Source organism: Paroedura picta, chromosome 1 (genome assembly GCF_049243985.1).
Source record: "Paroedura picta isolate Pp20150507F chromosome 1, Ppicta_v3.0, whole genome shotgun sequence".
In the NCBI taxonomy this organism is placed as follows: Eukaryota; Metazoa; Chordata; class Lepidosauria; order Squamata; family Gekkonidae; genus Paroedura; species Paroedura picta.
In genome coordinates, this window is record NC_135369.1 from 79,515,219 (window position 1) to 80,091,934 (window position 576,716).

A 576,716-nucleotide genomic window follows, 5' to 3' on the forward strand; every position below is an offset into this window, starting at 1 on the left:
CAAGGCCTTTTTGGTCCTGGCCCCAACCTGGTGGAATGAGCTCCCGGAAGAGCTGAGGGCCCTGCCAGAGTTGTCAGCTTTCTGCAGGGCCTGCAAGATGGAGTTCTTCAGCCAGGCGTATGGTAGAAGCTTGGGCAGAGTCTTGGTGTTACCATTGGAGGATCCCTCCAGTGTACGATTACATCTAGTCCCTCACTCCTAGTGGAAGAGAACTTGACCCATGGGCTGAATGGGACGTGGGGAGAGTGGGAGATTAGAAGTCTTTATAGCAGTGGTCCCCAACTGGTCTGCGGACTGGTATTGGTCCATGGATCAGTCGGTACTGGGCCACAGCTCCTCCTCCTTGTTCTCCCTGGCTACTGCCTCGGGGGCTGCCCTGCCACTCTGCCACCGGCTCACCTTTGGTGCTCTCCAGCGGCCGCCATGCTGCTGCTGGCAGTGCCCCCCAGTGGGCGGCGGGAATTCAGGAGTGCTGGCGGGAAAGCAAGTGGAGCAGGGGTTGAGGCAGCAATGTCCCTTGGCAAAAGACTACCCCTCCCCCAGGTCTCAGTAAAATTGTCAAGCATTGACCGGTTCCCGGTGATAAAAAGGTTGGGGACCACTGCTTTATAGGAACTAGATCGCCATCTGATTAAACTATAATGTAAGTGGTATTTTAGGGGGTTTTATGGTATTTTATTGTATTGTATCATTCCTGTGAACTGCTGTGAGGCTTTTTGGAGAGGGGTTGTATAAAAATAAAAAAAGTAAAATAAATATATGATATAATGGCAAAAAAGGGGGAAAAGGGAGATAGGGAAGGAAATAGCCCAGGAAAACCCTGTTCTCACGTATATTGGTAGCCTTCCTCCAGTTTTCTTTAATGGGGAGACCACTGATGTTTTCTCTTTATAATTTTAAGAAGGGTTTAGTCAGAATGATTTTTATGTAACATCATCCACAGCATTGATTAATAAAAATGCCTTTCTGCTGTGTGTATACACCCATATTTTCAAGTATATTTTTATTCTTTACTAGCAAGAAAGCCCATTGCAAGCAGGAATGAACTGGGCGCTAGGACCCAGGGGACATTGGGAGGTGCAGATCTCTCTCTCTCTCTGTGTCTCTCTCTCCCACTGCGTTCTCGGGGTGCCTTGCAGCAGGAGGCAGAGCAGGTAATTAGGGCTCGTTCTTAGGAGGGAAATAGGGTTGGTGTGCAGTTTGCTCTCTGTCTCTCCCTCAGTCGCAGCAGGGGCGGCTCTCTCTGTGTCACTGTCAGCAGCTTGGGGCAGCTCTCTCTGTGTCTCTCTGCCTCCCTTGCAGGAGGAGTGATAGGAGGGAATGAGGACTCGTGCTCGATCTCGCAGGGCTCTGTGTCTTTCTCTGTCTCTGGTGCATCTGAGAGGAATGTGGCTAGAGTCCAGGGAGGGAGGGCAGGTGCTGTAGGGGCAGGGCCAATCAGGGTGCAGTCAGCGTTGCTGGCTGCACCCTGATTGGCCCTATTCCATCTTGGACACCCGGACACGTTCCACCCCCCAGGCTGTTTCACAAATATATAGAGGAACCATGGATGGATGGATAAAGATGTGGAGAAATATCCTCCCTAGAATCCATCTCAGCATTCTCATTTCTGCATTCTACATATGCTTCAGAAGCTTTAATGCTGATCAAAGACACAGGGAAAACTATGCATTGCTATGAGTTGCATTGCTCCCAAATCCAGAGTACACCCGAGCTTGCTTATTTATTTATTTGGCTTCTGTACTGCTCCTCACTTGATGTTTTGGGGCAGTGTACATAGAACATAGCAGTTGGAAAATACATTATAACATTTGTAACCATTTGAAACAAGGAAAATTTAATTAATATATAATATAACAGATCACAAACAGTGGTCTAACAGATGAGGGGGAGATTTGGGCATCCGTGTTGCAGTTTCCTGCTGGTTGGGTTGAATTTGAGGTCACTGGTCTTATCCAGAAGCCTGGCACAAGAGCTTCATTTTTCAGGCTCTATGGCAGTGGTCTGCAACCTTTTTTAGGCTGCGGACTGGGGGGGGGGGAGTGTGATCCGGCGGCCGTGCATGTGCAAACGCGCATGTGTGACATGCACGGCCACATGCACGCATGCACAGCAATTTTGCGCGTGCACAACAGGTCCTCGCATGTGCATTTGCGTCATGCATGGCCACGCTTCCCTCTCCCCCCCCCCTCCCACAAAAAGAAGCTTGCCGGGCCGCAAGCTAATGGGCCGCTTTGACAACCGATTTGCTTGCGGCCTGGGAAGTTTCTCACTGTGGGGGGGGGGCGGGGAGAGGGAGCCACGGCCCGGTGCCGGGGTCTTCACGGCCTGGCACCGGGCCGCAGCCCGGTGGTTGGGGACCACTGCTCTACGGAACTGTTTGAATTCTGATAGGGCCTCATTGGGAATTGAGAATCACTGGTATAGAGTGAGTTGCTCTTCGGGGACTATAGACTAAGATATGGTCCTTGAGGTATGCAGGACTCTGACCACATGTGGTCTTGAAACCTGATCCAGTATTGAGTTGGTAACCAGTACAGCTGCTGAGGTATTGGGGTAATATGGTGTTCTCTTTGGTGTTTGGGAGAGAACTCGGGTTGCTGCAGTTTGAACCGACTGTAGTTTCCAGAGCAGGGATAAGGGAAGGTATGTGTGGAGTGAGTTGCAGTAATCCAGTCCAGAGGTGACCATTGCATGGATTGATGTGGCAAGATGTTCTGGGGTCAGATAGGGCACTAATAGTTTCGCTTGGCAGAGTTGGAAGAATCACAGTCCCATGCAAGAAATTGACGGTTCATTAGGAGAAATGGAAGAATGGCAGCTGTGCTACTCTTGTGTGTGTGTGCGTGCGTGTGCGCCCCAACTGGAGTAACCCTTCCGGAGCTCTGGAATAATTGGACTAAATGCTTATGGACTCATAAACTGCTGATCAGGTATATGTGGCATCAGATATTAAGAAATTACTCATGAACAAGGAGAAAACTGCTTGTAATCAGATTATATGCAGTCTTTTCTCATAATAAGAGTTTCTGCATGAATGGATATTTGCTAGAGAATATTACTTTATCACATAACCTATGATTGCTTTTTTTGGGGGGTAGTGATCCCTTTGAGATTAACTGATCCCCTGGCCCAATTAGTCTATTTATTAAGAAAGCCCATGTAATAATGCTATTGTTCTTTAAATTCTTGTGTTGTCTTCCCAATGATTGCTTTTAAGAGAACCAAGAATCTAAGGAAACATCTAAGCCTGTAGTAATACATATAAATGTGAGAAAATAAAAAGGAAAATGTTAATGTTAGTTATTTAAAAATTGATTTACATAATGGCAGTTGTTTTGTCTGAAATTAGTTGATTTAAATTTGGACTTGTTTGATGTATACTGTATAAAGTTTATTAACTGTCAATCATGCTTTTAATGAAATTGTTCTTTGGGTCAGTTTTTAGATATCAAAATGTATTTAATTTTACAATAGTAAAAAAATTACAGAAGGAACCTAACAGTCCTTTAACTACATATCCGTAGTCCTCTCTGGAGGTGCATGCTGGAATATTTTAAAACCATCTCATGTTTCTTCTAAGCTGCTTTTTCTTCTACGAGAGTACGATGGAGGCTCTGAAACATGTCCTGTTTCCTCCCTTTCCTAATGTTTCCAGTTTCTGGAGCTTGGCCCGCATCAGAGTAGATAAGAACTGGATGCCTCAGGATCATTCTTTTGGGATAGCCTGAATTAATTATCTGAATATATTCTTCATGGGTAATAAGTACTAATTGTCTTCAGAAAGAAAGGAAGAAAACCACTCAAACAATCACCCAAGAATGCTCTGGAAGGAATCTGGTTATACAGATGGACATACCAAGTCTACCTGATCTGATTCTACTTTTGAAAATGTCACCATACCCATGTTTTGACATGCTTCAGGGTAGAATACAGCACTATAATTGAGTGCTGCATTCAGTTGTTTAAGAATTCTGAGTACTGATTATTAACACTGGAAGATTGTGTGCTTTCTTTTATCTTAGATGCAATGCAGAATCTATACATGTGAACGCTAAATTCTAAAACAACAGTAAAGAGTATTTCATTTATATTTTATTTGTTAACATGCTGACAGCAAATAATCTAGATTTAATAATGCAGCCAATTGAAGTTTCTTTGAAAGTTACAGTAAAACACATAGTTTCTGAAATACTGAACATCCAAGAATTTTTAATGTTGGCATTTAATATATGAAATAAATAATAAATGTTGTCAGTTTAAGTTACATAACTTAATAGATTTGACAGAAAAATCTGAAAGGAAATATTAAAAATTGAGACTTCTGCATGCTATAAAGATGTATACACAGCAAATATATCCCTCAATCATATGCAGAGATAGAGTTGAGTATGCCTAACTTTGCTTTGGATTTGGCTCCTTAAGTCCTTCTCCTTGTAGTACTGCAGTATTGTATCAGTACCTCTAATTGCCCCAAAGCAGTGGAATCTCACACTTACAGAACTCTTACACAGGCATTGGTGGCAGGACAAAGCAGAGCTAGTAGGAAATTTCTACTAAATTTGCACAACATTTAGCTTAAGATATATAATACCAGTAAGAGGGAACTCAGGGCTAATTGTGCAAACTGTCTTAAAAACAGATTATGAATTTCTTGTGGAAAAGGTAAACAGTTCTTTGAATTACTTATATTTTAATATTAAAGTTTCTTGAAAATAACATTATTGTACAGTTTATTTACAACAGAGAAGTTATTCTTCTTTCTTAAGTTCATCGGCTGAACTTGTTGAACTAAGACGTGAATGAAGGGGCAGCCTACGATAATCAGAACTGTGTGTCCGAAATATTGTAACATATCTGAAGTAGCTGAAGACAAGGACTCCCAAAAACAGCATTATTATCATGGCAGAGAATACAGCAATCTTAATGCTACTTAGGCTGGAAGAGAAAAAAAACATAATATACTTTTTATACTTTTTAAATATTTTGTAACAGGTTCATATTATAGCCTTGAGTGTACCCATTTCAAATACTAATTACAATAGAAAATTAGTACCCAAAAGTCCTGCAAAGCAATCCTATATTTGTTTACTGAGACATACTCTGGGAGATCTGTGAGTAGGATCTCAGATAGCTTTTTTTTTGGGGGGGGGGGAAATTAGCAGTGTCACATGCTGCTTTGAACATTTGGAAGGGGTGACTGTGTGAATAACTTTTTCCTCTCATACTTTTTGTGGAAAGTTGCTTTGGGTAGGCTTTAATTTGAATAATTAGCACAAATTCAAAAGACAGGGAGCTAGGACAAGGCAGGCTGTAAGTAAACTCAATGAGAAGCCTCCTTCCAAAAACAAACCTCTTGAAAAACTGGGGGTGCAGGTGTAACCCTGAGTTCACTAGAGAGAATTAAAGAGTTGGAGTATTCCTTATAAGGAAAAAAGGCACAATTTCCCAAGAGTGATTGGAGGGCCTGTAGCTGCAGTGAGAAGTACTCTCCTCTCAGAAGCATTCCTTTGTATGAAAACGATATATATTAACATTTTAGGTGAAGAATTGTATTGTTATCTGCGTCCTGATGCCTTTCATCTTAACATGCAAAGATACAAGCGACTTCTGTGAAGAACAGAAGACCTCCCAACACAGCAAAGCTGCAAGTTGGTGCATCTTCAAAGAACTGCTTAGACAGAAGCCAGAAGGACTGTGTCCCTGGTCTTCCCAAATACAACAGGCCTGAATTATTATTTCTTGGTTGTTGTTGTATATTTATTCATTTAGATTTTTATACTGCCCTTCCATACAGCTCTGGGCGGTTTACATAAAACATTTTAGAATGTTTACATGGAACAATATAAATATCAGTATAACATTAACAATAACATAGCAACTAGAATAACTAGAACAACATTTCAACAACAATAACTGACACTCCCTTGGTAGGTTTGACCTCTTCGTTTGGTTTAATTAATAATTAATTTAAATTATTAATATTTAAATAATTAAATATGTTTAATTATTGTTCCAAATATGATATCTTCTGAAGTATGGTTCTTTTCATATATCCAGGTGTCACAGGGTGGGGTAATAGACATGAACTCTGTTCTTCAATTTAAAATGTTTATTTGATATTGCCGCTTAAACTGAATAGGTTGTATAGGGAAATCAGTCATCTTGGATCCCCCCTCCCAGTTTTTCTCATTGAATAATTAGGAGATTTTGAGAAAATATCGGATAGGCTATGGAGAGAGTGGAGAACCTCTAGCAGAGCAATGCTAAGATCCCACAGGTGAAAGTTTAATTTTAAAAATAGAATAATAAATTTATTTTTGTGACAAGGAGTTAAAATATTGACCTGGCTGTACTTTGTTCCTTCTAAAGGCTTTCTAGTCATGTATTATAATCCAGAGGGGGGATCCACTCCAAAGTTTTTATTGCTGTTTTCTGTTCCCTGTAACTGCTTTCTTTCTCCTCAATCCTGTCATCCCTATGTCAGAATCACATGATTGCTGCCATGGTGTTCATGAACCTAAATGTAAACATTTTGGATTTCTGTATAACTAGCTTGTCTGCTTTGGCTCTGTATAACTGTATTTCTGAACTGCTTGATTCTTCTTTGCAACATTACCAGACAGTCTTATCTTTGTCAGTGGCTGTAGCTACTGGAACCAAGGTCAAGGAGGTTTGGGCTATCGCCTTGGCTGCTGTCCTGGATGGCACCTGGACTTGGTAGGGGGAACCTTCTTTGGGAATGAGAACTTCTTTGGGTGGGAAACTTTGGAGTAAATGTACTGTATTTTGAAAGTGCAGGCCAGTTTCGGCTTTGAACGTCTAAGGTATTGATCTGCTTGGAAAATAAACGTTTTCTCTTAAAGAAGTAGTTATTTCCAGTCTGTCAACCTGACACCCTGCTGTTTTTCTCCTCTAATCCTCCTGTGTCCATTTTTCTCCCCCATTGTGGTTGTATTTTTAAATTTCTCCATATTCTACATCATATGAAAGAAACTTGTCAATGTTTGGAAAAATATTTACTATATCACAGAGTAACTAAATACACAAGAGATGCCATTGTTCTAATCCATGCAAATAATCAGTTTTCTGAATATGGAAATCCAGGGGTCTATGAGAATGAATATGAAATTTCAGAAGTGGAAGTGATTACATTTTTGATGTAGAACACATCTATTGCCACACTCCCAAAAATGGAAATGATTATGGATGTGACATCTGTTGTCCCGCCTTAGGGAGTGTGGCAGTAGATATCTGCAGTGGCAGCAGAGCTGTGTGGCTCAGTGCTGGCCCTTGGAGCTCTGCCAGGGTGCCAACCATCTTCCTAGGCCCGTTCTGCCCTTAGGGGAGATGTTGGAACAGCAGAGATGCAGCCTGCAAGGTAAGGAGGGGAAAGAGAAGGAGAGTCTGTGTGTGTGTGTGAGAGAGTAAGAGGAAGGGAGGGACCAGGAAGAAGAGGCAAGGTAAGGAGGGGAAAGAGAAGGAGAGTCTGTGTGTGTGAGAGAGAGAGAAAGGAAGGGAGGGACCAGGAAGAAGAGGCAAGGGGGGAGTGGGGGGAGGAATTTGTGTCTGCATGTGTATCTATAAAGGAGAGTAAGGGGGAGATGCAAGGGGGGCAGGAATTTGTGACTCCTCTCCCTTATGTGGATGTATTCCACATAAGGGGCAAAAATCCTTGTCAGTAGACCCCCCCCCCCCCGAAACTGATTCTGATAAGTGGAGGATAAACTTCATTGCGGTATTTCCTAGCATGAATAATCACAGGCCTCAATGCCATGATCTGAAATTTCCTGCCCTGTGCTATCTTTTTTGTCAGTTTCAACATCCAACCTACTTAAGCATTCTGGAGAATTTTACCATCATGTCAATGTTTTCTTTTATTTTTAAATTTTTCTTATTTTTTTGACTTATGCAGACTGTTTACAGCTTGTTGTTCTGTCCTGAATCTGAGTACATATGTAAACTAAAAATTACATAAAACTATACTAAAATGTAAATAATACTTTTAAAATTTCATAAATACACCAAACAGCAAAATCTTGCATTAAATACATAAGCTATTTTATGTTGGTAATATAATGTAATACATTGTAGGTTTGATAAGATAATAAACTTTACATACTTCCCTTGTGACCTAGAGTGACACTTAAAGATCGTTAATACATTGTTACATCCACTCATATTAAGCAAGATAACTGATGAGGTAGAACTATTTGTTGTTTGTGCTTTCCGAAATATTTTAATTTTCCCAGTGCTATTTAGGTAGTTAATATTTAGCTTGTCAGTTTTTAATTACCTTTCAGTGATGCCATATGTACGAACAGCAAATAATGCAGACAAGTCACAAAAACTGTAACAAATCCAGAGAAGAGACTGTATTACTTTTGTATTTCAATTACATGTATGTCAGAATATCAAAACATAATGAAAATATCCAAAGAAACTGCATCATGATCATTGCAATGCATCACAACAGATTTGTTTGAATTTAGACCAGCTCACAGCACGGTTCTTGGGCTAAAGAATAAGTCTGTGTATTTTGGTTTAACTATGGTGCACAGATTTTTCTCTTGTGCCTCTTGTGGCGCAGAGTGGTAAGGCAGCCGTCTGAAAGCTTTGCCCATGAGGCTGGGAGTTCAATCCCAGCAGCCGGCTCAAGGTTGACTCAGCCTTCCATCCTTCCGAGGTCGGTAAAATGAGTACCCAGCTTGCTGGGGGGTAAACGGTAATGACTGGGGAAGGCACTGGCAAACCACCCCGTATTGAGTCTGCCATGAAAACGCTGGAGGGCGTCACCCCAAGGGTCAGACATGACTCGGTGCTTGCACAGGGGATACCTTTACCTTTACAGATTTTTCTTGGGAATTATATACTCTGTATGTATTATAGTGGCTGCTGGCTTTCAGATAAATCCTGGCTGAGGTTGAGGCTACCATATCTTCTATATTTTGAGGCATTAGATGTGGGTGACTTTTCTCCTAGTCTAGCGCAAAAAAGTTCTTGCTCATCTTTCTCTCATCTTTCTCATTTACTCTTCTTGCTTCTACTGGATCAATGTTATTTGTTGTTTTTTTCAAAAACAGCATCCAAAATAATCCCTTTTTTGTATTTTTAAAGATGTTCTTATACCCATACATGGGAATCAGTGAACTAAAATGGACAGGAATGGGTGAATTTAATTCAGATTACTATCAGGTATACTACTGTGGGCAAGAATCTCTCAGAAGAAATGGAATAGCCTTCATAATCAGTAAGAGAGTAGGAAAAGCAGTCTTGGGATACAATCCCCAAAATGACAGAATGATTTCAGTTCAAATCCATTGCAAACCATTCAACATCACAGTAAATCCCTCCTTTACTTTATGTTTGCTCCTCACATAACTGAAAAATCTTTTCTTGTTACAATGGGCTTCCCTGGCCAATCTTAGCTCACTCTCAGCTTTGGCCTTTCTTATGATTGATCTACAGTGCCTAGTAACCTGTAGGTACTCTTCTTTAGAGCTCTGTCCTTCCCTCCATTTCCTGAACATTTTCCTTTTCTTTCTTAGTTCCTCTTGAAGTTCTCTGTTCATCCAAATAGGCTTCTTAGAGCTCCTGCAGTGTTTTCGTCTTTCTGGGATAGTCATGGATTGAGCATGCAATAGCTCTTTTTGAGTAGTGCCCACCCTTCACATGCTCCCTTCCCTTCCAGCATTCTCGTCCATGGTGTGACACTCATCATGTCTCTGAGTTTATTAAAGTTTGCCCTACGAAAATCCAACATCCGCGTCTGGCTACAAGCTTCCTTGGCTCCCCATCTCAAAAGGAATTCTATGAGGACATGGTCACTTCCCCCTAGGGTCCCCACCTCCTTCACCTCATCCACCAACTTTTGCCTGTTGGTCAGTATTAAGTCCAGTATGGCTGAACCTCTTGTGGGTTCATCTACCATTTGATAAATGAAATTGTCAGCCAGGCAGGTCAGAAACTTGCATGACTGAGGACGCTTCACAGAGTTTGTTTCCCAGCACACATCTGGGAAATTGAAGTCACCCATGATGACAAAGACCTGCCGCTTGGATATTTTCTCAAGCTGCTCACAAAGTGCAGCATCCACATCCTCTCGTTGGTCAGGCGGTCGGTAGCAGACACCAACCACCACAATGTTTGTTTTCCCCTCGCTTATTTTCACCCAGATGCTTTCCACTGTAGATATGCTCTCCTTCACTAGAATTTCCTGACAGGTAAGCCCTTTCCTCACATACAGTGCCACTCCTCCACCTCTTCGATCTATTCTGTTTTTTCTGAACAGTTCATATCCATCCACCATTACATTCCAGTCATGAGAATCATTCCACCAAGTTTCTGTGATGCTTACTAGATCATACCTTTCCATCAGCATGAGAAGTTCCAGCTCTTCCTTTTTATTGCCCATGCTTCGGGCGTTAGTATAAAGACATCTGAATCCTTTTACTTTTGGTTCCTTATGAGCTGGCCTTGCCGGTTGTACTGCCTCCAATCGTTTTCCTTCCATACACTCCCTATGTTGATCGTCTCCTTCCCCTAGTGGCTTTAGTTTAAAGCTCTCCTGATGAATCTCCCCAGGTTCCTGCCAAACACATTCTTCCCCAGTTTCAATAAGTGCAGTCCATCAGGTGCTAGTAGGCCTTCCTCAAGAAAGCCTATCTCATGGTCCCAGAAACCAAATCTCTCCTGCCGGCACCAACTACGCAGCCAGTGATTCACCTCCATTATCTTCCTCTCCCGATGCATTCCTCTTCCCTTGACAGGCAAGATTGAAGAGAATACCACTTGTGCCCCCATTTGCTTGAGCTTCCTCCCCAGATCTTGATAGTCTTTTTTAATAGGAGCGATGGTATTCAGGGACATGTCATTCGTTCCCACATGGACCATCACAAATGGGTAGCGATCCGTAGATTTGAGGAATTTGGGCAGCCGTTCTGAAACATCTTTAATTTTCGCCCCTGGCAAGCAACACACCTCTCGGGTTAGGGGGTCGGGCCCAGCCACATCGCGATCCATTCCTCTTAGCAGGGAGTCTCCAATTACCAGTACTCTCCTTTTTTTTTTCTTCTCAACTCCATTTCCTTCTGTCCCCGTGGTCTCTTCTCTTTGTCTTGGACTTTGTTTTGGGACCTCTTCCCTTGTTGACCCTTGCACCTCCTCTGCAAAGGCCTGAAATCTATTCTGGAGCTCCAAAGGCCCCGAGAATTGTCTCGCTCTTCGCCGTTGAGTCTTTTTCCGAACTGTCTGCAGAGGCTCCCTATTGTGGTCAATCTCCTTATCCTCTTCAGGACTAGTTGTATTGTCTTTATTCCGAGTTGCAGGGCTCTGGTCTATGAACTCCTCCCCTTTCTTACTTTGGGTCAGAGTAATAATTCTGTTTTCTAATCTCCTAATCTTTTCCTCCAAAAGTCTTACCAGCTTACACTTGGGGCAGCTGTAGTCCATCTTGTCTTCTGGGAGGAAGGCAATCATGTCACATTCACTGCAGATGATGGGATGAGTGTCTTGGAGGTCCATTGTAATGTCTAGGCAGTGCAAGCACTAGGGAAATATAATCTACTAATATAATCTACTGATTCTAATTGCTCGGCCAAGAACCCCAGGCTAAGAGCCATAGGCCAAGAGCCCTTTGTCACCTCACCCAGGCAGTACAATAGCCTCACCTGGTCAGCAGCAACTCTCCCCAGTAGCTCTCTCCACGTGCTCTCAGTTGTCTGAGCTCTGCCTCTGGCGAGGAGCAGCCCTTTTTAATCCTCCCAACAATTACCCAGCAATCACCTCACCCAGGCAGCACAATAGCCTCACCTGGTCCGCAGCAACTCTCCCCAGTAGCTCTCTCCACGTGCTCTCAGTTGTCTGAGCTCTGCCTCTGGCGAGGAGCAGCCCTTTTTAATCCTCCCAACAATTACCCAGCAATCACCTCACCCAGGCAGTACAATAGCCTCACCTGGTCAGCAGCAACTCTCCCCAGTAGCTCTCTCCACGTGCTCTCAGTTGTCTGAGCTCTGCCTCTGGCGAGGAGCAGCCCTTTTTAATCCTCCCAACAATTACCCAGCAATCACCTCACCCAGGCAGCACAATAGCCTCACCTGGTCAGCAGCAACTCTCCCCAGTAGCTCTCTCCACGTGCTCTCAGTTGTCTGAGCTCTGCCTCTGGCGAGGAGCAGCCCTTTTTAATCCTCCCAACAATTACCCAGCAATCACCTCACCCAGGCAGTACAATAGCCTCACCTGGTCAGCAGCAACTCTCCCCAGTAGCTCTCTCCACGTGCTCTCAGTTGTCTGAGCTCTGCCTCTGGCGAGGAGCAGCCCTTTTTAATCCTCCCAACAATTACCCAGCAATCACCTCACCCAGGCAGCACAATAGCCTCACCTGGTCAGCAGCAACTCTCCCCAGTAGCTCTCTCCACGTGCTCTCAGTTGTCTGAGCTCTACCTCTGGCGAGGAGCAGCCCTTTTTAATCCTCCCAACAATTACCCAGCAATCACCTCACCCAGGCAGCACAATAGCCTCACCTGGTCCACAGCAACTCTTCCCAGTAGCTCTCTCCACGTCCTCTCAGTTGTCTGAGCTCAGCATGCAGCTGCAGCATGTTTGCCTGAGTTGATACCTTGTTTAGAAGTTTTGATCGCCTCGGCTTGGATCATGCGGGCAAGGCTTCGTTGCTCTTCGGAAATCAGCTCGATATACTTCGAGAAACTCTGCCACAAACAAAGTTGATAGGCGCCTATGATGGCCTGGTAATTGGCTATACGGAAACTGAGCGCCATGGAGGAGTAGACCCTCCGTCCCAATGTATCCAAGTGCCTGCTCTCCCTGTCCACCGGGGAAGAATGCTGGCCAGGTTTGCGTTTCAACTGCATATAGTCTATGATGGACGAGGTGGCAGAGGGATGGATGGAAAGGTACTCCGAAGAGTAAGGCTTCGCCCTGTACAGGGATTCAATTTTCTTCGGTGCCGGTTGCACCGATGCAGGTTTGTCCCAGATAGGGACCGTCAGATCTTCAAAACCCTGGATAATAGGCAGGGCAATATTCGACGGGGTATTAGAATAGAGTCTGCTCAGGGATCTTGTCCTTGGGCCTTGCATCCGACGTTGAAACGTCCAGGTCAAGAGCCTTCGCCATGCGTAGGAGCTGCTCTCCATACATTCTGTAGTCCTCAGTAGGCGAAGCTGAGGTAGGATCTGCCAAGGCTTCATCGGGGGACGGATCCGATGCGGACTCTGGGCTGGTGGGAATTGGAACGGACTGGGGCTCAAATGAACCCGACGGAACAGCCGACATCATAGCCGAAGCGCTGTCAGGGAAGTCCAAGACAGGATCTTCCTCCTCGGCCATAGGCCGGTCCCATTGGCTGACATATACTGGTGAATGCCCCACAGGGATCTTGGTCAACGGTCTCCACTGTGTCGGGGGAGCAGAAACGGATCGAGGCAATGCCACCGAGGATCCATCGTCCTGCACATCCAAGGAATAGGATTGCGTTAAAAGCTCTCGCAATGGAGGCGTGGAGGACCGACGAACGGAACCCATGGATCCGTGTTTCGGAACCGAAGGTTTGTCCTTGTGCTTGGACTTTTTCGCCTTTTTAACGGGAGGATCGCCCAAAGCGCCCCGTTCCGAAGGCAGTAAAACCGGTGCCGAAGCAACGTTAGGAACCTCAGACGCCACTGGGTGTCTCTTAGGAGGTTTCGGAGAGCCTCTTGACGGCTCCATGGCAGAACGGACGGAGGAAGGTCTGGATCCAAGAACGGATGGGGCCTTTGATGGTGCCCAAGATGGAGTCGGCTCAGACTGGGGACGTGGAGATTCTGCCGAAAGGGCCTTCTCCCAAAGTGCCGCCTTGAGCCTCGCGGCTCTATCAGAGCGGGCCTTTGGCGTAAACTTCTGGCAGATTAAACACGAAGGTACGGAGTGGCCCTCACCCAGACAAATAAGGCAACGGTCGTGCTCGTCCGTCACCGGCATCTTCACAGCACACTGGCTACACTTCTTAAAAATAGCTTTGGAAGCCATCCTGAAGAAAAATATTGAAAAATATTGAAAAATATCTCTGACGCAGTAAGGAAAGATGAGGAGACTTGCAAAGGACGTCCACTAATCGCGGCGGCGAAAAGAGAACTGAGGAGGGTGGGCGCTCCGCCCTGAGTCCTCGTGATCGGTGCGCGGAAAAACCCGGCGCATGCGTGGTAGCGGTGCAGAGCGCCATCTTTGGAGACTTTTAGCTAGGGAAGGTTCCGAGTGGCAGGCCTGCGCATGCGCAGTCCCAATGTGGGACTGCACTACAAGACGGAAAATGAACCAACTCTTCTTGTCAGGGTGCACGGTCACAGTTTTATAGGTTATGATAGTACATATTGTAATTATAAGCCTATTGGGAGAAAGATGTAATATAAATACAACCTGTTTCTCTCAGGTAGTAGATTATTATAGTCTGCAGCAGCATACGCTTCTGAACAATATGTGCATCCAGCCTCACCTAAAATGCATTTCATTAGCTCATCTTGAGACCCCAAAGCCATGAATAATGATAACTAAGACCAGATATGAAATGTTAATCTTACCTAAAGTTTGGGTCCAGGATCCTCAACCTGAACAAATAAATGCCAATATAGTACTGAGGCCAAATGATAGAATTGATGCCAGAGTGGTTCAAAATCTCATATGGGTCATGCATGTTTATGAAACGTCCACCTTCAAATCTGAAACAACTGTAGTAATTCTAGAAACAAATGCATAATCGTTATCTTTCTGGAAACTCCCATACATTCCTGTTTTTTTTTTTAATGCAGATTCAAAGAAATAGTTTGTAAGACTTAATGTTATGAAAAAGAACAAACCTTAACTACAAAAGCATGAATTCAGAAGGGAATTTCTGCCTAGTTCTAATGCTAAGTAAATAGTATATGAGTATACGAAATAATAATTAGTGATGTTTAGAAAGGGCTCTAAAGCCTTTCAGTAAATAGTGCACATGTAGGTTAGGGGGTCCTCACTGTCATTGTATGAGGTTGCCTAACAAACCCAAAATCATTATCAAGCACTTACAACATTGTCTTGTGAAATATCTGAAGTCAATTTGAGGTGTTGAGAAAACTGCAAATATCAATTGAGAAACTGGCCTTCGTTTGAGGATTATGAGAGAACTCAATACAACATCACTGAGGCATCCATACCTTGACTAGAGTCATGAGACTAGCAAGGAGAACCAAGAATTTGAAACAAGGGAAACAGCAGACAGAGCCAGACAGGAGGCAAGTAGAGTAGCAGGAGCAAGAGGCCAGCAGTTCTCCCCTCAGTTAATCTTCACAGGTCCATCTTAAGCTATAGTTTAAGCACAATGGGGCTCGTATACATGCACATGAAAGCTCATACCTTAAATAAAACTTTGTTGGTCTTAAAGGTGCTATGGGACTCAAAATTTGTTCTGGGGCCCACATGAGACAGGGATCCAAACAATCGGGGGATATGGCAGATATAGTGGTGGGAGGAGGCTGGACAAAAGAAGGGATGTAAGATATTTTTTTGCCAAAAGGTGTGCACCTTTGGAGACTTCAAGGATGTGCACAGTATGGGCATGCTAGCACAATATGGGTATCCCTTCTAACCACTGACTGATCCCTAGGAATGCAGGGATGGAGGCTAGGGTTGTTGACTGATGTTGTGCAATGCCAGATGTATTAACAACAAAGCCTCTACTCTGCAAGTGTATTTTGCAGAGCATAAGGTAGACCTGGTGTGCATGACCAAACTCTGGGTGAGGGAGGGTGAAGCTATCACCTTGAAAAAGCCTGCCTTTCCTGGGTTTTTGGTTCTCCATCAGTCACAGACCTCAGGTTGGGGTGGTGGTGCCAATACTGGTCTAGAAGGCTTATTCCTTCATCATTGATCCCAGGTCTTGTGTTGGCCTCAGATGGGACTTTGCTGTCTAGTTGGTGTAAAGGTAAAGGTCTAGAGAGTGTGACTGGCCAAAGGCTATCCAGAAGTTTCTATGACAGGAATGGGGATTCAAACCTAGATCTCTCCAATACTACTACTCCACCACACTGGCTCTCACATGCCAGGTGTTAGCTGCAGCATACAAGAAAATGAACCATTTAAGTGTATCATTCTTATCAAATCAAAACAGCATAGTAATAAAAGAGACATTATAATGTTGCTGTCATTACAAACAAAAAATGTACAAATGGTAACAAAATTACTGGAAAATGGAAGTCTGTACTACAGCATTCCCCATCGCCAGAGTTTTGAGATTAAATTTTCCTCCACATAAACATATTTCTGTTCACAGCTGTGCAAAAACAACTAGCCATAAGAAAGACAATGTTAAAACAACTCATGTCCCTAGACTCAATGTTTATCTTCCTTCAAAACAGTGATGAGGAGTTTTATCACTGTAATTGTGTTGTTAAAATGCAAGATAATGATGCAGCCTTAAGTCTAAGGAGATAAGGTAAAGGTAAAGGTATCCCCTGTGCAAGCACCGAGTCATGTCTGACCCTTGGGGTGACGCCCTCTAACGTTTTCTTGGCAGACTCAATATGGGGTGGTTTGCCAGTGCCTTCCCCAGTCATTACCGTTTACCCCCCAGCAAGCTGGGTACTCATTTTACCGACCTTGGAAGGATGGAAGGCTGAGTCGACCTTGAGCCGGCTGCTGGGATCGAACTCCCAGCCTCATGGGCAGAGCTTTCAGACTGCATGTCTACTGCCTTACCACTCTGCGCCACAAGAGGCTAGTTGGTGTACCAGCTGCCAGATGCCTGCTTGGCTCTGCTAGAGGCAGTGGTTGCCTGGACGTTACAGTACCCTAGACCCATCCTCTGGTAATGTATCCATGAAGCAGAAAGACCCATCAACTGGCAAGATTAAAGAATAGAAAACACAAGTTGATGGGGCAAAAAAGTCAAAACTCAAAAACTCTTCTTTATTCCAAGTTCAACTGACAAAATGCCAAAATGAGCCCTGGAATACAATAGTTGTTGCAAGGAAATCAGTTACCTTCAGGTAGTTTTAAATGTGGAACATGTTTGGCTTGCAATTACATGATGGAAACTAAAGAATTTCAACATTCTACCTGGACTAGGGAACACATTGTTAGATCATTTATTAACTGTAATTCAGTCAACATTGTTTATTGCATGTAGTCCCTGTGTAAGTTGTGGTATATTGGTATCTCAACCCACCTTTTGAAGGTGATTTAAAGCCATAATTTATGGAAAGAATCCAAGAACTAGAAGTAACAGATCTTCAGCCTTCAACAAACAAGAATGACCTGTGATAAAATACTGAATCGATAGTCAATGAGATGCAACCAAGCATCCCTGCTGATCCCTAGCTTGGACCCCACCAGACTTGTTTCAAGCACCTCCCCTCCTCTGTTGAGAGGGGTAGTATTGTTTGCACCCCAGGTAATAAGCTTGGAATCTCTGTTCCTGATATCTATAAAGACACGAGCCTAGTATCTAAAGGACCCCCTTTGAGAATCTTTGGTATGATGACCAAAATAGGGACCAAGACCCGGAACCGTTGGATAACGCCGGGGACTCTCCGCATTGACTTTTTGATACCAGGCACCAGATTTAACAACGTCATCATCACAGTCACCTGATGCCAAGTGTGCAACTGGGCCTGGCTCTGCTGGCATGTTATAGCTTGGCCAGCATTTCTCAGGGAAAGGCTGCAAGGGCAGAGGGTGGAGGAAAGGTTGAAAGCAGGTGCAAATGAAGGTCGGTTGCCTGGTATGTGGAAAGCAGAGAAGGATCTAGGAGAAGCTTTGGGGGCTTTCAGGAAAGTGAAAGAGGCAATAGCAGGGGAGAGGAGAATAAAATGACCCCCACAAGTCCTCATGGCTCCCTTCCCCATGGCAGGATTGCCATTTGAATGCTTCATCTCCCTTGTTCTTTTTAACAATAACTTAACAGTAGCATAAAAAGCAGGTTCATAGTTCATTGGTTTTACTAATGATACCATATAATACAGTTTTCCTTACATGTGGTCCCCAAATTTCATCTATTTCTTCAAATGTTAAGTCTTGGTCTTGGTCTTTATAAATCATATTATTCCAGCTCTGGGCATAACGTAAACACTTTGCCTGTTAAAAGAAGAACATTTTTAAAAACCTTCCCATTATGAATGCTTTGAAGATTATATAATACTTCAGTATATAATACTTCATGCTAAAGTGTTATTATAGTTCACCAGACTCTTAATGATAAAATACTTTACATTTTAAAGACATATTTTATGGTATCATATCATTGTCAAATTAGCCCTTATGAATTTTTTAAAAATTTACACTTCAGTCTAATTAACTAGTAGCTGCAGCAGCAACATAAGCAATGGGTTCCACTTGCCTGGCAAATCACACACGGACATTCCACTACTCTTAGCTGGAACAGGATTGCATACTGGGAACATGACATACTGGGAACAGCATTTTCTTTAGTACTATCCCTGATTTACATATTGTGACCTAATAGTCTCTGAGATAACAAAAGGTATTTGAAGGATCCATAGACTATTATATAGAAGCTTTTGTTTCATGGTTTAAATCAGTGCATATAGAGTTTTGCACATGCTTTCTTCCCAGACTTTCTGGCACTTTCCTGTTAGGAAGCTGGAACAGAAAGGTACCTTTTGTTGGAAAAGGCAATGTCTGGCATATGAAGAAGAAGACCCTGCAGGGGGCAGCAAGAAGACAATTTAATAGGATATTTCCTTAAATATCATTCCTTATCTGTCCCCAGATTGCTCTTATCAGGCAATTTCTACCTTCTTCTGGGAACAGCCACACTTAATCTTACGTAGTTAGGAACTGTGTCTCCTTTCTCCCATCAAATATATTCAGTCTTAAATAAACCTTTATCTACGCTCAGGTTGTGCATCATTGCTGTGTTAATTACTCTGCCGACATGTGTCTCTGGTAATGTGCCACCACCTCTGGTTTTGTTAACGTCCACTGAGTGCTCACCCAGAAAGGTCCTTCTCCTCTGAGATTGAGGGCATCTTAGTCAGTGCTTTCCATAACATAGTCAGGGAGACAGGAACAAAACTTCTTCCACTTCCTTTATCCTGTGGTAGATGTCATTCATCTCTCAGTCTTGGTACTCCTAGAGCTAAAACTTTGCTAAACTATGAAAATTGTCATTGTGATGTATGTTTCTTTAAGTAAAATTGTTCTATCAAACCTGGACTGCATTTAATTAATCTTCCTTTTTATCGTTTATCATTCCTTGTCTTTGCTTCCTATGCACTGCTACTGCTTTCTTTTATTCAGCTTGCTAATAAACTTACTTGTCTTGGAAGACAATCTGGACATTGCTCCTTGGGTCATCAGAGACATTACATGGTGCCAGAGGGATGGAATTTTTTTGGCCTCCATGTCCACTTGTGCTTTAAGGCAATTTGGCTGAGAACTGGAAACATTGGGCGCAAGCCTTTCAACTATATTTGATTGCAGCTAGAATTGATAATGTTTTGAACAAGCAGGAAATGGCTATCTTGTTCAACTGTGTGGAAGAGGAAGCTTTATTAATTTACACCACTTTTTTTCCTGGTGGAGAGCCAGATGATGTAGAAGTTGAACAGTTTAAGATATACTGTATTCCTTGAAAGAACCTAACCTCATTCTTGAGAAAGCAAACTGCAAACTGCACATATTGGGTAGTGACATCTGTTAGACATAGTTGCCAGCATAATAGATGCAAGTTGAAATATCAATTCCTCATGGCTGAGGGCATGAAAGGTCCAGCCAGGCATGCTTTGCCATACCCTCCCTGCACTCTCCAGCCTCCTGGCTTCTGGGAGAGCTTAGGTGGCCATCTGGCTGAACTCACTGTCCCATCCAGCCAGCAAGCGCAGCCACTATGCTCTGCAAGGATCCTCCCATTTGTCTGCCCTGCTCTGAAGGGACTCTCCTGTCCTTTGGCTGCCATCCCTTCTGTGCACACATATACATGAAATGAACATAAAAATGACACCAGAGATGAAGATGATGATAACACAAGATGTCTTCCTTTTCATCAGAGGAGAAAGACCCTTCTCAGTGAGTTCCCAATGTTGTTCTTCCTCTGAGCCAGAGGACATCTTGGTAGGATATGAAAGAGCAGTCCGTCAAACACTGGGTAGGTTACCATCTCTAATCATCACATGCTGCAGAACTCACCTGCTGTAGGCAGCATCTGCTGAACTGTAAATATTAATTTTGTAGTGCCTAATGAATGTAGAAATGGAGGACCAGTTCGCAGGTTTGCAAACCTCCTCAACAGGAACTTAGGAGGCAAATGCTGCATTGTCTTTGTGAAAAACACATAAATTTGACTTTACTGATAGTGTCCATATCTCTGATACTCTGTGAGCTGAAGTAATTGCCAGGAGAAACAGTTTTTTAGTGAGAAATCTCAACGAAATGTCTTTAATCGGTTTAAATGAATGTCTTGTTAACACTACCAGCATGGTATTTAGTTTCCAGGTGAGAAACCTATGAACCTGAGGACAGTCCCTAGATGCAACCCCTTAAAAAAAACCTCACTACTTGCTGATGTCTGTAAAGTAGTGTGCCTTTGATGTTAAAGACCACTGTAGTGATGGCTACTACCCTTAAGCTTCTGGACACCCCTTCCTGTAAAAATTCTAAGACCCAACCTATCCCTGGAGACATACAGTCTATTTTCTTGCACTTGCACCATCCTACATATGCCTTTCAAGTATAATTATACATTCTCATAGTGGATTCTTGATCCCAGAATTGTATTAATGACTTCCAAACTGTATCCTGCCTTCCTTAACGCCAGCCTCTCAATTTCCATATGGGATGCCATATTGTCCCCTGCTAAAGAAGGTATGGAGATATTGGAATCTTTAGTGGCTCCACTACTGACATCTGAATTATTGTGGAAAACTATGGCTACTGTGGCCAGTGATGCAACTAATAGAACCTTCTTCTTGTCTTCTTCTTGTTGTTTGATCTTGAGAAGGAGTTTAGGAATGAGTAGAAATGGTGGGAAGGCATACAATAGACCTTCTGGCCACCCTTCAGGGCATCTGTCATCACAGATTTTTTGTGGAAGAATTGTGAACAAAACCTGGTCACTTGTCTATTGGAGTGTGTGGCAAAAAGATCCAGTACTGGAGGATCAAAGTGCTTCTTGATGGAACTGAAAACCTCCAGATTCAGGGTTCACACCCCTTCTTGAATCATTTGTTGGCTTGAACAGTTATCATCCCCTGGTTCATTATGCTCTTAATGATAGCAAATGTTCTTCTGCCCAGGAGATTTTGTGCTTCTTTGTGTAGTTTTGATTATTCTGATGATTTACAGACACCTTTGCTGTTATGTGGTCTGTGTGATAATGACTGATGTGGGCTAGAAAGATTGCTCTGAGCTGTAGCAGGTTTATTTGTAGTGAGCTCTTCTGCTTTGAAGATACACCTTGACTAGGACTGATGTTCAGAATTGCTCCCCAGTCCTTTAGACTTTGAAAATGACCATTGATTACTTATCACAAAGGGTCCTTCTCTTCTGAGGTATGGAGAACATCTTGGATGGATTTTAACACTGTTTACTCGGGGAGGCAGGAACAAAGCTTCTACAAATTCCTGTGTCCTTGTGAGGGACAACTCCCAAGCCAGTTCAGAACTTCAAGAGTTACAAGTAATCTCACAGCACTGAAGAGCAAATAACTATAAGACAACGTGTTCTAAGAAGAGGAGTTGAAAACAGGAAGAAACAATGAGAAGACAAAAGTATGACCTCTACTAAGAAACCAGACTATATACACTCTGACCTATTAGCTATATATTAGCATAAATGTATAAATATGTGAGGTAACAGCACATTTTGTGAAGAAACAATGACAACCACTGGGAGGGACAAGATGTCCTCTGTTCCTCCAAAGAGAAGGACCCTTTTTGGTAAGTAACCAGTGGTTATTCTCCTTCTGAGGTGGAGGACATCTTGTCTCTCTACACAGGCATGCTGACTGACGAGGAACACAAGTCCAAATTTAGGAGTTCTGACAATCTGTCTTCAGTTGCCCAGAAAATACAGTCTTTGACTTGGTGCAAAAGATATGTTTATTCTAAAGCAAGCAAGTTAACAGCAAAACAGATATAGCATATAACCACCTCACTCACACCCCCTCCCGTAAGAACCCAAGAAACGTGGGAAATCTTCAAAGGGACTAGTTGATGTAGATAGTGAGGCACCCAAGGGCGCAATGCTGCGTAGAGGAAGGAGAGGAAACAAGGCACAATATATTTTCTAAATCCACACAACAAACAGAATCACAACTCATAGCAGAAGAATAGCATTCTGACATCCCCCCTTGATTATTTAGGTACGCTCAAGCTGCAATGTTGATGGTTCTGACTAGGAGAGTGGACTGAAAGACTGTGCTCTTGAGTTGAAGAACCACCAGGTATATGGCCTGGAGCTCCAGGATATATATGGGCAAGGATTTCTCCCTCTCAGACCAGGTTCCCTGGAGGCCTTCTGATCTAACATGGCCCCCGAGATGGAACCATGTGATAGGTTCTTGGGCTTTGTCTACCATACTAGGCTCTGCTTTACCCAAAGGGGAAGCTGAATGGTCTTGCTGACTTGATTGAATATATTGTTCTGGTATGGTCTTAGCAGGAGTTGTAATGGATGAATGCACAGTCTGCCCTACTAGAGGGCTTGGGTATAAGTGACCATGATCCCTAGAAAGCTGGTTAGAATGTCCAGGGAAGAATACCTGCATATGATTAGGCCCTTAGGTTTTGGTTATCTTTGACTGGGGCAGAAAGAATTCATTTTCGGTGGTGTGGATGATTACCCCTAGATGCTCCAGCCTCTGTGAGAGGCACAGGGAGTTCTTCTGGAGATTAATCAGGAATCCAAGGAATTGAACACACTCAGTGGTTTGCTGCGTGTCCTCGATGGACTATTCCTTGGATTGTGATCTGATTAACAGGTTGTCTAATAGGGATAGACATGGATACCCTCCTGGCACAGGACTACCACTGGGAGGCTTAGAAAGAATTTTGGAGGAAGAAATCCAAACTCTGGTGACTAGTGGGAAAGAGTCTTCTGGGGAAAGAAGCCTTCCCAGCCCAGGCTCTAAAAGAGCTGAGTGGCTGAATTCAGGAGACCTCTGAAAGGGAGTGTGGTACTTGAGGAACTGAAGAAATTTGAGCTAAGAAACAGGTCTGTCAGTTGGTTCAGCTTTTCTATTATAAAGGACTAGGGTGGAACAATTTGAGAACTAGTTAAATATAACATGCTACCAGGCTGACCAGCAAGAACAAGAGAAAGAAGATTAGGGAACTTCCATATTGTTCCTTGCTACCTTAGTTTATACCTAGGTCCAAAATAGGACATAATCTCATGGAGAAAAACCTGAATGCACACATTTCTGCATTGGGCAGCCTCGAATTAGACTCTGCCTTGACTGATGAAATCACTGTAACCAGGAATTCACAAAATGCACAGTAAGTCAGACAGTAATTTGGGACTGCACCCGGAAAGGTGAATTTTAATGCAAAAAGAGATGGAAAAGCCGGCCCTTTAAAATGCAAATCCAAATGATATTCTGAATATGGAAACAGTCAGAGAGAACATAATATATTTATTCACTATGTTGTCACAGTGTCATCAACAGCATTACGCAGGTAACTGGGGTTTGCAATTGAGCTGCCTAGTTCTGTGAAAGGAAACTGATTACAAATCTGCCTTCAGAAAATATAAAAAATGTACACAAATTCCAATTCATGTTATGTCTAGTACACAAATATCATATACCTCAATCATGGTTGCGTTGTAAAAGAAATCTGTCCTGCCATTCATTTCCCATAATACATATTCTGATTCAACAATTTCAATAAACATATCACCTTCATATCTGAAAACATAAACAAAAAAGTATATCTAAACTAATATAATAAAAAGACAGGTACTAAGAATTCAATTCTATTTGTCTCTTGGAAATCAAATAACTGCTTTGAGGATGTGTATTTCCACTAAGGGCTGTCCCTTAGTGGTATTAAACATTTGGTCATATGGGAGGGTAGAGATGGATTATCTAGTTGTAGACTATTTATTTTTAGACTATTTATCCTTAAATATCTCATTTTATTCAAATTCCTATGGGCAACTAACAACCATTTGCAGTTTATTGCAGTGGTTTCCAACCTTTTTGGTATGGGTACCCACAAGTCCCAATTTACTTCACTGAGTAACCCATCCAGAGTTTTTATGGTATCCTAGAAAAATTATACCCTTGGCTCTCAGCTGTTCCAACATTCCACTTCCCACAGTGCCCAACCAGATATTTTTGAGAAACTAGCTATCACACAGAAGGTGCAGGTACCCTCACTACAGCAAGCAAGTGGGTACATCTCCTCCTCCTCCTCTGCCCCCTGGGCCAGAGCTGAAATTTCAAGAGGTACGCTCAGGGTGGTGGTTGTGCTAGGTTGAGAAAATAACATGAAGATGGCATATGGTAGTGAAGAAGTTGATGACAAAGGGCTCAACAGAAGAAGAACTGTTTTTTTTTAAATGCCACTTTTCATTACCTGATGGAGTTATGAAGAGGCTTACAAACAGCTTTGCCTTCCTCTCTGTTTTGTATACAGTCCCGGCAAGGACTGAGCTGTGAAGTCCTGGTACTATTTGTATCATGTGTCTTCACCAATAAAGCACTGCAATGATTCCAGTGTCTCTGTTCCTGGACCCACAGATTTTACACTCTCCCCACCACAGACACCCTGTGGAGCCAAGAGAACTCTAACAGAATTGCTCTATGAGAACAGCCCTAAGAGAACTATGATTGTCCCAGGGTCACCCAGCTGGCTGCCTGTAGAGGAGTGGGGAATCAAATCCAATTCTCCAGATTAGAGTCTGCTGCTCTTAACCAGTACACCATGCCAACTCCTTGAAGCACCTGGTTATGGTATCTTTTTCACAGCAGGAGACAGCAGTAAGGCAATACAGGGAGCTTGGAAAGAGGTGGCCTGCTGAAGCAGGTGCACTGAGGCAGAGACCATGCACAAATGCACCTCTTTCTATCATCCTCTGGCTTTTCCTATGAGATCTTAAACATCTCTCATCTGCTCTCCAACATCCCCTGTGAAGTTACTAGTTGCCAGACAACTCCCTCTACCCATTATTGTTGCAAAGAAGTAGAGGGAGATGAGGATGTGAGAAATAGATAAAATAAGGTGACCAGATTTTAACATTGGTAAAGTGGGACACCATTGACTGGGGAGGGGGGGTTCTTGATTAAAATTTTGGTCTACATGGAGCAACAAAAAGTTGCATAGAATGCATAGAATGCAAAAATAGTATTGTAACATATATTTTTTAATTTCAGCATAAGTACAATTTGCCAGGTACCCCCAGATGTCCCTCCAAAAGTGGGACAATCTGGTCACCTTAAGATAAAGAGGAAAGATAAGGTTGCAAAAGGCAGGAGCAACCATTAAGGAGGGATGTACTGTAAGCCACTTTCAGAGACCTTGCTACTTACTTCTGGGTCTTAACCTACAAGTTGGAAAACACTGGTTTTTTACAATCAAACAACATTTATAAGTCTTAACAAACCCAACACTTCTCCTTTTCTCTTTTCCTTGCCATATTTTCCCTGCTTCCTTTCCTATTCACCATCAATAATACCTTCTCATGTCCTCCATGTGTAAGTTAAATTCAGCCTCTTATCCTATCATACAACAGTAAAAACAGAGTCATTTGATGAGGAACTGGAGGAAGAGCCCATGCCTAATGCCTTGCTGATGTATTTCCTCTGTGAGATTTTATAATATTTCAATGGTACTTACAGCATAACTAAAGGACGAAATGGATCTCCATAATGGACATCTATTGGGCAACCAAATGTTGTCTGATCATACTGTATACTCTAGGGGAACAAGGTAATTTAGTATAGATGTTACATTTTCATTTATTTGTATCAACAGCTGACAGGAATAAAATACTTAATGCTTACCAAGTCTTTACTTGTCTTAAACCACGTATGTTTCCTAATGTAAGAAAAATAAGTTATTTCACTCTGAAGTTCTTCAACACTACTTATCCGTAATCACAAAAAAGAATGAGACTGTACAACTTCTGGGAAGTGTTCCAGAGCAACATGCTCATCTGCTCTATCAACGAGTCCTGGCTGTTCAATATTCTCTAGTACTAAGCACTGAATAGAACTGATAATTCTGCTTCATATGAAGTTGCTTTAGATGGAATGGTAGCAGTGAAAATCACATAAAGCTATTCCTTTTCTCAACCTTTTTACCATTGAGAACCCCCTGAAACAGCCTTCAGGCTTTGAGAAAATGGATGGGGATTACTTCAAAAATGGATTTCCTTGTTAGACAAAGCCAGTTGCTTCAGAAGTGTAATGGGCTCTTTGGGGAGGCCAGTAACATTTGATAAGGGAGGGCTCTTTCATTAATATAACTTTAGACTACTCTGTTTGTTTTATGTGCTTTTATGCACTCGCATACTTTTATTGGTTGTTGTGTTTTTTTACTGGGTCATATTTCTTGTATTGGATTGTTTTTTTATTTGCTGTTATTATTAATTTGATCTTGTTTGCTTGGCTTTGTTTTATTGTTACAATTGTAAACTGCTTCAAGGAAGTCTGTGGAGACAGCCCACAAAACCAAGCAAACAATCAATAGCCAGGAGGCTGGATTGGGAAGGGCAGCAGCAAAATCACTCCTGCCTTTTTCTTCTGCCTGTGGAGCATGAGATCCTATTCATTGACTTGGAGCCTAGAAGTTTCACTTATAAAATTGAAAGATGTCCTTTCCTCCCCCTGCCCCAGATGCTAGGTCCCATCTACATTAGATCACTGTAGTGAGTGTTATATAGGGCTGCAGAAGGTTATAGGGAAGAAGAAGAAGAGTTGGTTCTTATATGCCGCTTTTCCCTACCCGAAGGAGGCTCAAAGCAGCTTAAGTTGCCTTCCCATTCCTCTCCCCACAACAGACACCCTGTGGGGTGGGTGAGGCTGAGAGAGCCCTGATATCACTGCCCGGTCAGAACAGTTTTATCAGCGCCGTGGCAAGCCCAAGGTCACCCAGCTGGTTGCATGTGGGGGAGCGCAGAATCGAACCTGGCATGCCAGTCTACAAGTCCGCACTCCTAACCACTACACCAAACTGGCTCTCTGGATCATATCACTCCAGTCTTAGCCTACTAATACCAGTTCAAAGTGATGGTCTTATTTATTTCAGTTCAAGGTCATGGTCAGTTCAAGGTGATTGTCTTGTTTATTATTTATTTACTTTTTTTTTAACCTGCCATTCTACACAGTTGCTCATGGTGGGTAACAGCATATAGTTCCCACAACAAAACCCATCCTTAACATGCCCGCGGCGCCACGGGCGCCGCGGACTAAATAATTTGTTAAGGGCTTGGTGGGAGGGCTTTGTCCATGATGAGGAAGGGGCCTGATTGGCCCCTTCCTCCGGACAGACCATCGGCCAGGCCAATCGGCAGGTGCAAAGCGCCTGCCGATTGGCCCGGCCGATTCCCGCCCTGCTGACAAGGAAGCAACGTGCGGCTCGCAGTTGCTCCCTTGATGGCGGCCTGATGCGTCGGGGGGCGCGAAGCGCCTCCGACGCGTCAGGCCGCCAGCAAGGGAGCCCCCGGCAGCCGCGCTGTGCGCGACTGCCAGGGGCTCCCTGGTCTAACGCCCGCTGTTTTTAGATTACAGCGGGCTTGATTACTAGTTTAAATTATAAAGTCAATTAAAACCCACCTAATAGGGAAACAAATAACCCACCCACTGCTCCACAGGCTTTGATCCAGTGCCTCAGGGGACACTCCCATGGTTGGCCAATGACCTGGCTGCTTCAGGGAGGGGCCCAGATCTTATTGCCTTCGCCTCAACCAAAAACCTGGTGAAAAAGCTCCATTTTACAAGCCCTGTGGAACTGTGAATGTTCCATCAGGGCCCTCAGTTCTCTGGGGAGCTCATTCTACCAGGTTAGGACCAGGACCGAAAAGGCCCTGGCCCTGGTCAAGGTCAGGCAAGCTTCCCTTATACCTGGGATCTCCAACAGTTCTGTACCTGCATAGCAAAGTGCACTGTGGGGGGGCATAAGGAGATAGACGATCCTGCAGTTATGTGGGGCCCAGACTGCAGATAGCCTTAAAGGTTAACACCAGAACCTTGAACCTGATCTGGGCTGCAACTGGAAGCCAATGCAGCTGCCTCAGCAGCAGCTGGATATGGATCCTCCAAGATGTTCCTGTGAGGACCCTAGCAGCGACATTCTGCACTGGCTGCAATTTTTGGGTCAGAGACAAGGGTAGGCCCATGTACAGCGAGTTGCAAAAGTCCAGTCTGGAGGTGACCATTGCATGGATCATTGTGGCCAAACAATCCAAGGACAGATAGGGTGCTAGTAGCCTCGCCTGGGAAAGATGGAAAAATGCCAAAAGACTCCAGTGACCTAGCCTCCATTAGAATCATAGAATAATAAAGTTGGAAGGGACCTCATGGGTCATCTAGTCCAATTCCCTGCACTATGTAGGACACTCACATCCGTATCGCTCATCTACTGTAACCTGCCACCCATTTGTGTCCTCACAGAGGGACTCAGGACAGATCCTTGGGATACATTGACAAGGAAGTATCCAGAGTCACTTCCAAATTCCTGGCTGAGGGTGAGCTGTTAAGCTATACCCCAACCAGTGTGCATAGGCACACTTCCACATCAGTTGTCTTCCTGTCCAGCCACAGTGCTCCCATCTTGGATGGGTTGAGTTTGAGGCAACTCTGCTGTAACCACCCAGGTACAGATTCCAAACAACTGGCAAATGTATTTGGGGGGACATTCGGGCAGCCGTCCATCAGGAGACAGAGCTGGGTGTCATCCGCATACTGGTGACAAAACAGCCCATAACTCCAGACTAGCTGTGCCAGAGGGCACATAAAGATGTTAAACAATGTGGGAGAGACGACTGCCCCCATTGCTACCCTCTGTGTCTGGTTCCAGAGAAAGGTGCATAGCCACTGAATGGCTGTCTTCCGAATTCTGGCCCCGGCGAGATGGTGGGCTAACAACTCATGGTTGACCACATCAAACACAGCCAACAGATCAAGCAACACAAGGATAGCCGAAGCCCCAATCCAGCTGGCACCAGAGATCATCCGTCGCGACCAGCACAGTCTCTACTAGGGTTGTGTGCGGCAGCATCCGAATCAGGCGTTCCAGGCTGATGCAACCAGTGCCATGCTGTGGGGGGGAAGGGGAGGTGTGGGCGCCGGTGCGTAACTCAGCACACACACACAGATCAACATATCTGAAAGACCACCTAATTCCTTATGAACCTGCTCAACTATTATGGACAATCTAAGTGGAGGTTCTGGTTCAGCTGTCCCCATCTTCCTAGAGTAGGTGGATGGCAACCCAGTGATGTCATAGAATCATAGAGTTGGAAGGGGCCATACAGGCCATCTAGTCCAACTCCCTGCTCAACGCAGGATCAGTCCTAAGCATCCTAAAACATCCAAGAAAAGTGTGTATCCAACCTTTGCTTGAAGACTGCTGCCAGTGAAAGTATCACCTCTGAAAGTATCTGTTACCTAAGTCTGTGTCTATCTGAATACAGTCCCTAAACATGTATATGTGCACAAGCGGCTGATCTGCTCTCTGAAAACTGATCTCTCTTTCCTAGAGTGATGTTGAAGATTCTAGGTATACAACAGTCTGAATGCAGCCTATTGCTTGCTAGAAGAATACTAGAAACATATTTCCAACTGTCTATACTTTATATAAATTTCTTACCGAGGTACAATGAATGTGAAGTTCTGATCTTCACAAATTAGAGGTCTGTGGATGCAAAACAGAGAAACAGAATTACAGAAATCAAATAGAATTCTTTGCAAGTATGACAACTTAAAATAAGTTGGGAGAACTAGCTTAGTTAAGTGTGTAGTCTTGTATAAAATATATACCATGGTACACTTCTGACGCATGAGTCAGGTGAGAATGAAGCTGCCCTAGTTCTGGAAATTGAAGGCTTGCACAACTGTGGAGTCAATATTTTGCAGAGTTTGTACCCCCTATCTGAAGCAATACATCATGTACTCCTACCTGTTTAAATTTAAATAATGCTGCCAATAGTTGGGCTTGCACATGCCCTGAATAGTTCAGTATGTGAATAAACTAAGGATACTCTTACATACTTAAAAATATCAACATAGGAATTTGTTATAGTATTTGAGTTTTTGGAAAGGTATGATCTAGTACGCATCACAGAAACTTAGTGGAATGATTCTCATGAATGGAATGTAATGGTGGATGGATATGAACTGTTCAGAAAAAACAGAATAGATCGAAGAGGTGGAGGAGTGGCACTGTATGTGAGGAAAGGGCTTACCTGTCAGGAAATTCTAGTGAAGGAGAGCATATCTACAGTGGAAAGCATCTGAGTGAAAATAAGCGAGGGGAAAACAAACATTGTGGTGGTTGGTGTCTGCTACCGACCGCCTGACCAACGAGAGGATGTGGATGCTGCACTTTGTGAGCAGCTTGAGAAAATATCCAAGCGGCAGGACCTTGTCATCATGGGTGACTTCAATTTCCCAGATGTGTGCTGGGAAACAAACTCTGCGAAGCGTCCTCAGTCATGCAAGTTTCTGACCTGCCTGGCTGACAATTTCATTTATCAAATGGTAGATGAACCCACAAGAGATGCAGCCATACTGGACTTAATACTGACCAACAGGCAAGAGTTGGTGGATGAGGTGAAGGAGGTGGGGACCCTAGGGGGAAGTGACCATGTCCTCATAGAATTTCTTTTGAGATGGGGAGCCAAGGAAGCTTGTAGCCACATGCGGATGTTGGATTTTCGTAGGGCAAACTTTAATAAACTCAGAGACATGATGAGTGTCATACCATGGACGAGAATGCTGGAAGGGAAGGGAGCATGTGAAGGGTGGGCGCTACTCAAAGAGGAGCTATTGCATGCTCAATCAATGACTATCCCAGAAAGACGAAAACACTGCAGGAGCTCTAAGAAGCCTATTTGGATGAACAGAGAACTTCAAGAGGAACTAAGAAAGAAAAAGAAAATGTTCAGGAAATGGAGGGAAGGACAGAGCTCTAAAGAAGAGTACTTACAGGTTACTAGGCACTGTAGATCAATCATCAGAAAGGCCAAAGCTGAGAGTGAGCTAAGATTGGCCAGGGAAGCCCATTGTAACAAGAAAAGATTTTCAGTTATGTGAGGAGCAAACGTAAAGTAAAGGAGGCAATAGGCCCTCTGTTGGGTGCGGATGGACAAACTCTAACGAAAGATGCAGAGAAAGCAGAAAGGCATAGTGCCTATTTTACATCTGTTTTTTCCAACATGTCAAAGTGTTTAGGCACATCTAGAGATGGCCATAGCCAAAGGACAGTGTCTGGGTGGCAGGTTAACATGGATAGAGAGGTTGTCGAGAGGCATTTAGCTGCACTGGATGAGTTCAAATCCCCTGGTCCGGATGAAATGCACCCGAGAGTACTCAAAGAACTTTCCAGAGAACTTGCACAGCCCTTGTCCATCATCTTTGGGACCTCTTTAAGGACTGGAGATGTCCCGGAGGACTGGAATAGAGCAAATGTTATACCGATCTTCAAAAAAGTGAGGAAGGATGACCCGGGAAACTACAGACCAGTGAGTCTGACCTCTGTTGTGGGGAAGATAATGGAGCAGATATTAAAGGGAGCGATCTGCAAACATCTGGAGGACAATTTGGTGATCCAAGGAAATCAGCATGGATTTGTCTCCAACAGGTCTTGCCAGACCAACCTGGTTTCCTTTTTTGACCAAGTAACAGGTTTGCTGGATCGGGGAATTCGGTTGATGTCATTTACTTGGATTTTAGTAAAGCTTTTAACAAGGTCCCCCATGATGTTCTGATGGATGAATTGAAGGACTGCAATCTGGATTTTCAGATAGTCAGGTGGATAGGGAATTGGTTAGAGAACCGCACTCAAAGACTTGTTGTCAATGGTGTTTCATCAGGCTGGAGAGAGGTGAGTAGCAGGGTACCTCAGGGCTCGGTGCTTGGCCCGGTACTTTTTAACATATTTATTAATGATCTAGATGAGGGGGTGGAGGGACTACTCATCAAGTTTGCAGATGACACCAAATTGGGACGACTGGCAAATACTCCGGAAGATAGAGACAGAGTTCAACGAGATCTGAACACAATGGTAAAATGGGCAAATGAGAACAAGATGCAATTTAATAAAGATAAGTGTAAAGTTCCGCATCTGGGTCAGAAAAATGAAAAGCATGCCTACTGGATGGAGGATACGCTTCTAGGTAACACTGTGTGTGAACGAGACCTTGCGGTACTTGTGGATTGTAAACTAAACATGAGCAGGCAGCGTGATGCAGCGGTAAAAAAGGCAAATGCCATTTTGGGCTGTATCAACAGAGGCATCACATCAAAATCACAAGATGTCATAGTCCCATTGTATACGGCACTGGTCAGACCACACTTGGAGTACTGTGTGCAGTTCTGGAGGCCTCACTTCAAGAAGGACGTAGATCAAATTGAAAGGGTACAGAGGAGAGCGACGAGGATGATCTGGGGCCAAGGGACCAAGCCCTATGAAGATAGGTTGAGGGACTTGGGAATGTTCAGCCTGGAGAAAAGGAGGTTGAGAGGCCTCTTTAAGTATTTGAAAGGTTGTCACTTGGAGGAGGACAGGATGCTGTTTCTGTTGGCTGCAGAGGAGAGGACATGCAGGGCCATTTCGCACAGAGCTCAAAGTTGCCATTTGGTTGCTGTTAGCGAAATCGCTACTTCAACTAGCGAAATGTAACTAGCTGTGCCCGTAACGCACAGCTGCGGTTTTTGCGGAATTTAGCACTTTCACTTCTCGTCACTTTCGTAACCCACAGGCTTCCGGTTCTCCGTCTTTTCGCTACAAAGGAGGTCCCTTTTTAGCGCTTCTGGCCTCCCGTGCCCGTCAATCAAACTGCGGGCACACCTTTGACCTCGACCCTAAAGCCGGACTAGTCGGGGTCCCCTTTTTTTTTAAAAAACCTTGGGAAACCCGTAGCAACGCGTTATCGTCAAATCATTGGCGCCCTTGGAACGTGTTTTCTATTGTTTTCTATGAACCAGAGGTTGATGCATAGATATGTTTGAAAGGTTAATCCCCGCCCACAGTACACGCCCACAGCTTACCTGCTTATATGCACCTGGGCAGACACGCGGTCGGCCTCTCTTTGTTTGCGTAGCCTACTGCCCGCAGCACAGGTTAACGTTGAAATGGAGAGGATTATTGTTCAATTGTTGGCTCGGATGATTGCGTTGGTCCAGCGTATCCGCACCACTGTGCAGCATAGGAGGGCTGCTTCAGAGGAATACCGAGAACGTATTGCCAGAGCGATGACCAGCAGCACAAGATGTTCTCAACGGGCAACCATGGCGGCAAAGAGGCACTGGCAAGCTCTGGCAGAGGTCCGGTTCCCCCCCCGGTTCTGGGCGGACGAAAGATCCTCTGACTGGTGGGAAAATTTTGTGTGGGCTCGCTGGGATGATGACCACTGGATTGCCAACTTTAGAATGTCTAGGGGGACATTTTTTGAACTCGTGGAGGCTCTACGTGGACGCATGGAGAGGCAAGTCACTGGCATGCGGCGACCCGTGCCAGTGGAAAAAAGGGTAGCGGTCGCATTGTGGTACTTGGCAACCCCTCAGTACTTCCGGACAGTAGCCCAGCAATTCGGACTCGGAGTCACTACGGTTGGCGATATCCTTAAGGAGTTCTGCCTCGCCATGGAGGCGGAATTGTTCAGCAAAGTCGTGTGCCTCGGAGACCGGCTTGGAGCGGTGAGTGTCATTCGATCCCCTATGCCCTTTAAAATTTTTTTCTTGTTTGACAGACGCGATACACCCCACGCTGACTTGCCATGGCTTATATTCTTTTCTTTCCCTTATTCCAGAGTATGGACGGGTTTGCCAGGCTTGGATTCCCGCATTGTTTTGCGGCCGTCGATGGAAGCCACATCCCTATCCGTGCCCCCGGGGGAAGCATAAAGGAGTACGGTAACAGGAAGGACTTTTGTTCTGTTCTCCTGCAAGGAACTGTGGACTTCTCCGGACGGTTTATCGATGCCGAGGTGGGGTGGAGTGGCAGGAGGCATGATGCCCTTGTTTTCAGGGAATCCAACCTCAGGAAAGCCATGGACGAAGGGGTCTTTGTTCCAGGAAACCCCACCGCCACCATTGAGGGCGTGCGTGTGCCGGCGTTGGTGCTCGGTGACGGAGCCTACCCATTACGACGCTGGCTCATGACTCCCTACAAGCGGCCAAGGACAGACGTGCAGAGCCACTACAACCTCAGTCACTCCCGGGCAAGGAATGTAGTGGAGCGTGCCTTTGGACGTCTGAAGTCCCGGTTCCGTTGCCTGATGTCCCGACTCCATGTGCATATAGACAATGTGACTCCGCTGATCATCGCGTGTGTCATTTTGCACAACATATGCGAGGACAAGGGACATAACATCCCCTTCCCTGTGGATGAACCTGATCCTGTGGTCCTTGAGGACACTCAAGACATCCCTGAAGCAAGGAGAAAAAGGATCTATGCTGAGGGGTGCAAGGTTCGGGACGCCATAGCCACCCACATCTACAGAAACAGGAGGCGTGTTTAATTGTTTTTCCCACTCTGTTGTTGAATAAAGTTTGGTGTTCTTTGCTTAACCTTGTCTTGTGCGGTTTGTGTACTTTGCATGCAAAAAAACGGGGATTCTCTGGTAGAAAAGCACTTTGACAGCCCTAAATGCTAACTCCCCACTGAAATTGACACACACAATACGGAAGCGCTGAACGGGGAAAGTTCGGGGAGGCGGGTAGCCAGGAAGTATTGGCGACCCCTGTCAAACCGGAGGATCAATCCACTTATGTTCCAAGGAATAATTTTATTGGTGGGCAGCTTTGATACATTTAAAATAGGGGTGGTCGATCGGAGCAACGCACGTTCGTTCCCTAACCGTCATTCCGAAGATGCCGAAGCCACGGAAGGGCTCCTTCTGGCAGCGCGCCGAGGCTGAGGCACTTCTGGAGCTAGTGCTCCAATCTAAAAGTGTTGGCCGCCTTATGGCCAGCACCCACTGCCACACCAAGGGTGCTTACCTGGTGTTGGCATCGAAGCTGAGGGAGAGGGGCTATGTCCGGACCTGGGAGCAGGTCCGGACAAAATTTAAGCGAGTGAAGCTGGACTTCCTCAACAGTCTGGAGCAGTGGGGGGGGGTCCCGCAGCCAAGCGGCAGGACGGTCTTCCATGACCAGATGGTGAAAATATGGGAGAAGGCTGGGAAGCCCCCCCTGGAAATGAGGAGGCATATGGGTAAGTGCTGCCCTCGTTGTGTTTTGCCCTTAAACATGCATGGCATGACTAGCTGCCTCTTTCCCCTACTGTCCCCAATGCAATTCGAGAAAGTACTTAGATGCTGTCAACCCCCTCTGACTTAGCCCGCCAGTACTGTGTAGAACCACTTTGGTTATGCGCTTTGACTCTAACTGTGGTGTGTCTACCAGCTGTGTTTCATCTCTGGTTTGTGTGCTTTTAATTATGATTTCTCTTTTTCTTTGCCCAGCCACACAATCACCATCCAAGATGGCAAAAGCACCTGAGCTTGAGGAGGGGGAGGAAGAGGGACCTTCCACCTCGGGACAGGCTGCAGGTGAGAGTTTTATGTCTGTGCGGGAGACCCATGTGTGTGTTCCCCCATGGAGCAATATGGGAGCCTGCTGTGATGCCTCCATTTTAAGTGCTATTAAATTCTTTGTTTGATTTCTATAGCAGAAACTATGGAGGCAAGGCTGCGTGCAATGGAGGCCAGGGTGGCTGCCTTAGAGGCTGAAGTGGCAGACCTCAAAGGGGAGTTACAGCAGCAAAGGCAGCAGAGGGAGGCGGAAGAACGTAGGTTATGTTCCCCACTGCCCAACTCTTCTCACACTGTGGCTACGGCCACCAAAAAGTGTATGCATGTAAACTAAAAAAATTGGAAAATATGTCTGGCACTAATGTGTACTTTTTCTCCCTCCCCACACAGTTAAGAAGAAGGAGGACGAAGACCTCTTCCGCCGCAAAGTGCGGGGGACCATGGGACGGTTGTGCAGGAGAGTGAGGGAGCTGGAAGGGGCTGGGGAGGGGAGCGGTGGGACCTAAGTTTTGTTTACTTTTTGTGTTTTGGGGTGGGGGGTGTTGGGGGGGTTCCCAGTTACTTTGCCCATTTTTCTATCCCTGTTAAATATTTGAATTTGTTAAAAAAAAGTTGGCTTTCTTGGAGGGTGGGGGTGGTGGTGGGGGGGTCCAAGTTACATTCCCTTGTTTTTTTCCCCTGTTAAACTGTTTCTGAAAATAAAATGTTGTTGTAAATTTCCTGAAAAAGACTCCAGTGTGACTCCTTACCCTCGCACACCTTTCACCCCAAACTCCTAAGACACCTTTAACCTTTAAAACACCCTCCAACCTCCAACCCACACAACGGTGCCAGAATTGGCACAATCACTAGAGAGGGTACACAGAGACAGAGTCAAAAACATAAACTTTATTGAACAGAAAACAGCAAACACAGATAAACAGACAAAATGGCCCAAACTAGGAGGGGGAGAACTTGTCCGCGGGTTTCACGACTCTCTTCCCGAGAACAGTCCTCCTTCTCGTTTGGGTCGCGGCATTCTGAGAGGGGGTGGGTGGGGTGGGTGCTGGAGGTGGTGGGGGGGTGGGGTGGGTGCTGGAGGTAGTGGGGGGGGTGTGGGTTGGGGGGGGACGTTCACTGTAATCTGAGGAGGGGGGGCCGCCTCCATAACCGCGACCGCCCTCTCCATCAGCCTCCTTATCATTCGAACTTCCTCCACGCTTTCGCGTAGTGAGTTGTTCGAATCTCTAAGGATGGCACGGAATTTTTTGCCCTCCTGGGCCACGAGGGAGAGCATCGCCTGGTCTGCAGCAGCTGCACGCCTGGACTCCTCCTGGCAGTGCTCCAGGATCCTTTCTCCCACACTAGTGAGGACGGAGACGCGCCGCAGCCTGCCGCGTTCCCTGGCCAGCCTCTCCTCAGCCGGGAGAGCGCCCCTGGGTGGTGAGCCAGCTGGCTCGTCGTCTTCAGAAAGGACCTCTGTTGGCAAAAAAAGAGAAAAAGAACTGTTAGTAACAACGAGACAGTCAAAACCCACCCTGGTGCACATGGTGGCCTTTCTTGGTCACATAGTGTTAAACCAAGACTCAGAACAATGCCAGGGGAGCACACGGTTATTGTTTGTTTGCCCATGGTGGCCTGTCTTGGTTACATGTTAAACCAAGACTCAGAACAATGCCAGGGGAGCACAAAAATGAAAAGGAAGCACACAGTTATTGCACACAGACATTGTCCTGCAGCCATGGCTCGAAAGGAACAGTTCATGCACGCTCACCATCTTGTATGTGTATCCGCCTGCGCAGGGCAGGAGGTCCAGCCACCCCACGCTCCTCCGCCTCCTGTGTCCCGGGTATGAAATCTGAAAAAAGGGAACAAAGAACATGATTAAGGACCAAAGTGTGGCAAAGCAAGCTTCAAACCCTAAAGCAGCAACGTTGAGGGACTATCTTCTGTCTCTTGGCAGTGCTGCTGCCCTGCACAAACAGAAAAGCACAAAGCAGTTAAACCCCCCCCCCTTATTGCAACTGATACTTACCAACATTTGTGGACGCCCCAGAATCACTGTCCTCTGCTACTGCTGCAGGGGACTCTAGGACCACCGTCCCAGGCATCTGTGTCTCTGTGGACAAGAGCAGAAAATAGTGAAAAAGGAGCAAGCATACAACCTGAACCACACAGCAAGCTCCCAAAGAAGTGGCTAGAGCACTGCAGAAGGCCTATGGCTGAGGCATGCAACAAAACTGTTTGGGTAGTTGTTTAAACACAACCGTTTTAAAAAGCCACCCAAAGCAATCCACAAACATCCAAGCATAGCATGCGTTGCAACGAACACAAGGCATACAATGGTGAAAAAGGAGCAAGCATACAACCTGAACCACACAGCAAGCTCCCAAAGTAGTGGCTAGAGCGCTGCAGAAGGCCTATGGCTGAGGCATGCTGCAAAACTGTTTGGGTAGTTGTTTAAACACAACCGTTTTAAAAAGCCACCCAAAGCAATCCACAAACATCCTATCATATTATGCGTAGCAACGAACACACGAGAAAACGATCCCCAAACGTCAGAACACACATTTGCTCAATATAAAAACAATAAAATATAAAATAAAAAGAAAATTACTTACCGGAGGCAAGGGGCGTTTGCTCAGGAACCTCCTCCGGCTCCCCAGGAGCGATGGCCATCAGGTCCACCGTGACCAATTCCGCTGGTCGTTGCTGGACGGGGGGTGGAGGCCGAAAGCTGGACGAGGTGCCCTCGCCGGGATCCTCCTCAGCGGGTGGTTCCTCGACCGGGGCAGCCGGCTTCCGAACCACCTTAAGGCTCCTCCCGACGCGCTTCGGCCTGCCGGCTCCTTCCCCGTCTCCGTACAGCTGGCGCTGCTCCTCGAAGTAGGGGCAGGTAACCTTTTCGTTGCCGGAACCCTTATTATGGTTCACGGCACGCATGTACTCTGCCCTCATTGTTTTGGTCTTCGACCGGCATTCAAGGCCGGTCCTGTTGTGGCCCAGGGCACGCATCTTAATGGCCACTTGTTCGAAGACCTCCCTATTTCTGTGAGAGGACTGGAACGCGTCCTGGATTTTCTCCTCCGAGAAAATCGCGATCAGGTCCCTGATCTCCGCGTCCCTCCAAGTTGGGCCACGGCCGGTTGCAGGGACGGACGAGGCTTGAGAAGAGGATTCCATGTTGCTTTCGCTAGTAGCTGAGCAAAATGGTGGTGCGAGGTGCAGGGTGCAACGGATCATATACCTTCCCGCACACAAAGACAAGGGGACTAGCCGGCTCCTGATTGGTAGAGGGCAGTAGGGGACACGCGCATTGGCCACATTAGGTCACATGTCACGTTCAAAACTCCTCGCGCGGGAACAGGATCTGCTCCTAATGGCCAGATTAGCGCCTTTTGTTTGACTTCTCGCATGCGCTGATTCGTCCACACGCGGGAAGAGCAGTTTGAACATGCAGCGGGAGCCATTTTAGTGAGATGTCCGCCATTACAAAAACGCATGCCGGTGTAAAACCGAGAGCAATTGCAGTGGTACGCGACAGTTCCCCAATAATATTCACCAACCAAAGCATAAATCAATGACATGTAACTGGCGAACGTTCGTTGGCACGCTCAGCGGACAGTTTTTTAAAATGAACGGCGGACGGCGACTCCGCTTGCCGGAGGTCTAGCCGCCGATGGAAGGGGTTGTCCGCACCCAAGCACAACCACGCACCCGGAACCACACAAAGACCCACTACACATAAACCGCCCCTCATGCTAGAATCATTTCTATTGAACCCCAGTAAGCTAAACTGGAGACTGCGAGCGGTGAACGTTCGTTGGCACGCTCAGCTGAAAGTTTTTTTTAAATGAACGGCGGACGGCGACTCCGCTTGCCGGAGGTCTAGCCGCCGATGGAAGGGGTTGTCCGCACCCAAGCACAACCACGCACCCGGAACCACACAAAGACCCACTACACATAAACCGCCCCTCTTGAAATCACCTCGAATCATATCTATTGAACCCCAGTAATCTAAACAGGAGCCTGCGAGCGGCGAACGTTCGTTGGCACGCTCAGAGGAAAGTTTTTAAAAATGATCCCCGTACGTTGACTCCGCTAGTACTGGCCTACGGTAGACGGGGTTTTAAGCTATGGGCAAATGTTTGGAACGTGACGGTGTGTGCCACTGTGCTTTTGGAAAACTATTGTGGTGTCCGGGCAGAATTTCAGAAAGTGATCTTGCTTGAAAGCCAGTCGCTGTCTCGTTGCCTCGTAGATCCCCGCTCGCTCGGAGAAAAAAAATGGCGGACAGTTCGCCGGAAGTTAGGAGGAAAGGCTCGGGAGGAGGGACTTTGAAGAAACCGCAACAATGGTAACGCACAAGTCTGTGGCGCTACTGTTGCAGATTGGTTGCAGGAGTGTATCGCTATCCGGAGGGTGAATCCAGTTTTCTGGATTCCCCTAGAAGCGCTACAACGAAGCGCTTTTTGCAGGTCGGTTGCAGGACTGTTGCAGATTGTGTACGACGTCGTGGGTTATGGCAAATTTGTAGCGTTTCCAATTGGCAACCATCCTGCTACTTTGAAGCCGTGCGAAATGGCCCGCAGTAATGGGTTTAAACTTCAAGTACAACGATATAGGCTAGATATCAGGAAAAAATTTTTCACAGTCAGAGTAGTTCAGCAGTGGAATAGGCTGCCTACGGAGGTGGTGAGCTCCCCCTCACTGGCAGTCTTCAAGCAAAGGTTGGATACACACTTTTCTTGGATGCTTTAGGATGCTTAGGGCTAATCCTGCGTTGAGCAGGGGGTTGGACTAGATGGCCTGTATGGCCCCTTTCAACTCTATGATTCTATGATTCTATGATTTGTTACTAAATAAATAACCAAGAGTAGGGAACTGAAATTTTAACTTGCCTTTTAACCCTCAGGTGTCGAGAATGAGGGCAGCCAATATTTATGTGAAAGAGCTAGGGGGGGGGGAAATTTTCAAATTAATATTACATACATTTAAAAACAGTTTCCATATTTTATTTAACAATATAAATACTAAAAAGCAAAGAAACCTATAACTATGTAAATGTATGTTCCCCTTGCCCCAACTCCTTTTGTTGCTTGTTCATATCAATAGTAAACAAACCAAAATACTATAATATCTTGTCTAGTTTTTCCCAGTTCAGAGGTTTTTCTTCCAAAACAGCAATTATAGGCTACCACCCCTCCATAACACAATACTCTTTTAATACTAAGTAGACAATAAGTTTTAGAATTGTAATAATACACATCAAAAATTTTGCCAGCTACAGATATCAAGCTGACAGGTCCAGATAACTATCAACCCGTTTTAAAGCAGTATAAAGATGTCATTTCTATACATCCACACACCACTTCCCCACAATTATGATTCTTTTGTATGGAATGAAGCAAAGTTGTGGGAATTAAACCTGAGAGTGATGATGCAATGCAGTGACTGAAGGATCAAATCTTGCTTTGACCATGACTGATTCTGCAGTTATGATTTGCCGGCATGTTCTCACCACATTGGATTCAAATGTAGACTCTGAATTTGTGCCTGGCAGTCTGCATCTGTGGTTTTCTCCAGTCACTGGTCAGGACTCCAATCACAGCATGTGTTTTTCATTTTCTCTGGAGAATGGGCAGTCACACCTTCCATCATGCCTTCCCACTTTTTGGGAGGCCTAAACACGCACTATAGCGCACCCGCAACATAACATAATTAGAATTAAAGAAAAATTTTTAAATTGTTCACAGTTGATACATCATTACTTGAAATGGAAATAGAGGAGGAAGCAGACTCAAATTCCAAGCTTTCTCATTGAATAACCATGAATTTTCTCCCATAGGAGAGGGAGAAATTGCATTTTTTGAGGATTATCAAACCGTGCAGCAAACAAGGAGTGTATTTGGATCAGTATCTGAAAGCATGATTTTTGTGTGAAAGGCTTGTTATTCTGCAGAACCCTAGGGAAGCCATTGCAGCATTTCGTGGTAGCGGAAGCAGTCTATGACATCATTACGCCTCCCCTACATCGAGGCAGAGATACTATTTGGTGAAACCATGTATTTCCTGGCCTATATGCTAGTTTTCCCAGAAGTCACAATCTCAACAGTGGTACACTGTGAGAATACAAAAAACAAAATATAAAATCCACATGTATGCAAGGCCAATAAAATACTAATAAATGCTGGCAGTATCAACACAAATTTATATATCAAAAATTCATCCATTCATATTTAACTTACAAATTCAATACAGTGAATAAAGTGATAGGTTCTCCAAGTATCTGCAAGTTTAAGAATATTATTTTTGTAAGTTTATTATGCAACAATTTTGATATATAAATTTGAATTGATACTATCAGCATTCATGGGTATTTTATTGGCCTTGCATACATACTGAATTTTTGTTTTTAGTTTTCTCAGAAGGCCTAAGTACATACTTTTGGAACAGTTTCAGGCTGGGAAAATGGTGCAGGAAAGAAGCCTGAAACACGTTCTCCTCTTGTACCACAGTCCTCATCCTAATCAGACGCCGCACTTGCAGAAATTGAGGAGGAGCTACAACTCACGTTACATTTATGACACATGGTAAGAACCCAGATCCAAGCACTATAATTCATATGTGAAGAAACACTTAGGTTTTGACCCTGAAATTTATTTATTTGAAAGATACTCTACCTTTGATTTCTTATGTTAATAACAGCAAGATTAGTTTTTTGCTAAAGCAGTTTTAAGTAAAATAAAAAGGTAACATGAGAATTATAGGAGGAAGAGACACCCTGTGAGGTGGGTGAGGCTGAGAGAGCCTTGATATCACTGCTCGGTCAGAACAGTTTTATCAGTTCTGTGGCGAGCCCAAAGTCACCCAGCTGGCTGCATGTGGGGGAGTGCAGAATCAGCAGGAGGAAATCTGTTTTCTGCAGTTTCCATGAGGAAATTGCTAATTTTAAATCTAGTAGAAGACTCTTGCGAGTCCCTTGGACTGCAAGGCGAACAAACCGGTCAGTCCTAGAAGAGATCAGCTCTGACTGCTCTTTAGAAGGCCAGATCCTGAAAATGAAACTCTTAATAATTTGGCCATCTCATGAGAAGGAAGGACTCCCTGGAGAAGAGCCTAAAGCTGGGAACAATTGAGGGCAAAAGAAGAAGGGGACGACAGAGAATGAGGTGGCTGGATGGAGTCACTGAAGCAGTCCGTGTGCACTTAAATGGACTCTGGGGAATGGTAGAGGACAGGAAGGCCTGGAGGATCATTGTCCATGGGGTCGCGATGGGTCAGACACGGCTTCACACCTAACAACATCAAGGAGCTTTCCTTTACTAACCTGCAAGAGGTGTGTGTGGTTTGACATCTGCTTGTGCTGAGAGTGGATAAAACAGTTGCAAGTAATGTTTTTGTAGCCTAGTGTTGCAATTGGCCAATGGCAAGGGAGTAAGTAACACAGTGAGAATTTGCCACAATCTGGGCACTGGAAAGCAGGCTGGGATAACTGGAAAGCAGGCTGGGACCAGGAGGCAGGGGAACAAACATGGCACTTGAAAATGCAAATGGTGGGGGAAACAGATTTCAACTATTTTTTTTTTTGTACTGATTCCTGATTTCACAAACTAAACACAGTATGTGTATGCAAAAAGTACAGGAAATTGTTTATTGCAATGGATTTCCCTTTTTGCAATTACAACCTTTTCTTGTCATATCACCTGGTGTTCAGAGATACCTCTGACCTGTAATAACTTTCTAGGAGGCAAAACGGTGGGAATTCTGTTGGCTTTGCCATTATTATATTCCAACCTATATTCCAACTGCCAAGTTGTGCTGCTTATTGTATATTTCCTATTCTATTGAAATTATGAAGATTTTTGGAGTAACACCTTCAAAATAGATTGCAGGTAGGAATTCTTTCTCATTTAAACATGGAGAGAATGGATGGAATATGTAAGTAGCTCTTATATAGCAAGTCTTAATTTAAAATACCAAAAGTGCCAGTGCCTTAATATTCTAATTAAGATTTTCATTCTGTTCTTACCACATTATTTGATCCACATGTTTTTCCAAGTGAAGAAGGTTTCATCTCAATTGTCATAACACCTGTTGATTTAGAGCTAGATGGAAATCCCCCCAGAAAAACAGATGTTAAAAATCACATGTGCTTTAAAAGAGATTGTTTTCATTATAAATTTATCTAATTTTTTCAATTTTCATATTACCAATGTGCACTAGTTTGTCTGGTCTCTCAGTATGCAGAGAACATTGTGTGAAAAGTACTTACTGTTGTCTATACAACACTGAGATATACCACCATGTGCTTATTGATGCATAGCATTTTAAAAATAAATTTATCTCAAATATACTTGAAATTACTTACCTGTAACTAGAATTCTTTCTTAAAATGTGTTCACACATATGAATACTATATGTATAATTGGAGCTGTAGAAACTTTGAGGATAATGCTTAATGAAGACAGACTAGATTCAAAGTTGCCTTCTACCTGTAGACAGGTACTTTCATAAATACGGGAAATGATTTTCAATCATTTTATCTTTCCACTGTAGACTCCATGTCACATCTTAACACAGCCCGCGGCGGCGCGGGCACTACGGGCTAAATAAAGCCGTAAGGGCTTTGTGGGAGGAGTTAGGGTGGGCTCTGTCCGGGATGAGGAAGGGTGCCGATTGGCCCCTTCCTCCGGACAGACCATCGGCCCGGTCGATTTCCGCCCTGCCGACAAGGGAGCAACTGCGAGCCTCTCTTGCTGGCTGCCTGACACGTCAGGAGGCGCGAAGCACCTCTCGCCATGTCAGGCCGCCTCCCAAGGGAGCCCGCGCCAGCCGCGCTCCGCACGGCTGCTGGGGGCTCCCTGCGGGGAAAGGCTAGTGCCCATTGTATTTAGACATACAATGGGCTTTGCCTCTAGTTGCATCATAATTCTGAACATCCTTTGACCTTCAGGAGCAGCATTGTTGTGAACACAATGAGCTACAGTGGAAGAGGGAAGCAGGAAAGATCCATTCCGCAAGTGGAGCTATATACAATCCTTTGGATCCAGCTCACTTATTTTCTAAACATTGATATTTTAAAAATATTATCTTGATTATAAATCCGCATAATAATTCTAAGTTTGTTCTGATTGTGACATAATTTGTGACAAAGAGTCCTCAGTCATGCAAATTTCTGACCTGCCTGGCTGACAATTTCATTTATCAAATGGTAGATGAACCCACAAGAGGTTCAGCCATACTGGACTTAATACTGACCAACAGGCAAAAGTTGGTGGATGAGCTGAAGGAGGTGGGGACCCTAGGGGGAAGTGACCATATCCTCATAGGATTCCTTTTGAGATGGGGGGGGGCAAGGAAACTTGTAGCCAGACGCAGATGTTGGATTATTGTAGGGCAAACTTTAATAAACTCAGAGACATGATGAGTGTCATACCATGGACGAGAATGCTGGAAGGGAAGGGAGCATGTGAAGGGTGGGCACTACTCAAACAAGAGCTATTGCATGCTCAATCCATGACTATCCCAGAAAGACAAAAACACTGTAGTAGCTCTAAGAAGCCTATTTGGATGAACAGAGAACTTCAAGAGGAACTAAGAAAGAAAAGGAAAATGTTCAGGAAATGGAGGGAAGGACAGAGATCTAAAGAAGAGTACCTACATGTTACTAGGCACTGTAGATCAATCATCAGAAAGGCCAAAGATGAGAGTGAGCTAAGATTGGCCAGGGAAGCCCACTGTAACAAGAAAAGATTTTTCAGTTATGTGAGGAGCAAACGTAAAGTAACGGAGGCAATAGGCCCACTGTTGGGTGCAGATGGACAAACTCTAACGGAGGATACAGAGAAAGCAGAAAGGCTCAGCGCATATTTTACATCTGTTTTTTCCTGCAGGTCAAAGGGTTTAGGCACATCTAGAGTTGTCAGTAGCCAACGGATAGTGTCTGGGTGGCAGGTTGACATGGAAAGAGAGGTTGTTCAGAGGCATTTAGATGCAATGGATGAGTTCAAATCCCCTGGGCCGGATGAAATGCATCTGAGAGTGCTCAAAGAATTTTCCAGAGAATTTGCACAACCCTTGTCCATCATCTTCGGGACCTGTTTAAGGACGGGAGATGTCCCGGAGGACTGGAAGAGAGCAAACATTATTCCAATCTTCAAAAAAGGGAGGAAGGATGACCCGGGAAACCACAGAACAGTGAGTCTGACCTCTGTTGTGGGGAAGATAATGGAGCATAGAATCATAGAATCATAGAATCATAGAGTTGGAAGGGGCCATACAGGCCATCTAGTCCAACCCCCTGCTCAACGCAGGATCAGCCCTAAGCATCCTAAAGCATCCAAGAAAAGTGTGTATCCAACCTTTGCTTGAAGACTGCCAGTGAGGGGGAGCTCACCACCTCCGTAGGCAGCCTATTCCACTGCTGAACTACTCTGACTGTGAAAATTTCCCCCCTGATATCTAGCCTATATCGTTGTATTTGAAGTTTAAACCCATTACTGTGTGTCCTCTCCTCTGCAGCCAACAGAAACAGCATCCTGCCCTCCTCCAAGTGACAACCTTTCAAATACTTAAAGAGGGCTATCATGTCCCCTCTCAACCTCCTTTTCTCCAGGCTGAACATTCCCAAGTCCCTCAACCTATCTTCATAGGGCTTGGTCCCTTGGCCCCAGATCATCTTCGTCACTCTCCTCTGTACCCTTTCAATTTGATCTACGTCCTTCTTGAAGTGAGGCCTCCAGAACTGCACACAGTACTCCAAGTGTGGTCTGACCAGTGCCGTATACAATGGGACTATGACATCTTGTGATTTTGATGTGATGCCTCTGTTGATACAGCCCAAAATGGCATTTGCCTTTTTTACCGCGGCATCACACTGCCTGCTCATGTTTAGTTCACAATCCACAAGTACCTCAAGGTCTCGTTCACACACAGTGTTACCTAGATGCATATCCCCCATCCAGTAGGCATGCTTTTCATTTTTCTGATGCAGATGCAGAACTTTACACTTATCTTTATTAAATTGCATCTTGTTCTCATTTGCCCATTTTTCCATTGTGTTCAGATCTCGTTGAACTCTGTCTCTATCTTCCGGAGTATTTGCCAGTCGTCCCAAGTTGGTGTCATCTGCAAACTTGATGAGTAGTCCCTCCACCCCCTCATCTAGATCATTAATAAATATGTTAAAAAGTACCAGGCCAAGCACCGAGTCCTTAGGTACCCCGCTACTCACCTCTCTCCAGTCTGATGAAACACCATTGACAACAACTCTTTGAGTGCGGTTCTCTAACCAATTCCCTATCCACCTGACTATCTGAAAATCCAAATTGCAGTCCTTCAATTTATCCATCAGAACATCATGGGGAACCTTGTCAAAAGCTTTACTAAAATCCAAGTAAATGACATCAACCGAATTTCCCCGATCCAGCAAACCTGTTACTTGGTCAAAAAAGGAAACCAGGTTGGTCTGGCAGGACCTGTTGGAGACAAATCCATGCTGACTTCCTTGGATCACCAAATTGTCCTCCAGATGTTTGCAGATCGCTCCCTTTAATATCTGCTTGGTTCTCTAACCAATTCCCTATCCACTTAACTATCTGAAAATCCACAACACAGGTCAGACTCACTGGTCTGTAGTTTCCCAGGTCATCCTTCCTCCCTTTTTTGAAGATCGGAATAACGTTTGCTCTCTTCCAGTCCTCTGGGACATCTCAGTCCTTAAAGAGGTCCCGAAGATGATGGACAAGGGCTGTGCAAGTTCTCTGGAAAGTTCTTTGAGTGCTCTCGGGTGCATTTCATCCGGACCAGGGGATTTGAACTCATCCAGTGCAGCTAAATGCCTCTCGACAACCTCTCTATCCATGTTAACCCGCCACCCAGACACTATCCTTTGGCTACTGCCATCTCTAGATGTGCCTAAACCCTTTGACCTGTGGGAAAAACAGATGTAAAATAGGCACTAAGCCTTTCTTCTTTCTCTGCATCCTCCGTTAGAGTTTGTCCATCTGCACCCAACAGTGGGCCTATTGCCTCCTTTACTTTACATTTGCTCCTCACATAACTGAAAATCTTTTCTTGTTACAATGGGCTTCCCTGGCCAATCTTAGCTCACTCTCAGCTTTGGCCTTTCTGATGATTGATCTACAGTGCATAGTAACCTGTAGGTACTCTTCATTAGAGCTCTGTCCTTCCCTCCATTTCCTGAACATTTTCCTTTTCTTTCTTAGTTCCTCTTGAAGTTCTCAAGATATTAAAGGGAGTAAAGATAGTTCTCAAGATAGTAAAGTTCTACATCAGGGTCAGAAAAATGAAAAGCATGCCTACTGGATGGAAGATACACTTCTAGGTAACACTGTGTGTGAACGAGACCTTCCATCGTCAAAAAAGGAACTTGAGGCACGGGTCCACTCTGCTGTGAGGTCAGGTGATACCATCAGTGAGAAAGTCTGTGCATGTACAGTTGCCTAACAGAGCTTTTAGCTAGAAAATCTCAGCAGGCAGGGGCAGTCCCAATGTGGGGCTGCACATCGAGAAATGATGAAAACTGGGTTGCACTGCTGCTCATCAAGTGGTCTTCTGTGCAGTCACATATGGGGATCTGAATCTTTGCAGGCCTGCCTTGGAGAATAGCTAACAGCTTATAACAAACTTCTAGAACAGTGGTTCTCAGCCCGGAGGTTGCAACCCCTCATGGGGTCGTTCAGCCTTTCCCGGGGGGTTGCAGTGGCAACAGCATGGTGCTGGCCTCCTCCATGCTGTCTTGGAGTTCACTGAGGTGGCACAAGGGAGGCCAGTACCATGCTGCTGCCACCACTCCTGCCACCGCTGCTGCCACTCATGCTGGCCTCCACTGCACCACCTCAGTAAGCTCCGAGGTGGCACGGAGGAGACCAGCGCTATGCTGCTTCTGCTCTGGATGCCGCCGTCCTGCAACCTGTATAGCAGGAGCAATGGTGGCGTGTACACATGTGCGCTACTGCCTGTGTGCACATGCCACCACTGCTGTTCCTGCTGTAAAAGCAACAGCAGTTGAGAACCGCTGTTCTAGAAGCTCCCAACAGTGCTCACCCTCTCCTCATGGAGGGTGATTTTCCCAATCAAAGTCATATGATGTGGGAGGGGTTAGAACTCTCCCCGCACTTCTCCTTCATCTCTAGAAAGGTAAGTAAAGTCAATCTTCAGCGGCCCACAGAGGAGAAGGAGGGAGGGTGTGTGACTGCACAGAAGACCACTCAATGAACAGCAATTACAGGTAAGTGCAACCCTGTTTTGATCTTCTGTGCTGTCCCACATGGAAGAATAGCAAGATCGCTCGCCACGGAGGAGGTTAGAAGTTCTAAATTACAGGTTAGAGATTTCAATGTTATCATAAATACGTTCATAAATTGCAACACATCTGAAGTAATTTATTTAATTAGGTTCACTTGCCCGAAGATTTACATTGGAATGTCTACACCTGCTCTCAAGACACGTATATTAGAACACGTGTCCAGATTAAAGCATGGTGTCATTGAGGCCCCCCTCACCCAACGTTTTCTGGATAACAATCACTCTCGGGACCAGTTGAAATTTACAGGCATAGAACAAATATAACAATATGGTTTGGGAAAAGCAAACATTCAAAAATGATTACTACAAAGGGAGACTGAATGGATTTTTAAGTTAAAAACCTTACAACCTCATGGATTAAATAACATAATGGATTTAACATGTTTCCTGAAAAAGAATAGGCTTCCTATCCATCTGTTGCCCGAGTTGGGGCAGGGATCCAGGTGGTAGATGGTCACCCTCACTGACCCCAGAAATGTGTCCATTTCAGTTAAAGAGAGCCATCTGAAGCCTTCAAATATAACCCCCACCCCATGATGGCCAAAGGGCATTGGATCCCGCAGAGCGTTCAGGAATCCCTCAGATTCCATAAGCTGTTAGCTGCCCCAAGTTCCACTCAGGGAGAAGGAGCAGGATACAAATTTGACAAACAAACTAACTAACTAACTAACTAACTAACTAACTAACTAACTAACTAACTAACTAACTAACTAACTAACTTCCACAAAGAAAACTCAAAGCGAGCATGTGCTATTTGTTTCTCTGTATTGCTGCTATTATTGTGTATCAAGTCTCGTTAAATCGCTTTCAACTTATGGTGACCCTATGAATCACCTAGTACCTATACCAGGCTTTCTCAACCATGGTTTCATGAATTTCTGGGGTTTCTTGATGGCCCTGGAAGGGTTTTGCGAATGGATGGAAGTTAATTAATTTAAATATATTTGTAATATTTTTTAAAACTTGTTAAACATTTATCAGATGATATGCTCGTATATAGTCATGTTGATCTGCCCTCCCTCCCAAAATGGCCACTGATGGGCCTGGAGGGGGCAGGAAGGGAAGGGCCCCAGGTGGGTGTGTAAACAGCTATGCTTTTCAACCATCATGCTACTTCTGGGGTTTCTCACAGCCTTGAAAATGTTTCAAGAGTTTTTAAAAAAATTGAGGAAGGCTGACCTATACATTAGCAGAAACTGGCAATTTAGCAATCATTGTACTTACATGGCACTATAATATTTAAGTGGATCTGAGTAATCTGCGTAATTTTCATTATGATAAAATGTTGTAGTCTGTAAGGGATAACAAATAATGACAATCAGCATAATTTTGATGAAAAACTGGATACATAAAATAGTTTTAAAAGGAAATTCTCACCTGGTTATTTTCTGTTTTTTAATGGATACAATGTCATTCCTTTTCTTTTCCTTTATAATGCTTTTTGGCTTTAAGCCTTAAGCCATTATGGATGTCATTTTACACAAAGTTCAGTCTTACTTCTTTGATTCAGAAAGCAGAGTAAAAGAATTTGTATAGGAAGTGAGATACTTCCTCTAGTGTCCAGATGTTGTAAATGCTACAGAAAGTATATATAAAATCCTTTTTGCTGCTAGTAACACCATTGCTAAGGGGTCAGTTAGACTCACATGTTTGTCTGAGGAATGTTTATGAAGAAGAAGAAGAAGAAGAAGCAGCTTTAGGATGCTTAGGGCTGATCCTGCGTTGAGCGGGGCATTGGACTAGATGGCCTATATTGCCCCTTCCAACTCTATGATTCTAAGAAGAAGAAGAAGATGATGATGATGATGATGATTTGGTTCTTATGTCGCATTTCTCTACCCGAAGGAGGCTCAGAGCAGCTTACAGTTACCTTCTCTTTCCTCTCCCCACAACAGACACCCTGTGAGGTAGGTGAGGCTGAGAGAGCCCTGATATCACTGCTCAATCAGAACAGTTTTATCAGTGCTGTGGTGAGCCCAAGTTCACCCAGCTGGCTGCATGTGGGGGAGTGCAGAATCGAACCCGGCATGTCAGATTAGAAGTCTGCATTCCTAACCACTACACCAAGCTGGCTCTATTTATCTTTATTTATTTTTAGATTTCTATACTGCCATTCTCCAACAGTTTCGCAGTGGTTTCCAACTTCATTAAATACAATAAAACCCATAAAACATCCCATAAAAAACAATTACAAATTATCATTATTAGACAGATGGCGAATCAATCCTATAGGCGCCCTAACGCTCACTCCCCCCCATTCAGCCCAAGGGTCAGTTCTCTTATAGTAGGCCAGATCTAATCAACATGGAGGGGGAATCCTCCGATGAAAACACCTGGGTACCGCCCTGGCCTCAACCATAAGCCTGACAGAAGAGCTCTGTCTTGGAGACCCTGCGGAAAGCTGGCAACTCTGGCAGGGCCCTCGGCTCTTCCAGGAGCTCATTCCACTAGGCTGGAGCCAGGACTGAAAAGTCCCTGGCCCTGGTTGAGGCCAGACGAACATTCCCGGGGCCAGGGACAACCAGCAAATTAGTACCCATAGAGCGAAGAGCCCTGCAGGGGGCATAAGCAACTAAGAAGTTTCAGACTGCGTAAAGCCTTAAAGGTTAGTACCAATACCTTGAACTTGACTCGGAAACAGACTGGTAACCAGTGCAGATGTCGAAGCAGCGGCTGAATATGGGCCCTTCATGGTGGGCCACCTGCAATTTCTGGGTCAGAGCCAGGGGTAGGCCCTCATAGAGCGAATTACAGAAGTCTAATCTGGAAGTGATCATTGCATGGATCAGTGTAGCCAAGTGGTCAGAGGACAGGTAGGGCACTAGTAGCAGTGCTTGGTGCAGGTGGAAAAACGCTGTCCAGGCTACTTTCATGACCTGAGCCTTCATAGACAAGGAGGCATCAAAGGTCACCTCCAAATTTCTGGCAAATGGTGCAGGTGTTAATTGCACTCCATCCAGGCATGGGGGATGTGTTTCCTGATCATGCCCTCTTCTATCCAGCCACAGGATCTCTGTCTTGGAGGGGTTGAGTTTCAGACGACTCTGCCTGAGCCATCCAGTGACTACTTCCAAACATCTGGCAAATGTTATTTGGGGGAGGAGTCTGCCCAGCCATTCATTAGGAGATAGAGCTGGGTGTCATTTGCTTATTAATGACAGCCCAGCCCATATTCCCGGACCTGCAGAGCTAGAGGGCGCATATAGATGTTGAAGAGTGTGGGGAGAGTATTGCTCTCTGTGGGACCCCGCAAGGGAGCCTACAGGGTCCAACAGCTCATCCCCCACAGCTGCCTAATTTGTGGGTGTTGTCATGTTGATATGTCTCTTCCCCCCCCACCACACAGAATGCTTAATGTACCTGAAAATCGACTTAACAACACTTGACATGATGGGATTACATAAATTAAGCCAAAATTAAGCTTCCTTTGACTAGAACAGTATAACTTCAGAATTATACTGGATTACTTATTTATGCAGCAATTACTTATATATATAATAATTATTATATATAATTGCTTATACCAAAATTAATCTTCCATTGATTAGAACAGAATAAATCTGGTTCTTTAACCTGAATCATTGTTATTTTCCTTCTTTATGGATAAGGTAAGAATGAAATAGATGTGATATTGAGGAAGCTCTCAGGTTGTTGGGAAAAGATTTTGGAAATCAGAAAGCTTGATTTAAACAGTTGCTTGATAATATGGTAAAAGCAGATAACCACCAAGAGGAGATTTAACTTGTAGATAGACTTAAAGAGAAGAACAAAATTAAAGAAATTCTTTGAAGATTTTTTTTACAGGTTGTATGGGATAAGACTATATGGAACTTCCAAAAATAGACATTGCATTTAGAGTTAATAGTAAAGTTGCACATAAGAAAAATCTTCTTAGAGAAATCTTACTTTGATTTAATCAAATTCATATGATATAATTATGGATGTATTTGGAAAGAATCCCATCCTGAAAACGGATGGAGCAAACAGAGATCTTTCTGAATATCTCACTAGTAATGACAAAAAAATCTGCAATTTTTGACTATAATGAATTCCCTATAAATGTGGCTTTCCATTCTGTTTACCTATACAATTTAGAGGGAAGGTGTTTAGAACAAACAAAGGATTTCTTGACAACATTAGAAGATGAACAATACAGAGGGACCGTCTTTCACTCTATGTCCCTTGCAGGGCTTTGAGTTCAGCAGGCACCAACTTATTGGTTGTTCCCCAGGGATGTTTGCCTAGCCTTGACCTGGTCTTTTCTGTCCTGGCCCCTATATGGTGGAATTAGCTCCTGGAGGTGCTGCGAGCCCTCAGAGAGGTTTTTGCTTTACACAGGCGTTTAAAATGGAGCTCTTCCGCCAGGTTTATGGTTGGGGCCAGTGCTAGAGCAGATGGTATGGATCCCCCTTGTACTCTGGTGCCTGGACACCACTGCACAGTTTGGTTTCCCCCCATGTCGCCCTCATATGGGCATTCCTGTTTAAGGAGGGTTATGTTTTTGCCATCTGTTGGGTTTGCTGTAATTGTAGTTAATTGGGGTTTTATTGGGTTTTATCATTTGGATTGTTTTTGTGTGCCCGTCTCCAAGAGCAGTGGGTTTTAAATCCAATAAATAACTTGAAGTCACAGTTTTAAATGAAAAATAAAAAGATCTAGTCCCTCAATGCCTTATTGTAAACAGTGAACCCTCAGACAGAAGATAATTTTTGACTGAACTATATGCTGCTAGATTCTCAGCTTAGACTAGAACAACTTTTATTTTGGGGGGGTCTGGTTTAATTAAAATACAATTGAATAAAGATATACAACATAAGGTTGCTATCAGTCAATGTGACTGGTCTCAGTAACATGCTTAAATGAAAAAGGCTTTTCAAAATCCTCTAGAAAGAGAGCCTGGACATTGTTCACCTTTAAGAATCTCTTATATAAGAGGGTTGTGAGAATTTGCTGAAGGAGATAAAGAAGTTGAAGAGTGAATTGAAGGGGATCTAATATTGGTTGGGACCTTATATGCAGTATTAGACCTAGAACTGGATATCTCCAATAGTAATTCTCCCCATAAAGCTGTACCTTTGATCTTTGAAAATTGGCTCCAATATAATAATATTGGATGCGCTCAGATTTCTGTCTCCTATGAAAAGAGATTATTCTTTTTATTCATATAGACACTCAATACACTCAAGGATAGATAGTGTTTTTGCACCAGCTCATTTCTTATCAAGAGAAAAGCAAATATATCATTGGTAGCAATGATCTATGCAAATCATATTCCAATCAAATTTGATTTTTACACCAGTTATCCTTAGAAAAGGAGAACTTGGCAATTAAAACTTATTTACAGAAGGACAAGAACTATTAAAACAAATTAAGGAGAAAATATTCTTTAAAAGACTCACAGGAAATATGTTTCCAGGTACTATGGGACTCCTTCAAAGCTTATCTCAGGGGTTCTTATTTCACCACAAAGCAACATTAATATACAAAAAAGGAAAGTTTGATATGACAGATTAATGAAGGAACTGTTTTTTAAAAAGGAAAGTATACTTAAGTTTTTCAGCCCTCTGAAAGAAATAAAAGCAGAGTGCACTAGCACCTTTAAGACTAACAAATATTTATTCAGGGCGTGAGCTTTCAAGTGCAAGCACTCTTCCTGCTTTGGACACGGTCAGGGAGAAGTTAGAGTTATTAGATGCCCATCAGGCAGCAAAGTCTCTATTATTTGGTAAACATAATATTTTCAAATATGCTAATAAACCAGGAAGAAGACTGTCTTTAAGCTATTAGGTAATAAAATAGGCACTAGCAATATCACAGCTGTTGTCTAAAACAGGAGGAAAGATTTATTACTCGGTTCATCTGGTATAAGAATTCAGGGCTATCTTAAAGCATTAGATTCCAATGAAGAACTTTTAAATTCTGAATGGGAAGAATTTCTGAAGGGATAATGATTCTGAAGATAATCAGGTAGCATAAAATCTCATTAGATAAACCAGATAACACTGGATGAAATTTAAGAGATTGTTAGCAATTTAAAAACCAACAAAGCACCATGTCCCAATAGTCTTGCAAATGAATTCTTATTAAATGAACAGTTGGCCTCACATCTTAAGAAGTTATTTGAGGGGTGTGGCTAAAGATGTCCTGAGGGGATTACAGTGCAATCACTGGAGCCTGACAGGGGTCAATTGTGGAAGCAATTGGCAGAAAAGAGGAGGGGTACGCAAACCCCATCTAATTTTTTCTACCCAGGAAGTCCTAGTGAACTCTTGGGGCTGTCTCCAATCCTTTAGGGAGTTTATCTCCCCGGATTACAGGCTGTCAGCATTTCAGGACAAGAGGACAACCGCCATATTCTTTCTTGGACTATTTTTCTTTCTTTCTCTCTTGGAGAAAAGCCTGGAGAAAAGGAGGTTGAGAGGGGATAGCCCTCTTTAAGTATTTGAAAGGTTGTCATTTGGAGGAGGGCAGGATGCTGTTCCCATTGGCTGCAGAGGAAAGGACACGCAGTAATGGGTTTAAACTACAAGTACAACGATATAGGCTAGATATCAGGAAAAAAAATTTAACAGTCAGAGTAGTTCAGCAGTGGAATAGGCTGCCTAAGGAGGTGGTGAACTCCCCCTCACTGGCAGTCAAGCAAAGGTTGGATACACACTTTTCTTGGATGCTTTAGGATGCTTAGGGCTGGTCCTGTGTTGAGCAGGGGGGTTGAACTAGATGGCCTGTATGGCCCCTTCCAACTCTATGATTCTATGATTCTAAAAGAAACTGTTTTAACCCGCTTCTACGATTTATTTACTGCAAGTGAATGCGGTGGACTGGGTGGAGGACAGCATCTGGTAGCCTCAACGAAAGCCATTAATCAACGCTTCTATAAACAACAGCAAGTAATAAATCTGGTTTTGCACCGGACTGCTTTTCGCCTCTCTCTTTCCCTCCCCCTCTTTCTGCCTGAGTAGCCACCTCGATTTGGGGCAGGCTAATTTTCTTAAGTAGAAGAAGAGAACTTAGATTAACAAGCAATAGCAGTTGTTTTGGTTTCCGGAGATAAGAGCTGTGATTGGGAAGATATTGTGAGAACTCTGCTCTAGGACGAGACTATTGGCTTCACTGACTTCAAAACGTCATTTACTAGTGCCAGGAAATTCTGATATGCGACCAGCTCTTAAAGGACACCTTTTTTGGCTATACTAAATTGCTGAAAGTGCTTTAGTTCTGAACTGCCCTGTTTTTAATCTCTGTGCTGTTTTTTGGTCTTCTGTTTGTTTGTTTTTTTCATTCTACAATGAAGAACGTCGGAGGACTAAACAGACTTTCGCTTTTGCCTAGGACTGTATAGCAGTGGTCCCCAACCTTTCTGAGGCTGGGGACCGGCAGGGCATCGGGCCGCGCCCGTGGGCCGCACCCGCACGACCGTGCGGACCGGCCCTGATTCCCTCTCCCCGCCCTCCCGCAGTAAGAAGCTTTACGGGCCGCAAGCTTGCGGCCTGGGAAGTTTTTTACTGCGGGGGGGGGCGGGGAGAGGGATCCGTGGCCCGGCACCAGGCCGCGGCCCGCAGGTTGGGGACCACTGCTGTATAGGACCTCTCCTGGCTATTTGCAATATTGTCTGAGCTTGGCTGTTGACTTATAAGCCTAAAACATGTCTATGTTAAAAAGAATGGCCCATCTAATAGAGAAACAAACCCAAGATTTAGATCTAATAGAGAAACAAACCCAAAATTTTAAAGAACTATTAAAACAAATTAAGGACAAAATATTCTTTAAATATATTTCCAGGTACTATGGGACTCTTTCAAAGCTTATCTCAGGGGTTCTTATTTCACCACAAAGCATCATTAATAAACAAAAAAGGAAAGTTTGATATGACAGATTAATGAAGGAACTGTTAAAAAAAGAAAAATATACTTAAGTCTTTCAGCCCATTGGATGAAATAAAAGCAGAGTGCAGTAGCACCTTTAAGACTAACAAAGATTTAAGACTACAAAGCAAAACAGAAGGTTTGCGTAAGAATATTTTCAAGGAGATCCAAGACAGCAAGGAAGAAGTTTTTAACAGGATTGATGGACCGATAACTGTGGTTGATGACAGAACTAAACAAGGTTGGAAATCATCAGCAGAAGAGAAATCTGAAATTTTGGAGATGGAAAAGGGGGCGTTGAAGCCTCGCAGAAAACATGACTTCCCAGATAAGGACACCCCTTTTAAAAAGGCATACAGCTATTTCAAAGCAACAGTACACAAGAATCAACCAAAAGATAAATGGATCTGTTTTGAAAGTAATCAATTTAAAGGAAAAAATTGTACTGATACATTTTGGTTCGGAGTCCAGGAGGTGCAACTGCCTCAAGATTCATTGGTGAATATTCTGCGGGAACAACTTTCTACGCCAAAGCCTAACTGGACAGAATATAAGTCTACGGGAACAACAAGGTGCAGTAAGCCTCGATATGAGACCCCCTTAAGAAGATTAGGAAAGGAAAAGGAGAAGCAAAGGGAAGGGGAACAAGATGTTTGAAATTTTTTCTTTATTCTTCTTCTGTACACTTTTAAGGCAATATAATTGTAAGTGCTGGAAATATGATAAAGGGAGGGTTTTTTCCCTTTCTTTTTTCTTTATTGGTGTATTGTTATAGGGCCATAGTTCATACTGTTCTACAAGAAATGTTCAATGTTAAGTATTTAATTCAAACCTGAAAATATGGTGTTGAATATCTGTCAGGAAGGCTCTTTGACTGTGTTAAGTATAAAATGTTTTATAGGTGGTATGTAACACCAAAAGTGATTGCCACCTACTATTAATGTTTTTTAAAACTTTATTGTGATATTTGCTGCTTCAGAACCTATTGTTTGTCTTGTTTGTCTATTCCTTTGTACGCTGCCTTTCTCCCCAATGGGAGCCTGGCTTAAGCTGTTTGCTTGTCTGCTGCTACTCTGTTGTTTTTCAATTGAATCCCTTTGCTTGCAACAGCTATCCCTCAGTCATTTTCTGCCTGTGGGGTTCTGATAAGAAATTCTGAGAGGGAAGAAATGGGAGGAGCCAATGGAGGGAGTGCATCAGATTCACGCCACCGCAGACCTGACAGATCGACAGAAAGCTACTCTGTCCTGACTCCTCCCCAAGTTAGTAATTATATACTCCACACACACTGGAGTAACCCCTCTAAGGCTCTGGAATAACCCTGGGGATACTAGTTATTAAGTCATAACACTTGTAACGTTGGTTGAAATGACTGCCCTAAGAAAAGCCAGTGAAGGTGGGTCGAACGTTGAGATGAGACTGGAAAAATAACAGATATTCAAGCAAAGAATTGTGTTGTTCCCTCCCACACTCCCACACTGAGCCTTCGGGGAGGGCGGTATATAAATATAAATAAATAAATAAATAAATAAATAAATAAATAAATAAATAAATAAATAAATAAATATGGATTCCACTACAAAGGCAGGTATGCATAACGACAAATTCCACTATTTAAAATGGCGTTTTTTCGTTCCGCAACCAATTTGCAACATAGATCCTGGTGCGGAATGGCCCTTGGAATTCACTGTTGGAAGTTGAACTACCTTCCAAATGCAGATCTTCCCAGGGATCTGATTTAGAGTAGTGGCTCTATGCCTTGCAAAATGACCCAAATCTTCCATGCTCTCTCCTCCAAAATGGCCCATGTCATATGAACCACTTGTTGGCTAGAGAAGTGGGAAGGATGTACTCACTGAGTAATTACAAGGGACACATAAATGTAAGAAGTAGGAGGCTCCAGGGCACACAATTTCTTTGCTTCTTTTAAGCAGTTTTTTTTGTTTACTCAAGATCAAGGTTGTTGATTTAACCTGCTGTTTTTCACTACAGAATTGAATGCTTGTAAGAATGAAAATATCTCAAATAATAAAGGCACCACTAGGAATTATTTGGATATTCTGGGTTGCATTTTCAGACATATTAACACCATTTTTGACATGGCATGACAGCATCCGCTGTTTCATTTTTAAAAATTATTTGGCATCTATTACATTTCTGCTCATCAGATAATGACAGCGCAAGTCCGCGCAAGATTATTTGCCTCTGCTCTAGAATTTGGCCATTTACTATAAAATTAGCATAAGGTCAGGATTGCAGTAAGTGTTTCCATACTGAAAGAGTATCTGGTTTAGATTTTTTTGGAAGATTAAGGATTCACTTGGTATCAGCACATTAGAAGTCCTACCAAATCCACTCATATATGAAAAATAAATCAGAGTAGGAAATAATGGTATTAGAGGCAGAAATTGTTTACCTGGTTCTTAGTACAGATTCCTCGAGCTATTTCATAGTGAAGGCCTGTTTCTTGCTTTAGCAAATTTGACCTGTAGACTACTATCTCTGTAGATAAACCCAGATTTTCTAGAAAGACAATTTGGGTCCAGAATGTCACATTTTGTTGTTTGTCTATATAATAAACATTGGATTCTACGCTGTGTAGAAATGATATGTATGGACAAACACCATGTGATGTAAACACAGCACTGATTACTTCTGTTTTCAATGGATAAGTCTCTCGATTTATAGTATGACCATCAAGAGTCAAAAAATATATGGTACCAGCTATAATCCAATAAAATGCAAAGCTTTTAACTTCCTTTTCCCAAGCGGCAAGCTTGATAGTATTAGTCATTCCAAGTTTTAAGTAAAACAAGATATTATTTTTCAGCTTTATTATGCAGTTCCCATAATAGTCTGCAGAAAGAAAAAAACAAGAATGAATGAATCAAAGGTAATTTTTATAATTTACATTTCTATCTGTCTGTCTGTCTGTCTGTCTAAATTTAAAATCTTAATTTTGTTCTTAACTGAAGCATAAAGATTTGTTCTTACCATAATTCTTACTAAATTAATACATGGGCCTTTATTTTTTTATATTTAATCATGTATTTTCTGCATGTGCATTAAGTGATGAATCTCTTGTCATTAAAATATTCTTGATGGTATATGGGATAAACTTTGATCTAGTACCTACAGTAATTTTCTTTGGCCACTGGAAACCCTACCAAATTATAATAGAGGTGGGAAAAAAATCTTGCTCACAAAATTAAAATTATTTTTATAGATTCACAAGAGGTATATTCCACACTTCATAATTTGCATCTTTATGTTTTATATAAGATCCTCTGGCTGAATGCACCTACATGACCGAGAAGAAGCCTTTACTGGATGTTTTTTTCTGTCTTTTATTATATGACATGATGGTATATTATTGAATACATATGAATCACTTTGAACATGAAAGCATTATATAAATGTTTAGTATCTTAATGAAGGCCAAGAAACAGGCTAACTTGAGATTTCAAGGTTGCAAGGTTCATGTCACGTTTCCAGTTCCCACTGCAGCTCCGAGTAACAGCAGAACATTTTTTCTGGTGGTCATTGGGCAGACAGCGTGATATCACTTCTGGGGAAATCCCAAAAGTGACTCCAGTTCTCTCTAGGAATAGATTCTGGCAATTTCTAGAGAGGCATGTCATCACACAGTTGCTGATGTCTCCAAAGCCCTCTATTTTCCTGCTGGTTGCCAGGCTTTATTCTTCTGTCCTTCTTATAGTCCCAGCTCTTTCTCTTCCAACTTTCTTGTCTCTCTCTGCTCTGCTTTCTTTTTCACTATAGAGAGGCCTAGTCTTCCCAGGCACAGACTACAGTCTTCCCAATGTGGCACACTCCCAAACATCACAATGAAGTAACTTGCACAACAGCTATTAAAACACAACAAAATGTTAACACATATCTCTCAATACGCTGTTTAGTGTTTCCCCTTCTTTAAACTACTTTGCCTCTAGATTTTTCAGAGACAAGGTAAATTAAGGAAGCCATCTTCTGGTATCTCTTCTAATTGACCATTCCATTTCGCAAAGCCCTACCTTGCTCCTTTTGCTTCCTTACTAGTAAAATCAATCTCTCTCCAGTGACTGTGGACATTTCATTCAATAAATAATACTGGAATATAAAGAGGATCTCACAATTCAAAATTTCCCACAGAAGATGGAGCTTTCATACAACTTCAGCTTAGTCAGCTCAGAAGCTTCAGTATCAGTCCCTTGAACATCACACTACATTATCATGTAAGATTTCTTACTTATAAAAATCAGCATCAAAAAACAAGGGATAATCATACAAATGGGTTCCATGCTGGCACAAAGTCTTGACTCAGAACTTTTTAGAGCTAGGCTTTAGGCATGAATTCCCCCTCTTTATTGAACTGGTTTGCCTCTAGGGAGGAGTTTCAGCTTTCCATTCAAAGAAATCAGTTACAGGTAAACAACCTGTTTTTCTTCTTTGTAATTTTTGTACATTAATGAGAAACTATTAGAAAGCTGGCCTACCTAGTGGTGGGCCCAGGAACAGTGTTACAAAGAGAACATTTAGCATGGTTCTACCAAAAGAAGGTATGTTTCTGCACTTTGACATCCAAGGAACAATGTCTTTTGAAGGTGAAATATTGATTCCAGTTGGTTTCTCTACAGATTTAGCAATTGCTCTGATGGAATGTTCTCTGTGGTCCTGGGAGTGACTTATGGAATAACTCAAAGGAGAGTTTAATAATGATTAACACACAGTAGCTAGAGCACTGTGAATAGATAATTGGTCTGTTTTGGGGACAAAGACAGCAGAGGAAAGGCAGAGTGTTTTCTGAAAGAAACTGTGTTCTCCAGTGGTGTATACATGGCTATAACCAGTGAATTTTAAAAAGCCAAATACACATTAAAGAATCTCTTAGCAAAACCAGCTATCCTCACCCTGAATTAATCTGGGTTTTATTCATGATATATTGGGATAGCAGCAGGTAAATAGTTTTAGGCTTGTTGCCACCTCCTGTGAAGGTTTCCCAGGCAATAGGAGGGATGAGGGAACAGGCATTTGTCACAGACTTTGTTGAATTGCTATTGATTCTTCTGTGTTTGCAAAAGTGCCTTCTCCTTGAGATTGTTCTGCTGGGGTTATGTCAATTGCCACTAGATGTGTAGCACTTGTAAAAGTGCCCCCTTGTCTATCTTTGTTCTGCTGGGCTTCTCTGGGTTGAAATTGGTAATGCTGGGCTTCTACAAGAGGCTTTCTTTGCTTAACATTGCTTTGCTGGGCCTCTGTGGGTTGCAATTGCTTTTGTGGCACTTGCCAAATTGCCTGACCTAACAATGTTCTGCTGGGCATGCAAAAGTGACTCCAGTTGTTTAGGATTATTCTGATGGGCTTCTGTTGATTGCCCTTGGTGTTGGGGGGGGAATCTACTGGGATTAGCTGGTTTGACATTAGTTTCTTGGGGATTGCACTGCCATGTTGGCCCCGGCTTCTGTTGGGCTTCTATGGATTGCAGTGGTTCTGTTGGACTTGAACAAATGCCAACCTCATTTGATTTAGTTCCTCTGGGATTCTGTGGTTTAACATTAGTTCTGTGAGGCTTTTCACATTGGCTTTTGGTTGTGGTGGGATTCCTTAGTTAGAATCATAGAATTGGAAGGTGCCATATAAGCCATCTAGTCCAACCTCCTGCATAATTTTATTTTATTTATTTTATTATTATATTTACATACCGCCCTCCCTGAAGGCTCAGGGCATAAAGCATCCAAAATAACTATCTGTCCGGCCGCTGCTTGAAGACTACTAGTGAGAGAGAGCTCACCACTAGGGATGTGCAATTCAGGTTCGGAAATGTCCGAATTGCCCAAATCGGGCCCGATTCGGACGTTTCCTAATCAGAAACAGTCCAAATCGAGCCTCCAGCTCCCCCTGGTGGTCCGAATGGCCTAGATTTGGCAATTCGGACGGCCAAATTGATTAGGATCTGAATCGATTTGGCCGAGTCGGAGGCCAGGCAACCTTTGCCTGAAGCCTCTGGCTGTCCTTTTCCCCCCTGCCGAAAATGGCAGCGGGGGGGGGGAAGGGGGGAGTGAGTGGCCAACCAGAATGCCTGTAGCTTTTCAGCTCAGGCATTCTGGCCACTCACAGAAGACTTTTTATTTTTTAAATCCCCCTGCATTGTAGCCTGCCCAGGAAGAGGCTACTTAAAGTAAGGGGCTGCTTGCTGGAGCTCACTTGAGCTCTCTGGCTGGCTGGCTGTGCTGCTCCTAAGCTCCCTGCCTGGTAGAGCGGCCTGCCTGCCTGCCTCCTGGACACCTGGACCAGGCCTATGGACAACTGGACATCGCTGGAGAAGACATCCAATAGTTTGTTTTAGGGTTTTTTCCTCTGTTCTTACCTATTTTTCTCTTTTTTCCCTCCCTCTTCTCCCTCTCTCTCCCTCCTCTTTTCCAAAGTTTTTTGCCTTTGGGTTTCTGTAGGTGGGGGCCTGGGGGGGGGGGGTTGGGGAATTGTGTTTGCTGATTTATTAAACTTGTGTTGTTTGCTGTTTCTCTTTAAAAGTATTTTGGTGGTGAGTGGTTGGGGCTTGTATTAAATTGTACTGTTGTTACTGGTTGTTTTTTTGGGGGGTTGTTTGATTGTTTTGTTTTTGTAACCCCAGGTTTACTCAGTTGCCACCTTTGGGCTTCGTGCCATGGTTGGCTGCTGGTTGTTTACTAGTTGTAGGTGTTTTTTGGTGGGGGGCTAGTTTCAGCTTGGGGGGGGGGGTTGTGTTTGTTCTTAGGTTGGTTTAGCTGTTAGGGCCTTGCAAGGCCAGTTTTTCTGGATTGCCAGCCACCTTTGGGGGAGTGCCCTGGGTGACTGCTGGTAAGGTTGTTTGTTTGTTGAAGCTGTTTCTTTGGTTAGCCTAGGTAGAGTTAGCTTGTTTGGTTAGCTGTTAGGGCCTTGCAGGGCAGGTTTTTCTTGGTAGCCACCTTTGGGGGAGTGCCCTGGGTGGCTGCTGGTTGTTTGTTTGTTTAACATGTTTCTTTGGTTGGCCTAGGTAGAGTTGGCTTGTTTGGTTTGGCAGTTTGGGCCTTGCTGGGCCACCTTTTCTCGGTTGCCACCTGGGTGGCTGGCAGCTGGTTGGTGATTTAGAGATTGTTTCCTGGGGGGAATTGCTGTGTTCTTCTTGGGGTGCCCAATTAGTGACCCTTTAAATAGGCAGTAAAATCCATATTTTCAGGAAAATTTTTAAAGTGCTACTAATTTTTTAGAATACATAGTTTCTTTCCTAAGTAGCTAGATAGGATTGCATTTTTATAAGATAAAAGTGATTTTGGATCTAGGTTAAAAAGAACTTTCTTAGTAGTTTAAAAAACTTTAAACCAGCAGGGGCTGTGCCTTATTGAAGGCCAGCTTTCCTGGTAGAGACAGGAATTGATTTAGAGGCCAACAGGTTTAGGGGTTCTTCTTAGCAGATCAGGTGGGGGCTTGGTGCACAAATCTGATCCAGCCTTCCTTCTAGCTAGTAACACTCAGGGAGCTAAAAACACTTTAAATGTGTAAAAGGGGGTTTTCTAATTTTTCCCTACTGTAGGTTAGGTAGGGCCAGTTAAACTTAGCTAGGCCCAGACAGTTTCCTTAAGTTAAAAAAAAAATCCAAGAGAGAGAAGGACAGGAAAACTCCATAGAAGTTATGTCAGCTTAGGGTCTATCTAAAAAAACGAAACAGGTAGCTGGTGGGAGGTTTTATAAGTTGCAAGGTTTCCTTAGAAACAGGTGTTAGGGCAGTTAGTGGTAGGGCCTCAAATTTCCCTGTGTCTTAGATTAGAACTAGAAACAGTTTTTCCAAGGGAACATGAGTGGCAAGAAGGAAGGTCAGGCTAGGGGCCCTGGGGGAAAGGCTCTACAGAAAACTAGAGGGGTGGAGGGGAGTGAGAGGGGGGAGGAAGCGTCCTTTCCCCACCTGAGAAGAGGCCTGTCTTGGATCGACCTTCCACCACTCCGACCTCTGGCCGGAGTGGTGCAATAAAGAGTGTCCGCAAGGCTCTCTTTATTGAGGCGGCTGTCGGGGCACCCCCTTCTAAGGTGCGTCAGGCAGGGGTCTTTGCTGGCACTTCTGCGGGGCCTACTGATCAGGCAGCCCCTCGTGTCGCTCCTTTTGCTAGGGAGGCATGGGGGCATCAGGAGGAGTTGCCTGATCTCCCCCTTGGGGTGAGCCTTGAGGACATGAGTGGCTTGTCCTTCATGTCCCCAGGCATCACCTCGGTGGTGCAGAGAGCCCTGGAGGAGATGGGTGGGGGACTAGCCCGCCAGTCTACTCCCCTTTCTCCTCCAGGATCCAGCAGGCTTCATTTGGGGGGGGGGGAACAGGAGCAGATGGTAGAGGTGATGCAAGAGAAAGAGATGGAGGTGGCACCCCTTCCCCCTCTCTCACCTCCTTCTGTCCCCACCTCAGGACACGGTGTGTCCGGCCCGAGCTCCTCACAGGAGGCAGCTCAGGGGACTTCGCAGGCTGCAAGCCAGCCTGCGTTGTCCATAGGCTCCAAAGTCTGGAATTCCTTCCAGACAGTGGAGGGAGCCCACCTAGCAGAGTGCCAGCTCTGTAGGCAGAGGGTTAGTCGTGGAAGACAAGAGCGTCACTACACAACTAGTGGCCTCATGAACCACCTGAAGAGGCACCACCAGGCTGTCCTGCTTCAGGGGGAGAGACAGGCTGGCAGTGGGGTGCCTGCGCAGGCACAACCTACCAGCATGGGGCTGAAGAGTCTACCCGGGACCTCCACCTCCAGAGCTCTCCCTAAGAGTTCTGCTCAGGGGGTGGGTGGAGTTAGAGGGAGGCAAGCGACCATGGTGGAAATGCTTGCCCGGGCTGGCAGTGGCATGCCAAAAAGGGGGTTTGAGGCAGGGTGTAGGGCCGTGAACCATGACCTAGCTGCGCTCATGGCCGTGGGTGGGTACCCTGTTTCGTCTGGCCGACGACGTGTACTTCCACCGACTATGCCATCACATATCCACCTGGTAACCGCCTCCTAGTCGTATCACGATTAGCAGGTCAGTGTTGCCCTCTCTTTATAGGGCAGCCAGGTGCCCCATGGAGGGAGAGATGTCCCGAGGTTCAGGGACCGTACACTTCATGTCGGACATATGGACGTCATGTCATGCACAGGATGCGTACATATCGCTGACTGTGCATTGGTGGGATGTATGGGAGGTGCTGGGTGGGGTTGAGCCTGTTAGGCAGGGTGAGGGCTGCCCAGCAGGCTATCGCCATGCCTTGCTGCACATCGAGCCCTTCCTTGTGTGGCACATGGCAGACAACATCGAGGGCACCATTCGTAGAATGGTAGATGGGTGGGTAGGTAGTGGGACGGGTGTCACCAAGCTGTTTCTTTGGTTGACCTAGGTAGAGTTGGCTTGCTTTGTTTGGCAGTTTGGGCCTTGCAGGGCTACTTTCCCTCGGTTGCCACCTTTGGGGAGTGCCCTGGGTGGCTGGCAGCTGGTTGGTGTTTTAGAGATTGTTTCCTGGGGGGAATTGCTGCATTCTTCTTGCGGCACACAGCAGACAACATCGAGGGCACCATTCGTAGAATGGTAGATGGGTGGGTAGGTAGTGAGATGCTTCTTGGTGACAGATGGTGTCCTCAACATCATCAAGGTGGTTAAGGGCATGAGCCTGAAGCACATCTCCTGTGCGGCCCACGTTCTCCACCTTTTGGTAAAGGATCCCCTTGGGATCGGCTCCAAGGGAACCAGTTCATCCGCCAAAGCGACTGACCTCTGGCATCTCATAGAGAAGTGCCGGAAGATTGTGGCGCATTACACTCATAACTCGTATGACGTCTCGAGGCTGGAGAGAAATCAGGTCCTGATGGGCATGCCGCAGCACTGCCTTATCAGAGACGTCAGCATGCGCTGGAACTTGAGCGCTTGGTGGAGCAGAGGAGAGCCTTAGACGCCATTGTCCAGGAGACAAGGATGTTTATGCCTGGGGAGCGGCTCACCCACCAAGAGTGGGAGATCATTTCTCAGACCATGGAAGTTCTTGGGCCCTTCAAGACTTTAACGGAGATGCTCTTGTCTGACACGGCAAGTTTGGGTCTGGTCGTGCCCATGGTCCACAAGGCCCATGTGGTGCTGGCCCCCTTCCTGGTCCCGGCTCGAGGACCTGCAAACACTGTTCCAGCCGTGCGTGCGCTTGCGAGGAGGCTTCTGGGAGGGCTTGAGAGCTGCTTTGAGCCCCTCTGCAAGTCAGTGACATACAGGCTCGCTGCCATGAGTGATCCGCGCATCAAGGGCACCTTAGCAGAGAGGGAGTGGAGCCTTCCTGAATGGCGCGAGCTGATCATTCAGAGGCTTGTCTGGTGGAAGTCCAAGGAGGCTGATGTGGCAGGCCAGGCAGAGGAGGAAGGAGCCAGCACATCCGCTGCTTTCCCCCCCCCCAGCCTCTGGTGGCACATCAGCCACTGCGGGCCACCCCAGCAAGAAGGCTGAGGGGTTCCTCCAGCCCATTCCTTCTCTTGAGGGCAGCGGGTGCCCGAGGGAGGACAGTGCGTCTGGGATGGTGAGGGCTTACCTCGGTGAGCCCCAGGAGTCCGAGAACGCCTGTCTTATGAGATACTGGGCCAGGATGGAGGCGGTCTGGCCGGCTCTCTCCCGCCTGGTCCGTGTCTACCTTTCGTGCCCGCCAATGAGCATCCAGAGCGAGCGAGTATTTTCTCATGTGAGCAGCACTGTATGCAATTATCGTTCCCGCCTGGTGCCCGAAACAGTCCAGCAACTGGTCTTCCTCAAGGTCAACTTGCCGGCTCTTGGCCATCCAGAACTATTTTTGGAGGAAGACTGAGGTGAGCACAGAATTGCTATGACTGCATCTCCTCTGAGTCTGTTCTGGGTGGCGGGAATGAAAAACGCTCGCCCAAGGTAAAAATTCAGACAGGAACAGTGCCCTGGCCAATCTAAATTGCCCCCCCCCAACCTCACACACAGAAATTCTGCAATCACCAGAGATTAAATCTGGGTCCCTCAGTCATGCCACCCATTTGGAAAACTTTTCCCAGTCCCAAAGTGAGCCTTAGAGCTCATGTTAAACCCAAAAAGTAACTGAGCATTTCTCAGAGGGTTCCCAGGAGGAGTTTGTTGTTGTGTGTGCGCCAATTTGTCTTTTAGCTGCTGCCAGGGCTGTTCTCCCAGAACAGCTCTGTCAGGGCTGTCTCAGGATGTGGCCTGAGTAGAGCGGTTGGATTAGAGGTGGTTTGAGGCGGTGGCCTGCTGCTGTTAGGTTGTTGGATTCCCCACCAGTGTTCACTGCGCCGTGTGTTGACATCTGGGGGGGGGGATGTGTCTTTCTGCTGCTGCCAGGGCTGTTCTCCCAGAACAACTCTGTCAGGGCTCTCTCAGGATGTGGCCTGAGTAGAGCGGTTGGATTTGTGGCGTTTGAGGGCGGTGGCCCAAGTGTAGGAAGGGAAAGGTGACTGGAAGCTGCTTTGATAAACCTTTCGGTTGTGAAAAGCAAGTCTTCCTCTTGCTCTGTATTTGTTAGAGGGGGGGAGGCTGGATGGGAGAGCCAGTGATGAGTCCACAGCATGGATGGAGCACCCAGATTCTCCTCTGAGCTCCTCCATTTGCTTTCTGAGGCTCTCCTGGGTTAGTGCGTAGGTGCCGTGAAGCTTTACAGCTTCACTGGGAATTTTTGGGGGGATCTCCAGGTCTTCCCTGGAGGTTGACATCCCTGAGCCACTAGTGTTCCTAGTGGTGCAGGGATATCCCCCGCACAGGCCAGTGCAGCGCCCCCTCTTCTCTGCAGGGGAATCCAGGTGAGAACTCAGTGGACCTTATTGGTTCTGCAGTTCTCACCTTGAGGCTGCTTAGGCTGCCAGCCACAGGTTCCCCTGCACCTGGGAGAGAGAGTCCCTTCCTGGCCTGCTCTGTTTGGAGCCAATGCAAGTCAATGGCTCCATTGACTTGCATTGGAAATCCTCCCCCTGCATTTCCCGGGAGCTGGGGTGGAGGGAGTGTAAGTTGCACCCCTGAAACTTCTTGGGGAGCTTAGGGAGGGTCGTCCCTGAGCCTCCTGAAAGTTTCAAGATGATTGGACCAAGGGGTCCAATCCTAGGGGCTCCCAAAGAGGGTGCCTCTATCGGCTCCATTGGTTACAAGGGAGTGTCAGATTCTTTAGTCTGAACATGTTTCCCCATAGACTTCTATGGGGAATGTTCCTTGGGAGCCTCCAGGATGGGACCCCCTGGTGCAATCTTCCTAAAACTTGCAGGGGACTCAGGGAAGAACCCCCCCCCCTGAGCTCCCCTGCAAGTTTAAAGAAGATTGGACCAACGGGTCCCATCCTAGGGGCTCCCAAATGCGTGGGGAAAATATGATTTCAGAACAAGGTAATTGCCAATTTACCTACTGAAATCATTTTTTTAATGGTTTGTTGAATGGTTTGCCTTGGATTCAAACTGAGATCATTCTGTCATTTTGTGGATTGTATCCCAAGACTGCTTTTCCTACTCTCTTATTGATTATGAAGGCTACTCCATTTCTTCTGCGAGATTCTTGTCCACAGTAGTATACCTGATGGTCATCTGAATTAAATTCACCCATTCCTGTCCATTTTAGTTCACTGATTCCTAAAATGTCGATGTTCAGTCTTGTCATCTCTTGTTTAACCACATCCAACTTGCCTTGATTCATGTATCTGACATTCCAGGTTCCTATGGATTAAAAATCTTTACAGCATCGGACTGTCTTTTCGCCACCAGTTACTTTCACAACTGAGCGTCCTTTCGGCTTTGGCCCAGTTGCTTCATTCATTCTGGTGCTACTCGTACTAGCCGTCCCCAGTAGCATATTGGACACCTTCTGACCTGAAGGGCTTCTCTTCTGGTGTCATATCGTTTTGCCTTTTGAACTTGTCCATTGGGTTCTCATGGCAAAGATACTGGAGTGGTTTGCCATTTCCTTCTCCAGTGAATCACCTTTTGTCAGAGCTCTCTATGATCTGTCCATCTTGGGTGGCCCTGCACGGCATAGGTCATAGCTTCACTGAGCTACGCAAGCCCCCTTGCCATGGCAAGGCAGCAACCCCATTAGTCTCTGCTTAAAAAAATGAAAACCAATATTTTGGGGATTCATTTTCTGCAGGAAAAGGAGTGGGCAATTTGGGTCTGTGCCCAAAGACCTGACTTTCAGTGCAGAAATGGACAAAAAACTTGACCCTTTAAAAATGTAAATCTAAACAATATCCCTAGTATGGAAACAAGTCTCAAAGAGAAAAACTCAAAAGAAATGTTTGCAGTCAGTGCTACTGTTTTGGCTGCTGAGAGAGAAGCCACAACGCTTCCCTTCTGGGCTTGGACATTCATGATTTTTCATGGCCTTGAAAATAAATGCGAATTTTGATTTAAGGTGCTGCACAGACATAGAACCCATTTGTGTGATGCTCAAAGACCATGAAGAAGAACTCATAATTACTATGATAATCTAAAATTAATATGAATTTATCTAGTTATCTAAAATTTATTTTAAAATCTGATATACTTAACCAATAACAACTTGATGAATAGTGGATCCTTCTGATGCTGCTGAAAATATGTTATCTGTACCAGACACTTTAAGATATCCATTGATATTATATTCTTCATAAGTATAATAGATTTTGTCTTGATCCCAGAGAATCATGGATGATGATGCTGAATATAAGGCTTCCATGCTCATATCCCCATGCCCAGAAGCAGGTAGGGAAAAGTCTCGCAATACCCATTTATCTGTCTGTTCATTAACTGCCGCCAAGAATAGTGATCTGGTAGAGATACATCCATTGCATTCTATAAGTAATGCAATTTCATTAGGAAGTGAGTCAAAGCAAGCTTTGAGTATTGATATATCAGCAGTAGGTTGAAATTTCAGAGCTTCCTTTAATATGGGCACATTAGTTAACAAGATATACCAGCGACTTCTTGACTGTAAATAAACTGTATTGCTCGTCCATATAATCATGTCACTTAAATCATTCTGAAAGAAAACAAAATTATATAAATGCACTGAAAAAATATGCACGCATCTTGAGTTTAACATGAATGACAACATATTCAATTTTTAAAAGAGCATTCTGAAAAATGGCTCAGCTGGTAGCTATGAGGACGCCAAGAACTGGGTATCATAAGTGAAACCACATCAGAGTCACATGGGGCGAATGAAAATAGGACCCCTCCCCCCAGCACAGAACATAGTTTCATTTTTTAAAATTTGTTATCCGTAATCTGTCTTTTACACTGAGAGTCAGTACAAAATAAGTTGTTCTTAAAGATCCCCCTGACCCTTGGGATTTGCTTTTCAGGTGGTAGTGAGGCATTTACTTGAAAGGGGGAGGAAAGAAGAATTTGTTCTAAGAGTAGAGAGTGCTTTAGAGACAGCTCTGTGAAATGTGCTTACTTCTTTGCAAAGTGTTTATCTTAGGGAATCAGATTATAAAAACGCTTGCAATAAAATATGAAACTCACAATTCCTGGGTATTCAGGAAGACACCATGCTCTTGACCGTATTCCAATTATTCCTGATTCTGGAAGACCCATCTCTTTTCCAAGTCTGGAAATCTTATGCTTCTCTACTTTATAAATTACATCCCCTATTAAAATCATAAAGTGGTCCAAAAATACAGCCACTTCTTTTACACTGTGAATAAAAGCTGAATCTATTATATTGGGTGGAAATTTTATTTCTGTTGATGTTCTGAATCCATCCTTTGTAAAGAAAGTACCAAAATCAGTCACTAAAACTGCTGATGTTGGAAAACATTCAGACCATGATACCATTATATTACTGCCAGCAGGCAAAGAGACAGACAGACTGTAATTATGTTTTAAATAAACATGGGAAGGAATAATGACAAGGGGAGTGTCAACAACAAAACAATCCTGAAAAGTAATTGTTCTTCCAGTGACATGTGCTATTATGTCTTCTATTGTAGCTGGCACTTCGATTTTCCAGATTCTAAAAACAGAAGACAAAGTTACATATCTATATTTCATATTTTGTATAAAATTATTTAAAGTGTTTTTGTGATTACTGTTTCAAAATAATTTTACTTCATAGCTTTTTAAAATTATATCTGTGAGTTAGATTCATAAGTCCATCAGCAGAAAGCCCTGCTGAACTTCACATAAATGAGGCTAGCATGTAAATCTGTAACCATGAGGGTCTAAATAAAAGAGGTAAGGGGTCCTTGGGAGGAGTTCGTGTTAAGGGTTATGGGTCAATCTGGTCCATTATTGCAGCTTGCATGCCTCTGATTGGCCGTCCAGCCACTGGCTGCCCAATCAGATTATAACCATCTTCCTACCATTTTGCTGCTTCTTTGCAGTCTCTGGTCCCTCAGACATGTCCTGAGGTGAGTGAACTGCTAGGGGTCCTTGGGGGCTCTTTGGCTTCTCCCCTGAGGTCTAACAAAAGGACTGTCTCTAGAACACTTCCTGAAAATACTGTGCCATTGGTCAATCACAGTACTATAATAACAGAGTTTCAAAAGCTACAGGAAAAGTCTTAGTTGTATTGTTGTGTTCGAACTTTGTTTAAAAAATGAATCTGACATAAAATTAGAGCTGCAGAAGAAGCAAGATTAGTAATTATTCTGCTTTGATGTACTTAATATAGAACTCAGGGTAAGAGTTGGTGGATGAGGTGAAGGAGGTGGGGACCCTACGGGGAAGTGAACATGTCCTCATAGAATTCTTTTTGAGATGGGGAGCCAAGGAAGCTTGTAGCAAGACACGGATGTTGGATTTTCATAGGGCAAACTTTAATAAACTCAGAGACATGATGAGTGTCATACCATGGACAAGAATGCTGGAAGGGAAGGGAGCATGTGAAGGGTGGGCGCTACTCAATTAAGGGCTATTACATGCTCAATCAATAACTATCCCAGAAAGATGAAAAAACTGCAGGAACTCTAAGAAGCCTATTTGGATGAACAGAGAACTTCAAGAGGAACTAAGAAAGAAAAGGAAAATGTTCAGGAAATGGAGGGAAGGACAGAGCTCCAAAGAAGAGTACCTACAGTTTACTAGGCACTGTAGATCAATCATCAGAAAGGCCAAAGCTGAGAGTGAGCTAAGATTGGCCAGGGAAGCCCATTGTAACAAGAAAAGATTTTTCAGTTATGTGAGGAGCAAACGTAAAGTAAAGGAGGCAATAGGACCACTGTTGGGTGCGGATCGACAAACTCTAACGGAAGATGCAGAGACAGCAGAAAGGCTTAGTGCCTATTTTACATCTGTTTTTCCCCACAGGTCAAAGGGTTTAGGCACATCTAGAGATGGCAGTAGCCAAAGGATAGTGTCTGGGTGGCAGGTTAACATGGATAAAGAGGCTGTCGAGAGGCATTTAGCTGCACTGGATGAGTTCAAATCCCCTGGTCCGGATGAAATGCACCTGAGAGTGCTCAAAGAACTTTCCAGAGAACTTGCACAGCCCTTGTCCATCATCTTCGGGACCTTTTTAAGGATTGGAGATGTCCCGGAGGACTGGAAGAGAGCAAACGTTATTCCGATCTTCAAAAAAGGGAGGGAGGATGACCCGGGAAACTACAGACCAGTGAGTCTGACCTCTGTTGTGGGGAAGATAATGGAGCAGATATTAAAGGGAGCGATCTGCAAACATCTGGAGGACAATTTGGTGATCCAAGGAAATCAGCATGGATTTGTCTCCAACAGGTCTTGCCAGACCAACCTGGTTTCCTTTTTTAACCAAGTAACAGGTTTGCTGGATAGTGGAAATTCGGTTGATGTCATTTACTTGGATTTTAGTAAAGCTTTTGACAAGGTTCCCCATGATGTTCTGATGGATAAGTTGAAGGACTGCAATCTGGATTTTCAGATAGTCAGGTGGATAGGGCATTGGTTAGAGAACCACACTCAAAGAGTTGTTGTCAATGGTGTTTCATCAGACTGGAGAGGGGTGAGTAGCGGGGTACCTCGGGGCTCGGGGCTCAGCCCGGTACTTTTTAACGTATTTATTAATGATCTAGATGAGGGGGTGGAGGGACTACTCATCAAGTTTGCAGATGGCACCAAATTGGGAGGACTGGCAATTACTCCAGAAGATAGAGACAGAGTTCAACAAGATCTGAACACAATGGAAAAATGGGCAAATGAGAACAAGATGTAATTTAATAAAGGTAAAGTTCTGCATTTGTGTCAGGAAAATGAAAAGCATGCCTACTGGATGGGGGACATGCTTCTAGGTAACACTGTGTATGAACAAGACCTTGGGGTATTTGTGGATTGTAAACTAAACATGAGCAGGCAGTGTGATGCAGCGGTAAAAAAACCCAAATGCCATTTTAGGCTGTATCAACAGGGGCATCACATCAAAATCACAAGATGTCATAGTCCCATTGTATACGGCACTGGTCAGACCACACCTGGAGTACTGTGTGCAGTTCTGGAGGCCTCACTTCAAGAAGTACGTAGATACAATTGAAAGGGTACAGAGGAGAGTGACGAAGATGATCTGGGGCCAAGGGACCAAGTCCTATGAAGATAGGTTGAGGGACTTGGGAATGTTCAGCCTGGAGAAAAGGAGGTTGAGAGGGGACATGATAGCCCTCTTTAAGTATTTGAAAGGTTGTCACTTGGAGGAGGGCAGGATGCTGTTTCTGTTGGCTGCAGAGGAGAGGACACGCAGTAATGGGTTTAAACTTTCTTCGGACGGGAGGCAAGCCAGCTAAATACACTCGTTAAAACAAACAAAAGAAAGAGCTTAAGAATTTGTTAAGGAGACCTCAGCGGGAGATGTTGACAAAATATGGAGATTGACTAACTGATAATTCCTGATCGCCCGAACTCTCGCAAGACGCCCTGTCTGTGATCTGTGACTGTTTACAGCAATGGAAAACCTAACTAATGCACAGATGTTTCGTTTGTTATGCAAAGGCAACTCAGAGATACTGAAAGTAGTCAAAAAGGTTGAAAAGGAAATTCAAGATACCAAGTAAGAGCTCTCAGACAGAATCGACTGTTTGAAAAAAATAGCTGATGAAAGCACAACTCAGCTGGCAATACACCAAACGAGAATTCAATGTCTGGAAGTTAATCAACAGGAGCGGGAGAGAGTGGCAGAAGATAAACCCGAAGCCCTGGACGTAGAATCTAAGGCTAGGAACGTAAAAATCAAAGGCGTCTCGGAAGAATTTGGGAAAACAAACCTAAGGAAGGAAATCACCGAAATTCTGGAAGACTACTTAGAGGAGGAAGAGATTCGGATTGACAAAGTATACAGAGTCTATTCAAAGGCGACCGCACGCAAGAAGCAACCAAGAGACATCTTTGTGGGCTCTGACAGTAAGGCTGCAAGAAATACTCTACTCAAAAAGCATCAGGCGACACCGCTGAGTTTGGTGGATCAAGAAGCACAAATATTTCAAGACCTGCCAGCAGATACATCATGGAAAAGAGCACAATTCCATCTTTTGTGACCACCTGAAGAATGTGACGAACAGTGGAGCAATTACCTGGTCTCTCTCAGGAAAGACAGCAGCAACTTTTAGGTTAGGGCCAACATGCGATGGGAACTGACTATATATTACTTAAGATAATAACAGATTATATTCCCATATGTATCAACAATTACTTTGCTAAGAAAGACAGCAGTAACTTTTAGGTTAGGACTAATATGCGATGGGAACTGAATATGTACTTTTAAAGATAATAACAGACTATACTCTCACATGTATCAACAATTATTTTGCTAGCTGATTGTTTCTTTTTCCTTTCATCTTTCTGTAAGCTCTTCATATACAATAAAAATAAATAATTTTCTTTTTTTAAGTGGCAAAAATCCAGGATTGAAAAGAAAAGAAGTGAAAACTAAAGGCAGAAAAATACAGGTGAAAATCAGGAAATAAACTAAATCAGTATGGGTCCAGAGCCAATTAAAGAAACTGATGTGGAAAAGGCTTGCAGAAGGAAAAATCCAGATATACAAAGTCAGATTAGTTGCTAAAGGATCCTATAGAAATATAGAAAAGACTACAGGGAAATCGGTTTCAAGATTCATGGAGGATAGATCTATCATTGGCTACTAGCCATGATGATTAAAGGGAATTTCCATATTCAGAGACAGCAAACCTCTGGATTCCAGTGCTAAGGACATTATTAGGGGAAGGCCTTGGCCTCTTTCAAGAAAGAAGCCATCTTAATGGCATTTCCCAGCTTGTTCCAGGCAAGTTGTTCAGTTTTCTGCAGGTGTCAGCTATCCCCACCCCTAATGATGGCAGTTACTTGTCAAGATCATATACTCAGGTCTCTTAATTAACTCACACAGTTTGGATGTGAATCTGGTTAGGGAGGGGGAAGTCATTGTCACCTTAGAGCAGGGGTAGTCAAACTGCGGCCCTCCAGATGTCCATGGACTACCCATCAACCCCTGCGAGCATTTGCTGGAGGGCCACAGTTTGACTACCCCTGCCTAAGAGAGTTCCATGGATACTATCCAGTGATTGGTAGAGAAGATCAAGTGATTATAGCTGGGATTTTCCCTTCCCACCCCTTCTTGCTGCCAAGAAGATATTTGGTTCTTTGAGCATGGAGTACCATGCTCAAAGAACCAAATATGCTATTACAGTGCCTAAATAAGTAAAACAGGTTAAACAGCTTTACTGTTTTGTGCATTTATACTGCTAATGAAGTTTATGCCTTGCTTTAATTCCTTTTCCTGAATTTCTTCAATAAAACATTCTCTTGCTTTATAGGATGCACTATACTATGATTTACTAAGCCCCCTTCAAGGATCACTGCCTTGTTGTGGCAAGGGGGCTTGCGTAGCTCAGTGAAGCTATGAGCTATGTTATGCAGGGCCACCCAAGATGGACAGATCATAGCAGAGAGCTCTGACAAAAGGTGATCCACTGGAAAAGGAAATGGCAAACCACTCCAGTATCTTTGCCATGAAAACTCTATGGACAGTTCCAAAAAGGCAAAACGATATGACGCTGGAAGACGAGCCCCTCAGGTCGGAAAGGATGAGCAGACAGCTAGTAAGAGTAGCTCCAGAATGAATGAAGCAACTGGGCCAAAACAGAAAGGACGTTCAGTTGTGAAAGTAACTGGACGTGAAAAGAGAGTCCGGTGCTGTAAAAAGAAGAAGAAGAAGAAGAAGAGTTGGTTCTTATATGCTGATTTTCCCTACCCGAAGGAGGCTCAAAGCGGCTTATAGTCACCTTCCCATTCCTCTCCCCACAACAGACACCCTGTGGGGTGGGTGAGGCTGAGAGAGCGCTGATATCACTGCCCGATCAGAACAGTTTTATCAGTGCCATGGCAAGCCCAAGATCACCCAGCTGGTTGCATGTGGGGGAGCGCAGAATCAAACCTGGCATGCCAGATTAGAAGTCCGCACTCCTAACCACTATACCAAACTGGCTCACAGTTTTTTATTCCATAAAATCAAAGATTTTTATTTTATAGGAACCTGGAACGTCAGATCCATGAATCAAGGCAAGCTGGATGTGGTTAAACAAGAGATGAGCAACTAAAACTATCCCAAAGAAAAAGAAATGCAAGAAATCAAAATGGCTGTTTGAGGAAGCTATACAAATAGCTAAGGAGGGAAGGGAAGTGAAAGGCAAGGGAGAAAGAGAAAGATACAGCCAATTGAATGCAGAATTCCAGAGAAAAGCTGGAAGAGATAAGAATGCTTTCTTAAATGAACGGTGCAAACAAATAGAAAGAAAAGGAAAAAAGAAAAGGGAAATGTTCGGAAAATGGAGGGAAGGACAGAGCTCTAAAGAAGATTACCTACAGGTTACTAGGCACTGTAGATCAATCATCAGAAAGGCCAAAGATGAGAGTGAGCTAAGATTGGCCAGGGAAGCCCACTGTAACAAGAAAAGATTTTTCAGTTATGTGAGGAGCAAACGTAAAGTTAAGGAGGCAATAGGCCCACTGTTGGGTGCAGATGGACAAACTCTAATGGAGGATGCAGAGAAAGCAGAAAGGCTCAGCGCCTATTTTATATCTGTTTTTTCCCCACAGGTCAAAGGGTTTAGGCACATCTAGAGATGGCAATAGCCAAGAGATAGTGTCTGGGTGGCAAGTTGACATGGACAGAGAGGTTATTGAGAGGCATTTAGCTGCACTGGATGAGTTCAAATCCCCTGGGACAGATGAAATGCACCCAAGAGTGCTCAAAGAACTTTCCAGAGAACTTGCCTATCCCTTGTCTATCATCTTTGGGACCTCTTTAAGGACTGAGATGTCCCGGAGGACTGGAAGAGAGCAAACCTTATTCCGATCTTCAAAAAAGGGAGGAAGGATGACCCGGGAAACTACAGACCTGTGAGTCTGACCTCTGTTGTGGGGGAAGACAATGGAGCAGATATTAAAGGGAGCAATCTGCAAACATCTGGAGGACAATTTGGTGATCCAAGGAAGCCAGCATGGATTTGCCTCCAACAGGTCCTGTCAGACCAACCTGGTTTCCTTTTTTGACCAAGTAACAGGTTTGCTGGATCGTGAAAATTCGGTTGATGTCATTTACTTGGATTTTATTAAAGCTTTTGATAAGGTTCCCCATGATGTTCTGATGGATAAATTGAAGGACTGCAATCTGGATTTTCAGATAGGTGGATAGGGAATTGGTTAGAGAACAGAACTCAGAGTTGTTGTCGATGGTGTTTCATCAGACTGCAGGGAGGTGAGTAGTGGGGTACCTCAGGGCTCGGTGCTTGGTCCGGTACTTTTTAACATATTTATTAATGATCTAGATGAAGGGGTGGAGGGACTACTCATCAAGTTTGCAGATGACACCAAATTGGGAGGACTGGGAAATACTTCAGAAGATAGAGACAGAGTTCAATGAGATCAGAACACAATGGAAAAATGGGCAAATGAGAACAAGATGCAATTTAATAAACATAAGTGTAAAGTTCTGCATCTGGGTCAGAAAAATGAAAAGCATGCCTACTGGATGGGGGATATGCTTCTAGGTAACACTGTTTGTGAACGAGACCTGGGGTATACAAGAGAGAGCTTAACATCCCTAATAACCACAATGGGGTAGTTACTGACCTGGAGCCAGACATCCTGGAATGTGAAGTCAAATGGGCCTTAAGAAGTCTGAGCAACAATAAAGCTAGTGGTGGTGACAGCATTCCAACTGAACTATTCAAAATCTTAAAAGACGATGCAGTAAAAGTGCTGCGCTCAATATGCCAGCAAATTTGGAAAACTCAACAATGGCCACAGGATTCGAAAAGGTCAGTTTACATTCCAATCCCAAAGAAGGGCAATGCCAAAGAATGCTCAAACTACCGCACCATTGCCCTCATTTCTCATGCTAGCAAAGTTATGCTCAAAGTTTACAAGCTAGGCTCCAGCAATATGTGGACCGAGAACTTCCAGAAGTACAGGCAGGATTTCGAAGAGCCAGAGGAACTAGAGATCAAATTGCCAACATACGCTGGATCATGGAGAAAGCTAGGGAGTTCCAGAAAAACCTCTACCTCTGCTTCATTGACTATGCAAAAGCCTTTGATTGTTTGGAGCACAACAAATTGTGGCAAGTTCTTAAAGAGATGGGAATACCAGAGCATCTTATCTGTCTCTTGAGAAACCTATATGCAGGTCAAGAAGCAACAGTGAGAACCGAGCATGGAATCACGGATTGGTTCAAAATTGAGAAAGGAATTCGGCAAGGCTCTATACGGGGTTAGATGAGTCACAAATTAGGATCAAGATTGCAGGGAGAAATATCAACAACCTCAGATATGCAGATGATACCACTCTAATGGCAGAAAGCGAAGAGGAATTAAAGAGCCTGTTGATGCAGGTGAAGGAGGAGAGTGCAAAAGTTGGCTTGAAACTCAACATCAAGAAAACGAAGATCATGGCATCCGGCCCTCTCAATTCCTGGCAAATAGATGGGGAAGAAATGGAGATAGTGACAGATTTTATTTTCCTGGGCTCCAAGATCACTGCAGATAGGGACTGCAGAAATTAAAAGACACTTGCTCCTGGAGAGGAAAGCTATGGCAAATTTAGACAGCATCCTAAAAAGCAGAGACATCACCCTGCCAAGAAAAGTGCATCTAGTCAAGGCTATGGTATTCCCAGTTGCAATGTATGGCTGTGAAAGTTTGACCATAAGGAAGGCCGAGCGTCAAAGAATTGAGGCTTTTGAACTCCGGTGCTGGAGAAGACTCTTGCGGGTCCCTTGGAGTGCAAGGCAAACAAACTGGTGAGTCCTAGAGGAGATCAGCCCTGACTGCTCGTTAGAAGGCCAAATCCTGAAGATGAAACTCAGATACTTTGGCCACCTCATGAGAAGGAAGGACTCCCTTTAGAAGAGCCTAATGCTGGGAGTGATTGAGGGCAAAAGAAGAAGTGGACGACAGAGAATGAGGTGGCTGGATGGAGTCACTGAAGCAGTAGGTGCAAATTTAAATGGACTCTGGGGACTGGTAGACGACAGGAAGTCCTGGAGGATCATTGTTCATGGGGTCGCGATGGGTCGGACACAACTTCGCACCTAACAACATCAACAATGGGTTAATAAGATGAGACCCAGATAAAACCTGGTTATATTATTGCAGCAAGGCAGCATCAGCCTTGAAAGGCTCTATGTCCTGTTTGTTGGCCCTCCAGAATGGTTCTGGCATGGTTCTGCAGATATTCTTACATCATCAAGGTCACCTAGCTGGCTGCATGTGGAGGAGCAGGAAATCAAACCCAGCTCGGCAATTAGAAGTCGGTGTTCCTAATCACTATACCAGCCAGTACACCTGAGCTGGGTTGGGTATAATCAAAACATTGGCCTATAAACCATTGCTAAGATATGTTGTATTAAAGGAACTACCGTATTTGCCGGCGTATAAGATGACTGGCCGTATAAGACGACCCCCCAACATTTCCACTCAAAATATAGAGTTTGTTACATTACATTACAGTACTATGGGCCACTATGGGCAGCTATGTCTATCCCAACTGAAGTGCACCCAGCGTATAGGACGACCCCCCCACTTGGAGGCATGTTTTTCAGGGGCAAAAAGTAGTCTTATACGCCAGCAAATACTGTACATGCTCTGTTAGGAGGAATCAGAAATTCCTAAAAGCTGAAACAGGTTTTTAACAAATCAATATCCATCAGTGAAAGAAATCTTTAGTAACTAAAAGTTAAAATGTTGATGTTACAAGCACATATAAATATGCACAATTCAATTAAATAATCAGCTCCTAGTATGTTCACAACCTATTAGAAAACAAATTTAATAAATAAATGAAATTTAAAATGTAAATGAACCATACCCCTGTTCTGGAAAAGCAGTTGATATAAAACGGATCCTTTGGAAAAATGTCCTTACATATGGTCTCTGTCCCAAATTCCAAAACTGCTTGCTAAGTACCTGAGAATACTGTTTATATAGAACAAAGATAATTAGTTGTATACGATCTTTACAAAACAGTGTGTGACTTCCTAAAACTTGTTTTTACATGAAATATTTTAATAGTTTTAAAGTTTTTAGCCTCCCCCCACATTATTATTAGGGATAAAGATAGCAATAACTCTGTTCACAGGATTCAGTGCTCTATTATCATTTTGATAATAATACATGCTTTATTTAGAAATCAGAATTCATCATCATATATTTGCTAAATATAGTGGCTGGAACTATAAAACCCATGCACATGTATATTTAACATTAATGTAGTGTACTGGAGAAATGTACATGATACAAGATTAGTACCTAAGTTGTATAGTTCTAAAATATTCTTACCACAGGTAAGAATTCTTACTGGCCCTCATCTGCGGTCTGTAGCAGTTAAGGAAAAAGGGATGGTTATCACTTACATAGCTAACACTCTTTAGAACTCTGAGGCAACACAAATGAGAATGAGAATGTCTATCTCCCTCATTCCCCACATGTAGAATAATGCACTTCAATGTGCTTTTGCAACTGGATTTTCCTGGACAGGAAGATCTTCTTCTAAGGAGCAATGAAAATGCATTAACCATTGTTTGTGGAACATTCATCTGATTTAGTGAACATACAAGTATGAACAGCTTGCACTGCCCACACAAGTGGTCTGTTTGAATGAATAATGCAACGTCATATTTCAATTCTGTTTCTCAGATTTAACAAGATCAAAATCATGGATCATTATCCTGGGTGGGATCTCCACATGGATGGTTTCATGCTGGGCTGTAGGCTGGAGTTTGAACCAGGGCAGGTTGTCCTGCCTCTTCCTGCTCCCACATGGGGTAACATTTGGCCTGGCGCACCTCGTCCAACCCAGATTTATGCCCTTGCACGGGACCCAGAGCAGCAAACTTCCTAGTGTGGAAAAGGTAGAGTTGCAAGCCTCCACAAGGGGGCCAGTTCCTCTGGAGAAAATGGAAAATTTAGAAAGTAGACTCTGTGGCATTATATCCCTGCTGAGCTCCATCTGCAAGCAAATCTCCAGGATTTTCCCCACCTTCAGATGGCAACCCTAGCTGCACTTCAAGGGCTCCTGATGCGAATGGAAGATATTTTCACTAACAGTTAAGCTTCCTTTTCTTGGTGGTTTTGGGAAGTCTGTACTCTTGGGTGAAGCTCCTTCTCTCACAGGCAGGGTCACCATTGTTTGAAATTCCTGTAGGGGGAGGTGCTTACCTTTCAATTCCCAGTTCATTCCCAGGAAAGTGCCATCGAGAGAAAAAATTTCCTCACCCCTTAAAAAACACTTAAAATAATTTTAAACTTTGAGCTTACATAGCCCTTCCAACAAAAACTCAGGAAAAGGAACTAACCAAACTGCAGAGCAAACTACTTGTATAATTCTATTCTATACAAATTGCTCAGACAAAAAACTAGCCCCTACTAGGAGGCAACATTGGACCTAAGAACCAGAGTACAACCCTCATGTGGGAAATAAATAGACTGCCTTAGCCCTAGATCACTGGGAAAGGAAGCTTCATGTTAAGTGAAAATATCTTCCATTCTCCTGTGGCCTGGTCTGGGGCAGTCTGCACTGTTGGGATTTACCACAGAAGTACATCTTGGGAGGGAAATTTCTCTGGCTCCTAGACCAAGATGACCTGCTGGAGTACCCATCTGACAAAGGTGGCCTCTACCAAGGCCAGCCTGTCAATCCTACAGTGTTTGGTGAAAGAGTGCACTGACCTCCAGGTGGCTGCCCTATAAATCACATCCAGTGATGGGTATGACCTGAAGGCAGCTACAGTGGTTGCTCTTCAGATACCTTATGACCTGCGGATCTGTATGCTAAGACAATGTAACCCCTTATCCATCAACTGATCATAGAAGTATAATTCCTGTTGCCAAGACTTGCTTTCCTAAAAGAAACAAACAAGGAATCTGATTTACCAAAGTCTTTGTTTTGATCCAAATAAAAGCTAAGAACTCTCCTAATGTTTAGACCCTTTCCTGTGAATGCTTAGGGTAAGGGCAAAAAGACAGAAGGATTATTTCCTCCCCTCTGAATTCACCTTTGGCACAAAGGCAGGATCTGGCCTTAAGACTTTTCTATCCTGGTGAAAAACTCAAGTGCTCTCATCTCTGAGACTCTTCTGGCAGAAGTAATCCCTACCAGAAAAATGGTCTTAGTCAATTATTTAAGTGGGCAAGTAGCCATAGGCTCAAAGGGAGATCTAGTTATGGCTCTAAGAATCACATTCAGACTCCATGATGGAAACCTGTGAATCTCTAGTGGATTGATCAACGAAGTTCCTTTAAGGAATCTTTTAATGTGGGGGTGCAGAGCCAGAGATTTACCTTTTTTGTGCCCCTCACAGCCAAGATTGCCACCACTTGTCTACAGAGAGTACTGGTACTAAGACTTTCCCCTATCCATTCCTGTAAAAATGCAACACTTCCCATACATGTGCCTAAATAAAATGTAAGTCTCTGTGAGAATACCAAATGTGGAACACTTGCCAAGCCCTACCATAAATCCCATTTGTGGAACCCGTCCTCCAAGCACTTCAGGGGTAGTCAAACTGCGGCCCTCCAGATGTCCATGGACTACAACTCCCATGAGCCCCTGCCAGCATTTGCATTTGCTGGCAGGGGCTCCTGGGAATTGTAGTCCATGGACATCTGGAGGGCCGCAGTTTGACTACCCCTGACTTAGGGTGTTAATGAACTTCTCCTGGTATCCTAACTCTCAATGCTCAATTGTGACCTCTCAACCGCCAAACTGTGAGTTGAAGCTGTTCTGCCTGAGGGTGGACTAAGGGCCTTGTTGGAGCAGATACTGTTTGATGGGAATTCTGGATGTATAGCCTCAACAGATCTGAAAACCAAGGTCTCTTTTTTTTTACCACCTAGCTAAACCTCCTCGTAAGAACTAGCAGCCATCTTGCTGCCCTCTCCCCCCCCCCCCTGCCTCAGATGGGCTCCCTGGTATACCCTGGAGCTCTGGGAGAGGAAGAAAGAAGTGAGATGGCTAGAGCAGGCATGGAGGAAGATTTGCAACGAGGTGGCAAGGACATCTCATGCTTATGAATTCGTATGAGTATGTGGTGAAAGCGGTGAGATGTGACTTCTATGCTGCTGAAATTGCATCTGCAGGCTCTCGTCCAGCACAATTGTTTAGAGTGATTAGGTCTCTTAGCACCCTCGAGGAAGGGTATCAAAATTTTAGACAACTGTAATTGAGCTGTGAGGTTTTTGCAAGCCATTTTGGTGGACAAAGTTCTGTTGCTCCGCCATGACCTACCTACCACGATTGATACAGTTTGCGAACTGGAAGCTCCGTGGTCGTCGTGGGGGATAGTGTTTGATGGCTTCAGTGGACAAATTGCTGGGGTCAGTGAGGGTGACCATTTGTCCCTTAGATCCCTGTACATCCTGGTTGCTCAAATTGGGAGACAGGCGGGTAAGGATTGTAAACTTCTCCCTTATGACAGGGAAGTTCTGAAAAGGGCTTAGGGAGGCTGTGGTTTACCCTCTACTGAAAAAAAAAACATTGCTGGACTTGCAGGGCCCTGCCAAATACTGCCCAGTTTCACATCTTGTGTTCCTGGGAAAGGTAGTGGAGTGGGCTGCAGTGGACAAGCTCCTGGACTTTGGGGAGGAAACTTCGGCCCTGGATCCATACCAGTCTGGCTTCTGTCCTGGCCAAAGGGTGGAGACCATGCTGGTCATGCCAGCAGATGATATCCGGTGCCAGCTGGATAGAGGCAATTCAGCCATACTCGTTCTTTTAGACCTGTCAGCCACATTTGATGTGGTTGATCATGAGTTGCTGGTACACTACCTTGCTGAGACTCAAGTGAGGGGTACTGCATTGGAATGGTTAGGCAATCAGTCAGTAACCTTTTATTGGCATAAAACAAGTATAAAACATATAGAAATAAGGCTTAAAAATTCAACGAGATAATAAAATAGGCCATGGGGTTACATAATCAAACAGATCTTAAAATGATAAAATGAGCTATAAAATATAGACTGCATAATAGGCAGCATATTATAAAAGCATCTTAGTTAGGACTCTGGCAACTATAAAGGTTACCTCTGAATCTCTGTCAGAGATCAGGAATTGCAAAGTCATAGACTTACAACAGGGCAACAAAACTGTCATCCCGACATCGCTCATATAAAGGGCAGTTTAGCAAAATGTGTGAGATGGAATCAGGGCAGCCAGAACTGCACGTACGGAGTCTCGCCAGGTACGGGATACGGTTAAACCTTCCCTCTAAAAAATTTGAGGGGAAAGCATTCATTTGAGCAAGGAGAAAAGCTCTTCTCAGGGGTAGAGCATCGAGAAGATGTAGATATATAGTCATAAGATTTCTCTGCATAGCGATGCCAAAGAATGCTGGGGAGCAAACTCGAAGCTGGGTTGGCATGAGTTCCTGATACTCATGGTCCAATAATCTCTGTTTAATGATCTGGAAGATACATGTATCTTCCAAAGGTAGTTGGGAGTTCAAATCGATGGCAATGGAGGCTAATTTTTGTTCAATAGCCCGGAACCATCAAAATTTAAAAGGATTGCTTTTTAGACAAGTTAAAAGACTGCCAGTTTATACTCTAAAATAGAGTCTGGCCAAAAATTTAAAAGTAGCTATCCAGGCCCTTGTCTCTAACTTAATTTGGCCAAATTCTGCACAAAAGGCATGATAGGAGACACAGTTGGGAACCCCTGCAATTTGCCTATAAAAAGCAGATTGAACACCCTCAACAGATTTATTAAAAACAGGAACCCATTCTTGTTGTTGTTAGCTGAGAAGTCGTGTTCAACCCATCGCGACCCCATGGATAATGATCCTCCAGGTCTTCCTGTCCTCTACCATCCCCTGGAGTCCATTAAAGAAACCCTGCCTGTACTTCTGGAAGTTCTCGGTCCACATATTGCTGGAGCCTACCTTGTAGGATTTTGAGCATAATTTTGCTAGCATGAGAAATTAGTGCAATGGTGTGGTAGTTTGAACATTCTTTGGCATTGCCCTTCTTTGGGATTGGAATGTAAACTGACCTTTTCCAATCCTGTGGCCACTGTTGAGTTTTCCAAATTTGCTGGCATATTGAGTGTAGCACTTTTACTGCATCGTCTTTTAAGATTTTGAATAGTTCAACTGGAATGCTGTCACCTTCGCTAGTTTTATTGTTGCTCAGACTTCCTAAGGCCCATTTGATTTCACATTCCAGGATGTCTGGCTCCAGATCAGTGACTACCCCATCGTAGCTATCAGGGATGTTAAGCTCATTCCTGTATAGTTCTTATGTCTACATTTTTAAAAAATCTCTTCTGCTTCTCTTAGGTCCCTAACATTTCGGTCCTTTATCATACCCATCTTTGCATGAAATGTTCTCTTCATATCTCCAATTTTCTTGAAGTAATCTCTGGTTCTCCCTATTCTATTATTTTCTTCTATTTGTTTGCACTGTTCATCTCAGAAGGCATTCTTATCTCTTCTAGCTATTCTCTGGAATTCTGCATTCAATTGGGTGTATCTTTCTCCCTTGCCTTTCACTTCCCTTCTCTCCTCGGCTATTTGTAAAGCTTCCTCAGACAGCCATTTTGATTTCTTGCATGTCTTTTTCTTTGGGATGGTTTTAGTTGTTACCTCTTGTACAGTGTTGCGAACCTCCGTCCATAGTTCTTCAGGCACTCTGTCTATCAGATCTAATTCCTTAAATCTATTTGTAACCTCTACTGTATGTTCATCAGGGATATTATTTAGTTAATACCTGAGTGGCCTAGTGCTTTTCCCTACTTCTTCAATTTAAGCCTAAATTTTGCAACAAGAAGCTGATGATCTGAACCACAATCAGCTCCTGATACGGGGGACAGCCCTAAAATGGCTGATCTCCTTCCTCCAGGGTCGCGGACAGAGGGTAGCAATAGGAGAGAGAGTTTCTAGCCGTCACCAGCTCACATGTGGAGTCCCACAAGGAGCAGTGCTCTCTCCTATCCTATTTAATATCTTCATGCGCCCTCTTGCTCAGCTGGCGCGGAGGTTTGGGCTGGGTTGCCACCAATACGCAGATGACACCCAGCTCTTCCTCCTGATGGATGACTGCCCTAACTCCCCCCCAGAATCTTTAGCCAGATGCCTGGAAGCAGTGACAAAATGGATCAAGCAGAGTCGTCTGAAGCTCAACCCTGCAAAGACGGAGGTCCTGTGTTTGGGTAGGAAGGGACCATGGGAGGAAGCGCGCCTGCCCATCCTGGATGGTGTGCAGCTCCTAGCGACTCACTCCGCCAGGAACCTGGGCGTGATCCTGGATGCTTCCCTTACAATGGAAGCCCAGGTCACGAAGGTAGCACGGCTGGCATTCTACCACCTCTGCCAAGCCAAGCTACTAGCGCCCTACCTGGAACCAGAGCACCTAGCCACAGTGATCCATGCGATGGTCACCTCCAGACTGGACTTCTGCAACTCGCTCTATGCAGGCCTACCCTTATCCTTGATCCGGAAACTACAACTGGTGCAGAATGCCGCGGCCAGGATTCTCACTAAGACATCATGGAGATCAAATATCCGGCCGGTACTTCAAGAACTTGATTGGCTCCCAGTTGAATTCCGGATTAAGCTTAAGGTTTTGGTAATCACCTTTAAGGCCATACGCGGTCTGGGCCCAGTGTATCTGAGAGACCGCCTCCCTGCTTATACCCCCAGAAGAGCTCTACGCTCCGCCACCTCCAACTGGCTACGGATCCCTGGCCCTAAAGAGGCACGTCTGGCCTCAACAAGGGCCAGAGCCTTCTCGGTCCTGGCCCCCACCTGGTGGAATGAGCTCCCCGAAGAGATCAGGGCCCTGCCGGAACTTCCACAATTCCGCAGGGCCTGCAAAAAGGAGCTCTTCCACCAGGCATTTGGTGGGGCCGACTGAGCCACAACACCTACAGGTGCCCCCCAGACTGAGGGACCGAACCTACTGAGGGATTGTTAAGTTATTGTTGAAGTGCCGTTCTAATTGTTTCAGTTTATATGTTGTTGTTATTGTTATATTGTTATATTGTTATATTGATTTTGATATTGATTTTGATAGTGTTCTATGTGAATGTTGAAAAATGTTTTATGTAAACCGCCCAGAGCCGTAGGGAAGGGCGGTATAAAAATATAAATATAAATAAATAAAAATAAAAGGCTACTCCACTTCTTCTGCGAGATTCTTGTCCACAGTAGTATACCTGATGGTCATCTGAATTAAATTCACCCATTCCTGTCCATTTGAGTTCACTAATCCCTAAAATGTTGATGCTCAGTCTTGTCATCTCTTGTTTGACCACATCCAGCTTGCCTTGATTCATGGATCTGACGTTTCAGGTTCCTATGGAATGAAAGTCTTTACAGTATCGGACTGCCTTTTCACCTCCAGTTCCATCCATAACTGAGCGTCCTTTCGGCTTTGGCCCAGTTGCTTCATTCATTCTGGTGCTACACTTAATAGCTGTCTGCTCATCCACAGTAACGTATTGGACACCTTCCGATCTGAGGGGCTCATCTTCCAGCATCATACCATTTTGCCTTTTGGTACTGTCCATAAAGTTTTCATGGCAAAGATGGCTTGCCATTTCCTTCTCCAGTGGATCACCTTTTGTCAGAGCTATCCGCTATGACCTGTCCATCTTGGGTGGCCCTGCATGGTATAGCTCATAGGTTCACTGAGCTACGCAAGCCCCTTCGCCATGACAAGGCAGTGCTCCTTGAAGGGGAATATCAACAGTAGCAGCCACAAAGGGGAATATCAACAATAGCAGCAACAATATCAACAATAGCGGCTACAAATATATTTCCTTAGCCAGCCTTAGGGATTTCTACCAGTATTCTCTGGAGGACTCTCAGAGCTGGATTGGCCAAATGCTAGAAGGATCCAAGTTTACTTTCCACATTTGGGGGTGGTTTAGTCCAAAATTCTAACTCATAGCTTCACTGAACTACGCAAGCCCCTTCGCCACAACAAGGCAGCGATCCTTGAAGGGGCAGGAACCCATAGGGGGCATCCAAATAGGAGCTGGGACATCACTTTGGCATTAAAAATTTTTAATTGCTGCAGGAATAAATTGGTTACCTTTCTCAGAGAAAAATAACTGTTTTATCAGGGAAGATGAGGATTTGGCTAGATTGACAGCGGGAATGCCAGTTCTGGTCATATTGGACAGTAACACCTAGATACTTAAATGTTTTGACTTGTTCTACTGAAGTGCCTCGAATAGACCAAGTCACCGGGTGCCAGCTCTTAGAGAAAACTAAAACTTTTGTTTTACCATAGTTAATTACTAACTTATTATCGTGACAATATTGGAAAAAGGTGGATAAGTAGCATTGTAGGCTAACCCTGGTATATGAGAGTTTTGTAACACCTGCACTTTCAGCCACAAATTGGGGGGTGATCTTTGATGCCTCCTATACATCTGCCCTTAAAGCAGAGCAATCTGATTGGCCCTTAAGCAGAGTAATCCTATTGGCCCTAGTGGAGCAATCCAATTGGCCACTAAGTGGAGCAATCCGATTGGCCCTAAGCAGAGCGATCAGGTTCCTTTGATTGGTTAGTTTCTTGGCTTCCAGAATCCTTCATTTGCATCAGTGTCCAAATGCCACAGACATAACACCCCTCCCCCCTAAGATAGGCACCCACCAAGTTACAAAGTCCCCCAGGTATTTGGGTGCAGTTTGTTGCCTGGTGGAGCGCCTCAATTCAGGAGCATCTCGGGAAGGCATCAGAACTGCCTTTTCTTGTCATGTTGGAGGTGGCATGGCTGGTGTCTCTGGCATCTCCTGGAATGTCTGCACCTCTGGTGCTGGTTCCAGGTTGCTCCCCATGGGGCTGTCATCTAGCTCGCTGTCATCAGGCTCGGTCGGTACGTTGGTGAGTTGAGGTGCGGCTGTGCTGAGGGCAGGAAGGTGGTCCCGCAGCTGGTTGATGTGGCGACGTAGCAGGTTTCTATCGTCGGTCTGTACTTCATATGACACTGGTTTGGTTTTCCGTAGAATCATAGCTGGAATCCTGCAGGGAAACCCCGCATAACTGCGGACATAGACCTCGGCTCTACCTGCGAAGGACCGTGGGGTCTGATGGACCTCTCTATTGGGAGACCGGGTCATTGTGAGGTCTGGGTTCAGATGGTCCAGGATAGAAGTAAGGCGACTTCCCATTAAGAGTTCAGATGGGCTTCAGCCAGTGGCCAATGATGGGGTGCTCTGCTGGTGGAACAACCACTCCACTAGTCTCTGACACCAGCTTCTATGCACTATCCTTTTGATTGCGTCTTTGGTTGATCACACCATCCATTCAGCCTGTTCATGGTGGATGGATGGAACAGGGCGGAAGTAATGTCCTGGATCAGCAGGCTTGTGTTGAAGGCACAGAATTCCTCAGAGACAAACTGAGCCCCGTTTTCCGATACCAGTGTCTCTGGCAGTGTGTGCGTTGCAAAAAGAGACCTCAGGACATTGATGACAGTCTTGGAAGTCATTGAGGACATGGGAGCCACTTCAAGCCACTTTGAATATGAGTCCAAGACTAACAGGAACGTTTGACCCTGGAAAGGGCTGGCAAAATCCAAGTGAACCTATGACCAAGTTGATTCCCACGCCTGTATTGGAGCCTGTGACATCTCTGGGCCGTTTTCGTGGCATTTGCTGCAGCGCTTGACCCAGTTCTCTATGTCCTTGTCAAGGCCCGGCCACTACACATAGCTGCGTTCCAGAGCCTTCATGTGGACAATTCTGGGGTGGCTGACATGCAAAGCTGCCAACACCCAGGAATGCAGCTTAGGGGGCACCACTACGCAATTCCCCCACAGTAAGCAGCTCTTGTGGGCAGACAGTTCATGCTGCCTTGTGGTGAATGGGTCAAAAACAGCCGAAGGCTTGTCCTTCAGCCACCCCCTCCATACCCAGTTCAAGACACAGCTGACAATGTTGTCCTGGACAGATGCGGCAGCAATGTCTGAGACATGAAGGGGCGGATCAGGTAGCTCCTCCAGAAGTAGGATGCAATGCGCAGGTGAGGGGTCAGCGTCAGTCCCCAGGAGTTGCAGGTGACTGAGGGCATCCGCATGGCCCATGGACTTGCCCGGATAGTGCTGCAGCATGACTTGGTATCCATTCAAGAAGATAGACCACCTCAGGATCCTAGGTGACAGGATTTGAGGCATCTGCATGTCCGGGGTGAAGAGCCCTAGTAGCGGTTTATGGTCCGTAAAAACAAGGAATGGCCTGCCAAACAAAAAATCATGGAATTTTTGCACTCCAGCCACGATGACCAGGGTTTCCTTGTCGATCTTTGTGTAGTTGTGCTCAGGAGACAATAAATGTGCGGGAAGAGAAGGCAATGGGTGCTTCCAAGCCATCAGGGTACCTTTGACTCAGAACGGCTCCGATGCCGTACAGTGAGGCATTACATACCAAAGTCAGCAGCAGGGCTTCCGAGTAGTGCACCAAGACACTGTCTGATGATAGCAGGTGTTTGACGGCCTCGAACGCAGCTTGGTGTTGCCTGGTCCAGGACCACGGCTTGCTTTTGTCCAACAGTTCTGCCATGGATGCCTTGTTCAGCAGGAATGCATGATAAAAGTTCAGGAGGCCGAGGAATGCCTGTAGCTCAGTCTGTGAACAAAATGCGGGGGCTTGTGGATTGCCTAGACCTTGGATGTGGGGTGGATACCTGACTGTCCACGAGGAATCCCAGGAATTCACCTGTAGGAACATCCAGTTGACATTTCTACTTCTTGACTCGGAGCCCTGCACCATGGAACTTGGAAAGGATGGACTGGAACCGAAAACCTAGCTCTTCTTCCAATGACCCGTAGATCAACACGTCATCAAAATATGGAACCACCCTGGGCAGCCCTCGCAGGATTTCCTCAATCAAGTTTTGGAAGATGCTGGGGCTGTGCTGTCTCTGAATTATAACTGCTTTACACGGAATGCGCCCCGATGCGTCATGATAGTTTGTGCATCTGAGGCAGTCTTGCTCACTGGAAGCTGTTGCTATGCCTGGGCAAGATCAAGCTTTGCGAAGACCTTGCCTCCTGTGGGCAATGCCAGCAGTTGGCTGACTACAGGGGTTTCCCACTTGGCATGTGGCACTGGTTCAAGGACGCTTTGGTTAATTAGGTGGTCCAACTGCTCATCTGTGTGTGGCTTGAGAGTGAAGCGCACTAGGCGTGCCTTCAGATGAATTGACTTGACTGCTAGGTCAAGATCGAAGGAAATTGGCGGGCCTGAGTAGTAGCCAAGTGTGCTGCCAAATATGGCCCTGAACTCCGCGCAGACAGCCTCAAGTGGTGAGTGCTGTAGGTGATGGATTCCAGAGATGCCGATGCCGAGTGGGGCGAACTACTCAAGACCAAGCAGGCTGGTGCAGCAGCCCTTGATGATGACCAGCCGTAAGGCCTTGGTGATGGACTTACGTTGCACCTGGAAGGTGCCGATGCCAATGACAGAGATGCAGTTCCCTTGGAGGTCAGTCAATTGCAGTCCAAGGAGTCGAAGGCATGGAACTCGCCAGAGATGGAGTATCGAGGGTCTCCTTCGAAATGATGGAGAAGAAAGACCCAGAGTCCAATTCCATACTACAGGGAGCTCCTTCTAATTTGACTGTCACACAGATCTTCCGTTGCATACCGTCAGTTGATTGGATTGTGATGGGTCGCAATTCTTGGTAAATAGCATTCAAATCTGAGTCTGAGACGAGGTGCCAGTCATGGCACTGGAACATGGTGCAGTTAGATTTGTTGTTATTGTTGTTGTTTTGGTGCTTGTCCTTGGCGGCCATGGAACTGGTCATCTCTTGGGTGTTACAAACCCACTGGGTTGAACAGGCAGGCCCTGGTGATGTGGCCACGTTTGCCACAGAACTTGCAATGTACCTCTTGAAAGTGGCACATCTTCCTTGGATGCGGGTCACCACAGTTGGCGCAGGGAGTTAGCTGTTGTTTGCAGTCCCCACGTCTCTCGAATGAGGAGGGTCGAACATCTTCCATTTCCTCTTCGGATGTGCTAGCCTCACTGTTGGCATCGGTGGCATGGACCAGGGCTGTTCTCAGGTGGAGTCTGGAAGATGTGCAAGCCTGGCGAACAGCCATGATGCTGACTGCGGCTGACTCGACAGTGAGTGCCTCATCGAGGGCTTTCTGGAATATGTCAAGTCCTGCTGTGAGAACAGGCTCCTTTGAGTTCACTCATCTCGCAGGCCACACACAAGACGATCTCTCAGCATTTGCTCGACATTCCCAAATGCACAGTACTGTCGCAGTGCTGCCATGAACTTGGTGACCAATTCTGCCTCGAGCTAGCTTCAGTGGTAGAAGGCATCGTGATGGGTGATCTCTGCCAGCTGAGGGTTGAAATTGTCTTGGAGCTTCTTGTATGGGGTGTCTTTGGTTTTGGGGTGTCTCTGGTTTTGACCAGGTCCCAGGTGAAGGCAAACGTTGCCTTTCCAGATATGCTGAGGAGCATGCTGCACTTCTTTGCAGAATTGATGATGTCATTGGCTTCGAAGAAGCACTCTAATCTGTCAACATAGGACTCCCAGTCCTCAGCATCATCCCCTAGGAAGGGCTCGAATTTTGGCGCAGTAGCCATGACGTGCTTGTGGCTGGCTGGCAGTTGGTGCCAATGCCATGACCAGTCAGTGGCCCTTGTGGCTTAAGAGGCCACAGCAAGCACAGAAAATGGCTGGACCCAGTCTCTCTGGGGTGGTGTCCAAACCATGTGATTCAGTGAGCTGAGCTGAATCTCTCTGGGTGGCACTCAGCGGAGTTGCTCCAGCAGTCCTGGCTGAGGCACCACAAGGTTCTGCCTTGTCGAGAGGCTCAGCCAGATAGTCTACTGATTAATCTTTTGAGTGATCCTTACTCTTTTAACTGGTTAGGTAAAATGTCACAGAAACTTCAAATTAAGAGTCTGGACATCTCAACCCTTGCATGTAAGAAGTGGTTATACTAAAATCAACCTCATAGAATCATAGAGGTGGAAGGGGCCATACAGGCCATCTAGTCCAACCCCCTGCTCAATGCAGGATCAGCCCAAAGCATCCAAGAAAAGTGTGTATCCAACCTTTGCTTGAAGACTGCCAGTGAGGGGGGGCTCACCACCTCCGTAGGCAGCCTATTCCACTGCTGAACTACTCTGACTGTGAAATTTTTTTTCCTGATCTCTAGCCTATATCGTTGTACTTGTAGTTTAAACCCATTACTGCGTGTCCTTTCCTCTGCAGCCAATGGGAACAGCATCCTGCCCTCCTCCAAATGACAACCTTTCAAATACTTAAAGAGGGCTATCATGTCCCCTCTCAACCTCCTTTTCTCCAAGCTGAACATTCCCAAGTCCCTCAACCTATCTTCACAGGGCTTGGTCCCTTGGCCCCAGATCATCCTCGTTGCTCTCCTCTGTATCCTTTCAATTTTATCTATGTCCTTCTTGAAGTGAGGCCTCCAGAACTGCACACAATACTCCAGGTGTGGTCTGACCAGTACCGTATACAATGGGACTATGACATCTTGTGATTTTGACGTGATGCCCCTTTTGATACAGCCCAAAATGGCATTTGCCTTTTTTACCGCTGCATCACACTGCCTGCTCATGTTTAGTTTACAATCCACAAGTACCCCAAGGTCTCGTTCACACACAGTGTTACCTAGAAGCATATCCCCCCATCCAGCAGGCATGCTTTTCATTTTTCTGACCCAGATTCAGAACTTTACACTTATCTTTAACTTGTTCTCATTTGCCCATTTTTCCATTGTGTTCAGATCTCATTGAACTCTGTCTCTATCTTCCGGAGTATTTGCCAGTCCTCCCAATTTGGTGTCATCTGCAAACATGATGACTAGCCCTTCCACCCCCTCATCTAGATCATTAATAAATATGTTAAAAAGTACTAGACCGAGCATTGAGCCCTGAGGTACCCCGCTACTCACCTCCTTCCAGTCTGATGAAACACCATTGACCACAACCCTCTGAGTGTGGTTCGCTAACCAATTCCCTATCCACCTAACTATCTGAAAAGCCGGATTGCAGTCCTTCAACTTATCCGTCAGAAGATTAGAAGATCTGGATGCTCGGTTATTAGGTTACTGTACTGTGTATGTTCTGCCAAGAAAGTCCTGCTCCTCCCCCCCACTAAAAAAGGACTTTTGAATTAATTTCAACCCATTAGTTCTAGTCCGACCCTCTGGGGCAACAGAAAACAGCTCTGCTCCATATGACAGAAGATGGAGCAGAGTTGTTTTCTGTTGCCCCAGAGGGTCGGACCAGTACAACAATCATTTTTGTAGTCACTACACCCAAATGGAGCATGATGAGCTGCGTGCTGCAAAGCAGCAGGGCCAAGTGGGAATTTAAGAGGAAGTACCTCCCCCTACAGTAATTGCAAAGAATAGTGACCCTGCCTGTGAGAAGAGGAACTTAACCAGGAGTACAGACTGCCCCCAGGGAGAATGGGGAATCTACCGACATCTGAAGCCTAATCCTGTTGGTACCCCATAAAAAACACTGGGGGTCTCTGTCTACTAGGATTGCCAACATGTAGGTGGCACCTAGTGATCCCCAGGAATCAAACTGATCTCAAGACAAAAGAGCTCAACTCTGATGCAGAAAATTACTACTTTGGAGGGTGGACTCTATGGTCCTTTCTCCTCCCCAGGCTCAACTCCCAAATCTTCAGAAATTTCTTAACCTAGAATTTTCAACCCTATTGTACTTAAAAACACACACACACACACACAAACAGTTGAAATGACACACTCTAGTGTTTCATTACTAAGATTCTTGTGCTCTTTGCAAGCAAACATGTTAAATATTGGGCAGATTTTGAGGCACATATTTTGTATCATGTAATTTAAACTCATTCTATTGGGACTACCATTTGTATTGCATCTTCATGTAATAAAAATCTATTTAAAACTATGTGTATTATATGAAATCAAATCACTTGACTTATTGTGACCCTATTTATTAATGACTTCTAAAATATCCTATCATGAACTGACGGTCATGAGACAACACATATCATTCTGAGTATTTTCCTACTACATTCAATTCTTCCTAGCATTATTGCCTTTTCCAGTGAATCTTCTCATAATGTAACCAAAGCTTGATAACCTCAGTTTAGTCAGTTTAGCTCCTAAGGAGTGTTCAGGTTTGATTTGATCTAAAAGTCTCTTATTTGTCTTTTTAGTGGTTCATGGTATCTGTACAATTTTTCTCCAACGCCACATTTTAAATTAATCCATTTCCTTTGTGTCTTTACATTGATCACTGACCAGATCTAAGATGCCCTGGGTTTTTCTGCCAGATAGTAGTTCAAATGGGGAGAAACCCATGGATGGCTGGGGGGGGGGGGAGAGGGGGTCTCCTAAATGTACTGTGCATAAATGGTCCAGACTTTCTCTTATCACATATCCTGATTCTTCCTGTGCTTGTTACTTTGGTTTGCATAATTTTGCCCATGCTTGTTTAGAACAATGTGTCATTCTTGCTATAGTCAGACTATTCCTTCCATGCAAAAAACTTTTATTGTTGATAATTTTTTTTGATTTGCCAGACTGCATATGCAAATTTTTGATGATGTACTTTTTGCATATGCAGGGGTTTACACAACCCCACTTGTTTTACTGTCTTCCCAACAAATTTCAAGATGTTCTTCCAGTTTTTTTCTATTTTTACATATTCCCAGAATTATTGTCCCTTTAAAAAAATTTGCTCAGGAATCTCAAGCATTACAAAGAAATATGTAAGTAATGAACAACAATACAAGGGCACTGAGTGATAAAGCAGTGGTCCCCAACCTTTTTGAGGCTGGGGACCGGCAGGGCAACTGCCCGCCTGCGCATGCCGTGCATGCCCTGATTCCCTCTCCCCCCCCCCCCGCAGTAAGAAGCTTCCCGGGCCGCAAGCTTGCGGCCTGGGAAGTTTTTTACTGCGGGGGAGGGGGCGGGGAGTGGGAGCCGCGCGGCCCAGCGCCATGGGTCCCGCAGGTTGGGGACCACTGTGATAAAGGGCAAACCAAAATATAAAGAGAAGTAACAAAATAGTCACAACAGAATATCAATCCAGTCAGAGATTTGCCAGCACAATATGAATATTATCTGCAGACCCTGTGGTGTGGAATGGTATAGAAGCTCAACAAACAAACAAACAAACAAAAATATTTTAGGAAAAAGAAAAAAATCACATACTGCTGATGGTGAAGTTGCAGTATAGTTCAATTCAGAACGGTCTGCATTTTCTGGATCAATTATCCATGTAATTATATGCTGATAAATGAAAAGGGTATAATGTTAGAATTTCTAATCAATTGACACGAAACACTGAGTTTTAAAAAATTACACTTTTATTATTGAATACTTACCTAGTGATATGTTACTCAGTTTTCTTTATTCAGCTCCCTGTGATGAGTAGGTGTTTTATCTACAGTTTCCCCTGCATTTCTACCCCATTTATAAATGAAGAACAATATACTTCTCTTCAATGCGCAAATCATTTTTTTTAGTTCCCCCCCCCCAATGTATTTGAGGGTCAATGTTCTCCTGTTATAGACCATGTTGTCACAATCCAGTCATGCAACAGAATAAAAATAAGTGCTCTTTTTCCTTGTATTACCTTTCAGTTTCAGGAATGTTTGCTTATAATGTTTTGTTTCTTTGGTGGTCATATATTCCACTTATTTCAAACCCAGTGCAGAAGCAATCATAGGAAAAAAGGTAAAAAACAAAACAGCAATCCTTGTGTACTAAACTTAATCCCTGCCACTACAAAAAAGAAAACAAGGTTGCAGTTACCTGTGAATGTTGTTAATTGAGTGATCATCTGGAGATACACATGAAGATCGCTATGCTGCCCTAGCTGGCCACACCCAGTTGCAGCTGTTTCGGAGAAGCTTGGGCGGCAAGGCCAGCTGGAGGAGAGTCAGATTTCAGTCCAAATCACTGGGAGTCAAACAAGTACAGTGCAGAGCAAGGCAAAGAATAGTCAAGCAGTCCCAAGGTCAAAGTCCAGAGAATCCGATAGTCAAACAAAGCCAGTTCACTTTACCAATGCCAGAGTCAAGAGCGAAGCTAGGGGTCAGTTGCCAGTGATCAATCAGCCGTTCGCAGGAGCAGAGCTGTTCCGGGGTGGGGGGGGAGTAGTAGCATAGATTGCTTCCACGCCTGAAAAGTCACGTTAGTCTTCCTAAATGCAGCCCAGCTAATTAGCTGCACCTGGAGGATGACTCACCCATCCTCCCTGGAGCTAACCCAGCTGGCCCCTATCTATTCTGGCAGCGTGCCTGCAATCTCTGGCTTCTTCGGCATTCTGCCAACCCCACCCTACGGCTTCATCTGAGTCGCTCGGGCGATCCATCTGAATCTGATTCAGACGCCTGCTGTGGCAGTGTCCACAATCTCTCATATGCCGGGCCTGGCTGACTAGAGCAGCCCTCCCCAGCACTGCTGTCAGAGTCCCCTGATTCTTCAGCCTCTTCAGCCAGAGCTGAATCAGCTGCCGTGTCCAGTTGCTCTGGCAACTCCTGGGAGACGGGAGGTGGTAGCAGGGGCGTGACAATTGCACAGTTGCAGGCCTGTCACAGGAAAGATTTCCAAGATTTCTAATAGGCAAGGAATGCCCCTTCACCTTCTGGTGACCAGGAGGTGGTGGCACTAGTCCCCCAATTTTCTTCATGCTATTGGTGGAGACCTCCAGAAATTAAGGTTTCAGAGAGTTAACAGTGGGGTAGGAGGAAGGGATAAGTGCCTACACAGAACATCACTTGATGAACAACAGTTACAGCTAAGTGCAACCTTGTTTTCACCTTTGCGACTTCTGGGCAGCCCCTCATGGGGAGAGTAGCAAGTTAACTGAGTGAAGGAGGCAGGCCAGGTGTGAATCTCTCAAAGGAAGAGATCTAGAAGAACCACCGCCGAAACAGTTGTTGACCATATTGACCACCCAGAACGGTCTTATAACAGAGCAGTGAGCTCTCTATAAGTGTCTCAATTGAAAATACATGCTGGAACATGACAAAGTAAAAATAGTGCTCTTTCAAAGATACATGAAATGAAAGTGAACAACTCTGCACTCAGAACACAGTATGACAACCTCCAACAGCCCACAAGGTTGAATGCTGTTCATCCAGTGAATGCCATTCCCTGGTCAGACTACTATGTTCTGAAGGCCTGGCTCCTTTTGCTGCCTCTTCACTTTAAAGGCAGAAGTGTATTTTGGCCAATCTGTGGGAACTAATGGATCTGGATAGATTACTGAATGCTCTGCAGGACCCAATGCCTCCCAGCATCCTGTTGGTGGAGTTAGTCGATGGCTGGCAATTCCGGTTGTTGGCCGCCATCGATGAGATAGCTCCCTGATGCCCTCTCTACCCTTACCTCAAACATGCTCATTAGTTTACTACACGTGAAGGAAAGGGAAATGAGATGGCTAGAGCAAGTGTGGAGGAAGACCCACAATGAGGCTTTGAGAACATCCTAGTACCCTCTTATGAGGGCAGATGAGGTAAAGATTGCAAAATGAGAGTTTTATGCAGCTGCCATCATGTCCAGATGTTCATGCCCAGCACAATTATTTAGGGTATTCTGATCTCTTACAGCCCTTGAGGAGGGGCACCAAAATAGCACATTATTGGACATTAGCTGTGAGACATTTGTGAGCCATTTTGCGGATAAAGCCTCGTTGTACTGCTGCAACCTGTCCCTCACTCTTGATACAGTAAGGGAACTGGAGACCCCTTGATGGCTACAGGTGGCTTTTATTAACCAAACCGAACAAGCTGCTAAGTTCAGTAAAGTCAACAACTTATCATCTGGATCCCTGTCATTCTTGGTTGCTCAGATCAGGTGACAAAAGGCTAGGAAGTCTACTGCAGGAGAGAATAAATCTCTCCTTTTCAACAGGTGAGTTCTTGGAGGAGCTAAAAGAGACAGTGGTATGCCTGTCACTGAAAAAACAATTGCTGGATGCATGGGATCTGGCCAATTACCACCCCATTTTCCATCTTTTGTTCCTGAGGAAGGTGACTGAAAGGGCTGCCATAGATCAGCTCATAGCATTTATGGATGAGGGTTTGTGTTATGTCTGTGGGCATTTTGCAGCTGATGCAAATGAGAGCTCCTGCCAGCCAAGGAATTAACCAATCAAAGGAATCTGTTAAGGTCCAAATAGATCGCTCTGCTTAGAGCCAATCAGGGGCAGCAGCGGGCTGCCTGAAAAATATAAAAGTGCATGCGTTCACCTGTTTTTCTCTGTTCAGTATTTGGAGTTTGTTGCTAAATAAAAAGAGCTGTTCTAAAGAATCAGAGTCTGTGTTCATTGAATCCACATACTTAATATTGGCAACAAGGATGGGATCACTGTCGAAGGAAGCCTGCCCTGGGAAGCGATGGTGTTGATTGAGAGAGTCTGCCAACATTGGCATACCTTGATATCAAGGAAATGATTCCTGCTGCATCAAAGAGACAAACCAGGATGATGCCCAACATTTTCTTTCATCTCCTTTACTGGTAGGCTAGGTGCAGCCTTAGACAGGGCAGATTCCTCATCTGGTTACTCACCTCCCTCCAGTCTGATGAAACACCATTGACAACAACTCTTTGAGTGTGGTTCTCTAACCAATTCCCTATCCACGTATATGAAAATCCAAATTGCAGTCCTTCAACTTATCCATCAGAACATCATGGGGAACCTTGTCAAAAGCTTTACTAAAATCCAAGTAAATGACATAAACCGAATTTCCACGATCCAGCAAACCTGTTACTTGGTCAAAAAAGGAAACCAGGTTGGTCTGACAGGACCTGTTAGAGACAAATCCATGCTGACTTCCTTGGATCACCAAATTGTCCTCCAGATGTTTGCAGATCTCTCCCTTTAATATCTGCTCCATTATCTTACCCACAACAGAGGTCAGACTCACTGGTCTGTAGTTTCCCGGGTCATCCTTCCTCCCTTTTTTGAAGATCGGAATAACGTTTGCTCTCTTCCAGTCCTCTGGTACATCTCCAGTCCTTAAAGAGGTCCCGAAGATGATGGACAAGGGTTCTGCAAGTTCTCTGGAAAGTTCTTTGAGCACTCTCAGATGCATTTAATCCGGACCAGGGGATTTGAACTCATCCAGTGCAGCTAAATGCCTCTCGACAACCTCTCTGTCCATGTCAACCTGGTGTCTGCTACCGACCGCCTGACCAATGAGAGGATGTGGATCCTCACTTTGTGAGCAGCTTGAGAAAATATCCAAGTGGCAGGACCTTGTCATCATGGGTGACTTCAAGTTCCCAGATGTGTGCTGGCAAACAAACTCTGCGAAGCGTCCTCAGTCATGCAACTTTCTAACACCAACCACCACACTATTTGTTTTCCCCTCACTTATTTTCACCCAGATGCTTTCCACTGTAGATATACTCTCCTTCACAAGAATTTCCTGACAGGTAAGCCCTTTCCTCACATACAGTGCCACTCCTCCACCTCTTCGATCTATTCTGTGTTTTCTGAACAGTTCATATCCATCCACTATTACATTCTGAACTGTTGTTCAAGTAGGCTTCTGTGCAGCACACATAGGACTGCAGTTAGGCAGGCCTACCACAGAGAGGGCCTAGCGAGCTATAGATCTACAGAAAAAACACTCCCAAGAGTGCGGCCCCTCCCAACCAGGGAGATGAGCATGACTTTCTCACCTAAAGTCAGCTGATCTGGGAGGGGCCAGCACTCCCCCCTCAGTTCTCCTACCTTTCTGCCATATTCACAAGCAGAGGAATGCCCACAGTGGGGTAGGAGGGAGGGATTTGTGCCTGCACAAAAGCCTACTCGATGAACAACAGTTACAGGTAAGTGTAACACTGTTTTCATCTTCATGGCTTCTGTGCAGTCCGACATAGCAGAATAGCAAGAACACTCACCATGGAGGAGGGTGTGGGTAGCCTCAGAGGCAGAGAGAATGTAACACCACTTTTCCCACTGCAGCTTGAGCATGGGAATTGATATCCATTGCATAACGTTTCACAAACGTGGATGGAACCAACCAAGTGGCAGCTCTACAGATATCACCAATTGGAAGACCTGCTGAGAAGGCTGCTGAGGCCGCTTGTGAACGTGTCCAGTGTGCTTTAACAGGAAAAGTACATTGAATGCCAGCTTCACTATAAGTCATCCTAACAGGTGAAACAATCCAGCGAGACAACGTCTAAAATGATAATTCCTACCTTTGTGCCCACAAAGCAAATAAAGAGAGAGTTATCCAATCTAAAACATCTCACCCTATCTAGGTAAAACAATAAGGCCTCTTGTACATCTAAGGAGTGTAGCGTACATTCCCGATCTGAAGATGGATATGGAAAAAACTCTGGAAGTGTTATGGGTTGAACTAGATGAAATTTGGAGACCACTTTAGGGAGAAATGTAGGAATGGGTGATTTGGATTCGGAAACGTCTGAATCGCCCAAATTGGGCCCGATTCGGACGTTTCCGAATCAGAAACGGTCCGAATCGGGCCCCTAGAGGGAAAAAACTGTGCGAATCGCCGTGATTCGGCGATTCGGGCTGCCAAATCGATTCGGGTCCGAATTGATATGGCAGAGTTGGAGGCCAGGCAGCCGTTGCCTGTTGCTGCCCTCCCCCCCTGACTTTTTGCCGCCTAAAATGGCAGCAGGGGGGAGGGGGAAGTGAGCGGCCAACCAGAATGCCTGTAGCTTTTCAGCTCAGGCATTCTGGCCACTCACTGAAGACTTTTGATTTTTAAATCCTTTGCTTTGCTTTGTAGCCTGCCCAGGAGGAGGCTACTTAAAGCAAGGGGCTGCTTGCTGGAGCTCACTTCTGAGCTCTGGCTGGCTGGCTGACTGTGCTGCTCCCAAGCTCCCTGCCTGGTTGAGCAGCCTGCCTGCTGGACCCTCCTGGACATCCTGGACCTGGCCTGGACATCGCTGGAGAAGAGAGCAAACAGTTTGTTTTAGGGTTTTTTTTTTTTTTTTTTCACTCCTGGGTGAGCCCCAGGAGTCCGAGAACGCCTGTCTTATGAGATACTGGGCCAGGATGGAGGCGGTCTGGCCGGCCCTCTCCCGCCTGGCCCGTGTCTACCTTTCGTGCCCGCCAACGAGCGTCTAGACCGAGCAGGCATTTTCTCATGCGAGCAGCACCGTCTGCGAGTATCGCTCCCGCCTGGCGCCCGAAAGAGTCCAGCAATTGGTCTTCCTGAAGGTCAACTTGCCGGCTCTTGGCCATCCAGAACTATGCTTGGAGGAGGACTGAGGTGAGCACAGAATTGCTGTGATTGCATCCCCTCTGAGTCTGTTCTGGGTGGTGAGGATGAAAAATGCTCGCCCAAGGTAAAAATTCAGACAGGAGCAGTGCAATGGCCAATCTAAATTGCCCCCCCACCCCACACACAGAAATTTTGCAATCACCAGAGGGCCAGAGATTAAATCTGGGTCCCTCAGTCATGCCACCCATTTGGAAAACCTTTCTCAGTTCCAAAGTGAGCCTTATAGCAAGGAACAAGGAAATTGCCAATTTACCTGCTGAAATCATTTTTTTTTCTCACGCCTTTGGGAGCCCCTAGGATTGGACCCCTTGGTCCAATCTTCTTGAAACTTTCAGGGGACTCAGGGAAGACCCTCCGTGAGCTCCCAAAACAGTCTCAGGGGTGTAACTTACACCCCTCCCCCCAGCCCCCGGGGAAGGCAGGGGAAGGATTTCCAATCCAAGTCAATGGAGCCATTCACTTGCATTGGCCCCAAATCGTCCAAAACCATTCGGGAGGCTTTCCAATGCAAGTCATTGGCCCCAAATCGATTCAGACAGCTCCAAATCGATTCAGACAGCTCCGAATCGATTCGGGAGGCTTTCCAATGCAAGTCAATGGCCTTCATTGACTTGCATTGGCCCCGAATTGATTCGGACAGGTCCGAATCAGTCCGAAATGGGCCTATTTGGATCCGAAACGGCCCGAATTGGGGCCTCCCTGCACAACCCTAGAGAAATGTCATTGATGGTCTCAGTGTCACCTGATTGGCATGAAACTGGATGAAAGAAGGGTCACAACAAAGTGCTGCCAGTTCTCCCACCCTGCTAGTTCGCATGGAAGAAAAATACACCTGCTTTACAAGAAAGATTATTTGGGGGCACACTCAATGACATATATTCTGGATATAATATGAATTTAGTGCTTAACATTTTTTAATACACCATGTACTTTTATCCCAAATCATTGCATATTTTTAAATTGCCACAACATATGAAAAAAGGAGTCCACTTTATTTTTACATTTCCAACATTTAGTATCATAATTTTTTGAAATATGACCAAATAACTTAGGTGTTACATACCACCTTTAAAACATTTTGAACCAATTCTCTTTCAATTGCTGGCTCTTTGTACATTTTACCATACTTTTCCACATTGATTCCCACTCCTACATTGAAATATTTCAACCCAGATTTTAACCTGTTCAGATTCAGTATCAAATTTCAATAATAATAATTTATATATCTGGCCTTGTATGCAATGCAAATTCTATTGAGTACTGTAATTCCCTTTGGGTTTGTCCAACAAGTAACCAATCATCCAAATATGGATAGACAGTGCATCCATACAGGCGGAGATACTGTACCACTACTGCCATACATTTAGAAAAACCCTGGGGAGCCGATGTGAGGCCAAAAGGTAAGACATTGTACATAAACCCAAGGAATTTCCTACAGGATGGATTAATAGCAATATGGAAATAAGCGTCCTTAAGATCCAAGGACACAATCCACATGTCTTTCGACAAAAAAGGCAGAATTTCATGGATGGAGAGTATCCTAAACCTTTTTACTATAACCGCTCTATTTTGAGCATGCAAATCCAAAATTGGGCGTTTTCCTCCTCATTTTTCTATAGCAAAGAATCTAGAATAAAACCCCCAAGATCTAGGATTAGGTCCCAGAGAGGAAATTGCTCCTTTGTCCAGCAAAGTATCCACTTCACCCGTTAAAAAAAAAGGTATGGTAGTTGGCATCCCTGAGGGTCCATTGTACCATGGAATGTAATGGAACTTGATATAATAATCATCCTTTATTATTCTGAGAACCCAAGAGCTGACGGTAACTAAATGCCAAACATCATTAAAAGTGTGTAAATGATTCAAGAATAAACAGTGTGGCTCCAGTCATTGAGAGAACACATTCCCTTGGGATCCCCTGGATAGGAAGCTCTGACTACGGCCTCTGCCAGTATGTTGACGTCTCCCTCTATTATTAAATGTGGACCTACTATTATTCCCACCAGAAGTAGGAACAAAAGAAGAGGACCGTCCAAAAATCTAAAAGATCGATATCCAAAATACCTGGGCTGTTGTGTATATCTGGGCTTATGTTGTGGGATTCACCCTGAGTTAAACCCTAAAGTCTTGGCCGCTAGTGTATACTTCTGCATGTTCTCCATGATCTCATTGGTCTGAGTGCCAAAAAGCTCCTTCCCTTCAAAGGGCATATCCTCCACTCTCACCCTGGTATCAAATGGCAATGTAGAGGAGCGCAGCCAAGCATGCCTCTGAAATGCACTTGCTGTCACCATTGACATAGCATGGCAATCTGCCTGACGTCTAGTTGCATTTATTTGTTTCGTTAATTTAACCCCCTCTGCAGTCACAACTTTAGCTTGAGGATGATGTGCAAGATCCAGGAAACCAAGCATCGGGGTCAATTTCTCCCATAAAGAAGTCTGATGTCGACCAATAATCGCCTCATAATTAGAGACTCTAATACCCATTGATGAGGAAGAGTAGATCTTCCTAGCCATAACATCAATTTTTCTTCCCTCCCTGTCAAGGGGAGAAGAATGCATATCTGCCCGGCCTCTGGAAGAACAGCTGAAATAACAAAATTAGCTTTGGGATGATGGAATAAGAAAGCATAGTCCTGGTCCTGCACCATATACATAGCTTCAATTTTAGGTGAAGAAGCAGGGATGGTTGCGGGGTTCTCCCACAGTGGTAGAATTACCCGCTGAATCCCTTTAATGAAAGGTAAAGTGACAAGCCTAGAGCCAGGGTTATATAATATGTCCATTATAGGATCATCCAGGTCAGGATCTGTAGTGAGGTAGTCCAACTTCAGAGATTTTGCCATCCGGATCAACTGCTCTGAATACATGTGAAGATCATCCATAGGGGAAATAGATGCTGGCTCCCCCACCATATCATCTGGAGACTCAACATCCACAACATCAGAGTCCTTGTCAGAGTCACCTTCCATGACCCCTTCATGGTCCATTGGCACTGAGAGGCTGTGTTGAGTCAACCTCAAGGTGGGTGAGACGCTTAAATGGAAGGCTGAGATGAAAATCTGTATCTAGCCCTCTCTTGGTGCCTATTCCAACTCTCCCAGTTAGGAGGCAACATCATCGGCACCGAGACCCATGACGGTGAATGATCAACAGATGGTCGATCAGACTCCAGACAAGGTCTCTTAGGAGAAGGATCCACAGACATCAAAAGGACATCGTCCTTGGAATCAAAGCCAACAGTATGTTGTCATGGGGAGGCAACCATTGATGCCGTGTGTGTCCGAGGATGACCTCACTCCCGATGAGGCATCAACGTTGACACTACTGTCAACACCAAAGGTGTTCAAGGTCGAGGAGCTGGAGACGATTGTGGACATCCAGAGACAAGTGACCCCTTCGGGGATTCTACCGGCTGTTTTTGTGCCACTATTTTAGATTTCTTTTTCAGTTTCTTTTTTGGTGGCTCAGAGGAAGTTCTCTTTTCTGGAGCCCCTACATACCCTGGCTGAGACAGAGGAGGAAGAGCAGATGTCGAATGAGGGCAGTCCGAGGAAGGAGTAAGTATATCAGCTCTCCTTGACAGGACATAAAGGGCTACTTTTAAACGTGCAACTCGAACATCTCTGGTTTTAGGAGTAATTTTTCAACATCAGCACATGATCCTGTGACATGCCCCTCTCCTAAACCTAACAGGAAACTCGAATGGCCATCGTTTTGTGCCATCTTAGCTCCACATTCCACACATTTTTAAACAGTACCATTATATTCTTCTTTTTGTTTCTTTTTTTAATTTTTAATTTCCATTTAAAATTTATTAACTATTAAGAATTAACTATTAACTATTAATTAATTAGTTAATTAACTAATTAACTATTAACAAGAAACTTTTCCTGAGCTAAATCTTTATAGCTCGAAATGAGATGTCCTCTCACCAAGGCGGTAAGTAAAGAACTGAGGGGGGAGTGCTGGCCCCTCCCAGATCAGCTCACTTTAGGCGGGAAAGTCACGCTCATCTCCCTGGTTGGGAAGGACCGCACTCTTGGGAGTGTTTTTTCTATATATACACACACACATACACAAACACACAAACATAGAACCAGCAATTAAAACATAGGCAGGAAGGAGAGGTCATTAAGGGAAAAGTATTGGTGGTACTTGGTTAGACATACTGTTCAACATCCCTGTCATTGTTTGCACTGGATTTATATGCAAAATAATTTGTTTAGACTTATTTACTTGTTTTTTATAAGCAGTATGTTACCTGGTTATCAAGGACGCCAAATGGATGAAAGCTATAAAAATAAAATAATATTTACTATTTTAAACATAGTTCAATTTGAATTCAACGGTAAATAATGGCTTTTATATGTGTATTTAATAGTGTTCAGTGTATATGCTGTGAAAACAAAAACACAAAGAATCATTTAGCACTCCTGTCAAACTTTCAAATGCTAAACCCTTTAATAAAGGGTTAAAGACATGTGCATAGGCAATACATACCAAGATAACAAGGATTAATTATTATAGACTATCTACCCAAGCTCACACGCATGGTCAACTTTATTAATAAAATTAATTTTATTAATAAATTTATTAATAATACCAATTAAATAATAGTATTAATAAATTATAATAGTATTTATAATTATAATATATAGAATTAATTAATTATAATAATAATTAATAACATTAATTAATCAACCATTCTATAGTTGCGATCTCACCACTTACAAACATTTCCCATGTTTATGGTTGTATATACAAAATTGGCTTTAATTACAGCTTAGATGGATAAAAATAGTAAAACTGTTACTATGATTACAGAACCAGCGTTAATAAACAATGCATACTAAATAAGGAAGAGGATAAAGATTAACTGTATTTAATAAGAATGATATTAATAGAAATACTTCTTTGCATACAACTGAAAAGGTGCGTTGTTGTTAGGTGCGAAGTCGTGTCCGACCCATCGCGACCCCATGGACAATGATCCTCCAGGCCTTCCTGTCATCTAAATTATATGTATGTGCATGTAAAAGGACTCCAAAGCCTCCATAAGACCAGCTATGAGATGCATGCATCTCATGCATGCATCTTCTTATGCATGCATCTTCTTAAACAGAAGTTGTGAGTTTGATCATCTTAATAATTAAGAATAAGTATATCACTTTTTTTGCCTCAAGGGATTATCTGATGGGGAGTGTACAAATAGAGATTTAATTCTTAAATCCATTTTTAATAAATGGGAATCCATTTCTAGCTTTGGGGAAATCTAATATATGTCAGTGTTTGGAAAGAAAAACACTTCAGCTAGTGATAGACACAAAAATAGTTTGGAGACGATTCTACAATTTGAATAGAGGAGAGATCACTAGGAGGGTTGGAAGATATTATTTGGCTAAAGGTAAAGTACACTGAGAAGCACAATGACTGTCTTTGGAAATCTGATGCACGATGGATGAATTTGCTGCCAGCCAGGACAGTGTCCACTTATTTCCAATATACCTGTTGGGGATGCCAAGGCTCTATCTCAAACCCCTGCCCCCCAGAGTCTGGGAAAGTCTCTTTTCTGGGTTCTTGGGGTTTGAGGTACAGGTATCAAACTTGTAGCGTGGCTGCAGGAGCCTCTTCTCAAAAGAACCCCCAAGTTTTCTCATCATGATAAATATTGGAGATCAGATGGGAGCACCCTCTTTGGGGGCCCCTAGAATTGTATCTTTTTCAACTTGGGGATACTTTTGAGGAGAGGCTCCTGCACTTAAACCACAAGTTTGATGCTCTACCTAAATTCCCCATCCCCCAAGCCCAGAAAAGACAAAAAAGGGAACTTCTCTCTCCCCATTTTTTCCCTTTAAAGTTGAAATGGCCACTTGCTTGAATTGCGCCAAATTGTGATTTGGTGATTTGAGAAAGGTTCATTCAGCCATTTTTTTCAACCAGATGGTCTTTCTTTATGCCAGACTGCCTTCAGCTGGCCTGATACTGTTTGGCCAAATAAGTGTGTTGCTAAAATACATGACCATATACCTCTGTAGCTGGCATGTACCCACAATCAAGCAGCTTACCCACTTGCAGGATTCCTTGTACAAATGCGATAGAATGTGAGTGCAAAACTCCTTCTGGGTCTCTAGCCTTGAAGCTCCTAGCCCCATGATCTCACTTGCACCTAAATATGTACTACTGCCCAGCATAAATATATTTAGGACTGGAGCATTTCTGAAACGATTTATTGTTAAGAAGGCCCACTAATGTCATTGTGACTGCTTTAGAGAAAGCAATACAGAGTTTCAGGACTCCCACCCCCACCTCCTATTCTGTTAGTAGACAGAGGGGAAAAGGAGTATACATTTCAAGAAGCAGGGAGGAAATCATATTACATTTTTACCTGTCTTCTGCGTCCTGGTAAAGATACACATACCACAGGAAACAATCTACATCAGCAATTACAGATAAGTAGCGTTCCATATCTTCAAATGACTAGAATGGGGAATACATAATATACATAATTTTTTTACTTTGATAATATAACTAAAATAAATAAAAATAATAAATGTTAATTTGTTTCTATCATCTATAACCATATATGGTAATTTGTTGTACCACTGTTGTTGATTTACTTTGTAGTCAGTCCAACTGCAGTACAGTTCTTTTGACAAGTTATGGCTAACTCTGCTATTCTCAGAACTCTTAAAATACTCAATTTTAAGACACCATAATTTAATAAGAGACTCCACTCTGCTCAGCTGTGATGAAAGGACAATGTACCCCAGGTAAGCAAGAGAAGGTGGTCAGTTCTGCATTAAATCCATACTTTGTATTTTATCTCTTGCTGCTCTGCCTCAAGTCAAAGCACTTTCAAAAGGTGGTTCTAGACTAGTAGCTTTCCTCTGTAGATGGGACTTAGTGAAATACTGAATTTTTACTAGGTCAGTGCTTTAACCATCTTAGAGGTGACAATGGTGCTACCCCCCTTTTTTACCCTTGCTATAGTAGGATAATGCCATTTAACCCTCTACCCCTCCCCCTCACTGGTGAAAGGGAGGTCTTGAATCTGATGAGATCAGCTGTGTTTGGAATGAAGTGCCAATTCATACATATCTTATACAAAAGCTGAGCTGAGGATCCGTGTTCTGTGTAAAAGTCACACATAAGTTGTGGGTTCTTTCCAGTTTCTGCATGTAAAGTGCGCAATTTGGATTGTGATGGTAGTGTGCATAGAGCACAGGCTTCAGACTCTTCCTGACGTGAAACAGTGTGCTGGAGTACTACTTAGCTCACTGGGGAAACCCACAAGTGTACATATGGTTTCCCCACATGGGACAAATATTGTCCACTGTCCATGAGAAAGCAAGTTCCCTATGCAAGCTAGCTCTGGAGACTGGAATCAAGGAATCTGATAAAAATCATACATCATGCCTCAAGGCTACAGCCATAGCCATGACTTTTGAGCCACAGTGAACAATGTGAAAAGATCCAATAATTTGTTGTTTTGTGAATTTGAGGGCTTTGCCTTGTAAACCACAGTTATCTGGTTCACATTCTTCTCGGATGCATCTCAGTGTTCCCAGAGAAAATGCTGGTATCTGGCCATGCATTTTTAGCCACCTCCAGGAACATGGCAGCTGAGGAATACACTTTCCTGTTCATTCAATCCAGAATCTGCCTTTGTCATTGGAGCAGAATGGGATTTTTGTCATAATTTGCACTATGAAATTTTCACAACAATAGACTCTAGGGAAAAGATGGGGAAAGAGAAAATGACATGCTTCATATTGCAATTTGTAGAAACTTACAAGTACAGAAAATAGGTTGATTTACTTCAATATTCTTTCTCAATGAAGGCTTGGAAGCATTGGTAACATTTGTTGTTGTTAGGTGCAAAGTCGTGTCCGACCCATCGCGACCCCATGGACAATGATCCTCCAGGCCTTCCTGTCCTCTACCATTCCCTGGAGTCCATTTAAGTTTGCACCTACTGCTTCAGTGACTCCATCCAGCCACCTCATTCTCTGTCGTCCCCTTCTTCTTTTGCCCTCAATCGCTCCCCAACACCCGGCCAGGAGACTGGTCCCAGTCCATGAATCAGTCGGTACCGGACCACCGCTCGTCCTCCTCCCAACTGCTGCCTCGGGGGCTGCCCTGCCACTCTGCCGCCGGCTCACCTTTGGTGCTCTCCAGCAGCTGCCATGGCTGGGGCTCTCCCTCGGCATAGCACTGCGCAGCTGCTGCTGGCAGCGGCCTTCAGCGGGTGGCGGGAAGCCAGGGGCACCGGCGGGAAAGCAAGTGGAGCAGGGGCTCAGGCAGCGACGGTGACATCCCTTGACAAAAGACTACTCCCCCCTCCGGGCCTCAGTAAAATTGTCAAGCGTTGACCGGTCCCCAGTGATAAAAAGTTTGGGGACCACTGGTTCCCAGCATTAGGCTCTTCTCCAGGGAGTCCTTCCTTCTCATGAGGTGGCCAAAGTATTTGAGTTTCATCTTCAGGATCTGGCCTTCTAAGGAGCAGTCAGGGCTGATCTCCTCTAGGACTGACCAGTTTGTTCGCCTTGCAGTCCAAGGGACTCGCAAGAGTCTTCTCCAGCACCAGAGTTCAAAAGCCTCAATTCTTTGACGCTCGGCCTTCCTTATGGTCCAACTTTCACAGCCATACATTGCAACCGGGAATACCATAGCCTTGACTAGATGCACTTTTGTTGGCAGGGTGATGTCTCTGCTTTTTAGGATGCTGTCTAGATTTGCCATAGCTTTCCTCCCCAGGAGCAAGCATCTTTTAATTTCTTTGCTGCAGTCCCCATCTGCAGTGATCTTGAAGCCCAGGAAAATAAAATCTGTCACTACCTCCATTTCTTCCCCATCTATTTGCCAGGAATTGAGAGGGCCGGATGCCATGATCTTCGTTTTCTTGTTGTTGAGTTTCAAGCCAACTTTTGCAGTCTCCTCCTTCACCCGCATCAACAGGCTCTTTAGTTCCTCTTCGCTTTCTGCCATTAGAGTGGTATCATCTGCATATCTGAGGTTGTTGATATTTCTCCCTGCAATCTTGATCCCAATTTGTGACTCATCTAACCCCGCCTTTCTCATGATGTGCTCCGCATACAAGTTAAATAGGCAAGGCGACAGTATACAGCAACATTACAGCAACATTAGTAAGATTACAGGTATCTGAAAGGCCACATCCACCAGTCTAAAATTAGGTTTTCTACTTGGTTGAATTGCTGGTTTGGCTGTATGCTTGTGCTGGTTAATATATAGATTATTTGTTTTGAATACAATCTCAAATCTTCAGTGCAAGAGATATTGAGCTTCATTTACTGATGAATTAGAAGTGTCCTTGAGTCATTCCGATATCAGAGGTTGGTAAGCTCTTCTTCTTTTGAGTGAGAGAGTTTACAAAAGGAGTTGGTTGCTTCCCCTCCCCGCAGCTGCACAGCTCAGCCTGCCATCCCTGTGGATATACCAAGTCAGCAAAAGAACCATCCCCCCTGCCCATCCAAGAAGCATTGACCCTGGAGCTCATCCACCGGCCCAGCAGTGAGAAGAAATCTGATAACTGCAAGGGAGGCAGCAAGGAGAGTGACATTCATGAACCTGCCCACCAGAGGAATATCCACCATGTGGCGTGTACCATGGCCCAGCAGTAAGGACTCTGGGGACAGTGAAAAGGGAAGTGGTAAGGGGTGTATGTGGCAAAAACTGGCCTAAGAGGACTGAGAAAACAACTGAGGGAGGCTGAGGGAGTGAGAGGTATAAAATAATGGAAAAGGAATGAGGTGGGGGAGAAGGTAAAAGACAGCTAGAGCTCAAACTTGTAAAGGGGCGGGTCACTGGGAATGAAAGCCAAAAAGTTTGAAAAGATTGGAAAGTGTTAAAGGGGGAGGGGGGATGGACAACAAATAAAAATACTGGAAGGGAAAGAAGGAGATCAAAGAACACCAAGGACCCCATTAGACCAAGCCAGTCCTCTTTGGGCTTATCAAGATTCTAAACACAAAGCCCAACCTAAAGTGGGGGGGGGGGGAATAGCTATGGGTGAAAATTACTTACAAGTCAAAAATTTAACTTACAACTTAGAAATAAGACAGATAGTATAAGTTGTTAATACAAAGAACAATAAAATATAGTTTTCATTTGTTACACTTAAACCCCCTCCATTAAATGTCCCCTTTTTGTTAAGCTTTGAGTTTGGGCTGGGAGGCACTGCGGAGATATACTGCCTCGGATAAATAACTAGCCAGCTTAAAGCTTAAAAGTCTTCCAAGAATTCTAGCCCCTCCCCTCACAGAGTGAGTTTCCCACCCAAAGTTACGTGATGTGGGAGGAGTTAGCACTCTCCCCTCAGTCCTTTCCCTTTGCCACAAGTGGTGTAAGCCATAGTCAGCAGCAAAGCGGGGATGGAGGGAGGGTTGTGTGACTGCACAGAACACCACTGGATGAACAACAGTTACAGGTAAGTGCAACCCTGTTTTCATCTACGTGGGTTCTGTGCATTCCCACATGGAAGATTAGCAAGATCAGTTACTATTTTGGAGCTGTGGTGGGCTATGTGCGGAGTATGGTCTGTAACACCGCTTTTCCCACTGCTGTTTCTTTTGCAGAGTCAACATCCAGCCTGTAGTGGCAGATAAACGTGCTTGGCATGGACCAGGTGGCAGCCCGACAAATATCCTTCATTGGAAGACCTGCTGTGAATGCAGCCAAAGTCGCCTGAGCTCTCGTGGAGTGCGCCTTTACTCCCAAAGGACGGTCCAGGTTTGAAAGAGAGTATGCTCGTGAAATAGCTTGCACTATCCAACGAGAAATGGTCTGAGCTGATGCTGACCTTCCTTTCTTAGCACCCTGAAAACAAATAAAGAGTGTTTTTTCCAATGTGAAATCTTTAGTTCTGTCTAAATAGAACAGCACTGCCCTCCTAACATCTAAAGTGCACATTTGCTTCTCGAAATGTGACGTAGGCTCTGGAAAAAAAGATAGGTAACAACACAGATTCCCCCTTGTGGAATCTGGAAACCATGTTGGGTAAAAATTGTAAGGCGGGCTTTAACAAAACCTTATCTCTAAAGATCTGCAAAAAGGGGGGGATCCGATGACCGAGCATACAGTTCCCCCACTCTGCGTGCTGATGTAATGGCTATTAGGAACGCCACCTTATATGTCAAAAAAGACAAATGCGTGTTTGCCAATTATTCGAATTTTGTGCAGTCGCAAACAGATCCACTTGTGGATATACCCCAAGCCTGAAATATAGAGAGCAGGTAAGTTAACGACAGGGACAACTCCTGCAGCTTGTCTATATCCCTGCTTAGTGCATACGCTAGTGAGTTTTGTTTCCCTGCAATATGTACTGTCGTCAACAAGATGTTGTTTGCAATGGCCCAGGACCAAATCCTGGTGGCCTCTTGACAGAGAGCAGGGGACTTTGTGCCTCCTTGCTTTTGGATATAAAAGACCATAGCTATGTTGTCCGTAGTAAATCTGTAAAGGAAAGGAGAGCGTATTTTACCGCCCGCATCTCCAAGATGTTAATATGCGAAGAAACCTCATAGTCGTTCCCGCAGCCACTGGCCGAATAATGCAAATAATGTGCACCCCAAACATGACGTGAAGCATCTGTATAAAGAATCGCCTCTTCTTTTTGCATCCCAAAAGGGACTCCTTTTGATAAGTTGGCTGTGTTAGACCACCATGATATGGCACATGACACCTTGCGTGGAACAGAGAAGCGTCTCCAGCTACTATGTGAGGTTTACACATAGATAGAAACCACAGTTGCAAGGGTCTCATGTGCAACCTAGCATGAGGGGTGACCGAGTGGATGCCATAAACCCCAACATCTTTTGAATTTGAAGGACTGACTGATGCCAATATACTCTGAATTTATTAGCTAATTAGCTATTTTCAGTGACTTATCGGGGAGCAAAGACGCCATTCCCTGAGCTCCATCTAATATAGTTCCTATGAACTCTAGGGAGCGACATGGTGTCAGTCGAGACTTCTATAAGTTCAACACAAACCCCAAGGATTGTAATAACGACACTGTGGTTGCTATAGAGCAGTGGTCCCCAACCACCGGGCCGCGGCAGGGTGCCGGGCCGCAAACGCCCTGGCACCGGGCCACGGCTCCCTCTCCCTGCCGTGCCATGCATGCGCGTTTGCGCCATGCATGGCTGCAAGCGCGCATGCGCGGCACTCTTGCACATGTGCTGCTGGGTCGCAGATATGAGTTTGCGCCATGTGCGGCTGCAAACGTGCATGTGTGGCACTCCCATTCCCGTGGCATGTGTGGCAAACTCGCATGCACGACCCAGCAGTGCATGCACACCTGCACGTTTGCACCATGAGCATGCGTGTTTGCGGCCGCGCATGGATCACCAAATTGCCCTCCAGATGTTTGCAGATCACTCCCTTTAATATCTGCTCCATTATCTTCCCCACAACAGAGGTCAGACTTACTGGTCTGTAGTTTCCCGGGTCATCCTTCCTCCCGTTTTTGAAGATCAGAATAACGTTTGCTCTCTTCCAGTCCTCCGGGACATCTCCAGTCCTTAAAGATGTCCCGAAGCTGATGGACAAGGGTTCTGCAAGTTCTTTGGATAGTTCTTTGAGCACTCTCGGGTGCATTTCATCCGGCCCAGGGGATTGGAACTCATCCAGTGCACCTAAATGCCTCTCGACAACCTCTCTGTCCATGTCAACCTGCCACCCAGACACTATCCCTTGGCTACTGCCATCTCTAGATGTGCCTAAACCCTTTGACCTGTGGGGAAAAACACATGTAAAATAGGCGCTGAGCCTTTCTGCTTTCTCTGCCTCCTCCGTTAGTTTGTCCATCTGCACCCAACAGTGGGCCAATTGCCTCCTTTACTTTACATTTGCTCCTCACATAACCGAAAAATCTTTTCTTGTTACAATAGGCTTCCCTGGCCAATCTTAGCTCACTCTCAGTTTTGGCCTTTCTGATGATTGATCTACAGTGCCTAGTAACCTGTAGGTACTCTTCTTTAGAGCTCTGTCCTTCCCTCCATTCCCTGAACATTTCCCTTTTCTTTCTTAGTTCCTCTTGAAGTTCTCTGTTCATCCAAAGAGGCTTTTTAGAGCTCCTGCAGTGTTTTTGTCTTTCTGGGATAGTCATGGATTGAACATGCAATAGTTCTTGCTTGAGTAGCGCCCACCCTTCACATGCTCCCTTCCCCTCCAGCATTCTCGTCCATGGTATGACACTCATCATGTCTCTGAGTTTATTAAAGTTTGCCCTACAAAAATCCAACATCCGCATCTGGCTACAAGCTTCCTTGGCTCCCCATCTCAAAAGGAATTCTATGAGGACATGGTCACTTCCCCGTAGGGTCCCCACCTCCTTCACCTCATCCACCAACTCTTGCCTGTTGGTCAGTATTCAGTATGGCTGAACCTTTTGTGGGTTCATCTACCATTTGATAAATGAAATCCTCCTAGCAGAGCAGAGGGCAGGCCCCTGCTTCCTTCCTTCTCAATCACCACAACAATAGTCTCACCTGGTCGGTAGAAGCAGCTCTCTCTATGTGCTCCCAGCTGTCTGAGCTCTGCCTCTGGCGAGGAGCAGCCCTTTTTAATCCTCCCAGCAGAGCAGTGGGCGGGCCCCTGCTTACTTCCTCCTCAATCACTACAACAATAGCCTCACCTGGTCAGCAGCAGCAGCTCTCCCCATGTGTTCCTAGCTGTCTGAGCTCGACAACTGGATGTCAACAACTGGACACTGACTCTGGGGATTCAGAGTACGAACTCAATGAACCGGTGTTACCATCCCCCTCTGAGGCCATAGAGGTATATTCTGGACAGTCATCCACTTATGAGAACAAGCCCTATTGCGAGCAGCTAATAAGGATTGCCAATGCCCTTAATTTAAAGTATAGGGTTGACTTCAAGAAATCTGAGGCCCCATTAATGTAATTCCTCTACTCTCCAGATTTGGGGCCTGTAGCTTTTCCCTTGATTAGGGACATCACGGAAGTCCTAGAGCGTATCTGGCAGACTCTTGCTTCAGGGGCAGCCTCTGCGAGGAAGACAGACCACCTATATAGAGTTCAGGAAGAGGACTGCTCCTTCTTATTCGACCATTCAAAACCTACCTCAATTAGAATCATAGAATCATAGAATCATAGAGTTGGAAGGGGCCATACAGGCCATCTAGTCCAACCCCCTGCTCTACGCAGGATTAGCCCTAAGCATCCTAAAGCATCCAAGAAAAGTGTGTATCCAACCTTTGCTTGAAGACTGCCAGTGAGGGGGAGCTCACTACCTGCTTAGGCAGCCTATTCCACTGCTGAACTACTCTGACTATGAAAATTTTTTTCCTGATATCTAGCCTATATCGTTGTACTTGAAGTTTAAACCCATTACTGCGTGTCCTCTCCTCTGCAGCCAACAGAAACAGCATCCTGCCCTCCTCCAAGTGACAACCTTCCTCGGGGAGGGCGGTATATAAATCTAAATAAATAAATAAAAAATAAAAAACCTTTCAAATACTTAAAGAGGGCTATCATGTCCCCTCTCAACCTCCTTTTCTCCAGGCTGAACATTCCCAAGTCCCTCAACCTATCTTCATAGGGCTTGGTCCCTTGGCCCCAGATCATCCTCGTCGTTCTCCTCTTTTCAGCCATCTTGACTGGTAAAGGGAAAACAGAACAACATTCTGCTCCCCTAGACAAAGATGGATGGAGGGTGTATACTTTGGGGAGGAAATTGTACACATCCTCCGCTATGGGTATTCGGGTGGCTAACCTGCAGACAGTGATGAGCAGGTAACAGGCTACGCTGTGGGAGAAATTGGAACCATTACTGAGTTCCATTCCACAAGAGCAGAGGCCCTTTGTCTAGACCCTAGTGACTGAGAGCAAGGATTTGGCCCAACCCAACAACAAGTAAAATCGGCAATACATAGCATTGATTGCCTAGGGAGGGTAATGGCGATGAGGAGATATTCCTGGTTGAAGTTCTCTAGTCTCCCTGGAGACATTAGATCAGCTGTAGAGAATTTGCCCTTTGAGGGCACAGACCTCTTTAGCTCCAAGACCGATGAGGTGCTGGAGCATATGAGGAAATATCGCCTCCAGGCAAAGTCTCTTGGGATTGCTTGTGCCCAACCTACATAGTCTCACCCTAGACAACGGGGTCAATCCTCGTTCCGTTATCATTCCTCCAGATTAGATCCCAGGAACAGAGATTTCTCCCCTGTCCCAAGGTTCCAGCAGGGACAATCCCGCAAAAGAGGGAGAGGTAGTAGTAGGTAACTTCCGTCTGACAGAGACGCCAGAGGTAGACAAACGCAGTCGCAATGACTGACCGAAATTTCTTGCCCTGTTGGCAGACTGGCACAATGTTATGAGGTTTGGTATTCCATTACCCAGAGTAAATAGGTTTTGTCCATAATAAAATATGGTTATTTTCTGGAATTCTCAACTGTTCCTGGGTATAATTCCCCTCTGTCAGGGGGGAATTCAGGGGATGCTGATATTCTTTCAGAGCTGGATAGTCTCTTGCATAAAGGGGCTATCTGGACCTGACCCACCCTCTCGGGGTTTTTACTCCAGATACTTCCTGATTGATAAGAAGGGTGGTGGTAAAAGACCAATTTTGGATCTGAGGGATTTGAATGAGTGTATCAGTGTCAAGAAATTTAGGATGCTGTCTATGAATGAACTCCTTCCTTTCCTTTCCAAGGATTTGTGGTTTGCAAAGATCGATCTTAAGGATGCGTATTTCCATGTCTCTATTCATCCGGCATGCACGAAATACCTAAGGTTTGGTGCAGCTGGGAGATTCTATGAGTACGTAGTTCTCCCTTTTGGCCTGGCATCTGCACCACAAGTGTTCACAAAGATCACCAATGTGGTGGTTGCACATCTCAGAACCCATGCTGTTCTGGTTTTTCCATATTTGGATGAATGGTTGCTGGTGGGCCATTCTGATATAGAACTGTTGTCCTCTATAGCAGTGGTCTGCAACCTTCTTCAGGCTGCGGTCGAGACTGGCGTCGATTCTCAGCCTAAAGACTGCTTTCTCGACCCCAAGTGCAGCCGCACTGGGGAAGGAGAAGAAGGCCTTCTGGTCTCTCTGGAGGTAGAGTCCAGAGGAGACCTTGACCAATAAGGAGCCACAGCCCTCTTTTCTTCTTCGGGGGCTCTGAAGCAGCTCTATGGGCTTCTAGGTCTTTCCAAGCCTGAAGAGATATTGAAGGCCCTGAGATTCCGGCTGAAGTGATTTCTCCCACAGGGCCACCTTCAGCCTCCTGGACCTCTCATCCCTGGTCTTGGGTGTAAGCTTCTCACAAGCCAGGAAATTAGATGTGCTATGCCCCTCACCCAGACACAGTAAACAGAATGAATGGCCATCTGATTGGGCCATCTTCGTCCCACAGTGGGTACATTTTTTGAAGAGGGCCATCCTCTTCAGAAATCTCTAAAAAAAATCTAGTTTTGATAATAAAAACTCTCACCACACAATCTGAGGTAATTTCCTGTAGCTAGCTGGCTAGCATCCTTTCTCACCGGCAGCAAAAAAAGGACTGAGGGGAGAGTACTAACTCCTCCCATGTTACGTGACTTTGAATGGGAAAGTCACTCTGTCAGGGGAGGGGCTAGCATTCTTGGGAGACTTTTAAGCTTTCAGCTGGCTAGTTTTGTCTCCTAGGCAGGCCTGCGACTTCACAGATGCCATGTGGGACTGCACAGAACCCACATAGACAAAATGCACTAATACCTTCTGTGAACTGTTCTCCTGGTTTGAACTCATTAGAGACCACACTGTTCAGGCTACACCTCCCAAATATCCAGATATTTCTCAACCCAGAGGGTGCAACCCTAAGTATAATCCTATTTTCATTAACTTTTGGGGGGGCAACTTACCGATCTTGTAACTACTGGTTTAATTTTATGAGTTCCAGTCACTGGGCAACGTAGTGTTGTACTTGGTGAGCTACAGCAATGTAAAAAGTCAACATTAACAGCAATAATTATAGATAATTGCACTTCAAATAGATTAATCTTCATCTATATGCCCTCAAAAATTTATTTACATAATTTTAAAGATAATTATTTTCCATCATTTTAATATATTAGTTAATGCTGTTTTAACACTTGTTTAGACACTAGGAGCCACCTTGAGCTATGGAGAAATGTGGGATGTAAATATTAATACATGACTATATGCAAGGTTAAATTAGACAGTGAAGTCAGATGTATAGCCAGGTGGGAATCTGCCAGGTGACTCTGCTAAGCCAGGTGTGCTTGTATTTTATTGACTGTAAACCACCACGAGCTGGCTGTGCTGGGAATGGTGGTATAAAAATGTATTCATAAAATACCATATAGCTCCAGATGCTATATTTTTTTAAAAAACAAAATAACTTGAGTGATATTATTAGGAATTGAGGAAAAGCAGATGTGCCCCAAATTAGAGTCACATCTGTTTCTCCCAACTCCCCTGCAAAGGTGTAGGCTGAGAAGTGAAAGGGTTAGATGAAGGTTTATTGGTCTCAGCCATATCCCCTCTGAACCTTATATTTTTTTCAGTCCCCAGAGATAAAAATCTCAGTATTTACATCAGAGTTCTTTGCTGTTTATAGCAGAGCATGATTTGTTATCACTTGCATTCAAAATATGATAGGAAGAAACTTGGGGGAGGGGAGAATGATTTTGGGTGTGGAAATGATAGATAAAGGACACATGATCATATGAAACTGCTTTAAACTAAATCAGACAATTGGTCCATCAAGGCCAGAGTTGTCCACTCACACTGGCAGCAGCTAGAAGTCTTTCACAATACCTACTGCCTGGTTCTTTTAATTAGAGATGCTGGAGATAAAAGAAGAGCTGATTTTTTGTCCCTCACTTATTCCTACCCAAAAGAGTTTCAAAAAGGCTTACAATCATCTATCCTTCCTCTCCCCACAGCAGACACCCTATGAGGTAGATGAGGCTGTCACAGGAAAATTTGGTTTCCAACCTTTAGGAAACTAATGAAAGCAAGGTATGTGCATTCCTCCCCCCCCCCCAAATCAGGATCTCCTGCACATAGAGGAATTCCTTCACCCCAACCTGGACCATCAACATCTGATGGCCTGGAGGACAGGAGCCTAGTTGTCACAGTTTTCCAAGGGATTTCAGCTTCAAGGAAGCCCTCAACGCTCCAGTTGTATAATTTACAAATGGAAAAGTTTTGTGACTTGGGCAAAGGATTAGCATTTAGACCCACAGTCCTGTCCAGTTTCAGATGTCTTTTGTTAATTGTTATACTTGAAGGACGCCTTAAAAACTCTTCAATTAAAGTTCATTTAGCTACAATTTCTTCTAAACATTTGCCCGTTGTTGGTACTTCTCCTTTTTCCTTGGATGAGGCTAAGCATTTGATGAAGCATCTGATGAATTTGAAAGAGCCTCTTGTGGTGCAGAGTGGTAAGGCAGCAGTCTGAAAGCTCTGCCCATGAGGCTGGGAGTTCGATCCCAGCAGCTGGCTCAAGGCTGACTCAGCCTTCCATCCTTCCGAGGTCGGTAAAATGAGTACCCAGCTTGCTGGGGGGTAAACGGTAATGACTGGGGAAGGCACTGGCAAACCACCCCGTATTGAGTCTGCCATGACAACGCTAGAGGGCGTCACCCCAAGGGTCAGACTTGACCCGGTGCTTGCACAGGGGATACCTTTACCTTTTTACCTGATGAATTTGAACCCTCCGGCACATATGCCTATTAGTCAATAGTGCTTATTTTAGTTTTGTCTTATCTGACTCATAAACCATTTGAACCCATGTCTGAATGTGCCTTGTCTTTTTTATCATCACTTCTGCTTGCAGAGTTGGAGAGCTCTCTGCTCTGATCTGTGACCCTATAGATATACCGATAGGGTAGTTCTAAGGCCTAGCCTAGCTTTCCTACCTAAAGTAGATCAATGGTTCTCAACCTTCACTTCACCGTGACCCCCATTTCGTAGCGGAAGCCCAGCGGGGACCCAGGTGGAGGAGCTGCCAGCTAGCGCTGCGGAGGCACTTCCACTGCCCCCCCTCCGCAGGAGGTGATTGGAGGGGGGTGAGGGCCCTGCCCGGGGGAGGGGGCTGCTGCTGCCACTGCCACCAAATCCATATTGCTCGCTGTCCCGCTCTGGGCCGGACTTGGGTACACATCCTGCTTCCTTGACTCACCACTTCTCTCCCTTTTCTCTTCTTTTAACCACGGGGGGTTCCCCGGTGTCCCTGCAGCACAGCACGCAGGGCTTGCCGGGACGGGGTGATTTTGGACCTGGGGGGAGGGGGTCACTTTCTTGCCAGCTCTTAAAGAGCTGAGCGAAGCGTTTTGGTGCATTCCTCAGCAGGCGCCGGTGCAACCCTCCGGGCAGGCTGGGCAGCTGCAGGAGCCAGTGGGGCACTGGAAATGCTCATGCGCACGCATGTACACAACAATTGAGGCAGTGTGGAGGCAGCCATGGCCCTGGCTCAGCCACCTCCACCGGCCACTGATCAGCGCCGGTTGCCGCCTCTGCCACCACACACCTCCACACGCTGCTGCCTGCCACCATGGTGGTGGGCAACCTAGCGATCCTGGGAAAGTGGCCAGGCGACCCCAAATGGGGTCCTGACCCCAAGGTTGAGAACCACTGGCCTAGGTGTACATAGGGCTTATACTTACTTAAAAAGAGTTTAGGATCGATCATGATCTTTTTATGTGTTTGGAGAGACACAAGAAGGGTATGAAGACTTCCCTCAAACACTTCCACATTGGATAGTTGCTGCTATTAGACATGCATATAAGTTAGCTAAGGTGGACTGCCCAATACAGGTCTCAGCACAACCGATGAAAGCTCAAGCTTCTTCAACTGCTTTCTCTGCTGGCATACCCTTACAAGATATCTGCGCAGCAGCAACATTGTTGATGCCATTCACCTTCATCCACCATTAGTCTATGGATGTTGAGCCCATGAAGGTGGCTTCAGTGGGATCAGTAGTTCTGCAATCAATTCTTCACTAAGTAAGCCCACACCCTCCTTTTTTGTACAGAAGCCACAAAGATGAAAACAGAGTTGCGCTTATCTGTAACCCCTGTTCATCAAGTGGTCTTCTATGCAGACACACATCCTTGCCTCTGTCCACACTGTAGGCTTCCGTTAATTGATTGATTTATATTGTTATTCACATAAATCTGCAGCGGAGAACTGAGGGAAGAGTGGTAGCCCCTCCCACATCATGTGACTCTTGAGCAGGAAAGTCACCTTCTACCTGTGAGGGGAGGGGGTAGCGCTCTTGGGAGTCATTATTTGTTGTAGAATAAAACTTGCTATGGCCTTCTGTAGCTGGCCTTGTGGCTGCGCAGTACCCAGAGAACCAAAAATTGTACCTATCTGAAATGATTATGCTTATGAATTTTATTGAAACAGCTGCATTATTTTACTTCACAAGACAGTATAGCATGTCATCTCCGAACATTACAAAAAGTTGCCTTTGCAGTAGTTACATATAAAGAGTCTTATAAAAGAAACAAACTGTTACATACATGCTTTTACATATTTTGCGATCCTCACCTTTTATTAGCAACAGTGCATAATAAAGGAATATCCCATTCCACAAATAATGTTCCTTCATACTCTAGGTATATCTAGACAAAAAGAAAACTTAGGGCACAAAATACAATACACAACTGATAACTATAACATTTTGAATTATAACTCTGAATCCACATTAGAGCTGTATGCAATTATTGTACGCAATATAATAATAAATTATAAAGTTGTATTATTTTTTTATGCAAGGCAGTACTTTTCAACCTTTTGACCATAGAGGGGCCCCTGAATTATTCTTCAGGCTTTGAGAACCCCAAGAAGTTATATCAGTGGCATGATCCAACATGGCTTTTTATATTCTTACTAGAATTCAAAGCCTGTTCCTAAGAACGGGCTTTGAAGGTCACCCCCCGTGGCCGGTGAGCACATCTGGTGGGCCAGCGAGGTGGCAGGTGTGCTCAGCAGGCCCCAGGGAAGCCATCCCAGGCCCCCTCCCCAGCAGCAAGGCAAGCGGCCGGACTGACGCCAGTCCGTTTGGCTTCTGGCCAGAGCTCTGGCTTGTGCTGGTGAGGGCGCAATTGGAAGGCGCTTTGCACCTTCCGGTTGGCCCCTCATCCAGACCGGCCCTGCCCACTTTCTGGCCACTTACCCCTTAGCCTTTTATGTTTATACAACGAGAGCTGTATAAAGGTGTATAGGGCAATGATGTTCTGTATTCTTGATGCATGGGAGTCCCACTGTGGGAGGGCTTCTGGATTTTTGCTCCCTCTGTGTGACAGTGTTGAAGTGGATGGGACCTGGGGCACTTCGCTCACACCACCCCCACCCATACCACTCTGCCTTCACATTTGCCTGGGGCTTCAGTGGCTATTCTAGATTGGAAGGGCTCTGGTATTCCCTTCCAGGATTTTCTTTTGTGGGGGCTGTTTTAGCAGCATTGACCCTCCTACATTCAAAAATATTTGCCCCTTGAAGAGAAGGCAGCTGGGGATGCACAACTTCTAAACACCTTTCACAATATTATACTGTTAGGAACCCGCACTTTTTTGGGAACAGTTTTACCAAACTGTCCCTGGTACCGTTGAGCCAATGGCCTGTTGTGATTTTTGTGGGTTATTTGGTAGAAATAACAATACACATTGGAAAGCTTTCATAACAATTATCATAGGAGGTAGGTGTACTTGTAACATTTAATTTTGAGTTATGATATTAAGTACTAGAGGTTAAGCCAGTTGTAGGGGATACAACGGGCACTATCATGGGGGGAGCTGGGAAAAATAAGAGAGACTGGTAGAAAGAGATTAACCAAAAAAAGATATACAAAGAGAGAGAGAAAGAAGATAAAGAGTTAGAAAGGAAAAGGAAAAGAGAGCATGAAAAGAGCATGGCAGCAAGAAATATAGACAGAAGTAAACAAGAAAGATTTGGAGAGAAAGGAGAGATGATAGAAAGAGAGTGAGAGGAAGACAGAGAGGAGGAGAGAGAAACAGAGAAGGAAATAGGCAGGAAGAATGAGAGGGAGATAAAGGAAAAAGAAAGGTAAAGCGAGAAACAGAATGATAAAAAGAAGGGAAAGGTTGTAAGAAAGGGAGAAACAGAGAGACAGGGAGAGGAAGAAAGGAAGAGGGAGAAGCCCCCCCCCCCGCCATCTCTGTCACCGACAAGAGTTCTGGGCACCACTGTCAAGAGCTCCTCCGAGACCAGTGTAGGTTGCGTCGGGGCTGGAGGAGGTAGTCGGGGGCGACAGGGAGTCCCCCCCCCCCGGCGACGAAGAGTGCGCAAGCTTCGGGTGACTTCTCCGGCACCAGCATAGGGTACAGATGCAGCAGGAAGGCTGCAGGAGGTGGACAGAGGCAGCAGGGAGATCCCCCCTCCCTCTCCTGGGGTTAAACAGCACCAGAAGCTCCAGATGGCCTCTCCAGACCAAGCGCGCTGATCTTTGTGGGCAGGGGAGGGAGGAGGGATCTCCCCGCTGCCTCAGCCCACCTCCTCCAGCCTTAGTGTGGTCTTGGTGCTCCGCACTGGGGCTGGAGAAGGCTGCTGGAGGTAGCATTGCTCTTTGTTGCCAAGGAAGGGGGGAACTTGCCACTGCCTCCGGCTGCCTCCTCCAGCACCACCTACAGCCCATGTGGGGCTCGGAGGAGCCATGGACAGTGGCAGCCAGGACTGTTGCTGGTAAGAGAAGTGAGGAGTGGTTCTCCCTGTTTCTTTCTCTCTTCCTTTCCCTTGTATATCTTTCTGTGTGTCCCTAAATGACAACGCGTTTCTTCTTCTTATCATTCTGTGTCTGTCTTTACCTCTAGCAGCCAAGATGTCCGCCCGCTGCGTTACATGTGGGAATGGCTGTTTGGGGAGGTGGTGGGGGGAGGCATTAGGTGGGCGGAGCATCATCCATCAGGGGATGGTGGGCTGTTAGCGGGGAAGGCAGAGGGGTAGTATTGGGTCTGGGTGGGAGGCAGGATCCGTGCATGGCGGGGGCAGCGGCCAGGTGGCAAACATCCTGGCAGTCAGTAGTGAGTGGCGAGGTGGGCTGGACGGATGGGTGGGGCAGAGCATAGAGTGATAGCGGCGAGTGGCTAGTCAGGGAGGGTGGGAGCTCTATGGACCGGCCCAATCAGGGCGCTTGGACACCCTGGACAGCTCCATCCACAGGGCCGTTTCACAATTATATAAGGAAACCATGGATAAGGATGTGATATTTGTACTAATTGTACTTTTTGATCTTAGGACACAACCACTGACAAAAAGCAATTGAAAAAGGCATTTATCTAGAAACCGTTATGGTTGGTTCTTTATTTGGAATTAAATACTGAAAAATAGATTGTCAAACTAGAACTTTGTTCAGCAATGGATTTACGAGTTTGAGTTATGGCCCCTCAAAGCAAGTCCTACTGGCTCACAAACTAAAATTCATGATGGCCCTGTGGTGGGCATAGGACAACAGATGGTCACTCAGATATGTGGGTCCCAGATCGCAAAAGCGCCTTAAAGGTCAAAACCAAAACCTAGAATCGGATCCGGGCTGCAACATGCAACCAACGTAGTATACATATACTACATGTAGTATAATGGAATTCAAACCCTATTCATATTATTCCCTATAGTTGGCTAGCTAAAAGGATCCTACTGCCACAGTGTTTTACTCTACTGGGAAGACTACTGTCCTGTGTTTGTGCCTTCTAGGTCATGTGGTCCTGGTGACATTCCAGCAGGGCCATATAAAGGATAACTCCATTCATGTATGTCTGATGGGGCACTGACTGGCATGTGTTTGCTATATTGCCATGGATTTTAGTGGTGCTTATAAGATTTATAATTTAAAGTGAGTTTTTAAGCCTCTGTTTTTGAAGTGCAAAGGAGTAATAATGATGCTATGTCAGTGTTAGTAAACAATTGGTACAATAGCATACAGGATAGTTCTGTTAGTGACTTAGCTACCATCTATTTCTTCTTATCAGCATACTAGCAAGAAAGCCCATTGAAAACAGGAATGCAATGAGCACTGGGACCCAGGGGACACTGGGAGGTGCAGATCTCTCTCTCTCTCTCTCTCTCTCTCTCTCTCTCTCTCTCTCTCTCTGTTTCTCTCTCCCACTCCCTGAGGCAAAGCAGGTAATTAGGGCTTATTCTTAGGAGGGAAGCAGGGCTGATGTGCAGTTTCGGGCAGCTCTCTGCCTCTGTCTCTCCCTCCGTCGCAGCAGGGGCGGCTCTTTCTGTGTCTCTGTCAGCAGCTTGGGGCAGCTCTCTCTGTGTCTCTCTCTGCCTCCCTCGAAGCAGGAGTGATAGGAGGGAATGAGGGTTCATGTTCGGTCTGGCAGGGCTCTGTGTGTCTCTCTCTGTTTCTGTCGTGTCTGAGAGGAACATGGCTAGTGTCCAGGGAGGGAGGGAGGGGGCTGTAGGGACAGGGCCAATCCAATCAAGGTGCAGACAACGTTGCTGGCTGCACCCTGATTGGCCCTATTCCAACTTGGACAGCCGGACACGTTTGACTCCCCAGGCTGTTTCACAAATATATAGAGGAACCATGGATGGATAAGGATAGCTTCATCCTCATTCATTCCTCATCCACTTGACCTCATATTCTAACTACAGACTCAGTCATCAATACACAGCAAAAAGTTACAACTGCTGTATTCACTGCAGTAATTCTACATTAATTTCTGTGGGAAAAGTAGCAAGGCCAATTAAGTTAGACTATTTTAATAATATTTCGACTTTGATCATATCCACTTACAGTAGTTCTTGTGGAAAAGATATAATAGTATCTTGAGCTAGTTTTGTATCTGAAAAAAATAAAGAAAACTTTAGTCTCTTGATTCAATGTGCCTATACTTATAACCAGCATTCTACCCAATAGCAAATCAGTCATGTACATAAAGCAAAATGAACCAAGCTTGAGGCCAGAGGCACCTTGAAAATCAATAAAATTTATTCATTTATTTATTTGTAATATAATTTGATTTTCAATGCCACTGGACTCAAACTTTGTTATATTGCTTAATACCAACCCAGATAACCACCGGAATCTATAAAGCAAAATGTATATCAATACAGTATTTTACATTAGAGACTAAATACCTTGGCTTATTTTTGTTGCTTTCACATATTTCTCAGGATTCTTCTAATAATGATCCAGATATCATGGTGTACACAGGTTGATTCTAGGTTCCGCACTCCACATCAGACACAAGCAGTGGACTCTACTCAATAACTGTATGTGCAGTACCATATTCAGATAAGAACTATGGCATTTGGGAAGAATGAGCTTTACCACTGAGTCATTTTCCCAGCTCCCAACAGTCCGAGAGGCATTATTTGATTTGCTGGGGAAAACCATGCTTATTCCAGGAAACATATGGATGTCCCCAAATAATGCCCTCAAGGACTGTGCAAGGCTAGGGAAATGCTTGAAGTGCACCATTATCCTAACCAAATTGGGCACTGATGTGCAGAAATTGAGAAGCTGAAACTGACATTGGGACCCCATATGAATCCTCTGCATTTTGTAATATGAGAATTGGCCTCTCTGAACATCAGATGGAAATAGAACACCATGACAGAAGATTACTAATAACATGCTTGCTCAGGTTTGCAGGGAGTTTGACCTGACTAACTGGTCGCCCTCAAGAAGCAATATGGCCCTAGCAGACTTTCCTTTATGGCTAAATTACATGTCATAAGTTAGTTGGATGTAGTTTTTCTCTAACATTTTCTTTCATAAAACTCATAAGTACAGACTAGAATCTGCAGTAGAAGACCAGCACAGGGAAGGGTAGCTTTACTGTCCACCCATTTTTCTATTTAAAATCATTTCTGTACCATGGGTGGAAAAATATCCTCCAAGAAGGATACACAGTACTGGTGAGTTCTAGCCAGAGCAGAGTAAAGCAGTACCATGACTTTGTGCAATCAGGACACTATAGTCCAAAATCCCATTTGCCTTTTTAGTTATCGAATCATACTGCTGACTCATGTTCACTGTATGGTCTACTAAGACCCTCAAGTAATTCAGTTGCTTTTAATTACTTCTTTTCAGAACTGGAAAAGTGTCTGCCATGAATCACTAACTTTACATTTTTATTGCCCCAATGTTTTTGTGAATTAAAATTGAACCCAAAGGACTGATTTGCTGTCAAAGAATTATCGTACTGCATATTTGAATTTATGATGCTGTTTACTAATTTGCTACTAATTGACTTTCTCCTTATATCTGTACTCTTATGATCCCTGTTCCATTGTCTGAGGAAGCGTGCATGCACACAAAAGCTCACAACTTGAATAATTTTTTTGTTGGTCCTAAAGGTGCTATTGGATTCAAATTCTGTTGTACCACATTGTTGATTTCACTTGCACACTCACCTCTCTCCCTGTGTATTTTTAAGAATACCCTCCCCCCCTGGCACTTTGGCTTCCTTCTGCAGCAATGTTTAATTTATTTATTGGATTGGATGGATTTGATTTTTATACCACCTGTCTCCCATAATAAGCTCCGGGTGGTGTACAGCATGGTTATGGTTAAAATACATAAAACAGTTAAATTTAAATCAAATTAATATTTAAAAATGTAAACAGTTAACCATAAAACTCACTAATTAACAATTAACTATCCAACTACCCTACCCCCCCAAAAAAAACAGTCATTATTTGTCATATCCTGCCTATTGACTATGTTAGTGACCTCTGTTCAGTTGTGGAGCTGTCCCTTGTGTCTGAGTTTTGAAAGTGTCCACAGGCTGAAAAAGATTGGGGACCCTTGACCCAGGGAGTAGTTAGGTTTACTCTAATCAAATTAGGATTGCAGCCTTTAAGGGGGGGTGTTAATTCTGTTCCTAGGGTGCATGGCAGACGGGTGAAATCCCTCAAAAGTTTTGAGACCCAGAGACTTCCCACGCGCCTCCTCTCTGTCAGGCTGCTCCCCCTGCCGCCCTTTACCTCCACACAGCCTGGCAGCCGCTCAGCCACAGGCAAAGCCATAGGAGCCCAGCGGCCCCAAGCCGGCACGAAAAGCGCGCCATCAGTCTTGCCCAATGAGCACTTCCTAACCGCCTTCGGCAACCGTCGCCGTCTCGCGCTGGGAGACTCGCAGCCATTACCAGCACATAAGATCAAACCTCCGACAAGCCATGATTACTGCTCTTCACTGAATGAACCCTGGCAACCGACAACTCTATCGTCCACGGCTATTTGTATTGGAGGGTTCTGAAACTCGCCGCATGGCACCCCGGGAAATGTAGTCTCCGCAGACGGACGCAAAGACCTTTTTTCGTTACGAGGCGGTCTTTAAACCGAAGAGAAAGAATGATGGACTGTGTGGCCGGTGGTGTCATTTGGCGTTCTCTCTCTCTGACTCCGGAAGAAGTGGGCCGCATTAGCCTTTTGCTGTCTCCCGTGTGCTCTGGGAGCAGTGGAAAATTCGTCACCCTGCGATAACTCCTTTGGCCGCGTCCCCGTGAAGCCCCCTCCCCCCTTCCAGTGTCTTGGAGCTCGCGAGTCTAAGAGCTCAACAGGCGGCGACGGCAAAGGAAAAGGGAGGGGGGTGTCATGTCGATCAAATGGGGTCGTGGGGTCATGTATAGATCAAAGGTACAATCAGTAGCAGGTTTGGAGTTTTCTCCGTGTTGTGGGAATTCATTAAATGACCTTCGTTTGCATCAGTATTACCAATGGCGTTTAGGTGACGGGGCTTAAGCAATTTAGAAAAACCCTTCTCCCAACACCTACTTTCGTATGCTTATCTCTCGGGCGGGGAGTAAACGTCGGGTATACAGGAATCCTCAAGATATCCCCCCCCCCGTCAAATCACAGATCGCAGTATGTTCCGGGGGGGGAGGGGGGGAATCCACCATTCTTTTTGCCTTGTGGTGCAAATTCGTGGATTCAAGTGATGTTTACACTGTTTTCTAATATGCACATTCAAAGCACAAATCATATCCATAAACGTCCATATACAAATCATGGATACATTAGGTTCATGGCATAAAATACATGGGTCCAAATTATGAATCCTAATGATTTGTAAATGGAATAATCTGAAACTCACAATTAAATCATAGACCACATTCATGTGTGTACTGTATCTTAAAAACACTGATAGTGTTTAGTGGTGCTATTGTGTTACAAAAAAATAAATCCTGCACAGGAATCCTCATGGATCCTTGGGACTTTTACTTAGCATTCTACAACATGCACTGTAAAATTACAGATCACACCCATATATCCAGATTCTGCAGTATAAAGGGCATATATCTGGAGCTTCATAGCACTGCCACAGTATTTAAAAAATGTCTCCAAGGCATGAATACTATTGTATTGAATCACAAATCACATCCATAGACAACATTAAAATTCAGAAATTCAGCACATAGAACCATAGAGTTGGAAGGGGCCATCAGGTTATCTAGTTCAACCCCCTGCTGAATGCAGGATAAGTATCTGTCCAGCTGCTGCTTGAAGACTGCCAGTGTGGGAGAGCTCACCACCTCCTTAGGCCGTTGATTCCGCTGCTGAACTGTAAAAATTTTTTCCTGATACCTGGCCTGATACATATAATTTAAACTCATTACTTCTGGTCCTATCCTCTACTGCCAACAGGAACCTATCCTGGCTATAGACATAGCAGTCTCCAGAAAAGAGAGACGTCGCAGATTGCAGAAGCAGTGCATAAAAAGAAGGGGATATTTATTTATTTGTATTTGTACAAATTTATATTTGTATTGATTTGAAAATGTGTCAGATGATGTGCTGGAGGAAGTGCAGAGAACAGAACAAATCCCTGAACAACCCAGATGTTCATCATGCACAAAGAGTACTAGCTCCACAATGTACATGGCAAAATCAGCATTTTTGAAGGAACCAGCAAACTGGAAAGAGATTGAACAAATGCTAGTTGTAGTGGCCTACTAATGGGAAAAGGCAGCACAAGTGAAAATGAGTAATTGCTCAAAAATCAGACTTGGACTTTGTTTAAACTACCACTTACAAGAAAGCAATTGGATGTAAATGGGTATTTAAAGCAAAACCACCTTAAAATTGTCACAAGGTTGTAGGTCCCTGCAGTGTGAACTGTTTGTAGCATGTCCTAATGATGAATAGGCCATTCTTAAGCTCCCATTGCTTTTGGTAGTATTTTTAGGAACTAACCCTTCTATAAAAGCACTTGTTGTGATAATAAGTTATATCCAATGACCTTTTCCACTGGTGAAAATGTAAGAACGGCATCCTATATGTGCACCAAAAGGGTACTTTGGAGAATGAACCCTAAAGCAAGGAGGGGAATTATGTGAAAAAAACTAGGGTTGCGCTTACCTGTGACTGCTGTTCATCAAGTGATCTGTGCAGGTACACATATCCAAAAGTCAGAGTGCATGTCACATTATTATTTCTACTTATAATTGTACACCCAAAAGTAAAAGTGCATGTCGCATGATCATCACTGCTTAACGGTGCCAGATTCATAGTAGGACAGTGAATGGGTTTGAGATCAGGATTTTCTGTATAATAATACAGTGTTTTCCAACATCTCAGTTTTTCTTGGGAAAGTAAAAAAATACCTGTCAAAACAGTATGCTTTTATTTTCAAACATTTAAAAACTCTTATCATTTGTATACATTGTAATACTAAGGGTAGATGAATTACTTGCTTTTCATTGTAATACATAAGGAAGACAAATTATTCTTCTTTCTTCATTTCTTCAGCAGTGTCTGTTGCATTTAAATGTGAATGAAGTGACAGCGGTGGATCAACAGAATTGATTGCTCGAAATATCTTCACATACCTGAAGTAGGTGATAAGGAGAACTCCCAAAAAGAGACATACTACAAAGACAGACCAGCCAGCTATCTTTGCATTATTTGGGCTAAAATGAAAACAAAACAGAACATTAATGTATATCTTTTTATGCAGTCTCACCAAGCTGGTAAATCCTCCTCAAAACTGTGTGCCAACGCAATGGAATTATTGAAATTTGTGTTTCAATAATTATGCTTATGACACTAGTATAGTATTGCAACAGCTACATTTATAACTTTGTGATGGTGCAGCTGTTGATATACAAAACATTTGTGTTGCTCTTTTAGTAATAAAGAGTTATTAATCATGACTCATAGTTAACAAAAAACATAACAAATTATTTCCATGTGATAGTGTAAAAATTAGCATTATCACCTGACTGAACTCTATAGGCTTTTTGAACAACTACATCCAAAGCTTTTCACCCTATGATTATGTAATTTATATCCCAACTTTCTACCAATGTGAGGCCCACAAGAATAAAATTAGTTGTATCACAAACTGTGACGCTGCCAGATCTGGTTAGAGAACACACTGTCTTAGCAAGAAAGATAAAAATACAAATGAAATAAAAACTGAGTAAGTCTGGATCAGGTTGGATCAGTCTTGTGTTCCAAGGTGGAAGAAAGAAATAGTTTAGTGGAATAAGTAAAAATCCTGCTCTTAGAATAGTGAGTACTGGTACCAGTATTAGGCTCAACATTAAGCGTGCTTCAGTTTCCTGATTACAGATCTCAAAGGAGGAAATGTTTTTACCATTAACATTGTTTTTGTGTAGTATTATGATGATTATTATTAGTAGTTGTAGTAGCAGTAGAGAAAATGAATGTTAGTTGTTCAGGAGGATCTCAGGAAACAAAATACATTGAAATTTCAAGGGAATTTTCATCCATCTGTAGTAAGCATTCCCAATCTTATGTGGAATATCTTTCTGGGAAAGTGGTCAGTTTCATTGTGTCTTGCATAGCATTCTATTTGAGAGCCAGTTTGGTGTAGTGGTTAGGAATGTGGACTTCTAATCTGGAATGCCGGGTTCGATTCTGCACTCCCACACATGCAGCCAGCTGGGTGACCTTGGGCTCCCCACGGCACTGATAAAACTGTTCTGACCAAGCAGTGATATCAGGGCTCTCTCAGCCTCACCCACCTCACAAGGTGTCTGTTGTGGGGAGAGGAAAGGGAAGGCGACTGTAAGCCACTTTGAGCCTCCTTTGGATAGAGAAAAGTGGCATATAAGAACCAACTCTTCTTCTTCTTTGAAGTTAAATGTATAATCATTAGCTAATTGCACTATATAAAGCCCCGAGTCACTTCTGTGTATACCAAAAGTCAGCCAGCGTGTGTAGTGGTTCAAAGGAGTGGCTTCTAATCTGGTGAGCCAGATTTGATTCCCAGTTCCTACATGCAGCCAGCTGGGTGACCTTGGGCTCAGCACAGCGCTGATAGTGCTGTTTTTACTAAGCAGTCCTGTCAGAGCTGTCTCAGCTTCACCTACCTCATAGGGTACCTGTTATGGGAAGAGGAAGAGAAGACAACTGTAAGCCTCACTGAGACTCCGTTGGGCAGTGAAAAGTGGGATATAAAAACCAGCTCTTTTTCTTCTTCTAAAAGAATCATTTCAAGGTATCTCCACATCACAATCTCCCCAGACATGGAACCATTACAGAAAACCTTTTAATATGCTGATTTCATAGGAACTTTGATGTGGACATGAGGCTGTCCAGCCCTTCTGTGAAGGTCTGAGCAGATCTGAAAGCTGCTGCTATATCTAGTCAGCTGTCAGGAAGTGTTGTTTAGTATTGTTCAGGGAGCAGATAAATTAAAGTCTGCCTTATAGGTAAAGCATACTGGTAGGTAGGTAGAGCCTCGGCTGCCTGGGAAGGCATTGGGTGGAAGGAGGAAGCATTTCAAGAACTCCCAAACAGTTGATCATTGAAGACCAGTTGTATGACAATTCTTCACCCCACCCTTGCCAGGCAGTGAAGATTGAGCCTCTGCTGCCTGGGAAGGCTCTGGGTGGAAGGTGCAGATGTTTAAAGAGCTCTCAAACAGCTGATTGTCAGAATCAGTTGTTTGGTCACTCTGCCTCCTTTCCCAGGCTGCAGAGAGCTTCCTACAGCCTGGAAAGCCCTGCCTAGGAGGCAATTAAGGGCCCCGCCAAACAGCTGATTGTCAGTTGTTTGCTGAGGTCCTTTTTTATGCCAAATCAGCCAAATTGATTTTGGCACCTGATTTATATGAAATGCTGATTCTGTAACTTAGGAAGATTTTAAGTGGGTGGGCAGAAGGGATTGCGTCTGAGCTTGGCTCTTGTAGCCCTTTGCATGCCCAGGGAAATACTGATCACCACTTTGGGGTCAGAAGGTGAATTTCCTCCAGACCAGACTGGCCAGGGATTTTTTGGGGGAGGGGCATCATCTGGACATGAAATTGGGGTCACTGTGGGTGGGCAGATAGTTGTGAATTTCCTGCATTCAGTAGGGGGTTGGACTAAATGACCCTGGAAGTCCCATCCAACTATGATTCTATGATTTGGCTGATTTAAATCGATGTTATTTTTTTATTCGGCCCGGATATGGCTGAAAATACCCAAATCAGTATTGATTCAAGTACTTTTCAGCTTATCCAAACTGAATCTCTGATTCCTAGCTGGAGTGTATTCAGGTTGGTTTTTAGATCAATGGCATTTTTCAAAGAAAAGGCTCCTGATACTTAACATCATCATAAATGCAATGTCAACTAGAAAGGACTTTCAATAATTACCTTTCAGCGATGCCATATGTACGGATTGCAAAGTATATGGAAAAATCACAAAAACTGGAATAAAAGGAAAAACATTATTTTGCATATTTTTGAAAATTAGTGAAGATTTCCTGGCAGTGAAAATACCATTTTCATGGCAGTATCAGTGGTCCCCAACCTTTTTATCACTGGACTGGTCAAAGCTTGATGATTTTACTGAGGCCCGGGGGGGGGGGTAGTCTACTCCTCTCGACCACTGCCCTAACACTCTCTGTTGCAAAGACACCTGTTTCTTACTCATTTTGTTTGCTTGTGGGTTCAATGTGCCTCACTGTTTCTACAGCTGGGTTGAAGCATGCTTTTTGCCTTTTGCTGAGGGATGTCGCCGCCACCCCCTGAGCCCCTGCTCCGCTTGTTTTCCTGCTGGCGCCCCTCACTTCCCGCTTGGGGGGGGGGTGCTGCCAGCAGCAGCTGCACAGTGCCAGGCCGAGGAGGAGCCTCAGCCATGGCGGCTGCTGGAGAGCACCAAAGGTGAGCCAGCAGCAGAGTGGCAGGGCAGCCCCCGAGGCAGCATCCGGGGAGGAGGATGAGGAGGAGCCGTGGCCCAGTACCGACTGATCCACGAACTGGTCCCGGTCCCCAGCCTGGGGGTTGGGGACCACTGCTCTAGCCACTAGGTTCAAGGTTTACTGGACTCACAGTGCCAGGATCTTATCTTATTTAGACAAAAGATTTGAGGTTTTGAGCAGACAGATGAAACAGCTTTTGGACAGGTTGGCCTACTGAGGCTGGAACAATGAAGATGCAATCTGGGCATTTCCTCACTATTTTCCTGGTTAGGAGAGGAATAGTAAGGCATTGGACTATTCTCGTGACCACAGAAGAAAGACATTACCAAGAGTGATAAGTTTTACCTGTCCTGGGGCAAAAGTTCAGACACTTAGCATTGAATGGAGTAGCAAAGAGGCCAGCTTCCAGTGTGCCCCAGTGATGTAAATGCCAGCCATTCATGGTCTGCCTGAGTATCACTGTCTCTGGATAGTTGAAGCCATCTAACAGAATTATATCATCTGCCATGTGTATGGTAAATAGAGAGATAATGTACTTGATGCATCTCACCCATAGGCAGCAGGTTAGACATTTCAAGTTGATGGATGCGGGGCCACCCTGCTTATTGATATAGCCTTTTCCAAACTGCTATGTCCCTGCACCACCAGTCAATGGATTCTCTTGTACATAGTCTCCTACAGTGTCCGTATATATATCTGCTTAAGCTAAAATGGATTATGCCATGCCGTGATAAATGGACTATGCTTCCTCTAGTGATAGTAGAGCAAAAGGCCGAGTTTGTCTTAGAAGATTCTGATTTCCAGTGTACATATTTTGTTGTCCATAGGAAGGACCTTGGAAACATGTAGACTGTTGTCACATTGGATCCTCCACGTAACATTATAACCTATAGTCATATTGATACAGGAAAGTATCTAAAATTACTGTGAAAAGAATTGTTTGCATGGTGAAAAGCTTACTAAAAATATTTATGAGAAATAAGTTTTGACAGCTATAGAGGAAAGCTGTTGCCTTGAACAATATTATAATCTGGACCTTGTTCTGGCTCTCAACATGGTACAAATTGTTGTTGTACTTGTCAGCCATTCAGTTATGTTGGGGCCATTCTGCACCTGATTAAAAAAGTGAGAGTCTTACCCTTTGCAAATGGCAAATTTCAGGCGTTTTGCACGATGTCGTAAACATCCAGCATTACAGCAGCAAACCGGCAGCTACATGCTCTATTTTAAAACGCTTGCAGAGGAATCCACATAACTGGATTCCTCCAGGCATGTAGCGCTAGCAGGATGAGAGCAGCCAGCAAGACGCTCGCACAAGACATGTGTGTTACCAAAGTGGCTGAAGTAGCGAGATCTCCAGCTCCAGTGCCCGCCCTCGATCCCGCCTCCCTCTCTCTTCACCTGGAACAGGGCTTTCTTAAAAAAAACAAAAAAAACCCTGATTGCCTGGAGCAACTAATAGATGCACAATCGCCCAGGCAGAGCACAAAATATGCTTTCCCCCACCAGTTTGCCCATAAAACATGCTTCTTCCCCACCAAAACAAAAAATAAACAAAAACAAATTGAAGCCTCCATTTTTTTTTAAAGCTTCAAGGCTCCGGAAGGAGCCCTATGCATCTATGAACAAATGCATATGTGTTTAAACAAATAAGTCTCATTAAAAAAAAATTAGCGGTCATCGCAGTCCCTTTAAAAGAGTGAGAAAGGTGATTGGCTGCATATCTTGATTGACAGGCAGAAGAGAGGAGTGTGTCTAGCATGTTACCCTCTTCTGCCATTTCAAGCAGGCATGCAAAATGGCAGGAAGTGTTAGGCGGCAGCAGAGGAGCCAGCAGGTGAGGAATTCCAGGAGGCAAAGGTTTTTTTAGCGTTACACCATTGCACTGGCCTGCTGATATTTTTAATGTGTGGAATGGCCCTTGGTGATCCCATAGCACAGCTGTTGCCATGATCCCTGATCCCTCAGCCATGCAGTGTTCTGGCTGGTGTTCATTTTGATAGTTTCTATCCACTGTGTTCTTTGTCGGCCTGGTCTCTTTCTTCCATTGACTAATTCTAGCATAATTGCTTTCTCCATTGAATTGGATCGCATGATATAGCCAAAGTAAGTGAGCCAGAGTTTTGTGATTTTGCCTAATAAATGATATATTGGATTTGTACTCGCTGAAGTATTTCTTTGTTTGTGACATTTGCCGTCAATGGAACCAGCAGAAGCCTTCTACAACAGAGTTCAAATGAACCCATTCTTCTCTTGTCCGTTTTTTTCATTGTCCAACTTTCACAGCCAAGTGGCTATTGGAAATATGATACATCTAACTAATCTACATCTGGTAATTAGACTTATGTCCCTGTTTTCCATGTTCAGTTCATGTTCATCATTGCTGAGCAATACAGCGCAATTTGATATTTTATTTCCATACTGCGATCACCATTCACATCAATTTGTGATCCAAGAAAAATGAATTCTTGAACACATTTGATCTCTTCACCATCAATTGTTATTGTGACAAGTCTGTTTTTTGCAGTGGTCATTATTTTTTACTTTTTAGTGTTTAAGAAAATGTGAAATTTCTTACTTCTTTATTGACCTTTGTAATCAGCTGTTCTGAGCCTTCCTTAGTTTCTGACAAGAGGGTAGTGCCATCAGCATACCGAAGATTATATTCCTCCCACCAACCTTAATTCCAGTGTTTTGATTCTTTGAATTTCATCTCTCTCATAATGATCCCAGCATACAAGTTAAAAAGTTAGGAGGAAAGAATCCTTCCTTTATTTTGAACCAGTTAGTGTCACCAAATGGTGTACGTACAATGGCTTCTGGGTTTGCATAGAGCAACTGCATCAGCTTGATCGAATGCATCAGCAACCCCAAATTTTGCAGGGCTTCCCACAATTTGTTGTGATCCACAAAATCAAAAGCTTTCTTGTAGTCAATAAAACAATGTCAGATGTCTTATAGTCAATAAAGCATATTCCTGTGACTTTTCCAAAATCCAGCACAGGTTTGTTATGTGTTCACAAGTGCCACACCCCTGTTAAAAGCCATCTTGAACATCTGGTAATTCTCTTTCAATGGTTGTTAGTATGTGTTGTTGTATGATTTTCAGCAGGATCTTTCTAGCATGAAAAATGCAGGCTATTACACAGTAATTAGAACAGGTTTTTGAGTCACTTTTTTGGTAGTGGAATGAACACAGATCGTTTCCACTCCTCTGGCCAATTATTACTTTCCCAGCCTATTGCAGAGGCATGACGTTCTGACTTGATCTCCCCACTTCTACCCTTCCCTAATGTCTCAGATGAATTGCTGCTTACCGATAATTGCTCGGAGACCACTGAACGGGTAGCCAAGTTTTTATCTATAGTAATGTCCCATAGGGCAGTGGTCCCCAACCTTTTTATCACCGGGGACCACTCAATGCCAGGGACCACTCACCGGGGACCACTCAACGCCTTTTACTGAGGCTCGGTGGGTGGGGTAGTTTACTCCTCTACTCTCAACCACTGCCCTAGCGCTCTCAGATCGCTATGGTAATGTTTAAACATTCCTTCAAAATAAGATACAGACACACCACAACAATGAACATAAGGAACATTTTATTTTCATGGAAATTTTAACTCATGACAATGACAAATCAATGGGAACCCTGAGCTTGTTTCTCTGCAACGAGATAGTCCCATCTGGGAGTGATGGGAGACAATGACACCCAAAGTGTGTTGTAAAGGGCCGGGGGGGTGAAGTAAAGGGCTGGGGGGGGGAGGCGTCCTTCGGGGCCCACCTCCAATTAGTCGAAGTCCGCAGCCCACAGGTTGGGGATTGCTATCCTAAAGCATCCAAGAAAAGTGTGTATCCAACCTATGCTTGAAGACTGCCAGTGAGGGGGAGCTCACCACCTCCTTAGGCAGCCTATTCCACTGCTGAACCACTCTAACTGTGAAATTTTTTTTCCTGATATCCAGCCTATATCGTTGTACTTATAGTTTAAACCCATTACTGTGTGTCCTTTCCTCTGCAGCCAATGGGAACAGCATCCTGCCCTCCTCCAAATGACAACCTTTCATATACTTAAAGAGGGCTATCATGTCCCCTCTCAACCTCCTTTTCTCCAGGCTGAACATTCCCAAGTCTCTCAACCTATCTTTATAGGGCTTGGTCCCTTGGCCCCAGATCATCCTCGTCACTCTCCTCTGTACCCTTTCAATTTTATCTATGTCCTTCTTGAAGTGAGGTCTCCAGAACTGCACACAGTACTCCAGGTGTGGTCTGACCAGTGCCGTATACAATGGGACTATGACATCTTGTGATTTTGATCTGATGCCCCTGTTGACACAGCCCAAAATGGCATTTGCCTTTTTTACCACTGCATCACACTGCCTGCTCATGTTTAGTTTAGAATCTACAAGTACCCCAAGATCTTGTTCGCACACAGTGTTACCTAGAAGCGTATCCCCCATCCAGTAGGCATGCTTTTCATTTTTCTGACCCAGATGCAGAACTTTACAGATCTTTATAAAATATACCGATTGTATATGTTTTATATTGTGAATGCCATTAAAGGTTTTGTATTGTATTGCATTGTATTGTATTGTATTGTATTGTATTAGTTTCCCAGATTTTCTGGCACAAAGCTGTAATGGTTTTGATTGGTACAATCTCAGCAGTTCCACAGGTATGATGTCAATGCCTGGGGCCTTATTGTTTGGCAATTGACTCAAGGCTCGTTCAATTTCCTCCTCAAGAATGAAATCATTGAGAGCTGTACCATAGACTCTCTAAATCAATTTTTCTTGCTGCCATGACTGTCTGAGACCAGAACTGTTCAAAGTTGTTCCACAGTTGCTTTGTACTCTCCTTTGCAGAAGGAAGAAAATGTTCTTCTTGATGGAACGGTCGATTACTTTTTTGAAGAGCTTTGTTTTAGGCATCAGTAGCTGTAGAAGTAAGAAGCAAATCTCAGCAAGCTTTGTGCATATCCATCTGCTTTTGTCCCAGGATCCCCTCTCTCCTCAGAAGATACCTTCTCAAAGAACTGAATCAATACCCTATAATTTGAAGCCACTGACTGTAAGGAAGCTGCTCTAACAGTCCACCTAGTAGGGCAAAATTGTCTCAGATTTACAGTCTCTGCCTGTTGGAAGTGCTTAAACAAAGCAAGAGGTTTGGGTTACGTTTTCATAGAGGCAATCATATTAGATAACTCACTCAGAAAATTTCTACACAATAACATTTTCTGACACCTCTTGTACTAAGTTTACAACATGCAATACAATGAATGTATAGTGCCTGAGGTTCCTCAGCCTTTACAAGAGCCTGTACTCCACTAAGACGTCCAGCAACATTTGGTGCTCCATCATAGCATTATTAGTCAGTTTCATAAAATCCAAAAAATAATTCCTCTACAAATATATCTTTTGTAAATATGAAACTGTTCTTAGGTGGCAATATCTGTGGTCTCATCAATAATCACAGGCAGAGATTAAAGAATCAGCTTCTTTAATCTCTGACTTCTATATGTAGAGCATTGTGACACATGATCTCAAGCATATCATTCACAAAGGTATGTGAAATCCATTTGCATTTTGTACTATTCAGTAATGATTTCAGCTGTGGAATAGCTTCAGCATGTAGCAGCAAAAGCTGTTTCAAATTAGACTCTTCCTCAATATGGCTGCACATTGCACTGCCCTGACATGAAAGGTACCTTTACTGATGATAAAATTGTCAGCAGTGCATTTCTAGCATCTTACATTTGCTTCTACTGGCTTCTAAAAACTTGCTGTGTACATTTATCCCTGCTTTAACAGATGCTATAGCTTAGACAACTGTATGGGGCAAATTTGAATTCTGAATTCTGATTACTATTGAATCTCAAGAGTGCCTTCTTCCAGTTTGAGAAGCCATTTTCAATAAAAGCTTCACATGCGTCCTTGTCTCTTGATGTGTTTGGAAGAGGAACCTTCATATCATCTACTGCTAAGGGACAGATATCAAATATGCTTTTTCTGCTGCCACGTCATCTTTTTCAAGTATCTTGGTACTGTTGCCCTGACTTTCACTTCACATTAGGAGCTGTTTTCTCTGAAGCTAAATTTCTTGTCAAGGAAGAGGTAGTGGAAATTCCTCCAGGTCTTTCATGTCTATACTACAGGAGACTGCATTTTGGACCAGATGTAATTTCGGGAGCCAGCCTTTCTCCCTTGCTTCATGCTGGTGGGAAGTTACTTCTCTCTCCATAATCAAACCAGCCAGCTGTGCCACACAGTCCAAAATAGATGTCTTTTCCTGGTTTCCTCTGGTGTGAAGCTATGGCAAACATGGAGGGTTTTATTTCACGCAGGGTGGGAGTTTTGCTGCTTTTGCCTATGGAGAAAGCAGCAGGGAAGGGCAGTTCTGTCCCTCAGCTGCCATTGTGACTGAGTCCCTTGGCACTGGTTGTCCTGGGGGGTGGTTGAGCCCCTCACCTCCCCAAGTTTACATCCCTAGCAAATAGTTTCCTCAGCCTTGTAGTAAACTCTGCAGGAAGGCTGAGTCCAAGAATCACATACCTCTTTTGATGTGCTTTGCCTTCTATGCGCCCCTAGTGTCTGCAGTCAGAACTGTATCAAGATTTTTTTAAAAAACATGTTCATTGCATATAACTTGACATCTACTTCAGGGACCCTCCAGCTGACCCTTTCCCAAATTTTGTCTCCCCAGTCCCCTCCTCTCAGTAGCCAAGTAAGTTTCCCACTGGGCTGGCAACCCTATATGTGAAGGAAAGTAGATATGAAAGCAGACTGGTTTTAGATAACTCCATTTCCTTCTCTTGCAATGCCAGTTGTTTACCACTGATAAGATGAGCCAAGCCTATCTAAAGTATGCAATTTCAGAATGGAAAAGACTATGTCACTGGAACAATTGTTCTGTTCTTGTGATCCAGAGTTATAGCCCCAGCCAAGGAAAGATCTGAGTTACTATGCTTGTGTTTCCCCCCCTATTGATGTACCATTACAGATATATGGTATACATGGGAATAAGTACATTTATAATTATAAGCAGGATCTAACCTCATATGAAAGGTAATTTTAAAGGTCATTAACTCAGAGGGTTGCCATAAGTAGGAAATGGTTTGATGGCACATAACGCAAAATACACATATATAAGTACAGTAAGCTTAATGACATTACAATAATGAATTATATTAAAACCTGAAGTTTGGGTCCAGTATCTTCAGTTTAAACAAGTAAATGCCAGAATGGTCTGTAGGCCAAATGATGGAATTAATGCCGGAATGGTTCATGATCTCATATGTCTGTTTTAAATTTCCTGTCTCACCATGTTCAGATTGAAAACAGGATTGGTAATTCTGGGTGGAGAAGAGAGATTAGAATTACTCTGTCTTCAGAAACATATGCAGATCCATATTTTAGTTTTTTAAGCTGTCAAAAAAGGTAGAAGAATTCAGTACATAGTGTGGTTTCAATCCAAAGAATCATGAATTTAGTACTACCACCCTTTGAACTCTGCACCAGTGCTACAGAAAGACATCAGATTTTGATGGAGAACATACAGAAAAACTGAATATTCATTGGTAATTCGTGTATTTATTGGTTGAAAAGAATGTGTTAACCAGAATTCATTTGTTTTTCTTGAATGTTCTTCTAACAGCTCTTTAATTGTAGTTATCTTTAAACTGCTCCTGCGGAGCGGTGTAAATAAAACAGTAAGGAATAAAGGGGAGAAAAAAGGGGCAGGCTGAGTCCGTGATAAAAACTCGGAGGGGCCAATCAAGAGCTGCTTTGCAGCTCCTGATTGGCCCCTCTGAGTGTCACTCCAGGGCCAAGTGGCCAATGAGGAGCCGTGTGCAGCGCAGCTCCCCATTGGCTACTTGGTCCGTCTTTGGCTGTGCCATCCAGGGAGTCGTTGGGGGAAAGAGCCTTCGCCGCCGGTGAGTCGCCTGGGGGAACACACTTCGCCGGCGGGAAAGGAGCAGGACCACCCTTCTTTGACGTGGCGGCCCTGCTCCTTTCCTGATGGCAAAGCAGTCGCCTTGGCCAGGGAAGGTCCGCGTTGATGCGCCGGCCCTGCTCCTTTCCCACCGGTCGCCAAGCCGCCTGCGACGGGGTGTGTGTGTGGGAACAGAGCATGGACGCCGCATCAAAGACGTGGTGGCCCTGCTCCTTTCCCACCGGCCATCCAGCCGCCTGGGACGGGGTGGGTGGGAAAGGAGCAGGGACGCCACATCGAAGACGCAGAGGCCCTGCTCCTTTCCCACCCCCCCAGGCATGGCCCATGGGCAGGAAGGCCGGGGGCGTGAGGGAACAGGAGCCCTCGGGAATCCTTGGCGGGGCGGGCCCTAGCGCCCATTTTATTTTAAAATAAAATTAGCTTTCGTTCTAGTATAGAAAAAAATGATTCAGAAATTATATTGTGAGAAAAACAGCTCAGGATCTGTAATAAAATACTTTATAAACCAATTTTAAATTAAGTAATCACATGTAGATGTTAAAAAGTGTAGGGGAGAGTATCGCCCCTTGAGGTAGTCCACAAGGGAGCACAAAGGGGTCAGATAACTCCTCCCCCAAAGCAACCAGTTCCAGAAAAAGACCAGTCATTTCAGTGCAGTCCTCCTAATTCCGGTTCCGGCGAGGCAGTGGGCCAACAGTTCCAATGCAGCTGACAGGTCTAAATGTACGAGGATGGCCAAACTGCCCCAATCCAGCTGGCATCGGATATTATCCAAAAGGGCAACCAGCACAATCTCCACCCTGTGGCCAGGACAGAAGCCAGACTGGTATGGAACTAGGGTCAAAGTTACCTCCAAAAATGCTAGGAGCTAATCCGCCAAGGCCTGTTCAACCACATTTCCCAGGAACGCAATATGCAAAACGGGGATCCTGTGGGTCCAGAATCATGGAAGGGGCTATACAGGCCATCTAGTCCAACCCCCTGCTCAATGCAGGATCCACCCTAAGTATCCAACCTTTGCTTGAAGACTTTGCTTGAAAATGCTAGATAAGGGAGCAAAGGAAGAAGTAATTCAAGCAAATGATATTCCTCCTAGAGTGTCAGCTATCTAGCTGCAGAATTTATATTCTCCCTGGGGAGTCTCTATTTTTATTGTCATTGTTATTCCCTTGGATGCAATACGATGGAATAAAGGCTGATCCCAAGTATAGGTATACATTTTTCATGTATGTAATCTTAATAGGATGTGAGATATATTGTCTTGCTCCCTGCATGGGGAAGATTTCCCTGTCACTGGTGATCTTTTGGGGGTGGCTGGACATGTACTTAACATGGATGCATTTGGTTGAGGCCAGGGTCCACCACTGCCATCTAATGAGGCCCCCAGCTGAACCACCATTGTCCTCCATTCTGTGCTTGGCTAGCAACTGTGGACAGTCAATCACCAGGTTTACAGAGGCAGTGGAGATAGATGCATGAATTGGCTTTAATGTATTTTAAACTTTGTATGGATTTTTAATCTTATTGAGGTGAGCCACTCCAATACAATCTGGAGAGGGGAGGCATATAAATCAAAGCATGCATGCATGTATAAACAAACAAACAAGTAAATATTAACATTTTACAAGATACTTTTCTTACATGTGGTCCCCATAGCTGATCTAAAGTTGTGATGTTAAGCTTTTTTCCTTCTTCCTTTTCAGGATACATCACAGACCATGACTGTGCTTCACGTAAACAATGTACCTGTTCAAAGTATATAAATGCAAAAATGTTTTCCTCTGATCAGCACCAAAATATACTCTTCATAAACAGCAAAGCACAACATGGAAGTCTGTGAGTAACCATAGAGGTGGGAGTAATCTGTGTGAGCTTTCGAGTGCATGCACTCCTCCTCAGACTACTTGTTCTACATTTTTGCCAGCTATAGATGTCAAGCTGATGGGTCAGCAGTTACCCAGGTCTATTTCCCATTCTTGAAGATGGGGACAACATTTGCCCACTTCCAATCTTCGGGCACTATACCTGTTCTCTAAGAAGCCCTCCCAGAGTCCTCTGCAGCCAGCTCAAGGGGAAAGAGTGTGTGGGCTGGACTCCTCCATCCTGCACTCAGTCTCCCTCCTGGAGCTGCCTGCAGTCAGCTCAAGGGAAGTGCGGGGTGGAAGAGTCTAGTCCAAACCTGCATGCTCACATTGTGGAGGGAAGGCATGGGGAATTTTGCACCTGCTCTCTCCGATCCTTAAGGAGCCAGCTGCTCGCTGGCATTGGATAAAGGACACATTCTGCTCCCCACCTTCCATGGTAGTGCTTGAGCAGGCAGGGGGAAAGCATTTAAAGGGAGTACCTATCAGCTGATCTGTCATGATTAGCTAATTCGTGGACCCTTTAAATGCCTCCTTCCTTTCTCATGCAGCAGAGACATTCTCCACTGCCTAGAAAGGGAGGGTGACAAGAGAAAAATCCGGACCATTTCAGATTCAGCTGAAATCCCACCCATTGAAGGATCATTTGGACCATTCTGGCCAAATCCAAAATGGTCCAGATATATTTTTCTGTGCACATGCCTAGTCTGTAAATGTTCTTTGTATACAAATTGTAGTATACACGGATGGGCCCATGTGGATTATAAGATCTATAGACAAGTGGGGCCCTGGCACACATTTGGAAGAATGAATCCCATATTTCCCCTCATTGCTGACTTGGCAAGGCTTCAGGTCATAGAATCATAGAATGATAGAATCATAGAGTTGGAAGGGGCCATACAGGCCATCTAGTCCAGCCCCTTGCTCAACGCAGGATCCGCCCTAAGCATCCTAACGCATCCAAGAAAAGTGTGTATCCAACCTTTGCTTGAAGACTGCCAGTGAGGGGGAGCTCACCACCTCCTTAGGCAGCCTATTCCACTGCTGAACTACTGTGAAAATTTTTTTCCTGATATCTAGCCTATATTGTTGTACTTGTAGTTTAAACCCATTACTGCGTGTCCTTTCCTCTGCAGCCAATGGGAACAGCATCCTGCCCTCCTCCAAATGACAACCTTTCAAATACTTAAAGAGGGCTATCATGTCCCCTCTCAACCTCCTATTATGTCCCCTCTCAACCTCCTTTTTTCCAGGCTGAACATTCCCAAGTCCCTCAACCTATCTTCATAGGGCTTGGTCCCTTGGCCCCAGATCATCTTCATCGCTCTCCTCTGTACCCTTTCAATTTTATCTACATCCTTCTTGAAGTGAGGCCTCCAGAACTGCACACAGTACTCCAGGTGCGGTCTGACCAGTGGGACTATGGGACTATACAATGGGACTATGACATCTTGTGATTTTGATGTGATGCCCCTGTTGATACAGCCCAAAATGGCATTTGCCTTTTTTACCGCTGCATCATGGGGAACCTTATCAAAAGCTTTACTAAAATCCAAGTAAACGACATCAACCGAATTTCCACAATCCAGCAAACCTGTCACTTGGTCAAAAAAGGAAACCAGGTTGGTCTGACAGGACCTGTTGGAGACAACAGGTCCTGTCAGACTTTGGATCACTTTCCTTGGATCACCAAATTGTCCTCCAGATGTTTGCAGATCGCTCCCTTTAATATCTGCTCCATTATCTTCCCCACAACAGAGGTCAGACTCACTGGTCTGTAGTTTCCCGGGTCATCCTTCCTCCCTTTTTTGAAGATCGGTATAACATTTGCTCTCTTCCAGACCTCTGGGACATCTCCAGTCCTTAAAGAGGTCCCGAAGATGATGGACAAGGGCTGTGCAAGTTCTCTGGAAAGTTCTTTGAGCACTCTCGGGTGCATTTCATCCAGCCCAGGGGATTTGAACTCATCCAGTGCAGCTAAATGCCTCTTGACAACCTCTCTATCCATGTTAACCTGCCACCCAGACACTATCCTTTGGCTACTGCCATCTTTAGATTGGCCTAAACCCTTTGACCTGTGGGAAAAAACAGATGTAAAATAGGCACTAAGCCTTTCTGCTTTCTCTGCATCTTCCGTTAGAGTTTGTCCATCCGAACCCAACAGTGGCCTTATTGCCTCCTTTACTTTACGTTTGCTCCTCACATAACTGAAAAATCTTTTCTTGTTACAATGGGCTTCCCTGGCCAATCTTAGCTCACTCTCAGCTTTGGCCTTTCTGATGATTGATCTACAGTGCCTAGTAACCTGTAGGCACTATTCTTTAGAGCTCTGTCCTTCCCTCCATTTCCTGAACATTTTCCTTTTCTTTCTTAGTTCCTCTTGAAGTTCTCTGTTCATCCAAATAGGCTTCTTAGAGCTCCTGCAGTGTTTTCGTCTTTCTGGGATAGTCATTGATTGAGCATGCAATAGCTCTTGTTTGAGTAGCGTCCACCCTTCACATGCTCCCTTCCCTTCCGGCATTCTCGTCCATGGTATGACACTCATCATGTCTCTGAGTTTATTAAAGTTTGCCCTACGAAAATCCAACATCCGCGTCTGGCTACAAGCTTCCTTGCCTCCCCATCTCAAAAGGAATTCTATGAGGACAAGGTTACTTCCCCCTAGGGTCCCCACCTCCTTCACCTCATCCACCAACTCTTGCCTGTTGGTTAAGTCCAGTATGGCTGAACCTCTTGGGGGTTCATCTACCATTTGATAAATGAAATTGTCAGCCAGGCAGGTCAGAAAGTTGCATGACTGAGGTCCCACCCTTTAAAACTGAGTTCAGCAACTGGTATCCACCACTGCCCCTGGGCTCACTGCAGCTGCCAGTGGCTGCTACTGCCATGCTCAGTTGAATAGCTGCTGGAGTCCTCAGGGCTTGAGTAACTGCTGGCACATGCTCATATCAGAGACTGATAGCTATTTATTTATTTAGTTACTTTTGGACTTGTATACTGCCACTCCTCGACAGGTCTCACGGCAGTTCACATCATAAAATTCTAAAAGAATAAAATCTCAATTTTCCCAATTTACACAATAAAACAGTATCACAAAGACGGCAGTAATATCCTTATTAATCCTTCCCACCTAGTACTAGTGCTATCTTGTCTCTGCTATACACAATGCCACTTTCAACCCGCAAGAAACAACGAGAATGAACAAAGAACATGGCAACCCAGCTGTTCAAGGAATCATTATGGGCCCAGCAGTGGGTTTCTGACAATAGTTGGGTGTCACTCCTTACTGTTATCTCAGACCAGTGACCCTCAGTTCTGATGCATAAGAGCTTCCCTTTCAGGTTCTTCTTGGACCACCTGCTTTAGCAATTATGAATGTATACAGCTCTTTAAGTACCTATCCTCAGTGCCCACTCACCCTAAACCTCTGTACCTTTCTAAGATGTATAGTCCATCTCCTTTCTTTGGCCTACATTGGACACAGGCAGCTCTGAATTCCTTTAGGAAACCTCCAGTGTTTCTGGCTGGCCCCGGGCACCTTGCTTTTGGCCCTCTTGTTTCCAGTCACTCGACTCTGTCCTTTAGGGGCAGGGCCTGATCTCTGCTCCAGTGGCCCTGCTCTTGTTCATTCCTCCCCTGTGCTGCCATTCTCCCCAGTCCTATGGTTAGCTCTGCCAACACCCATCACCTACCTTGGCCTCCTGCCCTAACTGTTGTCTCGGCTGGACTTCTGGATGGCCCTCCCAGTCCATCTCTCTTCCAGCACCTTACTTGGCCTCTCAGGCTCAGCAGCTCCCTCCTGTGTTTTCAGCCCATCCACTGTCCTTCTGGCTGCCAGCTTTTAAAGCCCTGCTCTCCTGATAGCAGCACATCTCTGCCAGCCAGCCATTTTTAGTTCTGGCTTGGCCTTTGGTGGTGTCCTTGGATTGTTTGGGACCTATGAGGCCATCCTGATGGCTACATCAGGCAACTGCCCCTTTTGCCCACTGAATAAAAAGATTCTGATGGGGGTAAGGTAAAATAATTCATAAATATTAATAATTTCTGCTCAATTTCTTTTGAGAGCCAGTTTGGTGTAGTGGTTAGGAGTACAGACTTCTAATCTGGAATGCCGAGTTCGATTCTGCACTTCCCCACATGCAGCCAGCTGGGTGACCTTGGGCTTGCCACGGCACTGATAAGACTGTTCTGACCGAGCAGTGATATCAGGGCTCTCTCAGCCTCACCTACCCCACAGGGTGTCTGTTGTGGGGAGAGGAAAGGGAAGGCGACTGTAAGCCGCTTTGAGCCTCCTTTGGGTAGAGAAAAGCGGCATATGAGAACTGGAGGACTACAGATAGCATTCTAGAAGCCAAGAGGGCATAGCCTTGATTGTGCTGATGACAAAACTATGATTCTTTCAAGAGCTATATAGAAGGTAATATACTTACTGTTTGTGTGAAAGGCTGATTCACTCTTTAAAGAACTATAAAAGGTAAAGGTATCCCCTGTGCAAGCACTGGGTCATTTCTGCCCCTTGGGGTGATGCCCTCTAGCGTTTTCATGGCAGACTCAATACGGGGTGGTTTGCCAGTGCCTTCCCCAGTCATTACCGTTTACCCCCAGCACCAAGCACTCATTTTACTGACCTCGGAAGGATGGAAGGCTGACTCAACCTTGAGCCGGCTGCTGGGATCGAACTCCCAGCCTCATGGGCAGACAGCTTCAGACAGCATATCACTGCCTTATCACTCTGTGCCACAAGAGGCTCTAAAGAAGTATACAAACTACCAAATCCAAATTTGCTTTTGTGTATAGATAGCCACCTACCTGTGCCATAGTTGCATTGTAGAGAAAATCAGTCCTGCCATTAATCTCCCACAGTACATATTCTGACTCAATGAACTTAACAAATTTCTTGTGTTTATACCTGAAAATAATAAAAATACAGCATAATGACTATGTATAAAATAGCAAAAACATATTTTGATTCAGCCAGCTGCCACAGAGAGTTGGACAGAATTTTTCCCATGAATGTTCATAGCACACACAAGAGATGGTTAATCAAGGGTTTAAGTATACTGAAAATTTTATTCCTGTAAGTCTGATGAGGTCAGGAGAAAAAAAAAATAGGAAAATGGCTTCTATTTCTTTTTTCATACATCTTTTTCATCGAAGTCCACAACATCTGAACACTACTTACAAGGCAACAGTAGGACGAAATGGATCTTCATAAAAGACATCTATTAGGCAACCATATAGTTCCTTATTGTACTTTACTTCCTAGTGGAAAAGATTATTTAGTAGAGGTTTTCTTTCATTGTATTTGAATCAGTCAATCAATCAGTCAATCAATCAGTCAATCAATCAATCAATCATACTTACCAGGTCTTTATCCTTATTATCCAATAGATATTGCCTAAAGTCAGAAAAATGTTATATGATTGTAACTATGTAACATTTCTGGCAAGTTCTTGTCTAGCTTATTTCTACACATTCAGACAAGTTTTCTGGGGCAAGTGTTCATAATGGCTTTAGTGCTCAATACTCTTCAGTCCTCAGAATTAGACCACAGTCGAGCAGAAAAAGCTGCTCAAGACTAAAAAATGAGTGGTTATAAAGCTACTAGGCTATATCTCTAAAGAAGCAGGGTGAATAATATGACCACTTTTTTCTCTATCTATAACCACTCCTGCAGAGCGGTATTAATAAAGCGCTAAGTGAAAGTCGGGAGTAGAAAGGGGCATGCACCGTCCTTGATAAAAACTCGGAGGGGCCAATCAGAAGCCGCGAAGCGGCTCCTGATTCACCCTTCTGAGTGTCACTCGGGGGCCAAGTAGCCAATAGGGAGGTGCGCAAACCATGCCTCCCCATTAGCTGCTTGGCCCGTCCTCGACTCTGCACTCTGCCGAGCCGTCCACCGGCTCCAACAAAGCCTTCGCCACGGAGAAAGGAGCAGGGCCACCGCGTCTTTGATGCAGCGGCCCTGCTACTTTCCTTGCCATAATTGTTTTGAATGATCCAGTTTCTTTTGCTTAAGAAGATTTTTGTATTTACATCTACTTTCCTGTCGGAGAGCCTCCCAACTTGCCCGGGGAATGGGGATGGATTCCCCAGCCTCCCAACAAGCCTTCCCCCTATGACACCAGGATCGGTGGCATGCTGGAGGCAACAGCCCCATCACCCGGGGAGGGGCACCTCGCGCCCCTCCAGAGCCGACTTCCCCGCTGGAACCACCAAGGTAAGCGTCCGCCTGCTGCGAATCCCCCCACCCCCCCACTCCCATCTGCCACACTCTTCCAACCCACCAGACCCCCCCAAAATTCTGCCTCTCCGCCGGTCCTTCCTGCCACCCACCACCCGGCGACGAAGCCTCCCACACAAAGCGCCCTTCTCCAGGCATTCCTGTCCTCTACCATTCCTCGAAGTCCATTTAAGTTTGCACCGACTGCTTCAGTGACTCCATCCAGACACCTCATTCTCTGTCAGCCCCTTCTTCTTTTGCCCTCAATCGCTCCCAGCATTATGCTCTTCTCCAGGGAGTCCTTCCTTCTCATGAGGTGGCCAAAGTATTTGAGTTTCATCTTCAGGATCTGGCCTTCTAAAGAGCAGGCAGGGCTGATCTCCTCTAGGACTGACCAGTTTGTTCATCTTGCGGTCCAAGAGACACGCAAGAGTCTTCTCCAGTACCAGAGCTCAAAAGCCTCAATTCTTTGACGCTTGGCCTTCCTTATGGTCCAACTTCACAGCGATACATTGCAACTGGGAATACCATAGCCTTGACCAGACGCACTTTTGTTGGCAGGGTGATGTCTCTGCTTTTTAGGATGCTGTCTAAATTTGCCATAGCTTTCCTCCCCAGGAGCAAGCGTCTTTTAATTTCTTTGCTGCAGTCCCCATCTGCAGTGATCTTGGAGCCCAGGAAAATAAACTCTGTCACTACCTCAATTTCTTCCCCATCTATTTGCCAGGAATTGATAGGGCTGGATGCCACGATCTTCGTTTTCTTGATGTTGAGTTTCAAGCCAACTTTTGCACTCTCCTCCTTCGCCCACATCAAAAAGCTCTTTAGTTCCTCTTCGCTTTCTGCCATTAGAGTGGTTTCATCTGCATATCTGAGGTTGTTATTTCTCCCTGCAATCTTGATCCCAATTTGTGACTCATCTAACCCCACCTTTCTCATGATGTGCTCTGCATACCAGTTAAATAGGCAAGGCGACAGTATACAGCCTTGCTGAACTCCTTTCTCAATTTTGAACCAATTAGTGATTTCATGCCCGGTTCGCACTGTTGCTTCTTGACTTGCATATAGGTTTCTCAGAAGACAGATAAGATGCTCTGGTATTCCCATCTCCTTAAGAACTTGCCGCAATTTGGTTTTCTCCACACAATCAAAGGCTTTACCATAGTCAGTAAAGCAGAAGTAGATGTTCTTCTGGAACTCCCTAGCTTTCTCCATGATACAGCATATGTTGGCAATTTGATCTCTAGTTCCTCAGCCTCTTCGAAATCCTGCCTGTACTTCTGGAAGTTCTCGGTCCACATATTGCTGGAGCCTGGCTTGTAGGATTTTGAGCATAACTTTGCTAGCATGAGAAATAAGTGCAATGGTGTGGTAGTTTGAACATTCTTTGGCATTGCCCTTCTTTGGGATTGGAATGTAAACTGATCTTTTCCAATCCTATGGACACTGTTGAGTTTTCCAAATTTGCTGGCATATTGAATGTAGCACTTTTACTGTATCGTCTTTTAAGATTTTGAATAGTTCAACTGGAATGCTTTCACCTCCTCTAGCTTCATGTTAAGCTTGCTCTTGTATAGTTCTTCTGTATAATTCTGCCACCTTTTAAAATCTGTTCTGCTTTTGTTAAAGGTAAGGTAAAGGTATCCCCTGTGCAATCACCGGGTCATGTCCGACCCTTGCGGTGATGCCCTCTAATGTTTTCATGGAAGACTCAATATGACCCATTATGCACGGGGGGTTTAGCGCACATTCGGGGTGGAATGGCGGCGACTAAAATCACGGATAACGCACGGAGCCGGCTGCAACCGGCTGCAGCTTCGGTGCATGCCGCCGAAAAAGCCGCGTCAGTGAAACGCGGAAGAAAGCGCAGCTTCCGGGTGAGCGGGGCGCAACCAGAAGCGGCGCCCGGATCGGCGCGTGCATAATCGGTTACTCTGGGTTTTGCCGCTGTCGCGCCCCGCCCCGTGCATAACCGGTATGCGTCGCATCTTCCCCCTCCGCGTTTTCCACATGACCCGAAATCGCCGTTTCGGCGGCCGTGCATAATGGGCCTATGTGATGGTTTGCCAATGCTTGTGCCTTCCCCTGCCAGTTTACTGACCCCGGAAGGATTGAAGGCTGGGTCAACCTTGAGCCAACTGCTGGGATTGAACTCCCAGCCTCATGGGCAGAGCTTCAGACTGCATGTCTGCTGCCTTACCACTCTGTGCCACAAGAGGCTCTTCTGCTTCTGTTAGGTCCTTTATCATACACATCTTTGCATGAAATGTTCTCTTCATATCTCCAATTTTTTGAAGAGATCTGTGGTCCTACCTATTCTATTGTTTTCTTCTATTTGTTTATGTCAAGATCACATGATCACTGCCATGATTTCTGCTTGACCTGAGTGGTACCATCTTGTATCAATGTGTGTCTGTTTCTTTGGCTGTGTAACAATCCTGAACTGTCTGTGTAGTTATTTAGTTTTTTGTAACAATTATGTTAGACTGAGTAATCTCTGGGATGGTTAGCTGTGTAACACCCAAGGCCAAGAAGACCCGGCTATCAATTCTGGATGCAAGGCCAGACTGGCACTGCAGGAGGGGGCTTTTGCTCTCCTGGAAAATTTACAACTTTGGTTGGGAATAGGTTCCAGTAAAAGTTAATGCATTTTCTGTATTGATTAGATTCGACTATGAAAGTCATAATGTACTGAGCTGCTTAGCAATAAAGCTTTCTACTAATCCAGAAGTTTTGTTGCTAGTTTGTCAGACCTGACCATCGAATCCAATCAAAGGCGTGAGCACACTGCTCTATGCAGCCAGGGAGTACCCGGGTTAGGGAGTGCCTAAGGAGTGCCTATGGAGTACTGGGACTTGAAAGAAGTGTTTGGAGAGAAGGAATGTGATCTGCTGCCCCCTCATTGGAAAACTGATCGTGCCATTGAGCTGAAACCCAGGGTGCCATTGCCCAAGGCAAAACTGTATTCCATGAGTCCCAGAGAAATGATGTGACTGCGTGGCTTTCTAGACAAGAATTTAGCTAGGGGTTTCATTCATCCAACAACGTTCCCTATGGCCACACCGGTGCTGTTTGTGAAGAAAAAAGATGGCACACTGCGGTTGTGTACGGATTATAGGGGTCTGAATGCTGTTTCCACTTCAAATGCCTACCCCATTCCTTTGATTAAAGATCTGTTGGGGCATTTGGGTAAAGGGAAGATTTTTACAAAGTTGGATCTGTGTGGGGCATATTACAGAGTGAGAATTATGAAAGGTCATGAATATTTAATATATTTAGTTTATATTTATGAAAGTTTATATTTATGAAAGGTCATGAATATATTTATGAAAGGTCATGAATATTTAACGGCATTTAACACCCCTTTGGGCCAGTTTGGATATGCCGTTCTGCCGTTCTGATTGGCCGGTACGCCCGGTGTGTTCATGAATGTGATAAATGAAGTCATGCATGATTTATTGTATAAAGGAGCCCTTGTTTACCTAGATGATATTTGCTGTATTCAGAAAATGTAAAGGAACATGTGACTTTAGTGAGAAAAGTCTTGCGGCGCCTTAGAAAGAACCAGCTGTATGTCAAGTTATTGAAAAGTGAATTTCACAAGCAGAGTGTTGACTTTTTGGGGTATTGTGTTTCTGCCAAAGACATAAAGATGGATCCTGTTAAAGTTAGAGACTTGTTGGCGTGGGAACCCCCAAAAATGCGCAAACAGTTGCAAAGTTTTCTAGGGTTCGCCAACTTTTACAGAACATTTATCCCTAATTTGGCTAAAGTGGCTCTGCCTTTGACTGATCTGTTAAAGACCAAGGGAGGGGGGCAGAAAGTGTCTAAGCCAAATGCACCATTGTGCTGGTCAGAGGACTGTCAGGCAGCGTTTGAAGTGCTCAAGGCACTGTTTACTACAGAACCAATTTTGGCTCATGCAGACCTCCAGAAAATATTTACTGTGCAAATGGATTCGTCTGATGTGGCCATGGGGGCAGTGATTTTGCAGAAGGGGGTGATGGCTGCCTACACCTGCGCACTTATAGTTCAAAGAAATTTTCAGGTCCTGAGAAAAATTGGGCGATTTGGGAGAAAGAAGTGGCTACAGTAAAGCTTGCCTTAGCCACTTGGCATCATTGGCTGGAGGGCTCTGCCGGTTCCATTCGAAGTCTGGACTGATCATAAAAACTTGCGTTAAAGCAACCCCGCACTATCTCAGCAAAGCAAATGTGTTGGGCTGCGATTTTCTCTCACTTCAACTTCACCCTAAAGCATATTCCAGGCAAAATGAATTTTTTGGCTGATGCACTCTCGTGCCTCCCCCAGTACAAGAAAGAGCCATTGGTGGATAAGGTTTTGAGTCCCTCCCAGTTGGGGCTGGTGGCTGTGACACGCAGCCAAACCAAAGGAGGGGTTTCCGCTCCAGGGGGATGGATCTAGAAAGATGTCACATCAGATCCCGAGTCTGCTCACCTCCATGAGATCTTGCAAAGGGGAGAAATTGTTTGTGCCTGCAGCTGCCAGAAAAGAGGTTTTGAGACTGTGTCATGACTCCAGGTCTGCAGGTCATTTTGGCTTTGTGAAAATCCTGCATCAAGTGCACAGGCATTATTGGTGGCCTTCTCTGTGCTCAGATGTGGAAAAATATGTACAGGGTTGCCCAATTTGCTTGTCATCAAAACTGGCAGGGGGTAAGCAGAAGGGACTGTTGCAGCCATTACCTACTCCTTCGGCACCCTGGAAAGAAATTACCATGGATTTTATAACAGATCTACCCTCATGTCATGGGAAAACTGTCATCTGGGTGGTAGTGGATGCTTCTCTAAGCAGGCACAGTTCATCCCTTGTGCAGGGCTGCCTTCGGCTCCCAACCTAGCCTCCCTGTTTTTGGAACACGTGTACAAACTACATGGTTTACCAGATCGGGTCCTTTCAGACTGGGGTTCTCAATATGTTGCCAGGTTCGGGTGGGAGCTTTTAAAACTGCTTAGGGTAGAGCAAGCCCTGATCTCGGGGTACCATCCTGAGACTAATGGCCAGACTGAACGCGTGAATCAAATTTTGGAACAGTATTTGCGCTGCTTTCTAAATAATCATCAGTCGGACTGGCTAGCTCTGTAGCCACTGGGTGAGTTTGTCTATAACAATGGAGTGCATTCATCTACTGGAGTATCCCCTTTCAAAGTGGTGTATGGCACTGATCTCATCGCAGTACCCACCTGGGTGCCGGCAGAGGAATCTGCAAAAGAAATGGGCAGCAGACATTTCCTCAGCTTGGCCTCTCATTGTTGACAATTTAGAGAAGGCTAAACGGAACTATAAAAAACATTCTGACTAAAAAAGGTGTGCCACTCCTGCCTGGACTGTGGGGGACTTGGTGTCTACAAAAAATCTGCACTGTCAGCAGCTTTCCCACAAGCTGGGGCCCAAATTTGTGGGGCCTTTAAAGATCATTCGTATTATGAATCCCATGAATGTGGAACTTGCTTTGCCTAAGACTTACAGACATGTTCATCCTCTCTTTCATTCTAGCTTGCTGAAAAAAGCCCCACCTCCAGACAATTGGCACCCAGCTGCTGCTGTTCCTTTTCCTGTGTTTGTGGATAAAGACACACATTATGAAGTCTATCAAAACGGACTCTCGGTGGCATAGGGGAAAACTTCAATATTTGGTGGATTGGAAGGAATTTCCCATGGGGGACTGTGAGGGGGTGGAGGCAGGGAATGTGCGGGCCCCTAAGCTGGTAAAGGAATTCCATCATAAATTTCTGTTGTGCCCCAGATCTGCCATAGGAGGTTGAGTGAGGGGAAAAATATGTTTAGAAGGGTGGAATGTCAGGATCATATGATCACTGCCATGATTTATGCTTGACATGAGTGGTGCCATCTTGTATCAATGTGTGTCTGTTTCTTTGGCTGTGTAATAATCCTGAACTATCTGTGTTGTGATTTAGTTTTTTGTGACAATTATGTTAGACTGTGTTATCTCTGGGACGGTTAGCTGTGTAACACCCAAGGCTGAGAAGACCCGGCTATCAATTCTGGATGCAAGGCCCGACTGGCACCTGTGGGAGGGGGCTTTTGCTCTCTGGGAAAATTTACAACATTGGGGGGGGGGAAGTTTCCAGTAAAAGTGAATGCATTTTCTGTATTGATTAGATTCGACTATTAATCCAGAAGTTTCGTTGATAGTCTGTCAGACCTGACAGTTTGCACTGTTCATTTAAGAAGGCATTCTTATCTCTTCTAGCTATTCTCTGGAATTCAGCATTTAGTTGGTTGTATCTTTCTTTTTCTCCCTTGCCTTTCACTTCCCTTCTCTCCTCAGCTATTTGTAAAGCTTCTTCAGACAGCTATTTTGCTTTCTTGCATTTCTTTTTCTTTGGGATGGTTTTAGTTGCTACCTCTTGCACAATGTTGCGAACCTCCGTCCATAGTTCTTCAGTCACTCTGTCTATCAGATCTAATTCCTTAAATCTATTTGTCACCTCTACTGTATATTTGTCAGGGATATGATTTAGTTCATACCTGAGTGGCCTAGTGCTTTTCCCTACTTTCTTCAATTTGAGCCTAAATTTTGCAACAAGAAGCTGATGAACCACAATTGGCTCCTGGTCTTGTTTTTACTGACTGTATAGAACTTCTCCCATCTTTGGCTGCAGAGCACATAGTCAATCTGATTTCTGTGTTGACTGTCTGGTGTTGTCCACGTGTAGAGTCGTCTCTTGAGTTGTTGGAAAAGAGTGTTTGCTATGACCATCGTATTCTCTTGACAAAATTCTACCAGCCTGCACCCTGCTTCATTTTGTACTCCAAGGCCAAACTTGCCTGTTATCCCGGTAATCTTTTGGCTTCCTACTTTAGCATTCTAATCCCCCATGATGATAAGAACATCATTTTTTGGCATTGCTTCTAGAAGGTGTTGTAGGGCTTCATAGAACCGGTCCATCCTCTTTAGCAGCAGTGGTTGGGGCATAGACCTGGATTACTGTGAAGTTGAATGGTTTGCCTTGGATTCGAACTAAGATTATTCTGTCATTTTGGGGATTGTATCCCAATACTGCTTTTCCTACTCTTTTATCGATTATGAAGGCTATTCCATTTCTTTCTAATTGGGACCAAAGCCACAAACTCCATACTGTCAAATGCATTAATGCAAATCTATTTTATTTAGTTATTTATTCATTCATTAATTCATTAATTAATTCATGGACTGCAAAGAACAAGAACAGTACATCAAACTCAGAGTAACAGTTGGATTCAAGAGAAGGAGATTCGAGGGTCCAGTCAATGTAGATTAACTTTGGATGATCGCAACCAAATGCCTGGCGGATGAGCTCCCTTTTGCAGGCTCTGTGGAATTGTTTTATTTCCTTTAGAGTCCCCATCTCCTCTGGGAACTCATTCCACCAGGTGCAGGCCAGGACACAGAAGGCTTTGGCCCTGGTTGAGGTCAAGTGGACTTCCTTGGGGCCAGGAATCACTAGCCAGTTCGAGTTGGCAGGGTACAAAGCTCTTTGAGGGGCACAGGCAGAGAGGTGGTCCCTCAGGTACACTGGGCCCAGACTTTGTATGGCCTTGAAGGTAACCTTATGCCTGATCCAGAATTCAAATGGTAGCCAGTGCAATTGTTGGAGAATTGGCCGGATGTGGGACCTCCATGGTGTTGTTGTGAGGACCCTAGGCACTGCATTCTGGACCAGCTTTAGTTTCCAGATCAAAGTTAAGGGTAGGCCTGCATAGAGCGAGTTGCAGAAGTCTAGTCTAGAGGTCACTGTCATGTGGATCATTGTGGTTATGAAACACATCTTTACCCTAGACTTCCTTTAAGAAGCTCAGGGCATTCATGGTTCATTCCTCTTCCATTTAATGCTCAAAACAACCCTAAATGGTAGGATGAGCTGAGAGACAGAGATTGGTTCAAGGTCATCCAATGAGTTTAATGGCCTAATGAGTATTAAAGTCCAGATGCCATCAGTCCTTCTCTCACTGTAATCATTACACCACACTTGCTTGCTTCAATATATTGCAATTATACAATTTAGAGGAAATTTGTCCAATTTTACAGCTGAGTTACAACAATAACTGATCATTCCAAAATTAACACCAAGCACATAGAATTGATTGTACTCATTGACACTGTCCCTGATATATTCTCACATAGAAGAGCTGCCTCTACCTACCATAACTTGGAAGTTCTGTTGGAGAAAGGAATGATGTATCTGGGTTCACATTATCTGTTCCACTTAATATTTCTGGTAAGGGGTTGGAAGAGAAGCTGGTGTCATGACTTAAGTGCCACTCAGGGCTTAACACCCACTCAGGGTGGCTGTCATGCCCCTGAATGCCTTCTCCACCAACCATCTTGCCTGTCCATGCAGTGCCCAGCCAATCATCTTCTATCCCCCACTCCTGACCACTCCCTCCTCCCTCCACTTCCCTCTGAGGCTCAGAAGCTGAAGATCTCTGTCACAGGAGAGCTGTCCCTGCCGGTGAGTTCAATAACAGCTGCTTGCAGCCTTTCCAGGTCCTGGGGGGAGGGAGAGGCCATCCACAGAGTTCTTCCACCCCAACCCCCCAATCTAGCATCCGTTGTATTCCTGAATGCAATGGGCTTTGCCCGTAGTTAAAATATAACTGACTGCTCTGATAAGCAGTGAAAAATAGAATATAGAAATGTCAACTGTGTACTCCACTTCCTACACTTTTTTTTATTTGAAATATTTTAATGCTGCCTTTCTACCCAAATAAGGTCCCCAATATAATCTGTATATGTATTGAATTTATTGCCTATCTCAGACCTTTTCCACACAAGGAACCTGCTCCACCTAACCACTCATCTAGTTGTGGGGCAAATTCCCAATTCCAGATAACGTCATGGCCAGGCCAAGGCTGTCCCAGGCCTGGGCTGGCTCAGGCCCTCATTTGTCCTGGAGTAAGAGAACACAGATATACCCACATCCCCTTTTTTGCCCCAGATCCTGACAGGGCCTATGTCGGGCCTAGGCCATGGGGAAGGGAAGAGTTGGGCTATCCTGACCCAGCTCCTCCCCACTCATGGCTGCAACTATGGTGTCCCATAAGGGACAAAAAAAATTCCCAAGGTGGATTCACTGTGCTGCGCAGCACGGCAGAGCTGCCTGCCATGCTGCCTGGACCCACGAACACCTGCCCTGGTTGAAACACCTAGCGGCAGCCTGGTGTGGTGCTGCCAGTGCAGAATGGGTCTAAAGCAGTGGTCCCCAACCTTTTTATCACCAGGGACCACTCAACGCCGGGGACCACTCACCGGGGCCACTCAACACCTTTTACTGAGGCCCGTTGGGAGGGTAGTTTACTCCTCTGCTCTCAACCACTGCCCTAACGCTCTCTGATCGCTATGGTAATGTTTAAACATCCCTTCAAAATAAGATACAGACGTACCACAACAATGAACATAAGGAACATTTTATTTTCATGGAAATTTTAACTCATGACAATGACAAATCAATGGGAACCCTGAGCTTGTTTCTCTGCAACGAGATAGTCCCATCTGGGAGTGATGGGAGACAATGACACCCGAAGTGTGTTGTAAAGGTCCGGAGGGGATGAAGTAAAGGGCCGGGGGGGGGGGAGAAGGCGTCTTTCGGGGCCCACCTCCAATTAGTCGAAGGACCACATGTGGTCCGCTGCCCACAGGTTGGGGATCGCTAGTCTAAAGGACACTCAAGACAGATACATATATAGCATATATGGACCAGCATATTATAGAATACCCATGTATGAATATCTACAAAGAATGTATTTCTATTCACACATTCAATAACATTCTTACCCGGGTATGCTGAAAGTAAAATTTTCATCCTTGCAAACTGAAGGTCTATGAATACAAAACAAAAAAGCATTAAAATATAAAGATATGGAAACAACTTTGCCTGCCAGGCATTGATGAATAGATTCATAAAATATGGCACATTGTGTTAATTGATAAGATTGCAGTATATTAGAAGATCTGGGATGGGAAAAGTAATGTGCCAGCTTGGTATAGTCGTTAGGAGTGCAGACTTCTAATCTAGTGAGCCGGTTTAATTCCATGCACCTCCATATGCAGCCAGCTGGGTGACCTTGGGCTCGCCACAACACTGAAAAAGCTGTTCTGACTAAGCAGTAATATCAGGGCTCTCTCAGCCTCACCTACCTCACAGGGTGTCTCTTATGTTGAGAGGAAAGGTAAGGCAAATGTAAGTCACTTTGACACTCCTTCGAGTAGAGAAAAGTGGCATATAAGAACCAACTCTTCTTCTAGAGATGGGATTATGATATTCATTTATTTTGTACTGTAATAGAAACAAACCTAATGAGCCGGTAAAAGAGGACATTTTAAGATAACATCTGTTACAATGTGTGCACAACCCTGAGGTTAATGTTAATGTAACTGGTCTAGTGTTGCCTAGCAGGAGGGCAAAGTATAGGCAGCAAAGAAGGATGCAACACCAATATCTTTTGGAATGGAGAAAAAAGGCCACAGCTTTTATTAATACAACTCCAGCAGGAGTGTTGGCCTGGCATGAACAGGAATCCGTCAAAAAACATGGTCAGCCGACAACAGTTCCAGATGGCGCCCTGGAGTCACTGCCATGGCATCAGCCTAGAGCAAAGGTACCCCTTGCCAACTGGAACCCACCTTGGGAGGATGGTTTTATTGGGGCCCACTGGGCGTACGCCTCTGTCTGAGTCCCCAAATCACCTGGCAATGTTGGCATACCCGGTCACATACGCGCCATCTCTTATGAAGACCCCAATGACAGGAGAGCACTGGTTTGCAGACCTGTCTCCCCAAAGGAATCCTCCCATGCCAACCACTAGCTGTGACATATTAACAATAAACAACCTTCATAACAAAGCTTCAAAACCAGCTTTTAACATAGGGATGGAGAGAGGGAAGCTTCCCGCTGCGCCGTCAGGGAGGAAAGAGGCATCTCTTAAATAGGCATCAGCGACACCTTTTTCATTAAGAGGCTTGCCCCGGCAGCACTCGGGGCAGCGTGTGGAGCGGCACGTGCAACAGCGCGTCTTCCTGCTGCCCCCAGCTCCTCCATGTCGGCAACGTGGAGCTTCGGTGAGTCTCTACTCCGATTTCGTTATACAAGTAGACAAGCTGATGCTGAATGACCTCAATTTATAAGACTTTGACCAATATCTTTCATGCTCCATGTGGGGTTCAAATGATGTATCAAGCTCCCATCAAGGGGGATATTAAAGATGACATTAATTAGCAACTTAAAGGCATGCACGGGGGAATGGACAAGTTTGTTATACTGGAGTTGTGTTCTAACATGATTGGGGTGATTAAAAAAAACAGGGGGGGAGGGAAGTGCTTTTAACATATTCAGAGTAGGCATAGCACATTCTTTCTGGTGATAGTAATTTTTGCTTCCTTTCATCACCGAGCTTATAAAGGGAGGAATGTACATATACAGACTGATAAGGAGACAACTGGGAATAAGACAGCAGGGAACAATGTACAGATTGTGTGTTCAAAATCCTTCTGCTCAATCATAAGAGCTTCCCAAGTTTACCACCTTCAACTTCATCCTTTTGCATAGTGATAGAGGCTGTTTCAGAGAATTCCCTGATCTTCAGGAACAGCTTTTCAATAAACATAGTGGCTATGGGATGCTGAAGTCTGAAAGTTCCATAGAGCATAGGGAATCCTCTGCTTTCTCTTCTTGGGTCCTAAATATATTCTATTAAAAATAAAACTTTGAATAAAAGTGCTACTGAACAAAGGTACTACTGAGCTCAAAATTTGTTCTGCTGCTTCAGACCAACATGGCTACCTGCTTGAATCTGCTTGCACTCGAAAGCTCACGCCTTGAATAAATCTTTGTTGGTCTTAAAGGTGCTACCGGACTCTGGTTTTATTGTGCTTCTTCAGACCAACACGGCTACCCTTTTGAATCAGCTCTTATGTTTGTAGGGATGGAAAAGAACTTGCTATAGCAGCTTAAGAAAAAGAATATATTGCCAGGATCCTGAGGAGAGGCTGATAGATTACTTAGCTATATATGGCAGCCTTTCTATGTCCAAATAATAACAAAACTGAAGAGGAACTCATAAGTCTTTGACTCATGTGGAAGAAGTAACATAGGCATTCACACACACACACAAAATTGTATCATTTCAGATTCAGCCCTGACAATGATTTGGGCTGAATCCAAAACACATGAATACCCTTCAGTCTGCCAAATCAATTTCACCAAATCAGAAAATTTTCAGGCATTTTGCATGCTCCCCCTTCTTTCCCAGGCATCAGAGAGCATCTCCACTGAGAAAGGGGGAAGAGAACACCCACCGAACAGCTGAAATGACAGGTGCTTGGCTTGCTCCCTTTAAATCCCTCCCCCCAATCTTTGTAGACAAAGCTAGGAGAAGCTTTTAAAGAAAGTGGGCATATGCCTAACAGCTGACAATGACAGGTGCACTCCCCCTTTAAATCTCTCCCCAAACTTGGGGAGGGATTTAAAGAGGGCACGCCTATCATTATCAGGTATTTGGTACACTGCTCTCTCCCCCTGCCTTCCCAGCACTGTCTGAGAAAGTGGGGGGTTGCATTTAAATGGGTTGAATCATGGCCAAATCATGATTTGGTCACCTCTGATTCAGATCATTTAACTGCAGGGGGTGGACAGTTAGGCTCAGACATGTAGAAAAGTCCCCACATCAGCACTGATTCAGGTATTTTTTGGCTTATCCAAACCTAATTGTCTATTGCTAGAATATCATGAAGAAATTTTAAATTGTCTGAAACTATACACAGTTTATCACTGCTTTTCACCACAGGTATAATTGTTGGGATTTACTCAGCTGAAAATCTGCATGGTAAATTTTCTGAAATGGCTTTGTAGATATAAAATGCAACATTTTTGTGCCAATTAACTAATCCAGATAGGATGGTTTTGAATAATAAAATTTTGTTCTCAGTCTTCTGGATTAGAAAGAATTAGCTGATCTTAGATAAATGTAAACATATTGCAAACATAATATGCTATATTTGTATGAGGGGATTTTCAAATTTGTCATAAGCAAGGTCAGTTATATATTTATGAAAACCCTGAACAGAAATATCTGATTAATATCTGACTATATTGCTGTGGGTCTAATATCTGATTTTTATTGTAAATGAAATAAAAGGATAAGAAAAAAAAACTGTTACAACTTGCTTTTCAATGGCAACATGTTTTGATGGAGGGCAGCCAACATAAATATAAGATATCTGAAAAGAAACACATGGTAAATTGATCATTTCCCACAAAATATTCTAAATGCACATTTTGTATGCTTTAATAAATATAAACAAATAATGGGGATTTTATTGTGTTTTATGTTGTAAACCGCCCTGAGACCTATTTGGAGAAGGGCGGTCTAAAACTTTAATAACAACAACAACAACAACAAGAACAACAACAATAATAAAATGTTTACTGCTATTCTCCTGAAATTGAATACAACTTTGACAGGATCATGCCCATGTTTTTAGAAACAGGGTTTCATTCATTCATTCATTCATTCATTCATTCATTCATTCATTCATTCATTCATTCATTCATTCATTCATTCATTCATTCAATATCCCGCCCACCCCCCACGGCAAGCCATCGTGTGGTGGGGTTACACAATAAAACCCCCACATTGAGTGGGCTTCTGTGCAAGTACACATGGGACTGCATCTTCACAGGCCAGCCAGAGACAAATTAGCAAGCTTTTATAAACTGTTTTGGCATACAAACTACATGCCACTCCTGTCCTTTCATATCTACAATATCACCAATTTTCAGGTGCTGTAATATGGATTGGCACCAAGAGGGGGTTGATACTGAAGTAATATTATACTGATACTGGCCTGTGGACAACTGAACATCGCTGGAGAAAACATCCAATAGTTTGTTTTAGGGTTTTTTCTCTCTTCTTTCCTATTTTTCTCTATTTTCACTCCCTCTTCTTCCTCTCTCTCCCTCCTCTTTTCCAAAGTTTTTTGCCTTTGGGTTTTTGTGGGTGGAGGCCTGGGGGGGGGGGGTTGGGGAATTGTATTTGCTGTTTTTATTGTGTTTAAAGTGTTTGCTGTTTGGTTTTCTTTAAAAGTATTTTGGGGGTGGGGGTTGGGTCTTGTATTTTGAAGTTGTACTATTTCTGGTTGTTTTTTGGGGGGTTGTTTGATTATTTTGTTTCCCCCCCCCCCAGGTTTTCTCAGTTGCCACCTTTGGGCTTCGTGCCCTGGGTGGTAGCTGGTTGTTTGGTAGTTGTAGGTGTTTTTTGGTGGGGGGCTAGTTTCAATTGGGGGGAGTTGTGTTTGTTCTTAGGTTGGTTTAGCTGTTAGGGCCTTGAAGGGCCAGTTTATCTCGATTGCCAGCTGCCTTTGGGGGAGTGCCCTGCATGGCTGCTGGTAAGGTTGTTTGTTTGTTTGTTGAAGCTGTTTCTTTGGTTGGCCTAGGTAGAGTTAGGTTGTTTGGTTACTTGTTAGGGCCTTGCAGGGCCACTTTTCCTTGGTTGCCACCTTTGGGGGAGTGCCCTGGGTGGCTGGCAGCTGGTTGGTGTTTTAGAGATTGTTTCCTGGGGGGAATTGCTGCGTTCTTCTTGGGGTGCCCAATTAGTGACCCTTTAAATAGGTAGTAAAATCCATAGTTTCAGGAAAAATTTTAAAGGTCTACTATTTTTTTAGAATAGATAGATTATTTCCTAAGTAGCTAGATAGGATTGCATATTTATAAGATAAAAGTGATTTGGCATCTAGGCTAAAAAGAACTTTCTTAGTAGTTTAAAAAACTTTAAACCAGCAGGGTCTGTGCCTTATTGAAGGCCAGCTTTCCTGGTAGAGTCAGGAATTGATTTAGAGGCCAACAGGTTTAGGGGTTCTTCTTAGCAAATCAGGTGGGGGCTTGGTGCACAAATCTGCTCCAGCCTTCCTTCTAGCTAGTAACACTCAGGTAGCTTAAAACACTTTAAAAGTGTTAAAAGGTTTTTTTTCCTAATTTTTCCCTGCTGTAGGTTAGGTAGGGCCAGTTAAACTTAGCTAGGCCCAGACAGGTTCCTTAAGTTTAAAAAAACAAAACAAAACAAGAGAAAGAACAGGAAAACTCCATAGAAGTTAGGTCAGCTTAGGGTCTATCTAAAAAAAAATAACAAACAGGTAGCTGGTGGGAGGTTTAATAAGTTGCAATGTTTCCTTAGAAACAGGTGTTAGGGCAATTAGTGGTAGGGCCTCAAATTTCCCTGTCTCTTAGATTAGAGCTAGAATGAGTTTGTCCAAGGGAACATGGTTGTGAAGAAGGAAGGTTAGGCTAGGGGCCCTGGGGGAAAGGCCCTACAGAAAACTAGAGGGGTGGAGGGGAGTGAGAAGAGGCCTTTCTTGGGTCGACCTTCCAGAACTCCGACCGCTGGCCGGAGTGGTGCAATAAAGAAGGAGAGCATATCTACAGTGAAGGAGAGCATATCTACAGTGGAAAGCATCTGGGTGAAAATAAATGAGGGGAAAACAAACAGTGTGGTGGTTGGTTTCTGCTACCGACCGCCTGACCAACGAGAGGATGTGGATGCTACACTTTGTGAGCAGCTTGAGAAAATATCCAAGCGGCAGGACCTTGTCATCATGGGTGACTTCAATTTCCCAGATGTGTGCTGGGAAACAAACTCTGTGAAGCGTCCTCAGTCATGCAACTTTCTGACCTGCCTGGCTGACAATTTCATTTATCAAATGGTAGATGAACCCACAAGAGGTTCAGCCATACTGGACTTAATACTGACCAACAGGCAAGAGTTGGTGGATGAGGTGAAGGAGGTGGGGACCCTAGGGGGATGTGACCATGTACTCATAGAATTCCTTTTGAGATGGGGAGCCAAGGAAGCTTGTAGCCAGACGTGGATGTTGGATTTTCGTAGGGCAAACTTTAATAAACTCAGAGACATGATGAGTGTCATACCATGGACGAGAATGCTGGAAGGGAAGGGAGCATGTGAAGGGTGGGTGCTACTCAAACAGGAGCTATTGCATGCTCAATCAATGACTATCCCAGAAAGACGAAAACACTGCAGGAGCTCTAAGAAGCCTATTTGAATGAACAGAGAACTTAAAGAGGAACTAAGAAAGAAAAGGAAAATGTTCAGGAAATGGAGGGAAGGACAGAGCTCTAAAGAAGAGTACCTACAGGTTACTAGGCACTGTAGATCAATCATAAGAAAGGCCAAAGCTGAGAGTGAGCTAAGATTGGCCAGGGAAGCCCATTGTAACAAGAAAAGATTTTTGAGTTATGTGAGGAGCAAACGTAAAGTAAAGGAGGCAATAGGGCCACTGTTGGGTGCGGATGGACAAACTCTAACGGAAGATGCAGAGAAAGTAGAAAGGCTCGGTGCCTATTTTACATCTGTTTTTTCCCACAGGTCAAAGGGTTTGGGCACATCTAGAGATGGCCATAGCCAAAGGACAGTGTCTGGGTGGCAAGTTAACATGGATAGAGAGGTTGTCGAGAGGCATTTAGCTGCATTGGATGAGTTCAAATCCCCTGGTCCGGATGAAATGCACCCGAGAATACTCAAAGAACTTTCCAGAGAACTTGCACAGCCCTTGTCCATCATCTTCGGAACCTCTTTAAGGACTGGAGATGTCCTGGAGGACTGGAAGAGAACAAATGTTATTCCGATCTTCAAAAAAGGGAGGAAGGATGACCCGGGAAACTACAGACCAATGAGTCTGACCTCTGTTGTGGGGAAGATAATGGTGCAGATATTAAAGGGAGCGATCTGCAAACATCTGGAGGACAATTTGGTGATCCAAGGAAGTCAGCATGGATTTGTCTCCAACAGGTCCTGCCAGACCAACTTGGTTTCCTTTTTTGACCAAGTAACAGGTTTGCTGGATCGGAGAAATTCGGTTGATGTCATTTACTTGGATTTTAGTAAAGCTTTTGACAAGGTTCCCCATGATGTTCTAATGGATAAATTGAAGGACTGCAATCTGGATTTTCAGATAGTCAGGTGGATAGGGAATTGGTTAGAGAACCGCACTCAAAGAGTTGTTGTCAATGGTGTTTCATCAGACTGGAGATAGGTGAGTAGCGGGGTACCTCAGGGCTCGGTGCTCAGCCCGGTACTTTTTAACATATTTATTAATGATCTAGATGAGGGGGTGGAGGGACTACTCATCAAGTTTGCAGATGACACCAAATTGGGAGGACTGGCAAATACTCCGGAAGATAGAGACAGAGTTCAACGAGATCTGAACACAATGGGAAAATGGGCAAATGAGAACAAGATGCAATTTAATAAAGATAAGTGTAAAGTTCTGCATCTGGGTCAGAAAAATGAAAAGCATGCCTACTGGATGGGGGATACGCTTCTAGGTAACACTGTGTGTGAACGAGACCTTGGGGTACTTGTGGATTGTAAACTAAACATGAGCAGGCAGTGTGATGCAGCGGTAAAAAAGGCAAATGCCATTTTGGGCTGTATCAACAGGGGCATCACATCAAAATCACAAGCTGTCATAGTCCCATTGTATACGGCACTGGTCAGACCACACTTGGAGTACTGTGTGCAGTTCTGGAGGCCTCACTTCAAGAAGGATGTAGATACAATTGAAAGGGTACAGAGGAGAGCGACGAGGATGATCTGGGGCCAAGGGACCAAGCCCTATGAAGATAGGTTGAGGGACTTGGGAATGTTCAGCCTGGAGAAAAGGAGGTTGAGAGGGGACATGATAGCCCTCTTTAAGTATTTGAAAGGTTATCACTTGGAGGAGGGCAGGATGCTGTTTCTGTTGGCTGCAGAGGAGAGGACACGCAGTAATGGGTTTAAACCTCAAGTACAACGATATAGGCTAGATATCAGGAAAAAATTTTTCACAGTCAGAGTAGTTCAGCAGTGGAATAGGCTGCCTAAGGAGGTGGTGAGCTCCCCCTCACTGGCAGTCTTCAAGCAAAGTTTGGATACACACTTTTCTTGGATGCTTTAGGATGCTTAGGGCTAATCCTGCGTTGAGCAGGGGGTTGGGCTAGATGGCCTGTATGGCCCCTTCCAACTCTATGATTCTATGATTCTAAGAGTGTCCGCAAGGGTCTCTTTATTGAGGCGGCTGTCAGGGCGCCCCCTTCTAAGGTGCGTCAGGCAGGGGTCTTTGCTGGCACTTCTGCTGGGCCTACTGATCAGGCAGCCCCTAGTGTCGCTCCTTTTGCTAGTGAGGCATGGGGGCATCAGGAGGAGTTGCCTGATCTCTCCCTTGGGGTGCCCCGCTATCTCGACCCCTTCCCCCTCTCTCACCTCCTTCTGTCCCCACCTCAGGACACGCTGTGTACGGCCCGAGCTCCTCACAGGAGGCAGCTCAGGGTACTTTGCAGGCTGCAAGCCAGCCTACGTTGTCCAAAGGATCCAAAGTCTGGAATTAGTTCCAGACAGTCGAGGGAACCCACCTAGCAGAGTGCCAGCTCTGTAGGCAGAGGGTTAGTCGTGGAAGACAAGAGCGTCACTACACGACTAGCGGCCTCATGAACCACCTGAAGAGGCACTACCAGGCTGTCCTGCTTCAGGGGGAGAGACAGGCTGGCAGTGGCGTGCCTGCGCAGGTACAACCTACCAGCCAGGGGCTGGAGAGTCTCCCCGGGACCTCCACCTCCAGAGCTCTCCCTAAGAGTTCTGCTCAGGGGGCGGGTGGAGTTAGAGGGAAGCAAGTGACCATGGTGGAAATGCTTGCCCGGACTGGCAGCGGCATGCCAAAAGGGAGGTTTGAGGCAGGGTGTAGGGCTGCGAACCATGACCTAGCTGCGCTCATGGCCGTGGGTGGGTACCCCTTTTGTCTGGCTGACAATGTGTACTTCCGCTGACTATGCCGTCGCATATCTACCTGGTACACGCCTCCTAGTCGTACCATGATTAGCAGGTCAGTGTTGCCCTCTCTTTATAGGGCAGCCAGTTGCCATGTAGAGGTAGAGATGTCCCGAGCTTCAGGGACCGTACATTTCATGTCGGACATATGGACGTCATGTCATGCGCAGGATGCGTACATCTCGCTGACTGCGCATTGGTGGGACATACGGGAGGTGCTGGGTGGGGTTGAGCCTGTTAGGCAGGGTGAGGGCTGCCTGGCAGGCTATCACCATGCCTTGCTGCACATCGAGCCCTTCAATGTGCGGCAAACGGCAGACAATATCGAGGGCACCATTCGTAGAATGGTAGATGGGTGGGTAGGTAGTGGGACGGGGGTCACCAAGGGATTCTTGATGACAGATGGTGCCTCAACATAACCAAGGCGGTCAAGAGCATGGGCCTGAAGCACATCTCCTGTGCGGCCCACCTTCTCCACCTCATGGTAAAGGATGCCCTTGGGATAGGCTCCAAGGGAACCGGTTCATCCTTATCAGAGACATCAGCATGCGCTGGAACTCCACCCGCGCCATGCTTGAGCGCTTGGTGAAGTAGAGGACAGCCTTAGATGCCCTTGTCCAGGAGACGAGGATGTTTATGCCTGGGGAGTGGCTCACCCACCAAGAGTGGGAGATCATTTCTCAGACCGTGGAAGTTCTTGGGCCCTTCAAGACTTTCACGGAGATGCTCTCGTCTGACACGGGGAGTTGGGGTCTGGTCATGCCCATGGTCCATAAGGCCCGTGTGGTGCTGGCCCCCTTCATGGACCCGGCTCGACGACGTGCAGACACTGTTCCAGCTGTGCGCACGCTTGGGGGGAGGCTTCTGAGAAGGCTTGAGAGCCGTTTTGAGCCTCTGCAAGTCAGGGATATACAGGCTCACCGCCATGTGTGATCCACGCATCAAGGGCAGCTTAGCACAGAGGGAGAGGAACCTTCCTGAATGGTGCGAGCTGCTCATTCAGAGGCTTGTCTGGTGGAAGTCCAAGGAGGCTGAGGTGGCAGGCCAGGCAGGGGAGGAAGGAGCCAGCACGTCCGCTGCTCCCCCCCTGCCTCTGGTTGGCACATCAGCCACTGAGGGCCACCCCAGCAAGAAGGCTGAGCAGGGGTTCCTCCAGCCCACTCCTTCTCTTGAGGGCAGCGGGTGCCCGAGGGAGGACAGTGCGTCTGGGATGGTGAGGGCTTACATTGGTGAGCCCCAGGAGTCTGAGAACACCTGTCCCTTGAGATACTGGGCCAGGATGGAGGCGGTCTGGCCGGCCCTCTCCCACCTGGCCCATGTCTATCTTTCGTGCCCGCCAACGAGCATCCAGAGCGAGCGGGCATTTTCTCATGCGAGCAGCACTGTCTGCGAGTATCGCTCCCGCCTGCCGCCTGAAAGAGTCCAGCAATTGGTCAACTTGCCGGTTCTTGGCCATCAAGAACTATTCTTGGAGGAGGACTGAGGTGAGCACAGAATTGCTGTGACTGCATCCCCTCTGAGTCTGTTCTGGGTGGCGAGGATGAAAAAACGCTCACCCAAGGTAAAAATTCAGACAGGAGCAGTGCCCTGGCCAATCTAAATTGCCCCCCCACCCCGCACACAGAAATTGTGCAATCACCAGAAGTCCAGAGATTAAATCTGGGTCCCTCAGTCATGCCCCTCTCCGCTCCATTGGTTACAATGGAGTGTCAGATGCTTTAGTCTGAACATGTTTCCCCATAGACTTCTATGGGGAATGTTCTTTGGGAGCCCCCAGGATGGGACCCCCTGGTGCAATCTTCCTGAAACTTGCAGGGGACTCAGGGAAGACACCCCCCGAGCTCCCCTGCAAGTTTAAAGAAGATTGGACCAAGCCCCCATCCTAGGGGCTCCCAGATGTGTGGGAAAAAAATCATTTCAGAACAAGGAAATTGCCAATTTACCTGCTGAAATCATTTTTTTCTCACGCTTTTGGGAGCACATAGGATGGGACCCCATGGTCCAATCTTCTTGAAACTTTCAGGGAAGCTCGGGGGGGGGGTCTTCCCTGAGTCCCCTGAAAGTTTCAGGAAGATTGCACCAGGGGGTCCCATCCTGGGGGCTCCCAAGGAACATTCCCCATAGAAGTCTATGGGGAAACATGTTCAGACTAAAGAATCTGACACTCCATTGTAACCAATGGAGCGGATAGGGGCACCCTCTTTGGGAGCCCCTAGGATTGGACCCCTTGGTCCAATCTCCTTGAAACTTGCAGGGGACTCAGGGAAGAGCCTCCCTGAGCTCCCCAAGAAGATTCAGGGGTGCAACGTACACCCCCTCTCCCTCAGCCCCCGGGGAAGGCAGGGGAAGGATTTCCAATGCAAGTCAATGGAGCCATTGACTTGTATTGGCCCCAAATCGTCCGAAACTATTTGGGAGGCTTTCCAATGCAAGTCAATGGCTTCCATTGACTTGTGTTGGCCCTGAATTGATTCGGACAGCTCCGAATTGGTCCGAATTCGGGCCGATTCGGATCCGAAAGGTCTGAATCGGGGCCTCCCTGCATAACCCTACTCCCTAGCTTTCTCCATTATTGTATGTTGACAATTTGTTATCTAGTTCCTCTGCATCTTTGAAATCCTGCCTGTACTTCTTGGTCCACATATTGCTGGAGCCTAGTTTGTAGGATTTGGAGCAGTTTTGCATGCCTTGTTTATGCCACAATAAACATGTATGCCACAATAAACATGTTAGTCTTAGGTAATTTTGTATTCCATCCCAAAATTATACTAAAACCATCCAGAAATTTACCTTGGAGAAAACAGTACATTGTCGTCCAGTTGAAGAAGGTTGCAGTTCAACTATCATAATGCCCTCTGACTTGTTCCTACATGATTGGATAAACAAATGTCAATGGTAATATGGTCAGCATCCCAGATGTCTCCTTATTTGTGTGGGTCAGACCTTATCATATTGTTCTATACAGCACTTACCTCCTGACTGGACTAGTGCAATTTGCTCTACATAGCGTTCCCCTTGAAAGGAAACTGCAGGTGGTCCAGAATATACCTACTAGGTTGCTAACTAGAACATTATGGGCAGCTAATATTACTCCAATTCTATGGCAGCTGTACTGGCTACCCATTAGTCTCTGGATCCAATTCAAGGTGTTGGTATTAACCTTTAAAGCCCTTTATGGTCTGGGACCATTACACCCCTCTGAGTTCCCTTTGGTCATCATTTGGGGGTCTCTTGCAGGTGCCTAGCCACAGGGTGGCTTGGTTAGCTGTTACAAGATGATGGTCCTTCTCAGCTGTAGAATGCACTCTCAGATGATGATCATGCTCTGGTCAGTTTAGTTTCCACAAAGCATGCAAAGCTGAATCATTTAGGTTGGGCTTTTGAGAATAACCACATGATTGGGAGTTTTAATAGTGGAAGGAAACATATAATAATATACAATACATAATTAAGTTGATACAACTGGTATGCATATCTATTGGGTGATCACCCTAAATCAGGCTTTCTCAACTAAGATTTTATGAAACCCTGGGATTTCTTGACAGCCCTGGAAGGGTTTTCCAAAAGGGTGGGGGTTAATTATTTTTTGATATATTTTAAAAATTTGTTAAACATTTATTGAGTGATATGACCATATATGAGCCTTTTGTGGCGCAGAGTGGTAAGGCAGCAGACATGCAGTCTGAAGCTCTGCCTATGAGGCTGGGAGTTCAGTCCCAGCAGCCGGCTCAAGGTTGACTCAGCCTTCCATCCTTCCAAGGTCGGTAAAATGAGTAACCAGCTTGCTGGGGGGTAAACGGTAATGACTGGGGAAGGCACTGGCAAACCACCCCATATTGAGTCTGCCATGAAAACGCTAGAGGGCATCGCCCCAAGGGTCAGACATGACCCAGTGCTTGCACAGGAGATACCTTTACCTTTTTAATGACCATATATAGTCATGTTGACGTCCACCCCCCTCCCAAAAAAATGGCCAATTATAGGCCTGGAGGGGGTAGGAAGGGGAGGGACCCCAAGTGGGTGTGTACGTACAGTTATGCTTCCCAATCATATTCTGCATGATCACACTACTCCTGGGGTTTCTTGAAGCCTGAAGAATGTTTCAGGAGTTTCTCAATGGCAAAAAGTAGAGAAAGGCTGCCTTCAATCATAAGTGGTGGCTATCTGTTGGCACAACTGAGGCATAGGCCCCCATATCCATGTGCTTGTGGGTGGTTTTAGGTTTGTGGCTAGAGTTAGTTGGCTTCCTCAGCTCATTCAGCCTGGAAACACCCCATGCCAATGGTGGAAAATTACGCCAACAAAAAACATGGCATGGTCCATAGGCACCAATTGAACTGAAATATCAGGTCATCCCCCCACCACTACATCCCCATCAATTAGGCTTGAGGGAACTCAGGATGCTAACTACAGGCTTGGCCAAACCACCCTCCCTGGAAAGCCAAGTCTCCTCCTCAACCCAATCACCCCCCCACCCCTAATCTACAAAAACATCAGACAGGAAATTTTAAAACTCAGCAATTAGGGCATGCAGCATGGGACTACATCTCAGAACTCCCTGCCATTAAGATCTGGAGCACTTAGTACTACAGGATGAGTATTCAGCATTAATGGAGGAGAGCAAAGGCTCTCCTATCAAGGACCCCATGGAAACTGCATATACAACCAGTTCTTCAACAGGTGTGCTGGTTGCCAATTGAGTTCTGGGTCAGGTTTAAGGTGCTGGTTTTAACTTTTAAGGCCCTGCATGGTCTGGGCCCTGCATACTTGAGGGACCAGCTTTCTGAATACACTTCCCAAAGAGATCTCCAATCAACTAATTCCAACTGGGTGGTGATCCCTGGCCCCAAAAAGGTGTACCTGACCTCATCCAGAGCCAGGGTCTTTTTGAACCTGGCTCCAACACTTATACCATGGCCTTGGACCTGAGGCACACTTTCAGCCTAACAAACCACACAAGCTTGTTGTGAGCATAAAATACAGAGGAATGATGTAAGCCACTTGTAGGAGAAAGGTGGGAAATATAGTCAATGAATGGGCTTCATTGTGGGAAGTGGGAGTTTGTCATCTATGGGAAAGACATATGTGAAGGAAACACTGAGGGGGAGCGAGTACCACGGGCAGACTTGGAGTTTTTGGAGGTGGGTGGGTTTGTCTGTGTAGGGGGAATACCCATTGGACATATGGGCAGCTAGGAATGTCTTGCATGGTTTCCATTGCGATACATTAGGACTACATTACTACACATGGAAGTAATGAAGGATGCAGAATGGATTTGGAATGATGGTCTGTGGGTACTGATTTCTCTGAGACTGGAATGACAGAGCCCAGAGTAGAATGATGGTCATTCCAGCCCCAGACCACCCGTGCTCCATTGAGGAAGGAACATGATATTCTTGTTCACAAGTTGATAAAATGCGGTATGGATCCTAATTCTGTCAGGTGGATTAATAACTGGTTGACAAATTGTACCCAGAGGGTACTTGTTAAAGGTTCAGCATCTTCTTGGAAAAGAATGACAAGTGGAGTACCCCAAGGATCTGTCCTGGGGCCTGTGTTGTTCAACATATTTATAAATGATTTGTATGAGGGATTAGAGGAGATACTTATTAAATTTGCAGATGATACTAAACTGGGAGGGGTAGCAAATACAACTGAAGACAGCAACAGAATACAGGACGATCTTGATAGGTTCGAGAAGTGGGCTAAACTGAACTGTGGAACAGGCTTCCTCGGGAGGTGGTGGGTTCTCCATCTTTGGAAATTTTTAAACTGAGGCTAGATAGCCATCTGATGAAGAGGCTGATTCTGTGAAGGCAAGGGGGTGGCAGGTTACAGTAGATGAGCGATTGGGATGTGAGTGTCCTGCAAAGTGCAGGGGGTTGGACTAGACGACCCATGAGGTCCCTTCCAACTCTATTATTCTGTGATTCTATGAACTGGGGGATGCGAAGATGGCGCTTTATGTCCCCATATCTGAGCCCTGACTGGTTCTGGCAGCTCTGTCTATCATAGTGCCACCACCTCCACATAATCATAGAATCATAGAGTTGGAAGGGGCCATACAGGCCATCTAGTCCAACCCCCTGCTCAACGCAGGATCAGCCCAAAGCATCCTAAAGCATCCAAGAAAAGTGTGTATCCAACCTTTGCTTGAAGACTGTAAGTGAGGGGGAGCTCACCACCTCCTTAGGCAGCCTATTCCACTGCTGAACTATTCTGACTATGAATTTGTTTTCCTGATATCTAACCCAGGAGTAGTCAACCTGTGGTCCTTCAGACGTCTATGGACTACAATTCTCATGAGCCCCTGCCAGCGTTTGCTGGCAGGGGCTCATGGGAATTGTAGTCCATGGACATCTGGAGGACCGCAGGTTGACTACCCCTGATCTAGCCTATAGTTTAAACCCATTACTGCACGCCCTTTCCTCTGCAGCCAACGGAAACAGCATCCTGCCCTGCTCCAAGTGACAACCTTTCAGATACTTAAAGGGGGCTATCATGTCCCCTCTCAACCTCCTTTTCTCCAGGCTGAACATTCCCAAGTCCCTGAACCTATCTTCATAGGACTTGGTCCCTTGGCCCCAGATCATCCTCGTCGCTTTCCTCTGTACCCTTTCAATTGTATCTACGTTCTTCTTGAAGTGAGGCCTCCAGATCTGCACACAGTACTCCAGGTGTGGTCTGACCAGTGCCGTATACAATGGGACTATGACATCTTGTGATTTTGATGTGATGCCCCTGTTGATACAGCCCAAAATGGCATTCGCCTTTTTTACCGCTGCATCACACTGCCTGCTCATATTTAGCTTACAATCCACACGTACCCCAAGGTCTCATTCACACACAGTGTTACCTAGAAGCGTATCCCCCATCCAGTTGGCATGCTTTTCATTTTTCTGACCCAGATGCAGAACTTTACACTTATCTTTATTAAATTGCATCTTGTTCTCATTTTCCCATTTTCCCATTGTGTTCAGATCTCGTTGAACTCTGTTTCTATCTTCCGGAGTATTTGCCAGTCCTCCCAATTTGGTGTCATCTGCAAACTTGATGAGTAGTCCTTCCACCCCCTCATCTAGATCATTAATAAATATGTTAAAAAGTACCAGACCGAGCACCGAGCCCTGAGGTAGTCCGGTACTCACCTCCCTCCAGTCTGATGAAACACCATTGACAAAAACTCTTTGAGTGTGGTTCTCTAACCAATTCCCTAAAGCATCTTCCAACTCTATGATTCTGTGATTTGTTTTAAGGGGGATTTTATTGTGCTTTTACTGATTTATGTAAACCGCCATGAGACATTCATGAGTGGCAGTATACAAATATAATTATAAATTAAAAAATACAAGAAGCTGCATGGTAATGGAGGCCTTGGGAGTGTGGTGCTAGTTGCTCTTCTGGATTGCTATTATCTATGTGGGGTATGTAAAACTATAGTACTTACAGTGCCTCTTGATATTGGAATACATGACTATAATCTTGATCATGATAAAATGTTATTGTCTAGAAGAGATAATATGCAATAACAATAATAATGAATAGATAGAACAATATGAATGTACATGGAAAATTTACATATTATATGTTACAGTATGCTATGCTATCTTCTCAAGGGTTCTGGGCAGGTGACTGCATTTGTAAGACCAGATTAATTATAGCATTTATGAAACCAGATTTAAAAAACAGAATTTAAAGATATGAATATGCAACATATTAGCATCCAATAATTAGGCATGTTGGAAAATATGCACTAACAGAACAAGAAAAGGAAGGGATCCTGTAAAAAACCCAGAGATCAAAAAATGGAAATAAAAATTACTCCTGGAAGAACAAAATAATTGCAAAATATATTGTGAAATAATCGTGAACTAAACCATCTGAAAACACATAAGCATTATAAAAGGTCTACTTAATATTTATCCTACAGACAATTTTGGATACGTTCCTGTACTAATAAAGAACTTGTTTGGGAAACCCACATGTAAGAGATCTCTAGAAAGAGCATTAGGCATAATCTCATTATATCTAGTAGTACAGTTTCTTTTAGGCTGGCTACAATACAAACAGCTGTACACATTCAAGGACACAGATAAGGTCAAATTTCTTTCACCAAAATAATAATGTAATGCATCAAGTCAACTAGCGAGAGTGGGAGACTCTTAAAACACACACACACAAATTGGGATGGAGTTACATGCTTCTACCCTCAGGAGTATTGAAAGGTTGAATATGATTTAAGACTATAAAAGAATTATAGAGTTGGAAGGGACCTCATGGGTCATCTAGTCCTGCACTATGCAGGACACTCACATCCCAATCGCTCATCTACTGTAACCTGCCACCCCTTTGCCTTCACAGAATCCCTTTGCCTTCACAGGAAATTCATAACTACCTCCCCATCCACAGTGACCCCAGATGATCCCCCCCCCAAAAAAAAAACAGAATCACTGGCCTTCTCATCCCAAAGTGGCAATTTGAATTTCCCTGGGCATGCAAGAAAGGACCACAAGAACCAACCCATTCTGCCCACCTACTAACAATCTGCCTAAGTTCACAAAATCAGCATTTCTATCAGATTGCTATCTAGTCTTTGTTTAAAAATTTCCAAAGAAGGTCCATCGCCTCCCAAGGAAGCCTGTGCCACTGTGGAAACACTCTATTTGTTAGGAACTTCTTCCAGATGTTTAGCCCAAAATTCTTTTGAATTAATTTCCTCCCATTGGTTCTGGTCCGACCCTCTGGGGTAACAGAAAACAACTCTGTTTCATCCTCTATGTTAGCGATCCCCAACCTGTGGGCCGTGGACCACATGTGGTCCTACGACTAATTGGAGGTGGGTCCCGAAGGATGCCTTCTCCCCCCCTCCCGGCCCTTTACTTCATCCCCCCGAACCCTTTACAACACACTTCATTGTTGTGGCGTGTCTGTATCTTGTTTTGAAGGGATGTTTAAACATTACCATAGCGATCAGAGAGCGCTACAGCAGTGGTTGAGAGTAGAGGAGTAAACTACCCCCCCCCCCGCGGGCCTCAGTGGTCCCCGGCATTGAGTGGTCCCCGGTAATAAAAAGGTTGGGGACCACTGCTCTATGTGACAGCCCTTCAAGTACTTGAATATGCTATCATATAACTTCATAGTCGTCTTATCTCCAGGTTGAGATAAGATGTCTTCTCTGCACCCCTCACCATTTTTGTTACCCTCCTTTAGACATGCTCCAGTTTGTCTACATCCTTCTTCAATTGTGTTGCCCAAAACTGAACTCAGTACTCCAAGTGAGGTCTAGCCAGAGCAGACTAAAGCAGAACCATCACCATACTTGATCTGGACACTATTGTTCTTTTGATACAGCCCAAAATCGAAGTGATGTAAAAGTTACTCTGAGATTATGGTTAGTGATCTTCATTAGATAAGAGGATTTAGCGGTACGCCAAAAAACTAGTGTTTTTGTATTTGTGGTGCACAAGCTCTGGAGGATTTACCCCACTACATCTTTGACTGCTTTCTTTATGCTCAACCCAGAGCCAAATTCCTCAATGAGAGTTTACGGAGTTCTAACCTTCACTCCGCTGCTGAAAAGATAATCTATCTTTTATCTGACCAGGTTGATGATGTAACATATAAAACCGCCCTATTTGCCTTGGCTGCAAAGAAAATAAGGGCCAATGTTACAACCACTAAGGCAGCCTCTTAACCCTCTTGCACTTTGTATGCTGTTTCGATTTTTTTTTTTGGTCCCAAATTTTATATTTTTATACAGTTCCTTTTATTCTATTTTACTGTTTGTAAATTTATATTTTATACTTTGTAAAGGCCTATGGCTATGTACAAATAAATGTATCTACTACTACAGCCCAAAATCCCATTTGCCTTTCTAGCCACTGAGTCATATTGCTGACTCATGTTCAGTGTATGGTCTACTAAGACCCCTGGATCCTTTTTGCGCATACTACTGCCATGACAAGTCTCCCCCATCCTATAATGATACATTCAATTTTTCCTACCTAAAGGCAGAACTTTACATTTATCACTCTTGAAATTCATTTTAGCCCACTTTTCTAGCCTGTCAAGATCATAGAATCATAGAAACATAGAGTTGGAAGGGGCCATACAGGCCATCTAGTCCAACCCCCTGCTCAACGCAGGATCAGCCCAAAGCATCCTAAAGCATCCAAGAAAAGTGTGTATCCAACCTTTGCTTGAAGACTGCCAGCCTTTGCTTGAAGACTGCCAGCTCACCACCTCCTTAGGCAGCCTATTCCACTGCTGAACTACTCTGACTGTGAATTTTCCCCCCTGATATCTAGCCTGTATCGTTGTCCTTTTCTCCAGGCTGAACATTCCCAAGTCCCTCAACCTATCTTCATAGGGCTTGGTCCCTTGGCCCCAGAGCATCCTCGTCGGTCTTCTCTGTGCCCTTTCAATTGTATCTACATTCTTCTTGAAGTGAGGCCTCCAGATCTGCACACAGTACTCCAGGTGTGGTCTGACCAGTGCCGTATACAATGGGACTATGACATCTTGTGATTTTGATGTGATGCCCCTGTTGATACAGTCCAAAATGGCATTCGCCTTTTTTACCGCTGCATCACACTGCCTGCTCATGTTTAGTTTACAATCCACAAGTACCCCAAGGTCTCATTCACGCACAGTGTTACCTAGAAGTGTATCCCCCATCCAGTAGGCATGCTTTTCATTTTTCTGACCCAGATGCAGAACTTTACGCTTATCTTTATTAAATTGCATCTTGTTCTCATTTGCCCATTTTTTCATTGTGTTCAGATCTCGTTGAACTCTGTCTCTATCTTCTGGAGTATTTGCCAGTCCTCCCAATTTGATGTCATCTGCAAACTTGATGAGTAGTCCTTCCACCCCCTCATCTAGATCATTAATAAATATGTTAAAAAGTACCAGGCCGAGCACCGAGCCCTGAGGTAGTCCGGTACTCACCTCCCTCAAGTCTGACGAAACACCATTGACTACAACTCTTTGAGTGCGGTTCTCTAACCAATTCTCGATCCACCTAACTATCTTAATATCTAGATTGAAAAGCATCCTATATCCTAATTCTGTCTTTGGTTGTGTTTGCTACCCCTCCCAGTTTAGTATCATCTGCAAATTTAATAAGCAACTGCTTTATTCATTCATCCAAATAATTTATGAATATGTTGAACAACACAGGGCCCAGGACAGATCCTTGGGGTACTCCACTTTTCACTCTTTTCCAATAAGATGCTGAACCATTAACGAGTACCCTCTGGGTACAATTTGTCAATCTGTTATTGATCCACCTAACAGTGATAGGATCCATATTGCATTCTACAAACTTGTCAACAAGAATATCATGTGGAACCTTATCAAAAGTTCTACTGAAGTTGAGATAAACTATATCCACAGCATTCCCCGATTCAGCAAGATAGTAACTTCCCCCCAAAAGAGGTAAAGTTGATCTGACATGATTTGTTCTTGAGAAAGCCAAACTTAGTAATCACAGCCATCTGCTCTAGCTGCTCATGGACCAAATGTTTGATTATTTGTTCTAAAATTTTGCCAGCTATAGATGTCAAGCTGACAGGTTTGTAGTTACCTGGATCCTCATTTTACCCTTTCTTATATATGGTATAACATTTGCCCACCTCCAGTCTTCTGGCATTTCACCTGTTCTCCAAGAATTGTCAAAAATAATGGACAAAGGTTCAGAAATTACATCTGCAAATTCATTTAGTACCCTTGAATGAGCAGCCTGTAAAAGAGCTCCAGGTTTCTAAACTGTTTCTAAGATGCACTTGTCATCTACCCTAAATTCCCATTGATCTACAAAAAGTTGTAAACAATTTGGTGGTTCTGAGCCCCTGATATAGTCATGCTGAACAGTTCTTTTTTTGGTCCCATTGTGATCTGTCAAATTGTCGTGGAATATGATGCATCGTTGCCTCTTGACTATTTGGGTTTGTAATTTTCCTTTGAATAACCTGTTAGGATGAAATCCCGAGATGTGCTTATCTTCATGAAAGGAAGAAAAAAATGCTTCTTAGTCTTATTTTCTTTTTTTATGTGAAGGCAGAGATTACAGGGATCTGTGTTTTTCAACATATTTATAAATGATTTGGATGAGGAATTGGAGGGTAATAAGTTTGCAGACGATATTAAACTGGGAGGGGTAGTAAACACAACAGAAGACAGAATCATAATACAGGATGATCTTGATAGGCTCAAGAATTGGGACAAATGTAAAGATCTGCATTTAGGTAGGAAAAACCATCTACACCAATATAGGGTGGGGGAGACTTGTCTTGGCACTAGTATGTGCAAAAAGGATCTAGGAGTCTTAGTAGACGACACATTGAACATAAGTCAACAGTGTGACAAACTGGCTAAAAAGGCAAATGGGATTTTGGGCTGTATCAAACAGAGTATCGTGTCCAGATCATGGGAGGAGATGGTACTACTTTACTCTGCTCTGGTTCGGCCTCACTTGGAGTACTTTGTTCAGTTTTGGGCACCACAGTTGAAGAGGGATGTAGACAAAGTGGAGTGTGTCCAGAGGAGGGCAACAAAGATGGTGAGGGGTTTGGAGACCAATGATGTATGAGGAGAGGTTGGGGGAGCTTGGTCTGTTTAGCCTAGAGAGGAGACGACTGAGAGGGGATCTAAAGGCTGCCAGAGGATGAAGCAGTTTTCTCTCTTGCCTCAGAGGGACAGACCAGAACCAATGGAATGAAATTCAAAAGAAATTCTGTCTAAACCTCTAGAATAAGTTCCTGAGCGGTTTCTCAGTGGAACAGGCTTCCTCGAGAGGTGGTGGGTTCTCCATCTTTGGAAATTTTAAAACAGAGGATGGGTAGCCATCTTACGGAGAGGTTGATTCTGTGAAGGTTCAAGGGGGTGGCAGGTTGGTGTGGATGAGCAATAGGGTTGTGAGTGTCCTGCATGGTGCATGTGGTTGGACTGGATGACCCATGAAGTCCCTTCCAATTCTATTATTCTATGATTCTACTTTGTCCTTATCCTCCCCAGATCCTGAAGATATGAGTACCTTTGAATGGGCTGGGCTGTGGGATCTACCTCCTAGCTGTGGAGCCAAGTGTTTCAGCTAGCAGATCCCTAGCAGATAATTGAATCTTGTTCAGTGAAGCATCCACAAAAAAGGCTGCTGCTAATACAATTTTTAAAATTTCACCTTTAAGTTCTTTAGGTGCATTACTAACAGTGGATGACAGGTCTGATGTCCAAGAATATATTGTTCTAGCAAAAAAAGAGCTAGCTGTGGATGCCTCAGAGAGGTTGAGGAAATCTCAAAGGTTTTTCACAATGATTGTTTAGTCTTTCTATCACAGGGATCCCTAACAAAACTTGAGCGCAAACTGGCTACAGTTTAAATTTCTCAGCCACCTCAGGAACCAATGTCTAAAACTTAAGAGATAATTTGACATAGCTGGTGTTTCCCATTTAGACCTGACCACATTATCAAATTTAGCAGTGAATGAGATCTTGTAGAGCCAGCTGCTTTACTTGGATCAGGCATCTCAACCTCTTTGGTACTGAAAGGAACTTCCAAACTATACAACACTTTTGGAAGAATTTTGTAAAACACTTTTTGAGGGATGATGTGGGTCTGCATGGCAGTAATGCTTGACTGTTTCTTATTGGATAATTTACCCTTTTCCTTGGTTGAGGAACAATAAGAGCATTCATATTCCTCATAGCCATATTCTTAGATAGGACTAGAATTCCTGCTACACCTAGTGGTGTGGTTAACCACCTTCTTTTAGATTGGAGGAAGGGGATGAGAGATCCCATCTAGCCCCCTGCTGTGTGATGTGCTTCTGGAAGAGTGGAGCTGAGATCTAATAGCAGACTTAGCCAAGCCTCTTTGACTGGGAATGGCCTGACTAATGGTTTCCCTAATCTCCTTTTGTATTTCTTCTTTTTTCAATTCTAGCAAATTAGCATGAACATTTTTTTCTGATAGGTTTAGGACCAGGGGACCAGCTGAGTCATATTCCTGTTGTGACCCCTGATATAAAGTCTGAACAGGGGAGGATGTTAGGTCAAGGTTTGAGGCCCTGATGTGGAAAGGCTGGCTTATGTTGCCATTCCCTACCTTAAAAAAAGAAAGAAAGAAAAGATTTTTGTATAACCTCTCTAAGATCCATAAGGGACTTCTACTTGGGAGATTAATCATGTTCAATGCAAGCTCCATCCTGGAACCTCTTGCTCAATATGCCATTTAAACAATCTGTATTTTATATCAGAGAGATGCAGTATACTTTATCCAACAGAAAGAATTTGGAAATACTTGGTTTAGTACACTGGATGCAAATTTTTTTTTTGTCAAATTCAGCACTGAGCCATAGAATGTAGATTAGCAGCAAAATGGAACTAGGAATAGGTTGAGGAGATTTCTGTACCAACCTGAAAGATACCCCAAGTTTTTGAAAAAACTGAAGTTTATCCACATGTACACTCATTGAGGAATTATAACTCCTCAAAAACAAAAACAATGGTTGAAATTTTAAGAAAATAATGGCTAATGAACTTCCAGCAGCCATTTGGGAGGCTGTTAGGCAACCACAATATTACTGAGTATTTTAAGCTTGGGTTTCTGTAAATCAAAGCCATTGGAGGAAGGGGTGGACTTCAAAAAAATAACCCTTGCAAAATGACATGCATAAAACATCTCTTCTCTTGTTCTCTGAGGACTTACCAAAGACAGGCTTAGTGGTTACCACTAAAGACCCATAGCATGTGGCCAAGTGGTGGTAATCACCACAGAATTTAGCCAGATGTTTCTTAGGAGGCCCTGCCAGGTAGAGGGAAGGCTGAAAATACAGAAACAGATATAGGTAGGAGAGAAGGAGGCAGGAAAAAGGAGAGAGACTCTGAGAGCTGCCTGGGAAACTGAAAATAGTGGAGGAGGGGATATAGAGGAATGTGAGATGCTCCCTTCATGTCCTTGCAGGTCCCCTGCTTATATATTTATATATATCATAAGGTTAAGCTGATTGTGGAGCACTCCCCCTCTCTGGCAGTCCCCCTCTCTGGCAGTCTTCAAGCAGCAGCTGGCAGATATTTATCCTTGATGTTTTAGGCTGATCCTGCATTGAGCAGGGGTTTGGAATAAATGGCCTGTATGGCCCCTTCCAACTGTATAATTCTGTCATTCTACATCCCTTTAATTACTTCTCGAAACTTCACAGGCAAAGCTGCCTATCATTATGAGCAGTTTGATGCACTGCACCCTTTAAATGGGTCCTCAAGCCTTGCAGGCAGTGGTTGTTTTAGTTACAGATGGGAAAAGTACCTAGGGATCTCTCACTAGAAGAAAATAATCACCTCTTCCTATAAAATAGTCATGCTTTCCAAGGGTCTAGCCTGGGAATGACTCTGAAATTCTTGACAGAAACAAAGAACAGCTTGAAGCAAGAGCAGTGAAGATGAAGTCTTGTCTATGAGGTGGCAAAAAAAAAAGGACAGAGTCACTTCTCTTCTGCATAATGTGACAGTTTTGGGAGGAAACTATGTAGTGGCCAGGTTGGGAACTATGAGTAGTTCCCAAGGACCACAAAGAATACAAAAAATGAAATTTAGGATTTCTTCTAACATGCTGAACCTCAGGATTAGATAATCATTGCTAAATACTTGGGAGTTCTTTGTCATGATATAGCAATATGAAAAAATTGAGTCCTTTTTATACCTATCATTGGAAAAAAAACTAGATTCATTACTATCATTACAGAGGTTTACCAACCAGTGTGAAACCAAATCATCTACTGAACTAGCCAAAAAGCCAATTGCATGCAGAGTGAGAGAGGGAGAGGGAGAGTGGGCCGCGGCCACTGAGGTTGGGCGGGCGATGGGAACAACGATGTGGTGCCAGCAGCCAGCAAGTCTCTGGCCCAGAGGCCGGCCGAGCAAGTAGCTGGCAGGCAGGCTGCTGGTAAGTGGCAGGAGCGCCAGCAGTTGGTCTTAGGCTCACTGGATGCGGCGCCCAGGCTGTCACCCAGCCAATGTGCAGTGGCACCGGCTCCGAGGTGGTGGCGCCCTTCGAGGTGCGCAGTAGCAGCCACCAGCAGCCAGACCGCCCCATGGCGACCAGGCCCAGCATGGCAGAAGGGTGCGAGTCGCAGAAGTGCCCTCCTCACCACCTAGGAACCATCTGGCGGCGAGGCTGGGCGAGTGGTTTGTGCATGCTGAGTAGGGGCGGTCCCTCTTGGCACACTAGAGCAGCTGAAGTCCAGGCCAAACCATGGGTTCCAGTCCCGGACAGCGCCGCCCAGATATCTCTTTCCAAATATTACAGGACCTATGGTAAGAATTTTAAACTAAAATGATATTTATGCCATACAGAAGGTTACAGACTAAATTAACATAGAAAGGAAGAAAATGATGTATATTTGAACAGCAATATAACTTCATATTGGGTTCAATATGGACAGATACTAAAATGTTATTGTATGCAAAAACCACATACCTTGTTCTTAGTACAAATTCCACGGGCTATTTCATAATTGACATATGTTTTTTGTTTCAGCAAATTTGGTTTGTGGATTGTAATCTCTGAAAATAATCCCAGGTTTTCCAGAAAGACTATTTGAGTCCAAAAGGTCACATGCTCTTTCATGTCCACATAATAAACATTTAATTTCATATTGTGTTGAAATGATATATATGGACAGACTTCTTGTGATATTTGTGTAGCGCTAAATACTTCAGTTTTCAGGGGATATACCTGGCGATGTATGTTAGAGCCATTGACAGTCAGCAAATAAAAGCCACCAAGTGGATTCACATAAAAGATACAGTTTTTGTTTTCATTTTCCCAAGTATGGAGCTTTATAACATCCTTCATTTTAAATTTGAAGAAATACATGACATTATTTTTCATTTTTATTATAGTATTTCCACCATGGTCTGTAAAGACAAAAAACAACAACAGCTAAATATAAATGATCTGCTTTTAAGTTTCTAGCAGCCATCATATCCAATTACAAGATATAAAAGTCAAAGCAAAGTATTCCAATAAAAAAACAACACTATACTAACAATAAGAATACTATATTACAATCCTAAAATGGCAACTACCTCAAGTTTCAGGAAACTGGACAAGGCCATTCCCCAGTTAGGCTTGTAGTTGGCAGGTGGTTCCCACTTTAAACTGCTGCTGTTGGGAGGATTGAAGGATGGGTACACCCTGAGCGTCCCTGAGCCGTGGGCCTTGTGCAAGAAAATGGAAAGGAGGTATGGGCAGCAGTCATAGTCTGGCAACCAAATGGGAAATGGGGGAGGCGTGGACTTCTGGTTTTTGGTTGTGGGTACTGGTGTCCCCAGTGAAATGACATAACTTGTAGTGTGACCTGGAAGTGACATCATTTTATCATAGGTGACACACTAGCATGACTTCAGACTTTAATGTCATAATGCAAGTGAAACATTCTATTTTGCCCAGGTATTTTCTCTTCCCCCTCTTGGATGCACAGTTTAATGTGTAAAGGGGTTTGTGTGTGCCAGCAAAGTTTACAACAGTACTGTAAGGCAGTGGTCCCCAACCTTTTTATCACCGGGGACCACTCAACGCTTGACAATTTTACTGAGTCCCGGTGGGGGGGGGGTAGTTTACTCCTCTACTCTCAACCACTGCTCTCTGATCGCTATGGTAATGTTTAAACATCCCGTCAAAATAAGATACAGACATGCCACAACAATGAACATAAAGGAACATTTTATTTTCATGGAAATTTTAACTCATGACAATGACAAATCAATGGGAACCCTGAGCTTGTTTCTCTGCAACGAGATAGTCCCATCTGGGAGTGATGGGAGACAATGACACCTGAAGTGTGTTGTAAAGGGCTGGGGGGGATGAAGTAAAGGGCTGGGGGGGAGAAGGCATCCTTCGTGGCCCACCTCCAATTAGTCGAAGGACCACATGTGGTCCACGGCCCACAGGTTGGGGATCGCTACTGTAAGGAGTTTTGACTCTGCCAAGAAGCTAAACTCCTAGCAGAATTACTCAAGATAGAATGGTCAGAGCTAACACACCAGACTAAGATGCATCTACTCCTCTCATGAATCAATAGCCACATCATCAAACGAGAAAAGATGGTGGCACTTAACTATAACATATGTTTATTGAGTATGTTCTGTGCAGCACCATGTTAGAACTGTGCATGAGCAGGCCTGCCACAGAGCGATCTTCTAGCTTAACAGTCCACGAGGGGGGTGCCTAACTGTCTGTCAGAACTGTGGTAACCATTTCCCGCCAAATGGTCACATGGTCCAATGGACCAATGCCCCTTCCCTCAGTCCCAGTAGAGCTGCCATAAGCTACAGTTGTATGAAAGTATTCTTAAACCTTGCAGCAGGGAAGGTAGGAGGGAATGTGTGTCTGTACAGAAGACAGAAGAGTTTCACTGCCTGAAGGAGTCTCAAAGCGGCTTACAACTGCCTTCCCTTCCACTCCCCATTACAGCCTCAATGTGAGGTAGGGGGGCTGAGATAGCTTCTGACAGGACTGCTTAGTCAAAACAGCATTATTAGAGCTGTGACAAGCCCAAGGTCATCCAGCTGGCTGCATGTGAAGGAGTGGGGAATGCCACATTAGAAGCCACTGCTCATAACTCCTACACCATGTTGACACGATGAATGCCAATTACGGGTAAGTGCAACCTTGTTTTCAATCCTCTGTGCAGTCTCACATTGGAATTCTAGCAAGCTACTCATCAAGCTGGTAGGTAGAGCTTTCAAAATTTCATCATTGGAATATCAACTGAAATACTGTCTTTCCAACTGATGCTTCATAGAATCATAGAATAATAGAGTTGGAAGGGACCTCATGGGTTGTCTAGTCCAACCCCCTGCACTATGCAGTAAACTCACATCCCAATTGCTCATCTACTGTAACCTGCCACCCCTTTACCTTCACAGAATCAGACTCTCCGTCAGATGGCTATGAAGAACCAACCACCTCCCGAGGAAGCCTGTTCCACTGAGAAACCGCTCTAATTGTCAGGAACTTCTTCTGGATGTTTAGATGGAATTTCTTTTGAAATAATTTCATCCCATTCATTCACCATCTTTGTTGCCCTCCTCTGGACACGTTCCAGTTTCTCAACATACATTTTCAATTGGGGTGCCCAAAACTGAACACAGTACTCCAAGTTAGGCCAAACCAGAGCAGAGTAAAGCAGTACCATCACCTCCCGTGATCTGGACACAATACTCCGTTTGATACAGCCCAAAATCCCATTTGCCTTTTTAGCCACTGAGTTTTACTGCTGACTCATGTTCAATGTATGGTCTACTAAGACTCCTAGATCCTTTTCGCACATGCTACTGCCAAGACAAGTCTCCCCGATCTTATATTGGTGTATTTGGTTTTTTCTACCTAAATGCAGAACTTTACATTTGTCCCTATTGAACTTCATTTTATTCAGTTTAGCCAACTTCTTGAGCCTATCAAGATCATCCTGTATTCTGTTGCTGTCTTCAGTTGTGTTTGCTGCCCCTCCCAGTTTAGTATCACCTGCAAATTTAATAAGTATCCCCTCCAAATCATTTATAAATATGTTGAACAACACAGGCCCCAGGACAGATCCTTGGGGTACTCCACTTTTACTCTTTTCCAAGAAGATGCTGAACCATTAACAAGTATCCTCTGGGTACGATTTGTCAACCAGTTATTGATCCACCTGACAGAATTAGGATCCACACTGCATTTTACCAACGTGTGAACAAAAATATCATGTGGAACCTTATCAAAAGCTTTACTTAAATCCAGATAAACTATGTCCACGTCATTTCCCTGATCCAGCAAGGTAATCACTTTCTCAAAAAAAGAGATAAGGTTGGTCTGACATGACTTGTTCTTGCGAAACCCATGCTGAGTCTTAGAAATCACAACTCTCAGTTCCAGCTGCTCAAGGACCGAGTGTTTGATTATTTGTTCCAAAATTTTGCCAGCTACAGATGTCAAGTTGATGGGTCAATAATTACCCAGATCCTCCTTTTTCCCTTTCTTGAAGATGGGGACAACATTTGCCCGCCTCCAATCATCTGGAACCGCACCTGTTCTCCAAGAAGTTTCAAAAACAATGGACAGAGGTTCAGAGATGACATCTGCAAGTTCTTTTATTACCCTTGGATGCAGTTCATCTGGCCCAGAAGACTTTGTTTCATTTAAAGAAACAAAGGTATTTGTGGACTGTTCCAACAGTGATCCTAGGCCAGCATTCCTGTCCCCCATGTTGTGCTACGTTTTTGCCACATTGATCACTATTTCCCTCACAAGAGAAGACCGAGGAGAAATAGGAGTTAAGCAGTTCAGCCCTCTCTTCATCATCTGTTATAATTTCACTTTCTTGTCCTCGCAGTGGTCCTATGGCGTCTCTATTCTTTTTCTTGCTTGAAATATAACTAAAGAAGCCTTTTTTGTTATGTTTAGGAAGGATCACTCTTCAGCCCAATTTATTATTTTAGGAGATTTTAATGCTCGAATTGACATTAATAATAACGATATCTTTGCAAGGTTGGGTTTTTGTGAAGATGATGAGGACTTACTGCCCTCCCTTTGGCCTTTGAGGAATTCAAAGGACAGCATCATTAACGAGGCAGGGATCAAATTAACTGAATTATGTATAGAGTACAATTTTCTGGTATTAAATGGTCAAAACAAGTTAATTGATTTACATGGGATTGTCCCAAGTTCTTGGTTGAATTCAATCATTGTTCCCCTGTTTAAAAATGGTGACCATAATGACCCTAATAATTTTAGACCTATTAGTTTATTATCAATTATAGGTAAGATTTATGCAAAACATATTGAACGGCGCCTAACTGATTGGGCTCACTCTCAAAGAATTATAGGTCCTGAACAGATTGGTTTCTTGCAGGGTAACTCTACTATAGATCATTGTTTAATTCTCTCATGCCTGGCCGAGAAATATACGTCCCAAAATGGTAAGAGGCTATACACAGCTTTTATAGACCTTAAAAGTGCCTTTGATAAGATACATTGGGATATGCTCTGGAATAATGGGTATGGAACCGAGACTTGTGTTTCTCATCCAAAAACGTTATGTGTCCACCTCCTGTCAAGTCCGGTATTCTTCAAAGGGAGACTTAACCTCTAAGATCTCAACGACCATTGGAGTTAAGCAAGGCTGTATTCTGGGTCCCTTGCTGTTTAATTTATTCATTAATGATTTAGTGCAAAAACTGGAACCTATTAATGGTCATCTCCCAAAACTTGGTTCCCAGCATATTCCTTTGTTGTTGTATGCCGACGATACTACAATACTCTCATATACAAGGGTTGGCTTACAATGATACTTATCCACCTTTTAACAATATTGTCAAGATAATAAGTTAGTAATTAACTATGGTAAAACAAAAGTTTTGGTTTTCTCTAAGAACTGGCATGCAATGACTTGGTCTATTGGAGGCACTTCAATAGAACAAGTCAAAACATTTAAGTATCTAGGTGTTACCTTCCAATATAACCAGAACTGGCGCTCCCACTGCCAACGAGCTATCAATCTGGCCAAATCCTCATCTTCCTTGATAAAACAGTTCTTTTTTCTCTGCGAAAGGTAACCAATTTATTCCTGCAGCAATTAAAAATTTTTAATGCCAAAGTGATGTCCCAGCTCCTGTTTGGATGCCCCTTATGAGTTCCTGCTTTTAATAAATCTATTGAGGGTGTTCAATCTGCTTTCTATAGGCAAATTGCAGGGTTTCCCAATTGCATCTCCTATCATGCCATTTGCGCAGAATTTGGCCAAATTAGGGTAGAGACAAGGGCCTGGATAGCTACTTTTAAATTTGGGGTCAGAATATTTTAGAGTAGAAACTGGCAGCCTTTTAACTTGTCTAAAAAGTGACCCTCTTAAATTTCGATGGTTCCAGGCCATTGAACAAAAATTAGTCTCCATTGGCATAGATCTGAACTCCCTACTACCTCTGGAAGAAAAATGTATATTCCGGATTATTAAACGGAGAATACTAGACCATGAGCAGCAGGAACTCATACCTACCCAGCCTCGAGTCTGCTCACCAGCATTCTTTGGCATCACTATGCAGAGAAATATTATGTCTACATATTTGCATCTTCTTGATGTCCCACCCATGAGAAGAGCTTTTCTCCTGGCACGAATGAATGCTTTCCCCTCAAAGGTCTTAGAGAGAAGATTTCACCGTATCCCATACCATGTGAGACTGTCCGTGTGGTTCTGGCTGCCCTGACTCTGTCTCACACATTTTGTTAGACTGCCCCTTATATGAGCAGTGTCGGGACAACAGCTTTGTTGCTTTGCTGGGAAACAAGCCTTCTGTAACTAAATCTATGACCTTGCAATCTCTGCTCTCTGACAAAGACCCAGAGGTAACCATTTTAGTTGCCAGAGTTTTAACTAAGATGCTTTATAATATGCTGCCTACCTTGTATTTTATCTTTTATAGATTATTTAATCATTTTAAGATCTGTTTGGTTATGTAACCCCATGGCCTATTTTATCATTTTGTTGAAATTTTAAACCCTATTTTTATATGTCTTATACATATTTTATGCCAATAAAAGGTTACTGACTGACTGGCATCCCATACTGTAGGTAGTGAAATATCTGAAGAAATATTAATTTGCAGCCGTGCGCGGCTGCCGGGGGCTCCCTTGCCGGTGGCCTGATGCGTTGGAGGCACTTCGCTTCCTTGTCAGCAGGGCAGGAATCAGCCAGGCCAATCGTCTGTCCGGAGGAAGGGGCCAATCAGGCCCCTTATCACGGACAAAGCCCGCCCTAACTCCTCCCACCAAGCTCTTACCAAATTATTTAGTCCGCGGCACCCATGGCGCCGGGGGCATGTTAAGGATGTCAACAGGAAGGTCTTGAAATAGCTGAACTTCTTGACCGTCAAGTTGCAATGGGTCGGAGCGTTTTTTCTCCAGCAGAGCTCTCTTAACAAGTTTACTATCAAAGCTGACTAATATGTCCCTTGGTCGGTTCCTGCGTGGTGCTGCTTTGGAGTAGACTCTATAGGCCTTGCTGAAGCATATATCCTTATCCAGGAGATATTTTTCAAGAGTTTTTGCCACAAATCTTGTTTTCTGTAACTTTCGGGGAGGGGGGCTTTATCCTCACATTCCTGGCCCTAACTTTGGTTTCCAGAGCCTCTAACTTCTCTCCTGTTGTCATTTTTCCAATCCTGCAAATCTAACTCTACTCACTCAATTTTATTTTGTTTACCCAACTGTTTAGTATTGTCCTCAGTCACAGCTTTCAACATGTCAATCCTGTCTGAGAGCTCTTTCTTGCAATGTATGTATGTATGTATGTATGTATGTATGTATGTATGTATGTATGTATGTATGTATACATCTATATCCCGCCTCTCATGACTTTTGTCACCTCTAGGCGACTCACAATTAAAGCCATAAACAGTTCCCCATAAAACCCCCATAAAATCAATAACAATACATATAACAACCCACAAGATGGCGGAAGCAATTATTCCAACTCAATCTACAGAGTCCAGCCAAATGATTCAGTACTAAATGTTATTGTATTACAAGGGATGCTCAGTTAGGGTTGGACCCCAGATCGAACTCCAGTCAACCCCCCCTCCCCCAAGCCTCAACCAAATGCCTGGTGGAAGAGTTCCATCTCAGTCTTTCTTAACGTCCATGTCTGGGAAGCTAAACAACTGCAAATTGATCTTGAGAAAGGTCAACTGCTGCCCATTTTGGGAGCTCAGGTGGGAGCAATGCATGCAGACAATGTCACCCACATGAGAAAATGTCTGTTCACTCGTGGTGTTAGTCAGAGGGCACAAAAGGAAGATCCGGGCCATATAGGAGAGGGTTGGACAGACTGCCTCCTGCCTGGCTCAGTACCTCACAGGTCAGCTGCCCTTTGGCTCCCCAAGATAACCTAGGTGCAGAGCCTTTGCCCTTGTAATGATGACTACTGAGATGATCTCAGAAACTCTACCAGCAACTGCACCAAAGATTCACTCACAGCAGCATGTGATGGCATCTATATAACTTCAGACCTCACATCTGACCTCCTTCCCAATTTGTCATGGGTGCTGGGAATACAGACAAAGCTTAATTCTAGAACTGATGCTTTATGGCATGGATGTGTGTATGCACATTGCCTAACCCCTGAATTTCTCCATGCTTGGCACCAATGCTGGGCAGTGATGGTTACTGGTGACACATGGTGGCAACGCATAATAGCAGCACTTAGGAGTGGTGCTCAGTGGTGGCTGCTTGGTGGCGGACGCTTGGTGTCAGCCCATTGGGAGCAGTGTTGAACAGCACCAACTTGGCATCGGTGCTTGGTATCAGCTGTTCAGCAGCAGCTGCTCAGCAGCAGCAGTGCTTAACGGTGGCAAAGTTCTAAGATGATGCTCCTTTCATCATTTAGCACACTCGGGTTGCTGGTGTTGATTGAGGGAATCTGCTTACATCAGTGCACCTTGACATCATAGAGATGGTGCCTATTCACATAGAGGAGACAAACTGCCTCAGATGACAGCGGCAAACAGGCAACATCCAACTTTTCCTCCATCTCCTTCACTGGTGTGGCCCTAAGGGCAGACTTTTCTTCCAAGTAAGCTCCATTGGGACTGCACTGAGCTCACCAAGCTGACTACTGGCCATATAACAGCCACCTGAGCTATCTCTCTTTATGGATTCAAGGTGCAAAGCCCTTCCCCAGAATTTCCAGATGAGCCACTCTTCCTACATTTGATTTCTGGGATGATTTGGTGGCAAGATTATTATTGAGTTCCTCTGTCAGAACGAGAAGATAAACTCAGTGCTTTCCATCTGAAGCCATTTCCACCCCACATATGTATGTATTTATTTATTTAAGGAAGGTCGTTTTAAAACTTGCTAGCTCTTCACCATGGCAGGCCTGCAGAAACTCAGTCCCATGTGCGACTGCACGGAAGCCATGAAGATACACATAAGAATAGTAACAAAATTTATATGTCATGGATTTATACAAAGTCACTGTAATCATCATAGTCATTGGACTTGATAAGACTATTGGTCTGATCCACAGGGCTCTTCTGCTGTTCTTAATCTCTTAACATTTTCTGTCTTGTGGATTTTTAGCAAGAATTTGGAGGTTGAGAGGGGACATGATAGCCCTAAGTATTTGAAAGGTTGTCACTTGGAGGAGGGCAGGATGCTGTTTCTGTTGGCTGCAGAGGAGAGGACACGCAGTAATGGGTTTAAACTACAAGTACAACGATATAGGCTAGATATCAGGAAAAAATTTTTCACAGTCAGAGTAGTTCAGCAGTGGAATAGGCTGCCTAAGGAGGTGGTGAGCTCCCCCTCACTGGCAGTCTTCAAGCAAAGGTTGGATACACACTTTTCTTGGATGCTTTAGGATGCTTGGGGCTGATCCTGCGTTGAGCAGGGGGCTGAACTAGATGGCCTGTATGGCCCCTTCCAACTCTATGATTCTATGATTCTATGATTCACTCTACAATGGACCATGCTTATCTAAGGGTGCTGAATGTAAGGAAATATAACCTAACAACACTGCCTATTTGTGGCTATGGCTTTAACAGAATTCTCTGAAATACTTAACCAATTTGAACTATTTCCTAAATATCTATTACATTGGTATTCATTTTTAAATGTATATATGTTTATTAAAGTTGTATTAACTTACCAATAATAATCTGTTGAATAGTTGTTCCTTCTGATGCTGCTGATAACAGCCTGTCTGTGCCGAATACTTTAACATACCCATTAACTCGGTTTTCTTTGTAAGTATAATAGATCTTGTTCTTGTCCCACAGTAGCATGTAGGAGACTGCTGAATGTACAACTATAATATCTAGAGTTCTATTTGTAGGTGCAGGTAGGAAAAAATCTTTCAAGAACCACAGACCTTCTTCATCATATTCTGCCAGAAGAAAAATCTCAGAGGAGGTACACCCAGTGCAGGCTATCAAGAAGGAAATTTCAGAAACAATTGAATCATAGCAAGTATTGATGAAAGCGACATCAGCATTCGGTTTTAGTCCTAGAAGGTTCTTTAGGCTTATTCTATCCACTATTTGAAAAAACACGCGGCCATATCTTCCCAGAAAAATGGCATCTTCTGTCCATATGATAAATTCACTTAATATTTCTGAATTCTTTTCCCGTGGGGAGCAGGGAAGAGAAAAATAATACAATTCAACAAAATTGTTCAAAGATCTAACCAAATTTACCATTGTAGCATTAAAACATTCATATAGTTAAGAATAAAAGCAATTTGAAATACAGAATCTAAGGAGTTTATAAAGATCTTGCCAGTGGATAGCATAGAAGGGCAATTGAAACATGGTAATTGGAGGACACATATGGAATCTAATTTTCTCCTCATTTCTTTGACTTCATCTCCAGCTTCTCCCCTGTCTTTTCTGTATTATCTCATGCTCCCCCTATGGCTCCCTCTTCCCACAACTTTGAGGGCCGTTCCGCATTCATCCAAAATAGCACAATGGTTACTAATTGAAATCGCTACAGTTTTGCCGTTATGCACAACGTCGTTGACAATCTGCAACACTCCTGAAACCGATCTGCAAAAAGCGCTTCGTTGTAGCGTTTTCAGGGAAATCCCAAAAAGTGGATTCACCCTCCGGAAAGCGCTACACTCCTGCAACCAATCTGCAACACTAGCGGGAAAGTTCTGTGCGTTACCATTGTTGCGGTTTCTGCAAAGTCCCTCCCCCTGGCTCTCTCCTCTGATCTTCCGGCAAAGCGATCGCCATTTTTTTTTCTCAGAGCGAGCGGAGATCAACGCACCGGCAAGCCTTCGTTTACCCAGCGAGGCTTCCCCGGCTGCAGTCCCTCTGTTTAAAGTCACCAAGCACAAGCATCGCAGAGGCCCGTTTGCTGGTTTATTTTCACTTTATTTTTCACACTGTTTTTGGCCGAAAATCGCACCCATGAGGGGGGGGATTTTTTTTTCAGTCGGGGGGAGCGTGGCAACAATAAAACGATCAAACATCACCTGCTAGCTGGATGGGTCTCTCCGTTGCAATGAATCAACACATATTCGTTGCAACATGTGTGTGTGTGTTTTTTTTTAAAAAAAACCTTCCTTAAAGGGAAAGGGGCTGTTTGGGAGCATGATAACGGCCGCCCGTTGGCTGCTTGACGGCCAGGGGCGGGACACAGCTCAGCAATAGCGCTTCCTTTCTAGCGACTTTTGCCGAGACCGGAACCCTGTGGGAAACGATAGAAACGCAACTGGATTCCACTACAAAGGAAGGTATGCATAACGACGAATTCCATTATTTAAAATGGCGATTTTTCGTTCAGCAAACAATTTGCTACATGGATCCCAGTGCGGAATGGCCCTGATTTTCCACCCCTTCCTTCAGTTTGTGCTCCCTGTGTGTAAGGGTATTATACTCTTATGCCAGTTTCTAGCAGAACACAAGGAAAAGGCCTTAATTTTTACTGTGCACAGATCTTTCTTCATATGTGGGTGCTTTTTCTGTCTATCTTGTTGGGGGGATTTCACCACCAAACCACAGCTGGGAATTCAGAATCAGAAAGTGGTATGGAATTCATATTTTCTTATATGTCTGTCCACTCTGGAGTGGGATGGGTCAGGTCTGTCTGAAACAGAAAATGGGAATGAATGGGTAAGGGATACTAAAGCCACTGTCCCCAATTTACTTCATTTTTGTTCCCTGAGTTTTTTTTCCTCTCAGTTGAACAGATCTTGGAAGTGAACTAAAGCAGAAGTAAAAAGTATTGGACAGCAGAATGCAGTGAGCTATTTATTTATTTGATTTACATGCCACCCTCCCCGGAGGTTCAGAACGGTTTTGGAGAAGTACCCCATTTTCTGTTTAAAATAGACCATCCACATACATGTTACATAGAGCATATGTAAAAATTTACATGAATCTCCTATTGCCTATAGTTTGGTTTTCAATTGCTTGTAACATAGATCAAGCCAAGAAAGAATAAATTGATGTCTGTCTATACTTTCTGAATGCTGCATCCTGTGTTTTCATCTGAGATGTGTGTGGGGGGGTGCCTCAGTATGTGATATGAAGCACTGCTTAGACTTACACAATGCTGTCTTTGTGGAGTGGGAAGTTGGGTAAGGCAAGGGAGGAGGCAGTAGGCAGCTTTATGCCCCCTTTAGGCTCTGGAGGGGTGGGACCGACTGCAGGCAGGGCTGGTTGTAGTGAGGGGCTCAGATGCTATTTAAGCCTTTGCAGCTGGCAAGTCATCCTTATTTTTAATGTTGACTTAAGGGTTGGAGTTTCTAAGAACCTGGAGCTTCTTAGAATTGTGACTGCATGCTCTCTGACAAGATGCTGAATGGGCCACTTCCTTTTTGAAATCACAAGTTGCACATGTCTATTGCTGGTGAAGAGTTAAAGGGTTGCTTTTGTTGGTCAGTGGTGCTTGCAGAATCAGCTGTTTGGTGGCTTGGCTTGCCAGCCAGCCTATAAACAAAAGAGTCTGCAGTTTTTCACCCATGCTTTGTGGTTTACCTGCTAGTGTAGCTTTTCTTGCAATAGTACTGTGGCACCCAGAGTGTCTGCATCAGCAGGACCTGATGGTACTGAAGCACTTGTAGGGGGCACTGGGCTCTTTACTCCCCAGCAGCTGCAGATAGGATAATTAAGATAGGCTGGGTAGCATGGTAACCCCTTCTGTTTGCTTGCTTGGAGCAGGTGTTGAGTCCACTTTGGGCTTCTTGGTTCATCTGCCTTTCATAGTGGACAATAGCAATATGGTTGCTTGGGCAGCCTGCATTCTGTCCTGTTGTCCAAGTCTTTGGTGCCATGAATTGCTATAGGTTAGGCTCTGGCTCACCACGATACGTGGCTGCCAGGATTAAAAGTGCGGCATGCTTTTATAACTCATATTAATTTCAGGAGTTCATTGATCATTTGAGACTTAATTTCATCAGTAATAGTCATTGACTATACGTAAAATAGTAATTAAATATATAACATATTATAGAATTATTTCACATAATAGATACATGTATGTATTTGTTGTGTCTGGTGATTTGTGGTTAATTTCATTACTCAGGGAGTGAACACACATTCCTTCAGAACCACCGGGGCTCCCTCAGTGCTAGGCAGCGTTTAGGCCATGTGTTATCTACGGCCCCCTCTTCCCACTTCCTTTATTAGATGTTTTACTGGGGGGGGATGAGTAATACTGCCATGTTTGTTCAGGGTTTTTTGTTGTTGTATGGTTTCTTATGTCCTTGTATTTTTTTTTAATGTAGTTTCATGGGGTTTTAGCATGGACAACTTGCAGCCCGCCATGAGTCGGTTTGGGGAGTGGCAGGAAATTAATTTAAATAATAATAATATTTGGTCATGTCTTCTAAGAGGGCCTCTGCTACGAAAAGGGTTCAGCCAGATTTCAGTATGGCACAGTTGCAACTGGTATAGCACAAGCTGCTATAATGCCTTCACAAGGCAATGGGCATGTCTCTCGGGGCACCTCTTATAGCACCCGGGGTGTGTTGTGCCAGGCCAGACCCCCAGCAGGGTTAGGCAATGGGCCATCACTAGGACACCCTTGTCAGAATGTTCACCGCCTGCTGCTCCTCTCACTCCTCTACATAACATGGATATTTTGCAGGACATCTTGCAAATGTTAGTGCAGTTGTCAGAATAGATGAATCATCTGGGGACCATGCTTTCTCCCCTGAATTGCCCACTGACCCTGCCTCCAGGGGGAGAACAGAGGAGTCTAGGTCATTCAGTGGAAACGTCAGAGAAGAGTTTTCCCTGTGCCAAGACAAAATGGTCCAAGCCACTTAAGTTTCAATGCTAATGGTCACATGATATATCTAGCAGCAGCACCTCCTCAGATGAATCATCCTCCAATGAGGATTCCACATACATAGGGACACAATTGGAGGGTGGACGTGTTCATTCCCAAGCTTCCAAACTGGATTAACAGGTGCAGGGTGAATGGTGAGCCCAGCTCCAGTATCTGAGCAGCCCCAGGGGATTCTTGCATACACCAGTAGAGATTTTGAGGATCTGCCTAGTATCAATTGGCCATGCAAGTTCCACAAGCATGTCCTTGATGGATACTACATGGTTGTTTTTTAGCTTCCCTAGGCCAGACAGTGAAGCAGGCAAGACTGGCCCCAGACAAGTAAAAAAAGGGGGGGAGGGGATTAATCCAGACAAATAATAAAAGCAACTTTATATTACTTGAGAATGTAAACTGGTTTTAAAGAGATATTATTTATTTTGTGTTTCAGTCCTAAATCTGCATGCCAGATTACAATGTTGTGTTTTATGGAATGTTGGTGTGACACTATTGACAGCATATTTACAATGCTAGGTCATAGAGATCTTTGGCTGTTAGAACTACTGACTAGTATAGCTTAAACAAAAATTAGACCTCAAACACTTTTCTTGGCGTAAGTCCCACTGAATCTACCTGAACAGGATTTTGAGTATATCGTTTTAGAGGGCATTATGATATTTTAAGTACACAAAGAAGAACTTTAAACAACTTACTTTTTTTGGATATTCATAAGCACACCACATTCTTCCCCGTATTCCTTTAATTCCTGTATCTGGAATAGTACTTCCTCCAAGTCTGTAAACATCACTGCTTGTTACATAATAAACACTACCTTGTATTAAAAATAAAATGCTGTCATACCCTAAGGCTACATCTGTGACGCTGGAAGCTAGAGTCCTATCTATCACAGTGGATGGAAATTTTATTTCTTCTGATGTTTTGAATCCGTTAACAGTCAGGAACGTTCCACTTTCTGTCACCAAAACTGCTTTTGTTGGAACACATGAAGACCATGAAAGGATGATATCACTGCCAGGTGGGGATGAGATGCTAACTTCATATGTGCGAAAAAAATTAATTTCTGGATTGGTGAGGGTGAAAGGAGTATCAGCAACAAAACAATCCTGAAAAGTAATTGCTTTCCCCTGGATGTCTGCAGTGATGTCATATGATATGGCAGGTACTTTAACTTTCCAGAATCTAAAAACAGGAAACAATCAGAATTATATTTTAAGACAGAAATCCAAATCATGCTTAGTTTTATTCAATTAATTTTTATGAAAATGAACGTGTTTATGGGACTATCCAATAGTGTTTATAAGATCACAGTTTAAAAGTATACATCTTAATAAGAAAAGCAGATTTTTTCTTATTCTAGATATAAGATGATTTTCAAAGTTGTTTAATCAGGGTGTCATAATGGAGGATGATAGTTTCCACCTTAGTTACTGTGTTCCTTTACTGTGCATTAGGCATGAGCTGTTTGGCTTACATAAGCTGATAAGTACCCAAATCAATGTTGATTTGGGTACTTTTTAGTGAACTGTCCATTCCCTGCATTTGAACAGTCCAAATCAGGGTAGCTGAATTGTAATGAAGCCAAGATTTGTCCCATTTATATGCACTTTATTTATTTATTTGTTTGTTTATTTGTTTGTTTATTTATATTTTTATACCACCCTTCCCTACGGCTCGGGGTGGTTTACATAAAACATTTTTGAACATTCACATAGAACACTATCAAAATCAATATAACAGTATAACAATAACAACAACATATCAACTGGAACAATTAGAACGGCACTTCAACAATAACCTGACAATCCCTCAGTAGGTTTGGTCCCTCAGTCTGGGGGGCACCTGTAGGTGTTATGGCTCAGTCAGCCCCACCAAATGCCTGGTGGAAGAGCTCCTTTTTGCAGGCCCTGTGGAATTGTGAAAGTTCTGGCAGGGCCCTGATCTCTTTGGGGAGCTCACTCCACCAGGTGGGGGCCAGGACCAAGAAGGCTCTGGCCCTTGTTGAGGCCCGATGTGCCTCTTTAGGGCCAGGGATCCGTAGACAGTTGGAGGTGGCGGAGTGTAGAGCTCTTCTGGGGGTTTAGGTGGGGAGGCTGTCTCTCAGATACACTGGGCCCAGACTGCATATGGCCTTAAAGGTGATTACCAAAACCTTAAGTTTAATCCGGAATTCAACTGTGAGCCAACCAAGTTCTTGGAGTACCGGCTGGATATGAGATCTCCATGATATCTTAGTGAGAATCCTGGCTGTGGCATTCTGCACCAGTTGTAGTTTCCAGATCAAGGATAAGGGTAGGCCTGCGTAGAGCGAGTTGCAGAAGTCCAGTCTGGAGGTGACCATCGCATGGATCACTGTGGCTAGGTGCTCTGGTTCCAGGTAGGGCGCTAGTAGTTTGGCTTGGCAGAGGTGGTAAAATGCCAGCCATGCTATCTTCGTGACCTGGGCTTCCATTGTAAGGGAAGCATCCAAGATCATGCCCACGCTAGGAGCTGCACACCGTCCAGGGTGGGCAGTCGCGCTTCCTCCCATGGTCCGTTCCTACGCAAACACAGGACCTGCGTCTTTGCATGATTGAGCTTCAGACGACTCTGTTTGATCCATTTTGTCACCGCTTCCAGGCATCTGGGTAAAGATTCTGGGGGGGAGTCAGGGCAGTCATCCATCAGGAGGAAGAGCTGGGTGTGATCTGCGTATTGGTGGCAATCCAGCCCAAACCTCTGCACCAGCTGAGCCAGAGGGCGCCTGAAGATATTAAATAGGATAGGAGAGAGGACTGCTCCTTGTGGGACTCCACATGTGAGCTGGTGACAGCTAGATACTCTCTCTCCTATTGCTACCCTCTGTCCGCGACCCTGGGGGAAGGAGATCAGCCATTTGAGGGCTGTCCCCCGTATCCCAGCGTCGGCAAGGCGGTGAGCTAGGAGCTCATGATCGACTGTGTCAAATGCTGCCAACAGGTCTAATAGTATCAGCAGCCCTGACCCGCCTCGGTCCAGTTGGAGGCAGAGGTCATCCTTCAGGGCGACTAGGCCAGGCCGGAAGCCCGACTGAAATGGGTCAAGGGCAGAAGTTTCTTCCAGGAATGCTGATATTTGGCCCGCAGCAGCCTTTTCAACCAACTTCCCCAGAAACGCCAGATGCGAGACGGCACAGTAGTTGTCAGGTTCCTGCGGAGCCAAGGATGGTTTTTTGAGCAACGGGTGTACCACTGCCTCTTTTAATCCCTTTGGGAATTCTCCTATTGAAAGGGAGAGGTTGATTATTTCCCGGAGGGGAGCTCCTATTGTTAGGTTTGTTGTTTTTAGGAGCCACAATGGACATGGGTCTAGAGGGCAAGTGGTTGGCCTCATTGTTGCTAGCATCCTGTCCACTTCATCTAATGATAGTCGTCTGAAGTAGCTAATTGTTCTCTCCAAAGACGGCCAAGGAGCCTCCAGTTCACTTTCTGTGTCCAAAGCTGGAGGGAGGTCATGGCGGAGAGTCGAGATTTTGTCTGCAAAGTGACTCGCAAATGCCTCACAGCTAATGTCCAATTGGCTATTGTTTTGGTACCCTTCATCGAGGGCGGTGAGAGATCGGACTACCCTAAATAGTTGTGCTGGGCGTGAGTGCGCAGACGAATAAAAGTTGCGTTTCACTTACTTCACCGCTATCTCATAGGCTCTAACTGCGTTCTATAAGATGCTCTCGATTCTTCGTTGCGAGTCTTTCTCCAAACTCACTCTAGTCGTCTCAGTTCCCGTTTCTTCTCACGGAGCTCCTCAGGGTACCATGGGGCCCGCTTGAGACGGGGACGGAGAGGACATCTGGGAGCTATCTCATCAATGGCGGCCAGCAATCTTTCGTGCCAGTCGCTGTCCAGTCCATCTAGAGAAGTGCTGGCAGGCATTGGGTCCCGCAGAGCATTCAGGAATCCAATCGGATCCATAAGTCTCCGTGGGCGAGCTGAAATTTGCTCGCCGTCCAAGTAAGGGAGAGGTGGCAGCCTAGCTGGGTCTTCAGGGTATAGTGGTCCGACCATGGAACGGCAGTAACTGTAACCTGATACACTCTCGGCCCTGCACCAAAAATCAGATCCAGGGTGTGACCTGCCTGGTGGGTAGGGCCAACAACAAATTGCGAGAGCCCTAGTGTCGCCATGGCCGACACCAGGTCCAGCCCATTGCCAGAGGGTGGCAATACCACATGGACATTAAAGTCCCCCAGGATTAATAGTCTAGGCAGCCGCCACCTCTAGCAGGGCTGGCAGAGCATCTGGAGGTGCGTTGGGCACGCGATACACCAGCCAGATGGCCACGCTCTCGGTTGTACCCCACCCGAGGCCAACACATTCAATTCCTGGAATTTTCGGCGCAGAGAGAGCCCTGAAGGAGATGCTGTCACGGATCAGGATTGCCACACCCCCTCCCCGCCCCACAGTCCGTGACTGATGGTGGACGGAGAACCCAGCCAGGGTTAGCTCTTTAAGGGTGACTGTTTCGCCGTCCCTGGTCCAGGTTTCCGTCAGGCACGCCAGGTCTACCCCCTGCTCTGCGAAATACACTTGGAGAGTGGAAGCTTTGTTGTTGATGGACCTGGCATTGCACAGCATCAGTGTCGGAGGTGGGTTTGTTCACCTTTGCCTCCACCCTCAAACACAAACACGGTGTTTGAAAAGGTGGGGGAGGGGGGAGCATGAGCTGAGTGGGCAAGGTGCTTGTCATTATCAGCTGTTGGATGCACCAGCCGCTCTCTTTAAATGCTCAAAACACCTTTGCAAGCAGTTTTGCCCGTGAAGGTGGGGACCAGCATTTAAAGGGAATGGCCAACCTGGAGAAGAATTTAAGGGAATGGACCATCTGTCATTATCAGCTGTTTGGTAGGCATTCTGTTCCCTCCCTTCTCAGGCAGCATAGATGCTTTCTGCTGCTTGGGAAGCGCCTGCCGATTGGTCCCTCCGATTGTCTGTCCGGAGGAAGGGTCCAATCTGGACCCTTCCTCATCCCGGACACATCCTTCCCCAGAACCCCTTACAGCTTTATTTAGTCCGCAGTGTCCGCAGCGCTGCGGGTGATGTTAAGATAATAATTTACAGGCAGTCACAGACAATAGAACAGTAAGTGCAAGTGCAAAGTGATTTCAGAAAACAGCTATTTAGAGAACTTAAATCTACTTACGTTTACAACAACTATTTAGAGAACTTGAATAAAAACCAACAATGCAATCTACAAGATGACCATCCATTTATTATGGGAATACACTCAGCCAGCAATTCAGATAAAAAATGAAAAATATATGAGTCACAAGAACCTAAATACCTGGTCAAGCCACCAATACTAGCTTGAAGAAATGATAAAATTCCAAATTCAAAACAAATGAATTCAACGCTTCAATTATGCAAACCAAATGTTGAGGTTTCTATTTTTAAAACAAGGGTCCTAAGGAATGACTGATTATCAGAAATGACCTTCTGCTAACCAATATCACCAGCATTATAAATTTTTGGCCATGCGCTTTTAAAACTTGTCTTTTAGACTTTAAAAAAATTACAAGTTCATAATAAATAAACCAAACATCATAAATAAAAACCAAATTCCACCCTAACTAAATTGAAAGTTAAGCTAGGCTTTAATTCTAAACTGTTAAGAGACCATGGAGGACAGCACATATGGATGTGTAGAGATTCGGCCTGAGGGCGTTGGCAAACCACGCTCTCTGAGGCTGCACCTCTGCATCTAACCTAGACCAATCAGGATACTACAGCACAGCAATTACCTCGCAGGATTACTTGAAGCCTATCAGTTTGCTCCACGCTACCTCGCAGGATTACTTGAAGCCTATCAGTTTGCTCCACGCTACCTTGCGGGATTATTTGAAATGATTTACGTGTATGTATAAATAAAGGATTCCCCTCTGTTCGAGAGGTCTTTCGCAGGAAATCCTTCTCCGTGTCATTCTTCCTCATTGCTTCCCGACAAGTGGTGACCCCCGACGTGATTCCAGGCCCTGTGCTCACTGCGACCAGAAAAAGAGTCTTCGTGCACGATCAGCTACGGCTCCCTGGTGAGTATGGGGGAATCATTGTCTAAGGAACAGGTAAAGCATGCTGACAAATTGAAACAGGCAGTGAGACAGTGCACAGGAGAGGCGATTTCGGTGAAGGACCTCCGGGAACTGATACAAGAAGTATCTTGCCAGTGCCCGTGGTACCCTTTAGCGGGGACCAGAAGACTAGGAGACTGGGAAAAAATAGGGAGGGAGTTAAAGGCAGAGCCCCATGCTCCCATGCTGATCTTATTGACATGGCAGAAAGTACACAAAGCGCTGGAAGTCATGAACCCAGAAGCTGGAAATCTGCTATCGAAAGATATTGCACCTTCACACCTTCCCTATCCCACTCTCTTACCAGTGGCCGTTACACCGACCGCTCCCAAACCTGTCGCCTCGCAGCCATTAAGGACTGGGGGCCACTCCCAGATCGTTAACGCGATTCAAGCTGCCCGTCAGGCCGGTCAGCTCGATCTCTCTGAGGACTGGGAGGGAGAAACCCCAGCGTTCTTTCCTTTAACAAGGGGGGAACCACGTGGGGAAGGGGAAAAGAGGCAGATCCCGTTAACGTGGGAAGCCATTCCCTATTCAATTCTGCATGAATTGAACAAGGCTATAAAGGAAAATGGTTTACAATCCTCTTATTTTCAAGGAATGATAGAGGGGATCACTAATGTTAGGCAGAAAGTCTCTGAATTCTTTCTTGATTTCATCAAGCACCTTACAGAGGCACAGATTAATAATCAGGAAGCCCAAGCTGAATTGCTCAAGAAATTAGCTAAAGAAAACTGTATTTCAGAAAATAGATGCATTATTCAGGGTTTGGGCCGTGATCCAGATATTGCAAGCATGATAAAATCTTGCTGGGATTTTGGCATAGGTGACTACCAAGCTTCTTTTGACTCAGGGTAAAGCCCTCGGGAATATTGTTCATTCTCCAGATGCTTGCAACGATCTTTATCAGGGATCACTAATTCTTAGTCACTGACCTTATTAAAATTTCTGTTCTTCTTACAAGGTATGCATTTTCTCTAATTTTTCAGCTTTCTTCTCTTCTACAACGTGCTTTGGAAAGATTTTGTAGAACAGGTTTTTTCCATCTCTCTACAGATTTCTATGGTCTTGCTTTTATAGGCAAGCATTTTCAGAAGCTATATGCATTAAACCACAATCTGCATTAGTATTTTAGGGTACTTGCTCGAGCACCCTCACCTTCTGAGGTTAGATGGGTGGCAGCCTGAGAAAGGATCTTTTCAGTTGTGACACTAAAATGATGGTATTCCATTCACAAAGAGATTTGCTTGTTTCTCTCAATCACTGCACATGCCAGTGGATTAGAACTGAACTGTTGTATTTGGCTTTGCATTAATGACCTCTTTTCTTATTTCTGTGTTTTACTCAGTTGTTTTCAATTGGCTTATATAATGTATCAAATAATGTTTTCATGGGTTTGATGATTAGCCACCTAAAGACATTTTAAAATTTAAAATTTGGCTGTAATTGATAGAGCCTCCAGCTGCAGTAGCAGGAGTGCTGTTTAGCGATTTGGAATCAGGCTCTCTTTTTCCAGTTCCTATGCTAGGAGCTTAGTTAGAAACTTATCTTGCTTTCTTACCTATCACTCACTAATCTACACAACTAAAAGGTTTTCCGTAGCACAGGAATGATCCTTTGTTTACAGGTCAGGAAGAACTTTAGCTTTTGTTTCCTCACCCCCCCCCCCCGCTTCAAGGAAGAATGGGGGGGAGTGGAGTTCTGTCTTAAAAAATTTTTGGTCAGCAGTTAGGAAGTATGCTCACTGAAACGCTGCTATTCCTCAATAGAGCTTTATCAGTCAGAGCTGTCTAGCTGCATAATATTTATAAGTCAGGGAAGTGCCTGGCTACGATGGAGGTAGAAATTTTTATATAAGACAAAATCCTTTTGTCTTTATTTTATGTTTTGCTACCTTTTGGGTACAGACAAGGCACAGAACCTCTTTGGGGAATGTGTCCACAGTTTTTTATTACATCAATTTTTTATGTGTAATTAGCAGTTAGAATATTTTCTTTTGGTCAATTTTTTTTGGGTTGTCTATTTAAAGGAGAACCTGCAATTTTGTTTTTGACTCAGGCTACCTGATTTATATCAGACAGGCCTAATCTTTCACAGGTCAATTGTTTGTTTTGTCACTGGAATGTGTGGAGATTAGCTCTCTCTTGGAGCTCTAGCCATTCCAGCCCTTAACAGATGACTCATGGAGTCCTTTCTGTTCTTTGAATTTGATTGGTCAAATGTTTGAGCGCTTTGAAAGCTCTAAGCCTCCAGGTTTCCTTCCAAATGAGTATTTGCTTTACATTGTTTCTAATGTTTTCAGTTGTCATTTTCTTTGAAAAGGGTTATTACTGATGTCCCAGTAGATGGCCTAACGGTGTTTACCGATGGATCTCCCTCACCAGGAGTCTTAACCTGGCAACAACCAGATGGTATATGGTACAGTAAGTTTACAGGTCCGCAGATAATCAGCCACCGGTTGGAACTGGCAGCAGCAGTGTTGGCCCTGGTCTTTCTGAGTCTCAACTATTTAATTTAATTTAATTTAAATTCTGATAGTTTGTATCTCTGTAATCTTTTATCTGTAATTGAATATTCATATTTGTCTCCAGTATGTGATGAACAACTATTAAGTGTGTTTTTAGCTGTACAAAAATCACTGTAACAGTGAACAGCTCCAATGTATGTAGCTCATGTGAAAAGCCTTTTCCTGGTTTTCTCACTGAAGGAAATGCTTGAGCTGATTCTCTTGTTTCATTTGTTGTTCAGTCTCCAGTTGAGAGCCATGCTTTGCATCAACAGAATGCGAAGGCCTTAGCCAAGGAATTTCACCTTCCCTTGGAAGATGCACAGGCTATTGTAGAGCGTGCCAATGGGACCCTGAAACGCATGCTCGACAAACTAAAACAAAAAGGGGGAATTGGGATTTCCCTTTTAGACAAGGAATCCCTGCTTTCAAGTACTTTGTTTACTCTAAATCATCTTAATCTTATTTCTTTTAATTCTCAATTTTTAGCTAGGACTCAGCATCATTTCCAGACCGACGTCCCTCTTCCTCGGCCCCAGGATCAATACCGTCGTTTACCAGACCCGAGGTGGTACGGGCCAGTCCCATTGATTACCTGGGGCTGGGGCTACGCAGCAGTTGCCCTTCCCACTGGGTGGGTTCCTGCTTGTTGTGTCTGCCCTGCACTTAATGGTTGGCATCAGGGGTTAAGCAACCCAATTCCTCAGTTCAACCTGCAACTGCAGGAGATGGAGCCCGTGGTCAAGAGAAAACGGGGAGGGAAGACATCCAAACCCCCCAGTGACTTGGGGGGCAATAAAGGGCCTGTCTGATCAAGCCGAGCAGCAACTCAAGGACCAAGGACTTCCAGAAACTCTGGAAAACTTTCTTGCTGCTGTTATAACAGCCTTACATTTTAATTCTGTTGTTATTTGGTTATGTTGTATGTGTGGGTTTTTACCAAGTGGGGTTGCCACTCCGCATTATATGTCTGCGCCTAATCACTGGGTCCGCCATGCTGCTTATATGTTTCAATTTCATGGGAAAAATGTGTCTTTAATCTATGAATCCCGTCTGTCGGTAGCTTCTATGTCATTTATCCCCACTCCCTTTAATTCACCTGAGATGGTGCTGGCTGAATTACAAAATGTAGACAAATCAAAGTTATTTGCAGGGAACTTTTCACAAGTTAAGCGCTTTCAACAATTTCGATATCAGCGCACAATGCCAGGTCTCTGTTTTTGTTGTCATGCAAAAAATTCAGCATTTCATAATTGGACACCCAAAAATCACAGTGATAGAATATGGGTAATGTGTTGCCAATCCCATGAAACTTTTCAGCGCCGAAACATGTATCGGGCTTATCATTGCCTTAAAACAAAAAAGGGGGAGATGTAGAGATTCGGCCTGAGGGCGTTGGCAAACCACGCTCTCTGAGGCTGCACCTCTGCATCTAACCTAGACCAATCAGGATACTACAGCACAGCAATTACCTCGCAGGATTACTTGAAGCCTATCAGTTTGCTCCACGCTACCTCGCAGGATTACTTGAAGCCTATCAGTTTGCTCCACGCTACCTTGCGGGATTATTTGAAATGATTTACGTGTATGTATAAATAAAGGATTCCCCTCTGTTCGAGAGGTCTTTCGCAGGAAATCCTTCTCCGTGTCATTCTTCCTCATTGCTTCCCGACATGGATGAGAGAATATAGTGTTCTATTTTAGAAGAGGTAGCAACTAAAACCATTCCAAAGAAAAAGAAAGCAAAATGGCTGTCTGAGGAAGCTTTATAAATAGCTGAGAAGAGAAGGGAAGTGAAAAGCAAGGGAGAAAGAGAAAGATACACCCAACTGAATGCTGAATTCCAGATAATAGCTAAAAGAGATAAGAATGCCTTCTTAAATGAACAGTGCAAACAAATAGAAGAAAACAATAGAATGACCAGAGATCTCTTCAAAAAATTGGAGATATGAAGAGAATGTTTCATGCAAAGATGGGTATGATAAAGGAGTAAAATGGTGGGGACCTAACAGAAGAGATTTTAAAAAGGTGGCAAAATTATACAGAAGAACTATACAAGAGAGAGCTTAACATCCCTGATAACCCTGAGGGGGTAGTCACTGACCTAGAGCCAGATATCCTGGAATGTGAAGTCAAATGGGCCTTAGGAAGTCTAAGCAACAATAAAGCTAGCGGAGGAGACAGCATTCCAGTTGAACTATTCAAAATCTTAAAAGATGATGCAGTAAAAGTGCTACAGTCAATATGCCAGCAAATTTGGAAAACTCAACAGTGGTCACAGGATTGGAAAAGGTCAGTTTACATTCCAATCTCAAAGAAGGCCAATGCCAAAGAATGTTCAAACTACCGCACCATTGCACTCATTTCTCATGCTAGCAAAGTTATGCTCAAAATCCTACAAGCTAGGCTGCAGCAATATGTGGACCGAGAACTTCCAGAAGTTCAGGCAGGATTTCGAAGAGGAAGAGGAACTAGAGATCAAATTGCCAAGATACGCTGGATCATGGAGAAAGCTAGGGAGTTCCAGAAGAACATCTACTTCTGCTTCATTGACTATGCTAAAGCCTTTGATTGTGTGGATTACAACAAATTGTGACAAGTTCTTAAAGAGGTAGAAATACCAGAGCATCTTATCTGTCTCTTGAGAAACCTGTATGCAAGTCAAGAAACAACAGTGAGAACTGGGCATGGAATCATTGATTGGTTCAAAATTGAGAAAGGAGTTCGGCAAGGCTGCATACTGTCGCCTTGCCTATTTAACTTGTATGCAGACCACATCATGAGAAAGGCAGGATTAGATGAGTCACAAATTGGGATCAAGATTTCAGGAAGAAATATCAACAACTTCAGATATGCAGATGATACCACTCTAATGGCAGAAAGCAAAGAACTAAAGAGCCTATTGATGCGGGTGAAGGCGGAGAATGCAAACGTTTGCTTGAAACTCAATATCAAGAAAATGAAGATCATGGCATCCGGCCCACTCAATTCCTGGCAAATAGATGGGGAAGAAATGGAGGTAGTGACAGATTTTATTTTCCTGGGCTCCAAGATCACTGCAGATGGGGACTGCAGCAAAGAAATTAAAGCTCTTGCTCCTGAGGAGTAAAGCTATGGGAAATCTAGACAGCATCCTAAAAAGCAGAGACATCACCCTGCCAACAAAAGTGCGTCTCGTCAAGGCTATGGTGTTCCCAGTTGCAATGTATGGCTGTGAAAGTTGGACCATAAGGAAGGCCGAGCATCAAAGAATTGAGGCTTTTGAACTCTGGTGCTGAAGAATACTCTTGTGAGTCACTTGGACTGCAAGGCGAACAAATCAGTCAGTCCTAGAGGAGATCAGCCCTGACTGCTCCTTAGAAGGCCAGATCCTGAAGATTAAACTGAAATACTTTAGCCACCTCATGAGAAGGTAAGGACTCCCTGGAGAAGAGCCTAATGCTGAGAGTGATTGAGGGCAAAAGAAGGGACGACAGAGAATGAGGTGGCTGGATGGAGTCACTAAAGCAGTTGGTACAAACTTCAATGGACTTCGAGGAATGGTAGAATACAGGAAGGCCTGGAGGATCACTGGTCAAGGGGTCGTGATGGGTCGGACACGACTTCGCACCTAACAACAATTTTAGAATATTTTGACAAGACTTTTACCAAGTGAAACGGAAAAGGACACTTTCCATGAACGCAAGAAACTATACAACAAGTGTCCACAGTGTGGTGCCTGTGAGAGCCATGATGCCCAGCAACATGTTTCTTGGTACCCACCAATGCTTTTAGAAAATGGTTGGGGCTAGGTGGAGTTTTTTCTCAGCAAGACATCTGATTGGCTGTGCAGATTTTTAAAAACATTGCTTTAGATGCAGCTGCCACCACAGCACAAGGATCTTTACTGTCACAGGATTTGGTGGCTGGCTGTACCTCCTGAAGCAGGCATTTTGTGGTTCCCCCACAACCTGTGCCAGAATTCCAAAAGTGCCTATGATAGCCAAGCAGCCCACTCAGGGCTCTTTTGCCCAGGGCAACACTCGCTATTTGATCACTCTGAGAGGAAACCCTTTAAAATATTTATTTACTGCAGCAAAGAAACAGACACGGGGGAGTTCCCAAATCTGCACCGAGAACAATAGCATTACATAATATTAAATACCCTTTCCTTGGAGGCATGTACATTGAAAAAACCAATATCTGCCATGCATAGCCAATTTAAGGCTTCATGGAAAGCTTGCTACATCAATAGCCTGCAGAATCCAAAAGGTTGGGGATTATATACAAGATATATACAAACTATATAAGAGATGGGTCAAGGAAAAAATAATTTGTACAATTTCCAGCCTTAATACAAATATATTTATTAAATTATTGTGTAGAATATTTATATTCTTATTTCTATGAAGAAGAAGAAGAAGAGTTGGTTCTTATATGCTGCTTTTTCCTACCTGAAGGAGGCTCAAAACGGCTTACAGTCGCCTTCCCATTCCTCTCCCCACAACAGACACCCTGTGGGGTAGGTGAGGCTGAGAGAGCCCTGATATCATTGCCCGGTCAGAACAGTTTTATCAGTGCCGTGGTGAGCCCAAGGTCAGCCAGCTGGCTGCATGTGGGAGAGCGCAGAATCGAACCTGGCATGCCAGGTTAGAAATCCGCACTCCTAACCACTACACCAAACTGGCTCTCTCTCTATGGGGAATAGATCTAGTTTAAAAAAAACAACTCATGCTAGATTAATGAGCTGTTTTTGTTTTATTCCAGCATAGTCACATGTAAATTAAAACAAGTTGTTTAATTACCATTACATATTAAGATACCTGCTTGAGCACTGCCAGAAGTAAGTTAAAGATCTTAGTATCATAGAGTTGGAATGGATGACTATGTAACCTCTGCTTAAAAACTTCCAAAGAAGGAGAACCTACCACCTCCGAGGAAGCCTGTTCCACTGAGGAACCGCTCTGTCAAGAATTTCTGGATCTTTAGATGAAAATTCTTTTGAATTAATTTCAACCCATTAGTTCTGGTCCAATCCTCTGGGGCAACAGAAAACAACTATGCTCCATCTTCTCTATGACAGCCCTTCAAGTATTTGAAGATGGTTATCATATCAACTCTTAGTCAACTTCTCCCCAGGCTAAACAGACCAAGCTCCCTCAACCTTTCCTCATACAACTTGGTCTCCAAACCCCTCATCATCACCACTCACCACATCACCCTGGCCTCAAGGAAGCTTCCTTGCTTGAACCTTTCCTGCTCAGCCATTGTGATGTATGTTTCTTTAAGAGGTTCATTCTCTTAGCACACCTGTGATGTATTTAAGCAATCTTGTTTTTCTGGTGTGGCGTTCTCCTTTCGCTATCACCTTTTTGTTGCTGCTCCAGCTTTCTTTTAATCGTTGTGCAAATAAACGTACCTGTGTTCAACAAGACAATCTGGACGTTGGTTCTTGGGCCAGAAGAGACATTACATGGTGTCAGAAGTATGGATTTTTTTCGACCCCCACGTCCGCTTGTTTTGCAAGGTAATTTGGCTGAGAACTGGAAACGCTGGGAGCAAACTTTTCGACTATATTTGACTGCAGCTGGAATTGATAATGTTTCAAACAAGCGGCAAGTGGCTATTTTGTTGAATTGTGTGGGCGATGAAGCTTTGTTAATTTATAATACTTTTGTTTTTTCTGGTGGAGAGCCAGAGGATGTAGAAGAAGTCCTTGAAGAGTTTAAGAAATATTGCACTCCACGAAAGAATGTGATATTTGAACGTTATTCTTTCTGGAATCATTCGTGGAGACAAGGAGAGACTGTGGAGCATTTTGTAACTGAGCTTAGATTAAAAGCTAATAATTGTGAATTTGGGTCTGCTTTTAATGAGATGGTTAGAGATAAAATTGTTTTCAGTGCAACCGAGAGACTGAAAGAGAGGCTGTTAAAGGAACCTAACCTTAACCTTGAGAAAGCAATTGAGATATGCCAGGTGGCTGAAGCAACAGCAAGTCAACTGCAAACTATGGCAAGTGTTTCTAAACAACTGCATGAGGCAACAGTGATAAAGGAGGAACATGATGAGGTTCCAGTACAAACGCTTGGAAATAGAACACCACGTGCTGTTTGGAGACATGACAATGGAAGGGATAAGGAATGTTTCCAGTGTGGGATGGTGCATAAGACTCAAAGGTGTCCAGCATATGGAAAAATTTGTCACAAGTGTGGAAGAAAAAATCATTTTGCAAGACTATGTGCTGTAACATCAATAGGACATGGCAAAGGACAGCAAAAAAAGCATGTTCATAATTTGGATTTACATAGTTTATTTATAGGAGTGTTGTCCCATACTGCTGGTGAACCGGATGCATTTCAAGCCCCTGGATGGTATGCAGATGTAATAATAAGAGGACGTACAGTAAAGTTTAAGTTAGATACTGGGGCTGAAGCAAATGTTCTCCCATTAAAAGTATATAATGACTTGCCAGTTCGGAAAGCATTAACTAAAAGTGATACAACTCTAGTGGCTTATGGTGGAACAAAGATAAAACCTTTGGGCACTATTGTCCTTGCAGTTCATACCATAAAACAGGAAGCTGAATTATTGTTTTACGTAACAGACAAATCAACTCTTCCATTGTTAGGTAGGGTGGCTTGTGAGACTTTGGACTTGGTTCGTCGTATAGATGTTGTAAACCCAATTGAATCATTGTCACGTGAACACTTGTTCACAATGTATTCTGATGTTTTTGAAGGTCTTGGGGAGTTTGAAGGTTCCCATCATATACATGTTGATCCAACAGTTCCACCAATGATTCAAGCATGTAGAAAGATACCTTTTGCAATATTGGACAGACTTAAGGAGACATTAGAACAAATGGAAAGGGTAGGTGTGATATCTAAAGTTGATGGGCCTACAGAGTGGTAAATAGTTTGGTCATCACAGAAAAAAAAAATGGGAATTTGCGTATATGTTTAGATCCCCGTGACCTGAATAAAGCAATTCGTAGGCAGCACTACACCATCCCTACGAAAGATGATGTGCTGAGTCAGTTGGCTGGAATGAAAGTTTTTACAATTGTAGATGAAAAAGATGGTTATTGGCAAGTGAAACTGGATGAATCATCATCACACTTATGTACATTTAATACGCCATGGGGAAGATATTGTTTTAATCGCTTGCCATTTGGGCTCAAATCCTCTAGTGAAGTATTTCAACAGAAAAATCAAGAGGTTTTTGGCCATATAAAAGGAGTATTCATGATAGCTGATGATATGATTATAGCAGCAAAAACTTCTGAAGAGCATGATCAGATTTTGGTTCAAGTAATGGAAACAGCAAGGGCTAAGAACATAAAATTTAATAAGGAAAAGATTCAATTCAAAGTGGATTCTGTTAAGTACATGGGGCATATAGTAACAGCCCAGGGTGTTAAGCCAGATGAAGAGAAAGTAAAGGCCATTAGAGAGATGCCACCTCCACAGGATAGAAAAGGTGTTCTCAGGTTTTTGGGGTCTGTACAATATTTGTCAAAATATATCCCAAAAGAGGCAGAGCTTACTGCCCCTCTAAGAAATCTGTTAAAAAAGGATGTCTTATTCCAGTGGATGCCTGAACATCAAGAGGCTTTTGAAATGGTTAAGCAGCAATTGTGCCAGGCACCTCTGCTTCAATATTTTGATCTAAAAAGACCTGTGGTTGTTCAGGCAGATGCATCAAAAGATGGGTTGGACATCGGCTGAGTTCCAAAACATCATTTACTGCAAGTATCTCTCGTTTTTTTTTCTTCGTCTTTCTTCCTGCATCAAAGCCCTTTGTTTCCCCCCTCCTCTTACTCTGCTCTGCCTGAAGCCACCTCGTTAAGAGGCAGGCTAATTCTCCTAACTAAGCAGAAGAAGGACTCAAATCAACTCGAACTAATTGGCAAAAGCTCTTATTGTAATTGTTTTGGTTTTCGAAGATAAGAAGATAAGAGCTGTGAATGGGAAAATCTCACGAGAACTCTGTGCCAGTACGAGAATCTCTGCCTTAACTGACTTCAATACGCCACATGCCTGTGCCGGAACATTAGAGGATAAAACAGAGGACATCTACTGGCCACTTGTAAAATTGTTTGAGGCCGGGTTTTTTTAAAGTCAAAATCATGTCTATGTTAAAAAGATTGGCTCATCTAATAGAGATACAAACCCAAGATTACAAAGTATTCTTAGATGGATTGATCAAAAATATCTCCAAGGAGATCCAAGATGGCAAGGAAGAAGTCTTCAATAGGAATGATGGATTAATAACAGTGACTGATGACAGCTTTAAACAAGGTGGAAAACCAACAGCAGAAGAGAAATCTGAAATTCATATCTTCAAGGAGATCCAAGAAGCCAAGGAAGACGTCTTTAACAGGAATAATGGATCAATAACAGTGGCTGATGACAGCTCTAAACAAGGTGGAAAACCAACAGTAGAAGAGAAATCTGAAATTCTAGAGACGGAATATGGGATGTCGGAGTTCTGCAGCCCAGATAAGGACACCCTTTTTAAAAAGACATACAGCCATCTCAAAGCAACAGTGTACAAAAATCAATCAAAAGAAATATGGATCTGCAGTGAAAGTAACCGATTTAAAGGATCTCTCTGGGGAAAAAATTGTATTGATACTGGAGTCCAGGAGGTGCAACGGCCTCAAGATTTATCGATGCATACTCTGCGGGAAAGAGTACAACTGCACTTTCTACGCCAAAGGCCAATGGGACAGAATATAATTTTACGGGAACGACAAGATATAGCAAGCCTCGAGATGAGACCCCCTTAAGAAGACCGAAAGCTCATATTGTTTTATGTTTAATGTTATACTGTATTCTATATTTCCATTTTTATGAAAAAGGGGAAGCAGTGTCTCTTTCTCTCTTGTTTTTTTTTGTCTCTTTTCTTTTGTAGGCATATAGGTAATATAATCATTAGTGCTGAAAATGTAAAATGGGGTTCTCCCCCCTTATTTTTTCTTTCTTCTATTAGTGTATTGTCCTAGGACTAAAGCCTACACTGACTTGTAGAAAATGTTTAATGTTAAGCTTTCAACTTCAATCTGAAAATATATCTGTTAGGATGGTTCTTAGAATGGGTCAAGCATAAATTGTTTTGTAGATGTATCAGAACCAAGGATAAGGAGAAGCTATAGAAGACTGAAAGCTTATATTGTTTTATGTTTAATGTTAAGCATTTAATCTAAACCTGAAAATCTTATTATTCTCTGTATTAACAACATATACTGTATTCTACATTGCTATTTTTATGAAAAAGGGGAAGCAGTGCCTTTTTTCTCTCGTTTCTTTTTCTTAGTAGGCATATAGGTAATATAATCGTTAGCGTTGGAAATATAAAATGGGGCTTTCCCCCCTTATTATTTTTTTTTAATTGGTGTATTGTTATAGGGCCAAAGCCCATATTGATCTGTAGAAAATGCAAAGCTCTCAACTTATACCTGTCAGGATGGCTCTTAGAATGGGTCAAGTATAAATGGTTTGTAGATGTATCTGTATTAAGGATAAGGAGAAATTATGAAATCCTTTTGTAATTTTTTTTTCTTTGTACATCTTTAAGGCAAAGCCCTACTTTCCTCTCCCTTCATCAGGGTATTGATACAGGGCCAAAACTCATACTGTGCTATAAGAAATGTTTAATGTTAAGCATCTAACTCAAACCTAGAAATATCTGCTAGGATAGCTCTTAGATTGTATCAAGCAGTTAATGTGAGGTCTACGATCTCTCAAGTAAGTTGACTAATAATAACTTTTCTTTTGTATATCTAAACAGGCCTTTTTTTTATTTTTTATAAATGTAGTGGAAATGTGGACGGCTCTTAGACTCATGGCTCTTAGAGTTTTGGGCAAAAGTTTATATCACTGTGGAGTCAATGTGGGGTCGTATATTCTCAAATGATGATTATATTTCTATCTTTATGAAAATAAAAAAAATCATTATATAAAAAAAAAAAAAGATGGGTTGGGAGCCTGTTTACTTCAAGAGGATAAGCCAGTATCCTATGCATCTAGGGCTCTTACAGCATCAGAACAAAATTATGCTCAAATAGAGAAGGAGTTACTTGCTGTGCTATATGCTATGAGGAAGTTTCATCAATATGTATTTGGTAAGGTTGTTTTGGTCCAGACTGATCATAAGCCATTAGAAGCTATTTTTAAAAAACCAATTGGTAGTGCTCCTGCTTGGTTACAACGTATGCTCTTACAGCTTCAAAGATACCAACTTAATGTGGTGTATACTCCCGGGAAGCAGATGTATCTAGCTGATACCTTATCAAGAGCCACTGTGGGTGCTCCCGTAAGTGATGAGGAGCAGGTAGAAGGCGAAAGAGTGGTACATGAAATAAATAGTTTAGAAATGAGTCCAGAAGGTGTAACAGCTATGCAGGAAGCAACAAATCAAGATGGCCAACTCCAAGCATTAGTGACTGTTATAAAACAGGGATGGCCACAATACCGTAAAAGTGTTCCTCCATATGTGAAACCTTTTTGGCCAGTAAAGGATTCAATCCGTTATGAAGAGGGTATTCTCTATGTGGGTGAAAGGGTGGTCATTCCTGTGTCTCAAAGGCAGAATATACTTTCTCAGCTTCATGAGTCACACCAAGGAATCCAGAGAACCAAAGCTAGAGCAAGAGATTTAGTGTATTGGCCTTGCATGAATGATGACATTGAGGCATTTATTGGAAAGTGTTCGGTATGTGCACAGCTTGCACCAAGGAATCAAAAAGAACCACTTATCCCACATGAGATTCCTAATTTGCCATGGGAGAAAGTAGGAGTAGATATATTCGAATATGACCTCTCTCCATTTCTTCTAGTGATTGACTACTATTCAAAATACCCAGAAGTAGTCTCACTACCAGATAAAACGGCAGGAACGGTGATTGCCAAACTCAAAGCAATATTCGCTCGGCATGGCATCCCCAAAAGAGTTGTAAGTGACAACATGCCATTTGCTAGTCTGGAGTTTCGGCAATTTGCTCGGGAGTGGGGTTTTGAGCAGTGTTTTAGCAGTCTAGGATACCCACAGTCAAATGGGATGGTGGAAAGAGCAATACGTTCCATAAAACAACTCATTACAAAGACAGAAGAGGGGCAAATTGGTGCATATTTGGCATTGCTTGAATATCGAAATACACCTATCACAGGAATGGCATATTCTCCAGCTCAGATGTTGATGGGTAGAATGCTTAGAAGTAATCTGCCAGTAACCACTGAGCTGTTGCGCCCCAAAACACTGAGTGAGGTAAAAGTTGATCTTCAAAGGATACAGGAGAGACAAAAATACTTTTATGATCGAACAGCAAGATCCCTTAAACCATTACAAGAAGGGGATCATGTATGGGTGGAAGCTAAAAAGGGGTGGTTTCCCGCCCTGGTAACAGAAAAATGTAATCAGCCACGCACGTATTGGGTAATGGCCCCTGATGGACGTAAGTACCCGAGAAATAGACGTAAGTTGAGGTATTGTAGTTCCGGAAGTAATGATGTGGAGCAAGAACCGGAAATAGCTATTGAAGGGCAGTCTAACCAGCATTGTAACACGGAGAATGGGAGTATGGAGGAAGTTAAACCGGATGGAAATGATTGTAGTATAATGGGTGAAACACAGAATAGGCGAACTGAAGAAAGATCTCCCAGATATGTAACATCTTATGGTAGACCTGTTTTCATACCAGAAAGATATACACCATGAAAATTGTACAATTTTAAGGAAGGTGTTTTTATAAAAGTGTTTTTGTTGTACAGTTCTATGGAAGCTTTGTTATCTGTGAAGGGAGATGTGATGTATGTTTCTTTAAGAGGTTCATTCTCTTAGCACACCTGTGATGTATTTAAGCAACCTTGTTTTTCTGGTGTGGCGTTCTCCTTTCGCTATCGCCTTTTTGTTGCTGCTCCAGCTTTCTTTTAATCGTTGTGCAAATAAACGTACCTGTGTTCAACAAGACAATCTGGACGTTGGTTCTTGGGCCAGAAGAGACATTACAGCCATAGAACCTCTGTTTTTGAAGAGTTGAGCTTCAGACAACTCTGCTAGAGGCATCCTGTCACTGCTTCCAGACATCTGGCTAAAGATTCTGGGAGTGAATCTGGACAGCCATCCATCAAGAGGAAGAGCTGGGTGTCATCTGCATATTGTTGAATTAACAGTAATGGACTGTTGACCAGTTATGCTGAGTAACTTGGATATCACTTTGTTTTTACAAATCCTGTCCAGGATTGCACCCGTGTCATGAGCCAGCCATTGGCATAAAAGGACTCCTCAAGAGATGAGGAATCTAGCTCGATGCAAACACTTTCAGAACGTAACCTGAAGGAACCTGAATAATAGAATCATAAAGTTGGAAGTTATCTCTTGGGTCATCTAGTCCAACCCCCTGCACTATGCAGTACACTCACATCCCTAACGCTCATCTACTGTAACCTGCCACCCCCTTGAGCCTTCACAGCATCAGCCTCTCCATCAGATGGCTATCTAGTCTCTGTTTAAAAATTTCCAAAAATGGAGAACCCACCACCTCTCGAGGAAGCCTGTTCCACTGAGGAGGAGGAGGAGGAGGAGGAGAAGAGTTGGTTCTTATATGCTGCTTTTCCCTACCCGAAGGAGGCTCAAAGCAGCTTATACGCGCCTTCCCTTTCCTCTCCCCACAACAGACACCCTGTGGGGTGGGTGACGCTGAGAGAGCGCTGATATCACTGCCTGGTCTGAACAGTTTTATCAGTGCCGTGGCGAGCCCAAGGTCACCCAGATGGTTGCATGTGGGGGAGCGCAGAATCGAACCTGGCATGCCAGATTAGAAGTCCGCACTCCTAACCACTACACCAAACTGCTCTAACTGTCAGGAACTTCTTCCTGATGTTTAGGTGGAATTTCTTTTGAATTAATTTCATCCCATAGGTTCTGGTCCATACCTCTGGGGCAAGAGAGAACAACTCTGCTCCATCCTCTATATGGCACCCTTTGAAATACTTGAAGATGGTTATCAGATCCCCTCTCAGGCATCTTCTCAGAAGGCAAAAATTAAGAAATGTTCAGCCTCCTGATGCAAAATCTAATTTTGTTGACCTCAACAGGAAAGCAAATGTTATACAACTACAAAGGTACAGAAATGAAGAAGAGAGTGTTGCTCCCATGAACCTAATTGCATGAGAAATCTAATGAGTCACGGCTTCTGATACATAGATGACATTCTAGAAGCAATGCTGGGCATTGCCGATTCTCAGTAACATCAGACTATGCAAATCCAGACCAGTTAATATAGTGCATGAATTGTTATGCTTCCTTTGGGAGCCAGGTGCTTTAGAATCATAGAGTTGGAAGGGACCTTATGGGTCATCTTGTCCAACCCCCTGTACTATGCAGGACACTCACGACCCTATCGCTCACCCACTGTAACTTGCCACATCCTTGAATCTTCACAGAATCAGCCTCTCCAGCAGATGGCTCTCCAGCCTCTGTTTAAAAATGTTCAAAGATGGAGAACCCATCACCTTCCTGTTCCACTGAGCCTGTTCCACTGAGAAACTGCTCTGACTATCAGGAACTTCTTGCGGATGTAGTCTGTCCCTCCAGGGCAAGAGAGAACAACTCTGCTCCATTCTCTATATGGCAGCCTTTTAAATACTTGAAGATGGCTATCAGATCCCCTCTCAGTTGTCTCCTCTCCAGGCTAAACAGATGAAGCTCCCCCAACCTTTTTTCATATGTCTTGGTCTCCAAAACCCTCACCATCTTTGTTGCCCTCCTCTGGACATGCTCCGGTTTGTCTACATCTCTCTTCAACTGGGGGTGCCCAAAACTGAACACAGTACTCCAAGTGAGGCTGAGCCAGAGCAAAGTAGAGTGGTACTATCACCTCCCATGATCTGGACACGATACTCCGTTTGATACAGCCCCAAATCCGACTGTCAAGGGCAGACAGACTAACAACGATACTTTTGGATTAATAGAAAGCTTTATTGCTAGCAGATCAAAACACCTCAACGTTCAGTTGATTCTGATCAATACATGTAAAGCAAGCACTTTTACTCTTTCTCTTTCTCGCCCAAAGCTGCACATTTTCCCAGGGAGCAGAAGTCCCCCTACCACAGATCCCAGCCTGGGCTCCATTCCAAGCAATAGCCGGGCCACCTTGGCCTTGAGTATTAGACAGTTCCTCTCCTCCAGATAACACAGCCCAAATCTAAATTGCAGCACAAAGCAGACAGCTCAGGGTTATACAGAGGCTCTTAAAACAACACACATTGATTCAAGATGGAGTCACTCAGGTCAAATACAAATCATGGCATTTTCCCCCCTTGCAAAACAGCCCCTCCTTCTCCTGTAACTCAGACTGCAGGCTAACGAACTGTGTCCTTCAAAATGTCTTTCTGAACCCAACCCCCAGGGGAAGGGGCCCCGTCTTTGATTTGACTGCACGTCATCGCTACCAAGCCCAGTTGGGAGGGGCTGAACACTGTATCCACTAATGGCTCTTTTTTGCACTCATACTGGGGGAGGTGCGATAGTGCATCAGCCAAAAAATCCAGTTTGCCTAGAAAATGCTTGAGGGTGAAGTTGAAGCGAGATAAAAACTCAGCCCAACACATTTGCTTTGCAGAAAGTGTCCGGGGCTGTTTCAGGGCTTGCAGATTCTTATGGTCAGTCCACACCTTGAATGGGATTGCTGACCCTTCCAAACAATGCCACCAGGTAGCCAACGCCAATTTCACTGCCGCTGCCTCCTTTTTCCAAATTGCCCAATTTTTCTCTGGCCCCGAGAATTTTTTTCAAATGTAAGCTAGCGGGCGGTGTAATGTAATTTCAAATGTAAGCTAGATATGCAGGCCATGATTTTGTCTGTAAAATCATGGCCTGCATATCTATGTCCGAAGAATCCACTTGCACTATAAATTTATTTTTCGTGTCTACATGAGCCAGAATGGGTTCAGTGGTAAACAAAGCCTTTAGTGCCTCCAATGCCGCTTGACAAGCCTCTATCCACCGCAGTGGAGCGCTCAGCTTGGACGCCTTCTGCCCTCCCCCTTTCATTTTTCACAAGTCAGTGAGGGACAGCGCCACCTTGGTGAAATTAGGGATGAACATTCTGTAAGAATTGGCGAACCCCCCAAACTTTGTAATTGTTTCCGAGTCCTGGGGGGTTCCCAAGCCAACAAGTCCTTCACCTTGCCAGGGTCCATTTTTATGCTCTCTGGCGATACACTGTAGCCCAAGAAATCCACACAGCTTTTGTGGAATTCACATTTGGACAGTTTCACGTACAGTTGGTTTGCTCACAACCGCTGTAAAACCTCCCGCACCAATTCCACATGTTCAGACATGTTTTCAGAATACAACAAATATTATCAAGTTAACAAGGGCCCCTTTATACAATAAATCATGCATGACTTCATTGATCAAATTCATGAACATACCGGGTGGGCCGGATTGAGGCCACTAGTTTATTGAACTCTCGGATGTACTGGGCCACGGCCATCGACCCCTGCTTCAAATTCTGCAGGTTTTCAACAGCATTCTCCGCCTCAAATGGATCCTCGAAACTCTCTCTCATGCAGCGCACAAAACAGTCATAATTCCTCATTTTGGTGTGTGCATACTTGTGGAGACTGATGAACCATTAGCCGCCTCACCGTCCATGCAATCGCCTGCAAAGCACACCCGTTCGGCATCTTCTCGGAAAGTGTGGCTATGCTCCACCATGTAGCCCTGGAGTTGAATCAAGAAACCATGGAACTCCTCTAGATCTGCAGCAAAACGGGTGCAGAAATGTCGATGGCGCTGTCCATCCCCCCCGGGGGGGGGCTCCAGGTGTGGCCGGCGCCACCGGTTCATTGTGCAGCTGCGATTGGTTGGGGGCCGATTGGTCTGCTGGTGGCTGGTTCGGGGCCGGTTGCACTGGGGAGAGAGCAGCTGCCTCTCCCCCAGCTGGCACTGCTGGTCCCACACCACCGTTTGAGTCCGCACCGCGGGCTTCGCCGCCCCTTCGGTAGGCAACTCAGGCTGCCCCATCTCTGCCAGGAAAAACTGGGCACCTCTCTGGATGTCTTCTTCATTCGGATCTTTGGCCACGGTTGACAGCCATTCCCTCATCTACTCCATCTGGTCACAAAACTCCAGATTCTCCAGGAGGACTGCCGTTTCTTGATCCAGAACCCCCCCGGCGCAGCTCCTGGCTCCAGTCAGAGTCCAGCGGGTCATCATACTTGGAGCGTCTCTGACGGTTGGTGACATGCTTCTACAAATAAAAATCCGCTCCTGGGCTATGTAGGGCCCTAGCTACTCCTGACCTGACATTGATCCAAAGGGAAGAACGAGGATGGGTCCCTGAGGGAGTATCCGAGCCAGAACCTCCGCTCGCCGTCGCTCCCATCCCCACTCTGGCCTGGGTCCTGGCTGGCATATCCTTCGGTTGGGAATCAGGTTTGGTATCCCCCTCTTGGTCCGATATCTCAGCACGAGGAGAATGGTTGTGAGAATCGACTAACTGTCAAGGGCAGACAGACTAACAATGATACTTCTGGATTAATAGAAAGCTTTATTGCTAGCAGATCAAGACACTTCAACATTCATAGTCGATTCTGATCAATACATGTAAAGCAAGCACTTTTACTCTTTTTCTTTCACGCCCAAAGCTGCACATTTCCCAGGGAGCAGAAGTCCCCCTCCCACAGGTGCCAGTCTGGGCTAGTTTCCAAGCAATAGATGGGCCGCCTTGGCCTTGGGTGTTAGACAGTTCCTCTCATCCAGATAACACAGCTCAGCAGAAATATTTGCAAAATCTAAATCACAGCACAGACAGCTCAGGCTTATACAGAGGCTCTTAAAACAACACACATTGATTCAAGACGGAGTCACTCAGGTCAAATATAAATCATGGCTGAGATCAGGGCATCTGATCCTGACACCCATTTGCCTTCTTAGCCACCGCATCACACTGCTGACTCATGTTCAATGTATGGTCTACTAAGACTCCCAGATCCTTTTTGCACATGCTACTGCCAGGAATGAGCCTCTTGTGACACAGAGTGGTAAGGCAGCAGACATGCAGTCTGAAGCTCTGCCTATGAGGCTGGGAGTTCAATTCCAGCAGCTGGCTCAAGGTTGACTCAGCCTTCAATCCTTCCGAGGTCGGTAAAATGAGTACCCAGCTTGCTTTACTTTTACCTTTACCTTACTGCCAAGACAAGTCTCCCCCATCTAATATTGGTGTATTTGGTTTTTCCTACCTAAATGCAGAACTTTACATTTGTCCTGATGGAACTTCATTTTATTCAGTTTAGCCCACTTCTCGAGCCTATCAAGATCATCCTGTATTCTGATTATGTCTTTTGTTGTGTTCACTACCCCTCCCAGTTTATTATTGTCTGCAAATTTAATAAGTATCCCCTCTAATCCCTCATCCAAATCTATAAATATGTTGAACAACACAGGCCCCAGAACAGATTCTTGGGGTACTCCACTTTCACTCTTTTCAAAGAAAATGCTGAACCATTAACAAGTACCCACTGGGTACAATTTGTCAACCAGTTATTGATCCACCTGACAAAATCAGGATCCATACCGCTTTTTAGCAACTTGTCAACAAGAATATCATGTGGAACTTTATCAAAAGCTTTACTGAAATCCATATAAACGAACACAGCATTCCCCTGATCCAGCAAGGCAGTCACTTTCTTGAAGAAAGCGATAAGGTTGGTCTGACATGACTAGTTTATGCAAAACCCATGCTGAGTCTTAGAAATCACAGCTCTCAGTTCCAGCTGCTCAAGGACTGAGTGTTTGATTATTTGTTCCAAAATTTTGTTAGCTACAGATGTCAAGCTGACAGGTCGATAGTTACCCGGATCCTCCTTTTTCCGTTTCTTGAAGATGGGGACAACATTTGCCCGCCTCCAATCATCTGGCACCTCACCTGTTGTCCAAGAAGTGTCAAAAATAATGGACAGAGGTTCAGAGATGACATCTGCAAGTTCTTTTATTACCCTTGGATGCAATTCATCTGGACTAGAAGACTTTGTTTCAGTTAAAGAAACTAGGTGTTTGTGGACTGCTCCAACACTATTCCCATCTCCCCTGTTGTGTTGTTCTTTCCACACTGAGCTCTATTTACCTCACAAGAGAAGACTGAGGAGAAAAAGGAGTTAAGCAGTCCAGCCCTCTCTTCATCATCTGTTATAATTTCACTTTCTTGTCCTAGCAGTGGTCCTACGGTGTCCGTGATTTTCTTACTTGAAATATAACTAAAGAACCCTTTTTTATTATGTTTAGCACTTTTCGCTAGCCTAAGCTCATATTGAGATTTAGCTTTTCTAACATTTCCCCTACAATTATTGGCTATTAGTTTATACTCATCCTTGGTAATAAGGCCTTCCTTCCATTTCCTAAATGCCTCTTTTTTTATTCCTCAAATCTTTTGACAACTGCTTATGGAGCCAACTTGGCTTCCTTAGGCTCCTTCCATCTTTTCTTCTCAAGGGAATTGAGAATTCCATTCAGGAAAGTCTTTCAGGGCCTTTACAAAACCCTGGTTGAGAAACCCTGCATTAGAATGAAAAAGCAACAGAGACAAGTGCTTAAAGAGAAAGTGCTTAGTGCTTTTCCGCAGGCATGCTGCGGAGGTTGTAATGAGGGAACTGGAAGAAGGAAGAGCTTCACAGGATGAGGGTTGAATACAGGGACACAAATACTAGAAGTGATTCCAGAATCAAGAATTGGGGATTGCCATGTCCTATATAAGTGTTCACAACAGCAGGTTAGGATGGGCACAGTGTGATTACTGGCTCACCTTTGCACGGGGCCTACCTGGCCTGCTGTGAGACTGCTCTGAGACCTAGACCACTGTCTGCTGGAGTGTTCATAGACCATGCCTTTATCCTCTGCCTGCCTTGACATTTGGCTCAGTTTCCAACTACAGTGCTGACTTCTGTCTGCTCTGATCTTGGACTGTTCTGACTATGCTCCTGACATCTGCCTGCCCTGACTTTGGACTATGTTTCTGACCTTGGACTGGGACTAACTGTTGCTGTGCTGACCCTGCTACTCACACAGTCTGTTTATTTACTGGATAGGGACTTCCCTTCATAGTGGAGGTCTTCAATGTGTGCTTTTGTGTCTGGGGGACAGCTGAATCTCTGGAGTTAAATAGATATCAGCTTCCTGCTTAGCAGGAAGAACTTAGTTACTAATTAATTTGCAAACGGGTGTTGAAATAGGAGCTTTTCATCTTGTTCCCTAAACCTGTAAGGACTGTACATCTTTCTGGTGAATGACTGGGTGGAAGATGGCTTTGCACATTCTGAAGAAGTTATAACTAGGTTCTGTTTTACTATTGGAAATGCATGGGTCCTGAATCAGTTGAATATAATATACTCATAATTGGGTTGACCTTTTTGGTTCTGGAGTATATTTAATATTAAGAGCTCTTAACATATGGATGAATTGCTACAAATATAGCCTATGGTTTTCTATCAGGGACACTGGGCTTGAGTCCCCAACAACCTTATCTGGATATGGAAATGTAGCCTGACCCATTATCTGAGTCCTATGCAGTGTAGGGTGTTGTACATGCTTTGCTCTCAGACTGTCTGCCACTCTTGATTGTGTGGAGGATGGTGAGTGGCTAGGAGGATGGATCTGCCTGGGTCTATTGTGGAGCAAACAACAGTAGACGTAGGCTCCAGTGAGACATGAGGTCCATTGATCAATATGCTGGATACTGGTCTGTCAGCTGGTGCCTTCTGAGCCAAAGGAATCAACCCTACAATATTGCCATCTAAGGACTAATTGTCTCTGGAGACTATTGATGATTATGGGGTGCAAGGCCTGTGGAAATGGTGAGCATTCCCATCAGAAGATTGATGTTGACGTCAAGTAGCTAAACTGTGGCATCAAAGCAAACTAAATCTGTGTCCTGGTGAAGAAGCCAATGGTGAGCATCCACCTATCCCCCCAGGGATTGAGGTTGAGGTATTGAAGGTAACTGATATCAAAGAAAATCCTGACTCTGTTTTGGGGAAACTAACATTGACTTTGCATGGCATCAAGGTGATCCAAAGGCTGATGAAGATTTTTTCAGAGCCGTCTGCGGTCAACTTTGGGTTGGACAATCGTTTTGAAGTCTGGGAAGCTGACCCTTCCCCTCGTCCTGTGCTTAGATTTCTTTTTGGCCTTTTTCACTGGTGGTTCAGGAGCAACTCTTTGTGGCTGACCTGCTGAGGCTAGCAGAACAGACTGCGTGACCGGTCGAGAGACCACAGAGGAAATTCTGGCCTGTTTATGAGGGGCATCCTGTCTTGGAATCCCAAGAGACTACTCCGATAAAGCAGCCTTTAAATGAAGAGCTATTTACTTCTGTGCCTTGGATGTAAACAGGTTGCAGGCCTTACTTTTGGTTGTGTTATGACTTGAGGTTGTAGTTCTATGCCATTTTTCTTCCACAATACATTTCTTAAGTAGAGCCATTCTAGAAATATTCCTGAGGTAAGTATGACTATTAGAAGACCTACAGTTATTCTGAGGTGATTTGTGAGAAACTATAGAGCACCGTTTCTCCATGATGGCAGAAAAAGGATTGAGGGAGGAGTGCTCCTTACTCCTCTTCATCATATGATCATATGGGTGGGAACAAAGCTTGAAGTTTCTATGATGATGGGAGGCGGAGCACTCAGCTTTGCTTTCTAGAAACATGTAGAAAACTTCTCTTTGGCAGGCCCAAGAGGCAGTCCCACATGGGGCTACACAGAAGACACGAAGATGAATAAATAACATATTATTGCAAAAAGAAAGAATGGTGAATGATAGAAAACTAGGATAGTAATATTTTTATATTAACCTACCAAAATCCCTGAGCTTATTAGGTCAACCAATTGTACACAAACCTTGTATCAGAGATGTTTTCATGAAGAATTTTGTTTAAAATCCAAGGAGTTACAGATATAGCTGTATGAATTGTCACTGTGGATTAAGCTACAAATAAATTATACAGTCAATAGAAAAATCAGTCTTTTACAAAATGCAGATTATATGTAATCATACTATTTTTACAAAAAATACTAAAACAAAAAATATTAAAACAAAAATGAACAGTACCCCTCTTCTGGGAATGCAGTTGGGACAAAGGTGATTCTTTTTCTGCGTGTCTTGATATCAGGTGATTGTCCCATATTGCAGAACTGCTTGCTAAGTGATCTTGAATACTAGTCAAAACAATTAGTTGCATATTTTCAAAATACATTTATACACTGTAAAATGTTAAATTATTTTCCATTTCCAAAATGTAGTATTGAATAGTCTTCCCTAACCATCAACACATTATGGAGAAGATAGCCTGGAATGGCTGCAAACCATTTCAGTGCCCCAACTGCCTTCTCTAAAAAGGGGGAGGGAGCAGCATTGGCATGTTGAAATCATTTGCAGCCATTTTAGGCTGACAGCGGAGCACACATCCATCTCCCCCATCAGTCCAAACTGGTTGCAAACCATTTCATAGTACCAGTTGCCTTCCCTCTCTATGGAGGAGAGAAGAGCATTGGCATGCAGAAATCACTTGCAGCTTTTTGGGCTGACAGCTTAAAGGCTTCCAGTTTCTCTAGCTTGCAAATGAGAGGAAGCAAAATCAACTGGTGAAATGGCTGCAGTATGGCATGAACACCTGTCTGTTGTCAGCTTGAAACAGCTCTCAGGCTTGGCAGCCATTTTTGCAGCTAGTTTTGCCCCCCCCCCCTTAGAAAGGGGGGAATGAAATAGGCAGTTTAAATGGTTCAGACATTTAAAACTAACAGCTGACTGGCTACACCTTGCTCAGCTGCTAGGATTAAATGATCTGAACTCCAAACCCCACCCAATGAAAGGTCCAGGCAATGTTTAGGGGATGCCTTCCCCAAACTTGGATTTGGGTGGGGGGGAGGCATGAACCGGCCAAATTCATGATCATTTGATGTTGTATATCCATTTGTGCCCATCCCTAGAGACAAATACTCTGGAAAGTCAAAGCAGAAAGTGCCAAAACAGGATTACAGTTGAACATCAAGAAGACAAAAGGTATACTGTAATACTGAGGTATTATACAACGCTATTGTTGATGATGAAAAAATGGAAATTGTTCGAGATTTTCTATTCCTTGGCTTCATCGTTATCCAAAAGTGAGACTGCAGCCAAAGGCAGCCATAAAAGAGCTAGAAAAAATCCTTATATATAAGGATGTGTCACTGGTGACCAAAATCAAGACAATACATACTGGGGTGTTTTCCGTTAATGTGTATAGGTGTGAAAGTTGGACAATGATGAAATCATGCAGGAATAAAGTTGATTTGTTTGAAATGTGGTGTTTGAGGAGAGTTTTATAGATACCATGGACAGGCAAAAAAGACAAACGCCATATATACTTGAGTATAATTCCGAGTTTTTCAGTTTGGTAGCTGTTGTACTTGTTGTAGTAGGTTGCCAACTTCAGGTACCGTTCTGCTCTGGTTTGCTGGCCTGGGGGGCACTGTTTGGTTCTCCTTCTAGAGCTGTTCTCACAGAACAGTTCTGTCAGAGCTCTCAGTGGTCCCCAACCCCCGGTTCGAAGACCGGTACCAGTCCGTAGATCAGTTGGTACCAGGCCACGGCTCCTCCTTGTCCTCCTCCCCAGCTGCTGCCTCGGGGGCTGCCCTGCCACTCTGCCGCAGGCTCACCTTTGGTGCTCTCCAGTGGCCACCATGGCTGGGGCTCCCCCCCCCCCCAGTGTGGCACTGCACAGCTGCTGCTGGCAATGCCCCTTAGTGGGTGGCGGCAATTCAGGGGTGCTGGCGGGAAAGCAAGTGGAGCAGGGGCTCAGGCGGCGGTAACATCCCTTGGCAAAAGACTACCCCCCTGGGCCTCTGTAAAATTGTCAAGCGTTGACCGGTCCCTGCTGATAAAAAGGTTGGGGACCACTGCTCTAATGGTATCTGGCATGAGGAGGGGGAGGGAAGGCGATTGTAAACTGCTTTGAAACTCCTTTGGTTAGTGAAAAGCGGAGTACAAAAACCAGCAGCTATTCATCCTCTTGACTTTTCTGTATTTGTTGGGGGGAGGCTGGATGAGACAGCTTGTGATGATGGAACATGGATTAAGCACTTAGGTTACCCTGAGCTCCTCCACTGGAGGACAGTAGGGTAGGTTCACGTGATAATCCTTCTGAGGATTATCCTCTTTTGCACTTACAGAGCTAGTTTACTGTTATTCTATGAAATAAATATTCAAAACATTTAACCTACTGATATCTCAATTAATGTAATTTTATTGGTATCTATTTTTATTTTTGAAATGTACTAGTAGCTGCTGCATTTCCCACCCTTGGCTTATACTTGAGTCAATATGTTTCCCCAGTTTTTGTGGTAAAATTAGGTGCCTCAGCTTGTATTCAGGTTGGCTTATACCTTGAGTTTATACGGTAAGTGGATTTTAGACTAAATCAAGCTGAAGTGACCAAACTGAGACTTTGACAGCTTGGCCGGGGGGGGGGGGTGCACCGCCACTGTTGCCACAAGATCGGCATGGTGGGACAAGAGGCAGAACTGAACTGAGAAACCCTGGATAAAAACCCAATTTTTATACAATCATGAACAATGGATATTCACTCCAATGGTCAGTTTCAGTTTAATTTCTGTGAAATAACACTTGCATAAGTCTTCACCTCCTCCAGGGAGAGTAATAAATATAATAAATAATAATAATAACTTAATGATTGGGGGTCACCACAACATGAGGAACTGTATTAAAGGGTCACAACATTAGGAAGGTTGAGAACCACTGCTTTAGAGCAAGCTAAAAGGCAAGAGCAACAGAGCTCTTGGCCATTAGCTGTTAGCCTGGAGCTCATGACCTATGGCCATTATGGCCCATGGTAGTAAGAACACTACCAGTGACAGATGAAATTGAAGTGATATCAGAGTGTCCCAGCTGTCATTCTCTTCCAGGCACTGGATCTGTCTGGCACACACTATGAGCAGCTGAAGCAGTGACCGAGGTCTAAAGGACTAGAAGCAGACCACCAGAGTATCAAGGATGGGATGTTTTCTGGACAGATTATATACACCTATGACCTGCTGGTCAGAGTGGGCTGTTGCTGGTGGGGTTATATCATGTTACATTTCTGGGCGTATGTACTTCCAAGGGGAATGGCTGTGGGGGGGGGGTCAGCTTATATGTTGGGTGGAATGGCAGTTTGGTGAAGGTGAGGCCTAAGGACAATCATAAAGTGGATGATAATTATGTAACTTCTATACCACCCCTTCCCAACTGGTCACCTATGGAGTAATAAGACTATATCACAATAATAGGCTTTGTTGCTGTCTCAGTGAGATGGGGAATGATAGTGAAGGTAGTAATTATGATCAACAATCATTCCAAGGATTCCAGTTCCATGCTAGGTACTGAGTACCTTAATACTAGTCTCCACAGTAGTCTGAGATATAAGTCAAGCATTTGTGAGAATATCCAAGATATCCTGAGTAATAATAAGGAGATTGGCCACACAGGGAGCTGGTCCAAAGGCCATGAAATACAGGGGTGTGGCTGGAGAAATTGAATGGGTGGTGTCCTTGAGCTGGCCCTCTGAGCTGGATTCCAGGAAATGAACATTCAGTGAGCTACTACAGTGTGAAAGCTGTTGGAGAGTCTAGGACCTAGTGAAGCCTCTCTAGAATTGACACTGGTGATATAGTTCTCATTTCTGAGGAAGCTAACAGTGTCAAAGTGAAGACTGAAATGTCTATGGTCCTTGGAGAACTGGTGATGGAGCCTAAGGTGATGATTATTAGAGGGATGCAAGAATAAGATTAAGGAACATGCACACAGGATTGTGCCTCTTTGTTGGTTCTGAAAGGGACTGCTCATGATACATACAGACTTTGGGATGTGGAATCTTGGAGCAAGGTCCAAGATTATGAATTGAAGCCATAGTTTCAAAGGGCTCAGCTGTAAACATCAGCCCTGGTAAGGCTGAGACTGAACATATGTCTTGTTGGTACCAAGGTTGTTGTTATTTGGGCCATCAAATTTAATATAAAAGAGCACACTCTCAAAGTGATTCTACTATACAAGTTAACTTTCTACAGAATTATCCTTCTAATTAATTAAAAAAACACATCAGCTTTGTCTTGACAGGAGTAGTCACATCATATCATTCCCAGTTTTAATATTATAAAATGACATACTAATGGTGGCGTAGTTGCTGTGTGGTTTCGTTCTGAAGATTCAGCATTCTCTGGATCATAAATCCATATAACTATATCCTGCTAAGTAAAAAAGGGAAGGGTTTACAATCTATGATGAACTTAAACATTATTGCTGGGGGTAAAGTGTCCATTTGACTTTTAAAATGCCAGCTTTGGGGTTTACAAATGTTATATATATACAATGGGTCAAGCCCGTTGCATTTAGGAATAAAACAGGTGCTAGATGGGGGGGGGGTTGAAGAACTCTGTGGATAGCCTCTCGCATCCCCCAGGACTGGAAAGGCTGCAGGCCCCCAGGAAGGGAACTCACCGGCAGGGGCAGCTCTCATGCAGCAGGGATATGCAGCCTCTGAGCCTTGGAGGGAAGTGGAAGGAGGAGGGGGTGGTCAGGGTTGGGGATGGAAGGCTACTGGACAGACAGGCAAGCCGGTTGGAGGAGAAGGCACTCAGAGGGATGGGACAGCCGCCCTGAATGGGTGTTAAGTGTTGAGTGGCACTTAAGCCAAGAGACACACTCCTCCTCTAATGCCTTACCAGAAAAATACCTTTTGAACAATTATCAACAATTGAACAATTAACAGCATATAATGACGGCTTTGCAAATATGCCAAATGAAACAAAAAAGTCTTCACCTGCTGACTGAAGACACCAGCAGGGGGAGACAGATGAATCTCCCTGGGGACAACATCATTAATACCTAGCCAGCACACACATATTCAAGGGTGTTATTAATCTAGTCAACAAGCAGTAATATATAGACATGATATCTGAGGGGAAATCCACTGAATAAGTTTGCAATGTCTGCTTCAGAAAACCACTGTAAAAAACCCATGTAGGCAGTAGGAACATAAAATCTTCAAAGCAGATAAATGAACAAAATAGCTTCAACTTCCTCAAAAGAGAAGTCAAAACAGAAGTCAAAGCTAAATGTGCACCAGTTACAGGCTGAGGTTTATGAATCCCTCTTCAGTGACAATTATTAACTACTAGCTTCAAAGCCCGTTCCTAAGAATGGGCCTTGAAAGAGTCCCCTTCCCTGGCCCCTGGCCAGGCAGCTTAAGGTGGCTTTGGGCAGCTCGGACTTCAGAGGAGCTCGCAGCTGAATCAAATAGGGTGGGCGGGGGCTGGCCAGCTTGTTACCAGGCCTGGGACAGAGCTCCTTAGCAGATAGTCAGCAGGCCGGGAGGCCCTCGTTAGCAGACCCAGCCTAGCAAGCCAAGAGGCCCTGCTTAGAAGGCCCTCCACCAAGACCCTTTGCCCAGGCCCCTCTCCCCTTACCTGCTGCTGGCTCCAGGCACTGCAGCGCCTCTGCGAGCAAAGAGGCTAGAGTCCAGAGACGAAGGGCGGGAGCTGCAGGGGCCGGGTCAATCAGGGTGCAGCCAGCTTTGCTGATTAGCCCTATTCCAACTTGGACAGCTGGACACATTTCACCCCCCAGGCTGTTTCACAGATATATAGAGGAACCATGGATAAGGATGATGATAAAACAAAGCCATAATGTCTGCATTTCTAAAGTAATGAAACAGCAATCATATACAAAGAGGTTATAACTCACCGATCAGCTTACAAGAATTCAACAGTCAAAAAATGGTCCCAGTGCTCTGACCCTTTCAGGAATGTAGGCTCAGAATGTTGGGACTGTTGTTTGGCTGTAGAACTCTTGTAAGCCTGATTAGTGAGTTATAACCTCTTTGTATATTGTATATGATTGCTGTTTCATTACTTTGTAAAAAACAGGCATTATGGCTTGTTTACTTTGTTTTATTGTAGTCAATTGGCACTAAGGAAGAATTCATAAAACTTCAGCCTGTAACCACTGCAAATTTGACTTTGACTTCTCTTTTGACTTGTCTTTTTGAGGAAGCTGATGATTAAAGCCATTTTGTTCACTAATCTGCTTTGATTTATGTTCTTACTGCCTACAAAGGTTCCATCTTACTTTTTATTTACTGTGATGTGATTTACTGTGTATTTTCATTTTTGCTTCAGAAAATGACATGGGTCTCTAGTTATTCAAGAAAATAACATCTTGTTGAATGTGGGCAAATATAATTAAATAACATACATGTTTGAATATAAATATAATATAAAATATTGCTAGCAATCTCTCTGAAAATTATAGCTCTGATGTCAAAGATAAAACCAATGCCTCTATATTTAATAGTATGTTCGTTTATTTGATAATACAAAGATCCTAACAAAAAAAGAATATGGGTAAATAACAATGCCTGATACTAAAGGTGGATATATATTTGATATATCTAAAGTCTATCAAAGCAGTGTCATTCAATCTGCCAACAGTATTATCTGTGTATGGCCCATGTGAAGCCAGGGAAAAAAGAGAAATGAAAACAAAAAGTTGAGCTGGAAGTTAAACCTTGATCCTGTTTTCATTGAGAAGCATGCACTTACATAAAAGAAACATCTTAAAACAAAGTAAATACACATTCAGATTATATAGAAAAAATTTACCTGGGTATTTCTGGAAATGCTACAAGGCAAAATTTAAATATTTATTTTAGTTAACAAAAAAAAAGGTAAAATATATTTTATATCAACCCATAAGTGATCAATTTTATTCCAGGGATATTCATAGCATGAGTATTTTAATTGTTTAATAATCTCTTGGGATATTCATTACTGATACACAAATAATCAATACGAGAATTCTCAACATGACCTCTATCCAGCAACAGAATAGGATAGAGACCTACTCGTCTAAAAGGCTGAAGTCCAAAAAAACAAACAAACTTATGTGTATTGTTCTAACAGAATATAATATGAAAGTGAAAATAAAAAATGGGGAAATTTCCAATGTCCCAGGGGAGGAGGAATGGCTGCAACTGGGGACTAGGACAGAAAAACTGTGGGAGATCCTGCTACTTTGAAATCTTTTCAAAAATTTTTTAGAATGGAGCTATCCACTTGGCCTCTGGAAGACTCTGAAAGAATTCTTTGGAGACTTTGGGTTTCCATCTAGGGGTCCCCTGCTCAGAAGACAAGTTCTCTGTAACATCATAGATTTCAAGCATTGCTATTGACTAAGGTCAATAGCAAATTGGGGCACAAGTGGTATTCTCTTCAATCTTGCCTATCAAGGGAAGAGGAATACATCAGGAGAGGAAGATAATGGAGGTGAATTGGTGCCGTAGTTGGTGCCGGCAGGAGAGATTTGGTTTCTGGGACCATGGGCTAGGCTTTCTTCAGGAAGGCCTACTAGCACCTGATGGACTGCACTTATCGAAGATGGGGAAGAATGTGTTTGGCAGGAACCTGGGGAGATTCATCAGGAGAGCTTTAAACTGAAGCCACAAGGGGAAGGAGACGTTCAACATAGGGAGTGTAAGGAAGGAGACCGATCAGGGGCAGCCCAACCAGGAAGGCCAGCTCATAGGGAACCAAAAGTAAAAGGATTCAGATGCCTTTATATAACACCCAAAGCATGGGCAATAAGCAGGAAGAGCTGGAACTTCTTATGCTGATGGAAAGGTATGATCTAGCAGGCATCACAGAAACTTGGTGGAATGATTCTCCTGACTGGAATGTAATAGTGGATGGATATGAACTGTTTAGAAAAAACAGAATAGATCAAAGAGGTGGAGGAGTGGCACTGTATGTGAGGAAAGGGCTTACCTGTCAGGAAATTCTAGTGAAGGAGAGCATATCTACAGTGGAAAGCATCTGGGTGAAAATAAGTGAGGGGAAAACAAACAGTGTGGTGGTTGGTGTCTGCTACCGACCGCCTGACCAACGAGAGGATGTGGATGCTGCTCTTTGTGAGCAGCTTAAGAAAATATCCAAGCATCAGGACCTTGTCATCATGGGTGACTTCAATTTTCCAGATGTGTGCTGGGAAACAAACTCTGCAAAGTGTCCTCAGTCATGCAACTTTCTGACCTGCCTGGCTGACAATTTCATTTATAAAATGGTAGATAAACCTACAAGAGATTCAGCCATACTGGACTTAATACTGACCAACAGGCAAGAGTTGGTGGATGAGGTGAAGGAGGTGGGGACCCTAGGGGGAAGTGACCATGTCCTCATAGAATTCCTTTTGAGATGGGGGGGGGCAAGGAATCTTGTAGCCAGACGCGGATGTTGGATTTTCGTAGGGCAAACTTTAATAAACTCAGAGACATGATGAGTGTCATACCATGGACGAGAATGCTGGAAGGGAAGGGAGCATGTGAAGGGTGGGCGCTACTCAAACAAGAGCTATTGCATGCTCAATCAATGACTATCCCAGAAAGATGAAAACACTGCAGGAGCTCTAAGAAGCCTACTTGGATGAACAGAGAACTTCAAGAGTAACTAAGAAAGAAAAGGGAAATGGAGGGAAGGACAGAGCTCTAAAGAAGAGTACCTACAGGTTACTAGGCACTGTAGATCAATCATCAGAAAGGCCAAAGCTGAGAGTGAGCTAAGATTAGCCAGGGAAGCCCACTGTAACAAGAAAAGATTTTTCAGTTATATGAGGAGCAAACGTAAAGTAAAGGAGGCAATAGGCTCACTGTTGGGTGCGGATGGACAAACTCTAACGGAGGATGCAGAGAAAGCAGAAAGGCTCAGCGCCTATTTTACATCTGTTTTTTCCCACAGGTCAAAGGGTTTAGGCATATATAGAGATGGCAGTAGCCAAGAGATAGCGTCTGGGTGGCAGGTTGACATGGACAGAGAGGTTGTTGAGAGGCATTTAGCTGCACTGGATGAGTTCAAATCCCCTGGGCTGGATGAAATACACCCGAGAGTGCTCAAAGAACTTTCCAGAGAACTTGCACAACCCTTGTCCATCATCATTGGGACCTCTTTAAGGACTGGAGATGTCCCGGAGGACTGGAAGAGAGCAAACATTATTCCAATCTTCAAAAAAGGGAGGAAGGATGACCCAGGAAACTACAGACCAGTGAGTGTGACCTCTGTTGTGGGTAAGACAATGGAGCAGATATTAAAGGGAGCAATCTGCAAACATCTGGAGGACAATTTGGTGATCCAAAGAAGTCATTTACTTGGATTTTAGTAAAGCTTTTGATAAGGTTCCCCATGACGTTCTGATGGATAAATTGAAGGACTGCAATCTGGATTTTCAGATACTTAGGTGGATAGGGAATTGGTTAGAGAACCACACTCAAAGAGTTGTTGTCAATGGTGTTTCATCAGACTGGAGGGAGGTGAGTAGCGGGGTACCTCAGGGCTCGGTGCTCGGTCCGGTACTTTTTAACATATTTATTAATGATCTAGATGAGGGGGTGGAAAGACTACTCATCAAGTTTGCAGATGGCACCAAATTGGGAGGACTGGCAAATACTCCAGAAGATAGAGACAGAGTTCAACAAGATCTGAACACAATGGAAAAATGGGCAAATGAGAACACAATGCAATTTAATAAAGGTAAGTGTAAAGTTCTGCATCTGTGTCAGGAAAATGAAAAACATGCCTCCTGGATAGGGGATACGCTTCTAGGTAATACTGGGTGTGAACGAGACCTTGGGGTACTTGTGGATTGTAAACTAAACATGAGCAGGCAGTGTGATGCAGCGGTAAAAAAGGCAAATGCCATTTTGGGCTGTATCAACAGGGGCATCACATCAAAATCACAAGATGTCATAGTCCCATTGTATACGGCACTGGTCAGACCACACCTGGAATACTGTGTGCAGTTCTGGAGGCCTCACTTCAAGAAGGACGTAGTTAACATTGAAAGGGTACAGAGGAGAGCGACGAGGATGATCTGGGGCCAAGGGACCAAGCCCTATGAAGATAGGTTGAGGGACTTGGGAATGTTCAGCCTGGAGAAAAGGAGTTTGAGAGGGGACATGATAGCCCTCTTTAAGTATTTGAAAGGTTGTCATTTGGAGGAGGGCAGGATGCTGTTCCCGTTGGCTGCAGAGGAAAGGACACGCAGTAATGGGTTTAAACTACAAGTACAATGATATAGGCTAGATATCAGGAAAAAAATTTCACAGTCAGAGTAGTTCAGCAGTGGAATAGGCTGCCTAAGGAGGTGGTGAGCTCCCCCTCACTTGCAGTCTTCAAGCAAAGGTTGGATACATACTTTTCTTGGATGCTTTAGGATGCTTAGGGCTGATCCTGTGTTGAGCAGGGGGGTTGGACTAGATGGCCTGTATGGCCCCTTCTAACTCTATGATTCTATGATTCTATGACCAGATTGTCCCACTTTTGGACGGATATCTGGGGGCACCTGGCAAAATGTACTTATGTTGAAATTAATATATATATATATTACAATACTATTTTTGTGTTCTATGCGTTCTATGAAAATTTTTGTTGCTCCATATAGACCAAATTTTTAATCAACCCCCCCCCCCCCCCGGTCAATGGTGTCCCAATAATTTTCCCAATAGGTCTAGAACTTCACCTAAATTTGGCTCAGTTCTTCAGATTTCTTTCCTGAAAATAGTAGCTATGGAATGGGTACATGTACTCTTTCCACAGTGAACATGGAAGCAAGAATCACTGAGCTTCTCTGCCATTTCCCTATCTTCCTTTAGCAACGTCTTTATTACTATGTCAAGAGATACATATGGCAGCCAATATCTCTGTCATCATTGAGAAACAGTTACTGGCATGGGTAGGCAGGGACATCTGGGGGAGAGTCAGGGTGGTCATCCACCAGGAGGAAGAGCTGGGTGTCACCGCATATTGCTGGCAAACCAGCCCAAACTTCCACATCAGCTGAGCAAGAGGGCACATGAAGATATTAAATAAAATAGGAGAAAGGACTCCACATGTGAGCTGGTAATGGTTGGATACTCTCTCTCCCATTTCTACCCTCTGTCCATGACTCTGGAGGAAGGAGATCAGCCATTTGAGGGCTGTCCCTTGTATCCTGGCATCAGTGAGGCGGTGAGCTAGGAGCTCATGATCGACTATCAAACGCTACTGACAGTTCTAATAGTACAAGCAGCGCTGACCTGCCGTGGTCCAGCTGATGGCGAAGGTCGTCCATCAGGGTGACTAGTGCTGTCTCTACCCCAGGGCCCAGTCGGAAACTGGATTGAAATGGGTCAAAGGTTGACGTTTCCTCAGCCCTTTCAACCAAGTTCCCCAGAAACGCTACGTGCGAGACTGGGTGGTAGTTGTCAAGCTCCTGCAGATACAGAGATCGCTTTTTGAGCAATGAGCGTACCACTGTCTCTTTTAATCCTTCAGGGAATTCTCCTGTTGAGAGGGAGAGGTTGATTATTTCCTGGAGGGGGGGGCTATTCTTATGTCTGTTGTTTTTAGGAGCCACAATGGGCATGGCTCTAGTGGGCAAGTGGTTGGCCTCACTGCTTTTAGCATTCTGCCCACTTCAGGTAGTGAGAGTCATCTGAAGTAACTCAGTGTTCTCTCCAAAGGTGGCCAAGGGGCCTTTAGATTGTTTTCTGTGGCTAAAACTGGAGAAAGGTTGTGGCAGAGAGTCAAGATTTTATTTGCAAAATGGCTCGCAAGTGCCTCACAGTCTAATATCCAATTGGCTGTTGTTTTGGCACCCTTCATCAAGGGTGGTGAGGGTTCAAACTATCCTGAAATTGTATCCTGTTCCCTCAGATCCTGGTTCTGTCTTTAGTTGGGGGGATTGGTTTCTGTTACGTATGGTGAGATTGTGTGTTTTGGGATAGTCCTGATCATTTCATGAGGCACCTCTAGGCTTCCCACTCCAGGACCTGTGGGGAGGAATCTTACTTTCCCCTGCATCCCTCTCCCCATATGATTTCCTGTTTTCCTCCTCCTAATATCCCCCAAATCTCCAACTTTCTCTTTCCTTCTGTTCTTCCCACTCATCAAGCAAATGCCTTTTATTTGTTCCCCCATCTATAGCTATATTCATTATTTATTTACTTCATTTATATACCATTGGATTCCTTGACTGAATGGTGGGAATCACCCATCCTAAAATTTCTATTTTTCTGAGTAGGAACAAAATTACAGTAGTCTAAGTTATTGAAGTTAAAATGCATGCTTTCTGTAGACAGGGGAAAACACACTGTATATGAAACTAAGTAACATCAGCTACACAAAGAATTAAAACAAAACTGGTTACGGTAATTGTATTTTAAGATTAAATCATTATAGCATTATTATTTTTTTGGTATACAGATCTAATTTATAAACATTATACTTATTCACACATTAAATTTAAACTGCATTTAGGAATATAAAATGCTTTACAACTGGAGAATGACCAGTCCAAAATAACTGGATTTAACAGTTTAGTCTCAAATACAAAAAGCAACTGCACATGATTACACATACTTCCCCCACTATATAATATTAAATCTTCATACCTTTGATTAGTTGGCTTGAAAATATACACATACCACAAAAAACAGTTTAACTCAACGTTTACAGTTATGTAGCGCTCCAAATCCTCAAACGTCTAGAAAGGATTTAAAAAAATCTATTTTATTTTGTCAACAGACTACCTGAGACAGAGAACAGACTTCAATTCTACAAATATAACTGATGTTGCACATTTTACTCATATGCTTATATCTGTTGGAATTAGGCAACTAAACAGAAAGAGTTAAGACAAGGAAGGGATACTTGCAATGGCTCTGCCAGCATAGTTTTTGCTTGCCTGCCTGGTCGCTCTATATTTGAATGACTTCCTAAATATGGCCTCCGCATAGCTTTCCTTTCCAACTTTGCCATATCAGAAAATGCAGGAAAAAGCGCAGACTAATTGATTTTGAGGACTATGATGATAGAACAAGGACCAGTGACTCTGCTGGCCATCAAGCTGCACCAAATTTCTCCTCATTTTTAGAAAGTGAGGGAGAACTAAAGATACAGCAATCAGAACTTCCCAGCAGAAAAGGGAGAGAAGATTCTTTTCACAAAAAGCATGAGTTTAACAGCAGAGCAGCATTGACACCCCAATTTCAAACAAAAAGCAGGAGATAATTCCACTAGGAGTCTTGCTGAAGTTCTATGTGGTTCATCATGGTAGTAAATGGTATAACAATATTTTAGCTGCTGTGTTATGCAAATCAGATAAATTTGTGATGAAAAGATCTGCTTATGTTATGGACATCCTCATCTCCTTGGTTCATAATTTGTTAAAATATTTCTATAAGCTGTCGTCCCCTGCCACAGCAATTTTGCAGCCTCGACGGGCCTTTTGGGGGTGGGGGGGGACTGGCTGCCAGTGCCTCCCTCCCACAGGCCTGCCAACGCCTTTCCAGGCCTTGGTTGGCCTGCCTGACCACAGGGGATGGGTGGTTTAGCGTCCATTGTATTCCTGGATACAAGGGGCTTTGCCCCTAGTCCTTAAATAAATATAAGTCTCCTAATCTCCTACTTGAACTGTGACAGACTTCTCAAAGGTTGGCTCTAGGGGAAGATGAAAGTATGCATTAACACTGTGTGGAGGAAAGATAGATAACAGTCCTTTTCTTCGACTCTCTTATTGCACCTGTTTGCCCTGCTGGCTTTGGAAGTAATAGAGTTTAGGATAAACAGCCTTTCCCTCGTCTCTCCTCCTCTTTTCCTCAATTCAGAAACAGGGAATCCATGTCTTCTCAATTACTTGTTCCTGCTTCATTTTAAAGGCAGTGTTTTTGAGAACCCTCTGGGATCCGTAGTGACAACCAGCTGGGTGTCAGACTGGCATTTAAAAGACTAGATCCTTGAGGCTCCCAGTAACTCTGCTACCCATCCGCCACCTATTGGCTGGCCATCAGGTTGGATGTTAAAGGGCCATGATTCCATGGCTCCACCTAACCACTGCTGATCAGTTGGGTACAGGACAGGTGATTAAAAGATCTACCTTTGCAACACTCAGACCCATTCTAAATGGCAGTGGTCGCACTGGGCCGCTGGCAGTTTGGACCTTCCCAGGTCCAGACAGGGGAAGATTTTCTCCTTTGGGCCCAGTCTGCCCTGGATTACTGCCTCCACATGAGGCAGCTGGGGTGGAGAGGTTCTGCTGCACTTTGTAGTGGTGTGTGTGTGGTATTTTCACATAGGTGGGATTGCGTTACAATGTAATCCTACCTTCATGAAAACATGCCTCAGTTGACTCTGCACCACCGTAAAGTGCTGCAGAACCGACTGCGGCAGGTTTTTTTCCTTCAAGGACTCTGTAAGCAGGGAAGGAGCCAGGCCTGGAAAGACCAACTTTTCCCCATCCACATGGACCTGCCTTGGGATAGGCCCCACTGGCCTCCAGGGTGAAAAAGGGAATGCAGAAATATCCATGTTCCCTTACCGTGAGGTAATGGAGGGCCTGATTTGGGCCAGGGCTGGGCTGGTGCCAACATCTTGTGGGGATCAGCCCTGCTGCCAGAGAAGCCCCGGGCCAGCCTTTTTCCGTCAGGCAGAAAAGGTCTCACTGACCCAATGGCAAACTGCCCCTCCCCAATTGAGTGCTGCACAGACTCTTAAAGGACAAGTTGTTCACAGGCATGCTGGTTCAAAAGTAAAAGCCCAAAGGTCAAGAACCGAGTCCATATAATATCTGTAATGATCCCTGGCCTGCAGAAACCTGAATCTTGGCTTGCCAGAAGTTGCATCATATCCTGACATGTGAAGGTCTTAAGATGATGGTGATCTGAAAAATCAGCTTTCTCTCTGTTTTTTACTTTTTAACATGTGTCCTGATTAAGAGTTCTGAGGAACTTGAAAGCTTGCACATAGTTATCTGAGATAGTACATGTCTGCAGTATAAAATAACTGTAATTGCCTAATGCTATAGATATATCTAATTTTCAACATGGCCAAATCTGTGGATATTGGAGACAGAAGCTATGAACAAATAAGATTGCAGAAAAACCTTACATCTTAAAATGCAGCGGAGGGGGGGGGGTATTTCCCTTAATGATAAATGTTTGCAGCTTTAAGAAACAGTTGCCCTCGGTAGCTATTGATAGGCAACTACAACAGTATTGCCAAGTTTCAAGTATTGGTTTCTTTCAGTAAAAGTTGGGGGAAGGGCAAAGCCCTTTCTAGGAGGAGGAATTATTGGGGCTAGAACAGGCAGCAACCATCAGGTGGCTTGATACACATTACTTGTACAACTCACAGCTGTGCGTATACTACTATTCAACAGCAGCGACCCCACTGTTGGTGTAGTTAGAGCTTCAGACTAATATCTGGGAGAACCAGTTTCAAATTGTCATTTTACTGTGGAAACTCAGAAAAACTTCAGCCTAACCCAATTCCCAGGATTTTTATAAGGATAAAATAGAGGAGAGGACAATGATGTAAAGCTGCTTTTGTTCCCCATTGTGGAGAAAGATGGAGGTATATTCAAATAAATAATAAATTCAAATAAATAATATAGATTAGATGGGGGCAGGTAGAAGACAGATTGATGGATCAGTGAGAAGGAGTGAAGGAGACAGGGAAAGGAGAAAGCATATGGGGGTTGCAAGAATAAAAAGAAAAATATACAGGGAAATAAGGCACGCCTTTCAAGCCCTTGTGGGTTCTAAATGGTGCTTGGCAGCTAGCACCATGTAACTGGGCCATGGTTTTGTTGGGTAGAGATTGTAGGGGTAAGGAGGAAATAAAGCTGAAGATGGGGAGGCAGTTTAAGGTAGGGAGGCAGGACATAATGAAGCAGGAAAAGGGAACAGGCTATAGGCACTTTAATAGAAAGATAAGAGGAAATAGTGCGGGAAATGGAAATTAAATGCCTTCGGGTATCTCACTTGTCTTATATCGGTATTAGTTAAAAGATATCATTTTGAGGAAATAATTGGTATGTAAAACAAGCTTAAAACCTTGGCTGGAAAACTATTATGCTCATCATAATATAAGATGAGTCAATGGAACACGTTCTCCTCTTCTGTGAGCAACACAACTATCTCAGAGAACGGTACATATATCCTCTCCTGTGGGCGTGCAAGATTTACGGTCCCTCGACAGCAGTGCATTTTCTTTTACTGGATCACAATCCTCAAGTAACCAAAGGCATCGCAAAATTCCTCCATGAGGTTTTCTCCAAGCGGTCTGGAATCTGAATTACCTGGTATTTTATACAGATGTTTTGCTTTGATTATGCCAATAAAGGTGTTGAATTGAATTGAAATATAAGACAACACCCCCCAAAACACATTTATTTTTCCAAGTTATTATTTTTTTCAATTGTCATACATTCTTGTGAGAAGAATTGGATTTTCCAAAACATTTAGCATTTTCTCCACATTATTCCATCTATGTGACTTTCATTGTGCTAAATGTTAAATTTCATTTTATTCTAATCAGAAGACTATTTTCCAGAACACAGGTAGCAAAGAAAGAAGGAGTGGGGGAGCTTTACCAGCTACACAATCCTGCTGAGGATTTGAGGGTCTTTTTTCCTTCTTGCACAGGTACCCACAACGTTCAGGCATGATCCGGAATACAATACAATACAACAGTGGTCCCCAACCTGTTTATCACCAGGGACCGATCAATGCTTGACAATTTTATTGAGGCCCGGGGGGGGGGTAGTCTTTTGTCGAGGGACATCGCCGCCACCTGAGCCCCTGCTCCACTTGCTTTCCTGCTGATGCCCCTGACTTCCCGCCGCCCGCTGGGGGTGCTGCCAGCAGCAGCTGTGCAGTGCCACGCCGAGGGGGAAACCCAGCCATGGCAGCCGCCGGAGAGCACCAAAGATGAGCCGGTGGCAGAGTGGCAGGGCAGCCTCTGAGGCTGGGGGTTGGGGACCACTGCAATGCAATGCAATACAATACATAATGGAGTTCCAAGACAATTGTATTCCTGAGTATAATATGACATTATAGGAAGCATTTTCTAGTCTTAAAATATCTTTCCCCTACTAATATTTGGTTTGTGTCCTTGACAACAAACAAGCTAAAACTCACCCCCACTGGCCCTCAGTGGGGGATATACCCCCAACAGGCAGAGGGTACTCCCCCGCTGGCCAGTCACACCCTGCAGTGCCATAGAACAGTGCGGGCCCTAACAACCCAGCTTTCCCATCTTGGGCCGTGATTCTCAGTTAGTCCTCCAACCAGCTGAATAGTGGAGAGAAATGAGCTGGCCACCAGCACTCACTCTGGTGGGCCAGCTTCTCTGGCTGAGCAACCTCAGTCTCAGTTAGCCCTCCCACCCCCTGGGGAGCAGGGTGGTGGTGGTGGACTGACCATTTTCCATGACCATTTTCCGGGGAGCAGGGTGGTAGTGGTGGACTGACCATTTATGGCACCATAAATGCAGCACCCTAGTGACATAGCTCACCTAACTTGGCTTCCATAGTCTTGATTATGCCTCCTGCCAGCTGGGGAGTGGGGGGAGGCAGGCGGGCTGGCTGTGCTCTGTTGCACCATGGGTTCAGCACCGGTCCTAGTAGCTTGTATCCCCTGGCTGAGCCGTTGTGGTCTCAATTAGGCTTCTTGTCCACCAAGAAGCAGGCAGGCCACACTCTAAGATAACACGGGTACAGTCCCAGCCCTAGTGGGTCTCTGATGTCCCAATTAGGTCTCCTGCCTACTGGGGGGGGGATGTGGGCTGTCCGTACTCCACAGTGCCTGGCTGGGCACCTGTGGTCTGAATTAGGCTTCCTGCCAACCAGGATGCAGGGAGAGGTCAGCCAGCCATGCTCTGCAGCACTGCAGGTGCAGCACAGTTTCTGGCAGTTCAGATTGCCCGACTGACCTACTTCCCTCCACACACCACCTCCTGCCTGCTGGGGGTGGAGGGCTGGTCCTTCCTCAGTGTAAGAGCTTCTGGTTGGCATGCAGAGGGTCCCAGATTCACTCTTTGGCATATCCAGTTCAAAGGATCAGGTAGTGTGTGTGTGTGTGTGGGGGGGGGGGGTCTGAAAGACTTCTGCTTGACACCCTGGAGGAGAACTGCTGCCAGTTTGAGTAGCCAGTGCTGACTCTGATGGGCCAAGGATCTGCTCCCAGATGCAAGGGACCCAAGAATTCCACTGTGCAGGTGCATATGCTAGTGCCCATTGCCTTTCTGGGTGCAATGGGCTTTGTCTCTAATTATAGAAATGGTTACAAGTAACAGCTCAAGAATTATGCAGAAACTGAACTCAGCCATCAACTTACCTGCCTCTGTACTTCTGGCTTTATCTTATGAATTCCGGCAATGGGACAATTCAGTTTTGTATGAGGCGAACTAAAATAATTAAAAATAAATAACATGTACTTTGAACATTATCTTTTGCACTATATTGTATTTTCAACTTTAATGATAGAAATCTAGAAATATGAGTTGGAACCCTCAATGATTTGTGTTTGGGGAAATCTCATTTTCTTTGCCCGACTATTTCCACTTTCCTTTCTCTGAAAGTCCCTATAGCATCTTTGCTGTGTGAAAAGCAGATTGTTGTATTGGCCATGAATGCCTTGTGTCAGTTGATTCACCAATTCTCACTCTTTTTAGACTCAGCTGCCACAATGATTCATGCTTTTGTAACGTGGTTAGAATACTGTATTGCAGTGGTCCCCAACCCCCGGTCCGGGGACCGGTGCCAGTCCATGGATCAGTCGGTACCGGGCCACGGCTCCTCCTTGTCCTCCCTGGCTGCTGCCTCAGGGGCTGCTCTGCCACTCTGCTGCTGCCTCACCTTTGGTGCTCTCCAGTGGCTGCCATGGCTGGGGCTCCCCCTTGGCTGCAATTATATAATGGCCTGCTAGTGGCAGCAGAGAATAAAACTTATTTTTGAAAGGTAATGAGTAGGGTAAAGAGGGAGAAGTTTCTATAGAAGTTCTGCAATTTAAGACATGATTCGCAATGGGTCGGACACTACTTTGCACCTAACAACAACAACAAAAGGCCCTGAGGGGTTTTTTTGCCACAATGTAGGCTATCTGAAAATACCTACATTGTCTGCCACTTTGTTTCTGAGACCAATTCAAGATCCAGATTAACGTTAAAGATCTTGTTCAGAGCAGAGTTAGCAAATACCATTAGAATAAAGCTTGATGACTTGAGCCTGAAACTCAACCCCTCCAAGATGGAGGTTTTGTGTCTGGGAAGGAAGGGGACAAGCCAGAAAGTGTGTTTTGCCCAATCTGGCAGGAGTGCAACTTCTTCCGGAGCCAGGAACCTGGGTGTAATCGTTGACACCTCACTTTCTATGGAGGTGCAGGTCATGAGTAGCCCATCTGGCAGGAGAGGCTACTAGATCCCTACCTGTCTCTGGAACACCTGGCCACAGTGATCGATGTCACGGTCACCTCTTGGTATACATGGGCCTTTCCTTGTCCTGCCCTGAAAATTGCAGCTGGTGCATGGAACACCTTGGAGGGCCCATATCCAGCTGGTACTGAGGCAGCTGCATTGGTAGCCATTTGTACCCCAGATCAGGTTCAGGCCGCCGGAGGGACCGGCGGCCGTGGCTCCCCCTCCTGGTCCCTCCGGGTCACCAGCAAATCGGCCGCTAAAGCGGCCGATTAGCTTGCAACTCCGCAAGCTTCTCTTCCCTCCCCTCCCGAAACAAGAACCTTGCCGGGCCGCGAGCTAATCAGCCGCTTTGGCGGCCGATTTGCTCGCGGCCTGGCGAGCTTCTTGCTTCGGGGGGGGGAGGGAAGAAGGAGCCGCGGCCCGGCGCCAAGGCCTTCGCGGCCCGGCCCGTGGGTTGGGGACCACTGCCTTAAACCTTACCCAGAATTTAACCGGGAGCCAGTGCAGCTGTTGGAACACTGGAACATTTCTCACAATGGGAGAATTCCCAGAGGGACTAAAAGATGCAGTGTTAGCGCCTGCTACTGAAAAAAAAACATATATAGACTTGCGAGAGCCTAACAACTATGGACCCATCTTGCACTTAGCGTTTCTAAGGAAAATGGTGCAAAGGGCTATTGCAGATCAAATATTCCTGGAATATTCCTGGAAAAAGCTTCAGTCCTGGACCCATCTCAGTCAGGTTTCCGGCCTGGCCATGGGATAGACACACCACTAGTTGCCCTGACGGATGACCTCCATCGCCAGCTGGACCAAGGCAGGTCAGCTTGCTGATATTACTAGATCTCTCAGCAGTGTTCAACACAATCGAACATGAGCTTCTAGCTCACTGCCTCACCAATGCCGGAATGCGGGAAAGACCCCTTCAGTGGCTGATCTCCTTCCTCCAGGGTTGCGGACAAAGGGTAGTAATAGAAGAGACCCATCAACCCACCAACAAGTCACTTGTGGAGTCCCACAAGGAGCGGCCGTTTCTCCAATTTTATTCAACATCTTCTGTCCTTTTCAGTAGTCTTATAACTAGTAGTGGTGGAAAAGTATATAGTATACTTTTGGGCCAAATTGCTGTGTGTGCGCCTACCATTTCTGCTTTGGGATGAAAGACCTTGGGGCAGAACCTTGGGTCTGATAGTTGATGTTGCTGGCAAATAGATCTATCACTGGATATCCAAATTTATTGGTTATTATCAGGAAGGTCTCATTTATTTATTTATTTTAGTATGTATGTATGTATGTACGTACGTACGTATTTATAGATTTGTATACTGCCGACGGTTCACAATAAAACTCACGGCGGTTCACAATAAAACATTAAAATTACAATAAAGCCCCATAATTCCCATTTTACAATGATATAAACAACGATGGCATTCTAAAACTTCTATAGAATCATAGAATCATAGAGTTGGAAGGGGCCATACAGGCCATCTAGTCCAACCCCTTGCTCAACGCAGGATCAGCCCTAAGCATCCTAAAGCATCCAAGAAAAGTGTGCATCCAACCTTTGCTTGAAGACTGCCCCACCTTGTTCAGTCAGAGGTTGTACCGTCAATTCCATGAGAGGGAACTGGACTGATGGATCTTGGGGATCCAAGGATGAAACCTGAGGCTCTACCCTGGCCTCAACCATATGCCTGGTGGAAGAGCTCCATATTGCAGGCCCTGCGGAAAGCTGGTAATTCCGTCAGGTCCCTCAGCTCTTCCGGGATCTCATTCCACCAGGTTGGGGCCAGGACTGAAAAGGTCCTGGCCCAGGTCGAGGCCAGGCAAATATCCCAGTGGCCTGGGACAACCAGTAAATTCATACATGCAGAGCAAAGAGCCCTGCGGGGGGAATAAGCAACCAAGCGGTCCCGCAGGTAGGCAGGACCCATGCTGCGTATGGCCTTAAAGGTTAATAACAATACCTTTAACCTGACCCAGAAACAGACTGGTAGTCAATGCAGATGACCAAGTACTGGCTGAATATAGGCCCTCCAAGATGTCCTAGTGAGGACCCTAGCAGCCGCATTTTGTACCAGTTGTAACTTCCGGATCAAAGTCAAGGGTAGGCCTGCGTAGTAGTCTGGTCTGGAAATGACCATTGCATGGATCACAGTGGCCAGGTGTTCTGAGGACAGGTAGAGCACTAGTAGCCGAGATTGGTGAAGAAGGAAAAAAGCTGTCCGGGCTACTTTTGTGACCTGAGCCTCCATAGAAAGGGAGGCATCGAAGGTCACTCCTAGATTCCTGGCCACTGGTGCAGATATTAATTGTACACCATCCAGGCATGGGAGGAGCGCTTCCTGGTCCTGTCCTCTTCTTCCCAGCCAGAGGACCTCTGTCTTGGAGGGACTGAGTTTCAGACGACTCTGCCTGAGCCATCCAGCCACTGCTTCCAAACAACTGGCGAATGTATCCGGGGGGGGGGGAGTACGGCCGTCCATCCATTAGGAAGTAGAGCTGGGTGTCATCTGCATATTGGTGACATCCTAGCCCATAGCCCCAGACCATCTGGGCTAGAGGGCGCATATAAATGTTGAAAAGCGTGGGGCAGAGTATCACCCCCTGTGGAACTCCACAAGGGAGCTCACAGGGATCTGATAACTCATCCCCCAGTGCAACCCTCTGTGTCCGGTTCCAGAGAAAGGAGACCAGCCATTGCAGCGCAGTCCCCCTGATCCCGGTCCCGGCGAGGTGGTGAACCAATAACTTGTGGTCGACTACATCAAATGCAGCTGTCTTCAATTGCCATTTGGATTCTGCAGTCACCTGCTTGTTTAGGTTGTCTGCCTGAGAATTTTGAGATTCTTTTATGTGCTCTGCCCATATAAGAACTTTGTTGGCTTCCCTCTAGAGTCTGACAGAATGCAACCCATCCTGGTAATTTAGATAGACCTTTGCTGCTATTTTGTCTGTCATTATTACATGCTGACCCTGAACTGTCCTGTGAAACTGTTTGGAGTGCTCTGTGGACCATTTGCCCTCTATGTTGTGATTGTTCAATATTACCCCCCAGCCTTTGAGGCTTGCATTGGTGAAAATTTGCACCTCCTTCTTTGCAAAGAAGGTTTTGCCCTTCTTCATTGGGACAAATTGTTGGGCACTGTCCACTGTAACAGTGACTGTTTGACCTTTGTTGGAACTCTTACTTCCATATCTATTTTTCTTGAAATCCTGAACTGAAAAGGCCTTAGAAGGCCTTCTAATAGCCTGGTGTGCTACCTCCCCAACTGGACTGTATCTATATTGGATATCAGCAAACATATGACATTTGCTACGTGTAATAGATTGCTATGTTTTGCTTTGATGACAGATATTGCCCTCTGTCTGGTTTTTACTGTCTTTGGTGTCATGAACAGCTTTACCTGTTAAGTGTCTATGATGACCCCTAAATGCTCTGATCTCTGACGGGGCTAAGGAGCTCTTGCCAAAGTTGACTAAAAAGCCAGGAATATAGGAATGTGGAGATATGCCTCCACATGACCCCACCTTTGCCAAACTGTCATGACCCATGGAAAACAGCTCTGCTATGGCCCTCAGAACCAACATTGCAGAGTTCAAGGCATGAAGACCATAGCAGGAATCAGTCTTTATTGAAGGCACTACACAGGAGCAAGCATCAACAACAGAAACACACAGAACTGACAAAGATGGGGAACCCAGAAAGGAGTGGGGTTTATATCTACTTGGACCCTGCCCCGAATACAACATGGAAAAATTGGTTCCCACAGTTGGAACTGTTTGATCAACAAAGGTACGAAACTTGGAGACTAGCAGTCTGCTTTGCACTCTTAGATCATCACAGCTGCCTTGATGTTTACCACCCAGAGCAAGGCCATTCAGATAGCATTTACATTTCACAGAGCTTAGCTGAAACAGCATCTCAAAGGGAAACACAAAGGGAATCAGAGGGAAGTGGTGGAGTGCAGGTACCCAGCTCCAGCCCTGAAGAGAACCGGGAAAAATTGGCACGGCACATGACAGTCATGAAGTTACCTGGTTGGAGAGCCTCCACAATTGACTTCAGAATCTCCATTCTGAAATGACGTAAATTTATGAAGTGATTTACAAACTTTAAAACTAAAATGGCCCTCCAGTAAACAAAACTGAGTAAATTCCCTTACCCTGTTCCTGAGAAGGAACCAGTTCTATAACTTGTATTTTTAGCAGATGCTCTATTGCCAATAGTCCCTTTGCCAGTTCTAACCTTGGAAATAGAACAAATTTGTTCAGGGGAATTTTGAAGAACTGTAATTGTAACCAATGGGAACTGTTTATTTTGCTTGTATCTATGTGAAGTAAGGCCCAATTTTTGGAGAAGCTTAGTAGCCTTCTTCCTACTGGTAATGCTTCTAAGATGCCTTCAGTGATTTGGGGCCCCTATCGGACCTGTCAGGTCTGTTTGATGGCTTAGATCAGTGGTCCCCAACCTTTTTATCACCGGGGACCACTCAATGCCGGGGACCACTCACCGGGGACCACTCAACACCTTCTACTGAGGCCCGGTGGGGGGGGGGGTAGTTTACTCCTCTACTCTCAACCACTGCCCTAACGCTCTCTGATCGCTATGGTAATGTTTAAACATCCCTTCAAAATAAGATACAGACATGCCACAACAATGAACATAAGGAACATTTTATTTTCATGGAAATTTTAACTCATGACAATGACAAATCAATGGGAACCCTGAGCTTGTTTCTCTGCAACGGGATAGTCCCATCTGGGAGTGATGGGAGACAATGACGCCCGAAGTGTGTTGTAAAGGGCTGGGGGGGATGAAGTAAAGGGCCAGGGGGGGGGAGAAGGCATCCTTCGTGGCCCACCTCCAATTAGTCGAAGGACTACATGGGTATGGTACGTTGGGATCAAAAGGAAAACTGCTGCTTTCTTACTTGATATAGCATGGCCTCCTTTTATCCCTTGTCTTGACCAATATGCTGTTGAAGCGCTCAACAAAAAATTTCCCTCCATAAAGGGGTAAGATGTTACAATAGTTTTTGATTAGTAACCGCTGGCCAAGCCTTAAGTTGTAACAGCCTTCTGGTCACAGAATTAAAGGCCAGGGCCATAGCTACAAACAGTACTTAATCAAGAGTAGCATCAGCTGAGAATGCAAGAACCTTTAATACTCTAGTTATGCCCATACAACTCTTTTGTCTTTCCAATCTAGGAGCTTTCTGCAACAAGCAATACCAGCCCTATTCATGATAGAAAATGAAGTTGCTTTGATTGCTATGGCTACTGTTTCGTGAGTGCGATGGATGTCCAGCTCTGATTTCTTGTCCATGGCTTCTTGAAGGTAGCTTTCTCCGTCTTCTGATACAAGGCTGCCCAACTACAGAGCTGCTACAGGAGCATCAATCAAAGGGATCTAAAGGAGGGATTCTTCGTATTGAGGTAAAGCATAAAGTCTTTAAATAAATGATGGAACTTGTTTATTTACTAGCGGTCTCTTCCATTCCACCCTTTTCAAAGACTTCAGGCATGGGGGGAAAATCCTGTGCAGGTCCTGTCTTATGAAAGTGCGTTCCCTTTTCTTTAGAGCTATGGTAAATCTTTTTGCCTTCTGGCTGTGAGACTATTCATTTAAATCTAGTGCTCCCATAGCTTTAATCAACATAAAATGGAGGTCTTCACCCTTGAAAAAACAATCAGATTGCTCTAAGATGTGGATGGGTTCAACTTCTCATCTGAGAGGAAGGTTATGTCATCCTTAGATCTCAAAGACTCAAGATATTCCTCATCTGAGGAATTATATTTATTGGGGATAAGTCTAGATCTTTTCCGAGCCATTTTAATGGGCTGGCTGTGGGAACTATCTCCTTGGAAATTAGAGGGACTCCTTCATTCGTTCTCCTTGTTATATTCCTCTATTTTCTCCCTCATAGCAGCCTACAGCATTTTGAAAAAATCTGAGGGGAAACTGGATACTTATAGTGACTCGGACCCACTCTGTTGCCTAGCCTCATTAGTATGATAAGTACTGTAACTTATCTGTGCTGAAGACTGCATCGAGACTCCTCCAAAATGGCCACCACAAAAAGGCCCTAATGCAGGCTTTTCATGAGGCAAACTGGAAGCCAGGCTACTATTGGCAACATATATCAACTAGGAATAAAGCCCATTGTAGCAAAAATACAATGGGCGCTAGCAGCCACTCTGGCTTTCCTGGGGGTGCAGGCAGGAGTCCCTGGAAGTGCCTGTGTTCCCTGCGAGCACTGTGGGGCCAGCGAGTGGGTAGAAAGGGAGAGGGGTGGCAGATGTGGCGCATGGTGGGCAGCACGCAGTATGGCAGGGGTCCCGGGGGCAGCGTGAGGGAAGGAAACTTACCGGTAAGAGCAGCCATTTTCGAGGGCGGGCAGCGGCTCCGCGGTGTCATGTCGGCGGGCAGGGAAAGGAGGTGAGAAGGGAGGCCGTGGCTTCCTGCGGAGGCTCTCTGGCAGCCTCATGATGTGGGCGATGAAGTGGGAGCGCGGCTGGCGGCTCCGTGGCGGTTTTTTTTTTTGTCTGCGGCCATTTTGGAGGGTGGGCGGCTCCTTCCGCGGCTTGGGTGGGTGTTCAGTGGCTGGCGAGGGCAGGAGATTGCAGGGGCGTTGTGCTGCAACGGCGGCAGGCCCGTTGTGTTCGCCGGCGAGGCGGTGAGTGGGAAGCGGGGGGGGGGAAGGTCGCTGGCGGTGGTGAGCTGCGAGGGGCGTTTGCGGGGGGAAGGACGGGGAGTAATGGCGGCTCTTCCGGTGCCCCCAATCACGGCACCGGCGTCGATCTCGTAGCCGCTGTTGGCGGTGACCGCAGCTCAGCTGGATTGGAGGGCGGGCGGCTCCTTCTGCGGCTTGGGTGGGTGTTCAGTGGCTGGCGAGGGCAGGAGTTTGCAGGGGCGTTGTGCTGCAGCGGCGGCAGGCCCGTTGTGTTCGCGGGCATGTTGTGTGGCGCTGAGTGCAGGGTGTTGGCGGCGGAGCGCGTGGGCGATGGCCTGGTTTTTGCTGGGGGCCTCATGGATCGGCGGGCCTTGCCCCAGCAGCGGCAGTGAAACGGAGTGGGACCAGGAGATGCAGGCGGCGGCGATGGGCCGCCGGGGAAAGCAGGCTGGATGCGGCGGTGATGGGGAGCCGGCTGGAGAGGCGGCGAGTGGGAAGCGGGGGGGGGGGGAAGGTCGCTGGCGGTGGTGAGCTGCGAGGGGCGTTTGTGGGGGGGAGGGCGGGGAGTAATGGAGGCTCTTCCAATGCCCCCAATCACGGCACCGGCGTCGATCGCGTCGCCGCTGCTGCCGGCAACCGCAGCTCAGCTGGGTTGGGCGTCGGTGGGCTGCTGTGTTGTGCGACTTGCTGGCGTTATTTTTGTGGCGGCGGCCTGACGCGGCGAGAGGCACTTCGCGTCAGGCCGCCAGGCAGGGAGCCCCCGGCAGCCGCACTCCGTGCGACTGCCGGGGGCTCCCTCGGGCGGCAGCCTGATGCGGCGAGAGGCGCTTTGCGCCTCTCGCTGCATCAGGCCGGGAGCAACTGCGAGCCGCGCTCCGCACAGCTCGCAGTTGCTGGGAATCAGAGGGACCAATCGGCAGGCGCTTTGCGCCTGCCAATTGGTCCCTCCGATTGTCTGTCATGAGGAAGGGTCCAATCCGGACCCTTCCTCATTCCGGACACATCCCGCCCCAGAACGCCTTACTCTTTTATTTAGTCCGTGGCGCCCGTGGCGCCACGGGCGGTGTACAGATGTTCATTGTCATTCATGGGCCCAGCGGCTGCAACAGGCCAAATCGGACTACTATCGGCTGTACCTGCAGCTCCCTTTATCAGCATCAAGGGGGCTGGAGGATCGCCATTGGAGGAAAAGCAGTCTGAGTATTCCTCCTGATGCACCATGAATCCAAATTATGACACCTTTGACGCTGAGGGAAACACTGAATCACGTTGCCTGAAAATGGCAGATGCGAATGAATGTATCCTGAGGGTTCTTGAAAGCCTAATTTTTCCATAACTCCTAGGTGTCTATCCAATTAGATAGTTTTAGAATAGGATAGGATGAAGGTAGATAAGAACATAAGTATTTAAGTAGATAGAATCTAGATCAAGAAAGGCGAGGTACGAGACATTACTGACTTCAATACGTCACTTGGCAGCGTCAACGTCGGAGATTAAAACAGACTGTTGCTTTCGTTAGGACTCTGTAGGACCTCTACTGGATATTTGCAAAATTGCCTAAGACTAACAAAATCCCAAGCCTAAAACATGTCTATGCTAAAAAAAATTGCTCATCTAATAGAGAAACAAACTCAAGATCTGAAAGCATTTACAGATGGCTTGCTTAAAAATATGCTCAAGGAGATCAAAGGTGACAAGGAAGAAGTCTCTAACAGGAATGATGAATCAATAGCAGTGGCTGATGATAGCTCTAAACAAGATGGAAAATTACCAGCAGAAGAGAAATTTGAAACTATGGAGATGGAAAAGGGGATGTTGGAGCTTTGCAGCCTAGATAAGGACACCCTTCCTAAAAAGACATACAGCCACTCCAAAGGAACAGTACACAAGAAGCAATCAAAAGATATATGGATCTGCTGTGAAAGTAATCAATTGAAAGGAGCTTCTTGGAAAAAAAACTGTACTGATATTGGAGTCCAGGAGGTACAACTGCTTCAAGATTCACCGATGTATACTCCGAGGGAAAGACTACAACTGCACTTTCTAAGCCAAAGGCCAACTGGACAGAACATAAGTCAATGGGAACAACAAGATGCAACAAGCCTCGATATGAGACCCCCTTAAGAAGTCTGGGGAACGGATATGAGAAACAGTGGTTGAAATTCTTTTCCTCCTTTTCCTTTTTTCTGTAGCCACATAGGCAATATAATTAGTTAAGAAGTTAATCTGGGGTCTAAGATCTTCTAAGTAAGCTGAATCTGTATTGTTAAATCTAGCTTCGTAGTGTCTCCCAGCCCAAAATTAAAGCTTAATTAAAAGGAGACACCTAATGGAATAGGTTTAAGAATAACAGATGAAGATTATACTTTACTGTTCATTGTAAGTCTATACTACCATGTAAGTGTGGGGCCTTAGATTTCCTATGTTAGCTGAATTTGAATTATTTAACATATCTCTGTAGTGACTCTCAGCTTAAACTTAAAGCATAATTAAAAGGAGGCACCTAATTGAGGAGGTGTAAATGTAACTAACGAAGACTTTATTTTACTATTATTTTACTATTTTTGTATTAACAGCTTATATTTATATAACTTATACTTATTTAACAACTCATATATTTTTCCTCTGTACAACTAAGTAACTAATGAAGACTCTATTTTACTATTTTTTGTATTAATAACTTACACTTATATAACTTAACAACCTTAACAACCTATATATATATATATATTTTCTTTCCGTACAACTAAGTAGGCTTTCTTTTTCTTTTTTTCTTTTCCCTAGTGGAAATGTGGATGGTTCTAAGACTGCGTTAAGTATAAATTGTTTATGACTGCTAAAATTGTTAAAAACTATGTAAACAAATGTTGAAATGATGATAACAAAGTAGGCTTCTCTTTTAAAATGTGGTGAAAACGTGAAAAAGTTTATAAGCTTTGGGTAAAAGTCCATAATATTGTAGCCATGTGGAGTCTTATATTCTTAAATGAAGAGAAGAGGCTTTTCAAGAACAATGGGGCCCTTATCTGATGTACCCAAGAAAATAAGTTAAAAGGGGATTGAAATGGGGTATCAAATATATCAAACGAAGAGCATAATCTTTTTCTTTCTGTATCAATAATGTAGATTACTTGCACTGTAGTATCTTTAATCTTGGAAAATAAAATAAAAAACTTTGAATAAAAAAAAAAAAAGAAAGGCAAGGTAAGTCAGACCCGCTACACCCTGAAGAGGCAGGAGCAGGGTGCCTCCCACCACACAAAAGACAGGAAATCAGATTTTCATCCTGTCTCCCTGATTAAGTGGCAGGCAGCAGCAGCCAAGATGCCCTCCTGACTCACAGGGAGAACCCACAACACTAAAAATCAGTGGGTTCACATTTTAATCTTCCAGGTTATTCCATTGATGAACTAAGAGGGGCAGTACTCAAACAAATGAGTTTCAGAGGGACATTACAATGGTAAGAATGCTGAACTTGAGGTCATTCAGAAGTTTAGAACAATAGACCATCCAAAGCTGAAAAGGGACATAGGATCTTATCTCCCTACAAATACTCCCCTACTGTAATCCATCTGATTACATTTTGCATTGTACCTCTATATCTTAACTTCCTTCTTTGAAACAACCATCCCACCTTCCGTCTGGAATGTAAGGACTTATCTTGATTCCAACTTGTATGTGACAGATGAGCTTTGACTCTTGAAAATCCCTGAAAATCTTGTTGGCATATACGGTGCTACACTGCTGAAACTGTCTAATCGTAGCATTATACTTTATTATTCAGAATACACTGACATTTTCAGTTTCATGAATGCAACGGACTTGGTCCCGAGTATATGTAGAATAATATAATATAATATAATATAATATAATATAATATAATATAATATAATATAATATAATCTTTAAACCGCCCGTGGCGCCACGGGCGTCACAGACTATATAATTCGGTAAGGGGGGTAGAGGTGGGATTAGTCCGTGATGAGGAAGGGTCCGGATTGGACCCTTCCTCACGACAGACAATCGGAGGGACCAATCGGCAGGCGCGAAGCGCCTGCCGATTGGTCCTTCCGATTCCCAGTTCCTCCCGGCCTGACGCGCCGAGAGGCGCGAAGCGCCTCTCACCGCGTCAGGCCGCCGACCCAGGGAGCCCCCGATTCCCAGCTCCAGGAACTGCGAGCCGCGCACAGCGCGGCTCGCAGTTCCTCCCGGCCTGACGCGGCGAGAGGCTGGATCCTCGGGAGCGCTCTGCGACCCAGCTCCCGAACTCCCGAACGGCTCCCGGCTCCCGAACGAAACAAGCTCGCCGCCGCCGGCCAGCCCGCCGCCGACCAGCCCACCGCCGCCGCCGCCCAGCCTAGCGAGCAACAGAATGGCTGCACCCGCGAGCCGCTGGCGTTCAACTATGGCGACGTTTGGTCGGCGTCTGAGCCTCCCCCTCCGCGGTCCATCACATTTCAGCGGTTCCAGTGCCGTGGACCGCAGTCCCCGCCCGCGATCCCTCCCCGAAGCACCGCAATTCGAAAGCTTACGGCTCCACGTTCTGGCCCCGTCCAACGCCGAACGCTCAGGAGCCGGGGAACGTTCTGGGACCGCCCCTGCGAGGCCCGCCCAGCCCTGCCCCACCCCTGACCTTGCCACTCTGTTTACTTGTGTTTGGATGGCAATTCGGCCTTGCAAGGGGCAGCGCTGGGTGTCCCCCCCCCCCGCCCTCACTCCCCCAGCCTCCTGCCATGTTACCTACAGTGACTTTCTCCTTTGAGAAAAGCTAGCCCGTTCATAAGTAAGACCTTCCTCCCGGGACGCTTCTGTCCCCGGAGACACTAGTGGCTGGATCCTCGGGAGCGCTCTGCGACCCGGCTCCCGAACTGGAGTGTGCTCAGAATGGAGTGGGGCCGAAGGCTTCAGGCGGCCTCGGCTTTCTGCCCCATAAACTTTGCGCGTGTTCTTTGAAGCACTTACATTTTCCCCCGTGATGAGAAACAGATCAAGGGAAATTCGATTGCTTACAAGACCTTTTAAGAGTTATCTCTGAAAAGAGAAACAAACCGATTTCTCCCCAGCCTCCACTTCAATCGGATTATCTAATATTCGGCTGCTGCCAGCTTCGGGTAGGCTGCGCCGCCGCCGAGGGGGGGGGGCAGGACAACCCGCCTCCGCCTCACGCGGTGCCCCACAACCCCCCTAGAGTCCACCCCCTCGCCCCGTGCCCTTCGACAGCCGCCCCCTCACCCTCCAAACCCCTTCTAGCACCCGCTGCATTCCAAGAGCAGCGGGCTTATTTACTAGTATAATATAATATAACTAGGGGCAAAGACCGTTGTCTCCAAGAATACAATGGGCGCTAGACCTTGGCAGTGGGAAGAGGAAGGGGAGGAGTTGTCCAGTCTGTAAGGGCATGGGCTTGTCATGTGTGTTGTGTGGGAGGTTGTGGTGGCATGGTGGCAAATGAGGCCATGGGTGTGGAGATATGGGTGTCAAGAATCTGTGGTGTGGAATGTTTGTTGATTGTGGGAGAGGACTGACCTTTGGGAATTGTGGCATAGTGGTTACAGAAGAGCTTTCCAGAGCCATGTCCTCAGATATGTGAAGGGAAAATCAGACTGGAGACTCAGGGGAAGATTACATGGCAACCAATTCCCCCCAGTTCTGCGTCATCTCCCTTCTTGTGTGAATTAGGCCACATTCACCGAAATGCCCCTCTGCCCTAATACACATAGGGTAGTCACAGTACACAGGTGTCCACCCTGTTCCTTCTGTCTCCCATATTTTCACTGTTGGTAAAATGTTATGTGCCCACATGCTTCTTTCATGGTTGCTCCTTAGAAGAACAGATTTTTGTACCCTATTGCTTACTACCCAAAGGTGTCTCAAAGCAGTTTACAAACACCTTTTCCATTTGTCTCTCCACAATAGTCAACCTGTGAGGTATGTAGGGTTGTGAGAGATCTGAGAGAACTGGGAATGGGCCGCAGTGACCCAGCAGGCCTCAGGTGTCTCAAAGCATTTTCCAATCGTCTTCCCCTTCTCTCCCCATAGCAGACTCCCCATGAGGGAGGTGGGGCAGCGAGCCTCACAGGGAAGCTGGCAACCCTAAGAGGAAGACTGTCTGTGCACAGCAGTCTTGACCTTAGTAAGGTTTTTAATACTGTTTTTTTATTTGCCAGGCCAAGGTTATTTGCCAGTTACTATTTCAGTTACGATGTGTCTCCAGACATTTACTTGTTCTCTATTTAGTTTCAGGCTGTAAATATTTATTTAGATCTTCCTGCACTTTCCAGACTCACAGGACCGATGCTGGTCTGCCTGTCTGCTCCCCAGAATACAAACAGTTGCTGATAAGGGCTGGCCATAACCCATAGGCCAGGAGGGACACCCCTGCACCACTCCCTACCAACTGCAGGCAAAAACGGCTCCTTTGAAGGCTGGACTCTGAGGCATTGTACGATTTTGAAGTCCCACCTCCAGACCTCCAGGAATATTTCCAACCCAGGTAGCCAACCTACAGGTGTGGCCTGGAGATCTCCTGGAATTACAGCTCACCTGCAGAGTATAAAGATCAGCTCCCCAGGCAGAAAGGGCTACTTGGACAGAGTTGTGGTAGAGAAGAAACATTTAAGGTTTCCCACATAGGTTGTTGTTGAATTGAAAGACTTGAGGCCTACTGCACAGGGTTGTTGTGCAGATGAAACAGGAGACAAAAGAGCCAGCTTCCTCTGCAGAATAACGCTGTGCAGTGGCCTCAAATCTGCAGAGAGTTGCAAAGAAGTAAGACACATGGCTTGGCTGTGTCTAACCCCCGGCCAGAGCAGTATTTTAAGGGAGAAGGGGCTTTTCTGTGGCCTCCCTGTCAGGCAACTGTTTGGCAGAAGGGGAAAGCCCCCCCCCTCAAAAGGAACGCCCTGAGGCTCCCCTGCGTTGCTCTTGGAAAGGCTTCCTTCCCTCAGTCAGGGACTGTCAGAGGCTCCTTCGCAGCCTCCTGCCAGCTCTGTCAGGGTTCTGAGTCAATTTGCAGTTGGACATGACAGTTAGGCCAGCCTTGGGGCAAAAAGGGCTGGCACAGCCTGTCCAAGCCTCTGTTCTCATCCCCCTTGGCAGCCCTACTGACCTCCTCTCCCTGCGGTGGTCAGGAGCAGACTGGCAGCCAGACTTGGCTGGGTGAATGGAATTTTGGTCTGTCCTGGTGAGGGGCCAATAGGAAGGCACTTTGCGCGCCTCCCCATTGGCTGCTTGGCCCTGGATGGACACTCGGACAGGGCCCGCCCTAACTCCTCCCCAGGTGGCCTTACTCTTTTATTTAATAGGACCCTGTCCTATTTAAATATATAATATAATATAATATAATATAATATAATATAATATAATATAATATAATATAATATAATATAATATAATATAATATAATATAATATAATATAATATAATATAATATAATATAATATAATATAATATAATATAATATAATCTGTACACAGCCCGTGGCGCCACGGGCGCCACGGACTGTATAAAGGAGTAAGGGGTAGTGGGGAGGAGTTAGGGCGGGACCGGTCCGGGATAAAAACTCGGAGGGGCCAATCAGGAGCCGCGAAGCGGCTCCTGATTGGCTCCTCCGAGTGTCCATCCCGCCCGAAGCAGGCAATGGGGAGCCGCGCGAAGCGCGGCTCCCCATTCCCTGCTTCACCCGCACAGCGACAGGTAAGCGCTTCGGGGGCCGTTCGCCGCTGGGGGAGGGTCGGGGTGGTGGGAGCCGGCCTTCTCTCGGCGTCCGGAGCGCCCTCGCGGTAGCGAGGGCGCTCCGGAGGCCGAGAGAACGCCGTTCGCCGCTGGGGGAGGGTCGGGGTGGTGGGAGCCGGCCTTCTCTCGGCGTCCGGAGCGCCCTCGCGGTAGCGAGGGCGCTCCGGAGGCCCAGAGAACGCCGTTCGCCGCTGTGGGAGGGTCGGGGTGGTGGGAGCCGGCCTTCTCTGGGCGTCCGGAGCGCCCTCGCGGTAGCGAGGGCGCTCCGGAGGCCCAGAGAACGCCGTTCGCCGCTGGGGGAGGGTCGGGGTGGTGGGAGCCGGCCTTCTCTGGGCGTCCGGAGCGCCCTCGCGGTAGCGAGGGCGCTCCGGAGGCCCAGAGAACGCCGTTCGCCGCTGGGGGAGGGTCGGGGTGGTGGGAGCCGGCCTTCTGTCGGCCCCGGCTGCGGCCTCGCCCGGCGAGCCCGCTCCCGGGGCCGACAGGACGCCGTGGGAGCCTTTGGGGAGGGTGGGGGGGCGGGAGCCTCCCTTCCCAGCCCCCCTTTTCGCTCCGGCTTCTGCCGGGGCTGAGCTCTCCCTCGCACCCGCGACGGAGATCTCCGCCCCGACAGAAGCCTCCTTTCCCAGCCCCCCTTTTCCCTCCGGCTTCTGCCGGGGCTGAGCTCTCCCTCGCACCCGCGAGGGAGATCTCCGCCCCGACAGAAGCCCCCTTTCCCAGCCCCCCTTTTCCCTCCGGCTTCTGCCGGGGCTGAGCTCTCCCTCGCACCCGCGAGGGAGATCTCCGCCCCGACAGAAGCCCCCTTTCCCAGCCCCCCTTTTCCCTCCGGCTTCTGCCGGGGCTGAGCTCTCCCTCGCACCCGCGAGGGAGATCTCCGCCCCGACAGAAGCCCCCTTTCCCAGCCCCCCTTTTCCCTCCGGCTTCTGCCGGGGCTGAGCTCTCCCTCGCACCCGCGAGGGAGATCTCCGCCCTGACAGAAGCCTCCTTTCCCAGCCCCCCTTTTCCCTCCGGCTTCTGCGGGGGACGGGCTCTCCCCCCCAGCCCATCTAGCGCCCATTTTATTTAAATTTAAAATGGGCTTGAAATCTAGTATAATATAATATAATATAATATATGTATAATATTACACTACCGACAATGTCAGTGTCTTAAAAATTATAAGAAACCCAAGATACCTTTTATAACTGTATATAAGGACTGCAGTCTGGATTTTTAGACAGTTAGGTGGATAGGTAAACAAATCACAGAATCATAGAGTTGGAAGATTCTTTAGGGAATTGGTTAGAGAACCGCACTCAAAGAGTTGTTGTCAATGGTGTTTCATCAGACTGGAGGGAAGTGAGTAGCAGGGTACCTCAGGGCTCGGGGCTCGGCCCGGTACTTTTTAACATATTTATTAATGATCTAGATGAGGGGGTGGAGGGACTACACATCAGGTTTGCAGATGACACCAAATTGGGAGGACTGGCAAATACTTCGGAAGATAGAGACAGAGTTCAACGAGATCTGAACACAATGGTAAAATGGGCAAATGAGAACAAGATGAAATTTAATAAAGGTAAGTGTAAAGTTATGCATCTGGGTCAGAAAAATGAAAAGCATGCCTACTGGATGGGGGATACGCTTCTAGGTAACACTGTGTGTGAACGAGACCTTGGGGTACTTGTGGATTGTAAACTAAACATGAGCAGGCAGTGTGATGCAGCGGTAAAAAAGGCGAATGCTATTTTGGGCTGTATCAACAGGGGCATCACATCAAAATCACAAGATGTCATAGTCCCATTGTATACGGCACTGGTCAGACCACACCTGGAGTAGTGTGTGCAGTTCTGGAGGCCTCACTTCAAGAAGGACGTAGATAAAATTGAAAGGGTACAGAGGAGAGTGATGAAGATGATCTGGGGCCAAGGGACCAAGCCCTATGAAGATAGGCTGAGGGACTTGGGAATGTTCAGCCTGGAGAAAAGGTGGTTGAGAGGGGACATGATAGCCCTCTTTAAGTATTTGAAAGGCTGTCACTTGGAGGAGGGCAGGATGCTGTTTCCGTTGGCTGCAGAGGAGAGGACACACAGTAATGGGTTTAAATTACAAGTACAACGATATAGGCTAGATATCAGGAAAAAGTTTTTCACAGTCAGAGTAGTTCGGCAGTGGAATAGGCTGCCTAAGGAGGTGGTGAGCTCCCCCTCACTGGCATTCAAGCAAAGTTTGGATACGCACTTTTCTTGGATGCTTTAGGATGCTGTGGGCTGATCCTGCGTTGAGCAGGGGGTTGGACTAGATGGCCTGTATGGACCCTTCCATGATTCTATGACATAAAGTATTAATGCAAATGTCTCTTTAATACAAGATACATTCATAACTTTTGTTAATACATTTGTAGTCCCAATTTCATGTATATGCCAAATAGTAAAATTGTATACGCTCATTAAAAATGATGCATTTTTTGTTTTTGCTGGTAGCAGTAAAATAAGTTTCATGTGGATCAGAAAGTCAATACTGAATATATTTCAATTTCCCCAAAAATTTCATTATTTTTTCTAAAAAAAAAAAAGTTGTTTATTCCAACTCCAAATGTTCCCCCCACCCTAAGTTCCAGGAATGTTACCTCAAATAAAATGTCTGGCCCCTCTCAGGCTCCAGCTTGGGGGCCTGACTGGATTCTGACTCACCCTCACCGCTGCCCAGCCACACTACCGTCACATACCTGGCCGGCTGAGCTGCCAAAACACCATGGCTGCGTGTTGGAGACTGCCTACAACTACCATGGCTCAGAGCGGGGTCCAGAGTCCCCCCCCCCGAAAGCCCAGGACCTGCCAGCCCAGACCAGCATCCAACTTACGTACCACCTGGTACGTGTGCTGCACTGCCACCTGCCATCTCCAGCCAGTGGCTGATCACAGCAGTCTCCATGGTGGGGACTCACTGTGTCCCTGCTTTGGCACAATGCTGAAGATCAGTTGGTCAGGCTATATCCCCCTCACTGTGTCTGTGCCATCAAGCAGCTGGGGAGGGTCTGGGAGCGCAGCCAGAGAGGGGTGCGACTGAAACGCACATGCAGGACCCCAAGGAGATGAGTGGGAGCTGATGTAAACTTGGGGCGGGACAATACACAGGAGAGTGATGAGATGCAGGGAGGGATAAAGAAGGATGAGGGAAAACACTAGGGGTTGGAAGAAGAAGGAAGGGGTGGAGAGCTGATGACCTATTGGGGAGAGAGCAGAGGAGTGACAAGAGTGGAGGAAGAACAGAGGGGAGTCTACCCTCACCTGTTGGGGGAGGCACAAGAGGGAGCCCTAGCTACCAGGCATGGGAGGGGCACCCACAAGTATTAGAGAATAATGACTGTGAATACTGTAGCCATATATAACATTCAGTTGCAAGATACATATCCACCTCAAAGAAGGTACTACCATCTTCATAAGAATATTCTTTATCTATGTGAACATACTTTTGCTGTCTTTACCTTTTATCCGCAATGCTACAAAATACAGGAACATTCCATTCCACAAATGCAGTTCCTTCATACTCTAAATATATCTAGGCAAAAAAAAAAATCGTAAATTTATTAATGTGTAGAAGGGCCTAGTAATTATATTTAACATGTAACAAAAATGTTTTGCATTAGGAAAACCACACTGAAAAAATCTCATTGCATTCAAACTAATTTGAAAGCAAAAGCGGGTAGAAGAAGACGAGTTGGTTCTTATATGCCACTGTTCTCTACCCAAAGTTAAGCTGACCATCCATCCCACTTTTGGCGGGGCAGTCCCGCATTTGGGGCATTTGCCCCATGTTCTGCGGTGTTCGCATATTTTTAAAAACATTTTTAAATTTAAAAAAAATTACATTTTTTTTTGCCCCCGCGGTAGGCAGCCCACTAGACAGCCCGGGCTCAGGAGGCCTCCGTGCAGGCACCTGGCCTCAGGAGGCCCCCACGCAGGCCCCCGGGCTCCGGGGCGAGGCTTCCCAGCCAGCTCTGCTGCTGCCTTTTCCTCTGGGCCTCCAGGCCTCCTCCAGAACCAGGCTTTTGAGTCTTCCCTTGACCCGGGCCGCCTCCATCCTAAGGCCAGTCAGGGAGGGAGGGGAGAGGGAGGGAGGAGGGAGGGCCTGCCGCCGCTGCCCTTCAAAGGGTCGGGGGGAGGAAGGGAGGGCCTGCCTGCCACCACCGTGGAGCATCCCGCCTTGCAGGGCCAGATATCTGGTCACCTTACCCAAAGGGGTTTCAAAGTGGCTTACAATCACCTTCCCTTTCCTTTCCCACAACAGACACCTGTGAGGTGGGTGAGGCTGAGAGCTCCCTGATATCACTGCTTGGTCAGATCAGTGCATGGCGAGCCCAAGGTCACCCAGCTGGCTGCATGTGGGGGAGTGCAGAATCAAACCCAGCATGCCAGTTTAGAAGTCCACACTCCTAACCACTACACTAAACTGGTGGCCCTTCCAGTTAGAAAATAAATTGGTCTCAGATAGTCCAGTGACTGGAACACAAAAGTAGGAAACAAAGCAGAATCAAATATTAGGGTAAGATTTGGGCAAGGAACATGAAACAAAGAAAGAGAGGCTGTGTTCATTGTGAACAAATATTTTGGCAGCTAATCAGATGACAGCATACATGGACATGATTGTATCACCAATACTAAAATCAAATAGATTACATAATCTTAAACAGAAAAAGGAGAAGCTATTTCGGCTGAAACAAGATCAAAAGCTGATTGTGGTGTAAATCATGAATTTTTACGACCGAAAATTAGAATATTTATTTGTTTATTTTCCCATTTATATTCTGCCAATCACAACAATGTGGCCCATGGAGGATAACAATAATAAACCCTACATTAGAACCCCCTAAAACAATTATAAAATCCCTCTAAAACCAATCCTCCCCAGCAGTGAAAAACTCTCACCTCCCTCCCAGTAAACAGACCCTATGATAAAAACACAGTGCTATTACAAGAGGTCTCTAAAATCAGAGTCTAGTAGCACCTTTAAGACCAACAAAGATTTATTCAAGGTGTGAGCTTTTGAGTGCAAGCACTGTTCCTCAGACTATGAACTACCATCATGACAGTGGGAATATAAAGCAAAAATTAATTCTGTTAAATTAGTAAGCTGTGTTACACATCCAAATACAGCTAGATTATGATTCTTTGCCAAAACAGCCACTCAGTCCCCTCGAATTCTGTTGTAGTTCACAAAAACATAAGTCTCTGTGTAAGCTTAGATACCTCAAGATAAATACATGTGGCCTCCATACAGAGGTTGTGAGGGTTAATGTGACAGGAAACTTTTTTGAATTATTGCTAGAATCCTGTCCCTTTTGTCTCTAAATCTCTGTGTTATCTACATAAAGAAGAAAATACAGAGACGAACGGGTTTTTATAGATGAAATAATGAGCCAATTAAAGCATATGTTACAACCGGGTGCATCAAGGAGGAAGAGGAAGAAGCAGCAGCCTGCCCACAAGCTGAGTCTTGCACAGAGGGACAGCCAGATATGAGAGACAAGAATGTTTGTCTCTGCTCTCCCTGATGACCTGGCTGGCTATCAAGGAGCTCAGATCTCACCTGCACTGGCCTCAACCAAAGACCTGGCAGAAGACATCGTCTTGTAGGCTCTGTGGAACTGAGAAAGCTCCATCAAGGCCCTCAGCTCTCCTAGGAGCTCATTCTACCAGGTCGAGGCCAGGACCAAAAAGGCCCTCGCCTTGGTTGAGGCCACGAGAACCTCTCTTGGACCAAGGACCTCCAACAAATTCATACCCTCAGAGTGTAGCTCCCTGTGGCAGGCATAAGGAAATAGGCGGTCCCGCAGACAAGAGGTGCCCAAACCACAGATGGCCCTGAAGATCATGGAATATGTCATGTACTGTGGTAAATGACACTAAAATAGGCAAGCTCAGAGTTTGGGCAAAAAAAAAAAACCCTCAGTAGTTTATTTCAGAAGAGAATGAACCCGACTACTGTGATGATGAAGATGAAAAAACAATAGGGATCAAAAAGCAATTATAAAGGCAACCCTTGTTTCAGACTGGATGGTCCTTAGAATTAAAGGATAATACACTTTAAAGCTAGCACCTATATGTGGGAAGAAAATAGCCAAAAATCTGAAGATGTGATATAAGGCCATCTAGCTCAGAGCATGGGAACAAAAAGACATGGGGATGAGACGTGCAATTCTCTACAGGGAGTTCTGGGACTCTGGAAGGGCTGTGGCATACTTGATATTTTGCTCCCCCAGGGCCCCTCTCCTCTTCAAGTTGGGCCAGGACCTGGTATTACCAGGAATATATCTATCTCCTGAATTTATGATGGGGGAATTAGCAATTGAGGGGTGGAAAGGAAAAGAACTTGGCCAATAACAGGAAACAGGGAGGAGGGAAGTAGGCTGGAAAGGAAAGTGAAAAAAGGAAAAATCAATCTTGCACAACAATAAAAGAGAGGAAGGAGGGAGAGGGGGACAAAAAAAAAATCTGCCCAACAACAAAAGGGAGGAGGGGAGGAAAGGAGAGGAAAATACCTCTGCCCAATTACCCACCCAAAATAATCAATTTCCATCAATTGAGCGATCCATCCCAAACCAACCCCAATTAATTTTCTCCAATGAATAGACCCATCCCAAATTCACCCCCCAAACAATTAATTCCTACCAACCAATCGATCCATCCCAATTTACCATCTCTGCGAAGCCAAGCTACTAGAGCCCTACCTGGCCTCAGAATACCTAGCTACAGTGAGCCATGCGACGGTCACCTTTAGACTCACTCTATGCAGGCCTGCCTTTGGCTTTGACCCAAAAACTAGAGTTGGTCCAAAACGCAGTAGCGAGGGTCCTCACAGAAATACCATGGAGTTCCCACATTTGGCCCATTCTCCATCATCTACAGTGGTTGCCAATTGAATTCCGGATCAGACTAAAAGTTCTGGTAATTACCTTTAAGGCCATATGTGGTCAGGGCTCAGTGTACCTGAGGGACTTGGGAATGTTCAGCCTGGAGAAAAGGAGGTTGAGAGGGGACATGATAGCCCTCTTTAAGTATTTGAAAGGTTGTCACTTGGAGGAGGGCAGGATGCTGTTTCTGCTGGCTGCAGAGGAGAGGACACGCAGTAATGGGTTTAAACTTCAAGTACAACGATTTAGGCTAGATATCAGGAAAACGTTTTTCACAGTCAGAGTAGTTCAGCAGTGGAATAGGCTGCCTAAGGAGGTGGTGAGCTCCCCCTCACTGGCAGTCTTCAAGCAAAGGTTGGATACACACTTTTCTTGGATGCTTAGGGCTAATCCTGCGTTGAGCAGGGGGTTGGACTAGATGGCCTGTATGGCCCCTTCCAACTCTAGGATTCTATGATTCTATGACCGCCTCCCTGTCTATGCCCCTCAAAGAGCTCTACGCTGCATCACCACCAACCAGCTAATGATCCCTGGCCCTAAAGAAGTTCACTTGGGGTATTTGTGGAATGTAAGCTAAATATGAGCAGACAGTGTGAAGCATGGTAAAGAAGGCTAATGTAGCCCTGGGATGTATCAACAGAAGTATCACATCAAAATGGTAAGATTTCATAGTTCTATTGTATACCACATTGGTGAGACCGCGCCTGGAGTACTATATGCAGTTCCTGAGGCCTCACTTCAAAAAGGATGTGGACAAAATTGAGAGGGTACAAAGGAGAGAGGTGAGGATTTTCCAGGCCAAGGTACCAAGCCCTATGAGGAAAGGCTGAGAGATTTGAGAATGTTCAGCCTGGCAAAGCAGAGGTTGAGAGGGGATATGATTGCAAAAGGGAGCTCTTCCACCAGGCATTTGGTTGAGGCCAAGCAGAACCAGTCATGCCCATGAGACCACAAAGTTCAGATTGACTAAGGGCTCACCTGGTCAGAGCCAGGTGGGAGAGCCAATTATGCTTTCCCACCCTACAAATGCTTCCTGCAGATCACCCCACCCCTCATGAAGTAGGCTGTGCAGCTCACTTTCTGACAGGTCCCTGCCATTTAGATAGAGCAAGGACACAGGCACCTTGGTGGAAGGCAAAACAGAGGGGCAGAAACCTACCACAAGGAGAGCAAAGGCCACACTTTGTGGCTGACTTCTCCCAGCCTTTTCCCCAAATAGGCAGTTATTTCCTTTCACGGATCTGAAGGGGCAGGTCCAAACTGTAGGTGAAGCGCCCATTTGCAAACTGCCTCCCCCACTTTGATTAACAAGAGTGGCACACAGCCACAGTGTCTCCCACTCCTGGGAGGGGGGGACTGCAGCAGACCCTCAACTATCCATAGTTCCCCATGCACCAAGCAAGTGGGTATTTTTGGACTTGGTGGAAAGAGCTGCTGGGGCAGAAGGCTGAAGGGGATGTACTGGCCTGCCTGCCAGCCTGCCATGCAAGTTGGTAGGGCTCCTATGGCAGTATGGTTCTGAGCAATTATACCTGATGGCTGAACCTTTTCCCTGCAGGAACCAATGGCCTCAATGTAGTTAAAGAAGTTTCCTCACCACTTGCTACCAGAGTGAATATGAAGAACAAAGAAGAGAGAAAGATATGGATGCAACAGGCATAAAAGTTGGCTTGTTTTTAGACTTCACTGTCTGGAACTCAATTATATGGATTTTGGATAATGCTAATTCATAGTTTATCTTTACAACTAACATAGTGCTCACACAATGAGCACTGATGCAATAATTTCTTTGCTTTGTATCTTATGAAGTTGTTCTTGCACAGAGTAGTACAGTGGTGCAGCACGCTGGCAGGTCCATAGCCATGATGATGCACAAAAGGGCAGGGCCCTATGAAATCCATCACAAATCTCCTGCCAATGAGAGGGTGCATTTCTTTCTCTTCTTCTGCCTACTTCCCAGGCTTTGCCAATGTGGGAGCGATTCTCCTTTCCTCCCAGGTTTTGCCACTGAGAGAGTCTCTTTCCCTGTCTTTCCCTTTGCACTTTTCTATCATGAGCCAAGACTACTCTCTTGCAGGAGACAAAGAAATTGAGAAATTCTTCATTAAAGGGAGTTCAGAGTTTATTGTATCCAAGAGGGTACGTCTGGGAGCATTGTGTTAGATAAGTCTATTGCTAAGAATGACTGGTTTGTTCAGTCCCAGGATACATATAGACACTCCCTGCCCCCATCAACATTTCATTTGATGACGACTCCTTACACTTTAGTTTGCCTTCCCCTGTATGCCACGCAGACTATAGCTGCAAAGACAGTTTGGTATAGTGGTTAAGAGCAGTGGCTCCTAATCTGGCATGCCATGTTTGATTTCCCATTATTCTCCATGTGTAGGCAGCTGGATGACCTTGGGCCAGTCAGTCCTCTTAAGAGTTGTTCTGTCAGAGTTCTCTCAGCCATACCTACTGCCTAGGGTGTCTGTTGTGGGGATAGGAAGGGAAGGTGATTGTAAGCCACTTTGAGACTCCTTAGGGTGGTGAAAAACAGAGTATGAAACCTAGCTCTTCTTCTGCTTGAATACATGGCATGTAGTGAGACATTACATTAACTTTGTTTATAAATTAGTTGACTCAGTTGTGCTCTGAAGCAGATGATTCAGTCCTTTTTAACCCTTAGCTTGCTAACTCATGCTAGTGGTGAATTCCTTTGATCTACAACACTATAAAGGTAAAGGTAAAGGTATCCCCTGTGCAAGCACCGAGTCATGTCTGACCCTTGGGGTGACGCCCTCTAGCGTTTTCATGGCAGACTCAATACGGGGTGGTTTGCCAGTGCCTTCCCCAGTCATTACCGTTTACCCCCCAGCAAGCTAGGTACTCATTTTACCGACCTCGGAAGGATGGAAGGCTGAGTCAACCTTGAGCCGGCTGCTGGGATCGAACTCCCAGCCTCATGGGCAAAGCTTTCAGACGGCTGCCTTACCACTCTGCGCCACAAGAGGCTCTACACACAACACTATAGCAGAAGCTTTTTGGGAGCTCTGTTTTAGCTGCAAGTGGGGAGTATTCAAAGGTGCTTGGGCTCAAAGGGGGCAGGTAGTAGCAGCAGCCTCTGTATTCTGCCTTTCGCAAAAGAAATTATGAGCATTTTACACTGGTGCCCATGCAGTTATTTTGGTTGATGAAAACACTTGGGGCGGGGAAAGAGTTCTATATTACAAGACCACAGTGAATTGCGGTATCACAGAATTTTAAAAACACTGTAAAATGGTGATAAAAGAATGGATGCTAGCAATAATTTTGCCTTTTCTTTTAACTAGGCTAAGTGGGGAAGGGGAGTCAATCACTGTATCTGTAAATAGGAGTTCCCCCAACTTCTCTTCCAATCTGCATGAAGCAATAAAGGTGCCCTTCCACTGTATGCCAGGCAGACTGTAGCTGTGAAGGAAAAGTGTGTATACACATATTTGCTAAGGTTGCCAATCCCATGTTGGGAAATTCCTAGAGTTTTGGGGAAGGCCGGGGAGGGACATTAATCACACATAATACCATAGAGTCTATCCTCTGAAATAGTCAGGGCGATTCTGCACCCAAGTAAAAATGTGAAATACTAACCTTATGCAGATAGGTTTTTTTTTTTTTTGACGTTTTCCATGACATCGTATGCATCCAGCAACCCAGCAGCAAACTGGCAGCTAAATCCTCCATTTTAAAACGATAGTTGGGGAAAGTGGATTCTCCCAACCAGCTAGCGCTGGCAGAAGGAGAGCAAGCAGCAAGCCACATGCCAAGGACATGTGAGTAACCAATGTGGGCAAAGTAGCGTGATCTCCATCTCCAGTGCCTGCCCTCAAGTCCACCTCCCTCTCCCTTCTACCTCCCTCTCCCTTTTTTTGAGCAAAGAGCCTGGAGCAACGAATATGAGTTGCTATGGCCAGGCGTAGCCAAGAAATATTTCCACTACCAGTTAATGCACAAAGCATGCCTCTCAGCCCCCATTCCCAAAAAATCATGAAAGAAATTACTGTTCTTGAGCTTCAAGGCTGTGAGGTGACATTAGAATAAGCACTATGCATCTGTGATTAGATGCATAGGTGTTGCAGTGGACAAGTTTCACTTTGCAGCGGTAGCTGTCAGCTCCTCTGGCTTGATCCCCGCTGGGCTTCAGCACTGAAGTTGAGGTCACGGCAAAGAAAAGGTTGAAAACCACTGATTTGATATTTCTTCTCTTTCTTATATCAGTCAATCTGTCTGGCTGGAGTTTTTTGTTTCACTTTTACAAATACTGGTATACTGGGTCATGACATACTGGTGAAATAATTCAATTTGCCACATTCCTTGTAGTATTGGCCTAGAACCAAACATTTCTCCTTTAATTTTTCATGAAGTCTCCCACAATAAATATATCTTACACTGGGTATGCTACACTGACTAGTTGTTTCCTCAACCAGCTATTTCACTGCATGTATTTCAGAATGTGCAGTATTCTCCAGGACCTTCACTCTTTCTCTAGATGTCGGGAACCCGCTTGCTAACTGAAAAAACAGGGTGCCCCTTTGAAGAAAACGTCACGCCAGGCCTGGTGAACGATACAACAGGAACAAGCTTTATTTCAGCAACGTGGAGTCCGCTGGTATGGAGTAAGAGCTTCCACCGAACTCCAGGTGGAAGCTCCCTTTTATACAAAACCCACCTCCTTAGGCTGTATTGCCCCACCCAGTACTTGCGGAGGGAACATGCTGATACAATCATGACTCATGCACATATGCGAGGTTTTCCGGGGTTCCTGATGGCCCATTTTCCTGGAACAAAGGGCCATCTCCGGGCCCTTGTCAAAAGGTGGAGGGGGACATTGAGGTTCTTTAGCGGCCATTGCCACCTCAACGATCGGGTGGGGCGCCCAGCTGCCGGCTTGCCTATGATCACCATGCCCTACCTCCGTGATCGCGGGCGCCTCTGATGGCGGGGTTCGGTCCGGTTCCCAAGCCACCAAGGACCGAACCACGACATTCTGCCCCCCCAAAGGTCCATTCTCCAACCCCCCGGGACGGCCAGGATACCGCTTGTGGAAACGTTCAGTGAGTCGGGGCGCAAGGACGTCCGCTGCCCAGACCCATTCCCGGTCCCCCAAAGCGAAGTCCTTCCATTCCACGAGGTACTGCAACTTCCCCCTGTGGAGTCTAGAGTGCAGGATATCCGCCACCTCGTGGTGCTCCCCCCCCGGCAGGACCTCGGGCGCTGGCGGGGGAAACACGGGGTGCCAAACGTCACCGTCCGGAGTTTTTTTTAGAAGGCTCACGTGAAAGACGGGATGGATGTGCCGGAGGTTCTTGGGGAGCTTGAGCTTGACCGAAACTTCGTTGATCGGGGCCAAGACCTCGAAAGGCCCCAAAAACCGAGGGCCTAGCTTCTTGCTGGGCAAATTCAACCGTAGGTTCCGGGTGGAAAGGTAAACTCGATCCCCCGGTCGGATCTCCTCAGCTGGTCGTCTCTTCCGGTCGGCGTCCTCTTTCTGCGCTGCCTTGACTTTGTGGAGCTGCTCCTGCAGCGACTTCCAGCAGCTCCCGGCACGCTTCCCCCACTCGCGAAGGTCGGCCGATTCCCGGGCGGGGACCTCTCCAAGCTCCGGGAAGTGTCTCAGGTCTGTCCCGTAGACGACGGCAAAAGGCGACATCTCCGTGCTGCTGTGGTCTGCGTTGTTGTACGCGAACTCGGCCAGGGGGAGCAGGGGCACCCAGGTGTCTTGATGATAGGAACCGAAACACCGCAAGTACTGCTCCAGTACTTGATTAACCCGCTCGGTCTGCCCGTCCGTCTGGGGGTGGTAAGCGGAGCTCAGCCCTTGCTCGATGTCTAACAGGCGCAGGAAAGCTTGCCAAAACCGGGACACGAATTGTGAGCCCCGATCGGAAATCACCTTGTCCGGCAGCCCGTGCAGTCGGAACACGTGATCCAGGAACATCCGAGCCAACTGTGAAGCACTGGGGACACTGGCGCAAGGAATGAAATGGGCCTGTTTGGAAAATAGATCTACCACCACCCAGATCACCGTTTTCCCCTTGCTGGGAGGCAAGTCTGTTATAAAGTCCATGGAGATCACTGACCACGGCCGGGTCGGGACCTCGAGCGGGTGCAGCAGACCTTTCGGCTTGCCAACCCCCGGCTTGCAGGTCAGGCAGACAGGACAACCACTGACGTAAGCTTTTGTGTCCCACCGCAGACTGGGCCACCAAAACCGCCGCCGGGCCAACTTCCAGGATTTTACGAAACCGAAGTGCCCGGCGGTCTTAGCATCGTGGCAGAGGCTGAGGGCTTCCCGTCGTAGCCCTTCCGGGACGTAGACAGCCTCCCCCCTCCGCCAGAGACCGGAGTCCAAAATCAAAGAGTCCCGGAGCTCAGCCAGCTCCTCGTCTGTCCCGTAGGCTGCCACTAGGCGGTCTCGGAGCGGGGCGGTCGCCGGGTCGGGCTCCCATTCCTCCCTGGCCCGACGCCTAGTGACGACCCCCCGTCCCAGCTGCTCCTCACCAAACACGGACCTGGTGCAGGGAGCGTACCCCTCCCCATAATGCGGCAGACGGGAGAGGGCGTCCGCGAGGAAATTCTCTTTGCCGGGGATGTGACCAAGCTTGAAATTGTACCGCGAAAAGAACTCCGCCCACCTCATCTGCTTGGCGTTCAGGGATCGCGGTTGCCGGAGCGCCTCCAGATTCTTGTGATCTGTCCAGACCTCGAACGGCTCCTCTGTTTCCTCCAGCCAATGCCGCCATTCGGTGAGGGCGAACTTAATCGCAAACGCCTCCTTCTCCCAGGTAGACCAGTTCCGCTCCGTTTCGGCGAATTTTCGTGAGAGGTAGGCCGCCGGCCTCAGCTGTCCCGCCTTGTCTCGCTGCAGGAGAACCGCCCCGGCTGCTGCGTCGCTGGCGTCGACTTGTACCACCATCGGCTGGGTTGGGTCGACGTGCAGTAGCGTGGGCTCAGACGCGAAAGCTTGCTTGAGGGCCAGGAACGCTGCCTCCGATTTCTCATTCCAGCCGAGCGCTGCGCTGGGCCGCGTGGCGCGAGGACCTCTCCCCTTGGTACCTAGCAAGTCCGTGAGGGGAGCCACTACGGAGGAGTATCTGGGGATGAAGCCTCTAAAAAAGTTAGCAAACCCCAGGAAGCTTTGTAGCTGTTTCCGGGTGCGGGGCCTTTCCCAGGCCAGCACCGCCTGCACCTTCTCGGGGTCCATAGCTATGCCCTGGGCTGAGATGCGGTAGCCCAAATAGTCCAGGGAGGGACGGTGGAATTCGCACTTAGCCAGCTTCACGTATAGGTGGTTTGCCAGCAGGCGCTTTAACACCTCCCTCACCAGGGTCACGTGCTCTTGGGGATCTTGGCTGTAGATCAGGACGTCATCCAAATAAACAACCACCCCCTGAAACAGAAGGTCCTGCAACACCTCATTAATTAGACTCATGAAAACCCCAGGTGCCCCGCTTAAACCGAACGGCATCACTTTAAATTCGAATTGTCCCAATTGACAGTTAAACGCTGTTTTCCACTCATCCCCCTCCCGGATGCGTACCCGGTAGTACGCCTCCCTTAGGTCCAGCTTAGTGAACAGAGTCCCTTTGCCCAGCCGGGCCAGCAAATCCGGGATCAGCGGGAGGGGGTAAGCGTTCCCCGCTGCGATGGCGTTGAGGCCCCGGTAGTCCTGGCACAGCCGTCGGGACCCATCCTTTTTCCGGACGAACAAGACTGGAGCTCCCATGGGACTGGAAGCGGGCCGGATGAAACCTCGGGCCAGATTTTTACCCAAAAACTCCCGGAGGTCCTTGAGCTCACCCTCACTCATCTTGTAGATGCGCCCTTTGGGTAGTACCGCCCCCTCTGGGATGTTGATAGCGCAGTCCGTGCGGCGGTGTGGGGGTAGCTCGTCCGCTTCCCGCTCGCTGAAAACGGCTGCGAGGTCTCGGTACTCTGGCGGGACCTCGGGCTCTGGTTTCTCCTGCTGCGCCGCCCGCCGCTCCCCTGGGACGCGCCGCCGTCCTCTTGTGGCTGGAATTCTCGTGGGGGACCCGATGCCGTGCACCCACCGTCAAGTCGAACTTCAGGGTCCCCGCCCGCCAGTCCACCACGGGGTTGTGTTCCTTCAGCCAATCCAGGCCCAACACCGCCCGATATCCCGCTACGGGGACCTGGATCAGCCACCGCAGCTCTTGGTGGTCCCCTATGTGGATGGCGATAGGACCCACCTCCTCCCCGAAAGGTCCCCCCTGAATCGGGCTGCCGTCCATCTGGACGAAAACCAGGGGAACCTTCCGAATGCGCTTCGGTAGCCCCAAAGCCCGGGCTATCTGGGGGTGGACCATGCTGTGGTCGCATCCAGAGTCCAAAAGAGCCTCCCCCACCCAACTTAGTCCGTTCTCCGGGTTCCGGAGCTCTAAAATTACCACGTTCGGAGGTCGCGCCTCATGCTGTAGGGGTTTTCCCTCGCACCGCGGGACCTGCTGCCCGGCGCCGTCTACAGCAGGTCCTGGCCGTTTCCCGTCGCCTGGGCACTTCCCGGTTCGTTGCGGAGGTCCTCCGCCCGGCGTGCCTGCTGGGGGCGTGTCGCACCTCCCCCCTGGGAGAGCCCGCGGTCCTCCCCCCCTTGCCGTTGGCACGCTGCTGCGAAATGTCCTGACCCCCCGCATTTCAGGCACAGACCTTCCCGGCGTCTCCTTTCCCGCTCGGGGTTCGGGGGTCGTTTGGGGCGAGAGTTGTCGGGGCCCGGTCTCGGCGCCTCGGCTGACCCGCCTTTGGCCTCCCGGGGGGGTGCGGCGGCCCAACCCAGGCTGGCTTCCAGCTTGGCGACCACAAAACACCACCCCTCCAGTGTAGACAGATCTTCTTCCGTCCCCTTGATCACGGCCCATTCCCTGAGCTTCGGGTTAAGGCCCTCCCGGAAGTACTCGATTTGGGTCTCCTCGTTCCAGGAGAACACCTTGCCTGCTTCCCTCCGGAAAATGTCTATATAGTCCATAACCCCCCTAGTACCCTGTCGAAGTCTCTTGATCCGACTCTTTGCCTTGTCCTCAGCCTGGGGGTCCTGGAATCGTCGGCGGAGCGCGACCACGAAGTCCTGCAGGTCCCGAGTTGCCGGGTCGCCGCGCTCGGCCAACCCTAGGTACCACTGACCCGCCTTGCCCTGGAGACACGAGGCCACCCCCCAGACCAAGTCCTCGGAGTCCTCATACCGGTCTCCATACCTCCGGGCATGCGTCAGCGCGTGGAGGAGGAACTGCGGGAGGTCGTCCGGCGTCCCGTCGAAACGCGCCTTAAGCTCTGGGGGGGAACGTTTTGGAGAGTAGTCCGACCCCCTCCGGATCCGGGATTCTCGGCGTCCGCCGTCTCGTCCTGCTCCGCTCCACCGGCTACCAACTTGCCCAACGACGCCGTGCCGCTCCCTGCCTTGCACGTCGCTCCTGCGTTGGTCCGGCTCTCGCCGCCCCGTCGGCTCACCCGCTCCCCCGAGATCCTCTGCTGTCTCGCCTCTCCGCTGGCCGTCTCGCCTACTCGGGACTGAAAACTGCTCCGGGTCGGGGTCCGGGGCCCGCTCACCAGTGCCGGGCTCGTCCTCGTCGCTGGAGACGTCCTCACTCGACGCGATCCCCTCCGCCGTTGTATTACCAGTCCCTCCGGGCCCGGCCCGAGCTTGCTCACGGGCTTCAGCTGCCTGCAAGCGCCTGGCCAAGTCCGCCATGGCCCGCCGCAGGTCCTCTAGGGATTCCTCAGGTCTTACCGGGCGAAGCGCCTGCCTCAGCTGGGTGTCCCAGGTTGGGGCCAACCCCCCAGACCTCGGCGCGCTCCCCGCCGTGCTTGGGAACCCCATGGCCCGGCGCCTTCCCTTGGCCGCCGCTGCCGAGGGTCTCGGGGTCCCGGACAGCTGCTCCTGGCCCCCCGATTTTCGGAGGAAATCTCCCGGGGACATTAAACTCATGTTCCCGGGGTTCGTGGGGGTCGAGACCGCCCCGTTGCTTGAAAACGCCATCTCTGGATCCGTCCCGATAAGCGCTCGGATGCGATGCCGACCCTGGAGTTCGGTGGGAAGCTCTTACGATGTCGGGAACCCGCTTGCTAACTGAAAAAACAGGGTGCCCCTTTGAAGAAAACGTCACGCCAGGCCTGGTGAACGATACAACAGGAACAAGCTTTATTTCAGCAACGTGGAGTCCGCTGGTATGGAGTAAGAGCTTCCACCGAACTCCAGGTGGAAGCTCCCTTTTATACAAAACCCACCTCCTTAGGCTGTATTGCCCCACCCAGTACTTGCGGAGGGAACATGCTGATACAATCATGACTCATGCACATATGCGAGGTTTTCCGGGGTTCCTGATGGCCCATTTTCCTGGAACAAAGGGCCATCTCCGGGCCCTTGTCAAAAGGTGGAGGGGGACATTGAGGTTCTTTAGCGGCCATTGCCACCTCAACGATCGGGTGGGGCGCCCAGCTGCCGGCTTGCCTATGATCACCATGCCCTACCTCCGTGATCGCGGGCGCCTCTGATGGCGGGGTTCGGTCCGGTTCCCAAGCCACCAAGGACCGAACCACGACACTAGAGGCCCCAAGTATGTTCTGCTTTTCCCACATCAAGTCATCATTCTAGTGTGAGATCAGCTTGTCTAAGTAGTCCCTCTTGCAGAGAATGATCGTAGGTTCTACAGACTATTATATCTCTCATCAAAGAATCAGTTAAGTTTCCAAAGTTACATGCTGCTGCTCCAAATTAGCAATGAGACCATTATTCCTAGTCAGTTTCTCAGCAGCAGCCAACAATGTTTGCTACAATGCAAATGTTTTAACATTTTTTAGTTTGATACCATCTCTTCTTGGGACTTATCTTGCTTTTTGTTAAAATGTCTGTAAATGATTATTTAAGTAATTATTACAGTATTAAGATATATATAAGAGCCCTTTAATTTGACTTATTGGGAACACCTGTCTTGCACCTGCTTGTTGGTAAGAGAGCTTAAAATATGTATGAGTTTATGTTTGATTTGGGTACATATTAATGAACCCCATTATATTGTGAACAGTAAGCCCAAGTGATACTTTGAGGTATGCTTATTCATTATTATTAATTCTCTACCATTACAGTATCAACTGTCTTAATTGTGACTACAACTTTCCAAGTACAGACTGTTACCTTTTTATTTTGTTTCAGATAGATAGTTATGCATTACTCAATAATTTAAAGCTTTCACCATAACTGAGGTTATACATAATTGTATAAGATTTATAGATTGCTACTGTGTATAAATTGTAAACTATATTATTATTATTTATAGAAAGTAATCACTGAGGAAGGTTTCCTGGAAAACGGGTACTTTACCTGAGACCACGTTTTGATTACTTCTATTAACCTTTGAACATATGATTACATTAAAGTATTTTGTAAAAATTCATTATTTTGAAAATAAAACCACATCAAGAATAATTTTTGGACTTTTAAATACATTTATTAGTCAGCCAACAGATTTCCTTTTTCGATTCAGTTTGACACTTTGAGGAATCAATGATTCTTCTTGCTAGTGTCCTTAAGGCAGTAACATAAGAATCCAATTTCACTGCTGGGTTGCACTCTAGTGAGAAATCTCTGCCTCTCAGTAGCTCCATTTCTCTAAGATGAGCAGTATGTATCTATGGTTGTTAACACTGCTGGGAGATTAGAATCTTTGCTTACTTTGAGAGTGCTGCACACTTCTCTAATTTGTTCCCCCAACAGGTAAAATAAAAGCTTTACTTCCCTGGCAATATCCTGTGCTGTTATGGGCAGTTCTGTATACAATGACTATCACTGAGCTAAATTCCTGTCAACGAAGTCCAGATGGTTTCTGACAAGTGACCAAGGATGCTTTTTGCAGTAATTTGTTTTCTCCTGTTACCACCATGTTACAATATTGAGAGGGCATAAAAAAACAGTTGTGCTTTACTGAATTGATAAATGTAAGCCAAGAGAGGAGGAGCTCTGTTCCCCTTAGAACCCTTCCCTCTAGAAACATAGTTCCATTTTTCATGATACGAGGGTGATCAGGCCTCTGCCTGAATCCACTAGCATGACTTTTCGCCATACACAAGGGTGGGAGACAGAAACAAATACAGGCAGTAAGTTCTTGAATATACAAACCATATTCATTAAGTTAACATCAAGGAAATTCAAAAGCATCTCACAACATTACACTCACCCACATTCATACAATGTTTCCATGCATACGTAAGCTGGCTTTAGCCATTGATACAATTCAAATTGGAGAATCTCAACAGGTACAGAGGGAGACTCTGCCACTCCCTTGCCCTTTGCTGTTTTTATATTTATTTGTGTCTCAGGCTCTGCATGGTTTACACCTTCCTCTTTTGTAGGAATGGTTGGAGAGGGGGGGGGAATCAGTCAAGACCAGGAGGATGGTGCACAACTCTCTTGAAAAAGTAGCCTTCTACTTGGGACCTGCTGATGAAAACATCTCTTTTCCCTCTAATCAGAAGGTTGCAGTGGACTGATTCTGGAAAGTTGGTAGGATCTGATCCAGGGGCATTATCAGTATACTGGCCAGAGGTAGTCAAGACTCTGCAGCAGAAGTGAGGCAGTAACCCACGCAGTGTCCCTTTGAGTTCCTTGCAAATGAAAAAAGTATTTTCTGCTTTTGTAGCTTGTATTCACTGCAAACAAATGGAACATACTGGACTTCACATGGCTTTCAGATGGTCACAATCATTCCAAGGCTCACTTACCCACACATTCATATTTTCACCCTAGCATTCTATAAAACAAAGATCACTTACATTGGGTACAAACTAGCACTACATGTTGGCTAAAAAGTATACATTCAAGAATGGATAATTTTAAAAAGGTATCAATTTAAAACTCTAGTTTCTTACAAGGGCACAAGTCTATTTTGCATATAACTTGAAAGCCCTTCTTTCTAATTTCATGTTCACTGAGAAGAGGAATGCATAGAGAACATTTTCAAGGCATTGTGTTTCATTAATACTTCCCGGGTTTATTACCACGTCTACATATTTTCTTGATAGAGGGATCTAGGGATGATCACTGGAATATATGCTTAAATTTGCAGCTAATTAATGCTGTATCAACACAGCTATCAAAACAAAATTCAGTGACATTAATGCAATAGTCTGAGAAATAGATCAAAATATTAATTTTGAATGTTAAGTACTTACAGTAGTACTTGTAGTCAACAGAATATAATGTTCTACAGACGTTCTATATCTGAAAAAAATACAAAAAAAACAGACTTCAGAACCAAACTAGGTGCATTGTGCTCTATACAATACTACTATAGTAAAATAAGTACAATTTCTAGAATTTTTGAAACTGTTGGAGAAAAGAGTGGGGGTAAGAAAAAAATTGACATTTCAGAGAAAACTGAAATATATCCAACATTAAATTTCTTATCAAGCCTAAATTTACTTTAAGGAATTCACATCATAAAATACATAATTTATAACCAGGTATGAGTACCCAGCTTGCTGGGGGGTAAATGGTAATGACTGGGGAAGGCACTGGCAAACCACCCCGTATTGAGTCTGCCATGAAAACGCTAGAGGGCATCACCCCAAGGGTCAGACATGACCCGGTGCTTGCACAGGGGATACCTTTACCTTGATGCTAAGCAAAATAAATAAAAGGAAATTTAATAACTACTTACATTCCATGACATATCTGGTATTTCGTAGTTGCATGACACCCTGCCCCCTGCAAACATCTTTAGCATCAATCCCATATGTGTTCCTTCACTGACAATGTATATAAACCAGTAAGTATCAAAGGACTTACCAAAATTTCCCTAACAAATGAATACCCAAAGAAACAACTCAGACCCCTTCCTACATGGGCTTCTGAGTCCTTAGTCAATCTGGGTGCCAGGATCTGGGGCTCAAGCTCACAAGAACCTGGACCCTCTAGTCAAAGTATTATCAGACCAAAGAGCTAGCATGTTTTCCCTGTCAGATACCTTACTGAGAGATGAACACAATTCCTAAATTCTCCCAGTCACAAAGACACCAGTATGGCCTTCTATCATGATAACTGTCACAGCCATTTCCTGCCCTTCTGCCTCCCATCCACAATATCAGGTGTTATAAAATGACAGCTATAACTTTTTAAAATGGAAACAATCCATCTCATATTATATCTTCCTCTTTTCCTTTCTTCAGCTTTTCAAGTGAGTCTTGTCTTTGCATGATGTGACCAAAGTACAATTTAGTTATTTTAGCTTCTAGAGGGAATTCATGCTTGATTTGATCTAGAACCCACTTTTTTGACTTTTTGGTGGTCTAGTAAAACACTTCTGCAAGCCCACAATTCACATTAATCAATTTTCTTCCTATCAGTTTTCTTACTTGTCCAACTTTCACATCCATATTGTACTCAAATCAGTCTTCAGCCATCTGAGCTATAACATGCAAAGAAATCCCCTGGCTAGCAAGCAGCAAACTCATGCATTTTGGGTATGTTAAAATTTTTGGGATCGTAAGTCTTGGTATACCAAGGTCCAGATCAACATTTGTAAAAGCAAGGAGAAAAAGACGGGGTTGTTATTTCATAAACAGAAAGAGACCAAGTTAATCTATGCAAGTAGAAAAACAGCTATGACAATTACAAAAAGGAAAAAACATGGTCAATGAAACAAACAAAAAAACGTTTCCTAGAACAACTGCTGCCTACTGAGGAATAAAACCAGAAGGGCTCCTGGAGAGAAGTCTGCCTCCTATATCTTCTCTGCATTTTGTCATAACAATGCGGCCTCCCACAACAGTTACTAATCGTAAGTATGAACATTGATGGGGAGACAACCAGGCAGGGGGACAACCAGTAGGAGTAGTAATACATTAGCATTCCATCAGTATTATATCACAGCAATGTAATCTACTGCGAGAGTATGGCATAACTAGATCATGAATGCTGTCACATGTTAATGCCATAATAATGTGGTATTCTGATTCGGTGCTTTATCTATGCTATATTTATCCTCTGATCTATTATTGTTTGTAGTGATCTTATTCAATTTTAAAATGGCTTCTGCTAGTTTAGCTTGACCAGAGTTTCAGGGGCTGTTAACTCAAATAGACCTGTCTTCTGAATTTATGATAGAGGAATTAGCAATTCTAGGAAACAAACAATGCAAGAGGCACAATGAGTGAGATACTCTACCAGTGTATACGAAGAGTGTATCTGGACAGAAATCTTAGGTAGAGACATTTCTTAAAAATTAATAAAAAGATTTTTATTAAAACAAATAAAAAGGGTCCCTAACAATATACATTCAATTTAAACTAAAGCAACCATATAGAAAGTAAAGAGATGATTGGATGCAATAGGGGTAGAATTTGAGTCAGAAAAAATATATTTACTCAACCAAGAAGAGAAAGGTCTGGAAAGAGAAGCTCACCAGTAAGCGGGGTTTGTGAGAGTGGGAACTGCAGAACTCCAGAAGAATCAACATTTTTTACAATAATAATGCAGCTGATGGGCAAACCCCTCCCCCTCCCCTGTTCTTAGGATGAAGTATAATAATATAGACTTCTAAAATCTAACGTGTGTGTACTGGTCTTTTAGTATGTGTGTAAAATGGTCTTTTAGTATGTGGGGAAGAAATGGGGGAACTGACAGATTTTATTTTCCTGGGCTCCAAGATCACTGCAGATGGGGACTGCACAAAGAAATTAAAAGGCGCTTGCTCCTGGGGAGGAAAGCTATGGCAAATCTAGACAGCATCCTAAAAAGCAGAGACATCACCCTGCCAACAAAAGTGCATCTAGTCAACAGTATGGTCTTCCCAGTTGCAATGTATGGCTGTGAATGTTGGACCATAAGGAAGGCCGAGCGTCAAAGAATTAAGGTATTGAACTCTGGTGCTGAAGAAGACTCTTGTGAGTCCCTTGGACTGCAAGGTGAACAAACCGGTCAGTCTTAGAAGAGATAAGCCCTGACTGCTCTTTAGAAGGCCAGATCATAAAGATGAAACTCAAATACTTTGGCCACCTCATGAGAAGGAAGGACTCCCTGGAGAAGAGCTTAATGCTGGGAGCGATTGAGGGCAAAAGAAGGGGACGACAGAGAATGAGGGCAAAAGAAGGGGACGACATTTCTAAAATGGAGTCACTGAAGCAGTTGGTGCAAACTTAAATGGACTTTGAGAAATGGTAGAGGACAGGAAGGCCTGGAGGATCATTGTCCATGGGGTCGCGATGGGTCAGACACGACTTTGCAACTAACAACAATAACATATATATATACATATCTACACCTATACTTATACGTATATCTAAAATCTATATATAACTTTAGTGGTGAAAAGACTCATAGCCTACTTGATTGGCTGTTTGGCTGTCTGTCCTATGAATGGACAGCCAGTCAGGTAGGCTGTTTCGCCTCTGGCCACCTCCTCCTCAAACTTCTTCCATCAGGATGAAGAGCCAGCCCGCTCTACTGACCTACTTCCAGAAGATAAACATGCCGGAGAGCAACTTCTGGTGATGAACTGGTGGTAAAGAAAATGATTGCAACCTTCTGATTGATCATAAAGTTATTAGAGATTGGCTATAATTCTACACCCTGTCCTGGTTCAAGTCTTTGGTTCTGACTAGGCAGAGAAAACAGCCTGTTCCTCTCTGGAATGTAGTTTTTGATAAACTCTCTCACAAGACAAAATTTTATTTTATAACTGAGATAGTACTTCTCAAGGCTGGAGAAATAGAAGAGTGTGTCACTACCGTTTATGTAAACAATTGGGCGGGAGAGGGAGATAATGGAAGCAGCTTCTCAGAACCTGTCAGCAACTTTTCGGAGAGCTGGCTTGGTGGCTGCAGGGTAGTCTCATGGGATGTCCAAGGGGGGTGGAGACCACAGGTTATTGCTTTGATCTGTAAGGGCATCACCTTTCCTTGCCTCCAATGGGAATCTCATTGTTCTCTGCACAGATTTGGGAACTACTGTGTCTATATTTCTTCTGCAGTAAAAATATAAAAAGTTTTTTTTCTTAGTGTGATTCATTGGTGATAACCAAAAGAATCCCGCTTTGGCCATTTGGCTATCACTGGGAAGAAGTGAGAGCCTGGGACGTGGCCCAGCCTTGACGCTGCCCATTGGGGAGGGGGCAGGAAGACCTCACAAATGCTATGCTTTGCCCCAACTGGGGTAGTGCTGGCATGTACAGGCTGCTCTAAGGGCTGCTGTACTCTTGGGTGGCCCTCGGAAGCCTTGAACATGACACATGCTGCCTTAATTGGGGTGGCGTTCCGTGTTTGTAGGCCCTCTGAGGGCCCCTGACCCCTGGAGCAGCCTCTGCATGCCCACGCTGCCCAAGTCACAGATGTGCACAGTGTTTGCGGAGCCTCTAAGGGCCTTTGGGGTGGCCTAGGTATGCTGCTGCAGCCCCAGTTGGGGCAGCATACAGTGTTTGCACGGGTGGCCTCTGCACACTACCGGTGCCACCCCAGTCAAGGTAGTGTGCAGTGTTTGTGAGGCTTCCAAGGTCCACTGGCACTTTGAGTTAATAAAGGGGTGAGAGTTACACTTCTTAATTTCTAAAATATTGTTCTTGAGTGTCTTTAATCCATCCCACTGCTTTCTGCGGGACTCCTGTTTGCTTAATGCCTCTTCTGGCCTGTTCCAGGGTCTGTAGGTTTTTTGATCTGGTAAGGGTTAATAAAGATGTCGGGTTTCTGCCTTTTCATTTCTAAAATATTGTTCTCAGGTGTCTGTAATGTGTCTCGCTGTCTAATACCTGTTCCCTGTCCCTTAAAAAAAAAACATTCAACTTATCTTAACCTAAAAATTAGACTGCTTAACGTTTTAGAAGTTGAAAGCCCCCAAGGCTTCCCTTTTAATTTCAGCAGTCTTTTAGCGAACGTTATGATTGCTATTCTCCCACTCGTCCTCTTAGGATAGGCTGCTCCCCCTGCCGCCCTTTACCTCCACACAGCCTGGCAGCCGCTCAGCCACAGGCAAAGCCATAGGAGCCCAGCGGCCCCAAGCCGGCGCGAAAAGCGCGCCATCAGTCTTGCCCAATGAGCACTTCCTAACCGCCTTCGGCAACCGTCGCCGTCTCGCGCTGGGAGACTCGCAGCCAATAGCTGCTCCAGCGGTCAAACTTCGGCAAACACTAGTCGCCTCTCCTCACTGAATAACCCGCCCCCTTCCTCTGGGTAAGTATGGACAACGGCAACTCCACATCTCACGGCTTTTAGCTGGCGCGTTCCTTGAAACTTGCCGCATTGTAACCTGGGAAATGTAGTCCGGTGCGGAAAACCATGAGGCTCCGCTCTTTTCATTCTATGCAGATAAGGGGTGGGTTTATTGACCGGCGTAGGAGGAGAATGTCAGTAAGAGGCCGATAGGCGGCGAGAGCAGTTGTCTGCGGTAACAGCATCTCCTGTATGAGAGGAAGAAGTCCTTGGTGGCGGACTCGGGTGCGCCGCCTTCTCCTCCGTCTCTCGCATGTGTCCTAAGAGCAATAGGGGAGTCCTTGCCTGCGGGAGCCATGTCTGAAAACGGCTCCTCGTCCGCCCCCATCCCCAACGGAGAGCGCGCCTCCCGGCACCCTGGCAACAAAGTGACCGTAGTGCTCGGGGCACAATGGGGTGACGAGGGCAAAGGAAAAGTGGTGGATCTGCTGGCGCAGGACGCGGACATCGTCTGCAGGTGCCAGGTGAGGAAGTGACCGGGCTGAGCGTGGAATCACCTTGAGCCGCCCCCATCCCCGAGACGAGCCCTCCGCGCCCAACAGCACCTCCCGAGCCTTTCTCCCCCGTGGGTTTCTATAGTAACTACCGCGCGCTTTTTTAGGCGCTCCGTAACCCGCCGCCCTCGCTGTGGCTTGCAGCCGGCCGCCGACTCTTTATTTTCTCCAGCGCGTTTCCTTCTTCCCTGTTTCCCCTTGCAGCCGGCTCCTCTGAGACGCCTCCCTCTTTGCGTGGCGGCTCTCTGCGTTGTGACCGTGAGGCTGGCCAGATGCTGGGTCTGCCTCCCATCACCATGTTTTCTGATGAAGGCAGCTCCCGCGCCGGTCTGCGGGGCCGTTACGGCCATTTCCCGCCTGAGGAGGGTGCGGGGCGGTTGCGCCGCCAAGCCAAGAGCCGCCGGTTGCCGCCTTCGGGCGACTGCAGTGCAGCATTGGCTTCCTTTGCGCCTCCGGCTGGGAAACCGTATTGTGGTGTAGTAGAGGGCAAACTTGTATGTGGGGGCTAGAGGCCAGTGGCGAGGTGTTTTGTGGCTGCCCCACCCGGAAGCTTTCTTCTTTTAGCCGCGTCCTGTGTTCACGGTGGGAGAAAGACGAAAATCTAGTCTTTTGAATGAAGTTGGCATTGTGAATATCGTTCTTTGGCCTCCCACCTTTCCTCTCACGCCCTAAAAAAATATTTATTTTATTTATTTATATTTATACACCGCCCTCCCCGGGGGCGCAGGGCGTACATTAATTTTTTACTGTGTGTATAAACAAGTCTTTAATTTAAGGGCCTTTGATTTTTTTGTTTGTTACTGATTTGGCTTGTTATGTATATAAAATAGAGATATATACTTATATTCCCCTATGTCGATAATACTGTATAATAATGCAATATATAGGACACTACGATTACAAATTTTCGTGAAAGTAATAATTATACACCTGTTGTCTTGATTAGAGTTACTTAAACCAAGTCAGTCAGTCTAAAGATGGGTATATTTACAAGCTTCAGCAGAACTCTTTCCAAGCCTTTGGCCTGGGATCCCAAAGATCAAACTGTTTCATGCTTATGGGTTTTCAGTTTCTAGAGCCCCTTATATTCCATTGATGACTGCTGTCAAGGTATTCGCCAATGTGAAAAGGGTATAATCGGTTAGGGTGGGAATGAGCCTGTTGCAGAAATCCACACACAGTTTTAAATTGCAGACTTCTTGCTTCATGCATATTTAAATGGGAAAATATTTCTAAGTCTTAAGAACTGCAGTTAAATATTTCCATGCTTAAGGATAGATAACAAGATATCTCAAATTTATACTGATATAAAATCAAAATAAATCTATATATTTTAATATCTGATAGTATTAGGTAGCAAAAGTGTGATTATTGTCAAGTTTTGCCCTTTTATCAAAGCTATATACTGTGTTTCTTGTTTATCAGCCATAAATACCTATTTGGAAGTTCCATTATTATATTTGAAATCAACGTTTGATGGGCATTGCAGCATAGTTTTGTAAAAGGAAATTCCATTAAAAAAATTTTTACGAAGGAATTTCTACATTTAAAAAGTAAATTGACTTTTTGTTAAACCATACAAATCACCACAGTTGTGTGTGATTGTTCAAAGTTCCCTTTATACATTTAGTTTATTTCAGCAGTAAGGTTTATGATTCAAAGTTTAAGAGTCAATTAAATATTTTTGCAGAAAGACTGCAATTTATGTTGAAAACTGTGGTTTTCATTACTGAAATGTGAAACATATATACTCTGGGTTTTCACAAAGCAAGTCTCACAGTGGTATCTTTAGTGTTGCACTCTTATAAGCCCATTAACTTAAATGGCCTCAGAAGAGCAACTTGACTTGGAATGTTACTGCTTGTATGAAGCATACACTTTTAAGTATTAATGTTGTTACTTGATAGATACTACTGAAGGAAAATTAAGTAGATACTACTGGAAGAAATTTAAGTGGATTCTGAACAGGAGTTGCAAAGGAGTACTTGAAAAATTGCTGAAAAGCAGGGTGCTTCCTAATGCTGCCAAATATGTTCAAATATTCTTTTGGGTACTTTGTTCTTTGTTCTGAGGTCTCAGCTCCAATTAAGAGCAACTCTCCAATATCTTGGGCAGAACAGGGCTGTAGTACATGTAGTATGCATTTCCAGGGATCCTGCATTTCCAGGGGTCCAGCACTGTGCCTACCCCTAATGGAACAGGACTGTAGCCTCTACTCCCTGTTTTCCCTCTTTAAGGACACTCAGAGTGACATACCTTTCCACTGTGCTCCCACCCCAGCAATTGTACTCCGCTAGGGCCCTGTGAAGAGCCTCTTGTGGCACAGAGTGGTAAGGCAGCCGTCTGAAAGCTTTGCCCATGAGGCTGGGAGTTCGATCCCACAGCCGGCTCAAGGTTGACTCAGCCTTCCATCCTTCTGAGGTCGGTAAAATGAGTACCCAGCTTGCTGGGGGGTAAACGGTAATGACTGGGGAAGGCACTGGCAAACCACCCCGTATTGAGTCTGCCATGAAAACGCTAGAGGGCGTCACCCCGAGGGTCAGACATGACCCGGTGCTTGCACAGGGGATACCTTTACCTTTTTTAGGGCCCTGTGAGTCCTTAAATTAACTCCAGTGCTATGGGCCCAGCAAATCTTTAAACCAATCCTGGGGTAGATAACTTTCCCAGATCTACCTAAGATCCTCTACCATGAGTACCTAGATCCTTCTGGTGCTCTGCTGTGAACAATGTTCCTCTTTCGAGATTGTGGACATCTTCTGGAATGGAGAGAAACTTTACTAAAGGTTCTGTTATTGCTCATTCTCAGAGGGTAGGGTATTAGCATAAGAATACATGTTGATTTTGTCTTAAGTAATTGGGATGGTTTTCTTTGGTACACTTAAATAGCTATTGTGTTTTAGCTGATATTTTTGGTTAATAGCATTATTTATTTGTATTATGCATATAAGCCCACACTTTTCAGACAGGAAAGTTGCAGGAACTATAAAATGAGTTCAGAAAGCCCAAATGGATTTCAGTCTTGTCCATTAAACAGTAGAACATACTAATGCCCTCCAAAATATATTGAAAATGAGGAGAGATCCATGATCTTTTTGTACTGTGGCACTAGGGTCAGCTGTTCAAAGAAAATGGTAACACAAGCCTTTTGTGTGAGTTTAAGCAGGTATTTGGATCTCAGCCCATGCCTTATTTCCATCTGCTTTAGGGATAAACAGGTCAGTCCTACTTAGAAGGAAGGTTTGCTTATTTCAAAGGAACAACCTAGTAGGTTTGTGTATGATTGCACTTGTAAACCTAGAGAACAGTGTGTTGTGTAGAAAATTTTATGAGGGTGCAAGTTGTTTACTGGGATGATTTAGATTTGAATTCCGGAATGAATTTTGGCAGAAATTAGTCAGTACAGAGTTTGACCCAAAGACTTGCAGAGTTTCACGTATTACTAAAATTATTGTTATACCATCATGGGAATTCTAGAAAAGGATATTACAGCTTTCATAGATATTTTCATTACAGGCAGGGATTTTTTAAATGGTTGTGTGTCACTGGTTAAGAATGCATGGGCAGTTTGAATCCAAATTTATTTATTTTATTCATCCCTTAGAACAAGAAGGCACAAATAACGTCCTGATATGATGCCTTGTCTAAACATTGTCCAAGGCCAGACCTTTCTAGCTTCAGCAACATTTTTTGTATCTTCAGACTATGGTCTCATAATAGTTTGTAATGGAGAAATGTTTACCATTTGCCTGTGATTGCTTTCTTGATATGGATAAGTTTTTGGATTCATCAACTTTACTTTAGAAGCAATGATAGATTAGTTTAAACTGCCACATAAGTGATAACTGCCTCTTTGTAGGTTTATTGTGTCTTAGTTTATGTTGTTAGATAATGGATTGGTTTGATATCTGTCAGACAGACCCATTATAGGTGATCAAATGGTAACTTACAAGCTCTTGTTGAGATAGGTCATCAGTACTAAACGTACTTATTAAAACTAGCATGGACCACGTGTTTCAAAATTGAATATTGGTGGAATCCTGAAATCTGAAGAATTTTACCAGCCCTAAGCAGAAGTGAGGCCTAAATAAAATTGATGCGATCTTCAATAGGAAAGTAAATCGTTAAACATTTCAAATAAGGGTGGCTCTAATATTTTTTTAGTATAAATGTTTGCCAAGGCTTGCAAAACTGTCAGAATTACCCTTATATTCCTGAATCATTTTTGCTTGCAGAATCTGTTTTCTTTTGCTGGTGTTACTGTTAATCATCTGTCCACAAGACTGACACTGAAGCACATTGACATATTAATTTTTAAAAACAAATATTTTAAAAATAAATATGTAGTACTGTTTTTTCGAAGTAGAATGAGAGCCTGTTAATTTTTAAATGATAAATTTTAATAGCAAATGATTGCTTTAGTAAATTAAATTTACATCCCTAATCTCCCAAACATTTTATGTGGATTGGAAATATTTGTCCTGCTTGGCAAGAATTGGATACAAATAGTATCATATAATGATCGTATTTTTCTTGTTATCCACTGCAGCTTTTTTCCAGTGCAAAATACATTTACTTGGGAGAAAATGTTTCTGTTTTCAGAGTAACTTGATTTGTACATAAATATGTTTAGGCCTTATAATTAGTTCACCTATGTGGCTTTGTCACAAAATTTCCTACATCTAATCCTGAGACTATTACTCAACAATACTTGTAGATAGAAAATAGTATTTTGCTATATTCAATTACTATACTTCCTATGTTTGTAGCAGTATCACAATTATTAGCTTAGTTTCCAGTCATGAATCTACAAGTTTCTTATGTTGCAATTTGTATATTTCATGAACAAGTTTGCATACTTGCCTGCTCACTATCTTAATGGCTTGCATGCCTGCCTGCACACTATATGAGCCCTTGGGAAGGATGGTATAAACATTTAATAATTAAATTAAATATATTAGTTAGAAAATAAACCACATCTTATAGTCCAAAATCTTTGGTCATACAGTTCACATACTTTTTGTAACAACTTGTATCAGCTTAGGGACAGCTTAGGGACAAAAATTGCAAGGATATTAAACAGGATCATTGATATGGAGGTTACAGTCCTTGGCATAGTGTTGCCAGGTTCCTCCTGGTCACTGGCAGGATAATGGGGGTGGGTGGGGGGGTTGCCAGTGCATGTTGGAAAACTCCTGGAGATTTGGGGATGGAACCTGGAGAGAACTGGATCCTTAATTGTGTACATTGCCATAGTATCCAGTCTCCAAAGCATACATTTTCTCCTGGGGAAGTGATCTCTAGTCTGGAGATCAGCTGTAATTTCGGGGGATAACCAGATCCGACCTGGAGGCTGGCACCCTTATCTATGCACATTTATTTTGATATTAGTTTCCTGTCACATAGTAGAATCTATTCCTAAAATGGATAGTATTGATTGTATGTATCTGAAAGAAAGGGGCAGTAGCTACTGAGTATGACAGAATATCCCCATGAGAAGGGAAGTAAATAGCATACACGAGCTGTTTAGGTGGTAGATACATAAATATAATCCTTTCAAAGACGAACATACTGCAGATTGTTGAAGGCATAAAATAAGAAAAGATAATTTTATTTGCCCAGTGGGTAAGCTTAATACAATACAGGATGGCATCTCTTGCTAGTCCTGGTTCTGGTAAAAGTCTGCAAAAACAAATCTAAAACATGACTCATTGTTTAATGCAGGGGTAGTCAAACTGTGGCTCTCCAGATGTCCATGGACTACAATTCCCATGAGCCCCTGCCATAGTTCGCTGGCAGAGGCTCATGGGAATTGCAGTCCATGGACATCTGGAGGGCCACAGTTTGACTACCCTTGGTTTAATGCTTTTTAACTCAGATCCGCCATTATGTTTCTTTCTCTTTAATGGTCAATATCTTGGATAGTTATGATTAAATATTACATTATATCTAGACATTAACATTTTGCTTATATTCAGATTGCCTTGTTAATTTAATTTCTAATCTTTTAAAAATCTAATTTAAACATTAATAACATTCTTAAAAATCATAAATCTTCGAACATCTTAATTATCACAATTCATTGGCTTTCCCATTAAGCAGATGCTGTGGACTAATATTTTTTCCATCTCTACCTCTTATCATTTTTAAAGATAAATAAAGCTCCAGTTCAGAGGGAGAAATCGCTTTGCTGAAGATGTAAACAGATTTGTGTACTTGTATAGGGAAATAGATGCCATTGAACTAAATCACACTGTCTGCATTAAGGTTACATTCTTTAAGTCGGGGACAATGGGTGCATGTTTGTAAAGCACATGTAAATGGCAGTAGTAAGCCAACAAACCAGTGTTTAGGGATTTTGTATATGGCTTCTGTATTTGCATAGAGGAGTTCTTATTCCAGCATGTTCCTTTTGTTTGTTAACCAGAGGCGATTTGATTTTAAATTGCATACTGTTAGGGGTTTTTTTTTTAGATGTGGTAAGTAAATAACCTAAGGCATTAGAGCAGGGGTAGTCAAACTGCGTCCCTCCAGATGTCCATGGACTACAATTCACAGAAGCTCCTGCCAGCATTCGCTGGCAGGGGCTTCTGGGAATTGTAGTCCATGGACATCTGGAGGGACGCAGTTTGATTACCCCTGCATTAGAGGCTAACACTCTGATCCTGAAGCTGTTTCTTTGAAGTGAGTCCCATTTTGTTTCAGTGGCTAGAGTTTCGAAGTAATTTGGAAACACCAGGTACAAAATGCCATAGCTGAATTATTACTATGAGCTTGCTAGATAGTGCATATAGCACCCACTCTAATGCTTGCCCATCAGTTACTGGGTTCATTTCAAAGTACAGACATGAGCCCTGCATAGTATTGGATTGTTATATCTATGACTGTCTCTTGCTATGCTGCACCATGCACTGGGAACTTCACTGCCCCAGCTCCTGTGCAGGAGCACAAATCGGGGGCAGATGAGGCACACCAGGCCAAATGCTCCCCCCGTGTGGGTGCAAGAAGAAATGAAGCAACCTGCCACAACTAAAACTCCAGCCTGCAGCCCAGCATGAAACCTCCAGTGCGTAAACGGTCCTTAACAGCTTTGCTTATCTGAGCAGGGTCTTTTGCAGGTTCAGCCCTATAAGTGGGCAAAATCAGCAACTGCCTGTACACATTCATTTTCTGATCTGGCACCCACCTGGTGCCTGCCTAAAATAGTTATGAAAGGCTCCCATGCTTCTCTTGCTGCAACCTATGGAAAATGTAGTTGTTCAGGAGAACATTTTTTAAAATGAAGGTAATAAGATAAGACTAAGAAGGTAAAGGTATCCCCTGTGCAAGCACCGGGTCATGTCTGACCCTTGGGGTGACGCCCTCTAGCGTTTTCATGGCAGACTCAATACGGGGTGGTTTGCCAGTGCCTTCCCCAGTCATTACCGTTTACCCCCCAGCAAGCTGGGTACTCATTTTACCAACCTCGGAAGGATGGAAGGCTGAGTCAACCTAGAGCCGGCTGCTGGGGTTGAACTCCCATCCTTTTGGGCAGACAGCTTCAGACAGCATGTCTGCTGCCTTACCACTCTGCACCACAAGAGGCTCTTAAGATAAGACTACAGTATAACAAAATTGTTCAGAAAGGTCCATTTATAAAAGATCTATGAATGCGAACTATAACTGTATAGTGTGGTGTGTTCTGTTTTGCTGTATGTATTATTCTGCTGTCATGCCTTTTTTTTACTTACCTAATACTATTTTCTGCATTTTCAATCATCTGATGCTGAATTCTTTATGCCTTATTCCAGATTGCTGTAATCCTATATTGATTGCACTAAATTATACTGTATAAACTACTTGAGTCTTAGCGAGAAAGACAGACTATAAATAATAAAAATTATTTCTGTGTAGTTTATATGTTGGAATTAATTTTTAAATAATTGTTTCTTTTTAAATGTATATTGATTTTTCCCAATAGCAGGTTAAAACATAGATGGATATCTGCACCCGCCTCATGATTTGAATGTCTATCAAGAACTCTAAAATTGGATGGATTAGGTTTCTTTCCCCAAAATAAACATGTGATTCCAACCTGCATTATATAAGTTACTGATAGGTTACTGAAAGCACTACTGACTAGCAGTAATTTCTGTGTTTTCACAGTTGATGCAGTTCTGCATTGTGCTTCTCTATAATGTGCTATTATGCCTTCAAATGATAGAATACCAGAACCTGAAAGCAAGTGTCTGCCATCCCTATATTTCACTATGAAAACACATTTGCCTTCATATCATATTGTTGTAGTATGCTTTGTAAAAAATCTTCAGGAGAAAAGATATCAACTTGTCCCCTTATTTTTTCTACCCATATAATGCTAGTGTATTTAATATGGTCTAAATTCTGGTATAAGCTTGTAGTTAAACAGTCCTAATACTCTGTACCATAAGGATAATTATATTTTAAAATATTTGCTTTGATGCTTATAATATACTATGTAATAATACTATACTAATACTGTCATTTTGAATAATATGATCAAAACCAAACTTGTTGTGCATGAGTGAGATAATAGCACGTTTGAGGCTTGCCTTACTTCTAACAGTGGAATCCTATATAGTTAATCTAAACCCAATGAGTTTAGATTAGTGTAGCCATAGGGTTGCACTATGAGTAAGCAATCTTAAGCACGTCTACTCAAATTCCTACTCAAGTCTATTCAGTGGGAATTTATTTCAGGAAAATGATCTTAGATATACACTAGTAGTGTTCTAAGAATTTCTGTTATACCTTGATAAAATATGTCTTCCCCAGCATCCTGTTGCATCTTTACAATTTATCTCTCCTGGAAGAGAGAGATAGTTACAAGTAATTATGTCATAGTAAAAGAACAATGTTTGAGTTTCGTAGGAACTTTAAGACTAGCAAAGTTTTATTCAAGGTGTAAACTTTTCTGTGCATAGCTGATTTCCTCAGACACATGGAAAGTGTGCTGCACACATGAAAGCTTAAATACCTTGAATAAAACTTAAATAAAAAATAAAGGTGCCCATGGACTCAAACTTTGTTCTGCTGCTTCAGATCAACATGATTACCCACCTGAATCTGTGCTACTAAGTGCCAGCAATGAATACTTACTGACAGTATTGTGTTAATTTGTTAAAATATTATCTAATTTTCTGCTTGACATATGTTTGCTTAACTACTGTGTATGTTGACTAGTTGGAATACTTTAGGATTATCAGTTAGCAGTTAGGGATTACTCTCATATTTCAAGCAGACAATCTGAGCCAGGTGCTGATTTTTAAAAAGCCCAAAAAACGGACAGTGAGTCTTCAATTACAGTGCTTTCCATAAAGTCCAGATTTACTGCTGTTGTTGTTGTTAAGTGCGAAGTCGTGTCCGACCCATTGCGACCCCATGGACAATGATCCTCCAGGCCTTCCTGTCCTCTACCATTCCTCGAAGTCCATTTAAGTTTGCACCAACTGCTTCAGTCACTCCATCCAGTCACCTCATTCTCTCTCATCCCCTTCTTCTTTTGCCCTCAATCGCTCCCAGCATTAGGCTCTTCTCCAGGGAGTCCTTCCTTCTCATGAGGTGGCCAAAGTAGTTGAGTTTCATCTTCAGGATATGGCCTTCTAAGGAGCAGTCTGGGCTGATCTCCTCTAGGACTGACCGGTTTGTTCGCCTTGCAGTCCAAGAGACTCGCAAGAGTCTTCTCCAGCACCAGAGTTCAAAAGCCTCAATTCTTTGACGCTCGGCCTTCCTTATGGTCCAACTTTCGCAGCCATACATTGCAACTGGGAATACCATAGCCTTGACTAAACGCACTTTTGTTGGCAGGGTGATGTCTCTGCTTTTTAGGATGCTGTCTAGATTTGCCATAGCTTTCCTCCCCAGGAGCAAGCATCTTTTAATTTCTTTGCTGCAGTCCCCATCGGCAGTGATCTTGGAGCCCAGGAAAATAAAATCTGTCACTACCTCCATTTCTTCCCCATCTATTTGCCAGGAATTAAGAGGGCCGGATGCCATGATCTTAGTTTTCTTGATGTTGAGTTTCAAGCCAACTTTTGCACTCTCCTCCTTCACCTGCATCAACAGGCTCTTTAGTTCCTCTTCACTTTCTGCCATTAGAGTGGTATCATCTGCATATCTGAGGTTGTTGATATTTCTCCCTGCAATCTTGATCCCAATTTGTGACTCATCACCTTTCTCATGATGTGCTCTGCATACAAGTTAAATAGGCAAGGTGACAGTATACCAATCAGTGATTCCATGCTCGGTTCTTACTGTTGCTTCCTGACCTGCATATAGGTTTCTCAAGAGACAGATAAAATGCTCTGGTATTCCCATATCTTTTAAAACTTGCCACAATTTGTTGTGCTCCACACAATCAAAGGCTTTAGCATAGTTAACGAAGCAGAAATAGATGTTTTTCTGGAACTCCCTTTCTCCATGATCCAGCGTATGTTGGCAATTTGATCTCTAGTACCTCTGCCTCTTCGAAATCCTGCCTGAACTTCTAGAAATTCTCGGTCCACATATTGCTGGAGCCTAGCTTGTAGGATTTTGAGCATATCTTTGTTAGCATGAGAAACGAGTGCAATGGTGCGGTAGTTTGAACATTCTTTGGCATTGCCCTTCTTTGGGATTGGAATGTAAACTGACCTTTTCCAATCCTGTGGCCACTGTTGAGTTTTCCACATCTGCTGGCATATTGAGTGTAGCACTTTTACTGCATCGTCTTTTAAGATTTTGAATAGTTCAACTGGAATGCTGTCACCTCCACTAGTTTTATTGTTGCTCAGTCTTCCTAAGGCCCATTTGACTTCACATTCCAGGATGTCTGGCTTCAGGTCAGTGACTACCCTCTCGTGGCTATCAGGGACATTAAGCTCGCTCTTGTATAGTTCTTCTGTATAATTTTGCCACCTTTTAAAAATCTCTTCTGCTTCTGTTAGGTCCCTACCATTTTGGTCCTTTATCATACCCATCTTTGCATGAAACGTTCTTCATATCTACAATTTTTTGAAGAGATCTCTGTTCCTCCCTATTCTATTGTTTTTTTCTATTTGTCTGCACTGTTCATTTAAGAAGGCATTCTTATATCTTCTAGTTATTCTCTGGAATTCAGCATTCAGTTGGGTGTATCTTTTTCTTTCTTCCTTGCCTTTCACTTCCATTCTCTCATTAGCTATTTATAAAGCTTCCTCAGACAGCCATTTTGCTTCTTGCTCTTGTATAGTTCTTCTGTATAATTTTGCCACCTTTTTAAAATCTCTTCTGCTTCTGTTAGGTTCCTACCATTTTGGTCCTTTATCATACCCATCTTTGCATGAAATGTTCTCTTCATAGCTCCAGTTTTCTTGAAGAGATCTCTGTTCCTCCCTATTCTATTGTTTTCTTCTATTTGTTTGCACTGTTCATTTAAGAAGGCATTCCTTAAATCTATTTGTCACCTCTACTGTGTATTTGTCATGGATATGAGTGCTTTTCTGATGTGGGGAGAGGAAGGATAGGTGATTATAAACTGCTTTGAGATTTCTTAGGGTAGTAGATAGCACAGTATAAAAAGCAGCTCTTTTTAGCAGTCTTTAAAATGTCTATCAAAAGGGGCAGCTAAGGTCCCAGTGATTAGTGTTGTCATTTTGTAATAGATTTTGATGGGTTCTCTTCTTAAAATCATAGAGTTAGAATTTACCTCCAGGGTAATCTAGTCCAATCCCCAGCACAATGCAGGAACTCACAATTACCTGCCTATCCACAGTGATGCCTATTTCATTCTCAAGTGATCCTCCCCCAGCAAAAATCTCCAGAATCCAGCCTTGCCTCAAGGAAATTCACCTACCATCCTGATTCATCTTAATCAGGCCTGGAATATGAATGAAGAATCTTGATTGTTGGCATACACGATCTGTTAACATTCCCGTGATAACTTTCTGAGACAGATTGGATTGAATAATGGTGATTGGTTTATGGTTGTTCAATAAATCTTTCTGGTGAAGTAGAGGTTTGAACTCTAGCCTCCCTGATATTAGTCCAATTCTCATACTGGTTCAAACATAAGGAGTATGATTGGAAAAGGTCAGTTTACATTCATTGTTCATTGTTTTTGATGTTTTTATTTTGTGTGCTGCTTTTAAAATTGGTTATTAACTGCCCTGAGCCAACCAGGGAAGGGCAGGATAAAAATAGTAGTAATAATAATTATTTATTGATCAAATAGCCAAGTTATATCTAATTTTTTAATTAACTGGTTAGGGATCTTAAGTATGTCAGCGTTTTATCTTTTGAATATTGGTGGAATTAATGTTCAAATTAAAGCTGAAAGCTAGACATGATTTAGATATAGCTATGCATTTCTCATTAACAGTAAGAAATACTCATATTGCTACCCTGTCCTTTACTCCAATGATAGCTTTGGAAGGAAGAACCTAGCTTTCTTTTTACGTTCAAAGTAATCATGGAGAGGAAGGATTTAGAGGCAGTGTGATGAAAGGTATGTTGTCTGTGACTATGTGTTTTAGTTTGGAAATACTCAACTAAAAGTCCTATCCCATTCTTTGGGGTATTCTTGGATGGTAGGCAGGAGATTCCTCTCTAGGATTTTGTTACATACTTACATCTACTCTGGCTCTCTTGCACTTTCTATTTTTGTGTCCTGTATACCAAGGACCTTTTTTTACTAATAGGTAAAATGATACTGGAGATTGAAACCCCTTTCCAGAGGTAGAATGCCTGTACTGTTTAACTAGCTTCTAAGACTTCAGCAGAAATACAGATTGCTAGATTAGGTTACTGCCAGTAAGGATGAAACTCTGCTGTTTTATTCCACTGAACAATATTCTGGTTCATTTGCAAACTTCACAAACATTTTTGTAATACACTTTAGGAATTTCCAGTTAATTCTTCAATATTCGTCAAAAATAATGTGTTAATTGAATGTTCAGTGGTGTCTCATAAGCACTGACATTCACAGCAGTTTAGAAGTGGTGTTACAAAAGTCTCCAGGGCACGCAGTCTCTAATTTCTGGAAGTGAAAGATAACTTGCTGGCTTGAAAGCAGAGGACAACTAACGAGTGTTCCTTTATTTGTTATTTATTTATTTAAAACATCTTAGGCAAGTGAATGAGGGAACGGTACTGACTATGCTAAAGAAATTAACTGGAAATCTGACTAAACTGCTAAAAGAAATAGTTGATTTTATGAGCAGGGGAAGCTAGCCTGTTACCCTGAAACTTAATACAATGAGCCAAATTTCCAGTTTATCTACGTAATACTTTGTGAAACATAAGTAAGTTTTTCTTCTTACATATTCCACAAAGTGTAACACAAATAGAACTGATAGTATGGCTCATTTTTTTGTGCTAGTGACTTGTACAGATATTTAAAATGTGAAGGTGAATGCAATATAAAAATCATTTTTAACAGGCAAATTAAATGGAAACCAAAACAAGTTTTTTTAAAAAACAAAAACACATCACATGAAAATGTTCTGCTTACAACTTCATGACGTTTTGCTTGATGTGTGATGTTAGCTCCGACATTTATTTGGATCTTTCCTTCTTGAGTACCTGTAGCTAGAATCTGTGGTCAACAAAATCTTTGGATCCCTGTGGAGAACAGTATCTAAAAAGCCTGTGTGGACCCTTGCATTTCTCCAGAATGCATAAACACTTCTGTCATTCTCAGATGATTGGATACATCTGTTCTCTGTTCTGTTTTATCCTCACAGTAACCCTGTGTTTTAATTTCCAATGAGTAGCCTTGTTGGTCTGAAGTAGCGCAATTAAATCAGAGTCCAGTAGCACTTTTAAGGTCAACAAAGATTTATTCAAGGCATACACAGTTTACTAATGTAACACAGTGGTCCCCAACCTGCGGGCTGCGGCCAGGTGCCGGGCTGCGAAGGCCATGGCGCCGGGCCGCAGCTCCCTCTTCCCGCCCCCCCTCGCAGCAAAAAACTTCCCAGGCCACAAGCTTGCGGCCCGGGAAGCTTCTTACTGCAGGAGGGGGGGGAGAGGGAATCAGGACCGCGCCCGCGCATTGCGCATGCACGCCGGACCCCACATGCGCCATGCGCGGCCTCAAAAAGGTTGGGGACCACTGATGTAACAGGATTAACTTTTGCTTATATATTCCCACTGTCATGATGGTCAGTTCATAGTTTGAAGAAGAGTGCTTGCACTCGAAAGCTCATGCCTTGAATAAACCTGTGTATTAAGTAACTGAAAGTATGTGACTGGCCCAAAGGCACCAGGCAAGCTTTCATGACAGAGTAGGGATTCAAATGGCAACTTTCAGTTATATTTCATTTACAATGGCTGGTTGTTCACTTCCAGACCCAATTGAAAAGGCTAGTTGTGATCTTTAAAGTCCTAATTTCTCCCCCTCATAGAGGCCTATTTTTGTGTGTTGATTTTTGCTCTGCACAAAAGGTTTCTAAGGTTCTATGTAGATGTCATCACTACCAATACAGGGCACTCCCCTTTGGGTTGATGACAGTCCTGAGGGTGTTTTCCAAGTAACTGATAAATCCAATAGTGACACTGGCCTTCAGTGGGAGAGTGCTGTCACCCTACTGGGGGCATGTTCACCAGTGAGGGTCAATAAGAGGCATGGCACATTGTTAGAAGGAACATAAGGTTTTTAGAGGTTATGGTATACTAGATCTAACACCCATTTTGTTGTTGTTATGTGCGAAGTCGTGTCCGACCCATCGCGACCCCATGGACAATGATCCTCCAGGCCTTCCTGTCCTCTACCATTCCCTGGAGTCCTTTTAAGTTTGCACCTACTGCTTCAGTGACTCAATCCAGCCACCTCATTCTCTGTCGTCCCCTTCTTCTTTTGCCCTCGATCGCTCCCAGCATTAGGCTCTTCTCCAGGGAGTCCTTCCTTCTCATGAGGTGGCCAAAGTATTTGAGTTTCATCTTCAGGATCTGGCCTTCTAAAGAGCAGTCAGGGTTGATCTCCTCTAGGACTGACCGGTTTGTTCGCCTTGCAGTCCAAGGGACTCGCAAGAGTCTTCTCCAGCACCAGAGTTCAAAAGCCTCAATTCTTTGACGCTCGGCCTTCCTTATGGTCCAACTTTCACAGCCATACATTGCAACTGGGAATACCATAGCCTTGACTAAACGCACTTTTGTTGGCAGGGTGATGTCTCTGCTTTTTAGGATGCTGTCTAGATTTGCCATAGCTTTCCTCCCCAGGAGCAAGCGTCTTTTAATTTCTTTGCTGCAGTCCCCATCTGCAGTGATCTTGGAGCCCAGGAAAATAAAATCTGTCACTATCTCCATTTCTTCCCCATCTATTTGCCAGGAATTGAGAGGGCCGGATGCCATGATCTTTGTTTTCTTGATGTTGAGTTTCAAGCCAACTTTTGCACTCTCCTCCTTCACCCGCATCAACAGACTCTTTAGTTCCTCTTCACTTTCTGCCATTAGAGTGGTATCATCTGCGTATCTGAGGTTGTTGATATTTCTCCCTGCGATCTTGATCCCAATTTGTGACTCCTCTAATCCCGCATTTCTCATGATGTGCTCTGCATACAAGTTAAATAGGCAAGGCGACAGTATACAGCCTTGCCGAACTCCTTTCTCAATTTTGAACCAGTCAGTGATTCCATGTTTAGTTCTCACTGTTGCTTCTTGACCTGCATATAAATTTCTCAAGAGACAAATAAGATGCTCTGGTATTCCCATCTCTTTAAGAACTTGCCACAATTTGTTGTGCTCCACACAATCAAAGGCTTTAGCATAGTCAATGAAGCAGAAGTATACGTTCTTCTGGTACTCCCTAGCTTTTTCCATGATCCAGCGTATGTTGGCAATTTGATCTCTAGTTCCTCTGCCTCTTCGAAATCCTGCCTGTACTTCTGGAAGTTCTCGGTCCACATATTGCTGGAGCCTAGCTTGTAGGATTTTGAGCATAACCTTGCTAGCATGAGAAATTAGTGCAATGGTGCGGTAGTTTGAACATTCTTTGGCATTGCCCTTCTTTGGGATTGGAATGTAAACTGACCTTTTCCAATCCTGTGGCCATTGTTGAGTTTTCCAAATTTGCTGGCATATTGAGTGTAGCACTTTTACTGCATCATCCTTTAAGATTTTGAATAGTTCAACTGGAATGCTGTCACCACCACTAGCTTTATTATTGCTCAGACTTCCTAAGGCCCATTTAACTTCACATTCCAGGATGTCTGGCTCCAGGTCAGTAACTACCCCACTGTGGTCATCAGGGATGTTAAGCTCGCTCTTGTATAGTTGTTCTGTATAATTTTGCCACCTTTGTTTAATCTCTTCTGCTTCTGTGAGGTCCCTACCATTTTGGTCCCTTATCATACCCAACTTTGCATGAAACGTTCTCTTCATATCTCCAATTTTCTTGAAAAGATCTCTGGTCCTCCCCATTCTATTGTTTTCTTCTATTTGTTTGCACTGTTCATTTAAGAAGGCATTCTTATCTCTTCTAGCTTTTCTCTGGAATTCTGCATTCAGTTGGGTGTATCTTTCTCTTTCTCCCTTGCCTTTCACTTCCCTTCTCTCCTTAGCTATTTGTAAAGCTTCCTCAGACAGCCATTTTGATTTCTTGCATTTCTTTTTCTTTGGGATGGTTTTAGTTGCTACCTCTTGTACAATGTCGCGAACCTCCGTCCATAGTTCTTCAGGCACTCTGTCTATCAGATCTAATTCCTTAAATCTATTTGTCACCTCTACTGTGTATTCGTTGGGGATATGATTTAGTTCATACCTGAGTGGCCTAGTGCTTTTCCCTACTTTCTTCAATTTAAGCCTAAATTTTGCAACAAGAAGCTCATGATCTGAACCACAATCAGCTCCTGGTCTTGTTTTTATTGACTGGATAGAACTTTTCCATCTTTGGCTGCAGAGCACATAGTCAATCTGATTTCTGTGTTGACCGTCTGGTGATGTCCATGTGTAGAGTCGTCTCTTGGGTTGTTGGAAAAGAGTGTTTGCTATGACCATTGTATTCTCTTGACAAAATTCTACCAGCCTGTGCCCTGCTTCATTTTGTACTCCAAGGCCAAACTTGCCTGTTATCCCAGTTATCTTTTGGTTTCCTACTTTAGCATTCCAATCCCCCATGATGATAAGCACATCATTTTTTGGCGTTGCTTCTAGAAGGTGTTGTAGGGCTTCATAGAATTGATCAACTTCATCCTCTTCAGCAGCAGTGGTTGGGGCATAGACCTGGATCACTGTGATGTTGAATGGTTTGCCTTGGATTCGAACTGAGATCATTCTGTCATTTTGGGGATTGTATCCCAAGACTGCTTTTCCTACTCTCTTATTGATTATGAAGGCTACTCCATTTCTTCTGCGAGATTCTTGTCCACAGTAGTATACCTGGTGGTCATCTGAATTAAATTCACCCATTCCTGTCCATTTTAGTTCACTGATTCCTAAAATGTCGATGTTCAGTCTTGTCATTTCTTGTTTGACCACGTCCAGCTTACCTTGATTCATGGATCTGACGTTCCAGGTTCCTATGGAATAAAAATCTTTACAGCATCGGACTGTCTTTTCGCCACCAGTTACTTCCACAACTGAGCGTCCTTTCGGCTTTGGCCCAGTCGCTTCATTCATTCTGGCGCTACTTGTACTAGCCGTCTGCTCATCCCCAGTAGCATATTGGACACCTTCCGACCTGAGGGGCTCATCTTCCGGCGTCATATCGTTATGCCTATTGGAACTGTCCATAGAGTTTTCATGGCAAAGATACTGGAGTGGTTTGCCATTTCCTTCTCCAGTGGATCACCTTTTGTCAGAGCTCTCAGCTATGACCTGTCCGTCTTGGGTGGCCCTGCACGGTATAGCTCATAGCTTCACTGAACTACGCAAGCCCCCTTGCCACAACAAGGCAGCGATCCTTGAAGGGGGACACCCATTTTATATTTAAGTAAAATGGGCGCTAGATGTCCCCCCCCAGGCCCCAGAAGGCTTCTGCGTAGCCAGGGTGGGCCGCACCATCCGTGGGGCCGCAGAAGCCTTTCTCCTCCTCACCCCTCCATACTGAGGAAGGCTTCTACCGGGGCAGGCTTGGCTTGCTCGAAGTCGGCCTACCTGTCTTCTCTGCTGGCGGCTCCAGAGCGTCCATGAGCTGCGGGGAGCGGAATGGGTACAGCCAGTTGGGGTTGGGGGGAAGGGAACAACGCATGCTCTGTAGCCGGCGCATGTGTGGTCTGTTGTGGTGGGGTGGCCGGGGGGAGGGTGGGGGGAGGAAGCCACGCAAGCAGTGAACTCCGCGCCTGCGTGGTTCAGTCATTTGGCGGTGTAGCAGCTGCATGGGTCACGCGGTCTGGCGGCGCTGCGGGCCGGGGGAGAACGGGCTGGTCATCGAGGGCGTGAGTACGGCCGAGTGAGAGTGTGTCTGGGTGGGTGGTGGGGCAAAGGCTTGTGTTCGGGGGTAGGGTTTTGGGGGTGAAGCGCAGAAGAGTTGGTGGTGCGTGTTGTGGGCGTTGTTGGCGCGGTTGGCGAGGGAGGAGGGCTGGATGTGGGGGAGTGTCTGTCGTCGTCCGCTGGTGGTGGGTGCGGGGAAGGAGGGTCGAAGGGTGAGATGTCGCGAAGGGGAAGCGAAGGGGGGGGTTACCGGTGGGTGGCGGCTGATCGTCATCTGGCAGCGGCGGCAGGGTCCTGGAGGTCGTCGGCGGGTATCTGCTAGCAGGCAGGCGTCCTGGGAGCCGTGGGATCCATTCCCAGCTCCCCGGTCAACTTGGGAGGGTGCGCAGCTGGAAAGCAACAGGGCCTGCTTCTTTCCTGGCAAGTTGGGAGGGTGTGCGGCTGTAAAGGAGCAGGGCCGCTGCGTCTTTGCTGCGGCGGCCCTGCTCCTTTCCCCGCATCGAAGCGCAGTCCATGGTGGCCAAGCAGGCAATGGGGAGGCGTGCTTAGCGTACCTCTGCATTGCCTCCTAGATCCAGGAACGACAGTCGGAGGGGCGAATCAGGAGCCGTAAAGCGGCTTCTGATTCGCCCATCCAAGTTTTTATCCTGGACAGCACCCACCCTAATTCCTCCCAACTTGCTCCTCCCAACTATATTAAAAATACATTTGAGTTTGCCTAGAGCTCTAGAAATTATTAAGGCAGCAAGTCATATATATTTTAGAGTCTGTAGCATTGTCTTTGCATCATCTTTACATCAACCAAACAAATAATGCCATACCCTTTTAAATAAAACTCAACAGCAGTCAAGAACATACTAAAATTGTTTCCATGCAAAGAATAGTTTTCAATTTAGATTCTTGCCTATAAGCTTGCTTGCAAGCCATAGGATGTATATGAGAAAGGAAAGCCAAGTCAGATAAACAGTTGCTCAAATGAGTGTTGGTACATTGAAGAGCATTAAAATCATAGAGTTGGAAGGGGCCATACAGGCCATGTAGTCCAACCCCCTGCTCAACGCAGGATCAGTCCTAAGCATCCTACAGCATCCAAGAAAAGTGTGTATCCAACCTTTGCTTGAAGACTGACAGTGAGGGGGAGCTCACCACCTCCTTAGGCAGCCTATTCCACTGCTGAACTACTCTAACTGTGAAAATATTTTTCCTGATATCTAGCCTATATCATTGTACTTGTAGTTTAAACCCATTACTGCGTGTCCTTTCCTCTGCAGCCAATGGAAACAGCATCCTGCCCTCCTCCAAATGACAACCTTTCAAATACTTAAAGAGGGCTATCATGTCCCCTCTCAACCTCCTTTTCTCTAGGCTGAACATTCCCAAGTCCCTCAACCTATCTTCATAGGGCTTGGTCCCTTGGCCCCAGATCATCCTCGTCGCTCTCCTCTGTACCCTTTCAATTTTATCTACGTCCTTCTTGAAGTGAGGCCTCCAGAACTGCACACAGTACTCCAGGTGTGGTCTGACCAGTGCCATATACAATGGGACTATGACATCTTGTGATTCTGATGTGATGCCCCTGTTGATACAGCCCAAAATGGCATTCGCCTTTTTTACCGCTGCATCACACTGTCTGCTCATGTTTAGTTTACAATCCACAAGTATCCCAAGGTCTCGTTTACAGACAGTGTTACCTAGAAGTGTATCCCCCATCCAGTAGGCATACTTTTCATTTTTCTGACCCAGATGCAGAACTTTACACTTATCTTTATTAAATTGCATCTTGTTCTCATTTGCCCATTTTTCCATTGTGTTCAGATCTCATTGAACTCTGTCTCTATCTTCCGGAGTATTTGCCAGTCTTCCCAATTTGGTGTCATCTACAAACTTGATGAGTAGTCCCTCCACCCCCTCATCTAAATCATTAATAAATATGTTAAAAAGTACTGGACCGAGCACCGAGCCCTGAGGTACCCCGCTACTCACCTCCCTCCAGTCCGATGAAACACCATTGACAACAACTCTTTGAGTGCTGTTCTCTAACCAGTTCCCCATCCACCCAACTATCTGAAAATCCAGATTGCAGTCCTTCAGCTTATCCATCAGAACATCATGGGGAACCTTATCAACCGAATTTTCACGATCCAGCAAACCTGTTACTTAGTCAAAAAAGGAAACCAGGTCTGACAGGACCTGTTGGAGACAAATCCATGCTGACTTCCTTGGCTCACCAAATTGTCCTCCAGATGATTGCAGATTGCTCCCTTTAATATCTGCTCCATTATCTTTCCCACAACAGAGGTCAGACTCACTGGTCTGTAGTTTCGCGGGTCATCCTTCCTCCCTTTTTTGAAGATCGGAATAACATTTGCTCTCTTCCAGTCCTCTGGGACATCTCCAGTCCTTAAAGAGGTCCCAAAGATGATGGACGGAAAGTTCTTTGAGCACTTTCAGGTGCATTTCATCCGGCCCAGGGGATTTGAACTCATCCAGTGCAGCTAAATGCCTCTCGACAACCTCTCTATCCATTTTAACCTTCCACCCAGACCACTATCCTTTGGCTACAGCCATCTCTAGATGTGCCTAGACCCTTTGACCTGTGGGAAAAAACAGATGTAAAATAGGCACTAAGCCTTTCTGCTTTCTTTGCATCCTCCGTTAGAGTTTGTCCATCCGTACCCTACAGTGGGCCTATTGCCTCCTTTACTTTACGTTTGCTCCTCACATAACTGAAAAATCTTTTCTTGTTATAATGGGCTTCCCTGGCCAATCTTAGCTCACTCTCAGCTTTGGCCTTTCTGATGACTGATCTACAGTGCCTAGTAACCTGTAGGTACTCTTCTTTAGAGCTCTGTCCTTCCCTCCATTTCCCGAACATTTTCCTTTTCTTTCTTAGTTCCTCTTGAAGTTCTCTGTTCAAGGTCCTGCCGCTTGGATATTTTCTCAAGCTGCTCACAAAGTGCAGCATCCGCATCCTCTCGTTGGTCAGTCGGTCGGTAGCAGACACCAACCACCACACTGTTTGTTTTCCCCTCGCTTATTTTCACCCGGATGCTTTCCACTGTAGATATGCTCTCCTTCACTAGAATTTCCTGACAGGTAAGCCCTTTCCTCACATACAGTGCCACTCCTCCACTTCTTCGATCTATTCTGTTTTTTCTGAACAGTTCATATCCACCCACCATTACATTCCAGTCATGAGAATCATTCCACCAAGTTTCTGTGATGCCTACTAGATCATACCTTTCCATCAGCATGAGAAGTTCCAGCTCTTCCTTCTTATTGCCCATGTTTCGGGCATTAGTATAAAGGCATCTGAATCCTTTTACTTTTGGTTCCCTATGAGCTGGCCTTGCCAGTTGGGCTGCCCCCCGATCAGTCTCCTTCCTTACACTCCCTATGTTGATCGTCTCCTTCCCCTTGTGGCTTCAGTTTAAAGCTCTCCTGATGAATCTCCGCAGGTTCCTGCCAAACACATTCTTCTCCAGCTTCGATAAGTGTAGTCCATCAGGTGCTAGTAGGCCTTCCTCAAGAAAGCCTATCCCATGGTGCCAGAAACCAAATCTCTCCTGCCGGCACCAACTACGTAGCCACCGATTCACCTCCATTATCTTCCTCTCCCGACGCATTCCTCTTCCCTTGACAGACAAAATTGAAGAGAATACCACTTGTGACCCCATTTGCTTGAGCTTCCTCCCCAGATCTTGATAGTCTTTTTTAATAGGAGCAGTGGTATTCATGGACATGTCATTCGTTCCCACATGGATCATCACAAATGGGTAGCGATCCGTAGTTTGGGCAGCCGTTCTGAAACATCCTTAATTTTCGCCCCTGGCAAGCAGCACACCTCTCAGGTTAGGGGGTCGGGCCCAGCCACATGGTGAACAATTCCTCTTAGCAGGGAGTCTCCAATTACCAGTACTCTCCTTTTTTTTCCTTCTCAACTCCATTTCCTTCTATCCCCGTGGCCTCTTCACTTTTGTCTTAGACTTTGTTTTGGGACCTCTTCCCTTGCACCTCCTCTGCAAGGGCCTGAAATCTATTCTGGAGCTCCAAAGGCCCCGAGAACTGCTCCTCGCTCCACGCCGTTGAGTCTTTTTCCGAACTGTCTGCAGAGGCTCCGTAGTGAGGTCAATCGCCTTATCCTCTTCAGGACTGGTTGTATCCTCTTTATTCCGAGTTGCACAGCTCTGGTTTATGAACTCCTCCCCTTTCTTAATTTGGGTCAGAGTAATAATGATGTCTTCTTATCTCCTAATCCTTTCCTCCAAAAGTCTTACCAGCTTACACTTGGGGCAGATGTAGTCCTTCTGGGAGGAAGGCAATCATGTCACACTCACTGCAGATGATGGGATGAGTGTCCTGGAGGTCCATTGTAACTTCTAGGCAGTGCAACTACTAGGGAAATATAATCTACTGATTCTGATTGCTCGGCCAAGAACCCCAGGCTAAGGGCCGTCTGTCGCCCTTCGGCTCGTGCCAAAGGCTCACGCCTCTGGCGAGGAGCAGCCCTTTTTAATCCTCCCAGCAATCACCTCACCCAGTCACCACAATAGCCTCACCTGGTCAGCAGCAACACTCCCCAGTAGCGCTCTCCACGTGATCTCAGTTGTCTGAGCTTGCAGTTTGCTATTCATACGGCTGAGTTAAGCACTCTTAAATAGGCTTTGATGAAATCTAAACTTGCTAGCCATAAAGGAACAGTTGGGAATGATGTGTCTGAAAGGATCAAGGTATCTAATGTTAGTTCTACATATGTGAGTTCTATATATCTATTTTCAGGAACTTATAAAACAAAATCTTCTCTAACTTGTAGGGAGGCAACAATGCTGGACATACTGTTGTAGTGGATTCTGTGGAATATGACTTTCATCTTTTACCAAGTGGCATCATCAATCCAAAAGTTACTGCATTTATTGGTAAGTGCTATTTTTCAAGATTCTTTGTAGATCTACATTTTAGGACTCCTTGCCCTTGAATCTGAATGAATCATGTCTCATTCTTAGGATCACGGGATTTTTACATGTGGATATCTAATTTTCACAACGTTTACATATATGTGAGAGTGATCTGGCTGCAACGTCTCTCACCCCATTGATTGCCAGGGTTGATTCAACACAAACACCATCAGCTGATCTGGCTGGCTAGACAGGTATCCTGTACCTCCCTCACTACTCCATGTGTGTCCCTCCTGAAGCTGTGCGCCCGGTGGAAGTGGACAACCATCCCAGATAGGAGTGTACTGTTCTTCAAACAAGTATAGTCTCAGTTGATAATATCTGAGAATTCACCCCTTGTTTCAGATCTTTGTGTTTGGTTTTTCTTTTGCCCATATATCCAGCAAGCTTAGAAGTCATCAGAACCAGAGTATATTTTTAAAAAATGTTTTCATATTTTATATATGTAATCTTTTATTGTATTTAAGTGATTATATTTGTATATATTTTAAATCAGACACTCCTTCCCCAGTAGGCGGTTTTTGTCTACCAAATTCCTGTCCTAAAGGAAGGGAGCAATTTTGTGTTATTTTCCCTTCTCACTACAAGCCTTCTGTACCTCTTAGGCTATGTGTTTGTCCTCAGCAACACTCTAGCATTATGTTTTCAAAAGTCATTTCTAGAAGAAGGCTGTGAAGATCTGTTTTCATGATACCAAAGGCTTGCGTGTCATAAAATCCAACCCTAAATCTTAAAGTCCTAAAGATAAAAATAAATGAGGGCTTGTTGAGCCTGCTGCCATGGATTTAACAAAAAACTTTATGGATCAATTGCTGGACAATAGCTGGTGATACATTCATAAGCACTTTTGAAAGCTTCAACCAAGGAATGGCCTGTTCGTGTAAATATCAACATGTTGTACAAAGAATAAATTTTCTGTGGCACCAAGCTAGTATGACCTTGAGTTAGTTCAAATAGAAGCATTGGATTATAATAAAGAAATACTGGCAGTAGATTAACCACCCTGAGCCTCAGGGGATGGCAGTATATAAATATAATAAATAAACTTATAAACTAAAAATAACTGTTGGAAATTAAGGACAATCAGTGCCAAAAGAGGAACATACTCTGATAGACATGTTATCAATTATTGGCCAATTTAACCATTAATAAAACCGGTAAGGAGTGGTAGGAGGACTTGGGCCTTACTGGCTGGATACCCTGGCTGTCCCATTCATGATTGACCATTCATCCAATGAAAGGCCAATCAAGTCCCATCCCTGGTCACTTTCCCCCTCAAACTTCTTCCATTTGAAAGAAGAACCAGTAGGAGCTGGAAGGGAGGACAGAGCTGGGAGGGAGGACAGACGGCCTGGGACTGTGGACTGATGGGGGTGGGGAGAAGAGGGAAGGAGCCCCTGCCAAGGCCCCTGGCACCCTAAGCAGCTCCGGCCACTTGCTTGCCAGGCATTAAGGAGGCTGCTGGGGTGGCGGGATGAGGACTGGACTGCCCACCAGCACCTCCCCCTGCCTTGGCTGCTGCAGCCCTCAACAGGTGTTTTGCAGCACGAGGAGCTAGGTCTCTACCAGCACTCCCCTCTCACTTCACAAAATGCCTTCTGGAGGCTTCACTGTGCCTTTTGCAGGGTGCAGTGGGAGACACCAATAAGGATACATGGACTTACATTCTAGCTGTAACTTGAAAAGTGAACTGTGACTCTGAAAAGCGCTTACCCTGCCACAAATTTTGTTAGTCTTTATGGTGCTACTGGACTCTTGCTGTTTTCTACTTTGGGGATGTTTAATCTTGTTAATTATTTTAAGATATATTTTTGTTCCTTAGTCTACAAAGTAAAGATGTGAAGGTGACACAGAAATGAAAAAGGGGTTGCATATCACAATTATGTATTTAAAAAAATAATTATGTAACTCAGGGTGTAGAACAAAAAAATCTGAACATCCCCTCTATTATAATATTTAAAATACTATCTATAAAACACAGTAATACTTACTTTTGTTGAGATATATTTATATTCAACATTTTGGATTTCAAATTCCATAACTAATCTGTTTATATCTACATTATTGATTATTGGTTTTATCTTTACTACTTATTCAATATTATATATTTTTGCTAGAGCCTCTTGTGGCGCAGAGTGGTAAGGCAGCGATATGCTGTCTGAATCTGTCTGCCCATGAGGTTGGGAGTTCAATCCCAGCAGCCGGCTCAAGGTTGACTCAGCCTTCCATCCTTCCGAGGTCGGTAAAATGAGTACCCAGCTTGCTGGGGGGTAAACGGTAATGACTGGGGAAGGCACTGGCAATCCACCCCGTATTGAGTCTGCCAAGAAAACGCTAGAGGGCGTCACCTCAAGGGTCAGACATGACTCGGTGCTTGCACAGGGGATACCTTTATATTTTTGCTAATATGTAAAGCAGAGGTAGTCAACCTGTGGTCCTCCAGAAGTCCATGGATTACAATTCCCATGAGCCCCTGCCAGCATTTGGGCTCATGGGAATTGTAGTCCATGAACATCTGGAGGACCACAGGTTGACTACCCCTGATGTAAAGTATTAATATATTTTTGTTCCAGTTAACTCATTCTTACTACTTTTATTTCAAGAGACATGTGCCTAGATTAAGTTTATACTGCAAAAGAATACAGAAAATAACAAGTATTCTTTCAAAGTGTTAAGAAGGTAGAAAATTTGAACTCCAATTGAATAGGACAGTTAAGTTATTTTATAGATTATTATATTTAACTTATTGAAAGTAGTGTAATTATTGTAATATATACATTTAAATATGAGAGCTTTGGATCCAATACAACTTTTGTTTTGTGGTATAAGAGGCCAGGTCATATTGTCTGTAGAAAAGCATTTAATTCAAGAACTAATTTAAAGAAATGGTGAACAATGTAAGACCTCTTACAGATGTGGCTTCTTTTCCTCCCCAAACAAAAACTGTTGCTATTGAGGGACACGAAGTGTGTTTTGCGTTACTCATTAAATAATTGTTTTCATTAATTTCTTTAGGAAATGGTGTGGTAATTCACTTACCAGGTTTATTTGAAGAAGCAGAGAAAAATGTTAAAAAAGGAAAAGGTGAGAACCACTTTCTAAGGTACTATTGTGGGGAGATGTCAAAAAAATTTGTACATGAGTTTATAGCAAAACTCAGTTTCTTTGCTAGTGTGCTATTCCTATTATATCCAGTTAATAAGTTGGTAAAAATGCAAATTTCACATACTTTCCTTTTCTTCATAACTTAGTATTTAATTGTTTTTCATATTCACTATGTACCTAATAAAGAGTGCACAATATACAGTTCAGAGATGTGACAGTACGTTGTTATCCTTTTGTGCAGTCTTGGACTGCATAGGTGCAGGATCAGCCCAAAGCATCCTAAAGCATCCAAGAAAAGTGTGTATCCAACCTTTGCTTGAAGACTGACAGTGAGGGGGAGCTCACCACCTCCTTAGGCAGCCTATTCCACTGCTGAACTACTCCGACTGTGAATTTTTTTCCCTGATATCTAGCCCGTATCGTCATACTTGTAGTTTAAACCCATTACTGAGCATCCTTTCCTCTGCAGCCAACGGAAACAGCATCCTGCCCTCCTCCAAATGACAACCTTTCAAATACTTAAAGAGGGCTATCATGTCCCCTCTCAACCTCCTTTTCTCCAGGCTGAACATTCTCAAGTCCCTCAATCTATCTTCATAGGGCTTGGTCTCTTGGCCCCAGATAATCCTCGTCGCTCTCCTCTGTACCCTTTCAATTTTATCTACGTCCTTCTTGAAATGAGGCCTCCAGAACTGCACACAGTACTCCAGGTGTGATCTGACCAGTGCCATATATACAATGGGACTATGACATCTTGTGGTTTTGATGTGATGCCCCGTTGATACAGCCCAAAATGGCATTTGCCTTTTTTACCACTGCATCACACTGCCTGCTCACGTTTAGTTTACAATCCACAAGTACCCCAAGGTCTCGTTCACACACAGTGTTACCTAGAAGCGTATCCCCCATCCAGTAGGCATGCTTTTCATTTTTCCGACCCAGATGCAGAACTTTACACTTATCTTTATTAAATTGCATCTTGTTCTCATTTGCCCATTTTTTCCGTTGTGTTCAGATCTCATTGAACTCTGTGTCTATCTTCTGGAATATTTGCCAGTCCTCCCAATTTGGTGTCATCTGCAAACTTGATGAGTAGTCCCTCCACCTCCTCATCTAGATCATTAATAAATATGTTAAAAAGTTTAAAACAAAGAAGTTCTCAGTAGTCTACTTGTCATTACAGATACGGTGCTCATATGCAATTTTCATTTCCTTGAAACAGAACTTCCTTTGCAAACATCTTACAGGGTTTTTAGCAGAACAGCAATTGTAGAGTTTCAAAGTTATCCTTGAATAAATAAATTGAATAAATGAGTAGTATAATTTTAGGGTCCTAACTCCTCCCTTTCCTATTAAATCCACTCAACTCTAGCTGTTATTAGCTGGGGACTTTCAATTCCACTATGGCAAAGAAGAGGGAACCCTGCTGCCCCCCATTCACTACAGTTTTCAGAAGTCCTAGACTGTATGCACACATCAGGAACAATTTTTTAAAAAATGGATTGTGAATCTGGCCTACTAGATGCTAGAGTTTCAATCCTAAGTATATTAAATATTATAAGATTTATTCCTTAATAAACAGTACCTTGATCTTTAAACATATACCTGCTAATGTTTTAATTTTAATACATTAAATATTGGGGGTCCTCCAAAAAAGGGCAAGTAGACAGAAAGAGTGAATGAAGGCAGCCTTCCAGTTGGAACAGAGGATATGCCATTAAGTTGACTTCAAATTATATGCAGGATGCATATCCACGTCACTGCTTGCCAGCCATGCCTCAATTATGAGGAGTAAAATGGTAGCCAGAGGGAGGGGAACTTGGCTGGGAGAAGGTGAGAAGGGGAATGTCATAAGCTTCCCTGCTAAAAGAGTACTCAAGGGACCACTCACTGGTTCCTGCAGTCACAGATGTATAAGAAGACTCCCAGATGGAATAAGGAAGGGAGGAGAGGCCAAAGCAAGCAAGGCCATAAATCAGAGCAACCAGCTCTTGTTGCGCAAAGAAAAATGTTTTTGCTTGCAGCAGCACCCTCACCAGTAACTTTGGAAGCAACTTACTTTGATGGATGGAGACACTAGAATTTGTTCAGTATGCAAAACACTTGGTATCCTTTTTTTCAAAAATACTAGGCCTTTTACTGTCTTTTCCGTGCCTTTTTTTTTGCAAAAGTAGACCTGACTTCTGAACCCATTCACACAGTGACTTTACCTTCCTTATATACATACATAGCTTCAACATGGTAATTCATGGAGACGGGGGAGTTAAAAAGCTGAGTGGTATGGGTGCTTGATCTTTTCTGACTCGCAAAGCAACTCGAATGGCCAAAATGGTATGGAAGAGAAGAACAAGAGGGGGCTGACAGAAGGAACCATGGAGACCAAAACAAACAGTGTTGCTATTGTCTTTTTTGCAAGAAAGGGACAGGATGAACAGCAGTAGATGGTGCCTCTTGAGGCAGGAAGAAAAGTATGGGTCTGAGGGAAAATGCCCTGAGGGTGATAGGAGCAGACAAGTACGTTAGAAGGTCGCACAGAAAATGGTTGGAGGCCACATGCAACTCGTTGGCCTCAGGTTGGGGACCTCTTAGTGCAGTGGTCCCCAACCACTGGGCCGCGGCTCCTCCCCCCCGCAATGAGAAACTTCCCAGGCCGCAAGCGAATTGGCTGCCAAAGCGGCCGATTAGCTTGCGGCCCGGCAAGCTTCTTTTTGCGGGAAGGGGGAGAGGGAAGCACGGACCGGGGGGTGGGGGAGGGCGATCCAGCGGCCGCACATGTGCGTTAGTGCCATGTGCGGCAGTTTCGTGCATGCACAGAAGTGCCGCGCATGCACGTTTGCGGCTGCACGTAGCGCAAACACGAATGCGCGGCCACCGGATCGCCCTCCCCCACTCACCGGTCCGCAGCCTAAAAAAGGTTGAGGACCACTGTCTTAGTGTATACATCTTTGTAAGTTGTTCTATACTTCCAATATTTTATAGATATGCATTTTTCAGATATTCTATGTTTAATAGTCTCATCATTAATAAACTTATTTGGGTTTTTCTAAAACATGCTGAGTTAATTTTGTGGTGGTTTCTCTCGTCTATTTCTAAAACTTGCTAATGTTCTGTATTATAAAATCAGATGTTAAAAGTAAATTTTCGTTTTAAAGGATTAGAAGGCTGGGAAAAAAGACTAATTATATCGGACAGGGCTCATATTGGTAAGTTAAAATATATAAAATAGTAATACCATCATTGTATTTCTAATGTCTGATTTTTTTGTCATTTTTAAAATAACTGGTAATCTAGAAGTTGTATAAAGAGTTGTATAAAGAGGTTTCATGGACATAACAGGACATTTGTGGTGCCTCCCCTTCCAAATGTAGGACATCCCACGCTCTATTATTCAAAAATAACTCTTGAACTGTAGCTGATCCTGGCATGGTATGATTGGGGATTGAAAGCAGTTATCTGTTCTTAAAGGGCTTTTAAGATTCTTCAAAGGTGTTTTATATTCTCATGACATCTGAAGGAGCAAGTATAATTGAGCAGAATATATGCAGTGAGTCACTATTCATATTAGACACACATACAACACTTCTGCATTGCATCTCTCAGCATATTTCCTAAGCTTTGCTTTCAGAACTAGATTTTTTGGGGGTCCCAAAAACTGACTTAATCTAACTGAGAAGTTGCATGTCCAGCTCGTAGAAGAATAATCTTTCTGTCTGTCTAAAATTAAATTGAATTACAATAGTATGTGCTTGTTAAGTAAATAGTCCTCCAACCATTCATTTAGTGTGCACTTTTGAGATTTATCTTTTGTGACACCCACATACTTGCATTATGTACACACTCCCCTGCAGTGTGGAATCATACCATGCTAGATATCTAAGGGACGAAGAAACAAAGGCAATCAAAAGGCTAATAAATAAATTCTACAAAACTCAAAATGTTCTCTCTGAATTGTATTCTAATATCATGAGTAATCAAAATGGGGTCCTAGGTAATAAACCTGTTTTCTAGGAGCTTTCTTAGTGGTAAATAAGGTAAATGTACATAATCTTGACAAAATTACAGAATCAATAGGAATTCTGTATTATACAACATAAATTCATAACATGCCTCAGTATATGGTCACTTTCATAGTATCACTTAGGCAACTTGACATGAACCCCTCATTCCTGACCTGTAGTTCTCACCCCCTTTTGAGATTTGCTTGGTTGTGCTGTGCTCCCGGATCTCCCGCTGAGTTGTGGCACCTTCCCATTTTAAAGGCTCATCCTGTTTCACTTATCTCAAGGCTGTTCCCACTGACCACACAGTCTAAATACCAGTTGGCTGCCTTGGCTGTTTTGACACTCTAGATCAAAAGGAACTGTATTGATCTTTCTGTGTTAATTAATGTTCCTGCCAAATGCTGCCCCAATGCCTCCTCGCTTAGTCCAGGTATATATGCTTTGCAACCCCCTTGCCCAGCATCTCTGTCAAGATTCCTGTCTATGAGCTTATGCGATATGCTGATCCTTGTCCTGATTCTCCAAATAATGACTTTTACTTAAAGCTTCATCCTGAAGCCCAAGAGTATTGATATTGGAATAAAATTCAGAGAGTTTTGAAGAATTTATCAGCCTTTTGGTTGCCTTTGTTTCTTCGCTGTGACTACGTGAGGAATCATTTGGCTAATTAAGAGGGCATCTTCCTTCAGATATTTAATGTCTTTTTATGATGCTTTAAATACATTAAGTTTGGTCCTTTTGATTTTAACCACGTGGTAGTCTTCACTTAATCTTTCATTGTAATAAAACAACACAGTTTTGGACTTACTAATTTAAAAATATCCTTGATTATGAGCTTTTATTTATTCCCCAAGTCAAGGATGTAAAACATTAGGCCTGGGAGCCAGAACTGGCCAATCTAAGGCTCTTTTGCAGTCCCCAAGCAGCTAGTACAAGCCAGGGAACAGGATGCTGGGGGGTGGGTACAGGTTGGAGCTACTCCAATTGTGGCTTCAGCACAGTAGAACAATCTCATCAGCAGTCAAGCAGAATACTTTCACTTCAAGGATAGTTTAACTGGTAAGTTGGGAGCCACTGCAGTCGCATTCATACCTCTCCACTCAGACTGAAGCTCTGTGGATGCTGTTCTAGATGGCTGCAGGGATCAGCATCTGCACATGGAGGGTGCAGAAAATCAGATTATCTTCTGCTGGGGCCTAATGGTAGCTAGCCCCACTGCTATATTCTCCCCCCGCCTGCAGTAACTGTGCTTTGACCTATGGGGTGGTTGTTTTTAGAAGTTTCTTCTACACATCAGAAGCCTAGTCCTGCCACCATGTGTGTCATTTGGCAGCCAGACCTCCCTTCCCCATGGACTATATGGCAGCCTCCAGCCATGTTGGCAGAGTTTGAATATGCAGAGAGAGTACAGCACCAGGTTGCTTAAGGAATAAAATAGTTTTTATTCATGAAGAAAAACAATTATGTATAGGATAGGAAGAGAGAGATGGAGAAATGGAGTCATTCTTCATCCAACAAGTATTCTAGAAGCAAGCAGGGGAAAATATGCACAAAAAGTAGAAAGTCTCCTGTTAAGCCAATTAGATCATTTTAAAATCATCAGGAAATTTCTTTTATATTCTCAATTATAAACACTGCACATCTTGCATATTCCAACAAGCCATAGGTGGTTGCCACCTCATAGAGCAATGCCGGTGATCTCTAGTTATATTGGTTGTTGGTTTACCTGGGGATTCTGCCATATGCATGGTGCCCACTCCCCTATCAGGTTATCCAGTATCCTTTGGCCTGGGATAGCTGCCACATCATGGAAGTAGCATGGCTGGCCAACAATATTTGGCTTGGACCCCAGCATCACTTCACCATGGATTTCCTAACAGCCTTGGGAGAGGTATTTGCTGCCTCATGGGCATCTCCAGCTTATCTGGCTTTGCTTGGCCTGTGATTCACTTTGCATGTAGCCTTGGACCTGGGCTGCTGCCCCAGTTTCCACAAGGTGGAGGTATTACTTCAGCATGTCCTCCCACTTCCTTTCTATGATAGCTCAGGGAGACCTCGCAACACCCAGCCACTTTGCTTTTTACCCTGGGCTCACATCATTGGCAGTGGGAATGAGCTGAGGAAAGGGATTACCCCCCTCCCGGCACTGCTGACTGTCCAGCTTGCCCATGTGGACTTTCTTCTGCACCTCCCTTCAGACTTTCAGTATGGACACAATTCAGAGCTTACCAGCTGCTGTCCTTTATACAGTTTATATGTCTAGTATCTGGCATTATGTTTTATAGCACACGTGGCCTGGCCAGACAAAGTGACATGTCAGATCCAGCCTCCCTGACAAATAAGTCCAACACCTCTGCCTAACTGTTTTGGATTCCCAGCAGTCATTTCTGTTTGGAGTTGGCAATTGTATTTTTCATGAGTGAAATGATTTTTAGATCCTTATGATATCTGTGGATCTTGTTTTTTCTAATGATTGATAGATTAGCATATCTTGATTTGCATATATTTGAGCATTACTTAGATTTTTCTTGACTTTCCTACTCACAAACATGAAGTACTTAGCTGTAAAAATAATGTATTTTTATCGTGATATTTTTAGATCTAATAAAAATGGTAATCTCAAAATACACCGCATATAAATGAATTAGAAGTAACAACAGAATTTCAGTTTGATACTTGTACGTGTACAGAATAGCTAATTTTTTGCCTTTCAAATTCCCTAGTATTTGACTTCCATCAAGCTGCTGATGGCATCCAAGAACAACAAAGGCAAGAGCAAGCAGGAAAGAAGTATGTTGCTTTTTGTCGAAATTTGGGAAATATTATTTACAACAGTATTCCAAATTAAGTCTTAACAGTAAAATGGGAGGAATGTTAGAATGTGCCAGTTCACTACAAGTCTTATTAAAGATGCTCAGTAGTACTATTTATTTGTAAAATGTTTATCCCGCTTCGTAGCCATGGGCTTTCAGTGGAGATTTTAATAAAGAATAAAAAAGCATGGTGTAGTAGAAAACTCTACTACACTACCAGGTAAACTCTAACCTGGAGAATGGGGTTTGAAGCCCACCTCCTCCACTTGTAGCCAGCTGTATGATCACAGGTAAGTCAGAGTTCCCTTAGAGTTCTCTGAGCCCCACCTACCTCACAGGGTATCTGTTGTGGGGAGAGGAATGGAAGGGAAACCGCTTTGAAACTCCTTTAGTTAGTGAAAAGCGGGGTATAAAAAACAACTCTTACTTTATTTCAGTAGCAGAAACATCCAAACCAGAGGAAAGATCATTATAAGGAAACTACCTAATAGTCTAGTTCTTGAATCTAAAAAGACTATGCCCTGTGTATGCAGCAATGAGAAGATAATTCAAAGGGCATGGTACAAGGGCTCCTGTCACAAGTACTCTTGCATATGATGCCAAGAGCAACTGGAGCAAGGCCCTTCACAAACAAGTTCGTGGAGTGTAGCAGACCCTTCAAGTATCCTGGCTCTAAGGTATTTGGAACTTGCAAAGGCCTAACCAGGATCTAATACATCTTGGGATAATATTAGGTTGCATACTAAAGCTCAGAACCAAGAAAAATAAATAATATTGGATAATGGCTTTTTGGATTCCACACTCACCCCGTATATGGTCAAATAGCAATGTTTTGACACTGAGTAGTTAAGAAATCTCCATATTCTGCTAAAGCTTTGAGAGGCCATCTTGGTTTTTATGTATTTTTGTTTTCTTGTGTGTGTATTTTAATATTATGGTACCTTAGAGCAGTGGTCCCCAACCTTTTTATCACCGGGGACCACTCAACGCTTGACAATTTTACTGAGGCCCGGTGGGGGGGTAGTTTACTCCTCTACTCTCAAAAACTGTCCTAATGCTCTCTGATCGCTATGGTAATGTTTAAACATCCCTTCAAAATAAGATACAGACACGCTACAACAATGAACATAAGGAACATTTTATTTTCATGGAAATTAAGTAAAGGGCTGGGGGGGAGAAGGCGTCCTTCGCGGCCCACCTCCAATTAGTTGAGGGACCACATGTGGTCTGCGGCCCACAGGTTGGGGATCGTTACCTTAGAGGGTATGAAAGAATCCTGGGCTTGGGGGACTTGTCACATTGTGATTATTTCACTTTACTGTGCTTCTCCATGACCAGAATTAATGACAAAATCTGTGAAACCAAACTAACAAGTCTGGTCCTTTAGTTACCTCACTGAGAATTTAGTGGTTATTATTTTAAACTTACTGAAGTTCATTGGCTCTATCCTTGTATAAAGGGACTGATTGTGCTGAGAATACTTCCTAAATTTTAGAAGTTGATCCATGTTTGTTATAAATTAGGATATTTGTAGTTGTCCTGATGTTGCATAAAATAACATAGAATTTAAATTATTTTACAATTCCCTTTCCTGCTTAAGTGAGTGTAGCAGACATGCCCCCTCCCACAACATGCTGTGTTAGTCTTTTTGTCCTGTGGTTTATGGTTTCTTCATCCTTATCCTCGCTGTCTGACCTTTCTGCTTGTGCAGCCTGTTTGATGCTGTTGGATGACTTGTTGTGAAGTCTCATTTCAGGCATTAATGCTGTCCAGTTGATGGTATTTCCTTAGGTGGTTTGAGTTTGATATGACAGAAAGGTTGGGCAGCCTTGGGTCAGTGATGGAAACACTTTTTCTTTGATGGAGGGTTGGAATTCCATGATGTACAGTTGAAGTTTTCTCCTGCATAATAATTGCATTGATGTGAAAGGCTTTTAACTGAATACTGGTGCTGATCAAATACAGTTTGGAGAGAAACTTGCTGATTATGGTGTGTGCTGACTAACGGAGAAAAAAAAGATTTTGGAATTCTGACAATAAATTTGGAAAAGTAACATAAACTTCAAAACAGTTCAAATCCATTAAAATGAAACTCTTTAGATCTTGGTAATGTTTCATGGATCCCCTATATATTCCTTTTTATTAACATAGAAATAATTTATAATGCTTTGTTTTTAAGCAGTACAGGGAACTGGTTTTCCTAACATCTCATGATTCATAGTCAACAAAATTCTCTGCATTGAGATTCTCAGAGAGTTGCATAGGATGAATTACTATATTACTAAAGCTAAAACATTGCATTATAAATACGTTGTTTGATCATTTTGAAGGTTAAAGTGGTGAAATCAGCATTTATTCAGTAGCCTTTTCCATATTGTTTAGGGATTTGTTTGTAGTTACAAAAGCAGTACTTGGGATAGTTGTCTACCTTTTGCACTACTTACATGGGGTTCTGCTTCCTGCCAGCCGAACCCTTTTTCTACAGGCATTTTAACCTCAGTGAATGGTTGTTTGGAAGCGTGTTCTGTATCTACTAGGTGGTTTCAAAGTTATTATATATGCATATTTTTGAAGAAATAACATCAACTATGTAGTCTAATGTGTTCTGAGAGTCACCAGATTGTGTAGCGTGCGTATGTGTTTTGTTTTTAATTTTTGTGTTTTAAAGCTTGGGAACTACAAAAAAGGGAATTGGTCCAGTGTATTCCTCTAAAGCAGCTCGAAGTGGGCTCAGAATGTGTGATCTAGTTTCTGACTTCAATGAATTTTCAGAAAGGTAACTTCTCCAGAGTACTGTTATATTTCAAATATATTTATTCACAGGGCTATCAGTTTATTTATCTGTAGATTCTGATTTTCATATTATTTAAAATATATTTCTGGATTCATAAATTTCAGTTTTTATAAATTCAGTTAGAGTTATGTGTCAGGTTTATTTGAAATATTGGAAGCAGAACGTAATGCAAAGATTAACTTCTTTACTTTTTAGATTCAAAGTCTTGGCCAATCAATACAAGTCTGTTTACCCTACTTTAGAGATAGACATTGAAGGAGAATTGAAAAGACTCAAGGTAAAACTATATCTGGAAGAGTTAAATTACTTTGATATTTGTAGACAAATGGATTTTTCTGTGTGTATTCATTCTAATTAAAAGGGAGGAAGACAATTGCTTTTGAACAAAACAGGAACCAAAGCTGAACTGTCTTTAAATGTTAAGCTTTAATGCTTGAGCTTTCTTTGGAAAGTGAAAAAATGTACAAGAGATATGGTCTCCTTAATCAGTGTTCTCCTGACTTCTAAACAGCATTTGTTTATCTTAGGGTTATATTGAAAGGATCAAACCAATGGTGAGGGATGGTGTATATTTTATGTATGAAGCTTTGCATGGCCCACCAAAGAAAATCTTAGTAGAGGGTGCCAATGCAGCACTGCTGGACATTGATTTTGGTAGGTATAACGATTATGAACATCATGCTTAGAAATATGGTATACTGTGTTTTTACCGTAATAATAGATGTATGTGATTTTGTGTGTGGTGGGGGAAGGGGGAGGATACGATACTGAAGTGTGTGACTGTATCTTAGTTCTTTTGCATTGTCTAAGGCAGTGGTCCCCAACCTTTTTCGGGCCGGGGACCAGGCGGGGAAGAGGGAGGCCCGGGGACTGGGGAGAGAAGTGCGGGCGAGCTAGTGGGCGCAAACGTTTTCCTCCCCCCCTGCTGTGCGGTGCTCACTGCACCAGGGCCTGGGAGCGATCGGCCACCAAAGTGGCTGATTGCTCCTGGTGCAATGAGCGCTGTGCCGCACTGTGCTGCGGGGGGCAGAGATGCACCCGCTGGTGTGTCAGTGCCCGCGCCTCCTTCCCACCGTGGCCCGGTACCAGTCCGTAGCCCGGGGGTTGGGGAAGACTGGTCTAAGGTATCAAAGCATGCAAGCATTTTGAAGCATGTATATCATTACAGTAACACCTAGTATTGCTTGGTCTTTATTTCAAGGCATCAAGTACTATTGTGCATTTGATGATGGTGACTTCGACACTGGTTGTGTGCAATGCTGTCAGGAAACAGGGTTTTCTTCCTTTTCCCCCACAGCATTGTGGTGCATTTGAGCACCTCCTAAGGTTTCCCCGGCTTTCCTCTGATCTTTCACAAATCTGCTTTGGGAAAAATTGCAGTAAAGCCTAGATTGCTGCTATATAGGTAGGAAAATGTATGACACCCCACCGCCACCAACGTTTCTCGTGACTGTGTCCCATTAGTAGCCATTTCTTCCCACTGCCAGATATTGATTTATTTTTTAAGTTGTCACTAGTGTATAACAGGCTTTCCGAATTCATTTTTTAAAATTCTCTTCCCTTGCCAAAATATAGGGGAAACATTTATGTCTACAACAAAAGGGACTGAATACTGGATTCTCTTGGCACTGAATTTTCATTGCACATTAAAAAAAACTTCATTATATTTAAGACACCTTTAGATATCTTTGTGAGGGATATGAATATTTTAATAAATGCAAATTACTGATGCCTCAAAGATCCATTTGCTACTCATTTATTTATAGTGATATGGCATGACCCCCCTTTTTATAAAAATGTTTGTTACTGTTAGTTTATCCCTTATCCCTCCCCCTGCCATAGGTACTTACCCTTTTGTGACCTCATCAAATTGTACTGTGGGAGGTGTTTGTACTGGCTTGGGCATGCCACCTCAGAATGTTGGAGAAGTATATGGTGTTGTGAAAGCCTACACAACTAGAGTTGGTATTGGTGCCTTTCCTACAGAACAAGATAATGTAAGTATAATAAAATGAACATGGATATAATATTAAAATTAACATAAGAAATTGTGGGAAAGAAAATGGATTTGAAAACTTTCATGATATGTAAGGGGTATAAGGGTAAACTGGACAAGGCATCAGATTCTGCTGCTGTTTATATGAAATGTAACAGATAAAGGACTGCAGAGCTTTCATAAAGAATAAGTGATCTACAACACTCCTGTGAGGTAGCAGGTAGACATTATACTGCAGAATCAACATGGAGTGTTGAGAAAATGGCCTGATCATCTTATTTTTTTACATACAGATAATTTAGACTTGGCACTGTAAAGGCTGCGCCTGTATTTGCAACTTCACTCTTAATGGTAGCTTTTGTGCATTGTACGGATGTGGAAACTTTAAAATATAGTTTGTGGTCTTATGTTGCCAACAAATTCTGGTTATAAATAGAATAACAATAATTTTTCATATTAAGATGATTATATTCGATTTTTCTTAGGAAATAGGAGAATTGCTACAGACACGAGGAAAGGAGGTTGGTGTGACCACAGGTCGCAAAAGAAGATGTGGTTGGTTGGATCTTGTACTGCTTAGATATGCCCACATGATCAATGGATTTACTGCGTAAGTAATGAATTCACAGGGGCAACAAGATGATCATTATGCAGCATATCCTAGATGATAGGACATTGTGTGATTATTGACAAAAGAAGAGAAACTACAAACCTTTCATGTAGAAAATAACAATATTTGCAAAATCTCATTAAAGAAGAGGTAACTGGCTTTAGCAGTCATATTATCATACTAAAAGTTGTCAGCTGCTTATTGTGATATTTTTTTTCTCTTGAGGAAAGATTTTGTGCTGACGTAAGGAAAGAAAGGAAAAAATTTAGAAAGATCATATTGACTTTTAAGATGATTTGATACTGAATAATTTTCAAGTGCCTTTAAATTAGTAACTATATCTGCATAGTTCTTAACTGCTATTTCTTAATCTCTTGGAAAATGCTAACAGAAGTATATTGTTACTGAGGTTACTTCTATTTTGGAATGTTATCTAACACTAATTTGCAAGCTACTTTAGCTAACACAATTATATTTTACTGATGATCCAAATCCATCAGATACTAGATTTCAATAACAGAGCATGTGTTGGAGCACGTATAACAAGTATATAATCGTTAAGCATGATCAACTGCCCTCCACAAATAATCCTAGCCTGTATCCTACTATCCTGTTCAGCGGCTTTTGAAGCCTTCATCCATCTTAGCCTTCTTCCAACACAAATTGCTCTTCCTCAGAATGAAGAGCCACATACTGGAGGGTGGCTCCTTAGGCTGGAAGAAGTCTTTGAACTTTGAGTGGGCTAGCAGCAGGCCCTAAACTAGCCTGAATATTATCGGCATTTTCAGCTGCATGTACCAAAGGTCAGAACCTAGAGAACAGCAATATCTAAATATTTTTAGTAGTGACATAAAATGTTTTAAACTATGGAAAGATACCATCTGTAAGATACATGGGCATTAATAATTGTGAATGTTCACATAGTTGATAAAGTGATATAGAGAAGAAATTTAAGGGAACAGAGCTAGCCTATTCCTTATGCAATGATTAATTTGTCACATACATTTACAGTATTTATAAATGCTACATATTTATATTTCCCTCTCAAATTTAGTAAATATTCTCTTAAAGTAAATTCAGTTCACTTACACATGTATAGATTCTTAACTAAAATGTTATTATTTTATTTAATAATAGATTGGCTCTTACCAAATTGGACATTTTGGATGTATTTCCAGAAATTAAAGTTGGTATTGCTTACAAAATAAATGATAAAATGATACCTCATTTTCCAGGTGAGTTCTTATTTGTATATTCTAACTGATCTCTGATTAAGGTATTTGCAACTTTCCTTCATACTGAAGTTCTAATTAACTTGCTATATAAGATTAAAAGCTAGTACAGAACCATAAATAAGACTGAACTAAGATTCCATATCTTATTTAAAAGCACAGCAGCACTAACTTAATTAAATCCAAAAGCTGTCAGTTTCTATTGCATGCTTAAAGCATATCAAAAGTGGGTGTCTGATGAACTCCCACTGAGAGTGTTCCACAGGAGAGTGTTCCACAGCTGCACAACAACCTGACCCTGGCATTCTCAACCAGGGTTTTGTAAAACCCTGTGGTTTCTTGACAGTCCTGGGCCTAATCTGCACACAGTCGATAATGCACTTTCAATGCACTTTAGAAGTAGATTTTCCTGTTCTGCACAGGACAATCCAGCTGCCAGAGCACATTGAAATGCATTATCCTATGTGTGTGGAATGGGCCCTGGAAGGGTTTCCCAAATGGGTGGGAGTTACAGTATTTGCTGGTGTATAAGACTGCTTTTCCCCCCTGAAAAACATGCCTCCAAGTGGGGGGGTTGTCCTATATGCCGGGTGCACTTCAGTTGGGATAGACACAGCTGCCCATAGTGGCCCATAGTACTGTAATGTAATGTAACAAACTCTATATTTTGAGTGGAAATGTTGGGCGGTCGTCTTATATGCCCAGTCGTCTTATACGCCGGCAAATACGGTAGTTAATTTTTATATATTTTAAAAATTTGTTAAACATTTATCAGGTGATATGACCATATGTGGCTATGTTGACCCCCTCCTGAAATGGCCAGTGATGGGCCTGGAGGGGGTGGGAAGGGTAGGGGCCCCAGGTGGGCATGTACACAGCTATGCTTCCCAACCACATTCTGCACAATCGCACTACTTTTGGGGTTTCTCAAAGCCTAAATAATGTTTCAGGGGTTTCTTAATGGTAAAAAGTTGAGAAAGGCCGGCCTAACCTCTGAAAGTAAGAGCGTTTGAAGAATGCTGTCACTAGATGATTGCAGTGAATAGGTAGTTTCAGATCAGATTAACCTGTACCTCTCTGTGAACGATCAATTGAAATAACCCACTACCTTAGACCAGCCAAAGGCAGCTTTGTATAAAAGAGGCAGTACTTCAGGTACTCTCACCCCAAGCCATTTACTGCTGGAATTACCTCTTATCACAGTAATATCTACAATTTCCACTAATTACTTCTTGATGTAGCCTGCCAGTCTTGGTTCACATACTATTAGTTGTTTCTGCTTATGATCAGCATTAGAATGTACAGAGTAGTGAGAATTAGTGTGTGTGAAGGGGTCCTTTCACTCCATCTCACCTTGGGAGAAACCTGATATTTTTAATCTCAGTAAGTCTATTACTGAGTCATTTGAGACAGCCTTGGCTATTCTGGACAGCTAGACTTTTGTTTTTTTCTTCACAGTTTTAGCATACTTACTGAGATTAAAAATCTCAGTTTCTGAAAGACACTTTAATTCATTAAAGTGCTACTTCTCTTAATCCTTTGGGTCACTTGGGGATACCAGTCTCTAGTCTTGATGTCACTGACATCAGAACAAACTAGCACAATAAAATTTACATTTGTACATTGTTATGCTTCTTCTCAGCAAACCAGGAAGTCTTAAATAAAGTAGAGGTACAATATGAGACACTTCCAGGATGGAACACAGACATATCAAATGCAAGGACATTTGAAGATCTTCCTGTACATGCACAAAACTATGTTCGATTTATAGAGATGGAGCTTGGTGTTCCAGGTAAGTAAAGAACATATGCTTCAGGTGACCTATTAGAAATAGAAGTTCTTCAAAGGCAACACTTTGTTAGTCAAAAGTACATAAGACATATTATTCCCAGCTATATTTGTGCCCTTTTGTGTCTGTAAAGTATAATTGTTAATAGTATATTGGGTTAAGTAGCCCTGGCTCACTGGGAGACATGTTCAAACAAAGACTGCATGTTCTGATTTCTGAACTAGTATAGATCTTGCTGTTTATTTGTAAACTGGTTTACTTATTGTTTCTCAATCACTTTACTTCCTTATCTTATAAAAGGACAATTGTCTTGAATCTGTAACAATTATTATCTTGTTGCAATTACTGTTTTGTAGTAAAAATAGAAATTGATAGTTTTAAACGGATTTGTTTGGATTGCACCCAGCTCAACTAACAAATGCCATCCATTGAGAAACTTGGTAATTCCATATTCCACATTTGTTTTAGAAGTCACAATTATCTTTGGCAAAATTTCAGTTTTAAAGCTGTTCAGCTTGATTACAATGTTGCAGTTTAGTGTGTTAAATATTGCAAAATAATTTGCCAAATGTGTAGTTGTGCTAGTGAAGTTTCTCTGGGCCAGTTTTGCAATACCTAGTTGAGTTGCTTGGGAAATTCTGTCCTTGGACCACCTGGGCAACTGCACAGTGTTAAGGAATAACATGGTTGGTAGTTATTGACATGCCTACTAATTTAGGAAGATGTTATAATTTCCTTGAAATAGTGAAACAACCAGTCCTTCAGTCTTTGATGTAGAAAATATTTTGTGTTCACAGTGAAATGGATCGGAGTAGGAAAATCCAGAGAGTCAATGATCCAGCTGTTCTAAAGATCTTGGATTCTTGAAAGAAAACACACTCCTAAAAGACTATTCACTCCTTATATCTCCTTTTCATAGCCCACAGATCATGACTTTTGGAAAGTTGGGCCTTGTATGTTAAAGAGCTATAGACAAAGAGCTGTAGACAACAACTGCTCTTTTATAAAGGTTTTGGAAATTCTCAGTATCATTTCTTATTGCTTCACAAATTCCAGAACATTTGTCACAGTTGCCACCATTTTCCTTGATGCCTTCAGATTTTTCCCCCCAGATATTTATTCCTACTCTTTATTTGAAAATCTAAGATTGCATTACTTTCATGACAGTTTGTCTTTATTGCCTCCGGTTTTGATGATGTTTCTTCATGAATTTTTAGATGCTTAAAATAATTAATGCAGTTTTGCACAGAGTTTTTCATTGTCATTTGTACTCCTTAAGCTGTTGTTAACTATATGGCTGCTGTTGTCATGTGTGATTTAAGAAGAGGGATGATTTTATAATGAAGAAAACTAAAATTTTGTTACAGTTTTTATTAAAGCTAGTATGATGAGCTGGAAATCTGGAATAGATGCTTGATCTGTATATAGTGCAACAACTTAATTTATAAATGGATACTCAAAACATGTTGCAGGTATGTTATGCTCACCACTCAAAAGAGTTCATACTAGTTTTATCATAATATTTTTGATTTTCTGCTTTTTGTTATTCACTCCAATGACCCATCAGTTCATAAGTTTAATGCAAATACAACCAGTGTCAAAAGGCTGACAGGAAATATAATGAGAAATTGTTGCATAAAATATGAACACACAAAATTCTGGCAGTCAGGTTTAGGAATGTTCTGAAATACTTTAATTGCTTAAAAGCCACTGAAGGCAATAGGTTTGGTTTTGGTTTTTAAGATCCAAATGTATTATTGTCAATTACACAAAGTCAATACATATTAATCTCATATTTGTATCTTGCAAAAGTCCTTCATTTTTTTTCTAGCACACACCTTTGATTTGATCACTTACCTTGCAGTAGAGAAGTAACTTTTTCATTTCTTTTCCACCACACTTTTCAACTTTCTCACAGCTTTTAATGACTTCTCATTTCCTCCTTGTTCAGTGTTTTGGAAGGTGAAGAATACTGTGTGTGTGCTTTTTTTTAAAATTTTCCTATATCTTTGCTCATTTCAGTCTTCATTGCAGCAATATTTTTGAAGGGGGGCACTGCACACAGTACTCAGGACATGGCTATACACTGGTATCTTGTAAATGGTTACAGCTTCCAGTTAGTGTTTGAATACTACTATGTATAAGCAACAGTGATTAACTACATGGCTGAAAAATGCCAAACTTTCCTGGTCTTTAAAATTGGATGCTAATGTCTAGGAGTTCAACATAGTTTTCCAGTTCTGTTTATTACTATATTACATGAAATAATCCAGAAAATACATTTTAAAGACTTGAGTCTCGAAAAATCTGTTGGAGTGTTTGAACTTGCTATGTCATTTTATTGGGCTGGGGGAGAAGAGAAGAGGACTTAAACTATTTTTCTGTGAAAATGCCACCCTCACTTTCTGTGAAAGCTGGCAGTAATTTTTGACCAGTACATATTGGGTACATGAATAAACAGGTGTTTGATTATCATTCCTGTACTCATTCCTGTCACAGTCTTCTGTTAGTGCAGCCTTTCTCAACTTTTTTACTGTTGAGAATCCCCTGAAATGTTCTTCAGGCTTCAAGGAACCCCAGAAGTTGCATGATTATGCAGAATATAGTTGGGAAAAATAGTTGTGTACATGCCCACCCGGGGCCCCTCCACATTCCCACCTCTTCTAGACCTGTCATTGGCCATTTTTTTGGGGGGGGGCAGTTTAACATAACGATATATGGTTATATCACCTGATAAATGTTTAACAAATTTTAACAATATATACTAAATTAAATCCTGCCCATCCAGGAAACTCTTCTAGGGCTGTTCTGGTAAAAAGCTGGTAAAAAGTACTCAGTGGCTTTACTACCTAACCCTCATTAACAGAAGAATAAATTTGTTATATCATGGGTAGCATTTTGGGAAAGAGGACTGCTGTGCCTCAAAATATTGAACCATTTTAAGAAGCCTATATGATTTCTGCTTTTTCCAAGTGCCTCAAATTTTCCATCAAGTGTAAAGTATAATGCAGAGCTATTTTAGGAAAACAAACTGTTTGAGTTTAATGTGTTAGGTGAGATAGAAAGTTTACTCTTATACCTTAATATGGTAATAATATGACATTACTTTTTATCTCTCTTCTGATATTTCTGATATTTTATTCTTTGATCAGTGCAAGTCAGCTGAGCGTATGTTTTCAGCCAGCTCTCCGTTGCAAGATTTAGTTTCCAAGTACATTTAAAAAAACATAACCCAGCACTGAGTCTTAAAAAAGCATTCTTGTGGTTTGATTGAAAATAATGCTTATTAGTAGTTCTTCCAAATATCTTGCAAGAATTTGGCTTCTGGTTCAAACTGGTCTTTCTGGATGGCACAAATGCATTGGGAATCTTCTTGAACAAGATATGCAAAGCAAATGCATTCAACAGTTTCTTGTACTTCAGTCCTCTCTTGTCATTTTCTCTCTTGTCCTAGTGAATATTTTATAATAATATAATGGCTTATATATGCATGGCTAATTTTCATAGTAGGCATAGCAGAGAGCAAATCTATACTGTTTCTTTTAGTTATTATAGCTTTTGGTATAGCTTTTCTAGATACCTTTGCTGTGGAGCTCTTCTGTACATTAATTAAATGTAACGTTTTATTTATAAGTACATGTTTCTGCATGTAGAAAATATTATTGTGTGGTTTACTTTGTAGTGTGCTGCAAATATATGAACTGTATATTTGATCTCATAGATGATTTTGAAAATATAAGAATCTCATAGATGATTTTGAAAATATAAGAAATATAAGAATGGTGCACAAGAAGCACCATTTTTAAAAATAGAGCCAGTCCTAGTTTCTAAGGCTTTTCTTTTCCCTTCCGTGATAACACACACTAGTATAAATCCCTTAGTATTTGTCTCAGAACGTATTCTATAGTGACAGTTACACTTGTATGGATATGACTTAACTGCAAAATAGAGCCAGTAGTTGTAACTTTCTGGATTTTTTTTGGGTGGTGTTGCAATAAGGGTAAATGGGAAGGGGTTTCTAGTGTTCTACAAAACAGTATTTGCCTTGGCAGTCTCTTCTTCCTCCAACTTGTTCATTTGTATGGCTACATCATAAGATAGAACCTGGGGGAACATTCTTTAATAGGAAGTTTCCTGCTCCATTTCCCAAGTGAGTCAAAAATTGAACCTTTTTGTTCTTTAACTTTGGTCTGGAGGATACAAAACAAGATATGTTTCTAGCCACCATCCTGGTTCAGTTTGTGGCATTTTCAGTTAGAAGTATCAGGTAATAGGTAATGTAAAATATCACAGCCTGAGACCCTAGAGAGCTGCTGCTAGTCAGAGTAACCACTCTTGATACACCAGTGCTGAGTTTGAGTCCAGTGGTTCCTTTAAGACCAACAAAGTTTTAGTCAGAATATAACCTTTCATGTGTAAGCATACTTCCTCAGATGAATGAGGAGATGTGCATGCACATGGAAGCTTATACCTTGAATACAACTTTGTTGGCTTTAAAGATGCTACTGGACTCATTGTTCTCCTGCTTCAGACCAGCATGGCTACCAACCTGAATCTATGTTCTGACTGAGTGTATGGTAAATTCGTGTGTACGTGTGAAATGTGTTTGTTTAAAAGTATTTAATACACTGAAAAACTTTACATTCTCTTCCTCTGTGTCAACAAACTGAAATATCTGTGCAGAAAGGTGAAAAATCCAAATACAATTAAATATCTAACTGAAAATGAAAATAGTGTCATAGTAATTAGACACATTTGCCCATTCCAGAATTAAAACAGTTCTCCATGTAAAGCAGGATTAGTTTATATTGGATTTCTATACCGCCTATCTCATAGAGAGGCTCTGGGTACTGTACAACACATTGCATTTACAGTGCATGTTTAATACATTAAAATAGAATTAAAATAACAGTAAAATGACATTAAATAAACTGTGAATAGTAAGAATGTTCGGGATCAGCAGACTAATGTTCATAGCTTTTGCCATCTAGGTCAAGCTTGGTGGTGGTCTGGACCTCCCATGATCAAATGATGAATAATAGTATGTGGGAAAGGTGGGACCCATAAGAGTTAGGTGTTCATTCTTTATCGGACCTATCCAAACACTTGGTGGAAGGGCTCCATCTTGCAGGCCCTGTAGAACTGTATCAGCTCCTACAGGGCCTGGTTGTATTCTGTGAGCTCATTCCATCTGGTAGGGGCCAGGAGAGAAAATGCCCTGGCCGTGGTTGAGGCCAGGGACCACCAGTTGGTTGGTATTAGCAGAGTACAATGCTCTTCTGGGGGGGTATAGATAGAAAGGCGGTCTCTCAGATACGTAGGGCCCGGACTGCGAATGACCTTATGGTTTAGAACCAACGTGATCTGGAATTGTACTGGGAGCCAGTGCAGCTGTTGGAGCACTGGTTGAATATGTGTCCTCCAGGGAGTTCTTGTGAGAATCATGGCAGTTGCATTCTGGACAAGCTGCAATTTCTAGATCAAGGTTAGGGGTACTCCCATGTAGAGTTGGGAGGAGAAAGACAGAGTGAAACTATGCCTGAGCAGAAACACAAAATAATAATGGAGTGGTTCAGATAAAATATTTTCTTAACTGGGTTTGGTAAAATTAAATGCTTTGTGATCTGGGATGCTTCCTATATTTATTACATTGTAATCCTTCCAAGAAGCTCAGGACAGCACATATGATAGGAAAACAAAATTAATTATATATTGTTATAAAATCAATGTGTGAGGAGAATGATACAGAAAACTCTTCTCACTCTCCCATAACAATAGGCTTTGGAGGCACTCCATTAATTTAATGGACAATATCTTAGAAATGTTGCTTTATTCAAGCAATTAAACTATGGAATTCACTGTCAGTGAACATAATTATGAGCATCAGCATAGACAGCTAGGGATTGGACAGATTCAGGGAAGGGTAGGCCTGGTCCATCAATATATTACTAGCCATGGTGACTAAAGCGAATCTCCATTTTCCATGGCTCTAGATACCAGGGTAACATCAGAAGAAAAAGAGTTAATTCTTATATGCCACTTTTCCCTACCAGAAGGAGCCTCAAGGCAGCTTACAATTGCCTTTCCTCTCCCCACAACAGACACCCTGTGAAGTAGGTGAGGTTGAGAGAGCCCTGATATTACTGCTCGGTCAGAACAACTTTATCAGTGCTGTGGCAAGCCCAAAATCATCCAGCTGGCTGCATGTGGGGGAGCGTGGAATTAAACCCGGCTCACCAGATTAGAAGTTGGCGCTCTTAACCACCACACCAAGCTGGTTGTCTCAGCAGAAAGCCTTGGTTTTTATGTTATGTTTGACTCTCCAGAGCAACTGGATTCTCATTATAAGGCACAGAATGCTGGCTGTTGATACTTTCTTATCCCACCCCCATTTTATCTTTACAACAACCCTGATTATTAAATTCTAGCTCCATTACAGTTAAAGGTCTGAATACTGACTGAGCTGCTTGGGCTCTAGCTCCATTTCATCATTTTTATACCATCACTAATAGCTTTTCCATATTTCAAAATTAATTACTCAGATTTCAGATCAATGCAGTGTGTATTTACAATTGTCATAAAACCCATGTAGTGCTAGAAGTACTTCTAGCAGAAGCCATCTTGAAAGACTTTTCCATATTGATGATGTCGGGTTTTCAGATGTAATAACTTATTCAATCCCCATAAATGAAGGTTTAACTTTTCCCCTTTTCATGGCAGAAGTACTTTTCCATACTGATAATGATTCGGCTTCAGTTCTCGCGAGACCCTTAATTTTAGCAGTGTCTGTAATTATAGAACAAACAGTTATTGGTCTATCAAATTCAGTTCTTAATGACATCAAGTAGCAGCTCTCCTGGACTTCACTCCCAACATTTACTTCCTCATCTGAAGGCTCAAGCAGATTATTTTACATCATGCTCTACTATTGTGATGCCCCCTCCTGTTCACAATTTCTGCTTCATTTTCACCCTGCTTTAAGTTATTTCCCCCTTTCTCCATTGTTTTCCTTGAGTGATGACTCTTCCGAGCCCCAACTAAGTACTGGAAGAACCTGTTGTATGCCTTGGACTAATACAACGCTGTTGATCATCGACTGAAGCATTCACTGAAACAATTATATGGACTATCATGCAAAAGGAAAGTGAATTTGATAGTGAAGTCCTCCATTAGATGCAAATGTATGATTGTTAGGAGAATACAATGCATAGAGAAACCATGCAGAGTTTTATAAAGTATTCATTGAATGTGAGAATCAATTCAGTATCTTGATTTATCTATTATTTCAAGTAAAGAAACAGAATGTGTAGAGAGAAATCTTGCAAGTATAATTTGAACAATCGCTGAAATCCAAAGAGTTTAGCCATGCCCCCCAGGGTTTTGACAAGACAAGGTAACAGTTTGAATTATATATAGTTAGTAATATCTCACCACTTTAGTATTGCCAAGTGTTTTGGCTACTACCCTCTGAGAAGAAGTTTGTTCTATGGTTTAGGGTCCTACCAAAGTTCTCTTGTCCCTGCAGGAACCTGCAATACAGATTTTTTGATCTAGGCCTAGGTCGAAAAAGCACCACATCAAATCAGCTTATGCTTTTCAAGAAGGATCAGGAGAAATGCTTTTGTAGAACTATCAGCGACTGATTATCAAACGAGTGATCATGCAATTATAGATATTCAATCCATGGACCAATTACGTCACGTGTCAAGTTTACAGGATTCAAAAAGGGTTTTCTGTTAACTTCAGTTTCTTGTATACTTTAGAAACAAGTACTGGTTGTAGAAAAATGTATTTTAGGTGTTCTGCTTAGTTTACTTGAATTTAATGGTGCTGCTGGGCAGATGGCATATAATTTGCTCCTATTTTTCTTTTAGCAGGAAAAGGTGCCACTAGCTTGTTTCCAAACTCTATATAACAAAACATCTGGTATATTAATCTATAATCAGAGGCAAAATTCAGGTAGTTCTTTTTAATCAGGCCTATTGGCTACCTTCTCTATTAACCCTTAAAATACCACAGGGCTGTGTTTCAACAACATTCTGTGCACTGCATAGAGGTTCTGTTGGTCTTTCTCCATTATGCTAGATATCTATCTAATGGAATGTCTTTATCAATGCTAAAAAGATGAGCTTTCCCAACAAATTATGTTGGTAGAGTTTACCCACCTGATTCATAAGATGGGAATGTGAATGCATCTCTATAGGTGGTTTGTGTGTACCAGTTGTAGGATTTCTTCTTTGTCCTTTGGGAATGGATATACCTCTTCAGAATTATATAGTCAAAATCATACTGAGGTACAATTTCACGTTTTACTGGAGGCGGAACTGACTTCAGTATTGTAAAAGGTCTACAAGAAAAAGCATAAATAGTTTGGTAATCTCATGTTGATATTCAGCTTGGTAGAAACATGATCCCTCCACCCAAGCTACCTGATATCCAAATGCTTATTCTAATAACCTATTGAAATGGAGCATTCAATTATAATCCATCCATAAGCTAGTAAGCATTAGGAACACAGCAGCTCACAGTGAAAGTCTCATAATAAACTATTGTTGTTCATTTGGCTTCCATCAGACTTCCGAAATAGTGCAAATGAGGCTGAGCACTTTGCGGTTAATCAGTGTAAACTACGTTGATTTATTCTGCTGTAGAAGTTCACTGTATTTTACACAATAAACGGCTTTCAATATTAGCTGGGTTTTTGCTTTCTGTTTGTATGAAAGATCTTTTCCAGGAATCTTTAAAGATCAAGTTAATGCAAATATATGATGGTTTGCATTTCAACTCAAATGTTAAACTCTAATAAATTGAGGTCCAAAATAAATATGTTGAGCTTGTTCAGGCCCAGAGGAGAAAGAGCTCTGCTTGAAAAAAAACATATTTATCATTAATCTACAATTCATTCCTTATAAGGATCATTTTTTTTTTCTGTTTTAAGATGTCTTTATGAATCAAAATTAAAAGTCATATGTGTAACGTTTTGGGAGGGTGCTTGTTACTGATTGTCTTATAGTGCTATCCTATGTTATTTATAACCTAAATCTATTGAATTTAATGTACTTAAGGCATAACACTGCTTAGGATAATACTGCATACCAGTTAGAACATGTAAAGGTTAAGAGACTGAAGAAAATGTTTTCTTACCCCAGTTGTCTTTCAGGAGGATATGCAACATGAACCCGAGCAGTTTGCCCTGGATAGTAACCACAGACATCCTTTCCCTGATGATGAATGATTCTAGAAGAAAGATAAAAACATTGTAAGGACTTTGTTTCAAATATATCAATGTCTTACGGAGCACTTGAGGACCTGGAGGTCCTCCATTTTATCCACACAAATAACCCTCTGTGTTAGAAACAAACAGAATGACTGGCTTAAGGTTACCCAGCAAACTGGATGAGAGGGTGGACCCCAGTCTCTTAAGATGTTCTGACTAGTATATCATATGTTAGAATATCAGCACAGAAGTACATGGGAGAACAGAATAATGATTCAGGCTATAGTTGCCCCAGAGAAATTCTAACAAGTGGGGAATATAAATATATATATATATATATATATATATATGTAGTTCCCACAACAGATTACAAGTATGGTTTTAATTTTTTTCCAGATTACAAAATGCAATGTTTAAAGTTATCAGCCAAGATTCCTAATAAAACATACAAGTGCACTTGGACTGGGATTGTAGCGGGGTGGGGGATAACCATGCTTTATCCCTAATGAGCAGCACCTGAAACAATATACTGCAGCTTTTCTCCTACAAGAATTCCTTCCTGAACAATTCTGTCTCATGTGTTTTGTAAAAATAGAAAAGTGGGGACCTTCCTGCCTCCGGAAGATCATTCCAGTGTACGAGCCACCACAGGGAATACAAGCCAATGGGCGATTGCCAGTTTTACTTGTTTACAGAGTGGCACCTTCAGAAGGCTTTGCTCAGATGACCTAGGAATTGGAATTGTTATCTTTGTATGTCCACAGGAGTTGTTTCATAAGTTGCACAATTATCCAAGATTTATGAGTAAGGACTGGGCTGTGGAACTGTGCACAAACATCTTGTTTGTTATTGTTTGGCTTTAAGGTAAAAAGGTAAAGGTATCCCCTGTGCAAGCACTGAGTCATGTCTGACCCTTGGGGTGACGCCCTCTAACGTTTTCTTGGCAGACTCAATACGGGGTGGTTTGCCAGTGCCTTCCCCAGTCATTACCGTTTACCCCCCAGCAAGCTGGATACTCATTTTACCGACCTCGGAAGGATGGAAGGCTGAGTCAACCTTGAGCCGGCTGCTGGGATCGAACTCCCAGCCTTATGGGCAAAGCTGTCAGACGGCTGCCTTACCACTCTGCGCCACAAGAGGCTCATCATTGTTTGGCTTTACATGTGGCAATTGCAAATTCAGAAAAGTTTCCTTTAAGAACCCATGTTAAATTGAGAATCTCAAAGTGAATTAAGAGCATGACTGGGAATGTGTTACAACTGAAGTTGTTAACAATTAGACATAATGCCACATTTCAACAAGTGAAATGGAGAGAATTTGTGGAGAGGAGGGTAGAAAGGATACCACCGCTTCTAACCTTCATTTATGCCATATGTCTGTATCAGTCTGAATAGATGGCTGTTATTACTGCTGTTTATACATACATACATATATACATACATACATACATACATACATACATACATACATACATACATACATACATACATACATACATACATACAAACAAAAGTTTAAGCTATGTTGTTACTACTGTTTCTATATATAAAGTTTATTTTAAGCTATGCTTTTCCTGGCCTTTTCTGTTGCCTAAATTTATTATTGTTATTGTTATCAAGCAAGTGAAATTTTGAGAAGAAAACCCTTTTGTGATAGGAAAGGAACAAGAAGTGTTCTATCATGCAGTTACAGTTTATTCTAAGTCCGTGGATTAAAAAATACAAGACATATCAAGTGGGTTGAGTGAAGGGCTCTCTAAACGGAAACCCTGCTGTTATAGCAGACTTCCCAGACCTTTGAAACTCTTTCCGGACTCCAAGCGTTGGATTAGTGATAATATTTTTCTTAGAACTCAGTCTGAGCCCAGTTTGAGTATTTTCTTAGGCCTTCATTACAAATGCCTTACTGGTGTGCTAAGGAATGTGAGTCATCCACACACTATCAAGCCTGGGTGTGAATGAGGCTGCCAGTGACTAAGAAACAGTACTTAAAACAAGGAAGCTACTAGATGTTTAAAATAGCCACTTTTTATGATGTGAATGCATTTAGAGTTTACAAAGTGCTCGGAGTTAGGTGAAACAGAATGTTGTCACTTTTCTTGAGACATGCTGAATTTGCAAGTTGTTACCTAATTAAATGGAAAAACAAAATGGCAATTAAATCAATTTAACATTGCTGTATCATAGGGGAAAATATATATATCCTTCCAAAGTGCCAAATATGGATTATGAGGAAATTCTTAGGATTCAGTAAGCCATTCTTTTTGTGCTGTTGAGCACTGGGTGAATGGGAGGAACTATGCCAAAACACTGAACTGTGGGGAGGTTTGGCTTGCATGAATTACTATAGCTGTGCCTCATTCCCAATGGCCATGCAACACAAGACAGCTCAGCTTGTACTTCACCTCTTTAAGACATAGAGGCAAGCAGGTGCTGGGGATTGGATCATCCCAGAATATGCTAAAAGGCGCCCATGCCGCCCTTGGTCTTTCTGTAGGTTTATATGATCAGCCAACGCAAGCTACTTTTTCAACAATTCTGTTGTATATCTAGGGAGCCTGCAAGAAATTGAAGCAGGAGGTAAATCCACACCCCATGTGCTCCCCCAATTGTGTCTGGTTTATCTCTGTGTATATGTAGAATTGCAGCCTAGATCATGTATAAATTCACATTGATTAGTTATCTTTTTCTTTAGATATTTCAGGCATGTTGTTGGCTTCAGGGTCATGTTCATCTGAAAATCACTGAATTTTAACAGATGTTTGAGGCCCATACAATCATTTTAACCGTCAAAATATTTTTTTTATCTTCTGTTTGCTCTGTTGAGTGTTGATCATTAGAAATTTTTTTCAGTGACATGGCTGTGGAACCTGCTCATGATACACATATTTTAAAGTTCATAAAGCAATGTACTGAAATGCTGGTTTTACACTGAATAGAAGCCTCTAATGATCAGAATTTGATAGACTAACCTGGTGGAGCTTTCTTGTTCTTTGTGGTATCTTACTAAACCCTCTTTGAGCTGAAAAATTTTCTGATTCCTGAACCAGAATCCCAAGGGAGTAGGGGATGTTTAATACTTTACCTCAAAGGGACATTGGGTGCTGGATCGACAAACTGTCGTAATCTTATTGCTGTAGCAGGTCCTGCCATTTGGAAACCTGGAAAAAATTATAGAATATAAGCTTCACTTAAATTGTTTCATCTCAAAATATGACACTCTGGCTCACAAATACTTATGCTTCAATAAATCTGTTATTCCTTAGGGTGCCAGAAGAACTCTTTTGCTGAAGAAGAGAATACATGTCAAGAGCTTTGATGGAATATGAGGGACAGTAAATATATTCAAACTGAGAACAAAGGATTTGTTTAAGAAGTTTTCTCCTGCAATTCCACTTCTGGAACTACTTTTGCTGATCGCCCTTTCTGAGGGCATGTTTTTTAACAGAGGGCTCTCATGTTCACCTGAAAATGCTAATAACCTAGGGACTACGTGAAGCCAGAAGGCTTTCTCCTAGTTTTACTCAAACTGTACTTGAAACAGGAAAATTTTCAGAATAGTTTGAGTTGGTTTCTAAGTTATCTGTTCAAGAACATAAAGTTCTTGTTGGCTAGTTCAAGTCATTGGGGTCAGATTTAATAGTTCTTCATATTCCAGTCTAGTCATATTGTTCAGACACAAAGTTCATATATTTAGAAATTACATATGCTACTGCAGCCTCTCACTTACAGGCTTTCACTTGAAAGGATGAATCATAGATGGCTTATGCAAATGTTGACCCACTAGCATTTGAAAAATATAGATTATGCTTCCTGAAAGCCCCAACAGCAACTTGTGTTTGAACCACTCCATGGCAACCTCCATGAACACAAACATTAAACTTTGTAGGGATGAATCACAGTCTGAGTCGTTGGTCTCTGCCCTAAGGAAATAAAAGCCAATGTCTTCTGGTATCTTGTAGCCATGTTGCTGGTTTGGGATTTTAATTTTATTTCTTTTGAGGAGACACAAAACCACTTAATGTATCATCCTCTCTCCATTTTATCACTACTAGCGCCCTACCTGTCCCCCGAACACTTAGCCACAGTGATCCATGCAACGGTCACCTCCAGAATAGATTTCTGTAACTCGCTCTACGCGGTCCTTCCCTTGTCCTTGATCCGGAAACCAGCTAGTGCAAAACGCAGCTGCTAGGGTCCTCACTGGCACATCTTGGAAGGCCCACATCCAGCCAGTGCTGAGGCAGCTGCACTGGTTGCCAATTGCTGCCCGGATCCGGTTCAAGGTTCTGGTTCTAACCTTCAAGGCTTTACGCAAGTTGGGACCCACATACCTGAGGGACCGCCTATCGCCCTATGCCCCTTGCAGGGCCTTGCGCTCTGCAGGTGAAAACCTGTTGGTCGTTCCCGGCCCTAGGGAAGCATGCCTGGCCTCGACCAGGGCCAGGGCCTTTTCGGTCCTGGCCCCGACCTGGTGGAATGAGCTCCCGGGAGAGCTGTGGGCCCTGCGGGATCTTTCAACGTTCTGCAAGACGGAGCTCTTCCGCCAGGTTTATGGTTGAGGCCAGGGCTGATAATAGATCTATGCCTCCCCCGGGGACTCGGGTTCTGGACCCGAAGCAAAACATCATCAGGACCTCCTCTCCACCCGCTAGTAGTGGGAGGGAGGGGGGGAAGTTGAGCTGCCGTTCTTGCCATGCCGGCAATATTGGCAATGTTATTATTGTTTTTATGGGGTTTTAATGGGGATTTGTGATATTGTTACCCGCCACGAGCCGCAAGGGAGTGGCGGGCTATAAATCCAATAATAATAATAATAATAATAATAATAATAATAATAACAGTAATTCTTTGAGGTAGGCTTGCCTGAGAGACATTGACTGGCCTAAGATCGCCCAGTGAATTCTCATGGCAAAGTAGGGATTTGTGTCTGAATTATTCTCCAGCACTGAATTACTCCGTACTGTGCGGGAGAATATGTTGTATAACCAATTAAAGATCACACAGATAGGGGAACTTCAAAGACTCATAGGGAGGTGAATCTCATTTCCATCTCCCAGAAAGCCCCTCTTCCCTTTTTCTGCTACCTTCTTTTGTTCCTATCCACCAGCCATCCTACCTTTGTCTGCATCCACATCTTAAGCTTTCCTTCCAGACTCTGGGAAAATACTATGAAGTTTCAGCTGCTGAGCTGGGCCTAATTGTGAGGCAGGGATCCCATAAGGACTTGCAAGTATGTCTCATTTTTCTCTGTATTGCCCCCTGCTATTTCTTCCTCCTAAGCAACCTTGCATGCTTCCATGTTTCTTTTTCGCCCATTCATCTACCAACCTTTTCTCTGCCTTCCCAACTTCAGCAATATTATTTACATTCATACCCGAAGGGGACATGGAAGAGTGTATAGAAATCCTTTATCCGGCATTTTATGTACACAGTGGAGTAGGCTAGAAGAAGAGTTGATTTTTATATCTCACTTTTCACTGCTCTAGGGAATCTCAAAACAGCCTACAACTTCCTTCCCTTCCTCTCCCCACAACAGACACCCTGTGAGGTAGGTAGGGCTGAGGACTCTGACAAAACAGCTCTGAGAACAGCTTCTAACAGGACCATGACTGGTCCGAGGTCACCCAGCTGCATGTGGAGAAGCAGGAAATCAAACCTAGCTCACCAGATAAACCACTGCTCTTAACCATTACACCAGCTTTTCTTACCTTTGTTACCATTGAGAATCCCCTGAAATATTTTTCAGACTTCAAGAATCTCCAGAAGTGGTGTAATTGTTGGGAAGCATAGCTGTGTATACACCCACCCAGTGCCCCTCCCCCCAGGCCCATCAGCAATTTTGGGAGAGTGGATAGGTTAACAGGACCATATAGGGTCATATTCTATAAATATTTACATAAATGTTTACATGTCTGCAGGAACATTACATTGGAATGAAGGAGAGGAATAGCTGTGTTTTTTTAATCCCACTTTGTACTACCCAAAGGAGTCTCAGAGGCTTGCTATTGCCTTCCTGTCCCCACAACAGGCACTCTGTGAGGTAGGTGGGACTGAGAGAACCATGAGTGGCCCAAGGTTACCCAACAGCTTCATGTGGAGGAGCGGGGAATTAAACAGAGTTCTCCAGTTTAGAGGCTGCTGCTCTTAATCATTACATCAAGCTAGCTCTTGATGGAAGAAGTAGTAGGAGAGGATGGATGAGGCAATGGGGGGGGGGAAGAAGTAGGAAGGATGAAAATAGAAGTGCCAAGAACAAGAGCATGGAGGAGTGACAGGAAGATGAGTCAGCCAGGGGATAGAATTTCTTCTCTCCTCATGGGTGCACCACATCACCTTTGTTAGGCATTTGGCTCAACAGAACCAAAAAGACATTTTTTAAAAAGTTTACAAGGTAAAATTACATTAAAATGGAGTGGCATAAAAATTAAAAACATCCCAAAGATAAGATAAAATTTAAATTATCCAGAAAGTATACATTAAATTATAAACTGCTCATGGATCTTTAATGCAGCTAGTAAGTACTTAGCCACCTGTAAGGTGATATAAGGATTTCTATCTGACATGTTAGTACTAACTGGTCTTCTGGAAGGCCATGAACATTCTGTGAGAGAGGTCTATTAAGTGTATTCCTTGACTCTAAAAAAGATTATAGTATAATATTTGTTGTTGTTATGTGCGAAGTCGTGTCCGACCCATCGCGATCCCATGGACAATGATCCTCCAGGCCTTCCTGTCCTCTGCCATTCCCTGGAGTCCATTTAAGTTTGCACCTACTGCTTCAGTGATTCCATCCAGCCACCTCATTCTCTGTCGTTCCCTTCTTCTTTTGCCCTCGATCGCTCCCAGCATTAGGCTCTTCTCCAGGGAGTCCTTCCTTCTCATGAGGTGGCCAAAGTATTTGAGTTTCATCTTCAGGATCTGGCCTTCTAAAGAGCAGTCAGGGCTGATCTCCTCTAGGACTGACCGGTTTGTTCGCCTTGCAGTCCAAGGGACTCGCAAGAGTCTTCTCCAGCACCAGAGTTCAAAAGCCTCAATTCTTTGACGCTCGGCCTTCCTTATGGTCCAACTTTCGCAGCCATACATTGCAACTGGGAATACCATAGCCTTGACTAAACGCACTTTTGTTGGCAGGGTGATGTCTCTGCTTTTTAGGATGCTGTCTAGATTTGCCATAGCTTTCCTCCCCAGGAGCAAGCGTCTTTTAATTTCTTTGCTGCAGTCCCCATCGGCAGTGATCTTGGAGCCCAGGAAAATAAAATCTGTCACTATCTCCATTTCTTCCCCATCTATTTGCCATGAATTGAGAGGGCCGGATGCCATGATCTTTGTTTTCTTGATGTTGAGTTTCAAGCCAACTTTTGCACTCTCCTCCTTCACCCGCATCAACAGGCTCTTTAGTTCCTCTTCACTTTCTGCCATTAGAGTGGTATCATCTGCATATCTGAGGTTGTTGATATTTCTCCCTGCAATCTTGATCCCAATTTGTGACTCCTCTAATCCCGCATTTCTCATGATGTGCTCTGCATACAAGTTAAATAGGCAAGGCGACAGTATACAGCCTTGCCGAACTCCTTTCTCAATTTTGAACCCGACAGTGATTCCATGTTCAGTTCTCACTGTTGCTTCTTGACCTGCATATAAATTTCTCAAGAGACAAATAAGATGCTCTGGTATTCCCATCTCTTTAATAACTTGCCACAATTTGTTGTGCTCCACACAATCAAAGGCTTTAGCATAGTCAATGAAGCAGAAGTAGACGTTCTTCTGGTACTCCCTAGCTTTCTCCATGATCCAGCGTATGTTGGCAATTTGATCTCTAGTTCCTCTGCCTCTTCGAAATCCTGCCTGTACTTCTGGAAGTTCACGGTCCACATATTGCTGGAGCCTAGCTTGTAGGATTTTGAGCATAACTTTGCTAGCATGAGAAATGAGTGCAATGGTGCGGTAGTATGAACATTCTTTGGCATTGCCCTTCTTTGGGATTGGAATGTAAACTGACCTTTTCCAATCCTGTGGCCATTTTTGAGTTTTCCAAATTTGCTGGCATATTGAGTGTAGCACTTTTACTGCATCGTCCTTTAAGATTTTGAATAGTTCAACTGGAATGCTGTCACCACCACTAGCTTTATTGTTGCTCAGACTTCCTAAGGCCCATTTGACTTCACATTCCAGGATGTCTGGCTCCAGGTCAGTAACTACCCCATTGTGGTCATCAAGGATGTTAAGCTCGCTCTTGTATAGTTCTTCTGTATAATTTTGCCACCTTTGTTTAATCTCTTCTGCTTCTGTGAGGTCTCTACCATTTTGGTCCCTTATCATACCCATCTTTGCATGAAACGTTCTCTTCATATCTCCAATTTTCTTGAAAAGATCTCTGGTCCTCCCCATTCTATTGTTTTCTTCTATTTGTTTGCACTGTTCATTTAAGAAGGCATTCTTATCTCTTCTAGCTTTTCTCTGGAATTCTGCATTCAGCATTCAATTGGGTGTATCATTATATCAGTATAATATATGAGCTAATAATTCTGGAACCTCAGCCCTACAAGGGCGATACCTGCAACTGAAAGGGTTTCCTGAATATTATATACCAAAAAAAATAATTTAATGGAAGGTTATTAAATCAGGCAAGCATGAAGGCTCTGTGATCATGAGGTGATTCTAGATTGGATAGATAGGCAGTTGCAGTACCATAGTCTGGTGCAACCCCATGGGACACAGGAGCAAACTCTATTTGTTAGAAAGCACAAGATATGCATTTCCTTGTCCAATAGGTGCTGATGCAACAGTCTAAAATCTTGCTCCCTCTCTGGCATCTGTAGAGACTTAAGTGAGATGCCAACTGAGGTAATTTTTCTACTGATTAACTTTTAACTGCTTGGGTACATACAAATCTGCAAACATAGAAGTTATGTAGCTTGGATGATCAGGGTTTTTAAAAAATCCATCCAGATCTTTCAGATCTGAATTCATGCTCTGGTTTCTGGAAGCCCTTGCCCAGTTTCAAGGCACATCACTGCATATCCATTTCCTCCAGGGGAACCAGCCTTGCGAACCAGAGATCACCCGGAATTGCAGCTGATCTCCAGATGACAGAATTAAGGGAAGGAATTCCAGATCAGAAGGAAGGAACTATTTTCAGAAGCAATTTTTTTAACGTTTCCTCATTCAGACAGGTGGTATATAAAAACATGCTCTCTTACCTGCTCTGCAGTTTATATTTACAGATTTGACAATGAACTTTATTCTCACTTGATGATAGCTAACAGCAGACAACTGTGAACCTAAACAACAGCATCCCCCTGAAATGGCTCATCACCTAAACAAAACTGCGTCTTTGCCTAGTCATTAAATCAAGCCGAATATGACATTGTGATGCGTGTGGTATTGTGATGCAGTGTTTTTTAAACGTGTCCAGGTAAGATCAGTTGATAGCTGGGAAGAACTTAGGGTACACTCACAGCTGTAATATATCCATCCAATAAGTTTTCTCTCTTTTTCACAATCACCATAATACAGTATGGTACACAAAATGAAAGAAACGAATAGACAAATTCATAGTAATTATTCCGTCAGCAGACATTAATAATAATAGCTAAACTGGGCCTCCAGGGCATGAATCCTGGAGGCCCAGATGAGCATAAACCAGGCACATATCGATTCACAGCAGTTCATATCAATTCATGGTGTGTATGGTTTGTGACTCATGGACTGTCACAAACTTTTTGATTTATAGGATCCAAGTTACAAGTTCTTAGAATAAATTTAGAATTAATATTTAGCAAAATTGAATAAACATAGCACTATGCTCTAATATAAGCAACAAGAAAATAACACTAGCTTACTACGTACTACTTAAAGGTCAGCGTTAGGAGGCATATGCTTATATTCCCGCAATACGGATGCCACAATTCAACCACTCTTCCTACATCTCTGTAGCAGATCCATAGATGTGGGCCTCTGGTAATCCAAGCTAGCATAACCCTTTTGCAATCACCAGGCCAGATATAATTTTAGGTTCACCTGAGTCAGGTGAGATTTCTAAACTAATTCGAACCCATCACCCCCTCCCGCCCTGAGCCACCATGTTTCTCACATTCCAGGCAAAGCTCTGTCCTGGAGGATGGTAAGAGAGCCAGATGCAGCCAGTCTCCAATTCTGAACATCTGCTGAATGGAACCCATTTGAAATGGCACATATTAATCCTTGGGAGGAAGGACTGGGGTTGATTTGCCTGACACATGTATACAAGGGTGTAACTCTGCTTAAGACTGTACTGTATGTTTGGTTTCAGCAAATATATTCAGTCTCTTGTGATACCTAAAGGACAACATAAAGTCAAAGTTTAAGCAATATAAAAGTTAGTAGCAAGTATCACTTTATTTTTATTTTCCATTGCTTGGCCTTTTGGCCTCACTGTGAAACATTTCTATCCTTTCTTCTCCCTGGGTTCAGGACAAGTCTACCTATATCTGCATCTGCTAATGTGGATCCTGGAAGACAGAAGACTATGCTATTATAAACCTGTGAGAGGTCATTTTTAATTTTTAGCTGAATCAACTTAATTAAAGCCTGCAAAGGATTAGAAAACACAGTCTCATTTTGTTCGATCATGAGTCACTGCCTCAGATACATTACTATTTCAGCACTAAATATTTGTTTTTCTCCATCCACCCAAAATTCTAAGGGAACATCCTCCAGCCTCACTGCAATATTCTGGCCTGTAATGGGCTGATGCAGCAGTTGATATGCCTTGTTCTGAGCACTTATTTGCTGGCACAACAAATTGAGAGTCAAACTGCAAAAGAACAATTCACAGTGACTAACAGTGATGTGGCCCCATAAGCATTTCACCAATTTTAGTGATCTCTAGTTCACCCCTTGAATTCCATGCTGAGGCCTACACCATAAATGAAGGGCAACACTAATAAGCAGAACCTAAAGCTAGATTTTTAAGAATGGAACATTCTATACCCATTATATAGTTGCCTTCACCCATGCATATATGCAGCCTACCTCTATGGATGTGACAGAACTTTAAAAGGATTACAGCATAAATTAGAATCCAGAAAGTGTGTGTCAGTAGGAACTGTGAACATGAATGAAAGCTGAACAAACATTACATGGGAGTTTTGGGTGCAAATCTGAATTTTGATGTGTTACTCTCTACCTTAATATATAATTCTTTACCAAGCGCTGATGGAAGGCGACTGACAAATGAGGATTGTACCATAGATTACTAAACAAACATGACTTTATTGTCATATTTATAGGCCTCTTACACACAATAATGGGACCCACTTTCCTATGATATTATCTCATACTCCTGCCAAGTTATAGGAATATTCCAAACATGGTGGGGATCGCATGGGTGTTTCTGGTCCAACTGGCACCTTCCCTTTCAGCACCAGTACCAATTAGGAGGTATATGACTACACATTGGAAAATGGCATACATCTTGCTGGATGAGTATGTAAAAGAGTGTTAACTTCTCCCAATTTAGCCTCCTGAAGTATTCAATGATGCATTAGCATACCCAGAATTGAACTTGGTTGGTCTTGGAGGTGCCACTGGATTCAAACTTCATTCTCACATCTGTTTGTTAACTTGTATTTGCATGCTAATTTATTGCCATTCCCAGATCTTATCAACCATCTTAGTCCAATCTTATCTATAATCACCCAGTTCCTTATGCACTTTGATTCTAATCCTTCCTGGCTACTAACATCCCTTTTCCTATATGTAATAGTTGACTATCTTGGCCCTCCCAAATATTGTCTGGCTATCAGTGATGTGAGTGACTTAATCACTCTCTCTCTCTTGATATCCAATCAGAGTCTCTCAGTCAAGGCATGTACTTCACCAGATGCTTTCAAGAGGAAGTGGCCTGACTGCCTGACAGCTCCAGGGAATGGTAATCAAGGCTCTTGTGTGTGACTTTCTAGAACTCTTCTCCTTCCTGGATATAAAGAATGAGCCAAGTTTGCAGGACAATAAACCTTTATCTCTGAATCTCCCTCAGAATGTAGACCACAAACACATTCCTGGACACATTGTCAAGAACCATTGTCTGAGTCATACTCCACACTCATTTGACACAGTCATCTGATCACCTAGGTGCTCTCTCCTCTGCTACCCCATTCATAGTAAAAAGTTTGAACTGTTCTATGACAGCTCTGGTTTTGATCCTTGCACCAATCACAGTATGACCCCAGTTTTACCAATGAGCTGTCAGATCCTACACTTTTGGCCTAAAGCCATTACGAAGTCTACTTCTGCACCAAGTTCAACCAAAAGCAGTACTTCCTCTGTTTGTGCCCAGGTAAATAGAGGTAAGAAGGGCATGTTATGTCTTCCATTCTCACTGTTGTTTCCAACCAAATCTTCCAACAACATGAGCACAGACAAAGTATATTTTTCTTTCTCTGGCTTTGCTTCCCTTCACAGAACAGGTAAGAAAGAGATCCAAAAAAGTATAGCGGTTGGAGTGCCAGACTAGAATCTTGGGTCTCTAGCTTCAGATCTCCACTCTGCCATTGATGTTTGCAGGGTGACCTTGGCCCACTCACACACTGTCAGCTTAACCTATCTCATAGGGCTGCTGTGAGGATAAAACCAAGGGGAGGAAAACAATGTATACTGCTTTAAGTCCTACTGGAGAGGAAAAAATGGCATATAAATGGAGTAAAAAAAAAGATAAATAAATAGTTTGACCCTCCACATCTACTTACCTCTTCCTGGTTCTTAGTTTGTCCATGCAGGTGAGCATCCAGGCGCAGAGTTTGGAAGACTATAGAGATAAAGGGCAGGGGGATTTGTCTTAACTTCCTATTGTAATGTGCATGTTTGACCACAAGATGGCAATGTAGCTTCAAAGATGGAAAGCATATTCTTCATGTTCTCACTAAAGACAATTGTTTTAAAAATACCTTTTAAAGTGTATAAGTGCCATTGCTTTTTGTTTTGAATTAAATCTTGACATTTCTAAGTTCAGCAAAGCAACTCTGCCTAATTTGTCCAGCACAGCCTTGGCTGGAACAAATGTGAAGAAATGAAGTCGCTTTAGAAAGCTGAAAACAGTGCAGTTATTGTTGGGCCTGCTTCTGTTTGCCAATAAACATCAAAACATACTTTGGAGCATGGAGTACTACTGTCATAGAGAACTTTTGTTCCATGTTTTTTCTGGTAGGTTTCCAGATCTAAACCATGTTGGCATTTGAACGTAGGCAGACAGAAGCATTTCATTCAGTTCTCATTGGCCCAAAAGGCAGCACAGTGTGTTCAGTTCTGATCTGACAGCCGATCACATCAACTGTCAAAGTGTTACTTCCCATGATGGAGAGTCATGATCAAGGAGCTTAAGAGAAATCTGGAAATCTTGGCAAATATAAAAGATTAAAACTGGTGGGGTTGTTTTTCTGTATCACACAATAGAAACGAAATGAAGGCAAAATTGCCTCTGAATTTGAGCACATTTTTCACAAATGTGAATAATGGTGTATTCAGACCTAATAGCTTGGCAGAAAGTGGATATGCAGTTATATTTTTGCTTCTTCCTTCCGTCCATGGATAACTTACGTGAGGCATCACACTATTTTATCTTCACAGCAGCCCTGTGGTGGAGGTCTCCTCAGGCAGAATCTGACACTTTATCTCTACCATCATACTGGCTCTTCACCACACATTGTTATGTCAGACAGTCAATGTAGCATTGTGTCCTACTAGGATTTGGGAGGTTCAAATCCATCTTCTGCCACGGAAGCTTTCTGGGTGGCCTTGGGCTACCTCACAGGGTTGTTGGAAGGACAAAAGGAGGAAAGGAGAACAATGGGATCCCACTGGGAAGAAAGGCAGGGTATCAACAAAGTAGCATAAAAGAAATCAATGTCAGAAAAGGCAGATGATGCACTTTCCTGTTGTAGAGATGTCCTTGCCGGGAAAGAGGCTTGGACATCTTGTCATGGGGAAATTACTTGAGCTCACTTTTTTGTTTTGACAAGGTGCTCTGGGAAGGGAGTTTACTTGCACTTTTGCGTATGCTTTTCACTTCAAGTGTGAACTCAGTGTTACATGCACCAATCAATAATTACACCCAACATTCCATTCTAGGAATTCTAGGAATTACCTGTATATTCCTGAACATTTGATTCTATATATGAAGGACACTGGGCCTGACTTAAGAGCTGGTACTATTCACAACAGGTGGTGTAACACGAGGAGGTGAATCAGACATGCTCAAGGGGCAGCTGTCAATAGCCCTCAAGGGCATGGCTCACTTGGTGCTCCAACTTTGAGCGGTACCTTGAATCTGGCAAAACACAGAAGAGTCTGTGCTCCCCCACATGCAGCCAGCTGGGTGACCTTGGGCTCGCCACGGCACTGATAAAACTGTTCTGACCGGGCAGTGATATCAGGGCTCTCTCAGCCTCACCCACCCCACAGGGTGTCTGTTGTGGGGAGAGGAATGGGAAGGCGACTGTAAGCCGCTTTGAGTCTCCTTCGGGTAGGGAAAAGCGGCATATAAGAACCAACTCTTCTTCTTCTTCTTCTTCTTCTTCTTCTTCTCTTCTTCTTCTTCTTCTTCTTCTTCTTCTTCTTCTTCTTCTTCTTCTTCTTCTTCTTCTTCTTGCCAAGCTGCTTGGAAACATTGACTATGACCCTATCCGACTCATCTATTTATCTACTCACATGGTGCAATTTTGTTCTGCTTTCCTTGAAACCAGAGTATAATTTATTATTCTCCTTTCCCCATATTATTGAAGGATCTATCCGCAGGGGCGAAGCACCAGCCAATGGGTCCCTCACTTCAGTGGCAGGAACTCCAGCCCCCCCCCCACCAGTTTCCTTGCTGGAGCTCCAACCCTAGGTGCGCACTGCTTCCCGACCTGCACCCCCCAAACCCACTCACCAATACTGCTTGCCTGCTGAGGATGCCACGAGGGCACAGCCCGTTTCCCGCAATGGGCCCGCCGCCAGCACACCCTGCCTACAGGCGTAGGGCCTGCCGCCGAGTAGCCACAGCCCAGCCTCGAGGTGACCCCACTTCCCCTCATTCCCTGAGCCCACACAATGCTCCACACCCCTACTCTGCTGCCCCCGGGGAGTCACCGGAACACCAACACGCACCCGGTAAGGAGCCCCGGTCCCGCGGCCCACCCCAGGAGAGAAGGCTTCACGACGGTGAAAAGAGCAGGGATGCCACCTGTGTGACACTGCGGCCCTGCCCCTTTCCACAACGAGAAGCTGGACCATGGACCTGGACGGGGGGAGGGGGAGGAGCCTTCGCTGCCCCACAAAGCACCCTGCTCCTTTCCCCCTGCTGCGCCCAGGAACTCGGTGGGGGGGAAGGGGACCGGGGGTGGCAGGGTAGGGGGGCCCTGACAGGGGGGCTCCAAGGGGGCCGCCCCCCCCCAGCTGCTAGTGTACAATAGAAGATTGGACCTTAGAACTGGTGGACATGCAGCCAACAAGAAAAGAAGATTAGTCATCTATTTTTATGTGGGGACTGTTGTTTGCTACAAGAACCACTTAGAAACAAAGACCAGCATGCTATTAAATTCAATATATATGGGAAGGTGCCAAGAAGGTTTCATTTAATTTCAAAAGGGCAACTTTCCAAAAATGAGAGAAGTACTTAGAAGAAGAAAGAGAAGAAAGTTGCAAGTTCCAGTTAGAAGGAACAGATCACTTCAGGTGCCAAATTATTCCTAGGTTATAAAACAGTAAAGCTATGGAAGCTACATCAGGTAAGAAGGCTTCTTTTAAAAAGTGGAAATTTTGCTTAAGTGAAGGGCATGGGGGAAAAGAACACACACACTAGCAAATCAAATGTCACTTGACAATAAAGCAAGCAAGGATGGCATTTAATGGTATTTCTGGAACTCTAGACAATGAATGCAAACTAATTCAGTCAACAGTAAGAATTTACTTTTCCTAGATAATCTCTGGGTAAATTCCTATCGACTAGATTCTTGATTACATGTATGTTCAATATAAACACAAATATGTTATCTTATTTATTTTATTGCATGGCATGTATGCAGCATGGCTAGGAAATCCTGCCGTTGCAGAATTGTCCAGCAGCGAGGCAAGAGATGTTGAGAGGTAGTTTGCCATAACCTGCCTCCACATCATGATCCTAATTTTCCAGGAAGGTCTCCTATCCAGATAAGTTCTCTGAAGTGTACTGTCTCAAGAACAGGTACATGATATAACCACCAGATGGATGCCTTTGGTGGGCTACCAGGAGACTGGATTTCTTTAGTTTCTTTGGATATTCTTTACTAACTGTGTAGTCAAGATAGAAATGTCCCACTGGCACAGCCAGGAAGTGGAAAGCGGGGGGGGGGGGGGGGATTCATTTTTCCCAGACTGAGAACTCATGAAAAGTCTACACCTGAGTCACAAAAATGAGAAGCCTGCATATGGGATGGGAGATACGCTTCTGGGTAGCAGGGTGTGTGAACGAGATGTTGGGGCACTTGTGGACTGTAAACGAAATATGAGCAGACAGTGTGATGTGGCGGTAAGGAAGGTGAATGCAGTCTTGCAGAGACATCACATCAAAATCACAAGATGTCCTAGTCCCACTGTATGCTGCATTGGTCAGACCACACCGGGAGTCCTGTGTGCAGTTTGGGAGGCCTCGCTTCAAAAAGGACGTGGACCAAATTGAGAGGTTGCAGAGGAGAGCAACAAGGATGATTCGGCATCTGAGGACCAAGCCCTATGAGGAAAGGCTTAGGGACTTGGGAATGTTCAGCCTGGAGAAAAGGAGGTTGAGAGGGGACATGATTTATGTCTTTAAGTATTTGAAAGGTTGTCACTTGGAGGAGGGCAGGGAAAGGTTCCTGTTGGCAGCAGAGGATAGGACCCACAGTAATGGGTTTAAACTACATATAGAATTTATTCATTTAGCTAAATATTTTGTATGTATGTATGGGGGGGGGGGGGATTCACAGTCAAAGTACTTCAGCATTAGAATTGGCTGCTTAAGGAGTTGGTGAGCTCCCCCACACTGGTGGTCTTCAAGCAGTGGCTGGACAGCTACTTTTCCTGGTTGCTTTAGGCTGATTGTACATTGAGCAGGGTTTGAAATAGATTACTTGTATGGCCCCTTCCAACTCTATGGTTCTCAGCTTAGAATTGGCAATCGTACCTACAAGATGTTTGAACTTAGCAAAAACAGGTGGATTCTGTTAAATTTATTTTAGTGAATAGGCAAAGAACGCAAATAGAGACAACTGTGAACTTGGAGTTTTTCAAGGCAGGGAGTTTTCAAGGCAGGGAGAGGGTGCTTGTACAAGCAAATTTGTTGCTGGAGTTCAGGTGGTTCATATAGGCAGGATCCCAAAGGTACTGTTGCCATGCCTCTGTTCCATGGCCAAAAAGAACAGGCTGAATTGCTGGTCCTTTATCAGGAGGAGGATGGGGTTGAAGGGAGGAAATTGTTGACATCAAGGTTTGGAAACGAGAGAATGGATAGAAACTACCTAGTGAAAACTGGCTCAAGGCAAGAATGGTTTTGTGTTCAAGCCACTCTAGACAGAGACTGTAGGCAGGGACAACATGGAGAGTCATGGGAAACAAGTCAGAGATTGGCCAAGATCCCACAGTTGTATGTAATGTGAAATATACTTGACTAGCAGAAAGCCCGCTGCCGGGCGAATAGCAGCAGGCACTAGTGGGATGTTGTATTGGGGGGGAGGCAGCGGCAGCGAGGGATGGAGAGGGCACAGGATCATCTTAAAGGAGGTATCTCTGGCTGTGCGATGTTCCCACGCAGCACGGCCAGAAGCTCGTGGGAGGGCCCTTGTAACAGGCTGCACGCTCTGGGCGGGCTTGGACATGGGATCCAGCCTGCAGCTGGGCAGCCTCCAAGTTGGTGTGTGGTCCGCATGTGGCTCCTCAGCAGCGGGTGGCACAGCTGCAGGCTGCTGCAGGCTCCTCCTCCTCTTGGTGGGTGGCTGTCTCCTGGGCACTGGTGGTGCGTGATGTTTGCTGCCACCACCTCCTCTACCTGGTGGCCACTGCCTCCTGTGCACCACTGGCACCCTCTGCCACCCACCGCCTCTGCTGGCTTCTCCTGGAATCCACTGGGTGGTCCTGGGCACCAGCCGTGCGTGCAGCTGGCTGTGATGCCTCCTGCTGGTGGCCGGCGCCTCCTCTTCATGGTGGCTGTGACCAATGTATGCTGGGCACTGGTGCCATCTCCTGCTGCCACATCCCCCTGGCTGGCACTGGTAGCAGGAGTGTGGCAGAGGTGCAAGGCAGCCAGGCTCGTCTGCGGGCAGGCTGGCGGAGAGGTGAGCGGGCAGCCAGGGAGGGTGGTCTGTGTAGGGGCCGGCCCAATCAGGGTGATTGGCCCGTATTTGAGCTCGAACCTCCTGGACATGTTCCACCTGGACACGTTCCACCCACTAGGCCATTTTGCAAATATATATAGGCAGCATGGATAAGATACTCTGCGGTTTATAAATCAGCTTCCATTCCTAGTTTGAGGGATTCTAACTAACCATTATTAGCCCAGTACATGAGTTTGGATGATTAAATAACTAAAGGTGGTTTAACTAGACCATTTGGGGGAGATATTGTAACAATGCATAAAAGAGGATCAGGAAAGGAAAGGATTAAAATAGTTCTTTCTCTGGGTTACGCTTGGCAGTTGGCCCCACCCTCCAATTGGTTAGATGTTGATCATCTTTGGCAGTTGATTGACCTCTTTTTCCTTCTAGGACCGCCTTGCTCTTCCCTGGGCTTGTAACTGTAGCAAATTAACCTTTTTGATGTTAGGTCATGTAAGATGTGCTTCTATTTTTGTAAGTAAAATTTCTTTTTCTTGTTACTATTGGAGTCAGATCATATTTGTAATTCATTTGAACAACATTTCCCCCTTAACCAGGAAATTTGGAGAATTGGGGATACTGTAAAAAAGCTTCTGTGCTTCTAAGGCAAATTACACACACATGCACATGCAAAATACAATAGGTTTCATATTACCTCTGAGACTACCCCATGTTCAAATGTAAAAAATCAGTCATTGCTAGAAGTAAAGCATACTTTTCTTCTTTTAAAATTGATCTTTGATGATACAAATATACATACATAGTTTGTAATTAAGGTCGGTAATGTATCAATTTGTCTCTTTTTTGTTTTAAAATGAAAAGAATGATCAAGAGCTCTTGTGCTGTTTTCATTGATTTCAACAGGATTCACAAAGGAGAATTTCTTGGTATATTGTGTTCCCATCAATACTAAACTAGTGGCAAGGACTTTCATTGATGAAGAAACTAGTATAGGATTAAATTGAGGCTAGATGCCTTTCTTTTGTCTGTTCACCAAGTCTTGTGGAAATTGTTCAAAGGACTTACAGACTAACTATACAGACCTTTAATACAATCACTGTTCCTACTACATAATACCTTGATGTGATCATTTCTTATTTCCCCAAGTCCCTCCCCTCCTCCATATGAGCAGCTCTGTTGTAACATTTTTGGTGTAATCATGCCGAGATTCATTTTCACGTTTTTATTGGAAAATCCAAATCTTTGGAATTAAAAATGCCAAATATTGATTTTTCAATACCAGGTGTAAATTACACTCGGCACGACAACATCTAACAAAGCTTCAGGTGCTAAGAGAGCTGAAAGAAATATGATGCTTAGAACCTACTATACAATGGGGAAAATGCTTAAATATAAAAGTAAAATATAATTTGGGTGGGCCAGGCAAAGATTTTAAAAACAAATAAGAGGCAACAATAGCAGAAAAAACAAGTTGTGAGTTTGCTGGTTATGGTTGGGGATTTGAAAAGGGAATCCCAAGAGTAAATAAAGATTATTGGTTGTTCAGAGTTAGATTGTCCAAAATTTAGTTTAATCCTGACCACTCTGTGGTATAATCCACTCCCACTGAAAGTCAATGATGACAGGAACAGTTTGTGCTTCCATTTTCTTCAAACCCAGCATGCCATGACATTTCCAGATGACTTGTGGAAAAATTGGGATTGTTTTACGTATTGTTGTTTGTTCTTATGTAAACTGCCCTGAGCCTCCAGGGAGGGTGGTATATAAATATAATAAATAAATAAATAAATAAATAAATAAATAAATAAATAAATAAATAAATGAATGAATGAATGAATGAATGAATGAATGAATGAATGAATGAATGAATGAATGAATGAATGGTGATAGAAGATGGAAACACATTGGTTAGAATAAAGAAGAAGAGCTGTATTTTTGTACCCCACTTGTTACTACCCAAGAGAGTCTCAAAGCAGCTTCCAATCTCCTAGACCTGGCTTCCTCAACCAGGATTTCATGAAACCCTGGGTTTTCTTGACAGTCATGGAAGGGCTTCCTGAATGGGCGGGAGTTAATTAATTTTTAATATTTATTTTTTAATTTGTTAAACATTTAACAGGTGATATGACCATATATGGTCATGTTGACCACCCACCCTATCTCAAAATGACCAATGATGGTGGGGGTAGGAAGAGGAAGAGCTCCAAGTGTGTGTGTGTGTGTGTGTGTGTGTGTGTGTGTGTGTGTGTGTGTATGCAGCGATGCTTCCCAACCCTATTCTGCACAATCGTTCCACTTCTGGGGTTTCTTAAAGCCTGAAGAATGTTTCTGGGGGTACTCGATGGTAAAGAAGAAGACTTGGGATTTCTATCCTGCTATTAACTATCCAAAGTCTCAAAGCGGGTTACAATCGCCTTCCCTTATCCCCACAACAGACACCCTGTGATGTAGGTGGGGCTGAGAGAGCCCTGACAGAACTGCTCTGTGTGAACAGGTCTAACAGGACTGTGAGTAGCCCAAGGTCACCCAGCTGGCTGCATGTGGAGGGAGTGGGGAATCAAACCCACCTCTCCAGATTAGAGGCCACTGCTCTTAACCACTACACTAAACTGGCTCTCAAGGAGTGGCAGTTACTGGCTCACTGCTAGGTAGGAGTGACAAAAGTACATGGGGCTATACTGGCCCAAAAGATCTAGTAATTTACTTCTGGTAAACCAATTACTATCAGACCATTTCCTGTTGGTATAGGCATATGGTTTAGGGTCAGATAACATGGCAAGATGTTGGTGCTTGTGGTGAAGGCTAAGTCTATAATAAGGTGGTGTCATGGCTACTTCCATCGCAGGCTCTTCATTAAACAATCAACTGACTATTTTATGGAATAATCACCATTTAGCATCAGTCCAATTGCCCACAATCATGCATATTAAGAGGGTCTTTGATGAGGTTTAATGCACAAGACATCTGATGAGCTAGAATGCCCAAGACATTATCCAAAGAGCAAATGAATTTACTCATGGACATATTTTTGTCATTTCAGTCATTTCTATTCCTGAAATCATTAAGCTGTTATATATAACTAATACACATTGATCAGGAAGGAGGAAACCAAGCACTCAAAAGAAGAGTCAGGAAAAGTGTTCCAAAACATCAGTGCCACTAATCATTTCAACTAGTACCTCTGCTGAAGGACTAGAGAGTGTGCTAATCAATTTTCAGATGATACAAAAATTACTGATGTACCTACAAAGGTCATATAATTTTCTTGCTTGTGTATGCAGTCCTGGTTAGAAGAAATTATTCTATTCATGAGCAGAATAGAGAAATGAATTGGTCCATTTATTCACTTTATTTTAAGAAAATCCTTTCACTATGTGTACTTTTAGCTAAAAATGATGTGTGTCACTACAACTACTATAGCCAAAACATTAAAAACAAGCATATGGAATTCTGAAGAGCATGGAAAGCTCCTTAAGTGGCATAGGGCTACTGCAAACATACAACAAGGTGCATAGAAAGTAGTGGCTCATGCCACCAAATTCCATGCTAGTTGTGGCATTCGTGTCATCTAATGGTGATGGTGTGTGTGCATGGGGGTCAGTCTTGCAACACATGCATTGTTTCTAACTGTTCACATTCTAATTTTGTTTTTATAGACAAAAACCCAAACAGTGCGTGCACAAGTGTGAATGCATGTTTGTAGAAATGTGCTGATTCTGAAATATTAATCCCATGTGATTTGACTCTTTCTCTTTCCATCATCAGACAACAACAACAGCCCTCACCTGCAGCAGGACTTACTTTAATTCATTGCCTCAGATGTAGTTTCTGGCCTGCTAACTTCTGACCAATGCTCCTTTTAGAAGCAAAGTTACTCCATATGTATACTCCTCTTTTTGTTGTCCCCAATGAAGATAAAACTATGCAAACATGTTGGATTAATCTTTCGGAATCAATCCGTTTGTCTCTTTCCCCTGATGTATTTCCATCTTTTTGTGGTGATGCAGCTCCAGTGATATGTTCGTTTCAATGCCACCATTTGTGACTTATCAAAGAGAATTCTGCATGATCAGTTTGGCAAAACATCTTGCACTTCCCCTGTTTCTGCCCATTATTTTGTCCTTTTCCTTTGGAGCCTTTTTCACAATAGCAGTGAATTATTTCTGTCGCAATTCGCTTGCTTATGGGACAACGATGCTGCTTAATCTTTATCTGCTTTCTTTGTTTTAGCATCGAGCAAATCTGACTCTTTCATGGTCTTTGGCAAACCAATTCAGATTTATATGGGTTAAGGGATTTATGTCTGTATAAAAAGGAAGCGAAAAGGCCACCACAGTTCTGAGAGATCATAAGTATTATAACCATGAAAAAGCTTGTTACAGCATGATGGGGCAAAACTGGTTTAGATGTATCTGTAGACGCCTCTAGGTGGCCACTATATTGTCCCTGACAGCATGCTAAAAGCCAACCAGGTAGCAGAACTCAAGCAACCAACCACAGGGAGAGATTTTGTTTTGACACGTAGTCATTAGTCATTCCAAGCAGTCCAACACTGGCTGTATTATGTGCAACATGCCTTTATGTAACTAGCATATATATTGCATCCACCATTACCATTTTATAAGCAAAATATGAACAAAGAAGCATGATGAGAAGACAGGAAGAAGTTCTTTGTAAGAAAGATGTGATTTTCAGAATCAGGATTCTGTCAGTGCTCCCCATACCCTCCACCCCGCCCAGAATAAAGCAACTGGCAATGTCATTTGATATGGATTGCAAATGGATCATGTGTCACCCATACAGCTGTACATATCTGGCACACAGGTGTTTGATTGTGTATCTGCCAGCTGCCCAGCCACAGCCAGAGATTTTATAGCCAAGAGAGGGGTTGGGAGCAAACTCTTCACACTTGTTTGGGAAAACAAAGAATGTGTGTGTGTGTATGTGTAAATGTGTTATTAGAATAAGAAAAAATACCAAGACATCAGTTGCTGTACAGATACTGTACACATAAATGGAATTCTGAACGTATGGAGGCGAACTTGGCTAAGATGTAAAAGAGGAGATTATCAACCAAGTGAGGTTTCTGTGTACCCCATTTTGAATGCCAAAAAGCTGCTTCACATGCTTATGAAATTTTGCTCCTGGGGATACTCCTACATGATGGCTTCTGCATGAGGGTTTGGATTGCCTCACTGCCTGTTAGTGGGGCAAATTTCTGCATCACCATGGAATTGAGCATGGTCCAGGGTGGTCCCAGTGCTACTGCAACTCAGGCCCTCAGTTGCCCCATAGCATGGAAATGTGGATAAATCAGTGTTTCCTTTTTTGCTACAGGGTAGAACAGGGCACATGTTGGGTCTGGGCCATCTTCAAGTGGAAAATCCAGGCACTCCCCAGTCAGAGCACTGCTCTCCCTCTCTCCCCCAAGTGTCACTTCCATCCTCAAATCCACCCACACCCTCCCACAGCTTAAAAAAAATGAAATCCCCCCAGTTCCCTTTCACCCCCTTTCCTATTATCTGTCTCTGTCTCTGTCTCTGTCTCTGTCTCTGTCTCTGTCTCTGTCTCTGTCTCTGTCTCTGTCTCTACCTGCCTGCCTGCCTGCCTGCCTGCCTGCCTGCCTGCCTGCCTGCCTGCCTGCCTGCCTGCCTGCCTGCCTGCCTGCCTATCTATCTATCTATCTATCTATCTATCTATCTATCTATCTATCTATCTATCTATCTATCTATCTATCTATCTATCTATCGAGAGCCAGTTTGGTGTAGTGGTTAGGAGTGCGGACTTCTAATCTGGCATGCCGGGTTCAATTCTGCGCTCCCCCACATGCAACCAGCTGGGTGACCTTGGGCTCGCCACGGCGCTGATAAAATTGTTCTGACCGGGCAGTGATATCAGCGCTCTCTCAGCTTCACCCACCCCACAGGGTGTCTGTTGTGGGGAGAGGAATGGGAAGGCGACTGTAAGCCGCTTTGAGCCTCCTTCAGGTAGGGAAAAGCGGCATATAAGAACCAACTCTTCTTCTTCATCTATCTATCTATCTATCTATCTATCTATCTATCTATCTATCTATCTATCTATCTATCTATCTATCTATCTATCTATCTATCTATCTATCTATCTATCTATCTATCTATCTATCTATCTACCTACCTACCTACCTACCTACCTACCTACCTACCTACCTACCTACCTACCTACCTACCTACCTACCTACCTACGTGCCTCCTTGTCAACATGAGGCTTACTCATGAATAAACGAAAGCACACTATGCAGGCACGCCAGCCCTGGCACCATGCACCTCCTTGCTGACCTGAGGCTGCACAGTGTGCCTTCCTTTGCCGACCGGACCAACCCAGAAAACAGAGCCAGATTTGAAAAGGTCAGGCTGTTATGGAGCATTATTTTCATCCCTGTAACATAGTGGCCATTAGAATTCTGTCATAGCCTTTGCAAGATGCTTTGGGGGGAGGGGACTGGGGGGGTTCATTATACTGGAATTGTGTTGTAACGTGATTCCAGACTTTTAAAAACAAACAAAAACCCCCAGATTGATCAGCCTTGGAAGGGGGGGGGAGTGCTCAAATGCAATAAAATGTTGATGGAAGATGATTGGTAGTTTTCACCGCATGATAATGATTGACAGGCAAAACAAAGGGCAGGAAGTTTTGACTTCCTGTCTATTGGCTCTCCCTTGTTTACACAACTCCTGGGGGCAAATGGGGGAGGAGAGCAGGGCAGGGGCTTCCCATGTGGGCAACTAGCCCCAGGCCAAATCCCAAGCAGCAGGGCGGTATGACATCCTCTGTGCAGGAACGGCCAGACGTATAGCTCCAAGTATTTCTTAAAGTGATAGAAGAACTAGGGGGAAGGGAGACACAGTTTCTAAGAACAATGCAAAAGACATGTTTATACTATTAAAATATATGGGGGTAGTACAAAGTGGCTTAGACACTGCTGGATGAGGGACATTTAACATTGGTGTAGATTTTGTAGAGGCAATGTGCATCCCAAACACTCTTACTTACCCTATATACTCTCGTATAAGCCTAGTTTTTCAGCACCTTTTTTCACACTGAAAACCCCTCCTCAGCTTATACGCTGGTATATACGGTAATTGAAATAAAAGCCTGCCCCAGCCAGCCAATTGTTGCTCTGGCAGCTTGTAGGACAGCAACGGTTTGACTGAGGGACTCTGATCTTTTTTTCCTTTTGCCTTCACTTCTCCCTCTTCTTAATCACTTCTTCCAAACTATTCCTTTGGTTTCTGTGGGTGAAAAGCGGGGTACCAAAGCTAGCAGCTATTCATCCTCTTGACTTTTCTGTATTTGTTTGGAAGGGGGGAGGCTGGATGGGAGAGCCTGTGATGATGGAGCATTTCCCACCCTCGGCTTATATGCGAGTCAATATGTTTGCCCAAATTTTATGGTAAAATTAGGTGCCTCAGCTTATATGCAGGTCGGCTTATATGCGAATATGTACAGTATCTCCACATCCCTGGGATTAGCTCTGCAGTCCCAAATCAGTCCTAGAATACTGTGTAGGACTCCTGATTCTTCAGTCCTTATCATGCTTGCAGGAAGACTGGGTAAGAATAACAACTAACAGCCCATTTTCATCATACTCTATATTAGGCCTGAAGTTGGATGCAGTGCATTTTTATGTTTGCCTACTAGAGTCATAAATGTTCCTTTACAGCTCACTGCATACATAATACAGATTTCAAAAACTGATTATAACAGGATCCTCCTTCAAAAAAAGTTTGAAAGTTGACTAGCATGGCCGACTATCAAAGGGTGTCAGAAACAATTGGAAACAAATCGTACTCGTGGTATGCATATAGGAAGTTCTCTGTCTTCCTAAAGACTTCTATACATGAAGAAGATAATCTGAGGCATCCAAAAGTAAGCAATTGCTGGCATAAATTCTAGTATTGGGAGAATTAGATTCTGTGCTGGAATATGCAAGATTTGTAGTCTGCATGATTCAAAAACATATGAAGAATGTCCTGCAGGAGGCATCAGACAAGATGTGTATTTAGCATAATTAGACAGTATCCTGATTGGCTCATTTCTGCTTCTTTGAGCACACTTCCTCCTTGCTTGCCTCTACTACAGGAGACAAAGGAGTCAACAGTTAGAACAGTTAGTTAGGTCTCACTCACTCACTCACTCACTCACTCACTCATGCAGAGAAGTTGTTTCTCTTTACAATAAAACTACTTTATTATTTTAAGCAGCTTGGTGCCATGCTCCTCTTTGCATATACAAACTGCCAACATCCTGGATATGTAAAATAATTTCTGCTCCACAAAGACTCTTGGTGTAAAAATAATCAGAAAACAAAACCCAGTGTTTGCTTCTTTAAAAAACCCACACATTTCTTAATATCCTTCTAACTAGATAATGTCATTTATTTACACACACAACCTTGGTTTTAATAGGCTTATCCTGCGAGGCTACTCTGATTCCCCCAGTGGGTTAGTACAGCCAGAGACAGGGGCCTTTTGAGCACAGATTTGTGGACTGCAGTTTGGTTCTTGGCATCACTATTTGGATGGCAATTTACAACAATAGCAACCAACTAGCTGCCAAATCTCCATACAGCAGTCAAGACTAGATCCAGCTCTAACTAAATGGGAATGAGGAGAAGCTTCCATTTTGGAAAGATTTAGAGGAGGAAGATAGTATGCCTTGGCAAAGAAGAACCCATATTTATGACACTCATTGTACAGCACTTCTCTTAGTCTTGTCCCTACTATCCCAGTTTCTGTGAATAGAAATGCAAACAAGTGGTCATCAGAACAAAGAGCAATCACTGAAGACACATTTAATAGCCTACAAACTCTTGGTGAGTACATAGAACTTTACAAGTGTAAGATGGAAACATGAAACAATGACAGGCTTGCAATGCTTTTTCAATCAAATTTGCGCTAACTTGTGGTAACTATTCTCAGGCCACAATTCCTTGTGAGCTACCTGGAAGAATTAGAGTCAGGCAAGTGTGCTGTTGCTCCGTTGTCTATGGCAGTTGGTGTAGAACACCCTAGGCTAGCAACACTCCATGCAAACATGCCGTTTGACACTTCTGGCTTAACATTCCATGGACATCTTTATCCTAATGAAATACTACAGTGCCACGTAACAAAAAGCAATTTGCTCCATGCTAACAGTAAAGTAGTATCCTATACTTGGAAAGAAAAATATAAATAGCTCTAGGGATGCCAGTACCCAGGTGGAACCCGGGAATGCCCCAGAATTACAGTTAACTCCAGACTAAAGAGATCAATTCTCTCGGGAGAAAATGGCTGCTTTAGAGACTCCATAGTAGACGAAGAAGAAGAAGAAGAAGAAGAAGAAGAAGAAGAAGAAGAAGGAGGAGGAGGAGGAGTTGGTTCTTATATGCCGCTTTTTTTCTACCCGAAGAAGGCTCAAAGTGGCTAACAGTCGCCTTCCCTTTCCTCTCCCCACAACACCCACCCCCTGTGAGGTGGGTGAGGCTGAGAGAGCCCTGATATCACTGCTCAGTTAGAACACTTTTATCAGTGCCGTGGTGAGCCCAAGGTCACCCAGCTGGCTGCATATGGGGGAGTGCAGAATCAAACCCGGCATGCCAGATTAGAAGTCTGCACTCCTCACCACTACACCAAACTGGCTAGTGTTATATAACCCTGAAGTCCCTCCCCACCCCAAATTCCACCCATTCCTAGCTTTACCCCCAAAGCCTCCAGCGATTTCCCAACCCAGAGCTGGCAACTCACTAGATATCCTCCTTTGCTCAAGTTGCCAGACTGTTGCCAACAAATTAAAGTGGGTATTGTTGCATTCCTTATCAAACCCCACATAAGATACATTGTCTGGGAAAGTTAGGGAGGTTTTGGAAGAAGACTAGATGAGCATCTGTCAGTTCAGACTGAGGAAATCAGAGCAATATAGCAGATATATTGGTAGTTTGTTCCTACTCTAGGGTTGCTTGAATTGGGGGAGTTATGGTAAGTCACAGGAATGCCAGAGACATCATGCTTCACAAAGGAGTTCAGAATCAGAATCATGCAGAGATGGAAGAGACCACAGAGGGCCCTCCAGTCCAGCCCCCCAGCTTCTCAGGGACTTAAAGATCACACACTCCTGACTGGTGCTCATTCAATCTCCTAAAAACATTCAAAAGAAGGAAGCTCTACCACACTCTTGAGTAGCATATTCCATCTACAAACAGCCCTCACCATCAGGAAATGCTTTCTAATATTTAAGTGGAACCTCCTTTCCCCTAATTTGAATCCATTGCTCCTAGTCTTTGTCTCTACAGCTTCAGTAAACAAGTTGGGCCTTCTTCAACATATCTACCTTTTACATAATTAAACCCAACTATTGCATCACCCCTTGCCCTTGACTCTTTCAAGCTACAAATATCCAATTCTCTCAACCTCTCCTTGTAAGGCTCTCAACCATTACATTTGCCCTTTTCTGAATATGTTCCATCTTGTCAGTATCCTTCTTGAACTGCAGCCCCAGAACCGGATGCAGTATTCCAAATGAGATCTAACCAATGTGGAATAGAGTGGTATTATATCTTCCCCTGGCAATGCAGCCTAATATTGCACTAGCCTTCTTAGCTCTCATGTTGCACTGTTGGCTCATTTTCAACTTATTGTCCACCATAACTCAGAAGTCCCTCGCATTTTAGTTATCCAAATGTAATACTTTACACTTCTCCATATTAATATTCATTTTGTTGGCTAGGGCCCAATTCTCCAGTCTACCATGATCTCCTTGAATAGTAGTAGTAGTCCTTTCCTCTGGGATATTTGCCACCCCTGTAGTGTCACCTGTAAATTTGATCAGTGTACCCTCTATTGCTTCATCCAAATCATTAACGGAAATGTTAAAGTTCATTCTCTCACTCCTTTCAACTGCAACCTGAGTGTGAACTGAATCTACTTGAATAACTGTAAGCTTACCTTATTTGCAAAATACTTTGGGGTGGGGATTTTATTTACTGCACTCAGTATCATGTTTCTATATGGGCAAACTTTACTATATTAATCAAATATTCCATTTCTAGTTTCTGTGTGCCACAAGCAGAGAGGTGGGACATCTTAGCAATCCAGTTAACCCACAGATTCTCCCCTCATTTCTGTCGTCAAATAAATCAGAGGCCCTTCTTGTATGAAAGCTACCTAATGCCCTGCCTCTAATTTCATTTAGTCTGAGGAGGAGTGCAAGCACACAAAAGCTCACGCCTTGAATAAATCTTGTTGGTCTTAGAGGTGCTATTGGACCCAATTTTTGTTCTAATTTCTTGTGTTTTTCCTCACTGTCACTTCTTCAGAGCCTCCTGCATGGCAACACAGCTTTGTTCCCTTCCACTACTGTTAAGCACTGTGTGTCATCACTGGTCTAAAACACAAATTAACACACATCATAGGAACCAAATATAGTAAGGCTCAAGAACACTCTTTGCATAATGCGCATATGCATTTAATTTATTTTTATCTAAATGCTGTTTAAGCATATGGAAAAGAATGAGTGATAACACAACTTAGTGCTGACATAATGTGGTCAGGCATTATGCGTTCCAGCTCCGAGTGCCAATAATGAAGCTCTATTCTAAAGTTTGTGTATGAGTCAGTGACCGTTTCTTGCTTTTTAAACTACGTGAAACATGGAGTTTGATGAGGCCTAGTTTTATCTCCAGGATGCATTGAGTCATACGCCTGGTTTTGATGCTAACTAGGTTGGTGCTGCAACTCACATGGGAAGGAACACGTGTATGCCTTGCCTCCACATGACATAACATGTGGAGTGGGGCTATGACAGAGGCCTATGCATGTTATCTTAAATTTCTTCCATTTTAGGGAAGACAATTGTGCAAACAAACCAGGCCATCCTACATGAGCCTCCACCCAATCCATCCATTTCATTTGCTGTAATATCTACTGTTCAGCCATGCAAGCTGCAATTCCGACCTGGATGTTGAATGAAGTCTTGATCCAAACCCAGTTTTTGAGTTCAAGGTGGGTCAGACAGAAACAGGTGGGGGGGGGGGCGCTTCATGCACATGCATACACATACACAGTGAGACAAAGCGACTGTGGAAAGTAGCAACACATTAGCACAGTAGATCTCTGGCTTCTTCCAAGCATTTAGACTTTGTATGTGTGTTTGGGGGCAGTGGATGGACAACGTGAAGTTAAGATCTCCTTTCTATGCTCCCTATATTCCACACACTGAACAGTCTGTACCTGCATAAATAATACCCCGGTTCAAGGGGAAGAACAGCAAAGAAAAGCACAAGGAATGGGTGGCTGCCTCTTACTAGGGCTGCTGGCTGACAACAAGAGGACCCAGTGACCCTTGGTGTGCCTGCATGTGCGCCAGCATGAGTTGGCATGAGGGTGTGAGGGAAGGCAAAGAGGCCAAAGAAAAAGAAAATTGATTCTAAACTAGAATTTTCCTGAGGACCTACATCATCCTGTGATAAGGTAAAGGTATCCCCTGTGCAAGCACCGAGTCATGTCTGACCCTTGGGGTGACGCCCTCTAGCGTTTTCATGGCAGACTCAATACGGGGTGGTTTGCCAGTGCCTTCCCCAGTCATGACCGTTTACCCCCCAGCAGCAAGCTGGGTACTCATTTTACCGACCTCGGAAGGATGGAAGGCTGAGTCAACCTTGAGCCGGCTGCTGGGATTGAACTCCCAGCCTTATGGGCAAAGCTTTCAGACGGCTGCCTTACCTCTCTACGCCACAAGAGGCTCTTATCCTGTGATAAAACTGACTAAATTTGTATTTTCCAGTGATTCATTTTCTTGGATTTTAATTTGCATTAGGATGTCAGCTCATGTGTGCATGTGTGTTAAGTGCTGTTGTCACCTCTGATTTATGGTGGGCTCATGAATTAATGCCTTCCAAAACAGCCTATCATTAAAAGCCTTGCTCTGGTCTTGCAATTGAAGGCTGGGGCTTTCTTGATTGAGTCAATCCATTTCATGTGGAGTCTTGGTCTGTTCCTTCAGCCCTTAACTTTTCTTTCCCTTATGGCCTTTTCCAGGGATTCTTGTCTTCTCATAATATGAACAAGTCCAATGGCCTCAGTTTGGTCATTTTAGCCTCTAGGCAGGGTTCAGGAATGAAATCAACTCATATACAGCCATTGTTTAGCTCTAGTTGCAGGCAACTGTCAGACTGGCAAAGAGGGGGGAGTGAATAGGACTATAAAATTCTCTGGCCCAGATATCCCTGGAGCTCTACAGAACTGGTCACTCAGTGAATGTAAGGAAATATTTGTCTGGAGCCCCATGGTGGCTCTTGGGGGCCTTGGCAATTGGCCATGCATAACAACTAGACTCAAATGTAGAACTTGCACATTAAAAGATAGACCCAACCAATTCACTTGGGTTTCAATAAGCATTGCAATGCAAACAAGAATGCTTATTCAAGTGTCCATCAGTAGCTGCATCAGCTATATGCACAGAAAGCTATCTGCTAGACTAGGCTAACCAATTCAAAATTAGAATTTTCCAGAGAACTGATACCTTAATGTGGTAAAATGCATAGCATACTAATTTAATAATTTCTAGTAACGTTTCTGATTTGTTTTCTTGGATTTTAATTTAGTTTCGGTTGTCAGCTCATGCAGAGCTATGAGCAGCCTTTGGTGAGATGATGTCAACCAGTGGCTCATCTGGAAAGATTTGTTAGTTATAAATTTTGTATATTTATGAAGATTAATGCAGGAAAAGACAACATGAAGCACAGCTAGATAATAAAAGCAGAGCTATGATGTCTTTTCTTCATGGGACAATGGATCCAGAGAAACTAAGGTTTGATACACGGGGAACTATTATTCTTACGTATTTGTTTCCACTGAGATTCCAATACAAGATATTCACTCATGAGATGAAAGCAAAAACTGTTCCGGTTGCTTCCATTCTCTGATTTTTCTTTCTGCTTAGTATCTAGAGAATTACATATGGGGGCACTCAAATTGTGGGGAAAGACTAAAATAAATCGATTATTTTCAGGTCATCATCTTGCCGAGTTCCCAGTTTTTATGCTAGATTTCTGCTGAAAGAGGTTATAGTTTTTGTGTAATGCTGGTGAATGATTTTGGACCCTATGCTTAACTGATTTTTAAAAAGCTGTTCAAAATTCTGGTGGAGTATAGCTTGGCTACTGGATCTCTTTTATATAAATATTTGTAATAGAAAGCTTTCTGCATTTTCTAAATGGAAAAAAATGGAAAACCTTACAGGCTGGATTCTCAGCTTAGTCAGCCACCACCTACAAAACAAAACCAGGTGTGGAGTGGACTGCTTTACAAAAATATGACCTGACATTGCAAACATCATTTTTGAAGAACATACACACGTCTTTTTCACCTCATGTGCGTTGGATCAAAAGCAGTTGTCACTGAATGAAATGAAAGGGAAATGTGAGAGTCAAGAGAAGAGACAGGTTGAAAAAACAATTCTCCTTCCTGCTGCTGAATTCAGTGCATTTTCATTTTAGCTTAACCCAATCCAAGTTAAACTCCTGGAAAAATTCAAACTGATCTGCCACTTTATATCCTGGCAGCTGAACCAATACAGTGGTGCACAGGTGTACTACCTCCAGCTTTCCAAATTCCATAGATCTGATATTTCCTCTCCTAATGATTTCTTCTTTTTAAACCAACAAACAAACAACAACCCAACAAGTCACATATTATTTGCTGCTATCTTTTCTACTTATTTCTGGAATATGATGATGGGTGTGAGTGGAATAATACCAAATTTACCTGTCCAATGCCAGCAAGGTAATCCTATGTACAGTTACTTGGGGTCTGAAGAAGTGAGCTCTAATCCATGAAGGTTTATACTTATGATAATCTTTATGGTGCTCCTAGATTTCTGTTTATTTTTATTTTGGGTTATTAAATACTTCTGAGTCCTTTGGAGCTTACTTTCAAGTAAAAATACACACTATTTATCTGGAAAGTTGTTGACCTAAATATGCTAAATCAATAATTTCAATGGACTTTATGCTTTCCTTTTAAAAAGCATCTTCTCCCTTGACCCCAACTGTCTTTGTATTGTGTGGAAATAAGCATACTTTCACCTCAGGTATCAGAAAAAAGACTGAGAACATGAGCTTTCTGGCCCCAACCTACTTCACTAGAATTCTGACCAGAGTCAGAGCCCCCCTTTCCTCCCCCTTGTTTCCTTTCCCCCCCCCCTTCCCGGTATTGGCAGAGTTTAAATATGCAAAGAGGATCAAAGTGCATGGCTGCTTAAAATAATTATGAATTATGTTACAAGAATTATGAACATAAACAAACTTGTTCAAAAAGAGGAGAGCAAGATTCCTAATTGTTCTTCTTTCATTCTGTCTGTTCTGGAGGCAAGCAAGGAGGAAGTATGCTCAAAGGAATAGGAAGTCTCCAAAGAGCCAATCAGGGCATTGGAGGAAATGATTTTAAAAACATCCGGAAGTTCCTATTCTAACTGTGCTAAATACACATCACCCCCAGTGTCCCCTGCAGGATATTCTTTGTATGTTTCTGAACCTTGCAGATCTTGCATATTCCAATACATCTTCTCAAAATCTAGTGCGCATTGTCCTTTAGGTTTATCTGTATTCTGCTGCTTTCTTGCCTGAACAGGCCAAAATAAGAAAAATTCAACCAGTTGGCTTTCTCAATATTTTCTTGTTTTTCTGGAGGCAGGTCTGTAAATGTCTATGTTTGATCTGCAATCAGAGTTTCAATTTTCTGTTCTGCAGTCTTCTTCCAGTCCTTTGCTTGGTTATTGGGCATTTTCTCTAAGTCTTCTGACCTCTGCTCCTGCATTCCCTTCTGCTTCTTGTGGTTCTACTGCTGCTTCATCTGCAAAGTTCATGGTGTTCAATTGCATAGCTTTTGGCTGTTGTCCTCTGTTTTCTTCCAATGATATTGATTCTTTGAGGTTTACCTTTTCTGCATTTGTAGGTTTTTCTTCCTCAGATATTTATAGTCTCAGATCTTGGATTAAAGATTCTATATCCTTTACAGAAGAAATACCGAAGAAACAGAAGGGGATGCAGAAGCTAACGATCAACTAGAGCAAATATGGGATTGCCACCAAAAAGACTCTCCTATTTAACTAAATAAAAGGCTGTGATAGAACTTTCCACATGGGAAGGCATAGAGAAGATGCCCAACAACCAAATAAAGGAGCGGGAAAAGATGTCCAAAAAGGAAATTGGAGCTCTCACTGAGAACCCAATATGGACATTCACAGACCTGCCTCCAGTGATGTCATTACATTGAGGTAATGCTCAGAGTTTGAAGCAAATCCCAGAGTGTTGTCCGGATGTAATTAGATTACTTCTGTTTTTTTTTTCCTTTGAGTTTTCCAGGTTCAATAGGAGCAGGTTGTAGTTGAAGAGAAAGCCCTCTTGTACCTGAGACTTGGAAAGTTGCTGCTAGTCCAAGTAAACAGTACTGGCCATGATGGACCAATGATCTCATTCATTATAAGGCTTCTTGTGTGTTTTCTGTGTGACCATTGGTGGAAGAAAACTTGGGATGAATTGGATCAAGCATGGTTTAGAAACACTTGAGGGCCGATCCCATGGTGGTGCTGGTGGCAAAAGCACTATCTTTCTTTATGCCAACACTGCACCTGCATAATATTATCCAGCTGAGCAGTTTTGGATTGCTGTGATGCTTATGTAGCTTTCCATTGGTGAAATCTTGAAGCCATCAGTAGTCTGCTGTGATTAGTCTGCGGAATATTTTGAAGTAACATCATTCATATTTATTTTGCTTTGGATGCTGTCGTGTGTTCCAAGACAGTACTGATAGTCCTCTCAGCCTTAGATAGTCACAGTTGCTTGGAAGAGCACCTGATTTCAGCAGAAGATGCAGATGTTTGGGGAATACAATGATTTGTTCTCTCAACCATTGTTGTACTTGGTTGGAGAGAGAGTTGTAGCTGTTGTACTACACTGAAAATACTCATCTTCTAATATTTGATTTCTGGAAATCTAGGGAAATATTGGGCAAATGTAGAGAACATTATTTCCACTCTTACTACCAATTCCAGTTCAGGGACCTTCTAAGAAAACAAGTGAATTTTAAAGAAAGCTGGAAATCCCCTGTATCGCATAACACCTCAGTTAGAAAATGACACCTGCCCCGCCATGATTAAGCCAATGCAACAGAGTTTTAAAATAAAACAAATATAATTCCAAGATTGTGACAAGTAGAAATAAACTCCTGTATGTTCTTAGATGGACTCTGGGGAATGGTTGAGGACAGGAAGGCCTGGAGGATCATTGTCCATGGGATCGCAATGGGTTGGACATGATTTCGCACCTAACAACAACGATGTTCTTAGACTGTCAAGATGACCGAAGGAAAAAGTATACAAATTGGCTTCCCCAAGTTCACCCTGTGGACAAGCCTCCATTTTGTAGTTACTTCTTCACTGGAGAACTGCTTTTAATGTGGTTGGGGGTGTCAGATTCTGGCTGGGACCACTGCTGGGCAGGGGAAAGAGGAGAGTCGTTAGTAGTGCAGACTTCTAATCTGGTGAGCCGGGTTCGATTCCGTGTTCCCCCACATGCAACCAGCTGGGCGACTATGGGCTCGCCACAGCACTGATAAAGCTTTTCTGACCGAGCAGTGATATCAGGGCTCTCTCAGCCTCACCCACCTCACAGGGTGTCTCTTGTGGGAAGAGGAAAGGGAAGGCGAATGTAAGCCGCTTTGAGACTCCTTCAGGAAGAGAGAAGTGGCATATAAAAACCAACTCTTCTTCTTCTTCTTCTTCTTCTTCTTCTTCTTCTTCTTCTTCTTCTTCTTCCATTCCATGTTGTATTTCTGATCCTAAATGCACTGAGATATGTGTCAACAAATAACTTCCTTCAAACACTGTGATTCATACCAGAATTGGGTCCCCACAGCACTGTTAAAAGGAACTCTTCAGTGGGAATTCACTCTACAAAATGGAGGCATGTCCTTGGGCTGAACATGGGAATGTCATTTTGTTTAGCTTAGCCCTGAGACTACTTATAGAAAAGTCTAGAGTTTGGGTTTAAATAATACTACCTCAAATTAGTTTCATTTGTTGTAATGTATTTAATTTTGAGGTTTATTCAAGGCAGCAATTCTTAACCTGTTTTATTAGGACTAGTCTGCTTTCAGCAGAGTAAGCTTACAGCAGAGTTACTTTGGAGTAATGTTTTAGAGAGTGAGGACTGAGCAAGTTTGTCTACTGAAGAAGAATAACTTCAAATATGATTTATATTTTGGTGCTTCAGCTCTGTCTCATATTTAGTCCAGAGACATGGTGCCAGAATTTCTGTACTCAGCCCTGAAATGAAACAAAAGTTGAGCGTGGAGAACAAAAATTAATCTTAGTGAACTTGAACAAAAGACTGATCATTTAGGGGAAAACAAGTAAGGAAACATAGATAATTAGGACTGTACAGGCTAAAGCAGCATCATTAATGAGCAACAGTATGCAATTAGAAAGCAGACTGAAAATCTAGAGAATGCTTGTGTGGTTTCCAATGCAGTGTCTCTGGAGAAGCATTTACATAGCAAAATCTCAAAAAACAAAGCTGACTGAAGTCTTTGATGATCCCAGAGGGGTAGCCAGGTTAGTCTATCACAGCAAAAATTAAACAGGAGTCTTGTCCCACCTTCAAAATTAAACAGATTTTATTTCAACATAAACTTTCATAGACCAAAGTCCACTTTTTCAGATACTGAGAGGCCAGTTTGTGTTCATTTCATGTAGGAATTTGCTGGGGGAGGGGGAATTAAGCAGCATTTAGAATTTTTAACTCTTAACTGTGACGGGATATTAACAAATCCTGAAGTTTCCTTGCATATTACAGATCTTTAACTAGGGAATGATGTATATATGTTTCTGGATTAGATGTGATTTTTAATAAGTACATTATTCCTGTATTTCATGACCATTTGCCCCTGCTATTTTTCCAAAACTGCTACAGAAAATGAGTGCGAAATACAGGTCTCGTATCTTCTGAAGTAATGCCTATAATCCATGAAAGTCAATGCTAGAATAAATTTTTGCTAATCTTTAAAGCATGGGGGGGGCAGTATTTCAATACTATGAGACTAAATGGTCTTTTTATTTTGCATGTTTTCACAGTACTTTTCACCTGCTTTGAAAAAAAGACCAATATAAAGGTTTGGGATGAGAACTCTTACTCAAGTGTCAGTTATGAGGATAGCAGAAGACAAAGTTGCAGTCCTACAAAGAAGTATATTTGCCTAACTGCTATATCGGATGTGAATGAAGTAGTAGACTGAAGCAGAGGATGAACTATGTTTTAATGATGAGATCTGTGGCAAACAGAGGAGGAATCATCCATCCAATCAAAGCTAAGCACTTTTAAATCCCATTAATCACAGTGGGGCAAGAAGCAGGACTTAAATCTCTCCATTATAAAAATATGTTTTCTGCTGCTATGTTGAGCAAAATCCTAAAACTGACCTATTCTGGGTTTTCCCTCTGGTATGCTGCCCTCACAATCACTCTGAGGAGCCTTTAAACATTTACAAGAAAATCTGGCCTCCCTGAATTTACTTTTAATAGCTTAATTCAAGCAGGTTCTTCTTTTTTTATACAGGTTCATAAGACATTAATACACAAATGGGTATGAATTTAGTTGATTTAATTCTAGTAGCTCTGTAACTGATTGTCTCTATCTCTTTGGCCCTGTATCATGTCTAACATGATTTGATTAAGTCATGGTGCTTGGCAAGAGCTTTCAAAATTTCAGGGATAGACCACAAAAACTAAGACATATCGATGAAAACTTAACAGTGATTTAGTCTTACAAAAAAAAGAGAAACAGATTCTAATGGTGATCTCGCATAATTATTAAATGCCATTGGTAATTTACTTAGAATCATAACAAATTTAGCAACCGGGCAAAAGCTTTTTTCAAGAGGCCACCCGTTAGGATAGTCAGGAAGTTTTTTAAAAAAGAAAACTGACTTACTTTGAAGCAGAGTACTATCACAATTCCTCTTGTATTAATGTTTTAATAATATATTGACTTAAATTTTATTTTTACATTTAACTTTATGGATGGAAATTTATCCTGATGTAATCCACCCTGTCCACAGAGAGAGGACAGGAAACAAATACGTATATAAATAAATAAAAGAACCCTCTTAAAAAATATATGAAATTTCAGTGTAACAATTAACTTGTTCATAATATCCTTTTATCTAGAGGGAACCAGGAATAGGAAGGGAATGCAGCCACAGACCTTGACTCAGGAATAATGTGACTAATTTTAAAGGAAATACAGAGAATATGTGAAATAAATGGCATCAGTATATAGGTGGGTCTTTATGATACAAACTTTTGGCATAAACAAGTTTTGCATTGAAGTTTAAATATTACACTCCTGTAACTCACCCTACACAGGGTTGTCATTGAAATTTCTCTGGAAACTTCAGCTGGTCCAGAATACAGCAGCATGGGTCCTCACTGAGCGCATATTTGACCTGTGCTTTCCCAGCTACACTGGCTCCATATTGAAGACTGGGATCAGGGCTCTGGTTCTTATCTTAATGGCCCTAAACAGTCTGGGACCATTGTATCTATGGAACCACCTCTTCAACTAAGCCCTCCAAAGAGTGTTGAGATCAAGTAGATAAGAACTTGCACAGCATCCCTGGACCCAAGGAGATAAAACTGACCTCAGCCTTCTCAGCCTTGGCTCCAATGTGGTGGAATGCTCTGCCTGATGAGATCAGGGCCCTAAAGAACCTCAAACAGTTCTATGGGGCTTGCAAGACAGAGCTGCTCTGCCAGGCCTATGTTTGAGGCCTGGACAAAATATCAAGATGTTGATTCAAGAGCATGCTGGCCTCCCTGCCTAAAATCTACCCAACCAATCCTCCAAGGACTGATTGTATGCCCTTCCTCAATTTTTATTTTTCTTGGGAGATTTTCACTACCCAAAGAAGTCTCAAAATGGTTTACAATCACCTTCCATCTCCCCATAACGGACACCCTGTGAGGTAGGTGGGGCTGAGAGCACTCTAACAGACCAGTTCTATAAGAACAGCTCTAAAAGGACTGTGACTAACCCAAGTTCACCCAGCTGGCTGCATGTGGAAACCTGGTTTTCCAGATTAGAATCTGCTGCTCTGAACCACTACAACAAGCTGACTTTTATGTGATTTTAAAACGTAGATTTAAATGTATATTGTATTTTAGAATTGATGCACTTCACCATGGGCCTCCAGGGAGGGGGGGGAATACAAATGTAAACATCTTTAAACCGCTCCGCGGGAGCGGTAGAAATAAAGCCGTAAGGGCCCTTGAGGTGGGCCCTGTCCAGGATGGGGAAAAGTGGCCATTGGCCTCTTCCCCCTGGATTGACAACCAGAGGGCCCAATCGCCAGTCGCAAAGCGCCTAGCGATTGGGCCCTCTGGTTGTCAGTCCACTGCCAAGGGGCCAATCTTCGCGCCTGCCGACCTGCCCCCCCACGTCGCCCGCCCTGACTGCCGCCAGTACCCTGCAGGCAAGCAAGGTAGGCAGGGGTCAGGGCGGCCCCCCCCAGCTTCAGCCCGGCAAAGGGACAGCCTGGCCGCAGCGCAGCTGCACCTAGGCTGTTCCTTTGCTGCAATGGACGCTCCGGACCCAGCCTGGAGCCTGCCAGGCCCATTGGGCTTCCTGCGCAGCAAAGGAACAGCCTGGCCGCAGTGCAGCCTTTGCCGCGCAGGAAGCTCCAGACCTGGCCTGGAGCTTGCCGGGCCCGTCGGCCTTCCTGTGCTGTGCCCGCCCCCGCTGCCTTCTCCCCAACCCTCCACATGCCCAATTTTAAAAATGGGCTTTGCTCCTAGTAAATAAATAAACAAACCAATAAATAAACATAGAATTAGACTATGATATAGGCATGTTTCCTGTATTTGCTGTAGAGGAAAACATGATTCTACAGCTTGGATCTGGAGAACTATGAACAGAGTTGTGCTTTTCTTTCTTGCTGCAGCCTATTCTGTCCACTGAGGATCATGGAACCCACCTGAATGTCATGTTATTGGGGGGTGAGGGCTGAAGTGGAAAGATGGAGTCAACATAATTTACCTCCTCAGTGGGAGTCCTGGGTGCAAGCCTACAAATAATCGTGCCTCCGGCCATTCCTTACCTCCTGCCTCTCTCGCTTCTGTCTGCCACCTTTTCGCGCTCCTTGCACTCTGCATGCCTGCTTGAAATAGTGGAAGAGAGCAACGTGCTTTACACATGACTCTCTTCTGCCTGTCAATCAACCTAGGAAACCAATCCCCATTCTCAACCTTTTAAAGGGCCCACAATGTCTGCTAATTTTTTTAAAAAAATTCAATCCTTCTCCATTAAAATGGCTATGCATCTAATCGTGGATGCATAGTGCTTTTTGAATGCCACTCATTATGGACCCACGAGTCTTGATACTTAAAAAATTCTTGTTCCTGATCTGGGGGGGGGGGACTTTAGCGAGTCATGCTTTGTGTTACAACATGGTTCAGAAACAGTGGAGTGAACCTGCCAGCCGGGCGGACCAGGGCCTAGTCTGCATACAATAGATAATGCACTTTCAATGTGCTTTCGCGGCTGGATTTTCCTGTGCAGAACAGGAAAATCTACTTCTAAAGTGCATTGAAAGTGCATTATCTCATGTGTGCAGACTAGGCCCTGGTGAGGAAAAGAATTCCCTGCGCGTGGAGCTCTTGCTCGGACAAGTGGTCAGTTCCATGCTTGGCACAGTTTTAGGCCCACTGTAAAAGAAGGGCACCTCCACCCACCACCCACAGTCCATGAACACGACCCTTGCTGCCTCTGTTAGGGCACCCTGAAGCTGCCTCATGCCCTCTTTCTGACAGGCTATACCCAAGCATGTCCGGTGCCGAGCACCGATCTTCCACAATGCTGACTCCCTCCACCCAACCTCCTGCCAGAGTGGGACAAAGATCTGCAGAGATGAGAGCAGGACCGTATTGGACATGGCCTGTTCCTTCAGAAGGGTCTCCCAGCGCACAGCGGTTGGGGGGTGGCTCTGTCTCATCGAAAGCAAGCCCCACTCATTGCTGTACGTGCATTAATAAGAGAACTTACCACTGTTATTTTTAGCAACCTTTGGAGCAGAGCTAATGACTGATAACACCGTGGTGTTGAGGAGTCAGAGCCATCACCTCACTTTGTCACCGCCCCCCCCCAAGTAGGAGAAGGACTGGGGAAAAGAGGAGCCCGGGCTTTTGGCATCGAGCGCCCACCACTTTGCACTGCCTTGCTTCATTCCCCCCCCCCCAGCTTCAAATAGGAGAAAGACTGGGGAAGAAAGGAGTCAGAACTTTGACACTGAGCACCTGCCGCCTTGCACTGCCTTGCTTTGTCTCATCCCTCCCCCGAGTAGGAGGAGAATTGGGGCAGAGAGGATCCGGGGCTTTAGCATTGAGCGCCCACAGCTGTGTGATGCCTTGCTTCCTCACCCCACCCCCCAGAGAAGAAGGGAGAAGGCCAGGGATTTTGCTTAAAAATCCCATCTTTCTTGTAAGATTAAAAAACATACACAGAAAGGAGAAAGGAGAGGGAGGCGGGTGCAAGGGCAAGACATTGGAGGCAGAGATAGCGCTTCTTTGCCTCCACACATTTCTTTAGCATATGGCCTGCTGGTTGCTCCTCTAGCTCACGCTACACAGATTGGGGAATCCACTTCATGTGATTCCCCAACTAGCGCTATAAAATGGAGTATGTAGTTTGTGGTTTACTGCTTGGATATGGATGTTGGCAACCTCACGCGAAACACCAAAAATGTAGTATCTTCACCAGGACCCATTATGCATGACACCAGCCATGCCAGGCTGCTGCCCGGCATTGCATTGGGGCAGCATGCCCCAGCGCTTCCTGCACATGCACCGGGGAGGGAATCCTGTGGTGTATGCGGGCTGCCCTGGTGTAGCGCGTGCACGCGCACAGAATGCTGGGGCTGGAAAGCCCGGGAGGTGAGGAATGGGGCCCTGGGGTCATGGGGCCCCCATTGCTCACTGGCAGGGGGTGGCATGCCACCCTACCACCACAGTGGGAGCGGGGGAACACCCCGTTCAGCTCCATGGAACGGTGGAGCTGACAGGGGTGAGAGGTATCCCTGCAGGGACACCATAGGTCAGGGAAGGATTACGCATGAGGCTGGCCCAACCTATCCCTTTCTGGCACCCGCGGAAGCTCTGGGAATGCGGAAGAATCTGCGTTCCCTTACTGTGGGCCTGACTCGGGCTAGGGCTCTGCAGCACCCGGGATGGCTGTGATGTTGGGTGTAATCGGGGATTTGCCCTGAAGCCCTGTCGCTGCCATCTCAGGCATTCCGCCTCATGCATAATTGGTTCAGGTAAGCATTTCACTATATTTATGGCAAGTTGAAAAGCCCCCCAAATTACACATACCCCATGAAATCACACTTTGGTTAGCCTGTTTTCTCCTTAACTCACTCCAACAGATATAATGGAGAAAATGTCTGGAGATTCTTCTCGCTTACCTGGTCTTGTGTATGTTTTTTAATCTTACAAGAAAGAACAACATAGTAATATTGCTAAGAAGGTAGAACTAGTAAGATTATTTTTAACTCCCTCTATTTTTCCTGATAATGTCTACAGTTAAGTTACCCTAACATATGAAAATCAAGGCCACTGATTTCTTAAGGCAGGGATTTGGCTGGACACATTGGCAGAGAACAAACAAGATTAATATCAGTTTCTGCATTGACATTCCAGCCCCTTGCTAACTGTAAATAATATTTCAGAGAAGTTCCTGATACATCATGATCTATTGTGTTGCAGTGATGAGCCTGGTTGTTATGTCTTTAGCATTAATTTATCATCCTCTGCAATGACACAAATCAGGGATAGCTCATGACATTCCAGGATGTATAGTCTTTTTGGTGAGGCAGAGATGAATTTTATGCTTAGATCATAACATTTTCGGATGTTTAGCTGATGTTTTCTTTCCATCAACTTTTAAATTGTTGCTAGCCTTACACAAAAATTACAGTCTTACACAATTACCACCACTTTGTTAACAATGCCTGTATGCCCTTTGTTCATTGGTATGGAACCAATATTTCAGCAAATGTAGCAGGTTTTCAGAAGGGGCTTCCGCTAATTTCCTAGTTATAGCTCCTTCTACGCACTGTAATGCTGCTCCTGGGGACTGGGGTACCCCAGAAACAACATGGGACGTACTATGGAGGAGTCGCTACAAGAAGAATAGTGGAAAATACCTTCCATCTTCTGCATGTTCCATTTGTAGAAGAGGGGGAGGGGGGCTGTAATCTAGAGAACTGGGTTTGATTTCCTGTTTCTCCACACAAAGCCAATTTGGTGATCTTGAGCCAGTTACAGCTTTCTCAGAGCTCTCTCATGCCCAAGGTGACTTCTGTGGGGAGAGTAAGGGAATGTGATTGTAAGCCTCTTTGAGACTCCTTAAGGTAAAGCATGATATATAAAATTATTACTCTTGTAGTATAGCCCTGTCTCATCAGATCTGGGACAATATGCAGCGCTGGTACTTGAAAGGAAGGCTACCAAGGAAGTCTCTGCAGAGGGTGGCAGTGGCATACCACCTTTGTTTAATCACTTAGCTTGAAAATTCTGTTGGGTTGCCGTAATTCTGCTGCAACTTGATGGCACGTGTCACACCCACAGCTCCATTATGAGCACACCTGAGAGCACAACATGAAACTGAGGTTTACTTACTTCTACCCATCTTGCTTAGCATACCATTTGCTCCCTATGGTTTTATTTTACCGTCATAATGACTATAATCAAGGAACGTTGGGTTTTGAAATTGAATGGACAGAGGGATTAGTACAGAGTAGGTCGAATGGCAATTAGTTTGAAAGTCAGGTCAGTCTTATCAGTTTCCATCGTTTTCCCCTTCCAGCATTTACTAGATCCAGATTCACAAAACTTACCCTCTCCCTATGCTTCCCACCACCAATTTAGTATCTGCCTAAAATATGCAATTTCTGTAATGATGTGTAAGACAGCTTCTTCAGATGGAATTCCTAATTTGGGCACTACATTCTGGTTTGAGAGCTGAGTTTCTCTGTGCATTGGATCTGCATTTCCTAAGTGCCAATAGTGAGGTTTAGGATTGCTCGAATGGCAAGCCCCTGCCCACAATGTGCCCTCCTCACCCCATATTCTGATCCCAAGGATACATTCTGGAGTTCTGTTGCATGAGTAATGAGTATAAAATGTTCTCCTAAGCACTAGAGTACTCTCATCTGTTTGGGTTCACTAGACCTGTTCCGACACAACAAGCCCACGTTCAAGCTGTGAACAAACAGAAGAGTAAGCTCTTTGGGTGGGAGCTGATCTAATCCAATGAACTGCTGTTCCCTCAATTCTGCTCTGGTGAAGAGGGGACTCAGATATTTACCTAGTTTCATTTTCCAAAAATTACTCCTGCCTTATTTGGCATAACAGCACATAAGCAGGAGAGACTTCAGTGCAAGATCACCCATTCACGTTCTTAAGCGGCCTTTATAGCAATATGAAAGCAATAGATAAATTAATACTAGGGCAAACACTTTCTGGGTGCAAGTGTAAATGGCAATCAATTTATTGTGATGAAAAGCAAAACATGTTCCTTCAAATTTGTGTGTTTAATTAACAATGTAAAGGGTTGAACTAAGGACAAATGTCATCCATTTTATCCTCATGTAAGCTCAGGTTATCTAGCTCCTACTGAGATAAATCCTAAAGCCTTATTAACCCTTTACTCAGACAAAACATCTACTGATGCCAATGAAAGCTGAAAGCACTTTAGCCCTCCCACTGATCTGTCAGCTGTGGTGTAGCCAGAAAGTCATTTCACAAGGAGACAGTGGGCTATTGTGTTGTAATGACAGCATGATTTGGTAACTTTTGGTCCCGTTCTACAGCGGTGTGCATAACTGTGAAAAAAATTAATTGCTCATGTGCCATCTTTCAACTGCAGATGGCCAATTTCTGTGTTAAGGCCACTCTATTTTTTGCTAGCTGCTAGGCTTATAATTACTTTCCCCCTCCCCCAACAACTTGATTGGTTGTCTGATTTACTTCTCAAGTTGCATTTGTGAGGCCAGATTTTCAACAGGAAAATGTGCAGGCATATCTTGCATAAATGGAAACTAACTTTTCCTATACTTGGACCAGCATAATTGGTGTTGTGCCCATGGCTTCTTTAGTTCAGGCTGTGCCATTCCTCTAACAGCTTGTTCAGTATACTGCACAAGCTATTGTCCTCTGAAATTCCTGGATTCCAATTGTGTTCATCTCCTAATAATAATATGTTACTTGTTCCGAAAAACTTCTTCACTGGCAGAAGATGGCAAGTGTAACACCAATTTTTAAAAAGAGATCAGTGGTAGTGGTGGTGGTGGGTTTCTAGGAAATTAGCAGTTATAGGAAGGCTTTGATTAATATTCAGAGAAGGAAATAATTATCCTGTCTTCTAATACTGAAGGTACAATAACTTTAGATACTTAAATTCAATGACTGAAGCTGTAATCGGACAAGACAGAGCTTTCTACAAACCTGAAAAAGATCCTGGGTTTGCAGAAAAATGTGACATCTAATTTATATGTATATATCTTTAAAAATCTGAAAATAATAAAAAGTATGTCTGTAGCTTTAAACAACAGATTACTTCAGTGGCTGTTGCTAGGCAACCACAGTATTTGGAGCTTCAGTTTCTGTCAGTAAAAAGGCAGGGCGAGGGGACAGGATGGTTTCTCCAAAGGAAAGTCCTGCTTCACCAAGTTCTTGGAAAGGGTTTTGGGGGTTTTGAAAGATGACATGATCACACGTGTGGATAAAGGTCAGATGGCAGACATTATGTATTTGAATTTCAAAAAAGCTTTTCACAATTCTTTCATCAAAGGCTTCCATTTAGATGTAGCAGTTATAGGAAGGATACAAGGAAGACCTGTTAAATAACAGGCAATATTAACAAAGGAACAGTTCTCTCAATGGAAAAAAGTAAAGGATCCATGAGAAAAATGGAGCCTCCATGTTCAGAGTTATATCTAAACAACAGTTGCTTGCAACATCTTGGGGTGAGGGGATTTATTCTCTTTGCCATTTCTTGTGGGCTTTCATGGCTATTTGGTTTGGCAATGAAGAAACCACTTGTTGGACTATATGGACTGCAGGACTCTTCTGATATAGTTATTTCTCGTATGCTAACAATACTTTACAGGGGCTTTTATCAGTCCAGTGGGGCACATGCAAAGAATGTGTATCAAAAACCTTTTAATGCATGTTGTACATTTTTAGTTTTCCTGGACAGCCACTTATGCCAAAACCAGGGCAGAGTCTGCACTTGCTTTGTTTATTCCATTGTCAATCCTGTTGAATTTAGATTGATTTGAACTCGGGTCTTCCTCTCCCCCCCTCCCCATTGAAACAGAAAAGTGTTCTGCACATGGTTAGGGTAGTTTAGAAGGGGGGGGAGCCAAGCATGGCCTCTTTCTTTCTTTTCTTGGGGGGGGGGAGAGGATTGAAGAAGGCAGAGAAGGGAGAAAAAAATCCAAGACTGACAGAAGTTGAGAGAAATTAGGGGCTTCTCCTTTAAGGCATTTTTGTCACATGAGCAGCTTTGGCCAATCAGGGGTTCTTTACCACGGAGCAGAGCCCAGCTTCAAAACAGCCTGCTTTCTCAATCCGATTCTTAAAATATTGAGGGTTAAAAGCACTCTAAAATATTGCACAATAAATGTAGGGTCACTCCGGATCAATCCTGCTTGTTGCACAAAGAAAATTTAAATCACCCAAAATCAAAATGGAAATCACATTCTGTGTAGACGGCAGGGACTGAATTGACCTGGGATTGGAATAAAAGCTCCGTGCAGTTTACACCCAGCTCTAGAACTTGGATTCATAAATCAGCAAGTGGGATCCTTTGAACTGTTCTGATCCAGGAGGCTATCTAGTTTGCCTGTACACCTGATCTGTTCTGATGTGCAATATTTGAACCTGGTTCACCTTATGCCATAGAAACACTCTCAGGTTATATGAAGAACAAAGAAACTACTAACATGTGGAAAATTAGTTGCTCTTTATTAATTATTGAACCAAAAGTCATTATTGAACCGAAATATATGATAACAGCTGTCTTTATATTGAATACTGAATAACTGATTTACATTTCAAGGTTTCTCAAAAACATAGCCATACTACTGCATAATGTTTGCTGCACATATCTCTTTCAATCAATTGTCTTTTTATAAAACCCTTTTAAAAATATCGCCTAGCTTTTGTATGTTTCATAGCCACTATTATGGGATATGGACAGGTGTTTTAAAGTAGAAAATTTTAAAATGTTATCATTAGAAATAACAATCATTTTATTTTTGCATTTACATTTTGACATTCACTATTTTGACAGCTAGGCTAGCTAGATTAGACACAAGATTAGATAGATTTTCTAAAAAAAATAGACATAATTCTTCTAAAAACTGTACACATTGAAACAAGAGTTCCCGTTCCCAATTGGCATGTGTTCTGTTGTGGCGAATGTATGTATTTCCCAAAACAATGCTATGTTTCCAGTACCATCTTCTACATCTTTTCTGACGAGCAATAAAGTAGGTTGAGGTGGGACGTGTCGTATCCCACCACATTATATCATTCCTCTTTTTCCTTCTCTGTTGGATGGCAATCGGGGACCCTCATGCCAAGCTTTGGAAGCAACAGCATCTGGCTCCTTGGCAGATTTTGCAGGTACTCATGTTGCCAGCCTTTAAGCTGTGTCTGGGTCTGCTGCATGGTTTGGCTGCAGATGGGCTCTCTGGGTTGCCTTGTGCTTCTGGGTTCCAGTTTTGGCTTACCTTTGATTCAGAAGACTTTACTCATTTTTATTCATTTGTGACTATGGGCCCATCCAAATGTCTCATGAAACCAATCCTGTTATTCAAATCTTTGTTTTTAAAGGGGAGACAACCATTCCACTGGTCAAAATAACTTAACAAAATCTACTAAGTGTTGTAGATTAGTTATGATTCTTTATTTTGCATACATTTAAATATTTAAAAGAGTTAGCCATTTACTGAAAAAATATTCTGTGGCAATGTAATAAAAAAGCTATAACATATTTTCAGAATATGCCATCATTGGGTCAAAAGGCTAACATGGGGTTTGTTCTTCAATTTTGTTCTGGCAAAAATATCGGACTGAAGGACAGCTTTCTTTTTTGTTTAGGCTCAGTGTCATCTGTACTTCAATATGCTTCACATTCTAGAAATGTATCTTGATGTGCTTCAGCTCTGAATTCAATGTGATCTACTAGCTTGTGTATTCTAAATTCAACTTACTCCATGGGATTGTCATAAAAGTAAAATATCAGGGGTTGAATTGAAGAATGGAAGATAGACACAATCTGGTCATTTATATTGCTGAGCACTAGAAGCTGTCGCTGAAAAGAAACAGTTTCATGCTGATGCTGGATATATGAATTTGGGATCTCAGAATATAAATGGCTTCAACATTCATCACTGTAAGTAACTGGCCCTCCTCTGAAGCCACTACAGACACCATCACTTTACACATGGTCCTGAATTTGATCAAGTGGGCCTAGGAAGCACTTCAATAATAATAATAATAATAATAATAATAATAATAATAATAATGTCATGACAGCTATTGGTGGAGGAGGACGTGCTTTTCTCCCTCCATGGAGAGGGATACAAGACCACATCCAGATTTACCTCTGCATACAGATAGACTAATGTGTCCTTTGCAGTGAAAAATGGAACATGTACCATTTGAGTAATGAGAAGATAACTGCAGAATTGCCTGGTATGGTCTCTCCACCCCCCTCCCCCACAATCTCTCTTCTCTGATGTTGTTCTTGAAGCAAAGAGATGAGGCAGTTGGGCAGTTCTATGTAGAAATGGATGCTCCTGCTGTGCTGAGAGATAGGGAAGCCCAGCTGAATATCATATACACGTGCATCCCCTTGATAAATAATCATAATTATCAATACATTAAAAACAAAGAATAAGGAGAGAAATCACTTTGCACGTGCTGAATTTTGCTTTTCCCTGTTACACCTATGTACCTGAGCATTCCTTACCGGGAGAGAGACTCCACGATTGGAATCTTGCCTGCCATCACTCATTGGCTTGGCAAGTCCCACTCAGCTGGTTTCTCTCAAGCTTGTTAACAGTGGCAGAGCAGGTGTAGCTTTAATAAATGAGAATGCTCCTCAGAATGAAGACTGTATGAGGAATCTGTCCATGCTGTCTCTTTCAGGTTTTCAGTCATCCACACAACAGCCTCTTTATTCTTCTCTCAGTACTCTGGACTGGTCTCACAAATACTTGTGGTACAGTTTCCATCAACTGGATACCTCACTCACTCAGCCTGAACTCCTTAAATAATCCTTTAAGACACAACAAACAGCTCTCGAGTCTTGAGTCTTGACTTGCGTTTTTCTAATAACTTCAGGAAGGAACCCTCTCATTCTGTCTATGTGAGTTGATTAGCACCAACCTGTTGAATCCCACACTCCAGCCTTGCTGTACGATGCTTAGGCAGGTATCTTTTAAGTTCATAAAGTTCATTAATCATTTCCAGTTCAAAGATCAGGGTGAGAGATTTATCATGAATTACAATTTCTATTTAAATTGATGGATTATTTTTGAAAGTGCCTACAGACTTCTAAAGCTCCCCAACTAGAGGTAGAGCAGTTAGTGTCTTAGGATCCAGGAAGCCAAGTCCAAATCTGCCAGTTTGTTGGGGTAATTTTGGGCCAATCAGTCTCTCATCCTAATCAACTTCACAGGATTGTCGTGAGGAGGGAGTAAGTGTGCATGCTATCCTGAACTCCTTGGAGGAAAAGCAGGATAACAAATAAATAAATCCTTCAAAAACTCTGATCAATCACCACAGGGAGACAAGTAATAGGGGGTGAATTTCATGAAGGATTTGCTGTTTCATTGCTTTTTATGTTTTAAAATGTTGCTAACCACCCTGAGCTAGTATCTGTTGCCTGGTACATTATTGAGACTTGATTCTATTCCATTACAAGGAAAAAAACACAGTTACATGAATTGTTTAACCATACAAAATATCTCAGACACACCCCTTTTGTTTGCGGTGTAGTGAATCCTGACTTTAGTCTGCTTTCATTGACCATCAGCCCAGTGAGCATGAGCATCTTCACTTTGCAGTTCCCAAAGCTTGGGAGCTGAAGGGAGTTTAAATCCCCCATAATTGGTTCATATATATGTAAAGTGCTTTATTTATTTACTAGGGGCAAAGCCCGTTGTATCCAAGAATACAACGGGCGCTAGAGCTTGGCAGTGGGAAGAGGAAGGGGAAGAGTTGTCCAGTCTGTAAGGGCATGGGGTTGAATGTGTGTGTTGTGTGGGAGGTTGTGGTGGTGTGGTGGCAAATGAGGGTATGGGTGTGGAGATATGGGTGTCAAGAAACTGTGGTTTGGAATGTTCGTTGAGTGTGGGAGAAGACTGACCTTTGGGAAGACTGACCTTTGGGAATTGTGGCATAGTGGCTACAGATGAGCTTTCCAGAGCCATGTCTTCAGATATGTGAAGGGAAAATCAAACTGGAGACTCTTCTTAGGGGAAGATTACATGGCAACCAATTCCCCCCAGTTCTGCGTGATTTCCCTTCTTGTGTGAATTAGGTCACAGACACCGAAATGCCCCTCTGCCCTAATACACATGGGGTAGTCACAGTACACAGCTGTCCACCCTGTTCTTCTTTCATGCTTCTTTCATGAATGGATTTTTGTACCCTATTGCTTACTACGCTATTGCTTACTACCCAAGGAGTCTCAAAGCAGTTTATAAACACCTTTTCCATCCGTCTCTCCACAATAGTCAACCTGTGAGGTATGTGGGGCTGTGAGAGGTTTGAGAGAACTGGGAATGGGCCTCAGTGACCCAACAGGCCTAAGGTGTCTCAAAGCATTTTCCAATCATCTTCCCTTCCTCTCCCTCTCACTATTTACAGTTTCAAGCTGTAAGTATTTATTTAGATCTTCCTGCACTTTCCAGACTCACAGGACTGATGCTGGTCTCCCTGTCTGCGCCCCAGAATACAAACAGTTGCTGGTAGGGCTGGCCATAGCCCAGGAGGGACACACCTGCATCACTCCCTCCCAACTGCAGGCAAAAATGGCTATTTTGAAGGCTGGACTCTGAGGCATTCTATGATTTTGAAGTCCCACCTCCAAACCTCCAGGAATATTTCCAATCCAGGAGTAGCCAACCTACAGGTAGAGCCTGGAGAGCTCCTGGAATTACAGCTCACCTGTAATTCCAGGAGATCAGCTCCCCAGGCAGAAAGGGCTACTTTGGAGAGGGTTGTGGTAGAGAGGAAACATTTAAGGCCTCCCACACAGGTTGTTGTTGAATTGAAAGACTTGAGGCCTACTGCACAGGGTTGTTGTGCATATGAAACAGGAGACAAAAAAAAACAGTTTAATCTGCAGAATAACGCAGAGTTGCAAAGAAGAAAGACACATGGCTTGGCTGTGTCTAACCTCCGGTCAGAGCAGTATTTAAAGTGATAAGGGACTTTTCTGTGGCCTCCCTGTCCGGCAACTGTTTGGCACAAGGGGAAAGTCCCCCCCCCTCAAAAAGAAAGGCCCTCAGGCTCCCCTGCGTTGCTCTTGGAAAGGCCTCCTTCCCTCAGTCAGGGGCTGTCAGAGGCTCCTTCGCAGCAGGCCTGAAGGGGGGGAGGGGGAGCACTCTGCAGCCTCCTGCCAGCTCTGTCAGGGTTCTGAGGCAATTTGCAGTTGGACATGACAGTTAGGACAGCCTTGGGGTGAAAAGGGCTGGCACAGCCTCTGTTCTCATCCCCCTTGGCAGCCCTACTGACCTCCTCTCCCTTTGGTGGTCAGGAGCAGGCTGGCAGCCATTTCTCCAGATTTCCCCTGGCTGGATGGAATTTTGGTCTGTCCTGGTGAGGGGCCAATCGGAAGGCGCTTCGCGCCTTCCAACTGGCCCCTCCGCTTGTCAGTCCAGGACCATGGGACCAATTGTTGCCCTTCCTCATCATGGACTGAGCCCACCCCAACACCCCTTACTGTTTTATTAAGAGGGAAAAGATTGTGTACATGCATATTCCAACTTTCAACATCAGGAAAGGAATGTGCAATCAAAATACAAAGCATACTTCATAACTAATTATTAAAAACATGAAACACACTAATCTTCAAAGTTTGACAAAGAGAATAGTTTTCCAGGGATGGCCATGAACCATATTTTTGCAGCATGATTTGTGGTTCATGCCTGAACCATGAACTGAATCACAACCGTGTACATGAACCAACTCATTTTGTATCGGTGTGTGAGCCATCTAAAATTTAAACTTCTGATTTCGGCTCCCTACAGTTTTTGTGGGGAGTGGAAAGCAGGGGTTTCCAAATGGTTTTGAGCCATATAAACATCGGGTTTCTGTTCCCTGTCAAAAGTCTCAGAGAGCAGAAAATAGGAGTTTCCAAGCCGCTGTGGGGAACTGTTTTTGGTGCAGGGGGATCTGCTCTTCATGAACTACATAAAAAAATTGTGAAAGTTCATGGCACTTTTTTAGTTCCTGAATATCACTTTGTGGACAAACTGGACAATATTCATTATCAGCCAGTCCTTGGCCATGCTGATAGTTTTCAATACCCTTCTAAAACTGAGGGCATTTCCGCACATTGGTAAAAAGAGCATTACGCCAGCTGCATGGCATAGCGCTAAATCATATAGTGCTTCCTAGCCCCCCCCCCTCACCTTTTTGCTGTCTCGCTCTTGTCTGCTGCCTTTTCGCGTTTCTCACCCTCCACGGCTGCTGCTGGAAATGGTGGAAGAGAGCAACGCACTTTATATGCGACTCTCTTACACCTGTCCATCAATCCAGGCAACCAATCCCCTTTCTCCATGTCTTGTGATGCCCGCTAATTTTTTTTAATTCATACTTCTGCATTTAAACACCTATGCATCTAATCATAGATGCATAATCATAGATGCATAGTGCTTTTTTTAATGCCACCCCTTATAGAATCATGAGCCTTGATACTTTAGAGAGCCATGCTTTGTTTTAAAACTTTGGGAAAAAATATTTTATTTCTGACATTGCCTACACGCTTGTCTGCTTATTCATTGCTCCAGGAAGGTAGCCATTTTTAAAAAGACATTCCCATCCTGGGAACAAGGGAGAGGGGGCAGGTGCGAGGGTGGGACAAGGCAGGCACCTTTAGCGTGTTTGAGCTCCATACCTTCCTCCTGCTGATTGCCTGCTGGTTGCTCTCTCTTAGCTAGCGCTAAATAGGTTGGGGAATCCACTTTATGTGATTCCCCAACTAGTGCTTTAAAATGGAGAATGTAGCCGGCCAGTTACTGCCCAGATGCTGGCTGTTGGTGATGTCATATGGAGGGGGCAGAATATAACGACCACATAAGGTAAGCATTTCACTACATTTAAAGTGTGTGGAAATGCCCCGAGTTCACGCGGAGCCAGATATGCATCCTGGGAATGAGAATTCCTGAGTGTCAGTGTTGCCATTGAAAAGTCCCTGTCTTCTGTACTTACCCATCTCATATCAGGCTTTGAACAGTCTAAAACTCTTTATAAATGCTTGGTATTATTATCAGGCTGCCTTCTGGCTTAAAGTAAGGTGACCAGATTTTAACATTGGTAAAGCGGGACACCATTGACTGGGGTGTGTGTGTGTTGTTGATTAAAAATTTGGTCTATATGGAGCCACAAAAAGTTTCATAGAATGCATAGAATGCGAAAATAGTATTGTAATATATATTTTTTAATTTCAACATAAGTACAATTTGCCAGGTACCCCCAGATGTCCCTCCAAAAGTGGGACAATCTGGTCACCTTAGCTTAAAGGAACACCAAGAGATCATAAAAGTGATTTTATCACCTCTCCCTTCCAGACTAGCTCCCCGCACTGCTCCCAAAACTGCTATGATACACTATGCTATGCAACATGAGGGGCTTCAACAAGAAAGGGGAGTGAACAGATCAAAATCTCTCACATGAGTTAGGAGTACAAGTGTAATTTCAGGAGGCATTCCCTTCCCTGTGCTGCACTGCAGATTATTCTGGAGTTTCTCCTGACTTTCAACAGGAGAGTGCCGGTTGGAGATACAGATTACTGGGAGGAAGGAGGAAAAATGGCTTCTGTGAACTTACTCTCTTTGTGAAAGTTTGTATCCAGATTCTCATGATCATCTCCAAGTCTTCTGTGCTATATAAATCAGGGATCTGCAACCAGGGGTCTGTGGTCCCCTGGGAGTCCGTGGCTTCTCACTTCCTGCCTTAATAAATTTGGCCACAAGCTACGGGACCAGTCACTTCCATAGCCCACTCTCCCCCCTCATGAGCTTGAGCAAAGTCTCTTGTGTTTTCTGCACCTGGGAGGGTGTGGAGCCTATACACCTACTCCCATCTTAAACCTCCTCATATAACCCTCCCCAGTCCTCCTTGAGCCTGCTTGTTAACTTGGGTAGTGATATCACTTCCTGTGACATGACACTTCCGGGGGATGTGGCAAGGAGGTATGACAAGCTGACATCAATTCCAGGGCCCCTTGAAGCCTAAAAAATATTTCAGAAGCTCCTTCATGGTCAAAAGGTTGGGAAAGGTTGGGAAAGGTATATGATGTGTTCAGATATTTTCTTTATCATTTTGGCTTACTGTCTCACATTTATGATAAGAATTATTTGAAAGAAATATTCTGCAGAGCCCTGAATGTCTCCTCATTATGGAAATGACACATTTACTGAAACAAACATTACAATAACTTCCATTCTATTCTATTCATATTTATTTTATTTATAATTGAATTTGTATACTACCCCTCGTGAACTGGTTGTCTCGGGGTGGTGATCATCAAATTCAAACTCTAAATTCATACAAGTCCAACAATAAAATAATAAAAAACAATCGAAATATTTACAAATTATAACATTTTAAATGGAATATCAGTTGTCAGCACCAATAAAGAATGGTTGTTCTGGCCTATTGGTGTTGTAAGAAAGGAGGGGGTGGGATGGGGGGAAGGAAAGAAAATGCGATTATTTATTATCTAGTAACTAATAATATTTAAAGTTTTCTGCACAATGGTAATGTAAGAAAACTGAAACGCTTGTGTTGGAAAACTTGAAAAGACAAAACTCACTTAGAATGTAAGGATAAATGAAACTGAACAAAATTCACTGTATTTTGAAACTCTAATCCACTTTTATTATTTATTAGAAGTTTTACAGGTTTGTCTACATTGCCTATATTTGTATAGATGGATGATTGCTTCTGTTTTTGTTTTATTACATTCTGTGTACCTTAATAATTTTAAATTGCATGATATCATTGTATAGATTCTGCTAATTTAATTTCCCCCCCCCAAAAAAAATGTTTATAAGTAGCGTGCTTCAAACTGGCATAATTATTTACTGCATCATTATAATAATCCAGGTCATGAGGCCAAGATTTGAATGCCTATCTTATTTACTCCATTGTATCAAAGGTTTAGACCCCAGAAATGGGAGAACAACACATTGAAATGCGACAATGATGTATAAATATGAATGTCAAACTGCCTCAGTCAATGAAATCTATTAAAATACTGGGGAGTTCCACAGTGCAGTAGGCCATATAAACACAATGAAATTATAATGAGGGGAGCTGGTGATATAGGCCACCCACCAATAATTTTATGGCCGGGCCTTGAAATTAAGGTTCTCAGAGGAGCCATTCAATCTGGATGGTTTTGTCATTTTTAGTACATGCTGAAGTAGCAGTTCTGAAAGGATGTTTCAACTGTTGTTTCTGACAAACAGTAGCCAGACTATTTATGGGCAGCTCCCCACCCACTCTTGTGCCATTGGCAGTAGGTAGGAGAAAAGGGAATACTGGTACTTTGTTCAAGCAGGATTTCTCATAATCACCGTCTGTTGATGCCTGCATACACTTAACTGTGAAAGAAAGATGATGCTTGACTCCTGCCACTTTTCAGAAGATTGTCCAACAGGAGTTGTCTCACTGGGATAAGCTAAACCAGAAATTGAGCCTTGCAAATATTTGAAATCTGGTCCTATTTTCAAATTTTGTGTGGCAAATTTAGAAAAAAATATGAATATGAATTTGAACTCAACATTCAAATGCTTTTTAACTTTTGGCATTTCTTGATAGTTTTAATTTGGGTAGTTTTCAAATATGAAGTTTCTTAAGTTGCCAACTGTATTAAATATATTAATTTCCAACCCTTGTTATCTGTTAAATGTTTTCAGATACTAAATACTATAAGATAAAAATATCATTATATGTCAGCTATCAAAAATATCTAATATTGAATATGTGCCAGCAATCAAATATTGTCAAGTATGATATACGTGAATTTTATACCTTTTCTCTCAGCCTGAATCAGAAAATGCCAGCTGATTTTTCTCATATATCCAACTACAGGTATATAATTACTTACACAAATGCAACCAAAGGTAGAATATCAGTCTTCAATTGCAGCACAGTTAGTGAAGAAACTTTTAAAAATACTGATTTTCCTCTTGAATTACACAACCACCTGACAGAACTCATTAGCAAAGATTTGCTAATTAGCAAAGATTTGCTAATCAGCTAGCAAAGATTGACTGAGATTGTTTTGAGATGAGAATTACAGTTTCTGCCAAATTCTAGAAATACTTAGAATTTGGGAGAGGTCTCTTGGGAGGATTTCCTAGAATTTTCCATGATCCCCGCCTTCATGTATTCATTCACTAACTCCTGCACTAGGGCTTCACTGGTATCCCAGTGATGTAATCAACTTAAATTGGTGCGCAATATCTAAACCCAACAGAGGCAGGATTCCAACAGGGTTATGAATCATTTCAAATTTCTGTATAACCAGCTGCAAGTGGAAGTCCGGGAGAAAAATATCTTCCTGGAACTGGTTCCACATCACTCATCAGAACTAGCCAGCATTCAATCACAGGAGTGCCACCCTCCAAGTGGGACGTGGGGATCCCCTAGAATTATAGCTCCTCTCCAGACAAAAGAGATCCATTTCCCTGGAGAAAATGGCTGCTTTGGAGTGTATATTCCATAGAATTATACTCCACTGAGGTCACTCTCCACTTTAAATCCCACCCGACCCCCAAAGTCTCCAGGTATTTCCCAACCCAGAGCGGGGAACCCAAATGAGAGCCAGCTTGGTGTAGAGATTAGGAGTGCGGACTTCTAATCTGGTGAGCTGGGTTTGATGCTGCACTTCCCCACATGCAACTAGCTCCAGTATCTTTGCCATGAAAACCCTATGGACAGTTCCAAAAGGCAAAATGATATGACGCCGGAAGATGAACCCCTCAGGTCGGAAGGCGTCCAATATGCTACTGGGGATGAGCAGACGGCTAGTACGAGTAGCGCCAGAATGAATGAAGCGACTGGGCCAAAGCCGAAAGGACGCTCAGTTGTGGAAGTAACTGGTGGCGAAAAGACAGTCCGATGCTGTAAAGATTTTTACTCCATAGGAACCTGGAATGTCAGATCCATGAATCAAGGCAAGCTGGACGTGGTTAAACAAGAGATGACAAGACTGAACATCGGCATTTTAGGAATCAGTGAACTAAAATGGACAGGAATGGGTGAATTTAATTCAGATGACCACCAGGTATACTACTGTGGATAAGAATCTCGCAGAAAAAATGGAGTAGCCTTCATAATCAATAAGAGAGTAGGAAAAGCAGTCTTGGGATACAATCCCCAAAATGACAGAATGATCTCAGTTAGAATCCAAGGCAAACCATTCAACATCACAGTGATCCAGGTCTATGCTCCAACCACTGCGGCTGAAGAGGATGAAGTTGATCAGTTCTATGAAGCCCTACAACACCTTCTAGAAGCAACGCCCAAAAATGATATGCTTATCATCATGGGGGATTGGAATGCTAAAGTAGGAAGCCAAAAGATAACCGGGATAACAGGCAAGTTTGGCCTTGGAGTACAAAATGAAGCAGGGCACAGGCTGGTAGAATTTTGTCAAGAGAATACAATGGTCATAGCAAACACTCTTTTCCAACAACCCAAGAGACGACTCTACACATGGACATCACCAGACGGTCGACACAGAAATCAGATTGACTATGTGCTCTGCAGCCAAAGATGGAGAAGTTCTATACAGTCAATAAAAACAAGACCAGGAGCTGATTGTGGTTCAGATCAACAGCTTCTTGTTGCAAAATTTAGGCTTAAATTGAAGAAAGTAGGGAAAAGCACTAGGCCACTCAGGTATGAACTAAATCATATCCCCAACGAATATACAGTAGAGGTGACAAATAGATTTAAGGAATTAGATCTGATAGACAGAGTGCCTGAAGAACTATGGACGGAGGTTCGCAACATTGTACAAGAGGTAGCAAATAAAACCATCCCAAAGAAAAAGAAATGCAAGAAATCAAAATGGCTGTCTGAGGAAGCTTTACAAATAGCTAAGGAGAGAAGGGAAGTGAAAGGCAAGGGAGAAAGAGAAAGATACACCCAATTGAATGCAGAATTCCAGAAAAAGCTAGAAGAGATAAGAATGCCTTCTTAAATGAACAGTGCAAACAAATAGAAGAAAACAATAGAATGGGGAGGACCAGAGATCTTTTCAAGAAAATTGGAGATATGAAGAGAATGTTTCATGCAAAGGTGGGTATGATAAGGGACCAAAATTGTAGGGACCTCACAGAAGCAGAAGAGATTAAACAAAGGTGGCAAAATTATACAGAAGATCTATACAAGAGCGAGCTTAACATCCCTGATGACCACAATGGGGTAGTTACTGACCTGGAGCCAGACATCCTGGAATGTGAAGTCAAATGGGCCTTAGGAAGCCTGAGCAACAATAAAGCTAGTGGTGGTGACAGCATTCCAGTTGAACTATTCAAAATCTTAAAGGACGATGCAGTAAAAGTGCTATACTCAATATGTCAGCAAATTTGGAAAACTCAACAATGGCCACCGGATTGGAAAAGGTCAGTTTACATTCCAATCCCAAAGAAGGGCAATGCCAAAGAATGTTCAAACTACCGCACCATTGCACTCATTTCTCATGCTAGCAAAGTTATGCTCAAGATCCTACAAGCTAGGCTCCAGCAATATATGGACCGAGAACTTCCAGAAGTACAGGCAGGATTTCGAAGAGGCAGAGGAACTAGAGATCAAATTGCCAACATACGCTGGATCATGGAGAAAGCTAGGGAGTTCCAGAAGAACATCTACTTCTGCTTCATTGACTATGCTAAAGCCTTTGATTGTGTGGAGCACAACAAATTGTGGCAAGTTCTTAAAGAGATGGGAATACCAGAGCATCTTATTTGTCTCTTGAGAAATTTATATGCAGGTCAAGAAGCAACAGTGAGAACTGAACATGGAATCACTGATTGGTTCAAAATTGAGAAAGGAGTTTGGCAAGGTTCTATACTGTGGCCTTGCCTATTTAACTTGTATGCGAACACATCATGAGAAAGGCGGGGTTAGAGGAGTCACAAATTGGGATCAAGATTGCAGGGAGAAATATCAACAACCTCAGATATGCAGATGATTCCACTCTAATGGCAGAAAGTAAAGAGGAACTGTTGATGCTGGTGAAGGAGGAGAGCGCGAAAGTTGGCTTGAAACTCAACATCAAGAAAACAAAGATCATGGCATCCGGCCCTCTCAATTCCTGGCAAATAGATGGGGAAGAAATGGAGGTAGTGACAGATTTTATTTTCCTAGCCTCCAAGATCACTGCAGATGGGGACTGCAGCAAAGAAATTAAAAGACGCTTGCTCCTGGGGAGGAAAGCTATGGCAAATCTAGACAGCATCCTAAAAAGCAGAGACATCACCCTGCCAACAAAAGTGTGTCTAGTCAACGCTATGGTATTCCCAGTTGCAATGTATGGCTGTGAAACTTGGACCATAAGGAAGGCCGAGCGACAAAGAATTGAGGCTTTTGAACTCTGGTGCTGGAGAAGACTCTTGCGAGTCCCTTGGACTGCAAGGCGAACAAACCGGTCAATCCTAGAGGAGATCAGCCCTGACTGCTCCTTAGAAAGCCAGATCCTGAAGATGAAACTCAAATACCTTGGCCACCTCATGAGAATGAAGGTCTCCCTGGAGAAGAGCCTAATGCTGGGAGCGATTGAGGGCAAAAGAAGAAGGGGACAACAGAGAATCAGGTGGCTGGATGGAGTGACTGAAGCAGTAGGTGAAAACTTAAATGGAGGATCATTGTCCGTGGGGTCGGACACAGCTTCGCACCTAACAACAAGGGCCCTTTAAGTGCCTCAGAGCTGAAAAATTCAGCTTTCCCAAATCTTGCTGGATCTGAATCCCTATACTAAGACTTCAGTGATTCAATTTATATATTTTTAAAAAAACCTTTTTTGTGTACACCTCCAGTGATTTAAACAGACAAAAGGGAAAAAATGTAGGATTATATGGATGTAGAATTTTCAGAGCAAATGCCTATGCACCAATAGAAATGGTTATTGGGAAAAGAAATAAAAAATGATTTTCTCTTAATGTCTGGCTGTGAACTTCTTTTATTTTGATTATTCTTTTGGTATATTACTCCAAAGGATAGTAAGAAAGCACATAAGAACTACAAAGGAAAATGCTGAAAATGTCAAGATATAGACAGAACCTTTTACCATATTTTTAAATGTTTTTTATATGTAATGGACTTGTAAAAAAACAAAAAGGTATTGGAAGGAAATACATGGGAAAATGCAGAATATATTAAAATGTAAATTCCCTATGGATGCTAAGAATATGCTATCTGTACACAGCCCGTGGCGCCACGGGCGCCACGGACTGTATAAAGGACTAAGGGGTAGTGGGGAGGAGTTAGGGCGGGACCGGTCCGGGATAAAAACTCGGAGGGGCCAATCAGGAGCCGCGAAGCGGCTCCTGATTGGCCCCTCCAAGTGTCCATCTCGCCCGAAGCAGGCAATGGGGAGCCGCGCGAAGTGCGGCTCCCCATTCCCTGCTTCACCCGCACAGCGACAGGTAAGCGCTTCGGGGGTCGTTCGCCGTTTGGGGAGGGTGGGGGTGGTGGGAGCCGGCCTTCTCTCGGCGTCCGGAGCGCCCTCCGGAGGCCGAGAGAACGCCGTTCGCCGCTGGGGGAGGGTGGGGGTGGTGGGATCCGGCCTTCTCTCGGCGTCCGGAGTGCCCTCGCGGCAGCGAGGGCGCTCCGGAGGCCGAGAGAACGCCCTTCGCCGCTGGGGGAGGGTGGGGGTGGTGGGATACGGCCTTCTCTCGGCGTCCGGAGCGCCCTCGCGGCAGCGAGGGCGCTCCGGAGGCCGAGAGAACGCCCTTCGCCGCTGGGGGAGGGTGGGGGTGGTGGTATCCGGCCTTCTCTCGGCGTCCGGAGCGCCCTCGCGGCAGCGAGGGCGCTCCGGAGGCCGAGAGAACGCCGTTCGCCGCTGGGGGAGGGTCGGGGTGGTGGGAGCCGGCCTTCTGTCGGCCCCGGCAGCGGCCTCGCCCGGCGAGCCCGCTCCCGGGGCCGACAGGACGCCGTGGGAGCCTTTGGGGAGGGTGGGGGGGCGGGAACCTCCCTTCCCAGCCCCCCTTTTCCCTCCGGCTTCTGCCGGGGCTGAGCTCTCCCTCGCACCCGCGAGGGAGATCTCCGCCCCGATAGAAGCCCCCTTTCCCAGCCCCCCTTTTCCCTCCGGCTTCTGCCGGGCCTGAGCTCTCCCTCGCACCCGCGAGGGAGATCTCCGCCCCGACAGAAGCCTCCTTTCCCAGCCCCCCTTTTCCCTCCGGCTTCTGCCGGGGCTGAGCTCTCCCTCGCACCCGCGAGGGAGATCTCCGCCCCGACAGAAGCCCCCTTTCCCAGCCCCCCTTTTCCCTCCGGCTTCTGCCGGGGCTGAGCTCTCCCTCGCACCCGCGAGGGAGATCTCCGCCCTGACAGAAGCCTCCTTTCCCAGCCCCCCTTTTCCCTCCGGCTTCTGCGGGGGACGGGCTCTCCCCCCCAGCCCATCTAGCGCCCATTTTATTTCAATTTAAAATGGGCTTGAAATCTAGTTAGGAATATAGCCTAACAGATTACCAAAAGTTGTAGAAGAGATATTTGAATATATCTTAGGGCTAGAGTTATTTATGCAGCAAAATGGAAATTAAACATCTGTCCAAGCTTAGAAAAATGGGAAAATAAACTTGCCAATTATGTAGCAATGGTGAAATTAACTACCTGTTTGAAAAACAGATCAATTTTGAAATTAGAGGTTCCACTGAATATTTATTATATAAGCAGGAGATGAGAAACTTATAAAGAACTTTATATAAATGTATTGTAAGGCACATAAACATATTAGAACTATAAAGGTGTAAGGAAGTGAATGCTAAACAAAAATATCCTTTATTTTTCATTGTGATATATATAATAGACTTTCTTACAAACGTGGGTATATTGAAAGCTATAGCTAGTACATAGGAATGATGAAATATGTAACACAAAATATGTAGAATGATAAAATCAGTCATATAGTTGTAAAATACATCAGTTACAAAATTTGAAATTTAACATGTTAGAAGGACTACAGTATTTTATAGAAAATGTCTTAAAATTAAAATGGGGATGCTGGAGGGAAATATTTTTGTTCCATACACCCAGTAATACATAATTATTTTGATATATATCATACTATATAATCACTCTTTCTTTGTATCCCTTTTATATTATTTTGTTTTTAAAATAAAAAATATTATTACAAAAAACTCTTCCTTCAGCAAGACACTGCATGCTTACTTGTGATTGTACTGCCTTTTTAGTACAAGCCTTGTAGTTCACAGAGAGTGATGTCCAAATGCTCAGAATTTCTTGCATGCAGATAGAATGTGTTCCTTCATGTCCGTCTCTTCCCTCCCCTTCTCCATATCTACACAGGACTATTGTATTTGCTTATTTTAGTTAAATTTCTATCCCACCCTGCCCCAGGCTTGAGGAACTTAGCTTCCAGATAAATCTCATAAGGGACAGAACTCAGGGACAGAAAAGCACAAAGAATTCCCAAATCGTATTTGGATATGGCCTCTATTGATACTGGGTTTCTGGGATGTGACGTTCCTTGTAACATTTCCCCAATTTTTTGTTGTTTTCATTTAGATTTTATTACTTTGGTCCACATGGTCATACTGTGTGTATTCTTAAGACTCATTTTCACATGCAAGCTCTGCTTATTATCTTGTACATGTAGGTACACAACTGTGGAGAGAAGCATTAGTGGGAAATGGGTAGTATGTAAAAAAAAATTCCAGAATCACAGCTGCACTTGCTCCAGCTTCCATGATCAAAGGAAGAACTGCAGCTGTCGGTGTGTCACGACCAGCTCACACTAAGATTTTTTCCATACAATTGAATGCTTACATGGAGAAAATAAAAGAGGCTGTTATAAGCATTCCTGATAGGGTAAACAAAAGTATTTTTTAGCATTTTAAAAATATTTTAAGTAGGCTTTATATTGTAGGTTTTGTCAGCACTAACCCCATTCCAACTCAAAGCCATACATGTGAGGAAGCCAGGGTGTAAGCTACACAGAGCTTTTATTCCAATCCCAGGTTGATTCAGTCCCTGCCATCTACACAGAATGCAATTTCCATTTTGATTTTATCCGATTTAAAATTTTTCTCTGCAACAAACATGATTGATCCGGAGTGACCCTACCTTTTCCCCGTGATATTTAGGAGTGGAAATAACCCTCAATATTTTCAGAATCGGATTGAGAAAGCATGTTGGCCATGGTAGAGAAGCCCTGATTGGTCAGGGCTGACTCCCATGGTAGAGAGGCGCCCAGGCTGTAAGCTTTTCTTAAAGGGGAAGTGCTAATTTTCTCTCCCAAGAAAGAAAGAAAGAAAGAAAGAAAGAAAGAAAGAAAGAAAGAAAGAAAGAAAGAAAGAAAGAAAGAAAGAAAGAAAGAAAGAAAGAAAGAAAGAAAGAAAGAAAAGCACCGTCTGGGCTCAGTTCCCCCCTCCCCTTCTGAGCCTCCCTAACCTCGTGCAGAACACTTTTCTGTTTCAATGGGGGGGGGAGAGAAAGACCGAGTTGAAATCTATCTGGATTCAGCAGGATCCACACCAGAAAAAAACAAAGTAAGTGTAGAATCAGCCCAGGAGTGAATTGGGAGTGTCCCCCCCCCAAAAAAAAAGCTGTGGAAAAGGGCCGTAACACCCAGTCCACCTCTGGCCTCACCCATGATGGATTGGGGGAACAAAGGGAGAGAAAGCTCATGCCTGTCTCACAGCGCAGCTCATATCAGGTCCCCCTTGCCTCGTGAGGGGCAAGGCTCATATTTGTCTCATGAAAGGAGTTTCTCTTGCCAGACCAGCTGTTCAATTTGCATATGCAGAACTCTCTTTTAAAAAGCAATCATGGTGGTTATCAGCTTTCAGCACTGCTGGGGAGAGGCTAGAGCCTCATCATTTGACACTATTACTACTTTTTGAGAGAGTGCTCCTCAACACGCAGCCCTGGCAGATATCTATGTATACTGAGAGCAGGGTCTTATTGCTTTAAGATTTGTCCATTTCAGGCCAGATGGAACAGAATAGAATTAGAAATAAAGTGCATATATAAATAAGTGGATAGGGGTGAAATCCTCTGCTATTACACTGGAAAACTCAGGGGGAGAAATTGTTCTAAGAGTTACTAACTTCCCCAGAAGCTGAGACATTCCAGGGAGTTCACTTTCCTTTGGCTGAGAGCCCTAGGGAGCTACAATTTTGTCACTATATTTGTTTTATGTACAAATAAACAGCATATCTGAAACAAAAAATATTTCTGCAAGAGACAACGAAACAGCCAACCCCACATCAGGTTCTCAGAGCCTTTTCAGCCTTTCTCGGAGCCTTTTCAGTCACTTCACATCTTCAAACACTGTCTTTGCCTACATTGATACAAAGAGCAAATTAGCTCCAAACTGGTTCTCTGTCTCTTCCCACTAGCTGGGGGCATCACTTTCCCAAACTGATGGAAATGGTGGTGCAGAAATGGTGGTCACAGAAATGTGCCACTCTGTAGAGCCTTCTCCTATTGCTTGATGCTCTCTCTCACTAGATATGGTATGGGCTCTTACTTGCAGCCTGACAGAACAGATTGTTTCCAAGGAAACAGAACACCTCTGTGCGGGAGGAAAAGAGAGAGAGGCTGCCCAGGACCTGAAGGCATGTGATAGGACAATGAACTAAGTGTTCCCTTAAGGGAGAAGCCAGTAAGTCCCACTCCAATGGAGCCTCAATTATTTGACTACAGTTAGCTTACACTGTCTGAGGAAGACTCCCAATCTGTTGAGTTGGACCTTATTGGGCTTCTGTGCCTGCTCATGCAGCCTTGATTTCTGACAGCTTTGGCCCATGGGAACAGCCATGGCATTACATTTCAAGTAACAAAATGACACCCCCAAAAGCTGGAAAAGGGATGTCCTCAGAGGACATCTCTCATTGATAAAACATAAGCTAACCATCTTGGACACCCTCAGTCAAACAAAGGTGGTCTCCTAGCCTCTGTTCCAGTATAAAGACAAAAATAACATCTGGTACTTTATCGACGACTTGTATTTACAGTTGTGTTGTCCATACAATTTTAAGTGAGAGAGATCAAGGTAATAGCCTATAGTATAGCTCAGGGATAGTCAAACTGTGACCCTCCAGATGTCCATGGACTACAATCCCCATGAGGGGCTCATGGGAATTTTAGTCCATGGACATCTGGAGGGCCACATGGTTTATAAACGGGGGGGGGGGTTAGTTCTTATCTGACCATGCTGTCATGCCATATTCCATCTTGCGGGATTTATTCTCCTTCCCCATCTGTCTTTCTCACTGCCCTGTGTGTCTGTCTTCTCTCCTTTGCCCTTGTTTGACTTACCCCACCCCTGTCATTTGTGTTTCTCATCTTAGGAGTTCTTGTATTATTTTCCCAGAGTGCTGACTTCTCATTTGGAAAACCAAATAAAATAAAGTGAGTTTGAAGCAAAAATGATTTTGTTTGGCCCAGGTAGCACTAAATAGTTTGCATGATTAACACAACAACAGCACCTAAATCGATGTGGCTGCATGACCCCTTCCCACCAAGCTCTGAAATCTTTCCAGGGATCCTTTACCTTTGACCCTTTTCTATCAAATCTGTCATTCCCCTTCTTTTTATATTCCTTTCTCTGCCATGGAGACGGAATAAAATGTAGGAACATAACACTTCCATCACAGATGGTACAACTGTAAAAAACTTTGCATTTTAGACAACTATAAATTAAGTCCATGTAATATGTATATGTGGTGACATTTATATTCACACTCTTAACAGCCTTCTAAACTCTGAAGTACACTGACAAAAAAACTGTGTAAGATTTTTCTTTTTCAAGTTAACTTAAAAAGGGGACAGGAAAAGAAGCCAAGTAAATATCCAGGTTTATTTTACTTGGCTTGCTGTATTTGGGGCTGAGTTACAACTTAGTGTCAGCCACAGGGCTGCCTCTTAGGTATAGATGGGGAAATAGGATTTGGGAGACCTAAGCTTCAGGTGCCATGGAACAGGGAAATACCTCAGAAGTGACATTCATCTGATGAAATAAGGTACAGTTATAAGCCAATGCCGTCCCAACATTTTCTCTTGCACAGCTTGAAACCTTATTTTCATACTTAGGGCTTAACTGATTGACACTGGGATGGGGAAAGATTTTTCCCTGCAGTGTATGGCCCAGATGATTTGTGTAAGCTAAGCCTTTAAGGGTTATGTGAGTATCTCTCACAATGCAAAAAGGTTGATAACTCAGTGTCGTACCCCAATCCCCCCCCCCCCACACACACACAATGCAGTCCAATAAGTAATATCAGGAGCACTGCTTGATGTGCCAGGTCATCATCTTTAAAGCAATGAAAAACAGCAATCCTGTAGAAATTCCATGCCCTGATAAAGAGAATATATGTTAAGATATGACTTAAAAAAGAAGAAAAATCCAGGCAATACATAAACTTTCTCCCATAACTCTGTTGTTCCTAGAAGGATCAGTAGAAAATAGGAATGTTGGAGGTAATTTGGGAGGCAGAAATGTTAAGTAAAATCTATATAGAAAGAAGCAAGGTATAAACTTCAGTTCTAGAAAAGAGGGCTTTGAGAAAGTCCTACAAGTGTGGGGGGAGATTTTACACACACACACACATTAAATAAATGGATGGTGTTTTCAGACAGATATAACAAAAAAGAAACCCATTCCACACATGTTCGATAACTCACTTTCAACGCAATTTAGAAGCTGCAAAAGCACATTGCAAGGTCATTATCCAATGTGTGCGGAATAGGCCCAGGACTAATAACCAAAAGTATTAGAGAATCCCAGATTGCCTTCACTACTCTTCCTGCTACCATCAGGTTGCATCACAATCAATTGTATGCAAATGTCTTTTTAGGACTCATCCCAGTTTCTTTGTACAATGAAAATATCATTGATGTTACTCGTTTTGTCACTTCAAATTATCCTTTAAATGAGTGGATTTTTTAAAAGAAGACAAAAGCACCACAAGAGTAGATTGTGTGGGTTTCATATTTTATTTATTTCATACTTTATTTCCTCCAGACCAGAATGACCAGGGGTTTGGGGGGGCATCAACTGGACATTGAATTGGTGTCACTGTGGGTAGGTAAGTAGTTGTGAATTTCATGAATTTGCAGGGGGTTCGACTAGATGACCCTGGAGATTCCTTCCAACTTCATGATGTTCTGAAAGGAACTCTCAGTTTAGAAAGAAATGTAACATACAGTGCATCCTTTAATGCTCACTACTTAAGCATAAAGGCATATTATGAAACTGGATAAGGTGCCACCCCATCATGAATAGGTATTAGAAGACATATGTTATGCATCCCTCTTAACTGCAGTTTTTCGCTCCCATGGGCATACACAAATGCTGTGCCTTACAGATGTCTCGTCAAAATAGTTATTAGTAATTTAGTTGGACTATTATATAGAAAATACTTTTCACAGTCCACAAATACTTTTTACTCAATCCATTGTTGTTGTTAGGTGTGAAGTCGTGTCCGACCCATCGCGACCCCATGGACAATGATCCTCCAGGACTTCCTGTCCTCTACCATTCCCCGGAGTCCATTTAAGTTTGCACCGACTGCTTCAGTGACTCCATCCAGCCACCTCATTCTCTGTCGTCCCCTTCTTCTTTTGACCTCGATCGCTCCCAGCATTAGGCTCTTCTCCAGGGAGTCCTTCCTTCTCATGAGGTGGCCAAAGTATTTGAGTTTCATCTTCAGGATATGGCCTTCTAAAGAGCAGTCAGGGCTGATCTCCTCTAGGATTGACCGGTTTGTTCGCCTTGCAGTCCAAGAGACTCGCAAGAGTCTTCTCCAGCACTAGAGTTCAAAAGACTCAATTCTTTGACGCTCGGCCTTCCTTATGGGTTGCCTGTTATCCCAGTTATCTTTTGGCTTCCTACTTTAGCATTCCAATCCCCCATGATGATAAGCACATCATTTTTTGGTGTTGCTTCTAGAAGGTGTTGTAGGGCTTCATAAAACTGGTTGACTTCATCTTCAGCAGCAGTGGTTGGGGCATAGATCTGGATTACTGTGATATTGAATGGTTTGCCTTGGATTCGAACTGAGATCATCCAGACAACTGAGAGCAAGCGGAGAGAGCTGCTGGGGAATGCTGCTGCTGCTGCTGACCAGGTGAGGCTATTGTGGCTCTGAGTCAGGTGATTGCTGGGTGATTGCTCGGAGGATTAAAAAGGGCTGCTCCTCGCCAGAGGCAGAGCTCAGACAACTGAGAGCAAGTGGAGAGAGCTGCTGGGGTATGCTGCTGTTGCTGTTGCTGTTGCTGTTGCTGTTGCTGTTGCTGTTGCTGTTGCTGTTGCTGTTGCTGTTGCTGTTGCTGTTGCTGTTGCTGTTGCTGTTGCTGTTGCTGTTGCTGTTGCTGTTGCTGTTGCTGTTGCTGTTGCTGTTGCTGTTGCTGCTGCTGCTGCTGCTGCTGCTGCTGCTGCTGCTGCTGCTGACCAGGTGAGGCTATTATGGTGCTGAGTCAGGTGATTGCTGGGTGATTGCTAGGAAGATTAAAAAGGGCTGCTGCAAGCCTTTGGTGCGAGACAAAGGGCTAGAGACAAAGGGCTCTTGGCCTAGCAATTAGAATCAGTAGATTGTATTTCCCTAGTAGTTGCACTGCCTAGAAGTTACAATGGACCTCCAGGACACTCATCCCATCATCTGCAGTGAGTGTGACATGATTGCCTTCCTCCCTGAAGACAAGATGGACTACATCTGCCCCAAGTGTAAGCTGTAAGACTTTTGGTGGAAAGGATTAGGGGCTTAGAAGAGAGGAGTATTACTCTGACCCAAATTAAGAAAGGGGAGGAGTTCATAGACCAGAGCTGTACAACTCAGAATAAAGAGGATTCAACCAGTCCTGAAGAGGATAAGGGGATTGACCTCATTACGGAGCCTCTACAGACAGTTAGGAAAAAAACTCAACGGCGTAGAGCGAGATGGTTCTCGGGGCCTTTGGAGCTCCAGAATAGATTTCAGACCATTGCAGAGGAGGTGTCAACGAGGGAAGAGGTCCCAAAACAAAGTCGAAGACAAAGTGAAAATGCCACGGGGATAGAAGGAAATGGAGTTGAGAAGGAAAAAAAAAGGAGAGTACTGGTAATTGGACACTCCCTGCTAAGAGGAATGGATTGCCATGTGGCTGGGCCTGACCCCCTAATCCGAGAGTTGTGTTGCTTGCCAGGGGCAAAAATTAAAGACATTTCAGAATGACTGCCCAAACTCCTCAAATCTATGGATTGCTACCCACGGACATGTCATTCGTCCATGTGGGAATGAATGACATGTCCGTGAATACCATTGCTCCTATTAACACAGACTATCAAGATTTAGGGAGGAAGCTCAAGCAAATGGGGGAACAAGTGGTATTCTCTTCAGTCTTGCCTGTCAAGGGAAGAAGAATGCGTTGGGAGAGGAAGATAATGGAGGTAAATCAGTGGCTGCGTAGTTTGTGCCGGCAGGAGAAATTTGGTTTCTGGGACCATGGGATAGGCTTTCTTGAGGATGGCCTACCAGCACCTGATGGACTGCACTTATCGAAGTTGGGGAAGAATGTGTTTGGCAGGAACCTAGGGAGATTCATCAGGAGAGCTTTAAACTGAAGCCACAAGGGGAAGGAGACGTTCAACATAGGGAGTGTAAGGAAGGAGACCGATCGGGGGCAGCCCAACCAGGAAGGCCAGCTCATAGGGAACCCAAAGTAAAAAGATTCAGATGGCTTTATACTAACGCCCGAAGCATGGGCAATAAGAAGGAAGAGCTGGAACTTTTCATGCTGATGGAAAGGTATGATCTAGTAGGCATCACAGAAACTTGGTGGAATGATTCTCATGACTGGAATGTAATGGTAGATGGATATGAACTGTTCAGAAAAAACAGAATAGATCGAAGAGGTGGAGGAGTGGCACTGTATGTGAGGAAAGGGCGTCAGGAAATTCTAGTGAAAGAGAGTATATCTACAATGGAAAGCATCTGGGTGAAAATAAGCGAGGGGAAAACCAACAGTGTGGTGGTTGGTGTCTGCTACCAACCACCTGACCAATGAGAGGATGTGGATGCTGCACTTTGTGAGCAACTTGAGAAAATATCCAAGCAGCAGGACCTTGTCATCATGGGTGACTTCAATTTCCCAGATGTGTGCTGGGAAACAAACTCTGCAAAGTGTCCTCAGTCATGCAACTTTCTGACCTGCCTGGCTGACAATTTCATTTATCAAATGGTAGATGAACCCACAAGAGGTTCAGCCATACTGGACTTAATACTGACCAACAGGCAAGACTTGGTGGATGAGGTGAAGGAGGTGGGGACCCTAGGGGGAAGTGACCATGTCCTCATAGAATTCCTTTTGAGATGGGGAGCCAAGGAAGCTTGTAGCCAGATGCGGATGTTGGATTTTCGTAGGGCAAACTTTAATAAACTCAGAGACATGATGAGTGTCATACCATGGACGAGAATGCTGGAAGGGAAGGGAGCATGTGGAGGGTGGGCACTACTCAAACAAGAGCTATTGCATGCTCAGTCAATCACTATCCCAGAAAGACGAAAACACTGCAGGAGCTCTAAGAAGCCTATTTGGATGAACAGAGAACTTCAAGAGGAACTATGAAAGAAAAGGGAAATGTTCAGGAAATGGATGGGAATTGGTTAGAGAACCGCACTGAAAGAATTGATGTCAATGGTGTTTCATCAGACTGGAGGGAGGTGAGTAGTGGGGTACCTCAGGACTCGGTACTTTTGGTTGGTTCGGTACTTTTTAACATATTTATTAATGATCTAGATAGATGAGGGGGTGGAGGGACTACTCATCAAGTTTGCGGATGACACCAAATTGGGAGGACTGCCAAATACTCCAGAAGATAGTGACAGAGTTCAACGAGATCTGAACACAATGGAAAAATGGGCAAATGAGAACAAGATGCAATTTAATAAATATAAGTGTAAAATTCTGCAGAAAAATGAATGCCTACTGGATGGGGGATACGCTTCTAGGTAACACTGTGTGTGAACGAGACCTTGGGGTACTTGTGTATTGTAAATTAAACATGAGCAGGCAGTGTGATGCAGCGGTAAAAAAGGCAAATGCCATTTGAGCTGTATCAACAGAGGCATCATATCAAAATCACAAGATGTCATAGTCCCATTGTATACGGCACTGGTCAGACCACACCTGGAGTACTGTGTGGATTTCTGGAGGCCTCACTTCAAGAAGGACGTAGATAAAATTGAAAGGGTACAGAGGAGGGTGACGAGGATGATCTGGGGCCAAGGGACCAAGCCCAATGAAGATAGGTTGAGGGACTTGGGAATGTTCAGCCTGGAGAAAAGGAGGTTGAGAGGGAACATGATAGCCCTCTAAGTATTTGAAAGATTGTCATTTGGAGGAGGACAGGATGCTGTTCCCATTGTCTGCAGAGGAAAGGACACGCAGTAATGGGTTTAAACTACAAGTACAACGATATAGCCTAGATATCAGGAAAAACATTTCACAGTCAGAGTAGTTCAGCAGTGGAATAGGCTGCCTAAGGAGGTGGTGAGCTCCCCCTCACTGGCAGTCTTCAAGCAAAGGTTGGCTACACACTTTTCTTGGATGCTTTAGGATGCTTTGGGCTGATCCTGCGTTGAGCAGGGGGTTGGACTAGATGGCCTGTATGGCCCCTTCCAACTCTATGATTCTATGATTCTATTCTATGATTCTGTCATTTTGGGGATTGTATCCCAAAACTGCTTTTCCTACTCTCTTACTGATCATGAAGGCTACTCTATTTCTTCTGCGATATTCTTGTCCACAGTAGTATACCAGATGGTCATCTGAATTAAATTCACCCATTCCTGTCCATTTTAGTTCACTGATTCCTAAAATGCCGATGTTCAGTCTTGTCATCTCTTGTTTGACCACATCCAGCTTGCCTTGATTCATGGATCTGACGTTCCAAGTTCCTATGGGAAAAAAATCTTTACAGCAGCGGACTGTCTTTTCGCCACCAGTTACCTCCACAACTGAGCGTCCTTTCAGCTTTGGCCCAGTTGCTTCGTTCATTCTGGTGCTACTCGTACTAGCCGTCTGCTCATCCCCAGTAGCATATTGGATGCCTTCCGACCTGAGGGGCTCATCTTCCGGCGTCATATCGTTTTGCCTTTTGAACTTGTCGATTGGGTTTTCATGGCAAAGATACTGGAGTGGTTTGTCATTTCCTTCTCCAGTGGATCACCTTTTGTCAGAGCTCTCAGCTATGACCTGTCCGTCTTGGGTGGCCCTGCACAGCATAGCTCATAGCTTCATTGAGCTACCCAAGCACCCTTGCCACAACATGGCAGCGATCCTTGAAGGGGGATAAAGGGGATAAAGGGGCCTAGATGCATTTAAATGCCACCCTCACAGCGCCTGCCAAAGTTTTGATCTGCAGATCACTTGGGCTGTGTGTTTTGCATGTTTTGTGTGTCCTTGGTTGTACCACTTTAATTCTCTCTAATAAAGGAAACTTCCAGTTTACAACTGACTGGTTTATAAGGAAACATCCCAGTATACATAGGTAGAGATCCCATGGTTATCCACATCAATTAAAATGCTAATTTTCCCAACTCAGTCAGGAAACCTCCAATTTGGGTAACATATTCATAACATTAAGAATCAATCAGTATTGCTGCCATTTCGGTGAAATGAGAAGCTCATGGGGCAGGACTACAGGCGGAGCATAGCTGCTGCCAGGGCCTCATACCTGAATGGAAGGCTTGCAGTGGTGACCCTCTTCACTTTTAGTGTAGTTTGATACTGGCTAGGACCTCTAGCAACTACCTTTTAGAGAAAAGGGGTGAAGAATTGTTTAAGGTCCACAGAACAGTTATGAGTGCCTGATTGCTACCATCAAAATTCACAGCACTGGAGAATGGCTAAATGATGCAGTTACCATAATGATGGTAGATGTGAGTCTTTTATCCTAACTGCATTCTTGATATAGCTTTTGTAGTATAGGCACCTGCTTGCATCACCCTGACAGAGAAAGGGATAGGATCAAGCTGCCCCTTCATTTAATCATTCGTGTATCTGCCTTCAAAGGCTCAATATCCATGGAAGCAAAATGTATTCATTCATTCATTCGTTCATTTGAATTTTACCTCACTACTAGTGCCAAAACTGGCTCCTAAAACGGGTTCAGATTCATGTCCATAACGAGCATCCAAAAACTAGTTTGCAGAAACTAAAGTCTACTTGACAAGTTTTTTTGTGTGCTGATTCAGTATATGCTTTTAGCAGAGTGGGCTATATGTTTTTGAGGAAACAATAAAGTGATTATTTATTAGGTCTCCTATGGATTCAGAACTCAGCCAACTGTGATGTTCTGTGTGAAAGTCACTCAACTCAATCACTGTTTCATTATGTACTTACTTCCCTGTGTATCATTCGGGTGATCATTTCAGCACAAATTCTACAGCCACAAATCTATTTTCTTAGGCTATGTTCTGGAATGCAAAAGGATCACCAGTATGACATGTTTTTTTAATATACATTTTTTATTTTTATATAGATATAGAAAAGGAAAAAAAAGAAAAAATAACTTTAGTAACAATATCACCCCTCCCTCTTTTCCCCAGAGTCCCCATTTGCTTGAAGTTTCATTTTGCCAAATACTCCAGGTAAAAGTTCCACTGTTCTTGAAATTCTTCAACTAGTTTTCTGTTGACTATAGATATCAGTTTTGCCTTTTTTAGTAGCTCAGCAATTTTATCCAGCCAGTACTAACCTTGTTGCAGTGGTAGCATAGAAGAAAAAGTTCTTAGCATAAGCAACAAGCCATTCCGGACAGATACACAACGATATATTTTCAGGTTTCATTAGGTACTTACAATATGGACTTTAGCCAGGTATCTATGCACTGAGGCATATCTCCACCAATATGGGGGGGAAACCCCCACTTTAACGTGACATTTCCAGACAATCAGATCATTTTGAAATCTTTGCAATTGCCTTAGTTGTTATACACCACCTATATAAGAATGGACAGAAAAAGGATAAAGAAAAAATTTCAAACACCATGGTCCCCCTTCCCTTTGTCCCTCATTGCCACCCCCACCCCCACCCCGTCTTTTCTTTCCTGCTTCAAGCCTTCTTTAGTAAGATAGTCCAAATAGAAGCAACACAATTCTATATTCTTAGTCTATATTCTTAGACTATGTTCTGGAATGCAAAAGGATAACCACTATGACATGGCTTGTCATATGGCAGGATTTCTTTCTTGAAAGTTTATTGCCATTCATTGCAAAGAGTTTGTGTAGCTTAACCAAGGAGTATAATATATCTCATGGTCATGGCTGGTATATAGTGACATTGATGCATGTGAAGTGCATATTTTGGCATTCCCTCTCCCTTTGAACTGTCATACTGTCAGGAGAAGCAGGGATCTCTGAGAGTGATTTCTTAGCACCCTCAACAAGCTATAAAGGCAACTTTGCCATTCCTGCTGGCTCCAACTTTGCAGCCATGGAGGGGGGGGGGACGGAGGGGGATGAGGCAGGTCAGCCAGCCATGGGAAAGTCTGGCATGGGCATGGACTATACATCTGGTCTGGGATGTCACACTGGCGAAGCAGGCCAATACAGACCATCTGTTTAATGGGGTTGCCCTTGTGTTCAGTCTCTCTTCCTGGTGAATGGTGGCACTGCTTCCCACCCATTCTCCCCATTTTGTGCTCCTTTAGCTGGTTGGGCCCACATTATGGGATTGTTTGAGATTTCTTTAATTGCTTGTGAATCTGTATTCTGTCACAGCTGGAGTTATGTGCATGGGTTGAGCTGTTTTGGGGGTAGTCTGAGTCTGTGCAGCAGACTTGCCTGGCATGGGGGCCTCCTTAAGAGACCGTGGGGATGCTGAGCATGGCCTGCCCTGGTGGGGCAGTGTGGTGGGCTCGCCTTTCCAGGTAGAGAGTTGCCATTTAGAAGCACACACCATCTGCCACCTCCCAGGGTTGTTCCCAGCTGGCTGGAGTGCAATGCGTCTTGCTGACTAAGTGTGCACCCCGGCTGCAACTGTGGGTCACTGGGAGCTGAGTTCCTGGCAGTCGCTGACCACTGGAAGACAGCTCCCCACGTGACCTGCTCCTGCTTATAATAAAGATGTAGCCTTGTTTACTACACTGACCATGTCCAAGTACTCTTTTTGGTCTACACATGTCCCCCTGCTATACAATTACCAGAAGTCTGTACATGTCTTGAATTCTATTCATGGACACTGGAGCAGCATCTACTTGTCCCATAAGAAATCAGTCCTTAGCATGATCCTACTCAGTCCTGTTCAATGGGGGTAATTCTTGAGGAAGTATTCCTAGCACTGTATTGTAAGCAATTTATGGTGCAATCCTAAGCATATTTATTATTGTTGTTGTTGTAGTTATTATTATTATTATTATTGTTAGTTATTATTTAATTTATATCCTGCCTCCCCCCGGAGGCTCAAGGCAGGTCACATAAAAACCAATCCCCTAAAACAATAAAAGCACAATAAAAACATGATACAATTAATACAAAAGTTAAGACAAGAATGGTGGCAAAATTCAATATAACTAACCCAATTCCACACCCACTAAGAAGGGATCGGCACTCGATCCATATCAGTCTGGCTTCCGCCCTGGCCACGGGGTGGAGACGGTGTTGGTCGTTTTGCTGGATGATCTCCGTCGCCAGCTGGATAGAGGCGGGTCAGCCGTGCTGGTCCTTCTGGATCTGTCGGCTGCTTTCGACACCGTGGACCATGAGATATTGGGCCACCGCCTCGCCAGTACGGGGATACGGGGTACAGCCTTGCGCTGGATACGCTCCTTCCTCCAGAACCGGACCCAGAGGGTTGCAGTGGGGGATGAGCTCTCGCGCCCTTATGGACTCCCTTGTGGGGTCCCACAGGGCGCGGTTCTCTCCCCCACACTATTTAACATCTTCATGCGCCCTCTGGCCCAGCTGGTACGGAGTTTTGGGTTGGGCTGCCATCAGTATGCTGATGACACCCAGCTCTATCTCCTCATGGATGGCCACCCAGACTCCCCCCCGGAACCATTCGCCAGATGTTTGGAAGCAGTGACAGAATGGTTTGAGCAGAGTCGCCTGAAACTCAACCCCTCCAAGACGGAGGTCCTGTGGCTGGGAAGTAGGGGGCGGGAACAGGAAGCGCATTTACCCACCCTGGCAGGGGCGCATCTTACCATCGCGTCCCAGGCCAGAAACTTGGGTGTGACCATTGATGCCTCCCTGACTATGGAGGCGCAGGTCAGGAAAGTAGCCGGCCAGGCATTTTTCCATCTTCGCCAAGCCCGGCTACTAGCGCCCTACCTGTCCCCCGAACACCTGGCCACTGTGATCCATGCAACGGTCACCTCCAGATTAGATTTCTGTAACTCGCTCTACGCGGGCCTATCCCTGTCTCTGATCCGGAAGCTCCAGCTGGTACAAAATGCAGCCGCTAGGGTCCTCACCGGCACACCTTGGAGGGCCCACATCCAGCCTGTGCTGAGGCAGCTGCACTGGTTACCAATTGCTGTCCGGATCCGGTTCAAGGTTCTGGTTCTAACCTTTAAGGCTTTACGCGGGCTGGGACCCACATACCTGAGGGACCGCCTAGTGCCCTATGCCCCCCGCAGGGCTCTGCGCTCTGCGAGTGAGAATCTTCTGGTCGTTCCCGGCCCTAGGGAAGCACACCTAGCCTCGACCAGGGCCAGGGCCTTTTCAGTCCTGGCCCCCACCTGGTGGAATGAGCTCCCGGGTGAGCTGCGGGCCCTGTGGGACCCTTTAACGTTCCGCAGGGCCTGCAAGATGGAGCTCTTCCGCCAGGTCTATGGTTGAGGCTGGGGCTGCCGGGGTACATCGACTGCTCTCCCCCGGGCTTCTTGAACATCGTTGACCTCCTTCTCCTCCACCCCCCCTTTTTGTAGGAATGGGGGTAGGAAGGGGATCTTATTATTGTGCTGCCATGTTGTGACATTTTAAAGTCTTTTAATGGGAGTTTTAATGGTTTTTTAAAGACATTGTAACCCACCGCGAGCCATTTGGGAGTGGCGGGAAATAAATCGAAATAATAATAATAATAATAATAATAATAATAATAATAATAATAATAATAATAATAATAATAAAGGGAGGGGGCAGATGACAGACGCAAGCATCCCATTTGTGAGGGGGGCTAGATCTTCTTGCTGCCTGGCTTCAACCGAAAGCCTGGCGGAAGAGCTCCATCTTGCAGGCCCTGCGGAATGATGACAATTTCCGCAAGGCCCACAGCTCTTTCTGATGTCAGTCCCAATGACTTCAGTCTTAAGTACATTTGCATTTTATAGAAAATACACATCTGCATCATCCACTTTAGCTTTTAAAGCCAATGATGGAACCTCTGATCATTTCCACACAAAGGGGTAAAACGTGAATGCCTTCCTGCTTGCAAATGTGGGACGGTAAATCCTGCATGTACAGCCCTTCTCATGGGGAAATCCCTCCCGCATTTTCCCTCTGCCCCATTGTAGCTTTTTGCCTCCTGACAAGACTTCAAAGGAGAGCAAAATGAACTCCTCCTCTGCACCTTGACTTGTCAATCACTGCAAGCACAGCAGTTCTCTTGTGGACTGAAACTCCCCCCCCCAAGTCCCCAAATTAATTTTTTTCAAAAAGCACTTCAATTTGCTATGCAGTAATGCCACAACACAGATGCATTTTTAATAAAAATCAACACTGCGGCATTGTTATAGAGAAATGCCAGAACGATACAGCATTCCCCCCCGTTTTGGAATTCAGGTTCTTCTGCAGTCTATTTTTGTATGGGTGGATTTCTGAGCATGGTCCCTGGAATCCAAGAAGATATTTTGTGCTAATGGCTGACTTTAAAACAGAGCACTCAGACCCCTGTATCATCGGGAGAAGGCAGCCTGATCACCTGCCCCCCCTTTCCCCAGCTCACTTCCCACCTCCAGAAAACACAAATGGGGTGGTTTTTGTCTGCCTGAGTTGTGAGAAGGTTGGACATGGTAACTGTAGTCCAAAAAGACATTTTGTGTAAATGGCTGGCTTGAAAACAAGGTGCTCAGACCCCTGTATGATCAGGAGAAGGCTGCTGGTCACCTTCCCCCCCTTTCCAGGCTCATTCCCCACCTCTAGAAAACAGAAAAGGGTGTGTGTTTTGCCTGCCTGATCCCAAAAAGACAGTAGACACTTTAAAGATTTTATTTCACCTTTGTTAATGTAGGTTTGTGGTCATGCTACATCATGGACCGTGCCATTTTTTTAAACAAACCTTTTAAACAAAAATTACCCAGAGCAGGAAATAGAGAGGGGAGGGTGGGTGCTAGGGCAGGACAAAGCTGCCAATACTATCACACATTTCTCCCACCATACGGGCTTATCCCTGGTTGCTCATTGGTTGCTCACTGATGGTACGTGCGATTTAGGGTTGTGAAACCAGTTTTGGTCAATTCTCGAGCCAGTTACTGGACAGCCTCAGGATGCAGATGACATCATGTGTGTATCCAGGAACATATTTCTTGTGTGGAAATGGTTTCAGTGTCATTTGGCCCTGTACAGCCACAGCCCCTGTTGGATGCTAATGTCATTTCATCAGGCTACTCTGCACAGCCATAAACATTTACAGATGTTAACTGGAATTGATGTGCTCTACTGGAAAATTAAAATCTATTTTAGAAGTCTGAAACACTGATTGTGAATAGAAAAGCATGAAAGAGATAACAGTACAGACAAAGTTTGAACAGAAGTGAGGAAAATGAAAGAATACCCAAAGTAATCAGTTGTGTGGAAGGGTAACTCAATGCACTCAGCTTGACAGAACATGGTGGGCTTGTGCTATTTTCCTTTTCCTTTCATTAACATTCTTAAACACAAAACCTCCAGAAGTTCACTAATCAAAGAGGTCGCAAATATCAGCAAAAGTGACTCAGCAGCTTTTGCTTGCTGAATCTTTTTCAGAAGTTGCATTCACCCAGCTGTAGTCTAGACTCCCACGTTTCAGCTGTTCTTTCTAGCCACACGCAGGAAGTACTGATCTTTTCCTAATTAATGAATTTATTGATTATGTGTGTGTGTGTATTATATATATAGTAGTGTGTATAAACATTAATCAGAATCCATCAGTGCAAATAAAATACAGGTAGGTATTCTGTTTTGTTTTCTGACAGCCCAATACACATCTCAAATCTGATTCAGATATGCCATTTGTCTGTGGAGGGAAAAGAGTAACAGGGAGACAGATGTTTCTCTCATCATTTTTGTTCTGGGACAGACATTGCTATTAAGACATGTCACCATCCTCCAGGGCCACAGATACAAATGCACAGCAGGACAGCTGTGTTTAAATTATCATTGTAATTTCCACTGGGGCACAGGGTGGTTCCCCCCCCTCCCAGAAACAGTGTACTTCATTCAGAGGCACTCATGCAACATAACCTTTTTGGGGATAAGTGTATCTGGCAGATTTCTCCCCTATATTCATGTACAAACAGATCTCGTTAGCTGTATATCAAAGCAATAGCCAGGTGTCTTAGTTTAGGCTCGCCTATCAGGGTGGTTGGAAATTTAAGCAGTTCGGCAATGCTTTAGACATCTCTAATTTTCTCAGTCCTCAGGTTTGTTTACCAGTTATTTCCCCAGTGTCAGACAATTCTCTTTCTAAGGAATGGCACTTTGGCTGCATCTGAAGTTAAGGATCGCCAGATGCTTTTGAGTATAGATTAGCTTTTATTTAAATGGCTGATAGGATCTAGCATGGCAGTCTTAACATTTTCTGATCAAGGATCCATCTTTAAGCCTACTCTGAAATAGGAGACGCGCTTTTAAAGCTATTCCTAATCATCTTTCTCCTATTTTCTCTAAGATAACAAAGTGCATATAAAGCAGAAGAGCAACTATTGTTACATTAATTTTGTACAGGATCTAGTTACATATGATGAAATTCTTTCTTGACACACTACTATTAAAGGAGCTTTGTCCTCCACGATGTATTTTTTCTCTGTCTCTTTTCTAAAAAAGGAAAATGGTGGCAATGCTACTTGTCACTAGTACACCCACTTTAGGGAAGGATGTAACCCAGTTGTGGATCCTGGCCTTATTGCTGGAAAATTTTCTAGAACATCAATTTGGGTTGCCTACTAGCCTGAAGAAAACTGTCCTTTCTCTTTAATAGAGGCTTGAATTGTGGAAATGGGCAGTTTAAATTTTGCATAGTGTAGAAGTAAATAATGTGAACTGATAAACAACATCCCAGTAAGTCTTTGTTAAATTTTAAAGGGACATACCTCTTTTTTCTCTCCAAGGTAACTGGCAATCCTGTCACAAATCCATACAAAGTTCATTATTCTAAACTTTCCTAATGTCACCTTATAGGACATTTGGGTATAAATATGATGCAGATATAAGTGAATGAATATTATCTCAGAACCTCAGTTCTTTAGAGTGCTATAGAACAGTGGTCCCCAACCTTTATTAGGCTGGGGACCGGCAGGGCATCGGGTCGCGCCCGCAGGGACCGCGCCCGCGCGGGCCACGCCCATGCTTCGGGCCGCGCCCGCGGATCGGGCCGCGCCCGGCCGCGCCCGCGGGCCGCACCCACGAGCCGCGCCCGGCCGCGCCCGCGGGCCGCACCCGCGGATCGGGCCGCGCCCGCGGATCGGGCCGAGCGGGCGCAGCCTGCACGGGCGCGGCCCGGCCCTGATTCCCTGCCCGCCCTCCCGCGGTAAGTAGCTTCCCGGGCCGCAAGCTTGCGGCCTGGGAAGTTTTTTACTGCGGGGGGGGGGGGCGGGGAGAGGGAGCCGCGGCCCGGCGCCATGGCCTTTGCGGCCCGGCGCCGGGCCGCAGCCCGCAGGTTGGGGACCACTGCATACAATCAAGACTCTGCAATGTTCCTTATTTTGAAATGCTGCTCTGTCAAACCTGGCACTAGTGAAACCTTTCAAATATGCAGAGCAGCTAAACTGGTATCAGACTTCTTGAAGCACTTCCCTTAAAAGAGCATTCTGCTGGAATCGAGCAGTAAATTAGCACAGGAAAATGTAAGTTTTACAGGCACGACACACAGGATTTCCTGCTCTAGGTCAAGAGAAGCACACCTTCCCATTGTCCCAGTTTATATCACAGAAAGTCTTTGTGCTTCCCTGTGGATACCATCACTTCCACTTCTGGTAACTAAAGAAAACATTCCCAGGAACACTTCATATTAGAAATTATGTACTTATTTAGGGTTATGTCGGGTTAATAGATTTGACTATCTTTTTCTACTAGATAAATGTTAACTACTTTATACCATCCAAGTTTTGCAGGACCTGCATCTCACTGAAATAGCACAGGTCCGTTGTGGTGGAAGCAAAGGATTTTGTGGTGTCTCTTAGCCTCAGATGCCAGAGGGGGACGACAGAGTCAGAGAGATAAGCTGATTTTGCACTTACTTTGTTTTTTCTCTTGTGGATCCTGCTGAATTCAGATAGATTTGAACTCAGGTCTTCCTCTATCTCTCCCCCTCATTGAAACAGAAAGTGTTCTGCACTTGATTGGGAAAGCTCAGAGCAGGGAGGGGAGCCAAGTGCAGCAGGAGTCTCTTTCTTTTCTTGAAAGGTGGGGGGGGGGGAGAGGATTGGAGACAGCAGAGGAGGGGGAATAAATCCAAGAGGAAAATCTCTGCTGAGATAAGTTAGGGCTTCTGGAGCACAGTCACTAAGACAAGCCTTGCAACTGGAAACCAGGAAGTCTTTGAACTGACACCCTGGCTAATCAGGGAAAACCGCTTTGCTATGTCAGCATTGGAGACACGAGACAGGAATTTCATTCGCAAAACGCAGAAATCTGCACATTTACTGATGCCGATTTTTCAAATATTGAGGTTTATATCCACTTCTGGTTATCGTGGGGGAAAGGCAGAGTCACTCTGGATCAATCATACATGTTGCAGAGGGAAAATTTACAGCACCAAAATCAAAGTGGAAATCAAATTCAGTGTAGACGATAGGGATTTATTCGAGCTGGCAGTGGGTAAGTGCCGTGCAGACTACACCATAGACAGGCCAGGAGACTTAACATCCTTTTCTTTTCTACTGCCTTGATGCTATCCTTTTGATCTGTAGATTTCTACACTCAGGGAAATCTGCTTCCTTCTGGCTTGGCACCTTTTCTCCACACTATGCCAGACTTCTCTATCTTGGCACCATGAGGACAGGACATACTATCCTGCATCTCTATCCAGCCTCACTAGTTAGATTAGATTAGAATCCTATCTCTGCCATATCCAGGCTAGAATGGAGCTCCTTACAATAGAGGACTCTTATTCGTTTGTAAAGGTTTTTACCCCCCTATATGCAGAGAGCTCTAGTTTGTTTTTTGTTTTTTTTTTAAATGGAAGAGCATTCAGTCATGTGATTCCTCCCATTTTATAGTTCAGAAGCAGATTTATTTTCATATCTGTGTGAATGAGGCCTACCAAGATGCTAATCAAAACTAGCAGCCACAAAGCTACCTATGTATACATTTCCCTGCAGCCTGACCTACCTCGTTTCAATGACTGCTGCCTAGAGAAATATATTTGCAACACACAGGTATACCACAGTTAAGCCCCACTAAACTAAGGTTGACATAATGCTAGTTCCCAAATCCAGTCAGTTTAATTTGTATATTACAGATATTGGATCAAGATAGGTGGCCGTGTTTGTAGCAATATCTAAAGAACTAAGGAGTGACTCATAAAAGCTCATCCCACAAATTTTGTTAGTTTTTAAGGTGCTACTATTATGAACATTGTTTGCTAATTTTGCAACCTGAACATTTTAATTACTAAAATATCTGCCATTTGTTTTTGTCTGCTCCAGCAACTACAAAGAAGACTAGGGAACAATCACAGGAAGCATCTTTATACACGACTGTTTATTCATACCAGCATGTGCTCATGCTTTCTTCTTAGATAAGAAAGCAGCAAGCACAACAAGGGAAGTTGTAACTTCTCTCATTGGCTGAGATAATGGAAGGTGGGAGTGGATTGTTCTCACTAAGCAACTGGTCATAATACCAGTTGCCTTGCATCTCTGGCTCTAAAATGACTAGAGACGTCATTTTATTTATTCATTTGGTTATTATACTTTGCTTTAAATACCTAAAATCTTAAAAATTGACCATACCAGCTGATTTACCATCAGACATTACTGCCTTCAATTTCTGGGGTTTTTTTGGTGGGGGGGTACAGCCATATAAAGAGAGCCCATTGATGTTTCATTTCAAGTCATTGTGACATTCATTGGCCCCATCAACTAGAAATTCTAGCTGCCCTAATGTATAAGCAGCAGGTTAGACATACAGTAATACATAGGAGGTTAGCATCATAGCAAATTAGGGCCAAATAATAAAGCATAGGTCAAGTGGTTTGTGGAGCACTGACAAGCTCTGAGTGGGGTAGGGACAGATCATGGCTGAGGACTATAGCATGTGGATTTTCCTTTCTTTATCACACACCTTGGGAGTATGTAAAGCTCAAAGTCAGGAGCACAAAATAAAAGCATCATAGAGGATGGACCTAACATAGTTCTTGAAAGATCCATGCAATCCAGCATTCACAGGTTCTTGCCCTATTCCATGATCCTGATTCGATTTTGGAAAATGCAACAGGGTTTCCTCCTCCATAAGCAAGTGGGTACCTGAATTCCTGTCTTTTAGCAGACCTATTTTCTCGATGACTGTTCAATACAATACTAGGGTGTATTCAGGGCTGGTTCCAGGTTTTGAGGGGGGGGGGACAAGTAGAATGCCCAGGGGTCTTTCTCTGCCCACCACCAGGTGCCTCCACTCATGCCTCCTTTCCTTCCCACCCATCTGCATAGTCTCCATTTGCTTTCCCTGCTTGTTCATTCACACTCACAGCCACCTGCAGGACCCATCTGCCTTTTCCTCCACAACACTTGATAGTGCTTACTATGAGGGATGCTTCTCAATGGCTGCTAGGAGTGCTGCTACTGTCTACCATGAGTACATCTTTCCTCCAAAGCTATTGGACAGCACATGCAGCCAGGAATGCAGGTGATGGAGCACTCACAAGCAATATCCAGAAGACATTTAGCATTATCTCACACTTCCAATAGATCTGGAGGGGGGGGGGGGCTATAAAAACCCTGAACCAGTGCCTGGTTCAGTTATTGTTCCTTTAAAATCCATTTAGACTCCTTTCACTGCAGTTTCAAAGTACCTGTTGCAATCTTATTTGTATGTTTAAAGGTAGAACCCTGTCATCATGAAGGTAAAATACTTTCTTCAGGCTCATGAACATGGTGTTAGGCAATCTCACCTTACATTGAGAAGTCCCAAGTAACAGTTTTATAATAAGTAACAAATAGTAAAGTCAGTGTAGCATAATGATTAGAGTATAAGATTTATACTGGGAAGATTTAGGTTCAAATACTTGTTGAGCCATGACATCATTGAGTAATTTGGGTGAGTCACTCAGCCTAAGCTGCCTCACAGGTTGTTGTAAAGTTGCTGCCATCATGGGGTGGTTTTAACTGGGGGTTTAATTACTGTTTTATGGGGTTTTATGGTGGGGAGATTTTTTTGCAAACTGCCATGAGCCACTTGGGATTGGCAGTATAGAAATGGATGTGATGCAAGGAGATACAGGTAGAATGACCCATCATGAGAACTCTCCCCTTCACAATCACAAATGTTCTAAGTGGGGGGCATTTGCTGTTAGTTTTCCCATCTGGCTGCAGTCCCACACACATTCCATGCCATCTCTGATGAGCCTCCAACTCTCAGGACTAGGTTGGGTTTTACTTTGGGGGGGGGGAGGTTGCTAGGGGACAGGGAAATGACAAAACTCTCTTCCAAAGATATATTATTTTGGGTTCTTTTGCAGCGAATTTAGTATTACCCAGGGACCACGCTACCTCTACCCGAGACACTTTGAATCTATTCTGTTCTCAGTTGTGCTGTCATTTTAACTTGCATCTAAACGTATAGGTCATAGATATACATTACATACGTACATCATGATTGGATTATGTTTCCTAATGAAAGCCCGCCCTATAAGAAAAGTTCCCAAGTTGGCTGATTGGTATTTAGGCAATATCTGAAAAATACAGCATTGTTTTTGCAGGAAGTTTAATCTCTTCACACCACCCAATTGGTTTTATTTTTTATTTTTTCCCCAGAATTAAATGTTGGAATGGTGAATAGAATGCATTTATTTGTCAGATCACGAAGTTCTCATAACATTTCTCAGCCTTAATAACACATCTGCTCTTAAAATGTGGTCTCTTGGTAATAGCTGGCTGAAAGTGTCTGAATTTAGGGATTATTTGAGACAACAGATTTCCTTCTATTTGGAATTGAATGAGGCATCTGCTCCCTCACCGTTGGCTTTGTGGAATATTCTCAAGGCAATCATAAAAGGGCAGATCATTTTGTACATTATAGGAAGGAAAAAGACCTCTGTTGGTAATTATGAGGCTTGGAAGGATGTATTGGGGTCCTGCAAAAATATTACTTAATTGCTTGAAAAGTGGTTACTTCACAAATTCTCCCCTAAATCCCATTTCATATCACAAAGAAGTCGATTCAGAAGAGAACACCAAAATACTACAATGCCTATCACAGCTTGTTGAAAGAAAAGGAGATGGAGGGGGGCAGCAATTGGAGTTCTGCAATATATCTCAGGGGAAAACACAGAACTGACTCTAAGAGATAGGCCAACTCAGGGTGCATTGTTAGTCACGTCTCCTTGGAGAAATTGTATCTTTTCTGCCAATATTTATGCCAACTATAAGTACGGGGCAGGGGGAGGGGAAGAATTTAAAAAATATATTGTGGTTTACAAAATCATATGCAGTCTTCCATATATTGAGGTAGATGTTTTAAAATAATGAAGTCAAAATAAAAAGCAACCTACAATAATCTGATGTTTTAAAAAGTGCAGAGAGCCATAGTAATACTCAGATAGGCTTGCTAACTCTGAATTCGGAAATTCCTCGAGATTTATGGGGAATGGGGTTTAGGGAAGGGAGGAAGCTCAGCAGGGTCATCATGAGTCCACCCTCTAAACTGGCTACTTGTTCCAGAGGACCCGTTCTCTGGAGGTGATTTGTAAGTTCTGGAAAACTCCATACCTTACCTGGAGATTGGCAACACAATGTAACTTAAAGCTGGAAGGGGACCCTGTTACTTATTTTGCTTAGTTTTGTATTGGGCTAGCAACTGGTAGACCCCAGTCAAATCAATATTTCAAGCTGCCAGTGCTTTCTCTGATTTTTTTTTACTCCCTATGCTTCTTGAAAGTAGTCAAAGCTGATTCTACATGGGCAGAAATGGCCAAGATAAGTTGACCAGATTGTCCCACTTTTGGAGGGACATCTGGGGGTACCTGGCAAATTGTACTTATGTTGAAATTAAATATATATATATTACAAAACTATTTTTGCATTCTATGCATTCTATGAAACTTTTTGTTGCTCCATATAGACCAAATTTTAAATTAAGAACTCCTCCCCCCCCGTCAATGTTGTGCTGCTTTACCAATGTTAAAATCTGGTCACCTTAGTCCAAGAGGGTGGTTATATAGAAGCAGGGCTAATCCCCACTTCCACAGGCTGCAGCCACTAGGCAGGCCCCCTCCTGGGCCTGCCATGGATCAGGCCCTCAGTTGTCCTGGGCTAAGGGAACACAGGAGAATCTGTATTGCCTTAGCTGTTGTGGGAGCCAACAGGGCCTGTTGCACAGTAGGCTCATGTGGACAGGGAAGAGCCAGCTCCTTCCTGCCATACGGTGGCCCAGAGGGGGCAAAAAATGCCCCGGTCCACTTCGTGATAACGTGCCACATGATGGGATGAACTGGACCAGGGCATTTTTTTATTTTGCAGGATAGTGCATCCTGGAAATAACCCCCCATAGCCCCCCTGTGCGGTGGATACACTTACATTATTCATGGCTGAGTGAGGTGATTTGTAAGGTGAACGCTTGCCTCATCTGTTGATCATTGTGTTGATCATTCCTCATCGCAATGCATTGATTTCCTATGTCGTGTGGTTCTTGTGATTTCATATCTCATGAGATTGCTAAATTTCTAAAGAAAATTGTAGAACCAGTATTTTGAAGGAGAACCATGGATACCCAAGCAGCAAAATAGTCTTTAGTTTTTCTAGTTCATTCAAAATCAGAATTTAGTGTCTGGAAGATGATAAAAATCTCTATTTATTTATCTTTATATTTATATACCACCAGTCCCAGCAATGCTGGCTCGTGGTGGTTTACATATAATGAATTAAAAAACCCATACATCCTAAAACAAACATTCCAATATTCAAAATGTCATGGTATGAAAAGATCTCATGAAATTATCACAAAAATTTTCAAGTGGATTTCTGAAGCGGCAAGCTAACTGTTTAAAACCCTGAGTAGGTACGGTAACCTTTCCAAACAAACAAATACGTAACATGAAAACAGAAAACTCTCTATAGTGATAGTACAATGTAGGTTAGGCCAGAGACTGAAGAGTACAGAAAAAGAGAATTCTGCAATACAGTGAGAGCTGACTTGGCAGCTCTGGTTTGAGAAATACCTGGAGATTTTGAGGATTGAAATCTAGGGAAGGCAGTTCTAATTCCAAGAGATCTCCAGGCCCCACCTGGAGGCTGGTTAGCTATTTCCTATAATGTAAATTAATGAGCAGGCTTTAGGAAAAGTAACTTGAGTTGCCACCCTTTCATCACTATGCGGAATGCTGCCAGCACATAATTCATCTTTCATTTTGCTAGTAATTATCATATTTCTTATATATAGGCCTTTCCTCTGCTTGGGACTACAAGCTTGCATTTTTACTTCTTGAAAAAAAAACTCTGTGCAGCTGTATCAATGAACCCTGGTGTGAAACATGTTTATGAAAAATGACAATACTTTTTAATAAATGAAAAGTACAAAAGAATCTGGAAACAAAATGTTAAGAGCTGAAGCAAAGAAATAGTAGTTCAGAAATACACTACATAGCTTTTCCATGCAAAACTTTGAGTCCAGTGGCATCTTTAAGACCAATACAGTTTTATTCAAGTCCATGCACACTTTTTCAAAACACTTATGTATTTGCAAAAAGTTCCTGCACACAAATGCTTATACCTTGTAAAAACATTTTTTGGTATTAAAGGTACCACTGAAGGCAGACCAACATGGCTACGCACTGGAATCCAGCTTTTCCACGGGGACTGAAAAAAACCTTTTTGAGAGAGGGGGAAATAGTGCATAGATGAAAGGCTCCCACTGTCTTGCCCAGCCTTGTCCTTACATTTGTACACTTGGGGCATGTGTACATGAAAAGCTTCTATCGTACCTAACTTGTGAGAAATAGTATTGCTGAGGGGACAGTGGGATAATATGCATAATATATTTTGTACTTGGAATGCTGCTGCATGATTTATACATTAAATACACATCCCAAAATATTTCATATTAACTACATTGACTGACAAGGGACCACATGGCCTGTATAGATAGCTGTTCTTGCAGTATTGGCGCAGCGCCACAGATAATGATGGTTATGACATTATAGCAATACAGTGGTATTTGTGCTACATCTTGAACAATAATATGCTGATACATACTAACCAATAAAATGTGATTTCCTCCATAGCATATATTGGCTCCTCTGTTACAGCATTAAAATGTATCCCTTGTTTTGGAAACGTAATTGCCTGCCCTAGACCTTTTGACACAGGAATGGAGTAAAACATGCTAATATAGTAGGCTGGACCTTAAGTTGCTCAAGCTCACAAGGAAAGTCAGAGACACTTCAAGGAGGAGGGGAAAGGAGTAAAACTGCTCTGCTTTATGTGAGCACAATGTCAGGACCTGCTTTAGCCCAGCACTTATGTGCAATGAACCTCCTCCTCAATGGAGGATCATTTGTAGTACCTGACACTCAAGATCCAAGGGGATCTGAAACCCTAAACCCATCATACAGGAGGCAGCTCTGTCCAGAGAGCTGGCAATAGTGGAGGACCAACTGGACCCATCTGCTGTTGTAACCCCAACAATCACACCAGGATTCCCAGATGTGGCTAAGTGGACCAGAGAATGGCATGCATTGCTAAAATATCCCATTGCATGGTTGTACATTGGAGGAGTAAATGTTGCTCTAAGTCTTGCAAGGATCAGAGCCCCTACTTGATTAAAGGAATTGTGAGGCAACAAAGAATTGTAATTTTTATTTATTCGAGATAGAAAGGTTTAGCAATAGATAATTTAATAGTAAATTGTATATTGTTGGAATGGTATAACATTTAGTCTTTGTTGAGTATAGGGTTATCATTTTTTATTCCAGTCATGTTCAATGAACAAATGAAAGTTCCTTCATAGTTTACTAGCTTCCCAAGTTGTTGGGATAATAACCTATCAGCATCTTTAAAATGGTAGAAAACCACCAACATAATGTAGCTGTCTATAATGAATCAGCCTATTAGTCCATCAAAGTCAGAATTGTCTGCTATGATTGGCAGCAGTTCTCCAGGATCTCAGGTAGCTTCCACATTGGCTACTACCTGATCCTTTTAAGTGAAGATGCTGGGGATTGAACCTGGAACCTTCTGCATGCTAAGCAGTGGCTCTTCCACTGAACTCTGCCTTATATTGAATCAAGCCACTGAGGACAGTATTGTCTATTCAGAATTGCAGTGGCTCTCTAGGGTCTCAGATGGAGGACTTTCATATCACCTATACTACCTGATCCCTTCAAGTGAAAATGCCAGCAATTGAACCTGGGACATTCTGTATGCCAAGTAGATGCTGCACCACTGAGTATCTCTCCCCTGAACAAATCTTGAGTTTTGGTCAAATAACATAGAATGAAACTGCCATTATTCCTATTCTTTTGGATCAGACATGTGTTAAGTTATGCTGTTGCAAAATTATGACTTATAGTGGAAGGCAATATTATAGTGGAAGGCCACAGCACTGATAAAACTGTTCTGACCGGGCAGCAATATCAGGGCTCTCTCAGCCTCACCTACCGCACAGGGTGTCTGTTGTGGGGAGAGGAATGGGAAGGCGACTGTAAGCCGCTTTGAGCCTCCTTCGGGTAGGGAAAAGCGGCATATAAGAACCAACTCTTCTTCTTCTTAAGTCCATAACCCGTGATAATTTTAAAATGTGTTGTAATATTGATCGTATTTACTCTTAATTGTTTACACTCGATACTGCAACTTTAAGTTATACTAAAAATGGGGAAAGGATTTGCATGTCTGTTTGGATGAACAACAGTGGTTATGTAATGATGCTGTCTCTAAACTTTCCCCTAATGTGACAGAAAATTCTACAAAGACATTATTCCTCACAAATTAGCAACAATATATAAGGATTTGGGGCAAAGCCCATTGTATCCAGGTATACAATGGGCGCTAGAGCTTGGCGGTGGGAAGAGGAAGGAGCTGTTCAGTCTGTAAGGGCATGGGGTTGAATGTGTGTGTTTTGTGGGAGGTTGTGGTGGCATGGTGACAAATGAGGACATGGGTGTGGAGAGAGGGGTGTCAAGAACCTGTGGTTTGGAATGCTCATTGAGTGTGGGAGACCTTTGGGAATTGTGGCACAGTGGTTATAGATGAGCTTTTCAGAGCTATGTCTTCAGATATGTGAAGGGGAAATCAGACTGGAGACTTCCTAGGGGAAGATTACATGGCAGCCAATACCTCCCAGTTCTGTGTAATTTCCCTTCTTGTGTGAATTAGGCCACAGACACTGCCCTAATGTCTCTCTGACTGCACATGGGGTAGTCACAGTATACAGGTGTCCACCTTGCTCCTTCTGTCTACATATTTTCACTGTTGTAAAATGTTATGTGCCCACATGCTTCTTTCATGGTTGCTCCTTAGAAGAAGAACTGGATTTTTGTACCCTGTTGTTTACTACCCAAAGGAGTCTCAAAGCGGTTTACAAACACCTTTTCCCTTCGTCTCCCCAAAACAGACAACCTGTGAGGGATGTGGGGCTGTGAGAGGTCTGAGAGAACTGGGAATGGGCCACAGTTACCCAGCAGACCTCAGGTGTCTCAAAGCAGATTCCAACTGTCTTCCCTTCCTCTCCCCATAGCAGACTCCCCGTGAGGGAGATGGGGTAGAGGGCCTCGAATGGAAGCTGGCAACCCTAAGAGGAAGACTGTGCACAGCAGTCTTGACCTTAGTAAGGTTTTTTTATACGTTTTTTTTATTTACCAGGCCAAGCTTGAAAAAGTCACTTTCGTTCCCATGTGTCTCCAGCCATTTACTTATTCACTATTTACAGTTTCAGGCTGTAAATAGTCTTTACTTAGATCTTCCTGCACTTTCCAGACTTACAGGACTAATGTTGGTCTGTGTGTCTGCACCCCAGAATACAAACAGTTGCTGGTAAGGGCTGCCCATAGCCCATAGCCCTGGACGTATTCTGCATGGAGCCAAATAAAACAGTTAAAAACAGCTCAGTTTAGACCGCTTTATTATATTACAATCGTTGTTCTGCATTGAATATAGTCTGTTGAAAAACTACCTTGCAATGCTCTCTGCATGAAACAATTCATAGCCCTGCCCCCTGTAGTTTTGCCAACTCCGCTTTGTTCTCTAATGCAGTCACTAATCTGCATAACTAAAGACCTTCTCTGCATGGCTTATAGCCCGTCACAGGCAGGCAGGAGAGAAATGGATCGGTGAAAAGCATCTTTCAGAAACAACACTTAAAAGACGCTTAAAGCACCGAAGAGGCAGATCACCATGCAGACCAAAATCAGTTTTGCGGAGTAAATTAACTCTTCTGTGCAGAGATCAGAAAAATAATGGTGTATTTAGTGAGTTTTCATCAGCTTATCCATCATGCAGAAGAGGCCCAGGAGGGACGCACCCATATCACTCCCTCCCAACTGCAGTCTGTAAGCCTCCACCATAGGAACTAGATCACTGCTCATCTCCAGATAATAATGATCAGCTCTGCAGGCAAAAATGGCTCATTTGAAGCCCGGACTCTGAGCCATTGTACAATTTTGAAGTCCCACCTCCAAACCTCCAGGAATATATCCCACCCAGGGGTAGCCAACCTCCAGATGGGGCCTGGAGAGCTCCTGGAATTACAGCTTATCTGCTGAGTATAAAGGTCAGCTCCCCAGGCAGAAAGGACTACTTTGGACAGGGTTGTGGTACAGAAGAAACAGTTAAGACCTCCCACACTGGTTGTTGCTGAGTTGAAAGACTTGAAGCCTACTACACAGGGTGTTGTGCAGATGGAACAGGAGACAAAAGAACCTCCACAACAGCATCCAGTTTCATTTGCAGAATAATGCTGTGCAATAGGCCTCACATCTGCACATCTGTGAAGAAGAAATACACATGGCTTGGCTGTGTCTAACCTCTAGCAGGTAGGCATGCCCACACCCATGCCCCCAGAAATACCTCCCTCCCCTCAGTCAGGGCCTGTCAGAGGGTCTTTCACAGCAGGCCTGAAGGGAGGGGGGAGGGAGAGCACTCACCAGCCTCCTGCCAGCTCTGTTAGTGTTCTGAGGCAAAGGGAGGGAAGTTACAGTTGGATGCGACGGTTAGGACAGCCTTGGGGTGAAAAGGGCTGGTGCAGCCGGTCCAAGCCTCTGTTCTCACCCCCCTCAGCAGCCCTACTGACCTCCTCTTCCTGTGGTCAGGGGCAGACTGGCAGTGATGTCTCCAGATTGCCCCTGGGTGGGCGAGCCCTGTCAGAACTTTGGTCCAATGATTGGGCCAAAGTCCTGAGCGGGTGTGACCTGTCTGAGGCAGGGCCCAATTGGACATGCTTTGCACATCCCGATTGGGCCCTGTCTCTAATAGGCCATGCCCACTCTTTGCCCACTTAGCTTTTAGCGAATTATTATATAACAGTGAGTCTGCTGTTACAGATGTTCAGGATCATTGTTGAAGATGTGGTTTGTCTAATGGCAACTTTATATTCATTATTTGGTCTTGCTTTAAAAATCCAACTTTTCCAGCAATATAAGTTTCAATCAATAATCAGATGCTATGAAGTCACATTAGTGTAGATTCAAAAGTTATTCTTGTAGATCTACTTGGAAGATATATATTCTCAAATACAGAACAGGTCAATATTGGCTAGTCTAGCAGAAATGCCTGTAGCTGTTAACTGAAAGATCTATTTAAAAGTTGCAGAATTCAGGAACATTTACTGAATGGTGGACACTATAAGGTTTTAGAACAATACATTTTTGATAAAACTTTGCCTTTTGCTTTCTATACATTACCATAACAATAATGTAGTTAATATTTTCTGTTATAATAACTTCATGTATTATGTTTAGTACAATTTCTAGGATTAATGCATTTTGCAGTCTATGTGTATTGCTTGAATTATTATTTTATATACAAATATAATTTATAGTTCATCTTTGTGGTTTGTGTACAGCACCACATGGGAACTGCACAGTCACAGGCCAGCTATGGAAAAGATTTATAAAGCTTTCTAGTAGACTAGGAGTGTCCCTTCTCCCTCTGGTGGTTTGCTACCAAAGCGATCACATGGCCTAGAGGAGGGGTACCATTCCTTTTTTTGTCGCCGTAGAGAGAAGATCTCCATCGCTGTTCTGTTTTTTCCCTCACCTCATTCTTGAGGCTGAAGAGAGTTCCCCCCTCAAAACTTCCCATTTTATCATCCATACTCATCTAAACAAAGAACAATCTATATTTAAGAAGTAATGTTTCTGGATTTGCCTCATGATTGGCCAAAAAGCCATTCTTGGTGCCTTAACTGCTTAGAACTTCATGAGCAATTGCCCTCAATAACATGCATGGACAGAACTAGATTCAGAAGAACTCTTTTCAACACCAGCCTGTCTACAGGCTTGTTCCCCTCTGGTAAGAGCTGAGGAGACAGAGCATTGGACTTGCTGGCTCTTTTCAAAGGCTTTGACTGAGCACCAGCCTACATAAAGGCACATACTCCTCCATCCCCCACCCCCTGTTGAGGTACGATGCACAGAGCCCAGGTGTACTGGCTCTTTTCAAAGGCTTGAGATTCATCCCCGCCCCCCGCCCCCCCCCCATAATAAGGTGTGATTGATGGAGTGTGGACTCACTGGCTCTTTTCAAAGGCTTTGACTTTGTCTACTCTAAGAGGAGAAACTAACCTCAACTTGAAGTCGAAAACACCTGACCAGGACCAAGCTGGATACCAATAATTCCCTTCTCCCATTGGGCTCACTTTGAGGTCAACAATCTTGACACATTTGACATCGTCTTAAGTATTAATGCTGAAGTATTAAGAATTGGTGCCACCTCGAGGTTGACAGTCTCAATCCCTTCAACAGTGAAGAATGCAAAACTGGTCCAAGGTCACCCAGTGAATTTCCAGAGCACAATGCAGATCTGAGGTCATAAACTGATATTTTAACCACTACATTCCACTGGCTTTTGCAAAATGGCTGCTGTTGTATATTAGTAAGCATCCAGAGAGTCATTTAAGTTGTGTGGTGTCAAGTCACCCAGTGGTTCCTGCTAGTCCTGGCCCCTATACGTACTTCCTCAAAAGTCTTAAAAGGGTCCTGTCACCTCCCTGTACCAGTTTGGTGTAGTGGTTAGGAGTGCGGACTTCTAATCTGGCATGCCAGGTTTGACTCTGCGCTCCCACACATGCAACCAGCTGGGTGACCTTGGGCTCACCACAGCACTGATAAAACTGTTCTGACCGGGCAGTGATATCAGCGCTCTCTCACCCTCACCCACCCCACAGGGTGTCTGTTGTGGGGAGAGGAATGGGAAGGCAACTGTAAGCCGCTTTGAGCCTCCTTCGGGTAGGGAAAAGCGGCATATAAGAACCAACTCTTCTTCTTCTACTACTGATAGAAACCAAGTCTGTTGTCATTGCCTAGCAACAGTCACTGAGGGTATACATTGCTTAAAGCTACAAACACTCATTTTATTGTTTGGGTTTTGTAAAAATTCCAGTGCAAATCTGGTGTGTTTCTGAGGTTTGTAGAAAGGTCTGTCTTGTCCTTTACACAGTTCCAATATCCAGATTTAAATATCATCAGATCTGGTTGATTGCAAACCTGTTATCATTATCTGACATTTTAATGTAAATATATAAATCAAATGAGAATGTTTTCTTTCATGACTTATGATATTATACATATGGGACAGAGTTACTGAATGGGAATCATATTGGGCCTTGTGAGTGGGTTGTTTAGTCTTTTGCTTCACATCGCATGTGTATGCTGCATTATTCCACATGGGAAAAAAGACCTGGGATAGATGAAGTATCTTTTCCTTTATGGGTGGCAAAACAGCTCGGGGGATGTGATTACAGCAGGAAAGGATAGAGTTAAGCAATTCTTCCTCTACACTCTTGCTGTCAATTAAAATCACCAAAGCTGCTTTTGAGTAGAAACTCAACCCATCAACTTTTGTTCTTCTAACTCTATGAATGCCTGATAGTGCTTCTTCAAGAAGGTAGAACCAAACACATTTGAAAACATGCAATTTTTAGCAGCCCAGATGCAGTGGATTGGAAGTCAGAGTCAACAGGCAATAAGTGACCTCTGCAAATGTACCTAATTTCCCTGAGACCATTAGGATTATGAAAATAAATACAACCTCTAATGCTTTATAATGCCAATAGTTCTCCAGAAATTATTCAGCACTTAATGGCCAATTTAAGGACATTAAATATGCTTAACAATCAATTTAGTAGGTGTTATTCTGCTTCTGTTTATAAATGTCTAATTAAGTAGGTCATTTTGCTGCATGGACCTTTCTTTTTGCTGGCCAACTGCAGCACTTAAACCAAAGCAGTAAAAATAATTGCCTTATAAAGCTTCTCTCATTGTTTTTTTTAAGGGGGGGGGGGTAGTCTGTGTATAGTTCTGCCATCTACCTTTCCCCAAAACTCTCATACTTTCTCCGAAAGGACCTGCAGGGATTTAGAGTGATGCAAAGGAGAGCAGAGCACCACATGGCTTGGCAGAAAGGTTCTATAAAGTTCTGTCCTATAGCTGTGGATACAAACTCAAGCTGGTCATGCACAGAACTCCGGCATGTTGAGCCCACTAGCCCTCGGCATAGCCAAATGTTTCAGCAGCTGCCCTTTTGTCCTGTTTCTTAAATAAACAAAGAAGAGATACAAATTAATGACCTAAATTTATGGCAAAGCACACTGCCTTCCCAGAGCTAGCCGCCTTAAAAGAACAGATGTTAAAATAACATTTTGGATTTGTACAAGTGTGTGTGTGTGGGGGGAGGAAACAACTTTTTGTGTGAACACAGCCTTGAAATAACATATAGAAAATAACCTTTACAAAAGTCTGTCATTGTATACCCTTTGCTATTGCATCACAAATTGTGCGGTCTTTCCATCCTGAATGGGGCATTAAAAATTATTCTGCACATTACGACTCTTGCTTTCACCACTCTGTTCTGCCTTTTCAATATCTTTGTGTTTCATATTCATTTTGGAGGATGAACAAGAAGAACATTATCATTTTATCTCAGTATTAAAGGGAGCAGAGATCTAATGCTGGAATCAGTTTTATACACTGTTCCCGAGGATTTTTTTCATTAAAAAAGAACTCTTTGTCCTATCCTTAAGGAGGCAGCCTTTACTCAAGAAGGATGCTTCCTTGATAAATCTTTCTGAGAGTCAAGTCAGTGAATGCAGAGATTCAAGCAAATGTTAATTATATCCAGGTGCGAAGTAGTAATTAAAAGAGATAAACCTTCAGCAAAGATACTGTGAAAAATCAAATGTAAAAAAGAGTGAGATGTAAAAAAAAATAAAATACATAAATCACATAATGTGCGTAAAGTCACATGTAGAGTTACATTATGGCAATGAGCGTTTTAAAAATCAAAACAGACTTTGTAGAAAAACCTAAGCTACATTCAGGACCAACCTGTCAATCCCATTACTGATTCTTCCATTCCTTTGTTATGCCATTTAAGTTGTCAATCAAGTAGTGATTGAAGCATGTATGCTTTAATGAGACACATAATTGCTAAATTATATAGATATCCTATTTAAGTAAAATATTTATGGACTGCGCTTCCCATATACAGAGCATATGAAACAGATTGAAGCAGTTTAATATACTAATTAAACATTAAAATATCAAAAATAAAAAGATAATCCAAACTGAACAGTTACAGATAAGATCTGAACAGCAGTCAACTTGCTGTAGCAGCCAGAAACCTTCCAAATCATATTGGTTTTCCAGCTCTTTCAACAAGCCTTGGGGAAATGCAAGTTCTAGCTTCAAGACAAAAAAGTCAACTGGAAGTCTTTGAACTACTGCTGTAAAAGCCCTGCTTCTTGTTTGTGACATTTTTAACACTTGCAATGAAGCTTTGCTGAACAAGTTCTGACCAACTGACTAAACCAGCACAGAGGAGCCATCCAGGGAGAAACAGTCTCTAAAAGATTGGTAGGTGCTTCCCACTTCCCTGAGTAGTGAAGAAATCTGTGGGTTATTTTTCCTTTGACAAGAGAAAGCACTGGACACTTGAGGTGTCTTTATAATATCTGATTTATTTACAGCAATGACTTCTGCAGTTGCAAATCTCTCTGCCCAAGTTTGATCATTGACAGTTTCTAGCTTTCTCTTTACCCCTCTCCCAAATTCTGGATGCTCTACTCCCAAGGCTAGGGAAAGATTCCAGATCATTATGAACATCTAGCTTTTCTTACATTCCTTGGTTGTACTTCAGATAGGTCAAGGCCACTTAAGCTGATTATTAGCCAAACTCGCCATAGTACATTGGTCACATGACATGAAGGCTTTCAGTTAGAATTGTAACTCCCCCTGGATAGATTCAAAATAATCTAAATTTCTTTCAGGTATTATTTACAGAATTGCACATGTAACATTTTTCAGTTTAATGCAAAATGATCTTGTGAATGCCCTTTAGTTTATAAGAGAATGCCACACAGGCTAAACCAACAAGATACTGAGTGACCTGTGACTGGTGTTTCTCAGAGTTTAAGAAATATGTAGTAGCTTCTATGAAGAGACCCATTTGGATCAGGGCCATGTCAGGGTGTAGGAGAAGAGGAGTCCCCCCCCCATACGTTTGGTAAATGAAACTGATCCTGCCCCTCAAATGGCTAAAGATGGGTATGCATCCCTCCCCAGGGCTAACAGAAGCAAGAAGAGTTCTCATAGGCAAAACTGGGTGAGATGAAGGATTAAACCCACTCTTTTCTTGTCGCCCAACCCCCAAACTGGACCAGAACCTGGTAATCTACAAGTTTCCAGGAGATAATTTGAGAGTCCCTGATCCCAGGAAACATCAGCTGCACTCACAAATGACAGTGGGAAGCCAGATTAACTGATCATAAATTGAAATCAAGAGATACATTTACTCATCTAATGCCAAGTGCATTTTGTTTATACCACAGCACAGCACACTCCATTTCCCTTCTTCCTCAGCAGCCTAATATACATTTTCTTGTCAAGCGTCTTGGCAGTCAGCTCCACGGTTTGCAAGATGGACTGAGAATTCCACAGGTGGACTGATTAGTGGGTGGCATTTTTGAGTTCTAGCAAGCTGTTAACATTATGTCTGTTTGCTTTAGGTACAGATGTGAAGTGATTTGACAGTCAATTTCAGAAGTGTGTGAATTTTTTTTATGTCTTTACGGATACTGTCTCTTATCTGCCACGCTGTCCATTGGGGGGAAAAACACCCTCAATCTGGTGGCTTCATACCGGATGGAAAAATATCCAAATGATTTGTAAGTGACAACAGTAGGATTGCAGAAGGGGAAGGGAATGTAATTCGGCTTAAGGCTCTGGTGGACATGGCCAGAATTCCATGATGGGTACAAAGAATCTGTTCCTAGGAAGTCAATTTTCTGTTTACTTCACACAACTTACCCGAACACAAGGTTGCATAACAAAAGCCATAGATGCAAGCAAGTGATGTTTGACAAGTGGAATTCTCTGTTGACTTGCTCATTACATTTCCTCCTTTTGACAGAAACATTTGGAATGTGATTTTTCTTGCAGTTACTATGAGCCCAAAATAACAACTTCAGAATCAACGCTTTAGAGGTGGAAAGGTACAACACAAACACTTGCAGTCAGAGCAGCATGGGAAGTAGTTGACATGCACAATAACCACACGTGGCACATGGTTTATTGATTACATCTTGTCATATGAAAGAGGCACTCTCGGATCTTGACATCATACTTCCATATATTTCACAACTCTAGAGAAAAATATAAATACTATCTATGCAAGCTGTGGATAGAGCTAGCTAATGGGTAGGGCAAGATTCCTATTTCTAATTAGCAGCACTTTCTACCACCAGTATCTGTAGGGGCGACTCTGATCTTGTGATAGGTTTCCGGAGCCCACAAGTCTGTTTTTTCCCCTACCAAATCTCTTGAGTAGTCAGACTCTACAATAAGGTTGGCACTGCTATGTACAAGGGTTTGGTATTAAGGGATCAAATGCATTTGGGAGAGTTGGTCTGTGAAGTGAAACCAAGGAAACAGCTCTTCCAAAATTAAAAACAAAACAAAACAGGAAGCTAGTTTCATTGGTCTTTTGCCTTCTGGTCAATGTATCTATATTCAATACCATGGATTGTCACACTGATTTTTTAGTAGCTGCCATCCAGGTTACTCACTACAACAGGAAACTGAAATATGTCACACATACTTTTTGCGAACATTTTTACTGATAAACTCCAAATGAACACTGTGGGCAAACTTGGTTAACACAACTTTTAAAATATGCCTGGGAAATGAGGGATCAGAGAGGATTGCTCTGGAGGCCTATGTGGACCATCTCTGTGGTAGCAAAAAACTCAATCCAAAAGTGTTGTCTAAAAATATCTGTTTAACACTTAAGTGCTTTGGAGTATTCAGTTGTTGACATGTTGGTCCCAGAGAATGAAAAAATGAGTAATGGAACCACAGAGTCAGCACAGAACAAGTTCCTTTCCAGCCAAGGAGTTTGCCACTGTTACACCAACCATGACAATGGGAAAACATCAGTAATAAGCTCCTGGCTGTGTTTTGAGTTTCTGAGTTCACTTTTCAGAACCACTGGAACAATTTTAATGGAATCTACACAGGCCTATTTTGGCAATAAATCTGATCCAGCATTAGATGGAGCTGCTTCCCCATGGCCCACAACCATTTACGGAGAGATGAAATTGACTAGAATAGATAACAAGAGTTTGGGTCTACTAATTTTTTTAAAAATGAGAAAGAACATTTTAAATGATGTTGGACTTGGTAGCCTTGAACTCTGTTTCAGTGAATGTTTATGTGGATTAATGGATGCCTCAAGGCTTATTTTACAAGTTTGTTTCTTATTGGCCAATAGTCAACCATTGCTGGTGGCAGGGGACTAATTTTTGCATTTTGGGTACTGCACAAGGCACTATAGAATCTGAGAGTTCAGCAAGTCAGTAACACCATACACACAGTGTAAATAGCTTGCAGCTGGCTCAGTTGCTTAAGGTACTCTGGCACTTATTGATTCCATTCACTTGTTTGTTTACTTTCTCATGAACTGAAGAGCAACAGTGTTGCTTCTGATTTGATGAACCATGCAGTGTTGCTGAAGTGGTTGGAAGTGGCAGGATTAAGGATGTGCTTTTGATTGGTTTAAAACATTAATTATGAATAGGACTCAGAAAGATGGAGACCAGTTCTCATCTGTGTCTGACTTGTCCTGTGGGTTTCCACAGAGCTCATTCCACATGCAGTTTAACCAGTATGTAAACTCCTCAAGAGAAATCATTTATTGACATAGAGTTGGTTGTCATCAATAGTATCTGGGCGGCAGGATGACTTGGACAGAGAGGTTGTTGAGAGGAGGATGAGGGGGGATATGATTGCTCTCTTTAAGTATTTGAAAGGTTGTCACTTGGAGCCTCTTGTGGCGCAGAGTGGTAAGGCAGCCGTCTGACAGCTTTGCCCATGAGGCTGGGAGTTCAATCCCAGCAGCCGGCTCAAGGTTGACTCAGCCTTCCATCCTTCCGAGGTCGGTAAAATGAGTACCCAGCTTGCTGGGGGGTAAATGGTAATGACTGGGGAAGGCACTGGCAAACCACCCCGTATTGAGTCTGCCATGAAAACGCTAGAGGGCGTCACCCCAAGGGTCAGACATGACTCGGTGCTTGCACAGGGGATACCTTTACCTTTACCTTTACCATTTGGAGGAGGTCAGAACTTGGTTCCTGTTGGCTGCAGAGGATGGGATCCACAGTAAAAGGTTTAAACTAGGGTTGTGTGTGGTGGTATCCGAATCGGCCATTCCAGGCTGACGCAGCGTGAGCTGCACCATGGGGGGGGGAGAGGAGACATGGTCACCAGTGCACAACTCAGAGCACACACGCAGGCGCAGAGCTCTGCACCTGCCTGTGTGCGCTGACTGATGCACCGGCACTCATGCCTTCCCCCCCACCTGCGGCCCGGCACTGGCTGTGTCGGCCTGGAACGGCCGATCTGGACACCATCGTGCACAATCCTAGTTTAAATTACCTGTAGAATAAGGTGACCAGATTGTCCCACTTTGGAGGTATCTGGCAAATTGTACTTATGTTGAAATAAAAAAAATATATATTACAATATTATTTTTGCATTCTATGTGTTCTATGAAACTTTTTGTTGCTCCATATAGACTAAATTTTTTATCAAGTCAATGGTGTCCTACTTTACCAATGTTAAAATCTGGTCACCTTACTATAGAATCGTACAGGCTAGATAGCAGGAAAAAAAATTGCAGTCAGAGTAGTTCAGCATTGGAATTGGCTGCCTATGAAGTTGGTGAGCTCCCCCTCAGTGGTGGTCTTTAAGCAATGGCTGGATACTTATCATGGATATTTTAGGATGATCCTGCATTTAGATGGTCTGCATGCCCCCTTCCAACTCTGTGATTCTATGATTCTAATATTTGATCACATATTAGTCCTCTCTGGACCAGCAGCTAAACTGAAAATGAAGTTTGGCTTTGTTTACAGTTCACTTTCCTGCCATCACCTCCACCCCCCCACCCCCACCCCCACCCCCCTGATTGAAAAGTTTCTCCTGCACCTTTTTGCTTTTCTGTAAATGTAAGGCCTTTTGACTCCAAACATTTTGAAGATAGTTTTCCTTTTCCTTTTTTTTTTAAGCTTCAGTTTGACACCCTAAGGAAGCTGTTAATTTGCTTTGGCTTTTTTCTCTTTTGCACTTATAAATAAAAACATTTGTTCCATTTTTTTAAGTGTGAAAAGCTGCAGCAGAAGCCATCAATTAGCACAGGCAGACAGGGCCAGAGTCCTTCCTTCCTCCTCCCCCACAGCATACTGTAAAGATAAGCATGCTGTGCTACTTTGGGGGCTGCTGCTTAAGAGGAAAGGTTAAGCTGAATAGTCCCATTACCTCCTTTACATCTGTTATCGGGTTAAACTGTATAATCAATAAGGCCTGTAGAATAGACTTTTCAGCAGCTACACTTATATAGAAGGCACAAGGAGAAGAGACAGGGAATTCTCCTAGGGGTTGTGTTGTTGTTGTTCCAAAGAGCTTTCCTGTCTTGAACAAGGTTGCCAGGGGTTGTCTGTTTCCTTCCAAGCATACCTTTTTTCCAACCATTAAAAAAACAAAACAAAAACACTGTAAGATACAGGCCTCCTTCCCACTTCCCTGGCCAGCAGCTTAGTTTAATTAGTCTGATCTTTTCAGGAGTTATAAGGAATGTCTCTGCTGAATAATTTTGTAAAACAGACCATGACTGCCAGAAGAGTTCAGTCTACAGAGAGTATTAGAAGCAGTCTGGCACCCCTGGCCACTGACAGTCATCCCTGCCCCAGACCCATCTTCCTTTTAAAGCCATAGGTAGAAGTTCAACTCTGAGGGCCATTCCGCACCGGGATCCATGTAGCAAATTGTTTGCTGAACGAAAAATCGCAATTTTAAATAGTGGAATTCGGCGTAACGCATACCTGCCTTTGTAGTGGAATCCAGTTGCGTTTCTATCGTTTCCCACGGGGTTCCGGTCTCTGCAAAAATCGCTAGCCAGGAAGCGCTATTGCTAAGCTGTGTCCCGCCCCTGGCCGTCAAGCAGCCAATGGGCGGTCGTTATCACGCTCCCAAACAGCCCCTTTCCCTTTAAGGAAGTTTGAAAAAAAAAACACACCCGTTGCATTGATTCGTTGCAACGGAGAGACCCATCCAGCTAGCAGTTGGTGTTTGAGCTGCCGTTTCATCGTTGCCATGCTCCCCCCGAGTGGAAAAAAAAATCCCCCCCCACGGGTGCGATTTTCGGCCAAAAACAGTGTGAAAATAAAGTGAAAATAAACCAGCAAACGGGCTTGTGCTTGGTGATTTTAAACAGAGGGGCTGCAGCCAGGGAAGCCTCGCTGGGTAAACGAAGGCTAGCCGGTGCGTTGATCTCCGCTCGCTCGGAGAAAAAAAAAATGGCGATCGCTTTGCCGGAAGATCAGAGGAAAGAGCCAGGGGGAGGGATTTTGCAGAAACCACAACAATGGTAACGCACAGAACTTTCCCGCTAGTGTTGCAGATTGGTTGCAGGAGTGTAGCGCTTTCTGGAGGGTTAATCCACTTTTTGGGATTTCCCTGAAAGCGCTACAACGAAGCGCTTTTTGCGGATCGGTTTCAGGAGTGTTGCAGATTGTCAACAATGTTGTGCATTATGGCAAAACTGTAGCGATTTCAATTAGTAACCATTGTGCTATTTTGGACGAATGCGGAAAGCCCCTGATTCTTGCCAAGCCTTATGTCTGGGAGGAGACAGGTTGCATTACATTGCATTACATCCAGAGTCATCACTTCACTAATAAACATTATAAAGTTGAACTTACATGCAGCCAACTCACTCCCTACCTGATTGGCCCTCCCTTTGGATATGCTGCCAATAGGGAGAGAACACTCTGCCAATGAGGGTCAATCAGTTCAAACTGCACTCTGCCAATGAGAACCAAACAGGTCAAATTGCATACAGACAGCCATCTACTTTGGGGATGTTTACTCATGAGTGAGGGCCAATCAGTTTAAATTGCACTCTGCCAATGAGAGCCAAACAGGTCAAATTGCATACAGACAGCCAAGAAAAGCATCTGCTTTGGGGATGTTTACTCATGAGTGAGGGCCAATCAGTTTAAATTGCACTCTGCCAATGAGGGCCAATCAGGTCAAATCGTGGGCAGCCAGCCATAAAAAGCCTCTACCCTGGGAAGGTTTACTCAAGAGTAATTAATGACCCTCAGCCAAGATACTTTAGTCCTAATCAGGAGGGCCCTCAGCCCTTGCAGTTGATCCTCAATCAGTAGGGAACTCTCAGCCAGGAAAAGCTAATAAGGAATCAGCTCTCCAGCTCCAACTTCCTGCAGGTTTTAGATGTTTGCTGAGTGGAAGGGGAGCTGGTCTCAAAGCATGCTCTGCTGCCAGTAAGTTGCCCTGGTCTCCAGGCCTCTTTCAATTTGGAAGACATGGGAGGGGGAAGTGAGCCACTTCCTGGCACATCCTGTGCACCACAGGTTGACTACCCCTGCTCTGCGTAGCTTCTGGAGGGGGGGGGGCTGTGGAAGGCCCATAAACAGCCCCCTGCTGGCCCTCTGGGACACAGGGCAACCAGGAAAAACCTCTGCCCTGGGAATGTTTACTGATGAGGAAGAGCCAAGCAGTTCAAATTGCACTCTGCCAATGAGGGCAAATCAGGTCAAATTTTATGCTGATAGCTAGGAAAAGCCTCTACCCTGGGAATGTTTACTCGTGAGTAAGTCATGGGCTTCAACCAGGAAAACCTAATAAGTAGTCTGCTCTCCTCTTCCAATTTCCTGCCAGTGTCAGAAGTTTGCTGGATGGAAGTGGATTTGCCCTGCTGCCAGTAAGTTGCCCTGACCTCTTGGCCTCTTTCAAATTGGAAGACATGGAGAGGGGGAGTTTCCCAGTAGCACCTTCCCAGTAGAAGAAGAGCTGGTTTTTACACCCTGCTTTTCACTGCCCAAAGAAATCTCAGAGAGGCTTATAATAGTCTTCCCTTCCTCTCACCACAACAGACACCTACCTATGAGGTAGTAGAGGCTGAGAGAGCTCTGAGAGAAACTGCTCTGGAAGGGCAGTTTCTAACAGGACTGTGCCTAATCCAGTGGTCCCCAACCTTTTTATCACTGGGGACCGGTCAACCCTTGACAATTTTACTGAGGCCCAGGGGGGGTAGTCTTTTGCCAAGGAACGTTGTTGCCGCTGCCAGAGCTCCTGCTCCGCTTGCTTTCCCACCAGCGCCCCTGACTTCCCGCCGCCCACTGGGGGGGGTGCTGCCAGCAGCAGTTGCGCAGTGCCACGCTGAGGGGGAGCCCCAGCCATAGAGGCTACCGGAGAGCACTAAAGGTGAGCCAGCGGCAGAGTGGCAAGGCAGCCCCCGAGGCAGCAGCTAGGGAGGAGGATGAGGAGGAGCCGTGGCCCAGTACTGACTGATCCACTGACTGGTCCTGGTCCCCGGACCGGGGGTTGGGGACAGCTGGCCTAACCCATGGTCATCCCACACATGGAGGAGCAGGGAATCAAATCCAGCTCACCACATTAGAAGCCACTGCTCTTAACCACTACACCAAGCTGTACAAATTGCCATTGCCATAAAGAGATGTAGCTGGAACACAGGTAGAAGAAGCTGTTGCAGGAGGATGATGTAAGTCTTCCTTGACTTGCTCATTGACTGTTATGGGATTATTTTCCTTTAAATTTGGACCTTTGGGCCAATGGCTTCTCAGAGCAATCGAAGCAGGGAGACACTCAGGTAATTCCTATACTGAGAGGTGATTCTTTGTTTAATAAGGTTTGCAATTTGAAGAAGAATATATATGTTTAGGGCAGGGCAACACAGCTCTCCGTCCCCATCCCAAGCAGCCCTTTCCTCCGGGGGAACTGTTCTCTGCAGTCTGGAGAATAGCTTTCATTCTGTGGGTTCTCCAGGTCTCACTTGGAGCTGACACTCCTGACCAGTGGTGGGGATGCCAGCCTCCAGCTGGGACCTGGAGATCCCACTTCTGGGGTTTCTCAAAGTCTGAAGAATATTTCAGTGAGTTCTCAATGGTAGAAAAGTTGAGAATAACTGACAAAGGTGCAGTAACTGAGAAACCCTCTGTGTTCTTTGCCAACCAATGTTTTCATGTTTGATTGTAACATGCAACTGTTTTTGATTTATTTTGATATTGAACTGAACTGCAGAACATACTGACTGAAAGGTTTTCAGTTTCTGAAGAAAAATTTGCTATCAATTAAATATTTCATTAAAGGAAGAAATTATGACAAGTTTATGAATTATTTGATGTTTATTATTATTAGCAATTACTGCCACCCAGCATTTCTTTGTTTCCCACCTGGAGTCTGGCATCCCTGCACCTCCATGGGATTTAAAGCCTGAGCTTTTTTCCAGGGGGAGTGATCTCTGTTGCCTGGAAATGACCTGCAATTCAAGCAAATCCCCTGATCCCAACCTCTCCCATCTTGCAACTTCTCTGCCATAGAGTTCCCCCCTCCCAAGCAAGCTGTTTCATTTCCAGAAGCTTGGAGATGAGTTGTTGTTGTAGAGTCCCCCCTCCAAAGCAGCCATTTTTTCCCCAGGGATCTGATCTCTATAGTCCAATTCCAGGAGATTTCCAGGCTGCAGCTGGAGGTTGGTGACCCCTGAGGTTTGGAGGTGGGGCCTCAAAAGTCAAGGGTGGGCAGGTGCCTTTGCCATGTAGCCAGCCCCCAGGAAGACCACAGTACAGGTGTGTATCCTAGTGCCAGGTGTATTCCTGATACAAAGGGCTTTGTTTCTAGTATAGATATAAAAGCTTGCCAGTAGTAAGGTGAGCAGAAAGCTTTAATGGATCAATAAAAAAAGTTTTCATGGCAATTTATCATTTATTTCCCTGCCCTAACTGTTGATTAGAAGGAACATTCTGAGACTTAACTTGGAACTCCAAGAACCCAACACTACATTAGCCTAACAGAGGTACCAGCTGTGCAAAATGTGATGAAAATGAATCTTAAAAGATGGCTTGCTCTTCTGGTCTGTATCCAAAACTAGCCAATATAATTTTATATTAAGTTTTATTTCACAATTAAAGGGAAATCTGTTCCCTTAGTTTGGAGGCCTCAAAAGATTATCTTCAATTTATTTTTTAAAAATTCCACCTTTCCATGACAGCTTAATGTAGTTGCCCTTTGTAATCACATTACACACATTTGTTTAAATATATTAAGAAACAATCCTGGGCAGAACCACTCAGAAGTCAGTCCCTATTTCTGCAATAGTTTGCTCACTGGACAGCAATAATTGCTTGGAAAGTTAATGTCTGCAACTTTTAAAAAATCCCCCTTAGGAGATATAAAGGCCCACCAAACATGCAAGAAAACTTTCTACTGACCACTCAAATAGTCTAGGGAAAGCTGCCTTTCAGTAGCTAGTGAGAGAGGAACGGGCCCTAAAACACAGGAAAGCCAGGTAACTCCCACAGCTGAGATAACCCTGACAAGAAGCTTGTTCAGTAGTGCCCAGCAAGGAAAAATCTCTGTTTTTCAGACTCACAGTAGCAGCTACTGAGTAGCTTTACTATCAATATTATCAATACATCTAATTCTCTTTGTGGATACTTACAGAGATTGTGTCTCTGAGCAGTAAGACAAATCATGCAATGAACCTGTATAAAAGTTTGCTGAAGAATTTGAAATATCATCACCATTATCTTATAAATATGGCTTACTATCAGCCAGAAATTCATGGGAGTACAAACCAGACATGATCATGGAGGAAGATGAAACAAAGATTCTTTGGGACTTCTGATAGCAAACAGATAAACATCTGGAGCATAACACTCACAATTGTAGGGGGAAAAAATAAAACATAGGGTTTGGATCTTCGCAATCCTGGGAGATAGCAGATCAGAAAAGAAAGAACATGAGAAGACAATGAAATCCCAAGACCTACAAACAGAGTTAAAGTGCCTCTGTGAGAAGAAGGTTACCATCATGCTAGTTGTCTTTGTAGCCCCTGAAGCAGTGTCTAGAAGTCTCAAGAAACACCAACATTCTGTGTATTAAACAAATAAACCCAGCTCAGCCCCAGGAAACAGAATGGCTTGTAATAGCAAGAATCCTGCACAGATATACCTGCAGTTCCTAAGAACATGGCTGGATCTTGAATTACAGGACAGCATCTTCTAGGCATGGGCATGCACACACAAAAATCTGGACCATTTTGGATTCAGCCTGAACTGATTTGGGCAGAATCCAAAGCACCCAAAATACCCTTCACTTTTTCAGATTCAGCCAAACTGAGTTGGCCAAATCCGAAATGTTTTGGATGGTTTTTTTGTGGTATGCACATGCTTCCTTCCTAGTGTCTCCACTGCCTGAGGGGGGGGGGACAGGGAGCCCACAAAAGAGCTGACTTGTCACTGTCAGCTGTTTGGTGCGATGCTCTGTAAAAATGTCTCATGTCTTTGCATATGTCTCTTTATGTCCCTTTGCTTTGGGAGGCATTTAAAGAGGGCCCTACAAAGGCATTGAGAACTTCCCACATAACAGCTGGTAGTGACAGGCATCCTGCCAGCTCCTTTTAAATTTATTTACTTATTGGATTTCTATACCACCACTCCTGGACCAGCCGGCTTGTGGCCGTTTACAATAATGCATAGCAATAAAAACACAGAAAACGGCAAGGCTACGCCATCTTACCAACAAAATATAATACAAAACAAAATAAAATAACATAATATAGCTAGCGAAAATAACTGTCCATTATTAGACCCTGATTCCTCAACTCATCCATTCCCAGTTGTATTCTAAAAGATGTTAAATCCAAGGGGCAATAATTGGCCCTGGAGGGTCCAGATTATATAAGGTTACACAAGGATGGGGGGGGGGACACTCTCATAAATTTGGATTGGGATTTAAAGGGAGAGGCACTCCTGTCATTATCAGCTGTTTGGCAGGAGCTGCCATTGCTTTAGGATGCTTAGGGCTGATCCTGCGTTGAGCAGGGGGTTGGACTAGATGGCCTGTATGGCCCCTTCCAACTCTATGATTCTGTGATTCTATGAGAAAGTGGGAATGGGATGCATTTAAACAAATTGTGGCTGAATCATTGAATCACAATTTGGCCACTACTGATTCAGACCATTTAAATGCATGGGGTTGGTGTTTCGGCTCAGATAGGTGGGTATGAATTTACTGGTTGTCCCAGGCCCCTGGGATGTTTGCCTGGCCTCAACCCGGGCCAGGGCCTTTTCGGTCCTGGCCCCAACCTGGTGGAATGAGCTCCCAGGAGAGCTAAGGGCCCTGTTGGATTTGTCAGCTTTCCGCAGGGCATGTAAGACAGAGCTCTTCCACCAGGCACATGGTTGAAGCCAGGGCAGAACCCCAGCACTCCAACTAGGACTCCTTCCCACGGTTTAGTAGATCTGCACCCATTCCCTGGTGGAAGAAGACTTGGCATCTGGCTGAACAAGGAGGGAGGGAATTGATCGATTAGATGTTGTTGCCACTTGTTACTTATGGGAGTTTTATGAGGTTTTACTGATTGTTAAGATTTTATTCTGTGAACTGCTGTGGGTTCTTAGGAAAAGCGGCGTTATATAAATAGATAAATAAATAAATAAATAAATAAATAGTCAGTGCCTATAGAAAACGGCTCAGACTGACATTAAGGGCCATTCCGCACTCGTCCAAAATAGCACAATGGTTACAAATTGAAATCGCTACAGTTTTGCCATTATGCACAACGTCGTTGACAATCTGCAACACTCCTGAAACCGATCCGCAAAAAGCGCTTCGTTGTAGCGCTTTTGGGGAAATCCCAAAAAGTGGATTCACCCTCTGGAAAGCGCTACACTCTTGCAACCAATCAGCAACACTAGCAAAAAAGTTCTGTGCGTTACCATTGTTGCGGTTTCTGCAAAGTCCTGCCCCCTAGCTCTCTCCTCTGATTTTCCGGCGAAGCGATCGCCATTTTTCTTTCTCCGAGCGAGCGGAGATAAACACATTGGCAAGCCTTCGTTTACCCAGTGAGGTTTCCCTGGCTGCAGAGCTGTTTTAAGTCACTAAGCACGAAACAACACACAACCCCATTTGCTGGTTTATTTTCCCTTTATTTTTTACTATATTTTCGGCTGAAAATTGCGCCCGTGCCGGGGGGGTATTTTTTTTTCACTCGGGGGGAGCGTGGCAACGATGAAACGGCAGCTCAAACACCACCTGCTACCTAGATGGGTCTCTCTGTTGTAACGAATCAATGCAGATTCGTTGCAACGTGTTTTTTTTTAAACTTCCTTAAAGGGAAAGGGGCTTTTTGGGAGCATGATAACGGCCGCCCATTGGCTGCTTGACAGCCAGGGGCAGGACGAGCTCGGCAATATCGCTTCCTGGCTAGCGATTTTTGCAGAGACCGGAAACCTGTGTGAAATGATAGAAACGCAACTGGATTCCACTACAAAACCAGGTATGCACAACGATGAATTCCACTATTTAAAATGGCGTTTTTCGTCCCGCAACCAATTTGCCACATAGATCCTGGTGCGGAATGGCCCTAAAGAATGTCATGATAGTATTGCTATGTTACCCTGGAATCTTTGCAGGAACTATCATCGGTTTATCATCAATCAGAAATTCATGGGAACACAAACCAGACAAGATCATGGAGAATGATGAAACAAAGATTCTTTGAGACTTCCGATTGTAAATAGATGAACCCCTGGAGCATAACATCCCTGACATCATAATTACAGGAAAAAATAGAAATGGGAGATTTATCAAATATTTTTTGTGGAAAAATATCATTTTCCGTTTCAAGAACTCATTAAACAATTCCAAGCATATTTTGCATCAAACAGTTTTCCATTTCTTCAACTTGCAATGTTTGCTCCCCCCTTTTGTTTCCTCAACAGTACCACCCCATAAAACCCAGTGTGGTGTAGTGGTTAGCGCTTCAGACTAGCATCTGGCAGACCCATGTTCAAAACCCTACTCTGCCATGGAAGCTTGCTGGGAGCATTTAGGTCTCACATAGTTAGTTTAACTTATAGATAAAATGTTGTAGTGAGGATAAAGTGGAGGACAGGAGAATTATGTAAACTGCTTTGGGTCCCAATTGTGGATAAAGGCAAAGTATAAAGGAAGCAAATAATTTTAATTATAGCTAAGAATTGGAGAGTAGATAAAAGGTAAATGGGTACTATTGGGACTTTTGGACTAAACTTGGTCCTAGGTCCCTCCAAAAAAATAGAGCTGCAAAGTATTTGCAGTTATATGTTGTCTTTTATGGATTAGATTAAGTACTCACAGTACTTTGAGGTTTAAAAGGAATAATCTTTACTGGAAACACTATACAGAATATTTATCATATTCATCTGCTTCAGACACCTTACTGAAGTGCAACAAAGTTTAAAAGTAGTTACAAAGAAAACACATTGAAAGTCTCTGTGGCGGGCTTTGCATGCAGGACATGTAAACACATCAGCAGGGGAAGGGAACTGAAAGCTTAATGGAAAATTCCTTCTTCCTCATTAGCAGAAGAGCTTCTCTTCCTGAAGAAAGAGGAAGTGGGCAGTGGCCCCACTTAAAAGGAATCCCAGCCATGTGTTTGGGATTTTTCCTCTGCAATTCCAGCTGTGACCATTCAGTGTCACTAGTGAGCACATAGGTACAGCTTAGTTGTTTAACATCTTAACAAGAACTTTTCAGGGTGAACTTCACTAAATTGCTTACTCATTGTAATTTCAATGGGTAGGAAGGATGGAAGGATGCAGGGGAAAGGAAGGGGTTATGGAGGCTGCCAGAGAAAATGGAAAGGAGGAAACAGGCAAAAGTGATGTGCTCCTTGCAGGTCCCCCACCATGCCTGGAAATTGCAACCACACAACTCAGCCATAGTTTTTTCTGGGGAGATGCTGCCAAGGGAGGGAAGGAGGGAAAGCAGGAGGTGAGGGCAAGCAAAAGTAATTTGACTGGTAGGTGGGAAAGTGAGAAGAAAGCAGGGAAAGGCTATGAAGGCTCTTAGGAAAGGAAAAAAGGAAATGGGGGGGAATGAAAGACCCATTATTATTATTATTATTATTATTATTATTATTATTATTATTATTAAATTTATTCCCCGCCACTCCCTTGCGGCTCGTGGCGGGTTACAACATCTTAAAACCCCATTAAAATCCATTAAAACAACAACTACAGTCTCGGCATTCTTAATTAACTAACTAGCATGGCAAGATCGGCTAATCAACTTTGCAAGTCCTTATAGGCCCCCCACTTGTATTTACCCATTTGTGTTTTGAATATGGTATCAGAAATTATCAAAACTTAAGACTAACACATTTGTGTTATGAATTATCTGGTGCAAGAGATGGGGAAGCAGCAGAGATTATGTTCATCCTGTACCAAAACAAATATCTTAATTGCTGTCAGCTAATCTGACTTTAGACCATTTCCAAATTATTGAAACAAGTGTCCCTACACGATCACATTCTGACTGTTTCCCAGTATGTGGTTTCACACGGCAGACAGAGAAACGGAATCTTCTAAAACAATTCAGAAGGAAGCAGAGCTAGCCAGATGCCTGACTTGTCAGCATTTCATGTAGTCTCTAAAACCAGCTCAAAAGGCCATAATACTCATTATGCTCAGCATAAAGATTCAGAAAGATTGCTTCCTATCTACAGTTCCATGCAGGCAATAGGTTTCTTAGAAGCTGGCAATGATGCTATGGTGCCCTAGTTTCCCTTGGCACATGTGTTCATGTCTTTTGTCTCGCCATGATCCCTTGCCAAGTGGATTTGGGAAGCACTTCAAGCTGAACCCCAGAAAAGCTAAAGCTAACCCCCAATAGTGGTGCTGCCAAAGATATCTGTGCGCACAGAAAGGAACTTTCTGATCTTCCCCATGTTGCAGCCTTTATACTTACCCCAAAACCCTGCCCACAAGGATTAGTGGATCCCTGGGAAAAGCATGGAACCATGTAGAGAAGGGAGAATTCATGGAAATTGCTTTTCATCTTCTGCTAGTAGAACTAACTACTGTCAGTGGAAAATGTAGTTAGGATCAGAGCCATATTTATTTTGATATAATTGTTTGGTTATCTTTCCCCATACTAAAATATATACACATTGTTTTTTTCCCCAATCACAGAGTTCCAAAGACAGGGCACTTCCATCCTCAGAAGAGGGGGCAACAATTTCCATCTATTCCACTTCCCACTGCAGACCCTCATTGTGCCCCTTCCTTGTGTTTGTGAGAGTCTACTGACCACTGAGAACAACATTGGGGGGTACAGGGAGTCTCAATGGAAGACAGAAGCTAGCTAGGTAGATAGGTGGATAGGTAGATAGGTAGATTCTAGTGCTTCACATTTCCACTCTGCAGTACTAGAACAAACATCTCCTGGTTCATCTGTCTTTTGGACGGGAGGGGAGATCTGATGATCTTACTGCATTAGGACTATACCTTTAGAGTGGGCACCCAATTCCAGGTAGTAGTTGTAGATCCCCTGTTATTTAAACTGGTAGCCAGAGGACAGAGATCAGTTCATCCAGAGAAAGTGGCCACTTTGGAGGGTGAACTCTATGGCATTGTGCCCCATTGAACTCCCTCCCCAAACCACAACCTCCTCAGCTCCACCCCCAAACCTCCAGGAATTTCCCAACCTGAAGCTGGTAGCCCTATTTTAGAGTAAAATGGATTAGACCTGCAGCTGCTTGAAGTGTGGCCCTGTCAATTTACCAGACTATTGAATTGTATTGGGGAAGGGAGGTAAAAGCAAAAGATACCATGAGGAATTTACAAAATGAAAATATTCTTCATTATATTGGTACAGTTATTGAGCTACTGATGCAGGATCATGGTTAGTGTCACTGCAGCATTCAAAGGGAACTTTCTCCCATTCTTCTCTAGAGACAATGATATCTATCTGTGTAAAAAAATCTGTGTAAAAAAATATCAGGTTCTGCCTCCAAATTTGTAGGGGGAAAGTGAGTCAGATGTTTCTCACTATTTCTTTGGCTAGAAACCCCACCCCCAAATTAAACCCAATTTAAACCTTCCCCCAAGCACTAAAGTGGTTTCTGAAAATATATTTACCTCACCTGCACTAAAATTAAAATTCTGTGCAGGGATTGTAGAATTCCCTTTCTATATAAGGACTAATCTGAGTCAAGGTTTACCAAATCTCAGCCTAGCCGAATAACTGATTTTAATGCCAAGGACTCGGTCTTAGAACAAACCAAATCAAACAAACCCAACGAATGGAATAGATGAAAGTGTCTCTGAATATGTGCATTGGGATATTCTCTGTTCTTAAAGAAATTCCGTCTAATCTAGCCCACCTTTGATTGGAATATATTGTGTCCAGGTCAAAAGATCTAGCTTGTGGGCATGCTATAGCCTTACACCTATTTCATTTTTGAAATTAAATGTCACTTACTGCTCAGTATCAGCAGCTGCTGGGTCTCTTTTGACCCTTTGCTATTTCCAGAGAATAATTTCCCTCAGGTTCTGAGCAAATAACCTCCAGGAGCATATTTACAGCAATGTTCAGCCAGTGGCACTGCTGAAAATCCTTGCAGAACATTATAACAGCATTGTTCCCATTTAGTCATTTCAGCATTATCAGCTTGTGTATATATATATATATATATATTCAAACCACCTTGGCTACCAAACTTTCTCCGCAGCTCTGCAGCACTCCATGGCATCGCCAGGTGAAATTAGTCAGAAAGCCAACAAAAGAACATGCCAAGAGTGACACGGAAAAGGCAAGCCACTGTCCTCGACAGTAGGTGCCAACTTCATACAGCTATTTAACTGGCAAATGTTTGCAGAGACCTCCTTTAGAGTCACACCAGATTTACCCTCCAGGGCATAAGAATTCATTTAAATTTTGTATGTGGTTATACAAGCATGCATATTCCAGTCATTGGGGGGGGGGGGGGGTTGCAAGCACATGGTTCATGTTAATCATTTGCATCTTTCCATCTCTTTCTCTCTCCCTTCCTTCCTCCCTCTGTCTCTTCAATGTACAGTGTACTCTAAATTTACAATTTATTCTACTTGCAATTTACTCTAAACTATGCTAAAAAATGGTTGTATGGCTCTCCCAGCAAGAGTAAGAGCTGAATAGCTTTAGCTGTACATTTGATTGGAATATATTGTGTCCAGGCCAAAAGATCTAGCTTGTGGGCATGCTATAGCCTTACATCCAAGGACATATCCATATAGTTGTTAAGGCTGAATGAAGCACAAAAGGTCCCTTTTTCTCTCTCTGGCAGGGCTGAGTGAAAAGATGCCCCATGATATTGCCACAGCTCAGGCTCGGAGACATGGTGACAGATCTAGCCCAGCTATTATACCAATTAGTTATTTTGTGGATTCGCTCCCCAGTGTACCCATAGTTCCAACCTGTTCTGTCGTGTGGATGATACTTGTCTTTCGAAATGAGCCCTATTGGCCACTTCCATATTTCTGCATCCAAAAGTGCAAATTTAAAAGTCTTTGATGTACATCCTTAAAATGTGTATAAGAAACCTAATGCACTTCCCCAGAGAAGGAACAAAGCATGAAAAAGGAGGCTGCTTGCGTAAAAATGCAGTTCATATGGTTTTTAGGAGAACATCAGTAAAGGTTCAAATATTGCTGCCAAGGGGATACAATAAAAAGTCCCAATGCTCTTTACCAGGGATATAGGTCTAAATGTTATAATCCTATCCAGGGTTAGGCAACACCCAACCATATTGGCTGGCATACAGGCTGATTCTCTGCCCAAGGAACTGAGGCTAGGCCCCTAGGTGCTGGCTTCCTCCACTGCCCCTTTCCACAAAATTGTGCCCAATGCCTCTCTAACAAAATCCTTGTAATTCAAACAAATCTCATTCCATTTACAGAATGATCACCAAATAAATGCTAGTGAAGATATTATGGCTGAGAACAAGGAACAGTCCTTGTGAAGTCCGTGATCTGACACAGTGGTAGTAAAACACTGTTGAGAACATACTGGAATCCCCTGATAAGTCTTCGAAACAGCAAGCTCGAGTCACTGCAAGCCTGAACTACTCATTACCTCAAGCTGAGAAACCATAGCAGCCTGTTTTCTTATTAACACGGCCTTAGCTCCAACAGCACATGCATGGATGCTTCCATAATCTAAGAAGAAAACCCCCAAGTGTCGACTTCATTTGACACAGAATGTCAGCTTCCCTTTAGTTATGTTTTACGACTGTCATCTATTCTCCCACCTTGGTGAAGCATGTAAATATTCTCACTATACAGAGGTTGAATTGAAGAAAGGAGAGAGGGGACGAAATTGGCCAAGGCCATTGAAGAATAGCGGGAATTTAAAACTTTATCTCGGATTCAGGTCCTATTGTTTATCCACTGTTTCACTTCTCCTTTCTCAATAAAGAACTGATGTTGTGTGAACCAGGGAAAGATGTAAAGTTTAAAAACAACCTTATAACCAGACTTCCCAATACTTCTAGTTAATTCTCACTATGCCGCTGTACATCCGTTCTCCATCTGGCTGGTTAACACCCTTTAGGAATCTGCAGATTTATTTCCCAGCCCCAATCTTATATTAAACAAGATATTTATAGATCTGAAGCAATGCCTTCAATATATATTTTCAACCTCATGAATAACCTTAAAGGTTTCTTAAAATTTAACTGACATCTGCACACCACATTTAGAGGTTTTAGAGCAGTACAAAATCAAAACTTTAGCTAAAAATTATTTATTATTTATTTATTTATTTATTGAATTTTCATTCCACCCTTCCTTGGCAGACTCTCAGCAGAGAATTGCCCAAATTACTTAAAGAAAAATTCCCTTAGCCTAGTGCTAATAGTCCATATAGTCCCTTGGACTTCAAGGCGAACAAACCGGTCAGTCCTAGAGGAGATCAGCCCAGACTGCTCCTTGGAAGGCCAGATCCTGAAGATGAAACTCAAATACTTTGGCCACCTCATGAGAAGGAAGGACTCCCTGGAGAAGAGCCTAATGCTGGGAGTGATCGAGGGCAAAAGAAGAAGGGGCTGACAGAGAATGAGGTGGCTGGATGGAGTCACTGAAGCAGTAGGTGCAAACTTAAATAGACTCTGAAGAATGGTAGAGGACAGGAAGGCCTGGAGGATCATTGTCCATGGGTTCACAATGGATCGGACACGACTTCGCACCTAACAACAACAACAGTCCAAATATGTAGTGTACCCACATGATGCACATTCATTTTGTGATAAACAGAATGTGAACCACGACGTACATGGGCCAAAGTTTAGACTCATTGCAGCCCCGTGCATGGGTGTCCCAGGCAGGCAATTTCAGTATGTGCTTTTTATTCCCAGTGAAATTAATGAAGCCTTCAAGTGGTTTCACTTTGGATGAATAATGCTCTCCTTTTAAAAACTAGTTTTCTAGCTAGCTAAATTAATTACTGAAATGATGTGCAATCGTTATTTTGAAGATACTTATGGGACACAATTGTCTCAAGTCCAGCTGGCACCCAATCTTTTTTTTAAATTGTGCTTTCAAACATTACTTAAGAGAAATATGAGTTCTGTGCATGTAGAGTATTGTGAGTCTCGTGTTGGGTCATAAGATTTTGGGCTTAGACTAAACTGGCACATCACATGACCAAATGAAGTGGCCCTTGGTCCATCAAGGTCAGTACTGGCTACTTCGACTGGCAGTGGCTCACCAGAGTCTCAGGCAGGCATCTGATAGAAGCCAAGGGAATAGTCACTAATCTTAATATTCCTCATCGGGTAATAATGATTAGGCATTTGTCCTCTAAAAGTGCTATTAGAGTTCCAACAGAGCTTGGAGGAAGTGACCTCTGCTAATTGAGGAGGGGACAGATGTGTGCACATGAAGGAACAGCAGTTATGTGTTCTGAACAGCTGCACAGAGAAGCAGACAGAGCTGTGAGCGGCTGAAGCACCTGGGGGTCAGGTTTTTCTCTGTCTCTGGAGTGGGGTAGGAGATTTGCAGCTCTGTAGGTGCTCTGCTTGTATACTTGTAAATAAACCAAGGATTACAAATATGCTGTAAGCCTCCTGTGTTCTCTCTTCCAAAGGGAAGCAACCCAGGCAGAGCTGCCTCTGGAACTGCTCAGAGGAGTGGGGAGCACAAACCTGTTAATACGAGGACCATTACATTGTAGAGTTTCTGGCTGTGATGTAAGGAAAGCCAGTGTCCATTTGTTGTGACTCTAGAAACTGACTTCAGAGACATTGCTGCCTCAACATGGAATGGAAGTCCCACATGAGCATTTTTCTGGGTGAAGGAGAATGGACTGAGGAAGTAGAGTCCCCGCTGTTTGCACTCCATTCTAAGACCTGCAAAATGTAACAACTCTATAGAATTGCTAAGACCTACCAGAAGAGGATCATCCTTGGTTGTAGTAGCAAGCAGGAAAGCTCTGCCCCACTTAAGACGCTATGGACTCCTGTTATAGTGGAAGTACAAAAGCTACACAGTAGGATAAGATCAAGACTATATAAATAACTTGCAGTGCAACCCCTGTTTTCTAGGGTGGGTTTTTAAACTTTTATTTGTGCTTATTTATGACTAGCAAGAAAGCCCATTGCAAGCAGGAATACAATGGGCACTAGGACCCAAGGGACACCAGGAGGTGCAGATCTCTCTCTCTCTCTGTGTCCCCCTCTCCCTCTTGCTGCATGTCTCGGAATGCATAGCAGGTAATTAGGGCTGATTTGTAGGAGGGAAGGAGGGCTGGTGTGCAGTTTGGCGCAGCTCTCTCTGTCTGTCTCTCCCTCTGTTGCAAATATAGACAAAAGGGACGGTTTGTAGTATATACAACCAAAAAGAAAGAAAAACCTATCCCAAGGCTACTAGCAATGTTTGCAAACTTTATACAGAATAAAGAAAAATAAGATAAAAGTTCTCTTCTTTCTGTGTGGCTTTATTGCAGGATCAAACCAAAATGTATTTCTAGATATCTCCCGTTTTCAAGGTAAATTTTCCTCAGTGGATGCAGTTGGATTACTAGCATCCCTACACTGCAGAGCCAAAGACCAGGGTATACTTTAAATAATTTATTTTCATAGAGGTATTGAAATATCAGTTCATTTACAAGTGAGAGGAACAACCACTGAGGAAAATTTCTCCTCTCCCCCACCTTTCTGCTGTTTGCAACTTTTTAGTATAAATGTACCTTGCTAAAGGGTCAATGCTTCAGGCACCTGATTCACTATAAACTGTGTGAGTCTTTAAGGTGTCACAGGAGTCGTGTTAAATTTTTAGCAGGTAATCCAACCTATATGCATAAAGTGACAACTCAGCAAAATTCTACCATTTCTATTGCTCACCTACTTGTCTTAGAGAAAGTGACAGCAGCATTACCTTAATTGATTTTTTAAAGGTGCAAATCTCCCAATAACTGCATGCTTATTGCTCCAAGGAATGCTGTGCTGATGTCCTCAAGTAACCTTTGCCACAGCTTGCAGGAACATATTTCTAATGAGAGGAGATCGACAACCAAGAAAGAGAGGACACAAATCTAGGGGTAAGGATAACAATTACAGCAGGGGAAACGAGCTCCGTTCTGAAAACTATGACACAGTTTTGTTTCTTGTTGTTTAGTTTCAGGCTCTTCATCTGTTCCTGGTAACATGCCAGGGCACATTTCTACAGGGCACGACAATGGGGTGACACAGCAAAGGAGGAAATCCGAGAAAACTTCTTGCTGCAAGGGAGCAATGCCACTCAAATTGCAGAGCAGTTTGGAAGGTGAGGAAGATTAAAAGGTTTGCACACAGCATGTGGCACATAAATGGTCTTGAGTGCCTTGCCAGACACATTAAGATGATCTCTGTGTTAAATTTTGAAAGCAGATGCAAGCAACAAAATACAGAAAAAGTACTGAAGTAATTAATCTCACTTAAAAGGAAAACGACAATGGGTGGAGCCAAAATCAAACCTGAAATGCATAAAATAGGGTGAAACTACACAAAATCTTAATAGATTTCAAATGAAGCATGTTCTTAATTCTAAATTAGGCCACACTTTTGAAATATTGGCCCAAATAGGGTCATGCAACTCTTCTAAATGATGCTCAAGCATAGTTAACCAAGAGTGGGAGAGGTCTGTGCACACAACTGTTGAGCAGCTTAAAAGACATCTCTGTTTCCTGTATGAGGATTTGGAGAACGTTTTTCCAAGCTGTTGGTTTGGGAGATCGAAACATATTTATATCGAACATTTCTGTGCTACCTTTTCAGAATTCCCACTTGGGTCATCTTAGAGTTAAAAATTACGGGATTTAAACATACATATCATAGGAATTGTCAGTTTCTTAAAATATTAAGGGCCTAGATAGTTTAAAGGTAAGTCAAAATCAGCAGCTTAAACTGAGCCTGCAAGGCTAGGCCAGTGTAAACCCTGCAGCACTGGTAAAGGCGTCCCACTCACACATACAAGGCCTGATAACTTATAGTGATAACTATGTGTTATATGCCCACTTTGTGGATATCTAGAGACTTACAAAAGGAAAAGTAAAAACATGATCTTCAGTTGTTGCAAATATTAGCAAGACTGTGATTAGTGCTAAGCTGAGTTGTGAAACAGGAGGCACATTTTGCATTTTTGCCCCTGTGAAATACTCCCTGTTCCTTTTAAATATTTTTTCACACTCCTTTGCAAAAGGGTACACAACTGTTCATAAAGTGGTGGTGTGGAGGAAAGAGGGAACATCTCCCTGGTGCCAAGGCAACTGGGCTAATGTTCCCTTACCTTGTTATATTTATGCATAGATAACAAGTCGATGTGGAATAGAGTTAGGGACATGTGTCTGAATTCATATCTCATTGCAATGTGTGGTGCTACTTTTAATAAAATGCAGGCTGAAATGCGTGCTTGCTGCCTCATTCAGCTCTGACTAGTTTGACAGGAACAACTCAAGGACTTCAGAGCACTAGCAAGTGAACACAACCCAATAAGTGTCGCGGTTAGACTACAAGTACTGACCCAGTGGTCTGTGCAATGGAGATCTATTTCTCCCCCTTCCCCCTTGACACTGAAGGCTCACTTTGTCCTGAGTGATGTCATCACATAGGTTATCTACATGGTGCCATGATGTAGCATATTCATTATACGATCCTGGTTAGAATACTGTCCTTTCAAATTAAGACATAGCATACGAACACCAGAAGATTAAATATGAAACTTGCACGGAACATGAAAGACCCAAGTTGTATTGTAGCCTCTTGCATGTTTTGTTTTTTTAAAAACATTTTTACAAATTTGGCACAGTGAATACTTGATTCTGCATGTGTTAACTGAGGTAGTAACACAGAAGGGATACAAAGAAGAATTTACCAAATGGTAAAGGTAAAGGTTTACATTCCAATCCCAAAGAAGGGCAATGCCAAAGAATGTTCAAACTACCGCACCATTGCACTCATTTCTCATGCTAGCAAAGTTATGCTCAAAATCCTACATGCTAGGCTCCAGCAATATGTGGACCGAGAACTTCCAGAAGTACAGGCAGGATTTCGAAGAGGTAGAGGAACTAGAGATCAAATTGCCAACATACGCTGGATCATGGAAAAAGCTAGGGAGTTCCAGAAGAACATCTACTTCTGCTTCATTGACTATGCTAAAGCCTTTGATTGTGTGGAGCACAACAAATTGTGGCAAGTTCTTAAAGAGATGGGAATACCAGAGCATCTTATTTGTCTCTTGAGAAATTTATATGCAGGTCAAGAAGCAACAGTGAGAACTGAACATGGAATCACGGATTGGTTCAAAATTGAGAAAGGAGTTCGGCAAGGCTGTATACTGTCGCCTTGCCTATTTAACTTGTATGCGGAGCACATCATGAGAAAGGCGGGATTAGAGGAGTCACAAATTGGGATTAAGATTGCAGGGAGAAATATCAACAACCTCAGATATGCAGATGATACCACTCTAATGGCAGAAAGTGAAGAGGAACTAAAGAGCCTGTTGATGCGGATGAAGGAGGAGAGTGCAAAAGTTGGCTTGAAACTCAACATCAAGAAAACAAAGATCATGGCAGCCGGCCCTCTCAATTCCTGGCAAATAGATGGGGAAGAAATGGAGATAGTGACAGATTTTATTTTCCTCGGCTCCAAGATCACTGCAGATGGGGACTGCAGCAAAGAAATTAAAAGACGCTTGCTCCTTGGGAGGAAAGCTATGGCAAATCTAGACAGCATCCTAAAAAGCAGAGACATCAACCTACCAACAAAAGTGCGTTTAGTTAAAGCTATGGTATTCCCAGTTGCAATGTATGGCTGCGAAAGTTGGACCATAAGGAAGGCCGAGCGTCAAAGAATTGAGGCTTTTGAACTCTGGTGCTGGAGAAGACTCTTGCGAGTCCCTTGGACTGCAAGGCGAACAAACCGGTCAGTCCTAGAGGAGATCAGCCCTGACTGCTCTTTAGAAGGCCAGATCCTGAAGATGAAACTCAAATACTTTGGCCACCTCATGAGAAGGAAGGACTCCCTGGAGAAGAGCCTAATGCTGGGAGCGATCGAGGGCAAAAGAAGAAGGGGACGACAGAGAATGAGGTGGATGGATGGAGTCACTGAAGCAGTAGGTGCAAACTTAAAAGGACTCCAGGGAATGGTAGAGGACAGGAAGGCCTGGAGGATCATTGTCCATGGGGTCGCGATGGGTCGGACACGACTTCGCACATAACAACAACAACAAAGGTAAAGGTATCCCCTGTGCAAGCACCGAGTCATGTCTGAACCTTGGGGTGACGCCCTCTAGCGTTTTCATGGCAGACTCAATACGGGGTGGTTTGCCAGTGCCTTCCCCAGTCATTACCGTTTACCCCCCAGCAAGCTGGGTACTCAGTTTACCGACCTCGGAAGGATGGAAGGCTGAGTCAACCTTGAGCCAGCTGCTGGGATTGAACTCCCAGCCTCATGGGCAGAGCTTTCAGACAAAATTTCTGCTGCCTTACCACTCTGCGTCACAAGAGGCTCTTACCAAATGGTAATTCACCACAAAGGGGAGGGGGAATGGATGGGTTGATAAGGAGATGTGTGAATCATGGTCATATGAAGCCACTGATGAGACCTAAAGTTCATGTTTATTTCTGAATGTTCCAGGCTTCTCTAAATGATTTTAATGGCTTGTTTTTATTGACAATCAGACAGAAGGTCATCTCAGATGGTTATGAAGAATAAATCCTGACCCTTGTTTAACCCTCAAGTGTCCTCATATGCAGCCTGTACTCTGGAGCAACACACCTGGCTTTGGTGAATCCTACAGTGAGTGACAGATAAACCAAAGAAGAGAAAATAAAGCTGACACCAGATTTGGGAGATGATTTTATTCTGCTTGAAATTCATTTCAATGCATATATTTACAATATCAGCAATAATAATGATTAAATATAGTAAAATACCTTGGCTCTTAGTATAATTGTACTTCTAGTGCAAAGGGGGTGAAAAATCTGAAGTTTTGACAGCGTGCCACTTCCTCCTCCCCCAGCTTTTAACAGAAGCAGCCTCCAGTGAAATAATCCAAGCTGTGTTCAAGAAGTTGGCAAGTGGGTCCAATTAAATGTGGTTTTAGTGTATTCTGGCATTTGCATATCTAGTGTGCCAAGATGTAACATTAAAAAAAAATCCTGCTTTTGTCCAGACACTGTGAAACAGATAATACTGCATTTTCAAAAACTGAAATTAAGTTCTGTTACCCCATTCTCAGTTGGCAAGGTGCTACTAAGTAGCATATTTTCCCAGACGTTACTTGTGAATTGATAAGAGATTATAATGTACCAACACCAATCCTCTAATTCTTCTTTTCAGGAAATTATTCTTCTCTTTTTAAAGATCTTTAAGCAAAATTTATATTCTAATCCAATCATAATAGAATGAAGCTATGCAAGTCTAAATATCATTTATTCAGAACTGTTGCATGTAAAAGATTTATACTAGCACAGCTGTCTAAAGGAGAGAGGCATCTCCCCTCGATATCTTCATATAATCTTTGCATTGCACACTATGGTCAGCAAAGGCACAAATGGGAAATTCTCCATTTAAATATTACCCAGTTAAATGCAGTCCTCATATCCAGTTCGTCTGTTAGAAGCCAAGGCAAGAGAAGATCAAATAATGTTTAAAATCCAAGTGTTTCTACAGACAAAAATGCCATCTCTGCATGTGTAATGATTTTAAATGAATGCAGGATCTCACCACACAGAATCTGCAAACGTTTATTAAATTAGCTGTGAATTAGTGGGACCACTCTCTCAGCAAATCTCCCCTACTCCAATCTGTGCAGTGGAGCAGCTAATTTCTTTTGGACTCAGCCGATGGCATCAAGCTGCTTTTCTCCCCATTTAAGAATGAAATCTTCACCCAAACAAACAATTAAATAATCAACAAATAAGAATATTTAACCAAAAATAAACATAGGGAAACTATCAAGTTCTTAAAGCTACAAATTAACTTCATCCAGACACAAAAGGAGGTTGAGTCACCCACTAAGCAAGAGAGAAATGAAATGCATTCTGGTTCTGATGTTTTTGAAGTTAGCTATGGCACAGACATTAAAAAACGTGCAGAAGATGTTAAAAGTCAGATCCTAAAGTTCTCATGGGCAATTAGTTAAATTCAATGCAATTCCTAACAAATAAATGATGTAGAGATTGAAGTCTATTTTTTAAATGTTTTATAGGTGACACTAAGAACCTCTTTTATTCTGAAATGCTTCACTTATGAATGCAGACAGTGGAAGAAAGCTGTTTTAAAAGGAATTTCCCATTTCATTTCATGTATTTTCTTCTGTTAACAAACACAGGAAATGCACTCACACAAAAAAAAATTAAGTGTCACTTGTGTAAAATAGGCTGGAGCTCAAGCCACTCAAGTTAATGACCTTTGACTTTGATGGAACTATGGCATGAGCATAAATGCCTGCTGATTTTTATCTATTAGATTTAAGAGAGAAAAGGGGAAATAAATGCTGAAAGGGGTGAAATTCTATGCTAACACTCAGAGAATGACAAGTGCTTTATTGTGTCAATTCTGACGGATATTTTCCACTTGCTTTTTATTCAACCAGGTCAATAAATGGAGTGCTTCGGTGCTGAGAGCTCCATGGTCCAGATCATATATTTTACTTAAATTGTTTTTGTGTCTGTCCTAGTAGTCTGTCCAGTAAGAAAGGAACTATGTTCTATAGTGTGTACTATGAATGCTGAGAGTGGGAGGGAAGGGCATGTATGAAGGGGAGAATCAGCAGAAAGAAATCTTAACTCTTCTTGCACCTGCTAATTTTCCTTAGAAATATTCCTCAGACTCCTGCTGACCCACCTCAGTTGGGCTTCATGCAATCTAAGAGTCTGACTGAGAGAAAACAGTAGGGAAGGTTGAAGGGACAGGGGACCAATGTAAAAGGGGAGGGGGGATCAACTGGCAAAGGAAAGGCTAAGCACCCTTCTCCCTTGCAAACACCTGTTCTGCCTCTATAATAACACTACAAAGCTAACACAGAGTTGTGAATGGCCTGTATGCTCCATAGCTTGTTCATAGGGCTAGCCTTTGAAACAGACTGTGTGTTGTTGGCACTCCATGTCACGGTTGAAGTGCCCCGCCGAGCTTGTAACACAGAGGGCCATCACTAGGCATAATCCCTCTATACTGCTCTAGCACATGCTCTTGACTGAAGTAGGCGATGGCACAACAGAATGACTCTGCCATTGTAGCCAAGGCATTAAGACTATTTGCACCAAGGCAAGTGGAGCATGTAGACTGATTACAGTTATGATACAGGAAGAAATCATGCTAAAGCAGGTCAGGAGAAAATACCTGATGTTTGATCACCAGACACAGGGGGCCTTTCCTGACACATATTTTGAATGAATCCCATTTAAACTGTCCTTCACTTGCATGAACACAGTTGATGAAATAGAAGCTTTTTCCTCTACAAGGCCCATATCCAGAACTGCCACCACACAAAAGGCATGGCCTTCCTATTTCATGCTCTTAGAATTCAGACAGTCTGTGATATTCAGCAACATTTAAAGAACCTAATTTTGGATAAACATCAGGATTTTTAAAAGCAGTGGATTTTGGAAGCATGTATAATGTTTTAAAGTTCCTCATTAGCAATATTAGAAGAACAGACACCTCTTTGATTAACCAATGCAATTTGTACCTTTGGCAAACATATCCAGTTTGGAGGTCTATTCCTTTATAGTAACTGCTCAGTATCGAGAACTAGTAACCTTCCCAGAAAAGTGTGTGATCCTGAGGAGTAATCATATATGGTCTGAAACACAGAAAGTGGATCCTTTCTCCTGCACTTTTTACAAATTGTAAATAATCATGCTATGCACTCATGTGATCCAGCTGACACAAATAATTGTATAAGAATCCTATTAAGGCAGACTACATCTACTATACACCCAGATAAACTTAATTATATAAATGTTGCATACCAGAACAATTCAGTCTCTAATCTGTCTGAATGCCTACTCTGTGCATATGAAAAATCAAAGGCTACTGGTCCCATTAAAAGATGTGTCTGATCTTTAGTATTCAGCACTGAATCTGTTGCAAACCTGGCACACCACAGAATGTGTTGTCAGATTTGCATTGCACATTTAACTGTAAAATTACTTCTACTTGGAAAGTTCAGAGTCTTCAGAGAAAAACAAAAGCATTAATCTTAGCTGCAGGTGGCAAATCTAACCTCAGACTATGTTTTATAACATTGGCTCAATTCAGTCATTTACCAGACTAATGGTATTTATTTATATTTATTTATAATTGGTTTTATATACTGCCGTTCCCTGGTAGGCTCATGGTGTTTTACAATAATAAAAAGATAAAACACAATAAAATCCCATAACATCCCTTAATAAGTACTATTGCAACTACTAAGGCGGCAGGCAGAAAAAAATCTACTAAGTGTTTCACCCCCTCGTCCAGCCTCGTTCATGTGCTATAATGGTCATACCCCCTTCTACTAAGTAGATGATACAGGATGGCATACTTGAGGGGGCACAATTAGAAATATTTCCCCCATTTTTCACTTTTAATTGCTACAACACAAAGAAGCAGGACAGTGAAATGTGGCAAAAAAGGATCAAGCACTCTTTACCCATCGCTTCTGGTTGTCCTTCATGGAAGCAGCTCTTCTAAAAAGGGCCACTGTGCTCTAGTTACACACATTTAGGACTTAGCTGGGTTGTTACAGCCCAGGCATGACCTCTCTCAGGAGTTGTGTTATCCTTGAGATTCCTTGAACAAGATACAGATAAAGCTGTCCATGTTTGCAAAACTGTGAACTACCTTGAGTCTTAGAAGGGAGAAAGAGCAATATACAAACTTAAAATATATAAATCTATAGTATTGATTTTTTTGCTCTGACCTGGAAAGCCTGAACTAACCCAATTTTGTCAAATCTCAGGAACTAACCAGGGTAGGCCTTGGTTACTATTTGATTGGGAGGCCATTGAAGAATACCAAGGTCATGCTGCAGAGTCAGCAATAACAAATGACTTCTGAATATCCCTTGCCTTGAAAAATTGTGACTGTAAAATACAACGTGAGTTTTTACAAACTTTGGGTCTTGATACCTAAGCATCACTTTAAAAAACAGTTGAAGCCCCTTATTTCCCACTGATGTCATTATGGGTGGTGGTCGCACCAGGAAATTAATCCATTTGGAAATATCATTAATTTTGTCGGGAAAATAGAACAAGTTTTTCCCCACAGTGATTTCTAAGCTGAGTATGCTATCCTTAAAATGACTGCATATTGATAAGGCCACTGAACATACTCTGCATTACTCAAAATAAGAGATTAGTGGGACCTTAAAGACTAACAAGCTGTATAGTTGATATACAGTAGTTTCATTTCAGCATCAATTGTAATATCAAAAGAATGGCTTTAAAAGAGGATTGGACAGATTCATGGAGGATAGGTCGTGCCAGTGGCTACTAGCCATGGTGACAGAGGGGAACCTCCATATACAGGAACACTAAGCCTCTAAATCCCAGAACCAGGAGGCAACATCAGGGGAAGACCTGGGCCTCTGTTTTATTGTTGGCCATTCAAAGCAACTGGTTGGTCACTGTGTGAGACTGGATGTTGAACTTCATGGCCCACTGGTCTGATCCAGCAGGGTTCCTTTTATGCTCTTACACTAACTAGTATTCATAAGTTACCATGTAACTCTAAAATACAGGTATAGTTATTTAAAAAGTTTATTCAGATAATGAGGACATCCATATTCCTTCTTGGTTTGAAGATGCCTCTCTTTAAAATGTTATTTAAACTTCTACAGGAAAAATAATTTAAATAAACAACTTTTTAAACGTGTTAAATTTCCTTTTTTTTTGTATTTTATGATGGTCCAAAACTGTAACAAATTGAAGTGGTTTAAAACCTCTATAGACTTCCGTAAACATGTGAATATATGTTTCAATAATCCTATTTTAAGTGATAAGAAAAGTTGCATCCATAAAAAAGATAAAGATTAGAAGCACTGGTTAACTATTCAAGTTCCATTTGTAGGAAGTGAATGAGATCAGCTTCTAGGCTCCTATGAGCTGTATTTCACAGATTTCGCCCTTGCCTACATACTCTGTGGTAACATATCAGAATGACTACTCTTGCATATACTTCAGTAACTTTATCTTCTACAATTTCCAGAAAAGCAATGTGCAAGCACAGGAACAAGAATTTAAATAACTTGATTAAAAAGTACCTTAATTCTGTGATCAGAAACTGTTCATGTATAGGAAACATTAAGGTGTTATAAAAAACTTAATATGAATTATTTGCATTTAGGAAAGTTCAAAGATATGTTTGGAAATCTAGATGAGACTTAGATCTTAACCCACCCAAAAATTTTTACTTTCATATTTAGCTTTCCATTTTCTTAAGTTATATTATAACCCTGTAATATTGCAGTATGGCCTGTTAATTATTCTTGGGACAGATTCCCTCAAGTCACAATGTACATGTAATTTACTCAATTTTTTTTTTACTAATTTAAGGATGGATTCCATCCTCTAGCTGTAAAGACTAAAGATGTCATATGTTAATCCATATTTTGGTATTTGTCATACGTATGGAAAAAAATCCTTATACAACAGATTAACTCAGAAACAATGTGAACGACAGAGCAACCACTACAAGAATTCATAGCAATCTGCTTGTCACATGAAGGCATTTCAGAAATCTTAGAAATATTACATGTTTATGAGCATCTCATCTACAAATTTTATGCTTGAATCTCTTCCCACTGTCTACCAGTATAATAGGTTGCAGTGCAGGATCTGAAAAGTCTGCAGACAGAATTTCTTTTAAAATAATATTTTCAAATAGGAAAAACACTAGGCCCAATTTTTATGCCATCCCAATGAATTATGAAATATTTTAAGAGCCTCTTAACTGAAATTTAACAGAACATAAAAAGTGAAGGAGGACAGAAATGAGGCATCATGAGTTTTTTGGATGCTCACTACACTCACTTGGGAGACAATTTACAAATCTAAGTTACATTTAAGTACTACAGACGATATATAGGAGGATTGGTCATAAACCATAAAAGCAAAATGGGTACTACATAATTTGAATTCATCTTTATATAATGAAAGTACCCTTTTACTAATTTAAAACCTGAAGTAGAGGATGCACAAGAGTGGCTGAAGTAAAAAAAAAAATGTCCCCTAATTTTACAGCATCTATTAGCATTGAAGCATCTCTACTGGACTAGTAAGCCTCAACCAGTTGTCTTATTAGCTATTAAAAGCATCATCTAAATTATTATTGAAGTACCACTCAACAAATATAGTACTTCTAGTTCTGAAAACCTTAATCACAGTGAAAAGCATTCCTTATTTTCAAACCTGGATAAAAATTATTTGTCTTAAGAAACTCAAACATGTTTAGTTAATTTTATCACATTGGAAGGAGTTTCTAAATCCAGACTTTAAACATGAAGCTTTCTTTCTTGAATAGAAGTTGTACTGTAGTGAAAAAGACAGTCCTCTAAACTTCAGTTTGTAAGAGTAAAATTGCACCTTCAGTGTGGTAAAGTATCCAAATGCTAGCATTCAATACAAAATGTCAAATGGCTGAAACAGGCAAAATTTATAGTACAGGTTGGGGCAGATCCCTGCTTCCTTTTTATAATCTTAAAAATACTAACCCATCATATTTGTATTTTCAATAGTGAAAGAAGCACTAGCAATTCAGTGAGCATCTTTAATATAAACTGAATACGTAACTGAATAAGTAGATATAGTACAATTCTAGATTAACCAGGATATCCATCATGTTTCAATAATGAAAAAATTGTCTCAACATTGATAGCTGGGCTCATTTTAAAATATTCATTTGAAACCGTTTTTATTTGTTCAGTTTAAATTTTAAATAGCAGACTAATTGTTTAGGAAAAATCTTCTGAACACTGGCAATATACAATGAAGTAGCACCTGAGCCATAAATAAAAATATGTACAGAATAGAATCCAGTACCAAATTTTAAACCCCTCCCTCAATAGGCAGTTCAAAAACAGGTCTGAAAATTCTGAAGAGTCACAAACACCCATGCCCATATTATCAAGCTCATAACTTCGTTTATGTGACTTTGGTTTTTCAACTACTGATTTAGCAGCAAAGTAAATATTTTAATTCAGCAGGAAAAGTGAACCTCAGCATACTTCCTGAACAGGTGAACAAATGCAGCTGCTAGAAAAAGTAAACAGCAAAACAAATAGCATGTTTTATTTTCATCTCTGTAATGAAAATACACTTCAAATTTAAATTCTTGCATTATTGCTGTAAAATCTGTTTTTGACCCCTTTCCCCCTCCTCCTCATACATATCTGTATCTATGAAAAGAGCAAGCCTCATTCTTGCATGCTTCATGCAACAAGTGCAATACACGATATGGCATGTATGCCTGCGCACAAAGATGCAAGAAATGAGTGAGCTAGCTTTTTCCACATTAAATCTACTGCACTTTAATGATAACTAGGAAAAGAATTGCATTTATTGCTTTTAAAGTATATGATTCATGCAAGAATGAAACCTCATCTTTTAATTCCAATGTTCATAATCCTCCACATTCTTAAAACCAAGACCGACTTTAAAGGTAAATAACCTAGTATATTTGAACTTTATTGAATAATAACATTGCAAAGTTCAGTGCCATTTTCAGTTGTTGCAATGACAAAAAACAACCACCTTGTCCAGCTCTTCAGTTCCAAGGATGAGAAATCTGGCTCCTATGCGCATTCAGGTATTTCACTATTATTTCCACGCTCTATAAATGTTTTGCTAGACAAGGTTAAAGTTATTATAATCTACAGGATCACAAAACTTTAATATGTAAGGTGCCAGCATATACTCATGGGAAAGGACTTTTTTATATGGAAAAAAACACTTACAAAATGTAACAATGCACACATTCTACTGTTGCCCAGTCAATAAAATATCACAGAACTTGATTTTTGTCTTAATTGACATCTCTTACAGACTTTAAGAACATTGGTTGGAGGGAAAGCTAGAATGGGTAAGCATAGCATTACTATTCCTTAATTCATGATCATTACTGAACTCTGTTCCTTTGGAAATGCTTATTGCTCTGTCCCCTCATTGCCCCACCATTTCACTTTAAAAGTCATTTGGAAAGTTTTTCATTCCAAACAAATAACTTCTATTTTACTTATCATGAGCAATAACAACATTCACAGTAATAGAGTATTCAACATATACTGACTCTATCCTAATTGAAATAAAACTCAAAGAAACTGCTGTGTTTCTAAAAATTCAATTCACTTGACATACATTGAGAATACAAAGCCATTTATTTGAAATATGATACTAAGAGACAAAAATTCACCCAGCTTTATGGAAATTCCACTCAACCAATTGAAAGTGAAGCTGCTCTTAAACTGATACTTAGTGAGCACCTTAGCCCAAGTTCCTAAGGCAGTTTAATATTGATTAGGATCACATCTCCATTTGACCATGTAATGAAGGGCATATTCTGGTTTATGCCATCTGTAAAGTAATTCTGCCTGTTTCAAAGGTGTCCCCAGGCATGTTTTGTTCTGCCAGAGTGAGACAAATGCACCAGTTTGACATTCTTTGATGAAGATGGGTTTGGGTCATTTCTGATAACCACGATTCTACTTTAATGGGTGTTAGTCATTATTTAACCATTTTTCAATTAAGCCCTCCCCCTCGAATTCTATTTAAAATGAATCAGCCTTGACAAAACCGTTCATAGCACTGAACAGTTCATAGCTTTGTTCATAACAGTGTTCTAAAACTTTGGGAATACCATGGTAACTTTTTTCAATGCAGAATAAAGCTACACACCAAATATTTTAAAAAGCAAACCCTTTCTATAGTCAACAACAAAACATATGCATATTATCTAAAATATTCTTTCAGTGGTTAAAAAGGGGAGAAGACAACTAATTGAGTTCTCAGTATGTATAATTTATTGCAGTTAGCACACAGTTTAAAAATTCACCAACACACCAATAGTACAAAACTAAACAGCATTATAAGTTATTCCCCCTCCCTCTCAGGAAAATAAAACATATTATGATTGTCAAAGCTAGATGTCAGTCTAATTTTAAGAACCAATGAATAATGAGAAACTAAAGGGCAAAAGGAAGAAACCCCAAAACAATCACTCACAATCACAAAAAAAAATCCAAAAGTAGTCCATTTTTCTCAGACACTGATTGTCTTTTCTAAATTAATAAAAAGAATGATTTAAAAACCTATAAACTATTCAAGTAACTAAAAAATAATGCTCCAAGGCCATTTTCACAGCTTAAAAAAAATGCCATTACAGCCAAATTAACATATATTTGACCAAAATATTTCCAAAACAGTCCAGCAATACACAATGGAGTTTTCCATTCAGTTTCTTAAGCACAAAAATAGGCTATGTTTACAGTAGTTAAGGCGATCAAATTTGAAACAAAAGCGGAAAGGAGGGGAAATTTTTTTTTCCATGCTACTTCCATAGACCTTATTTGTAAGTGCAAGACAGGAAAACTAACACTGTGCAAAATGCTCTTGCCCTGTGTGTTCATCATTAAAACCACACATCAGGCTGCAGTCTTTGCTACTTGGATACACAGGTCGCAAACCATCCCCCAACTTTTCTCCCACTATTCCCGCACTCCACCCCATGTCAATCAAGGTTTTTTAGTCCTTTCAGCCTGGGGCTTTTTCACTCAAAAGAATCTTTTCAAGGGGTGGAAAAAATGAATGACCTATTGTTAATTTGTGCAGCAGGAATTCTAAAAATGCTCATCTGGGTAATATATGCACCTAAAATTGGAATTGGCATAGGTTTTGTGCAATCAGATTTTGTTTGATAAATGTACACTGCACATGCAAATCTCTAAGCCTGTTTGTAAACATTACTATCTTCCTTTACATAGCTAAATCAACATGTAGCTTTTGTTCAACTTAAAAGACAGTGGGCAATTAACTTAAATTATTATATAAAATAAAAGACAGTGCATTTATGTTCTTCATAACACCAATTTCTCCAGTGGTGTGATTTTTTTCCTACAAAAATTAAATAAGTTTTAAAACTCACTCATTGAAGTTATACAATGCAAACAAAGACAAAAATATACTGAAACGCATGCATTTCCATAGCGTTAATATTTACTTTTCAAGACTCAACTGAGAGCGTTAACACAACTTGTCAATTTCCTTGACACCCCCCCAGCCCATTTAATCAATTACAGTATACAACAGTAATTCACATTTTTAAATGCACAGTTCGCAACTGCTGAAGCTGCAACATCCTTTTTCATCCCAAGCACACCTTCACACAGTCCAGCAATTCCAGTGTATTTTTGAAAATCTGTGTTTGTTTTTTTTTAATTGGGAACTGTTGTAATACACAAGTTAGAATACTATCTTAGCTGCTTATTTAAAAATAGATACTCCAGCATTTCAGAAATTTACCATTTGGGTCTAAAAGCATTCAGGTTTCCCACAGTTAGAAAAGATGCATGCAGTTTTTAAAATGTAAACAATTTGGTAACACACTGGAGGAGATCAGTCTTTTCCAAACTGAGTTTGAAATGATGCAGTTAGGTTAAGCTAATAATCACAATTGTTCATTTGTAGTTTTGTTTAAAAGAAGTACTTACTTGATGGAGAAACAAGGGGAATTTTTTTTGGACTTCTATTAGTCTCATTTCTATAGTTCATAGCACTAGAGCACTAAAGTAGTGAAATGTTCATGCCGCCTTAAAGTGCAAAAAACAAGCTAATGGCCAAACTTTCAGCTCAAGGAAACAAGACTGCTTTTAGACTGTACCACAACTATATAGATTTATATATATATATATATATTATTATATATATAAAAATTCTATTTCCAAAGTTCTTGCGAGCTATCTTCTAATGTCCAGTCTCTGACAGTAGGTAAGCTCAGTGCTTCACTTTTGACAGACAATGAGTTCACTAACTCACAGTGAAACTTCCGAATGTGCCTGTAAAGGTCTCCAGACTGTGTGAACCTGCGCTCACACCACTTACAAGCATGCGGCTTCTCCCGTGTGTGAACTACAGCATGGCGGCTCAGATTGTGGGAGTACTGGAAGCTCTTTCCACACTGGGTGCAAGTGTAGGGTTTTTCACCTGAATGAGTCCTCTCGTGACGCTTCAAAGTGTACATGCAAGAAAAAGTCTTACCACACAAGGAGCAGGTCGGGACATTGACATCAGTAGCAGGCTTGCTGCGGATCCCGTCCTGCTCTCGAAAGTGCGTACTTAAGTGAATCTGCAGAATGTGGGGACTAGGAAAAACTTTGTTGCAAAGGGGACACATAAAAATTTGGCCTGCGGGGTTAAGTATGTTTGAGACATAGGGGAGCAGACTGCTGTCCATATTCCCTTCCACCTGAACTCTTTCGTTCTCTGGAGTTATCATTTCATCATCACTTGCTTTGTCCTCCCTATCTAGCTCCCTCAAAACAGAATCTTCCCTCATAGGAGCCAAATGGGCTGACTCATATGGTACCCTGTTATTAGTGCTCACACTTTCTTTCACAGTGCTATGTTCCATGTCATAGTCATTAGTGCCAACGTCACTCTCATCACAGGAAGCCTCTTTCTCCACCTTCACCTGCACCAGGTTGTTTCTAATCATGTCCTGTGAAGAGAAATAAGAACTGTTCAAATTCTCAACTCCAGAAAGACTGGACTTGACAGACAAGTCCAGGACACAGTCAACATCTGCTGAATCCCTCATGGAGGTGACAGACCTCTGGGACAAAGACTCTGTTGAGCTACAGGGGCTGGCTACTGTTTTTCCAGCTGCTGTTGTGTGTGTCTCTGCCTCGCCGCCACTCTGGGGAATGCCTGCTGAGTCCGAGGGCAATCTCATCCACATGTTCCCAGCCTCAGATGCCAAGTCCCTTTTGCTAGGCAGGATGCTCAGCTTTTCATCTTCCCCTTCATCTTCATCACTGGGTATATCTCCCGCCATGTGGCTACTGCCATCAGAGAGGCTCTCCACTTTGTCTGAACAACTCGAGGCATCTTCTTCCTTTTTTGTACTGTCTGCCTCTGTGGTGGCTTTTTCTTTAAGCTTCTTTTTGCAGACTTTGACAATGTCATACATGTGGAGATAACTGGCAGCTGCCAACACATCTTCAACGGGTAAGTCTTTGAACTGGAGTTTCCCTTCATACATGAATTCAAGCAGGAGAGCGAAAGCTGGGGCTGTAACAATGTCGCTGTTCAGATGAACAATGTCTCTTTTGTCCAGCTGGTCCTTGTAAAATAGGTGGAAATACATGCTGCATGAAGCCAATACAGCTCTATGTGCTCGGAACTGGGCATCTCCTACCAGAACAGTGCAGTCACAAAGAAAACCCTGATGTCTCTGCTCGCTCAGACACTGTAGCAAATGCCTACTATGGTCAGGAAACTCCATGTTGTCTTCATAACCTAGAAGCAAAAAGATTGAATTAAAACACCAATGGAAAACATAGCGCTAAGTGAATACATTTTTACGGTTGATACTTCCAACAATTCCTACCTACACTGGAAGGTTTTCTTTTTAATGACAAGAAAATATGGAAATATTAGTAGCATGCAACAAATGATACAGATAAACTAGTAAACTTTTAATGGCTTCTTTCTGTTCAGTTATTTTCTTACCCAAAGTTCCAAAGTTACATTAGGAAGCTATTCTTTTAACAATCAAAAAGTACATTTTGAAAGAAATAAAGTATTCACTAAATTTAATGCTGTGACAGGTGTTCCTATAGGAAAGCAAAAGCACATACTTGGGACATAACATTCACAGGGGGAAAAATCATCAAAATGGCTTCTAAAATACTTGGGAAAAATGAATGTTTTTTTTCCACTTTTCTTGGACAAAACAATTCTGATTAACATACAAAAGCTTCAAAAGAATACACTTATATTCAAACAAGTGACATTTTCACAGAAGATCACATTCCTCTGTTGAGAATTCTAACTATAATACCTGGTAGTATATTTATGCTGGTATATAGTAATGATAAGAAGTATCCAAGCAGGATTTACTAATTTTTAAGTCCTGGGAAATACTATTGATGGTATGTATAACCATTCTCTTTTAAAGGGAGGGTTTACAAAAAGATACATTTGAAGTTTCTACATAGATCATAATTATTTTCCTCATTTCTGTCATACACAATCGAAGTTGTTCTAGAGCAGTTCCATCTTGGGAAGGGGACAGAAAGAGTCCTGTCCCAAGTATATTCTATAAAATACTACTGCTAAAATAAAGCAAGAAGATTTACAATACAATCACTTTAAGTGCCCCACAGCCAACATCAATCCTAATCCTTAAGAGGGCTAAAAATAAAGATTGGAGGGCAGCTCACAAGGTAGCTGTGATCAAATTAGGAGGCTGAAAGGACAGAGAGGGACGAAGAAGGAAGCTTATAAACATCTGATCCAGCTGACTGTGGCCATATGGCAGCTGCTGCCCAGATAAAGAGATTAAGAATAGAGGAGTGCGATTACAGCTGTCTGGCCAATTCAGGCAGCTCAAATCTACAAGTTCTAAATTAGTCGTGAATACAAAAACCTCCCCTCAAACAATTATCGTTGCAATGAAATAAACTTTGGTATACATCTGAGAAAGAACAAAAAAGAATGCAAGTTATCCTCAGTGTGGAGTTGGGGGTCTAAAGTTTAACGCACAAATGATTTCTGGTTTTCAAAGACAGAAGGTTTCCATAGTGGCTGAATCTTTAAGTAGAAGTCACAATGCAAAAAGAAAAAAAAATCAATATATACTTTAGCTTCTATCTTGCATCTCTCTTAAATGCTATTTATTTTATCTTTAGTAAGCAGTGCTATTAGAACACACATACCAACTGTCTTGCCACACATACACACACCCGACACAAATGTACTATGAATTGCTGTTTCAGTGATTGAGAATACAAAATAAAGGGCTATATAATTTAAAGAGTTGTTTCTCGCCGAGCTTCATGAGAACAGATACCCCCAAGTCAATACATATGCTAAACTTCAATTGCCATAAGAATTCTCATTGTTTTTACAATGAATTGCACTTATTCTATCTAAACCCCATTAAACAAGTAATGGGATTTTTATTCTCAAATTAAATAAACACACTCCAAAAAAAAAGCCACACTGTAGCTTGCCTACTGCTATTCCTACCTTTAGTACACATAAACCTGATTAAGTCCTTTTGTCCGAGTCTTGCTGGCTCCAGGTCTGTTAGTTCAGTGGGGAAAAAGCAGACTAAGAGAGAGACAGATGCAAAGTGGAGATGATGTTAGAGAGGAATGAGATACCTTCCCTACACACAGATCTGCACACACACTAACTCCCTGTCTGTGTGTTAGAATAAAAGGCTGAGGGATGGCAGGCTGTCAGCTGCTCTGACATCATGTTCAGATGGAAATGCTACCTCCAGCTGTGCTCCTTTTAATGCCATATGCTACTCCTCTACACTCCTGCCACCAGCTTTTTCTTAGGAGAACTTTTCTTGTCTGTTAGTATAAACAAAATACTTCAAAGTCTTTTTTTCAAAACTTTCTAACAGAAAAAAGTAAAAAAACAACAACCAACAAACCCTTAAACATATGGGGCTCCACTGCATATACAGTATAGCAACCCTTCTGTCATAACTTCACTGAGTTTTTTATACACTGAGAACTTACTCAAGCCACACTAATCCATTTTTATTCAACTCAGATACTAGATAGAAGTGAACTAGGTTTAACTAATGCACAGTTCATCATGTTTATTGATTTAGAGATCTATCTAACTGTACAGATTCTAGACACAATCACTTTCCCCAAGCATTATGCTTACTCTAAAAAAACCCAAGAAAATCAACTTACTGCTTCACAATTTGTATGCAGTGATGAAGTTTAGTTCTTTCAAACACATAATCTAAGAAGTTGGTAGTGCAAACTCAAATGGTATTGTACGTTTTAGTCACACAAAACACGTTCTTTCCAAAATTAAACAAATTATTTGTCTTTCCCATCTGACTTCGTTTCCTTGCAATATAATAATGCTGGTCCATTATGAGAACTATTTTTTTGTTGCACAAAATCTTAAAGATGCTTCATTTGTTATTAATTTTAGAGGAAAGTGCTGCAACCTATATTTAGCATGAATTTACTGCTTTTACTGTCAAGGCATTTTTTAAAAAATGTCTTTGAAAGGAAGATGCAAGAATGTTATGGCCTTCTTTTACCTGACGAGGAATAATCTTTAAGTGCTAAATGGGGACATATGCTAAAATGAAATGACAACAGAATAGGCAGTAGTTTGATTCGTGTGAGCTTGATGTTCAGTGAACCAGTTTCTCAGTGATGCCCACTCATAATCATACATCCTTTCTTTACTTCAGTATCTGCTAACTAATCCAACCCCAAGCCTGCAGCCACAGTTCTAAAAGGATATACTAAAAAAAAATGACCAGTAGATGCAAACATTACAGCATTTTCCCGCTCACTATTCTTGGAGACACTAAACTGACGATTAAGCCAACTATAACTTAATCCACCTCTCTGACATTTTGCAAAGTGTGCAGCAAGTCAAATGTGCAGAAGGGAAAGGGAACAACAGGATAGACAGGAAAGGAGGAAGAAGCCAAATGCAGACACAGTCCAGATCACAGTAGCCAAAGCAACAACAAAAAGTATCCAGAAGAGTTGAACACAAGACCCCAGCTGGGAAGGTAACTCTCTCTTTACCCCGCTCATCTCTCACCCCCTTGTCTCCACAGCTGCGCTACCCCTCACATCCCCTCCCCTCGACCTTCTGAGCTGTAAAATAAGACACCCACTGCTCCTATCCCACACAAAGGATTCCCCTCCCTGTTCCCTCATATGCTCCTGAGCTCAGCCACCCCCCCCCCCTTCTCCTTCAGTGCATGGGAGACTGGCAAGATCAGAAGTTGATCCTTTCCGGTTCCCTGTTTACAACAACCTGTCCCGTAGTTTCTCTTTCCCCTCTTGCTCGCAGTACCCCATTCTGCGGAAGAACTTCTTCCCCACCTGCTCTCTCCTTTGGTCCTGCCTGACCTATTCAGCCCCTGCCCCAACTCACTTGCACACCCTGCAGACTTTTCCTTCTTCCTGATGGAAGTCACTTTCCGAAGCAGATGCCACCCCCGCCCGCCCGCCCCTGGCCCACAACCCTCTCCCTACCGGGGAGCCCCCTTCTGCTGCCACCCCAAGATCCTGAAGCGCCTTCCTCAGGCGCCGCCGGCTTCTGCCCTCGCCCCACGGCCCCCGCTCAGCCGCCCTCCCCGCAACAACCTGCTGCTCTCCTGCCTTTCTCGCCGACCCCCCCCCCCCCCCCGCTCCCGCTCGCCCCAGCAGCGTCCCATCAGGGGCAGGGTCGGGACTCACACTCTGGAGCGGCCCCCCGGTCCCCGCCGCGCCGGCCGCCACCGCTGCCCCCTCCGGGCTCCCCGTGCCCCCCGCCCGGCGTCCCGCTCGCTCCCCGCCCCCCAGAGGCAGCGAGGGAGTGGGGGCCGGCCAAGAGGGGCACTGAGAGCGGGAGGGGGGGGGAGGGCGGGCGCAAGGGGGGCCCGCACCGCCTCAGTGGCTCCCCATGGCAGCGCCCCAGAGCAGCGCGGGCCGGCAGAGCAGGAGGGGGCGGGGAGCCGGGCGCACGCAGCGCACAAGCACGCACAGCAGCGGCGGCGGCGGCGGCGGCACAGACGGGCCCGGGCTGCGGCAGCCAGATGTTTCCTCCGCTCCCCTCCCTCCTTCCTCCCCTCCCCTCCCCTCCCCGGCCAGTTTCCCTGACTGACAGCATGGCCAGCCCATCGCGCGGCCTTCTCCAATCAGAGGGGGAGAGGGGAGCCGACGGGCCCGCGGGGCCCGCCCAATGACAAAGGGAGGAAGCGGAGACTACTCCGGGCTCGGGCTAATCATGGATGGGGGGTGGGGTTAGCGCTCCTCGGGCCAGGCGCCGGCCGCGTCGCTGGGTCCGGGGACGGGCGGGGCTTGGGGGTCCGGGGCCAGTCCTCCGCTTGCTGCAGTCTCCTCGACCTCCGGAGGAGAAATCGGGCGGGCGGCGGCGGCTGCTTGGGCCGCCGCCGGGTCTCCCCGGGCGCAGTGCATGGTGGGGATTAGTAATGGTTACGGCTCTGGGGCGGGATAGGGAAAGTGCCAGGTTATTGATAGACGAGGCCTGCTAAATACTTTGGCTGGGAGCGAAGACCCACTTGTACTTCGCCGCCTAAACATCCTTACCAGATGTGTGTTCAGCCCCCCCCCCAAAAAAAAAACAGCTACTGGGGAATATTTAATTGCTCTCAGCAAATTATGTCTAGTAGTTCGAAAGATTAAAAATGACCGTATAGGTACTCCCCCCCCCCCCAATCCAATTGCCTCTTGTCATAGTCTTAGTAGGTGAGGTGAACAACTGCTTCCTCTTACGGTTTTGGAAAAGAATACGGGTACTTCTCTTCCCGCAATCGTTTTTCTGTCAGCTTTATTTACCCACTTTCTTCAGCTTTTTCTGAGGAAGATGGAAGTTGCACTGGTGTAGTTTTCCCATCGTAGCGTAGCAGTGGAGGGGAACAAAACTGCACCTGCTAAATATTGACCTGCTTAAGAGTTCTTAAAGGGACATAAGCCCTTTCAGAAACTAATTACTAATTTCACCTTCAGTATCCTACTAATCCTCTGCTAAGAAATCACTGTCAAACCCTAACATATGGGATGAGTGGAAAGGGCTCCTGTATAAAAACGCATTGTAGTCATTTCATCAATTAAGCAGTAGTGACTGCTCAGTGGGCTGCCAGAAAAAGTGGGTTAGGGACAGCACAATACAACAGATCAAGGTTTTGCTCCAGGTCAGGTTGGACATGTGCCAAATCCTGAGCTGAAATCTCTTGGTGGTTGTGTATAGTATAAAGATATAGTTAAAGATCCGCTTGGGCATGTTCCTCTTCTCTATATTGTCTCCTGCCACTGTTACAGTACTCTTGGTTTCTTAAGAAGATCCTATTGCATAATTGAGCCTTTTGCCTATAGCGGCTTGTTTGTTTACCGAAAGTTCAGCCGAGCCCCAAAACACCCAGAGAGGACCATTTTTCCTTAGATCAGTTAACAGGTGAAAGCCACTTTAAAGCATAGAGGGAGGGAGCACAGCACCAGAATATGAACTTTTAATAATAATGTAAAACTGCTATGGCTTATGAACCCCTGTAGACTCAGAGTGGGGACACTATAATTACAACTGTATATATTTTGCTTTAAAAGGTAGAGGGCAAAACCACTTTACTTTTACATGGAGATTCCACTTGAAAATGTAACATTGAATTATTAGTCTTTGTCTGTGCTTTTAAGATTTCTCTTTGTTCAGTGGCTATCTTTTCAACCTTGGGAAAGCTAATACTAATCTGCTATCACTAGGTGTCACTTTTGTGTTGTTGACTCTATCTTCAAATACATTGATGCAAACTGCACCAAGAGACTGAAAACAAGCATTACAGCACAACATTAATGAGCCAAACAAAAGGGGGATAGCACCCACACATTCCAATCTATAGAGGATTAAACCAGAACCCTGTGGGAGCAATCCAAAGTAGGTGTATTTAGAATTAAGCTCTATTCAGTGGTGCGTACTCCCAGGGATGTCTGTTCAGGATTACAGCTGATACATTGCCCGGAACGTAGAAACACAGGAAAGGAATCACATACTCAGGTTATCAACCTACCCCATATTAAAGATTTTGAAACCTTTGGTCCAGAAAAAGCGCACTGGTAGACTGAAGATGGCATGGGAAGGAACTGCATGAAGAGGATTGCCAACATGGGGTGTAACACAGCTCAACAGCTTCAGAGTTCAGACACCCATATCTGAAGCACCATCTCTCTTCATATGTCCCCATGCACCAATTCCTGTTTGCAGGTCATTTACTTCCCAGATGCCCCACCCACCTAAGATTAATTGCCTGGCATTTACTAGACCCCATTCCTTTCCAGAAGTGGATCCCATTTTATGAACAGGCTTCTGGAGAAAGTAAGAAGGGAGCTTTTTAGAGAACACGGCAAGACTGCTGCTTACAAAGGGAATGTAGTGGGCTTTCAGTGACAGACAATGAGTATTTTGTTAACATGCTTTATGATTTGAATGAAATGACTTTTAAGTTGCTTTGAGCTGTGAAAAGCTGGTTTTTACACAGTGCTTTTACTACCCATAGGAGTCTCAAAGCTGCTTACAATTCCCTTCCTTTCCTCTCCCCAAAACAGGCCCCCTGTATGATAGTTGAGGCTGAGAGCTCTGGGAATTGTGACTGACCCAAGGTCGCCCAGCTGGCAGCATATGGAGGATGAGTGGGGAATCAAACCCAGCACTCCAGATTAGAGCTCGTTGCTCTTCACCACTACACCAAGCTGTAGTATAATAGAAACATTTTTCATAAATATAAATATTAATAAATACAAATCATAAAAAACAAGAATTTGTTGTCTTGAGAGACTGAATTTTGTGAAGATGTTTAAAAGGATTTTTCATTTTCTCCTATATCTTCATTGAAGCAGCTATGGTTTTCTGTATTCAGAGAAGTGGGATCATTACCTAAAAATGCTTACCAGCCAAGCAACTACAGTGATAAAATATTAATTTAAAGAAATGAAACATATTGCCTATATTGGCAACAACTTTACACATAGTTTTGCATACTTAAGTCCTGCTGCTGGATGAATGACTGCAGTCACAATAAAGTGCAAATATATTAGCATATAAAATTGTAATTCTTGAGTCAAATTTACTTCCTCCCTAGCCAGCATTATTCCTTGGTGATCGGAGTAACACAGTAAAATCCTAAGGAATTCTAGGGGGAAAGAAAGGGACAGTTGCTGCCATCTCCCCTGAAGCACCACCACTGAATGCATTCTGCACATTTATGCATGGTCTGATTTTGGTGGTGGTGGTGGGACAATTTGAGCTATAATAACGCAGTACACTTCTAAGAGGTCATGAGCAGAGTTTTCAGTGGCAGCTCCCGAGATTGTGGGACATCTAAAGACTGTTTTATTTATATCAGTGTCAGATTAGTTCCCACTTTTCTACCTATTGGCAATTTTCAGTTGTTGTTTTTAAATTAGTGATTTATTGTTTTGTAATTGTATTATTGTATTACTAGAGGACCGGGGCGGCGAAGTGGAGGACGGTGTAAAGGCAAGTAGGGTTGCAGCAAGGGGCCGGGGAAAGGGACGGTCGGGGTGGGGTGGGAAGGGCCGGGACGGCTGTGGGCCAAGAGGTGGGCGTGGGGGCGTTGTGGGTGGCCAGCGGCACGGGAAGGGTTCTGGGGATCGAGGGGGGTAAGCGGCAGCAGTGCGGGAAGGGGTCTGGGGGGCGAGGGGGGTAGTTGGCGGTGGGTGGATGGGTGTGCGTGTGTTTGGTGGGCGGGAAGTGGCGGCAGGGCGGAAGGATCGAGGGGGGGTTAGTTGGCGGTGGGTGGGTGCGTTAGTGGGGGGGCCAGGAAAGGAACAGGGACGCCTCATCAAAGACGTGGCATCCCTGCTCCTTTCCCAACAGGGAGGAGAAGTCACCGGGTGGACTCACCGCCTCGGAGGTCTTTTCCATCTTTGTGGTGACTCCCCTGGCGGCTGAGGCAAGCGTGGCTCCCAATTGGTTGCTTGGCCCTTGAGTGCGCCCCTCTGAGTTTTTATTCCGGACAAGGCCCACCTTAACTCCTCCCCAGTAGCCCTTACGGCTTTATTTTATCTGCTCCGCAGGAGCAGTTAAAGATACTTGTAAGATAGAAAGGCAACTAATAAATGTTTTATATAAAATAGAGGACAGCAGAAGGCGCATGACTGGAAGGGATCATGCATAGACAGCAGCTGAGAGCATGGACCATAAATTTTTTCCCTCCCATTAGTCAAATCCCTGGATTCAGAGTTCCAATCTGAATCCTGCTTCTGTGCACTTTTTATGAGGTCTTTGAAGAACAGATGCTAATTTCGTTGTTTAGTTGTATAAAAGGTAAAGGTAAAGGTATCCCCTGTGCAAGCACCAAGTCATGTCTGACCCAAGTCATGTCTGGGGTGACGCCCTCCAGCGTTTTCATGGCAGACTCAATATGGGGTGGTTTGCCATTCCCTTCCCCAGTCATTACTGTTTTACCCCCCAGCAAACTGAGTACTCATTTTTCCGACCTTGGAAGGATGGAAGGCTGAGTCAACCTTGAGCTGGTTGCTGGGATTGAACTCCCAACCTCATGGACAAACAGCTTCAGACAGCATTTCTGCCACTTACCACTCTGCACCACAAGAGGCTCTAAAAGTATATAGTTGTATATATACTTTTAAAAACCATCAGAGGCACACAGAGAGTAGTATTTTCTAATGAGAAGCTGTGGAGGTGGGGAGTGGTAATCCAGTGGTAGAGTACATGCTTTGCATGCAGACGGTTTCAGGGTCAAAATTTGGCCTCTGCCTTTAGGAGGTTCATATAGGAAGTGATCAGAAGGACCTAAGAACACAGAGAGCCACTGCCAGCCAAGCTAATTGGTATTGAACTTGATAGACAAACAACTTTGTGTGTTCAGTTTGGGAACTTAATATTTGAATATCTCCAACTGGTGAGTTTTCATTCTTTCATCAGATTCCATTTTAGAAGATGAAATGACACAGAATGTGGAATTCCACATTTTGGGGAAAAATGGACAAGAAATTGAACAAAATTCCTCCATATACTCTCACGGCACAACAGGGTGAGATGGCATAGAGTGGGTGGACAACTTGGGAGGGAGGAGGGAATTAATATACTTCTGTATAAAGTTATTTTAAAAAAGAGAGAGAGAGAGAGAAAGACTTGGAAAAGTCCTGGTGGGGATGACTTCCAGTTATAGTGTTGCACATGGAAGAAAACAGCATAAAATACAGTTTTAGAGTGAAAGCACGGATAAGAGAGAATTCAGCTCCTCTCCTGGCTGTCCTTGCAGCGGTTTAGATTGCTCCACCAGCACTCTGCCACTTGGTAGCGGTTTGACAACAGACCAGATTCTGCACTTTAGTCGGCTGCCGTCATGTCTCGTTTGGCTTGAAGCCTCTGTTAGAAAAAAAACATTAAATACAAACAGGAGTTGTTTAGTTGGAGAGCATTTTTTCCTCTCCAACATCTGGCAATACATCTGGCCTCTACATACATTTATAAAACACCTTTCATGTTAGGCATCCCTAGGTAATACACAAAACAAGCAAAAATTTAAGTGAAGAGCATTCATAAGCCAGAGAAAACAGGAATGTTTATAATTGACTGTAAGACAAGTGACTCCTGTATGTTACAAAAGAAAGAAAAATCATTTGGGAGGAATAGCGAAGCCAGAGAAACAAGTCTATTTTTATACTTGCCAACTTCAGTTTAGAACCCACAAATGACACTAAGCCTGAAGATTAGTGGTCTCATAAAACTGATTTTTAGCATTGAGGTGCCATCTTTCAACACAGAAACTGAAGAATAAAAGATTCGGGGGGAGGGGAAAGAGGCGCTGGGAGACAAAAGCTTCCCTATTCTCTCTTCCCTGTCCCATGCTCTTCAACCTAGACAGCAAGATATGGGAATAAAGAATAGCAATCAATACTAGTATCACTACATCTGATAGTAAACTGGGTTTGGAGAAATGCAAGGGTCTCTAGAGACATATATGCAGGAAAATGTGACTTTGTAATTTAACCAAAAATGCTTATCCATTCTCCCAGTAACCTTAGGGGCCATCCCACACCCAGAAAATATAGTGAAAGGTTTACCCCAACTATGTAGTGTGAGTGAGAGGAGAGCAACCAGCAACCACATACTAAGGAAATGTGTGGAGGTAAAGTATCACTATCTCTGCCTCCAGTGCCCACCCTCGCATCCACCTCCCTCTCCCTTCTCCCGGGGACGGGGCTTTTTTTTTCTTGAAGCAAATTCCCTGGAGCAACAAATATGTGTTTAAATCGTACAGGCAGAGCAAAAAAAAAACAAAACAAAAAAAAAACCCAAAAAACAAAAATATCAGGAATAAGATTACTTTTTTAAAGCTTCAAAGCTCATAATTCCAAAAGAGGTGGCAGTAAAATAAACACTATATATATATGATTAGATGCATAGGCATAGCAACAGAGGTTTTACTTTTTAAAAAATTAGCTTGCATTGTGGTCCCTTTAAAACAGGGAGAAAGGTGATTGGCTGCCTGGCTTGATTGACAGAAAGAAATTTCCAAGCTGGCGATGGCAAAAAGCTTTATTGAGAACAAGTTCCTAGGTATAAAACCTCGTTTTCGTATTTTACTTCCTCAGTAAACTTATTACTGAATTGGGTTTTTTTCAGGGATACAAACAAAGTCTTCAACCCACTACCTAATTCTTATATTTTATATACCATATATTTTATATTTTAAGTCATATAATTTGGGTCTATTAATATCAAAGGTCCATAAGGGTAACTATCTTATAAATGACAGACAGGCAGAGGAGAGCCACGTGTATAGCGTGTTCCTCTCCGCCATTTCAGGCAGGCATGCGGAGTGCCAAGAAGCACAAGAAGGTGGCAGAGAAAAGTGAGAGGACCAGGAGGTCAATTCAGTGGGATCATTCCCCTCCCCCAGTCATATTAGCTGAAAATAAATCTCAACGGAACAAAAAGTTAAAACTGAGTATTGCTTTGAAACTCATCTTAAGATCCATTCCGCGCAGCGCTAAAATAACTGAAGTCTAACTGTTGTGTAACGCTGTTTTTTTAAATATTATGCATGACGTCATACACAATCCGCAGCACTCCTGCAACAGTCCCACAAAAAGCACTTTGATGTAGCGCTTTTTGGGGAATCGTCAAAAGTGATTCTCCCTAAAAAAAAAACATTTAACTCCTGAGAACAACCTGCAACACATCCGAAAAAGACATGTGCATTTTCAGTATAACGGTGAAAAGAATGTCCCTCTCTAGCTCTCGCCCCCAAGCTTCCAGAGATGCAGTCGCCATTTTTTCCTCTTAAACCAGTGAAAGCAACGAAAAGCGAGTCTTCTTCGGCTGAAGTCCCTCCATAAGCAATTCAGAAGTGCTTCATAGCAAAACAAAGCCCCCTTCTGCAATTGTCTTTAAAGTTTCCGACCACAATACAGCCCCCTGTTTGGCATTGCCTGTAATTTTGGCCAGAAATTGCACCCATGGGGGGGGGGACTTTTTAAACTTGAAGAGTGATCGATTAAGTGCCAGCTCCTACGCCAGCGAAAAAGGTCTTTCTGAGACAACGAATGAACAAATATTTGTTGCCACTGGTGTTTTCAGGTTTTTAAAAAACAGTTTTTAAAGGGAAAAGGGCTTTTTGGGAGCACAAATGCAACATTTTATTGGCTGTTCTGTTTGATTGATGGCCGGGGGTGGGAAGAAGCACGGGAAAATATCACCTCCTTTGTTGTGATTCCGGCGAGACCGGAAACTTATGGGTAACAAAAACAGCGCTAGTGGGAGAGCCTTTTTTTCCGGTAGGAAAGGCTGTGTGCATTGTCAAGATCTGCCGCTATTAATTGCAGCGCTTTACAATAGCGCTTACCTTTGGCTACATAGGCGGTTGTGTGGAATGGCCCTAAATATACTTTCATCAAGATACACAAATAAACATATTTATGCAACAATTGAGCCTATTTTTAAATGTACTTTTCTTCTCAAGTTTTCCTTTTGAATATGCTACTATGGAAATAACTATTTGTTTATTTGGCCATTTAATTATGCCATCCTTTCTTTAAATGTTTTATGGAACTGTGTAGTACTACTTTTTAAGCATGGTGATGCTGGGACCCAATGGCTGACATGTACAACATGTCTGTGTTTACAGGCTATTATAAATGCCTTCCTGACAGTCTTTAAACCAAAATATAAGTGAAGGTGGCAGTATCTCCCTATCTGTAAGTATTCTGATTTGCAGAATGCAAGTTAAGAGTCTGCAGTTAAATTCTGTAGAGGATTGAGTGACTTGATTGAGTTGCCTATAAAAATCTGGAGATTAACTGATTTAGGGATCCATCTGCTAACATATATTCTGTTAGTATTATAATTTATTATATTATAGTGCACCCTGCAAGTTAAAGCTTCTCTGTCACAGGGACATGCAAGGGTCCCATGCAAGAAACCTACCAAAATTTTGAAAGTATGGCTACATGGTAGTAAGGGACAACAGGTAATGTGCTTGTGAGCTTGTTTCTGCCCAGCACCCTTTAGGTTGCTTTCAGACATATGTCCCTAATCAAACCCCAGGATTCCCTGGCATAAGCATTAACCAGTGCTAAATCACAGACCACTTGATAAAGATCTGTCACGAGTCTAGGATGCCTACACTAAATATATTTATAGTCTATTCATCCTTCCAAAAACTCTAATTTCCCTAGTTTTCTAAAGGTAAAAATGGGAAATTTGGAAGGACACTGAAAAATAACTAAAATATTTTTTCTTTCAGATTGAAGGAAATGCTGGCTTTAATCACTCAAAAAGTATAGCATGGAAAAAAAGGTGAGATAATCTGCAGTGGATTCCACAGTACCCACCAATAACTTTCCTGGCAACCCTCAATATAAATTGTGTGGGTTGGGGTGAGGTTCTTGCCCAGCAGGGCTTCAGAATGATCATGTAGCTTTTAAAAAGAAATTCATTTCATTTCAGCGACAGCTGCCACTATGGGTTTGCCAACTGGCTGGTCCTGTAACGCTTCCTGTGCAATGAGGACCTGCATGGACAGACTTCAAGATTCCTGAAGCATGGGCAGTCTGTTGCCTGTTCTTGGCCTGGTGCCCTGACACAGTGCTATGGGGGTACCATCACGTGAGGGGGGCGTGACTCGGCAATCTGTGCCAATCTTGGGCTGGTGACTGCATAGTCTGGGCATGTTGGGTCCATGAGAACAAAGGTGGCTTCCCTTGTTTGATGTAGGCTCTCTCCTTCCCTTCCTTGACTTATCAGTGCTGGGTACATTTGCCTTATTTGTTGAGTGGCAGGGCTATCCACTCCCTTTGGTGATCAATATTGTAGGTTGCTGTGCTTGCCATGGGTATGAGCAAGGCTGATGTCAGCTGTGGGTGTTGTAGCCTTTGTTTTCTTTGTGGGTTGCTTGTACTGAGTGTACTTTCAGTGCATTTGCATGTGGAAGATTCTGTGCATGTCATGGGCCAGAGGTAAATACCCTGTGCTGAAAATTCCTGAGGCAGGGAAGCTGTGATTGACTGCCATAGAGAGTTGTGACTGGCTTCTGAGAAGGGATGTGATTAACGGCAGACTTGCTGGTCATTAGAAAAAGTTAGTTTAGAAAAAAGATGACTAATGGGGGAAATTATAGAGTTTTATAAATGTTATGTAATTACCTCCAATATGCTCAACACCACCAAGGTCTGTATTGTTGTGGCAGTTGCCATCTTAAGCCCTTTCAAGCTGGAGCTCTTAAGATGGGGCTATGAATGCTTTTCCATGTCTGAGTGGAGATCTGAACTTGGGCCTTCTCTGTCTTGGTGTAGTGGTTAAGAGCAACAGCTTCTAATCTGGTGAGCCTGGTTTGATCCCCCGCTCCTCCACATGCAGCCAGCCTGGTGACTGTGGGCTAGTTACTGCCCAGATAGTGCTGTTCTCACAGAGTAGTCCTGTCAGAGCTCTCTCAACCCTACCTACCTCACAGGATATCTGTTGTGGGAAGAGGAAGAGAAGGAGATCGTAATCCCTTTGAGATTCTTTCTGGTGGTGAAAAGTGGGGTATAAAAACCAACTCTTCTTCTAATCGTGAAACAGCACTGGCTCTATGCATAAAAAGATGGCTTAAATCTGCCACTCTTCAGGTAATCAGAGCAATACGGAATGAATAAAAGACGGTGATGAAATCTTGGCAGTAGATATCTGCATATATTTACACCAATTGAAATGTCTGTCACAGCCATCTGACCAGTTACATGATTCTCTCTTCATAACAGCTGCTTTTACCAGCACAGTCCATGTCAATCCAGAAGATAATATTTTAAAACAGGTAAATAAAATATTAATTTCTTGGTATAAACTTTTGCTCATTTATTGAAAGAAAAAGGCTTTTTGCATGCAAAAGCTTGTCCCTCTATACATCTATTAGATTTATAGGGCTGCAAGACACCTTGTTCTTTCTGCAAATGTCTTTCTGTAAAATGGTTACCGAAGCTTTTGAGTTATACCTGATTAATCTGCTAACCAGTGTTTTAACCTGTATGCCTAAAAGCTTAACATAGCATCTGAATGTTAATAGATGCATTACCATGCTGCAGCACAATTATTTTTAAGTCCAACTTTAGCAGCAAATTTTAAATCCAAAGTTCCTGTAATTTCCTAATGCCTTCTGCCTTTTGCTTCCTGCTGTAGCTGATTACAGAAGTCATCTTCTTCCAATCAGTCCGTCTGAGGTGCTCTGTTCATTCACTAAATCATATAATTGCAAGATGCCAGATGATATTGTCTTTGGTAAAAGTTATAAAGAAAGAGACAACATGCACAAATGTGTACAAAAATGTCATCAGGGAACACAATTCCAGGAAGAAAAAAATTGGATAATAGAATCTACATACTTTGGGGGAAAGTGAGAACTATTTATAACTGTAAACCAATAGGACTTTAAATACCGACAAATTTTTCCAAGTTAAAAGGTTTTATGAATAAAAGCACACTCATGCACTTTTACCCTGGAAATTTTTTGTTGTTTTCTAAGGTATTATGGGATTCAGATTTTGTTCTGCTGTTGTTGTTTTTATTACTGTTATTTAAAACTATGTCTGTGCCACTTTCCCACCCACAGTCCCCACGGTGGCAACCAAAAAAACATTAAAACATTTCAATATTTAAAAAAATGAACATAAAGTATATATGCAAATATTCAATAAAAATGAATGAACACATATAACACCAAACCCACGGAGGAATGCTGATAACAGTTATTTGGGAAATGGCAGCAAAACAGAAATATTAAAAAAAAAAAATTTTTTTGATATTGACAGGGCATTTCTGCACATCATTAAAAATAGTGTTACGGGAATTGAGAATTTTATTTATTTATTTTTGTGTTTGTTTATTATTCAATTTATATCCTGCCATTCCCACACAAGGATGCATGGCGGGTAACAACTGAATAGTATTGACTTTAGTTCCTTGAATTACTAAGGTGTTTTTCTTGAGGAAAGAAGAAGGCTTGACCCTCCAGCTGAACCGGGGGGGGGGGGGGGAATGCTAGTAAGGATGAGTTTAGTTTGCCATCTGTTTATTTATTTATTGATGTAAGGGGTGTTTTTATTGGGTTTTACTGATCGTTTTATCTTGTGTAAACCGCCGCAAGAACATTGGAAGAGCGGTGGTATAAAAAGTAAAATATAAATAAATAAATATATTAGAAAATCACAACATTCTTATTGGGAAGCTTCTCTTTTTCATGGACAAGATGCTTAGACGTTAGTCCTTGGGTTGGGTTGTGTTTATTTATAGACTTTCTCACCAAAAATCAAGATACAAGTTAAAATAATGCAATCAAATACTATAATACCTCAGAGGAAAAGAATACTATTCAAGAAGATCTGGATAGATTAGAAAATTGGGCCATAGCCAACAAAATGAATTTTGATAGGGGGAAGTGTAAAGTATTATACTGGTTAATAAAAATATGATGCAAAATATAAGATGAGGGATATATGCGAAAGGGACTTAGGAGTTCTGGTAGACAGTGCTGAATATGAGCCTACATTGCAATCTGGCAGCTAAAAAGCCTAATGCAATATTAAACTGCATTGCTAGGAGCATAGAATCTAGAGTAAGGGAAGTTATAATATCACTCTATTCCACATTGGTTAGACCTTATTTGGAATATATCCAGAACTGGGCATCACAATTCAAGACGAATATTGACAAGTTGGAACATGTTCAGAAAAGGGCAACTAGGATGGTTGACGGGTTGGAATCCATGCCTTACAAGGAGAGGTTGAGAGAGTTGGGAATATGTAGCTCAAAGAAGAGGGGGACAAGGAGTGATGTAATAGCTGTGTGTAATTATGTAAAAGGCAGGCATGTTGAAGAGGTGGCCAGCTAGTTTATTGCAGCTTTAGAGACAAGGACTAGGAGTATTGAGATGGGAATTGAAATTCCACTTAAATATTACAAAGCATTCTCTTAAAGTAAGTATATGTAATATTCTGCATTGGAGGGTGGTGGAGTCTCCTTTGTTGGAAGTCGTTAGGAGGAGATTGAATGAGCAACTGTCAGGAGTGTATGTTTTTTAATTTTCCAAGAAGGTGGAGGGCTGGACTCAATTGCCCTTTGTGATCTCTTCCAACTCTGTGTGATTCCGAAAACAAGAAGTGGGGACTCACAAGAAACTTGCAGGAGCGGCTATTCCCCACACCTCTGCTTCCTCCCTTCTGTCCCTACTTGTCTCACACTCTTTCCCCCTCCTGCCACCCTTTTTCTTATTCTCTGTCTCTCCTCCTTGCCTGTCACTTCCTCTCTCTTTCTGCCCCCCCCCATTCTATCACTCTCCTGTCTTCCCTCTTGCTTCTCCCCCCCCTCCTACAGCAGCAATAACAGCAGCAGCTCTCCAGGAATCACACTGTATCTCCCAACTACAAAGATCAGTCCCCCTTTGGGTTGCCAACTCCAGGTTGGGAAACTCTTAGAGATTTGGGGGTAGAGGGTATTTTCTCCAGAGGAACTGATATCTGTCATCTGGAGATCATTTGTAATTCCAGGTGATCTCCGGACCTCACCTGAAGGTTGGCAAAACTGGATTTAGTATAACTCCTAGGTTGTTAACTGAGTCAGTGGATATCAGCTGGACTCCATCAAAGTGGGAAGCACAATGGCTTTCAAAATCTCACTCTCCAAACAGAATTGCCTTGCCTTACCAGGATTCAGTTTCAACTTGTTCACCCCTAGTCATTTAACCAGTTTCAGGACCTTTGCAGTATCAAAGCAATTTGGTTGATATGGAACTGGGTGCCATCTGCATACTGATAGTTTACTCGAAAATCATGAATAATTTCTTCTAAGGGCTTTACATAGAGATTGAAAAGCATGAGGGATAAAACTAAGCCTTGTATAACTTCACAAGACAAGTACTACACTGATGGCAACAACTATATTTCCACAGCAACATCCAGTAAAATGGGTGGATAGATAAATATATGAATCAAGAGCCTCTAATTTCATGTTTTGGTTTTGTTACTGGGGGGAAAAGATTGAAATTGCACAAAACTATTTACCCTGAAACTCTGAATGCATGAAAGATTGGATTTTCATTTGCATGGTTTGCTGGCTTTTATGTGGTAGATCCAATAACAACAGGCTATACTAAGCTCATAAAACAAAGTGAGACCAGCAGCTCCTTTTTAAATGGCAGAATGCAATAGTTATGGCTGAAGGCCTTTCATAATTCATCTCAAACCTGGATGCCTGAATTTATTATTGCTTAAATGAAAATTAAATGGCCATCATAAGAAGGATGCTGGTATTTTATCAGATAATTGACTCAGATCTTTTTTTTAAAATTTTGTAGCATTACTGATAAGCTTCCATTTAATGTAAATTGTTACTTCTGGGAGGTTTAGCATGCTGTATAAAATGCAGGTCACATGGGCTGTCTATGTCTGTCACCATTTTTCTGTCACCTGTTGGAGAGTCTCTTCCTCAATACTACAGTCCTGTCTTAGTCTAAAATTAAAATTTTATTAAACATTCTGAAAAGAAAGCTTGGAACAAGAAGTTAATAACACTTTTCAGTTGAGCTTTATATCACTTTATTCACCATGATTAATATCAACAAATATGTAATGAAACAGAGGGGTTTTTAGGTGGGATATTGGAGAGGGGACAATTTAACTATTTTATATTCTCAGTCCTCTGATTCAGGGGTCATCAACCCCCGGTCTGCGGCCTGGTGGTGGGCCGCAAAGGCCACGGTACTGGGCCGCCGACAGCCACGCCTGTCTTCTCCCGCCGGCAGCAAGAAGGAAGGGAAGAGGCAGGCGCAGCCGGTGGCATGGCAGTGACGCAAACGCGCATGCGTGCATGCATGTTAGCGCCTCCTAGTGGCAAAAACGTGCACACGCAGTTGCCGCACATGCACGTTAGCGCCACCTAGTGGCAAAAACACGCATGTGCGGCAATTGCGCATGCACGTTTTCGCAGCACCTCGGCCGTCGGCTCTTCCCTCACTCCGGAGGCGGTCCCTGACCTGAGAAAGGTTGGGGACCGCTACTCTGATTTGTCCAGACCACAGCCTCAATAATTCAAAAATGGATTTTTTATATTGTTTCTTTTTGTCTAGCCTCTTGTGGCGCAGAGTGGTAAGGCAGCTGTCTGACAGCTTTGCCCATGAGGCTGGGAGTTCAATCCCAGCAGCCGGCTCAAGGTTGACTCAGCCTTCCATCCTTCGGAGGTCGGTAAAATGAGTACCCAGCTTGCTGGAGGGTAAACGGTAATGACTGGGGAAGGCACTGGCAAACCACCCCGTATTGAGTCTGCCAAGAAAACGCTAGAGGGCGTCACCCCAAGGGTCAGACATGACTCGGTGCTTGCACAGGGGATACCTTTACCTTTACCTTTAAGAAGCTTGAAAATGTACTCCATATTTATTCTCCTCTTCCTCCAAGAATCTCAGAAAATCATACATAGTTCTCCCCTTCTCCTTTTTATCCCTATAACAGCATTCCGAGGCAGACTGTTCAAGGAGTATCTAGTGAACTTCATGACCAGTTGGAGATTTAGACCTAACCAATTGTAATTCAGTGCTCTAGTCATTTTACCACAGTGGGGCTCATAAATTTATAGAAAACATTCCTCTAACAAAGGCCACCGAGGTTTTACATAATTGATTCAGATAGAAGTTAGTGGAACTTCCACTGATTTATACTTATGGAACATATTGTGTATTTTAAGCATAAATTGATTGTTTTATTTAGTAGGATCCAGCCATTTTCAATATATATATTTTTGTTGGATCCTAGATTTTGTTTGGTTTTTACAGCGGCTCTTCATGCTATATATCAGGGATCCCCAATCTGGTGCATGTGATACCTCACCTGGTGCCTCCAAGTGTTTTTAGGTGGGGTTCTGATTAGTCACTGAAGATATGATTGTCTGTGTGGATTAAAATAATGTCAGCTGCCACTACAGCGATCATTTTGTTCTGTTTTATTCCGCTTTCCCAGACTATTTCTAACGTTACCCCCCCTGTTTTCCAAAGCACTTGGACTTTCTCTCCTTATGTGGGTGGTTCAGCCTCATGCAGTGGCCATTTAGTGGTCGCATCAACATTTGTGTGAAAATTCCAAGACTGTTTTTGCATGAGGAATCTGCTCCTGGACAGCCTCTGGTTGCTGGCAGTTTTAGAGGCCCCTCCATATGATGTTGCCTGCATCCCGAGGCTGTCCAGGGTCTGGCTTGCTTTTTGCCCAGATATGCCTCTGGATGAGGGAAATTTCAAAAAGTGGATTTGCCATCTTTTATCTTACATCCCATCGGTGAGCAACCACGGGCAAGCCCATTTAGAAGAGGAAAGTTGCGATAGTCTCTGCAGCATTGTCTTACCCTTACACCCGCCCTCCCCTCTCCATGTCCTGCTCAGAGTAATGTTTTTTAAAGTGTGGAATTTGGAGGATGTAGAATTTTTTTAGTGTTGCTCCAATTCCTGATGAGGAGCACAGTGGTTCCCCCCCACACACCCCGATTGCACAGAGCACTGTAGTGTTGTCATTTACCTTCCTATTTCCTTTGACTTTTTTACAAACTTTGTTTTTCTATGATCCTCTAGAATAGTGGTCCCCAACCTTTCTTTGGTCAGGGACCGCCTCCGGAGCGAGGGGTGAGCCGATGGCCCGGGCGCCGCATGGCAGCTGCGCACAAATGCGCATGCACAGTTGCCGCATGTGCACATTTTCGCCACCAGGGGGCGCTAACGCGCATGTGCGGCAACTGCACTTGTGTGTTTTCGCCACCAGGGCGCAAATGCGCATGTGCGGCAAGTGCGTGTGCGCGTTTGCATCGCGGGCATGCCTGGCCTGCCGGGCCTGCTTCTTCCCCAAGCTTCTCGCTGTGGGGGGGTTGGCAGGCGCGGCTGCCGGCGGCCTGGTACCATGGCCTTCCCGGACCGGTACCGGGCCACGGACCGGGGATTGATGACCCCGCTCTAGAACACTGGTACGCAACCTTTTCTAGGTTGCGGACCGGCATCGTCGGGGAGGGCGATCACCCGACTGCGCATGGCACACATGTGCAGCATTCCCACGCATGTGTGCTTGCACCATGCGCTGCCACAAACACGCACATGCGGCACTCCTGCGCATGCATGCATGCGCGGCAGCACCAAGCATGTGCGTATGCAGCAGCACATTGTGCAAATGCGCATGCGCAGCCAGCGCAGCCCTGCTGAGGTAGGGAGCCGTGGCCCTGGGCCAGGGCCTTTGTGGCCCGGCACCGGGCCACGGCCCGGCGATTGGGGACCACCACTCTAGAACACATTGCAACAAAATTATGGCTGCTGCTGCATGGACCGGAAAACTCAGATCTTTCTATGCTTATTATGCACGGCCACTGAAACGACGGCATGGAGAACGCAGAGGAGGAAGAAGCGAAGCAAACCGCTTACGCACGGGACGGAACGCAACGGCGGCAAAACCCAGAGTATCCGATTATGCATGCGGCTACTCCGGAGCCGCTTCTGGTTCCGCCCTGGTCCTGGGAAGCTCTACTTTCTTCCACATCTCGCTAACGCGGCTTTTTTGGCGGCATACATTGACTCTGCGCCCGGTTGCTGCCTGCAGCGTGCATAATTGGTGATTTTAGCCACTGCCATTCCACCCTGAATGCGGACCCATGTCTTGCCTGTATTTTCCCTGTCCTAGTATCCTATGGTGTCCCTTCACACTTGCACTACTAGTGGGATGAAGGTGGTGAAAAAGCTAGTGGTATAACATTATACTGATCTGTTAAGTAGGTCCTTTGAATTCCCAGTTTTCTTTTTTAAATGTAAGTCTCTAGTCCTTTGCAACCCAAAATAATCAACCAACAAGGATTCTCGCCCCTTACGTGGAACATCCACATGCTTACCTACTGGCATGTCTGCTGGCAGGGGTGGGGCCAGCCCAGTGTGACACAGCACTGTGTGTTACTGGGCTGGGGCCGCCTCCACTAAGCCTCGGAGGCTGCTCCTGACCTTGGGAGAGTGGGGGCAGGTTCTGGAGACTGGTGGAAGTGGTGCCAAACCAGCGTGACTCAGCATTGTGCATTGCTACACTGGCCCTGCCCCCACCAGACTCCTGAGACTGCCCCCCCTCTCCCAAGGGCAGGAGTGGCCTTGGAAGACTGGCGGCGGTGATGCCAGAACAATAAGCATACCTCAGTGCCCTGGCGCCACTGCCGTTGTCCATGTCCTGGTGCGGTCCCTGGGGGTGGGACTACAGACGTCATGTTCATAGACTTCCGTTGGAGAGAACGAGCCAGTAGATGTTCCACATCAAAAACTAGAGACTTATATTTTTAAAAGCTGGGAATTCAGAGGGTCTAATAGATAGGTTGTTATAAAGAGTCCTAATATAAAGAGTTTATAAAGAGTTTTTAAAAGAGCTTTTCAAAAGTCCTCAGTGTGGTGCTGGGATGGGATTGACTACCATGCAATGACTGGGGCAGTGAAAATGATGGGAATGCAGCTATTTCAAAGTCCTACAGAGTATGGTTGCCATGTGAATCATAGAATCATAGAGTTGGAAGGGGCCATACAGGCCATCCAGTCCAACGCTCAACGCAGGATCAGCCCTAAGCATCCTAAAGCATCCAAGAAAAGTGTGTATCCAACCTTTGCTTGAAGACTGCCAGTGAGGGGGAGCTCACCACCTCCTTAGGCAGCCTGTTCCACTGCTGAACTACTCAGACAGTGAAATGTTTTTCCTGATATCTAGGCTATATCGTTGTACTTGTAGTTTAAACCCATTACTGCGTGTCCTCTCCTCTGCAGCCAACAGAAACAGCATCCTGCCCTCCTCCAAGTGACAACCTTTCAAATACTTAGAGAGGCTATCATGTCCCCTCTCAACCTCCTTTTCTCCAGGCGGAACATTCCCAAGTCCCTCAACCTATCTTCATAGGGCTTGGTCCCTTGGCCCCAGATCATCTTCGTCGCTCTCCTCTGTACCCTTTCAATTTTGTCTACGTCATTCTTGAAGTGAGGCCTCCAGAACTGCACACAGTACTCCAGGTGTGGTCTGACCAGTACCTTATACAATGAGACTATGACATCTTGTGATTTTGATGTGATGCCCCTGTTGATACAGCCCAAAATGGCATTCGCCTTTTTTACCGCTGCATCACACTGCCTGCTCATGTTTAGTTTACAATCCACAAGTACTCCAAGGTCTCGTTCACACACAGTGTTACCTAGAAGCATATGCCCCATCCAGTAGGCATGCTTTTCATTTTTCTGACCCAGATGCAGAACTTTACACTTATCTTTATTAAATTGCATCATGTTCTCATTTGCCCATTTTTCCATTGTGTTCAGATCTCGTTGAACTCTGTCTCTATCTTCCGGAGTATTTGCCAGTCCTCCCAATTTGGTGTCATCTGCAAACTTGATGAGTAGTTCCTCCACCCCCTCTAGATCATTAATAAATATGTTAAAAAGTACCGGGCCGAGCACCGAGCCCTGAGGTACCCCGCTACTCACCTCTCTCCAATCTGATGAAACTCCATTGACAACAACTCTTTGAATGCAGTTCTCTAACCAATGCTCTATCCACCTGACTATCTGAAAATCCAGATTGCAGTCCTTCAACATGTCCATCAGAACATCATGGGGAACTTTGTCAAAAGCTTTACTAAAATCTAAGTAAACAACATCAACCGAATTTCCACGATCCAGCAAACCTGTTACTTGGTCAAAAAAGGAAACCAGGTTGGTCTGGCAAGACCTGTTGGAGACAAATCCATGCTGACTTCCTTGGATCACCAAATTGTCCTCCAGATGTTTGCAGATCACTCCCTTTAATATCTGCTGCATTATCTTCCCCACAACAGAGGTCAGACTCACTGGTCTGTAGTTTCCCGGGTCATCCTTCCTCCCTTTTTTGAAGATCAGAATAATGTTTGCTCTCTTCCAGTCCTCCGGGACATCTCCAGTCCTTAAAGAGGCCCCGAAGATGATGGACAAGGGCTGTGCAAGTTCTCTGGAAAGTTCTTTGAGCACTCTCGGATGCATTTCATCCGGCCCAGGGGATTTGAACTCATCCAGTGCAGCTAAATGCCTCTCGACAACCTCTCTATCCATGTTAACCTGCCACCCAGACACTAGCCTTTGGCTACTGCCATCTCTAGATGTGCCTAAACCCTTTGACCTGTGAGAAAAAACAGATGTAAAAATGTAAAAATTAGAGTTTGTCCATTCGCACCCAACAGTGGGTGCCTCCTTTACTTTACATTTGCTCCTCACATAACTGAAAAATCTTTTCTTGTTACAATGGGCTTCCCTGGCCAATCTTAGCTCACTCTCAGCTTTGGCCTTTCTGATGATTGATCTGCAGTGCCTAGTAACCTGTAGGTACTCTTCTTTAGAGCTCTGTCCTTCCCTCCACTTCCTGAACATTTTCCTTTTCTTTCTTAGTTTCTCTTGAAGTTCTCTGTTCATCCAAATAGTCTTCTTAGAGCTCCTGCAGAGTTTTCGCCTTTCTGGGATAGTCATTGATTGAGCATGCAATAGCTCTTATTTGAGTAGCGCCCACCCTTCACATGCTCCCTTCTCTTCCAGCATTCTCGGTCATGGTATGACACTCATCATGTCTCTGAGTTTATTAAAGTTTGCCCTACGAAAATCCAACATCCGCGTCTGGCTACAAGCTTCCTTGGCTCCCCATCTCAAAAGGAATTCTATGAGGACATGGTCACTTCCCCCCAGGGTCCCCACCTCCTTCACCTCATCCACCAACTCTTGCCTGTTGGTCAGTATTAAGTCCAGTATGGCTGAACCTCTTGTGGGTTCATCTACCATTTGATAAATGAAATTGTCAGCCAGGCAGATCAGAAAGTTGCATGTCTGAGGACGCTTTGCAGAGTTTGTTTCCCAGCACACATCTGGGAAATTGAAGTCACCCATGATGACAAGGTCCTGCCACTTGGATATTTTCTCAAGCTTGGATATTTTCTCAAGCTGCTCACAAAGTGCAGCATCCACATCCTCTTGTTGGTCAGGCGGTCGGTAGCAGACACCAACCACCACACTGTTTGTTTTCCCCTCGCTTATTTTCACCCAGATGCTTTCCACAGTAGATATGCTCTCCTTCACTAGAATTTCCTGACAGGTAAGCCCTTTCCTCATATACAGTGGCACTCCTCCACCTCTTCGATCTATTCTGTTTGTTTGTTTTTTAACAGATCATATCCATCCACTATTACATTCCAGTCATGAGAATCATTCCACCAAGTTTCTGTGATGCCTACTCGATCATACCTTTCCATCAGCATGAGAAGTTCCAGCTCTTCCTTCTTATTGCCCATGCTTTGGGCGTTAGTATAAAGACATCTGAATCCTTTTACTTTTGGTTCCCTATGAGCTGGCCTTGCCGGTTGGGCTGCCTCCGATCGTTCTCCTTCCTTACACTCCCTATGTTGATCGTCTCCTTCGCCTTGTGGCTTCAGTTTAAAGCTCTCCTGATTAATCTCCCCAGGTTCCTGCCAAACACATTCTTCCCCAGCTTCGATAAGTGCAGTCCATCAGGTGCTAGTAGGCCTTCCTCAAGAAAGCCTATCCCATGGTCCCAGAAACCAAATCTCTCCTGCCGGCACCAACTACGCAGCCAGTGATTCACCTCCATTATCTTCCTCTCCCAATGCATTCCTCTTCCCTTGACAGGCAAGATTGAAGAGAATACCACTTGTGCCCCCATTTGCTTGAGCTTCCTCCTCAGATCTTGATAGTCTTTTTTAATAGGAGCGATGTTATTCAGGGACATGTCATTCGTTCCCACATGGACCATCACAAATGGGTAGCGATCCGTAGATTTGAGGAGTTTGGGCAGCCGTTCTGAAACATCTTTAATTTTCGCCCCTGGCAAGCAACACACCTCTCGGGTTAGGGGGTCAGGCCCAGCCACAAGACGATCCATTCCTCTTAGCAGGGAGTCTCCAATTACCAGTACTCTCCTTTTTTCCCCTTCTCAACTCCATTTCCTTCTATCCCCGTGGCCTCTTCACTTTGTCTTAGTCTTTGTTTTGGGACCTCTTCCCTTGTTGACCCTTGCACCTCCTCTGCAAGGGCCTGGAATCTATTCTGGAGCTCCAAAGGCCCCGAGAACCGTTGCGCTCTACGCTGTTGAGTCTTTTTCCGAACTGTCTGCAGAGGCTCCGTAGTGAGGTCAATCTCCTTATCCTCTTCAGGACTGGTTGTATCCACTTTATTCCAAGTTGCAAAGCTGTGGTCTATGAACTCCTCCCCTTTCTTACTTTGGGTCAGAGTAATAATACTGTCTTCTAATCTCCTAATCCTTTCCTCCAAAAGTCTTACCAACTTACACTTGGGGCAGATGTAGTCCATCTTGTCTTCTGGGAGGAAGGCAATCATGTCACACTCACTGCAGATGATGGGATGAGTGTTCTGGAGGTCCATTGTAAGTTCTAGGCAGTGCAAGTACTAGGGAAATATAATCTACTGATTCTAATTACTCAGCCAAGAACCCCAGGAGCAGCCCTTTTTAACCCCCCAGCAATCACCCAGCAATCACCTCACCCAGTCAGCACAATAGCCTCACCTGGTCAGCAGAATCACTCCCCAGTAGCATTCTCCACGTGCTCTCAGTTGTCTGAGCGATGTGGTAATCATCTGTCTCCAAAACAAAATAAAAAAATAGTAAACTCAGGGTCTGAGGGACTAGACTAGACTATAGTGTCTCCAGAAAAAATAGTGTCAAGAGACTGGCTAGTAGAAAGGAGTATGCCCAAGATTAGGGTGTGGTTATGAACCAATTGGGTCAGAAATGTGCATCAATGAGAAATCTTGTACAGTAGTAATTCTCTCAAAATAGCTTAGAGCAGCACTTAAGGATGTTCACCTCCTGGTACAGCCTATTAGTGGCCAAGGCTGGAGACTGCTAGGATGGCCTTGACATTCATAAACATGGATTGGATGTTAAACAGACCCGGAGGGAAATCAGGTATATCATCATAATAAACAACATGATAGTGATAGTGATACCACCCCAACACAAATTTGAAGTCTTGGAATGATAGTACCTGACAGATAATTAAACCGATGCTTAGGTGTAAATGTTCACAAGTATAAAATAAAATGACACCTCCCCCCCCCCCCCGGTTAGCCCTGCTTTATCATACATCTAATCTATGTGCCATTGGCATTGAATGGATGGGACTGTTTACTCTCATCTTTAATTTTTTTTTCAATCCATAACTTTGGCTGCCAATATATTTTAATTTTAATGTATTATTACACAGCTCTCTGTTTTCCGTATTTTCTCTTCTATAACATTAACACATTTTTGTGTTAAAAAATGTGTGAAAGATTAATTTGTAGAATGATGGGGATATGTGGGTGCACAGCAGGGGACAGATGGAAGGGGTGTAACATGATGATTTTTTTTTCTGCAGCATCATTTTGTTTTTCCTGTTACAAGTGAGCAAAGTACAACCAAAACGACAGCTATTTCTCTGGGCAAAATGCAAAGAGCAGTAGGTTGACCTTTTTATTTCAAGCACTCTCCTTTGTAATAATCATGCAACCGGGCCAATTTAGCCACCAAGGTTTTGCATATCTGAACAGCATTCTGCTCACTGTTAAAGATGGACTTGTAATTTACAATGCTTCACTATACAGAAGAGTGGAGATAAAGTGGACAACGCACAGCCCATTTCTAGTCATACTTACTCATAACTCAGCTAACAGGTAAGATCCTTTTGTATGAATTGAAAGCACATAATGTGGTAACCTTGCTGAATTTAAGCAGGTCTTGTATGTGCCCACATAAGAGACAACTTATGCTAGCTTGAGTTTCATCATGTAAGAGACAGTAATGTAACTAATTGGATTTCTGTAGGGCTTACATTCAGGTAAGCATATCTGAGAATGGCAATGGTGTGAATGATGTTTATTCCAAATTATTACAATAATGTCCTCAATTTTTCATCACTGGTTGAGGCATATTTGAGAGGCAGGAACCTGTAAGGACTTGCAGGGGCATCTCAAGTCTCTCTCCTCCACTCTTTTATCTTTTGTTTCCCTGAAAGCCACCATTGTATCTCCCCTTTCCTGCTTCCTTCTCTCCTTCTCATCTACCAGCCAACTTACCTTTATCTATCCCTCTGTCTTCAGATCTCTCCCTGGGAACCACTGCCAAAAAAGTCTATGACCCAGTTGTATGATGCTGGCTGCTATACCGGACCCACTTACAATATAGGGAACCCTAAAGAATTTGATGGGGGGGGTGTCACTCTCCCCTGTATTCCCTCCCCACATTACTTCCCCTTTCCCTCCACCTGCCCTCCATATCCTCTCCCCTTTTCCTGCATCATTCTCTTTTTCTCAACCATTCACCAATCTACATCTTCAGCTGTATTTATATTTATTTATATCCTGCCATTTTCCACAATGGGGACCTAAGTGGGTTATATCATTCTTCTCATCTTTTAATTCTCAAAACAATCCTGTGAGGTAGGTTAGGGTGAAAGTTTGGAACTGACCCAACACTACCTAGTGAGCTTCCATGGCATACCAGTGATTTGAATATGGGTCTACTCTAAAGTTCTAACTGCTATACCACATTGGCTTTAATTTTTTAAAGTTTCAGATTCTCCTGCAAGCGTGGGCCATTTTCCCCCCATGTATGTGGAAAGATTTGTATGTTCTCAGCTTCAATCATTACATTTCAGTTTATGCAGAATTGGCTAATTTCCCCATTTCCCCAGTGTCCTTTTATCCCCCTTTGTTTGCTCCACCTCCCACTTCTTAAACTGAAGTCCTCTCCTCCCTGGCTGCCCAGCCTCCATCGATGGAATTCATGCATCTCAGTCGGGCTGGTGGTAAATAGTTCCCTTCCTCTTTCTTCCAGGTACTGTTAGACATTGAGTGACAGGGTGTCATTCAAACCCCTACTCGAGAACAGGAATAGGTGCGCTAGCCACTCCCATTCCAGGACAATTTCATTGCAGCCAAAGGTGCAAGTCTAGGAACACTTTTCTGGGAGTACACTTCAGTGAATATCATGAAATTTACTTTATAGAATCACAGAGTTGGAAGAAGCCATACAAGCCAACTAGTCCAACCTCCTGCTCAATGCAGGATCAGCCTAACGCTTCCATGAGAAGAATCTGTCCAGCTGTTGCTTGAAGACTGCCAGTGAGGGGGAGCTCACCAACTCCTTAGGCAGCTGATTCCACTGCTGAACTACTCTGACTGTGAAAATTTTTTCCTGATATCTAGCCAATGCCATTCTACACGTAGTTTAAAGCCATTACGTCCTTATAGATTTGTTTAGGATTGCTTCCTTTGTGATTTATCAAGAATCTTTTCACAGTGTAATAATTGCCATTTCCATATTATGCTTCTGTATCCGAAAAAAATGGTACAAATCAAATAGCTTTATGTATTTTATATCTATGTGGATTTATGGGGGGGGAATTTAATGGTCCAGAAGTATGTAAAAGGTGGCAGTCGTGGTCTGTGGCCAAATCTTAAATTTACACATACGTATTGTAGGAGTTTAGTACAATAAATGTCCCTTTCAAAGTATAAAGCAATTAACACAGCAACTCACTGTCATCTGGTATATAGAGACATTCCAAGAAAAAGTAAAACTTTGGGAGAGAAATTTAGGACAGCATGTGGGAGAGGAATATGGAGGCGCTTTTTATGCCACTGTGTGAAGAGCACTGAAATGACAAACATAATGATTAAAATTTTTTATCTGTTCTTTGCTCACATAAAACAAGTGAATGGATTACTGCAAAGATTGTTAGCTGAACTTCATCTGAATGCAGTGACAGCATAGGACACATTTCAGTTTGTATAAGCTTTGGCTAGCCTCCTACTCCTCCCCAAGGATGACACCTGTTATCTAAGGATCGCTACTGCCATTCCACAGACATTAATGAGGTCCCAAGTACACGGTTCCTGTTTCAGTGCTGGCCAATGATTTAATGGCACCGGTAGTCCAAAACGGCAACCTCCTCCTGTGCATGTGAACTCTTGTATAAAGAGGCATGTGTTCAGATGCAGGAAAGCAATGATCCCTCAGGAATATACTGTCTACTTTATAAAAGGCACTAGGGGCAAAGCTGGTGCTAGACTGGGGTGGGGTGGGGTGGAAGAACTCTGTGGAACATTCTATTGGCACCCTTACCAACCATCAGTAGCACAGTTTGTCTCAGTTGACATTAAGTTACCACATCCAGGCCCAGGCCCAGGAAGCTTGCCTGGACAGAGCAGAGTGTCATCCATACAATAGTGTCCATCTTACACAAAATCTGTGACTCATTTTTCAGTGGCTCCATGTACATGTTAGAGGGCAAGCGGAACCCTGTGGAATGTCAAAGCATGAGGGTCACAGTGTTTAACATGCTAGTACTAATCTGAACAACCAGGACTAGAAGCACCAAATCACAATAGACCTGACCTGACTCTCAGCCAGTCAAACTAGAAGGTTACCATGGCAGATGGTATACATCCCTTGTTCCCTGAAAGTTTCTTGCAGGCTACTGTTATAAACAGAATGGTAGACTTGCCCATTGACTTCAGTGGATCTGGAAGGCTGGAATTCTGTTTAGGATTTTGTATTGTAAACAAACATTTGGTCTGATATACCAGAAAATAGCAACAACAACATAAAAAATATAGAACAACTTGTTTTTATCACTCCAGTCTGATGTTCAACAATGGGACTCAGTTTTACTGCACTGATTCAGATTCTTTTTCTATGAGTGCAGTTTGGGGGTAGGAGGGGCCTCTGGGCTCTGGTTGGTGATAGGCTCACTTGCTTTGATCAAAATTCTGGTGGAAGAGCTCCATTTTGCAGGCCCTGCAGAATTATTTTACCTCCAGCAGGGCCCTGATGTCATCTGGGAGCTCATTCCACCAGGTGGGGGCCAGGACAGAGAAAGCCTTTGCTCTGGTCGAGGTCAGGTGAGCTTTTCTGGGACCAAGGATCATCAGTTTGTTGAAGTTGGTGGAGTGGAATGCTCTCTGTGGGGCAAAGGTGGAAAGGCAGTTTCTCAGGTACTCAGGGCCCAGACCATGTATGGCCTTGTAGATGATTACTAGAACCTTAAGCTTGATCTAATAGTCAACAGGGAACCAGTGCAACTGTTGGAGTGCGGGCCGGATGTGGGTCCTCCAAGGTAGCGATCCCCAACCTGTGGGCTGCGGACCACATGTGGTCCTTCGACTAATTGGAGGTGGGCCCCGAAGGACGCCTTCTCCCCCCCCAGCTCTTTACTTCATCCCCCCCAGCCCTTTACAACACACTTCATTGTTGTCGCGTGTCTGTATCTTATTTTGAAGGGATGTTTAAACATTACCATAGCGATCAGAGTGCGCTAGGGCAGTGGTTGAGAGTAGAGGAGTAAACTACCCCCCCCCACCGGGCCTCAGTAAAAGGCATTGAGTGGTCCCCGGCATTGAGTGGTCCCCGGTGATAAAAAGGTTGAGGACCACTGCTCCAAGGTATTCCTGTAAGAACCCTGCCTGCTGCATTCTGCACTAGTTAGAATATATATATATATATATATATATATATATATATATATATATATATATATAAAATTTACTATTTACTATCTAAAACTCTAAAGTCATTTAGCCGTAAGAATAGGAGATATGCTTGTATTTGAACTGTATATTGAGGGTGATTTTACTGTAATCTGCTTTGAGCTGAAAATGGGCTCTAATTAAAGAAATAAACAGACAAATATATAATGATTTTGACAAATGTGATGAAAGATGACACAAACAATCTTCCTTCTCTTAGAATGATTAGCAGAGGAAGTTCAAAATACAACATCTCTGCGAGTCTGGGATAATTATTGATCATTTCTAGGACAGTTTTTCTACAGAGGCAACATAGAAATTTTCCAAATAAATACATAAAGTAAATAGTAGCTCCTCCCACTCTACAGTATGAGGCCCATGTGGGACTGCCTTTAGAAATGTTCAGGAATAACTGCAAGTCCATTTCATTTGCTAGTCCTTTTAATGGGTAAAAAACTCCAGACTGTTTCTTGGGGAGAGGAATCTTATGGGCTATTCTGCATATCTAAGAACATAGTGTTAAGCCAGCGCAATTGCTAAATGCTATTACAAATCCCGCCCCCCACCATTTCTCATCTCATCGTGCTCTCACTTTCTTCTCCTGCTTTCTCAAGCTTCCTGGTACTCCGTATGGCTGATTAAAATGGTGGAGGAAGGGACTTGCTCTACCTGCAAGTCTCCCCCCACCTGTCAGTCATGGCAGCCAGACAATCACCTTTCTCCCAGTTTTAAAGGGAAAGCAATGCAAGCAATCTCTTTTTTTAAGTAAAAATTCTCCATTCCTATGCCTATGCATCTAATCATAGATGCATAGTGCATATTTTAATGCCACCCCATTTTGGAAGTGAGACTTGAAGATCAACAAAAGTAATTATTTTCCCAATTTTTGGGGGGGAGGGGGGTTTAGAGGCATGCTTTGTGCACCAACTGATGGGTGGAATTTTTTTTTCTCTGCCTGGATCAAGCAACATGTATTCATTGCTCCAGGCAGCTTGTAACAAAAAAAGCCTCGTTCCAGGGAAAAGGGAAAGGGAGGCAGGCATGAGGGCGGGTGCTGGAGACGGAGATCACACTACTTCTGGCCACTTTGGTTATGCACAACTATTTTGCTAGTGGTTGCTGGTTGCTCTCCTCTCGCTCGTGCAACATAGTTGGGGGAATCCAGATTCCCCAACTACAACTTTAAAATTGAGGATGTAGCTGCTGGAACGCTGGATGGTGATGACATCATTTAAAACGTCAAAAAAAAAGTGTCTGCAAGAGGTAACCCTTTCACTTCATTTTCTGGGTGCGGAATGGCCTAATTTCTTTTCAGTCTAGAATTATAAACTACCTTGAACTACAAGGAAAAGATGGGGTAGTAATAATAATGAATTGCTTTGTATACATCAATCAAGCTACAGTATTTCTATAAGTCAAATTAGATAAGATTTGTGACTAGACACTCCCAGTGTTTTGAAAGTTCTTATAGACCTACATGCAGCCTGGATTCAGACTGGATTCATGCTGTGGCAGGGGAGAAAGAGCAATTCTACCCCTTGGTGGTTTCACTGATAGAAATCAGATCTGTCCCTCAAAATGCCCTGTAAGCTGTTGGCAGAGTTTGAATATGTAGAGAGAGTAGAGCACCAGGCTGCTTGAAGAATAGTTTTACTTATGAAGAGAAACAAGTATGTAGAGAAAGAGGGACCTAACTATCTAGCTGGCTGCAGTCATTCTTCTATGTTTTAACTATCGTGGAGACCAGCAAGGAGAAAGAATACTCAAAAGAGCAAGAATTCCCCTGTTAAGCCAATAAAGGCACAGGAGATAGTTTGAAAATCATCAGGAAGTTTTTGATCTATGTTAAATACACATCGCCTCCAGTGCTTCCTACAGGACACAATATTCTGCTCAGTCTGGCAAACTGCAGATCTTGCATATTTCAACATAATTAACCCTTAAAAACAAAACAAAAAAGTTTTTTGGGGGGAACAAGAGACTTATTTTTTTTTAACTTTTTAGACAGATTAAAAGATTAACAACTTCATTCTCTGTGCATGGAGGGTAGTCTAATAATAGATCTCCCAGTGTATAGTGTCGTTTAATCTTATATCCACCTACTTGAAGTGGTTCCATCTTACAGAAGATAAGGTGGGGGGCAGACAGCTGAGAATACAGACAAATAATTGTCTGACCAGTTATCTGGATTCCAAGATTTAGGGATTTTATAGAACTTTATAGTAGTTGAGCCTTGTAGAATTTGAGAAGAATCACTGGGAAGACCCAACATGATTAACTCAATAAAGGAAGCAATGGCCTTCGGTTTGCAAGACCTGAGCAAAGCTGTCAATGACTGGACATTTTAGGGGTCATTTATTAATATGCTCACCACAGATCAGAAGTGACTGGATGACACATAACATCTGGAATCTGTGATGCTATTTTTCTGGGTTCTTGGGTGAGCATTGTCTTCATCGGGCATGATCTGAGTCAATTGACAAGGCATTTTCACAATCATTTGTTGGTGATCATTCTTCTTAAATGCAATTACTGCCTGAGGCCTCAAAGTTGATCACTAACTTGTAGGCCAACTAAAGGGATGCTAAATCAAGGCACCCATATTTTGCCATCTTCTTGTGTGGAAAGTTGCTTTGCATTCTAAGTATATATGTTTTTTAATGGTAATTCTTGTTCATTCATACATTTTCTTGTTAGCTTGTAGTCCATGTACATTTGTTCTCCACCCACTCTCTCCACCCCTTTGCCATATGTTTATTGTGACTGTTCAAGGGAGCCTGAAGGAAGTTTTTGTATTCTCTTAACCATGTTCCAAAAATAGTATTACCAATTAGTTCTAGGAAGCTTTCTTTGAATACTAGCTAGAAGCGGGGAAAGGTTTTCTTCTTTGGCTGTTTCTACTAAGAATGTGTAGGATCTGCCATTCATAAATTGTATGAAAGCCAACAACTGACATACAAATCATATTGTCAACTGCTTTCATTTAGTTAGCTAGTTAGTTAGTTTATTCTGAATGCCACTTCGGCCAGATAAAATTTGTAAATAGCTTTAACAGTTTTAAAATTTTATACCTAGGCGATAGGCTGAAAAAATGTTAAAATTAAACAGCATGTAAACAAAAGATAAAAGATCCTCCGGTAAGTCACCTTTACAGATCCTTAACTGAGCATTCTGAACACTATATCCTTATGCTTGGGTGCGGCTTTCATTTATATTTTCATCCTGAGGGACCATGGGAAAATGACAGAGAAAGGTATGGTATCCATACAAGTCTGATATCTATATATCTACCTATGAATTCAGCAGGTTCTTCCTGCAAACTTTAAATTCTTCTGCTGAAGTACTGCAACCTTTAAGCCTATTACTGAATGTATTCACCCACTGGTTTTAATATCTGATAGCATCTATTTGCCCCCTTCAAGGATCGCTGCCTTGTTGTGGCAAGGGGGCTTGCGTAGTTCAGTGAAGCTATGAGCTATGCCGTGCAGGGCCACCCAAGACGGACAGGTCATAGCTGAGAGCTCTGACAAAAGGTGATCCACTGGAGAAGGAAATGGCAAACCACTCCAGTATCTTTGCCATGAAAACTCTATGGACAGTTCCAATAGGCATAACGATATGACGCTGGAAGATGAGCCCCTCAGGTCGGAAGGTGTCCAATATGCTACTGGGGATGAGCAGACGGCTAGTACGAGTAGCGCCAGAATGAATGAAGCGGCTGGGCCAAAGCCGAAAGGACGCTCAGTTGTGGAAGTAACTGGTGGCGAAAAGACAGTCCGATGCTGTAAAGATTTTTATTCCATAGGAACCTGGAACGTCAGATCCATGAATCAAGGCAAGCTGGACGTGGTTAAACAAGAAATGACAAGACTGAACATCGACATTTTAGGAATCAGTGAACTAAAATGGACAGGAATGGGTGAATTTAATTCAGATGACCATCAGGTATACTACTGTGGACAAGAATCTCGCAGAAGAAATGGAGTAGCCTTCATAATCAATAAGAGAGTAGGAAAAGCAGTCTTGGGATACAATCCCCAAAATGACAGAATGATTTCAGTTCGAATCCAAGGCAAACCATTCAACATCACAGTGATCCAGGTCTACGCCCCAACCACTGCTGCTGAAGAGGATGAAGTTGATCAGTTCTATGAAGCCCTACAACACCTTCTAGAAGCAACGCCCAAAAATGATGTGCTTATCATCATGGGGGATTGGAATGCTAAAGTAGGAAGCCAAAAGATAACCGGGATAACAGGCAAGTTTGGCCTTGGAGTACAAAATGAAGCAGGGCACAGGCTGGTAGAATTTTGTCAAGAGAATACAATGGTCATAGCAAACACTCTTTTCCAGCAGCCCAAGAGACGACTCTACACATGGACATCACCAGACGGTCAACACAGAAATCAGATTGACTATGTGCTCTGCAGCCAAAGATGGAAAAGTTCTATCCAGTCAATAAAAACAAGACCAGGAGCTGATTGTGGTTCAGATCATGAGCTTCTTGTTGCAAAATTTAGGCTTAAATTGAAGAAAGTAGGGAAAAGTACTAGGCCACTCAGGTATGAACTAAATCATATCCCCGACGAATACACAGTGGAGGTGACAAATAGATTTAAGGAATTAGATCTGATAGACAGAGTGCCTGAAGAACTATGGATGGAGGTTCGCAACATTGTACAAGAGGTAGCAACTAAAACCATCCCAAAGAAAAAGAAATGCAAGAAATCAAAATGGCTGTCTGAGGAAGCTTTACAAATAGCTAAGGAGAGAAGGGAAGTGAAAGGCAAGGGAGAAAGAGAAAGATACACCCAACTGAATGCAGAATTCCAGAGAAAAGCTAGAAGAGATAAGAATGCCTTCTTAAATGAACAGTGCAAACAAATAGAAGAAAATAATAGAATCGGGAGGACCAGAGATCTTTTCAAGAAAATTGGAGATATGAAGAGAACGTTTCATGCAAAGTTGGGTATGATAAGGGACCAAAATGGTAGGGACCTCACAGAAGCAGAAGAGATTAAACAAAGGTGGCAAAATTATACAGAAGAACTATACAAGAGCGAGCTTAACATCCCTGATGACCACAATGGGGTAGTTACTGACCTGGAGCCAGACATCCTGGAATGTGAAGTCAAATGGGCCTTAGGAAGTCTGAGTAACAATAAAGCTAGTGGTGGTGACAGCATTCCAGTTGAACTATTCAAAATCTTAAAGGACGATGCAGTAAAAGTGCTACACTCAATATGCCAGCAAATTTGGAAAACTCAACAATGGCCACAGGATTGGAAAAGGTCAGTTTACATTCCAATCCCAAAGAAGGGCAATGCCAAAGAATGTTCAAACTACCGTACCATTGCACTAATTTCTCATGCTAGCAAAGTTATGCTCAAAATCCTACAAGCTAGGCTCCAGCAATATGTGGACCGAGAACTTCCAGAAGTACAGGCAGGGTTTCGAAGAGGCAGAGGAACTAGAGATCAAATTGCCAACATACGCTGGATCATGGAGAAAGCTATGGAGTTCCAGAAGAACGTCTACTTCTGCTTCATTGACTATGCTAAAGCCTTTGATTGTGTGGAACACAACAAATTGTGGCAAGTTCTTAAAGAGATGGGAATACCAGAGCATCTTATTTGTCTCTTGAGAAATTTATATGCAGGTCAAGAAGCAACAGTGAGAACTGAACATGGAATCACTGACTGGTTCAAAATTGAGAAAGGAGTTCGGCAAGGCTGTATACTGTCGCCTTGCCTATTTAACTTGTATGCAGAGCACATCATGAGAAATGCGGGATTAGAGGAGTCACAAATTGGGATCAAGATTGCAGGGAGAAATATCAACAACCTCAGATATGCAGATGATACCACTCTAATGGCAGAAAGTGAAGAGGAACTAAAGAGCCTGTTGATGCGGGTGAAGGAGGAGAGTGCAAAAGTTGGCTTGAAACTCAACATCAAGAAAACAAAGATCATGGCATCCGGCCCTCTCAATTCCTGGCAAATAGAAGGGGAAGAAATGGAGATAGTGACAGATTTTATTTTCCTGGGCTCCAAGATCACTGCAGATGGGGACTGCAGCAAAGAAATTAAAAGACGCTTGCTCCTGGGGAGGAAAGCTATGGCAAATCTAGACAGCATCCTAAAAAGCAGAGACATCACCCTGCCAACAAAAGTGCGTTTAGTCAAGGCTATGGTCTTCCCAGTTGCAATGTATGGCTGCGAAAGTTGGACCATAAGGAAGGCCGAGCGTCAAAGAATTGAGGCTTTTGAACTCTGGTGCTGGAGAAGACTCTTGCGAGTCCCTTGGACTGCAAGGCGAACAAACCGGTCAGTCCTAGAGGAGATCAGCCCTGAATGCTCTTTAGAAGGCCAGATCCTGAAGATGAAACTCAAATATTTTGGCCACCTCATGAGAAGGAAGGACTCCCTGGAGAAGAGCCTAATGCTGGGAGCGATCGAGGGCAGAAGAAGAAGGGGACGACAGAGAATGAGGTGGCTGGATGGAGTCACTGAAGCAGTCGGTGCAAACTTAAATGGACTCCAGGGAATGGTAGAGGACAGGAAGGCCTGGAGGATCATTGTCCATGGGGTCGCGATTGGTCGGACACGACTTCGCACATAACAACAACAAGCATCTATTTATTATCTTGCTTGAGCATGTCCAGGGGCTCTAACATAGGCATGCAGCTATCATATACCCTTGAGTGAAGAATGGTATGCTCCTTCTACCTGGGATGATCATCCTCTGTCACCAAGTGTCCTGCTCCGTGAGAGATACTGTTCACCACCTAAAAACTACAACAGTATGATATATTCTCCAGCACAGGAGAAGGGAATGCCCTTTAGAGAGTTCAGTAAAATAGAATAAAAGCAAAAAAGTTAATAACATTAAGAGAATTCCTAAATATAATGGAGCAAAGTTATTCTGCTCACCATTTGTCTGGGGAAAAAGCAGCTGAGGAGAGTTTTTGGGATTGAAAACTGCACTAGGAGGCTGATGGGAAGTCTCTGCAGGCTAAAATTAATTCATGGGGCAGTTACTTCTCTATCTGTACTTTCTGTACCTAGCTAATGCTTTCTGTAGATCTGAAGATAAAGAATGACTGAACAAAGGATTGGTCTTTTCCCCTCACATCCAAATCCTTATCCATGGTTCCTCTATATATTTGTGAAACAGCCTTGGGAGTGGGACGTGTCCAGCTGTCCAAGTTGGAATAGGGCCAATCAGGGTACAGCTAGCAAAGCTGGCTGCACCCTGATTGGTCCTGCCCCTGCAGCTCCCACCCTCCGTCCCTGGACTCTAGCCTCTTTGCTCTCAGACGCGCCTCAGTGTCTGGAGTCAGCAGAAGGTAAGGGGAAAGGGCCCTGGGCAAAGGGTTGGGGTGGAGGGCTTGCTAAGGAGGGCCTCAAGGCCTGCTGACTGCCTGCTAAGAAGCTCTGTCCCAGGCCTGCTAATGATCTGGCCAGCCCCTGCCTGCCCCACTTGATCCGGCTGCGAGCTGTGGCCCAAAGCCACCTTAAGCTGCCTGGCCAGAGGCCATGGGAGGGGGCTTTTAAAAGGCCCGTTCTTGGGAACGGGCTTTGAAGCTAGTTATTATTATATTTTAATTTATAGGCCTCCCCACAAGCAGACTCAGGACAGCTTACAACACGTAATATTAGCTAAAAACATATTAAAAACTATAATACATTAAAACTAACACATCGCTATTCCAACATATCTCCACTGGCCATTTTGAAGAAGAGAAAGAAGAAGAGTTGGTTCTTATATGCCGCTTTTCTCTACCCGAAGGTTTCTCAAAGCGCCTTCCCTTTCCTCTCCCCACAACTCTCTGTGAGGGAGTTGAGCTGAGAGAGCCCTGATATTAATGTTCAGTCAGAACAGCTTTATCAGTGCTGTGGCAAACCCAAGGTCACCCAGCTGGCTGCATGTGGTGGAGCACGGAATCAAACCTGGCTTGCCAGATTAGAAGTCTGCACTCCTAACCACTACACCATGCTGGCTCTGAGCTATTCAAGAACTATGGCAGGAAGTCTTCTAAAGCAGTGGTACCCAACCTTTTTATCACCAGGGACCAGTCAACGCTAGACAATTTTACTGAGGATCCCGGGGGCGGGGGGTGTAGTCTTTTGCCAAGGGACAGCACCACCTGAGCCCCTGCTCCACTTGCTTTCCCGCCAGTGCCCCTGACATCCTGTCACCTGCTGGGGGGCACTGTCAGCAGGTGAGCCAGTGGCAGAGTGGCAGGGCAGCCTCCGAGGAAGCAACCGGGGAGGAGGAAGAGGAGGAGCCGCATCCCGATACCGACTGATCTACGGACCGGTACTGGTCTCCGGACGGGGGGTTGGGGACCACTGTTCTAAAGTGCCAGAATGGCCAGCATTAACTAGGGAGGGGACATGAGATGAGAAAAGCGAAGGGAGGCTCAAGCATTTCCACACATTAGTAAAAATAGTGTAATGCCCAATGACTGTCCATTGGATATAATGGAGGGATGGGGGCACTGTCTTCAGGAGCCTCTAGCTGTCAACCCCTTGGACCAATCATTTTGAAATTTGTAGGGGAGTCAGTGAAGAGCCTCCCAGAGCTAACCTGAAAGTTTCAGGCTGTACCTCAGACTACCACCAACCCAAGCCCAGGGAAAGTTGGGAATACCGACATTCCCATTATAGTCTATGGCGCCATTGACTTCCATGGGCACTGAAGCTGAAGTGGCTGAGTCCTTTGATAAATGTATTAAGTTATTTATGAGTAAATTAATATCGTTCCTGGTTTTTTTGGGGGGGGGAGAAAACTTTCGAGATACACGCTTTGTTGAATGAAATAATCTTTTATTTCTGGCATTGCCTATACACGTGTCCACCTATTCATTGCTCCAGGAAGTTCACCATTTTTTACAAAAGTAATTTTCATCCCCGGGAACAAGGGAGAGGGAGGCAGGAGTGAGGGTAGGATGCTGCAGATGACTTTAGTGTGTTTGAACCTCCATACCTTCCTTTTGCTGGTTACTCTCTAGTCATTAGTGCTTTCTACGGAGGTGAATCCACTTTTTTGGATTCCCAGAGAAGCGATTTAAAATAAAAGATGTAGTGAGCAGTCAGCGGGCCAGATGCTGGATGTAGGTGACATCATGTGGAGGGACCAGATTATTCAGCTTGCATTTGACTGGCACGACACTACATTTAAGGGGTGTGGAAATCTTATCATAGTTTCTCTTCCATTTATCCTGGTCTCATCCATGGACCTGGTAGAACAGCACTGTTTTACAGGTCCTGTAGAACTTGATTAGCTCCATCAGGGCCCAGATCTCAGTTGGTAGCTCATTCCAACTGGCAGGCTCTGGATCTGCTCAAGACCAGCCAGAGTGCTCTGGGGCTAGGGATCATCTTGTGGGGGGCACACCGGGAATGGTGGTGCCAAAGGTACACAGGCCCAGACAAGGCCTTGAAGATTAATACCAGGATCTTGAATTTAATTCAGAACTCCACAAGCAACCAATGCAGCTGGTGGTAAGCAGGTTGAATATGGGCCCTCCATAGTGTCTCTGTAAGAACTCAGGCAGCCGCTTTCTGTACCAGTTTCGGCTTCCAGGATAGGCCCACATATAGCGAGTTACAGTAATCCAATCTGGAGGTGACTGTCACATGGAACACCATGGCTAGATCTTCTGGAGCCAGATAGGCTTCTAGTAACTTCGCCTGACATAGATGATAAAACACCTGGTGAACTACATTTGTTATCTGAATCTCCAGAGTAAGGGAGGCATCAAAAATCATTCCCAAGTTTCTGACAGAAGTTGTTAGTTGCACTTCGTAAAGATGGGGAAGGCACACTTCCTCTTCTGACCCTTTCTTCCCAGCCCCAAGACCCCCATCTCCAAGGAATTAAGTTTCAAACAGCTCTGCCAGAGCCATCCAGTCATGGCCTCCAGGCACTCTTGATTCTCACCTTTATCTAACATGTATGATGTATGATATCTTCTGGATAACTGCTAAAATTGGTAGCATCCCTGTTCTAGTAACTTAAAAAAAACCTGCCACCACAAATGTTGCAGAACACTTGTTGGTGTAGCTGTCTAGAAATAGCACCAGGATGGCTGCATCAGGGTGAGAATGCCTGGCTTGCTAAGGGCTTTGAAAGCCAGCTGGTTGAATAGCAGAGAGGGTGATAAGAATCAGGAACACGTTTTGAATGACCTGCAAACTGTGATGTTCCTTTCTGCTTACAAGTCAGGATTGGGGACTGATTCGGGTTTCTGTTCTTAGGTTAACACAGCAGAGATGTGTCCAAAACAACACCCATTTATTAGCAATAAAGCAGAGGGATAGGAGAGATGAGTTTCAAGACAAGGGAGTTCCTGCAGTCTGCAGTTCTAACAAACAAAAGTGGACATGGACTACACCCCATGAAACTAAACCAATGCATACAAATATTAGAAGGGGAAACAATGCACCCACATACCATGACTGGAGTTTCTGAATTGATTGTGAGGGGAGACTGGTCTACACTACTGTGCATAGCTTTCTGTAAGTAGGATCCAGTGATGCAGTTTTATGTGTCATGTTAATACTTATGCCTTGCTTCAGTTCCCTTTTTTAACTTATTTTATGTCCCATCCTATTGACTGTATTGACTCACTCCGTGTAATCTGCCTTGATCCCAGTGAGAAAGGCAGACTCCATAATGTAAATAAAGAAAATAAATGTTGGATTCTGCCGTGATGGTTGCCTAATGTTAGTTGAGCAAACACTGGGTGTCACACTGGTTCACAAGGTTTCGTTTCGCGTGTTGAATGTTCTGATTTTCTGATCATGGAATTTTGATTTGATACTAGTTTATGGATCTGCTCAGATATTACAGTAACAACAGAAAATCTTATGGATACATAGCATTTTGTGAACATTTTAGGCTTCCCGCAACACTGAGATCTGCCAACACTAATCCAAAAGAATTACACATTTTAGGCCTGAGCATAACATACTGTATGCGGTAGCTCACATCAGATCAACCCATATGCTGCTGTTAATGTGCCAACTGACACATGTTAAGCCACGAATACAGGGAAGGATTGGAATTAAACTGACTTTTTATATTCTGCTTATTTCTGAGGTCCATATATTATTTTTTTAAGCACCAGGATATTTTTTCCTTTCTTCAATAATCATTCTGCTCTATCTATTGCACCTTCTACACCCCCTAGTGGATTCCTTTCAAGATATGTGTTGTCTCCTGTGGTATATATGATCCAAATAAATTAACATGACATTTCAGATAGAAAAAAACATGTGTCAAAAACTGGTAAAAGCTATTTGGGTCATTTTAATCCCAATCATAAATACTGCATAAGGGTACAGGATAGATCATCTACTGGCCAAATTTAAAGTTTTAAAAAAATGCAAGTGTATCACTTGCTTCAGGTATTGTTTTGAGTTTGCTGATTGCTTATTTTGGTTGGGTCTGTCACTAAGGTGATGTCTAAATTTTATTTGTTTGTTTGTTTCATTGATTGATTTCTATACTGCCCTCCTGGCAAGCCGGCTCAGGGCGCTATGCAACATCATGACAAGCAATAAGGTTAAAAGGTTAAAATAATTAATAACATTTTGAACCAATTTAAAACCATTTAAAATCACAATTGATAATTAACTTAATTAATTTCTAGCATTGACCCTTTCATTGGGTCTGTTCCCGAGTTATCGTGTGTTATTTTTAAAGGGGGCCCAACCAAAAGCTTGGTGGAAAAGCTCCGTCTTGCAAACCCAGCGGAACTGTGCTACCTCTGAATGCAGTTTAGGATGACAAAAGATTGTTAATTTTCCTTTCACTGGTGTGGAGTATACTCAAAATAGACACCTGCAGGGATGTAGTATAAGATGAGCTTTTGTAGGTAGCGCGTGTGAGCAGCAGTTTTGAACTGGGAGAGGAGAGAGAGAGATCACTGGCAACAGAATGATGGTGAAGCCCTTTGGCATGCAGGGTCTTTTATGGAGAAATGATGCTGCAGATCTACTGCCTAACAGGAGAGGCTGTGTGCATCCACTGATGCTCAACTTGGATATTTGTGAATAAAGACAGTATAAAAAAGATATCTTAAGTCTCTATTACTCTTTAATACATAGTAAACTTAAATGCGGAAGTAGGGACTATAAACAGGCATTTTAGGCTGATTTTGTTCCTTCAGGAGGAATGCCAGGTCATATGAGGACACAAAATATGGCTGGGTATCTCTGTCCTGATTTTCCACCACAACTGTGTGACCTGGTTGATCATAAGCACAAATTGTGATTTTGCAGAGTTTCAATACAGAAGGTAGTAGCATAGAAAACTGTGATCTGGGCATGTGACTAAGGTGACCCATTTACCACAATCTTGGGCAGTTCAAGAAGCAGCTGGCTCACAATAACTCAAAATATTTAAAGTCTATGGATTATTAATTATACTATATGCAGAGCTTAATTATTTTATGCTTTTTGAATGTATAACACAATATTTTACATACCATATATACTTGCATATAAGCTGACTGGATATAAGCTGAGGCATCCAATTTTACCACAAAATCTGGGCAAACTTATTGACTTGCATATAAGTTGAGAGTGGAAAATGCTCCATCATCACAGGTTCTCCCATCCAGCCTCTCCCCCCCCCCCCCCGCAAATACAGAAAAGTCAAGAGGATGAATAGCTGCTGTTTTTTGTACCCTGCTTTTCACCCACAGAAACCAAAATAATAGTTGGAATAGAATCATAGAATCATAGAATCATAGAGATGGAAGGGGCCATACAGGCCATCTAGTCCAACCCCCTGCTCAACGCAGGATTAGCCCTAAGCATCCTAAAGCATCCAAGAAAAGTGTGTATCCAACCTTTGCTTGAAGACTGTCAGTGAGGGGGAGCTCACCACCTCCTTAGGCAGCCTATTCCATTGCTGAACTACTCTGACTGTGAAATTTTTTCCCTGATATCTAGCCTATATCGTTGTACTTGAAGTTTAAACCCATTACGGCGTGTCCTCTCCTCTGCAGCCAACAGAAACAGCATCCTGCCCTCCTCCAAGTGACAACCTTTCAAATACTTAGAGAGGGCTATCATGTCCCCTCTCAACCTCCTTTTCTCCAGGCTGAACATTCCCAAGTCCCTCAACCTATCTTCATAGGGCTTGGTCCCTTGGCCCCAGATCATCTTTGTCACTCTCCTCTGTACCCTTTCAATTTTATCTACGTCCTTCTTGAAGTGAGGCCTCCAGAACTGCACACAGTACTCCAGGTGTGGTCTGACCAGTGCCTTATACAATGGGACTATGACATCTTGTGATTTTGATGTGATGCCCCTGTTGATACAGTCCAAAATGGCATTCGCCTTTTTTACCGCTGCATCACACTGCCTGCTCATGTTTAGTTTACAATCCACAAGTACCCCAAGGTCTCGTTCACACACAGTGTTACCTAGAAGCGTGTCCCCGATCCAGTAGGCATGCTTTTCATTTTTCTGACCCAGATGCAGAACTTTACACTTATCTTTATTAAATTGCATCTTGTTTATTTGCCCATTTTTCCATTGTGTTCAGATCTCGTTGAACTCTGTCTCTATCTTCTGGAGTATTTGCCAGTCCTCCCAAGTTGGTGTCATCTGCGAACTTGATGAGTAGTCCCTCCACCCCCTCATCTAGGTCATTAATAAATATGTTAAAAAGTACCGGGCCGAGCACTGAACCCTGAGGTACCCCGCTACTCACCTCTCTCCAGTCTGATGAAACAACATTGACAACAACTCTTGCGGTTCTCTAACCAATTCCCTATCCACCTAACTATCTGAAAATCCAGATTGCAGTACTTCAACTTATCCATCAGAACATCATGGAGAACCTTGTCAAAAGCTTTACTAAAATCCAAGTAAATGACATCAACCGAATTTCCACGATCCAGCAAACCTGTTACTTGGTCAAAAAAGGAAACCAGGTTGGTCTCGCAGGACCTGTTGGAGACAAATCCATGCTGACTTCCTTGGATCACCAAATTGTCCTCCAGATGTTTGCAGATCACTCCCTTTAATATCTGCTGCATTATCTTCCCCACAACAGAGGTCAGACTCACTGGTCTGTAGTTTCCCGGGTCATCCTTCCTCCCTTTTTTGAAGATCGGAATAATGTTTGCTCTCTTCCAGTCCTCCGGGACATCTCCAGTCCTTAAAGAGGTCCCGAAGATGATGGACAAGGGCTGTGCAAGTTCTCTGGAAAGTTCTTTGAGCACTCTCGGGTGCATTTCATCCGGCCCAGGGGATTTGAACTCATCCAGTGCAGCTAAATGCCTCTCGACAACCTCTCTATCCATGTTAACCTGCCACCCAGACACTATCTGTTGGCTACTACCATCTCTAGATGTGCCTAAACCCTTTGATCTGTGGGGAAAAACAGATGTAAAACAGGCACTAAGCCTTTCTGCTTTCTCTGCATCTTCTGTTAGAGTTTGTCCATCCGCACCCAACAGTGGGCCTATTGCCTCCTTTACTTTACGTTTGCCCCTCACATAACTGAAAAATCTTTTCTTGTTACAATGGGCTTCCCTGGCCAACCTTAGCTCACTCTCAGCTTTGGCCTTTCTGATGATTGATCTGCAGTGCCTAGTAACCTCTAGATACTCTTTAGAGCTCTGTCCTTCCATCCATTTCCTGAACATTTTCCTTTTCCTTCTTAGTTCCTCTTGAAGTTCTCTATTCATCCAAAGAGGCTTCTTAGAGCTCCTGTAATGTTTTGGTCTTTCTGGGATAGTCATTGACTGAGCATGCAATAGCTCTTGTTTGAGTAGCGCCCACCCTTCACATGGTCCCTTCCCTTCCAGCATTCTCGCCCATGGTATGACACTCATCATGTCTCTGAGTTTATTAAAGCTTGCCCTACAAAAATCCAACATCCCTGTCTAGCTACAAGCTTCCTTGACTCCCCATCTCAAAAGGAATTCTATGAGGACATGGTCACTTCCCCCTAGGATCCCCACCTCCTTCACCTCATCCACCAACTCTTGCCTGTTGGTCAGTATTAAGTCCAGTATGGCTGAACCTCTTGTGGGTTCATCTACCATTTGATAAATGAAATTGTCAGCCAGGCAGGTCAGAAAGTTGTGATTAAGAAGAGGGAGAAGTGAAGGCAAAAGGAAAAAAAGATCAGGGTCCCTCAGTCAAACCATTGATGCCCTACAAGCTGCCAGAGCAACAATTGGCTGGCTGGAGCAGGCTTTTATTTCAGTTACCATATATACTCGCGTATAAGCTGAGGAGGGCTTTTTCAGTGTGAAAAAAGGTGCTGAAAAACTAAGTGGGTATAAGACAGCAGTTTACCTGGACAAAGATACAGGATCTCTCTTCCATTTCAATCCTTCTCATAGATTCTTTGTTGAGTAGGATTGAAACAGCATATTCAAAGGCAGAATTTGGTCTCTTGACGGTGGTGGATTTTGATCCTAATGCTGTATTAACACAGTTTTCAGCATTAGAGATGGAGTGCTGATTGGGACATCAGGCTGCAACATTCCATTAGATGCATGCAAATTCATGACACTGCAGTCCTGTTGTGCAGTCTAATATTTGGAAAATGAAACAGTCCAAGGTGAGTTTTTAAGGCTGCTATTGTGAGGTGCATTAGAGAGCAGTCAGCCAAGAAGCATCAGAACGATCATTTAGCAATGCGTAGTCAGAGATTAAACCAAAAGAACTTCCCCCTTTTAAAAAAAGGAATACCAGTTGGTTTCTGCAACTGATTGCCATGGATACTTATTTTCCCTTTATCATTTTACCTACAACAACCTCTGCATTATGTAGCTGCATTATGAAGTTTGGTGTTGTTTGAAAGAAATGGCACTGTGAAAATGTAGCAAGTTGGCATTTGTACTGCATGCACCTATATAATCATTATCACAAAGCAGATGCGTCATGTAAGGCAGCTCCAACAATCAGCACTGCAATTTCCACAGTAACATTGTTTTAGACCTAATTAGTGCTTATGCAGATCCCTTACAAAAATATGAAAACTGCACCAGGATGTAATTGTTTAATGAATTTTGTGCAAAGCTCATCTGCATAAAATTACATTTCAGCAGGAAAAAAGCCCCAAGTTCAAATGCTATTTGCTTAAGAGCCAAAACATTGTGAATTTTGCCCACTGTGTTTTTAGCCTTGGTAGGCTGGCTTTGATATTTCAAATAAATACTACAAAGTTAAAGCCTCCAGCTGCAGAACAACCCATCTGTACATGGCTGGTATATTTGGCAGTTCTGAAAGATGATTTCCTCTCCCACTGAAAATAACATTGAAAAAAGAGAGAGTTCTATCAGCAACCCCCCCTAAATTGAAATACTTGTCAGCCAAAAAAGCTGAAGCTATAAAACTATTCTATAGTGGTCAGTTGCCAGAACCCTTAGAACATGCCTGGCCCCATACCCAAGGACATGTCAATATGGTAGCCATTTCCTGGTTGCACTGGAGCCACCCGCACACTAGGGCAGTTGTGCATAAATAACAGAGACACCCCACTGCATCCAAATGACACCACATTTTGGAGCTGGTGTCATAACTGCAGATGTTGCTATCAGCAAAGTGAACAACACGGTGTAAATGGGGACATACCATATTACTTGAGCCCCCTTTGCCTGTAAGATACAAACACTTTGCTTAGATAGCTGTCTGCTTAAAACCTTTATATAGGCATAACTGCATATCTGAGAGGCAGTGTGGTATATAGAGTCAGGACTGGGGAGACCCAGGTTGAAATTCTCACTCAGCCATGAAGCTCACAGGGTGACACTGAGTCAGCCACTCTCTTTCATTTGACTTAACTTACATTGCAGGGTTGTTGTGGAGTTAAAACAGGGACGAGAGAACCACATTTGCTACCCTGAGTTTTCTGGAGGAATGGTGGCATGCAAAAATGTCATAGGTAAGTTTCATAGTTTCTGCTATGAAAAATATTTGGGGAAAATCTTTTTTTATTACTATCTTCTCTCAGTCTACCTAAAATAACACAAGGCAGCACCAATGAATTGGCTCCCTCTTCATTACATACGTTAACCAAAGAGTTTGATCATGCAGACTGCTTTATGCAATGGGCTATTCTGCTTTCTTATATTTACCTTTATTCAACACCAAATGCCCATAATATGCTCTGGCTCATATCTCAGACTTTTTTTGGCATATGTTTGCCTACATTACAAAAGAGAAAAGGAACGAAAACTTTAAGCAAAAATTGTGGCTACTGTGAAAAGGGAACAAAAGGACATCTGTGAAGTAGGCCACAACTGGCAGAAGAGCTGTTTTACCTCCAGTGCCAGCTGCAAGGGAAATGTGTGCTCACCACCCCCACAAAGTCTTCTTTGTTTTTCTGCATAAACCATGGAGTGGCTGGCAACTTTTTAAGTGACATGATTTGAAGCTGGAATTTTTTTTTTAAAGTTATATACATTATCAATTTGGTTATCTATTTATTATTTTCAGCTCTCAATAGATAAGGTTTGGTCATAGTGAAGGGAGAAGAAGAGCTGTTTTTTACTATCTGAAGACATTCCAAAGTGGCTTCAAACAGTTTTCCTTTCCTCTCCCCACAACAGACATGCTGTGAGTTACCGTGTTCCCCTGAAAATAAGACATACCCATAAAATAAGCCATAGCAGGATTTATAAGCATTTGTGTAATATACGACATAGAAGTAAAGCTGTGGCTGCTGTTTTACTCAGCATTGTGGGTCTCTCTCCCACAGCACCAACCAGCAACTGTCTCTGGTAGGGTTTTGGCGGCTTCAGAGCCCACGGACACCCAAAGCAACCAGCACTGCAGCGCGGAGGGGAGGGGCGGAGGCAGCACCAGCATGCCAGCCAGCACCTGCACGCGGGTGCGGAGCTCTGTGTCTTCATGCGGGCGCCGGCTGGCGCGCCACCAGCATCAGCACTCCGCCCCTCCATGCCAGGGCACTGGCCACCCCAGTCTCTCTCACTCCCCACAAACACCAGTAAAGTTGCTGCTCCCCAGCACTGACCAGCAACTGTGGGTCTCTCTCACCCCACACAAACACCTTTGTTGCTGGCATCAAATTTTCTAAATACCACTAAGACACCCCCTGAAAATAAGCCATAGTGTGTGTTTTCTTGAGGAAAAAATAAATATAAGACAGTGTCTTATTTTCAGGGAAACATGGTAGGTGGGGCTGAGAACAGCTCTGAGAGAACTGCGACTGGCCTGAGGTACATAAAGGCACCTCTAGTCTAATAGCCTTATATTTTAATCTTGCAGTATTGCAGAAACAAAATCTGGACAGTAAGGGCCAGTCATCTCTCCTACCCTGTATCCACATGAAAAGGGTATATGCACACAATGCAAGTTACCATTTAAGTGTTTACACAAGACTCATAACCGTTATTGTTTCCCTCTTAATAAAACAGTAAGGGGTGTTGGGGTGGGCTCAGTCCTTGATGGGGGGGCAACAATTGGCCCCTTGGCCCCAGACTGACAAGTGGAGGGGCCAGTCAGAAGGCGCAAAGCTCCTTCCGATTGGCCCCTCACCAGGACAGACCAAAATTCCATTCACCCAGCCCAGTTTGTTCCTGACCACTGCAGGGAGAGGAGTTCAATAGGGCTGCCAAGGGGAATGAGAACAGAGGCTGCGCCAGCCCTTTTCGCCCCAAGGCTGTCCTAACTGTCAAGTCCAACTGCAAATTGCCTCAGAACCCTGACAGAGCTGGCAGGAGGCTGCAGAGTGCTCCCCCTCCTCCCCTTCAGGCCTGCTGCGAAGGAGCCTCTGACAGGCCCTGACTGAGGGAAGGAGGCCTTTCCAAGAGCAACGCAGGGGAGCCTGAGGGCCTTCCTTTTGAGGGGGGGGGGCTTTCCCCTTCTGCCAAACAGTTGCCTGACAGGGAGGCCACAGAAAAGCCCCTTCTTATTTTAAATACTGCTCTGGCCAGGGGTTAGACACAGCCAAGACATGTGTCTTTCTTCTTTGCAATTGTCTGCAGATTTGAGGCCACTGCACAGCGTTATTCTGCAGAGGAAACTGGCTCTTTTGTCTCCTGTTTCATCTGCACAACAACCCTGTGCAGTAGGCCTCAAGTCTTTCAATTCAACAACAACCTGTGTGGGAGGCCTTAAATGTTTCCTCTCTACCACAACCCTGTCCAAAGTAGCCCTTTCTGCCTGGGGAGCTGATCTTTATACTCTGCAAGTGAGCTGTAATTCCAGGAGCTCTCCAGGCCCCACCTGGAGGTTGGCTACCCCTGAGTTGTAAATATTCCTGGAGGTTTGGAGGTGGGACTTCAAAATTGTACAATGCCTCAGAGTCCAGCCTTCAAAGGAGCCATTTTTGCCTGCAGTTGGGAGGAAGTGGTGGAGGTCTATCTCTCCTGGGCAATGGGCTATGGTCAGGCCTTACCAGCAATTGTTTGTATTCTGGGGCGCAGACAGGCAGACCAGCATCAGTCCTATGAGTCTGGAAAGTGCAGGAAGATCTAAATAAATATTTACAGCCTGAAACTGTAAATAGAGAACAAATAAATGGCTGGATACACATGGTAACTGGAATGACTTTTTGGCCTGGCAAATAACATTGGCCTGACAAATTAAAAAAACAGTATAAAAAACCTTACTATGGTCAAGACTGCTGTGCACAGAGAGTCTTCCTCTTAGGGTTGCCGGCTTCCCTGTGAGGCTCGCTACCCCACCTCCCTCATGAGGAGTCTGCTATGGGTAGAGAAAGGGAAGACAATTGGAAAATGCTTTGAGGCCTGCTGGGTCTCTGCGGCCCATTCCCAGTTCTCTCAGACCTCTCACAATCCCACATACCTCACAGGTTGACTATTGTGGAGAGACGAATGGAAAAGGTGTTTGCAAACGGCTTTGAGACTCCTTTGGGTAGTAAGCAATAGGGTACAAAAATCCGTTCTTCTAAGGAGCAACCATGAAAGAAGCAGGTGGGCACATAACATTTTATCAACAGTGAAAAAATGGAAAAGAAGGAACACCTGTGTACTGTGACTACCCCATGTGTATTAGGGCAGAGGGGCATTTTGGTGTCTGTGGCCTAATTCACACAAGAAGGGAAATGATGCAGAACTGGTAGGAATTGGTTGCCATGTAATCTTCCCCTAAGAAGAGTTTCCACTCTGATTTTCCCTTCACATATCTGAGGACATGGCTCTGGAAAGCTCATCTGTAACTACTGTGCCGAAATTCCAAAGGTCAGTCCTCTCCCACACTCAATGAACATTCCACACCACAGGTTATTGACACCCATATCTCTACACCCATGCCCTCATTTGCCACCATGCCACCACAACCTCCCACACAACACACACATTCAACCCCATGCCCTTACAGCCTGGACCACTCCTCCCCTTCCTCTTCCCACTGCCAAGCTCTAGCGCCCGTTGTATTCTTGAGTGCAACGGGCTTTGCCCCTAGTTAATATCATAAAGCAAGAAGTGGTCTGAGGATATATCCAACACAATTAATGGGGGGGATTACTGACAGGAGACTGATCAATTGTCTGAAGATGTATCTGCAGTATGTACTAGTAATTCTCCTCTCTTCAGGGAACGGAAGTAGCTTGGGGAGAGGTGGGATGTGCATAGCTCCTTAGCAACATTCTTATCACCCTCATCACACTACAGTTCTTAGTGTTTCTTGTCACATATACCATGCTGAAATGGTTATGGTAGATTTTTATTATTTTGAAATTTCTATGCCATCCTTCCCCAAGGGTTCAGGGCAGCTGACAACATATCATACATTAAAAAAAAATTAAGACATTTTACACATTTTAAAATAATCAAATTTACATTAAAACCAATCAGGATTCATTTGCCTTCTTGCTGATAAGGGTAGTGGTGCTGGTGGTGTGTTTTGGCAACTGCCGTGTGGGCATGCAGATGTTATCATTTATGTTTATGTAGGGATGCCAGCTCATTTGGTGTATACAGATTTGGTTTCTACAGCTCTTAGCTTTCTGTGAGGACACATCCACTCTTGACCCTTATCCATTGAGGTTTGGCTTCAGTAACTCTGGTAGGTGATCTACACTGACAGATGGATGGGTATGCTGGCTCCTTATGGGTGATATTGAACCTTTCTGTGTCCTTTGATAGGATCAAGGCCTTAAGAATAACCTTTTAAAGTGACCTTTTTTGGTGGTAATGTAACATAATCTTTATTGGTATACATGAGAGAAGATAATTATTTACATCAGGTAAGTGAGGTTGCATCATCAAAACTATAATAAAAGAAGTGATACATAAATTAATTAAAAGCTTTATAAATTTGTACTTATATCTCAATATATACTCCTCAGGTCTCATTTACTGTAACAATACTCATATTTATCAAACTTTGAATCACTCTGTTATGTGTGAGAGATCAAGAGTGATTCTTTAACATTTCCACTCAAAATATAGAGTTTGTTACATTACATTACAGTACTATGGGCAGCTATGTCTATCCCAACTGAAGTGCACCCGGCGTATAGGATGACTCCTCCACTTGAAGGCATGTTTTTCAGGGGGGAAAAGTAGTCTTATACGCCAGCAAATACTGTAATTCTGCTTCAATGACTGTCCTAAAGCCTTTGATTGTGTGGAACACAACAAATTGTGGCAAGTTCTTAAAGAGATGGGAATACCAGAGCAGCTTATCTGTCTCTTGAGAAACCTATATGCAGGTCAAAAAGCAACAGTGAGAACCGGGCATGGAATCACTGATTGGTTCAAAATTGAGAAAGGAGTTTGGCAAGGCTGTATACTGTCGCCTTGCCTATTTAACTTGTATGCAGAGCACATCATGAAAAAGGCGGGGTTAGATGAGTCACAAATTGGGATCAAGATTGCAGGGAGAAATATCAACAATCTCAGATATGCAGATGATACCACCACTCTAATGGCAGAAAGCAAAGAGGAACTAAAGAGCCTGTTGATGCGGGTGAAGGAGAGTGCAATAGTTGGCTTGAAACTCAACACCAAGAAAACTAAGATCATGGCATCCAGCCCTCTCAATTCCTGGCAAATAGATGGGGAAGAAATGGAGGTAGTGACAGATTTTATTTTCCTGGGCTCCAAGATAACTGCAGATGGGGACTGCAAGAAATTAAAAGACACTTGCTCCTGGGGAGGAAAGCGATGGCAAATCTAGACAGCATCCTAAAAAGCAGAGACATCACTCTGCCAACAAAAGTTTGTCTAGTCAAGGCTATGGCATTCTCAGTTGCAATGTATGGCTGTGAAAGTTGGACCATAAGGAAGGCCGAGCGTCAAAGAATTGAGGCTTTTGAACTCTGGTGCTGGAGAAGACTCTTGCGAGTTCCTTGGACTGTAAGGTGAACAAACCAGTCAGTCCTAGAGGAGATCATCCCTGACTGCTCCTTAGAAGGCCAGATCCTGAAGATGAAACGCAAATACTTTGGCCACCTCATGAGAAGGAAGGACTCTGTGGAGAAGAGCCTAATGCTGGGAGTGATTGAGGGCAAAAGAAGAAGGGGACGACAGAGAATGAGGTGGCTGGATGGAGTGACTGAAGTAGTCGGTGTGAGCTTAAGTGGGCTCTGGGGAATGGTAGAGGACAGGAAGACCTGGAGGATCATTGTCCATGGGGTCGCAATGGGTCGGACACGACTTCGCACCTATCAACAAAAACAACAACAACAACAAGATGGGAATCTGCAGTTAACTTTTTAACACTTAACATTTGTTCTTTGCCAAGGGTAGACTGGCGTTATAACTTACTGGAGAAGGAGGGCCAGGCAGAAGCAAGCCATGCTCAGCCCCAGCCTCACTGGAAGCACCAAAGTGGCCACCCAGTTCTCAACAACAGGCACTGATTTGACTGTTATCATCTCCTTAATCACTGACTGCTGAGTGTGAACTAAGAGCCCTCTGCAGTGTGGTCATGGCTCAGCTTGGCTTGCTTCTTGTTGACCATAGCCCTCAGCACTTCAAAGTCATTAGGAGTGCCAGTCCCCAGGTGAGACCTGGGGATCCCCTGGAATTACAACTCATCTCCAGGTGACAGAAATGAATTTTTCCCCTGGAAAAAAATGGCTGCTTTGGAGGATGGACTCCATAGCATTACACTCTCCTGAAGTCTCTCCCTGCTCCAAATCGTACCCACTCCTGGCTCTACCCCTAAAGTCTCCATGTATTTCCCAATCCAGAGGTGGCAACCCTTGATCAGGTTGGTTTGTGCTTTCATAATTTCCTGAAGTCATTTCTATTTTCCAGTTCATTCTTATTGTTAGGATAGAAGATACAGTGGGAAGAATTCTGCTTAGTTCTGACTGATGGCGAGGGAAGCAGAGGAAGAATAGAGGATGTAGATTTCTCCATCCAAGTGAAGTCGTTGCCACTAGGGATGCTACAGTTGTCATGTCAAATGTAGCAAACTGTTGAACTTAACATTGTGATGACCAAAGACAATCCAATCACAAGTTTTGTACAGGTCGGCCTGGAACAACTCAAACATCCCCCTGACAGGTTTTCTTCTTTTTTCAAATGGCCTTAACCACATTTAAAGGCAGGAGTCTCTATGACCTCACATCTTCAGAAACGACAGATGCCCATAGGATCCACCCATTGCCATTTTGTATGAGAGAAAGGGGGTCAGAAAGAGAGAGAGAGTTAATACTTACTAAAAGGTATATTTATCCCTAACTTAGCATATTTCCCAAGAGTTTCTTTAGGAAAGTTATAAAATGACTCCGACCTTATGAGCATCATTTTTCACTGCCAGTGCATTTGACCTTCTAGAAGCACGCAGCTTCATTTACATTCCTTCTTGGAAGACCACTGGAGAAGAGGCAGCACGCTGACCAGTTGGTGTATGGGATTAGGAGGATATTCCTGAGCCAGCTGCTAGTGTTCTGCCTCTTCCTAAAATGTTGCTTTTGCATAGCAGTAACTAGTTAAGACAGCTGTTTTGTATGAATGCCTGTAAGAATTCCCTTCCCTCTTTTGCTCCTGGATTTCATCCTGTCAAGTACTGAATGTCTTCCATTCATTTGGAAGAAAGGTAACCATATTCATCAAAACTGTATTGAAGCCCATATTTGTGATTAGTGACACAAGACCAAAAGGAAATCCATAGAGTTAATGTGAAACTAATTATCCATGGAGTTTCTTTATGACTCAGAAAGTGTCTCTTTTTGGAAGTGAAATATCTTTTTCAGTCAAACGAGACACTATCGCATGCATGGGTCTGTCCCGTGGATGATAATGCCATTTTAGAAGTGGATTTGGATATTTAAAAGTGCTGCGAGGACTACAGGTTTAAGCATTCTTGTCCTCCTACTACAACCCATGCCTTTTTCAGCTGCCAAGACAGCTGTGTGTGTGGGGTGGTGGTGGTTTTAGCACTTGTGCATAGGGAAGAAACAAAATTGCCTAGTCCTACTGCAGCCTTGCTGTGTTTTTAAATTACCAAATTCAGCTCTAAAACATAATGATGCCCAAGGATTGGACCCATGGATGCTGTAACATCCTGTTTGGCCCTTTGTTAGCAGCTGAAAGACCTCCTTACCATGACATTACAGAATTGCAAGGTTTGAATGTTCCTGTACATTATTGCACCAAATGAAAAAATATCATGCACAACTTCCAAAGCAGTATAATATTTAAAATATTATTAGTATGCTACAACATTTGTTGATATTGTCTAAAAATTATAATGAAGAGGATGTTGGGGAGAAATATCTTCTGTTTCATACACTGTAATAGATAATCATCCTTGATATATACAATTATTATATAATGCCTCTTTTTCCTTTTTGTATTCCCTCTATACTTTTACTTTGTTTCTAAAACACACACACACACAAAATTATTACTAGCATGCTAAAACAGTAATACCGAGAATGGTTCACCCTTCCAAAAGTATTTGCAGTATAACAAATGTTAATTGAGCATATATTCAGTCTCGTTTTCCTTTACATTCTTATAATCATTTATTCAGTCATTATTTTATTTATAACCCACCACTAAAACTATAATAAATTCCCTATAAAACTCTACCCCCCAGGCAGCAAAAGCCCCCCTCCCCAATATACAGACCCTATGATGACACAGTGCCTTGGGGGCAGTTTCAGGGATACCTGATGACCTGGCTAGCCAGTGAGGGGCCCAGATCTAACCTGCCCTGGTCTCAACCAAAGATCTGGCAGGAAAGCTCCTTCTTGCAGTATTTGCAGAACTGAGAAAACTCTGTCAGAACCCTCAGCTTTCACAGGAGCTCATTCCACCAGGCTGGGGCCAGGAATGAAAAGGCCCTGGCCCTGATCAAGGCCAGGCGAACCTCCTTCGGGCTGAGGACCTCCAACAAATTCATAGCCACAGATCAAAGAGCCCTTACAATCTTTTTTTTTTTTAATATTTTCTAAATGACTAAATGCATTTATATTACCATTTAAAAAAAATCTGCATGGCATTTTCCATCAGTCCTGCAATTTTTTAGATTGTGCAAGCTTCTGTTTTTTTTTTTTTTTGGCACATTGAATGATATACAAAACCACTGAGAGAAAGGAAATGTCCTCATCTCCCTCCCCCCAACTGCAGCCCCAAACATCCCCTGTAATGCTTCTCCTAGGGGACAGCTGACCCCCCCCCCCCCAGAAGCAGTCTGATGGATGAGTTGGTCTTAGTTTTGACTTTCCCACTCAGGAAGGGCCACATTTAGCTCTCCAGACAAATCTAGTGAAAGGCACACCTGGTCACTGATGCTACTTACTGATCCAAGAGGAGGTTCAGGTCTAGGACCATCTTGAATCTATGAACCTGCTTTTTATGGGGAGTGCAACCCCATCCAGAACTGGAGAGATCCCATTTCTTGAGTTATCCCAATTCTGTTGGATTAAGGTTCAGTTAGTTAGGAGGAGGATGAGGAGGAGGCTCAAAGCGGCTTATACTCGCCTTCCCTTTCCTCTCCCCACAAGAGACACCATGTGAGGTGGGTGAGGCTGAGAGAGCCCTGATATCACTGCTCGGTCAGAACAGTTTTATCAGTGCCGTGGCAAGCCCAAGGTCACCCAGATGGTTGCACGTGGGGGAGCACAGATTCAAACCCAGCATGCCAGATTAGAAGTCCACACTCCTAACCACTACACCAAACTGGCACTACACCAAAGTTAGGCTTTATCCAGCCTAAAACTACTTCCAAGCATCAGTTTGCTTTTTCTATAACCTCCCTGGAATTTGCTAGAAGCATGAGCATGAGCTGAGTGTTGTCTGCAGATTGGTGGCAATAATCAAAATTCCTGGATGTCCTCTTTCGGTGGCTTTACATAGATGTTTACAAACATGGGGAACAAGATGGAACTTTGCAGGACTCCAGAGGCCAAGGCATAGGGCAGCATCCCCTGGCACCATACTCTGAGACCTACATTTGAGATAGGACTGAAACCACTGCGGAACAATGCCTTCCAGTCCTAACCCTGTAAGGTGGTCCAGAAAGATACTACAACTGATGATATAAAAAGTTGATAAGAGGTCCAGGAGAATTAACAGAGTTATATTTTATCCTTTCTATCTCCCATTGCAGGATATCCCCCAGGACAACCAAGGCCATTTCAGCCCCACAACAGCCTGAAAACAGACTAGAATGGATTCAAATTATCTTCTTCATTCAGGAATTCCTGAAGTTGCCCTGCCACCACTTGTTCAGTCATCTTGCTCAAGAATCCTATATTAGAATCTGGCTGGTAATTCAGCTCTTCCGGGTCCCAAGTAGGTTTCTTTAGAAGTGGACACACCACTGCCCTCTTCAAGGCAGGGTCAATTACCCCCTCTCTTGAAGCACTTGCTGTCTTCCAGAAATGTTTTTTAAGGTGTTGGTAAACCAGTTTTTTTATTGACATTTGTATAGAACAGAGAAAAGAGAAAATAAGAAAAGATACATAAAACATAGATTACCATCCATTATGCCTTGCCATCTTCTAATATATTCCTTAACTAACTACCTAGATAGTCAATATAATAGCTCCAGAGTTTCTGGAATTTATCTGCAGAGTAATTGATCATTAGGCTTCTAAGCTTCACCATTCTGGCCAACTCTCCCAATTTCACAAGCCAATCCACGACTTTGGGTGTGTCCTGGTGTTTCCACATCCTAGCCACCACCAGTCATGCTACCATTGTTGCATGAAATAAGAAATCAAAAGCTTTTCAAGGAACACTAACCGGTAACACACTCAGTAACATAAATTCGGAACAAAATGGAAATCTAACTTTTAAAATTCCTTCTAAAATATCATGATTTTTTTCCTGATTTTTTGCATTGTTTTACATGTCCACCACATACAGTAAAAGGAATCAACCTTTCCCCTACATTTCCAGCATTTTATATCAAAGTTTCCAGAAATTTTACCTAACAGCTTAGGAGTCACATACAATCTATAAAACATCTTATACCAATTTTCTCTCAACAGCTGACATTTTGTCTGTTTCACAGTTTTGTTCCATAATAGTTCTCACTACTCTAAAGCAGCGGTCCCCAGTCTCCAGTCCGGGGACCGGGACCGGTCCGTGGATCAGTCAGTACCGGGCCATGGCTCCTCCTCATCCTTCTCCCCGGCTGCTGCCTCAGGGGCTGCCCTGCCACTCTGCCACCGACTCAACTTTGGTGCTCTCCCGCAGCCGCCATGGCTGGGGCTCCCCCTTGGCAAGGCACTGTGCAGCTGCTGCTGGCAGTGCTCCCCAGAGAGCGACGAGAAGTCAGGGACGATGACAGGAAAGCAAGTGGAGCAGGGGCTCAGGCGGTGGCGGTAGACTACCCCCCCCCAGGCCTCAGTAAAATTGTCAAGCGTTGAGTGGTCCCTGGTGATAAAAAGGTTGGGGACCAGTGCTCTAAAGGAATAGTATGATTCAAGTTTAACTTTCTCTGACACAGTGTCATACTTTAATATGAGTTTGTACAATTGACCCTTCAAATGTGCCTTCGCCTGGAATAATATATTTTCAATTAGAACTGACCCAGATTGCAATTGGAACTCAAACCTAGAGATATATCGATGATATTCCAACCAAGTGATGTCAATACCTTCTTTGACGAGGATATCATGGGATTTTCCCAAATGAAAAATAAATTGACCCCAAAATTCAATGCAGTCCTTTTTATTTATTTATTTTTGTCAATAGGCCATAGAAGATCATGTTAATCCATTACCTAAACCTGTTTTTTCAAAACTCACGTCCCTCAACTGAAGGAGCATAACCCTATCTGCAATCCAAGAGAGTGCTGCTGCATGTAAATACAGTTTTAAGTTTGGGACATTCTGTTCACCTCTAGTCTTATCGTCTTGTAGATTTTTGAAAGCCACTCTAGCTCCCTTATTATTCCAGATAAATTTATTCAAGGTACTGTTCCATTTAGCAATAATTTTGTCGCTTATTAGAATTGGCATCACCTGAAAAAGAAAATTCAATTTAGGCAAAACACTTTAATAGTTGCCATTCAGGCTGACCATGAAAGATTTAATTTAGAATGCCTCAACAAATCTACTTGAATCATCTTCCACAATAAAACATAATTATTTTCATATAGTTTTCCCAATTTCTTATCCAACACTACACCCAAATATTTTTTTTTTCAGGATTCATATCGCATCCAATTTTTTGTTTTATCTCCAAAGCTGATTGATCAGAAACCCCATACAACAATATTGTGGTCTTGGAACAATTTACTTTATAACCTGCATAATGACCAAACTATGTCAAATAAACAAAGCAAAGAAATTTCAGGATTGGCTAACATCAAAACAATATCATCTGCATAACTTCTTATCTTAAATTCATTTCCATCAGTTTGTAATCTAGAAGATCCATCAGAGCCCCAGTTTAACTGCCAGAGTGTCTAAAACCAAATTGAATAGTAAAGGTGAAAGAGGACATCCTTGCCTACTATCCAATTTTTTGTGATGTAAGCATTCCATAAAATTCTGGCTTCTTGTTTAGAATATATTTGCTGTATCATTTTCAGAAAACTTTCTCCACAATCCATGGTATGCAAAGTCGCAAATAGATTGTTCCATTGGACGTTGTCAAAAGCTTTCTCCACGTAAAGAAAAACAGAAGCAGAACACTGTTGTTTGTTCTGAACATAGTCCATTGCATTAAGCACCAATTGAATATTATTTTTCATTAGTCTCTTTGGCATAAAACCTGTTTGGTCTTCATGCACCATATCTCCAATACATTTTTCAGAACTGCAACATTAATATTCAGATTCACAATATAAATAGCTACACCCCCTTTTTTATTTTGGCAGAAGCACCAAAGACTTTACCAAGTTTCTCAAATGTAAGAATATTAGAATGGGACCTCTTAATATTATTTTATTGTAAACAAATTATATTGGGCTGCAGTCTCTTGAATTGAGCAAAAAATCTCTTTCTTTTCACTGGGACATTTAAGCTCTTCACGTTAACTGAAAATTGTTTTAATTTCTCCATGTTTTACCCTGATGTTGATGGGCCAGGTTGTTGAGAAGAAGGTAAATTCGGCACCTGACTTGAGGCCCCCTGAATTAACTGATCTGCCAACTCCTTTGCTTGCCGAAGTGTTTTAATGATCCATCTTCCAGTGGGTAAAACAACTTCCTAGGCAAAAGGAATCTTCCCAAAATATTGAATCTCTTTCTGAATAAGAATTTGTCACAAAAATTGGAACTGCGCTCTTTTACGAAGAGTTTCCACTGGTAGATCTTGGAATATCCTAACTCCCTGTCCAGAAATATTCAAAGGTAAGGAACAGCTCTTCTCCAATACTGATTCTCTCACCAGCTTGCTGTCATAGCTTACCACAAGATCCCTTGGCTGGTTTTTGTGAATTGTAGCTCTAGAAAAAACTCTGTATGCCTGGTCAATTCGGAACTCTTCATCTGGGAGGTAGTTTCCCAGTGTAGTGGTTATCTCCTGGTGGAGATCTAGTTTACCAAATGCTTCTATAGCACCTTTGATTCTCACATATCTGGACCTAGTTTGGGTTTCCAAAACCTCAGACTTCTCTTCAGATATTGATTTCCAGTCCTTCAGTTCAGTTCAGTCAAATCTGTTTCTACCTTTAACATTTTGGCATGGTCTTCATCAATCCTCTTGGTATTGGACTCCACAGCATTCTTGAGATCAACAATTCTATCAGAAAGTTCCTTCTTGTTCTCATTTCTTTACTGTGTTTGTCTAGACCATGCAAGACTTGTATAGTGCCTGGAACTTCCTCTTCTTCTTCTTCTCCTTTCTTTTTTGGGTTTCTCTTCCCATAAGCCATTTCCTTCTTGTTCCTCAGATGAGAAATAATTGGAGATAGGCTTTTAGATTTTGGTGATCTCAAAAAGTGTCTCAACTTAGCTGACATATCAAAATATTGGCAATCAAATTTAGTATTCATAATCACAGTACCTAAACACAAGAAAAGTGCATGTACACAAGAACAGTATCCATATATTAAAATTTTTTCTTTAAAATTTCAGCAATTTAAAATGTTGGGAAAAGATGAACCAAGAAACTCTGCAAAACTCAATTAAAGGTATGAATAAATACAGAAGTCTTAGGTCACTGTCCTGGAGTACTTTTTCAATCAGAATCAGGATGTCATAACAAACTAGAACTAAACTGAAGTTGCTGGAAGGGGCGGGATATGAATAGAATAGGATAATAAAATAAATAAATAAGATAAAGATGTAATGCATCTTAATCTCCTAGTTGAATGGATGTGCTTATATTAACTAATGATAAATAGATGTGTATTTATTAACTAATGAGGAAATGACAAAATCCCATTAATTATTAGCATTATTGTAATAAAAATAGAAAAATCATTCATCAGTATTAGTTAATATTCATGATGCTTGTCTTTGTCTTTCTGATTCTGTGAATTCAAGCTATATTCAAACTCAGAGGGAGAGAGAGTAAGAAGATAATTAAGCTGACAGAGAATCTTTCCAATCAACAGAATAAAACAAATCATGGAACAGAAGAGATTTCTCTTAATAGATTTTCCTTTCCACCTTCCTTTACCAACCATATTTGGCTTGGACAGAAATTTCTTAATTCTATTTAAAAGTAGTTCTTCCTTCCTACCATAGTTATTTGGTCAATTGTTCTAATAAAAGCTGTGAGTAAATAAGTTCTGATATTTTACGCATTGCATTAAACAGTATGAGCTGTAATTTTTACTAGTGTTGCCGGGAGGGCAGTATATAAATAAAAACAAATAAATATTTATCTATACCCCATCCCCCATTTCTTTTCCCTTTGGTATTAGTTCTAGTATAAATCTGTCTGCTAATTCTGATCTCTGTCTTAATATCGAACTCTGGTGTTACTGTGATTATTTGCTGTATACATAAATGCTCAGTTATTGGGTGTTATTCGGTGAATGTGCATGCATTGATAATTAATTTGTCTGTGTATCACTCACAAGATATGCACTTACTTAACTGCTCACATGAGAGTTTCTAATTCTTGGTTTGGAGGGAGCCTATGGAGGATACAGTTTGCACAGGTGGAGGATCTCAGTGGAGAATAATGCAGTAGAGTCCATCCACCAAATCAGCCATTTTCTCCAGGGGAACTGATCTCTGTTGTCTGGAGACCAGCTGTCATTCCAGGAGATCTCCATCTTGGCAGTTTGACCACCCTTTTTACTCCATCCCTGCTTGCTTTTAGATGACATTAAGAAGACTCAGTTATTTTGATATGCTTTTGTCTAAGATGGCAGTTAATGATTTCTATTTAATGTGCTTTTGCTGGGTTTGATGCTGTGTTCTTTCTACTAATTACCATGATAACTTCTGTAAAAAGCTGCAGAGATACCTTGAATTTATTTGCATGTCCTATGTGGGATCCCTGTTAGGAAGACCAGACAGGGTCAGAGATACAGGGCAAATCTTCCCCTCACTAATTCAGACTGCAATTCTGAGGATACGTTCCTGGGAATAAGCCCAATTGCTCACTCAGGTTTCCTAAATATTTTGCTTTATTTTTTCCAGTAGAAATGACTGGCACACATTTATAGGGGATAGGTAAAGTATTCTGTTGGGCACAGGAAAGGCTGAGTGCTGAATATTCAGACCACCCCTGACGACATCAGCCACTGAGAGCAAATCTCCTCCTTTCTGCATAGCTTTGCTTCCTCATTTGCACAGACTCAACCTGGGGGCTCTGTTGCTACAGCTCCATTCTATGCATGTTCCCTCAAAAGTAAGAACGAAACTACATGATATGCCCAACAGGTCAAGTCAGGGGTGCAGGACACCAGTGGAATTCACCTTAAAAACACTTTTTGGCTCAGTGCTGCAAGGGAGTCTTCCAAAGGGGAAAGAAGGACTGTTTCTGCATGAGAAATTTGCCCCTGGAAAGCCTCCAGTTACTGGCGGGTTTTAGTGCTGCTTCCACATGATGTCATCAGCAACCTGAGGCTGTGCAGGGGCTAGCACAAGGTTTGGCCAGAATTGCCTCATAATGAGGGAAATTGCCAAAACTGGATTTGCCACTCCTTATTGTGCCTCATATCAGGGAGCAACCAGGGACAACAAGCCTGTGTGGAGGGAGAAAGGTACAATAGTCTTGCTAGCATTATCCCACCCTCGTACCCACCCTCCCCTCTCCATTCCCTGCTCATGAGAATTTTTTTTAAAAAATGGCAGAGTCCCCGTTGCTGCAGGACTGCAAAGCTACATTTAAGAAGTTAAAATAAAATGTTCTGTTCATTGTCCTCATCTTTTTTGGGATTGGGCAGCCAAGACACATCCCCATTTGGGTTTGAACAGGGAAAGAGGGGAGGGGGCGTGTGATGAAGCAGCCCTCTCCCAATTAGCTAGGCATCCAAGCCTCTCATTTTTAAGCCTTACTGTTCACACAAAATCATTCATCGGGGTCCAGTTACCATGGCCTGCCTCTCACAAATCTACCTAAATAGAGACCAAAACACCAAGAATTCCCAAAGGGGGAAGGGATGCTTCATTGTTGTGGTATTTCTCTACAGCAACACTGAAGTGTTATTTTTTTTAAAAAAATGCTTCTGTGTTGTGGTGTTACCGTATAGCAATGTGGAAGTGCCTTTAAAAAATAAATTTCAGGATTCGGGGGGGGGGGGAGTTTGAGTCCCTGAAACAACAGCTGTGCTGGGATAGGTGGCTTGTGGTGATTGACAAGCCGAGGAGCAGGGAGAGAAGTTCTCTTTGTTTTCCCTTGCCATCTCGTCGAGAGGCAAAAAGCCATGATGAGGTGGCAGGAAACATGGGAAGGGTCTCCCATTAGGAAGCTTGCAAACGAGTAGCTTCCAACTGCATGTTTGCAAGTAGGAGGCAGCACGAGTTTAATGCCTCCATGTGGAAACGGTCCAGGAGTTTCCAGTTTCCCTCATGTTTCACTTTCAGAAGCAGAAAGTTTAGCAAGGGTGGAACTTCTGCCTGCTTTCTTTGACTCCACATGCACTAGGAGGGCCGCATGGAGCCAAAAGCCCCAACCTCACCCATTCCACTAGTGAAACAGATGCTCCTTCTCTCCACCTTGTAGAGCTTTCTGACTGTGTACAAGAGAATTAACTTTTAAAAAGTGAGTTCCTCTGATGAATTTCTGACTAAGAGTCCAGTCATGCAGTCATGACCTAATACAGGCGTAGTCAACCTCTGGTCCTCCAGATGTTCATGGACTACAATTCCTATTTATTTGCAACACCTATGTATGTAGGGGCCAAGCCCGTTGGATTCAGAAATACAACAGGCGCTGGACTGGGGAGGTGGGGTGGAAGAACTCTGCGGATGGTCTTCCCCTCACCCCAGGACCCTGAAAGGCTACAGGCAGCTGTTAGGGAACTCACCGGCAGGGGCAGCTCTCATGCAGTAGGGATCTGCAGCCTCCAAGCCTCAAAGGGAAGTGGAAGGAGGAGGGGGTGGTCAGGGATGGGGGATGGAAGGCGATTGGCTGTCCACTGGACAGACGGGCAAGCTGCTTGGAGAAGGAGGCACTTGGGCGCGACAGCTACCCTGAGTGTGTGTTAAGCACAAGCCATGAGACACCCTCCTCCTCCAAGGCCTTAACAGAAATATATTACATGGAACAGATTTGCCCTTCTCTGTGTTTTGACTAACATTTGCCTTCTATGTCATGCAATTGTTATCTCTCTGGAATGTGAGTTGATTAGGTGAGGAATTGTTGTTTTTCATTTCTATACAACTTGTGCATTTTAGGTGATACATAAAGAAATCTTAGCCAGAATCCTCCTACCTTGGGGAGGTGCTTAATTTCTACTTTGCTTCAGTCACCCATCTATAAAAATAGTGCTTCCCAAAGACAGTGTTAAAATTGATGATTCAAAAGTGCCCAGATACTATACAGTTGGGATCTCGTTGCCATCTGGCTAGTGGACAACAACTGACCTGGGTCAGCTGCAGCCATAAAAAGATAACTGATGAGCTTGAGTTGTACCTATGTCTCTCCCCAATACAAACTGCAATGAGCAGCTCCCTGGTCAGACTGACATACATTCTGAAGGTGTATTTTCAAATACAGCTTTGTATATATTAACAAATAGTGTAGATGCTCATCAGATCATTGGACAGCCCACTGAACTACATGAGAGAATTCTCTGGGCAAAGAGAGATTAAAAGCATGAATTAAAAAAGGCTTAAGTATTTTGCCATATGACTTTATAGGGCATTGCTCTACAAAGATCTGGGCCCTCTGCCACATCCAATAAAATTAAACCTCTGATTTTGATGAGACCAGTCAGGTGCTTAAATTACCTAGTTCTTGTGCACGCATAATGTTTTCTTTAGCATTTGATTTCTATTACCAACAAGTAATAGCTGCCTTTACACTTTGGTCACTGCACACCCACCTCTATATCTGCCCTACCAACTCAAACTAGTTTGGAAGCAGTTTTCCAGTCACAATTACCCTCATGACTCTTTGAAAATCATGGTTTTGTGTTAAGTTTTAAATTGTCTCTGTGACAGTATGCATTTTACCCCAGAACAGGTGACCTGAAATAACTACAACTTCTTGTACAAATGAGAATGGTTTAGTACTCATTTTACTTATATGTACATTTTGAAGAGTGGAAAAATTTTAAGTGGTCTTGAGTATCCATTTTTTGACATATCTAGGTCTGTCACTTAGTGACCACTCCCTTTATTTCAGAGATGGGTAGAGACTGAAAAAAACAACAACAAACAATTAACTGGCTTGGTTCCAGTTTGTTTTGTAATGCAGACATAGTTAAGCAAAATGTCTACAGGCAATTCATGACAGTCAAGTGATAATCTGTCAGGGCAGGGGTATTTGAAACCTCTTTCTAGTATAACATGAAGTCAGATTGCAGCTTTCTTTTGTTAAAGTTAGTTTACCCCAGAAGGAAGGGCAAAAAAAGAATGTGAAAAAGTGTGAGATAGGACATCATATGAAGACCAGCCAAGAGAGGAAGAGAAATGTCTTGACTATTGTTCATAATATTGCACTTTGTCTGGACCAGAAGCCAAGGTATATACATCAGTGAATACAAGGTTTTGCTTGTCAGTGCAATTGAGCTTAGCTTTAGGAGCTCTAATGTATTGATGGTATTGGAGGAGGGCCGTCCAGTAGAGAAGAAAGCTGTTTTCTGTGTCTGAAGCTGTTTCCTGCTCTGGACTCTGCCTTGTACCTCCAGATTATCCTGGAGTTCTGTACAGCTGATAACTCTTTTTCATCTTTCCTTAGTTTCTTTAGGATGGATCCATTTTTCTGATTTAGGCTGGCTGTCTTTGGCAAAGTTTAGAGATGGCTGATATAATCTATAAACAATGGATATACAAGGATTCCAACAACACTTAACTCAATTTAACCTAACTGGCTTCACTGTAGATGTTCCTGATTCAAATGGGTGTGTTATCTCAGAATAGTTCACAGCACTTTGAACAATGCAGTATATTGTTTCTGATAAAATATTTTCCATAATCATTAAGGTGATTTGCAGGTTCCATTCCATAATTTTCTTTCTATACTTTTTTCTGAGCTATAGAGTCTACCAGACAGAAAAACCATCACTGAGACAGAACTTGCCATCATCTTGCATGATTTAATATGATCAATATTTGTTGACAGAATTCACGGTGACAAAGTTGTGTTTACAGATAGATGTATGGCTAAATAGATGTTAAGCAGTTGCAGTTCTGATTTAGTAATGATTCTATTTTTAAAAATGTGAAGTAGAATCTACCAGCTAAAACTAATGAGCACAAAACTACATTGATTTGGCCCAGGGTGGACAAATAGAACATCTGGCATATTTGGCACCAATGACACAGCTGGCATTATTGGAACCATTTCTGCAGAAGGTACAGATGCAGAAATGGGAGAATTGGTACAAACAGTGCAGATGGAACAGTTGGAACAGATGACAGTGGGCAGAGCTGGCGATGCTGGCACAGGTGTCATAACCTCAACAGCTGGCACAAGTTGTGACAATCCTGGGATTTCTTAGTGCAAGGCACATGTTCATTTTGGCTTTGGCTGCAGAGAGATAAGAGCATTTTATAATTAGTAAATGTGCCATTTAAAAAGGAACTCTCCCCCCCCCTCCATCCTTAAGGACATCCACCTCCAACTGTTAAAGCTTGGAATGTAGAGCATTTTTGCAAATCATAATTTCCCAGGGAAAGCTGCAATTGATAAATACAGATTTAATAGAAGGCAATTAGACATTTTTTTAATTCTCATATAGATAATAATCATGAATAGGATTTCTTCATAAGAGAGATTTGTTGAAAAACGTGTTCAGATCTCTATCCCAATTGTAGAGATTAAAGCAAGCTTTGTTTTAAAGCCAAAGCTTGTTTACCATCAACTCGGTGGTTTATATTCTCCGACATCCTCTTAAAGCATCGTTTTTCACATTTCACATGGAATGAAGGCCGATGAACAGCAATGTGCACATGGCAGCGGCGGATTACTTCTGCCAATATGTGTTACCTGTTTACTTGAAAAGGGAGCTGCATGCAATGCTTCAAAATGTTTTTTTTTAAATCCCCTTAGTTCCTGTTATGAAAAGGATAATTATATAAACTGATTTTCATATGAAAAGAGCATGTTTAGTTACTTTTCAGAGAGTTCTCAAGGAGCCCTCATGGGCAAGTCTTTTGGGCCACAGTGAAAAGGTAAATGACGCATTGATTCTCAAGTCAGTATGTATAAAAAGAGAGGGGGAAGGCAGCATGGAGCAGCCCAATCTCATCAGATCTTGGAAGCTAAGCAGGTACAGCTCTGGTTAGTACTTGGATGGGAAACCACCAAGGAAAATGTAGAGGAAGGCTGTAGCAGTTCACGTTTGCTTCTTACTTGTCTTGAGAGCCTCTTGGTGGGATCACCATAAATTAGCTGCAACTTGCAGCTAATTTACATACATACATGTTGCAAGGTTCTGACACATTTATAGCATGGTTAAGGCTGCAATTCTAAACACAATTATGAAGGTATAAATTCCGTTAAATATATTGTGCTGTAATTAGACAATACAACCAATATGTTGTCAGGGGTAGTCAACCTGTGGTCCTCCAGATGTTCATGTCCCATGAATTGCAAATAAATATTTTGAGTGAGGCAGACTGTTCAGTTCCCCATATTTTCTAGGAAGGAAACAAAAAGGATTATTTATTCTTTTATAGCAGAAAGAAACTGGTTTGCCTGCCAACTATCCATATCTCTTCTCAAGAACCGACCATCCCCAATTGTGTTTGTTAGGTTATTAATGTAACATTCAAGGACTTCTTGCGAGGAGATAGCATGTGGGAATTCATTTTGAGTGAATAAGTTAAAAATTGTGGGGGAGGGGGAGCAAGCAATTAGACAGCTAGTATGATTGAGATTACTTGGACTGAAGTGATCTAGATCTAAATATCCACTCCATTTTGAAGCTCACAACAGCTTTGGTCACATTGTTCTTTCTCAGCTGAGCCAACCACCTCACAGGGAGACCGGAGAGGAAGGATGGTCTAACCATTTGGCAAATAAATCAATTAGCACTTGAGAAGCTTGACTAAGAATTTGTCCTTTATTATCTAAGCAAAGCAACGCTGAAAAGAGCATGGGCTGGTGAAGAATGCTGCTTTCATTCATTTTGTTTGTGTTGCACAACAGATGACTGCAATACTCAGCCTTCCACATGTGGATGCTAGTAATAGTCATCTTGAATGTAAGGAGATAAGGCAGCATAGACATAATATTTTATATTTTTATATTAATATCAATTATATACATATTTTACCTGGATTTCAGTAAGGCTTTTGACAAGGTTCCCCATGATGTTCTGATTGGTAAACTGGAGGACTGTAGACTGGATTTTTGGATGGTGAGATTCATAGGGAGCTGGCTAGAAAACTGCACTCAAAGAGTGATTCTCAAGGGTATTTCATCAGAATGGAGGGAGGTGAGCATCGGAGTGCCACAGGACTCAGTACTGGGTCCAGTACCTTTCAGCATTTTTAACAATGATCTAGATGAGGGGGTAGGGGGACTTCTCATTAAATTTGCAGATGACACCAAATTGAGAGGAGTAGCAAATTGAGAGGAGAGATAGAGTTTAACGAGATCTGAACATGCAGGGAAAGTGGGCAAATGAGAATAAGATGCAATTCAATATGGAGAAGAGGAGAGATCTACATCTGGGCCACACAAATGAGAAGCCTGCATACGGGATGGGAGATACACTTCTGGGTAGCAGTGTGTGTGAATATGATATTGGGGTACTTGTGGACTGTAAGATAAGTATAAGCAGACAGTGTGATGTGGTGGTAAAGAAGGTAAATGCAGTCTTGGGCTGTAACAACAGAGGTATTACATTTATTTATTTATTTATTTATTTATATGCCGCCCTCCCTGAAGGCTCTGGGCGGTTTATAGGAAACAGGAAAAAGGTACAGATAACATCAAAATCACATCACAGTCCCACTGTATACTGCATTGGTCAGACCCCACCTGAAGTATTGTGCACATTTCTGGAGGCCACACTTCAAAAAGGATGTGGACAAAATTGAGAGGGTTCAGAGGAGAGTGACGAGAATGATCCAGGGGCTGGAGTCCAAGCTCTATGAGGCAAGGCTGAGGGACTTGGGGATGTTCAGCCTGGAGAAGTGGAGATTGAGAGGGGACATGATTGCTGTCTTTAAGAATTTGAAAGGTTGTCACTTAGAGGAGGGCAGGGAAAGGTTCCTGTTAGCAGCAGAGGATAGGACCCACAGTAATGGGATTAAACTACACATAAAATGATATTGGTTTGATATCAGGAAAACATTTTTCACAGTCAGAGTAGTTCAGCAGGAGGTGGTGAGCTCCTCCTCACTGACAGTCTTCCACCAGCAGCTGAACAGATAATCCTGGATGATTTAGGCTGATTCTGCATTGAGCAGGGGGTTGGACTAGATGGCCTGTATGGACCCTTCCAACTCTATGAGTCTATAATTTGAATAAAGATATTTTTATATTGTTTGGTGTAGTGGTTAAAAGCAGCAGCCTCTGATCTGGAGAGCTGGGTTTGATTCCCCACTCCTTCACATGCAGCCAGCTGGGTGACCTTGGGCCAGTCACAGTCCTGTTAAAACTGTTCTCACGTAACAGTTCAGCCAGAGCTCTCTGAGCCTCACCTACCTCACTTTGAGACTCCTGCGGGCAATGAAAAGCAGAGTATTAAAAACAACTTTTCTTCTTCTGCTTCTGCTTGCTGTGAGAATTGTATTTTCCTAGCAACTTTATATTGTGTTTTGATGATAGAAACATGTGAGATCTGCAGCAGAAGGAAAGGAACATATATGGATCTCCTACAAAGAAAGGGTAAGAAGAGTGCCTTTATAGTGCATAGAAACAATAATTGGCAAAGGTCTTTGGAAACTTTGTGTCCCCTTCCCACTCAACAGCTTTTAATATTGGAGCAATTATATTGGAGGTCTCGTCTGTGTTTTTATCCAAGTTCCACATCGCCATCCAGACAAACAGCATGTCACTGTAGAGACATAGTATTATGTAGTGAATGAACAAATGGTTTGCATAAATTCAAGCTGCAACTGTCTCTAACCTATTGGAATCAATAGAACTAACAGCTCATCACCCAAGAAGAGTACAAATAAAAGGGAACAAAGAAGGAGGGAGTTGACTGAGGAGAGATTTTGAGAGCTTATAAATGAAACCGGAACACAGAAATTTAGAAACTACTATCAAATTTTGCCTTAGCTCATTTTGTGTATTATTTGTTATCATTTTAGGAAGACACACTGAAAGAAAGTGGTCTTGAGAAAGATATAATGCCAGAGAATGCAAGCAGCAGAAATGTAAATTTTAAGATTTTTTAAAAAACTGTATTACATTTCACCATTTTTGTGTTTGCCCCTCCAATCACATCTGCATCTTGCCTGCTTCCTCCTTCAAAGATTCATCTTACCATGACTCCAGGAGCATGTCAGGCTGCAACATTTCCAACTTGCCCAGTGGTCTTTGGCAATTCTCTAAGTGTGCTTCTTAGAAAAACAGCAATGATACCATGCAAAATCTTTAGTATCATACTATAACTCTCTGTGTTTACACTAGAAGAAGAAGAAGAAGAGTTGGTTCTTATATGCCGCTTTTCTCTACCCGAAGGAGGCTCAAAGTGGCTTACAGTCGCCTTCCCATTCCTCTCCCCACAACAGACACCCTGTGGGGTGGGTGAGGCTGAGAGAGCCCTGATATCACTGCTTGGTCAGAACAGCTCTATCAGTGCTGTGGCAAGTCCAAGGTCACCCAGCTGGCTGCCTGTGGGAGAGCACAGAATTGAACCCGGCATGCCAGGTTCAACCACTACACCAAACTGGCTCTAGCAGTGGATCCTTTTGCACTTTCCCTTCTTATATTGTATTTTATATGCTATTAAAGGCTTGTTGTTGTTGTAACTCTCTGTGGATTTAAAAAAATATTCTGTAATGAACATACAATTAACTGAGAGCCTCTTTGGAAAAAAAAACCTCTTGCATCCTAAATCTCTTTCTCAGAGGGTGGAGCGAAGCAGTGTAAATGAAATATAGGAGTAATCTTTTATACAAATATCCTAAGTAATTGTTTTTACAACTGACTGAGGCAGACAATCCTGTAATCAAGGATCTATTCCAGCCAGTCTAACAAAATACCTATGAATCATTAATTTACACAGTAACTCTAAGTTATGCATACAGTGTCAGTATATGGCAGTCAAGTATTGATCATACAGCCACTGCTATAAATGTATGTCAATGCAATGGATTCCAGGGGCATGTCCAGGCATGTAAGGGGCACGTCCAGGCTTGTCTCTAGTTGTCAGCCTGAGTCTCCATAGGAATGCATTGGGATGATGCAATAAGGTGTTGCACCTGTGGCTAATTACCTGAGTGAGTCAGCACTGTTGTGATTGGCTGTTAAACTGTATATATGAAGTATGCACTGTGTTATCCCTCTGCCTTCTTCATTGAGAGCTAAGCAGGACATTCTGAAACTCTGATGAATGTATTGCTGGATGCTGGATGTAAATAAATCACTGTAAATGATTTGCAACAACTTGGCTGTGTTGGTGAGTGATCTCTTCTCTGCTGGTGGTTGGACCTCTGTCCAAGTAAACGGCGCAAACTCGCAACAGGGTTATGGGCCCAGCACGCTGCGCTGGCGGCCGGAGGCACCACCACTGAGGCTGGAAGAGAACTCAGTTGCCTGGAGTTGGACGAAGGTCTGTGGCTACCGAGAGTGACTTGGAGGACGTGCAGAACGCAGGGAAGTCCAGTGAGTCTGAGGATAGCACAGCGGACCAGGCAAGCAGCAGCGGCTCTCAGGAAAAGGCCGAGGAGGTGAGCATAGAGGAAGTCCAGGCGTCTTGGCTAGACGACAGCATGGCATACGCGGTGAATGCTCAGCTGGTGGATAAACTCACCTCAACAAACTATAGTGTGTGGGCACTCCGGATGGAGCACTATCTCACACGAGAGGCTCTGTGGGAGTATGTGTCAGCTCCTCCAGCAGCCCCCACACCAGAAGACGTCAACAAGGACCGGAAAGCCCTGGCGAATATCGTTCTAAGTGTTGCAGATGACCAGCTGATCTTCGTGACTGGCTGTACGACGGCGAAGGCAGCGTGGGACAGCTTGCAGTCGGTATATGTGAGGAGAACGGCAGGGTCCAAGATAGCAACAACAAGGAGGATGTACCGTCTCCGGTTATCTAAGGGAGAGTCGGTGAGAAATCACATCAACACATTGACAGCCTGTTTTCAGCAGCTAGAGAAACAAGGCAAGACGCTCCCAGACGAAGATAAAGTTTACATTCTTCTCTCCTCGTTAAGCGATGACTACAACGTGCTTATCACTTCCTTGGAAAGCCTCGACGCAGACAAGCTGACTCTTGTTTATGTGACGGGTCGTTTGCTCGAGGAACAGGCACGGCAGGACGAGTTAAGAACGGTTTCCCCTGGCGCCGGAGGTGTTAAAAGCGAGCAGCAAAGAATCAGCGGCTGCGACAGCGTTCCAGAGTTTAGCTCTGGGAGAAAACAACGGCAGAGCCAGGAACAATGTGTTTACAAGGTCCGACGTTGTTATGGTTGTGGCTCTAAGGAACATTTAAAAGCGAATTGCCCGAACAATAGCAAAAAGGCTAAGGGTAAGGATTGTTTGAAGAGGCAGGGAGCATCTTTGGTGGTAACTGGGGGTGGTGGTGTTGCTGGGATTTGGTTACTTGATTCAGGAGCCAGCCAGCATTTCTGTGCAGACAAAAAGCTCTTGAAGTCTGTACAGCCTTCCACTCTCAAACATGTAAACTTAGCGGACGGCAGCAGTTCTATAGTCAGCTGCCAGGGTAGTGTAGAATTTTCTGCCCTGGGGTGTGTGTTTGAACACGTTATGCATGTACCCTCGCTTGAAAATAACCTTCTGAGTGTATCCTCATTGGCTAAGCAGGGTTTCACTGTTCAGTTCTTTGGGGACAGGTGTACCATAAGCAAGGGTGATCAAACTCTGGTGCAAGGAGAGATGCATAATGATGTTTACAGGATCGTAAATGGGTCTGCTAAAGCACAAGCGGTCCTGAACAAAAATCCCCATGAGAAATGTATCCACCTTCTTCATAGGCGCCTAGGCCACGCCAGTTTCAATGTCATAAACAAAACACTGGCTATGTTAGGCAGGGATGAAGTACAAAAATGTGATGCGTTTTTGGACTGTGACATCTGTAAACAAACCAAATCCAAAGCTTTCCCTGTAGCCAAAAAGAGCTCTAGAATGACAATAAGAGCCTTGGAATTAGTGCACTGTGATGTTATCGGCCCTTATCAGCCTAGTTTATCAAAAAACCGTTTCGCGGTCGTTTACACAGATGACTATAGTAGATTCAGCTGGTTGTATATATTGAAACATAAATCCGAGGTGTTTCAGACCACCAAATATTGGCTTAAAAGGGTTGAAAAGCAACTGGGTTTGGAAATGGCTGTGTTCCAAACAGACATGGGAGGCGAATTTATGTCACTAGAGTTCACAAAGTGGCTTAAGGCCAAAGGCATAGAGCATAGGGTGGCTAATGTGGCAACCCCACAAGAAAACGGGCTGGCTGAGAGACGTGGGGCAGTCCTACAAACCATGATGTTATCAAGGATAAAGGACTCAGGGTTAAACATGGGGTATTGGGCTGAAGCATTAAAAAATGCATGCTATGTGGTAAACCGTCTATGGACGAGCAGTATACAAAATATACCGTACAGGGTTTTATACTCCAAAAACCCAGACCTAGACCATCTGCGGGTGTTTGGCACTAAAGCCTGGGTAAATGTACCACTAACAAAACGTAGAAAAGGGAAGGACAGAGCTCAGAAGCTAACCTTTCTGGGTTACCAAAACAGTATGAAAAGCTATCGGTTTCTAAACCAAAATAATTCCTTGAGCTTCAGTCGCTCAGCTGGTTTTTGTGAGAGTGAGGGCTGGCCAAGGATTCATGCAAATGATTTCCCTGGTAAGGTATCTCTCCCACTAACAGATGGCTCTGAAGGCCAAACAGAAATCAAGCAAGAGGCTACTCCCTCATCTCCTGCTGACAGACAAGATTCTGCTCAAGCAGAAGGAGGTGAAAGAGTGCTTCCTAGGGTGTCAGAGCGTACCACAAAAGGAAAACCACCTCAGAGGTACGGTTATATCAATAACGTCTATGCTGAACCAGAGAATTATGAAGTAGTCATGTCTCTGGACAAGTCTGAGAGAGAGGCCTGGGTTCAGGCAATGGAGACTGAGTACAAATCTTTAATTGAAAATGAAGTGTTTACTTCTATGTGTTTGCCAGCAGGGAAAAAGGTGATATCTTGCAGATGGATTTACAAGCTCAAACAGTTAGCAGACGGCACAATCCTAAGAAAAGCCCGTCTGGTCGCTCGTGGTTTTAGTCAATGTAAACACTTAGACTATGACCAGACATTTGCCAGCACATTACGTGCAGAAACGCTAAGAGTGGCATTGCTAAAGGCAAGCCAAAATCGAATGAGAATACATCATGCAGATTTTGTTACTGCTTACTTGAATGCAAGGGTAACAGAAAACTTATTTATGACCCAGATCCCTGGTTTTGAAGGGGAAGACAAACACAAGGTCCTAAAAATAAACAAGGCGTTGTATGGACTTCATCAATCAGCATTTTTATGGGGAAAATGTCTTGATGAGGCACTACTCAGTGTTGGTTTCAAACAATGTATAGGTGACGTATGCATGTATAAAATACAATTGTTTGGGTCTAATTGCTATTTGCTGTGTTTCGTGGATGATTTAGCATTTCTGTACAACACAGAGCAACAAGTTGATTGGTTTGTGAAAACAACAGAACAACTGTTTAAGGTCAAGCATCTGGGCGATGTGGAGCATTACCTAGGTGTTGACATATCCCAGGATGGCCAGGGTGGCTATGAAATGTTCCAAGGGAAGAAAATACTAAAGTTACTGGAGAGGTTTAACATGTTGGAAGCGAAGGCTGTAAATTCTCCAATAACCACTAGCTATCTAAAAGACCCAGAGGGTGCGATGTTGGAAGATGTGACAACCTTCCAATCGCTCGTGGGCTCTTTGTTATATATAGCTACTTGGTGTAGGCCAGATATATATTATGCCACTCATTTGTTGTGTCAGCGATGTTCCTGTCCAACAATGAGAGACTGGGTGGCAGCAAAACGCATACTTAGATATCTTAAAGGTACGGTACACCTTAAGCTATCTCTAAGTGTGGATAATAATCCAAGGGTGTGGGCATTTAGTGATGCAAGTTGGGGTGACCTCAATGGAAAATCCACATCAGGGATTGCAATTTATGTGTCTGGTGCTCTAATAATTTGGAAAGCATTGAAACAATCACATGTGGCCACAAGTACATGTGAGGCTGAGTTCTCTGCTTTAAGTGAATTGTGCTTACAGGTTGAATGGTTAAATCAAGTCTTAATAGATTTTGACATTAATGCACCATTGCCAATAAAGGTGTATTGTGACAGTACGGCAGCCACCCAGCTGGCTGTTGACAAAGGGATAAAATCCGGCAGTAAACATATAACCATTCGTTACCAGAATGTAAGAGAAGCTATAAAGAAGAACTTAGTAACATTGGAACATTGCAAATCAGAAAACAATGTAGCAGATATTTTTACGAAGGCGCTAAGTGTGGATAGATTTATCCAACTGCGCAAAGCCTTGAGCATAATGGCTAAAGGGGAAAGTGACACATCCAGGAGTGATCAATACATGCCTGAGGAGGTGTGTCAGTATATGGCAGTCAAGTATTGATCATACAGCCACTGCTATAAATGTATGTCAATGCAATGGATTCCAGGGGCATGTCCAGGCATGTAAGGGGCACGTCCAGGCTTGTCTCTAGTTGTCAGCCTGAGTCTCCATAGGAATGCATTGGGATGATGCAATAAGGTGTTGCACCTGTGGCTAATTACCTGAGTGAGTCAGCACTGTTGTGATTGGCTGTTAAACTGTATATATGAAGTATGCACTGTGTTATCCCTCTGCCTTCTTCATTGAGAGCTAAGCAGGACATTCTGAAACACTGATGAATGTATTGCTGGATGCTGGATGTAAATAAATCACTGTAAATGATTTGCAACAACTTGGCTGTGTTGGTGAGTGATCTCTTCTCTGCTGGTGGTTGGACCTCTGTCCAAGTAAACGGCGCAAACTCGCAACATACAGCACATATCTAATCTTGTGTTATTACACATCCTCTCATCCTTTCTCCTTCTACTGTCATATGCTACAGCCACCTGTTATATCTTACTCTTATTTAAATTAAATTCTTTAACTTTTTGGGGGTTTTATGACAATCAAAGGTTATTGCCTGACTGACTGACTTTTTGGGTTAAACCTTTCATGTCCACTTGAAAACGGCTTCTGTTGCACCACTGAAACTCTATTGTCCACTTCCTAGTTCCTCAACATATGGTGCATTTCCCACTTGGAGCTACCTGTCAGAGAGATTTATTTATATTATATTTATAGTTTGTCTTTTCACAGGGACTCAAGCTATGTTACACATAGTGAGACAGTACAATCAAGAAAATGGGACATTCAATAACCAATGCATTAGGATTTTAGAAGTCTGGAACCACCAATTATCTACGTAACTTTGTGAAACATTTTGTAAACTACAATCCTATATCTGTGAAATAAAGCCCTCTTGAATAGTTCACTTTAGCATAGTATGCAAAAGGCCAGGAGAATGAGAGCTTTCCTGACCCCCTCAGGAAGGCTTTTCCATAAGGAGTGTCGGGGAGACTCAATACAGAAGGGCATCTACCATACATTTTGCCCATTTCAAGGCAGGCACTCTGCTGATTTGAGCAAAGTTTTCCTCATGGACCATAGGGAAAGAGGCGCTACCACAAATAAGAGGGGCCAAGGCCATGAAAGTATTTGTATATGATAGCCAATACCTTAAACTGAGCCCAGTAACAAATTGGCAACCGATGAGGCATCTATAGGATGAGAATAAAATGCATGTTCTGTCTAGCTCCTGCTAATAGCCAGGCAATGGAATTCTGGACCAGTTGGACTTTCTGAATCAATTTTGAGAAGAGACTAATGGACAATGCATTACAGCATGGATAGTCAACCTGTGGTCCTCCAGATGTTTGTGGACTACAATTCCCATGAGCCCCTGCCAGTGTTTGCTCATGGGAATTGTAGTCCATGAACATCTGGAAGTCCACAGGTTGATTACCCCTGCATTACAGTAGCCTAGTCTTGATGTTACTGTGGCATGGATCTAGGCAGCCATATCAAGGTAAGGGGCCATTTTACAGGCTAGTCTAGAAAGTCTTTTTTGCAGCTGCATTAAAAAGAAGAGTTGTTTTTTATACCCTGCTTTTCACTACCCAATGTCTCAAGGTAGCTTACCATCACCTTCCCTTCCTCTTCCCACAACAGACACCCTGTGAGGTAGGTGGGGCTGAGAGAGCTCTGACAGTATTGCTCTATGACAGGGGTAGTCAAACTGCGGCCCTCCAGATGTCCATGGGCTACAATTCCCAGGAGCCCCTGCCAGTGAATGCTGGCAGGGGGCTCCTTGGAATTGTAGTCCATGGACATCTGGAGGGCCGCAGTTTGACTACCCCTGCTCTATGAGAACAGCAATATTAATTCATTTGTTTGTTTATTGATTTTTATACCACTGCTCTTGGAAAGTCTTGCAGCAGTTAACAAATATAAAACAACAGCTCTTATCACAACATAAAAACAGCTCATCACAAACCAAGCAGACGGCAATCACTACCCTAAAAGATTTTAAACACCCTACTCCCTATCCCCCAATTCAGCCCGAGGGCCAAATTCTCTTCCAATGGGAGCAGGGAACCAGATTTAACCTATTTGGGGGATCCTCTGACAATAACACCGAGACCCTGTTCTAGCCCAACCATATGCCTAGTGGAAGAGCTCCATCTTGCAGGCCCTGTGGAAAGCTGGTAACTCCAGCAGGGCTCTCAGTTCTTCCAGGAGCTCATTCTACCAGGTTGGGGCCAAGACCGAAAAGGCCCTAGCCCTGGTTCAAGCCCGGCGGACATCTCGGAGGCCCAGATCAGCCAATAAATTCATACCCGCAGAGCGGAGAGCCCTGCTGGGGGCATAAGCAACCAAGCAGTCCCATAGATTATTAGGACCCAGGCCACATATAGCCTTAAAGGTCAGTACCAAAAGCACACCTGTAACCAGTGCAGTTGTCTGAGCACCAGGTGAATATGAGTCCTACACAGTATTCAAGTGAGAACCCTTGCAGCCACATTTTGTACCAGCTGAAGTTTCTGGGTTAAAGCCAAGGGCAGGCCCATGTAGAGCGAGTTACAGAAGTCTAATTTGGAAGTGACCGTTGCATGAATCACTGTGGCCAGGTGGTCAGAGGACAGGTAGCTGCGCCTGGTGCAGATGGAAAAACACCGTACGGGCTACTTTTGTAATCATTCCCAAATTCCTGGCAACTGGTGCAGGAGTTAACTGCACCCCATCCAGGCAGGGAAGTTATGTTTCCTGGTCCTGTCCTCTTCTACTCAGCCACAGGACCTCCATCTTGGAGGGGTTGAGTTTCAGAAGACTCTACCTGAGTCATCAAGCCACTGCTTCCAAACAACTGGTGAATATATCTGGTGGAGTCCAGTCAGCTGTCCATTAGGAGGCAGAGCTGGGTGTCATCCATATATTGGTAACAACCCAGACCAAAGCCCCAGACCAGTTAGGCTAGAGGAAGCATATGGATATTAAAAAGCTTGGGGGAGAGTATCTCCCCCTGCAGCACCCCACATGGGAGCCTACAGAGATCTGAAAGCTCATCCTACCCCCAACCACCCTCTGCATCCGGTTCCAGATTGTATTGTAGTGCAGTCCCCCTAATTCTGGTCCCGACAAGGCAGTGGGCCAATTGCTCATGGTCAACCACATCAAATGCAGCCGTCTCAGTCCAGTTGGCACCAGATATCATCCGTCAAGGTGACCAGTGCAGTCTCTGCCCTGTGGCCAGGGCAGAAGCCAAACTGGTATGGATCAAGTGCTGAAGTTTCCTCCAAGAATGCTAGGAGCTGGTCTGCCATGGCCTGCTCCAACACCTTACCCAGAAACGTAAGATGTGAGACTGGGTGGTAGTTGGTGGAGTTCCGCAGGTCCAGTGATGGCTTTTTCAGTAAAGAGTATACTACAGCCTCCTTAAGCCCTTCGGGAAACTACCCAGATGCTAAGGAAATGTTGACAATATCCCTCAGGGGACCACTTATCCGCTGGTTGCCTATCTTGAGCAACCAAGATGGGCAGGAATCCAGGGGGCACATGGTTGCTCTCACTGACCCCAGCAACTTGTCCACTTCGATTAATGAGAGCCATCTGAAGCCATCAAACATTAATCCCTGTGATGGCCACAGAGCTTTCAGTTCACAAACAGTATCAATCATGGCAGGTAGGTCATAGTGGAGTGACAGAACTCTTGTCTGCAAAATAGCTCAATAAAGCCACACAGCTCAAATCCAATTCCCTTATCGTTTTATGCCCTTTCTTGATGGCAGTAAGAGATCTAATCACTCTTCATCTGAATGATCTGATTGCCTCACTCCAATATTAGCAACCTGATGTCCCTCGGAATCCATAAGTCTCCACAGGCAGACTAATATATACTCATCAAAACAAATGGGGTGGTGGTATCCGTAGTCGAACCTTCAGGGCATGGTGGTCTGACCATGGAATGATGTTATTCACCACCAGATCTACCACTACACCTGTGCCAAAGATGGGTGGGCCTGATGTGTGGAACCAGCAACAAATTGCAAGAACCCTAGTGTCTCCATGGCTGACACTATCTCCGGGCCAAGTCCCGAAGACGGTGAGTCCATGTGGATGATGAAGTCCCCCAGAATCAAAAGTTTTTGGTACTGCAACATCCAGGCAGCCACCACTTTCCTGGTTGGGCTGCCCCCGATCGGTCTCCTTCCTTACACTCCCTATGTTGATCGTCTCCTTCCCCTTGTGGCTTCAGTTTAAAGCTCTCCTGATGAATCTCTGCAGGTTCCTGCCAAACACATTCTTCCTCAACTTCGATAAGTGCAGTCCATAAGGTGCTAGTAGGCTTTCCTCAAGAAAGCCTATCCCATGGTCCCAAAAACCAAATCCCTCCTGCCGGCACCAACTAAGCAGCCAGTGATTCACCTCCATTATCTTCCTCTCCCGACGCATTCCTCTTCCCTTGACAGGCAAGATTGAAGAGAATACCACTTGTGCCCCCATTTGCTTGAGCTTCCTCCCTAACAGCATACAGCATAATGAAAATGTTTATCAGATTCCAGAATCAAACAGTTGGAGATAAATGTTCAGAAATAAAGCTGGTGTGTCTATTTCAAACAAAATGAAGCATGAAGGTGAGGAAAAATACTATTCTGTTCCAGACTTTGCCTTGCTGCATTCCTATGCTTGAAGCACTTTTCTTCCAGGTTCACTATTGGTGTCTGGAAAGAGGAAGAGTTATGAATCCCAGAAGACTATGAAAGTTCCATCAAAGCCTCTTTTCTGCCTACTTCTGCAGCTGTGCTTTTCTGGGAAGCAGGAGGTATAGGATCAATAAGCATTCCATAATCATATATTGAGCAGCACTCCAAAGAGCTAAATTCAGTATTCTATTTGTATAAAAATAACTGCCCGTCCATTTTTAGACACTAATCATGAAGGCTTCACTTGTGCACTCATCATATATGAAGCTAAATATTAAGCTATACATGAAGCAGCCTCTCATCAGAAAATAGTAAAGTAAAGCCAAGAGACACAGTGGGAATGAAAAGCTTGACTGGATGCACACAGTGTCTTCACAACAACAGGGAGAAGTCTGCTTTGTCTTCTGTCCAAGCCTGGTCATTTTTCACCCACTGCATCCTTGCCACTACCACTGCTCCTTCCTCCATGCCCTGCACTTATATGGCTTCCACAGCCTCCCCCTTCCTGCATGATACCACAAATGGGGCAGCAGCAGGTGAATCGGAGGCCCCTTCCTCCTTAGGTCCTTCTAATGCACTCTTGGCAAGGGCCTATTTTAAAAGTAAGCTTGGTTGATGGAGCTCTTTAAGGACACTCAGAGTGATGCCCTCCTCTTCCAGTCCAGCTGCTTCCACGCAGTTGTGCTGTGCCCCACGAATCCTTAAGTGGGCTCTGAATTGATCTGAAAGGGAAGCAAAAGCAATATGGGATAGCAGCAGTAAATATAGAAGACCACAAATGTCAAAACACAGCTGCATTAAAAAGCATGCACCTACTAAAAGCAATCATTTTGCAAGAGCTGGGGGGGGGGAACAGGTTTTTTGAGATAAGAAAAATTTGAGGCTCAAACCTGAGGCTTGCTTGAGGTATCAATGCAATTTGTGATTAAAAGCAAAAATGATTCTGTTGGTTTTAAAGGACATTTGAGAATGTGTTCTGGCCCTGGGTTTACTAATCCACTGGTCTCCTTGAGAACAGCGATATACCTTGATGATAGACTTGCTGGGTCTTCCATTCTAGTGTGACCACAGTGTTGCTCATGATTCCTAGAGCTACTCTTTTTCACTTTTGTATGGTACTTGGAAGTGACAGTGCTAGGTTGTTGTTTTTTAAACGCTAAGAGTTTAATAGCTAATGTTTCTGACTGATATTTTTATTGTGTTTCTGATTGAAATTGGCCAGGGGTTGGGGTTCTGTGAGCTCAAGTATGTGGGCTTCATTGTGGGCAATGATTAATTCAAACCTTTGTTGGACTGAGTGACATGCCTAGAAAAAACCGTCTGGAGCGGGCAACTCAAAAGCAAGTCTGCCCATACTTGGAGCAAGTGTGGTTAATAAATTTATTCCCCACTTCACAACACTGGCCAGCCCCTTGTCTGATTGTCTGAGGAGGCATCAGATTATGAAGATTTATAAGACACTGCCTCAGCACTGCAGACCACCCTCTCCAAAGACCCTATCTTGAAAACCCAACTTCAGTAGACCATTAGTTGTGCACACTGATGCAGCAAATACTGATTCAGTCATAGGGTGGCACATGTCACTCTTACCTTTCAGCTTCATACTCCAGCACCAGGTGAGCAGGGCTAGTTTTCCATGGAGCACATGTAGCATGTGGTATGGACCCCACACTTCCTGGGGGCCCACACAATGCCTTCCCCTCATGGATCAGGGCCATAGACTGTCTTCTCTTCCCCTTTCCCCTCCTTAAGGTCACTTGGAGTGACCTTTCCATTGTGGGAGCCCCCTCCATCCCCAGTCTGGCTTTTCCTGCCACAATTGTACACAGCTAGAGCTCTGTGAATCCTTAAACTGGTTCTGGTCCCACAAATCCTTAAACCACTTCTGCTGGCGAATCAACACTTCATTGTCAACTACATGTTGTAACTCTTTGAAGACACAGATTCACCTGCATAGCATCCCCAGAGGGGGGTACGTCAGATGTGAAAACCACCTGGACTTAACACATTTCTACACCGATACCCCAGTGCCATGATAATCACCTGGTCCATGGCTATTGGGTGAAGGGATGTGTGCCAGGGAACAGGATGTCAGTCTATGACAGGAGTAAGACAATGGATGATTGAAGAGGGACACCTGGGTGGTGGTGTATTGGATGAATGGGGAGGGTTGTATGATTGGCTCCTCAAGTACAGGGGAGGCAGGAGTAAGTCCAGAAAGGGCAATATAAGGCAGGCTTCAGAGACAAGCCAGGCAATACAGAAGCAGCACAATGTTGGAGAGCAAGGTAGAATGCTGTTTTGGAGAGGAAAAGATGAAACTGTGGTGCTCAGATGGAATCCTATCTATACCGGTTCTGAGGCCTAAGGAGCTTTAATATGGAAAGAACAATGGCAGGAGAGAAGGAGGGCAACCTTGTGAAAGGGGGCACTCACAACATCCTAGGGCAGGCTTTCTCAGCTAGGGTTTTCTAAATGGCCCTGGAAGGGTTTCCTGAATGGGTAGGAGTTAATTTTTAATTCTTTAAAATTTGTTAGACATTGATATGTGATAATGCTATATATGGTCACATTGGTGACTCACCCCTCCCACTCAAAATGGACAATGAGGGACTTGGCAAGGGTGGGAACGGGAGGGGTACTGGGTGGGCAGGTCCACACCTATGCTTCTCAACTATATTCTGCTATTCACTGCCACATTAATATTTTACTTTTGTTTGTTACTATTTTTCCAATAAGCGGATTTACATTTTCAAAACCAGAAGCCTTAACGAAAAGAAACAAAGACAGCTGCTGAATCTTCTGCTACCAACAGTTACTAAGGGGTACTTCTCTGGCTGAAAACAGTGGCTACTCAGCTGGAGAAACAATATGAACACCAAAACACCAGTCTGAAGAACTGAAGCAGCAATCTGAATAATTAAACCTAAGTCTGAAGATCCAAAACAACGTTCTGCCAATGATAACAAGACTTGCAAGACACATGGAATCTGCAATATCACATTAAAAACCCTGCTATTTTCTACGTGTGCTCTCAAGAGCAGATCAGAAAGTTTCAGATACCAACAGCTGTGGAATCATTTCTTACTGGTCTTTGAGGTCTATGCACTGTTGTTCTGGACTCTTAAGACAATTGCAGAAAGATGAATAGCCTATTGTAGCCTTTTGAAGAGAACTGCACATCCCCCCGCCCCGTATCTCCACTATTAAACTATAACTATCTGGGTTTACAGCCAACATATAGATAATGATCTGGGCACCTACCCCTCCCTCTTTTCTTTTTGGGCTTTTAACAGACATTCCCATCACACACCCCTCCTTTAATTTGTTTTAATCTGTCATTATTGGAATTGGTCCTTATATACCTATATAATTAAATCCATGGAAAAGGCTGGTGCCATTGAGAACACTGACATTTTACCTGGAAGCAAAAAATCTTTTTTTGTTCATGTTTTCTTTCTTTCTTTCTTTCTTTCTTTCTTTCTTTCTTTCTTTCTTTCTTTCTTTCTTTCTTTCTTTCTTTCTTTCTTTTGTTTAGGGATGGTAATAGGGTTTTTTGTGCATAGGCAGTATTTAGTTTACTTCACACATATTTTCTAGTCAATACTGAGTAAAGGTAAAGGTAAAGGTATCCCCTGTGCAAGCACCGAGTCATGTCTGACCCTTGGGGTGACGCCCTCCAGCGTTTTCATGGCAGACTCAATACGGGGTGGTTTGCCAGTGCCTTCCCCAGTCATTACCGTTTACCCCCCAGCAAGCTGGGTACTCATTTTACCGACCTCGGAAGGATGGAAGGCTGAGTCAACCTTGAGCCGGCTGCTGGGATTGAACTCCCAGCCTCATGGGCAAAGCTTTCAGACGGCTGCCTTACCACTCTGCGCCACAAGAGGCTCTATCAATACTGAGTAAATTTCTCTAATTGATACTTTGTAACTTTTCTATTGGCAAGGCACTGGGCATTTTGGATGAGGTCATTTTCAATGTGATGTGATATCATGGAATATTAAGGGATTCTAATGAGATTATTTCCAAATTGAAAGATCTTACAACTGATATGGCTTCTTCCCCCCCCCAAGAAACTCATATAATAGCATAGGATAAGAATAACTCCCAGGAACAAAATGCCAGTTCCAATTTCCCTGTGTCTCTTATGTAATTTATTTTATTTGAAATATTTATTTAAAAGGGTGCCATATGGAGGATGGAGCAGAATTGTTCTCTCTTGCCCCAGAAGGACAGACCAGAACCAATAGGATGAAATTAATTCAAAAGAAATTCCGTCTAAACATCCAGAAGAAGTTCCTGACAGTTAGAACAGTTTCTCAGTGGAACAGGCTTCCTCGGGAGGTGGTGGGTTCTCCATCTTTGGAAATTTTTAAACAGAGGCTAGATGGCCATCTGATCGAGAGGCTGATTCTGTGAAGGCAAAGGGGTGGCAGGTTACAGTAGATGAGCGATTGGGATGTGAGTGTCCTTCATAGTGCAGGGGGTTGGACTAGACGACCCATGAGGTCCCTTCCAACTCTATGATTCTATGATTCTATGTTTATGCCATTTTTCTACCAAATACAGGTTCCCCAAAATGGCAAATAGTCAAATCATTAAAGCAAATTCTACTCAATAAAACACAGACACATAAACATAAAAAAGTGGAAATTAAGGCTGTGAAGAGGTCCAAGAAAATTCCCAGAAATTCGGTAAGTGGGTGACAAAGTGGCAGATGAATTTCAGTGTTGGTAAGTGTAAACTGATGCATACTGGGACAACCCCGCCCCCAATATATATATATATATATATATATATATATATATATATATATATATATATATATATATATATATATATATATATATATATATATATATATATATATATATATATATATATATATATATATATATATATATATATATATATATATATATATATATATATATATATATATATATATATATATATATATATATATATATATATATATACATATAGTTCAAGTATGGGGTCTGAACTTACTGATATTGAGAGGAAAAAGATCATAGGGTTATAGTGAATTACTTAATGAAAGTATTAGCCCAGTGTGCCGCAGCAGTGAAAAAGGCAAAGTCTAAAAATTCTGTGTTTGGGATTATTACAAAAGGGATTGAGAATAAAATGGATGATTTTGTAATGCCCCTGTAGAGACCTATGGTATGGCTTCATTTGGTGCAGAGCCAGGTGGCAACATCAGAGGAAGGCCTTGGCCTCTTTACCGTGTTGTTTCTTACCCACAGGAATTGGTTGGCCACTGTGTGAGACAGGATGCTGAACAAGATGGAAATTTTAGAATTTCACATAAGAAGAATATACAGTTTTTTCATAGATATGCAATAATCAGTTATATACCATTTCTTGTTTTCTACTATCTCAAAATAAAATCAAGACATTTCTCTGATCCTTTCTCTCACCCAAATACACATGTATAAAAAAATCACTATTAAAACATAGTTTATAAGTTGAGCACATCTGATTGATAATAGTTTTTAAAGATAATACCTTCATATTTTTTGCTGGCTCCTTTAAATGATGAATCTGTTTTTCCTTGGAGTTTTAAAAGATGGGTAACCATTTCAGTCTGCCTGTATCAGAAGAAGCAAGAGTCCAGTAGAATCATAGAGTCATAGAGTTGGAAGGGGCCATACAGGCTATCAAGCCAATCTCCCTACTCAATGCAAGATCAAAATCATCCAGGATAAATATCTCTCCAGTCACTACTTGAAGACTGCCTGTGAGGGAGAGCTCGCCACCTCCTTAGGCAGTCAATTCCACTGCTGAATACTCTGACTGTGAACCCTGATATCTACCCAGTATTGTTCTCCACATAGCTTAAACCCATTACTGTGGGTCCTATCCTCTGCTACCAACAGGAACCGCTCCCTGCCCTCCTCTGTGACAACCTTTCAGATACTTAAAGACGGCAATTGTGTCCCCTCTCAACCTCCTCTTCTCCAGGCTGAACATTTCCAAGTCCCTCAGCCTTTCCTCATAAGGTTTGGTTCCCAAGCCCTGGATCATTCTTGTTGCTCTCCTCTTAATCCTCTCAATTTTGTCCATTTTCTTTTTGAAGCCTCCAGAACTGCACACAGAACTCCAGGTGGGGTCTGACCAATGGTGGTAGCAAATACTAACAAAATTTGTGGCAGGGTCTAAGGTCTCATGAGCTGATTTCTTCAGATACTTTCTACAGAGTAATACCTCAAGGCAGATCATACCATGCTACTGGACTCTTGATTGTTTCTATTGCTGGGTTTGTTTTGTTTATTTTGTAAAGCAACTAATTATTGTGGTTGCTTTTCTGGGACTTAAAATATTTGGACAAAATGCTCTCCAAGGTACTGAAACCGTTTGTATTAGAACTTAATACTGTAATCTTAAACACAGTTATACCCTTCTAAGCCCATTAACTTTATAGATTTAAAAAGGTATAACTCTGCTTAGGTTACCACTCAGGAAGTTATTCAGTTGGTACAAAATTCTTATTTCACCATTTTAAGTTTAATCATGCACAGCGTGATACAATTCAATACAATTTTGGGGATAAATCAGAGCTTGAACAAAATCAAATCTCTGCAGTGTTTATTTACAAAAGTATAGTTAGGCAGAAGATTTCAGTAATACATAATAACTGGCTTAATACATACTACTAAAATCTTTGGAATTTACATTGGTCATAACTGGCTTCTTAAGCTGTTTTCAGTGACTTATTAGATATTTACTATATTTATATCCTCACCTTTGTACCCAGCGGGGACCAAAGGCAGCTGGAATCATTCTTGTCTCCTCTATTTCATGCTTGAAACAGTTCTAAGAGAGAGGTTAAACTGAGATCGTGTGACTGGCCCTAGGTCACCTAGCAAGATTTCATAACAGGGTATGAATTAAAATCTGAGTCCATCAGATCCTAGTCCAACACTAACCACTATACCACACTTGGTTTATAGTTTAAACTAGATCAGGCCCTTATATGCATACTAGAGGCAAGCCCGTACAACGGGTGCTAGGATGCAAACCTCCACTGCTGCCTTCCTGGGAGCTGGTTACATGGCAAAAGCTCCTACCCACCCTTGGACTCTTAAGGCCATGCATCCAAACCACAAGGAACATTCCTGACCCAGCCTGGAAATCTCCTGGAATTGGACTATAGACATCAGCTCCCTAGGGGAAAATGGATGTTTTGGAGGGGGGATTCTACAATGACAACTCATCTCCAGGCTCCTGGAGATGAAAGGGCTTGCTTGGGAGGGGGCAGAGAGATTGCAGAGTGGGAGAGGTTGGGACCCGGGGATTTGCTGGAATTGCAAGTCATTTCCAGGCAACAGAGATCAGTCCCCCTGGAGAAAAGCCCTGGTTTTGGTTCCTATGGAGGTGCAGGGATGCCAGGTTCCTGGTGGGAAACAAAGAGAAATGCTGGGTGGCAGTAATTGCTAATAACAATAAACATCAAATAATTCATAAACTTGTCACAGTTTTTGTCCTTTAATGAAAATATTTAAATGATAGCAAAATTCGCTTTAAAAACTGAACACATTTCAGTCAGTAGGTTCTTCAGTTCAGTTCAATATCATAGGAAATCAAAAATAGTTGTATGTCCTGGGTCTCAGAGGCCTGGCAGGGGGAATTTCTGGGCCTCCCACAATCCCTTCTCCAGATGGCATACATCAGAAGGCAGTTCCCGCCCCCGCCCCCCTGCCCATCCTCCAATTGAAAGAGGCCAGGAGAGAGTTGTCTGCATGCAAGTTCAACTTTATAGTGTTTAGTGATGTCAGCTTTTCTCAACTTTCTTACCATTCAGAAACCCCTGAAGCATTCTTCAAGAAACCCCAGAAGTGGAATCTCCAGGTTCCAGCTGAAAGATGGCATCCATGCTACTGCATGCTAGTTTCCAGAAGGGACCTGGAGAACCCCCAGAATGAAAGCTACTTTCCAGACTGCAGAGATCAGTTCTCCTGGAGGAAAGGACTGCTAGGGACAGGGATAGTGGCAGTGTGGCACTTTTCTCTACACACACACACACACACAAACACACACACACACACACAGAGAAACAGAGAGAGAGAGAAAGAGAGAGACACACAGAGAGAGACAGAACACAGAAAACAAAAGTATTTTTAAAAATTATTTTTGCAGATCAACTATACCACAGTTGGTTTATCCTAACTTTTCTTGTTCAGTTGAGTTTTGGTTTCCTTTTTTGGTTTTGCATTTGCTAAGAAGCCATTGGTCAGAAGGTCCAAATTTAAAGGAAAATAATCAATGAGTCAATGAGCAAGTCATCCTCCTCCTGCAACAGCTGCCTGTACTCTAGCTACATCTGTTTCAGGCAGTGGCAATCTGTATAGCTTGGTGTAGTGGTTAAGAGCATCTGCTTCTAATGTGGTGAGCTGGATTTGATTCCCTGCTCCTGCACGTGCTGGGTGATGTTGTCCTGTTAGAAACTGTTCTCTCTGTCAGCGTCACCTACCTCACAGGGTGTCTGTTGTGGAGAGAGGAATGGAAGACTATTATAAGCCACTCTGTGATTCCTTTGGACAGTGAAAAGCAGGGTATAAAAACCAACTCTTTTTCTACTTGGAAGTTGCTACTGGGAAACAGTGTCTCCCCTCTCCACATGTCCCCATGGCCTCATGTTGCTTCTGTGGCCTGTTTACAGTTTTCCCATCTTCTATGCCATTGGTCTCATATTTGCTTTGTTGTGATGGTCTTGGAAAGACTGCAGCAAGACCAAGGTGGGGACCATATGGAAAGGGAACATCTACATTTCTTTCTTTTATTTATTTATGGTCATTTATTGCTATCAGATACAGAATCTGCTAACTAGTAAAGTAGCAAAATTTGCGTGGCTAGCATTAAGAATTAAGAAAGATTGGGTCACTCATGTATAGCCCTAATAGGTCCACAGAACTTATGTTTTTTGGTTAGTAGATATTATCGCACATCTCTTAATCTTGTATTTTGTTTTATATTATAACAGCTTTACTAGTTTTATTGCTTTTATGGCTCATTTTATCCTTGTAAAATAGTCAACGGCAGTTAATGCTTCTAAATGTTGGCTTTTATGGTGGAGAAGTTTTAAGTTTTATTGTTGATGCATTTTTAACCTTTTAATGTATTACCCTCCCTTTTACAAACTGCTATTGTATAGTAGTGCATATAACATTTTGGTCTAAATGACTGTGAATAAATAAAAGAAAGTCTGGAACATCTACATCTTCACAGTCCCACCCACATTAGCATTATTTTTCCTGCTGCAATTGCCTGTGATGGCCTCCCCCAAAGTATTCCTCCCTTCTCACATTGCAAATTGCAAACTTCACATGACTTACTTATGAGCAAACATTCCCATGGCAGAGGCTTTTCCTGGACACCTTGGTCCCTGAGGGTCAGCAGGGGGCTGTTTCTGGGGCTCCTGCAGCTTAACATCTCTAGAAGGCATGCAGAGACAGGAGGCTGGAAGTGGAGAGATGACCACTTGTTCAGCCTTTCCTGGCTGAGGGCTGCCTCCAGATTGGTGCTAAACTCCCAGGGTGGGCCATTCCAAGCTGAGGGCCAATACTTAGTCATGAATAAACATTCCTAGGACAGAAACATTTCCTTGGCACCCTGAATCCTAGAGGGCTGGAGGGCAGCCATTTCTGGGCTTCCTGCAACCCCCACCTCCACAAGTCTCTCAAAGGCTTCCTCAGCTCCCCCCCTTTTGTCCCCCCCCCTTTGTCCTTTGAGTTAAAAGAAGCTACGGCAGCTTATAGGCAGCTGGCTCCTCTTCCACCCAGCAAACTTCTGAAACCGGCAGGAACTTGGAGGTGGAGAAATAACCCGTGTTAAGCCCTTCCTGGCTGAGGGCTGACTCCTGATTGGGGTTAAACTACCAGGGCGGGCAATTCCTGGATGAGGGCCAATCAGATAGTGGGTGATTTGTCACTTTGCGTTTTATAAGGTTTATACTGATACCAGATAAAAGTTCCAGGTAAACAAGGCTCAATTATTTTTAAGGCCAAAAATCCAAAATAGATAAGTTATCCATTACTGCCCATAAGTTTTTCAGGGTAGATACATACATACAAAATAACAGTATGGGTTTATGTTCCTTCAGTTCTCTTAGAATATATTCTAGCACTTTAAGGTCTGAGATGTAAGCCTAACACTAGTGTGAATATAATATTTAATACTCATACTCTTTATATCTGTCTGTCTAAATAGACATACATACACACATACAAGTGGGGGGCACTTCAAGACTGATAGGAGGAGGAATCTCATCTCTCCCCTCCCCCCCACACTGCTGAGTCTGGTGCCCCTCCAGGCCTCACCATTCACTTTTGAGCCCTGTCACGGTGGTGGTGGTGGTGGTGGTGTCTGGGAGCTTCTCTAAGGCTTGGCCACTGCTACAGTCAGGCCTGGAGTGGTTCCTGGAGTCTGCCACCCTTTGTCATGGCCCCATCTCCAGAGTGTGCCTCTGCACCACTGCCTGAGGTCATTCTGCCAGCTCCCTCAGAGGAAGAAGTGGAGGAGCTGGAGCAAAGCAGCAGGGTGCTGCTTAGAGAGGCAAGTCCCAATAGGGAGCCACAACCAGGCCCCAGCCAGACAAGCACCATGCCCTCTGCACCAGCATTACCTCAGCCTGCAGCAACAGCCCAGACTCATCTCCAGAGCGCAGGAGGGAATGCAGGAGGACAACGTTGGCAACACGCAGGCAAAGTGCTTGGCTTAGACTACAGCAACAGGCTAGGTTGGGCTCAGGTGGGGCTCATTCATCGGAGGAAGGCTGAGTGCCAGGTGCAGCCACTTGGTGTGACAACTCAGCTTGTTCTTAAGCACAGCCGAAGTGCTTCCCAGTGTGGCTGCAACTTTGTGCACATGTCCACCCGTTGCCTTGACTGGTTTCCTGCTCCCCGACGCTTTGGCAAAGCTCTGCTTGACTGATTCCCGGCTTGACCCTGCTTCACCCGACTAGATTACGCTTTGATTGAATGCTCCACAGATTCCCGGCTTGACCTTGGTAAAGATAAATGACAACTCTTTCGGTTCTCCTTTGGACTTCATCCACTAGCAATTCCTGATAAGACCCGGGCTGGACTTTTGACTACTCTCTGATACTTGCTTGACTTTGTAACCATGCTTGCCCTTGCATGTGCCAGGCTAGGGCAGCACACCCTTGTTGATGAGACTGGAGTGTTTTTCACTGCCACCAGCTCTGTGGAACTAAGTTAACTGTGTATCTTTTACCTGGGTGGGAATTTAAATCCTCCAAATGTGTTTTTTAAGATTTTAGATTTTTCTATGAACCTGGGGATTTCCTGAAATTTGCAGGTAAATCTGTATATATCTGAGAGCCAGTTTGGTGTAGTGGTTAGGAGTACGGACTTCTAATCTGGCATGCCGGGTTTGATTCTGCACTCCCCCACATGCAGCCAGCTGGGTGACCTTGGGCTTGCCACAGCACTGATAAAGCTGTTCTGACTGAGCAGTAATATCAGGGCTCTCTCAGCCTCACCCACCTCACAGGGTGTCTGTTGTGGGGAGAGGAAACGGAAGGCGTCTGTAAGACGCTTTGAGCCTCCTTCGGGTAGGGAAAAGCGGCATATAAGAACCAACTCTTCTTCTTCTATATTTGTGTGTATGCTTATGTATGTGTATATACATGTACATATATACATACACAGACACAAGCACACAGAGGTAAGAAGGAGATGCATTATGCGCCTCTACAATGAATTTGAATTTTTGAAAATGAGGTTCCACAATGATATAAATGCCCAATGGTAACGCCTTTAGCAAGACAGCAATAGGGATGGGTACTAACCTGGAAAATGCATGAACTGAACCATGGACTGTTATGGACCTGTTTGTACAAACTGAACCAGTTTGAGAAATTCATGATGCACTAAAAACCCCGCCCCCCCATCACAATAGAGACACCAACTCACAGCCGATCTCCAGCTGACTTTCCTCTTCCTACTCTTCAAATTGGGTGAAAATTAGATTTATGGGGTCTGAGTTATGCTCCCCCCAAATGTGCCCCCAGGAAAGTGCTTTCTTGGGAAATGAGATGCATGTTCAGGAGTGTATTGAACAGCCCCCAGACCCAAGCTGCAAGAGATCACTGTCCTAATTCAGCTTGCCCTGCCATACAATTCAGAATTCCATAGATGGAATGTAGTAGAAGTTGAAGGTTGGGGGCATTCTGTCAACCCAGCAGAACCAGGTCAATGTGCCCTGAGACCCAAATCCAAACAAGCATGCAATGATATATGCAGATGTAGTAGTTCCAGGACCTGACACATATGTAGATGTGGTGGCTCCAAGCCCTGAGAAGTAACTAGACATGATGACTTGAAAGCCCTGCAAAGTAGTTAGACCTGGTGGCTCAAAGCCCTAAGAAGTAAATATACATGGTGGCTTGAAGTCCTGAGAAGGGAGTAGATGTGGTAGGTTGAAAGATCTGATAAGTAGTTAGACATACTGGCTCAAAGCCCTGAGAAGAAAGTACACACAGTGGCTTAAAAGCCCTGAGTCCATTCCTGACACCCAAACCCCAAGATATGCAGTGACATGGTTGCTGGAAGCCTTGAGAAGGGAGTAGATGTGGTAGGTTTAAAGATCTGAGAAGGAAATAGGCATGGTAGCTCAAAGCCCTGACAAGGAACTAGATGTGATAACTTGAAAGCCCTCTCCTGACACCCAAGCCCCAAAGAGTGACCACCTTCACCAAGAGCTGAAACGGAAGTAGTACCTGAAAGAGAGACAGAAAGGCAGACACCCGAAGACCTTTGATAGGGTAGCAGGGAAGTGTAATAAAGGTGGGTATGCAGTTGAGGAGCCCACTAACTATGCAGAACCAGACAGGTGCAGAGGGTATTTTATTCAATTCTGCACATGGGCCTGGAGTGCACTCATCAACTCACAGTTTCCTCCCACATGATTAGCACCCCATCCACCCTCTTGAACACTCATGGTATTCACTGAGCCCCTTTACTCAGCATGGGCACAGAAAAAAAAAGATGCTAGTTTGATCCCTGAAACCTTCCCACCCCCACCCCCTGCTGGCAGACAGCAGATCAGATCACTAGTATGAGAGGGGAGGAGAAGAATATATAGGCACCCAGTAGCTGAGTCCCTGTACTCAGTATGAATGGATAAAGAGCAGACCCATATCAATGGTGCCAAAAAACTCCCCAACCTCCACAGCAGATCAGATCATTAGGAGGAGACATGGGTGGGGGAGGCACAATAGCTAAGCCCTGTGCTGAAAGTCAGAGCCCAGAGTCCACTGCACCCTAATCTCAAACCCCAGCAACAGATGGCACATCAAGCATACAGAAGACAAAACAAGGCTTCAGCTCTGCTAGCTCCATGCCTCTTTCACTTCACCAGCCAACAAAGGAGAGGTATGCTCACTCAAATATATGATCTTCTGAGCCCATAGACCAGGGGTAGTCAACCTGTGGTCCTCCAGATGTTCATGGACTACAATTCCCATGAGCCCCTGCCAACATTTGCTGGCAGGGGCTCATGGGAATTTTAGTCCATGAATATCTGAAGGACCACAGGTTGACTACCCCTGCCATAGACCACAATGTGCATTCTGTTATTGGCAGTCAGCAGTGTTTGTTAAGCTTTGGAAAGGAATTCCTCCCCCACTGTTGCCTTGGAGTTTTGTAAACAGCTTACTCTATCTCTGCTTATGAACCACCATAAAATGTACTAAAACTTGTGAAAATTCAGTATGGTAGAATCTCCACAGACATCACTTCACAGACTATGAACCAGTCAAACTTTGCTACTAATTTGAGTTTGTGAGCAAGTTTATGCCCATGCCTAACAGGAATAAGATTCCACCATCCTGTTTACCATGTTATATAAGGTATTTTTTAAAAACAAGAAAAAATGTCTCAAGATTACTTTCACAGCTTTATTGCTGTTTAATACAAAGTAATTGTTGCATTCAAGCTTAATTTGATGTGTTCATGGGGAAAATGTTTAATTGTATAATTACAAAGTGAGAGTAGATAAGTGCTTTCATTTTCAGCACAGCTATTTTTGTTTGAAAGAAAATTTCTATAAAATAATATTCCAATAGTAACAACACAAACAAAATAGTATAAACAAATTTGTTTGCTGAAGCTAGGGTCCAAGTGAAGCCAATTATATTCTCATGATGTGGACATATCACCCAGGAAAAAGATTCTGGAACAAGGTGGTGTCAGAAATAAGGATTGTGCATTGTTTTCTATTAAGACACCTGAAAATGCTTTTATTGTAACGCTGCTACATAAGTGCTGGTGATTCATGGTTTTAGATGGTTTAGAACCAGCTAAAATGCTGGCTGCAAAAAGCTGGAAGAATACCGGGTATTTAAATCCAAAGTCCTGGATTAAATCCAAAGTCCTGGGTGCAAAAGATATTTGAGTGTATAATAATGGGCATATAGACCATACTTGGATATATGTCCATTATACTTGGATATACTTTTGTCTCCAAATAGTGAGCAATCTTCAAGCAACACATTTTAAGTTCAAATGATATAGTGATGGGGATTCCAACTAAAGAAATATATGTGACAAATTTAGAATAAACAGTACTGCTGAAAACACAAATTTAGAAGTTTTCTCCAATTTAATTACAATTTGGACACCTGCTCAGAAAAGCAAGAGAGAAAATATGAATTTAATAAACAAGAAATTATCTGGATACTTCATCATCAGAAGCAGTTAAAGCAAAAAGACATATTTCTGGCCTGGAAGAGCCAGGAGTTCATTATAAAATTACATATAATCAGGCCAAAGTGCAATGAAGACATCCATTATAATCAGATGACAAAGACAATATGTGTTCCATCAAAATCGTAACTACTGTCCTTTTAAAATGAGAGATCAGATATTACATCCTCTTTAGGAAATAACTTGCTTATATGCTAAAACAATCAAAAGCAGAAACAAAACAAATTGAAGGTATATTTAAAACTGTGGAAATGCCTCAAAATAAATGAGTAACTGTTCTAGCAAATTATCGTTTATTTTTCCTTTGAAAGGAGACTGATTTTGCTTCCTTTAGAAGTAACCAAGGGATTTTTGATGTTTAACCCCACCCCAACTTTAAAGTTAGAAACCATTTCTGGTGAAATATCTAAAATATTATTGCAGTTCAGTGCTGCAAAATGCAATATACTTCTGGAACACTGGGATTTCACTAGAAGAATTCTTTAGCCACCCTTGTCTATTTAGCTGAAAGTGAATGATATTTTGGTTTGTATATGCCAGAGCATTTTCACTGTTGGGTTTCAGTCTGGAGCATGAATTTCTCAAATTTCTAAAACTTCAAATGTATGCATAATATAAATTTTAATATGCATTTTGAGGTAGGGAATGAAATAGAAGTCATGAAATGAAACTTTAAAAAATTGTCTATATGGAGCAACAAAAATTTCATAGAACACATAGAATGCATAAATCGTATTGATATATATATCAATTAAAAAATTAATTTCTACATAAGTACAATTTACCAGGTATCCCAGATGTCTCTCCAAAAGTGGGACAATCTGGTCACCTGACACTAACTACAGCTAGCCTTGTTGGGCTGCAATAAGATTGCTGCATTGTGTGCTTTCAGATCATCCAGTGGACTAAAACCATAATACATAATTTGAGGACATAAGCACATCAGACAGCTGGAATGATGGCTATGGTTTCTGATGATTATATACATACAAATATATTAATATATTTGATGACATTTACCTAAATTCATTTTAAGGGGTGGCAGCAGAGGGGTGTTTGTTTTTTAACAATGAACTTAAATCCTAGTAAACTGAAGAATTAATTAGCAAGTTCAGAGGATCAGCAAACTAATGCTTTAGTCTGTTAAACCATCTGTTCAGGAGCACCCTGTTCAAATCTTGGCTTTATTAGAAGAGGGCTAAATACTTTTGATTCTTGTTGCTTGCTGCAAGTTGCTATTCCCTGCTCACACCCTGCTTTTATTTTAAGTTCATGAGGGCAAAATATTAATGTTGTTAACTTGTCCTGTTTCTTCTGACAGGCCAAGGTTTAAACCAAAGAAACTGATACATATTGGAGGGAAATCTCATAAAATTCTCATATTGTACAGTAGATCACCATTCAGGTGGGTAGTTTTCAACGTATGTGTGCCCATGGAAGCATATATCCAGAATGAAGCTTCCAGGTGATAAACTGTAATTAAATATAATTAAACCAGTGAGTCTGTAAAGTGCCATCAAGTCACAGCTAACTTATGACGACCCCAGCTTTCAAGGCAATTGAGAAGCAGAGGTGGCCTTCCTTTGAAGTTTTCCTTGGATGCTGCCCACCCAAGTACTAACCAAGGCTGAGACTACTTAGCTTCCGAGATCAGGCTATACTATTTATTTGTTTGCTTGCTTGTTGTTTGTTTATTATGTTTATCTCCCACCACTCCCAAAACCTGCTTGTGGCGGGTAACAGCCATCCAATAAAAATCCCAATAAAACCCCATTAAAACGGACAACAAATACAAAAACCCAAACAACATGCTAGTAAGAAGTCCAACAAACTCCCCCATTCCCTACCTTACCTCCATCTCTGGAGGGATGGAAAGAGGGGTCAGATCATAAAACTAGTTGCTGGCTGACTGCGGGGGGGGGGGGGGGAGGTGATCTTCCTCACTACCCCAGCCTCAACCATAGACCTGGTGGAAGACCTCCATTTTGCAGGCCCTGCGGAGTGCTAGAAGCTCCTGCAGACCCGCTCATTCCACCAGGTCAGGGCCAGGATCGAAAAGGCCCTGGCCCTGGCTGAGGCCAATTGTGCTTCCCTATGCAACCTTCTCTCTAAAAGTCAATCAATACAAGATTGTACAAGCAATGAAAAATGAAACAATATTAATACAACAGTTAGAAACTCAAATTGCTGTGTAAAGTGATGCACAGTGGGACAAAAAACCCTAAATCTCTCTCTCTCTTTATGTATATATATAGTAATTGTCAATAGCTTAGCTGACTTCAGAAGATGATTCCATCCATCCAAGTATGCATATC

The 576,716-nt window shown here is 43.6% G+C and overlaps 6 protein-coding genes across 20 annotated transcripts; 1 reads left to right on the plus strand and 5 right to left on the minus strand.

Moving 5' to 3' along the window:
- Positions 1-3,213: 3,213 nt before the first annotated feature.
- LOC143840945 (cation channel sperm-associated auxiliary subunit epsilon-like) lies at positions 3,214-130,892 on the minus strand. 8 transcript variants are annotated; one of them, XM_077344430.1, is made up of 22 exons: positions 130,473-130,888; positions 128,275-128,323; positions 124,062-124,135; positions 120,401-120,470; positions 109,906-109,997; positions 107,782-107,812; positions 97,451-97,528; positions 81,113-81,219; positions 71,315-71,804; positions 70,358-70,826; positions 59,281-59,720; positions 50,224-50,291; positions 43,700-43,775; positions 40,569-40,621; positions 29,802-29,846; positions 25,994-26,027; positions 25,827-25,906; positions 23,794-23,893; positions 18,001-18,102; positions 14,574-14,731; positions 8,297-8,350; positions 3,214-4,938 (listed from the first exon to the last, which is right to left on the minus strand). In XM_077344430.1, the coding sequence occupies exons 1-22, from the start codon at positions 130,628-130,630 to the stop codon at positions 4,752-4,754; spliced, it is 3,015 nt and encodes a 1,004-aa protein (XP_077200545.1). In that variant the 5' UTR covers positions 130,631-130,888; the 3' UTR covers positions 3,214-4,751. The 8 variants fall into 8 exon arrangements, 6 of the variants coding, with proteins under 6 accessions (XP_077200545.1, XP_077200560.1, XP_077200552.1 ...); XM_077344445.1 differs by having other exon boundaries at positions 130,634-130,887; XM_077344460.1 differs by lacking the exon at positions 14,574-14,731 and having other exon boundaries at positions 4,843-4,938; positions 130,473-130,891.
- LOC143832390 (uncharacterized) lies at positions 35,876-40,138 on the minus strand. Its single transcript, XM_077327166.1, has 6 exons — positions 39,586-40,138; positions 38,289-39,422; positions 37,703-37,786; positions 37,442-37,525; positions 36,764-37,146; positions 35,876-35,896 (listed from the first exon to the last, which is right to left on the minus strand). Exons 2-6 carry the CDS (start codon positions 38,908-38,910, stop codon positions 35,876-35,878), a joined length of 1,194 nt encoding a protein of 397 aa, XP_077183281.1. The 5' UTR covers positions 38,911-39,422; positions 39,586-40,138.
- A 2,244-nt stretch (positions 130,893-133,136) lies between the features above and the next one.
- On the minus strand, positions 133,137-289,755 carry LOC143840978 (cation channel sperm-associated auxiliary subunit epsilon-like). Its single transcript, XM_077344486.1, has 23 exons — positions 289,745-289,755; positions 288,443-288,513; positions 284,723-284,771; positions 268,103-268,176; positions 249,148-249,217; positions 243,424-243,515; positions 237,608-237,626; positions 235,115-235,195; positions 231,024-231,130; positions 202,038-202,524; positions 197,192-197,663; positions 187,984-188,423; positions 178,957-179,015; positions 174,300-174,375; positions 165,863-165,915; positions 162,475-162,519; positions 151,817-151,850; positions 151,635-151,714; positions 151,262-151,361; positions 146,232-146,336; positions 143,831-143,988; positions 136,093-136,146; positions 133,137-133,396 (listed from the first exon to the last, which is right to left on the minus strand). The coding sequence occupies exons 9-23, from the start codon at positions 231,095-231,097 to the stop codon at positions 133,210-133,212; spliced, it is 2,424 nt and encodes an 807-aa protein (XP_077200601.1). The 5' UTR covers positions 231,098-231,130; positions 235,115-235,195; positions 237,608-237,626; positions 243,424-243,515; positions 249,148-249,217; positions 268,103-268,176; positions 284,723-284,771; positions 288,443-288,513; positions 289,745-289,755; the 3' UTR covers positions 133,137-133,209.
- An 83-nt stretch (positions 289,756-289,838) lies between these two features.
- Positions 289,839-337,706, plus strand: ADSS2 (adenylosuccinate synthase 2). Of its 3 annotated transcripts, XM_077344496.1 has the most exons (13): positions 289,842-290,214; positions 313,403-313,505; positions 316,560-316,628; positions 319,802-319,852; positions 323,374-323,440; positions 326,132-326,239; positions 326,453-326,534; positions 326,785-326,911; positions 328,100-328,254; positions 328,739-328,863; positions 330,001-330,098; positions 331,738-331,887; positions 332,682-337,706. In XM_077344496.1, exons 1-13 carry the CDS (start codon positions 290,047-290,049, stop codon positions 332,732-332,734), a joined length of 1,356 nt encoding a protein of 451 aa, XP_077200611.1. In that variant the 5' UTR covers positions 289,842-290,046; the 3' UTR covers positions 332,735-337,706. The 3 variants fall into 3 exon arrangements, with proteins under 3 accessions (XP_077200621.1, XP_077200611.1, XP_077200630.1); XM_077344506.1 differs by lacking the exon at positions 326,132-326,239 and having other exon boundaries at positions 289,839-290,214; XM_077344515.1 differs by lacking the exons at positions 289,842-290,214; positions 313,403-313,505 and adding an exon at positions 313,653-313,738.
- A 721-nt stretch (positions 337,707-338,427) lies between these two features.
- On the minus strand, positions 338,428-350,453 carry SPMIP3 (sperm microtubule inner protein 3). The gene is made up of 5 exons (XM_077344543.1): positions 350,304-350,453; positions 344,186-344,261; positions 341,029-341,121; positions 340,050-340,231; positions 338,428-338,670 (listed from the first exon to the last, which is right to left on the minus strand). The coding sequence occupies exons 2-5, from the start codon at positions 344,251-344,253 to the stop codon at positions 338,555-338,557; spliced, it is 459 nt and encodes a 152-aa protein (XP_077200658.1). The 5' UTR covers positions 344,254-344,261; positions 350,304-350,453; the 3' UTR covers positions 338,428-338,554.
- A 123,924-nt stretch (positions 350,454-474,377) lies between these two features.
- Positions 474,378-482,118, minus strand: ZBTB18 (zinc finger and BTB domain containing 18). Of its 6 annotated transcripts, none has more exons than XM_077344567.1 (3): positions 481,841-482,118; positions 479,628-479,711; positions 474,378-477,893 (listed from the first exon to the last, which is right to left on the minus strand). In XM_077344567.1, the coding sequence occupies exons 2-3, from the start codon at positions 479,638-479,640 to the stop codon at positions 476,311-476,313; spliced, it is 1,596 nt and encodes a 531-aa protein (XP_077200682.1). In that variant the 5' UTR covers positions 479,641-479,711; positions 481,841-482,118; the 3' UTR covers positions 474,378-476,310. The 6 variants fall into 6 exon arrangements, with proteins under 6 accessions (XP_077200682.1, XP_077200672.1, XP_077200688.1 ...); XM_077344557.1 differs by lacking the exon at positions 481,841-482,118 and adding an exon at positions 480,317-481,289; XM_077344598.1 differs by lacking the exon at positions 481,841-482,118 and having other exon boundaries at positions 476,858-477,093; positions 477,206-477,893; positions 479,628-481,290.
- Positions 482,119-576,716: the final 94,598 nt, after the last annotated feature.

Excerpts from the sequence above, each read along its gene's own strand:
- LOC143832390 (XM_077327166.1), bottom strand. The coding sequence starts at position 38,910 with ATGATCCGTTGCACCCTGCACCTCGCACCACCATTTTGCTCAGCTACT. Across the intron at positions 37,787-38,288 it reads GCAAACGCCCCTTGCCTCCG|AGACACAGATGCCTGGGACG; the intron begins GTAAGTAATTTT and ends TCTTGTCCACAG. Across the intron at positions 35,897-36,763 it reads CACCCCCCCCACTACCTCCA|GTCTGCCACTTCAGCCTCTA; the intron begins GCACCCACCCCA and ends CTCCCCTTTGAG.
- LOC143840945 (XM_077344430.1), bottom strand. The coding sequence starts at position 130,630 with ATGGCTGCGAGTCTCCCAGCGCGAGACGGCGACGGTTGCCGAAGGCGG. Across the intron at positions 109,998-120,400 it reads AACCAGTAGTTACAAGATCG|TCATTTGAAGATATGGAACG; the intron begins GTAAGTTGCCCC and ends TCCCCATTCTAG. Across the intron at positions 23,894-25,826 it reads TTTCGTCCTTTAGTTATGCT|ATATGAAGGTGATATGTTTA; the intron begins GTAAGTACCATT and ends TTATGTTTTCAG.
- LOC143840978 (XM_077344486.1), bottom strand. The coding sequence starts at position 231,097 with ATGGGACAATCACCTGATATCAAGACACGCAGAAAAAGAATCACCTTT. Across the intron at positions 179,016-187,983 it reads GAATTTGTACTAAGAACAAG|ACAATAACATTTTATCATGA; the intron begins GTATGTGGTTTT and ends TATCTCTTCTAG. Across the intron at positions 174,376-178,956 it reads TTCCAATATCAAGAGGCACT|GAACAAGTCAGAGGGCATTA; the intron begins GTAAGTACTATA and ends CCAATCATGTAG.
- ADSS2 (XM_077344496.1), top strand. The coding sequence starts at position 290,047 with ATGTCTGAAAACGGCTCCTCGTCCGCCCCCATCCCCAACGGAGAGCGC. Across the intron at positions 316,629-319,801 it reads AAATGTTAAAAAAGGAAAAG|GATTAGAAGGCTGGGAAAAA; the intron begins GTGAGAACCACT and ends TTCGTTTTAAAG. Across the intron at positions 326,535-326,784 it reads GAGAATTGAAAAGACTCAAG|GGTTATATTGAAAGGATCAA; the intron begins GTAAAACTATAT and ends TGTTTATCTTAG.
- SPMIP3 (XM_077344543.1), bottom strand. The coding sequence starts at position 344,253 with ATGGCAGGACCTGCTACAGCAATAAGATTACGACAGTTTGTCGATCCA. Across the intron at positions 341,122-344,185 it reads GCACCCAATGTCCCTTTGAG|AATCATTCATCATCAGGGAA; the intron begins GTAAAGTATTAA and ends TCTTTCTTCTAG. Across the intron at positions 338,671-340,049 it reads ATTCCCATCTTATGAATCAG|ACACTGCTAAAATTAAGGGT; the intron begins GTGGGTAAACTC and ends CTATAATTACAG.